Source organism: Lutzomyia longipalpis, chromosome 4, assembly GCF_024334085.1.
Source record: "Lutzomyia longipalpis isolate SR_M1_2022 chromosome 4, ASM2433408v1".
In the NCBI taxonomy this organism is placed as follows: Eukaryota; Metazoa; Arthropoda; class Insecta; order Diptera; family Psychodidae; genus Lutzomyia; species Lutzomyia longipalpis.
Window position 1 is genome coordinate 19,125,948 of NC_074710.1, and position 567,948 is coordinate 19,693,895.

The 567,948-nt window shown below is 35.0% G+C and overlaps 52 protein-coding genes, 3 long non-coding RNA genes and 3 other non-coding genes across 63 annotated transcripts in view; 30 read left to right on the forward strand and 28 right to left on the reverse strand.

Annotated features, from left to right (window-relative positions):
• Positions 1-9,038: 9,038 nt before the first annotated feature.
• Positions 9,039-16,848, reverse strand: LOC129794696 (pickpocket protein 28). Its single transcript, XM_055835541.1, has 5 exons — positions 16,394-16,848; positions 14,584-14,831; positions 13,521-14,126; positions 10,665-11,042; positions 9,039-9,605 (listed from the first exon to the last, which is right to left on the reverse strand). Exons 1-5 carry the CDS (start codon positions 16,652-16,654, stop codon positions 9,317-9,319), a joined length of 1,782 nt encoding a protein of 593 aa, XP_055691516.1. The 5' UTR covers positions 16,655-16,848; the 3' UTR covers positions 9,039-9,316.
• Positions 16,849-20,704: 3,856 nt separating this feature from the next.
• Positions 20,705-24,515, forward strand: LOC129795216 (pickpocket protein 28-like). The gene is made up of 3 exons (XM_055836302.1): positions 20,705-21,349; positions 22,680-23,154; positions 23,983-24,515. Exons 1-3 carry the CDS (start codon positions 20,705-20,707, stop codon positions 24,513-24,515), a joined length of 1,653 nt encoding a protein of 550 aa, XP_055692277.1.
• Positions 24,516-24,726: 211 nt separating this feature from the next.
• Positions 24,727-28,312, forward strand: LOC129795217 (pickpocket protein 28-like). The gene is made up of 3 exons (XM_055836303.1): positions 24,727-25,325; positions 25,746-26,188; positions 27,819-28,312. Exons 1-3 carry the CDS (start codon positions 24,727-24,729, stop codon positions 28,310-28,312), a joined length of 1,536 nt encoding a protein of 511 aa, XP_055692278.1.
• A 1,954-nt stretch (positions 28,313-30,266) lies between these two features.
• On the reverse strand, positions 30,267-31,833 carry LOC129794759 (enhancer of split m7 protein-like). The gene has a single exon (XM_055835615.1). The coding sequence runs from the start codon at positions 31,621-31,623 to the stop codon at positions 30,913-30,915; it is 711 nt and encodes a 236-aa protein (XP_055691590.1). The 5' UTR covers positions 31,624-31,833; the 3' UTR covers positions 30,267-30,912.
• A 26,579-nt stretch (positions 31,834-58,412) lies between these two features.
• LOC129794769 (enhancer of split m4 protein-like) lies at positions 58,413-59,290 on the reverse strand. The gene has a single exon (XM_055835627.1). The coding sequence runs from the start codon at positions 59,156-59,158 to the stop codon at positions 58,658-58,660; it is 501 nt and encodes a 166-aa protein (XP_055691602.1). The 5' UTR covers positions 59,159-59,290; the 3' UTR covers positions 58,413-58,657.
• Positions 59,291-84,374: 25,084 nt separating this feature from the next.
• On the reverse strand, positions 84,375-88,016 carry LOC129794770 (uncharacterized). Its single transcript, XM_055835628.1, has 2 exons — positions 87,862-88,016; positions 84,375-87,762 (listed from the first exon to the last, which is right to left on the reverse strand). Exons 1-2 carry the CDS (start codon positions 87,916-87,918, stop codon positions 87,379-87,381), a joined length of 441 nt encoding a protein of 146 aa, XP_055691603.1. The 5' UTR covers positions 87,919-88,016; the 3' UTR covers positions 84,375-87,378.
• Positions 88,017-112,425: 24,409 nt separating this feature from the next.
• Positions 112,426-115,217, forward strand: LOC129794768 (enhancer of split mbeta protein-like). Its single transcript, XM_055835626.1, has 2 exons — positions 112,426-112,792; positions 114,394-115,217. The coding sequence occupies exons 1-2, from the start codon at positions 112,625-112,627 to the stop codon at positions 114,799-114,801; spliced, it is 576 nt and encodes a 191-aa protein (XP_055691601.1). The 5' UTR covers positions 112,426-112,624; the 3' UTR covers positions 114,802-115,217.
• Positions 115,218-126,993: 11,776 nt separating this feature from the next.
• LOC129794678 (zinc finger protein 420-like) lies at positions 126,994-131,281 on the forward strand. 2 transcript variants are annotated; one of them, XM_055835493.1, is made up of 4 exons: positions 126,994-127,164; positions 127,231-127,936; positions 128,832-129,731; positions 129,803-131,281. In XM_055835493.1, exons 2-4 carry the CDS (start codon positions 127,287-127,289, stop codon positions 131,079-131,081), a joined length of 2,829 nt encoding a protein of 942 aa, XP_055691468.1. In that variant the 5' UTR covers positions 126,994-127,164; positions 127,231-127,286; the 3' UTR covers positions 131,082-131,281. The 2 variants fall into 2 exon arrangements, with proteins under 2 accessions (XP_055691468.1, XP_055691467.1); XM_055835492.1 differs by having other exon boundaries at positions 127,271-127,936.
• A 17,165-nt stretch (positions 131,282-148,446) lies between these two features.
• LOC129794774 (uncharacterized) lies at positions 148,447-184,210 on the forward strand. Its single transcript, XM_055835631.1, has 4 exons — positions 148,447-148,742; positions 160,083-160,244; positions 183,033-183,148; positions 183,222-184,210. The coding sequence occupies exons 2-4, from the start codon at positions 160,139-160,141 to the stop codon at positions 183,342-183,344; spliced, it is 345 nt and encodes a 114-aa protein (XP_055691606.1). The 5' UTR covers positions 148,447-148,742; positions 160,083-160,138; the 3' UTR covers positions 183,345-184,210.
• A 1,941-nt stretch (positions 184,211-186,151) lies between these two features.
• LOC129794729 (quinone oxidoreductase-like protein 2) lies at positions 186,152-188,063 on the forward strand. Its single transcript, XM_055835582.1, has 3 exons — positions 186,152-186,465; positions 186,536-186,869; positions 186,931-188,063. The coding sequence occupies exons 1-3, from the start codon at positions 186,289-186,291 to the stop codon at positions 187,617-187,619; spliced, it is 1,200 nt and encodes a 399-aa protein (XP_055691557.1). The 5' UTR covers positions 186,152-186,288; the 3' UTR covers positions 187,620-188,063.
• Positions 188,064-188,496: 433 nt separating this feature from the next.
• On the forward strand, positions 188,497-189,462 carry LOC129794780 (uncharacterized). Its single transcript, XR_008751081.1, has 3 exons — positions 188,497-188,557; positions 188,858-188,925; positions 189,035-189,462. It is a non-coding gene; the product is annotated as an uncharacterized LOC129794780 (long non-coding RNA).
• Positions 189,463-194,095: 4,633 nt separating this feature from the next.
• LOC129794694 (uncharacterized) lies at positions 194,096-251,544 on the forward strand. Its single transcript, XM_055835539.1, has 7 exons — positions 194,096-194,416; positions 207,989-208,320; positions 239,699-239,753; positions 248,352-248,410; positions 248,505-249,171; positions 249,758-250,296; positions 250,362-251,544. Exons 2-7 carry the CDS (start codon positions 208,306-208,308, stop codon positions 250,950-250,952), a joined length of 1,926 nt encoding a protein of 641 aa, XP_055691514.1. The 5' UTR covers positions 194,096-194,416; positions 207,989-208,305; the 3' UTR covers positions 250,953-251,544.
• LOC129794778 (uncharacterized) lies at positions 240,096-242,536 on the forward strand. The gene is made up of 2 exons (XR_008751078.1): positions 240,096-241,088; positions 241,180-242,536. It is a non-coding gene; the product is annotated as an uncharacterized LOC129794778 (long non-coding RNA).
• Positions 245,277-247,612, reverse strand: LOC129794698 (tudor domain-containing protein 3-like). The gene is made up of 5 exons (XM_055835543.1): positions 247,496-247,612; positions 247,336-247,420; positions 246,292-247,194; positions 245,678-246,142; positions 245,277-245,610 (listed from the first exon to the last, which is right to left on the reverse strand). The coding sequence occupies exons 1-5, from the start codon at positions 247,522-247,524 to the stop codon at positions 245,362-245,364; spliced, it is 1,731 nt and encodes a 576-aa protein (XP_055691518.1). The 5' UTR covers positions 247,525-247,612; the 3' UTR covers positions 245,277-245,361.
• A 190-nt stretch (positions 251,545-251,734) lies between the features above and the next one.
• Positions 251,735-254,561, forward strand: LOC129794758 (mediator of RNA polymerase II transcription subunit 19). Its single transcript, XM_055835614.1, has 2 exons — positions 251,735-252,646; positions 254,119-254,561. The coding sequence occupies exons 1-2, from the start codon at positions 252,094-252,096 to the stop codon at positions 254,280-254,282; spliced, it is 717 nt and encodes a 238-aa protein (XP_055691589.1). The 5' UTR covers positions 251,735-252,093; the 3' UTR covers positions 254,283-254,561.
• A 79-nt stretch (positions 254,562-254,640) lies between these two features.
• On the forward strand, positions 254,641-256,194 carry LOC129794732 (hyaluronidase A-like). Its single transcript, XM_055835586.1, has 3 exons — positions 254,641-254,965; positions 255,041-255,482; positions 255,694-256,194. Exons 1-3 carry the CDS (start codon positions 254,731-254,733, stop codon positions 256,172-256,174), a joined length of 1,158 nt encoding a protein of 385 aa, XP_055691561.1. The 5' UTR covers positions 254,641-254,730; the 3' UTR covers positions 256,175-256,194.
• A 263-nt stretch (positions 256,195-256,457) lies between these two features.
• LOC129795218 (zinc finger protein 91-like) lies at positions 256,458-268,462 on the reverse strand. The gene is made up of 11 exons (XM_055836304.1): positions 268,235-268,462; positions 267,497-268,168; positions 264,567-264,661; positions 261,733-262,247; positions 261,147-261,283; positions 260,157-260,910; positions 258,096-258,247; positions 257,970-258,038; positions 257,446-257,904; positions 257,013-257,386; positions 256,458-256,953 (listed from the first exon to the last, which is right to left on the reverse strand). Exons 1-11 carry the CDS (start codon positions 268,333-268,335, stop codon positions 256,496-256,498), a joined length of 3,786 nt encoding a protein of 1,261 aa, XP_055692279.1. The 5' UTR covers positions 268,336-268,462; the 3' UTR covers positions 256,458-256,495.
• On the forward strand, positions 258,264-260,087 carry LOC129794743 (gastrula zinc finger protein XlCGF17.1-like). The gene is made up of 2 exons (XM_055835597.1): positions 258,264-258,664; positions 258,728-260,087. Exons 1-2 carry the CDS (start codon positions 258,543-258,545, stop codon positions 259,608-259,610), a joined length of 1,005 nt encoding a protein of 334 aa, XP_055691572.1. The 5' UTR covers positions 258,264-258,542; the 3' UTR covers positions 259,611-260,087.
• On the reverse strand, positions 260,035-261,352 carry LOC129794748 (zinc finger protein 883-like). The gene is made up of 2 exons (XM_055835602.1): positions 261,147-261,352; positions 260,035-260,910 (listed from the first exon to the last, which is right to left on the reverse strand). Exons 1-2 carry the CDS (start codon positions 261,266-261,268, stop codon positions 260,121-260,123), a joined length of 912 nt encoding a protein of 303 aa, XP_055691577.1. The 5' UTR covers positions 261,269-261,352; the 3' UTR covers positions 260,035-260,120.
• On the forward strand, positions 264,670-267,445 carry LOC129794733 (transcription initiation factor TFIID subunit 11-like). The gene is made up of 3 exons (XM_055835587.1): positions 264,670-264,855; positions 265,375-265,443; positions 265,503-267,445. The coding sequence occupies exon 3, from the start codon at positions 266,063-266,065 to the stop codon at positions 267,206-267,208; it is 1,146 nt and encodes a 381-aa protein (XP_055691562.1). The 5' UTR covers positions 264,670-264,855; positions 265,375-265,443; positions 265,503-266,062; the 3' UTR covers positions 267,209-267,445.
• A 239-nt stretch (positions 268,463-268,701) lies between the features above and the next one.
• LOC129795219 (zinc finger protein 184-like) lies at positions 268,702-276,080 on the forward strand. The gene is made up of 8 exons (XM_055836306.1): positions 268,702-269,269; positions 269,344-269,711; positions 269,771-269,939; positions 270,392-270,944; positions 273,224-273,441; positions 273,509-274,093; positions 274,159-274,547; positions 275,628-276,080. The coding sequence occupies exons 1-8, from the start codon at positions 268,776-268,778 to the stop codon at positions 275,954-275,956; spliced, it is 3,105 nt and encodes a 1,034-aa protein (XP_055692281.1). The 5' UTR covers positions 268,702-268,775; the 3' UTR covers positions 275,957-276,080.
• Positions 271,168-273,036, reverse strand: LOC129794702 (zinc finger protein 728-like). Its single transcript, XM_055835549.1, has 3 exons — positions 272,838-273,036; positions 272,632-272,769; positions 271,168-272,564 (listed from the first exon to the last, which is right to left on the reverse strand). The coding sequence occupies exons 1-3, from the start codon at positions 272,942-272,944 to the stop codon at positions 271,193-271,195; spliced, it is 1,617 nt and encodes a 538-aa protein (XP_055691524.1). The 5' UTR covers positions 272,945-273,036; the 3' UTR covers positions 271,168-271,192.
• Positions 276,024-284,756, reverse strand: LOC129795220 (zinc finger protein 11-like). The gene is made up of 9 exons (XM_055836307.1): positions 284,395-284,756; positions 283,885-284,328; positions 283,380-283,820; positions 282,204-282,311; positions 281,511-282,142; positions 281,274-281,442; positions 280,801-281,206; positions 277,241-277,389; positions 276,024-277,180 (listed from the first exon to the last, which is right to left on the reverse strand). The coding sequence occupies exons 1-9, from the start codon at positions 284,694-284,696 to the stop codon at positions 276,361-276,363; spliced, it is 3,471 nt and encodes a 1,156-aa protein (XP_055692282.1). The 5' UTR covers positions 284,697-284,756; the 3' UTR covers positions 276,024-276,360.
• LOC129794737 (gastrula zinc finger protein XlCGF8.2DB-like) lies at positions 277,372-279,359 on the forward strand. Its single transcript, XM_055835591.1, has 5 exons — positions 277,372-277,761; positions 277,822-278,130; positions 278,433-278,824; positions 278,880-279,021; positions 279,088-279,359. Exons 1-5 carry the CDS (start codon positions 277,649-277,651, stop codon positions 279,263-279,265), a joined length of 1,134 nt encoding a protein of 377 aa, XP_055691566.1. The 5' UTR covers positions 277,372-277,648; the 3' UTR covers positions 279,266-279,359.
• Positions 279,666-396,732, forward strand: LOC129794706 (gamma-aminobutyric acid receptor alpha-like). The gene is made up of 9 exons (XM_055835553.1): positions 279,666-279,934; positions 358,411-358,677; positions 361,415-361,482; positions 361,572-361,792; positions 367,950-368,032; positions 392,184-392,357; positions 394,713-394,999; positions 395,814-396,135; positions 396,213-396,732. The coding sequence occupies exons 2-9, from the start codon at positions 358,524-358,526 to the stop codon at positions 396,437-396,439; spliced, it is 1,536 nt and encodes a 511-aa protein (XP_055691528.1). The 5' UTR covers positions 279,666-279,934; positions 358,411-358,523; the 3' UTR covers positions 396,440-396,732.
• LOC129794713 (gastrula zinc finger protein XlCGF57.1-like) lies at positions 280,689-282,390 on the reverse strand. The gene is made up of 4 exons (XM_055835565.1): positions 282,204-282,390; positions 281,511-282,142; positions 281,274-281,442; positions 280,689-281,206 (listed from the first exon to the last, which is right to left on the reverse strand). Exons 1-4 carry the CDS (start codon positions 282,302-282,304, stop codon positions 280,783-280,785), a joined length of 1,326 nt encoding a protein of 441 aa, XP_055691540.1. The 5' UTR covers positions 282,305-282,390; the 3' UTR covers positions 280,689-280,782.
• On the reverse strand, positions 282,618-282,689 carry Trnae-cuc (transfer RNA glutamic acid (anticodon CUC)). Its single transcript has one exon. It is a non-coding gene; the product is annotated as a tRNA-Glu (tRNA).
• Positions 285,110-285,181, forward strand: Trnae-cuc (transfer RNA glutamic acid (anticodon CUC)). The gene has a single exon. It is a non-coding gene; the product is annotated as a tRNA-Glu (tRNA).
• On the forward strand, positions 285,758-288,004 carry LOC129794707 (zinc finger protein 91-like). Its single transcript, XM_055835555.1, has 4 exons — positions 285,758-286,011; positions 286,073-286,513; positions 286,582-286,766; positions 286,969-288,004. The coding sequence occupies exons 1-4, from the start codon at positions 285,899-285,901 to the stop codon at positions 287,760-287,762; spliced, it is 1,533 nt and encodes a 510-aa protein (XP_055691530.1). The 5' UTR covers positions 285,758-285,898; the 3' UTR covers positions 287,763-288,004.
• Positions 288,654-289,688, forward strand: LOC129795221 (zinc finger protein 358-like). The gene is made up of 3 exons (XM_055836308.1): positions 288,654-288,766; positions 288,824-289,545; positions 289,621-289,688. Exons 1-3 carry the CDS (start codon positions 288,654-288,656, stop codon positions 289,686-289,688), a joined length of 903 nt encoding a protein of 300 aa, XP_055692283.1.
• On the forward strand, positions 290,781-290,851 carry Trnag-gcc (transfer RNA glycine (anticodon GCC)). The gene has a single exon. It is a non-coding gene; the product is annotated as a tRNA-Gly (tRNA).
• LOC129795222 (uncharacterized) lies at positions 290,948-291,568 on the reverse strand. Its single transcript, XM_055836309.1, has 2 exons — positions 291,448-291,568; positions 290,948-291,382 (listed from the first exon to the last, which is right to left on the reverse strand). The coding sequence occupies exons 1-2, from the start codon at positions 291,538-291,540 to the stop codon at positions 290,948-290,950; spliced, it is 528 nt and encodes a 175-aa protein (XP_055692284.1). The 5' UTR covers positions 291,541-291,568.
• Positions 291,990-294,811, reverse strand: LOC129795223 (uncharacterized). The gene is made up of 6 exons (XM_055836310.1): positions 294,384-294,811; positions 294,010-294,322; positions 293,687-293,944; positions 292,876-293,313; positions 292,548-292,811; positions 291,990-292,488 (listed from the first exon to the last, which is right to left on the reverse strand). Exons 1-6 carry the CDS (start codon positions 294,743-294,745, stop codon positions 292,234-292,236), a joined length of 1,890 nt encoding a protein of 629 aa, XP_055692285.1. The 5' UTR covers positions 294,746-294,811; the 3' UTR covers positions 291,990-292,233.
• Positions 295,035-298,379, reverse strand: LOC129795224 (uncharacterized). The gene is made up of 4 exons (XM_055836311.1): positions 298,015-298,379; positions 297,495-297,891; positions 297,175-297,436; positions 295,035-296,100 (listed from the first exon to the last, which is right to left on the reverse strand). Exons 1-4 carry the CDS (start codon positions 298,293-298,295, stop codon positions 295,160-295,162), a joined length of 1,881 nt encoding a protein of 626 aa, XP_055692286.1. The 5' UTR covers positions 298,296-298,379; the 3' UTR covers positions 295,035-295,159.
• Positions 299,707-301,487, reverse strand: LOC129795225 (arylsulfatase B-like). Its single transcript, XM_055836312.1, has 3 exons — positions 301,374-301,487; positions 300,494-301,300; positions 299,707-300,435 (listed from the first exon to the last, which is right to left on the reverse strand). The coding sequence occupies exons 1-3, from the start codon at positions 301,485-301,487 to the stop codon at positions 299,707-299,709; spliced, it is 1,650 nt and encodes a 549-aa protein (XP_055692287.1).
• On the forward strand, positions 302,217-304,117 carry LOC129794699 (arylsulfatase B-like). Its single transcript, XM_055835544.1, has 3 exons — positions 302,217-302,384; positions 302,454-303,254; positions 303,313-304,117. Exons 1-3 carry the CDS (start codon positions 302,256-302,258, stop codon positions 304,084-304,086), a joined length of 1,704 nt encoding a protein of 567 aa, XP_055691519.1. The 5' UTR covers positions 302,217-302,255; the 3' UTR covers positions 304,087-304,117.
• LOC129795227 (arylsulfatase B-like) lies at positions 304,485-306,281 on the forward strand. Its single transcript, XM_055836313.1, has 3 exons — positions 304,485-304,613; positions 304,685-305,491; positions 305,550-306,281. The coding sequence occupies exons 1-3, from the start codon at positions 304,485-304,487 to the stop codon at positions 306,279-306,281; spliced, it is 1,668 nt and encodes a 555-aa protein (XP_055692288.1).
• On the reverse strand, positions 306,644-308,662 carry LOC129795228 (arylsulfatase B-like). The gene is made up of 4 exons (XM_055836314.1): positions 308,634-308,662; positions 308,525-308,585; positions 307,657-308,457; positions 306,644-307,375 (listed from the first exon to the last, which is right to left on the reverse strand). The coding sequence occupies exons 1-4, from the start codon at positions 308,660-308,662 to the stop codon at positions 306,644-306,646; spliced, it is 1,623 nt and encodes a 540-aa protein (XP_055692289.1).
• Positions 309,533-313,590, reverse strand: LOC129795229 (arylsulfatase I-like). The gene is made up of 3 exons (XM_055836315.1): positions 313,462-313,590; positions 310,407-311,213; positions 309,533-310,307 (listed from the first exon to the last, which is right to left on the reverse strand). The coding sequence occupies exons 1-3, from the start codon at positions 313,588-313,590 to the stop codon at positions 309,582-309,584; spliced, it is 1,662 nt and encodes a 553-aa protein (XP_055692290.1). The 3' UTR covers positions 309,533-309,581.
• On the reverse strand, positions 316,942-318,805 carry LOC129794711 (uncharacterized). Its single transcript, XM_055835559.1, has 3 exons — positions 317,675-318,805; positions 317,444-317,608; positions 316,942-317,375 (listed from the first exon to the last, which is right to left on the reverse strand). The coding sequence occupies exons 1-3, from the start codon at positions 318,533-318,535 to the stop codon at positions 317,028-317,030; spliced, it is 1,374 nt and encodes a 457-aa protein (XP_055691534.1). The 5' UTR covers positions 318,536-318,805; the 3' UTR covers positions 316,942-317,027.
• Positions 318,841-320,569, forward strand: LOC129794719 (uncharacterized). Its single transcript, XM_055835572.1, has 4 exons — positions 318,841-319,199; positions 319,269-319,988; positions 320,054-320,218; positions 320,281-320,569. The coding sequence occupies exons 1-4, from the start codon at positions 319,050-319,052 to the stop codon at positions 320,512-320,514; spliced, it is 1,269 nt and encodes a 422-aa protein (XP_055691547.1). The 5' UTR covers positions 318,841-319,049; the 3' UTR covers positions 320,515-320,569.
• Positions 320,962-323,003, reverse strand: LOC129794725 (uncharacterized). The gene is made up of 4 exons (XM_055835579.1): positions 322,748-323,003; positions 322,003-322,686; positions 321,559-321,711; positions 320,962-321,500 (listed from the first exon to the last, which is right to left on the reverse strand). Exons 1-4 carry the CDS (start codon positions 322,889-322,891, stop codon positions 321,267-321,269), a joined length of 1,215 nt encoding a protein of 404 aa, XP_055691554.1. The 5' UTR covers positions 322,892-323,003; the 3' UTR covers positions 320,962-321,266.
• LOC129794752 (uncharacterized) lies at positions 327,079-328,328 on the forward strand. The gene is made up of 2 exons (XM_055835606.1): positions 327,079-327,396; positions 327,463-328,328. Exons 1-2 carry the CDS (start codon positions 327,190-327,192, stop codon positions 328,117-328,119), a joined length of 864 nt encoding a protein of 287 aa, XP_055691581.1. The 5' UTR covers positions 327,079-327,189; the 3' UTR covers positions 328,120-328,328.
• On the forward strand, positions 328,870-331,070 carry LOC129794744 (uncharacterized). Its single transcript, XM_055835598.1, has 2 exons — positions 328,870-329,158; positions 330,207-331,070. The coding sequence occupies exons 1-2, from the start codon at positions 328,937-328,939 to the stop codon at positions 330,954-330,956; spliced, it is 972 nt and encodes a 323-aa protein (XP_055691573.1). The 5' UTR covers positions 328,870-328,936; the 3' UTR covers positions 330,957-331,070.
• Positions 331,500-335,152, forward strand: LOC129794677 (uncharacterized). Its single transcript, XM_055835491.1, has 3 exons — positions 331,500-332,152; positions 332,285-332,681; positions 333,026-335,152. The coding sequence occupies exons 1-3, from the start codon at positions 331,560-331,562 to the stop codon at positions 335,123-335,125; spliced, it is 3,090 nt and encodes a 1,029-aa protein (XP_055691466.1). The 5' UTR covers positions 331,500-331,559; the 3' UTR covers positions 335,126-335,152.
• Positions 337,689-340,507, reverse strand: LOC129794701 (arylsulfatase B-like). The gene is made up of 4 exons (XM_055835548.1): positions 340,500-340,507; positions 339,779-340,441; positions 338,583-338,985; positions 337,689-338,518 (listed from the first exon to the last, which is right to left on the reverse strand). The coding sequence occupies exons 2-4, from the start codon at positions 340,291-340,293 to the stop codon at positions 337,781-337,783; spliced, it is 1,656 nt and encodes a 551-aa protein (XP_055691523.1). The 5' UTR covers positions 340,294-340,441; positions 340,500-340,507; the 3' UTR covers positions 337,689-337,780.
• On the reverse strand, positions 341,058-345,020 carry LOC129794700 (arylsulfatase B-like). Of its 2 annotated transcripts, none has more exons than XM_055835547.1 (3): positions 344,445-345,020; positions 342,056-342,455; positions 341,058-341,852 (listed from the first exon to the last, which is right to left on the reverse strand). In XM_055835547.1, exons 1-3 carry the CDS (start codon positions 344,963-344,965, stop codon positions 341,121-341,123), a joined length of 1,653 nt encoding a protein of 550 aa, XP_055691522.1. In that variant the 5' UTR covers positions 344,966-345,020; the 3' UTR covers positions 341,058-341,120. The 2 variants fall into 2 exon arrangements, with proteins under 2 accessions (XP_055691522.1, XP_055691520.1); XM_055835545.1 differs by lacking the exon at positions 344,445-345,020 and adding an exon at positions 343,225-343,803.
• LOC129794751 (mucin-2-like) lies at positions 353,198-354,370 on the reverse strand. The gene is made up of 2 exons (XM_055835605.1): positions 354,323-354,370; positions 353,198-354,262 (listed from the first exon to the last, which is right to left on the reverse strand). The coding sequence occupies exons 1-2, from the start codon at positions 354,327-354,329 to the stop codon at positions 353,394-353,396; spliced, it is 876 nt and encodes a 291-aa protein (XP_055691580.1). The 5' UTR covers positions 354,330-354,370; the 3' UTR covers positions 353,198-353,393.
• LOC129794669 (uncharacterized) lies at positions 374,756-384,048 on the forward strand. The gene is made up of 3 exons (XM_055835476.1): positions 374,756-383,561; positions 383,653-383,851; positions 383,952-384,048. The coding sequence occupies exon 1, from the start codon at positions 375,139-375,141 to the stop codon at positions 383,407-383,409; it is 8,271 nt and encodes a 2,756-aa protein (XP_055691451.1). The 5' UTR covers positions 374,756-375,138; the 3' UTR covers positions 383,410-383,561; positions 383,653-383,851; positions 383,952-384,048.
• Positions 396,733-396,805: 73 nt separating the features above from the next.
• On the reverse strand, positions 396,806-401,324 carry LOC129794746 (glycerol-3-phosphate phosphatase-like). Its single transcript, XM_055835600.1, has 4 exons — positions 400,947-401,324; positions 400,587-400,885; positions 397,549-397,898; positions 396,806-397,428 (listed from the first exon to the last, which is right to left on the reverse strand). Exons 1-4 carry the CDS (start codon positions 401,041-401,043, stop codon positions 397,248-397,250), a joined length of 927 nt encoding a protein of 308 aa, XP_055691575.1. The 5' UTR covers positions 401,044-401,324; the 3' UTR covers positions 396,806-397,247.
• Positions 401,325-402,038: 714 nt separating this feature from the next.
• LOC129794747 (glycerol-3-phosphate phosphatase-like) lies at positions 402,039-403,539 on the reverse strand. The gene is made up of 5 exons (XM_055835601.1): positions 403,413-403,539; positions 403,225-403,349; positions 402,858-403,156; positions 402,314-402,663; positions 402,039-402,244 (listed from the first exon to the last, which is right to left on the reverse strand). The coding sequence occupies exons 2-5, from the start codon at positions 403,319-403,321 to the stop codon at positions 402,064-402,066; spliced, it is 927 nt and encodes a 308-aa protein (XP_055691576.1). The 5' UTR covers positions 403,322-403,349; positions 403,413-403,539; the 3' UTR covers positions 402,039-402,063.
• A 125-nt stretch (positions 403,540-403,664) lies between these two features.
• LOC129794674 (DENN domain-containing protein 5B) lies at positions 403,665-428,916 on the forward strand. 2 transcript variants are annotated; one of them, XM_055835485.1, is made up of 13 exons: positions 403,665-404,214; positions 411,550-412,069; positions 416,372-417,106; positions 417,168-417,680; positions 420,997-421,206; positions 421,909-422,080; positions 423,282-423,549; positions 423,739-423,774; positions 424,493-424,876; positions 424,946-425,091; positions 425,383-425,618; positions 427,073-427,600; positions 427,668-428,916. In XM_055835485.1, the coding sequence occupies exons 1-13, from the start codon at positions 404,079-404,081 to the stop codon at positions 427,855-427,857; spliced, it is 4,074 nt and encodes a 1,357-aa protein (XP_055691460.1). In that variant the 5' UTR covers positions 403,665-404,078; the 3' UTR covers positions 427,858-428,916. The 2 variants fall into 2 exon arrangements, with proteins under 2 accessions (XP_055691460.1, XP_055691461.1); XM_055835486.1 differs by lacking the exon at positions 423,739-423,774 and having other exon boundaries at positions 403,669-404,214.
• A 505-nt stretch (positions 428,917-429,421) lies between these two features.
• On the reverse strand, positions 429,422-450,822 carry LOC129794671 (uncharacterized). The gene is made up of 9 exons (XM_055835483.1): positions 450,545-450,822; positions 450,149-450,226; positions 442,532-446,397; positions 433,896-434,153; positions 433,649-433,833; positions 432,411-432,551; positions 431,954-432,334; positions 430,086-430,592; positions 429,422-429,911 (listed from the first exon to the last, which is right to left on the reverse strand). The coding sequence occupies exons 3-9, from the start codon at positions 446,205-446,207 to the stop codon at positions 429,837-429,839; spliced, it is 5,223 nt and encodes a 1,740-aa protein (XP_055691458.1). The 5' UTR covers positions 446,208-446,397; positions 450,149-450,226; positions 450,545-450,822; the 3' UTR covers positions 429,422-429,836.
• A 1,690-nt stretch (positions 450,823-452,512) lies between these two features.
• LOC129794763 (rho GDP-dissociation inhibitor 1) lies at positions 452,513-461,709 on the reverse strand. 2 transcript variants are annotated; one of them, XM_055835618.1, is made up of 4 exons: positions 461,490-461,709; positions 461,102-461,326; positions 455,395-455,619; positions 452,513-453,205 (listed from the first exon to the last, which is right to left on the reverse strand). In XM_055835618.1, exons 2-4 carry the CDS (start codon positions 461,286-461,288, stop codon positions 453,009-453,011), a joined length of 609 nt encoding a protein of 202 aa, XP_055691593.1. In that variant the 5' UTR covers positions 461,289-461,326; positions 461,490-461,709; the 3' UTR covers positions 452,513-453,008. The 2 variants fall into 2 exon arrangements, with proteins under 2 accessions (XP_055691593.1, XP_055691594.1); XM_055835619.1 differs by having other exon boundaries at positions 461,102-461,321; positions 461,490-461,667.
• Positions 461,710-462,000: 291 nt separating this feature from the next.
• LOC129794765 (U11/U12 small nuclear ribonucleoprotein 35 kDa protein-like) lies at positions 462,001-463,245 on the forward strand. 2 transcript variants are annotated; one of them, XM_055835623.1, is made up of 3 exons: positions 462,001-462,235; positions 462,484-462,604; positions 462,661-463,245. In XM_055835623.1, exons 2-3 carry the CDS (start codon positions 462,511-462,513, stop codon positions 463,161-463,163), a joined length of 597 nt encoding a protein of 198 aa, XP_055691598.1. In that variant the 5' UTR covers positions 462,001-462,235; positions 462,484-462,510; the 3' UTR covers positions 463,164-463,245. The 2 variants fall into 2 exon arrangements, with proteins under 2 accessions (XP_055691598.1, XP_055691596.1); XM_055835621.1 differs by having other exon boundaries at positions 462,003-462,235; positions 462,453-462,604.
• A 27,724-nt stretch (positions 463,246-490,969) lies between these two features.
• On the reverse strand, positions 490,970-492,545 carry LOC129795230 (odorant receptor 85b-like). Its single transcript, XM_055836317.1, has 3 exons — positions 492,319-492,545; positions 491,100-491,730; positions 490,970-491,023 (listed from the first exon to the last, which is right to left on the reverse strand). Exons 1-3 carry the CDS (start codon positions 492,543-492,545, stop codon positions 490,970-490,972), a joined length of 912 nt encoding a protein of 303 aa, XP_055692292.1.
• Positions 492,546-519,884: 27,339 nt separating this feature from the next.
• LOC129794777 (uncharacterized) lies at positions 519,885-522,800 on the reverse strand. The gene is made up of 2 exons (XR_008751077.1): positions 522,542-522,800; positions 519,885-522,053 (listed from the first exon to the last, which is right to left on the reverse strand). It is a non-coding gene; the product is annotated as an uncharacterized LOC129794777 (long non-coding RNA).
• A 33,449-nt stretch (positions 522,801-556,249) lies between these two features.
• The window catches only part of LOC129794675 (protein sax-3-like), a 144,724-nt gene continuing 133,025 nt past the window's right edge, over positions 556,250-567,948 (forward strand). The window contains exon 1 of the mRNA XM_055835489.1: positions 556,250-557,422. Within this exon, the coding sequence (XP_055691464.1) occupies positions 557,353-557,422 (70 nt within the window). The 5' untranslated portion in view covers positions 556,250-557,352. The remainder of the gene's footprint in view (positions 557,423-567,948) is intronic.

The window sequence follows — 567,948 nt, forward strand, 5'->3', positions numbered from 1 at the left end:
CGTTTCTGATATAATTTTTGACATTTATTTACTTAAATTTGACGTTTCTGTTTTAACTTTTGGCATTTATTTACCTAAATTTGACGTTTGTGTTTTAACTTTTGACGTTTATTAACTTAAATTTGACGTTTTTGTAACTTTTGACAATTCTTTACTTCAATTTGACGTTTCTGTTCTAACTTTGGAAGTTTCTTTACTAAAATTTGACGATTTTGTATTAACTTTTGACGTTTCTTTACTTAAATTTGACGTTTTTGTTTTAACTTTGGAAGTTTCTTTACTAAAATTTGACGTTTCTGTTTTAATTTTTGACGTTACTTTACTATTTGACGTTTCTTTACTTAAAAACGTTTTTGTTTTAACTTTTGACGTTTCTTTACTATTTGACGTTTTTGTTTTAACTTATGACATTTCTGTTCTAACGTTTGACGTTTGAAGTATAATTCTTAGTCTATCAATAATTTCTTTTGCCCCCTAACGTAATATTTGAACTTACTGAGCTTTCCCTGTGCTTAGATACTCAATCTTCCTTCCTGACTACGCTCCTGTCTAATTTTCCTCACATTATTAAACAAATTTACTTTATTTTATAGGTTTTATAGAAAGTTAAAAAAAATCTTCTTTCAATATTTTAATGCACCTAACTTTTATTATGTACATATGTAGGTATCACGGAGCTTTTTCCGCGAAGATAAATCGTATAGAATAAGGAAGTTAAAATCAATTTATCTAAATAGATTATGAAGCCATCTTCCTTTCTGTCTCAATTTTCACTCCATTACACTTTTTTGACCGTCCCCTCGTCCCACCCCTGTCTCTCATTTTCACCAGGTCATCCAAATGTTTTCCTCACGAGAAAGCCCCTCGAAGATTTTGAGATGTTTTGCCCCTGTGTGTGTGTCTTCCTGAATAAAATATTCACCTTGGACGACCACTTGCTTATCCATAAGCTTCACATCCCCCTACCCCACCCCCTTGTGCTGGCCAAAGCTCCCTTATCAAGTTCCCTTTTCTTGGGCGGAAAAGTGTGAGTGCCATCGAAATCTCCATTCATTCTCGGGGACTTTAAATATTTAAGCAAGATGCCGGGATAAACAAGTCGATGAAATGGCAAAGTAACTTGAATAATTTACGAATGTTTTGATATATTTCCCTCCCATAGAAGCACGAAGGGAGGGGTTGTAATGCAAGATTAAGTATTGGGTCTCATTTTCATCCTCCCTCCCTGCTCTAGCGAATTCCTTCACCCCGGAAAATTCATTTTGGGCACAAAGAAAAATTTTCCATTTGATTACTTTTGGAAAAATTAAAATTTCACGAGTTTCTGCTTCAAAAATTAATTTCAAATTAAATATTTTGAAACAATATTAATTTTGAAAATCAACAAAACATCATATGAATTTTTGGGTGGGCGGTGAGGGGGCGGGAAATTGCCAGAGAATGAGACAAATTGGTCCATGGCGTGCAATCAATTTCTCCCTCCACGCCAAATGCCGGAAAAAAGGCGAAAATAATGATTATCTCCAATAATTTACTTGATTTGTGTACAAAATAAATTTATTATTGTCCTAATTGGTGGTTTTCACTAACAATAATTTGTTGTGTGTTGGCTGCTCAATTTGTGGGCTTCATGGTGTATACAAGTACATGGGGTACGCCACAATACGTCAATAAACCATGGTTAAATTTATTGCAACTTCCACACCAATTCCAATGGCACACAACACCCCAACTTTTTCCTTCGTCGTGCACGAGCTGCAATTAAGGTGTACGAGGGGTATAGTTACAACAAGCTCTATATACAAGGTACGCCCCTGAACTGTTAGAGAAAACACCAATAAATATCCAAACGTTAGGAGAACGATACGGGAACGATGGGAAAAGTTCAGCATGAGGTGCATTTTGGTGTTGCTGGGTGTCAATTGGGGCGATAAAGGTGTAAAAATGAGGTAGGAATTGTGATTTGGGTGTGGAAATAAATCCAACATTTCTACACAAACTCTACACAGATAGTTTGGAAAATTACCCGAAAGACTATAAGACACTCTTAGAAAGAAATCTGCGAAAATTATGAAAAGTATCTAATTCAAATCCGTCAAATTAGGGATTTTAGTCAAAGGGTGAAATTCACTAATCAGACAGACTTAAGTTTTCTTAAGAAAGACTTGAATTTTCTTAAGATTCTTAAAAATTTCTTATGTTTTCATCAAATTCCTTAAGACTCCTTAAGAAAAAACTTAACATCTCCTAAGAAAAATTTAGGATTTCAAAATTTTCTTAAGCAAAACTTAACATATCTTCAGTCAATCTGAATTGGGGTAAATGCTTTTCGAAGATTTTTACAGGTCGCTTTTTTAGGCATTGAAATTAGTAAAAATCATCAGAAATATGCATTTTGCTCGATTTATTTAAAAATTCTTTAGTTTTCTTTAAAAAAATTTAAGAATCGTATTCTTTAATTGGTGTAGGATAAATCCTTCCGATTGCGTAAGCCAAGGGACGGTAGGTCAACCCAAACGTATCCTTTCAATTTTAGGGGCCAAAGCTTTCGACGCTTCTGTGCGTCTTCCTCAGTGGCTGAAATTTTTATTAACATTTCTTAAGAAAATTTACCAACTAAAACATCAAATTCCGTCAGTTTCCACTAGAGAATCGTATTTTTTCCTAAGAAATAAAGAGTTTTTCCACAAGGAATCTTTAAAAAATTTAAGACATTCGTTATTTCGATTTCTTCTCTACGATTATTAACATTCTTAGCACGTTTTTGCTTGAATATTTTTAAGGATGTTGTGACTGAGAAAATCCCATTTAGTGACACAACATCTCAATAAAAGACTTTATTACTTCAAACGATAGCACAATAGAGAGCAACAAATACACCCAACTCATCTATATCAATCAATAACGGAGACTCATGAACATGCAGTGGAGGCGCCGGGTGCTTTTGGAATAATTTACGTTGCGACTTCATGTTCCGGTTGCAACACAAACTTCATATTCACAGTGATTTCCATCTTAATTATCGACAAATTGTCTACTATATGACGGAGGGATACCACCCATGGGGAAGGCTTTGCGCGCTCCTCATTCATTGTATGTAGGTGCTGGAGAAATAATAATGTAATCGATGGCACGGATTTTACCCCCGAAGTTGTCACAATAATTACTTTAATGTTACCTACATTTACAACATCAGCAAAAAATCCCAAAGGGGTTGATTTAATTTATTAAAGCAATACTCATTAGTTAATGTAGTTTTTTTTGTTAACACCTGCAGGTGTTTTTTCTGTGTTTTATTTAAAAATCAATTGATAAATGATGGGCAGATGTATGCGTTGGAATTTTATTTAGCAGCTGTTCTCACTGTTATAAAGCCTTATAACTCAACCCCATCTTTTCACGTTTACTTCCACAGAATCTAAAATAAATTAATCGATTTTCTCACATTCAGAGAATTTGAGTTGATGCGGAAAGTTTTGCAGGAACATCTGCAATTTCCAATCTGTGTGAGTCACATTATTCACTGTAGTTGGGTGAGCGTGGGTGGCAAAACTATATAGAGGATATTTTCTAATTAAGATGCCACGAGAGAAATTATTCATTTCTTCTTGCAATCCAATTCATTCGAGAGGTTTGTTTGATGACTTTGATTATGAGACTTTGCCTTGTTCCATCCTCTGCATGATGAATTAAATCTCTGGGAATGACTTTTCTTCCTCCTCTTGTCCCTACTAGCTTCTTAATCCCTCAACTCTTGACGATTTTCTTTCCTTTTCCTCTGAACTTCTTAAAGTCACTGCTCTTGAGCGAATTAAGAATTTTTTTATCCTTTGCGATTTTTTTTTATAAAAGATTTTTTTTCTTAAAAATCGTGAAGTTAACAGTTTTTCTCTGTATTCTGTGTAAAAGATTACAGATCTAAAAAAACATTAATACTGATTTTAGAACAAATTAGCAAAGACACATCATGTGCTATGAAAAAAAATTTTAGATATTTTAATCCTTGTTAGACAAATGAGGTTAAATTTTAAAAAAGAGATTTTTTTTGCAAATTTGATTACATGGAAAACATCTAAATGTACGTAAATACTTCTTATTTCTACGTCAAAATATGTCTGATGTTTTACTGATTTCGACCTGCAAAATCTACTTGTTCTTTACATTTGCAATTTAGAAAATATTTCCTGAGAACTTATAATAGAAATATTTGGCACAGAATTATATTTTCTTTTACAAACTATTACGGTAATTTAGTTGTAAAATGTCTTTGAGTACATTTTAGTCTAGGCACATAGAACGTGGCATTTTTTTTTGATTTTCAAGCCCTTTTTTTTATCCTAAACTGTAGTAATTTACAGATCAATAACTTACTGAATAAGTTTAAAAAATTTTTATTTAGAATATCAGAATCTTTTATTGTACGAATTGTGTCTTGGCTAAATCTCGACTAAAAGGTCTAAAAGTACTAAATCCTTAATCTACCAAATCTTTCAATTCTTCTTCACAGAATACCAACCTCTTCAATTGACTTCTGTGTACCCACAGAAAGCACATAAATGAGATCATCTCTGTGGGATTCTTATGAGTAAATACGTGGAGGGAGGGCGGGAAAATTTGTGACGGTGAATAACTCAAAGAGAACTAATGAAATATTTATTGTCTTTCGCGGTCTTCGCTTTAGCTCCATATTTAACTTAACACCGTAATTTTATAGACAAACAAACCTGCATAAGAGTGAGCTTAAGGGCTCCAAAGCACCGCGCATGAAACTTCCGTGTGGTTTGTGGGCAAATATTTCCGACTATATGCCTTGGTTTCTTTGCCATTATAACCAAATTGGTTAACTTTTGTCTTCTTGAGGGTAATTTTTTCCCTTTTACCTTCTTCCCGTGCCTGTGTGTACAACAAAGTTATAATTTTGTCATGGAAAACTCATAAATGAAAGAGTCTTTTCTTCGATAAAACTATTACAAATTTTCTTGAGGAAAATCAAAAGAAAAGAAGAAAATAAAATGAAACCCTCGTAGAAGATTATTTAGGTCTTTTTTTTTTCAAACATAATAAGAAAAACTTGTTAGAGTGTTTAATTTCTTAGAAAATTCATCAATGTCATTCTTCATTGCAAAACTTTCCCAACATCCGGGGGATTTTATTAAATTACTTTGTCATAGGGAACATTCTTTGTTTTTCAAACATTTCACCATGGCTGTTATGGAGGTTTCTTAGTGAAAGAATTTTAAAAAAAGAGCAAAGAAAAAGCACATTGTTTGGAAAGTTTTTTTTAAAGTTTTTTATGCATCCATTTTCCAAGTCCATAGATCAGAGGAAAAAATTTATTTCCCAAAATTATGCAATTGGGCAACATAACGGCATATTTACCTATCCAGAAAAATCATTTTCACACATCTATGACAAAGCCTTGTAGGAAAAAAAAAGTGTCATACATCCATTTTCCAAGTCCGTAGATCAGAGGAAAAAATTTATTTCCCAAAATTATGCAATTGGGCAACATAACGGCATATTTACCTATCCAGAAAAATCATTTTCACACATCTATGACAAAGCCTTGTAGGAAAAAAAAAAGTGTCATACATCCATTTTCCAAGTCCGTAGATCAGAGGAAAAAATTTATTTCCCAAAATTATGCAATTGGGCAACATAACGGCATATTTACCTATCCAGAAAAATCATTTTCACACATCTATGACAAAGCCTTGTAGGAAAAAAAAAAGTGTCATACATCCATTTTCCAAGTCCGTAGATTAGAGGAAAAATTTTATTTCCCAAAATTATGCATCAAGCTTTCTGTTAATGCTGAAAAAGATTAATTTTGGAAAGGAGTTTATCCGTTTTCCTTTTTTTTCCTTAAAATGAAATTCCTTTATTTTGCTCTTTTAACTCTCTCTACCTACATACATATCAACAAAACGCGGGTGTGGCATTTTCAAATTGTTCTCTCAGCTGCACAACCCGTTGGCCATTTTAACTTTTGAAGGTGGATTTGATTTCCAAACCAGATCGCATTGAGTTCTATTTTATGAAGTTTCTTCTGCAGAAGGTTTCTGTTTTCACATTTTGTTGATACGACCGGGCCCGTATATGTGTTCTGCCAATGCAGGAGAGACCTATATGCTGAAAGTTTCGGCCACTACTTTGGGTCATTTATCAGCATTTATTCTATTTGAATTAATCCCACACGAGGAGATTCAATTTCCCTCCACACAACTCTTCCTCCTTTTCCACTCTTGCCACCCCCTTCCTTTTTGTGGAATGGGGGTGGAATTGTTGTTTGGCGGGAAATCCATCCGGTCAAGAAGAAGAAGAGAAGAGAGGAGTCCTCCTTCAACACCCAGAGTGTGGGTGACATTTTCGGGGAATGCGATGAAATGTTTTGTGAGAACAATTGTGAGCTGTATCAGGGACTGAAATAAATTCCCTTTTAGAGTGTTGTAACAAATACTCATGATTTATTGAAGATGATAGAAACTATATGTTGCTCATGATTTGTAATTATTTCATCCTCCGCATTGAATCCATCATTCTATGCTCTCACAGAGGGATGTTCTGTGAGTAATTATTATGGTGTATGTATGTAGTAATATTGGGAATTACATGCATTTTCTTCAATTAAACAATCCTTCAAGGCATTCACTACATTCTAAGAGGAATTATATAGAATTATATTATATGTATATACAGTGCAAATCCTCTTTGTTTCTAATTGTGAATTATTTCTTCAATTATTATTCTACTTTCTTCCTTGACTACTTCCCTACAAAAGTATCTCTGAGATATATTTAAGGTAATTTAACTTGAAGAAATTATTTTATAAATAGGGGAAAATATTTGCAAGAGATTTAAAGTTTTATACACAGAGAAAATTTAATGTGAAAAGGGCATTATGAATGACAAGTTGAAGGCATTTTTGACATGACTTGAATCTTTAACCCTTGGAGGATGCTCGCCACCGTTTTTTGGGTCATTCGCTGACCCAAACATAAAACCTTTTATTTTTCCAAATTCTTAAGAATTAATCTTTTTTTCTAGTTACAAATGCATCAAATTCACACTAAAGAAGCCAAAGAAAACGTTCTGACTGAGAAGAATACTTATCGTGATAAAAAAAGAGCGATGTTTATGTTTCACGTGGGCGCGAAAGGGTTAAATCATCTCAAAATTAAATTCTTTTAGCATTTCGTGATAAATTCTACATCTATTTGTAGGGAAATTCAATTAGTTTCCATAAGTTCGTAGAAAAAAAACTTTGAAATAAATATTCTTTTAAGTGAAAATTAAAGTTAAAATTTTGAGGATAAATACCTTTATCCTCCAAGGGTTAATCACACTAACGATGCTAAAATAACCTAACTCTCTTTTTTCTCATCAGTAGTCAAGTCTATCTGAGGAAGGGCTCATACAGTCCGAAACATCGACTTTAAATAAAAATAATAATAATTTGCCCAATAACTACCGAAAATCCGTCTTTTCAATTCCTAAAATCAAAATAATTTCATTCCTATCAATACCCATAAAAACCGAATTTTTTCGGCTTGAATTTAGTACCATTTATATCAAATTTAGTACTTTTTAGGCTTAAATTTAGCACTACACAGGCTTCTGCTCCTTAATCTGAGCCTGTTTATGACTAAAAACAGATAATGTTTTTCAGTTTGAATTTAGTACATTTTGAAATTTGAAATTAGTACCTACTCTTTAGACATAGTTACTCTTTAGTTAATCAGAGATTATTTTGAATTGAACCTCGAAAAACTTTCATTCTGGTTTTTAGTACATTTTAAACTTGAATTTAGTACTCTAGACTTGATTTTAGTACTTTTAAGGCTTTTTTGTTGTTAATATTGTACCAAATCTCAAAAAACTTTCTTTCTGCTTTTTTAGTACATTTTAAATTTGAATTTAGTACTCTAGACTATAATTTAATACTTTTCATGCCAACTGTTAGCTTGTTTTTCGCATAAGGACTTTAAAAAAAAATTAAACAGTGTTCGACTTAAGATTCTTTTTAAGAAAGCAATACAGTCCTTACCAAAGTCTGTATTGAGGAATAATTTTTCTCTGTGTATGCAATTCAATTTATTTTGGTGAAATTTTCTTAAACAAATAAAAAATTAAACTTCTAAATCGAAATGCAAATAGAAAGACTTTATTCCTGAGCTAAAGTCCACGGAAAATTGATTTTGAAAAATTTATAAACATCCACAAATTTTTCTTATCTCCCCATTTGCATTCTTCTTCTTCTTCTACATCATCCTGGGGGGAAAATTGCAAAACAATCTCTCAATTTACATTTCAATTTCAACATTCAGGAAGTTGATATGTTCTGGATGTCTTCTCATGAAGTGTGTGAGAGAGAGAGACATTCAACATGGAATAAATATAGGAGAAAGTCCCAAAAGAAAGTACAGGAAGTGTACCAAATTGACATCCTCAATGGAAAATTTTGTCATTTGCTTGCGGGTGGAAATTTACGTTTTCTTTCCACACTGAATTGCATACAATACCGAAAAGGGTTGGGGGTGGAAAGGCAATGTCTCTTTGCCGCGGAAAAAAGGGAAATCCTGATGTTTTTCCACACAAGTTTTCCCTCAAAAGAAACGTGCTGAAGGGAGGGATTTCCACGGAGCTTTTTGCAATTTATTCAGCTCAATTTGTGTACCAAATTAATTAGCAATTAGGCGAAGCGTTCGCAGTATTTTTCACCTCCTTCTCGCACTCTGTGCATTCTCTCACTGTGCGAGTTTTATAATTTTCCACCCAACATTGGAGTGGAAAATTTTCTGAGTGGAAATTGCACAAATAAATATTTTTATGAGACATTCTTGGTGTAGGAAAGAAGCTCAAATTGTGACTTTTAATTCCTCATTTGCATTTAATGGCTTTCTCACCAGAAGCTGCATGAAGGATGAATGTTTTAGCCAAGGCACATACCGTGAAAATTGCAGAAATCAGTTGCATGCGACTCACGTGCGACTTTTTACTGATTTTTCTTCCAGAACAGTTCAAAACTCAAAACCATATTTCTTATTCTGTTTATTTATTTACGTTCTCCTTTTACATTTCTTACGTGAGTTCCTCCTACTATTTCACTGAACAAATACGAACGTTCAATTTTACAATATTTACGAATATTTTACTTTAATATTTAAATTAATTTATTGATATACTACAAATATAACAGATTTATCCCATTTATCAAAAAATCTTTCAAATAATTCTTGATATGCAAAGTGTTGAAGTTTTATCCACATTTTTTTTTTAAATTGAATGTTGAGAAAAGTGATTTTATTAAAATAAATTATTTTGTTGCATTATAATCGGATCCTAGTGCCTTACTCGGGGTAAGAACAACAATTCCCGGATTTACAATTGATCTCTTACGGCTACGTCGTTGACTCAAGTTGCAAATAAGGCGAATTGTGCAGAAGTAGACAATTTCAACGATACTGAGGAGGGAGACACCCATAAAGAGACCCAGAAGACCACCACAGTTGGCAAGAAAGTCCGTTGGGCCGTACAATTCGGAGCGTTTTGATGTAATAAATTGAGTTTCTTTGAAGAAAATTGATAAGCGTGCCAATTGAACTCTGTAAGGAAGAAAGGGGAATTCATTTTACTTTTTATTGCCGTTTCTGCACTGAATTTCCTAGAATTTTGAGGTTTATTCATCAAGTGCTGATGCAAATGATGATGTGTTTCAATTGAGAATAGAAAATAATGCGAAAATTCGCAACACTTTGAGAATATTCGTTATATTTTGAAAATGTCACCAATATTCGGAATATTTTCAAAAAGGAGGTTATTCATATTTCGTCCTAATACTATGCCTAATTTGAAAATACATTAAACAATAGAAAAAAAAATTCTAGAGGGTCAAAACATATTTAAGAAAAGCCAAAAAGTCTTTTATATTTCGATAAGAACTTTCTGGACGTAAAAATTGCCCATAAATGCAAAAGCCACACCCCCAATTTACCTCATGAGACTTTCAAATGCATCACAGTGCTTTGACTGATTTATTTTTTTTAAGCCTTTTGGCAGTTTAATCGCAGAATTGATGAAATAAATGAGAAGAACGAAGGCAGAATTCCGCTTATTTGTTTATTTGAAAATTTTCAAGATATAAGAATATCAAACAAAGCATTGAAGCATATGCTTCATACGTTTAAAGGGAAATTACGAGACAAACAAAGAGTGGGACTATAACGCATAATATTATCCGATAATTCTTTTTTTTTAGAAACTAAATTGTCAAAAATCCTCGATGAAGCATAAGTATTAATGCTCTATGCATTCAAAACAGCAAATTAACGTTGCTGTCACACTTAAAGCTCCAAGTGCTTGAGCATCATAACCTGTGAGTGCGAGAGAGACAAAAATGCTGTTTTTTCTCGTTTTTCACATGTAAAATCTTAAACATCAAGTGCTTAGAGCTTAAGTATGATAGCTCCCTTACAATGATGACGTCAATACTTGAATTTTTGGGCAAATATTTATTAAACTTTCCCAGATAATACCAATTAAAGGGACAAAGTCAAATCTTTTAGGGTATTTCTGATTCTTTATCATTACTCATTCTCAAAGATCACGAATCATATAAGCTTGAATAAACTCCTTTTCGCCCCTAATAAAATTCGAATACTTACTGTGGAAATTCATCAAGGGGATTCTTGTAGGCAATAAAGAGGCTCTCCCAGTCAAAGTCAGCCTGCGAAATTTCTGCATCGTACACAATTGACGTGCACGCTGGCAAGCAGTTGCACTGTGTCTGCCCCTTTACGTTCAATCGTGAATCCTGCAGACCCTCCTTGATTTCACGCTGCAACAGTTGATCCTCCGCATCGTTGTAGCACTCAATACTCTTCGATCCACAAACAGGGGTATTCGCATCACGTGGCATTGAGAACTTTACGCAACCACATTGACTGAATGTGTAGTTTGAGAGGCATTCAAGCTCACAATTTTGCTGGGTGTAGATCTTGAAGTAGCGCAGATAGCGCTCGTGATTGAAAAAGCACTGGCGCCTTTCACATTTGATGGGAAAAAAAGAAGACACAAAAAGAAAAAAAAAAAAAGAACAAAAAACAAACAGAAAAGGCGAAAAAAGACCAAAAAATGGATAGAAAAGTTAATTTAAAAAAATATATTGGAAAAAGAAATTTAAAAAATTTATTAGGAGAAATTAAAAAAAAATATTATTAGTTTCCCGATTAAGCAAATATAATTGATATTGCCAGAAACATTGGAGATTCAGGGGAAAAATCAGCACAGTTTAATTGATTGAATGCACTGGAAAAGCTCCATGATATGTTTTATTTTTTTTGCTGAAGAAATATTTGGATATTTTTTTAACTCAATTATTTTAATTTAAATATTTATTCTTCTGATTTAAAAATGTTATTTCCTCTCAATATTGGTAAATTCTCTGTAGAGCTTCAAAAACTAATTTTCAAATTAAATAAATAATTAGTTTTTCAAAAAAAGTCGTCTTTCTCATTTTTATCAACCATATTCGGATTAATTGAATTCATTTTCCAACAACAAAAATTATTTCATAAATTTTTCATTGATGAAAAAATAAAATGTAAAAGAGCTGAAAAAAGCTCCATTAAATAAAATAATGAAATAAGCGTTAATATTAAAAAAAAAACTTATTGAAACCATTGAAGTGTAGATTAAGCGCATATTAGTTCCAATTGTAAATATTGATTCATCTCCATGGGTTTTAATCGTTTTAATTAATAAGCACAAAGCTTTATTGCTGTTATGGAGGTTTTAATTAAATTTATACAGCATTTAATTTTTAATTATTAGTTCGTGAATTGGGAGATATTTTTTACAGAGAAAAAAAAATAATAATTTTGTGTTTAATGCAGTATTATTTCTTCGCGATAATGGGGCTTTTTGGGCTATTTGAATCTATCTGTTTGAAGCTTCACAAATATAGGTACATAGAAGCTTAAAAATCTTTCTTTTATGATTTTTTCCGATCTTCAACTTTTTCTAAGAAAGTTTTCCTCTATCTTGGCTGGAAATGCAATTTTCCATGATTTTTCAGAATTTTATATTCTTAGGTAAGGTCATTCAATTCGGTTTTTATAAACTAAAATGGCTGCTACGACTAAATCGTGTAACCGATTTTGAAAAATTGAAAAGGTTTCGAAAGGGAATGAAATAAGCATTCCGACGATAGCCTCTATTTCAAAATCGGTACACTATCGGCTGATATACTAAAGTTTGAAGTAAAAATTTGTGAATTGAAATAAAAAGTTTTTTGACGTAGGTTTACTAGGCAACAAAAAAGTAACGGCTTAACCGATTTTGAAAAATTTATCAGTTTTGGAAAGGTGGGAAATGTACCTTTCTAAACCGAATAGATTGTTGAATATCGATTAGCCACAAACGGAGACATAGTCACTTGAAATTAGTCTTAAATGTATACGATTTTTGCTTATCTAGAAACTGTTTGCGGATAAGACCGCTTACGTTAAGCCTATTGAATCATATTTTACGTGGACTTTTTACAAGGGGTGTTTATCTGACGAATATTTTCTTTATTATAGCGAATCATTCGAATATTTACGAAAATCTAAATAACACAAAAATTAATAAAAAATTAAAAAAAAAATACTTAGCTCTTTTCGGCTTGAGTTTTCTACTTTTTGTGATTTAAATTTAGTCATTTTTAAACTCTTTTGAGATTAAAAACTGTGCCTTTTTAGATACTGAAAATCAAATAATACTTTGAGGCTAGAATTTAGTATGTTTCGGATTGAATTTACAACGTTTTAGTCTTTTTAGGCTTAAATTAAATTATATTTTTTCTAAATTTTGTTCCTCAATATCTATCTTTTTAGGACTGAAAAAAAATTTTATGTTTGAATTAATACTTTTTTAAGTCTTGAATATATTTAAACCTTTTTTGGGCTTAAATTAAATATTTTTTAGATTTCTGCTCCTCAAACTGAACCATTTTAGGAGTAAAAATTAATATTTTAATTTCTTTGGCGAATCAACGGAATATTGAACAATAATCCGAATATTTTCGAAGATCCGAATAATTTAATCGAGATAAATACACCTAGACTTTTCGCTATTTTGCTTTACTATTTTATCATTGGGAATCATGAAATTGAAGAAATGTTTTGTACAGATACAAATTCTTAATTTTTTAAGCTGTACTGTCGACGTATTCATGCGACCAAGAAATCCTTGAAATCTTTCAATTTTGTACTGAAATTTCAAGATTTCAAGCGATTTTCAAGGGTTTCTTGGTCGTTGAATAAGGCCCAATATTAAGTTAAATCTTACATTATTCAGACTTTTTTAATCAAAAAGAATAAATATTATTTCTCTCAAAATTTAAAAATTAGTTTGGAAAAATTTTGACCAATAATGAATAAAAAAGTTAAAAAAAAAAATCAATTAGCCCCACTTTCCCCTAAATTTTTTCTCAATACTTCTGGCTGAATGAAATTGTAAAGTAAAATAAAAAAAATTACCTATTGGGCGAATATTCCCGGAGACCATCGGAAGTTGTAATCATATTTGGCTTTACGGAGACAACGACTTCCTGATTTAGAGGGACACGGAAGTATTGTTTGGACACCTGAGGAATCTCCCCGGGTGTATGGAGGAGAATCTTGAATCCCTGAACGGGGCCACGACAGATGTAGTCCAAATCATACTCATAGAGACGAAGGAGGATGAAGAGCCCCGCACGGGCACCAGCACCAAGAACACGTACCGGGAAGGGTGTCAAGGATGCCTCAGGAGAGTACCCATTCTCCAGTGTCCAATGCTCCGAGGTTTTGTTGTGCGTATGAAAGACAAACCCATCGTGAAGGGTCTCCTCGCGGTAGATTTCGGATGCATTTAGGGCATTGAAGGTGTAGCAGAAACCCTCCTCCGTGAGGATTTCAGTAAAGAGGTCCGCACACGTGTCTGGGGTATTCCTCCATTTGCAGAAAAAGAGAATTTCCTCCGCAGTTGGGGCCATTTCTTTCAAAAAATCCGTACATCGACTATCTGTTGTGTTCTCCCCTATTTTATCCTCAGCCACAAGATGGGCATCACATACTTGGGACAGAGCTTGAAATTTTGCAAATCTAAGAAGGAAAATTTACATTAAAAAAAAAACAGAAATCTTATTCTCAGATCGTTTAAAAAATATCTAAATGGGGTTTTTAAAAAAAGAGGATTCAAGCCAATAGTGTTGGTAAGTAGTTAGGAGACTTTGTTCCACGATCAGAGTATACAAAAGCTCAATTTAATCAAATATGACTCCTTCGCGACCATGGGCAGACCAAATGCCGACTCAACCAACTTTTTACTGCATGATAATGTGAAAAATTACAAGAAGAAAGCCAAAGAACTTTTCTTTCCAAACAAGAAGTCCTCTGACAGCACTAAAGCAACAACAATTAACTCATCCAGTCGCTAAAAGGTCACAAAACAGTCTCCGATCGGTTACATTGGGTCGTTTCAAAGAAAATTCAAATTGAATCCAATAAGTCCTCAAAAGAATTTCTTTAAAAATATAGAAATAAATAAATATTAACTAACTGTTCATCAGTCATGTTGTAGTCGCCATCACCTGAACCGCGAAATAGATGGTAAACTTCGGTGTAGTTGAGAAATTCCCTCTTGGTCTTCGTTTCGGGGCAAACGGTCACAGCTGGAAAGGGAATTTGCCACACTGGGGTGGATTTTTCAGCAAAGCTCACAATTACCGGACTCTGATCCCACTTATTCCATACATTCCAAATCAGACGACTACATCCGTAGATCGAAAGGACGAATACTATAACCCACTGAAAAGAATTTTTCACAAAGAGAATTTTCCGTAAGAAGAAGACATGGAAAAAGGATAAGAATTTAAGACGGCAATAGAAGTAAAATTATCAATAATATTTTTTTTAAAAGAGGTTTTTCTGATAAAGTAAAACGCTTTCCTGGTCAAATTAAAAATTTTGCTGACCAAATTAGAATATTTTCTAGAACAATTGAATTTTTAATTTTAAAGAATTACTGCATTGCATTGTGAATAAAGTTCTATAAAAAAACATTTTAAATCTCTAAAGATTTCTTTTGATGAGAAAAAACCTCTGAAAAAGTCTGAATTCTATTTTTAAAGCAAAGGTAGGTATACTGAAAATTAAAAATTCAGAAATTTAAACTACTTTATTACTCTGAATTTCAGACAATATAGAAGTTCGATGAATTTTAAGTTTGAGAAATAATTGTTGTGCACAAAAGGCACAAAATTATCTAAATTAATGTTGTAAATAAATAATCGAAACATTATTTTTTAACAATTCAATTTGAGACTGATTTAATGCTTAAAATTCTAAATTCAGACTCTTAAGAAATCTTATTTTTTGCTACAATTTTATGCTAATCTTTTGATTAAAAAATATTCTATTAATTTTTGTTTTAAAGTTCTTTTTAAAGGTATTTGAAAATTACAGAAATATGGATTTTCCGAGGGAAAATGATTGAAAATCTTGGAAATGCAGTCAGATAAGTTTAAAAAAATGCCTTTACCACAGCGACGTTTTGATTTAATTTTCATCTTCATACTTTGTTAAAACTCAACCCAAATAATTAGAGGAAACTACTAAAATCCTTATGAAAAACATCAAAATTATCTTTAAAAAATCATTTCTAAAAGAAAATTTTTGAAAATTCAAAATTTTTCAGAAAAAAATAATTCTTCTGAAGAGAACTTAAGAACTTTTTATGCACTCAAAGACAACTAAAAAAAAATTCCAAATGAGTAAAAAATGATCTTAAATACTGATTTAGGGTAAAATTTTGAAGTATTTTATCCTAAGTTAGTGGAAATTCGTCAGTTATAAAATTTTTGGTATTCCAGGAAAAATCTTAGAGAATTTTTGCACTTTTTTTACTTTTAATCATATTTTTGAAGGAAAAGTACTTTTCCATGCCTCTTCAGAGATCTTTCTCACTATTTTCCTGAACAACAAATTCTTTGTTTTTCTTTTCTAGAACGACAATAGAACGATTTAAAAACACTTATCTGTGAAAATCTTACAGTAACTTTTCAGTTGTTAGAAAAGAAAGATTTTTTTATCAGATCTACCCTGAAAACTTTTAATTTTTTTTACTGTATTTTCAGGCATTTTCTTTAAAAAGAAAAAATCTTCAAGATAGTTAAACTTTAATTTTTAAATTCTTCTTTGAATCATTTCATTTATCTATATAATAAAGAAATTTTAAATAAACTTTAAAATTGTATTTCTTCTCTTTTATCACTAAACATTTTTTCATCACTGTTTTAACACTAAATTATTTGCTTTTCCGCATCTCACGAAAAAAGAAAAATTTTCATTTCACTAAAAAAAAACTTTACCCAAGCTCTTTCCATCCATGGACGTCGTCTTTCGCCCAAATACTTAACACCGTGGATTGTGCTGTTGTTGCAGTATTCGGAAAATAGCCCCCAGGCCGCTGTTAGGGGTCCACCGTACTTAATTTTTCGTCTCATCTCAACTTCCGTCGGTGCTTCGCTCACTGTTAGTGAATCCGTCTCATGCTTTGCCCCCACATCGAGGGATACCCTCGGTTGGAGGTCCTTCTTGTACTCCTGCGGTGAACTGGGCTTCCGCATCATCCTCTTCTGTCTTCCTTCAAAGAAATTCTCTTTTTAAATCACTTTCAGAGCCCTTTTTTGGACACTTTTTGAACACTTTTTGGGGCACTTTTAATTCAATTTAAAATTCACTTCAACGCTGTAAATAAGACCGATCACAACTGAACGTCCACGAGAAAACTAAAAGAGTCAAGAGATCTCCGCGTGCTTTTATATGTACCGAGTTGATGGCAATTTGTGGAAAAATGGCAACCACATGCCTTACCCAGAATCATTTTCCATCCACCCGCACTTCTCAACATTTCCACGGGCATCGCCTCTTCCTGCTCTGGCTTCACAGCCCAAGGCTGTAGCCATTGTGGCCATTTGAGAAGCTCAGTGGAGGTGTCTGGGACAAAAAGTAACCACTCCTCAGTGCTGGATCCCAGGATAATTCGCACCAGCTAATTTCCCAAATGCCACCATGAATTTCCATTTCAATGATGCCACTGGAGACTCATACCGCACCACTCACGCGTTCCAAGTTGCTTTGACAATTTGCAACCCATCGACCCTTTCTTTTTCTCTTTTTTTTCATTTTAATTTCATCCCCACAGCACGTGTTGCGTCGAGGGTTGATTTTTTTGTCATTTTCGGGGGGTGGCCCACGGAACTGACCTTGTCTCGTCAGTTTTGAATACATTTTTTGGGGGAAAATTTTAGTTAGTTTTTAAAGATTTTTCTTCCTAAAATTTCTCTTGAAATTGATTCTTCAAATATTCCGTAAATTCTATATAGATTTTCCTCGTAAATGTTCTAAAGAGAATTTAGAAAAATATTGTTTTTATTTTTAACCTATACTTCGGTCATAAAACATTTTATATTTTTGATATTTAATTAGTTATTCTGCTTCGATGCAATAATGGAATTTGGCTTTAGTTTTTATCTCATTTATTTGTAGAGAACAAACTATAGTCAAATTCCTTGTTAATTTTTACTAAACTACCCAAAATAATTTAAGTTCTTTCGGTCCTTAGTTCTATTCAGAGTAAGGGGTATCTGGCGAATATTTTGGTTTCTTTAGCGAATCATTCGAATATTTTCAATGAATATGTTTTGCTAAAATCGGAAAACGACTTTAGCACTTTTTGGCTCGAATTTAGTATTTTTAGGCTTAAATTTAGTCTTTTTTTAGAATTTATTTTTTTTAAGTTTTGTTTTTCAATTTGTGCTGTTTTAGGACTGAAAACCAAATATTTTTCGGTTTAATATGACCATATTTAGCGTAAAAATCTTTTATTTTATGAACATTTATCGTAAAAGTCGTCAAAAGAATCTTTTATAAGAAAAAAATATTTTACGCAGAATTGCTTTTTTTAAATTAATTGTTTATATTTAATAAATAAATTATTTTGTTAATAATCAGCAAAAAAGTAAATAAAAACATGATTTTTTCTTCATAATTTTAGTTTGAGATCAATTTCTGTCAGATTCATAATTTTTCGCATCATTAAACGGCATAAAATGGCTTAAAACGCACATAAAAGGACCTCCAAAACACACTTTTATCATAAAAAAAGAAAACTCGATAAAAACTTTTATCCTAAATAGTAAATACCAATCCTATTTTATTTTTTATTTTTGGAGACTTTTTAAAAGTTTGGAGACTAATTTTTAATGGTGAATACCAAAATTCTGTTATCTTTTACGCTGAATACCAAAATGACTTTATATCATAAAAATAAAAGAAATTTCTTACGCTGAATATGGCCCTTAGTTCTTTTTGAGGTTGAATTTCCTATTTTATGGCTTGAATTTAGAATTTCTCGACTTGAATTTACTACTTTTCGGCTTGATTTAAGTCCTTTTAAGCTTGAATTAAACATTTTAAGACTTAGACTAATATTTGAATTTCTTTGGCGAATTATCCGAATATTAACCAATAATTCGAATACTTCTTAAGATGCGAAAAATTTCGTTCTTTTAAGCAAATTATCGTTGCATACAGAAACAGGTAAACTCCTATTTAATTATCACGAATTTCCTTTTCATTGCTTTAACCAAGAAACATTTCCTTTTAATTTAAATTCACTTTTTTGCATAAGTTTTGGGACATTTTTAGAGCTTTTTACTACGTCTTTCTATCACTAACTTTACCCCAGTCTCCCCTTAATGTGCCTATAGTAAAAATTCTGTCATAAATGAGATTTAAGAGCAGCAAATTATCAAACCGAATAAAAAACTCTCAGCATCAAAGTCAATGGGAGCTTTGCGAAAGAGAGTTATAGTTTGGAATTTATTTGAATGAAAAATGTGAATGAAAAATGAATGAAAAATGCGTGAAAATGTATGCGAAAGACTAATTCCACCCATTCAATATATCACCAATTAGCTGTGTAAAAAGTCAAACAACATTGGGGGGAAAACGTGTTGACTTTTCTGCGCTATTTTCCCACCCAACAGACAAATAAATTATATTTTGATCCACCCATGTGTTTTTCATTCCATCTGACTTTTGGGCAATTAAATTGATAAAAGATCTTTTACTCAAGCGGGGATCATCTCTTGTGGAAAGGAAGATCACTCGAGAGTCGAGAAGTTTCAATTTCATTTGATTTTGCGTTGTGCTAATTTTTCTTTTTTCCTTTCGTGCCTTCAACTCGTAAATCATTTAATAAATTAATTTTTCAGTGTTTGTATTTATTATAATTTGGAATAGTTTCAAATTCACTTGTATTGGGACTTTGTTGATGGAGTAATTTGCTTGACAAATTGGAGTGTTTTTTGCACCCTTTTGAAACATAAAAGGAGTCTATTCATTCATGTGTTGGTCATGATTAAATTGCAAATATTTTATGGAATAAATAAAATTTTGCATAAAGTCAGTAGAATCAGAAAGTTTTTTCCAGCAGATTTTAAGTTTTCTATGGGGATTATCTTAGAAAATTATCCTGTAAGATCGTAAGATTTATTTAAAAATCATGTATCTTTTCATTTCACATTTGGTTAAATACATGAAGCATATGCTGCAATGCTTTGATAAAAATTTTTATAATTCATTTAGTTAGATCCTTTCCAATTTTTCCCATTTTATCCACGTTTCAATTGTTTCTTATTTTCTTCTTTGCATAGATCATAAGCATTAATGCTGCACTCGATAATCATTTGTCTTGAAATTACTTTCTTTTGCTCACTGAGAAAATTTTGAAGAATTTGCAAAGAGAAAATTATAGCTGTGACTCTATTTTCCTTATGTGCCCGTATTTTCTCTTTTAACCCATAAAGCATAAGCCTTAATGCTTCAATTTGCAATCTTTTCTCTCGAAATGTTTTGTTATTGCTCATTGTCAATCACAACATTCATTAGTGCTACAATTGATGGTATTTTGTTCTGATTACATTGATTGCAGCACTGATGCAGTATATGCTTCACGCATTAGTTAAGCTATCTTTCTGTTTTTTTTTGGAATTTTCCTGAGTTTTCTCATTTTAATATCAGTTTAGCATTCCTTAAATAACTTTTAACTATTTTCAAAATTTTTTCATTTACAAATGAAGTGCAAGATAGGCAAGATATGTGCAAGAGTGAATAAACCCCTTTTCGGGTGTGGACTTCACGTGTGAGTTGCGTCGAAAATCCCATTGGGAAAATGCTCAAAAATACTTTTTTTTTGCTTTTTTTTCGTGGAAAACGCATGAAGGTCGTCAAATGAGGTGGTTTTTGTGGGTGAAAATGGATAAATTGCTCTCAAATGTTTGGCCAATGTCACCGGAACACACCAAAATGCTCCACACATCCCGACCTATTTAGCACATAAGAGCTCTCTCTCGTTCGCATTCAAGTGTTCGTGCTTTTGAATGTTTCGCGGAAAGGAAAAAAGTATTCAAGAGGCGTCAATCACACCCACCCAATCGACACGCGTTCACAATGGAGGTCATGCAATTAATAAAGTATTCATGAGATCGAATTGACACCTAACCTGGAAGCTTTTTCTGCTTTGCGGTAAATTTTTTTCCCAACAGTTTCAGAGAGTTTTTCCAAAGGGAAATACGCGGAAAACACAAATAGCAATATCCCGGTAAAAAAAAATGATGAGAAATTCAATAGATTTTCCGGGAAAATCCTTATCTGGGCAATCATCCCAACGGCGGCGGCGGGGGAAATTTCGAAAGCTCAAAGCTCAATATGTTTTTCGGGAGTACTGTGAAAAGTCCTCAGTGCACGGAGTGAAGTATTTCGCCGAAGAGGGTCGTCCAACTTGGGAAAAACTCATCTGGATTGCCCTCTTTGCCCTCTCACTCTTTGCATGCGGAAAAATGATCGAACGTGCGTACATGAAGTGGAAATTGAGCCCAATAGCTGTGACCTTTGCCGAAAAAGCTGTTCACATTACGCAAATTCCATTTCCAGCTGTTACCATTTGCTCATCCGTTAAGTTTCGCAGTGATGCCTTTTCCTTTGAACAGTACACGAATTATCCGAAAAAATATCCAAAATGGAAGGAAATTTATCGGAATTTGGCACAATTGTGTGAAAACTACGATCCCCTTCCGGGGAATTTGGACGCGGATATTTTGGAGAAGATTCGTGAGTACAGTCCGAATGATTCAGAAATGATTAAAATGATTACCTTCCAAGATGATCAGCTAAATGGTTCGGAAGTTTTCTACGAGAGCTTCACAAGTCAGGGATTGTGTTATACCTTCAATCGTCTGCCCCTGTTTGACTTGTACACGGTGAGAGAATTTTTGTTAGTCAATTAATTTTTTTCTTATTTTGTGCTTTGATCAAGTTTGAGGTCGAACTGTGCTGTTTTAGTGAAAGAATTGTCATTAAAATGGGAAGGAAATTTATTTAAAAAAAGGTTGAAGGGTTTTTAAGCTTTCTTGTAACCAAAATTGGTCAATATTTCATCAAATATTGAGTTCACAACGCTCGCTCTCCTTTTCTTCATCGCTAGTGGCCAATCTGTACAGATTTATGCAGCTTAAGTGAAAAAAAATCCCAAAAAAATGTTAAAAAAAAATTAAAAATGTTTTAAGGGTTTTTTTTTTATGCTTTCTTGTAAGTATAATTGATCAATATTTGATCAAATATTGAGTTCCATATAAAGATTTAATTGTTAACAGCAATTCGAAGCAACGTTTTTAACAAATGTTTTCTTAAAACACTATTGGCAAAGTTTTGATTAGTTTTTGGAAGTCAGTAGTTTTTTTGTTTGTCTAATATTTGATCATAAATTGACCAATAACACACAATAACCCAATAAACATTCCACAGAGTGAAATATCGTTCAAATAAAATTAGAAAACTTGGTGTGATCAAAATATTTTTTTAATTCTACTCATAAACACTTTTCCAAAATTGGTCAATATTTTGAAAGATTTTTAAACAATTTTTGCTCAATGTTTACTCAAATTGTTATCAAATGAATATTTTTTTAAATATAGTTTTAATTGATCAAACTTTAAGCCATCTTTGGAGCAACTAAAACGTTTGCCTTAACCAAATAAATTGAAAAATCCGATTAAACAAACATTTCTGCTTAGTCTAACATTTGATTGAAAATTGTGGTATACCAACTAATTGAATTAAAATTGATTAAAAATGCACTCAAATGCTGAGAAGTATTTAAAAATCAATATTTAATTTAACTTAGGCATAAGACTTTAAAAGGATGTTTGAATGTTTGAACTTTTAATAATATTTGTTCAATATTTGAATTAAAATTGACCAAGATTTGTCCAAATATTTATATTAATGGGCCTAATTCAGCGACCAAGAAACCCTTGAAATCTTTGAATTTTGTACTGAAATTTCAAGATTTCAAGCGAATTTCAAGGGTTTCTTGGTCGCTGAATAAGGCCCAATGTTTGGTTTAATTCAGATTCTATTTTTATCTCATTTTATTAAATTATTTCAGCTTCAGTCTTTTCATTTACAAAAATATTTACATTTCCTTTTAAGACTCTGGATTTTGGCATTCAAACAAAACTAAAAATTGAACAAAAATTGAGCAAAGTTTGTGCAATAATTGATTCATAATTTTCTCATTTATTCAAACAGCCTTCATGCGTTTTCAGTCAGCAAAATGAATCCTTTTCCTTGGATGTTAAAGTGAATTGGACCGTTGAATCGGGCTTTGCAAATTATCGCGAATCCTACCCATATCGATCATCAAATATAAGACAAGAAAGTGGTCTAATACTCATTCTGCAAATCCCAAAGAAGGATATTGATACAACGTGCCAGAGTTCCGTTGGGTACATCATTCAACTTCATAGTCCAAGTGATGTCCCACGAATGGATGAGCATTCTGTGATAATTCCAGTTGATCGATATGCTCAAATATCCGTTGAACCGCATCTCATTAATACACCAAGGAACATTGAGACTTACCCACCTGAGCAGAGGCAGTGCTTCTTCAACAGTGAACGGCAACTCCAACATTTTCGTATCTACAGCGAGAGGAATTGCAAAATGGAGTGCCTAGCTAATTGGACTCTAGGTCTATGTGGATGCGTAGACTTCTATATGCCCAGTAAGTTTGTTTGTAATATTGATTTTTTTGCCGGTTCTTGGGAAACGTTAACCACGCCTTACGACTGATCTTAAGAAAATTAGTCGTACAAATCCCAGAAGTAAAAGAACTTATGAACAGGTGTCTCAAGACTAGCTCGTAAGAGCAGCCTGCTTCTGTTTTACTTTTTCAAGACCTGATTCTAGGTAGAAGACCTTGAAAAATGTAGACTGTTTCAGAAGTTAGGGTTAAAGCTTAGCAGGCGTAATAGTTCTTAGCAGAATTCACAGAACTTAACAGACAAAGCAGGAATTTATCAGGCAAAAAAGGACTTTTCAGGCAATAAGGAACATAGCAGGCTAGAAATATGTACTATACAATATACATAGTATACGTCAACTGGAAAGTTAGAGCTTAATAAGCAATACAAGTCTTAGCAGGTTATGAGAACCTTAACAAGTAATATGAGTCTTGAGCAGGCAAGACAAAGCATAACAAGCAGCACAAGTCTTAGCAGGTTATGAAGAATTTAACAGTTAATATGAGTCTTGAGAAGGCAAGACAAAGCATAACAGGCAGCACAAGTCTTAGCAGGTTCTGAGAACCTTAACAAGTAATATGAGTCTTGAGCAGGCCAGATAGAGCTTAATAGATATTACAAGATTTACCAGGCTTTAGAGAACTCAGTAGGTAATGTGAGTCCTTAGCAAGTAAGGAATACTGGCGCTCAGAAAAAGAGAGCTTAGCAGACAAAGTATAGGTCCTTGCAAGTAATAAAGAGCATAGCAGGCAAGATCATTCCAGATCCAACAAACTATGACTAAAACAATATTGTTCTTGCTCTTCTAGGAAACAACAGTGTCCCTATTTGCGGTCCTAGTTCAAAAGACTGCGTCGAAAAATGCTTGACGCTCATGGACCGTCCAGATGCGGAAGTAAACTTTAACTGCAACTGTATGCCAGCCTGTGTTACCCTCTCCTACACTACTGACCTCACGCACAGTGCCATCAACTACGACACCATCGTAACGTCGGTTGATAATCAAAATCAAGGGAGAATGGATAAGAAATTCCACATTTACGTCATGATCTACTTTGCTGAGAACAAAATTTACGCCATGCAGCGATCTGAGCTATTTGGTCTGACGGACTTTGTCTCGAGTGTTGGTGGCTTTTTGGGGCTCTTTATGGGAATTTCGGTGCTTAGTTTGGTGGAAATTATTTACTTTGCCTCTGTTCGTTGGTTCCAGAATCTTCCTGCTAAACGTCCGCAGTCTGGGACATTTGTACGTTACCACAAGGATGGTCAGTTTATGCAGAACCTCTTTGTGGTTACTCCGCACAGTACACGTCATCATTTGGGGGGAAGTGGTAAATTCTAGAGGTGGGAGCCTACGTGGCCGCTTTTGCTTACTTTTCAAGCCTGCAATGAAGCCTGCTCTGAGCAGCTCCGTCTCACAGTCCTTGCTAGGATTTGCATGTCACTGATTGCGTGCAAACTTAATCAATCATCAAATTGTAATTACTTTTCACAATTTAAATAAAACTTAACACCCAATACTAGAGTCTGGTTAGTTAGTTAATTCCAAAGCAATGAAGTTGACGGACGTTTCGCGGAAGCCTTACGGGAATAAGGTCCTTATGGAGTACTGCAGTAAATCATCAGTACATGGCGTTGTTTACTGGTCAGATCGCTATCGGCCATATTGGGAGAGATTTCTGTGGATTCTTCTAGTTGGGGTGTCGGTAATTTTGAGTGGAATAATGATTCAGAGTTCATGGATAAAGTGGTCAAATCACGCCATTGCCTTCACGCTTGGTAGTCAACCGATACATATTTCGGAGATTCCCTTTCCGGCCTTTACGGTCTGTTCAATGGCGCGTTTTCAATCACGGCTGACAAAGTATTCAAGCCTCGTCAATGGCTATGTTGTCCACGATAGAGTTGCAAAGTCTCCTGAGGATTGGGAACTCTTTGACCATCTATCGCAAGTTTGTACGTCAGACAATGTCTGGAAATCCTTCGATCTACGATCAATCAACTTTCCCAAATTCACCAATTCAACAAAAATTTACGAAACTCTCAGGCTGTACCAACAAGACCCCGATGCTGTATTTTCCCTTTGCAATTTTGTCATGGAAAACATCTCCTGTAGCACCATGTATCAAGAAGTCTTTACCAAGCATGGAAGGTAAATTTTGAGAGAGAAAAAATCCATATTTGGCAATCAAAACAAGAATATATTTTCTTGAGCATGTCTACGGGATCGTGATGTTTGCAAGTTTGCTTGCCAAACATTAAAACATACATAGCAAACAGTTTGAAAAGAAAAATTGAGAAGTTTAGTTAAATATTTTTTATTTAAATGTTTCTCTTGAAAATTCCATTCTATTCTTAGTTAGTTCTGAGAAAACTCTTAATCTATCTTTTTATTTAATTTATTTCTTCTCCACGTACGTCCTTCTACTTCCCTACCCTGTCATTGACATTTCATTAAAAAAAGGTCGGCAAATTCAAAATCTCAACAACTCTGTTTCGTCATCAGATGTTACACATTTAATGGGCTGAACCATCAACAAATGTTCCGTCATGCTCCTTCCTCTGGCAACAGCTCCCTTACACCCCTGAGCAATTGGACGATATCACGAGGTTATCACACCCACAGGGAAACCTACCCGTTGCGTGTGTACCAGGTAATGCCAAACTACGGCTTTGAGCTTCGCTTGAAATTCAATGCAAGCGATTGGGATGAGAATTGCTTCCAAATGGGCGTTGGGGCGATTATTCATTTTCACGATCCCTCCGAAATGCCCCTAATGTTTGAACGTTTCCGCGCCGTAACACTCGAGGACTACGCACGGATTGCAATTCATCCGGAGATGACAAAGACAGCCCCAGAGCTGGTCAGGTACTCACCGCATCAGCGGATGTGCTTCTATCCTGGCGAAAAGTACCTCCAGCACTTTCTCATCTACAACGAGAATAACTGTCGCGTGGAATGTGCGACCAATTTGACGCTCCTGAGGTGCGGATGTGTCTTCTTCTACATGCCACGTGAGTTCTCTTTTTACATTTTTCTTCTTCTTTAATAAATATTATTTAAAAAGTCTGGTTGCTAATACAGAATGGGGCATTTAAACTGTTGCTGTTTAAATTTACTTAGGGTTTGCCTCTCTAAATTATAAAAGATTTTTTTTAATCAAGAGACTACGTTAGTTTAACATTTAATATTTCGTACTTTTTTCATTAATTCACAATTATGTAAGGGAAATATTCTCAGAAGTGATTTGGGCTGGAGTCAGTTCCCGCTTTCCGGTCATCTAGTGATGGAAACGCCCCTGAGCCGACGAGCATTTCACAAACGCGTGTTCACCCTTCCACATCCCACAGAGAACTGACTCTAATCACTTAGCGACCCGCTATGTATTCCACCACTAGAGGGCCCGGCCCTAGAGAGGAGACCCACATAGAGTGTATTCTGCCTCGGAAAATAGGGGAATGCCGGCAATATGGGGTTATGCCATTGGCGGGTACAAACTTTAATCCTACAATTAGAATAAATTTGAAGGGTATCTGTGAGCTAAATAATCCCAGTGAACAAACTTGGCTAATAATTGATCAATTATTGAGGTCAATATAGAGTCAGTATAGGTCTCCATAGATGACCAATTATTGAGCAACCAGAATTGATCTGAGATTGACCAATAATTGACCAATGATTTATCAATCATTTGACAGGCACAATTGATTTATCAATTATTGATCAATCGATGATCATCTATGGGGACCTATACTGACTCAATATTGACCTCAATAATTGATCAATGATTGGCCAAATTTGTCACTATGGAAAAAAATCTTGAGCAAGAGCGTAGCCAGAAATCAAATCATATCAATTGTTTTAGATTATTATTTTTTTTAATTTTTAAGACAATGAAATTAGATTAAAAAATATTTGACATTTCTCTTCTAATGTCCCAGTAAGCAAATGATTGAACCTAAAAACGATTCAATCAGTGAGTTAAAATTAAACTGATCAATGATTGATCAATAATTGATTAATCAATTGGGCAAGTCAATCGATTGATCAATTGTTAAACAAAGAACTGATTAATCTCAGGTCAATTCTGATTGCTCGATAATTAACCATCTATACGAAATTGACTCAATATTGAGCTCAATAATTGATCATTTTTTTAAAATTTCTTTACTGAGGATTATTGTTAATTTTGAACGTTTCAAAAATAATTTTAACATTTAACATTTTTTTCTAACAATTTTCTTGGGGCTTAACGTGTGACATTTTTTTTTCATTTAACCTTTAATATTAATTTTTTAATGTCTAACGTTACTTTTTTAATTTTAAACTTTCCTTTTTTAGCTTATTTTTTTTTCTCTTTTAACGTCTAATCCATTTTTTTCTGAAGTTTTATTTATTATTTTACTTCTTATTTTTATCCCTTTTATCCGTATATTGACTAAACAGCTTAACCGTTTTTTTTTTAAGTTCGATCGAAAATACTTCATATATTTTATTTCACGTCAGCGCTCTTTACGGTCATTCCGGTCATTCCTCAAAATGAGATTCTTCATTAAAATTAATTTTAACAGTTCAAACGACTCACGCTGTAAATTCGTTAATTGAAATATTTCTTCAATTTCTTCTCATTAATTTTTCCTAAAGACAACGGCAGCGTTCAGCTATGCGGAAAAGGCTCCCTTCCTTGCTACCAAAAGGTTCTACGGGAAATGGATAAGGCTGTAATGAGGAATTCTGGTGTGGAGGATAAAACATCCTGTGACTGCCTACCACGGTGTAGTTCTATTAACTACAAAACCGACCTGATTCACCACAAAATGTATCTCTGGCAAAAAAATCGCTCAAACATCGATGAAGTCCTCATCCGGATCTACTTTCAGCAGACAACTTTCATTCCCTTCCAGAGATCCGAACTGTATGGTCTGACGGAGTTCTTGGCAAGCTGCGGGGGGATTCTTGGGCTCTTTATGGGGGTCTCAGTGCTGAGTCTCACTGAGTTGTTCTATTTCTTCCCCGTACGGTACCTCTGGAATAGGCACAATGCCCAAGAAGATCAAAAGAATCCTAAACAGAGGCCCAAGAAAATTATCGTTTCTCCCAAAAGCCACGTGCGGTTGTACGTTAGACCGAGATTTTAAAAATTCAACACACAAAAAACCCTTCAAGTGCCAAATTGAGGCACTTTTCGGGGTTTATTTTATTTTATTTTCATTCACACAGCTAAATAAATAAAAGGAAATTGAGAAATATGTTTTCTTTTCTTCTGGAAATTTAAATTGCCAAATATTCTGAGGTGGGTGTTGCGTGAGAAAGATCACGATGGAAATCCAGAAAAATCCGGGAAAATCCAAGAAAATGCGTCGAGAAGCTACGCAATTGCAACCTTGGAATGGAAACTATGTACATATATATGAAAAGCTCACATAAAAGCTCTTTAAATATTTGAATTCAAATGAGTTTGTTTGCTCGTGACGCAGAGAGGTCACTACTGACCTTAATGTATGGCATCCTGTCTTGAGCAAATATTGTTAAATCCTTTTCTCCTGTTAACCCATTTTATTCTAAAAAATAGAATAAATTATTTTTTATTTTTCTTTTTTCAATAAAAGGAAAATACTTTCAAGAATGCAAAAAAATAACTTTTCTTTTTAGGTATTTTCAATGTAAAAATGTTTTTGAAACTTTAAACTAACAGAAAAGGAACTTCCGGAAAAATATTCTTTTTTTTAGATATCCGGGAAAGGATCCTAAATGTCCTCTTGCAAATTTGTAAAAGGTTGACACAAGATTTTTTAAGTTTATTTATTGGATTAAAGCTTAAAATGTCTTAGAATTGAAGTTCTAAAATTCATTATTAACCCAGATCTATCTAAGAGTTATTTTTTTAATGAAAAATTAGTCCTTCCACCAATTGAATTGGCTTTTCCATGCCGTAAAGTTCAGATTCTTCGTTACTTTTAGCTCATTTCTTTTAGAAAAAAAAAACACAATGGAGAACCCAAGTTTCGTTTACAAATTAACTTTGCCTCTATTATAAATATTGGTTTGTCCAATATTTATTAGATTGTTTTATTGCTCATTAGATTGTTTTTTTTTTCTGAGAATTCAAGAATTTTCTAACCTCACATTTTTTTTATACATTATATGTATTTTACGTAGTTGACGTAGTATCCTTTTCTTGGTCTTCTCGGCCATACAAACTATTTTCTTTCTTTTTTGAGGTTAGTATTCGGAATAAAAATATGAAATAACCTAATAGAATATTCCTTAAGTTTGAAACAATTATTTCTAAAAATTTCATTATTAGAAAAAATAATCAAAAATTCTTAAAAACTGACAAAAATGGGTTAAGATATTAATTTTTGAGTATTTCATTCAATAAAGCGATTTAACTGTTTTAAATAAAATGGCAAAAATTAATTAACCTACTAAAAAATAAATAATAAATCTTCTGCAAAAAAATGTTAAAATTAATATTTAAAAAATGTTTCTTTAGTGTGGAAAACATTTAATACTTACCTGAAAAATTCAAAGATTTTATTGACCGTTGCTATAATATTGAATTGTCCTATATTTACCTGGATTTTTTCTCATGAAAGAAGGATTTTGTATAAAAATCAGTCTAAAAATTCCATTCTTTTAACGTCATGGAAAGTTCTGAATAGTTCTAACGTATTACTACGAGGCTTCACTGTCCCTTGGCTACAAAGTTTCCCAAATAAAGGAGTAAAAAGGAGGGAAAAAAATGTTTCAAAATTTTTTTTTCTTTTTTCCTCCTCCTTCAGCTTAATGGTGTACGCGCGTCTCTCAAAGACTTACCTCTCATGCGTTTTAAACGTTTTAAAATGTATTTTTTAGCCTCATTAATTTGCCCAAATATGTACATGAGAAAACATGTGCGCAAATTTTTCTCAAGTGTTAAACAGTTGAGCGATGTTGAGATGAAAGTCAAAGCCGAATCACGTGGCGGGAGAATTTGCTTAAATATCTCGAGCAAATAATTTATGTTCAAATAGAAGCTGGAACAATTCTTTTTTGGCGGGTAAACCACGAGACGATGATGCAGGAGGATCCAGTAAAAGTCAGTTTATCTTCAATTTCAAAATTATTTTCTTTAATTTTCTTTTCTTCTTTCTCAATTTCTCTCTCTTTCATATCACAAACACTTATATTCCTAATTAAAGCTCATTGATCTTGCAATTGCTGAAGCAATTTTTCTTTTTTTTTAATTAAACAATATTTTTTTAAAAAAATGTCATCAAGTTGTAAAATAATAATAAAAATGAGATTACATGGAAGTCAGAGATTTTCTTTTTTGCTAAACAAATCATCAATCAAATTTTCAAATAATTTCTTTGTACTTTTCTTTTTCAACATGAAAGATCTTTAAACAATTTTTGATTTAAAGAAAAAATAATTCTTCTGTGGACAATGGGGGAGGTTTGAGCACGCGATCAACGTGAGATAGTGGGATGATCGCGAGATGATCGCGTGTCTTCCTACACCCAATGGGAATACCTATTCCACGTGTGATTGATGAGTTTACAATATTGTGAACTACCTACTAATTAAATACCTTATGCTATGTATATTACCTATATATGATTTATATGTAGTTAAACAAGAAAACAGAGATCGGTGGATCAATCTTTTGGAATTGATACTCTTTGCACGTGGGACGGGGGGCGAAATGCACGATGTGTGGCAGTTTTGGGGTTGTTTGGGAGGGTTGTCCCCATTACCACGGTCTCCAGACACCACCAGCCGTGACTTGGAGGGCTGGGGCAACACGCAGCAGACCCGCCGTGGCACCGAGGCTATCAGCACGTGGCGATGGCGAACGACACGATCGCGATGAAGCTGGCGTGAGTGGCATTGCGTAGTGCGTGCCACCGGCTTCACTGCTGCACACGGACGTTGAGGGGGATGACGGTGGTGTGTAGGGGGGTTGACTCACGTGAATTGAGAGTGGTTGAATTTTGTCCAGTTCATTCAGGCGATGCCCCAGGTGGGTCATCAGCTTCGTGCCCAGCGTCACATCCACCCCAGGCGTCGAGGCGAGGCAGCGTGATACCTCATTGGCAGCATGCGTGAAACCAGCACGAAAACGATCAGAGTCAATCACGGGATTGGCACAGAGTCGCTGCTGCCGACGGAGTTTATGCAAATGCCTCACGGTTAGCTCCAGAATGTCCGCCTTCTCCAGCTTCGAAACATTCTCCCCCTCAGATTGCAGCGCAGTCACCATTAACTCCTTCAACTCATCCAGGCAACGATTAATCCTCGCACGTCGTTTCCGCTCCAACATTGGCTTCATCACTTTCCTGTACTGATACGTTCGTGACACTGGTTCCGGTTGTGGTGACGGTGATTTACCCTGCTTCACAATCACTGTTGGGTACTCCTCCGAACTTGGCCCATTGGCAATGTAAGGAATTTCGAACTTCATCCTTATTATCCTTTATCAAATGTCTTTCCTCTTATATATAGCACAAACTCAACACACCTCACAAAAGCACAAACTGTTCACGTTGACGAACAATTCAAGACTGTTTGGGATGAACGTGGAAGAAGTCGAGGAGTGCCTCTCTTTGGGTTATATATATTCAGTGTGTGCGCTTCAAAACGAACCTCTCTTGCCGAAGGTTTGAATGGAAATGCTCTTGCAACACAACATCGGACCCTCCTTTTATAGACATACCCCGTGTATCGTGGTTCATGAGAAAATTTCTGTTCCCACGAGTTTGGCCACCTGTGACTGGCGGCTGCAGCTGCTCTCTTGCCTTCCTCCGGACCCTCGTTCCCTCGTCTTTTTTTCCTCTACCTCTGCTCAAACCACGACCCATCGGCGGGCATCACACACTCGCGCGCAACATTCAACCATTCAAACATACACACAGCAACATTCCGCCCGATTATCGTCGTCTCCGGCTTTGCCACACGTTTTTCCTCAACAATATCGCCCCGAATATGCTCATGGGAGACGCGCTTAGCGGAGGAGAAATAGTTGAGACAACGATGGTCACACTTTTGACACGGGACGGGATATCGAGACTTTGGGCGCATTGTTCACCGCAACCAGGCACTTTGAATATTCCTAACGAGGCACACACGAAGAAACAAACCAACATTCCGCGAGATATTAATTTTGTGTGTGCCCTCAGTCGCATGATTGCAATTAGTCACGATCTCCACCATAGAGATCACCCACATGATCCACGCAGCTTGAATGAGAGCTCAGTACAATTGAGGTTTGAACTTCTTCTTCTATTCAATGGAATTTATTTAATAGAAAAAATTAATAAATGTTTGCAGATTTTTCTTTGATTTTGGGAAATGCTGAGAGATGTCCTGAGTTCATTGAACGATCCTAAAATGCAGGAGTATATAGCCAGAAGTCTGTTCAAGTTAGCTTATTAATACACTTTTTTTTAATTTAAAGGGTCCTAAAAATTTATTAAATTATTAAATTATTAATTAAAGACAATATTAATGGCTACCTATTTTATTTGAATATTCTAACGTAAATATATGTAATTCTAACGTTTGATCTTACTCTTCTAATGGTTGACGTTACTTTTATAACGTCTGACGTGTTCTTTCTAACATTTGACATTCTTTTCCTAACGTTTGACTTTTTTCAGTGCTTTGACATTGCTTTTCAAACGTTTAACATTTAATTTCTAACGTTAGATATTTTTTTTACATAAAACGTAATTACTTAACGTTTAGTTAAAATTTAATATTTCTTTTCTAACTTTTAACGTTCATTTTTTTTTCGTTTGATGTTGATTTCCTATCGTTTGAACTTTTCTGACATTAAAGGAATTTTTAATTTTTTCATGTAGTTTTTAGGCATGAAAAAGTGTCTTAAATCCTCCAAAAAAAATATCTGAACTATTTAATTGAAATTTAAGGCTGCTCTAAACACTCAAACACCTCTTTCACAAGCATATATGTAATATTTCTAGAATGTGAAAAAGTTCTAGAACAAAACAGAAATTTCTCGAATCAAACTCTGCGTTTTATTAGAAGCGAAGATATTACCTTCCGGTTAGTTTCTCAAGTTTGTGAATAAAATCATCAAATTATAGGTAGGTATAAGATATATTTTTTTCTTTTTAATCATCATGGGTCATCATGGGTACTCGATTTAAATTAATCGAGTATTTAGGTAAAACTCTAATTCCCCACAAACCCTAGAAAAGATTTTCCCCTCTTTTGGGGATTATTACATAAATTTTGATCAAAGCGTTTACCTCATAAAGTTCAAAAGAAGTTAATTATATTATAAGGTACATATTTGATTGGTTTTGATCGTTATCTAATTATCGAAATTTAATTATGAGAAAAATATCCAATTTTTCCATTAATTTAAACTAAAAACGTACTAAAAATTCAAAATTCCATTAAAAGCATAATTTATTTTAGCAGAAGGGCACCAAAGTAAAAGATAAAACATAAAATTAATTACAGAAAAGACTTAAAAGCTGATAAGGGATCAAATATTCCACAGAGACATAAAGGGTCCACAAAAGTGTGTAAAACAAATGAAAAAGTTCAACAGTAGTGCTTTAAATGCACCAAAAAGGCTCTAAAAACCACGTTAAAAATGCACAAAAATCGCAGAAAATTGCTGAATTCTTAAATTAATTTTTTATGTCTTTTTAAAATCACAAACTAGTTAAATTATTCAGCAAAATTACGCAGAAGTTCCTAAAAAAAATATTCGCTAAATAAACATTCCCTTGCGTTTAAATTTTAGATAATTCGCGATCGCGATCTTCAACCCCTACGAATTGTTTTTTTTTTAACATTTGACCCATTGATCGTTCTCGAAATTTTTAATATTTACAAGAAAGACTATCAGAGAGAGATCTTCTAAACAGAACACAAAAGGTCCAAATGAAGATCTTCTGAGATCTTCTTTGCAATACGCGGAGTGATCTTGTGTGTGATCACTCGCGGCTATTTCTCTCTCTGCCTCTCTTGTCTTGTATGTGTTGTAAAAAGCACGCGCGTGCTGGTTGTTTTATTTTATTACCATTCAAACTGGGAGAATGTGGCAATGGGAGATGGTTGTACCAAGAAGAAGAGGTTTAAAAAAAAATATCCATATAATAGGCATTTCTCACAACTTCTGTTTCATTAGGAGAGTATGTATTGTACCAAAAGAGGCAGACAGACACACGATTGTGGAACAATAAAAGCATGAATAGATCACTTCGCCATCCCGACTTTTTGAGATCGCAGCAGAAAGTCTTCAGTCAAACAAAACAAAAAAAATAGACAAAAAGAGCATCAATTGCCTCGCGATTGTGTTCATTCACTCGCATATCTTTCTCAATTTCATTTCATATTACGTTGCAAGAGTCAAATATTAACATACAAACATCAGAGCTCGACACCGTATGAGCACTGAGCATATACACATAGTTGAGATCATTAAAGAAGCATTTTTTGTTGTTGTTGATGTCTTCGTCTTTTGAGCATCGTCCCCGCGCACAGCATCCCTGCACTGGTGCGCGGTGAATCGACTAAATGTATATAATAAATTGAGATGAGGAGAATAAACAGCAGCGAGCATGTCCAGCGAGTAAAGACTTGCCAGGCACACACTTAGCACGGGCACGAGTCTCGCGGAGGCTGAGAGCGCGATCAAGTGTTTTGTTACCTACCTATTGGAGGTGGTGCTGCGCAGCTATATACATACATAGCGATGATCAGCAGAGAGACACATATATTGCCAATAAAATAAATACCTCGTGATCGCGAGACTTCCTCTGGCTGTTTATGGTACGAAAGAAACTTTTAATATTTATTCCACCATCCACGCCCCCTCGCCCCCCCCCCTCCCCCAGCATCCGCAACACCTCAACTTGTGGCAACAATTAGTGACATTCCACACACTCCCGAGGAGACGCTAACAATTGCACACAAGAGTTCAAACTCAGCGCGTGGCGTGGCGTATTAAAAAATTTACACATAATATTTATCATTTAACCTTAAACGCGGATGAAGAAGCTATAAATTGATTAAGTTTTGTCGTTATGTGGGATTCTAGTTGGTGGGTAATACCTTTGCGTTGTTATTTAATTTATTAGAATTCACTGTGACTTTAGCGCCCATTGCGGGTATTTTACAACATTTTCATTTTCTGACATTTTGTAAATTGTTTTAAAAGCTTTTATTTAAACCAAATTCGAATGAAATCGGGTTGATCGATTTTTAAGTTCGATCGAGAAAAACTCGAAAAGTTTGTTTTTTTTATTTCAGCTTAAATGAACATTTTAAAATAGTTTTTAGTACTTTATTTTGAAATAAATTTGATCAAAAATGATCAAGAGATTTTTGAATTACTATATTGGCTAAACGTCTGAACCGATTTTCAAATTCGAATGAAAAGAAAATGAAAAATTAATTTTCTTTCACTTGAGCCCCTCTAGTAATCATTTTTGGAACATACAATATTTTAGGTCAAAGCTTTCACTTGAGCTTAACTTGATCTAAATTAGTTGAGTATGTATAAAATCGAAGATATGACTGATTTTTTGAGAAGTTCCACTCGCTATAAAGCTTGTCTTGATCGATTTTATTTTTTTTCAATTATTTATGAATGTAATTGTTTTTCCATATTACAAATGCATCAAATTCACGCATAAGGGCCCAAAGAAGACGTTCTGACTGAGAAAAGTACTCTAAAAAATTCATAGAATAAAAATCGCAATAAAAGAGCGCAAGTTTCAATGTTTTTATGTTTCACGTTGGACGCGAAAGGGTTAAGAGGCTTGATCAAAAAAACTTGTCTTTAGTCAGGAAAACGTTCTGTTTTTTCTGACCGAAATAAAATGTTTTTCTGATCAAAAGAATGATTTTTCTCACTAAAAGACAAAGTTAGGAATTATAGAAAAATTCCCTTCTCATCGTTTCTTCTTTTTTTCTGAACAAATAAAAGCTTTTTATGATCAAACAGAATGTTCTTCCGATCAAACTGAATATCTTTCTATATATAAAAATTATTTTTTCTAATTAAAACATATTAATTTCTTTAAATGTCTGCTTATACAAAATTTAAAGGGAATTTAAGGCAAGTAAATGTTCTTTAAAATATATTTATTTTATAACCACTTGTATGGAATACCAACGTTGAGATAGATGGCAATCATATGATCTCGCATGTGTTTGAACACATGATCAATTCAATCGATCAGTTCGAATGGCAGCAATTAGGAAGCCCCAACGAGTGGAGTTCCTAATTTCTCACGAGACACGCATTCACTACTTATAAAGCCATAATAAACATTCTACCAATTTTAACCAGTTTCATGTGATTTCAGCTGAATGATAAAATGCTGAAGATTTATTAAGAACTCTATGACATCTTATAGAATGACTCATAATGATCACATGAAGATTTTTTTTTATTATTTTTGCATTTTTACTTAGCCCTTTTATTGCAATTTTAATGCGCTTTTTTCGCAATTTTTGTGCACTTTTTCGCAATTTTTGTGGAATTTTATCGCATTGAATTCAATTTGCGATTCTTATACAAATCTTCCCTTCAAGACGATCATCCAAAGATTTTCCTTTGCTTCAGATAAACACCACCCTTGATCAAAAAAAAATAAGCAAAACAATTTAAAAAAAAACTCTCTGGCCGTTGATCGTGTTTGAATATTTGCAAATAATTGGTGGGATTTGTAAACAACACAATTTAAATGGTGGAGGGATTTTAAACTCACTCCACCACAGCGCAAATGGCAGCGTGAGGTGATCTCTTGCGACGAAGCAAAAAAAAGAAAAAAAAAGAAGATGAAGAAGGAGAAAAAAAAGCACGACGAGGTGATTCATATAAGTGCAATAAGACACGATCGCAACCTTTCACAATGTGCTTCTTGTGCATGCAATTTATTCCAGCATGAGAAGCATCGCTCGACAATCGTGGCGTCTCTCTTCCATTGCACACTTCCTGTCCGGACTGTGGGAACAAAAGGCAGGTGCAAGAAGGTTTGCCGAGAGTTTTATCAAATTAAAATTCACATTATATGGTTAGGATGGGTTATACGAGCAAACGACGCTACAACACGGGAACGAGGAGAGGTGCAACACAACAATTGGTTGCGAGAATGACTCCGCGACGAAGAAGTGAGACACTCTCGGCATCTCCTTTCAAGCTGTACCAACATCTTCGTTTTTTTTTTGTTGTTGCTGCTTCTTGGTCATCCTTTCTCGCAGCTTCCTTCCCATCCACCTCTTTTCGCACTGCTGAAGCTGCTGTTTTCGCCATTGATCGTACAAATCGTCACATTGATGAGATTGCAGCGATTTTGTTGCTTTTTTTCCTTCTTCTTCTTCATCTTCTTATGTGTTGTCCCCGCATCATCGATGGGAAAGGTTGTACCGTCGTAGCCACTGGCGTTACACGCTGAAAATGGGTACAAGAGAACCTCCGCGTACACCGATAATGCAAACCAAGTCCCAACTTCTTGTGAGAGTGGAAATGATGATGATGCAGCGATAATGATCGAGTCTCAATTGCTCTGCGATGCGTCCTCGCCGTGAAACTCGCGCAACTTCTTTCATTAGTGTCGTGATTATTTTTGCTAATTGCACCTCAAGTCCCGGCGCAACCCATCGCCATCGTACCAATTAGCTATTCCTACCAAGACGCCACACGCTCTATAAAAGAGATGCGAATGAGTATGAAAGATGATTGATTGAGGCGTCCACTAATAGTCGCCTAAAGAGATTTAAATTCAATCTCTTTCAAGACCGGAGGAGTCACGCGAAGATTTATTCAAAGTCATTCAATTAAAAGAAAAAATTGCGCGCGGGGACAAACGGTGTTGAATTGCAAATAAATGAGTGAGGGGACTTCGCATTTACTACACAACAGGTAGGAAGAACACCTACCTTTTACCTAGAAATTCGTGGGAAGATGTCTCTTGGCCAGCAGAGTGGATTGAGAGGTAATCAATGTAACGTTTACTGCAGAAAAATGATCTGAATCTGACCTTTTCTTTTGCTTTATTTTATGTGATAATTAGTTGGTATACCACAATCGTGGCATACCAAGTATTGTAATCGTCGGAAAAACCGACCACCTCAGATCGGGCTCAAACTTGGTATGAGCACGTTTTAGACATCCCACATTACGAAAATGGTGGTGGAAAATTTTTGATCCGGCCGGCCGGCCGGCCGGCCTCTGCGCCAAACTTTACCTTATAACTCGAGAACAATAACAGATAGAGACTTCCGGTTTGAAGTTTTCTATAGAAATGTGGGTGTAAAATTTCATTTTTTCGCATTTTCAAAATCCAAGATGGCCGCCGTCCGCCATTTTGAAATAACGTCAACCAGTTCCCTTATAGCTAGAGGTCTGAAATTTTAGTATGTTGTAGAGCTCAGTGAGATGTTTTCATCAACAAATCATACTTGAAAATCGGTCAAGCGGTTTAGCAAATATGGCGGCCTAAAGCAAAAAGTGTTTTTTCGATATAACTCGAGAACGGCTTGACCGATTTTGACCATCTTGGTATCAAATGAAAGGTTTCAAGAAGCCCTACAACTGTCTAGAACATTCCAAGTTCCAAAAATGGCCGCAAGAGGCGCTAAAATCAAAAACAAAAATTGCCTAACTTTAAGGGGCAATATCTCCGAATCCCCATCTTAGATTTCCTTGAATTTTTGATATGTTGTAGCCTGACTTAATATCTTTCACCAGTCCGAAAATGAAGAAAATCTATGTCGCCGTTTAGAAGATATGGCCATTTGAAAAATTCTTGAATTTGAAAAGTTCTAAGAGCCATATCTCTTGAACGGCTTGTCCGATTTGGCTCAACTTAGTATCAAATTAAAGGTTTTGCAAAACTCTACAACTTTCTAGAACATCAGAAACCTCTAGAACCATTCCTTTAGGACAAAAAGTGCAAAAAACTGTTTTGGTAAAACAAAAATCCGCCATTTTGTATTCTGGAGGTGACCTTGAAATGTATCGAAATATATGTCAGATTATAGCTTATTTCAATACCTTTTCATAACTAGTCAAGAAATTTCTGTAGGTCTTATAGAACTTCAGATATGAGCATTTTTATCTTTCATATTGATGAATTTTAATAAAAAAAATCAACTTTGCCTACTAATTCTGCTCACAAATTAAGTTACAACGCATAGACTGACCCATCCGCGTTGTGGTATACCAACTTTAATAACTGGACGCGTTATGATTGACTTATTTTTCTTTTAATTGAATGATTTTCTGCCGTGAAAGGGTTAACGCGACAATACGACCATGTAAGGAAAATACTTTTTTCAAACTTAAATAAATCTCTTTGATGGCCTCTTTCTAATCCGTTTGATTTCGAAGGAGTCACACAGAGGACATATAGAGCTTTAACCCCTTCGTATTAACCCTTTCGCGTCCAACGTGAAACATAAAAAAAATTGAAACATGCGTGCTCTTTTTTCACGATATTAATAAAATAAACGAACTCACAGGGCATTTTTCATGCAAAACGTCTTCTTCGACTTATTCTACGTGAAGTTAATGAATTTCTTACTCTAGGAAAAACAATTGCATTCATAAAAAATTAGGAAAATAAAATGTTTCATGTTTGGGTCAACGAAATCACAGAATAAAACATTGAAACATTGATATCATCGTGATTTTTCTCACTTAAGAAGACATATCACTGTAAAATCATCTTTATGTACTTTTTCTACAAAGAAATTCTTCATTTTTTTTACTATGTTAAAAAAATCAGCTAAAAGTTTTGAAAATGCAAACAATGACGTCACCAATATTAATCTAATTTATTGCGTGAAACATTTGCTTTAATCATTGATGTTTCGTCGATAGGCGCTGGAAAGGTTTTTTTTTTCTCAATGAAACATAAATTAAATTTCAATATACGATTTTTTTTTGAATTTATTTAATAGTATTATTTAGTCATTAAAGGGTTAATTTGGTTAATTTTCATGTTCATATGAGAAAATTTTAACCATTAGCCGACGTATTTGACTAATGAAGATCATTTTAACCCTTTTGCGACGTACTGAAACATATAGATGAATTAAAACACATTTACAATATGCTGTGTATGCTCTAAAGAACATTTTCTATTTCAAACATTACTCTATGGTGTGCTTTGCAGAAATTTAATGCATTTATTGCTTTAAATCAAATTAATTAAAATTCCAAAAAAAGAATGTTTCACACTTTCGTCAATATTTCTTATTTCAATGGTTGCATAGGGTTAAAATATTTTTTTTTACACAAAATAATTTTGTATAAACATAAAGACATAAAATTTTTAAGAAAAACAAATCAAGATTGATGATCATTATCGTCGCGAAAGGATTAAGAAGTATTCTTGTAAAATTTTCAATTGAAGCAATTAGAATTATTGGGTGAAATTCAATGGCCAGACAAACTTAGAATGTTTCAAGTTTTCTTAAGAATCTTTTAAGTTTTTTTTTAAGCAAAACTTAAGAATTCTTGAGCTTGTGCTAAATGCATATTTCCAATAATCTTTACAAATTTGCCGAAGACGATCATCGAAAATTATTCATTAAGCCTGATTTAAGTTTCGTTAACGAAACTTAAGGTTTGATAAGATCTTAAGTTCTTATTTCATAAGAAATCTTAATTTTAAATAAAATGAATTTGTTAAGAAATTTCTTTTATTTTCTTTTAAAACTTCTTAAAGGGTTAACCAAACCGAAATTCAGATAATAATCGTCTCAATTTCTTTAAGTTTGAAGATTTTCTTAGAGAGTGATAACAATTATAAAGACACAATATTGAAAAGGGATTGAGAAGTGTGGGAAGTATATTAAAGAAGAAATAAATAACAAAAGGTGACGAACTGATAAAATAAAGAGAGAAAAAAGAAGAGATCAAGTGTCTGAATGGATGGATGGATGGATGGTGAGGGATAGTGATGGGATAATTGCTGAACTATCGTCGTGAGAGAGGGATCAGTGCAGCAGTGTGATGGAATGTGGTGCTGTGCATGAAAATCTTCCCTAAATATAATCCACAACTAAAGCCCATCATCACACACCCGCGATGGGTGAAGGAAGACGAAGAGAGGCCATCAAGCTATGTAAGTATAATATGAAAGTGGAGAACTGTGAGATCGCCATTTATTATTCCAATGTTTGATTGTTGCCTCGCCACTGAAATGCTGGCTGCGGGCTCGCGCGGTTATTCACATGGTAGAGCATATTTATGCTTCTCGCACTCTCACAGACAGCATTCAATTCGCCGAATGACGCGCGCAGCAGCTGCCTTATCTTGCGCGCCTCGTTTCCTCTCGTCGCTCAAGCACGTGCTATGAAGTTCAAAACTCACCGTTCCCACGCTCCGATCCTCGCGTGTGGTAGTGACGACTTTACTGTCTGACATCACCTTAAACACGCACACACACACATATGGTTAGGTTTAGTTCTTCGTTGTTACTTTTTTTTTTCATTTTTCTTTTTGCGCCATGCATTCGAGAAAACTTGAGATATTTATGAGAGACGCGACCAGATCGCGAGACTCTCATGTACATAGCAAATGATGTTGTTTGATTGGCAAAGCTTTTGTCCGCTTGCCGCGCACGAGAGCTTTCACACAGATCACCAACACCGCGTGCACGAATGTCTTTTTGACTTCTGAAATGCTTATTAGAAAATGTAGTGGCATATCGTATTTATTTAAAAATTCCCAGAGGCGAAGATATTGAGCCAATTATTTTTCTTCTTCAATTAATTGTTTTGTTTTCAAGGCTTTCGGTGTTCGTCAGAGGATAATTCCCGCTCATCCAAGGAAAAGCAGCAATTAAAGCTGAAGCTTCCTACCCTAATAGCGGGTCTTCTTCAGTGGCTGAAAGAACACATTTATACAAACGTTTATCATAGGTTTTTTAGATAAATTTACATGATTTTTAATAATTTCTAGAACTTTAACAAAGATTTATTGTGTCTTAGTTTAAAACCGTAAATTTTATTTAATGAATGCAAATCTTAGGCAATAGAAAGAAAAATGAAAAAAATTTAATAAAAATTATTTTATGAAAGTCAATCATAACGCGTCCAGTTATTAGAGTTGGTATACCACAACGCGGATGGGTCAGTCTATGCGTTGCAATTTAATTTGTGAGTAGTATTAGTAGGCAAAGTCGATTTTTTGTAAAATTTAGCAAATTGACAGATTAAAATGCTTATATCTTAAGTTCTATTGGACCTACAGAAATTTCTTGACTAGTTCTGGAAAGGTCTTGAAATAAGCTATAATCTGACATATATTTCGATACATTTCAAGGTCACCTCCAGAACACAAAATGGCGGATTTTTGTTCTACCAAAACAGTTTTTGGCATTTTTTGTACCGAAGAAATGGTTTTAGAGGTTTCTGATGTTCTAGAAAGTTGTAGAGTTTTGCAAAACCTTTAATTTGATACTAAGATGGGCAAAATCGGTCAAGCCGTTCAGGAGATATGACTCTTAGAACTTTTCAAATTCAAGAAATTTTCAAATGGCTATATCTTCTAAACGGCGACATAGATTTTCTTCATTTTTGGACTGATGGTAGATATTGAGTCAGGCTATAACATATCAAAATTTAAAGGAAATCTATGATCGGGATTCGGAGATATTGCCCCTTAAAGTTAGGCAATTTTTGTTTTTGTTTTTAGCGCCTCTTGCGGATGTTTTTGAAACTTGAAATGTTCTAAACAGTTGTAGGGCTTCTCAATGCCTTTCATTTGATACCAAGATGGTCAAAATCGGTCAAGCCGTTCTCGAGTTATATCGAAAAAACACTTTTTGCTTTAGGCCACCATATTTGCTAAACCGCTTGACCGATTTTCAAGTATGAATTGTTGATGAAAACATCTCACTGAGCTCTACAACATACTAAAATTTCAGATCTCTAGCTGTAAGGGAAGTGGTTGACGGTATTTCAAAATGGCGGACGGCGGCCATCTTGGATTTTTAAAATGCGAAAAAATGAAATTTTACACCCACATTTCTATAGAAAACTTCAAACCGGAAGTCTCTATCTGTTACCGTTCTTGAGCTATAAGCCAAAGTTTGGGCCACCGGACGGCAGGCCGGCAGGCAGGCCGGCAGGCCAGCCGGATCAAAAATTTTTCACCACCATTTTCGTAATGTGGGATGTCTAAAACGTGCTCATACCAAGTTTGAGCCCGATCTGAGGTGGTCGGTTTTTCCGACGATTACAATACTTGGTATGCCACGTTTGTGGTATACCAACTAATTGAATTCATTATTTCTCTAAATTAGATTTGATGGAAAATTAAAGTTCTCAAAGGGTTAATAAATTTTTTTTAATGTGTATTTTTAAGCATTTCCTGCATAGCACCATTAGTTATGCAGAAAATCTTAAAAATTGTCAAACGGGTGAAATTCACTAGTCAGAAATATTTAAGATTTCTTTAGAATGACCTAAGTCTTCATAAATTTATTAAGACTCTTTAAGTAAAAACTTAAGATTTTCTAAGAAAAATTTGCGGTTTTAAAGTTTTCTTAAACGAAACCGAAGATTTTTTTCAATCAAGCTGAATTAGGCCGTAAAATTCATAAAAGAATATGCATTTTGCTAAATTTATTTAAGAAATTCAAGGATTTGCTTAAGAAAACTTAAGAATCTTAAATTTTTCTTAGAACTTCTGAAGTTTTTCTTAAAGAATCTTAAGAAATCTTGATAAAGCTTAAGACATTCTTAAGAAAACTTGAAGAATCTTCAGAAAATTTAAGTCTTTCTTAAGGAATCTTAAGTCTGTCTGACTAGTAAATTTCATCCAATTTTCTCTGCAATTCATCTTGTCGAAATAAGCATAAAATCTGTAGGGGAGACCGGGGTTAAAAAAGTCACTTAAGGGTTTAGAAAAAGTTCAAAATATTATATTTCCCAAATAGATCAAGCGAAATGTATAGTTCATTTCTTTAGGAAAATCACCCAAACGAATTGGCATCTCGCCTGATTTTGACGAAGCGATACAGACGTTTAAAACGTGCAGATCCTCTAGGGCTCGCCTCCCGGTGGTCCGGGGAAGTCTAGCTGTGTGGGGCTAGAAGTTTGTGATGCCTGGTATGAGTGATGGTGGCCACCTCTGCCTGTCTCCGGAGTTATTTTTAGTGATGTTTAGTTTTGTGAACCCTTTATTGAATGTCCCTTCTAGGTGACAGATAATAAATAATGTTGTGAAATAGTGAAAAAAAAATTCTTTAGGAGATTAACTGCCCTATAACTCTTTCTCAGATCATTTTATTCTATCTACCTAGGAAATATGATATTTAAAGCTTTTTCCAAACCCATAAGTGACTTTATTAGCCCCGCTCTCCCCTACATAAGAAAAAAAATCTAATTGCTAGTAGAAATCAGTAGTAAATCAGTTCGCTTATTGTCATCGAATAATTTATTCAGCGAGTCAAATAAAGTTTTTTATGGGTTCAAATTAAAGGAAAAAATAGAATTTTTGTGCATAAATCTCTGATAAAAATTAAGAGAAAATCCAACCATGTGCCATTGTTGCTTTCAATTGCCGCAGCATCACTACGTCCACTCTAATTGCCGCTCCTTCAGCAAAAAAAGGTACCTTTACATTGTACGTACACAACACACGGTTATTTTGTAATCCGGGAGCGGAAAAAAACCGCGAGCACAAATGGGTGAGTTTTGAGAGTTTCAGACCAGACAATCAGTAGTAGCGCTTGGCGCTTTCGACATTTCAGCACAACATGAAAAGTTTAATTAATTTGCATACCGCGATAGCCCCCAGAGACCAATGTGTGTGCTGCAGAGCAAATTGGATGAGCATTCAAATTATAAGAGGAACCTTTCATGCGTGATACGCCTCTGGGCTGAAGAGCATCTCCTATTCACCCAGATTAATTCCAAAAAATCACTCTCAAAAGCTAAATGAATTATGTAAAATCGATCTTTTTTCTCTCAATTCGAAGGTGTTGTAATGGCGATTTGATTTTTTTACTCAACGACTTTCTTATGCAAAACAGATGCTTTCGATGAGACTTAATTGCTCATCTCATGGGGTTTTATTCTCCATATATCAATTGCATAAAATGGGCCTTCTTTTGGGAAAATGAAAAACACGAGAAAATTCGGAATTTTGCAAATATTCGGAATATTTTAGCAAAAATTTCCCAGATAATCACCCTTTGAGAAAAACCAATCACTTGATCTCATTAAAGACGGGAAAAGAGAGGCAAAATGACGGGGTTTTCAATAAAGTTCCACATATTGGATGTTGATGGATGTGTGTGGCTTCAAGATGCAACCTTTTGTGTGATTTTTATGCAAACCACAAAATGACCCACATCATACCCTCCCCCCCCTTCTCCATCCTCCTCCCGCTCCTTCTTTCCATCTTTTTGCATAAATTGTGTATGTTGCGCACAGAGAGAAAGACGATCCGCGGGGATGGAGATTAAATGTCCCACGAGGAATGTTGTTTGTTGGCATAAAGCAGAGATTGTGGGACCCACGGTGGTTGAATTTCCAATTGAATTTTGCTTGGTCGAAAGGAGCTTCTTATATCGCGTGTCCAGCACGAGCTCACCCAGCGAGCAAAGTCTCATGTGTGGTGGCATCATCTCTAGGAATTCCAATAAAATACACCGCGATCGGCGGCTTTTTGTGTGATCATGCGATCGCCAACACGTGTGTCTCGGGCGATCACGCGGCATAATTAATTTTTCTTTTTTTTTTTTTTTTAATTATATCTATACGTGAAATATTTCCACTGCATTTTCAACTTCAATTTCCCAATGATCTCTGTGTGGAATATCTGCACACCCAACATGGACAATTAGTTGGGTCTTTTAAACCAACAATTGAAGCAATTTTCTTCCTCTTTGGGATTGTTCTTGGCCAATTATCTCTTCGCTCTTGCTGTGTGCAATTGTTCCATCGAAAAAACATGAACGCAAGGGAACGTGCAAGAAGTGAAATAATTAAAATTCAACAGATCAACCGCATCAATAGAATTGCTTGAAGAAGAAGAAGGTAAATCTCACCTTGACTTTGCCCCTTTGGTGCAATTTATGATTCTTCTGCTTGCCAATGAAGGTTGATAATTAATTTACATAAAGAAAGAATTAGAAGAAAAACATATTCAGGGAATGTTTCAATTAAAAAGAAGTACTCAAGAATAGTTTTCAGGGTTTTTAAGTCGTTCGTGTTAGAAATGTAATAGCAGATAGAGTTTTAAAAGCATTAGAAACTTAAAAACTAAATTAGTAAATTAAAAAAAAATGAAATAGATTTAAGGAGATTTTTTTATTTGAGTTAAAAACTATTATCTAAAAAATAAAAAAAAGAAATTTTATTTAAGAAAAATGAGTTAGAAAAATTAAATAAAACACAGACGAACCTTTATAGAAAAAAAATATTAATTGAGGAAAATTTGAGTTAGAAAACCACAAATGAAAAGTTCTTAAGCTTAATTTTATTAAATAAAAATGAGTTAAAGATAAAGATTAAGTCTGAACACGCTGAAAGGGATTCTTTTGAGTTAAAAAAGTAATAGAACAAAATTATTTGAAAATTATATTTAGAAAAATTTGAGTTAGAAAATGTTAAGAATATAGTTTTAGGACAAGTTCAAATCACAAAATTTTAAGTTTAGAAATTACAAATGTATGTGAGTTAAAAAAAATTACTAAATCTGAGGTTTTTTAATAGAAAAATTGTGAATTAAAAAAGATCGTGCCGGACAGGAAATTTTAGAAAGAACAATTTAGAGTTTTATATGTTATTAAAGTATAAACAAAATTCTAGTTAAAATTCAACATATATTATATCCAGAACATTTTTAGATAAAAAAAAGTTTCTGCTTAAAGTTAAAAATCTGTTTAAAAAAATGATTTTGAAAAAATAATGAACAAAATTTTAAGACCGATATTTAATTAGAAAAACTAAAGATTGAAATTTTATTTTTAAGTTAAAACTGAAAATAAATGTGCAGAAAAAATTATTTTCTGTTCTAATAATATTTTTTTGAGGTCAACCGTTATTTTTGTCATCGACATGGCCATTTTGAAATTATTTAAATAGATGAAAATATAATAGAAAATATGTTCTATCTTCTTTTAGGTTATTTTTAACTCATTTTTCTAACTCTGCAAAATGTAACATTCTTTTAAATATCATTTAAAAAATTATTTTTTTTTTATTTTATTATTTTTCATGAATTTTATGGCATGTATGTAGCCTTTAAAATTTTTCTAATAATTTGTAGACCTTGTGAAGAAGGGGACAACAATCTACGAAAAAATATTGCTTGAATAAAACGATTAAATAAAGATTAAGAAGATCACTTTGTCTTGTTTGATTAGATCCGCTAATATTTTTTATTTAGAATTTCTGTTAATCTCAGTTCACATAATTACAAAAGCAGTGACTTCTTGTAAAATGCGTGGGGAGCCTAAAGTGGAGAAGAGCTGTTGTGTATTCAAGTGTGTTGTCTTCGTGTTTTTATTGATAAATAGAGGTTTGGTTGGACGAAGTATAATATGTGAAAGACACCCCGAAGATTTTTTGATTGTTTGACCTTCTGGCGCGGAAAAACGTGATGGAATTCCCCATTTATTCCTTCATCACAGTATTTTCTAGCAATGCGACAAACAATGGGGCGCGCACACAGGAAACTTTCCACCCACACTCCTCACGTGGAAGTCCGTGAGAAAATTTTCAGTTTTTTTTCCCGCCTTTTGCCATCAATTAACACCGCGCGACAGATGCAAATGCATTTTGACCCGGCGGGAGGGTGCGATGAAGTTGACCTCAGCGTGCCATATGTCGCTCTCTCAGTGCTATATGTATGCTAACCCCGCCTGAGGGTTGAGATCGCATCCCGGAATCACATTCCCCCTTCACATTGTATGCTGAAGCCTCACACTATCCCTAAGTCTTTATTTTTTTATGCTCTTCCTCAACATGAGCATTTTTTCTCATGCACAACCATGTGGCAGCTGTCTCCATCGCACCCTCTGACCCTCTCTGTCGGTTGCATGCGATGTGATTCCATGGGAATTTTGCCGGGTGCAACTTCGAAAACCTTCTCTGTTGGAGTAAATTATAACCAATTTTTTCTTCACTTTCGCATCCCATTTTCTTCATCTCGCTCTCATCTTATTCTTCTTCTCTCCTCAATTCAGGGCTCTCGGCTCATTTTTTTTCCTTCTCTCGAAGGTATAATTCTTCTTGCATTGCTGTACCCAAAACACATACCAACATAGCTTTATGCACATCAGTGCGATCGGCTTCTGATCCATGCGCTCTGAATGGCGTGTTCGTGACCGTATTGTATGCTCGTTGGAACACCACAGCATCCAGCACAGACACACATCCCTCCCCCAGACGACCCTCATCACAAAAGTGAGTGCACTCTGTCACGTGATTGAGACAGAATCGTGCTCTGCACACGATTCCGATCGTGGGAACGTGCGATCGATTGCAACATGATCTCTATGCATTGGAAGGATTAGGTGTAGATGCACCCATTGTGTCGCTCTTCAACCTCGCTATATGTATGTAGGTAACTCCTCATCCATTCCAAATACAATTCGTCTTGCTTTTCAAAGCGAGAGAGCAAAGAAAAAAAAAGAAGAATCTTCTTTTTGTCTCGCGCGATTCATCTTGAATTTCCTTTTGCATCAATTTTTATAATGATCGTGAAATTCTTTTTCGTGCATCGATCAATCCTGAATTTTGATCCTTTCTTTATCTTCTACGAATGATCTTGAATGTTGAGAATTTTCTTTTTAGGTATTTCTTTCTATCATTAAGATCAATAAGATCGTGATCATTGAATAAATTAGCGAATAATTAGATCAATGATCTTGTATTTTAGAGATCATTTGATCGTGTGCAGAACCAACGTCTTTGACTTAAGATCTTGTCAAAAATCTACAAGGGAGTGTCAAATCTTAAACGTTAGAAAAACCACAAACGTTACAATAAATGTCAAACGTTATAAACTTACAAAAGCTTCTAATTCAAATGCAACGGCTTCAATGGCTTCAATCGACTCATGAGGCATTATTTTTAGACAAAGTTAAAAAATTATAATTTTGTTTTCTTAAAAATACCTTCTTGGAGTATTTCTGGCTAAGCTTCTGCTAATATTTTGCTGATTTCGACGCAAAAAATCAACCAAATAATAGGAGAAAAATAATAGGACCACCAATATAGGTTTTAAAGGTACCCCTGACTTCAAAAGTCAATATCTCACGCTGTGAGCAACCGATTTTGAAAAATAGCATAGATTTGAAAAGCTACATTCATCCCCTTTCCAACGGTGGTAGATTTTCGAAAATCGGTCCATCCGTTCAATTTTGGTAGAGGATTGAACAGAAAGTCGCATTTTTGGTATGGGTCTACTTAAACGACTGTCAAAAAATATCCCCTTAACCGATTTTGATCACTCTAAAAGTTTTGGACAGGGGAAGAGTGTAGCTTTCAGAGTTTTTTGAAATTTTGAAAATCGGACACCCAGAAATAAAGTTAGGCGGGTTTTAGTGAGTGGTCCTATTTCAATAATTTAAGAGTGAAAATGCTTCATAATTTACAGAAAGTTTTTGTATTTTTTTTTTTAATTTCAATTTCCTAAGTTAAAAGTGCTTAAAGTTTAACAAATTAAATTCAAATAAACATTTAATAAAAAAATAAAAAAAGAATTATACAATTTTTTTTTATAAACTTTGTTTAAATTAGGAAGCTTTTTAACCCTTAAATGAAAGTTTAAGATTTTAGGCTTCAGACATAATTTTGACTTTTAGATTATCAAAAGAACTTGGCAAAACATGAAAAGCTTTTTAATTCAATTTGACTTAATTAGCCCCTAATTCCTCTTACTAAAACACTTGCAATATAATTTTGTTACAACTATCAGCCTAAAAAGAATTAATGCAGTACTCATAAATATCCTTATTTCGGTCCTTAGATGGCATATCAAATTTCAATTTTTTGGCCAGTGCCATATTGAGGCCATAAATGAACCAAATAAATGGGCATGCTGAAAAAATGCCGCCAAACATGTTGTTGCTTATTTGAGTGTATTTTGATGATCGTGTGACCGTCATGTGCCTCAAAAAGGAAAAATTTCCCTCCTTTTTGTCCTGAATTCCTCTGCAGATCGAGTCAAAATTGGCATCCCTTCGACTCCTTTCAATGCCTCACAATTGATCCCTTCTCTCTCCCTTTTTTAGTGCCCTTCTGAGGACGTGATTGTCAACGCGGGAATGAATTAATGCAGGACAGAGAAATAGCTCTGAGATTGCAAAAGAGACGACCAAGAGGCCCCTAAGGGGTAACATAATAGGGTAGAAGGGAAGAAGAAGGAAAATCTGACAATGAAAAAAAAAAGTGAAGACGACGCAAAAGGACAGAATATGGATGTTAAAAGGGAGGAAAGGAGAGGAACTGTGAGAGTGAACAGGAATTAGGGTCCAAGTCGTCTTTATACATTATTATTATTGTTTGAGGGACGCCACGACTTGTTATATAAAACTTGAGGAGGAATTTTCTGACTGAGAGACCAAAAATCCAAATCACATCTGTCCTTTTTCTCACGAGAAATTTGGCCATGTGCGCGTCGTCCACAATATTTTAAATCGTGCTTCACTTTTTTTTTTGCTGTTGTTGTTTACTTCTTCTCCTCTCCTTCACCACCGAGCTTCTTCTCTTGCATCATTTGTTCCATCCATGTCTTTCATTTTGCCATTTGGGCTGATTTTTTTTTCATCTTTCAATTCTTCTTGAGAGAGTGAAGAAAAAATTGGCGGAAAGGGGGGAGTCCGCGTGATTTGCAACAGTGTGTTTGTGAGCCTTGTTAAAAATTAACCTTTTTGCATCCCGCGCCGCCAAATACTCGCGAGGTGGGTAATAAATTGCAATGAAGGTGGAAGCGCGCGGCTAAAGAAGTTACAATAAGCTACAAAAGAAGAATCGCGCAGTGGCTACAAAATCTCTTTCAGCCTTAAGAACAGGAGGAATCAAGTGCGGCAGCCGTGTGGAAAATAATCATCCCAGAGTGGTGGAGAAAACATCATGTTGGCAAATCAATTGGACCCATGCAGAGAATTACATACATACATATGTATATTATGTAGCTACAATGTCTAACTTAAAAGCACAAAGTTATATAGAAAGGAAAATTTTCAATTAATTTTTGGCGGGAAAATTCTGAGAGTATTTGAAGAAATATTTGAGAGAATTCAGAGTGAAATTCTGAGAAAATTCTTGAGCAAATTCTAAATTTTATTTTTAGTAAATTCTAAAGCATTCTAAAATAAATTCTAACGCAAGTTCTGAGTTAAATCTGAGCAAATTCTAAACCAATACTAATTCAATTTTGAGTAATTTCTAAAAGAATTTAGAGTTAATTATGAGTAAATTGTGAGTAAGAAATTAGCGAACTTGTAATAAATTAGAAGTAAATTATAAGCAAATTCAGATTAAATTCAAAAACAAATTCTGAGCAAATTCAGAGTCAATTATAAGTAAACTCTGAGCAAATTTTAAGCAGCATCAAAGTAAATTTCAAGAAAACTTCAATCAAATATTAAATAATTTATTTTTAGCAAATTCGGAGTAAATTTAAAGCACGGAGTACATAAATCTATTGTAGCTTTTGAGCTAATTCTAAGCCACTTTAATGTAAATTTAAAGCAAATATTTAGCAAATTTTGAGCAAGTTGTGAATTTTATAGAAAATTTTCAGTTATTTTAATTTTTATTCTGAGCAAGTTCTGAGTCAATTCTAAGTAAAATCTGAGCAAATTCTGAGTAAAAATTTAGCAAACTTGGAGTAAACTAGAAGTAAACTCTGAGCCAATTGTAAGCAAATTTGAAGTCAATGCTAGACAAATTCTCAGTAAATTCTCGGAATATTCTGAGCAATTTTTAAAGCAAATTTTGAGCTTATTCTGAATATAATTCCAACCAGTTTCTTAATTTAAGATTTGCGATAATTTTAAAATATTTTATAGCTCAAATCGACGCTCCCGAAGATTATGAACCATACTCCTGTGTTAAAAGATAGGAATTTCATAATCTTCGGGCACGTCGAAATGATTTGCATTAAAATTCCTTTGTCAAAATTGCTGATTTTTTACGTCGATCATATCAGCACAATATCAGACATAATTTATAGACAGTCTTAAAGACATCCTCTGAGAGTATTTAAAGTAAAAAATCCATGCAAAGTTCCATGAAATTGGGAAAAAGTCGAAAAAGTTAAAAATTAAATCATTTTTCTATTTTATTTTCTTAGAAGACTTCCAAGACTTTTCTTGATCCTCCTGATTGCATTTTCCAACTCTGAAGTTGCAAAAGTCAAAATTTTTAATTTCTTTTCACATTAAAAACGTCGTGATCACAAAACACTGCATGGCGCCCAATTAATTAGGAGATGCGTGAATGATCGGTCAAATGATGTCAAAGATAATCTCCCGCTGCTGAAGTTGTCGCACAAAATGTAAACCACGTATCATACCTTGTTGGCAATTGCCGTACTCTTACGCAGTGCCCGCGTGTACGCAGTGGGGCAATTTGGTGAATGAAAGAACGTGGAGTAAAATTAAGAGAAGAAGAAGAAGGGAATAAAAAAAAAGAAGCAGCAGCACCGGCAGCTGATCCCCCGCCAGGAGATCCATGCAGCCGCTGAGATAATGATGATGGAGGCAGCGGTCCGAGAAAACCGTGGGAACGGAAAAACTTCCAACCAAATTGCCCATCATTTTCTCCTCTCTTGGCGACTCTCTTTAAGAAGCATTTGGTCAAGTTGCGATGTCGCAGCTCATGGATGGACTTTCACAGTTCACTGTTTACATTGAATAACATTGCGCTAAATGGGCACAAAATGTAATGCAAATTTCATCATAAAAAATTATTTCTTTTTCAATTCTCCCGTCACTATGTGTGGACACATTGAATTGCATTATATCCTTCACTTATTTGCTCTGTCTCTCTATAAGTTTACTAAAAGCACTGAGAAATTTGCGATTTTGATTTATTTTTGCAAAATAAATATTTAAATTTGAGATTAGAGGAAGTTTGGGCTAATTCATGAATCTTTTTTGCTTAATTTTTAGAACTTTCTTTCAAGGCTAGTCTTTGATTCTATTAAATTCATAGAAACTCTTCTGTTTTAATAAAATCACAATAGTTCTACTCAATTTTTCACGTCGAAATCAGCACGATATCCGATAAATTTTTACGTATCAAAACAGCATTGGATTTAACCCTTTCAGGTCCATTGAATCGTACACTGACCCAAAGGCTCGATTTTGAAAATGTTTCAATTTGTATAGTTTTTTTTTTTTAATATTGAGTCCAAATTAGTACAAGACTACGTCTTTACAATCCTTGATCATTTTATAATTACAAAAGGATATCCTCAAGGACTCACAGGATCAGGAAGGAAAAAACCGAAAATTTTTGATTTGGGATTTTTTGCTAAAAATGTCTTATTAGAGCTCAAAGGAACCTCCAAAAAATTATTTTTAGTTCAATCAGCTTTCTAGAATGATCGCGGTCCTTAAAGGGTTAACTGAAATGTAATTCAACATAATACTTTTATGGAGCATAATTAGGATAATTCTTCTAGGGATAATCATTAGCATTTTATTTGTACTTAAAATCCTCCACTGAGCCATTAAGAAGCCAAACTTAGAATTCCAAGAGAGATGGTTGTAAAGTAATTTCAACAGGTACATAAGTCGTTAATGACATAATCCTCTGTGCTGGAGGTCACCGACAAAGTTAAGAGTTTGAGGATAAACCCAAGTGCGTGCCTTCAAAGTGCACGAGATGGAGAAAAACAAACCCTCGTGCCAAAAATCCTAAGAAGTAATTTTGAGGGGTGATTTTGAGACTCTTTTCTCTCTGCTCCGATGCATACCTGTCTGCATGAGAGCTATAATGACTTCAGGGTGGTTTTAGGCATCAAAAACTTGCCCTCCTGTCGAAGGATGTATGGAAATTCATCATTCAACCCTCAGTCGAAGCGCGAAATATGCAATTAGTGGCCTTTTTGTGGGGTCATCTTCATGGGCTCTCAATTGATTGATCTTTGTCTCTCCATGGAGGATTTTTTTTAAACATTTTCCAAGAAGAAAAAAATCTAAAATAAATATATCTTTTTGTCTGAAGAAGTGTCAAAGAGAAAATCTCGTGCTCATCAAAATGTGAACTTGGTATATAATTATGAGCAATTTATTTGATTTCTTTTGTACCTGATGGGTGTCGAAGAAGAAGACGAACCTTAGATAAAAAGAAGGATCCTCTATGCTCCGTTTTTTTTTTACAGGAGATGCGATCGGCTAAAGTAGAAAGGACGGACGGTCTTTTGCACCAAATTATTGCCAAATTGATTTTTGGTGTGGATGTCAGAGAGAAGATGAGGATGAAACTCTTGCCACGCCTGAATGGAATATTTTGTTATTTCAGGCGTCACCCTTGGAGCCCCTTATAGGGCACTCCTCAAGGGAAAAACCCGGGATAAAAGAGCCCTTAAATATCTTTTGAAATTGACGACGATACTCTTCAATGGACGACCCCATTCTTGTTTGATTCTTTTGCCATTCTTGCACGAAGCAATTTTTTTCAGCTGAAGCCTCTTTTTTCACAAAAAAATCACAAATCTCTCAAAATTTCTCTATCCTGCCTCAGCATGAAGAATGAAAAGGCAAAAAGCTCAATTCTTTAGCATAAATTGGTCAATACACACTTCATAAACGTCAATTATTTGTCGTTTTTGTGTGGAACCATTGAGCCAAATGTTAAAGGGAATTGGTCGCAACGACACTTCTTTCTCAACACAAAAAGATCACTCTCAAAGGCATTGAAATATTTGTTGATAATAGAAATGCTATTTATTGCCAACATCAACTAATGTGACTATTTATTGGTGATTTTTTTCCTTTAATTTTTCTGCCTTTTCTTTTTTAAATCAGCCAAATCTTTGTCAGGCAGTTTTTTTTTCTTCAGCATCTTCTTCAAGCATGAAAAGAAATTCTATTAAAGTTTTTTTTTTTTTCAAATGAAAAATGAATTTCCAATTTTTTGGACAATGATTGGTGTCTTTTATGCTTTTGCAGCATACAATAGGGAAGAAATCCAAATGAATGGACTAAAAGGCATATAGGAAGAATTTATTGATGATCGTGAAATAAAATTCAATAATTGGTCTATTAAATGATGAAAAGAAAAGACTCCGGGGCAAAAAAGAGAGAATCATAGCTAAAATGTTCGAAGAAAAAAACATTTAAAAGGAGGAGATGAATGTAAGAAAAAAATTAGAAAATTATGAGAAGCCAATAAAAAAGGAATTTTTCGGGTGAATTTGTAATGCTAATAGGGGAGGTTTTTTCTCTGTGGAAATTATGCTAATTTTATGCTTTGAAAAATTCACAAAATTGCTTTTTGTAAATATTAACACATCCAGGCAAAATATGGTAATGATGGGATGAATCTTCTATCTTAAATAAAATAATTAGAAATAATTCTATTTTCTACACAATTAAATTTAAAAAAGAAGGCGGGAAACTTGTAACGGTTTTTCTTATACAAATTGTTTTTCAAAAATTTCTTTAATTTTTTTCACAATCGTCCTGGGAAGAATTTATTTAATTTTAAATTAAATTCCGTCTTATTCTACTATCCTACTTCACCACAAATTTTACCATCAAGAAAAAAATCTCTTTCTTACCCTGAGATTTGCAGTGATCTTGAGCCCGTGTCTTGAGATGCAGCACAGTGTAAACAAGGATCATTGCAAAAAAGAAACGATGGGAAGAAAGAAAAGATCCTTCATGGCGACAACAAGACCCAGAGTCAAGTATGTCTTTGCCAAAGGCATTAACACCCTCACCCGAACAAGTGTTTACTTTTTTTCGGAGGATTTTCATGGAACTCGTTGAAATTCAATGTCCCATTTGTTCTCTAATTGTCTGCTTCCTCTCAAACAACACGCCTGGCGCCAGGATAAATATTTTTAACACACCAAAAGGATAAAGTTTGTTCTGTCTTTTTTTTCCTCTCTCTCTCTCCTCTTCTAGAGTCAAATATTGCTTGCAAGAATCTTATTATAATATTTTCTCTTGACTAATTTTTATGTAAAATTCCTTCAAAGGGAGTTTATATGGCTGAAAAATAGCCATATTATTTGATTTAAAAAAGAATTATTCGGAATAATTAAATTAGAATATATTGGTTTTTCAATTCTTTTATTTTTTTTAATTCTTTTGAGATTTTTTTTTAGGTTTAAATTAGACCATCCTCCCCATATTAAATAATTTAATTATTTATTTTTTTAACATGTTAATTAATTAATTTTAATACTCGAATTTTATTAATAAATATTTAGTTATGTATTTAAATATATATTCGTCTTCCGAAGAGAAGGAATTTATTCATAAATATCAATCACAAAAATGTTTCAGAATTCTCATTTTATATTATTTTTTTCTGAATATTGGAAATAAGGAAATTCGAGAATTACTCGGAATATTCTTATTTCATTAAATGTTTATTTTTTTAAAAAAAAGAAAATAACGTTTTTCGTAAGTATTTGATTATTCAAATTAATTCATACCTAACAATTATATTCAGTCGTCTAAGAATATTCGGAATACACTCATTTGGAGGGATTTTTAAGAACATCTGGAAATAGGAATAAATATATAATATTCCATTATTCCGGATTAAAGAAAAATTATTCGGAGTACATATTTATATTTCATTTATGAATTGTTCTGAATACTCTATAAAATTTCGAATAAGTTTTCTATGAACTTGAATAATTAAAAAAAAAATGTTATTCATCAGAATTTGACTACAATTCGAATCAATTCATACCTAAATATTCAGTTCATTTGTCACAAAAATATTCGGAATAATTGCATATTGAAGGTAAATAATAATTCAATACCTTTTAAAATTTTATTCATCAATAATAACCTTTTCAAATTCCACAGACGCTTCTAAAAAAAATCAGATTATCGAAAATTTTTCGAATTATTCGTTGTCTCTGTAGAGAATATAGCGAATAATCGGAATGAATCTATTATTATCTGTTACCAAAATATTTCGTATAATCTCATTATTATATGAATTTTCCTAAACGGTAAAAAATATCCAGAATATGTAATTGGAAATAATGTAATTCATCAGTATTTAGCTGTGGGAATCAATTTATACCTAATTATTCGATTTCTTTGTTACAGAAATATTCCGAATAACTATATTTTGCATAATTCTTCAAAAATTTGTTAGTAATTTGGTAATCTTTAATATTTTAATTTTATTCATCAATATGTCATTCAAAATTCACAGACTCTTCTAAATATAATCCGGAATACTGATGATTATTCGGAATATTAATATTTCATTTATAAATTGTTCATCCGTAATTAACTACAATCCGAATCAAATCATATCTAATTATTCGGTTAAATTATTAGATAAATATTCGGAATAATCTTATTCTGTTAAAATTCTTAAGAAACTTCGTTAAAAATTGGGAAATCTTTAATTTAAATGTTTTTATTTACATTGTAGGTACTTCTAAAATAAATACGGAATATATGGGAGTTATTCGGAATATTTGATTAAATATTCAATATTGTGATCTTTCACCCCCTAAGATTTCTTTTTCATAGATAATTACATAGATATTTTCTCTTTAATTTTTGGTTAAAGAAGGGTGAAGGAGACAGAGTCTACGGAATTCGGATGCTCGATGCTCATACCTGTTGATCATTGTTTTTGCCCCTTTCTTGCACTTGCGCAGCATCATCATTCACCCTAAAGGTATCCAATTGGAATTATTTCAGCCGTGCACGTGTTCAAATGGATGGGGCGAGCGCTGTAAAATCCCTGCAGGGTTCCTTCACAGCGTATACATTATAAACTTTTTTTCCTCCTTCATGGCTTTCGGGTAATTTTCATGCCGACCATGAAGGGACAGGATGGGTAACACAATACCCTAAATTCCTCAAGAAGATTACCCCAAAAAGGAGAAGGAAACATTAATAATACAACACACAGAAAAAAAAGCGAAAGGAGAACCTCAAACTCGGAGTTTTTTCTTTTTCATTTTTTTTGATCAAGTTTTGACCAAAAAGTTTCAACTACCTGGAAGGAAGAAAGATGCCATCAAAGAGGAATTTTTCAGAAGAAGATTCAGGTAAGAAATAAAAGAGATTTCTTTCAATTTTCATCATTTTATTTTTTAAAATAAAAAAAATGTTTTTTTAATGTAAAGTGGAAGATAATTTTATGCTTATTTTGTAATTAAAGCCTTCATCGATGCAATCACATGATTGAGATTAAAACGAATTAAATGTAAAATAAAATGTTGGGGAGATTTATCACATTTGCCAACACGTGGAAGACGGTGGATTTTCCGTTAAAGCTTGAACACCATGGCACTGCAGCGAGGGGGTGGTTTATGCTTGTACCCATCGGTGGTACTGCACGTGAGGTTGCTGGAAGTGGGAGCAGCAGTAGGTGGGCTGAATGAGGTCACAATCAGCTTCCTTGCCCACGGTGGTCCAGAAGAATGTTCCAGCATCGGTGCGGGCAAAGTGAACTGGGACGAATGTTTGATCACGCTGCACGGGCTGAAGGTGGCACTCCCCATCTTCCGGTGTGTACACATAAACTGCAGCATTGTCGGCACATTGAGCAATCTCCTCCATGATCCTCGCTTCGAGCTCCTCATTTGCCGTGTTGTCCGCACTTGGGCACGGTGACCAGAAGTCAAAGTCATCGTGGCTGTTGCAGGACTTGCCGAGTTGCTTGGGATGCCGTGGTTGCGTGAGGAACTTCAGCAGGGGCTTCAGCATCTTCTTCACACGATGTGCCGGGGATTTTGCCTTCTTCGTGTTGTACATGTTATCGTTGATGCTGTTATTGCTGGCGATGATAAAGTCACTCTGATGAATCATCTTGGCTGTCGCTTTAACACACAAACTTCTTCTTCAACAAAAAAAAATGTTGCGGAAGGTCTTTTACGACGAAACGTTTTCACTTCAAGAAAAACTCTTGGTGGATGTTTGTTGAACAACTGACTGTTCGAATGTGATGTGAACCACAGCACGGAACTCCCTTATATAGGGCCCCGGCAGTCCTCTCGGGGTGAAATGTTCGTAACACACTCACCGAAACCATCCTATCAGGGCACGCTGTAAGGGCAGGTGTTCATCGTTTGCACTCACCATCGCACTCTGACACACTTGCCGTGCCTTCCTCTACCACAGCGGGTGACAGAGATGGGTGAGCATGTGTGTCGAAAAATACTTTGGAGGTTCTTTTTTTTCCATCACTTAATACCACGAATCCTCCACTTGGTCTCATTGAAAACACACCACACATATGAAGGCTCAATCGTGGGAACTTCAATCTCATCCGAGTTCCCACCAAATTCGAGGGCAGATGGCAAGCGAGGGTGCTCTCACAACACCCAAGCTACATAACATACATAGTATGCACCCAAAATCGACCCTATTTGCTGATTAGATGCGATAATTTTGTAGGCGAATCACTCCTCGATTTTTTTTTCTCTAACTAAACTTGCCCTACTTGTCTAATCTTCCTCCTCCCTTAACCCCTGAAAGCACTGACCTCAGAGAAAATGTAGGGAAGGGTATCAAGTGAATCTTCACCCCTCGATATGTATGATTTCCAATGAACTAATGGGGTGCAGAAATGTGTACCTTCCTCAGGGTGGCATGGGGGTTGCGAAAGTGGGGCTTGCGAAGTAGTGGAGTTTGCGAAGTGCAATAAAATATGACCACACTGGTTGTGGACCTTGCGAAGAAAAAGGGTTCGCCCAAATTAAACAAGCAGGTAGCTCAAAAATCAGTGGGAGATGCGAAGTTGCACAGTGCTCTTTATAATTGAGTGAAAACTAATTGGCAGTAATACACTAGCTGGATGAAACTGCGATTTTTTTCAAACTCAAAGATTCACTTGTTAGATTTAAATTTTAGCTGTGATTTTTTTTATATGTTCATAAATTCATTGAAATTCCCAGGCATATTGTTTTTTCACATTCATTTACAAAAAAAAAAACGTACAACACGATTCAAAATAACATTTAACACCAAAAAAGAACAATTTCTCTTAAAAAAAACTATTTTATTTCAAAATGAATCTATAAAATGAAACGCTCAATTAGGCTTGGATATTCGAAGTGGGATCGAATCACGAACGTAACAGTGATTATGGCCAACATAATCTTGTGGCAAAACTGTATTGAAAATATATTAAATTAAAATGTAAAATAATTGTGACTTTTAGTGTTTCTCAAATTAATGATCAGCATTTTTACGTGAAGCCTGTCTCAAAATAATAAGTTAATTGGCGAAATCAAAATTAGATTTTGTTGCGTAACTTAACATTTACATACACTGTTTCATGTCCTTATTGACTTCGAAATCTCTTAAAATTCGCTCAATCATTTTATCCATCGAGATATACTGACCCTTTCTTCCCATTCAGAGGAAAAATTAGCTAATTGATCAAAATTTATTTATTCTACTTCCTTCAAAAAGATTTTTCCTCTAAAATTTTTAGTTCTTCATGCCCCTGCCCCACTCCCAAATCGCGCGGCGCGATTTGGGGGTGGGGGCAGGGGCATGAAGAGCTAAAAATTTTAGAGGAAAAATCTTTTTGAGGGAAAATTTTAAAAATTAGCTAATTGATCAAAATTTATTTATTCTACTTCCTTCTAAAAGATTTTTCCTCTAAAATTTTTAGCTCTTCATGCCCCTGCCCCCACCCCCAAATCGCGCGGCGCGATTTGGGGGTGGGGGCAGGGGCATGAAGAGCTAAAAATGTTAAAGGAAAAATCTTTTTGAGGGAAAATTTAAAAAATCAGCTAATTGATCAAAATTTATTTATTTTACTTCCTTCAAAAAGATTTTTCCTTTAAAATTTTTAGCTCTTCATGACCCTGCCCCCACTCCCAAATCGCGCGGCGCGATTTGGGGGTGGGGGCAGGGGCATGAAGAGCTAAAAATTTTAGAGGAAAAATCTTTTTTAAGGAAAATTTTCGTCACGATTTGTTATTTTGAAGAAAGTAATACTGAAAATTTTACTTCAGAACAATAATTTGATAAGAATACAAACATATGTACAACATATATTGTATTTGCTATTTAGACCCATCTTCTTCGCAAACTCCACATATTTTTGAGCTACCTGATTGTTACCTTTTGCCTTTCGCAAACCCCTCATTTATGGTAGCCATTTTTAAAGGGCTTGTCGCAAACCCCTCAATTTTTGGTCATTTCGCAAAACCCTCCTTCGCAACCTCCACTGCGCCTTCCTCAGTTGAACCACGTGTTGCGAACCCAAAAGAAGTACCATATTCAACAACCCCCCATATAAATGCTTCCCTTGAACTCACCAAGGGGTGAGTTAAATGAACCCTTCTCAGGTACATCCATTGCACTTCTTCGTAAAAACAAGTGTTTAAACCCTCATGAAGAAAAATCATTTTGTTTAATTTATTGAAGGGATACTAAGAGGTGGAATTTTACCATGAACACCTCAACAGGTTTTCCATAATGGACAAATGCATCAGAACCTGAGCTTTAACACTTAAAGGATCGAGGTTTTTAACCTCGAAAGTTTGACCTTAATTTTCTCTCGAAAGAAAATATTTTTCCAAGTTTTCTTTCGACGATGTTGAAGTAACGAAACTGTCCTAAACAGATTTTTATTTTGGAGCGATTAAAAAAAAGTCGAATTGGCCATTTTGGACAGCAAAATCCTCCAAGGGTTAATATAAAAAGAGGCGTAGCTAGAAATCTATTAAAATAGTTGATTTAGGATTCTTTATTTTAATTTTAAGAAAATCCTAAGTTTTCTTAAGAAAGACTTAAGTGTTCACAAGAATGTGTTAAATTTAATAAGATTTCTTAAGAATTTTTAAAAAAAAAACTTAAAATTTCTTCAGTTAAGCTGAATCGGGCTAAATGTACATTTTTCGATGATTTTTTCTAATCGTCTTAGAGCATCGAAATTCATGATAATCATAAAAATATTCAATTAGCACGATATACTTATGAAATCTTTATTTTCACTTAAGACAACCTAAAAATTTTAGTTTTTTTCTTAGGAAATCTAAAATTTTTTAAAAGAATCTTAAGAAAATTTTGAGAAAACTTTGAATATCTTCAGAAAACTTTAAGAATCTTATGAAAACTTAATTTTTTTTATTAGGGAATCTTCAGTCTGTCTAAATAGTGAATTGAAAATACATTAAAAAAATGACTTAACGTTTAATGTTAATTTTTAACGTTTAATGATCCTTTCCTATCGTTAAACGTTTATTACTAAAGTTTGATGTTTTTTTACGATTGACGATTCTTTTTTAACAATTTATGTTGATTTTATAACACGTCATTCGTTTTAACGCCTGACATTGTTTTTCTAACGTTTAATATATATTTTTTTTTATAATATTTAGCGATTTTTCCAATGTTTAAAGATTAGTTTTTAATGTTTTTCACGTTGGTTTTAAAACACTTGTTGTTCGTTTTTCCATATTAATCATTGATTTCCTAACACTTGTCGTTCGTTTTAACATCTGAGGCTTCTATTCTAACGTTTGTGGTTAATTTTTAACGTTTATTTTCTAGCCTTTGACGCTCGTTTTGGGGTCTTCAAATTCTCTTTTAACTTTTGAATAAATTTTTCTTTTATAAATTAGCCTTAAAAATAAATCCCAAAACACCCCATCTTACGGTATTAATTTATAACTTTTGACGAATTTTTTGTATCGTTAAATGTTTCTTTTCTTTCACTTGTCTTTCTATTTAACGCCTGACCCACTTTTTCTAAGCTTTGACAGTTTCTTTAATTTGAAATTGCTTTTCTAACGTTAAAGTTTTTTATGAATAATGCGTGGTGTTTTTTTTTTCTAACGTTAAACGCCGCTTTTTCTATCTTTTTGCATTTTTAAAGTATATTTTTAGCACAAAATTAATTCGTTTTCTGAGGGGTTGTTTAGACAGACACCCAAACATCCTCCCTGGCTTCACCTCTGCCGCAACTCCCGCGCAAGATCTTCAATCTCCATCCCAGACTTTGGAAGCTTCTTCTTCTTAATTGAACCACGCGTCGGTCGCGAGTTTAACTCGTGTTGTCAATTTTTTTTCTCTCTCTTCTCATCTCTCTTTACTTTATAGCATTTGCGCCTCAATCCGGAAGGCGCGTCTTTGGCATGCTTTAGCCGCGCGAAGGCGGATGCCACGGTCAAGAACAATCACAGTGAAAAGGTTTTTCACTGTGGAATCTTTCCCACCTTTCTTCTCACGTGTACGATGGCTCTTTCACCAAGTTCGTGGGAACTTGTTAGATATTCCGCGCGGCAAGAACAACTCATTTCACGTGCTGCTGAACAGATATGTCTTCTACTCCATCCCCATTGTATGCAAATGCGAATTGAACATACTTGGAAATTAGCCATAAATATATAGAGGAGATAGATAGAGCCCTCAGCCGAAGTGAATAAACCTCACATACAGTATACTTTGTGTAATAGCAGCAATTGCTATCAGAAAAAAAACTATTTAACTTTAATATGTAATTTTAAATAGGATTTTCTTCAAGTAAAGACATTTCATTCTGTTGCGAAATACTTCTTTTTTGATGAGTCACGTGGAGTTGGTAGAAAAAATGAGACGAAGAGAAAAGAAGGAGCAGAGAGAAAGAAAAGGAGACAAGACTCCTTCAGAAAAAAAGGACATTATGCAAGAATTCAAAAAAAAAAAAAGAAAAGCAGTTTATTCATTTAAGTAAAATTTTAAAAAGATAGGAAAACACCGCGTAATGAGGACTCCCTAATGTCCGTTATCGCTTAACCCAGATTTATCCTTTACACTATTCAACACAATCGGGAAATTATTTTTGATGATTCTGAAAGCAAAAAAAAAGCTTTAAAAAAATATTTCCCCAAAAGTCGAATAAATTTATTTTAAAAGTTTTCCGTTTTTGAACTTCTTAAGCGAATTTTCAAGAATTTTGATTGAAAATTCGATCGAAAATAACAAACAAAATCTTAGACATATTTTGGTTAAAACTTTTGAAAAGCTTTGAAGAAAATTATGTAAAATAGATAAAAATTTTCTACTCTTCCTGAACAGATAAAGGTCCTTGAGCCGTCTTGCTTTATAATTTAGAGCGAGAAAATTGGCAAAGAATTTATGAGGTTAGAATTATAAGAAAGATCTAGGAGAATAATGCTTATTTTTTCTATTTCTTACTATAATTTTTTTTTTCAAAATCGTATGATTAGCGTATGACCCAATGAACGTGACATGGTTAGAAGAAATTATATATTTTTTGCTTTTCTACAATAAAATCTTCAACACGATCTTCGAAAAACTTTTGTGAAAATCTAAAAATTAATAAACTCCTTTTTCATTATCTCATATAGAAAATCTTATTTTTAAAGCTTTTAGGAACCTTTTAGAATAATTCTTAGCTACAAATATGTAGGTAAAACATACATATGTATATATATACATTTGTAAAATCAATATAATTTGGCTTTTGATAACATACATATATAGCTACATATATACAAAAATAAAAAGCAAATATAAGAAATTGTGAAATCTTCAAAGAAATTTTTTGAAAACATGACAAAACAAACATAAGCAAGGTGAATCAGGAGAGGAACAAGATTCAACATGTTTGCTACTTGTTGCACCAATTTTGCCTCTTCTTTTCATCCGTCTCTGGGACGAGGAGCCCGTAAAAAGACGTAAAAAGACATAAAAAGAAGAAAATCTCAAGAAATACAATTAGAGCGTTGCAGTCAGGTCCGCAAAAGTCAATTTGGAAGTTAAAATTTTAAAAAGAAGCTGCGAAGAATTGATTCTTTTGTTGCGCGGAAATTATGCACAGATGTTCCAACGAGTCAAGGGAGTTGGTTATTCTTGTTCTTTTCTTTTTTTTTTGCCTCCACGCACTTGTATTTTTCCGCCCCATTGCGACAATCAACACATGCTTCTTCGCAACTAAATGGATGTTAATTTGCAATTTGATAAGATATTGGCAGAGCATAAAATATATGTATGTTGCTATGTACATTGTATATCTGAGAGGTTGCATGGGATGATGGAGAATTAATTGATTGCCCCTGAGCGAGAGATCTTCTGATGTTGGCTAAACATCACGTTCATCATCAACAAATCGCCAAACACACAGCCCTTCTACAGAGATTCTGAAGAATACCAAAAAGAGAGAAAAAATGCAAAAAGGATGTCTTCTCCAAGTCACCATGAGAACGTGACATCATCTGACAAGAGAGGGATAAAAAAATCACCACCAAATGAATAAGATTTTTTTATTTGAAGAAAAAAATCTCCGTGAATAATTTCTCTGCATATCCTTTTCATCCAAAAGGAGAGAGAAAAGGGAAAAGGAGTGGGCAAAAAGGACTCCATGAAAGGGAAATAAAAAGCGTGTACATTGCGTGATAATCCCGAAGGGTCAAAGAATGTCCAGATAAAAAAAAAAAGTGGTCAGGAACCTTTTTTGGCAATTGTTTGGGCAGCAGATGCTACACTCTTTCACAATAAATCGAACTATTGTAGAGAGAAAAAAGTGTTCAATCACCGAACCATACTGATCCGTGCACCCTCATCAGCCTCCCAAAAAAAAAGAATCCTTTCGGATACATTTTCACGATCACAATCGAATAAACCATTCCCTTTTTTTCCAAAAGGAAGAAAAAAGAATCTCCACTCATGATTTTGCCTTCTTTTTTTTTTACCTTTACCTCCTTCAAAAGGATCAGTTTTTTCTCTTTTTCTTTTGCTATTCCATCATCACCCCGAATTAAAGGAATGAATTGTGTTGTGGTGGTAGGAGAAAAAAGTCCGGGTTTTCCATTGTTAAAGGCTTCTCTTCTCCTCTATTTTATTATAACAATTTTAAAAGGATCGCGCATAAAAGGCTTGGGCCTCCTAAGGAGCGATGATGATGCCGTAAAAGGTGGGGCAAAAAAACTAAATTAACTGTTTGTTCCACAACAAGAGAAATTTATGAAAACATTAAAATTGAATAGAGTAACTGAATACGGTGTGCCTACACCTCTTAAGGATTCATCGACGTCCTGATTTTTTTTTTGTAAAACGGCTTCATTAATTTTTTCGATTAATTTTTGAGAAAAAAGTAAATCCTTTTTGGCAATATTTTGCCCTCAGAGGAAATATTAAAATTATTCAAAATTGCGGATTTTTATTAGAAAAACTATAAAGGACTTTATTCATTTTTGTTTACGTCATTTCATAATTTTATTACAATTTTAACCCAAATTCATCATCCGAAATCATTTGAGGTCAAAGGACAGTAATTACTTATTTTCAAGTTTCAAATTACAAGATAAAAGCTAAAAATAAATCATAAATTATTGAAAAAAAAACATTAAATGTTAGATAAGAAATTTATCGTTAAAAAAAAACGTTGAACTTAAAGTAAAATCGAAATCTATGCTATTTTGAAACGAAAAATGTTATAAATACATACTTATAATTAATTTAAATGTCTAATTTTGAAAAATAAATTAAAAAAAAAGATTGAAAAGGAAAGCTGAACGTTAGAAAAAAACCTTCAAGCGATTAAAAGAAACGTTGGACGTTAAAAAAAATACCCAAAGTAAGAAAAAACAATATTTAAACGTTAAAACTGAATAGGAAAAATTTTAAGAAGTTGCTAATTTAAATGCAATAGACGTCAATGGGCGGAATTCACTATTCAGTCAGGCTAAAAATTTTAGTCAGTCTTAAGGTTTTAGGTCAGTTTTTTTTAAAGTCTGACTTAAAATTCATAAAATAAAACAAAATAAAATAAAATGGTTCTTTAATCAGAAAATTATAGATATTTTCCAGGACTACTCATGAAAATCCAAACCCCACTTAAACATTTTGAGACCGACTTAAAAAAACTGACTAAAAACCTTCAGGCCAACTTAAAATTTTAAGCCCGACTGTGAATTTCTCCCTTTATTTTATTTTATTTTGTTTTATGTAAAAATTTTTAAGTCAGGCTTAAAAAACTTACCTAAAATCTTAAGACTGACTTAAAATTTTAAGCTCGACTGAGTAGTGCATTCCGCCCAATAATTACATTCTTGATAAATCTCTTGACTTTTACCACGTTCCTTCTAATTCAATTCATTTTAAGGATTTTTTGTATCTTACCCAAGCCTTTAAATAGATTTTTTACCCATCTGTTTTGTAATGATTTTTCTCTTAATTTTTTCTGAATCTAAAAAGTGAATAAACTTCTTTTCTTGTAAAATAACTTGAAAAAAACTTCGTCCCGAAAAGGTTTTAATAAGTCAACAAATCGGCACCTTTTAAAACAAAAAAAAATTATATGGAAAGGCTGATAATGATGATAATTCCTGAAGGATCTTCGTGGCATTTCTCCCCACAACAAAACCCCCAAAAGAAAAAAACTCCCAAAGATAGGAAAAGAAGAATCTCCCGTAAGAGGATCGTTGAGGAATTCCCATTAATTTGAAGAAATTTTTCTTTTTTCATTCAGTGTGGATAAATTACAGCGAGGGTTGTATCTCTGGGGGATATGAAAGAGTTGCTTGTTACTTCCCTAATCATTTAATGAAGTGGAATTTGAGTGTTATTTTTATGGATGGGAAATACTGGAGAGCATCGAGAATGAGTAATAATGGATCTTTTCCTTCTGATTGCCTCTCTCTCCTTCTTCTCGGAGCCATCACTCCTGCGACGGGTAAAGAAGAAAAAAATTGTGGCTATTTGAACACGTGCACATCATCAGATAACTTCTTTTTTTTCCAGCCTCTCTCTCCATATTCCTTCAAGAAGATCCCGTGGTCAGAATCTTCGGGGGTTTATTTCTTTTATTTTTCTTCTATCTTCTTTTCTTGATTTCCCTTCTTTTGTGCCACTTTTTCGAGTAACTTTTGGCCGCTCCTTTTTTTATCGACTATATATGTTATGTATATATGTAGTGTAATATATATATAAATAGAAGATTATTAAGAGAGGAGAAGAGAATGTTTTGTTATTCATTAAAATGATTCTCACTTGACTATTTGTAGGCAAACATGGGATGATGAAGGAGGAAAAATTAAATCCCTCTAGGAAGGATATCTAATTGGAAATTGATGTTTTTTCTCCTACCTCCGAGGCAAACGGAGATATGTTGTGTATAGATATATGAGATAATGAGGAGTCTTTCGGCTCTTTGAGTTGCGCACAGCCAAACAACAAGAAAACACGTCTGAATTGGAGGATTCGGGGTGAAAGATGATTCTTCGGGGTTTTTTTTGGGTGCAAAATGAATAGCTTGAGGATGAATCAGGACAGGTATGCAATAAGAAGTGAAATGCATTTCCTGTCCAAAAGTGCTTTTATTGCACTTTTCCTCTCTCTCTCTCACAGTTTTCAACAAATGCAAAAATATTGTCTGTGTGTTAATCCCTCCTGAAATTGAGGGTGAAATTCGCCCCTTGAAACGGCAGAAATTCCAACATTTTCCATTCATTGCGGACGCAGGTAAAAGTGGAATTTTGAGCAGGAAACACCCACAATTTTGTGTTGAATTTGTGCCATTTGGGATGAGATAAGATAACATCATTGTCAATGGGGGTCATGTAAAAGAAACTAAAAGAGAGAATGTTTTTGGGCAAAAATGGATAAGGATTTCTTCCAGGATCATAAATTCCTCTGCGTCGACAGGAAATGTGCTCTTTTCTCTGGTCTCAGATCACACACAATAGCACCCCCTCAACCCTCCTTTACAGCTATAATTTTCTTTTATTTCATTGCAAGATTTGAGTCTGATTGATTGTATCTCAAGTTGTCTCATGTTGAGATTCTTTTTTTTTCTCCATCATTATACTTTTTTTGTAGACAAAATGCCCACTGAGGATCTTTTTTGTCACCCCATGCCTCATTTTGAATTCCAACCACATTAAACACACCAATTTTCAACGACTTATATATCCCTTTTTTCTGCTCATCACACAATTGAGACGCTCGCTTTAGAGACCCATTTTTGGGATTTTCCTTTCGCCCCTTCTTCTATATACATATGTGCATATATTACTCCTTCCCTCCCGCCCCACACATGCTGAGAATTTTAGCGGAGACGGTGGGTAAAAGCCACTTGTTGAGATCTCAAATTACCTCTTAGTAAAACAGTCCCTTCTTATGTCCTCAAACTCTCACTCATCTCACAAAATTTATTCTCCAAAAATAAAATAATAAATTTTAAACTACTCAATCACTGAGAGAAAAATATTCTTCTTTTCTTACTGAGAAATTGAGTTTATATTCCTTTCAATATGAGAAAAATAAGAAATCGCCAAAGTAATTAGGAAATTACTTTAGTATCACTGTAAGTAGGTAAATTACAGCTTTGAAGATTATTTTTAGAATTTTATTTGACAATGGGTCTTATTCAGCTACCAAGAAACCCTTGAAATTCGCTTGAAATCTTGAAATTTTAGTACATAATTCAAAGATTTCAAAGGTTATTTGGTCGCTGAATTAGGCCCAATAATCTAATATAATTTAAGGAAAAACTTTAATTTTTTTATATGAATATTTCTTTTTGTAATGAGCCTGAAGAAGGTTTGACTTGTAACGAACTGTCAGCTGAAAATTAAAAACCAACAAATGTAAAATAGGGGTCGATAAAAATTCTTTTTCTTTTCTGTTCTTTTATAACAATTTAAAAGTTTTAGTAAGATTTTGACTGTTGACGTTTTTAAATCATTCTATTGTCATATAAAAGAAAAATATATAATTTGTTGTTCCAGAAAACAGTCAGAAAGGTCTTTAACGAGACATGGAAAAGTATTTTTCTTCCAAAACCCGATTAAAGAAAAAAATAAAATGTCAAAATCTTATAAAATTTTACCCAGAATACCAAAAATCTTAAAATTGACAAATTGTAGGAAAGATTTATTTCAGAATCTACCCCTGATGTAAAAATTCACATTTTTGAATATTAATGTTCGTTGTAATATTTTTTTAAAATCTTTAATAATTAATCAATAAATTGAAGCGAATATAGTTCTGAACAACTCTGCTCTGCAAAAACATTGACTTTACACAAAACCAAACATCCTCCGAAATCATTTCAGATACTTTTGCTTAAATGAATTTTTTATCGTGCATTGATGAGAGGTGTTTGAGATCATTAAAAGCTCAACATGTTGTATCATTCACATCGACTCTCTGCGTGGATTTTGATGTGAAATCTTGCGTGGAGAAAAAGACGTAAAATCCTTTACAAAGTTATTCTTTGTTAAACTTTCTTATAATGTGTTGCTGCGCGATGCCAATCCGTGTGAGGAGGTGCATCATAAAATTGACATTGAGGCTACCACTTCGTCGTGAGATGATGAAGGAGGTTGAGAAAAAAAAGAAACAGAATTCAATCACCAAGTCTTATTTGCCTGCACGTGTTCAATACCCAACTGAGAGATTATGGCGCGAAAGAAAACAGCCAGAGTGTAAGAAAAAAGCGTCAGAGATTATTGTGCTTCTGTTGCCATCGTGAAGGAAGAGCGATTGTGTGGCTGGTGGGATGGAGAAGTGAGATTTTAATGGCTCAACACCTTCCAACGTCCATAAATGGGTATTATATACATTTTTGATTGCCAACGGATGAAAAAGTCGAAGAAGCAAAAAAATTGAACCATCATAAAAATCATCCAATATAGTGAGAGAATCCAATTATAAAGTTGAATCTTTTCAATCCACACCCTCCTCCCTGCGTCTCGCCATGGATTTGATGATAATTAGAAGTTGTTTTAATTAATCCATCAATTTCTTCATCTCTTCAGTTTGAATCATCCTCAAAATCCATTCTTCGTCTTCTTTTCCTGCAGAAAAAATCATATTGAATGATGACTATCAACCCAAAGATGGGATTTACGAGAAAAAAAAGAAAGAAAGAGAAACCATTTTTCCAGGTTGTAAGTGCAAATATTTAACAAATATTATTTCAATGTAAATATCATCTTTATCGCCATCTCTCCTTGCTTCTTTTCCCTATTAAATGCAACCCACCACTTATCTGATCATCCACAAGTATAAGAAAATATTTGAAAAGAAACCCCCAACAAGGAGCCCATCAAACAATAATTGAAGAAGATGAAGGACAAAAAAAGAGGAATTACCCAAAATGCTGAAGAAATCCTCAAGAATTGAGATTTTTTCATCTGAAAAATTCATCACCAAGGATTCCTCCTGGTGAGGATCACCTTTGTTGCCCCGTATTTGCCCACAGACAAAAGCTGATGTTGGCCACGATGGCCGATTACGGTGTTAGTTTGTGAAGAAAAAGAGAGAATTCACATTGTATTCAATTACGCGAACACAATCAATTCATCAGCTTCAGGTAGCCCAAAGAGATCACACAGAGGATAAAACTAAACGTTGCCTAAGTTAGCACTTGACGGATTGCTTATAATGACAGAATTCCAAACAGATTTTTAAACACTTTAGAGACCACTGAATTCTAGCAGTGTTTGAATTAATCGTTAGACCCTTTAAGAATCCTTTGGGAAATAAAATGAGTGCTTAAGGGCGTTAGACTATAGCCAAGCTATTTTATGTGTATAAAAATCTACTAGAAAGAAAAAACTGCAAGAATTTTCTGGGCTTCATCGTATCACGGCGCCTGGTGGTTACCAAAGGATTAACTCTTAACACTTTAAAGAATACAACACGATAACTGCTAGAATTTACTTATTCTGAAAATCTGAAGTAAATTTCATTCTTGCCCGAACTGTCAGATTATAAATTGAAAAAAAAACCAATTAGACGGATGCAGGAAAATTGCTAGAAAAATTCGTAAATTTTTAAAACGTTCAAATTGCAAGAAATATACATTAATTAGGTATATATAAAATATAAAAAATTCTAACTCACTTTACGTATAATTTTGTCTCATATTAAGTCAGATTTTAAAGTGAAAAAGTCCTTAAGTTAGTCATTTTTTCTAACCCGGAAGAACTATTAAGTGTCTTAAAGCATTAAGTAGCTCTTAAAGGCTTAAAAAAAATAATAAAGTTTATTTAAATAATATTGTGTTCCCCGAGAGCCCCCTACTATCCTTGTTTTGTAGCAAAGAAGAACAATTTCTTTCAATAATATTTTTCCAATCCGTTGCTTGCTAATTGAAGCGTCTCTGTGCTCAAACAAAATTGCAATGAAAGCATCTCTATAGCAAAGAGCCCAGAAAATCGGAGAGGCGAATTTTAAAAGTGGCTTTGAGAAACATTTAATGCGTGTTTGTTCATTTCTTCACGTTCGGATAATTTCTTCCTCTGAGTGCGTTTGCTCTACACACAACATTTTTTTTAACATTTGAGGATTTCACGACTTTAGTGAAGGTCCTTTTGCGCTTGGATCGCTATTCAAACATTCAACGGTATAGCTGTAACAAAAGAAAAGTCTTCAGGGGGCAACGAAGAGGCCATATAAGACACATTTAATTCTTTTCTTGTTGAATTTCACAGGCGTACAAAAGCAAATTTTGAAATGGATGCATTGGCGCGGGTGCAAAAGGGAGTGAGATGGAAGATTTTGGGATTCATTTTTGGGGAATGAAAATTAATAATACACAAAAAAGGACTCTTCGTGTTTACAAATGTTTCCAAAATAGAAAATACAAATAATAGAGTCGAGGAGGGAGATTTTCGCTTCTATTGAGCCCTCCGTTGCTTTTCAAATTGACGAGGAATTGTTGAATAGAAGAAAAAAATTTTTTTTCCTCTGTGAGAGGGATTTTTCTTCAATTCCTCCCACAATCGGAGGGTATTTTGCTGGTGGTTGTGTCTCCTAACCCGTGGAGGATTCACGTACAATCTCAGCACGTAACTATTATGTCACCCCAGAAGACATTGTTAAATTGGCTTCTTTTTCACCTCGACACGACACCCACAGAAACCAAATAATTCTTTTTTTTTTTTTTCATCTTCTTATTTTACCTTTGCCTTTGGCCAATTGTTCTCACTTCCTGCGCAACCTAGGACAGTCACAATTTGGCGTCATCGGCCAAGGGGAGAATTTGCAGAGAAAGACTGGGATGATTCCAATGGTGCCAGTTGTCTTTCAGTGGGCGGGATGCGTGAAGAAATATCTTCCAGATTTTGGTCCTTTTTTCTTTTTCTTAAAAAAATTCTTCGGCTTTTCCACTTGAGTTGAATTTCACTTAATTATCGAGATTGTGGGATGCGCTTGGCACTTTGTCACCGATAAGTTTCCAATTAAGACCAAATGTGCCTCATGGGATGCTTCTTCTCCTTAAGTATTATAGGGCATGTTGCTACCCTTCGTCATTCCACGCGGGGATTATCATCGTGTCGTGAAAATTGTGGGTGTCACGACGATCTTGAATCATTTTACAACGACAGGAAGCATCCACTTTTAGCCATATTTCTGCACATCTCCTCCTTGAGATGATCCCTCTACTTGAGAAGGAGGTTTCCCAATACTTAAGCCAAAAGCATGCAGAGTTGCGCAATAAAAACAGCCCCCGGCTCTATTCCATGTAAATTCAGTAAATTGCATGAAATCTGGTCGAGAAGACTGTGAGAAGGATTAATGCGAAGCGAATAGTTTTTACAGCCATAAAAAGTAGTAAAAATATTTTTAACTACTTTCTCTCCCACTGAGAACCCGCTTTTCTGGTGTTTGTCTGTCAGCATTTGTGGATTCTGCACTTGTGCCATCATTAAATGAGGACCCATGAAAGGACCATGATGGTTAACACGAACAGAGTTGATCAGAAATACATATAGATAAATTCATCGAATTTTTAGAGCTTTCAAAAATAAGAAAAATATCTTAGGGGATAATCGTTATTCGATTAAGAATCAGTTTGAAATTTCAATAAAAACCGTCAATAAAACAAATTTATTTTAGTAATGAAGATGTAGAAAAGATTGAAACATTTTTTACAATGTTCTAATTGTCTAAATCAGATGAAAAATGAGCCTTCTGGAGGCTCTTCAACCTTTAAAATGTTGCAAAAATGTTTCTGAAAATTTATACAGTTTGCTTAACGTTAACTAAAACTTTTATCATTGGGATTTTAAAAATATCTTTAATTTTTAATGTTTCATGTATCAAATGTCAAACCTTACAAAAGAAACTTTTCACATTATTAGAAAACGTCAAATGTTTTCAAAAATATAAAATGAAAATGTCGAAATATAGAAATAATTCCAAGGTTAGAAAATTTTAATGAAGAACGTATTAAGAGAAATATTAAAGCCAAAGAAAAAAATTCAAACGTTAAAAGAAAGCATCAAACGTTAGAAACACACTTAAAACGTCATTAAAAAGTACTTCAATAATAGGACAAGAAACATGAATCGTACAGGAAACTTTAAATATTGATTAACGTTTAATGCTTTTTGTAAAACGATTGAAGCATTTTCCACTAACGACGTATCAAGTGTCTTTTCTAACTTTTGATATTTTCTTTCAAGGTTAAAGTCTTTTTTAAACATTTGAAGTACTTTTTCTGTGTCTTTTAACGTTCCTCTCAAAATGTTAATTTTTTAATATTGTATTTTTTGTAGATTTCATGTTTCACGTTTCATCCTAATGTTTCATGTTTAAACATCAAACGTTAGAAGAAAATCTTCAATTTGTTTAACAAGAAATTATAAATATTAGAAAATTTCAAGAAAATAGCTAAAATAGATTTACTTTGAATCTTTTACCGTGATATCCAGAGAAAAATCAAATCTAGAAAATTCTTCTTGAGCCAATTTATCAACTCTGTGTGGCATAAAAGGAGACATTGATGAATGTTTACCACATTTTTGAGCATATCTAACACGATGCACTATAGGGGTTGAAATTCGATATTTTCATATTTATGACCTAAACATGAATTTCACCAAACACGACGCACAAATAAGGAAAGAATTCCTTTAAGTTTGTTTTGAGACTTTCTAAGCCGTTATTTATCCCAAAGAGATGAGTTTTTTTTTGTCTTCGTGTTCTTCTTGAAATTCTCGGCCAATAAAATATTAAATTACGCCGCTAACATTCTTCGAGAGTTTTGTGGAAGGGAGATCAGTTTTTAATGCGGGGGTAGCGCGCAGCTCTTTTATGGGTGGAAGAAGAAGGATCAGTGTTAACGTTTGAATTTTTATCTGTGTGGAAAAGAAATAAAATAACTCGCGCATTGGCTGTGATTCGTGGCGCGAGTCATCCTTCCCCAGAGTTTGCACCACCAAACTTATATCAAAGATCACACTTAGACTGACCTCTGAAGTAAGAATCACAGCCCGTAAGTGAAACTTACCAGTACATTCCCTTTTCTGATTAATCCATACTCTGCAGCTATCTATTAGACTTTGCATTTACATAATATTTAACTTGGCCTCTGAAGGAAGAATCACAGCCCGTAAGTGAAACTTACCATGTACATTCCCTTTTCTCCTTAATCTGTACCATGTAGCTATATATATTGATATTTTACCGTTATATTTTACTTTGCATTTACATTTATATTTATATACCTTATATATAAGGCGCCCCGCTTCGCGGGGCGCCAAATAGTTAGCGTACTAATTAAACATGCAACTATATATATTTATATTTTACCGTTATATTTTACTCTGCATTTATATTCATATACCTTATATATAAGGCGCCCCGCTTCGCGGGGCGCCTTAATTAAATAAAAAATTAAAACCCTTATATCTCCTGAACGGCTCTATAGATTTTTTTAAATGACCTATCGTTGGAAAGGTCTTGAACTCAGCTTTAATATACTTAAATTTTAACGAAATGCATAGTTCAGTTTTTGAAATATTTTGACTTAAAAATTTTGGAAATTCAAATAATTGATCTTAGCGCCTCTTGCGGTCATTTCTCGAAATTGCAATGTTCTAGACATTTGTAGGGCTTCACGAAACCTTTCATTTGCGCTTGAGTTGATTAAAATCGGACTTGTAGAACCCGAGATATGACATGCCAAATTTGGAAGGCTATATCTCGAGAACGGCGACATAGATTTTCTTCATTTTTGGCATGGAGCTAGATAATATAGTCAGCTATAACATATTAAAATTTGAAGAAAATGCATAGTGCAGTTTCCGAGATATTCATCGAAAAGTAATCGAAAATTTTGTTTTTGGTTTTAGGCCCTCTAGTGGTCACTTTTGGAACTTCTGATGTTCTAGAGAGTTGTAGGGTTTGTTGAGAGCTTTCATTTGAGCCCGGGTTGAACAAAATCGGTCAAGCCGTTTTCGAGTTATGGCCGATTTTCGATGAAAAATTGTGGAGGCCATATTGGCTAAACGGCTTGACCGATTTTCGAAAATGAGACATCGTTGGAAAGCTCTTGATGGCCCCTACAACATATGAAAATTTCAGACCTCTAGCTATTACAGGGGCGGAGATATAGCGAAAACAAAATTTAGGGGTGTTCCAAAATGGCGGACGGAGGGGTGGGGGGGTGGATTTGACCTCACCATCAGACGACATCAGGCCGATATACTAACTTTGCCGTTGACCGCAAGTCTCTATCTATTACCGTTCTCTTGTAATTAAGCGTCAAACTCCGGCCGGACGGACGGCCGGACGGCCGGACGGACGGCCGGAAAAAATTTTTTTTTGACATACGTTTTTTGGAATGTGGGGACCCTAATTCGTGCTCATCCCGAGTTTGAGCCCGATCGGACAACATTGCATTTTAGGTGGTACACAGAAGCTGTGCTATTCTTTTCTTCGAAAGAATCACAGTTAAAAGGAGTGTCTGGAACGTTCAACGCAAACCCTGACAAATGGTTTGTGATTTACGATGAATTTGCTAGGAGAGATTGAAGATGAGAAGCCTCCATCATCGTCATTAACGGGGAAGTGCGTGTTAATGGCAGTTAAGGGTGTGATTTTTATAGGTATGTACGTCTGATCCCTAAAAAGGGATCTTTTATCTCTTCACCTCCTTCACACAACAATTAATTTATTCAAATGTCGTGTGATCCACACAGAGATCTCCTCTAATGAATCCTCATTGTTGGCATCTTCGGGGCTTTCTGGCCTTATCGTCCTCCCTTTTTTCTTCTCTTCATTCTTTGTGCGGCAAAGAAATTTCCAGGAACACGTGCATTCTGGGCCGCCCTGATCCTTATACCCTCTTCTCAAGTCACACAACAAGAATATTGTACACATAATGCTACAATGGTCAGAAAAATCATGCCACACCCTCAATAGGGGCTCTTTTTCTCGCTCTTTTCTGTCTTCTCTAAGCCCATCGGACGACCCTAAAATAACAAATCACGCTCTAAATTCCCTTTTCAGCAGCGACAATCACTTCGTCTTTTTTTTTTGCCCAATTCGCCCTTTTTGTGCCCCTAAAATGGTAATTTCATGTGAAGGAATCAACGTGGGGTGAAAATCACTGCACGTGTTCACTCCAAGAGCGTGGGAGCCGAAATTCCATGAGAGTTGAATAGGAGCAAAAAAACCAACCCTCTGTAAATGCATAACTTCAATGCACTGAGAGAAAAGATATTTATTTACTTGATGAGCGATTAAGATCATTTTCTTGGGTTTTTTTTTAATTTAATTTATTACCAATTTTTTGAAGGACAAATCTTCCTTAAGAAGAAATAAAAATTGCTGGGGAAAATATGAGAAAAAATTCATTCTAATTAATAAAAAAAATATGGACAGAAAAGGACATTGTGCTATGCTTTTGAAATTCATTTTAAGGATTATTATAAAGTAGGCCCAGACAATAAGCAAGAGTAACATTAAATATAGATTTTTTTCTCTTTCCATATACTTCGAAATTCAGAGCAAAAGATGCTGGATGGAAGTGAAAGAAAAGCCATCGAGATTCCACAAAGATTTATGAATGAAAGAACGTTCTCGTGGTGGTTCAATTGTTCTCTTGCACGCAAATGCTCATCTCCTTCGAGATCCTTTTTGAGCAGCCACAATTGTTGAGGAAGTGACTCCTCGCTGAGACCTCTTTCTTCACACATTTGGCCACTCAATTGACAAAACTCCGTGACAAATTGTTCTTCTGCAATTGTCGAATGAATTGCTGCAATTGTTAATTTATGTTTGTATCCTACACCCCATATATAGCCCATTATCTCCCACAACTAACAGTTCCTTTCTTGAGGGATGATTTTGGGTCAGTTCTTTTTTTCTTATTTTTACGGGATCTTCCTTTTCTTTGCAGAGGATATTCTTTTTTCTTATTCTCAAAAGAAGAAGTGCCGTGAAGATGCTTAAAAAAAACAATAATAAAAAGTACATTTCCAATGGCGATTTCCTGCTGTTTGATTGCATTTCACAGGATTTGGCTATTTTTTTTTCTCTTCACTCAACGTGCCGCCCTTTAGCCTCAAGGGGGAAGAAAGAAAGAAAGAAACAGAATGGAAAATAAGGACAAACCGAGGATTTTGCTTTTGCGTGTAATAAATAAAAATTTTGAGTAATCTGCAAACTAACAATAAGACACATTGAACTGTTGGTTCGTTTCTCCATGAGATAATTCAGCAGTGAAATTGATCTTATCTCAGGATGACGAGGGAGGATCAGTGTGATGATGTACAATTTTTTAATACTCTCCTAAACCACTCTGGTAGCCTCAGAGGATGAACCCCCCGGCGACTCTTTTCCTTACAATTTGCGCCTCTTCTATTCTTTTCTTTTTTTCAAGCAGCAACCTCCGCTGTCCACCTTCTTGTATTTCCTCGCATGACACATCTCATGAGTTTCTTTTTTAAGGCAACCACTGAGGGCGAGGGGCTGACAACTACTGCTATCAGTTCTCTATCGTTCAACAAAAATTCTATCTCTTAAAAAAAATTTATTTTTTGGGGTCCTAATGCAAAAGATTCTGCAAAAAAATATTGTAGAACAAAAATAAAAATCTAAGTCTTGGATTCATTAACCGTTATCGTAGGGGTCTCAAACAAAGGGACTCCTAATGTCATAGACAAACTCATCTTGAGGTCTCTCAGAAATACCTTGTGGTCCCAGGGAAAAGTCTTGCCTTTTGACTAAAAAAAATAAATTTTGAGGTCTCAAAAAATTAATACGGTCTTAGGGTCTGAAGAAATTCTACCAAATCTGTCAAAAAATATTGGTACCTTGAGGTCTCTTGTTAAAAGTCAGCAACTTTGAGGTCATTAGAAAAAAAAAATCAGTCTTGGGGTCTTAGAAAAAGAACTCGCGATTTTTGAGATATCAAACAAGACTTTTTGCATTAATTGGGTTCTTAGCAAACAAAAATTCCAGTGTGGGGTCTCAATTAATAAAATTACAGAAGAAGAAAAATAACTGCGGTCTTGGAGTCTCAGAAAAGTAACCTCTTTTGGATTTAGGAGAATGAAAATATGATCTTGTTCTTAAGACTCCCGCGTCCGTAAGGTCTTAAATGAAAATTCTTGTGACTTAACAGGTACCAGGCTAAAACTTTTGCACTTTTGAGGTCTCAAACGATAATTTTAAAATGTTCGAGTCAAAAGAGAAATATTTGATGGTCTTGGGGTCTCAGTTGTAAGAAAATATTCTATGATCTTGGAGTCACAGATCTCACAATTTCGAGATTTCTTGTGATCAGAGGTCCTAAGCAAAAAGTCTTTCATTCTTATTGTCTTAAGTAAGAAATATTTTGATTTTTGAGGCTTTTTGCAAAATTTCTAATATTTGTAGGCATTAACTGTGCTCTAAGATGACTACTAAGCTGAGGTCTCAAACAAAAATCTTACAATCTGAAGCAAAAACTCAGACTTCTTAAGGTCTCAAGGAAAAAGTTTTTTTGTAATGCTCTTTTATATCGGAAATTTCACTAAAATGTCAATTTCAAAATTTACGCAAAATTTCATTAGTTAATCGCCTCCAGTTTTAGGACAAAAGTGGTCAATTGAATCACACGGATGGGATTTTCTTCATGGGCCTCCTTTCAGCCACTACTTTTTCGGGACTATGCCAAAGATCGGATAGTGCGATAGGATCACCCTAAAATTCACAATCTCACGATACCATCTGCAGTTCATTTTTATTTTGGGCAAAAAAAGGAAGACCACTGAATATTATTAAATTACATTTTTCTCTCCTTGAATTTTTTCCCTTTTTTAACCTTTAAAAAAATGTAGATGGTACGTGATTTCAATTGAAGATTCCTACACAAATGTTGCGTCCAACACTGAAATCCATTTTCCAAAGCAATTCGTTCCACCACGGCAGTCAATGTGAAGGTAAAACTATCAATCACGGACGAAGAGCTTTACACGTGAAAGAAAAAATCTAACTAAGGTTGAATTGCTCTACACGAGAATGGTCCAAAAGACCAAGAGTTAGTTTGAGGGGATCCTTAGGGAGAAAGAAAGGAAATATGCTGCAGTACTTTTTCTGTTTCTTTTTTTAAAGAAAAGGAATCTTCATGAAAAGCACCATCTCTTTCATTTGATCACACACACCGGAGGGACTTTGTTGAGCCACCCCCGACAAAAATGTATGAATATTCCATTTTCAAAAGGGCAAATTCGTCGCGGTTCTATTCGTTCTATTTTAGGAGATTATTGTCCAAAGAAAAAGAAGGAATTCAATGCAGAAATTGTATCCAGAAATCCCCAAATCGATTAGTTCCATCTCGTTTAGTCTCTTTCACGGTGGCTTTTCCAGGTGTTAAAACCGGCAAATTCGAATTTCATCGCAAATATTTCGCGCCAATCTTCCCCAAAACTATTATAATGTATAGAAGCAATTTTGAGGACTTTTCTCGGTACTAATGCGGCACTAATTAATTGACTCCTCTTCCTCCTCAATAGTCATGTAATTGATGCCACTTGTCCTTCAAAAATAAGCTAAAGATGAAGATTTTTTTGTCAAAGAAGAATTATCTTTCAATTTGCTGCTCATTTTTGTCAAAAGAAAATAAAATAAAATAAAATAAATAGGGGAGGGTGGCTCTAATTTGAACCTTTTGCTATTTAATTTACGTCCATTTGGGTGAAAAATATTTTAATTGAATAATTATTCAATGTAGGCGTTATTTATGTACAATTTTCGATTTTGTCGTGAATAAAGCATAGACGCTTATGCTTCATGGAAAAAGTATTTGAACTAAAGAATAAAATGTACTGGTAAGCTGACCAAGCTTACGGGAGCTGTGTTTCTTTCAGTGTACCAATTTTGTGAGAGCAAACTAGAACGCGAATTAATTTAAATATGCGCAAAGTCGGGAAAAGTTGAAAAGTCATACCCTAAGAAATGTTTGGAAGGCCATATCTCGAGAACGGATCCATAGATTTTCATAAATTTTTTTTTGTTTGAAAGGTCTTGAAGTCAGCTATAACATATCGAAAAATGAAAAAAAAATTATGTCGCCATTTTCGAAAAATTCGAGTTCGAAATTTTCGGAAACTTTGTTTTCGATTTTAGCGCCTCTTGCGGTCATTTCTCGAAGTTGCAATGTTCTAGACATTTGTAGGGTTTCACGAAACCTTTCATTTGCGCTTGAGTTGATCAAGATCGGACTTGTAGAACCCGAGATATGACATGCTAACTTTGGAAGGCTATATCTCGAGAATGGATCCATAGATTTTCTTCATTTTTGGCATGAAGCTAGATAATATGGTCAGCTACAACATATCAAAAAATGAAAAAAATTTATGTCGCCGTTTTCGAGATATTCATCGAAAACTAATCGAAAATTTTGTTTTCGATTTTTGGCCCCCTAGCGGTCACTTTTGAAACTTCGGATGTTCTAGAGAGTTGTAGGGTTTGTTGAGATCTTTCATTTGAGCCCGGGTTGATTAAAATCGGTCAAGCCGTTTTCGAGTTATGGTCGATTTTCGATGAAAAATTGTGGCGGCCATATTGGCTAAACGGCTTGACCGATTTTCGAAAATGAGGTATCGTTGGAAAGGTCTTGATGGCGCCTACAACATATAAAAATTTCAGATTTTTAGCTATTACAGGGGCTGAGATATAGCGAAAACAAAATTTTGAGGTTATTCAAAATGGCGGACGCGGGGGTGGGGGGTAAAATTTGACGTCATAATCGGATGTCTTCCAGTCGATATTTGAACTTTGCCGTTTACCGCAAGTCTCTATCTATTACCGTTCTCTTGCAATTTATGGTTGAACCACGGCGGACGGCCGGCCGGACAAAAAATTTTTTGGCGCATACGTTTTTTGGAATGTGGGGACCCTAATTCGTGCTCATCCCAAGTTTGAGCCCGATCTGACGACTTTCGATTTTGCTCGGTACACAAAAGCTGTGTCTGAAAGAAACACAGCTAAAAATAATGCAGTGATTGATGTCCGGAAGAAAATAACCATTTGATGATTACTACTTATCCATTAAAGAATGATTAATTAAAGCTTGTGTTTAGAGTCTTTTAATATATAAAGCATATGCGCATATGCTTCATTGTTTAATTTATCACTTTATGAACACTGACTGCACTTTATTCATTTTCCTAAAGCAAACATAAAACATATTAGGTTCAATGTAGGCGTGATTTATGCATTTTCGTGAATAAAGCATATGCGCCTATGCTTCATTAATAATCTATTTTGATTTTCAGTCTTATCTTCATCCGGCTAGAAAAAGAATAAATAAGAAGAAAAAGTCTTAAAATCTCTCTATTAAAGGTTTTTAATAAACTCTTAATCAATGCAGCACATGCTTCATGTTCAAAAATATTTAACTATACATGGCTAATGCACTTTTCAGCTAGCTTAAGTTGCAAAGAGACAATTCGTTTAACTTGCTTTGAATATCCTTTCTATATCTACTAAACCCCTTAAGTATGCAATATTTTCAAAAATCATCAAAATGAGAACATCAAAATGAGCAGAGTCCTTTGAAAAAGTCCGCACAAAGAGCTGGGTGAGACCTTTATTTGGGTTGTGGCACCCCCGAAAGTGCGAGTCATTGAATTTTTTGGGTCACAATCTTGGTGAAATTCGTTACGCAAAGAAATTATGAAAGGCCATCGATGATGCCTCACAGAAATATCATCTCCCAACATTCTTCTGGCGCATTTTTTTTTTACTTTCAATTCATCCGCAATTCGTTCTGGACCTTAGAAAATGAGCCGTAAGCAGATGGTTTTGACAAAATTTCTTCCTTTAATTATTTGTTGGATGAACTTGAGAAAAAAAAAGGAGAGACTTGGTTGTTGATTTTATCGTAATGGGAACATTTTCCACGCTTCTCCTTAATGACAAGGATAATTTTCTCCATTTTCATAAATTATATACTAATACACTGCTGTTATATTGATTTTCGCTTCTCGGAAGTGACGATCAATTTACGACCCTTCCTGGAAGGTTTATTTATCTCAAAGAAGGATTTTTCTTGAAGTTGTTAAATAAAAATTTTTAAGAAAAAAAATAGGGGGCTACTGATTGTTTTTTCAATTAGAATTAATTTTTGTATATTCTAGAAAAATTAAAATGTCAAATTAGAATCATTTAATGGGGAATTTATAAAACAAAAAATATCTAAAACATTCCTTCAAATTGTTTTATTCTATTTGGAGATGATTAGCCATACTACAGAAGAAGTTTACACGTTTCTGTATGGGAAAACCTCTCATTCGAGAAAGAATTCGTATTTTAGTAAAACAATTAAAATTTAAAACAATCTCCTAAAGAAGATTTCTCATTTTTTTGGCTTTACTTAAAAGTTTTGAAAGGTTTTACAACTTTTATACGTAGATTCCGTAGATTGAAAAGATCGTTAAATTGTTAAGAATAAAAATCAATGACAAAAAAAGTTTCAATTGTCAAAGCTCTGACCAAGTGATCCTCAAAGGGTTAACCTTGTACTTCTTAATACAAAGATTTTTCACATATCTATCATTAAAAGATTTTCCTAAACTTTTTGTAACTTTTCTTCCGACTCATAAAAATAAATCCTGAAAGACTCAAAATGAATAAAGTCCTTTCCCATCATAACCGACAGTCGGTTGGCGAAAAGAGTCCACGGAAGAAGAAAGAAGCGGCTCTTCTTTATGCGCCAGAATCACGTGCTGCAGTACCAACAAAGAAAAAACAACACCTCCAATTGGGACAAGATAATCATTTCCCTTCCACCGAGAGAGTGAGAGAGGAGATTATTTAATAAAAGTCAAAGAGCTTTTCAGGAGAAATATTTCTTCTGTTTATTTCTTCAATTTTTTTTACTGACAAACACAAAATCACACACAAAGAAAAAAATCTTAAACAAATCTTAAGATATAAATCTTACAGCTAAATTTGTGGAGATCATTTGAAACAATTTGTGATGAATTTTACATACTAAATTAACATCTAATGTCTCATATGCTAATGAAGTTGCTTTTCTAGCAGCTTTCTTGGGGCCTTAAATTACGTGCGATCGCATGAGAATTGTATACAGGTAGATAAATTGGCACTTTTCACGATGAAACTTTAACAAATGGAGGGCGATGTCATCTCATTGGGGAATTACTTCCTTCTTATTTTCTTTCTCTCTGTCCCAGAGGCAGAGATTTTATATTTAAGAAAAAAAAAACCATCAACAAAAAGTATTGACAATTGATTGAAGAGCTCAAATTTAGTTGCTTTTCCTCACTCATTTACCACGAAAAAAGCCGAAAAAGAATTATTTAATAAAAGAATTTTTTAAAATAAAGTGAATTTTAAGCAACCAAATAAGATTTTATATCACAATGAAAATCATTAAAGCTTCGTCCCGATTAACTTAAAACTAAAAAAACTAATATTGATTAAGCTCTAAAATGGAAGACAATGATTATTAATTTCCTTATCAAACTAATATCACATGAAAGCCTTAGAAGTAAATGATTGTTATCTTAAAAATCTACAAGCATTGACACTAAATCGGCCTATTTTTGTCCCTCCCCCCAGCGAGGAGCTTTTTAATCTCAATTGAGGGTTTAATGGACAAAAGATAATTTACAAGCAATAAAGCTCTTTAAAAGCTATCACAGTTTAAAAAACTCTTCAAATTGTACATTATGCGAAATTAAAATTTAATATTTGCACTTTGAAAAAATTATAAAAGAAATAATTATTCAGAAAAAAAAATAAAAATGTAAAATTTTCAAATAACGAATTTGTTTTATGATTAAAGCATAATGGATTGTCCAATATTTAACCAAAGAGCTTGAAATGAATGGAAAGTCAAACCAAGTTAATTATAAGACAACCTTTTATTGGGAATTTTAATTCAATTCCTTTTGAAATTTCGTTGAGTCACAGAGAAAAATTAGTGTGAAAGATTTGAAATTAATACTCAAGAAATTTTAAAATAACGCAAAAGAATTAATAAAAAAAATACTAAAGATTTACAAAACCTGTCAAAAAGTTCAAAAAAAAAACAGAAGAGGTAAAAAAAAGACGTAAAAGGAGCATAAAAAATTAAACAAAACGATTAAATACGAATAAAAATCCTTAAAAATCAATGGAAAATATGAAAAGAAAATGTTCCTAAATCAATTAAGACATTTTCTTTTCCCTTTGAAAAGCAAATGCCAAATTTCTCTCGATTCTAGCGCCTCTACTAACGAGTGGAGAAATAAAGTTTCATTAAATCAATTTACGGGAAGATTTTTTCTCTGTGTACTATTTTTACTGAAGAATTAAAATTCTGAACAAATTCGCTATCTATACAAAACAAAGTATAAAAAATATTTAAAAATAAAATTGCACATGTCCCCGATATCGTATACCATGTAAACAAGCTAAAAATGAACAAAAAATAATAAGAAAGCTCACATTTAAAGCTTCGAAGAGAGCGAGGCTTTATAGTTAATTCAGGATTAAACTAGCCCCATCTCATTATTCGTTTAAAAAGAAAACATTGCACAACCCACGCGTCAAACAAAGCTTGAAAAAATTTAGTTTAAAAGTCTCGAGAACAGTTTATACAAAAAGATATAAAAAGCTGAGAAAATTTTGATTAAACTTGTTTGACGCGATAGATTAAGAATTAAAAAATATATATTTCAGAAATAATTAAAGCTTCGATAAAGGAAGTTTCCCCGAGAGAATATAATTCTAAAATAATTCATTTGATTAAATTCTAAAGTTTTTAATTTAAGGGAGTACTCATAAAGAATTTTGTAATTCATTTCACTATTATTTGTATTATTTTATTTGATTAAATTGCATTAAAATCAATTAATTTAATCAATAATAATTGAATTAAAATTAAATTTTTTTATGTTTATTACAGAACGATTATTATGAATCAATTCTTAAATTGATTTAATTGAATTTGTTAAACCAAAATCGAAAACTAAACCACTTTATGAATTTAGAAGAAAAGAAGTGATTTTCCGACAGACAATAATAATTTTTCGGGTTTTTCGTCGGTTAAAAAGGGTTTCTCACTCAGAAAAACTCACGTTTTCCAGAGCTTTCGGCTCCATTTGGAGTCTTCTTCAGTGAATTTAGTTTGAAATTTTAAAATTTATCGATTTTAACTTAATTTAAAGACTGATTTGCTGAACTTTTAAACCCGATTTCATCAATATAGATTAATTGATAAATTTATTAAATTATTATTATTATTTATCGATTGATTACTGTAATATCAAACGTTGAAAAACTTCGACCTATCAATTAATTTATTATCTAAAATAATTTTTCGATTAAAAAATTATCGACTTAAGCAATCTTTTATCAATTAATTGATTCTCTTATACAATTCAAAGATTTAATAAAAGATGATTAGAGAATTTATAAAAATACGAAGAAAATCGAATAAAAATTCAGAATCAACTATGTTCTATTATTGCATTTGCTTCATAGTAGCTCCGTGAGAACTGCCTTAAAAAATTGTCATTAAAGAATATTAAATATCATCGCGAATTTGTGCCAATTAACTAATTCTAAGATTTAAAATTATTAAAAGAAAAATATGCTAATTAAAATTTGAGGGAATATAGTTAAAGCAATTCTACCAAATCAGGACAATCTGTGGGTTTATCTTAAAATCTAATAATTAGAATTTACATGAAAATTGAGGGCTTATGAGATTGTCCTATTTTTAAGGATTCTTTCTTCCTTTTAAAAATAAAAATATTAATCAAAAGATTTTTAAAACAAATTATTCTAAAAGAGATCATAAAGAAATAATGAAAAATATACCTAAATTAGTTGAAATTAAAATTGATGCTGTAGATGGGATGCTGGAGGAGCTCCAAAAATTCATTCTGTTGATTTTCTTCCTCCTCTGCAGCTTCATTGTTGTTGAGATTAACCCCATGGTAGAGGGAGTCATCGCGATATGTTCGATAGCGTCCCGATCTATTGAGATTCTTCTCAATTGTGAAGGTTTTTGCCATAAGATGGGTGAGTTCTAGTGCTGAAAAACCATCCTTGAGGGTGCTTCGTTGTTTGTTATTTAAATGTTCTTTTGCATCACGTTGCTGATGGATATTTTCCACTGTTAGCATCTCTTCAAACTTGTGCCAATATCGGTTGAGATTCACTTTAGCCGATTTGACAATATGTCGTGGAAGCTTTGGCCTCAGTGGCTGCAAAGAAAAAACATTTTAAAAAAGAAAATTAAATATTTTGTAAAAAAAAGTACAATTAATCAGTGAAATGAGAAAGGAATGTTGAAAGATTCTCACCTTCTTGAACATATCTCTCCACGCACTTTCACTTGGATTCTCTTTTGCAACACACATGGTTGATATTTACGTTGGGAATGACCTCGAGAAAAAAGGCACAAAAAGGGAAGAAAATTTCGATACACTGTCCCGTGTTGAGCAACAGGTTGCCTTTGAATCCCTCACACGGAGGGTCAGGCCTTATATAGGCACCGAGGACTCCGCCCTCGACCAAGACATTCCCCCTCCTGTTTTTTCGGGGTTTTTTTCTTCTCTCACAAAAGCACGTGGTAGCTCTTGTGCCGCACAGAGTTGGTGCTTGCGCTTGGCACAACACCAGCAGCAAGCACCACAATATACAACCAAGAAGGAAAAAAAAGCAACATCGACCCCTCCGGAGATGTCGAGAGATGAAGTGAGATAGACTTCATCCTTCATGAACGTGTGTTTACCTCATGCGGAACGTGAGCCAAGAACGTGGATTACCCAAAAGATAGGCGCACTGCAGCTAAAGACATGCTCTTTGCTTTTGGCGCAACTTTTCAATGCAAATTTCCAACTGGGGGGACGTTTTGGCGGTTAAAATTATAATTATTTTTCCATGCTTGAAAGCTCATTACATCTATATTAGATAGATTAATTTAGAGTCATAGAAATCTATGTTTTATTGGGCTTTAAAATTGCTTTTTCAATCCCTTCAGAACTTGCAGAGATTGCAGGAAAGTCTCAGCTTTGAAACTTTCAAACTTTGAATATATTTATCTGTAATATATAGAAAGCTCTCATACCTTTTAAGCTTTATCTATTTTAGCCACAAAAATTGGATTCTATTTTGTCTTTCAGACTGTACTGGAATGTTTCTGTCTAAGGGTGAAATATACTCATCAGAGTTTGGCTTAAGTTTCTCAAATAAAACTTAAGTTTTCTTAAACCAGGCTTAAGATTTTTAAGTTCGCTTCATGTTTCCTAATCCAGGCCTAATTTTTATAGAGCAGGCTTGAATGTTTTAAGCCAAACCTTAGATTTTCAAGCTAGACTTAAGCTCTTTGAAACGGCTTAAATTTTTTAAGATTATAACATTAAGGTTTTAAGCTTAGCTCAGAATGAATCGTGGTTGAAAGCATTTTTAAATGATTTTTACGAATTTTAATGTTGTAAATGGGCATCGAAATTGACAAAAATCACCCAAAAATGCATAAACCTAATTCAGCCTGATCTAACATTTAAACCGTAAAAAGCCAGATTTTTAAGTACTTAAATCCGATTCTGAAAACTATAGTTTGATTAAAAAACTTTGGGTAGCTAACAAACCCAAAAAAATAACTTAACTTTAGCTTAATTTCTTTAAATCTGCTGAGTTTTACGGTTGTCTATCCCAATAATCTTACGTTTGACGTTATTTTCTTAATTTTTTTCGTTTCTTTCCTATCGAAATTGATCATAATTTAAAAACAGCTTAAACCGTTTTAGTCAAATCGGACTGAAATTATAGATCTAAAGAAGTCTTACAACTGCCCTAAAACTTTTCAAAGTCCAAAAATAACTTAAGGGGTTCCAAAATCGAAAACAAAATTTTCGATTGGTGTTTAGTGAATATCTTGAACATTTAACTCGAGATTTATTTCTTTTATTTAATATTTTTTCATTGTTTGACGTTCTTTTTCTTACTTAGTTTTTTTCTCTTTCACAAAGTTTTAAATGTTTTTTAAACGTATTTAAACGTAACGTTAAATGTATTTTTTTAATGTTTTATTTTATAATTTGACATTCGTTACTTAATTCTTAACATTTATTCTAACATTTTGATTTTTTTTTCAAGTTTGACATTTTCTAACGTTTTATTATTTTTTAAAATTTAATTTTATGTAATTTTTAATTTGAAACTGTCTTAACTCTTAGGAAATTTGACCGCCCAAACACGTATCCAGACTAAGATGCTAAAATTTAATAAATTCAAAATGAAAATATGTTCAGCGAAGCACCACAAACAATCAATTAAATGATTAAATTCACTCCAAAAAAAAAAGATAATTCCTAATAATTTTTTAGAATCTTCAACCTTTAACCGTTTAAGGAATATTTAACCCTTTAATTCTTATTTTTCCTTTAAAAAAAATCCTAATGATTGTCCTACAATGCAATGGGGACGTCTGGTGATTCGTCAACCCTCTAAAACTATATAAAGCAATGATACAATTACAGTCAATTTCCCTGAAGAAAACGAAGACGAAGAGTCCCCCTACAAGACAAAACGGTTTGATTTGACGCAAGAAATCCTCCCACGGTACCTTCAGCAACGGTTTCCCATACCTGACCGTTGAAAGCACCAACCCCTCGCACCGCTGAATCTTCCCCCGAAAAAGTCGAACAAGTGTTCAATATCAATTTACATGTGAATCACAACCCCTGTGAGTGTGCATAAATGCGTGGATCTTTCCAGGTAGGTGTACTACCTAGCCTATATATGCATATATTGAAGATTCAAAAGACATGGGGTATTATTTTTTTTGCCCACTCCTCTCAATTCTGACGGAAAAGATGCCTCGAGGGTACATATATAGCTGAGGTAAGAGGAGTAAGCAAAAAAAAAAAGAAGAAAGAATAAAAAAAACGGAGAAAAGGAGCGGAGAATCCAACAATGCTTTTTAAATATAAAAATCACCCTCTCTCGTTAACGGTGGCAGGTGCGCGGATCCACACTGAGAGGTCTCATATGTTGAACGGTATGGGAACCCGGGGTTGGTTCTGTTTCCCACGGAATCAAGAAGCAGCACACATGCACAAACACTGTCATGGATTGCCGATCGTCAGTGATGATGATGGGAGAAGAAGGGCAAGAGAGCAAAAAAAAAACGCAGCACCCAAGCTAAAAAGGAACGACGAGGGAATTTATATTGAGAGCTGAGAAAAAGTATATAATAATAATGATATTGGGACCTTGCTTCCAAACACGTGCACCTGGCGTCAGTTCGCACGACTCAGCATCTCTGTGCATGGCCTGCGGGATGTTGGGTGGAAGGAGCCCTCTCCCTCCATCACTTTGGACTCTCCTTTACGGCCAGAATGTGACCAGCATGCGTGATACGTGTGTCGCGCAGTAATTCTTGGGGCTAATCATTCAATCGCTTCTGTGCACCATCACCATGCGCGCGACCACGCATTGCTCTCTCTCTCTGATCCACAACAGTGGAAAGATCGTTTATTTAGCTGACTTTTGAGACGACAACATAATTAATTTTCAGCTCAAATTTTAATAATTGATTTAGGGAGATTTTAGATGATGGCGTTAAAGGGTTAACTGACTCTCTTTACCCTTTTCAAATCTTCCAGACCTTTATTATCAATAGAAATGCTTCAGAATATCTTTAGAAAGATATTCTTAGGGCAGAAGGTTTTTTATTGCAACTCTAGATTTTTTTTTTGAATACTTCAATATTTAATTAACCCTTTCAGGACTTATAGATTATGTACAAATACTGGCCTGAATTTTAAAAATAATACAATTCATCAACAATGTAAGAAGCAACGTAAGAAAATAGCGCTCTATAACTCATTTTCCAGTGAATGTTAACCTGCTCCTATAGTGAGTTTGTACTGTGTACTGTAGTGAACAGTGATAATAATAGATTGCCGTTAAAGTGTCGGTAGTTTTAGCAAAACGATCGGTAATGTTGGTAAAGGTGTCGGTTATTTTGGCAAAAGTGATGGTAAGTTTTGGTCAAACCAAGGCCCTCTCAAAAGCCTCTTAAGTCGATTAATTGAAATGAATCCCCAGGAATGTTGAATTTTTTCAGACTTTTTAACATTCCCAAGAAAGATTTTCACTTTTTTTATATTAATGAGTCGATCCAGCCGTAATTTGTTGGACATGATACCTTTATTTTTGAAGGATCTTCGTCACCTTTACTCCAAATCTCTCAGGCTTGATATGCGGACCTTAGAGTGTGTTGAAGCAAATAATTTCTACTTTCATTTATATCCTTAGCTGGGCTGTTTTTGTCATACACTTCTATAACGTATTTCTCAAAAAGTGGCAGCAGCTCCGCAACAGTGTCAGGTGATATTGGTTTGCTGTTATCATAAAAAGCGTCAAGGGCTTCTGTATTGTTGATAAATGTCTTCCAAAGAGTTTTTTTACCCTTACCCATTAGGAAGGAGGTTGTGTCACAGCCGCTAAATGCATGAAATCCACGCAAAGCTCTAGCTTTTTTTTTCGCCAAGAGAATGTGCTATAGAACCAACACTGATGAAGCGCCTTCTATTTCCAGTTCCTGTCAGTATCCACAACACATATCCTTCAGACCTATTTCCCGCTTTTTTGTCCAAAATAACCGACACTTTTACCAAATCTACCGAAACTTTTACCAAAATTACCAACCGTTTTGCCAAAACTACCGACAAAAAGAATTATTCCCGTAAGAATAGAGTGATGATTTAATCGTAACTCAAACAATAACCAAATCAGTTTAGTTGTGAGATTACTGGGGGGTTCGAATCAAACGGAAGCAGAGAATTTTCTTATGAATTATTTCTTGTCTTTTATTGATTTCAGTTAAGAGACAAAATTTGAGGTTATGTTCTTTTTTAAAAGCTTCAAGAGCATTAAAAAAAAGACTTTTTTTCTTATGTTATTTTTAGGTTGGCAAAAATTATATCTCTGTAACAACTGGTTGTTAGGTATACTGTTACTTAGAGGTTACTTACGTAAAGAACATAACCTCAAGTTTCATTTCTTAAGAAAATAACTTTAAAAGAAAACATCACGAAAAAAAGAAGAAGAAAAATGTTCTTACGCTTTAAGCTCTATTTTCCTATTTTTATCTTCTCTTGTGTAATGTAATTTGAGAATAATTTGAGTAAAATTTAGTGAAAACATACAATAGTGACGTAAAAAAAATACGATCCAGTCTTTGGATCTAAAAATGCATTTTTTTTTCTCAAAAAATTGCCTTTTTAGGTTAAGTAAAATAGAAAATTTTTCTAACCAAAAATCTAATTTTCTAATAAAAAAAATTTTCCTTAAAACTCTTTCTTTTAATACAGCTTCTTCTTCGTTGTAGGATATTTAAAAATTAAACGTTCTTTTTAAAATTAAAACGTTGGTTTAAAATTTTAATTAAATGAAGTAGAAAAGTCAGTTCTGAGGACCTGATGAAGGAGAGAAAAATCTCCGAATTTCAGTAGGTACAAATTTAAATAGAGAAAAAATTCTATTTTATTTATTTATCCAAAAACTCAAACCCCAACCGAAAAAACATAATTAAAATTAATTTCTAAAAAGAAAGAAAAATAAAATAAAAATTGTTCCTTCTTTCTTGAAACTTATTACCCCTTTTTGTGAATTTGTCGAACAACAATTCAATTCCACGGCGACCCTCTTCACTTGAATTTTGCGACGAAGAAGAGAAATGGAATGGAAGAGGAAATGAAGAAGATGTTGGTGTTCACTTCAGAGAAGAAGAAAAAAAAACGATGAGGGGGACATTTGTGTCAAGGTCACAAAGGGTGGCCATTTCCGCACCACGGCCCACCCTTTTGCGCGCGAAGACAGCTAAATTTGCATGACCATCATTGAAAGAAGAAAAAATTCATTTCATGTGCAACTGGAGGACAATTTCCTGCCTTATACGGGGTTTGTCCTGTTTTTTTTTTTTTCTTATTTTTTTACTTTCCTTTGAGACCCCAAATGTTCCGTGCACATGTGGTGCAATTAAATTTAAATGATTTCACGTCATCGACGATCTTCACCTTTACTTGGTTCCCACAGTTTTGCACCCGAATTTCGAGTGGCAGGAAGTCAAATCGTCGTCATTCTTTTTTTTTCTCTTAAACTCGTAAATTCGAAGGGATTGGCGGTAATTGGTGGCACGAAAGGGAGTCTCTTTATGAGGGCACAGAGGGAGCATAATTTGCAGCCATTTGGGGAGAATTTCCGAGGATCATTAAGTCCTTCTAAAAATCCATTTAATTGTGATTTATTTTATTGATTTTACAATATCCTTTATCCTCAGGTTGTTTTATATACTTATTTAAATTTAAAAAGCGAAGAAGAAGGGTTGAGATTAAACGAAAGACAATGTTATGTGTAGATGGTTAAACCGTGGGTGTCCGTGAAATTAATTTAACTCACAGTTAACCCCATAAAAGTGCATCCAAGGTTGCACGTATAATACACCAAAGAAGAAGATAATCAAAACAACATAAACCTTGACTCTCCCCACGACTCTTCAGCAATTTTTTTAAACCATCTTCATCCATTGTAGACTACACACTACACGATAAATTAAAAGAATATCTTTAGGGAAGAATGGGGTCAGTATTTGTTAAATCTGCTTCGGGATTCAGTTAGATTTAAAAAGAAATTATCAAATTTCACATAGAAGTATGCAAAATTGATGTAAAAAGTACAAGAAAATTCAACAAATTGCAGTTAAAGTGTCAAAAACGCTATGAAAATGCAAGGAATATATGAATAAGAACTAATATCGAATCCCTTTAACCCTTTAAGAGCCATATTGCGTTAAAATGAGATTAAATTGAACCCTTTCGGTGAAATTTACTTGTCAGACAGACCTAAGATTCCTTAAGAAATTAGTTTTCATAAGATTCTTTTTACTTAAGATTGTTTAATTTTTCTTAGGAATGTCTGAAGTTTTCTTAAAATTTATTAAGGAAAAACTTTGTATTTCTTAGGAAAAATTTAAGATTCTTAATTTTTTTTTAATGCGAAACGAAAGATTTCTCAAAAGTAAATCGAGCAAAATGATTTTTGATGATTTTTATGAATTTCGATGCCCTATAGCAAACAGAAATGATCATCGAAAAATATGCATTTAGCCCAATTCAGCTTGACTGAAGATATCTTAAGTTTTGCTTAAGAAAACGTAAAAATCTTAAGTTTTTCTTATGGGATCTTAGGTATTTTTTCTTAAAAAATCGTATGAAAACTTAAGACATTTTAAGAAATCTTAGGTTAAGTTTTCTAAAGAAAATTAAAGTCTTTCTTGAGAAAACTTAACTCTGTCTGAATAGTAAATTCTTACTTCACTAATACTCTTAAAGAACGTATTTAAACCATTTTTCAATTAAAAAAAAAATTAAATTCATTTACATACGCTTTGGTCAGCGTATGATCCAAACGATGCGAAAGGGTTAAACATTCAGACACTATAGGGCTAAAAGATTCACAGTGAAAGTGTCTGAGCTAAAATCTATTTTTCTTCCAAAAAGAAGAGCTTTTTAACTCATTTATTTTAAAGGAAACATTTCGCCCCGCTGTGGGGCTAAAAGCTTCACAGTAAAAATATTTAAGAAATTAGCTAATAATCAATATTTTTTTATCTACAAATTTCAGCAAAATTGTATTAAAACCAAAAAATAATTCTCTTAAACTATTTTATTCGCAATGAATCTTTTCACCCCTCTATGGGGCTAAAATAAAATAAGCCAAAAAACTCAATTTTTCCTTCAGATAACTGCACAGAAGAAAATTTCCTCCCAAATTGTCTTCCTTTAACCCCTTGAAAGCAATCAAAGAAATCTCTCAAAAGTCAAGGAAATGATTCCTATCGCAAAAAAATCAAACTAAATAGCCCCCAGCTACCCTATGGATATTTTTTAAACGCATATTAACCGTGTGTTTGCTTTTTTTCCATGCCCTTCTACCCACAATGCACCACCTATGTTTGTCGTGGTTATAATTTCTGTAACAGCGTGAGAAATAAAGGCAGGTGTACGAATGCACTAAGAAGAATAATCTTTTTCTCCTCATGCGTTTGGGGGCAACAACAACAAAAAAGCGATCTCTCAGCGAAAAGAGAGATGATTTACAAAAATATAAAAAAATACCTACGGGGGAAAATTGAGGGTATATGAAAAAAAAGAAGAACGTATAGTGGATGTGAATCCATGCAAACACCTGAGTTTGCTCGATGACAACGCCAGGGGGTGGGCTGCGAAGAGAGGGGATTGGCGTCATTCAAAAAACGTGTCATCAAACCCGATGGGGGGTAGTGAGGTGCGGAGGGACGATGCATTGGCAAATATCACAAGACCAACACGTGTGGTGATGGAATATAATTTTTTTCTTCAAGGCAAATCTTGCGTGAGGGACGCTACACTGAGAGGGATTAAAGAAATTTATTTTTAACAGTGTTATTTTAAATGAAAAATACAAAAAAAAAAAAAGATTTAAAAAAAATCCTTTTTTTAATAAATTCATTAATAAATTGAATTTATTTATTTAGTAAATTTTCTATTGAAGGAGTTCATGTGTTTCTGTATAAAAAAAAACCCTCATTTCGAGGAAGAGAGAAAGTAATGAAATAATAATAATAATAAATTAAATAAGAAAATCCCAAAGAGATACTTTTCATTTCTACTCTGAGATCAACTAAAGAGAAGTCAGTTAAAATTTCCTTAACACTTGGAGGATCGAGATTTCTAACCTCAAAAGTTTGACCTTCATTTTCTCTCAGAAGAAAATATTTTTCCAAGTTTTCTTTCAGCAATCTTGAAGTAATGGAACTTCCCTACACTCAGATGAAGAAATTATCACGATATGTTTAAAAGATTTTACTCTTTGACGATTTAAAAAAAATGTCAAATTGGCCACGGTGGCCAGCAAAAGCCTCCAAGGATTAAAATTGTATACAATGACGCGTCACAAGTGAATTTTTTTGTTTCTTCAAATGCACGAAACAAAAAATTTCGATCTTTGTCGTAAATTCCTTATTAAAAAGCATCGATGAAACATCCATGTAAATGTTTCACGTGTTTAAAGAGACAAAATCACAATAGTGACGTCATTGTTTATATAGTATTTTTTGCAAATATTTGTAGGTTTTTCCCAGCGGTTCTCATAGTGAAAAATTGGATTTTCTTAAAGGATTCTTTTGATCCTCTTTTAGCGTATCCTGACTGTTTCCTAGAATCAGAATTCTCTTTTCATACAAAAGTGAATAAACTCCTTTTTGAAGGCATTTTTGGAATAAAATTCTTTGTAAAAAAAACTCCTGTTTTTTCTCAGTGTAGATCCTACAGCTCAATTAACGTGGGGGTCATGGAAAAATACTCCACGAGGCTTTCAAGGCTTCTTGTGAGCTTCTTCTTCTTGTGATAATTTCTTAGCCACTTGCCCCAGGAGACGATGTCCGAAGCTATTGAAGCATGATGAAAAAATAACTTAATAGCCACCGTAACGGCATCCAATCTCATTTTCCACCACGAGCTCATCTTGAAGATCACGCCACGAACCCAAGAAATGTCCATTCATATCACACCACTCAATTCTCATCAACGATTGACTTTTAAATTAAAATTATCTCTGTAAATTTCTCAATTTTCCTACTAAAGATGGACAAACTGCAATTGAGTATTAATTGAAATTCAATTTAATTATAAAGTCAATTCATAGTGCGGCATTTTCGGCTCGAATTCAGGTATTCAGGTGGAGCAATTAACAACAAAAAGCTCAAAATGGGATTGACATGCAAATTCAATGGAGAAGCTTCCATGAAATATTCAGCAATTTAGCGACAAATTTTGCTCAATTATGTGGTTTTAATTGCAGGTTACACAAATTAAGTTTCGTTCAATTCTTTAAATACAAAGTTTTGAATTTAATTAAATTTATTTTTTGAAGGATCTTGATGAGCTTTTGAAGTTTTTGCAAAATTTAAAAGCTCAAAATGGTCTACAAAAGCTAATTTTCAAGAGATTCTCGTGAAATTATGTAGAGAGGTCCCGCAAAGTTCATTACCTTATTCGAAAATTTTAAATTTCCTAAAAATATAAAAAGGGTTTTATGCTATTTTTATGCTTTTGAATTAAAAAATTTCTTGGCCTTCCTTTAGTTCAAAATTCTCAACAAATTCGTGATAAAAACCTTTTTTTTTTCAATTTAAAGTGTGTTAGAATTTTTTAATGACTTTTTGGAATAAAACCTTAACCCTAAATAAGCCAAACGAGGTTCCTGAATGAACCAAAGCTGAAACATTTCGTGTGCTAATTTTTTTTATATAAATATTCACATTTTTGTAATATTTTAAGAACATATTTTCTTAATTTTGTTTTTATTATTTATAATTTTTTTTTCGTATTCAGCGACCAAGAAACCCTTGAAATTTCAAGAATTTCTTTGTTTTTTCTTACCAAACTTTGCTATTTTTATATCATTTTCTACGTCTTAATGGCAATTTATGGATTTTTATTATCTTATAAGAATTTTCAAAGCAATTTTAAGCTTTTATCTCTCGTTTTGCGCATTAATTCTTCATTTTACATCCTTTAGACGATCGACAGATGAGCAGAAGACGATCAGTAAATGAAGCTTCCGTTTCTTGCCGCAGTGGCGCTGTCATGTCATTTTGCGCAAATATTATTAAATTTATGGTATACTATTTGCCCGAATTTGGCTTAAATTTTTATTCGTTGATGCATTATAAATTTAGAAAATCAAAGCATTTTGTAAATAAACATTTGAAGAAAAAATATTTTTGTCAAAAAAATCGGCCGATCGCAAAGAGGCTGAATTTTCAACTGCCATGAAAACGGAAAGTGCAGCCCCTTCCTGATCGGCCGATTTTTTTGACAAAAAATTTTTTTTCTAAAAATGTCTGTTGCAAATTTTAGTCGCTTTATTAATATTTATAATGTCTAAATAAAAAATGAGAAAAATGGTTCTATGGTTTTATTTCAATAAATTTCACTAATTTAATTAATCCCGTTGAAGTTTTTCTGATTAATCTAAAGAAAGAGCTAAATCTTCCTATTTTAAAAGAAAAAGTCAACAAAACTCTATTGTCCCCAAAGGTCCCTTCTTGTCCCCTTTTCTCTCTCATAAAAAAGAAACCTTGCCCTGGCTTCTCAAGGGTTAAATATTGTTACTTTCATGCAGATTTAAACGCAAATTAACACTGAATCAAATATATTTTAATCATTGCAATAACTCAGGCTATTATCTGAGCTTTGAGATCTTCTGTCTAATTTTAAAAGTTTTGACAACTTCATTACCATTTTGATTCCAATTAGACACCATTTTGTGTTAATTACTGAAAATATTTTTACAGATAAATCTTTTTGGTTGAGCTTTTGCATGGAATTGTGTGAAACATTCTCCTCTAACCAGGCGTCTCCATTGCACACAGCAGTGGCAAAGGTAGAGAAGCGCTATAAATCGCCATCACTGTGGCTAATGATTGGTTGGGTGTGGGCATAAAATCCAAAAATTCATGGACCAATCACTGCGTGAATCTCTGGTGGTGAAAGAAGGTTTAAAAGAGAGATCAAGGAGGTAAAAAAAATCTCACCAAACGCTGCAGATTAAGGTACCTACAAAATCCAATGCGATTGGATTACAGGCATTGCAATGGATGAGAGTGGTGTGGCGCAAGAGATTGTGGCGCGGATGTACAAATGACACAAATCTGCGTAATATTCTCTGTGTCCTTGTCTTTGGCCTTAATGCCCAGCACATCCTTTCCTTGGAACAACGTAAAAGACTCCGCGCGCAGTGGGGAAAAACCCATTAAATATCCATTATAATGAAGGGTGAATATAAATTGTATAATATGGATGTATTTCACCGGATGTTGGTGCGAAGAAATGGGGAATTATTCATCTTGATGCCCTCAACTTTAATTGCCTTCAATTTAATCTCTCTCAGCCAATGTCTCTGCGGTTGGATTTTTTCTTCAATGCATCTCGCGCAATTAGCATTAAAGAAGCATAAATCGATTTATTGTGCACCTGGAGTTACACTGACACAAACCCTGATTATTTAACGCTACATACAATGGCCCTCGAATTGGCACAAAGTCATGAAAAAAATAAAAACAACTCAAACTTTAATTAATAAAAAGAAAATATTTACGCGACAACATTAAATGCATCATTGAGAAATTTTGTGTGGTGGTGAGACTTTCTCTTATTAAGGTGCAACAATCAGTTGAAGGCGAAGTGGTGTGGTCGCATGAAGGGTGATGGGGTGCTTAAAACATCCCATAAGTTCGAGTTTTTCTTAAAGTTCTTTAAATAAAATATTTTTAAAGATTTTCAAACGTTGTAAAAAAAAAATTCTAACGTTAGAAAGGAAATGATAAACTTTACAAAGAGATTGATCAAATGTTTAATATAAAATTCCCTCCAGCAGTGTTAAAATAAATTAAAACGTTAGAATAAAACTTAAACAAATGTCAAACATTTAAAAAGAAACGTTAAATTAAAAAATGTACGTCAAACGTTAGAAGAGAGATGTTTCGTTAGAATAAAGTTTGTCAAGTGATTGTCAAACATTTGAAAGGAAGAGAAGAAGAAAGATAAAGCTTAGAAAAAATACATTAAATTAAAAAAAATCCCCGATTATTAGAACTAAAGTCAAATGAATGTCAAATGTTGAAATAGAAACGTCAGATTTTATAATGAACGTTGTACGTTAGAAAAGAAATGTTTAACGTTAAGAATAAATCTCAAACGTTTGATGAGGAATGTAAAACGTTACAATAGAATCGTGTTTTGTTAAAATATAAAATGTCAAACACTGCTAGAAAATAAATATCAAATAAACGTCAAACGAAAGAGATAACGTCAGGAATAAAAAATGCCAAACGTTAGATATAATAGAAATATCTTCTTCTTATTTTTATAGTTTTATGGGCGTGATGACATCTAAACATTTACATAGACAGATTCAATACGTAAGCGTGAAAGAAGCATGCCAAGCGCTGTAGATAAAACGTCAAACGTTAGAAAAAGCAATCAAAAACGTTGAAACAACGTCAAATATTTAAACAAGAGACAAATTTCTATTTTTAAATAATAAAATTAACGTCAGAAGTTAAAAAAAACCGTTAGACATTGGAACAAGAACACAAAATAAACATTAAACGTCAAAATATACATAAATCGTTAGAAAATGAATGTCAACCATTAGAAGTAGAATATTAGCCCCTAGTTAAACTTTATTTTGTATTTTCCTACTTTAAATAAATCCAATATAAACAATATGAAGGATACAGGAAGTCTCATCAAGCTTTTCTTTAATTTCTTTTCCCTCATCAAAATGAATAAACTCCTTTATTTTTGCTCATTCTCTCTCAGTAAAGTGAAGGCGCGCAAAATAAGCACGACAATTTTGTACTTTGACAGGAATAATGTTGGCACTTTTGCGCTGAGTGAGACAAGCCAAAAAGGAGAGGAGATAATTATCATTCAATGAGGCCTTGTCTTGTGAATGAGGTTAATTCGGGACGGCCACATGGAGAGTGCAAGAAAAATACAAGATAATCTCATAATTGACGCATTCGTTTCGCGCAAAAGTTATTTATTGGACATTTTGTCCAAGATCGACATTCAATTCCCATTTCACTTGCAATTGAGAGAGACACAACTCTTCTTTTCTTTTTCTTCAAAGGCTGGCACCTTTCTGCAAGTTCTTTTTGTGGATTAATGACGAAGGAGCGATGCAGTTGGTATAGTAATTTGAGCCATTTTTGGGGTGGGAAAATCACGCGCATATTGCAAAATCCAATCACTTTTTCATCTTCACAGTAAAATTCAATGGCTTCTTGGCAATTTTGTGAGATATATTTTTTAATATTGATTCGATATCAATTGCAAAAATGAGAAGAGCTTTAATTTTTTATTTCTTGCATTGCCATTTCGCGTGTTTTTGCGCGAATTTTAAGTGAGATTCATAATTATGGAGAAGTAACCTTCTCAATCACGAGTAAATTCGATTGAATTGAACTGAGAGTGAGGAAATGGAAGATCAATGGTTGCAACCCTTGTTAACGTTATGGGGTCATTTCATTTGCAGTGCTTTTTGTGTTCAAAGTAAGTATATAATAAGGAGATGTATCATTCAGATTATGCGCGAGATAAAATTAAATTGCAGGATGTCTTTTGAAGATGCTTTCAAAATTCGTGATTTCTGCATTAATGAACAGAGAAATTTTTAAAAATTTGGCAAGAATTGAAGGAAAAGGGCAATGAAACATCGATCAAGTAAAGGATATGATGAACTGGTTAACTCTCTTTCTAAACACTCCAAAAATTCAAGATTTTTGTTAAACGAAAACGTTAAAAAGAAGCACAGAACGTTAGAAAGTTAACGTCATAAAATTGAAGAAAAACAAAATACTTGAAACATTGAAAGAGACAGATACCTTCTTCAAATGTTAGAAAATATACCTGAAACATAAGAAGAAACGTCTAACGTTAAACAATCATATATAATCTTGAATGTAATAAATGTCAAACGTTAGAAAGTAAATGTCAAACATTTGAAAAAAAACAAAAGTTTTGATTAAACGTCAAATGCTGAAAACGTCAAAATCTAAAATTGTACACAACGTCAAAAGCTGATTAATCGAATAAAGAACCTCTTAGAAATCTCTTTTTTCTGAAACAAGAGTTAACTTAATATGTTAAATGAGACAATTAAAAAAGAAACTACAATCAAGAAGAGATTTATAGGTACACCCCTGTCTTTTTTAACCTTTAGGTACTTTTAATTTAAGGAATTCTGCAGTCATTTTTGAAAGATTTAAGAAGTTTCCCTCCTCGTCAAAAACATATTACCATAGAGTGCAAAATGCTATTAAACTGAATAAACTCCTTTTATTCTCTTTTAACAAATTTGAAGAAAAAAAAGCATTGCATAAAATTTCTTCAATTAAATATTAGAAAAAATTACGTGTGAAATTCAAATTGTTAATATATGAAGAGCATTGGCAAATTAAATATTTATAGGACTGAATGAACGAATGAAGAAAAAAAGTCGATCGTGCTGAGATAAAATTAACCTTGTGTGATCAATATAAATGGCACTGAAAGTAACTTGAAGACAAAAAAAAGGCTCACGGTTTGAGCGGAAATTGCAAAAATTTCGCTAAATTCGGCGCATTTTGCAATTAATCAGATGGCAAATTGGAATCCATTTAGTGGCAAACTTTTGGTCCTATTTTTTTATTGATTTATTGTGGAATAATTTGATGAGATTGTGGCTCACCAGAGCTCCTCTATCTCACACACCACATCAACCCAATTCTCGGTGGAATTTTATGAATGGATCGCAAAGATGAGTTCCCAAATTTAATCTTAAAAAAAATATAAATGGAGAGAAAGAATAAAAAGAAAAGAATGTCTAAATGGGGAGTAATTTTTGTCTGAATGAAGGAAGTTAATAATTAGCTTAGAGTGTGTTCTTGAGAGTGAAAGATCGCGACGATGGAGCCACAATAGAGTGTGAGAAGATTTAATATAAAATAATTTAAAATGCAGATCGGTGAGACACGTGAATTGTTAGCTCCGGATGATCTTTTATACCACATAGAGACAAAGATTAATTGGTTGTTTGGTGTGTGGAGAGCAAAAGAGCGCCCCAAATGGTGCCCCACGTGTACACCGACAGCGGAGCTTTGTGAATGAATGCGATTTGTGAAAATGCAAAAGGTTTGCAGAGCAATAAAAAATCAATTAACCCGCGGACGATGTCGCCCAATTAATCAATGAACTGTGTAAATTTTATAGGCGCAATAATTAAGAGTTTCGACGTTGTTTTGCTCTTTCCGAATCACTCACATACTCTCCATTCATCCATGATCTTCTTGTTTTTTTTTTTCGTGGCCTCTTGCACTCTGTGAGACCATTGCTTATATGGGAGGGAGACCACACACGGTGATTTTGGCCCACAAATTAGAACTGTGTGGAGAGTTTCACAGGCATGAAACTATAAAAATAAAAATTTGCATAATGAAGGTTTAATTGGAAATTGAATTGATGTCTTTAGGATTGCTTTTTATACTTTAATTCCCTCATCGAATGAAAAAAAAAATCTTCACGTCTCACAGTGTGTGGATGCACAGAGAAAAAATTGTTTGATTACCTTTAAAATGACTTTTGTGCGAATTTTTTTTTGTGAAAGTGCGAGTAGAAGGAAAATGCAAAAATTAAGAAAATTGCTGAAGAAAAAATAAATGTTGACAAAAGAATAAATCAAGGAAAATTATAAGAAAAAAAATTAACGTTCAAAGAAAAACGTCAAACGTTCAAAAAAATGTCAACCTTAAAAACGTCAAACGTCGGAAATTAACAAAAAATGTCAGAAGTTAAAAAGAAACATCAAATGCTAGAAAATAAAGTCAGACATTTGATAAAATGATGAAAAGTTAAACGTTAAAGAAGAAGTTAGCTTTTAGAAAAGAAACATAAACGTTCGAAAAAATACGTCAAACATTACATATAAATGGCTGCTAATTTTAATGCAAAAAGCCGTTAAAATTGTTTAGCAATTTTAATTATTAAAAACTCTTGATCCATTGATTCTTAAACTTATTTCATAATCTATTTTTAATATCCTTCTTAAACTTTAAAAAAATCCTTTTTGAAGAAAATGATGAGAGAAAATGTTTATAAACGAAAAATTTCGTTTCGCGTCAAACGTGAAACATAAGACATTGAAACATGCTCTCATGAATCCTCTCAGAGGACATTTTTCGGACAAAACGTCTTCTTTGACTTCTTCTGCGTGAAATACACGTATTCTAACTAAGAAAAAACAATTAAATTCATAAAAAATGAGAAAATAAAATGTTTCATGTTAAAAAAAAATGTAAAAGGGTTAATTTTAACTTTTCCCAAATCATTGTAATGAAATGTCAAATTTTCTATTAAAAATTCAAACGATTGCACTGCCATCTACCCGCAATTAGCTAATATTCTTCACAACATTTCAGTCATCTCCGAATGTGTGAATACGGGAAAAATTTTTCTCTGTGTGATCACTCTTGTGATCGCATTTGGAGAAATAAAATGGATTTTAAGAGCGTGAATTTTTCATCTTGAACCATTTTTCCCTATGGGAGATCAATCACAGTCCGAAAGAAAAATATAATCTATTCTCTGCAACATTTAATCACAACAGAAGATGATCATCGTAACTTTCGCCACCCAAAATGGGCTCTAAGATGTGACTCTGAGGCTGTCTTTTTTTTCTCCAACTCTCATCAACATGTGTCGATCACACCGTGATAAACTTCTTCCTCTCTCCATTTGATCTCGGTTCCACCAATGATTTAAATAACAAAATGTGAAATAATTAACATTCTTGACCACGCGGCATGGAGCTGGACAGGAAGCCAGATTGAGATTTCACCACAAAATTTTGTCGAAGAAACCTTCGCTATTTGTCTCTGTGCAGAGTATGTGTATTTTCATTGAGATATCGCTGAATGGATCTCATGGCGCAGCATCCATGTGGACAAAAATTAATGGAGATGACGATCACACTTCCTGTTGACTAATCACTTCTCCTCATATGTTGCCCCAGAAGAGTTTCTTATTCTTGCCATTTGCAGCACTTTTTTTTACAACTTAACTTAACCACATGCACGCGGAGGATCTTTCCTTAAAATCTTGCGCGATCATCAACAAATTCATGAGATACTTATTTTTGTTTGAATGTGCTACCGCGGCAAAAATGCAGGAAAAGGAGATAAAATAATGAGAAGAAGATAATATAGAGGTTGGAAGAGATGTAAATAATAGTATTGGGATTTTTCTTTCTGCGAGAATATCAGCACATTTTTCAGCTTATTCCGTTCTAAGTTCGATTCGTTCAATGGTTCAATCTTTGAATTAAATGTTTTTAGTTTGGAAGTTTTGTATTTAATGATTTTGATTAGATTGACTAAATTTTTATTAATTTTTGCGTTTGCTTTTTGCAATTTTTGTGCAGACAGTTTTTTTTATATAATTTGAAATGTTTGACGTTTCTTTTCTTACGTCTGAATTTATTTTAAGGTTTGACAGTTCTCTTCGATGTTCTCCTGTAACGTTTTATTTCTATTCTACGTTCATTATTATCCGCCTTTAACAATATTATTTCTAACGTTTAAAATTCTTTTTTGTTTGTAATTTTTAATATTTTTTCTAACGCTTGACATTTTCTTTCTTTACGTTTGACATTCTACGTTATAATGCGCAAAAGTTCTATTCTTTTCAGTTGTCTTCTAAAGTTTAAAACTAATTTTTCTAACTACTAAAATTTATAAAACTGATTAAACTCTTTTGACGTATCTTTTCGAATCTTTATTGTTTCTGATTTCTTTTTTTACATTCTGACTTTTCTTTTGTAATATAAATAGCGTATGAAACTTCTTTTCTAGCGTTTGAGGCTAAACAGTTTTTCTAACGTTTAAAGATATCTATCTTTTGACGTTTCTTCTCCAACTTTAAATATTCCTCTATTTTGTGATTTTGACATTTCTTTTGAATACGTTAGAAAACTTTTTTTTGTAATGTTTGACACTACACGGTTTTTTTCTAACGTTTTCATTTTTTTCTAATTTCTAACGTTTTTTTTCTAACCTTAGACAGTTTATTTTTTAATGTGAAACGATTCTTCTCAAAAATTTTACATTTCTTGTCTTACATTTGACATTTTTTGTCCAAGATTTGACATTTCTTTTCTAACTCCTTTAGCTTTTTATCATTTGACGTCCCTGTTCAAACGTTTGTCGTTTCTTTTTGAACGTTTTCTGAACATTTTTCCTGATTTTCAGACAATCTTTTGTAGCTCATCTGCCCTTCTACTCCCTAAATCCTCCTTTTAACATAAAAAATTTCTTTTCAAATCTCATTTTATTTTTTCTCATCTGGCAAGACATGAAAATATATCATAAAAATTCTGAAAAACTCTCCAAAAAAGATTAATTTTCGATCAAAGAGCCATCATCGCATCCAAAAAGAGTGCGACTGAAATAAATTTCCAATTAATTTACTATGAGAAGTAAAGCAATTTCATGTAGGAATGCAACCGGAAAAGACTCAAAATGGACCTTTTTTTTGGGTGAAGAATTTAATTAAAAGTGCATGAGCGGGGAAAAATTGCCATCATACCTCTTTAAATTTAATTTATAAACTTGCAGTGAAATCAATAAATTAGCCCGTGGGCATATCACAGGTTGACACCTTAACGGAGATGCGCGTGACATGGTGCGAGGAGCAATGGTGAGACAATTCTTTGAAGAAGAAGTTGCTCCAATAGTGGGACAAATGCGATGAAATTCAATGCGATGGGTCTAACAGGCATGGCTGTGCGGAGTGTGATGATGCGGAAAAATTGATTGGAAAATTTTTACCTCCGCGGAGGGAGGCTGAGAGTGGCAGAAAGAGTGCGCCAACACTCAGAGGCCAACATGAGAGCGAAGTGGCTAAGCGTGCGAGTGTCGCGACGTCACATCCGGAGGTATTATCGTCGCACTTGATGTGCGCAGCCATTCAAGCCGGGCAGAATCGAATCGTGGGAACGTGCGACAGGTGTCCATTTGGCCCCGAGGAGTGCGTATTTAGTGGTGGCACCATCAATTGCCATTGACGTTGTACGTGGAAAATTGTGAATGAAAGGATTTTTCCCATTTGGCGCACTCAACCGACCACCAAAAATGATCACGCCAATGCTGAGAAGAAAAAAAAACGCAAAAAAGCCAGAAGAAGTTGTACAAAAAGGGCGGGAAATTGATATTTTTTTTTCATGTGTCTCTGCGCTTCTGAAATTACATCTTCTCTCGTGATCATCATAAATTCGATAGCGATCTTGCATCAGTTGGGCATCGCATATTACAATTGCCGTGTTGATCATTGCCCTGGAATATAGTATACTTTCTTCTCTTCTTTACGGCTGATAATTCATGAAATTTCATGCAAAAGAGGAAGTTCGCCCAAATAAGGAAGAACTCTTTTTTTTTGCATTAATAAGGAGTCTGCAATTTTACGTGAGTATAAACCAATTAGGAAAATGAAAAAAAAACACATTCGACTCAATTTAATGTCTTCAATGAGAAAACAATAAATTCTAGGTTCTACAAATAATCAGTATATTTTTAGGCCTTAAATTGGAAAATTTCCAATGATATTTTGTTTTAAAAAGTCTAAGAAAATGGCTACATATCTGACAATATTCCGTTAACGGAAATATTTGGATGAATTGCAAAAAAATCTAAATATTCGGCAGCTAAACAACCCTTATTTTATAGTAATAAAAAATACAAAGTTTAAAAATAAACCTAAAATAAATTTAAAAAAAATTAAATACGAAAAGTAGTAAATTTAAGCTGAAGAAAATACTCAAACTTTAGTTCTAAAGTAGCTCAGATTAAGATGAAAAAGCTTTTTGAAAGGTATTTAATTCAGGTCTGAAGAGTAATAAATTTAAGTCTAAAAAATATTAAATTCAATCCTAACCCGAACTAATTTTATGCCTCAAAAGTACTTAAAAAATCAAGCCTAATAAGTGCTAATTAGTTTTATGTCTAAAATTATACTAAATTCGATCCTCAAAAGTACTAAATTCAAGCCTAAAGAATTTAAGCCCAAAAAGTAACTTAAATTTAGGTGGTAATAAGAGGTATTAATGTGAAGAAATTATTCGGATTAATTACTAATATTCTGTTAATTCGCCAATAAAAAAAACAAAATATTCAACAGATAAACATCCCTTATTAGTATTGTGTTAAACCATTTCATGCGATCGCAAAAGGGTTAAAAATCAAAAGAAACCTCTAATTCGATTTTTCATTCTTTCTCCAACGTGTGAGAAAAGAAAGAAGTTGAAGAAAAATTCTTTTGATGAAAAAAAGAAAAAAATGTTGAGAAGATCGTGCAGAGATGATTTTCGCGGATCTCTTGACAATGAGTAGCGGCTCATTTGAGCATGAGGCATGGTGTGATTGTATGTCGCGCTCGTGGTGTCTCATATTATCATTAATTTTTATTATTATTATCAGCTGTGATTGTTGGATATATGGTTAAATTGTTGATGTGACCACGAGAAGAGAATAAATGGCGGGAAGCAAATGATCGCGGCGCGATCTGACCAATTTGGGAGTGTGCACGCCGGGGAACAGAACAATATATGTTGTTTTTTTTATGTTGCGGAGAGAGGAGTCCCGACGGTATGTGGAAGCGCACGAGATGCACCCGTCTCTGCCCTAGTCGTGGCCCCATCAGGCAATTGTGCCTTCATGTCGTGTGGTGAAGTCTTCTGTTTTTTATTTCAATTCTTTCTTTTTGAACTTCTTCTCTTCCTCCTGCCGTACTTGAGCCCACTTCTCCCGCGCGCAAGAATTGAATATGCCGCCGCGTACGAATTGTTTTGGGAATGCCTCCGTATGCCAGTTCTCACGCGTGTTAATTGTTTGTGGTTGGCTTGTTTCTCATTACAATTCGCGCGTTCCATCGCGCTTCTCGTATCTCCTCCGTATAAGCCACAAGAAGACCAATAATTTGATGCCGCGCTGCACGGTGGTTGATCACCATTGAGACGTGCTGCAATCGCAAAATACTCTCCGCACACACAGCCCAATTGATTTGAGCACAATTCCCTTTCATGATCATCCGATCGCCCGTTGCGATCACTGCGCAGTGATCCTCTGCATCCACCGACGCGATCACGCGCGATTAGCGATCATGGCGAAAAGATCTCTTTCTCTCTAAACCTCAAGTGAAGATCGCGCGAATTGCAAACATGGATTCAAGGGGAGTTTATCTGAAGGAAATTATTCGGATCTACGGATGATTCGCCAAGGAAATTAAAATATTAGTCTAATCCTAAAAATGTTAAATTCAAGCCTAAAAATACTTTAATCTACCCGAAATTCAAGCCAAAGAGTTTTAAATTCAACCCAAAAATGAATTAATTCAAACCGTTAAATATTTGTTTTTCAGTCCCAAAACAACAAAGATTGAGGAATAAAACTTTTAAAAAATCATTAAAGCCTAAAAAAGAACTTTTAAACTGAAAAAATAATAGCTAAATTAATGTTAAAAAGTAGTAAATTGAACCCAAAAAAAGATTAAATTGAAACCATGAAGTCCTAAATACGTTTTTGGATTTTTTCGGTTTTGAGTTGTTTGGTTTTTAGCAAAAGATGTTCATTGTCAAGTCAAATTCAAATCTTCGGAAATATTTCGGATGATTTGCATAAAAATTCAAAATATTCGCCAGATAAACACCCCTTGCATGGATTGGAATGTTTTGAGGGAAAATTAATCCCTAATAAGTAAGATCTAAGAGATCTTTGTAAAAAAAAAGGTATAAGATCAAGTAAAATTTGAAATTTAAAAGTTAACGGAAATTCCGTTTAAACCGTTTAAGTACAATTAATTTTTAATTGTTTGAACAAACATTTTTCATTTAAAATAACCATCTTGTCGTGATCGCTCTAGTGATCTTCTTCGGACAAATCTCATAAATTTCTTTTCCTTATCAAGGACTCTTTTTTCCACCCTTCACTATTATGATGAATAGCTTTTCTTTTAGGGCAGGAAGGGTCGTACTTCGCATGCAGCACCCTTAGGTCGTACGAGGAGAGATTCTCCCATTTGCATTGTGGCTCGTTTCTGGCTCATGCTGAAGCATATTTGAATGGAGAAAAATGTGCTTCTGTATGTTGCCTTTTCTTCTCTCTCTCTCTTTTCATTTCTTTAATTCCCTCTTTTTTGCCCATTTCTTCCCCACACCCCATTCTATGTAGCATGCCGGTGTTTTTGTCCCTCCGCATGTTGGTACACCCAGAATGTTTCACAATTGACTGCTTTTTCGATTCGGCGGCAATTCCATGGCAAGAAGCACACAACACACATTGAGGGGCTCCGAGTGTGGGAATTTGTAGGATTGCCATGCCAGAGAGACTTTCCCACGACGATTTTGTACACACTCTGAGCCCGTTCCGTGCATCGGGGCAGCACCGCACATATTGTTCTGCTTGCCGGCAGACACATTCAGAGCACTTTTTTTCTTCTTCTCTTTTTTTTCTGCGTTTTCTTCTTCATTCAATTGAACCTCATCCCATGCACACGAAAACTTCCTTTCGTGTGTGACGAATCTCGTCTCTTTTGTCACTTCCTTATTTCTCATCCAGCCATGCACATCTTGGTCACACAGGATACAATGAATCCGCGTGGCGGACACGATGCCACACGGTGAAAGATGCCTCACTCTCAGATATGCCTATTGGATTATCTTTAAAATTCTTTAAGGATTTTTTTTGAATTCTTTAAGATCACTTTAGATCATTTTAGATAGCTTCAAATCATTGTTGATCATTTAATATTGTTTGAAATCATTTTATATGACGGAATAGATCGTTCTAGATTGCCTTAAAGTTGTCTACAATCAACTGAGATCGTTATCGTTTATTTTACTCAACCTACGATCAGTTAAAATCTAATTAATAAAATTATATCACTTAAAATTTTATAATATAGATTTTTGTTATTCTTTAAAGCTAATTAAGATAGCTTTAGATGATCTTAGATTGCCTAAGATCACATTAGATCGTCTTAGATTACTTTAGATCATTGTTGATGGTTAAAAAATTGTTTGAGATCATTTTAGATTGTCTTCGTTTGCCTTAGATCACATATCAGATCATCTTAGATTGCTTCAGTTTTTTTTTTAAATAATTGTTTAAGATCTAATTTGGCTTTGTTTTAAATTCCTTCAGATCATTATTGATCATTTGAGGATGGTCCAGGTTAACATAGATAATATTCTAAAAAACGTTAGTTTGTCTTACATTGATGCAGATTTCCATAATATCGTTGATTATCCCTTTTAATTATCCCATGATCTATGCTAGGAATCACTTTAAATTAAATTTAATTTTATTCTTTAGATGGTTGTTGATCGCGTAAATCATTCGATGATCACTTCAGATCGTTTCTGATCATTTTCTATATCATCCTTTTAATGTTAAAGATCGAGTTTAAATTTTTTTTAAGATTGCTTCAAAATGATTAATATTATTCAAAAATACTTAAGATCATTGAAGATCGCTGTTGATCGTGCCTTAAGATTATTTCAAATAGATTTTTCAGAATGTGGATCGCATTAAATTACTTCATATCCCTTTAGATCATCCAAGATCACTCAAAATTATCTACAGATCATTTCAATAGGAGTAAGATCATGTTCAATTACTTTAAGATCGTTTTAATTTTCTTCCTATCGTTCCAAATAATTTTAAAGATCACTCCAAATCGTGTAAGATCACCTGAAAAAACGCCCAACGCACCAAAGATCACACATATTAGGAACTTTCACTACATGACAATCACGCAATGATCGATCTCCACAAACGCCACTCTGGCGCGATCGCAATTTGAGATGCGAGAGATTAGATTTGATGGTGGAAAAAATTCAATTTGACTGTGATTAAGATATCAAGTGGATTAATTTATTAATAATCATCATTTTTCATTGCGATCAAGTCACGGTCATTCATTCATTTGCACGCCGCGCCGCAATGGGTGAGAGTGAGTACAATCGCGCGAAGAGCCGCGCGACGATCGTTGTGAATGAAGTAATTTCTTTTGCATGTTTTTTTTTTCTTTCCTTCCAAACATACACAACATTGTGGCATAAAAACAGCATGGATATGAGGGAGATCGCATGTGGGTTGTGTGATCTCACTCCATCCTATGCTTCGGAGGCGGAGTTCAGTGTGGAAAGAGACAGCACATCGATCCCCACTGCCAACGGAATTGTACCTAAAGTTATAAATATACGTCTCTCGGCACTATGCACCGTATTCCGTGATCATTCATAGTCGAGAGACTATCGTCTAAGGTTTTTCCCTTTCTTCGTTGTTGTTGTTGCTGTTGTTAGTGTGTGATTGCATTCGCTGTGGGTGTCGCAGTTTGACCTTTTTTTGGCGGGAAATTCTTGTCCCTGGCATTGGAGGTGATTGCGAAGACTGCGAGGACTGCCACCCAACAGAGGATGGCACCAAATCACGGATTTCTGCTGCAAAACACAATGGCAGAACCGGTGTCGCGAACCTACCAATACCGGAAGGTGATGAAACCAATGCTGGAGCGAAAGAGGCGCGCAAGGATCAACCGATGCCTCGATGAGCTGAAGGAGCTCATGACGGGAGCCCTTCAAACGGTAAGAAAACTCAAGAATTATTTATGTGCTTTGAAAAGAAATCTTCTTGATGTGATTTAGTTTTGATTTCTTTTGTTTTGTGGAGTTTTTTTTTAAATTGTTGGGGAAATTGGGGAATTACTCTGTATAAAAATTCTCTGATATCACATTGATTGTTTATTGGTGATCTCTCAAACTGTTCTTTTGTAATCTCATAAACCGTTTTAATCGTTATAAAAATCGCTAAAACAATCAAATTTGAATAAACTCTTTTCTCTTTGACTGCGTACCAGTTTTAATAGACTTTCAAAAGCTTCATATAGAAATCCTTCTGAGAGTAGAATATCCTTAGAAGAATATATTTAAAATATTGCTATTATTTTAACTAATTTCTCATCAATCAGGAACATTTTAAACTGATTTTATGAGAAATAAAATCGGATTTGAAGGATTTTCAAAGTCAAATTTCACCAAAAATATGTTTTTCTAATAATGAAAAAATCATTAGAAGAATTTGAATATTCTTAGAACGATTTAGAATTAATTTTCTTAGAACCTTCTTTTTGCATTTGATAAATTTCATGCCAAGCTGAAGAATTAAAAATTGATTTTTCGAAGAAAAATCCTTTTAGAGAATTTTTGCATTTAAATTAGAGCAAAAGAATTTGTGGATTTTTAGATCAATGAAATGTCCTTAAATATCCTTTTGAAAAATTATTCCTAACTTCCTTTCTTTTGATTTTGATCCTGTTTAACTTAAATCTGAAGAGTTTAATAGAAAGTCTTTAGAATATTCTTTTGTATACATTTCTTTTAATTTAGATCAAATCGTTGCAAATGTAATCTAAAAAACTTTTAAGAATTTTTTAATGTTTTATTTTAGAATTCTTTCTTTGAGTTTTCAATGACAAATTCCCAATATATCCTTATAAGGATTATTAACAGAATGCTCTGAGAATTAGATCTCTGAGATAAGATTTTTCTCCTATTTATCAAATTTAGGAAAATCATAAATTAATTTTATATTTTTATAAAAAATCATTTATTTTAAAGATTTTCAAGATCTAACTTTAACAAGGAGAAGAATATAATGATTTTAAATAAATAAAATATCCTTAACTTTTCGCAAAACTATTCTTGAGCCTTTAATTTAATTTATATTTTAATCAGAAGTATTGAAGTTTTTTTTTATTGGATAAAAATCTTTTTAAAAATTTTCAAAGTAAAATTTTCTCAAAATATTTTTTTTAGCTAGAAAAGTTCTTAAGATCTGAAGGAGTTCTGAAGAAAAGATTCTGAGAATTTATTTTTTTTTATATTTCTGCAACCATAAAAAAAATTTTAAATAATTTCCCAAAAATTATAATTGAAAAAAATTTTTTTTTCTGTTTAGGATTAAACAATAAAATTACCTATTAATCAGTAAGAATCTCTTCCCAAATAAAATCATCTTGGCTTTGAGGTCGTCCTAAAGGACCTGAAGAAGGAGACCAAATCCTCCGATATATAGGCTCCACAGAAATTAAGAAAAATTCATAAAACGATCACACCTAAGAATTTCTTTCTTCTAATGAAATTAATCAAAAGAAATTCAACGAAAACCTTTTCCCATTGCCTTTCAGGAAGGAGAAAATGTGGCAAAATTGGAGAAGGCAGATATTCTTGAGCTAACTGTGAGGCATCTTCACACTCTGAGGCGTCAGAATGCACTATCAGTGCGTCCTGAGCACACCTACGCTGATCGCTTCAAGGCTGGCTTTCGGCATTGTGCCGCCGAAGTGACCACCTTCCTCAGTGGCATGGATCAGGCAACACGGATGCACCTGACCTCCCATCTGAGTGGCTGCATTCGACGTCTCGATGTGACTCAACCACCCGTCTGGGTGGGACCGACGCCTGCCTCCCCGCCGCGTCCTGCCCCACCGAACTACGCAAACATCCAAACCCCACCCCCCGTGATGCCGCTACAGCCAAGCAGCCCTCCGGCGCATCAAGGGGACGAATCTTCAGGACCATGGCGTCCGTGGTGATTAAAATGGACGCACTTCCTGCTGCATCCAACGCAAAAAATGTAAATTTTCCTCGAAGCTGCAAATCAGATTGTCTTCCACAACACGTCGCGATCGAGCGTTTAATCTTCGAATGGCAAAGATATTGACCCCTGTGATATTGTTACCTTTGATAACAAAAAAAAAAGAAAGAAAAGACCACCCCCAAGCGAGAGGCAATTTGTCTGGACCAAAAGGACACACATACACACGATCAGCAAGACGGGATCAAAGATCAATTTATTTTTGCATTTTTTTTTTAATAATTATTAAAAAACTCTCTAAGATTATTATGTTTAAGGCATTCTATTTATATTACACGATTTTATGTTTAATGTCTCTGCAGAGGAATAAATGAAAAAAAAAAATAAAAAGTAAAGAAAAAACATTTAAAAAAATTGATTGATTGTCCATGGCGCCGTGCGATCATCCACAATCGCAATCCTCACCCTTCGAACTTGTTAAACGAGTGTGTGCGCAAGTTCTCTTTCACTTTGTGCCCTCCTTGGGTCTCGTGACGTCTCCCGGGGAATGCTCACAACCGTGGGAATCAAAGACAGGTGGTTGGTTGTTTTCTTTCGCGTCAACCGAATGAGATTGAGAAGAACGGCGGAGAAGAAAGAAGCGAGCACCAGCATTATTAAATATACAAATTATATCGTGGTGATTATATTGTTGAAATGAAGGCGTTTGGGCGGAACGTGTGCGGGATAGAGGGTACAGAGGAAGCTCCGCAAGAAGGAGATAGTTTAGCACAAGAAGGGGTGACTAATTAAGATATTTCTGGGTGAAGGAAAATTGCTGAACTTGTGATCTTTCAATTAGGAAATGTTTGAAGGAAAATGAGCAAGATCATTGGATTTTCCATTGAGGTCTCAAACAATTAGTTTTTCTTTAACCTGAGATCGCGAATTTTTTTTGGGCGTCACAAGGATTCCTTTTAGAAACACAAATATTCGTTTTTGAGACATAAAAGATTCTTTTTGCAACCATAAAAATTCTTTTTTAAAACACGAAAATTTTTATTTGGGGTCTCAAAGATTCCATTTTGAAGCCATAAATATTTCTTTTGGGACCATAAAAATTCTCTCTTGAGACCTTAATGACTCCTTTTAAGACCATAATTATTTCTTTTGAGACCATAAAATTACTTTTGAAATTGTAAAAAATCTTTTTAGGACCATAAAAACTCTTTTGAGAACAACAAGGATTCTTTTTGAGTCATTAAAGATACTTTTTTTGAGACCTTAAAAGTACTTTTTGACGCCCCAAAGATTCTTTTTTGAGGGCAAAAAGTTTTTTTTTTTGAGACCTCTGACTCTTTGAAAACTTAAAGAATGTTTTTGATGCAAAAGTGGTTCCTTTTAAGAACATACATATTCCTTTTGAGACCATAAATTTTTTTTGAGATGACAAGTTTTTTTTTTTAATTACAAAAATTCTTTTTAGACCCATAAAAATTCTTTCGGGGACAACAAATTATTTTTTTGAACCACTAAAGACTTTAAAATCCATTAACGACTTTCTTGAGACCTTAAAAATACTTTTTGAGACCACTATAGGATGACCATAAAAGCTCTTTTGGGAACCACAGAGATTATTTTTAAAACCGCAAGATTTTTTTTAGACGCCGAAGAATATTATTGGAACCACAAAGTTTTTTTTTCCTTTAAAGAAAGCTCAAAGTCAAAAGATTTGTAATTTGAGACCTCAAGCTGTAGTCCTCAGACCACAAAACATAAATATTGCTGTCAAAAATTAAGGAATTCATTCTAAGACTTTAGTGTTCTTGATTTAAAGCTTAAGATCCCAAATTTTTACCTGACATTGCAAAACAGAAAGTTTGAGACCTCAAGATGAGAAATTTCAGACTTGAGATCACACAATTTCGTTCTGAGATCTCAAAACCACAAAATTTTATTCTAGAATTTAAAAGATTTTTTCTTGTTCAAGACATTTAAATCGAAGGTTGTTTTCTTGAGACCTTAAGATAGCCAAATCTTATTAAACAACCTGAAATTTTTTGTTTAAAAAATAAAACTTCAATAAATAAATCTCAATTTTTTTTACTGAAAGTGAAAGACTTTTTTTTTGTCTTTCTTAAGAACTCATATTTTCTTCAATTTTAAAGTTTTCATTTAAGACATTTTGAGACCTCAGGAAAGAAAAACTGAAAATTCTTAGAGATAGATTGCTTTTTGTTTTACTTGAGGGCAAAAGTATTTTTTTAATAACCATAAGATTTCAAGATCTCCATGGAAGACCTCAAAAAGTTTTTTTTTTTTTTGAGACCTTAGAGTACAAGATTTCTCGCCAAAGACCTAAAGAATTCATTTTTATCTAGAACCACAAAACTTCTAGCTCAGATTTCAAATCATAAAAAATCAAAATTTTCCTCATTTTGGGACCTTAATAGCCACAAAAAAACTGAAAAACTGATCACCGTGCCAAGATTGCAGCAATTGCACGCCCCTTGGGAATAATAAAAGTAAAGTTTACAATTTACAGCCAATACCATGGGGTGTGAAGGAATTTGCGTGCATCGGCAAAATCAATTGACCACCAAATGGCATCGAAAAATTTACAAACACTCGCGATCATCGGATGTTTATCTACGCATCCCACGAAATGATCGCGTTGTCCCCGATATCAATGACTTTATTTTCCTGCTGATGTTGATTTTTATGAATGAAGGCACCAAAAACGCAAAAAAGTGGCCCCTTGCGCGCCTCTTCTTCTGCCTCAATTAAGGTGAAGAGAGTGAGAGCGATCAGTGAAGATGGGAAAGAAGACATACACAAAAAATGAAGAAAGAAACATCACGATGCCCCATTGAAGGTATTCAATATTTTGATGTGTGAAGCCAAATTGAGATTTAGCGCTTCTGATTAGAGGGCTAATCAATTTCCTCTTGCCGGCAATCTCATCCAAGAATCTCCCATTCGCCGCACATTCCGCTGGTCGACTTTTTTTCTCTTTGCACTCCTCCGTGTATTTTTACCAGATTAATTTAATTATTGATAGACCGATCACTGTGAGACGGGCTCTCGTGCTTTTTTCTTCTTCTATTTAGCAAAAGAACTCCACCACAGCATGTGGTTGACGCGGTAGTTTTGAAAGGAAAATATAAGGAGGTAATGATCAATGCGGAAAGCCCCCTTTCGCGACGTACATAATGCAATTCGTTATGAGTTTTAGTTTTTCTCTTTGCATTTAAATCTACAATGAATTTGCAAAATATACAGTATTTATACAAAGAGGAATTAAATTGATACTAATATTCTCAGTGGATTGGTGATTTTTACGTGGACTGTAATTTAAAGAATTTGCTCAATTTTTTTTATTAAAAAATTAGAAAGTATTCCTATTTAATTTTTAGAAGAAACTGTAATTCTATGTCATACGGGGAGAGTTTTTATACTTTCAATTCAATTGTAATTCCCTTTTTTAAGAAAAAAAACGGAGAAATTGTTTTAAATATCTCTTAAAAAAACATTTTTAAAGAACTTTATTCGCTGAACACGATAAATATTTTTGAATCTCCTGAATATTCGTCTAATTCACTGAAGATTCTTAAAATCTGCTAATTATTAAATTAATTTCCTAAATATTCGTTTTATTATGCTGAAAATTCGTCTGATCAGCTAAAGAATCGTTGAATTAACATTTAGTCTATCTAATATTTCATTAATCAGGTAAATATTTTTAAAAAATCGCTGAATATTTTTTATTTCGCTTAGTTTTCGTTGAATCTGTTGAATATTCGAATAAATTCCGCAAAATAATGATTTCTCCGTAAAAAAAATTAAATAAAATCGTTCATATTGGGTGAAATTCACAAGTCAGACACACTTAAGATTTCTTAATAATGACTAAAGTTTTTATAAAATTTCTTAAGACTCTTGAAGAAAAAACTTAATATTTCCTATGAAAAATTTAAGATTCTTAAGTTTTCTTAAGCAAAATTTAAGATTTCTTCAGTCAGGCTCGTCAGGCTGAATCAGACCATAAGAATCATTAAAAAAAAATATGCATTTTGCTCGATTTACGTGAGAAATTTAAGGATTTGCTTAAGAAAACTTAACCATCTTAAAATTTTCTTAGAAATTCTTAAGTTTTTCTTAAAGAATCTTATGAAAACTTAAGACATTCTTAAGAATCTTCAGAAAATTTAAGTCTTCCTTAAGGCATCTTATGTCTCTCTGACTAGTAAATTTCACCCACTGTTGAATATTCATTTAATTTCTTAAAAAATAATTTAATTAACTAAAAATGTTCTTTTACTCCTTGTTTATTTTTTTAATTATTAAATTCGCTTTGTATTGAATTAACCTAAGAGTTCAGCGGACTATACGAATATTCAGCTAGTGTCAAATATTAAATTCTTAGTTAAATTATCTTCAGTATCTCTATTTATTTGAATTTTGGTCAGTTTAGTAGCCAATAATATAATTTTAAATAAATCAAAAAATCGCCATTTGATGCATTTTTCTTCTTAAATTCAACTGCATTCTTATCATACTATTTTTTATAAAAAAAAAACGATAGAAAAGTATTAGAAAAAGGTTATTATGTGATTTTCCAAATGCAATAAATCACCTTAACCATACCTACTATATCGTGTTGGTGTGAAAATCATGGGCGATTGTGGAAAATAGTGGGGGCAAATTATGCTCAATTTCCTGGCAAATCTCTTCACAATATGTTGTCATTAACCCCGTCAACAGTTCATTATCATCATCTCTTACTCTCCACCATGGAGGCTCCATCATCAGCTACAGTGTCTCCCATCGCGCCTTCCACACGAAATATTATTACACTTTTATGCTGTGTACATAATAATTGTGTTTTTCTTCACTTTGCCCGTTTTTTTATGTTGTTGGCAGTAATTTGATCAACGCATTCCACTTCACACACTCAACTTCTTGTGTTTGAGTTGATGTGGTGTGCAGGGGTATGATGGTGCTAAAGAAGCTCATCAGGGGTGTGGATTGGAACAATGAATCCCATCGATGGGAAAAAGACTCCTCAATCGCGCAAAGAAATGGCAATTAATTGCGGCACATAAGTAGCTTCTTTTCCCACACATTTGTGAGCCGCCTAATAAAATATTGACAAAAAGATGGCTCGTGATACGCTAAGAGTTGAATTAAATGTTGGCATCCCCAATAAATCAAATTGAGAATTTTCCCGCGCGCAAAATATTTCAAAAGATGCGCTCATCTTTGCCGCAGCATCTTAAATGGAGAGAGAGAAAAAAAAGAAAGCACATCTTTTTTTTCTTTTCTTGTGGCCCTCCGTGTTAAATCTCTTCCTCTTGCGCGAAGAGTTAGTTTGGGTAAACAAGTCGCTGAGTTGAGGAGAGCAAAAAAAATGAAGAAGAAGAAATAACAGTTGCCTCATATAATTGTTTAATTTATAATTAGTGAGTCGCCGCGCGAGAATTGAACTTCATCTTTGCTTCGCTTTTTTTTGCCCCATCCTCCTCCTCCCCCTTCGCTCTTGTGAGATGTTTTCGTTATGAAAAATTGATGACACGAAGTTGCAGCCATTTATATATTCTCTATGCCGTTTCATCAGAATTTCTCAAATATTTTCCCTCGCGCAGATTTTTTTTTACTTCACCTCAACTGTGGGATTCTTGTCCAATACATGAAATTGTAAGAGAAAAGTCGCTATTGTTGAGAATGAAATCCCTCCGCAGAAGCGCCATACATGTATATATTGAATTCACAGGCAATTTTCGAGAGAAGGGAAAAAAAGCTTTAATGTAGTCGTCTTCCCATTCATTCAGCATGATTCTCTTTTTTCCTGCGCCTCTTGTTCTGGTTCTTAATTCCTGCTCATTTAACAGTAGCTCGCGACTTGCTTTATTACTTGTGCTACAACACTGATTCTCAATACGTGGGAATTCACTCAGGCAAATGTATTCGTTGCAGAGGTACGAGAATTCCTTTTATTTTTCTCTTTTTTTCTCAGAATTTTTTTAGAGAAAAATTTAAGAAATTCACTTGTAATGCGTAAAAAATGTGTAAACTGCGTAAAGACGTAATGAAGTAAACGTAAGCCGAGAGACGTAACATACCATTGGAAAGAGAATTTCAAAAAAAAAGAACTGCAGAGAAATTCGTAAAATGATGTATGTAGGTAGGCGTCAAGGAATCATTATTTATGTCCCTATTTACTTGATAATTTTTATAAATAATTAAAATTTGAGGTTATGTTCTCTACGTAATTGCAAATCCACAATAAATTTTATACATTATTTTAATGATTTTAATACAAATCTAATTTTAAAATCCACTTCATGCAACATTTATGTACTTAAGTAAGGTTAAAATGACTACAGAATTGCCTCCACGTAAAGGTTCATAACCTCAATTTTCACTTTTCTTAATACTAATAAATAGAACAGATAAAATGTATAAAACGTGAATGAAGATCATCGTAAGCATAGTAATTCACTTTTACTTTCAATTCTTGAAAATACAGTCGTGATCCCGTGGTAGGACCGTCGTCAAAAAGACTTTTCCGCGGTAAAACGGCTTCAGAACGAGGAAATTTGCCTTCGCAGTAGGACAATTAGTACCTACTATTGGAAAGGTAGGATACTTACTGTCTCACTACGAAGACAAATTTCTGAGGCCGTTTTACCGCGGAGAAGTCTTTTTGACGACGGTCCTACCACGCGATCACGACTATATTGCAAAAGAAAAAGAATATATTGACTTAAAAATTTTACGTAGGATATGCTGATATAAAACATAACCTAAAATGTTGGTTTTTATTTCTCTAAAAAAAATTGGAAATAAGAATAAGTAGAAGAAACTCATCATTTTTTGCTGTGATTTTTTCTACCTTTATAACCTTTAATCTAGTAAAGAAATTAAGCTGAATTTATTTTTTAAATAATTAACGAACATAACCTAAAATATTTTCTTTTCTTTTCTGACGTTAAGGATTTGTTTTTCAAGGCTCCCAGTGTTCGTCAGAGGAAGTTCCCGCTCACCCAAGGAAATTACTTTAATTGTTGCTTCTTCTTGGGTGAGCGGGAATTTCCTCTGACGAACACCGGAAGCCTTGAAAAACATAACCTAAAATTTTACACTTTCAAATTTCTTGACAATAAATAGAAATAAATAGAATAATTTTATTTTCTTGTTGTAATATTAATTAAGCAAATTTTTTTGTTTTTAATGTAATTATTTCATTTAACACTTGGAGGATCGAGGTTTCTAACCTCAAAAGTTCGACCTTAATCTTCTCTAAAATGAAAATATTTTTCCAAGTTTTCTTTCGACGATCTTGAGGTAATGAAACTTCCCACCACACAGATGTAGAATTTATCACGAAATGTTAAATAAGTGTTAATACCGTGGCGATTGAAAAAAAGTCGAATTGGCCACTTTGACCAGCAAAATCCTCCAAGGGTTAAAATACCTTTGTTTACGCTTACGTCGTCCTTACACTTACGCATTTTATTACGTAATCTCATAATCTTTCTTTTGTAAGATTTTGTAAGATATTCACTTTTTCTTAAATAATCCTATTAATTTTCCATCGACATTTCGATCTCAATTAGGTCCTTCATCAGGTCCCACAATAATTAATTTATAAAATTTCTCTATTCAAGATTTTCTTATCTCTCTTATAATTCAAATTACTAAAAGCTTATGAAAAAATAAATCCAATTGTTGCATTGAAAAGTTAAAGAAGCACTGAACTCGTGCCGCCACGAGCTGAAGATCGCGGCGGGGAGTTCAAGAAGTGCGCAATCGCGCATGTGCTGCCTTTCCGTGGGAACCACCAACTTGCCGCGATCCCAAAACATTTGAAGTCTCTTCTGCAACAATTTCCAGTTCAGCGGCTGTGTCTGCGTTAACCATGAACAACACCACATCCCACTGAGAGCCTCCATTCACAAATGCTTTTCTTCTTTTGTGATTTGAGAGTGATCTTGGAGCGATCGCCGGTGAGGGAGCTCACGGTGATCGCGAGTGCAGCAATTCATTCATACTGTATGGTCAAAGTGATCGCGTATCAAGTGGAGAAAGAGAGTCACTTCTGGCAGCAATTGAGCGGCTTGGGGCACGCACACGCTCATGTGCTCCAGATTGCGAGGCAGCTCCCATATGCGCAAGATTAGATACAGCCTCACACGGCGTGTTGTCCAGCGCGACCGATTATGATAAAATATATAATAAGGTGCTGTGTGATGGACGTGTTAGGCGAAAGACTTTGCCCCGCAAGAGGCAAAAATTGTCACACACACACCAGTCATGTTAAGAAAGATTCGTGCAGATTAAAATTTTCTGAATTTGCGTGCACCAGCAAGGAAGGCTGGATGGAGGATCAACCAGAGAGATCTACATTCCCCACAGACAGGCACCGCTGTGAGGGGGCTCTGAGATAAATCTATGGGGAATGCTGTGAGGAATGTTTTTTAGGAAAATCCATCAATTCATCTCTCTCATGCCAAAATATTATGTTAGATTATCTTTTAAAGATTGCAATCTTCGCTGTTGAAGATTTTATTTTTAAAATGATCTATTTGTGAAGGAGGATGGCCTAATTCTGACCTTTATTCTATCAAATATTTTTCACTTTTAGAAGAACAAAAAACAGTGATAGAAAGAAAACTTTACTACGAAATTAGCATCCAACGCTGTCTTATTGCTTATCTTATCAGGATAAACGACAGGAAATCAGATAAAAAGATCGATTCTGTTAAAAATCTTTTACTTCTCTCACAAACTTAAAAGATTTTGTAAAATTTCAACAATTGATGTTTTTGAAATCGTTCTATATTGCCGTTCCAGAAAACTTCTTTTTCTTCTCTTTTCTCTCTCAATCAGAAAGATCTTTCAAGAGTCTTGATTAAGAAATTTTCCTTTAAAGAAAAAAAAACAAGCTGTGAAAATCTTTTAAGATTTTTCATAGAATACCAGACGAATTAATGGAAAAGAAAAGATTTTTAACAAAATCAACACCAATAATCATATATCGGATTTATGTTACAATTATGCATATGCTTTGTGAAAATGCAAATTATATACAGTACATTACATTGCATCAGATATTGAATTGAATTTAATTGAATTTATTTTTTTAAAAGAAATTCTTTTCATTTTGTATTCTTTTAAAACTTTCATCTACGAAATTATTACCTTTGAATGATCACCATTTAGACTTGTAAAAAGTGAATAAACTCCTATAAATAAATAAAGAGAAAAAGATCAAAAATGTCAGTGAACAATCCTCCCCTGAGAGAGATTTTTTTTCTAAAGCATTGGCGCCAGTGGGAGTGGATCCAGGTGGGGTTTGTGCGCGATCCTTTGCGCGGGAAATGACTCAAGAAGATCAATGACTTACATGGCAGTGCTGCTGAAGAACGGGACGTTGTGAATGCAAAAAAAAGACGAAAAAGCTGTACCATTGCGTGCCATTCGATTGTGGGGTAATTTGAGAACTTCCTGCTTGCGCCAATTGAAATATTGTTTTTTTTTTTTGCGCCCTCCTCCTTGCTCCCATCCACCAGAGGCCACAAGAGCGGTGACGAAGCAAGAAGAATTTTTTGAGCAAAATAAATAACTCAAATTTCTCCCGCCCTTGCGCCCTCCCGCTTCACTTTCTGCAAGCACCCAACAAATTGTCGCGATTTTTCTTTCGCTGGTATTCCCTCTTTTTGCCTTTTTTTGCTTTATTGCCTTGTTTTTGTTTGTGGCACACACAAGAAAATAATGGATGGATAATACATGAAATTCACTTAATTCCCTCCGCGCGATCACGCATCGAATTGAATTCGACACGACGCTCTGAGGCAGCATGTAATTCAAGAGGCGCGACCATATCAGCCAAAAAATGATACGCATCTGTTTGCCCGTCGCGATTTTTGCTTATTTTAGCATTAATTTCCCTGCCCCCCGCACTGTGCCTCCCCTAAGCAGGGGGAATGAAGAAAAACTCCCGGTCAAATGTATTTGTGTGTGTGGAAAATTGATCGGTGAAGGATCTAATCGCGAGATGATTATATCGTGAAGAATTCTTCAATTTGTCCCGCAGAATTTCTTACCCAGGAAATTCTTCTTTTTTTTCAAAAAAAAAAAAAAACAGAATTTTCTTCTTGAGAAAATTCCTCAAATAATTTAGATTTTCTGCAAATTTTCCACACAATGAAGAAGGTTTCGTGGACTATGTACAAAAGAAGTATTTTTCAGGGCAACTTTTGTGACTCATTCAACATCAGCACTTTTCCTCAATTGATGGTGTTGTATTCCACACCTTTGTTTTTCTTTCTTTTGCGTTTGAATGAAAATTTATTTCAAAGAATTATTAATTTGCAATAAGTTGAGGAAAGTTAGGAAATTCTCTCCCATTATTTTTCCATGAATAAAGAGAAAATTATGAAGCAGATTTTTTATCATAAATTGTTTTTAATTTTGAAAGAATTAAAAATCATTCACAGGTTTTTTAACCCATTTTTACCAAGCTTAATTTTCAATACAAAAAGATTTTTTTTAATTTAACAATTCTTGATTTAATAAGTTTTAACAGAAAATATATAAGTAGGTATTTTAATCAATATTCAGCGACTTAAGCATTTAGAAAATTTGGTCCTATTCAGCGGTCTTGATATTTAAATAATTTTAGGGATTTCTTGGTGGTCGTACAATACGACCCATTAATCGAATAAAAAGATTATTCAGCATATTTTCAGAAAATTAATTAATATTCAGCGGAAATGCACCTAATTATTTATCTGTTATCTGTTAAGACTTAAATTCAGCAGATTTAATGGAAATTCAGCGCTTTAAATAAGTTTTCAGGAAATTAAAAATTTATTAAGCAGATAAAATCAATTAGTTAATGGAAAACATGAATGTTCAGCAGACAATTAAATATTCAGTGAAATTATTAAATTTTCATGGATCGTGTAGATGTCAAAATTACGACATGATCTTGAAAAAAACTTTAAAAAATAATAAGAAAAGAATTAAGCATATTAAACAAAAATTTATTAAATAAAATTGCGAACTATTCATGGAAAATCACATTCAATAATGAGTTTTTGTCCTTTTTAGGCGTTAAGTATTAAACTTAAAAGAAATATTCTTACCCCGCATGACGATACAGAACATCTGCGAAAAATATCAATTTTTAAAATGTCCTTTATCCTTTAAAATACATTATTACACTTTCCTATAAATTAATTAAATAAAGTAATTAATTAATTTTGCCAAAAAACTTAATTAATTTTAATCTTTTCCTTCCCCCATCCCTGCTACATTTTTTCAATGGAATTCTTTCGGCAATTTTCACCAAATTCCCACCATTTGTGGAGTTAATTTCTCAGTAATAACTTTGCTCACTCTCTCCCCCTTTTTTCGGCTATATGCATGTATTTAGTAGATAATCCAACAATCAGGATGAAAATTCCAGCCACATGTTGACTTTCTCGTCGGGCTGTCTATTTTTAGCAAGGTTCGTTCGTGAGAAATTTTCATTAAATGAAACTCTTATGCGATCTGGAAAGTACTTCAGTCGCATCCCAGCCATCGTTCTGGTGACAATCTCCTCAGCAATTCAATCAAAAAGCCATTTTTTTAAGAAGGATTTGAGAAGGACGATGAACGTTGCACAGGAGGAGTCTCGTGAATTCAGTGAAGGCTACAAGTACTGTACTGAAGAAGCCCTCAAATTCTTAAGGAATCTTCATCTGGTACGTGAGTATCGGGATTTGACGGAGAAGATCATTCAAATGCAACAGAATGTTCGAGATGTGGATGAAAGTGGGAGTTTGCCAAAAAGGACTAGTCAGGAGATTCTCAGACGTATCCGGTGGAAAATAATGGAACGTCGGCGAAAGAAGAGAGAAATTTGGAGACCTTGGCATTGTTCTTGATTTCCTCTTTATTGTAACATTCTTTTTGTATTAAAATTCATTTAATAAATATTTTTTAGAGAATTTTCTTGTTGTTTTTAAGAAGAAATCAAAAAGTTTCTGGGCTTTCTGTTTGTCAAAATGTCCGTTAGACGACGGTTAAAAAGTCGTTACAACCGGCCATTTTTATGAGAGTAGCGAAAGAGCTTTTATGCTGCGTGTAAATTGAAAGGTTTTCACCTCTCTTATGCTTAGTGCGATGGCGGAATAAGTGTGGTGGATAGCTAAAGCAACATAACACGCATATGAACGTCATTTTAGTGTTTTGATACATTCCCTGCAAAATATTATTTTTTTATTCTTGATTTTCTCCCCAATTTACAAATCCCCCAAAACTCCTTTGCCATGGATGTCCTTCAGTGTAGCATCAAAGATGGCGATCAGGTGAATTTTTTAGACGACAGGTGAGTTCTCCATAGAAAAAACTCTTCATGCCCGTTCACAGAGTGGAGCATAAAAGTCTTAATAAGGGCCTCTCATTTGCGCACTGGGGGCTTATTAATCTTTCAGCTCGGGCTCCGTGGAGATGGATTTTGCGGAAATTGTGGAGGATCTTAAGGCCACGCTTGGGGCGAAGAAGTTCATCTGTCCACTGTGCAATAAGAACTTCCGCGACAAGTCCGGCCTACGGAGTCACATGATGATCCATTCGGGTGAGAAACCTTTCCAATGTCAGGAATGTGGGAAGAGCTTTACTCAATCAGGTGCCCTTAATGTCCACCTACGGACGCATACGGGTGACCGGCCATTCTCGTGTGATCAGTGCGGGAAGCGTTTTGTCCAAGCTGGGCAGCTCAAAGTGCACCTACGGACGCACAATGGGGAACGCATGGAGGTCTGCCCACTCTGTGGGAAGCGCTTCATGCAGAAGGGACACCTCAAGGTGCACATGCAACGGCATCGTGGTGAGAAACCCTACGCATGCACCCAATGCGGGAAGAGTTTCCTGCAACCAGCTCAACTACGGACGCACATGCGAACGCACACCGGTGAGAAGCCCTTCCAGTGTCAACAATGTGGGAAAAAGTACGCTCAAGCTAGTTCCCTCAAACACCATCAGTTGCAGCATCAGTATCCAGGAATTGAAACAAAGCTGTTAAAGGTTCGCGCAACGAGATCGAAGGTTGAAACTAAAATTGCTGCTAATACGCACCCAGTACCACCATCGTCGCCTTGGTAAGTTTTTTAAGAAGAAGATCAGGAAGATCCGAAGATCAGGAGGTAGGCTTATTACTTTAGCAGAAAACTTTCTAAATCAGACAATTTTAAGGTTTTCTCGGAATTCTGAGATATAAAAACTGTTTCATTCAGAATACAGAATGGGATTGTTAGGTCTTTAAAAACTCATGTGAACTGTTTCCTTCTTAGAACTGTTTACTTCTCCGAACTGTTTTCTTCTCTGAACTGTTTCCTTCTTAGAACTGTTTTCTTCTCTGAACTGTTTCCTTCTCTGAACTGTTTTCTTCTCTGGACTGTTTTCTCCCTGAACTGTTTCCTTCTCTGAACTATTTTCTTCTCTGGACTGTTTCCTTCTCTGAATTGTTTCCTTTCTTGGAGAACTTATTTTTCCTTATTAGAAAATTGAATGTCTTCTATCTAATCTCTCTTGAAACTTATCTGAAACTTCTAATTCACTAACCTGTACCATTAAGGGTATATCTTGTAAACTAAAACTCCATCTTTTACAATAACCTTTCAACTCAGATCTGGTTCATTCAAGCCCTCGTTGAAGCCTGATTTATCAAAGCCTTGACGTCTTTTTAAAGACTTTTAAATAAAGCTTACAAAGTCTTCATAGCAGTTAGTATTACAATAATCTGTTCTTAGGATCTTGTCTAAAGATTATGAAGAGGACTTTGAAAATGAAATACCGAGAAGAGCGTAAAGGATGCCTTCATTCTTTCAATTCTCTTCTTCACGTCAAACTCCAACCACTTCTACTACTTTCTTATTAGTTAACGTAGATTTCATGAATTTGAAGACTGTTAAAATTTTATCCCTTTTATCTTGATCTTCAATTCTACTAATTTTCAGTAACCTGAGTAATCTTCTGCTTTATTTGTAATCCCAGTCATTTGGACATCTTTAAAGCCAAGCGCTACAATACGAGTAATAAGCCAAGAACTCATGAGTGCCAAGTGTGCAAGAAGCGCTTTACGCAGGCTATTACACTGAGGGTGCATATGCGTCTGCACACGGGTGAGAAGCCCTACCAATGCCATGAGTGCCTTAAACGATTCACCCAGGAGGGTCAACTAAAGGTCCACATTCTAACGCACACGGGTGAAAAGAGGCTTGAATGTCCAGAATGTGGGAAGCGCTTCAATCAAATGGGACACCTTAAGCAGCATATTCGTACCCATACCAAAGAGAAGCCATATCAGTGCTCCATTTGCCCAGCTGCCTTTGCTCAGACTGCTCATCTGAAGGCTCATCTTCGAACCCATACGGGGGAACGCCCATTTATCTGCTCTGAATGCGGAAAGAGCTTTACGCAGCCATGTAGTCTTAAGACGCATATGCGTCGTCATGAGATTGATCGTTTTCACGCACTCAGTGGGAATCCACATGAGGGATCAGTTTTTGGCAATGGAGATTTTGAGAAGATTGATATGGAGATTTCCGGATATGGGATAATTATTTCACCCACAGAGCTACACTACGATGCTTCAACTGATTTCAGCTCATTCTCCGAATGTGATTCACCAAATTCCCTCAATTTCAACGCATCTCCGGATGAAAATGACTTTCAAGGAGACTTGGGGGCATTTGGGGATGATTTTGAGCAGATCCCAATGGCAGCACAAATGGTGGATCCAAGTCTCTACCCGGAAAATGGGGAACTACTAGATATGCAGGCTTTTAGTCCATTTGTGGGTAATCTTCCGCCAGAACAATTTGCCGATATGGTACAGGAAGAAGCAATCCTAACACCATTTATTCAGCAAACAATGACCAAGGAGTCATCTGAGTAAGTTGAGAGTTTTTTTTTTGTTGCTTTTTGTTTTTATTTTACCTGCATTTCATTCCTGTTAATTGTAGTTTCTTGGACAAAACTTCTGATCTAATGTGGCAAGATGCTTCTAATGTGATGCAAGATAAATCCATTCCAATGACGGAAATTGATGGAGAAGATCATGGTGAACAAGTCGGAACGGTTCCCATGACAGAAACTCTAAAGATCCAGGCTAGAGAACGAGAGGATCCTAATTTTTTGATAAGAGATTTGAATGTAGAAGCTAGAGCTCAAGCTAGAGCTCAAGAAGATAATGCTGTCCTGGTTAAGGCCTATGCAGCAAAAGCTGATGAACAAGAGGAAGCTTCTTTCCTGTCTAAGGGATCAGACATGGAAGTTGGAGAACTAACTGATCCTGCTATTCTAGCAGAAGTATCGGAAATTAAAGAAGGACAGCAAGAAGATCCAGAATATCCTTCATTTCTGATTAAAGGATCAGACGTAAAAGCTAGAGCTCAAGACGATCCTACTTTTCTGGTTAATGGATCAGGCGTAAAAGCTAGAGCTCAAGACGATCCTACTTTTTTGGCTAATGGATCAGACGTAAAGGACAGAGAACAAGATGATCCTACTGTCCTGGTAGGAACATCAGGTATGAAAGCTAGTCAACAAGGAAATTCTTCTTTCCTGGCAAAAGCTTCAGGCGTAGGAGATCAGGCTATCTTGGTAGAAACATCAGACTTGAAGGTTAAAGAAAAAGCCAGGGGGAAGCAGCACGAATGTCCTGTTTGTGGGAAATGTTTTCCTTTCCTAACGCGCCTCAGGCAGCATTTTCGTGTTCATTCTGGGGAGCGTCCCTATGAGTGTACAACGTGCGGATTACGCTTTTCGCACCTAAAAACAATGAAGCGTCACCAGTCTGTGCATACGGGTGAGAAGCCTTTTCTCTGCCAGGAATGCGGAAAGGGGTTTGCCCACGATAAGAACCTAAAGTGCCATATGCGAACGCATACTGGGGAAAAACCCTACGAATGTGCCATTTGCGGTATGAGATTCTCCCAATCGGGCACGCTGAAGAGTCATCAGATGACCCATACGGGGGAGAAGCCCTTCGTTTGCCCCGAATGCGGGATGCGCTTCGTCCAATCGGGATCCCTGAAGATCCACATGCGAAAGCACACGGGGGTGCGTCCGTACAAATGCCCCGAATGCGGAAAGGAATTCCCCAAGAATACCCAATGCAAGACCCATCTACGTACCCATACAGGTGAAAAGCCGTACAGGTGCGATGTGTGCGGGAAAGGTTTCTCCCAATCAGGGCATCTCAAGAGCCACATTACCAAACAGCACGGAAACACCAAATAACCTTGGCGGGGATTTTCTTCCTTTCACGCCATTCCGCAACGTGCAATAATATTCGTGCTTTTGTCTTTATTATTCTCCTACCTACCTACCCCCTATGTAACATTCAGGAGGAGCACCCATAAGTGATGTAATTGCCATTGAGGGAGCACACTCCTCAACATATTGTGAAGAAAATACAAAAAGAACTTTCTAATGTTGAACACTGAGACTTTTCTTTTGTCCTTTAAATTCCTCCGAAAAAAAGAAAGAGATGAAAATTCTAGGAAAAATATAAAATTGAAAAAACCTTAATAATAGGTTAGGTAGGGGGGTCGTTGAATGGCCTTTCAAACGATTGAGGAGGATTTATTTGTCGCAGCACATTGACATGCAAAGTGTTTATTCAGAGTAAATGCATTCTTGTTGTATACCCCCCAACGCGCACTAATGGGCTTACAGAAATAACTTTTCAAACTCGTAGAGGTTAAAGGTTGAAGGTTCATTTGACAAAAAATCAAACTACAAACTGCTTAAAATGATTCTTGAAAAATCAGGAGAGTGGCCAAAAGATTAAGACAGATTTTTAGGGAAGTTTTTCTTACGATTTTTTCAATAATTTGAAGAGCCTAAAAATAATCCTTTCAGTCGTTACGATTTTAGCGGTTTTTTGGGTTGAAAATTTTCAGATGTCATGTTGATTTCGACGAGAAATAGCAGCCAAATTGTAGATTTGAATACCAATGAAGATAAAGCTTAATATTCTTAAAGAATAATCAAGAACTTTTCAGCGCAAATTTATTCTTCAGAATCTTCAGAAATCAGAGGCTTTCAGAATGCAATTAAATTAAGAGACGGGAAAAGGAGTTTTTCACTGATGATTTTGCCATATTTTTATAAGGTTTTACTTCCAAGGGGAGTTTATCTGGACGAAATTATTCGGATCTTCGGAAATACTTGGATTATTCTCTAATATTCGGATGATTTGCCAAGGAAATTCAAATATAAGTTTAAGCCTAAAAATGTTAAATTCAAGCATAAAATTCTTAAATTAAACCGAAAAGTAATAAATTCAAGCCAATAAATATTTGGTTTTCAATTCCAAAACTGTAGGTACAGATTAAAGAACAAAACCTAAAAAAAAATCATTAGGCCTAAAATAAGGACTAAATTCAAACCGAAAAATAATAAATTAATACTAAAATGTAGTAAATTCAACCAAAAAAAGATTAAATTCAAACTAAAAAATCCTAAATACGTTTTTGGATATTTTTTTCGGTTTTGAGTTGTTCGGTTTTTAGCTAAAGTTGTTCATGTGAAGCCAAATATTCAGATCTTCGGAAATATTCGGAAGAGTTTGAAGCTTCTTTTTTTTTCTAAGTTTGACCTTTAAAATATTTCAAAATCCAAGGTTTTCGTCGGTTGTGGGAAATCATTATACCCAAAGAGACTCATCGTCTTAAAAATAAAAATAAATTTAAAAAAAATGGTAAGTTTCTTTGGGTAATGATTTTCCACCACCACCGACGAAAAACCCAGATTTTGTAATATTGCTACAGATGTCGGGAAAAGTTAAAAATATGTACCCTTGTAAAGATTGACATTTTCATTGTAACGCTTGACGTTTGAAACTTTCTTATAAAGTTTCTGTTCGGAAAACTAATGAAATAAAATAATGTTTGAATTTGGCGCGCACTAGAAGTGGTGAATTCGAGTGGTGAAAATATAGAATGTGGGGAAAAAGGAATGATTTGGCAGCAAAAACGACAGATCAGATTTAGAAAAATGTAATTTATCGCGTAAAATACGGAAATTTCGCGAACGGTTTCGTTAACGTTATACCAATTTTTAAAGTTTCTCTTCCAACTTTTGACGTTTCTGGTGTGGGTGGGCACGGTTTACGACCTTCAGCAGTTACTCAAAACCAATATGTTCTGCAACGTTTCGAAGGTTTTATTCCCTCATCTTCAGGCCTACAAAGTGTGTTAACAATTTTTAGTTTAAGTTTTGCTCAGTTTTACAAATTCCTTGACAAAGTTTTCCCAATTCAATTGCCTGTAAGTTCTTTGATTTTCCATTTTATTTCATTTTTAATCAATTATTCAGTTTCAAATCTAAATCTAAATTCAAATCAACTCAATATTGTAATTCAAAAAGGTCTTAAACTAAAAATTGTTAACACACTTTGTAGGCCTGAAGATGAGGGAATAAAACCTTCGAAACGTTGCAGAACATATTGGTTTTGAGTAACTGCTGAAGGTCGTAAACCGTGCCCACCCACACCATAGACTTCAATCCGACCGCAATCCACCATTTGACGTTTCTTTTCTAACGTTTAACAGTATTCAGTCACCCGAACACCCTCACTGACTACGCCACTGTTTAAGTTTAACGAAATTTATCTGCAAAAATTCCTTCAAATGTCCGTTAAAGAAAAGTTCTTCTATTATAGGCATTTTATCTAATCCAACCCTCTTAGTAATGCCAAAAAGCTTTCGTAATGTGCAAAACTTTAAGCTTTGACTTTACATTTCCATTTCATGTGTTTTCAATCAATTAATTAGAGCAGAAACATCAAAAGCCAAATCAAATACATTAACAAAATTAATTACACAATATAATTAAATTCATATCATGCTGCTTATGGAATTCATCCTGGCTCAGTTTATTCTCTCAAAATAATTGTCTTCTGAAGCATAAAATGCATCCATGGCAGTTAAACTTGTGCACGTCTCTCCTGAGATATCGAAAAGTTTCTTTGTTCTTCGGGAAAGAGGGAAATGTGGGTGAAGATTCTCGCGTGAGGAGCTTTTTGCAGCACTGAATTGAATTGAACGCTCAACAGCACACCCACACAGCTCAATGATTTGAGTGTTGTGGTGCAAAATATTCGCAAAAGACACGTCCCTTTGTCCATTAGACATGATTATTATTATGTACAGTGCCATGTCATGTCTATAGTCGATAAACTTTCCATCCCCTAAAGGTTGAATTTGTTCACAACGACCCTTTGCCACTACTCCCTGCTTTTTGTAGGGGATGAGAGCTTTCTGCCGAGCTTTTGGATGGCATGTTTTTTTCGTTTTTTATTTCACAGAGGAATAAATTTAAATGATCCAATTTGCATTAGTGGCGAAAAAAAAAGTCAAGAGTGGGAAGGAAAAATTATGGAAACGACATGTATGCGTGTCCTAGTCCTAAAGCTATATAACTTTAGGGTTTTCCATACTACATACTGTACCAAAAATATATAAAATGAGTTTGAAGTTTTGTACGAGGGTGGAATTTTGCGAAATTGTGTGGTTTTGAGGGGGTTTTAACTACATATATTATGGCAATGCCGTAATAGTTCATGCTAAAACACTGAAATGATGAAAATGCCAGAGAATTCGTTTCAATGCTTATGGGAGGGATCTCTTTATACGAAAATTTAGGACTATATTTGCTTAAGAAACTTCCAAGAGGTCCATGAGAAAACATTTGGCATAGAGAATTGACCCTTTTAAATAAAAATAAAATACAGTTAGGAATATTTTATGCTAATCAAATGAGAGTAAAAGTAGAAAAGGAGTTTATTCAATTTTTTATGGAAAAACAATAATAAGGAAAAAATAATATAAAAGAATTATATATTAAAGAAATCAGTCTGTTTCTTTTTTTTATCATTAGAAGTCATATTATAATTAAAAAAATTCATAAAAGAATTATGAAAAAAATCTTTAAAAAAAAATGTCAAACTACCTACTTATTTATTTAATAGGGGATGTCATTATCCCTGATGATTCTCCTAATCAACACTTAGGCAAAGTAACGTTATTAAACATATACGTCAAATGTTGGAATAAATGTCAAACGATTAAAAAATGTCAAATTATTATAAAATAAATATAAAACGTTAGAAAAGAATTTAACGTTTAAAAAAAAAACGTTCTACATTTGAAAAAACTGTCAAACACAAGGGGAGTAAAACATGGGAATTAACCCGGGATTTGGAGTTGTAGGTCTCCTTCTTCAGGTACAAATTTTGACAAACGCAAAATTGAAACGTCAAAAATTGTACAATAGAAATGTCCGAGAGATACGTCACACGTTAAAATCTCATGATCAAATTATTAAAAGCTTCTCGATAAAAGCTGATTTGATTTTTAAAAGTTATTTTTTGTGCTTTAAAAAATCATTCTAATATATTAATTAACTGTCTTTAAATCTCACACAATTCCCATCATTTTCCACTACTTCCTAATATTGTGTACATATGTAGCTCCCATACAAATTTGCTATTTCTAATGTATAATTTGCAGAATTCAACAATTTTTTTATGCAAACAGTATTTTTTTTATTAAAAATAAATAAAAATTAGAACTTCTCCATTCCCTTTGTCCTTAAAAAACTTTCTCTCAGTGAATTTAATCAATCCCAAAAATTATTTTCTAATACCACCAGTCCGCCTTTGGTTTAACACAAACTAATATATCCTTTATATCCTTTATATATATGGCATAGTATTGAGTCGTGCCATGCCCAGGTAATTTTTTTTGTTGTATTTGAAAAGCCATCACACGAAGCGTACAGAGAAAAAGAAGTCTTTCGTGGGTGGCAGGAGTGAGACAACAAATATAGAGCACATGCGATAGGATCAAAAAAGCGCCACAGCAACAGACAACATAAACGCTCTCCCGGCAACTCTTCCAACAACATCGTGTCAGTTTGTGCTGGTGAAAAGGGTAGCAAAGCCACGAGGGTTTTACCTTCCAACCAAACTATTTAGGTGCAGTGTGTGCAGGAAGTTGAGTCTTTTTTTTTTGGTTTGAAAGCTTTTGACGTTGCTACCTGGAAAATTTATCCTGTTTCGGCTTTTTATTGGAAAGGGGAGTAAATGGGACATTTTTAGGTGCTGGCATGAGAGGTTGTGTGGCAGAGAAATTTAGTTTATGTAAAAAAGGATACTAAAAGTTGAGAAAAATTACCCAAGAATTGATTAAACATTTTTTGACGACGGGGTGGCGGCTTGGAAGTTGTGGGTGGTTGAAAGGAGTAAATTTCGTGTCTCTCCACATTTTTTTTTTGCGCGATCAGTGAAAAAGTTTCAACGTCACGAATGGATTGTGTGCATTGAATTTTCCCGCTTTTTCTGCAGACCTATTTTTCCGGGTGTTTATTTCCGTTGCTGGGAATTAACTTCCTCCTTGACCCTCTCCTGACATTCCTTTGTTTCCCCCACGGAGAGTTTCCTCTTTGGGGGCCTTCCAAAAGAAAGCACCCAAAGCTACAGTTTCCCGCCAAAATGTTTAATGGACAAAAGCCTCACGCGCTGTATCGATGAACTGTGACACTGTGAATGTGGTGCGAGTGGAAAAAGAGGTCAAAGTGCAGGGAAAAAGTGAAAAGTATGCACAAGTTCCCATGATTTCCACCAAGAAGACACCCCACAGCAGAAAAATGAAAATTTTATAACGCACCTGGTTAGGCAACCCTCATAATAAATTAATGCGCAACGAACTCAAAGGACAACGACGATTCATCGAGAGGTGCAAGAAAATCCCTCCATTTAAACACAAAAAAAACGTAGTTAGACCTTTGTGTGGTTTCAGTGCGTGAAGCTCGTCTTTCTGCCAAAGATTTGCAGGAAGAAAAAAGGAGTCAAAGAAAAAAAGCTTTGGAGCTTTCCGTATTTGCAACAGTTTGTGGCAAATTTATTTTTTGGTTTTTTTCTCACATTAAAAGCTCCAAAAGAGAGCCAAAGAAAGAGATTGTGGAGAAGATGGGGTGCAATTCAAGCCAAGAGGCAAGATTGGTGCCCACGGAGAATGGTGATGCCACAAAAGTGGAGCAAGATGATGCCAAAAGTGAGAATAAAGTTCTAAAGACTGGTAATGATGAAACCATGGAGGAGTTTGGTGAAGATGCTGGTAAGTTTCCACCCACACCCCGCTTCTATTCTAAAACTTTATGATGACCCACAATTTAATCAACCATCTTTCTCTCAAACTTCATCAATATGGGAACTTTTGGGACGGGAAAATTATGTTGCAAAAGCATGAAAAAGTTTCAATGTCACACCAGTTGCGAAAAGGATATTCTCTCATCAGTCTCTTTTAATTATACCTACTCTTTTAGTTGGGAATCACGCAGAAAGATTGATGGGAATTGAATTAAGTTGAATTTATTGGGATTTAAAAGTAATTTGCAGCATTATTTTGTAATTTGATGGAAGAGAAATTTTGATAGTTGACTGATTTCAACGTACAAATAATGATAAAATATCAATGATTTTTTCCATTGAAATAATTATTATTCTATGATAGTTTTGATGTGAAAGACAGCAGACAAGCTAAGTGAGAATTTTAATAAAATTCTTCTTAACAGTAGGGGAGACCGGGATAAAAAAGTCAATTTGCATAAATCCTTATCTGCCAGGCTTCGTTAAATGCAAGAAAATTTTCTCTATAGGTCATTCTTATAGAAAATTTCCTGGCCTACAACTTTGTCTCAGACCACTTTTCTCTATCTCCACGGGAAATATAAGTTTTTGAGCTTTTCTTGAGCCCTTCCGATTCTGACTTTTTTTTTAAACTCGGCGGGTAAATATAGTCACCAGTGGGGTAAATAAAGTCTGTGGAATTTTCCGACATTTCCAAGGATTTTCCACCTGAGAAATTGATAGTAGTTGGTAGCTAATCTTCTCACCTTTTGATCCCAAGGAATTTCACTTTTATGTCCACTAAAACAGAGAATTTTGCGATTTTCTCAATCACGCCATTTTGCAACAAATGGTTAGAAAATATGTCAAAAATTTCGAAGTTACATGTGATTTACATTGTAAAATTGTATTGAAAAATCATTAAAATTTAGTGAAAAATACACGGCAACGTTTTCTACATTAACCCAGCTAGTGAGAAAAATTATCAGATTGGAAAATTGCTAAGGGAAAAGTATCGGAAAACGAGTTTTTCTCAATACGCAAAAGTTTAGGAAATGGGGCCAAAGTTTTGTTTGTTTTTTTCACTCCTAAGCTATTGCTCGGATAACCTCCAAATTGCAGTCAATGATTGGAGGTTGGTAGGACTTTTCACCATAATTCGTTCAGATTTTTCCGATTAATAACTTTGTGAGAAATTTCCATTTGAAAATTCCAAATTAACTTTTTTCACCCTGGTCTTTCCTACCTAAAAATTATCTTTCACCTAGGTTTACCAAAATGGCTGCCAAAAATTAACGAATTGACGGATTTTCAAAAATTTACCAGTTTTGGAAAGGTGAGAAATGAACCTTTCCAAAATTAGTAAATTTTTGAAAATCGGTTGGCAACAGCCGGAGATAAAGCCATTTGAATTTTGCCCTCAAAAATATCCCATTTTAGCCTTGCCCGGAAACTTTTCGCGATGTGTCTGATGCCAAACTGATTTCGACATAAAAATATCAAAAAAATCGTAAATTTAATTTTCAATTTTTTTATCTGGTTAAAAATATTTTGTGATAATTTGTCAATTTTTCATTAAATATTTCAGCGAATCAATTAATTTTCAATTTAAATGATTTTCTACTTGATAATTCGTTAGATATAATGCTGATTACGACGTTAAAATCAGCTCAATAAATATATCAATATTAAAAGCTTCAAAAGGCGTACCCGCTGCTATTTATGACACACATAATTCAACCAAATAGTCATTTTTAACCCCAAAAACTTCACAAAAAATAAATATTTTGTTTTGAGTGTAATAAATTGAAAGCTTCTCAAATCAATGTGAAACGCACAATTTGTGAGCAAGCATGAAAATTAAATTATAAGCCCTGAAGGTTCTTATTGAGAAAAGTTTTCATAAGTCAGAACAACCAATTAAGTGCCTCCGGTCTCCCCGGAGCAATGGACTAAATACCCAATCGATTCACAGAATTTTCGCCCCCAACAACCCCCAAATTATATCCTTTGAATAGTTAAACATATAACGACGAGGCATTGCCCCCCAATTTACCATGTCCACACAGCACGGGCAGAGAGGTCTGTAATTTTGCTGAACGATGGAAGAATTTGCAAATTACCCCCCTTTCATCGTCGAGGGGTGTGGGGTGCATGTGAAAATTTTTGTGCTAATGATTAAATCCTACTTGAAGCCCTTTTGCAACTCTCCGAAGGATAATCTCCTTTTTCGGGGCGAGGGTATCAACGTCTCTGCGAAAAGGGACCATGTGGAATACTCAAATTGCCTCATATTTTTTCTTTCATTTTTTCCCGTCATCTGCTCTCCCTGAATATGTATCATACATATGACACTACCTACATTACATACATACTTACATACATGTATTCCACTTTCAGCCTCCACGTCACGATCTTTTTCACAAATTATATGGACTTGTCACATTTATGAAAATTGTACAATATGCGAGGAAAAAGAAAGAAGGACAAGTTTATCTCATACAGCCACTTTTTTTTCCTCCGCCATCCGCCTCAACATTCTGCACGGATGGCGAAAAAGAGTGGAATTTTTCATGAGTTGCCTCTCTCCCGTTCGATTTCTGCACTAGAAAAATGTCATAAAGCTACATAAAAATTCGCGAAATATCAACATTTTCATTTTTCCGTATTTATCCGTGTTTCGTTGTTGATAAAAGCAACACAAAAACTATTTTATGTATGTGTGTCGACTTGTCTGCAGGAAACGGAAGTTGTGAGCTTCCTTTTGGTAATCTATATTGCACCCCCTTTTTTAGGAGCTTCAAAAGCTCACACGTGCCCTTGAACTTTATTCCAAAAAAAGATATTTTCACAATGAAACAAGGCGGCCGGAATGCAGGTAAATAAATCAAAGTGCTCTTTTATTGCTCATCTGCGACGATTCGATTTATTTTAAATGGTTTCCATGTGAATCATTGAGACAGTAACAGAGATATTTTGTAGTAAATTTGAGCATAGTAGGGAGTAAATTTCGGTTTATTTTTAAACGAAATATACCTTATATACCTAATTATTGGATCCCATCTTTTGATCAGAAAATTCTGCTATTAGTCAGAAGAATATTTCATTTTTGTCAGAGAAATGTTTTAATTCGAAGAGAAGTATTCAATTTTGTCAGAAAAATCTATAATTTTGATCAGGAAAATATGATATTCGATCAGGATAATAAGCTAAATAAGGATATAAGCGATTGAACAGTGAAATGCTAATTTTCCTGATCAAAATGGCAGATTTTTCTGACAAAATTGAACATTCCTCTTCGAAGTGAAACATTTTTCTAACCAAACTGGAATATTTTTCTGATCAAAATGGAATAATCTTCTGATCAGGAGCAGAATTTTCTGATCAAAAGATTTGATCCTCAATTTTGTGACATTATGTAAAGAATTATGCGATCCGGCCGGGTATTTTGAAAATCATTGTGTAAAAAATGTTTCACAGAATTCTTTTTCAACAATAGAAATAGCATTTTGACCTCTTCATTTAAAATAATCAAATGCTGATAGTCTAATGAAATCCGGCCGGGAAAACTTTGTCAACAGAATTTCTAGGTTATTTATTACGTGTGGTGTTGAATACTATTTGTGAGATTTTTACCGGAAGGAAAATATCGAGAAAATGAATAAAATAATAGTCAAACCCGGCTGGTCTACAGTAAATACTTAAAAAAAGTTAATTTTAAGAATGATTGTAAAATTAAAAATCAGTTTCTTGTTCTTTGAAAATAAAAAAAAAAAAACAATAATGAACAGCCAGGTAATTTATTTTACATGCAACTAATATCAATAAATTAAATTAATTGAATTTATTCTTTGCGTAAAAATCAATAATTCTCGGGATTTTCGAATGATAATTTTGTTAATAAAACGGGAAAATCTCTTTCAAAATAAATATGTCTTGACGAAGTTTTAAGTTAGTTCCTTATGGTCCAGTCGGGTAAACTTTTACTACCGGATTTTTCGTTTATTCTACATGTCGCGTATAAAAATAATTTTAAGTAATATATCCGATTTATTCATGTCTATCACATAACGATTCATTCTGAAAATTCCATAAAAGATTTTTTTTAACGTACGATTCAGCTCAAAATTAGCTTTTGACAGCTAAATTTTATAATTTTTGTTGTTAAATATTTACTAATACAGTGGCACCTCGTAGTATTAAATAATAGAAGATAGTTTTAGATTTATATAGCATCCTTTGAGAGCAATATTTAGAATTAAAATAAATTTCACTGATCCCTAGAATCAAGTAAAAGTAGTAAATACATCAAAATCATTTAAAAAATTAACAAAACTGAATCAGGTTATACTGCGAACCATCACTGTACTCTGAATTAGGCCACTTCTAATTCTGAGAAAAATGAAACATTCATCAATTTTTCATCAAAATAGACGAAGGTGTTGTATGAAGAAGCAATGTATTAATGAATTTTCTACAAAATACTACTAAAGAATTAATTTTTTTTGCACCTCGATAAGAGCAAATAAATTAAATTGCAACGCATACAAATTGCTCTCGTTGTTAAATATATCAATTTTCATAAAGTCGAGAGCTTTAATTTTTACAAATCACATTTTTCATTAAAATAAATCACACCGAATGTGACTAAATTCATTGCGCTTGATGGGAGATTAGTTTATTTAACGTATTAAACGTAATTTTATACCATTAACATGGAATGATTGAAGTTTTATCAATCATAAAATTTCAAATAAATGTCATTTTATGTGACAAATAAATTATATATTTTTTCATACAGATATTTATGTTTCATAAATCATTCTCATACCTACCTTCAAAGGTAAAATATGTTTATTTTGTTGGGGAAATGAATTATTAAAATCTCACAAATACTTTTTATTATATATTTTTCGATGAAAATTTCAAAGGAAAAATGTATATTTTGTAGGTAAAAGGAAATTCATTAAATGCCCAAAAAGTGATACATTTGTGTCCTTTTGGGAGGTATTAAATGTAGGTACATTAAGTCTTGGTTTTAATTGAAAAATTCCATTTGTGAGTGGTAATTAAAGAAAATTAAATTCCTCAGCTTGATATAATGTTTGGGGGTTTCCCACAAATTTCCTGGTTAGTATTAGTTTTTTTTTTCTTACTTTCATTCGAAGTATTTTTTAATGATACAAACACAGCTTCCACACAAACTCTCATGTCTGTCTCCAGCAGCAAAAAAAGCCGAAATTTTCCCCCAAAAAACTTTTCCAACTACAACCTCTCTGTCTCTTTTTTCATCCCCCTTTTTGCACGGCAATTTTCCCACTAACTAAATGACTATGAATTGCAATTAATTGCACCACTGTCGTGTAGAGTTTCTAGGGGAATTTTGCACTCTTTTTTTTTTCTTTTTTAAACTGTTCTCTCCAATCCTCTGTGGTATTAGATGAGGAGTGTGCAGGAGAACAAAAAAAACCACCACCAATTTTCATGAGTTTTCCTAAGAGGATTACCAAAGAAGGGTGTGAAGCTTTTTTTTGTACCTATCGCGTGTTCTTCTCAAATGAATCTTCCGCGAGAGCTTTTTGCCATTGTGGCGGGTTATTTCGTTTTACTCGTCTCTGCTTAGCCTCATCCCCCCAACATGCCAATAGCCAACTATTTGTATCACTCACGAGGTGAAAGAAGGCCTCAATGGGCTCCCAATTAGACCCTGGATTGTTTCGAAGGGAGAAAAACAAAATTGTTCAAAAGAATTTCCTTCCTCCATCCCCCTGAAATTTTCATTGAGAACCATTAAAATGGACACGTGAGTAATGGGTTCAATTTAATTTGTGGCATTGCCTGGGTGAGAAATGGGCCATGAGGCTGACCCTGAGCCTCAAAACCTGGGCGTCAACACACGTTAATCGATGGATCATCCGGGAAATCCCAAAAGGGGATGAGGGAGTGAGTGAATGACAGCCAGGTAATTAATCAAAATCCAAACCTTTCACATAAAAATCCCAAAATATCCTTTTGCAAAAGAGGAGGAAAAAATTCGCGAAAAGTCGCTTTTGCACGCACAGAAAACAACCCACAACCCCCTTTGGAAAAAAAACCCACGCCTGAATGGGAAAAAAGCTTCCATTTCCGTTCAAAATGAAGAGGATTTTCCCATCATGACATGTCCGAGTAATTAGTTGGTATACCACAATCGTGGCATACCAAGTATTGTAATCGTCGGAAAAACCGACCACCTCAGGTCGGGCTCAAACTTGGTATGAGCACGTTTTAGACAACCCACATTCCAAAAATGGTGGTGGAAAATTTTTGATCCGGCCTGCCGGCCGGCCTCTGCGCCAAACTTTGCCTTATATCTCGAGAACGGTAACAGATAGAGACTTCGGGTTTGAAGTTTTCTATAGAAATGTGGGTGTAAAATTTCATTTTTTCGCATTTTAAAAATCCAAGATGGCCGCCGTCCGCCATTTTGAAATACCGTCAACTACTTCCCTTACAGCTAGAGATCTGAAATTTTAGTATGTTGTAGAGCTCAGTGAGATGTTTTCATCAATAAATCATACTTGAAAATCGGTCAAGCGGTTTAGCAAATATGGCGGCCTAAAGCAAAAAGTGTTTTTTCGATATAACTCGAGAACGGCTTAACCGATTTTGACCATCTTGGTATCAAATGAAAGGTATTGAGAAGCCCTACAACTGTTTAAAACATTTAAAGTTTCAAAAACATCCGCAAGAGGCGCTAAAAACAAAAACAAAAATTGCCTAACTTTAAGGGGCAATATCTCCGAATCCCCATTAGGCAAATCTTTTAAATTTCGATATGTTGTAGCCTGACTCAATATCTTTCATCAGTCCGAAAATGAAGAAAATCTATGTCGCCGTTTAGAAGATATAGCCATTTAAAAAATTCTTGAATTTGAAAAGTTCTAAGAGCTATATCTCTTGAAGTGCTTGACCGATTTTGCTCATCTTAGTATCAAATTAAAGGTTTTGCAAAACTCTACAACTTTCTAGAACATCAGAAACCTCTAAAATCATTCCTTCGGGACAAAAAATGCCAAAAACTGTTTTCGTAAAACAAAAAGCCGCCATTTTGTGCTCTGAAGGTGACCTTGAAATGTATCGAAATATATGTCAGATTATAGCTTATTTCAATACCTTTTCAAAACTAGTCATGAAATTTCTGTATGTGCAATAGAACTTGAGATATAACCATTTTTGTCTTTCGAATTGATGAATTTCATAAAAAAATCCACTTTGCCTACTAATACTACTTAAAAATTAAATTACAACGCATAGACTGACCCATCCGCGTTGTGGTATACCAACTCTAATAACTGGACGCGTTATGATTGACTTTCACCTTTCTGTGTCAGATAAAAATGAAAAGAGATTAGGAAAATTCTAAAGCTTTGCGGGGAAAATCTTTTTATAAAATGACGAAAGAATATAAAATTGTTAATTTTGTAATAGAAACTTTTAAAGGAATTTCATAGATTAATCGTTGTTAACACTTGGAGGACATTTCTGGTAATCTCCACCAATTCGATTTGCTCAATATGCCTAATTGTTTTATTTTCCCGTAAAATTTGCCAAATATCTCGTATATTTCAATACAGAAAGTCATTAAAAACTTCCAAATTAATAAGTTGATTTTCACGTCAAAATCAGTAGGGAACGACGGGGTAATTTAGCCACTTTGGCGGTTCTTGGGATATATCAAGCAAGAAGAAAAACAAATAGCCCTATTTTGTAGAAAATTTTCCGTCCTACAACTTCCCCATACAAGACTTTTCTCTATCTCGATGAGAAATGGGTGAAATTTCCATTTTCCTAGACCCCTTGAAAGTGGCCAAATTAACACCAAGTAAAAGATAATTTTTAAGCGTTAAAAATATATCGAAAATGACGAACTTTTAAAATGTCAAAAGCACTTGAAAACGTGAAAAAATGATTTTTATCAAATAAAAGAAAATCTAATGATCGAAATTTCCTCAAACTTGGTACGATTGATTATCTCTATGGGGAGTATAAACTACGAGGAAATGGAATTTCTAGCTTTTACCATACTTGAGATATTCCTATTAATGACTTTACCAAGGTGGCCAAATTACCCCGTCTTCCCCTATTATATCAGCAAAGAATAATCACAAAATGCCCTAAAGAGAGACTTTTGTGGAATTTAATTCACTCTTAAACCCAAATATTTGACTGAATTAGAGCGTCATCCACTTTATTCTGAATAAAACTTTTAGTTGCAATAAAATTCATCTTTCATGAAAAAGTTTCGCATTTCAAGTTTACAAAAAAATGAAAGGTGCTTATTCATTTTTATGCGATATTCAGGTGAAAAATTTTATTATCCCAAATAACTCCTCGAGGAACTTTCCCCATAATATATACATACATAACGTCATGGCAAAAGCATGATATTTCGGCTAAAGACGCGGGAATGGGGGCGAGAAGGATGAAGAAGAAAAAAAGTCCAATTCATTGGGGAGATGTGAGATAAACTACGTTCAAGTTTTTGTTTACAAATTACTTCTTATCCCTCCATTCATTTACTCCTTGAGCATGGAATAAAATAGGAAAATAAATATATAATCTTTTGGAACTTTCTCCCAACGAATGATTCCATTTTGAAAAACTTTCTCGACTTCTTGTCTTGGCGTCTTTTCACGGAGATATTTGGGAAATGTGCAAAGAGAGAGAGAAAGAAACTATCTTTTATCGTTGAATTGGCTCCTTCGAGAGCTTGGTGTCCAATTGTGGCGGTATTTGTTGGGAAAATCACGCGACTTTCCACACCCACGCTTTTCCCTCCTGATAAGCATGCTACATACATTATATTCTTGCTTGTCGTGCAATTTTCCCACGATCAAGTAATATGATTTTCCCATCAAAGGACAATTGTGTGTATTACCATGGTACTCAACATTCATGTATGTATGTACTGGAGGAGGGCTGGGGGTGGAAAAACATAGGCAAGATGGAAATATAGAGCGTGAAATTGTATATAAAATTCATGTAGAATACTTCAATATAAGGATTGTTGGCGCGTATTTGTTGTATCGTGAATCAATATTGACAGTATTTCACTCTCATACCATCGATAATATAAAAATGTTTCACAAATTGAGCGGGAGAGAGGGTCGACCGAGAGGGGGGTTGCGCATGAATTTATTCTAGGGCCCTCATGGCTTTTTCACCCCAACTGCCACCCTTTTCCCCCGTTCCCTATTCAGGAGACAAATTTTCATGGCTTTGCTATTGAAATTTCCCACGACATGATGCAATTCTTGAATTTTCTTTCCCACACACACACACACACACACACACACACACACACACACACACATATTGCATTGCTTTCACGCCATTGTAAATCGATTTCCTTCATAATTTTAATAGTTATATAGAGACTACGTAGGGGAGACCAGGGTATTGTTTGGAATAATCCAAATGTATCTTTAAAAAAAATGTTTTTTTTTTTAAAGATTCGCAGAATTTTATTAAAGACAGAAAGGGTTAACCCTTTGGCGTTTTTGGGTCATTTTAGCTGTAATTCTTTCTTCAAAGAAGCACAGCTTCTGTGTACACTCCAAAATGCAAAGTCGTCAGATCGGGCTCAAACTTGGGATAAGCACGAATTAATTTATGAATTCAATTGATTTTCCTGTAATTTCATGTAATTCACGCAGAAGTAGGCAAAGAAGACGTTTTGCCTAAAAATATACTCTGAGAGCATAGATTAACCCTTTCGCGTTTTTTGGGTCATACGCTGACCCAAACGTGAAACATTTTATTTTTCCAATTATTAATGAATTTAATTGTTTTTTTCCGATTTACTAATGCATCAAATTCACGCAAAAGAGGCCAAAGAAGACCTTCTAATTCAGATAAGTCCTCTGAAAGCATCTAGATAATAAATATCGTGATAAAAAGAGCTCATGTTTCAAGGTTTTACGTGGACGCGAATGAGTTAAATATCGAGATAAAAGAGCGCATGTTTTAATGTTTTTATGTTTTACGTTAGACGCGAAAGGGTTAAACTTCCAATGATTCATAATTTTGCTTTTCCTAATTCACGAAACAGTTGAATTAATGTTTCTCATGTTCTCTTTGTACTTTAAAAGCATCGTAGAATGTTTGTTGCGCATCTTGAGTATTGCTAAAGAATCTAAACATTTATTAAGTTTCGCTAAACGATTAATGTGTTTCTTATGTTTCACAAAACGATTTCTGTTTTTTTTTTTTTTGAATTTCAAAGAATAGTTTTGTCACTTCATGAGTTTCACTGAATGTTTCATTTACGTTTCTTAGTTGTCATAGGGATTTTTTTATGTTTCTAAAATTTCATAGAACGTTCTTTGCATTATGTTAGTACTTCTAAAAATGTTATGTCCTTTTTACGAAATATTTTAATCTTATTCCTTGTTTGAGCCCTATTCAGCGACCATGAAATCTGTAAAATCTTTGAAATCTTTGATATTTCAAGCGAATTTCAAGGGTTTCTTGGTTTCTGAATAGGGTCCAATGGGTTTTTTTTATTAATTCTATAGCCATCCTGTTTCTTGTGTTCTACTACAAATTAGCTTTTAATGTTTCTCAAATGAATTTAATTGTTTTAGCTTAATTCTAGCACAAAAAAAGCAAAGAAAATAGAATGAAAAATACTAGAAAAATTATCTTATTTTCCAGCGAATAAAAATTAAAATATTAATACATAAATAAATAAACCTGGAAAATTTCCTCACGACTCCCACATCTAATTTTTTATTGTTAAAATAAATAATTTTCTTGACATGACTGGTGCACCAATTTGGGAATTGACTGCTAAATTCTTTCTTGCAAATTTCAGTCAATTTCCTCTTGGGAATACATAGCAATTCTCTTGCAAATGCAAAAATTACGTCCCTGTGGAGCGAATGTATTGATAAATCAATTGTTGTTATTCAGGGTACTTTTGCATTTCAATTTCACCACACACGGCGATTTTCTCCGGAGAATTTGGAGGAAAGTATACTTATATAGACAATAAAATAATTTTCTTTCCTTTTGGGAGGGTTGTTCCTTGACGGGGGATGGGAAATGTCTTGTGAGAGGAGGAAGGAAAATAGATGAAGGAAAAATTGCCTGGAGACTTTTCGATTCTTGTGCATTTTGCGGGAGAACAGAGAGTGATATAGAATTTATTGAATCATCATACGACGGAGGAATATGGCTCTAAATCGATGTGTTGGGGGTACATTTTGGAAAGCTCTGATGCGCCTAAAGTGGGGGGAGAAGATGAGCACTAGTGGGGCTGAGGGGAACATCCAAGAGTTGCTCAGGAGGTACAAAAGCAACATTTAATCCCGCGTCTTGCGAGGTTCTCCTCACACGTTTATGCGCGCGTTGCAAAATGCCTGAATGAATGAAGAAGGGGTAGTGTATGTGGAAAAGTCACAAGAGTGGCATTTTCACCCGCTGGAAAAGTGTTATCACATCCCTCAGTGACTCCGTGTGCATTGCACGTGTTTCGAGAGAGAGCGAGTGTGTGAGCTGCTCCCCTATTTGTGAGAAGCATAGAAAATCATCCCTCTTTGTGTGATCCACAGAAAAAAAGCCCCCAAAGTGAACTGAAGGATTTTCTTTTCAATTCAAAAGCAGGATAAAAATAAAAGGAGTTCGGTGCAATTTATAATTAGTCTGATACAACATTTCACGAGAGATTTAATCTCAAAGGAGACACACAAATAGGGTGAGAAGGGAAAAACAGTCAAGAGGTGAGTTGCATTTGATGGCAGCGGAAACCTTCCAAGACACTCAAGTGATACTCAAACCAATTGGGGGAGGCATATATACAAAACTTACGACCTCGTTGAAGAAAATTGAATTTGTTCCGCTCACTGGAGCAAAACACTAACATCTCACGACTTCTTCTTCTTCTACTTGCAAGACAACTTCCTTCCACCAGAATCTTCATTGAAATCTCATCCTCGAATTTTTTTTATACATAAAACATACATAATTTATATGTATATGAACTGGGAAATGTACTCCCACAGTTTTTTCCTTTCAGCGTAGAATCTTTCACACAAAAGAGAAGTTGTGAGAATATTTATAGAATTTTTATGTGTACCAAGAAGATTTTTTGAATGATTTTCTTTTAATTTCTGGGAAATATTTTGAAAATTTTCATGATATAGAATGAATATTAAAAGCGAAGGAATCACAGCAAGAATTATTAAGAAGAAAAAAAAGCTTTAAATACAAAATTAAAATGTTTAATTTACCATTTACTACTACACACAGAAAAATAATTCCCATTAATCAAACGTGAGTGAAAATTCGCACTTTGACTCACACTAATTAATATAAACAGAAAAGAGATTATTCGCATTTTTTCGAAAACAACGTTAACGAAATCTATCAAAATTGAGTTAATGAATCGCAAATTTAACACTTGGAGGACAAAACTGGCAATCGTGGCCAATTGGACTTTTTTAAACCACCATACAGTCGTGACCTCGTGGTAGGACCGTCGTCAAAATGACTTCTCCGCGGTAAAATGGCTTCAGATTGAGGAATTTTGCCTTCGCAGTGGGACAATTAGTATCCTACCTTTCCAATAGTACTAATTGTCCCACTGCGAAGGCAAAATTCTTCATTCTGAAGCCGTTTTACCGCGGAGAAGTCATTTTGACGACGGTCCTACCACGAGGTCACGACTGTAGATTAAATTCTATCCAACTTATCTTGTTGAATTCTACATCTATATGTGTAGACAACTTCAAATACTAGAAGACTAGAAGAAAATCAGGAAAAATTATTTCTTTATAAATAGAAAATTAAGCCCAAAGTTTGAGGTTAGAAATTTCTATCCTTCAAGTGTTAATGATGAAAGTTTTATAATATTGACAATTCTTCCGACTGCAGCGCCACTACCATCTAAGTAGCCCTACTTTCAACACACTTTTGCAACTCTGAAGATTTTTTTCTTGCCAATTTTTTCTCTGTGTATAACGAAAATGTCTCTGTACCAAAAAATTTTACAGAGACAGATAAAAATAATAAATTAAAATTATAATTTGAATAATTCTTAAGGTTCTTAAGGCCAGCACAGATTTTTTTCCCATTTCAAATACCGTCAGATGTTTACAATTTTTTAAATAAACATGCCTGTTAAAATTCTTCTTTGCTTTTTTTTTAAGCAAATAGACATAAAGAAAAAATCTCATTTCACCTTCGGGATATGAAAAATTAATTTCATTCTTGGAAAAGAAAAATTCGTCGCTTGCGTCAGCACTTGTTGTATAAAAAATAAAACATTTTATGGAACTGAGTGCTGATGAAAGCATCAAATTCCTGAGAAAATGTAATGTATCGTGTTGTATTAATTTTCCCCTGAATTTTCTATGTATATCGAAAAGATTTCTTTTGAGACTTTTCCCTTTTGATATGAACTTTTTTCTGGGAAACTTTCAGTGTGAAAGCTTTGAAGAAAATCGAATGGAATCTATCGGGTGGAATCTTGACAATCTCAAAAATTACAATAAATCATTATGAGAATATTTCTCAAATATGTTAACTTCTTGCAAACTGCTGATGCATAAATCATGCCCTTTCTGAAGGAGGAATTTTGTACTTTTATTGTGTGATCAAGAAAAGCAGGGAGAGTCCTTCATCCCTTCCTTCCCCCTTTTTTCCTTCCTCTCTCCATGAGTCATTGTCCCTGCTGTGAGGGAAAAACAATGTAAAGTAAATTGAGTTCTTGCCACAATAGCTCGTGGATTCGCATTGCAAAAAGGAGAATGAAGGAAAATTAATCTCACCCTTCGCGCCTAGACGTTTTCATTAATGTGAAGAGCTTTTTCTTCACCTTCTCGCAAGAATATGTATTAATTTCTAAATTACATTTCCCCCACCTTCCAGTTCTTTTAGCCAAGGAGACATCGCGCACAGTGAAAATCCTCAGGCTGTATTTTCACCTACATTACATTTCTTGCCCTCAAAGAGAGAGAGAGAGTGGTGAAGAAAATATAAATTGTGTGGCAATTTATTGTGTCTCCCCATGTTGAGGGAAAAGATTCCGGTAGTATTGTCAAAATGGAAAATTGCGAATGAAGATTAATTGAGAGGCATTTGCTGCGACAAGAGAACACTCTCTTTTGGGGGGGTGGTGCGTCTGTGGGAAGGGGGTGGTTGCCCCCATTTTAACCCCTTTCGGCGCGTGAAAAGTCTGCCTGACGTCACCTGAAGGTCCAAATCATCTGGGCGGGAAAATACGACGATGATTGATTGACGCGACGGTGACTGTGAAAAGTTTTCATTATCAGTTTGAGGGATGTTTTTATCACACACATTTTATCGCACATTCCTCAGGGCAAATCTTCGCCTTTGCTGGGCACGTGCACGCCTATCTCAATTCCTTTTGACTCCCCCATTTAATCATGCGATGAGTTAAGGCTTCTTTGACAGCTCCCTCCCTCTCCCCCAAAAAATGGAATTTTCCTTCGCATGTACGCCTTTCCGGCTCACGAAGAGCTTTTCTTGGCACATGATTCAATTCACACTCCTCTCCACAGATTAATATTCATGTTAGACCTCACACAATAAACATCCGATGGATTTCATCACTGACTGAGCCAAGGGAGCTGTTTTATCTTTCAGCAAATCGGATTGATGGCAAATATTTGCAAAACTTTCAACATTTTCCCGTCCACTTTTCACAAGGAAAAATATTACATAAGTGAAAATTTACGCAACTAGTCACTCTGTTGGAAAATACCCTTCTTGGCTTTTTTTCCAAAGGCAGCTCTATGTGAAAGGAAAATCCACTGGTAATTGCAATTAATTTCATATATAATACAACAGGAAGCTCTGAACATCCCCCCGCGCCACATTATTGATTTTCAATTCATCCTCCACCAAGCTGTGTAAACTATGTATGTAGGTAACAAGAAAATTCCTTTGAGTATTTTGTTGCAATTAATAATTAAAGCACCTTCAATATATACTACCTTTCAGCTACATATGCTCACAATGTTTTAATTAAAATGAGAAAAATGCAGAAGAGGTGAAGAATAGAATGGCAACATCAAGAAAATTTTTAGTAGGGGAGAACGGGGTAAAAAAAGTCAATTTGGAATTTTCAAATGCCAATTTCTCTCAAAGTTATTAATCGGAAAAATCTGAAAAATTATGGTGAAAAGCCCTACCAACCTCCAATAATTGACTACAATTTGGAGGTTATCCGCACAATAGGTTAGGAGTTAAAAAGCAAACACAAATTTTGGGCCCATTTCCCAAACTTTTGCGTATTGAGAAAAACTCGTTTTCCGATACTTTTCCTTTAGCAATTTTCCATTCTGATAATTTTTCTTATTAGCTGGGTTAGTGCAGAAAACCTTGCCAAGGTGCATTTTTCATTAACTTTTAATGATTTTTCTATACAATTGTTTGAATCAATTCTCAATCAATGAGAAAATCGCAAAATTCTCTATTTTAGTGGGTATAAAAGTGAAATTCCTTGTCGCGGATCAAAAGCTGAGAAGTTTAGCTATCAACTACCATTAATCTCTCTGGTGGAAAATCCTTGGAAATGTCGGAAAATTCCACCGACTTTATTTACCCCGCTGGTGACTATATTTACCCGCCGAGTTTTAAAAAAAAGTCAGAAGCGGAAGGGTTCAAGAAAAGCTCGAAAACTCATATTTCCCGTGGAGATAGAGAAAAGTAGTCTGAGACAAAGTTGTAGGCCAGAAAATTTCCTATAAGAATGACCTTTAGAGGAAATTTTTTTGCCCCGTGGGAGTCTTGCAAATAAAGATTTATGCAAATTGACTTTTTTAACCCGGTCTCCCCTACTGTAATTGGGGAAATTTTAGAATGAATTTTCTCATATATTATTGTGAAAGAACATTAGTTGATAAAGGGGAGAATCTAAGGTAGAAACTAAATTTTTGCAAGAGAATTGAAGTTTGAATGAAGTTTGATCATAAAGGGTATTTAAAAGCAAATTTTCCGGGCTAAAACTTTGTCTCAGATCATTTTTTTTTATTTTAACGAGAAAATGCATTTTCATGTCATTTTTCAAACAATTTTTAATTTACAAAAAAAAATATGTAAAGTTGACAAAATGGGAAATTATTTATACATTTATTTTTTATTTTTACTCCCTCAGCTGTATTTCAATTTGAACTATTTGAGTGTTTAAATAGAATAAAGAGAGTTTTTTTTATATTTAGGTAACCTTTTCAAAAATTGAAGGCTAAATGTCAATTTCGCGCCTCTCGCGAGCTATCAAAAAAAAAAAAAACGCTTTATCACACCCACCGAAAAAAAATTGATCAATATTTTATTGAACATAATTTTATTTACGTGGTTCATAAATTCTGTTATGAAACCAGCTACACCCCCCTCCTCCTCCCACAGTATTGGCTATTTGGTAATTCCAATTAGTTAAATCCCTTTGTTATTGTGCGTTGGAATATAAATTTATTTTTCATCTGATTCTCATTTTTTTTTACTGTTCAACTAATGATACGAATTAAGGGCAAATTAAGGGGTCATCCAAATGGATTTTCTTCTATCAATAAAAAACACCCTTAATTAAGCGCAGTGATTTTTCTAATTTTTGCATACATATCGTGTTGATTGTGCGGTGAGAACTTTCGATGGGTTTGATCAATATTTCCTTCCCACCTTGTGCGTGATTAACGAATCTCTGTGGATTTGTTTTTTTTATGCAGCACATCAAAAGCACTAAAAGTTCAAAAGAAGTGAGAAAAAAAAGCTCTCACGTGTGGGGAAAAAGTTTTACTTATTTCGCAGTGAGGCCACAGAATGATTATCCTCTTGTTTTTCATGGCATTAACATCACTTTGTTTTTGGAGGAGAAAAGGAAGATTAATTGGCTGTGTGCTCGTAGCAATTGCAACACAAACTTGCTCCTTTTTTTTGTTCTTGTGCGCGTTGTGGGTGGGCTTTTGTTGAGGAAAGTAAATTAGGAGTCATCCATGAATAAATGTGCGAATATCATGTGCCTTACGTGGAGGGATTTGCTCCTTTTTTTTCAGGCCCTTAATGGTGCTCCTGAAAAAAAAAGAGGAACACCCAGAAACATCTCCTTTTTCAGGGGTAGGTAGATGTGAGAGGGAGAGGGAGAGGGATACAAAAGAAGTGAAGAAAAACACATAAATTATTAACATCGCGCGACAAAAGCATAGACTTTCCCACAGCATGAAGGAACACATAACACTCAAGGGGCGCCAGTGGGGGCTGCCTTCTTGCCTGTTACGTACAACCATTCGAGGTTGGTCAACAATTTTCAACGACAAGATATACCAATTTATTTTACCCAGTGAGAAGCCCTCCCAAAGGGGGTGGGAAAGTGACAAAAAGTACCATACTTGACATTTTTGATGATATTTTCACACATTCCCTCCCAATGGGGGGTAAAATATCTTCTCCGCTAAGTCCCATCGTACTTCTTCCTACCTATTACTCTATGAAAATTTATATTTTAAGTCATTTCACTGTGTGAATAGGGAAGCTCGGGGCTATTTTGAGCTTTTCTTTAGAGAATTATTTTAGATAATTTTTAAATATTGATGAAAATTCTCAATTTGGGTATTTTTAAAGGGAAATTTTATGGATTTTTCGGAATATACTTCGAATATTAAATGTTTGGGGATCAATAAACCCCTTAAACTGCTAGAATTATTTATGGACAATAATTCGTGTGTTTCTTGAACAAAGAATTAGAATATTTAGAAAGATTTCAGCTAATTAGGTAGATGAAAGGAATTTTAAAATAAATGTTAGAAATTTTATTTAAAAAAATAAAATTACAATAAAAATATAATTGAAACTTTAATCACATTCAGAGTTTTTTTTTGTCAAATTACGTTACATTTTATTCACTTTTAATTCGTTTTATCCATTTTTGTCTCTTTTGCTTACTTTTTAACACCTATTTACCCACTTTTACTAATTTTCATCCATTTTTATTGAAATTTACCGACTTTTATTGCAGTTTATCCGCTATTACAGCAGTTTATCTATTTTAAATGCAGTATCTTTATTTTTATTGAAGAATTTTTATAACGGAAATGTTTACAGATACAGCATTTTTCTACTTTTACTGTAGTTTAACTATCGATTTTTCTAGCAGTTTATTATTTATTGCAGTTTATCCATCTGTTATTAACCTGTTGTAACAGTGAACATTTTCCTCATAAAACTAAATATTCATCAATAAAAATAAAGATACTTCATTCAAAATAGATAAACTGCAATAAAAGTCAGTAAACTGCAATAAAAACGGTAAATTGCAATAAAAGTCTGTAAATTCATTATAAAATCCCAAAATATTTAGTGTTATAGCATTTTTATTGCATTCTATCGATGTTTTACTGCAGTTTACATATTTTTCTCATAGTCTGTCAACATTATCAATTAGAAATTAAAATATATTTAAGAAAACTGTAAAATTTAAAAAATTTGATGAGCGCAGTTTGCAGAATTATTTATGCACTCAACTACAAATGATAATTTTGAAAGATTTATAAGCTTATAGCAAGTAGCCCCAGTTTCCCCTAAATAAACTTCATCATTAAACTTGAGCAAAATAATTTCACGTTATTCTAAATCTTGTGAAAATGCTCATTACATCATTCACCGCGGGTAAAGAATCCTATTCTTCGTGTAATGAATACTTAATGTGCGTTAGAAGCTAGAACATTCTATGAAAGCTTTGAAATTTATAAATGTACAAACTGAGAGACTTTTTGCAAAAGCTCACCTGACGGAGATTTTTGATATCATTAGGATTTAAATTGGGGCATATTCGTGAATATGCAAATAAATTTTCCCTCTAAAAATGTTAATAAAACCAATTTTCAAACCACACAATGAAAATTATGGGAATGTGGGGGATGTAGTAGAAAGCTCTATAGAACCACCTACTTAAAATATATTCATGCAGCTATATACATAGGAAAAGAGAAGTGTAAACAATGGGGCTCATTCATAAGCACGAAGCTTCAATGATTTTGGTACTTTTTGAATAAAATTAGCGCAGAGAATTTCTGTGGAAATTTTAGTAGCATCAAACGCCATTCTTTAAGCTTCCACACCCCTCGTCGACGTCGCTAAAATCACCGTAAAATCCGTGAAATAGAGTGTGATTTCCGGTATGTATGTATGTGGTGGGGAGGATTTTCAATTTCGTCAAAGAGATCATTTTTCAGCAGAACTCTGTGTGCTGCGAGGGATGAATTTTATCCTCTTTTCTCCCTCCCTTTTGTGTAAACATTGCGAATCATTTCCAAATTTTCTTCCTGCATTAAGTGTGTGTGGGTGAAAATATATGATTTCCATTTTCCCATAGGCCCTTGGAAATAACAAAATTTTCAATTATCCTCCATCACCGGAAGCGCCAACATAAAGTCACTTCATGCTATTTGCACACAAAGAGTTTTCCCCGGAAATTCACTAAAATTTCCCAAAGAAACTTTCACACAAAACTTTCTCGGAGCTTTCATCAAAAATTGACTTTTTGGGCTTCTCTGTGCGCTCGTTAGTTGTGCAAAATGGAAGCATTTATCATATAAATTATTTAGTTTTTCCTGAATTTATTTATGAGCATTGCACACCTGCAATGTTCAGGAAAAGGGAGATTTTTTATTTATGAGAAAGAAGGCCAAAATGAAGAATGTTTTGATTTTTTGAAATATTTTTCTTTTTAAATTAAATTTATTGTTCAATTTAGACAAAAAGAAATGAAGAAAATGAACATATTTTATTTAATGAAACTGCCCTAACGTTCTTTGTACCCGAAAGCCCCCAACTACTCGAAAAAAAATAAATAAAAACACCAAATATTACGGCAAATGACATTAAATCTTTTCTTGAACAGAAGAATATTCAGAACTAAAATTTTATGCTTGATAATGAAAAACATCACGCTCAATTAAAATAATCCAGATATAGGCCACTCTCCCCTAAACTGTGTCCTTCCTGAAGTCAACTGATAGCACATAGAGGGCACAAAACCTTCAAAAACTCGTGAGAAAGAAAAAACCTATAAATTTTTCACCACACAGTGACTCAATCAATTTGAATAGAACTAGCTCTCACCAGGCGCCTCCACTGGGAATTTTCCTTTTGTCAATAGGAATGAAAAACAAGACTTTCGGGGATTGCGTAGTTGTTTTGGCAGACACAGAAGATGAGATAAAAAAGCCCACAACAAACGATGGCAATATCATCAATCTAAAGACATAAATCTCGTATAAATGCCACAACTCTCTCTCTCTTTCTCTTCCTTAGAAAGGAAGAATAAATAAGGGATGTGAAAAGGGGAGGGAGAATTCATTTTTCTAGCCAAAAGTTCTCTCAACTCATTTGAAATTCCTAATGGTCTGCCGAAAATTACCACAATTCGTGCTCCGAGACGACGTGCGCCAAAGGGATGAAATAAATCGTCCCAAGAGAATTTTATTTTATTTATTTTTTGCTCAAATATTTAATATTAAAATTACCTTCAGAGAGAATTTATTTAAATTGGATGTGGGTTTCCCTTTTTATTGGTGATTTATTTGTGTGTTTTTTACGGTGTGATGGAGGCAACAAAAAATCCAACCAAAACGGAGGACATTCGAGGATAAATGGCGGGATAATTTGTGAAATGTCCAGGAGGGATCTCATTAGTTATATTGCGATTGTGATCGGTCCGGAGGCACACAAATGGGGGGAAGAGAATAAATCAGTTGGTCGAAAAATAAGGGAAAAATCCTTTAAAGGTGCTTTTGGGCTTTTCAAACAAATACAAAAAGATCTCTAAGCTTTAAAGCTTTTTATAATTTTAGCAAATATTTTTCGGTTATAAAAATAAGTACAAAATAGTTCAATTTTTCTCGTCAAAATAAGTACAACATCAGATAGATTTCAAATGGAAAATTTATTAAACCACAAAATGGAAAATTAGTTGAACTTTAAATCAGGACAAAATAGGATAAATTTCTAGCTAGAAAATTCATAGAAAAATTAATGAAGATTAATTGAGTAATTTTTTTCGTCAAAATCAGCTCAATATCTAAGAGATTATTCATTTTTTCTCGTCGAAATCAGCAATACATCAGGGAAATCATAAAGCAAAATTCACTCAAGCTTGAGTAATTAATTGAGTAATCTCGTTAGTCGAAATGAGCACAAAATAAGACAGATTTTGAAAGAAAAAAAAATCATTTCATTTTGAAAAACTAAAGTTAGATAGCTTTTCCCGTCGAAATCAGTGTGAAATCAGACAGATTTCTACACAAAAATAATAGGAAAATGAAAATGACTATTTGAGTAGTTTTATTATGTCGAAATCAAGACAATATTAGGCCGATTTTCAAGCAAAATATCATTGAAGCTTGAAAATAATTGTTGGAGTATTAGCTGTGATTCTTTCTTCAAAGAAGCACAGCTTCTGTGTACACTCAAAAATGCAAAGTCGTCAGATCGGGCTCAAACTTGGGATGAGCACGAATTAGGGTCCCTACATTCCAAAAAATGGTGGCGCCAAAAATCTTTCCGGCCGGCCGGAACCTTTCGCTAAATTACAAGAGAACGGTGATAGATAGAGACTTGCGGTCAACGGCAAAGTTCATATATCGGGTGGAGGACATCCGATTATGAAGTCAAATCCAACCCCCCACCCCCCCGTCCGCCATTTTGGATAACCATCAAATTTTGTTTTCGCTATATCTCAGCCGCTATTATAGCTAGAGGGCTGAAATTTTGATATGTTATAGGGGCCATCAAGAGCTTTCCAACGATACCTCATTTTCGAAAATCGGCCAAGCCGTTTAGTCAATATGGCCGCCACAATTTTTCATCGAAAATCGACCATAACTCGAAAACGGCTTGACCGATTTTGATCAACCCGGGGTCAAATGAAAGATCTCAACAAACCCTACAACTCTCTAGAACATCCGAAGTTTCAAAAGTGACCGCTAGGGGGCCAAAAATCAAAAACAAAATTTTCGATGAGTTTTCGATGAATATCTCGAGCATCGCTTTATAGAATTGCTTCATATTTTGATATGTTATAGTTGACTATAATATCTATCACCATGCCAAAAATGAAGAAAATCTATGTAGCCGTTCCGGAGATATCGCGTTTTAAAGTTTACATGTCATATCTTGAGTTGCATAAGTCCAACGCCCCGCGAAGCGGGGCGTTTTATATACACATATAAAATAAAATAATGCATAGATATATACATTATATATATACATATAAAAATGCAAAGATAAATATATATAAACTGCAAAGATAAAAATTAAATATAGCATGGATGGAACAGTATAAAGCGAAAGAACGGTAAGTAAAACTTACGGGCTGTGATTCTTTCTTTGTCAGTGAAATGTGAAATTGACGGAAAATTGAGGATGGGCAAATTTTGAGGAAGGCTTTCTCGCGTACCGAATCACAGCCAACGCCCACGATTAAGGCTTCTCACAAATTATCTGCGCGTTGGCTGTGATTCGGTGCGCGAGAAAGCCTTCCTCAAAATATGCCCATCCTCAATTTTCCGTCAATTTCACATTTCACTGACAAAGAAAGAATCACAGCCCGTAAGTTTTACTTACCGTTCTTTCGCTTTATACTGTTCCATCCATGCTATATTTAATTTTTATCTTTGCAGTTTATTTTTTTTTCGTCGACGAAATTAGTGTAAAATCAGACTTTAAAATCAAAAGTCCTTGAAGTTTGAAAATGATTAACTCAGCAATTTTTTGTCAAAATCAGTACATCAAGTCTTAATTTAAAAAAAATATATGTATATATTTAACCCCAAAAACAGAAAATGAGTCACTTTTCTCGTCGAAATCAGCACAAAATGCGACATATGACAAAGCAATAAAACATTAGAGCTCAAAAATGATTAATTGAGCAATTTTATTCATCAAAATAAGACAGATTTCTAGCTAGAAAATTCATAGAAAAATGAAAATAAATTTTTCAGTGGTTTTTAATGTCGAAATATCAGCCCAAAATCAGACACAATAAAACATTAAAATCATAAAGACCGCTCTTAAAAGGATTTTTTTCTTTGCTTTTCTTGCAGAGGAAGCAGCAACAAAAATCCAAGCAGTTTTTCGTGGACACAAAGTAAGGGCAGCTATGAAGCAGGGTGACACTACTAGCGTCAATGGTGCTCAAGATGACTCCAAGAACGCCGAACCAACTAAGCAGGAATTAGAGGCGGAATTCGATCCCAATGACAGAGGTATGAAAAAAGCTTCTCTTTGCAATAATCAAAGCCACGGATTGAACCTACCCCTAGACCACCCAAATTGCAACAAATTGCTGAATTTGTGTCTTTTGAGGGAGAATTTTCCCTTCTTTTTTTTTCGAGGAGGAAAAATGTGAAAACTTTGCACACCAATGCATTTTTTATTTGCCAAAGAAAAACTTTTTAGGGGTGGAGAACCTTTCAAAAAAAGGTTTGAACAACCCCATCCTTCCGTTAAAAAAAACCGTCTGTGCGGTTCTTAAAAAAAAAACTGCCAATGGGGGAAGTGCTAGACTTTTTATGGGGTTGTTTTTGGGCCATTTCTCCTCTCTGTCAACACGAGAATTAGTTCGGGGAGGGAAGGCATTGGGCGAAAAGAAATGTTATTGCACATTTTTCAAGAAGGGACACCGACTTCCCATGTGGAGGGTAAAAGAAAATACATACGAGGGTGGTTTTGAGGTCAATCCATAACATTTTGTATTTGATATTCCCTCATGGGATGTTAAAGGAAATTCTTCACACATCCATTTGGAAATTTTTTCACCCACTTTTCTTTGCTTGACTGACAGTGTGCAAGAGAAGTTGTGCGAGAGTAAAATGTTACGTTTCCAGTGAAGAGAAAAAAAGCAATTATAAGTCTCTGATGTGGAAATTCAGAGACTTCCTCTTAACGAATATCTTCCTTTTCTTTTCTTCCTTCTCTGTTACCTATAAAGGATGTTCTTGCGTGAAAAGATGACCAAAGTTTAGTATTGATGGAATTTTATTATCTTCAGACTTTCTAGATTGGTTTTGATATTTATTTATTTCCAAATTTGCCATTTGGTTGATTTCTCTCGTCGAAATCAGTCAGATATCAGACCTAAATCAATGCTGAAATTCATTTTAAAGAGTTAAATTGCAGAAATGTTCTTCTAAATGAAGTAAAAAGTTTTTTTAGAGGCAATAAAATTAATGAAATATCCTTAGAAATCCTTCGATTGATTTTTCTCGTTGAAATCAGCATTAAATAAGACTGGAATTATTACATAATAATTGAAAAATTGCTTAAATAAAAGTGAATTAAACAGTCAATTTTTTCAAGTTTTTCAATTCATAAAAAATGTTTTAAAAAAAAGACAGAAAATATCTAAATATTAGTCATGGCCAAAAACAAAAACATTTCATTTTCATACAAAAAAAAAACTCAAAAATAAATATCGAGAGCTTCGGAAGCTTTTTTTTCGCGAGAAAAAATCGCTTTCGACTCGACATGAATTTATTGACTAACAAATATCATTATTTAATGCTTTCTCTGTGTAAATTTTCATATAATAAAAAATGCACCCAACACTCATTCTTTATGCGCTGATTCCGTGCTTTTGGCCCCATTTTCACAAACCCTTCAGGTGATTTTGTGGCGTGGAAACCATGCGATGAAAGCACACACCCCCACCGACGCTCTGTAGGTTAGGGGGTGAAACCATCATTGATTTTCCAGCTCATTTTAGAAGCTTTCCAGCAGTGTGGTGGAAATGTGTAATCTCCTCTAGCAATGAGATCAATGTGCATCACCAAGGGAGGAATATAATCGCTTAACTTTTCCACGGATATGATTTATTTCCAAAAGGAGAAATTCAATATAAACCCTACCTACCTATCCTGGTTATGTCTTTGAAATTCTCTTTGTGAGCAATTCACAGCTATTGTTTTTACTTATTTTGGAATAATTTGGGTTTTTCTTTTGAAATCCGGAATTCCGGACGCTTGATTTTTATATCAGGGAGTTGTTTTTGCATTATATGAGTGTTATATTGCGAAGAACACAACTCATTCATTTTCGGAAAGGTCTAAAAATTTCCGAAAAAATTTTAAACATTCTTTCTTTACACTGATTTCTTTCAAATTTAATTTATTTACAAATCCTGAAAAATTATTTTCATATTCCGGAAGAAATTTCATATCTTTACATTCTTCTAGTATTACTGGGAATTTGTAAGAGTGTTACCGAAAAAATCACCGGAAAAAAGACAATTCGAACGTTTCTACAACCGTACAATATGTTTTTCGTAAAAAAAAATCCCTGTGCATTTAGAGCATTTCATTATTCTGTAAACTTTCTTTTATTTTTTTTTTGTTTTATTTTCCGAAAATTGAGTTATGTGAAAATGTCACAGATTTAGATTTCTTCTCAAGACATACATATGTTTTATTTGCATCAGTTCAACAGTTAAAATTTGTTAAAAGTTCGGAAATATCCTAAGCAGAACATCCGGAAGAGGGAAAATACGATTATTCGGAAATTCTTTCCGGAGTTGTATATTTCGGAAATTAATATAAAAAAATTGTTTTGTACTCTTCTAATTAAATCTTCTCCGTTTAATGGTTCAAAAATGCAAAACTATGACATTAAGTGGTTAAAACGACTAAAACCTGTTGGCTCTGAATGGGTTAATCTTTAATGAAAACATGGATTATTCGTTTGCAAAGAAAATTTTTACATTTTCTGCATACAAGGATCAATTTAGTAGGTCCTTTATATATTTTTATAAGTATTTAAATGTTCTATAATCATTATCAATAATAGATTGTCATTAAAAATGAATAATGACCGAAAATCATTTGTCTCCTTCCTATTAATTGAAGGCATTTAAGTGGATTTATGTAGCTTTGATTGAATTTATTAATAATTCATACCCCGAAGCCATCAATAGTTCTAACAAAACTATGGACAACTTCGCAACAATTTACTGTTGTAGCAAATTATTGATTATTTAATATATAAATCACTATTTGTGTTTCATCTAAAATATTCATTAAATTGATATTTATGACAATTGCGGCGATTAGAATCTCTACAGAAGGTTCCATTTAACGACTACATAACCCATTAATTTCGAGTTTAATTGCATTTTTATCCACAATATCTTTTTATGGGTTTCTTATACTATTTTATATGGCTCATAATTCATGGTTTTAATTCATTTAAAATTTAAAATTTATTGCAATGTTAAAGCAAGTGGGAGAACTTTTATTAAATTACAGCGTATATAATTTTACTTATATCCTCAAGACTTTTATCATGAATTACCTAATAATAATTAAGGGGTATTTATCTGCCGAATATTTTGCCGAAGATCTAAATATTTTCTTTTTCAGATAGAATTTAGTACTTCTTCAGCTTGAATTTACTACTTTCTCGGTCAGAATTTCTTCTTTTTTTAGTACTTTTTCGGCTTAAAATTAGTACTTTTTTTCCATTGAATTCAGAACATTTTCGGTTAGAATTTACTATATTTTTGACTAGAAATCAGTATGTTTTCGAATAGAATTTAGTACTTTTAATTATTGAATTTACTTCCTAAAATTGAATTCAACCCGAAAAAGTACTAAATTCAATAATTAAAATTACAAAACTTTATCCAAAAACGTAGTAAATTCTAGCTTAAAAAATACTAAATTCTAGTCGATGAAGTAAAATTCAATTTAGTACTTTTTCGGCTTCAATTTAGTACTTTTTCTTATAGAATTAAGAACTTTTTCGGTTAATATTTACTATATTTTTGGTTATAATTTACTATGTATTTGGCTTCGAATTTTAGTACTTTTAATAATTGAATTTACTTCCTAAAATAGAATTTTCAAATAATACTAAATTCTAGCCGAAAAGTACTAAATTTTATCCAGAAACATAGTAAATTCTAGCTAAAAAAGTATACTGAATACAATGGGAAAATGTACTAAATAGAAGCTTATTAAGTGCTAAAATGCATTTTACTTCTTCGAGTAGAATTTAGTACTTTTAAGTCTTTGGTCCTCAGTCTCTACCAATTGAAGACTAAAAATATAAAGAAAAATTGCTTAATATTTTGATTTCTTTGGCGAATAAACCGAATAATCTTCCTTTCATTCTTCTTGCATTTAAAGAAGTTCTTTAACTTTTAGGAGGAGTTTATTCAGCAAATTGTTTAATTTATTGATAAATTCGACAAGAAGCATTGAAATACTTAATGTTCCTTTATATATATGTTTCATTTTCCTACATTATTTTATGCAATCAATATAATAGAATATATTTTCATTAAATGTTCTGGTTTTATCAAATAATTTTTATTAAATTCAGAGAAAATCATTTTTATGTTTAAAAATAAATTTTTGCGAAACTCTGAAAGAGATATACGTTAATTTGCATAATTTGATGTGGGTTTTGCCATAAGTGGAGCTGTAGCGGGGGGGGGGGGAGTGATATGGAAATGCAAATTTAGAACCATCAGCGCTCAATGAAATTTAATTTCCGATTTTGCCAATGATGAAAGGCATCAGCTAAACCACCCAACCGCTGATATTTTGTACACGGCGAGGGTTGTGCGGGGGTGTGGTAGAAACTTTCCCCACATTCGGTACAAATCCTTCATTTAAGGATGAATTAAAATATGTTTGTGTGGGAATTTTCACTATATATGCGAGGAAGGTGCGACAAATTGGATTGTGATTTATTTCAATATAATATACGGCAGGGGGGCCTCTGCTCTTAACCAAAACGCAACGATTACATCCATAATAAATTCATTGTCATCACCTGGGACGTGGTTTAATCAACACAAATGGACATTGAGAGTGACAATGTTTCCATTCATTTTCACATCAGACATCAGCAATTATCAATAATTAACTCACCCACTCGCAGTAATCTGTATGGTGGAAAATTGAGAAGTAGGATGACGTACACAGAGAAAATTTGTGTGAAGGATTCCTTCGCACTTTTGGACACACTTTGTGAAGACTTTTGTGAACTGCGAAAGAGAAGAAAAAAATCGTTAAAAGTTGAAAATTTGAATGAACAAACAGTTAAAAATTAAAATAAAATGAAGTAATCGAATAAAGAGTAAGGAGAAAAACATAAAAAAAAAATTTTTAAATAATAATAAAGAGAATAATAGAGAAAAAATTGAAAAACAATAAAAGACAAAAGAAAAATAGACAATCCTGCAAAAATAACGGAAGAATGTCACAAGAAAATTAGGACATTTATCATAAATTAATTGAAAAAAAAGTTTTCTTTTGCTATGCGCTCCTTGCGGTGAATACTTGAACTATGAATATTTTACAATATTTGTAGAACATCTTAAGCTTTCATTTGAATCAAATTTCATCAAAATCAAACAAGTACAACCAGAGATATAGTTGATTTTTCAATGAAAAATTTAAGCGGCCATATTGACTAAACAGCTTGACCGATTTTAACCCTTTTGCGTCCAAATGAAACACTGAAACATTGTGAATGCTTTCGGAGGATGTTTCTAAGTCAGAACGTCTTATTTGACCTCTTTAGCGCAACTTAGGAACTTAACTTTCACATTCCGGCAACCTAAAGCTTATTTTCCGGAAACTTAATTACGAAAAATTGATATAAATTTGGATTTTTTCAAAGGATTTATTGTGTTCTATATTCGAGAATAAAAATTTGCAATAAAGTTCGAATGGTAATTTTCAAAACATCCGGTAGAGGGAAAATACGACTATCCGGAAGTTCTTTCTGGAAGCTAAATATCTCGAGACCGGTTGAACTGACAATTGATTGAAAAATTGTTTAAAAATCTACCAATTAGATTCTATTTATTGTTCTTTTATTAATTACAAATTTATCAGAAATAATGAGATTAAAAAGACTGATATTATGCTACAACATCAATCCTGAAAGGGTTAACGAGCAGTTTAAATTTTCTGGAATATTTTTTCTTCGCAAAAATTCCAACATTTTTATCCGTTTTGGCATCGCAAAATAGAACTTTATTGTTCTTCTCGAAGCTTCAATAATATTCTCAGCGATTCATCAATACATTTGTATTGTTTTCTTGTTTTAATACAAAATAACTTCCAACTTCTATTGTGTTAAAGTTTTTTTTTATTTATTTTCTGTGTACAAAAGAATTTCATTTCCTCTACGATTGATATCTTGAAGTTATTTTCCTTCTTTTAGTTATTTTTCTTTCAAAGAAATAAAGCTCCAACATCTTGATTTGTGTGCTTTATTAAAGAAAGTTCTATTTTTCAATCAACGCACTCAGAGTGTGAGGAATGGAGGGAAGAATAGCGAATGAAAAATATAATTTCCGACGCAATTTTTATATTTTCACAATTTTCCGAGCTCTTCCCTTCGTATTTATAGAGTTTTCTCTATTAACTTTAGCAATTTCAATTGAAAAATTTATTATTCTCTTAACTTATATGGATTTTCTCGCACCAACACCTGCTAATATGTAAGCTATTGTAGTTTCAGGGAGGTTCAGGAGTGAAAGCTTAATTACCGTTTCTCTATATATCTAACTTCTGTGCATCCTTCCACTTCTGTGAGCATACACGCCATGTTTTTTTTTACTCTTCATGCAAAAGCACAATGATGGTGGCTTTGGGGGCTCACAGAGAGGCGCACACATGCCACCAAATGTGATAAAATATTGTGAAAACAGTGGCAAATTGCTAATCAGAGCGTAAATTTCGAACTTTTTATTACCAACTGATTCATGTCCAACAAATGTATATGTGAATGGGGTAAAGCTAGGAGAGATTGAGGGGGTGGGATGTCCGTTCAGGCCACTTTTGGGGGTGCTTTTAGGGCTTACATATGTATACATAGAGAGCAACGCAAAGTGGTGCTTCCACCATGAAATCCAACTATGTGTAATGTGGGGGTGAGTTTTTATGTATGCCAATGAAGCTCCCAATATGCAATCACATTTATCGATTTCTCATGGCTCTCCCCCCAGGAGGAGTATGTCAAGGCGAAAGTGGCTATTTTGGACACTTTTTGCCGCCTTTTTCCATCCAATAATCGTGCATTGAAATAGCCCATCCAATAAGCACAAAGGTCCCTCGCATTTAGAGCTTTAATCTAAAACTAATTTGGTGCTACACTGAGAGAAATTCTTCCTATTTTTGCAATTGGAGAGGTTAGGAGGAATTTTCAAGAGTTTAAATTAAAGCTATTCGTTGATGGAGGCGCTGCAATTAGATATTTTATCTATTTTGGAAACTCGGGGACTTTCCAGAGCGATTTTAAAGCCAATTTTGAAACCAAAAACTCGAAATTTGCTTGCACTCTGGTTAAATAGTCAAGAACTGATAAGAATTCAATATTTTCGATTTAGAAAATAAATTTTTGTACTCAAAAAAATTATTTGAAATTCTCACATGTTGGCCATTAATGTTTTAGTCGTTTTTGGTATGTTTCCGGAAGTTTTTTAGTTAATTACCGGATTTTCCGGAATAAACTTTGTCAAACTTTCAGTAAAAGTTAAGACAGCTAAGTAGAACTATATACAGTTTAAGGATTGACAGTAAGATGTTTGACAAATATTTTCAATTTCTAATAATTCAATTTCCGGAAAATGAAATTTATGGCTTCCGGAACAACAAAAATCCAAAAAATACGAAAATATTAAAACACGAATGATTTTCAACCAAGAACTCTGTCTCTTAAATCTCTTAAAAGAATCTCCTCCTCTACGAAGAAAATGAATGCAAAATTTTCCTTAAAAAAGGGGAATAATAAAGCAACCATTACCACGTTTCAGGATTTCATAAAATCCCATTAAAAAGACATTTTTCCCCAGACTCCATTCTTGGTGGAAAAATTCGCGGAAAATTATCATGTTACCAGGAAATGGCCCAGGAAATTCATCTAAATGGGATTATAATGCTTAACTTATTATTAATGCTGAATAAGATGGGAATTTTTCTAGCTCCATTGTCGCTATTTGTGAATTTTTCATAAGCGACTGTGGAAATTTTCTTTTTTATTGTCATGTCGCTCCGGAATTTATTCTTTTGCGTCTATCGCAGACTTGAGAGACATGAAAAGCTTGACTATTGCTTCAAGGTTTTACGTTAAACGGCAGAGAGGTCTCCTAATTAATATCGATGAACAAGGTACTTCAGAAGTCTCTAGAAGACTTCAAGAAATTTTAGAACCTCTAAGAAAACATAAAGGATGATAAAAGAAGCTTTAAAAGCCTTTAAAACACATTTAAGAGATTTAAAAACTTTAAAAAAGCACCAGAAGTCCCTTCAGAGCCTTCTAAAGAGAAGCTGATAAAGTCTTCATGAAAAATCTTGAAAAAGGTCTCCAAAAACCAAGATTTAAAAAAAAAGCTCTATTAAAGAGCTTTTGAGAAATTTAAGAAATTTTTAAAAATCTTCTGATGTTTCTGAAAGTTTTTATGGACTTTGGGGGTTTTGTTAAACCTTTAAGAGTTTCTAAGAAATTTTAAAATCTTTGTGAGCTTGTTAGTGAAAATAGGGAAGACTGGAGCAGGTTACACACAGAAAATTCCAAATAGGTTCGTTTAACAAATTAAACAATTTTTCTAAACTCCTTAATAATGTGGCCATCAAATTAGACGAGCTTCTTCTCTTCCATCTATTAAATTAATAAAATTAATTAATGAGTCCTTCAGGACTCTCTGTAAATTTAGAATGTCCGGAATATCCTTTCATTCACACACACACACAACGATTTGTCTAGAGAAGCGTAAAATAATTTTGTGGAAATATCCAAAATGGGGAGGTGGGAATTTATGATGACAAGGAAGCATTTTGTCGCAATGTGATTCACAGAGTATTTTGTAAAATACACTAAATCCTGTCATCATGTTGTGTGTCGGTAGGATACGATAAGCCATTTAGATAGTGTGCAGTATTGGCTCACAACATGGGGCTACACTGCATTTGATCTCTTCGTGCCAAATTAATCTCTATGCTGTAAAAGATAGATAGGATATAGCTCATACAATAACCAAGGAGAAAGGAAATTAAATGAACTTTTTTTCAAGCAGAATTACCCAACTCTCCCCTATTTTTATTCCTTTGAGACATTTTGGAGGAATGATTAATTCCACAGAGAGATTGACCGAAAACGAAAAAGTTTTTTCTCCTCTCGCAAGGAAGAAAACAAATTCGCAAGAAATTCTTTTGGGTGTTTTTTCTTCCTTTTCTTCCTTTTTATATATTCCAAAGAAAAGTGGTGCAAAGATCAGAGGAATAAGATTAAGAGAAGAGTCTCTGAGAAAGTTTTTTTTATTTGAGCAAAAGTTATACGTGTGGGGATAAAATGTTCTCTCTGTGAAAAATGCAAGAAGAAAACGTATTTTTAAGCACACAGAGAAAGAATGTTCAGAGCTATAAAAAATGTTATTTTCACATGAAAATGGAAAAATGATATAAAAGTCGCATTTTCATTCGAAAGAACACATCGAGATATATTTTTCCTCCTCTCTCTCTCTCTCTCTCTCTCTCTCTCTCTCTCTCTCTCTCTCCCTCCTTCGACTTTTGAGGAAGAAGTTTGTTTAAGGAAGCCCTCAAGACCCCTCACGGAAAGTGCGTAAAGAAGGAAGACGTGCAGGTGGGGAGGAAAATAATTGAATAAGATGGGAGCGTATGGGGGGGGAAGGGATAAAACATAAGAAAATGTGTATAGAGAGCATATTTTCCAGCAAGAGGAAAAAAAACAAACATTCACAAGGCCGTTAAGGAATTTTTCCGGAGGTGATGAAAAAGAATTCCCAAGCTAGTCGTCTTTACCATGAATTCCAAATAAAATTTAATGGTTCCCGCGGTTAGAAAGAAATCCTTGTGGCTTTCCACACACACACGACATTTTTTTTTCCTTTCTATGCCTTTTTTGCCTATCTCTGACGTCATGTGCATTTATTTATTTATTTTTTTTTTCACAAGAATATCAACACATAAACAAATAAAATGTCTCCTTCATCCACTCCTTATGGGGAGTGTGTGCGGAGAACATTTTCATTTTAATCTGATACACATAAAAGTCAGTCACACAGTCTTCATTATTTTATCACCCACACAATGGCCCACGACGGAACCGCGTGAAGATGGTATGAAAAGAAGAAGAAAAGCTAAAAGGAAATTGTTCTACCCAAGAATAGAAAGAATATGGAGCCATATTAGGGGGCGCGCAGACAAGACGATATCAGTGGCAATTCCAATTCGAGATATCATCGAGGCCGAATGGAACTCACGCAGAATTTATTTAGATGTAATGGAGATGTTCGTGAGGAATGTATTTTCATCTGAAAGATTGCCACAAGGATGATACGCTATATATGTTGTTTTTTTTCGGAGACCTCGAGAAGAAAGGATGAGCCTCTTTGGAGGGAAATGTGATTCTTTTGGAGGCATTTTCCACAATAAAAATATTTATTGAGGTCATGACCTCAATTCGAGGGTGTAATCGGGACACGCGTAGTTCTTTTGAGAAGGGGAAAGAAGAAATCATCAAAAAAAACTTAATTGGAGACTGAATTTAAAAAAATTGAAAGTATTCTGAGAAGGATTCTTATGAAGAAATCTGAAGAAGGAAAAAATAATTAAGGCAAAATGGGCAAAGTAAATTACATTCTTGAAGAAAATTTCGAAAGAAAATTTCAGAAGAATTCTAAGAAATAATTTTTTGAGCATTCTTTTTTTCAAACTTTCTACTTTAAAATTCTATCCAGACTTTCTCTTTTAATTTTTCTCATTTAGAATTCTTCTATAAAATTAATTTCTCTTTTAAATTCCTCTTCAGAATTTTTATAAGAACTTTTTCTTTTTAAATTTTTCTTCTACCAAGAATTTTTTCTTCGAATTTTCCTTCTCAAGGTTTTCTTTTAAAAATACTAAATATTTTTGTTCTTGAGAAATTCTTCATTAAATTCTCATTTAGATTCCTCTCAAAAAATGTTTCTCTTGAATCTATCTTAGAACCTGTTCTAGAATCAAAAAATGGTTTAAAGAAAAAGCCATGAAAGGTTTGAATTGAATTTTATTGAATTTTCCTCGAAAAGTCGAAGAGAATTGCTAAAGAGGCCATTAAAAGCTTAAAAAACAATTCTGAAAAATGTGAAATAAAAAAATATGGAATTAGAAATATGAGTGAAGTAGAAATACAAGAAGGGTTTTTATGAGAATCTCGAGAAAGGATTCTTAAGAACATTTTTTTTTAATTTCCTTTCTCAAAAACATCTTCAGAGTTTCTGCCATTAAAATTTTCATTGGAATTGTTCTATTAAGACCATTTTCCTTTTGAATTCTTCTTCAGAAATGCTCTTTAGAATTTTTCTTAGACGCCCAGAGTTTTTATTTTAAAGTTTATATCTTTTGAATTTCTTTCTAGAAAGATTCTCTACAAAACTTCTTTTCATTACTCTCTCAAAAATGATTTTCTATGAATTTGTCTTTAAATCTCTTCTAAGAACTTTTTCAACTTTTTTCCTCATATTTCACATTTTTGTAAAGTCTCATCAATATATTCTTTGTTCTGATAAATCACCCCAATTCCCCCCACAATCCTATTCACCCCTAATGTTGGTTTTACTCACACACAGAGAGTAGAAGAAACGGAAGAATTTAAATATTAAACAAGATCCCATTGTTGTATGTTATCTCATCACATATACATATAAAAGGAAAACTTCAAATGTGAATAAGCATTGTGTTTGGGAAATCAAAGTACAATTTCTGCAAGCCAATTGAATGGCCAGAAGAGGAACGAAGGTGGTGGAGGAAAACCCGAATGCTTTTAATTATTGAATCACTTTTGCCTCTATTCTTGAGAAGTGACCCAGCAAAATGGCATGGAATGGAATTGTTTAGTTTCTCCTTGAAGATGCGAGAATCCAAATTACACAACACACGGAATTATTGAGAGAAGATTATGTTGGAGAAGAATAAAAGAAAAGGTAGATGTTGTGTACCTACGTTGAAGATGGATGGTTAAAGAGGCTGATTTTGTGAGGAAAATATGTCTGAGAGTGGAAATTGAATTGTGTTTTGGGGGGAAATGAAGGTGAATCAACCCCTCCTGAAGAGAGGGAGAGAGAATCAGAGTCTTGGTGGGATTTTTTGCACATACAGAATTCATACATTGTTGGCTTTTCTTGTGGGCTCTTCCAATTTCCAATCGACAGACGGTTTTTGTGTGTTCAACAAGGAGAGTATCTTGGCGGTTGGTAGGGATTGATAACACACACAGGCATTGATCCTCTCCGCCCCCCCCCCCCCCCCCGGAAGATAGTCAATGGGTTTTGGTATGATAAGGGTTGTAGTAACAACCCTTCAATCCTTGGCTTCCTTCTTGCCCCAAATTTTGGTGGGAAATCCCAAATTTTCCTTACAAATAATGATTTTCTTTTGGGGGATGAATCAACCCTGTTCTCATGGCTACACCGTGAAAGCCACCCCTATGACCCAGGAAAAGAAAAACAGGGATGGTTTGATGTGTGTGTGTGAAACAAACCCCATGGGAAGGATCATGGCATGAGGGATACAGAGACCCTTTTTGACGTGTTGGCTCATCAGGGTGGAAATGGTGACATTCTGACCTAATAATCTCGCAACACTCAACAAATTCTCTCATTAAACATTTCACTGCACGGAGGGGGAGGGTTTGGTGGAACAAATCCAGTGGTGGACCGCAGTTAAAGCTCTCGTTGACTACACCCCGCAATTTAGGGGATCACTATCATCGTATACTTTGCTATGAGCCATAGGGAGGTGCTTACCAAACCACTTTGTTAGGGACTTTTACTTACTGATTGTTCCCACACCATTCCTCCCCAACTGCCCTAAATCCACACACACACACAATAAACATTTTGTGAATGTGAATTCAAAACTCACCCCCACATCACATCATGAATTTCATATGAGAGAATGATAAAAGAGAACATGAACACCATGATATGCTTCTGCCCAAAAAGCTTTTTGTCTACTCACGACACTTTTAATTTGACTGTTTTTGCTTCTGGCAGAGCTTTCAGAGAGCTTCAGCATTGTCCAGGAGTTTTGTTCTCTTCTCAAAGTCACAAAATCATGCTTTTTGCACCACCCAAGAAAATCTCTATTGTGGTCTCTGTTGTGTAGTTTAACAATTTGCGGGATTCGTTCAAAATAACCCCAAAAAGGGGTAGATAATTGAGAAGTAAATTATTAAATAAAATTACAACTTTCAAGGCAATTTAAAATGTTTATCGAATAAAAAAAATATTTGTTAGTGATTACTCGGAATAATCAGTAATCATTTTATCATATTGATAAACTCCTTATTCTAGGGGAAAACAATCAGGATACAAATTAAAATGCATTAAAAAATACAAAAAAAAATCAATTTGTGACGTCATTCTTTGCATTTTAAAGCAAATATTTCACGAAATTTTCAGCTGATCCTAGAGAGAAAGTTTCTTTATCGATTCATTTATTCTCCACAAGGTTATACGCATACCTATTCCGTTTATTCCTTTGAACCAGTGGATTTTCTTATACATAAATGAATAAACTCCTTTGAGATGACGAGCACTTAATGAGATTATTCTGAATTTTTCACAAGATCCCTTTGCATTTTCTAAGTAGAATTTATGAACTAAGCGTCCCTTCTTCTGAAGATCTTCTCCTGAATTTATCGCCTCAGTTAGGGGAGAATGAGGAGGGTAAAACGTTGAGTCTGATATAATGGAGATTTCTTCTTCACTTTGGCAAAGTCTCTCGCTCAATTCATCCCATGTGCATCACTCCTGGAGTACTTTTTAATTTAGGTCCATCATTCATCATTCTCCTGAGAGAACTTCCACGCTATGTTGGTTCTTTTTTTTCTCTTGCAAAATTTTGCCATCACAAGCCACCACAGAGAAAGCTCATGATGGGGCATAGAGAGGGGAGAGCACGGAGCTTTCTCGCGGGAGGAATGTAATTTTATAAATCACTGCTGAGAGATTTAAAAAGAAAAAAAAAGAGAATTTCTCAGCGATCTCCAGTGTATTGCATGTTATGAATTTTTGCAAAACGGAAAGTATATTCGTCGTGGTAACATCTGCCTCTCGTGGTGTAGAGCAACCAAAGAAAGCTCACAGGCTGAGCTTTATTGCTACGATAATGTGAAACTTTCCCCGCACTTTCCCAGCTCCCTCCCTTTCTGTGGAGGGGGGAGGCGGGTTGTCTACTTCAACCACCAAGAAATCTAAACCATTCTCACGTTCTTCGTATTGCAACCAATGCTTCCGGCGTAATTGTACATAGAATGGCAAAATGGAACGACGGAAGATTCCTCTGTCAATGGGTTGACTCATTCTCCTCTCCTCCCGGCCCCCTCGTTGCTTCAAGATGTTTAATGTTATTGCAAGAAAACTATTTCGGGACAATATTGTGCCACTTGTCTTCCACGGGACACCACCAACAGCAACTTTACTCCCACCCCACCCCCTCAATGGGAAGCTCTGAAAGCTCTCCCTGTTCACGCGCGCATAGAGTTACATCAATAAACATCTCTCCCCCCTCAACACACGCAGAGCCGAAGGGAAGTCGTCTCAATTTCATTGTGTTAATTATATGTATGAGAAACTAACGGCTTCTTATATTAACCCCCACCCAGCCACCCCCCTGCTGTCAGCCTATGCAACTCAGGCAATTTTTCACTTAATATGAAAATCTCAGAGAAAATTCCTTTAGACAATTCACCCCGCCCCCGCAACGTTTCCATATTCAAATGAGGCAAATATTGCGAAAGCTAACAAGAAATAATAATTTAGAAAGTTTCTCTTGTAATGTCAACAATATAATTTATATCAACTCACCCTGCAGCGTTTAAAAATTTACATGCACACAAACGCAGGGGAGGAGGGGTAAGAGAGAGAGAGAGAGAGAGAGAGAGAGATTGAAGTAGAAGTTTTTGTTTTTAAGGATAATACATTCGATGGTCCTTAGAGAGCTCATAAGACGATGAAAGAAGATTAAATAAGTTTCAATTTGCAGTATTGTAGAGATTTGATATTCAAGAATAATTTGGGATTTGTTGAAGAAGAAAAAAATTTAAAAAAAAAAAGAGACGTAGAAGAATAACAAAAAAGTATTAGGGGGCTATCGGTGTACTAGGAAACGTCAGGACGATTTTAAAGCTAAGAGTGTATCATATTTCTGATTTAATTAATGTATCACAGATAAAATTAATTTAAAAAATAAAATAAAAAATTTCTTCAATTTATTTTCGTTACACTTCATTCTCTGTTTTAATTTCCTGAAAATTATCCCTTTGAAGTGAATTTCAGTCAGTTCATGATGTTTTTTTTTGCCTTGAAAGCTCCATAACAATGAGATAATTGTCTAACTTTAATGAGCCATATAGCTCATAAAAGCTCTCTTCCATTCAACAACAAAACTTCTATATTCATTGAACATCAAAACATAACTCACTCTCGGTCCAACAAAAGTAACATCATTAATTATAATGTGGAAGTTGTTGATTGAGGGGTATGTCATTGAGAGTTATTTTGTACATTTTGTATACGGCAGTTAAATGCAGCCAAAAACGATGACTTGGTGAATAAAATCAAGAAAATAAAATTGAAAGCAGAAGCTAACACGTTAGAACCGAGTTAGAACTATACCGACCTAGTAGAAATTTTATTTATTAACTAAACTTAAATGAAAAGAAATAGATCTGAAATTTTGTAAGTTGTTTAAAACTCCTTTCTTTTTCTAAAGAAGCTAGACTTTATAATCTAAAGAAGCTAGACTTTAATGTCCAGGACCTAGTCACCCTGACTAAAAATCTATTCAAGGAGGTATTTTAGATTTTTCCCCGAATTTTAAAAACGTTAAAAATGGATTTAAAAATTCAAAAAGTTTGAAATTTGTTTCAAAAAGTTTAACGATTCTTGCTTGACGTTTTTCTTCTAACGTTGACGTTTCTTTTCTAGCCTTTTATGGATTATCTTTTAAACGTTTCATGTTTGCTAAAGACATTCCTTTCTAATGTTTAAAAATTTTTTTTTCAAGTAATTGTCGATTCTTTCTAACGTTTTATTTACTAAAATCTTTAGAAAATTAGTTTTTTTTTTAATTTTTTTAGTTTAATTTTTAGGATGAATATTATTAATTTTGATTTCTAAAAAAAGCCTAAACTTCCTGAACATTTAGGGGGTGTTTATTGACTGTTTAGACACCCAAAAGCCCTCCCTAGATACATCCCTGCTCAACGTGTTCCCATTGTTTCAACACTTGAAAGGCTTTGTGACAAAAAAAATTTTCATGAAAATTGCTAAAATTTTAAGAAAAGATTGGGAATTCGAGAAAATTCTTCTTTTGCAAATTAAAAAAAAACTATTTTGCAGCTACTGATGAATATCCCGCAATAAGAACCGAATACTCTAGTAGAAATCTTCATTAAATTCTAACGTGTAGAGGTTTCTTAGCTACCCAACAAATAATCTCCAATCTCTCAAAGTTCATTTTAATTTCCCAAATTTTAATCTCCTAAAGTTCTCCTTGTAATGTTGAATGTAGATAATTTTCTAGAGTACACTGCAGCTACTACGTGACTACCAACTTCTCTCTCTCTCGATGGGTGGGACCAAAGGGGGGTTGAAGGAATTTAATGAATTTCAAATTTGCGTGGAAATCAATAAAGTCCCTAACATGCGGTTGGATACGAAATTGCGGTTATATAAAATTCAGCGTTGTAGAGAAATCGTTTGAGAATATTCCGGATGTAGTTATTTATTTAATTTTACTCCCCTCAAGGGGCAAAATGGCTCCCATTGAGATCTTTCGGGACGTCACGGCACGTATGTAATGTATGTACAAAACAAACCCCCATTGGGGGGGACCGAATTGCAAATGTCGATGTGACATGACAGAGAAATATTTAATGTGAGGGGCACTTTTCTCACTGAATTGATGGGAATATTTTCCTCATGCACATGCAATTGCAAAAGAGGGGAGAGGGGGGGCTGTAAGAAGAAGGGGAGTGAGTGAGGGTGGAAATTATGAAAGGGTGTGAGCTTCCTCAATACACTTCTTGTGCGCACATATTTTCACCTCGTGCACACACAAAATAAATTACCATCCACTAAATACCGTGGATTGTTTCACCAAAATACCCCCTTTTCGTGCCTCTTAACACGCGCTCTCCCCGTTGCTTGAAAATTCCTGAATCATCATTTTCACATGAGGCCCAAAGCAAAACCTTTAGCGGGGGAGAGAGCATAGAAGGGGGGGGTGGAAACATTAATTTAAAATCTTTTTCAAGGATGGAAAATTCATCCCCCATTTTCTCCTACAAAACTCACCTCATCCACCACATGCTACCTCCTCTCCTGCTCTCCCTCTCTCTTCTTTCTTATTGCACGTGAGCTAAACAACTCAAAAAGTACCCCAAGAGATTGGGGATGATCATGGAAGATGCATTTCATTGCAAATTGGAAAGCATGAAGTTTTCCCCAAAAAAGAAAATTCGCAAGAAAAAAAACTTAAACAATCCCACTGAGAGGCCAGAAAAAAAGATGAAGAAAATTCTGTGAATTGATTTTATGATTCTTGGCATGAAAAGTTCCAAAAGCACCAAATCAATAGTCAGGAGAGAAGATGAAAATCTCTGCCAAAATGAATAATCATCCTCCATCGACATAAACAATTTTTTTTTATTGAAGAAAAAGTAACCAGTTTCGAGAAACTTTCCATCACGTTTGAATTAATCCAGAGAGAAAATTTCTAGATGAGAGATTTTTTATAAAGAATTTTCAAGCTTATCTTAAATGGAAAGGAAAAAAATCTTAATTATCTTTCTGAGCTTTTGACTACCAGCGTGACTTTCTTGAAAGATCAATTTTTACGAACAAATGTTACATTTTCTGACAAAAATTTAAATTTAATTTCAAAGAAATGCAAAATAAGATTAATCCGGAATTCAATCGATTATCCGGATTCAATATTTGATAGGTTCTTGTGTGTTTCTGTTTAAATTTAATGTCTAAAATTAACGGTTAGACTTAAAGATTACTTTTTTTTTGTAAGAATTACACAATCTTAGCATATTTTTGTATGATTTTGTGTTCCGGAAACTTTTATTTCAGCTTCCGGAAGTTTGATTTAAAACAAATCGTTTAATAATTTTGTTTTTTTATTAAATCAATTGTCTTTTGTTTCATTTTTACATTCACTTACTGTAAAAAGTTATAGAGAATGTTCATCAAAACATCCGGTAGGAGCCAAAAAAGTTCTTCCGGAACTTTTATCTGGGAATCAAATTTCAAACTAAAAGTCATTTAATAAATTGTTTGTCGGAAATTATATTTTCTTTCACGCTTTGACGAGCACTTTAGTAAATTTATGCTTTTTTTAGGTTAAAAAGAAATCTTTGTAAGACAAATATCTAAGGTTACGTGTAAAAAAATTTTTGGAACTAGCCATTGACGATCAAAATGGTCAAAAAAGGTTTAAAAATATGTAAAAGAAATGTAAAGTAATTTGCATTTCGAAAGCTAAATCAAATAATTTCAAAAAAAAAGTACAAACTTTGACAAACTTTTTACAAATTATTTTTTGATTTCATGTTTTTTTTGTAATTTGTAGAAAGCTCTGTAATTTTATTCAAAAAATAAATCATCAATAAATACATTTTCTTCTATTTTCTCAACTCTAAATGACCATAAGAAATGAAATTTCATTGAAAATATCGTAAATGGGAGAAATAACACGAAAAATAATCTCAAGGGGAGATTTCTCGAGACTTTTCAAGTATCTCTCCCCTCTTGAAATTTCTCTTTAGTGATGACTCAGATTAATTTCTTTATCAAAGTTCCCAACTTGATTACACAAGACTGAAAGAAAAATATATTTTTTGTCAACATTTCTTAATTTTCTTCGCTTTTAGCGATTCCCTCCTCCCTCCCGCTAAAATAGGCAGTATTTACTTTGCCATTCAGCGAAAAAAAATTGAGCATTATAGTTTAGTTTTGTTGGTCATAAAATATGGCTGAGGGTAGAGACGGAGGTAGAAAGAAGAAGGAGGCGTGAGAGGGTGGGAGAAAACGTGAAAAGCTCCCGGGCCATTTGTTATTCGAAATGAAAGTTTTATGAGTCCATTAGACCGCGGGAAGGATTGAGATTTTGCAATGGTTGTGAATTCACGTGTCATTTCTGTGGCGCCACAGAGACCAAGAGCATTACCAGGAGGATGCCTTGAATCTCTTATATGGAAGTCAATGGCTGTCTGGGTATTAAGTATATAGCATCATTGTGTCCTCTATCCTAACCATCAAGGACAAGATTAGGATGAATTTTGCTAAATTCTCAATTTTCTTTTCAACGAACTCTCCATGAGAAAAGCTTCAAAAGATTTTCAGAAAAAAAGTCAAATTTTTAAATTCTTCCAGTAAAATTTCAATTCAATTTGCAAAGAGGTAGATAAAAATTATATGATTCTAGATAAGTTTTCACTGAACCACGTCAATTTTGTCGACAAAGAGCATTCGGTGGGATTACTGGAGGTGGATCGATTGTGGATTACAATTGCATTATGTGATGGGGATGAATTTGCCACCATATCCTCATTATGTATTCCACACAAGAATTCTCCGCGGAAGTGGTTTTATCACTCAATTTCTTCACCTATCCACTACATTTTACCTCAATAAACTTCATCGTATATTGGAGGTATTTTATTCCTGGTTATATGGTGATGAAGTGAGACTTTGGACAATTTTCATATTTTCCCCATTTTATTACACGAGAAATTCTCCTTTATTCTCTTCACGTGATAAAGAGGTAAAATTGCATGTTTTTCACATAGAAAGAAAATTCATTGAATACCATTGACGAGGGAGCACAGAGACTCTTTGAATATGTATTAATCTTCAAAGAGTATGTAAAGAAAATTGTAGGAGAGAAAATGCAGCAAAAGAAAAATTTTTCATAAGTTTTCAAAAGAAAAAAATTTATGGAAATTCTAAGTATAATCTTGTGAAAGAATTCTGATGAATTAATTATAAAAATGAATATTTTTTAAATAAATAAAAAATTTGTGAAAAAAGAATTAAAACTCATAACATTTTTGAAAAGGATTCTGCACATCATGAATTTGAAGAATTCATGAGTAGTGTGAAAGACGAGTTTTATAGAAAAAACATTTTGACACAAAAAATGATGAACCCTGAAGACAAATGAAGAAGGAACTCTCAAAGGAATTTTGAAAAGAACGAAGAAAATACTTCAAAGTTTCGAAAGGAAAGAAAAATAATTTAAAGAGAATTCTGAAGGAAATGAAAAAGAATCTGAAACAGAATTCCAAGAGAAATTAAGACAAATCTTTAGGAAAAATTCTGGGAGAAATGAAAAAGAATCCTTAGAGAAAAGAAGAAGAATCGTGAAGAGAATTCTTAGAAGAAACAGCCAAATTTCTAAGAAAATTGTGAGACAAAGAATGAATGAATAATACTAAAAAGAATTTCGAAAGTGAACATTTAAAAAAAAAACCTGAAAACTGAAAACACAAACTGTCAAAATCTTACAATAATTTTTAAATTCTAATAAAAGATTTTTAACAGAATCGACCCCTGAAATTAAAATTGAAGATTTGGTTCTTTTGTGTAACAATGAAATCTTTGAAATTTCAAGAATTTGTTCTGAAATTTCAAAGATTTTTTGTCCGCAGAATACGACCAATTGTTTAATAAACTTGAGACTTAAGTCTTAGATTTGCGATGAATTTCAGCAAACCTTAAAACTTACAATTTTGTGCCTCTATTTCGAGAATTCTTTTTATTTAGAATCAAAACTTTTAATTCTCCAATTTTTGGAAGAAAAAAGTCTACGAAATTCTCGTTAGAATGCAAGATGCGGCATTGAGTTGCTAATGAATTATTCATGTTCTGGCGAATGAAACAGAAGAAATCAATAGAATAAAGAAGCTTCGTGATAAAGAGGGACGTATCATGGAAAATCATTCATGGAGAAAATCTATTTGGCTAATTGCAATGAAGTAGTTTAAGTACAAAGCACGACGTTTATTCCCATTTTGTATTAGAAAAGAATCTTTTGCGGGGGATTGCTTAATTTCCCATTCTATGTCATTCATTGATCCACCCCTCATGTTGTGTGTAATGTGGAGTTCAAGGTGGGTATGATAAAATTCGTTGACGTCACTGGGAATATATCGATTTGGCGAAAAGAATGAAAGCTCCGAGCTTTGCGGGGTGGGAGGACTGTCTGTTGGGTTTGGGGGAGAGGCCAAAACCATGTCCAGGCGCAATTTTTGTGGAGAGTTTATATAGAAACTTGAAAATCTGAATTCCACCCACCCCGTAGGAGCAGCCCCTTTCCATAATTAATGGGATATTCTTGTAAACACAACACATTAAAAGGGAACACGGGCCCCCCGTTTGGAAGGGTTAGCAACATTCCCCTTTTGTGTGTGTGAGTCAGGAAATTTCTCCGTGTATACAAACGCCAAATTATCCCGAAAAGGTAAAAATTTGGTATATCCACTGAAAATAATTAATTAATTTTCAGTCTTTCAATGAATTATTCACGAGCAGTTCATGAATCTTCCCTTTTTTTAGGCACTACCCTAGATACCTATAAATGTTGTATGTACATATATAAATGTACATAGCATCTGCCCGTGAGTGCATGAACTATCTCCGAAAAGAGATAAATCTACCCCCTCAATGGATGTCGACTCATCCACCCCTCATGAATAAGTTGCACAATGTATTTGGTATAGAGTCTCGTTCCCTTAATCAGAGCCTCACACAGCTTCATGTAAAAAAAAGCATTCGCTTTTCATCCTCCCCGCAACCCAAACCTGTCTTCCTGCCTCTAAATAAAAGAGAGAACAGCATCCATGGTGAATGGACAAAAAGAAAGGATCATCGCTAAAAATTTTCTTTCACGAAAAAAGGAAAAGAGCAAAAAACTAATCACAATAAACTCGCCTTAATAATGTTGAATGAAAGAAGGGGGAGGGAGTGAAGAGAAGGAGCTTTCGCGGGATACTACTACTTAGCTTTAATACGTGGCTGTCAGCGCCGTACCCAAGAAGGGAATTTGGGTGTTGAGACATTTATTAAAAAAAATCAGGAGTTTGGGTTTTCCTTTAGAGGTGGAAACCAATTATTTTTAGACTAAAAAATACATGAAAATATTGAAAAAAATAAAATTTTCAAATGTTTGAAAATGAATGCCACATGGCATATACGTTGGTATATACGTTATAAAATGCTAGAGAAGAAAAATAAAGCTTTGGAGAATAAACGTGAAACGTTAGAGAAAAATATGTCAAATTGTGGAAAAGAAACATCAAGCTAAGAAAGAAACTTCAAACTGCAGAAAAGAAACGTCAAACTGTAGAAAGTAAACGTCAAACTTTTGGATAGAAACTTCAACCTTCAGAAAACAAACGTCAACCGTTAGAAATTAAACGTAAACCGTTGGAGAACAAATGTCAAACATTATAAATGGATCATTCAACATTTAAAAAAAGAACATCAAACGTTAAAAAAAACTCAAAACATTAGAAAATAAATGTCAAACGTTATAATATAAAACTAAAACGCATAAAGAACTAAAATCTCATTAATTACAAGGTTAGAATCAGCTCATTATCCTTTATATTGCGCCTTAATTAACACTTGAAATTAAGCTTATGAAAAAGATTAAATAAATCTATCTTTTTCTCTTTTAAAAATATCTTGCAGAATAGTTTTTTTTTTCATGAATTATTTTCCTGACATTTTCACGTTTTCTGGGAAAAATGGTGACACTTTCCCATATTATATATTTATCACTGCTTAAAAATTCCACTGGAATACCAAATTAGGTAGAAGTTTTCACATTTTTCAAACTTGTCATCCAAATTTATTTTTAACTCACTTAACGAGATAAATCTTTTTTAATAAATTATTAAAACATGATGCAAAATGGATAAAATGGATAAAATTAATTGTAAATAATTAATTAAATTTTTTGCAGAACTCCGTGAGGCTGCAACACGAATTCAAGCCACTTTCCGGGGGCATCTGGCGCGTAAATTGGCTTCAGGTGGTGAAGTGAAGGATGATGATGAACTCCAAGAGATCACCAAGAAGGTACAGAGAAGAATTAACTTAGGTCACGTAGGGAGGAAATTCTTTATTTAATTAATTAAATAAATTTTTGTAGGTTGCTGAAGAATTGGATATTGACCTGAGTGATCCGGAACTCAATAAAGCAGCCACGAAAATTCAAGCATCCTTCCGTGGTCATAAGCAGCGCAAAACTGAAACTGATACACCCAACAACTAAATTTTCATTCTCTCATTCATTACTATAAACACAAGAAAACCCAGCAGTTATACGTACTCTGAGAGAAGAAAAAGAAAAAATAAATACCTAATCTTTAAAAAGAAAAAAAGTGAAAAATTACCTTTAAAAAAAATAAATATATTAGCAGAAAGATTTAAAAAAGAAAAAAGAATAAACCCATACTGTGCGTGATGGCGCACACATAGAAGAAAGGATGTAGAATTTAATGCAGTTTCATAAAGAACAAAAAAAATCCGACGAGGCCGTAGATTCTATATGTAAATTTAACATAAAAAAAACCAAAAAAAAAAGTTCTCTTTCTCTTCATTAGAACCAACAAAAAAAAAGTCAGTCAATTTGCCTTTTGTATTGCCAATTGGAATGCGATGCGAGGAAAATTTTAAAAACTCCATTTGGGAGAAGAATTTTCGAAATTTTTAATTTGTTTTATTTTAAAAATAAATTATTTCTTAGAATCATTCACTAATTAAAAAATAAATAAACAAAAAAAAACAGGTAAAACGCATTCCACACCTCATCCTGTGACTCATTTGCGACTCATTTGTGACTCATCTGTGACTTTTCACACCCCCAAAAAAAACAAAGAGTTTTTCTTACTACATATTTCTACCTGAAGAAAATGGAATTTTTAGAGGAATGTAAGTCATTGCTCTCACCACCACCACCCCCAAACTTCTATATAGAATGTACTTAAAATTGAGTGCTTTATTGAGAATTATTTAGGCTAATTAGAATAATTTTACACGCAATAGAAACTTTCTTGTTTGTTCGCTTGTGAATAACTTATTATATGGAAACCTTTTCTTCATTTTAATTGAAAATAAATAACATGCCATAGGACAAAATTACTGCCTTGTTTTTATTTCATTCACCTTCTCAACGGTTAACGATTAATCGTTAAAGGGTTAAAGTGACGAATGTTTAAAGATTTTTGTATGAATTTCCTTCAAAGCTCATGAAAGTTTCAATTGAATCAAATATCCCTCAATTACAATTTGCACAAATTGAGGAAAATTTGGCCAAAAATTGACCAAATTGGCTCAAAAAGGAGTTTATGCACGGGTCATGTCATGTTCATTTATCCCTTTAAATGCAAGAAACAAAAAAAAAACAAAACGTATGAAACATCAGAGCGAATGTTTTATACTTTTAATATGAGAAAAAAGTAAAACAGAGACGTCATCAATGTGTAAACTTTTTAGTAAATCTTCCTTGGGTTTTTGCAGCTCATTCCAACGAGGAAAATGGTAAGTCTGTATGGCGAACAACCCGTGACATTTTTAAGCAAAAATTGGCCAATATAATTGACTAAAAATTAAGCTAAAAGATCAAGGAAATATTGGATAGTCTCATTAATCTAAAGGCGCTAAAGACGACCCAAGAACTGACCAATATGATTGGTATAAGGTGATTAAAAATTGCTTAAAAATACCCACATATTAGCCAACACTATTGAGTAATGTTTGTTCTAAAGACAGAACTTTGTTAAGTTGCAATATGACTAAAATTGATTAATTTGATTTTTGAAAGTTTGCTCAAAAATTGACCAAACAGATTTAGTAATATTTTCCCAAAAACTAGACAAGAAAATTAAGAATTTTAATAAAAATTGGCGTCCGGTTGAAAATCGTCTGAAACAATGATAAAGATCAAAAATTGTCCAATGATTTATTCAGAAAATATCTTAAAAAGCATAAATTAGACTAATACTTTAACTAAATCCTGATAAGATTATGTTCAAAATTAGTCACGTACTCATTCACCGAAAATTCTCTGGATGATTGGACGTATCTTTAATCAAAATTTGATCAATATTTTGGATTAAAAATTTTCCATAAAATTGGGTAATTAACTAATGAATTGAACAAAAATTGACTAAAATTTAGTCAGTCTAATTGTCAAAACTTTGCCTCAAATTTAATCAATTTGATTGAGAAATACTCGTCTAAAATCTAATCAGTACGATTGAGTATTTATTTAACCAATGTTGGGGAATTACCTGGAATTGGTATGTGATATCACCTGGCTCTGGGAGGGCCACAAAAATTGTGCCCTCCAACAACTTTCGCGCGCAACGCGAACAACCAATATTCAAACAATTTAATTGAATTCCTTATCTTATATGTGGTTCGAGACCTTAGAGACAATCTCATTGACCGAGGATTGCCTCAAAACAGGTCAGTCTTATTAGCAAGAATTTATATTGAAAATTCTGCAGATTCGATTTGAAAGATTGCTAAAAAATTAATCAATTAAATTGAACAGAGTTTGTCTAAAAATTGACGTAGTTATTAACAAAAAGTTTAGCTGAAAACTAAGAGAAATATTAACTAAACTAACCGAAATTCATCCATTTCAGTGAACTTTTATGCTGAATTGAGGTTGAGAAAGCTCCAACAAATTTTAATAGCCACTTTTTATATTCTTTAACACTTTAGAAATAACAAAATTTAATAAATAATCGAGCTAACAATTAAAACTTTGCATTGTCTGCTATTTTTTTGAACATTTGTGTGCTTTGTTCAAAAGCTTGAAACAAGCTTTCCAAAGCAGAAACTTAATTTGCATCAAAATAAACAAATTACTTACAAAATTTAATTATTCGGCAGCTTCTCTTGTAAAATATCACTTAATATTTCTAATGAAATAAATTTTTAACATTTTCCATCGCAAAAACTCACTAAAATTTAGGGAAAAAGCCGGACAATCTAGCATGCTGCAACCATGTCAAATGTTTCATGTATCCAATGCGCCGACGTGAAACATTCTTATCAACCATGTTTCTCATTGCAAAACTGAATGTTTTTGTTTACATTTTCTCTGTATATGTTTTCAGTGCAATAAAAATCAAAGAAAATCAGGGAAATAGCTTCAATTTAAAGCAGTAAATTGTAAATTCAGACTCTAGTGCTGAGTGCGCATCATGTTCAGTGTGAGAAAAGTCTTTTCACCTGCTGTCGGAGGTGTTTTGCGACAGTTTTTCCGGTGCAGAGAAAATGTGAGGTTAGGTTCCACATACAGGGCAGCTATTCTCACGGAATTCAATAAAATCCCCAAAATTGAAATGATAAAGGTGCAGGAAAATCTTTTCCCTGGCCAGGTTAGATTTCTGCGAAGTTTTTTTTCTACGTGAAAAGTTTTGAAATTTGAATTTTTAACAATTTTCACAGGTTAAAGTTGGCGTTCATTTCTGTAGTCTCAACGACACTGACGTCCGGATATTGGAGGGAACGGAAAATGTGGAGCTCCCCTTGGTGCCGGGATGTGAATTTTCCGGGGAAATTGTTGCCGTTGATCCGGACAATAGGTTGGATTTCAAAGTTGGCGACCGGGTGGTTGCTCTTCGGGGCTTCCACACCAGCGGTGGTGGCCTGGCCAGTGAGGTTGTTCTCAGTGAATTTGATTGCTTCCCAATTGGCAATATCTCCCTGAAAGATGCTGCAATCCTTCCGTATGGCCATGGCACGGCTATGTTGGCATTTTCCAAGTACTGCCCCCTCAATGGTAGGTCCTACAGCGCTCTCGTAAGCTTGGTCAGCTTACCAGTACATTTTTTGTTTTGTAGAAAATGATCCGGTGATTGTAATTGCGGGCCCCGGAGGGCTGGGGCTGGGGGCCATTGAGGTGGCTTCGAGTGTCTTCCGTGCCCACGTCATTGGCATTTGTGATACGCAAGACAGTAGTATTCTAATCCGCGACGAAGGAGCTTTCCAAACCATCTGCATGTCCGAGGGCTACGCCAAAATCTACAGATTCCTCAAAAATGCCCTCGGCAATCGTCGTGCCAGGTGCATCTATGACGCCGTCGGTGGGGAAGCCCTGCGGCTCCTTGAAGACTTTATTGATCCCCAAAATGGGTGCATCCTCACGGCGTATCCCCTCTTCAACCGCGAAGCCTTCCAGGCATCCACCCCTGAATACAATGTTAAACCCAAAGATCGTCTCGATCGAGCGGAAATCGATAAACTCCCCCCAATTCACGAGAGAATCCAACATGTTGATCTCTATAGCTACCAATACAGTGATCGTGATTTCTTCCGGGAGATCATTGAGGAGACTCTTTCGCTTCACAGCGAGGACCTCATTAGTGCGCATGTTAGCAAAATCTTCACCCTGGATGATCTCGATGATGCCGTGGAGTTTATAAAGAAGAAGAAATGCACGGGGAAGGTTCTAATTGACCTTAAAGAAGGTAAAACAAAGCCCAAAGACGATTCCGATGAGTCCGACAACGAAGACAAGCGCAAAGATTGAGAGGTAAAGTCTCAATTTCATCCCAAAAACTCCCCTCTCCATTTCTTTAATACATAAAATGTTATAAAATAATAAATAAAACGAGATTGAGACGAATGATAGGAAAAGTATCTCCAACATGTATCTCTCACAGCGTGGTGGAGGGCAGTTTGTGGGCCAATTCTGTCACTTTGTGGGAATTGCGTCAGGTCGGAAGTGGGTTCATTTCGAAAGTATATACTCCACATTGAGTGTGTTACATGAATGGCGCAGCATAAGACGCTACAAACGAAAAAAAAAGTCTTTCACCAAACAGCAGCGTCTGGAGGCTCTTAAAAGTACATTTAAATCTTTTAAGACCTCTTAATTCATTTTGGATAATTAGCTTTTGTTGTCCCTTAAATACACCACAATTTGTTTTATTTGAATATTATCTAATGAATAAAAAACATGCAACATACACAACATAACTCTTTTATTTGATCTCATTTGAATAATTTTTTTCTCTTGTATATTTCACTTCCTAAGAGGACTAAATTTAATACAGGTAGGTAATACAGTCAGGTAATGGTTAGCGTCACATCGGATATACTCTTCTCTCCCATTTAGCGCATAAGTTTTTCCATATTGCTCTTCCATTCAGAATAATGAACAAAAGGAGAGAACATTCGATGCAATTCTTACAGATAGCGTAATGTAAGGAACATTACTCGAATTTGAATTTTACTTTTCATTTAAATTTCGATTATATTTATTGAAAGAAAATTATTGAAAATAGTTTAGTTCAAAATGTTGTAATGAAGTTAGCTAAGTTTGAAATTTGTATGAAATATGACTAAGTTCATGATAGAGAGGCAGTAGGCCATATTTGAGGAATAGTCGCGATGAATATGTAGAAGCGAAAAGACCCTTGTGTAGAAAAACAATATTGAGAAGTAATTAAGAGATAAAACATAGTTGTAAGTTTAAGAATTGGTGGAGAAGATAGTAAAATAACAGATACATAATGTAGGCATCGAGACCGAAGGCCAAAAATATTATCCCGTGCCATGGTCCGTTAAGTGTGTGAAACTCTTTGGGAGAGGGCTGTGATGGTTGATAAGCGTTGCCCTAGCGGTGCTTATCATGCGTTGGTCATTCTCTCGTGAGCCTTGAGGCCGAGAGGACCGGTAACGCTGAAAGAGGGTTGGCTATCACAGTCACTCTCAGTGTTAATAAAAAAATCGACGCCTACAATAATTAGGTTTCTTGTTCTACAGAAGGTTATAAAAGGAAATTGATGATCAAAGGTAGTTGGTGGACTCAGAGGAGAAAAGAAGAATTCAAGGTTAGAAAAATGGATGATATTTCGTAAGAATGGGAATTCTATCTGTTTTATTTTACAGATAGAAGGGTCTGAGAGATTAAAAGAAAAGGCTCGATAATATTTCTTGCAGACCAAAATCATACGCCTAACGATTTCTAACCTAAGATATTATATAAGGGGGAACAAGGGTTAAATTCCTGAGCTCCGTCATCAGACAGGGATGCCTGGTGATGGAGTGCGCGGATGAAGCAACCAAAGTTTGGCTGATGAAAGTCTCCCTGCTACTGGAAGAGCCCAAGATCATGGCAGTGGAGGGCGACATATCGCCCAAACCGACTGTCGTAACCATGTGGGTGCCGGCCAGAGAGGTGGTAAACCCACGATCTATTCTGAGCCGCATTGCTCACCAAAATAATCTGGATATCATCAAGAGAGGACGTCTATTTGTCTTGGCGATTGACAATAACTCCCTTGAACAACTAAGGAACGCAAACATATTTGTGTTCCACGCCTTGGACTGCTACGAGATCAAGCTGCGGGGTGGAGGAGGAAGGTCCGGTAACGGACCATCAAATCCTCCTACCCCTACGAACCCTAGCGCGTCAAGATCCGCCAGAATTAAAATACCTACTCAGTTCTGAGGAATTATTAATGTAATTTAGGTTCAAAAGCCTTAAAAGTATTGGTTTGTCCAATATTTACCCGGATTTCTAACCTAACATTTTTAACATTACATTCAATGAGTGTGAATGAGGCAGAAAATGCAGAAAATCAAAATTGTACTGAATTTATGTGAATATCTTAGGTTAGAAATCCGGATAAATATTGAACAACTCAATACTAAAATCTAGCCTGGAAAGTACTTTCTTCCAGAATTATATGTGAGAGAAAATCTAAGCTAAGTTTGAGGTTAGAATTTCTGGTCCTATTAACAAACAACGCCATTATTTTCCGCTAACGTACAGCAGATGATAAATTCTTAAAATTCTGAATCTTAATCGCTTTATAACTGAAATTGCCAAGTAGAACTCTTATTATTATTTTTTAAATCATTAAATCTTTGCGCGCCATTTTGATTTATTTTGCAATCACATTCTAAACTTGTAAGAAAATAAAAAGAAATCTAAAAGAAAAGAAAATGAATTTATTTTATTTCTTTACAAAATCTCCTCCCACTTCCCAAAAAAAAAAAATAAACCAAAAGTGAATACCGCAGCATTTTCCCCGTGAATGGTGAAATATAAAAATGAAGAATTTATTGTGCAAGAAGAACGCGGCTGGTGAGGTGGAAAAAAAGGGAACATGGACTTGAAACGATTAAATGTTCAACACTGTAATTGTTGCAATTAAACCATAAATCCCTCTCACACATATTTTACCTATTACTACCTATATATGTATGTATTTTCTATATATTTTAATAAGGTGCTCAACGGCAAGAATCAATTGTTGTCATACACAAAAATCACACGTGACCTTCATCATGGCAGCCGCGAGGTGTTTGAAATGTATTTTAAACTAAAATTAAATTCAACGCAGGAGTTTCATTGAAGTCTCTTGATTTGTGAACTCCTCAATAAAACTTTCAGGATATGCTGAAGAATTTTTCCTTCTGAGATTTCCTTAAAAAATTAATTAAATCAAAATTGTTTTGGTTGAAATTTCAGCACTAAATTCTACGACAATTCCATCACACTTCTTTACGTAACATTCCCCGTGTGATTGTCATGTCTCGTGGCGCTCAAAAATGTCTGTCTGGTGGTTGGGTTGTCTCTCACTCTCTGTTAAAAAAAAATCTACACGCAATCGCTGCTCTAAAGTGAAAAGTGTGTGGAAATGATCAAGGCCGTTTCATATCATTTGTACATTTTATTTTTAATTGCAAATCAAATCCCTTTCAATTAACAATTTTCCCACCCATCCCATCCCAAGTTTTTTTCCCATTAAAATCCTTTTTCTTTAAAAATTATCCAAGAAAAAAAATTCTCCACATTGTAAGAAATTCAAAACCTGAAGGACATTAATAATTTTGAAATTAGAGTATGAAGGGAAGTTTTCAGATCGTGACGAAGGATTAGATTTCATGTGAGAGATGATTTTTTTTTGCAGAAGAAAAAAATAGCATTCTGTTAAAATGTTAAGTAAAATATCATGTAGAGGAGACCTTGCTCAAAATATCCATACCACCATGCTAAAACATAAGAACATTTCACACCGAGATTCGTTTCATGCTGTACACTGCCGGAGAAATTTATTTGAACACCACAATGAAAGCTTATTATTAAAGCAATTTTTAATGAAGGTTCCAGCCCATAGAGAAGGTGAGTGAGAATGCAGATTGTTGTTTTTTAATATATTTTTTTCAATACTGAATCTTTAACCCTTCCACGTTCTTTGGGTTATACGTAGACACAAACGTGAAACATTTTATTTTAACAAATTTTTAGGAATTCAAAGATTTTTTCAAATTTTAAATCAAACTCTCGCAATGGAGGCCAAAGAAGACGTTCTGACTGAAAAATGTCATATAAAAGCTTCCACAGAATAAATATCGTTGTAAAAAGAACGCATGTTTCAATTTTTCTATGTTTCACGTGAATGCGAAAGGGTTAAAAGATTGAAATAATTGATCTTTCGCTTTTGGGAAATAACATGTTTCACGTGTAGATGAACGTATGACCGATAAAACGTTAAAATTTAAAATGGAAACACAATAATTTTGCCTTGAAGATGCAAAAAAAGAAGAGAATAATATCATATACTTAATATAAACATATTTTATGTTTCTTCGTTTTATGTGGACCCGAAAGAGTTAATCAATGAATGGTCTGCTTGAGTTTACTAACATATGACGATCCCATTCTAATGTTTCATGTTTCTTTTCCAATGTTTAACACTTCTCTACGTTGGACATTTTTAACGTTTATTTTTTTCTCACCTTTAAACATTTAATGTAGCGTTTGATATTCTTTTTCTAGCGTTTGAAATTTTTATTCAACGTTTAGTGTTCTCTTATCTAACTATTGATGTTTCTTCTTTGACGTTTGTTTTACGTTTCTGTTCTAACGTTTCACGTTTATTTTAGCGTTCGTTAAATTAATTTTTTTTTCGAACGTTTTAAAAAGTAAAATAAAAATCGTTAAGAAATTCAAAAGAGAAAAACTTCCTCATAGCGTGATCAGATATTTCATGCATGAAGTGTTGATGGCCGTATCGGGGCAAGCAGAGCCAGCATCTGTGATGGTCAATCGTGAATCTCTTCACTACATGCTTCTTCAATTTCATCAATACCTATAGAGGATGATTTTGTGATGTACCGAAGATGGGAAAATGTGGAAAAGATTGTGCAAAAAAATAAAATGTGGGGGACCTCAACATATGAAAATTCTTGTGATTTATTAACTGATTTTGCCGGTGGCGGCACTATTTTCTCCTTCTTTGCGATGAAATCTCGACATTTTTTCTCTTCAACTTTTGAGATAATAATTTACACGTTCTGTGAAATAACAACCATATTTTCCAATATATTCTCAATTCCATCAGCTCAACGAGCCACGATCAGCCAAGAGACACTATATAATACATACATGTTTAAAATATGCTTGAAGTGCATGAAAAAGATAATGAGGAAAAGGAGATCTTTTTTTACATTAATCCTAACCCCATAAAGAATTTGAGTGCAAGACGAGTCAATTCAAAATTGTTACAATGTTGCTAATTGGAATTTAACAGAAATATTGATCAATATAATTGACTACGGTTTGTGAAATAAAAAAAAAAGTTGTTCTTCGGATTGAATGATTTGCTCAAATATTGACATAGTTTTGAGCCAACGTGGTTTAATGAAGTATTGAAACATTATTGCTCAAACATTGTCCCAAACTGTAGTTAAATATCTACTCAATAATAAATCATTTTTATTGATGTATAAATTCATTCTAGTTGGTACCAGTTAAATAATTGAGCAAAAATTGGCCAAACATTGACAGAAGATTGAGTTTAGAAAAGAATGATTTAAAAATTATTAAGGTTTTGTGAGATAATAGGCTTCAAAATAAGATTAAATTTTAATACTTTTAATAAAAAAATAATAAATTATAAAATAAAATGTTTTTTGTCACTGACAGCAGAAAAATAAAAATTTTATTAATTATTGCACCAGCTAAGCTCAATTGATCAATTTTAGCTCAAACTTTAACTAATTGTGAGTGCAAATCGTGGTCTCGTGCTAAAAATAATTTTCTTAGACCTCTAATGTATTGATAAAAGATACAAGTAAAATAAAAGTATTCTGCAAAGAAAAATCATTTTATTACGTTTCCAAAGTATTCAATTTTTAGCACCTTTCAAATTATTTATTTAATTTTGTATTTTTTATGGTGAAATTCAATCTGGCATATTTTTTATGTTTTACTCTACTAGATATCATGAAAAGTGTCAAAATCACCACTAAAATGCTTAGATTCAATTTTGACTCAATATTTGGTCAAATTTTGCGCAATATTTGCTTATTTAAATAGTTTGACAAAATAGCTCAATTTTCTCTCAAGTTTTGTTCAATTAGTCCAATTATTGTTTAATATTACACAATTATTGCCCCAAGATTGACCCAAACTTGATCAATTTTAAGAAATGTGCCAAATATTCTGTTTTTAGACGAACTGACCAAATATTTACAAAAATTACCTTAATTTTGGACATAAATTTAGCACAATATTTGAGAAATTTTGCCGATTGGACTGTTTATAAATTAATTGGTGTACTTTAGCTGATTTTGCTGGGTGCAATTGCAAGGATAAATTCTTTTGAGTGTCACGATGAAATGTTTTCAAGTTTTTTTTTCTTTCTTTTTGCCAATCTAATGTGGAATTTTTATATTTGATCATTAAAAGAAGCAAAAGGTGTACATTTATTTTTTTTTCATCAATATACTGCAAAACCTTTACTTCTGTATGTGAGCGAAGCAATGAAAATTCTCTTTTGAATATCTCGATGTAGGTATATTTTGTTGCCACTGCATGGCGCGACTTGGTGTGTTGGAGGGCTCCCCTCTTCTTGCCGTTGCTGGCTTTTTCTCAACCATATGTCGAAGAAATATCTACAGCAACAAATACAATTCAAAACACCCGGAGGGGGCTCTACCAAAGTCTTGCTTCACGTCACTTAAGAAATCTTCGTGGTAGCATTTGTCAGTAAGAGAAAGACGGTTAACGTGTATGGTACGAAAAATTTTATTCATTCGTTTTTTTTTTAATTCTTGAGTTTTAAGTGGAAGTGAAGAGAGTGAGAAGGAATAATAATAATAATAAAGAAAAACGAACCTCGGATTGCAAATTTCTGTCTTAAAAGAGTTTTCACCTGATTTTCCAGCGCCGTTGGAATTTTCAACAAGTTGTGCGCGTTTTTCATGTAAAAAAGAAGAAGAAAAAAAAACTCTGTGTCTCTGTGTTTTGTGTTTTCTCGCGTGTTTTTCGCATAATTTCAAAAAAGGGAAAATCTCTGATATATCACGGTATTTTGCTTGTTTTTCTATATATGCCCTAGCTATGTATACTTTTGTAGAGTTAGAGAAAAAAAATAACCTCAAATGAAGAAAATAACATTGAGGAGGAGAAATCTCAAAGAGAAACTTATTGGAAAGAGAAGAATTCCTCGTGGAAAAAGGCATAGGATTTAGTAATGATAGTTTTGTGATTGTGAAAGGATATTTTATAATGGAATAAGATCTGTTATCAAGGTCAGATAAAAGCTGAGATCTATATGGATTTAAAAACAAATCAGTGAAAAAAATTAATTTAATCAGTCAGAACTCAAAAACATTCTTCTGTGATTGTGAAAGGATATTTGCCAATGAATTAGGGTCAACTATTAAGTCCAGGTCTAACTATTTAAGTATCAAATCTATGGAAGAATAAATCAATTTAAAATCAAATAAATTAAAACGAAAATCGTTGCATAAATATCCGAAGAATTGTGTGAGGATTCAAAATCATTTTTCTGTGATCATGAAGGATGTTTCAAAAATCGATTAGAGTCGATTATGGACAGATCTAACTAATTTAGGAACAAAATCATTACTGAAACATCCTTGTTTTTTTAAGAGTTCGTTTTAAGTTCTTCTGTGATTATGAAGAGTTTTATAAATACTTTGTAAATACTAGATAACAGATCAATTCAGGATCAAATCAGTTAAGGATGTAACCAAACATAGGAGAATCAGTTCGGATAAGTAATCAGTTCAATATTGAAGTAAACCTCTTCAAAAGTGTTAGAAATTAGGAACGATCATCTATGATTGTCAAGGATATTTCACATTGATTAAGGACCTGTCATAAATTCTGATCCAATCAAATTAAGGCTCAAGCTAATACGGAATTAAATCAATTAAAAATTTCCTATAAATTGTGTCAAAATTCCGAAACGATCTTCTGTGACTGTGAAAGCTCTTTCAAATTGATCAAGGATAATGCCTGATCATGAATACAGGATTATATCAATTCAGAAACATCCTTAAACTGTTTAAGGATTCTTTAATGATCTCCGTAATGATCTGTTGTGATAGTGAAGGATGTTTCTAATAGATTCAGGATATATATTCAAACCTGATCTATTAATTGAGGATAAATTAAATGTGGAAATAGGATTCAGTAAGGAAATTTTGTGATTGTGAAAGTTCTTTCAAACTGATCAAGAATCTATGTAATGCCTGATCATCAATACAGGATCAATTCTAATCAATTCAGAAATATCCTTAAACTATTTAAGGATTGTTCTATCATTACCAAGGATTTTGAAAATGATTCCTTGTGATTCTGAAGGATGTTTCAAATAGATTCAGGATCTATAATCCAGACCTGATCTAATGGTTTGAGAATCAGATCATTACAGAAATATCCTTGGACTGTTTAAGGATTCTGTAGCGATCTTGGTAATGGTCGCTAGTAGTGATCTCTTGTGATTGTGCAGAATCTTTAAATATATTCAGCCAGGATCTATATAAAGGCTTGATCAAATGAATTGAGGATCAAGTAATTGCAGAAATATCTTCAAGTTGATTAAGGATTCAGCAATTTAATTCTGTTATTGTAAAAGTTGTTTCAAATGTATCAGAAGTCTATTATCAACGTCTGATCTATATCAATACTTAAACAAGTTTAGGAACTATTGTGTTCATGATCAAATCATTGCGGAAATATCTTTTAGAATATCAAGGATCCGTAACGATCCTTTGTGATCATTAAGTATATTTCATTTGAATTAGGGATCAATATCATTGCCTGATGAATGCCGAAATATCCTTAAGAATATCCTAAGATTCTCTAATGATCCTCGATGATCATGAAGGATGTTTCAAATAATTTTGGGATCAATATCAATGATTTTAGGATCTACTATCAACCTTAACAACCCATTTCATGACACATTAAGCTGCAGAAAACCAAAAGTATTATGAAGAAAATATAGAAAAAGTGAAATTTAAAAGAGATATTGAAAATCCAAGCAAAAATACAAGTGTTAAGATCACTGATCATACAGTGCAAGAGAGTGAGAGAAATGATATAGAGAGTCTGCTATAAAATACTATTGAGGTGGTATAAATGGATGAGGAATAAAAAAAAAACGAGGAGAGAATGCAAGATAAAAGAATCACGATTGAAGTGTGCAATGTTAATAAAGTGCAATATATAATTGTGGCATTTCACCACTATCCATTGGATGATGAAGAGCTTCGCGTTGGCTCCAAAATGATGTGTTTTCCAATTCACAAAACTCCCAGAGAGAATCTCCACGTTGTGTGTATGTGGTGTGAATGTGGTGTGAGTGCAGAGAGAAGTTTCTTTCTTAATAAATATCAATCTCAATGAGATCGACGTGCAAAGACGTCAATGTGTGGAGGATGATCATCTTGCATAGTATGATGGTGGTGATCATACATAGTATTTGAGAAATTTAGAGAGGGAGAGCATGAGAGGCATGTTTGGAGTTTGGAGTGATTGGTACCTTTAAAACAAAAAAACTTTTAAAAAAAATACGCGCGATCTTCCGATCATGAGACGATCAATGCATATTTCTCCATCAACGTTGGGGATTTTATAAAATAATATATATATTTAAATTGCAATGAGTTAACACAAAATGCAAAATACCTGTGTGAGACCCATATTGTGATCTAATACTTTCCATTTTCATCGTTATACAACGCCAAACCGATCGATATACTTTATACCAAGCTTGCGCGCGCGTTTACGGTGTGGAAAAGTGATCGAGGGTGGGTAAAAAGAAGTTTGTAGAGCGAGAGAAAAAAACCGTCTTGAACTGCATACAGGTTAAAAAAAAATAAAGAAAAAACAAGCAAATCAAATTGCAAAAGAAAGGAAAAAATCCAAAGTTTAAAAAAAAATATCATTCATGATCAACTTTCGTGATCCCCGCGTTGACGTCAAAAGAGATCACTTGTCGAAATTCAATGTTATTCCCTCTACAAACGTTTAGCATCTTGTAAGAATATACAGTCTTTTACTTAGAGGTGCGCGCACCTTACAAATGTAGGAAGAAAAGCCCCAATGATTACTCTTATAACACGATCTCAACAAGATCACCCAGAGAGATCATCAAGATCACCTCCAATGTGCAAAGTTACTTCTCTTTACCCACCTTTTAAATATATAGTACAACACCATTGCGCTCATTTTACCAACAGAGCAAAGAAGAAATAAAAAAAAATAACCAAGTGATCGTAGTTGGAAAAGTGTCTCTATACCTACATATCGGTGATTGATCAGAGAAAATGGTTATAAACATCCAGCAAGGTCACTGACATGCATCGGCAATTTAATATGAAAAAAAAATTGACTCTCTTGTGAGATTTCGAGAAAGAGATTATTGTGCTATAATATTGTGAAATTTTTAATGGAAATATGTGTGTACACCGCGATGGTAATTAAAAGATCTCACCGCTATAAGATGAAAATTCAACCACTAGGTGGTGTTGCTTAATTAAGACAAAGAAGCATACACATGTAGCTTTAATGTAAAACGAGTAGACGAGTTAAAAATAAAATTAGGTTGTTTAAATTTTCTAGCCAAGACGCATTTCGTTGCTATAAACAAAAAAGAAATATTGATAGCATTTTAAAAAAAAACTCTTGATTCTGAAAGAGAAACTTATTCGTTTTACAGTGAAAATGGCAAATAGTTGAAATACATTTCGTGCAATAAAAAGATAATTAGAATGGAATTTAAGCAATGAAATTGAAAAATGCAAAGATTCTCTTTAAAATTTTGCTAAATCGGTTAATTCCTTGGTTAATTCACGTATTTTTAATCACATACATATTTTATACCATTCATGAGTTCAAAGGTCTGAATAAAAATTATAGCACCTTATCCGGGACACATTTCGATCTATAAATACAAGAATTTTATATTTTAGCTATCGAATTACAAAAATTCAGAAAATTCCGATTTTCATTCCCAGTGGAAAATTCAATGAAAATTTAAACAATTTCTTCATAATTTCTCTACAAAAACGTCATGTTTTTAATTGGGAAATAATTTAATTTTCAAATAGCAAAAATGCAATATTTCTTGTAAAAGAATCAATGCAATATGTAGGCCATAAGTTCCAATCTCTCAATAGAAATCTTAAGGTGTAGCCTCTGCGTCAATTATTCTAAAAACTTACTATAAGTTGTCTTTTTTTTATAAGTAGACCCCGTTTGATTTTATGCACACACAAAGTAGCTCCACGTGAAGATCATTACAATTATTCCCAACCGAACCAAACATTACTCAACGTGGTTGTCCCCGCGCGCAAGTCCATTGAGGTGCGCGAGAAAAGTACAAACATTTTGTGTTTTTGTGCAATGAAAAGAGAAAGAATTGCTTGAAATGAAAGAAGAAGAAAAAAGAGTTACAAACTTCCTTCCACGCAACTCTCCCAAACAGTTGCCATTGCGGTGGACGTGTAAATATTTGATGAGTGCGGTGGACACCCGATTAAATTGAAAACTCTCCCATTGAGTCTTTTTCCATCCATTTCTTCACCTTGTCGCACTCTATGAGCCATCATCGCACATAACATTTCCATACTGTCTTATGTACTGTACTAGTGCCGTAATGACTTGCCAACAGAACGGTACGTAGTGTACATAACATACATATTTATCACCTTTTGACTTGTCTCTCTCTCTCTAAACCATAAAAAGAAGTCACTTGTTGCAGTAGCATTACAATTAATCCCAACGTTTTATTGATGATTTTCCTTATCTCCTACATGTTGCACTTCTTCGCGCCATTACTGCGTATATTGTGGTTTATTATTTCTCTTTTTGAATTATTCAAATTTAAATACCGTACTGTGGGGTGAATTTAAGGAATAACAATGAAACTTTGGGATGGCTTATTTTTGTATCAATGAAATCGGTCAATGCGTCTAGTGATTACACAAAGTTTGCATGTAAAATCAGAAGCTATGAAACTGATAAAAAATAATATTTTTGAATTTGGCGCGCATTCGAAGCGGGATAATCATGGTGGTGAATTAGTTTCGATTATTTTGTATAAAAAAATCGAATTATTCGTTGAGATTCGGATTATTCGTTCGAATTCAGATTATTCATCAAGAAAATTCAGACTATTCGTTAAGATTCGGATGATTCGGCAATTAATATTCATAACAAAAATATTTAAATTATAAATACTTTTTAATTTATTGCACTTTCAATTTCAAATCCGCGCCCATAGCAAAAGTTTCATTGATATATGGAGCTTTATGTTTCATCAAGTGAAACATCTAAAAAAAGTATAAATCTTGAAAGTCCTTACAAATCTTTTCCGTTGGAAATATTATAAATAAATCGCAATTTTGTAGGTCAAATGGGGTCAAATGAAAGATAGTTCAACGATTTATTATTCTTTTAAAAATATTTCAAAAAAATATTGAATAAGTGCACAAAGATCAGGGAATTCCAACGACATTGCATCTCAAGCATGGCATTAACCTTTACTTCACCCTCGCCTTACTGATCGACTTTTTTTTTTGCTTTTAGACATTTTTTTTATCCCCGAAATGATTTTAAAAAGAAATATATAACTATTTTTTGTACAAGAGCTTTGAGCAAAAAAACCATCATTGACCTTTTCTCTCTTCTATATAATACATGATGAATAGAATTCAATGGTCTATTGTGGATCTCCTGGTGGCGCATGAGAGGGGCAAAGAATTGGCGCGATCGTTTTTATTAGCGCTCTGTGATTTTTTTTTATTGAATGGAGGAAATGTTTTTTTTTTCAGGGAGATTGAAGTGAAGAATTTCCTCTCAGTGTTCTTCTGCAATTTCCTATTTATTTAAAAGTTTGTGACTTGTTACGTTGGATGAAATGTGAATTTTTGATATTCGCAACGAGATAGTTATCCATATGATGATCATTTTCATGCCACTCTTCATCCATCCTCTCTATATTACCTACAAAGCCAAATCCTATTGTAAATCATACGGCGATGGCTCTCTGTGAAGATGAGAGTTGGCTGCACGATGGAGCCAAAACGACAAAGAAGGTAACGAAAGAAAAGAAAAACTATCTATGAAAGACACAGCTAGAGTGGAGATCTGTGTGACGGGAAAAAGCATTTTAATTATGCAATAAGATGGGAAGTTTCTGAAAATCATTTCAAAGGTACTTATTTTCAACCAAAAAAAAAGCCCATAGAGAGATAATTGGATTGAAAATGCAACCCATTGGCAAAAAAGAGAGATTTTACTTTCAATTTTGGTGTCAGTGTCTCTCAAAAGTAATAAATAATGAACCATCGAGGTACCTCATCTTTCCTCCTCCTCTCTTTCTTTTAAGAAACTTGGGAGGAGTGATGGAGCTCATCAGAGGAGAATTTCGCGGGCAAATTCCCTCATAGAGAAAAATTCCTTTTGCAAATTTGTTGCAGCAGAGATTAGGCGCCTCCATGCTTCAATTGAGTGCGTGTACTTCACTATACATACTCTCACCTTCAATTCACTCAACTTTACAGCAAAATCTTGTTGCTATGTGTTGAATTTTTCAACAAGCTCTTGCGCTCATCTTTTTCATACATACCTACATATATATGTAGGTACCTCTGCCAATAATCGCGTGTTTTAAATGCGAAATAAGAGTGTGTAGAGAGAGAGACTTATGTAGAGATAAAAGTCTTGTGACATTTGGCATTTTAAGTGGAATGATGAACCACTCTGCTGGTTATTTTCAAATGATGCTGCATTCTTTCAATGTTATAAGAAATATATACATAGGTATAACTACCTATATGGATTTCTTATTCCCCCCTTTGAAATCACCTGTACAATGTGCCTCTTGGCAATTAGATTAATTTTTCTTTAAGTATTGAACAAGAATTATTGTTTTTCCCGCCAAAACGTTAAAGAGAATATTTCACTTGATGAAACATAAAGCCTCATGTTTCAATGAAACTTTTGCTATGGGCGCGAATTTGAAATTGAAAGAGCTATAAAATAAAAAGTATATTTAAAATATTTCTGTTATGAATTTTTATGCAAAAATGTTTTTTTTTTAGCTGTGATTCTCTCTTCAAAGAAGCAAAGCTTCTGTGTACACTCTAAATTCTTTTTGACAAAAAACTCAGTGATAAAAGGTACATGTTTCATAACAGAAAATGCCATGTTTCAGTGAAAAAAACTCGTATGCTCTTTCTGCAATATTTCTCTTGCAATGTTAACTTATGATTTGGTGGATAAAATAAAAAAAGGTTTTCATTAACTTCAGGGGGATGCCCAACCCCGAGAAATCAGTACTTTTCGTGAGGCAACAGGTTCTTCCGATCAGAGGAAGGGATCAATTTGCACAATTCCACTTGCATTCGAAAGTACATTTAATTAGCTTTCGATTGATCCCTATCTTATTATCGAAATAACTTATTAATATAAAAAAAGTTAAAGTGTTTCTCGGGAATCGGTCGAGATTGAGCGAGATTCGAGAATTCCTCATACATTTTGTTCAACAAAAAGTGACTTTTCTTCACAGAAAAAGAGGTTATACCAACCCCTTGATTAACTTCCTCTACGTTTATTTAACGCATTTTTAACTTAAAAAAAAAACAATGAAATTCATTTAACCCTTATGACTTGCTTTGGATCATACGCTGAGTCAAAGGTGAAACATTATATTCTTTTGAATTTAAATTAATTTAATTGATTCTTTATGCATTTAATTTACCTACATAGAAAAGGCAAAAGAAGACGTTTGAACCAAAAATGTTTCAATGAAAACCCGAATGGTTTAAATTTGAATATATATTCTGCAACATTTCACTCATGTTTCATAGTGAATAACAGTTAAATCGTATGAGAGAAATTTAACATTATAAATAAATTTAATTTCGTATTTCCATTAAGTGCCTTTAGTTTCATAAAAGGGTTAAACTTTACGGATTAATCATCAAAATTCTCCTTTGAATTGCATTATTTCTACCTCTTCATGTTTCATATTGTTAATAATTATTCCGCCAACACAGTACAGTGTGATGAATCTTCATCATCTAACGATGGAATTTAGTAAATCTAATTTGGACAATAAGAAATAATTTAGCTATTTCTATACACATCTATTTATATATTATGAATGCAATGAGTCAATTTTCCAATGCTGATCGTGGTTAAAATTCCTCCGTAAACACTTTAAAATTTCCACGCAATTGTGACATTGAAAAAAAATATACATAACATATATAAGTAGGTAGGTATGTAGCATTATTAGGAGAGAGAAAAGATAGAGAGGTAATGGGTTTTGTGATTTTGAAAAGGAGCTAAAAAGAGACATTCACTGAAAAATTTCCAGGTGAAATAGAGGGAATTTTGCGTAATTAATCAACAATACACAGGCAGTGACTTTTTTTCTGCATTTGATTGACTTTCATAAATTCCAACTGCCATAAATATCAATGAATTTTCTTGTATGTGCTCAGGGGGAGGGGGGAGGGCATGGCAGGAGGGGCAGCAAAACAAAAGAACCCACAAGAATAATGTAGCGTGCAAAATAAGGAATTTTTTGAGACTTTAACCACTTCACCGCTATACGTTGGTGCAGGAAGGTCACATATTTTTATGCTTTAGCGCCCATATTAATGCTTATGTTGGGTGCTATATGTCTCTATTTTGTTGTTTGGTATGTTGTGAGTTTGGAAATGCTGCTGCTGCTGCTGTTTGGTTATAAAGTAAAAGAGTTAAGAGATAAACTTGAGATACAGAAATATTCGAATTTCTGCCACCAAAGAATGGAGAAAGGTCTCCCCAATGAGGCAGAAAAAGGTGTCGAAGGCATTTATTTTTGTGTACTGAAAGAGGCTTTTTTGTTGTTCTCTTCCACCCGTTACCACCCAACATTGTATGTAGTTTAAACATTATTTACTCAACATTCGTATAAAATACAAAATTACACAATAAATCCTAATTTAATTGGAATTTTCTTGACCAATTGCTCAGCAATTGGTTGAGGGACTTTTTTGTTGTTGTTGTTGCTTTTGTAATCAATATAACTACATACTTTTAATTTCGTTTTCCTCTTGATTGTGACGGGGAAAATGTCATTAGAGCTTTTCCAATCTGGACACACAGAGTTTTCAATTAATTCTATAAATATTGTGGATTTTCTTTTTCTTTGCAAAGTTACGTGCAGGTGTGATCAAAATCAACAAGTGTTTGAGGGGTCAGAGGGTGAAGTAAAGTGAGAGAGAGAGAGAAAAGCTCCAGAAAGACTAATAAAGGCACCCATTGTGTGAGCTTTTGAAAATTAATGAGCTCTTATTGAGAGATCTACACCATTTGATTGTAATTTCATTGTGTGGTAGCAACTACTCAATTAAGCATGGCTGCGTGTTGACTTCAATGCAGATCAATTTCTTCCCCAACTCATTGAATATATTTATAATTTTATTTAATTTTTTGTTAAAACGGATCACTGAGAAAGATTTTTTGGGAGCTTTACTCCCTCAAAGAAATATTTTTCTTGCACTTTTTTTTCCATATTGAGAGAAGTATCAGGGGTCTCTCGTGATGTTTGCAAACATGAACTCCAATTTTCGATAGATTTTGATTTTTTAAATATATATACATATATTTTTTTCACTAATTAATCTTAGCTTAAAAAAAATGTAAAGCTTGTTCTGAAAATCTCAACAAATATTAGCCCCTGTGTCGCCTACATAATTTTATTATGAATCATATTGAAACCCAGGAAACTCATGATTAAGCCAATAAAAGCTCAATTACGATCGAATCAATCAGATTGAGTAGGGATTGATTAATAATTGATTAATCAATTGGGCCAATCAATTGATTGATCAATTATTGGTCAATTAATGATCAATCTCAGGTCAATTCTGATTGCTTAATAATTGATCATCTATGAGATCCTATATTGGGCCTTTTTCAGCGACCAAGAAGCCCTTGAAATTCGATTAAAATCTTAAAGTTTCAGTGTAAAATTCAAAGATTTCAAGGATTCTTTGGTTCCTGCATAAGGCCTATTGATACTATTATATTTGATTCATCAATATTGATCAATTATTGACAAAAAAAATCAGATTGATTACAAATTGAGCGAAAATCGTCTATCAATCTGAATGATCAACTATTGAGCAATTATTGTTTATCAATGTGATCGCTCAATAATTTATAATAAATGCGGACCTACATTGACTCAATATTGGGCTCAATAATTGATTAATTGTTGGCAAAAATTGTTTACTGGGAAGCTTAATTTGAGTGAAAATAAAAAGCTCCCAACGCACACGCACTATAAAATGAAATTGATGAAGTTCCTTCGTGTGTGATGAAATTTGATTAATGGGCATGGTTTTTTTTTTTTGAAGTGGAGATTCCACCAGGAAAAAATGACCAAGAAAGATTTCGCAGAGAAATAAAAAAAAAGATACCTAATCTAAATATTCACCTTGACATATTATTGAATTGAATTTAACACTTCTTCGCGATGAAGACGTCCCACCTTTTGGAGTTTTTTTATCTTCTTCTTCAAGTCAAATAGATGGAGACTCTTTGGTGGAATTTTTCACATGTTTAGATGTGACATGGCATAGAAGAAAGGTTATTTTGTATTTTTTTTATAACCTCGAGTATTTTTTACGCGATCATCATCTTCAATCGATATATACCGTCAAATGGTACAAAATGACACGAAGCGGCAGAAGAAAGAAAAAAAACGTTCAACGTGATGGAAAAAAATCGTGAAGAAATTATACAACATTGTTGGAGAAGTGAATGAAAAATGCTTTAGATTTTAATGAAAAAAAAGGTAGTGATCTAAAGCACAATAAAAGCTCCCCAGAATTGGCACAAAAGACTCTAACAAAATAAATTTATTTCTTTTCTCTGGAGGAAAATGGAATGAAAATTAAAAATTGAAAAAAGGTGCTCCTTTACGTAATTTTGATTAATTAGTAAAGTTGACCAATTGTACCCCCACACACAGAGCAAAAGAAGAAAAAAAGCCTCCACGTAATCCTCCATAATATAAAACATTTTGCGAACTTAAAGAGCACGATATTTTTATCGAAAGAAATCTCTTCACTTCACTCACATTTTATTTAAATTTTCAAACCACATTTCTTCAGGCAGAAGGTGGATTTTATGGGCACTGGTGCTCACTCTTAAAAGTACCTTTGAACAGAAAAAGAAAAGAATTAAACACGAAATGAAGGAAGTAAGAAGTCTGATTTACGATTTATATCAAATTTCTCGCCTCTTTGGCACACTTTTGCACCCAAAAGAGGCAGAATTGAAGCCCTCCCCGCAGCCACCCTCACTCACAAAGCACAGACAACTCCAAAATACTCTACTTTGTACTAATTAGCGATAGGCCCCCCTTTTTTTTCATTCAACAAGATCAACATAAATAAGCAATAATTGCATAGTTTGCCAATAACATGTTGTGATTATAGTACAAACTTACATTACATAATGCCAAAGAGAGCGAGAAAGAAAGAAAAAAATACTTGGCCCAATACGGATTATGAGTTATGAATTAATCACTTTCACTTGAACTGCATTATGTACATTTTTAGGCATTCTCAACACTCAACTTCTAGGGCAAATTTCATGCGAATGCAGTGCAAAGTAAAAGGTACAAAATAGTGGCACCTGGCACCTTTTTTCCCACTTGCACTGTGACGGACGAACTTTTAACCCAGAGAAGAAATAATCAATATTTTACGTATGGTTAATGCATAAAAGGAGTTTATTCATTTTTAATTCTTTCTTAGTGAGAATATGTACTGAGAATGAGCTGAATTCTTTCTTTGAAAGAAGGAAAAAAATTGCACTAGAATCATCTAAAACATTAAAAATAAAATCTTGAAAACGACTTAATATTTTATTACGTGGAATAGACTAACGGGACTATCACACTTAAGCTCCAAGTGCTTGAGCATCATAACCTCTATGTGAGTACGAAAGAGACAACAATACTGTTTTTTCACATGTAAAATCTTAAACATCAAGTGCTGAGAGCTTAGATGTGATAACTCCCTAACACAATAATGCATAATCCATGCATCAAGCATATGCTTCCCAGAGGTTTCTAGTGATTTTAAAATACACACTTTATACTTATGTACCTATCCTATCATGTACTTAGCTTATAATGTACTTAGCTTAAAGAGTGAAAAAAATCAGAAAATATTGATTGAAGCGCATGAGCAAATGCTTTATGTGAAGATAGAAAAGAAGCATAACCGGCACAATCTGAAAAATTAAAAAATAGAGTTCTAGCTATGTTTCATGTTTTTCTCCTTACAAACTAGATTATATAAAGTTACAATTAAAAGTGTATTTAATCAAATCATAGGCGTTGTGCATAAGCTTTATCACATAAAAAAGAAAAATTAGTTAGTTTGCTTATTTATCTACCTATTTTATTTTTAAACATGCTCTATAAAAAGTTATAAAGCTTACAATTAGTTTTCAAACTATTCGTTTTCTCTTTATGAAACATATGCCTCGGTGCTTCTACTGATGATGTATTTTAACGATTTTAACTTTAAATCTAACAAAAAAGGAGAGTACCTAATATTTTTTTTCTTATTTTATTATTATTATTTTGAACGTGAATAAGTTTGACTCCACTCTTTAAGAGCTATAGCTCACAGAGACAATTAAATCGTATGCATAATGCATATGCTTCGTGTATTAAAATGTGAAATAAAACCATTTACCTTATTTGTTTAGGAAGGGATGTGAAATAATAAAAAAAATAACCTTCCTTATTAGATTATTAAGATAAATTAAGTTTGCAGCTTATGCATCTTTAGGTAAATTTTTCCTATATTTTTCCAGCCGATTTCAATTGATTTTTTTTCTTGTAACTTTGATACTTAAAACCCTTTTAAAAAAATGGTGTTTAATTCGTATATACCTATTTTACAATAAATAAGCATGAGAGCTACAAAATGAATAGACCCCTTTTCGAATCAATTTATCTTTGCATAACACAATTGAACCTATTGGCGGGAATTCTTTCTTCATTTAAATCTATTCGTTTTTTTTGTCTACTTATGTATGTCTAATATGTAAATGAATATCTCTGCTTGTGATGCAATCTGAATCCATCTCCTTTTATTGTCTCTTCGGCCTCTCCAATAATCTGGAAAGAGACGGAAAAAAGCTCCCCCTCGCAAAATGGGCCGTGAGTAATTAATTGTGAGAGAATTTCAATTGAGGTAAAATCCCCACATTTGAGCTACTTGAGAGGAAAATGCGTAAACTTTTTTTTTTCCCAATAAAAGCTCTTTCGCATTCGTTGGAATTGAGTGTGTAATTTGTGAGAGTAAGCAAATTGTTGGAACAAATTGTCAATTAGAAAAATATTTTAGTGTCCTCGACATATTTTTTTTTTTCAAGAGGAAAAATGGCCTTTTACCCGAGGAATTTTCTTCTTTTTCAAAGTGCAATTCTTTGACTTTTTTCTTCGTTTTTTTTTTGTTTAAAAAGTTTAGGACAAGAAGTTTAATTTGAATGAAAGAAGTTTTGGCAAATAAATTCCTTTTTTTTTTCTCTTTCAGTTCAATCGTGGTAAATGGATGCAGAATGATGGGAATTAAGTGAATTTTCCTGCCTAAAATAGTGAAGAAGTGGAAAGAGAGAGATCATAGCAGAGATGACAACGATATTTGGCATGAGGGCACTCAATGCAGACTCTCATTAGTGGCAAAAAAATTACTTTTAATTTTATATTTTTTTGGCTCAAATAGCGCACATTGAGGTGTGAAGTATTTTCCTTCTCCTCCCCCTCACTCTTCAGCACCATTAAACCCCATCTTCCGCGTGTTATTTGCTCTCATTAAGGGGGAGAGATAGCAACAATTTGGCTTCACTATTCATGTCGAAGAAAAAGGTAAGTCATTGAATATAAAAAATAATTTTATAATGTTTCTTTTGAGATGAAAATTTCATCAAATTATTCGAGAGAGTGTGACCAAAAGGTGTTGTTAATATTGTGGTTTTTTTATGTTGGTCTGGCGCATGCTTAAAGTTGCTGAACCAACAAGTTTGTGTGACCAATAGGAAAATACATGACATAAAACAACTTGTCAGCATTTTATTCTGACGGCGTGATATTTAATTTTGAGGAGAATATCTAAATTTTTCAAAGCATTAAGTCATTAAAATGTCCAAAGTGATTAAATATTTGTGAGAAAAAAATTGAATTAATTTTAACCCTTTTGTGAGCAGCACGAAACGTACAAATCGCTTGTTAATGTTGCTAAAGGATTTTTTGTCCCTAAAAAACTTGACAATTGAATGATTAAATTAACGGAAATTTATGAAAATATTATATTTTAACCTCTAGGCCGCCAAGCGGGGTCGTTGAACGACCCCAGCCCTATATTTCGTGCTATAACTTAATAAATATAAAAGATACCATTCCCATCTTTTGGAAATAAGTTCTTTGGTTATCTGAGGAGGTTGTGTAAAAATTTCAGCTCAATCCGTCCACCACAAGAAAAGTTATTAAGGAAAATGTAGAAGAAGGGAATTCAAAAATTGGTGTAACGGCCATGCTGCGGAAAATTTATTAGAATGAAGTTAGTCACATCATAAATCATATGGTTGAAGGGGGTTGAAGGGTTGTGTTTACTTTCTCACTTTACCATCTCAGTGTCAGAATTATCGCGAATAAGTAACATAAACAACATAAAACATAATTAGAAGCATATAAATGTGCAAAACAATAAAGAATATTCGAGAAATATTGCCATTTATCACGGTGCGGGAAGTGAGGGGAATGTGGGGAAGTAGTGAAAAAAAATAGCAGTTGCGGTCAACTTCGTGGCAAATTTCTCACGAAGAAAGTGTGAAAAATGAGTGAAAAATGTTTTTCCCTAATATCTTCTTCTGCGTGTTTCCGGGTGGCGAATTTGTGATGCAAGGGGCAAGAGGACTATATAAGGAGTCTAAAGGTAGTGACCCGACAGTTCCCGGTTTTATAGTTTATGAGAAAATCGACTTCCTTCTTGGGGTCGTTCAACGACCCCACCTTGGCGCTCTAAGGAAGCTCCAAGGTCTTGGCGGCCAGCAGGTTAATGTTAATGTGTATGATCTAAATGTCGCCAAAGGGTTAAATTTGCAAAAAAAAAGTATATTGAAGTTTAAAGTTTTTCTTATTGAATTTTTCGATATTTTTCTTCAATGGGATTGAATTGGGATTGGGAACCAATTGGGTTGCTAAAAGATTATATTTCTCACTTTTTTGCACACAAAAAAATTAACTTTGAGGTTATGTTGGCGCGAAAACTCCTCCCCCAAGTGTCAAAAAAATGCTCCTCGCGAAGACGTCAACCAAAATTTACCTCCTTCTGTTCAGACCCATTGAATTCTTTTCTTTGATACCTTCCCGGCCAGAACAATGTAATTAATAAATATCAGACCGTGTACGCGACTCAATTTTTGTATGGAATTCTACACTGAGCGAAAAGTAGGAGTTAAGCGGAGTAAAAACGGGTGTACCAACAACTATTTTCGCCCTAATTTTCGGTTAACTATTTTTTTAATTAGAGCGAAATCTTTTTCTACTTTTCGGGTTAACTTTACGCCTTTTTCTAAACAATTTTGTCGGATTGTGGGAAAACTTTTTAAGATCGAGCGGAACCATTTTCCGATCGCGACAACACTTTTTCTAATCGTAATCTGATCGAGGGAAGAATAAAAGATTGAGTGGAACCTTTTTTGCGTTGAGAATATTCATATTTTTAGACAAAATTTCCGATTGAGAGAAATCTTATTGGATTCAGTGGAAACAATTTCGATTTCAGGGTACCTTTTTTTATGAAAAGAATACAGCAGATTTTTTTTTAATTTATTTATTAATTTATAAATAAAATATTTATAAAAGTTTATTCTCCAAGGAGACGTAAAAAATACATAAAAAATAAAATTTCTATACGTTAAAGAAATTATATAGGTACCTCTAGTTCCCTGGGGAACAGCTCCTTGATAAGTTTTGCGTAATGTTGTAGTTCTAACGCTGAGAGCCGAAGGTCAAATTTGAGATGATTCTCTACAATAATTTCCGCCAAATGATTTGCTCGGCCATTAGACAGCATTTGATCCTTGGCATAAGCAGATAGAATCATCTGTCCCTTGACGCTTATCTTCAGCATTTCTCTGAGTCGGGAAGCATTCATTCGCTTGCCATAACAATCAGTCACAGGATGCTCACTTGTATTGCGGTCATTGCGGTCTTGGCGATCCTAAAGAAAAATACAAAATATTTTTGGAGATAAAAAAAACAAAGTCGCATAAAGTTAAACTATATGTAAGAAAATTTTAAGCTAACATAGAGGGTCCTATCGATTGGTCAAGAAGAAGGTCGCTTTTCTAACCAAAAGATAAAGGTTATGTAATTGCGAAATTCACGTTATTACCTCCAACGACCTGAGCCCCATTTTCAACAAAATTTTGTCCCCCAAAGATGTCTCGGAGGGAAAAATTAAATTAATGTCCTCCAAATCGAGACCATTCAGGTGGCAAGCTGAGGTGATGCCACAGTGAATTATTCGATTAATGACAACTAAAAATTATTTTTATGAGTTCCTTTGAGCTCAAATAAGACATTTTTGTCAAAAAATCTCAATTTAAAAATTTTCAGTTTTTCGTCCTTCCTGATCTTGTGAGTCCTTAGGGATGTTCTTTTGTGGTCATAAAATGATAAGGGATTGTAAAGACATAGTTTTGTACTAATTTCACTAATTTGGACTCAATATTCATAAAATAACTGTATGAAATTAAACATTTTCAATATCGAGCCTTTGGGTCAGCGTATAACCCAATGAACCTTAAAGGGTTAAAAATATACTATGAAAATAGGCAAACTATGCCAGCCGGGATTATGTCAAACAAGGGGATGAAAAATTTTTCGATAGTATCGATATTTTACCAACTCGCGAGATTTTTTTTTACTTTTCGTACATTAATAGGTCGATCCGGATGATGAAATAGGGAATAATCGATAGCTAAATAAATAAACTTTCGAATAGAGGTGGAACTTTATAGATTAATCACTTTTTCTAACCGGTATCGATCGTTGCTTCAAAAATATCGGAATCGAGCAGGCCCCTGATGTCAAACAAAAATAGACTGTAACAATTTGTTATGGCGTAAAAAATTCTTGCAGTAAGCTGGATCAATGTCAAACTGATGATAAGGTATTAAATGATCATTTATGTACTAAAATCAAATGTAAAATATTTTATACGTATTTTACTACACATTTTAATACGTACCGAATTATTTCCTTTGAAAGTTTCCCGGCCGGAACTATGTAATTAATAGATATGGAAATTTTAGAACGAAATAAATTTTTATTTTGAAGCACTAATTTCATGCTATTGAGACCCTTTATGTATCAACTCACCCCGTTTTACTGTAAAAAAAATTATATAGGTGAATTTCAGCGAAAGTTGCTCAAAGAAACTGAATTTTTGTTCACATCCACCTTCCATTTGGCTAACCATATCACTTTCAATCGTTACATAAGACTTCGTTTAGCACGTGTAGCCACTGCAAAGCCGCACAAGGGAGGGGTCACCTTAAGGGATAGAGTGGTGACCTTGCTTTTAATCTTTTGCCAATCACACTCTGCAGAAATTATCGCGCATTTTTGCATCATATAAAATTCCTTCATTTTTTAATTAAATAACAAACGTTGGAAGAACGTCGTAAAGTGGCAAAAATGGTTAAAAGGTGGTAACTGTTGCTGCTGTTGTGTTCTTGTGAATGCCACAAGGCATTCTCAGGTGATCCGGTTTGCGCGGGAAAGGTGTCTTTTTTGTAATTCTCTGATTTTTTATTTCGTGGCGATCACACTCCCACGCCTGGTACCAGGCGCCGCCATCCGCAAACGCCCGTCGGTGGCCATGTCACTGTAACCTTGTCCGCATGTATGTGTGCTCAAAATGTTGAAATATTATTTGATAGATCATATCGCGGAGATCAGCAACTGTTTATTGCTGTTCTGTCCCTCCCCTCCTCATTGATTGTTTTGTCTTGTACCGAACACCTGAAGACGCGGAGCAAGAGGTGAAGAAAATGATCTTAGAGCGATTAAATCCAAAAATAAAATCAAATAGAGTTAAGTTATAAAAAAAACACCGTCCAATTGTCTTCCACTTTACCGCCACGCAATTATTCATTGATTAAAATTTCATTAATCACTCTTCAATGTTTCCCCGCTTCATGAGGGCAAAGGTGGAGAGAGGAAGACGGGGAGGTAGGCAAATTTATTGATTTCCATTTGGGAAAATATATTGCGGCAAACCTATATTATGTATGTATCATTGTTATGGGACAATTAATGAGTGAATTAGAGCTTTCTGCTTGATTGGGAAAATGCTTTGAAAGGAAAATTGAGTTGTGTTCCCTTTTTTTTTAAACTTAATTCACGATAAAATCACTGATTTTTGAACATAAAAGGATATTAAAAGTCTTTTATGTTTAAAATTCAATGCTTTACAATTGTTTTCTCATGCAATTGTGGCTAAAACATGAGCTTTCAATGCTCGCATTCAAAAAGAAGTGTGGTGTACTTTATACATAAATCTACCATTAAATACTGAACTGGTTCCATGAGCGATAAACACAATTTCTCAATTTTTCTTTTGCCACCAATTTCATTCAGAGTAAAGTTTTTTTTTTCATGTTGTGGTAAGAAAAAATCGCAAAATTCCACGCAGAAAGACTTGTTTTTCAATACACTTTATTTTGCACTAAAAAGACCTCCAGAGAAGGGCAAAGAAGTTGAAGAACTTGGCGTCAAAACACTATAAAGATAAGATTCAAAGGACAATGAAATTATGTAGGTTACATGTATATAAAATGTATTATGCTACTTGTATTGTATTGACAGCATTTTAAAATTTTTTTTTTGGGAAATATCGTAGAAAACTAACCCTTCTATCCTTATTAAAAAATAAACGAAAAATTGGTCAGCCGGGTAGAATTTTTCTACGTAAGAAACAATTTATTACACGTCCTAAAATTATTTTTTTGGCATTATGTTTGCTGTGGATTTGTTAAAATTCAATGGTGGGAAATAACAAACATTTCAAAGACCTAGCGACCTAGCTCATGTGCTGAGAGAAGCTTAATCTTATTGAGGAGGCGCCTCAATGCATTGTTAAATTGAACAGACTATAAATAAAACAATTAATCTTCCCGATTTGATAAACTTCCTCATGTCCAGACAAATAGAAAAAAGAAACATTTGCTCAACATTTATTAACCGATAAATCTAATATTATTTCATTAACACACAGAGAGTTAGTTTAAGACATTAATCAGTTTTTCATTCACTATGAAATTCAATTGGTTTGCGCGTAAGTGAAATTATTGATACGCTTTTTGCACATTTAATTCACTTTTTTTCGGGTGCGCTCGCATTTTATTTCTTCGTTTCACCGCACGTCTCAAAAGCTTTGACAGAGTCGAAAATTCATTTTTATGCTTCATATATAAATGTATTTACAGGTCCCTGCTGAAAATAATGCGAATTTTTGCGAAGTCTCTTTTTAATTCTTAAAGAAGCTACATTTGTAACGATTTTTCAAAGCTAAGGTTGGTTAAATTCGAAAGAATCATATCTAAAAAGTAAAAAAAAAAAATAAGAAGAAAACCTATTAACAGCTAAAAAGGATTAGAGATTGATTTTTAACTAATACCTATCTCAAAGATTCTGGCAAATAATACCATTTGTCATCGATTTTATGTTAAAAATCAACCCCAGATTTGATTTTTCTAAAAAAGAATACCCTGTTAAAAATATTTCAGGTTTTTTCTTACTGAAATTTTTGGTCTCGATCTTCCATCAATTTATTTTTAATTTTTTGTCAATTTTACTGAAGTTCATCGGTCGTTTGAATAGTTGAAACACTCCGACTAGGTGATTTGACTGAATTATTTAGTCAATTTCACTGAAGTATTTCGGTCATTTTGACCAATTCAAATGGTTGAAGCGGTCCTGCAGTGTCAGTTAACTGAATTATTCAGTCAATCTGATTGACTCTTGCAAAATTAACCTTTTCAATTTGCTACATTATCCGATAACTAAACAACTTCTGCTTTTTTGAAATTTTTAATTGGTTCATTTTCGTGATACTGAATAACTTCTGAATAACTTCTGCTAAATTAGCTGTTACAATTTGCTACAGTATCGTGTAACTGAACAACTTCTTTTTTTTGACAATTTAAATTCACATTTTTTCTTGACACTAAATAACTTCTGCTATTGTAGTTGATAAACTTCTGCTAAATTAACTGTTCCAATTTGTCTATAGTATTAATTCACTGAATAAGTTCAGCTTTTATTACTGTTTCATTCTGTCATTTTAACCAAATAACTTCTGTTATTTCTTACATTGATCAACTTCAGTCAATTTATCCTAATTAATCAGTTATAATTACTTAAATGATTTATCTAAAATGCCATATGACAGATTATTTTGCTCGTTTAGACCAATTTTTTTCTAAGAGTGTGAAGATAAAATATTAAATGTAATTTTAAATTTTTAATATGTTCACAAAGGAGGTTAGATTCTGAAGAAAAACTCAATCTTCCTATATGATTTTTCTATGTTAGTTATCTTTTAGATTTTTTCTGAATGTTTGCGAATTTCAAAGGATATTTCTTTTCAATAGAATTTCATATTTCTTTGAGAGTTTTCTACCGCAAACATTCATTAAAAAATGTAGAAAATTCCCTCTTAGAAAAATTGTATAGAAAGGATATTTTTCACATTAGAATCCAACCATTAGATATTTATATTATTTACATTCCAAATAATTTTTTAAAGCAGTATTAATTTATGCAAGGGACTGTAGGTCCAAAATGAAGAATAAAAATTCATTGAGCTGCGATAAAGTTGGCAAAAGTTGGTGTGTTAAATTGTGAAAAAAAGAGAAAAAAAATTAAACTACACCATCTTAGGGGACATGAAGCGTGTTAAACAATTAATTGTATTAAATATTTTAAAATGTTTTTTTTACGGTGCGTATGGGTGGTGAAAAATAAATACAATGTTGTTAAATCAGCAACATTTCACACAATATTTATATTTTTTCTTTCATTCTTTTTTTTTGTGTACATTGAAGGGGCTTAAAAGAAAAGAAAATTTGTGGGTTTGATGTTGCAAAGTCAGCACACGCACATTTTCATTTTCAAGATCTTTCGATGGATCTTTTTGTTGCATTTTGAGAGTTTTTTTTTTTTCACGAGAAATTAATGCCTCCTTCTAACGCCTCTTCAGTAGCTCCACACACAACCAAAGAAGAAGTTAAAGAAAAAAAAACAGCATGAATTTATCAGTGAAAACGGGTAGAAAGTAAATAAAATGCATATTACACAGCTTTCTGGACAAACGTACACATAACTTGCTTGAATATTTTCTTATACTCACGTGCTTTGCTTTTTTTTCTTCACAACTTCAACATGCTATATTATGTTTTTTTTTTCTTTCACTACGCGATGACTTTTTCTTGACCACCTTTTGAACACATTCTGAATGTTAAGCACGACATGAAAATATAATGCTCGGCTTTTTTTTTCTTTCTTTTTCACCTTTAAAAATTGTTGAAAAGTCACGAAAGAGATTGCCAGGAAATTGTCATACAATTGGTTTTTTTTTTAAAGTTCTTCTGAACATTTTGACGCCAAAATTCTATCCTCTAATTTATCGCAAAAAAGAAGAAAAAAATCATCAATTTGCCATTTGAGATAGATTTAAATCTCAGAATTTGTCAGCAAGTTCTGGTTAAAGTATTTCTCTGAATTTCCCCCCATCTTACGCAAAATTAATCTTAACTGGTTGAGAGGAAAAAATCAACCTCAAAACCTTCACTTTTTTCCATACAAAAAATTCCACGAAAGATACTTCTTGTGTAGAAGAAGCACTATAAGGAGGAAAAAAACATTACGAAGAACTCGTTTTGTAGATCAAGTTTAAACTTTAAATACGTTAAATATACATAAATACATAATCTTCCTTAGTCAGTCAATTTGTTGTTTTGCCAGATTTTATTTTTAAATTGGCATTTTAGTGCAAATTTTCCGGGATTTCTTTCTCTTTGCGTTACAATTTGCCAGATTTTTTAAAGAAAAAAAAAATAAAGAAATGGGAGAGGGTGTTCTTTAACCCTTTAAGGACCGCGATCAATCTAGCGAGCTGATTGAACTAAAAATAATTTTTGGGGGTTCCTTTGAGCTTAAATAAGAAATTTTTGGCAAAAAATCCCAACTCAAAAATTTTCATTTTTTCGTCCTTCCTGATCCTGTGAGTCCTTGGGGATGTCCTTTTGTGGTCATAAAATGAATAGGGATTGTAAAGACATAGTCTTGTATTAATTTGGACTCAATATTTATGAAATAACTATACAAAATAAAACATTTTCAAAATCAAGTTTTTGGGTCAGCGATGACCCAATGGAACTTAAAGAGTTAAAATCACGATTAAAGAAGGAAAGAAACTGCCAAAATCTTATAAGATTTTATAATCTAAAATATCATTTAACTGACAAATTGTAAGAAAAGATTTATTCCCTTTGTAGAGCAAGAATCGTGAATTACTTTTAGAATAATTTGCAATTTTAATACAAGAGGCAAATAGATCTTACAATTAGATAGATTAATTATCATTTAATGAACAAGATTGTTTTCCTGTATTTGGCAGAAGGAAAGGGAAAAAAATAAAATGTTTTCTCATTAAATTCCTTCACACCCTGAACCATCCCATGGTGTGGATTCCAATGCACCAACAACAGCAAATAAATAAATGTAATATAAATCAAAAGACTTCTCCTTAAGCAATTTATTGTACATCATCTGTCGTCATTGTGTTTATTTTGCAAAGCTCCATCAAAGCTCCTTAGGAAATATATTGAGAATTTTAATTAATTAAAATCTAATAAAAAAAAGTAAATCAAGAAGAAATATGGAGTAGAGAAAATTGTGACATTGACAGCAAAATAACATGAGATCATTTCAATGGTGAGGTGAACAACTCAATGAGGGGAGATTAATTATTTTCACACATCTCTCAATAAATTAATTTCCATTCATAGCATTCTCCCCATTTGTTTTCATGACACACACATTGCTTGGAAAGAAAAAAAAAGTGTGGCAATTTTCTTGGTGATTAACTGAGAAATTCCTCAAATACTTCTTTACTAGTTCACAAACCCATTTAAATTAAAAGCAAAAAAAAGTTATGTTGTGAATTCTGAAGCATTTAGAAATTACAACAAAAAAAAACGTATTTTGTGGGCAGAAGAGAAGCGGCGAAAGAGAGAGAAAAAAAAGTCGAATGGATTACGATTTTGTAATAAATCAATTGAAGGAGGTTTTAGCTTCAACCCAGGAGAGTTAGGTAAATTGAAATGAGGAAGTAAGTTGAAGGTGTTTTATTTTAGCGCCTTCTATTGCGCGCGCGAACTTTTCAAAAAGCTCACACATCCAATTTCATCCGCTATGTGGAACGCATATAGTACCAACCTACCTACAAAAATACTGGAGAGCATTTCACAAGAAAACCCCTATTGAGCTTTGAAAAACTTGAGATCCCACAAGAGAAAGGTATTAGGTGAAATACCGTCGAACGGAGCTAATTTTGGTGAAAACTGGGTTACTTTAGGAGAATTCTGAAAGTTTCTGAAAACTGTTTTCTGACGGAAAATAAGAACGTTAAAAGATAAAATAAATAGCATCTTTTGCTAGCTTTTGAATGATATAAAGTTAGTCTTTTAAAAATCTACGTTAGGATGCCATCTTGAAAAAATATACATATCTTACAAATTTTCAGACAGAAGACTCTTGTTTTTTTTTTAACTTCAAATGAACTTCTAGTTTTCTTGTTAAGTAAAAAACTACATACTCCATTCCCCTCAAATTCTTGCAAATTAAGCCAAAAATCTGCAAAAAAAATTCACAACAGATAACGCTAGTTGTTACAAATAAAAGGTATTCGTTAAATTGTTTTTTGTTAAGAAATTCTCAATAAATATTCTTTAAAGAAAATTCATGTCTTAAGAATTGCTAACAGATGGCACTGATAGTCAATAACAAATTGTCATTTTTATGTGACGTTTTGATAAATCTCTTGTCAATTGAAGGCTTTTTTTAAAATAAAAAAAAAGTTTTTAAAATAATTAGTTTGAGAATTTTTTCAGGTAAATATGAAATTTCACATCAACTAAATATGTAGCAAAGTTACCCCAAAAAACTTCTCCAAAATTTCCCCCATAGACGGTAACGTAAAAGAGGGAGAGAATAATTGCTCATTCGACATAAGAGGTACCTATATAAACTTTTGTTGTTTGTATCAAAAGAAGTAAAACTCCAACCATGTTTTTCTCTCTTATAGGAATCTCCTCTAATGCTACACGGGCTATAGATTAAAGTAAATAAATATCTGAGGTAGTATAAATTAATTTATCCATTGTGTATAATAAAGTGGTACAATAGTCAAGAAATTGTTGGAGTTGCAACAGTACGAGAGATTATGCTCGAACCACGGCAATTTTGCATTTAACAGCCATAAATTTTTCCTCAATTAGTTGGTGTTCCACTTCGTGGCCAACACCAAGTATTGTAATCGTCGGAAAAATCGACCCCCTCAGTTCGGGCTCAAACTTGGTATGAGCACGTTTTAGACATCCCACATTTCGAAAATGGTGGTGGAAAATTTTTGATCCGGCCGGCCTGCCGGTTGTCCTGCCGGTTATCCTGCCGGTTATCCTGCCGGTGGTCGTCATTTTGTCTTATAACTCGAGAACGGCAAGAGATAGAGACTTCGGATTTGAAGTTTTCTATAGAAATGTGGGTGAAAAATTTCATTTTTTCGCATTTTAAAAATCCAAGATGGCCGACGTCCGCCATTTTGAAACATCGTCTACAGGTTCCCTTGTAGCTAGAGGTCTAAAATTATAGTATGTTGTAGAGCTCAGTGAGACGTTTCCATCAATAATTCATACGTGACAATCGGTCAAGCCGTTTAGCAAATATGGCGTTCTAAAGCAAAAAGTGTTTTTTCGATATAACTCGAGAACGGCTTGACCGATTTTGACCATCTTGGTATCAAATGAAAGGTATTGAGTAGCCCTATAACTGTTTAGAACATTTAAAGTTTCAAAAACACCCGCAAGAGGCGCTAAAAACAAAAACAAAAATTGCCTAACTTTAAGGGGCAATATCTCCGAACATCTGTTATCGTTTTCCTTTAAATTTTGATATGTTGTAGCCTGACTCAATATCTTTCACCAGTCCGAAAATGAAGAAAATCTATGTCGCCGTTTAGAAGATATAGCCATTTGAAAAATTCTTGAATTTGAAAAGTTCTAAGAGTCATATCTCCTGAACGGCTTGACCGATTTTGCCCATCTTAGTATCAAATTAAAGGTTTTGCAATTCTCTACAACTTTCTAGAACATCAGAAACCTCTAAAACCATTTCTTCGGGACAAAAAATGCCAAAAACTGTTTTGGTAAAACAAAAATCCACCATTTTGTGTTCTGGAGGTAACCTTGAAAATTATTGAAATTTATGTCAATTTATAGCCTGTTTTAATATCTTTCCAAAACTAGTCAAGAAATTTCTGTAGGTCTTATAGAACCAGAGATATGACCATTTTTATCCATCAAATTGCCGAATTTTACAAAAAAATCAAATTTATCTTCTAATTCGACTCACAAATCGCATTACAACGCATAAACAAACTTCTACACGTTGTGGGACACCAACCCTTATAACTGGACGCGTTATGATTGACTTTCTACCTCTTGTGGCTCGTTTTTATCCCCGCATTTCACTTCCACGTGAAACGCGGGCTTTTCTCCCTCCGGGAAAAACAAATACAAATGGACATTTATGTCTTAACGGGTTTTAGCTGTGTTTCTTTCAGACACAGCTTTTGTGTACCGAGCAAAATCGAAAGTCGTCAGATCGGGCTCAAACTTGGGATGAGCACGAATTAGGGTCCCCACATTCCAAAAAACGTATGCGCCAAAAAAAAATTTTTTCCGGCCGGCCGTCCGTCCGGCCGTCCGTCCGGCCGTCCGTCCGGCCGTCCGTAGTACAACGTTAAATTGCAAGAGAACGGTAATAGATAGAGACTTGCGGTAAACGGCAAAGTTTAAAAGTCGACTGGAAGACGTCCGATTATGACGTCAAATTTTACCCCCCACCCCCCCGTCCGCCATTTTGAATAACCTCAAAATTTTGTTTTCGCTATATCTCAGCCGCTATTATAGCTAGAGGGCTGAAATTTTGATATGTTGTAGGGACCATCAAGACCTTTCCAACGATACCTCATTTTCGAAAATCGGTCAAGCCGTTTAGTCAATATGGCCGCCACAATTTTTCATCGAAAATCGACCATAACTCGAAAACGGCTTGACCGATTTTGATCAACCCGGGGTCAAATGAAAGATCTCAACAAACCCTACAACTCTCTAGAACATCCGAAGTTTAAAAAGTGACCACTAGGGGGCCAAAAATCAAAAACAAGATTTTCGATGAGTTTTCGATGAATATCTCGAAAACGGCGACATAAATTTTCTTCATTTTTTGATATGTTGTAGCTGACCATATTATCTAGCTTCATGCCAAAAATGAAGAAAATCTATGGATCCGTTCTCGAGATATAGCCTTCCAAAGTTGGCATGTCATATCTCGGGTTCTACAAGTCCGATCTTGATCAACTCAAGCGCAAATGAAAGGTTTCGAGAAACCCTACAAATGTCTAGAACATTGCAACTTTGAGAAATGACCGCAAGAGGTGCTAAAGTCAAAAACAAAGTTTTCGAAAATTTCGAACTCGAATTTTTCGAAAATGGCGACATAAATTTTTTTCATTTTTCGATATGTTATAGCTGACTTCAAGACCTTTCAAACAAAAAAAAATTTATGAAAATCTATGGATCCGTTCTCGAGATATGGCCTTCTAAAGATTTCTTAGGGTATGACTTTTCAATTTTTCCCGACTTTGCGCGTATTTAAGTTAATTCGCATTCTAGTTTGCTCTCACAAAATTGGTACACTGAAAGAAACACAGCTCCCGTAAGCTTGGTCAGCTTACCAGTACATTTTTCTTTTCGAAGCTTCAAAAATTTCCCCAGTTGCAGTAAAATCAATTTTTATTACTCTGAAAATTTGCGTAAATGCAACGAAATTTTATGAAAGAATTTCAAAGAAATTCGGTTGAAAGATACTTTTTTCCTTTATTATTAAGACTTATTTCAATTTGAAATCAGCAAAATTACAATCTTAAAAGTTAATTTTTATCTGCATAGAACCTTAGCTGATTTTCTGCTAAATCTAACATGAAACGTAAGAAAACTTACCACTTTGATACAAGAGTTTTGAATGATTATCTTATTTTTTTAACGTTAAGCTATCAAATAATAAACGTTAAAAATTATTTGAAAATTTAAAATTAACTTTACCTTTCTCTTCTAACGTTTGATGTTAATTTTAAACATTTAACGAATCGCTTTTATCATTAAACGTTTCCTATTCTGTCAATTGTCATTAGTTTCAACATTTTACTCGTTTATTTATATTTTATGACTTTGACGTTTCTTTTCTAACGTTTTACGATTCTTTTCAAAATGTTTGTTAATTTCTTTAAATGTTTGACTCGTCCAAAATTTCCTTTTTTGACGTTTCAAAAATTTTATTTTGCTTTTCTAACGTTTGACGTTCCTTTTGAATATTTGTCGTTACTTTTTTCTAACGTGTTTTTCAATAAAAAGAATCTTTTTCAATATTTTTAATCATAAAAATAATTTGTTTTGGGGGATGTTGGTTTAGACACCCAAACTCCCTCCCTGACTACGCCCCTGTGCCGTTGCAATGATTAATTTGTACGATTGGATTAATTTGCCCTGTCTACAGGTTAACGGGGTCCCCCTCAGTTTAAATGGCGCCCCAAAAATTCAATTTAGAGCCTCGGAAATTGTTACAAAATTTTGTGAGCATGCTGTAAAAATATATATTTATTTTGTTATCTCTGTTCCCAAAAAAAATCGTTACACAACTTTTTTATAAAATGAGAATAAAACATTTCTTCTGCACGAATTCTCTTTTTTTTTTCAATTAACTCTTACTCCATTAGGTTTGCTTTTTTCTTCACCTCTCACACCATTCATTGCTGAAATGGTGTATTTCTTATGCTTCGCTTTTATGCTTCCCGTGCGAGAAACTCCCTTGACGGGGAGGGGGGTTAACCCACCAAACGGTGTAATAGAGTTAGAGGAGCCGACCAAAAGTCAATCAATTTAATTTACCTTTAATTGGCAATTAACTTCATTCGCCCAGAGTTTTTTTCTTACACCGACCCAACACACACCTTTTGCACCTGATTGCACAAAAAGTGCAAACATCTTCAATTAATCTTAATAATTTTATTACACTCCGCAACATGAGGTCTCTTCGGGGTTTTTTTGTGCTGCTGCTGCCTGCCCTATTGAAGAATTATATTTCTTCGTTTGACCATAAATTCCATTTGAAGATTCACATGGCGGGAGATTAGAGAGAGAGAGAGGAGGGAAAAAAATGAGAAGTTATTTCATAATACAAAATGACTTTTTCACACACACTTATTTTTCTCGATTAGAGAGATTCATTTCGTTGTAATCTTCATTTTTTTCTTTCTCCGCTTTTGTACCTCTGCGTACGCCATTTAGCAACTTCTTCGAGCTCCCCGTAAGTCCTATTATGCGTTTTTTTTTTTCTTAAATGTTAAAAGTGATACGCTTTTTCAGACACACGCAAAAAGGTACATATTCCGGCATATATTTAGCATAAAATGCCAATTGAAGCTCTTTTTTGGTGGACGCAAAAAGAGCTTCACATTGCGCAAGAATGAATCAATTGTGGAATTCACCTGCTGATGAAAAATTATTCAAACCACCGGATAATTGCTAAATAATTGTCTTCTAATACTCACCATGAGACTCTCCTTATGTATTATGAGATATTAATTTAATTATGGGCAAATTGGTGGATTAATAAGAAAAAATAGCAAAATTTCATTGAAAGTGTGAGCTTTTCTATACAAATTAGTTGGTATACCACAATCGTGGCATACCAAGTATTGTAATCGTCAGAAAAACCGACCACCTCAGATCGGGCTCAAACTTGGTATGAGCACGTTTTAGACAACCCACATTCTAAAAATGGTGGTGGAAAATTTTTGATCCGGCCGGCCGGCCTGCCGTTGGTCCCCATTTTGCCTTATAGCTCGAGAACGGTAATAGATAGAGACTTCCGGTTTGAAGTTTTCTATAGAAATGTGGGTGTAAATTTTCATATTTTTGCATTTTCAAAATCCAAGATGGCCGCCGTCCGCAATTTTGGAATACTGTCAACCACTTCCTTTATAGCTAGAGGTCTGAAATTTTAGTATGTTGTAGAGCTCAGTGAGACGTTTTCATCAACAATTCATACTTCAAAATCGGTCAAGCCGTTTAGCAAATATGGCGGCCTAAAGCAAAAAGTGTTTTTTCGATATAACTCGAGAACGGCTTGACCGATTTTGACCAACTCAGGCTCAAATGAAAGGTTTCAAGAAGCCCTACAACTCTCTATAACATTCCAAGTTCCTAAAATGGCCACAAGAGGCGCTAAAATCAAAAACAAAAATTGCCGAACTTTAAGGGGCTATATCTCCGAACATCTGTTATAGATTTCCTTTAAATTTTGATATGTTGTAGCCTGACTCAATATCTTTCATCAGTCCGAAAATGAAGAAAATCTATGTCGTCGTTTAGAAGATATGACCATTTGAAAAATTCTTGAATTTGAAAAGTTCTAAGAGCCATATCTCTTGAACGGTCTCTCCGATTTTGCTCAATTTGGTATTAACTTAAAGGTTTTGCAAAACTCTACAACTTTCTAGAACATTAAAAACCTCTAGAACCATTCCTTGAGGTCAAAAAATGCCAAAAACTGTTTTGGTAAAACAAAAATCCGCCATTTTGTGTTCTAGAGGTGACCTTGAAAATTATTGAAATTTATGTCAATTTATAGCCTATTTTAATACCTTTCCAAAACTAGTCAAGGAATTTCTGTAGGTCTTATAGAACTTCAGATATGAGCATTTTTATCTTTCATATTGATGAATATCATAAAAAAAATCAACTTTGCCTACTAATTCTGCTCACAAATTAAATTACAACGCATAGACTGACCCATCCGCGTTGTGGTATACCAACTCTAATAACTGGACGCGTTATGATTGACTTATTATTGCGAAGGATTAATTTTTTTAAATGGATTAGGGAATGTTTTTGGTTTAAATTCTGCAGTAAAAATTAACCAAAATTGATGAGTTTTATCCCAACTGACGTCATGAAACGAATAAAAATGCATAAACTCCTTTGAAAAGTATTCTCTTAAGATTCTCGCGAATACGTTATTTTTCTTGAACTCTCTGCAAGAATTCTGTTTGTCCCCTTTTAGAACTTTTGGTTTATATCGTTTGGGACTTTAGCAGCATAAACTCCTTTCTCACAAGAATAAAAAGATTATTTTTTTGTATTGAATTTCAATGCTTCAATGATGCTAAAGTAATGGTTTTTATGCAAAAAAATCCACCTTATCTTCTCCTGTAGATGATGAAGCTTGAGACTTCTCATAAAACATTTAAAGACTCTTCTCATGAAATTTTACGAAAACTTTAAAAAATAAAAAGAATAAAAAGTTAATTCGCTATTACCCGGACCCGGAAGTCTTCCAAAAACTCACCAAAAATTTTGCAAATAAATTTGCAAATGTCAAGCATTGTAGCATTTGCAATTAAGAATTGTCAAAATAAATGACCTTTTCTCCGCAGCTTTTAAGTTGCTTTTAAAGGAATTTCTTTAAGTGATTTTTTTCTAAAGCATTTTAAGAGTCATTTTCATAAAGTGATATAATTTTTTTTTCCAACGTTTACCACTAAAAGAATTATACATAATCACCGAAGAAAATATTTAGTTAAAAAAAAAAGAATGAGGAATTTCACGTGGAAGAAAAATGTAATTTCACGTTATTCACAAAGGGTGGATAAGTGGTTTATAAAAAGACTTTCCCACGCAATGAGTGACCGTAAAAATTGTCACAATTTCACATGTATAAGCGCACCAACATTATGTACATACATATACCCACCTGGCAAATAATTGCTGTTTATTAAATCGCTATATATGGCGGGGGGCGACTAATTAGTAGTTTGTCGTTCAATTGAATTTTAAGAAAAAAAGGTGAATGAAGTAAAAGAAAAAAAAATAGAAAGGAGAGAATGTTTCAAAAGCAAATAAATGGAAAATTGAGTCATTAAAAAGCCCACACTGAGAGTTAAATCCTTTTTTTCTTAGAGTTTATTTTGTGTGCAAACGTAGTGGAATTGAATATGCGATGAGCATAAAAGAGGTGTTTAAAGAAGTCATACGTTGTGCCATTTCCACCCATTTCCCACCTCAAAGGGGAGGACCCCGTGAGAATGTTCATCTTTGACCCCCACTACAAACAACTCTTCTTCGCGTCAATCTCTTTTGGACAAATCAATTAAAATTCTTTTCATTTCTTTCTTCTTCCTGATCTCCAACGTCGCGCCGCAATGATGCTTTTGGCGGGAGATCTTTTCTCGTGTGTCGAATGAATGCGGGAATGTTAGAGCAGTACGAGATGTCGTCGTAAGAGACCTTTTAAATGCAATAAAATACAAATGGCACCTGGACACATCAACATTGTGATGAAATTCACCAAAGAAATCCACACATGCGATTCACCAGCAGCATATTTTAAGTGCTGCGCATGTTTTCTGTGACATGTGGATGATGTTTTTTAACGTGCCTGTTCAGGTACCCATCAAACCATCTTCTTCGCACTGACTCAGTGCAACTTTCCCATTTTTTTACTTCTTCAATACTTCATGCGTCCACCACAAGGGGGAAAATCAAAGAAACGAACAAAATGAAATCATTGGGAAATGTGTGGAAATTTTCACACGATCCCATCGATTGGCACAAGTGACTTGTTGGGGTGAAAGAAGTTGAAAGTCAAATGGTAAATAATATATATTGAAGAATTATGTGAGGTGAATACCATAGGGGCTGTCAAATGGTGCATTTGAGATCACACAGGCACGTTTTATTTGTACATCGATTTGTTACACGCATTTGACCTATTAATAATGATTCTTTTTAGTCTTCATCATGCTCTGAAATTGTGGAATTCTCCAACTAATCTTTACGCATTCAGAGGCATCACGAATTTTTTGCAAAATACATTTTTTTTAAAAGAAATTGGGCCTGATGAAGGAGATTCTAAAGGCATCGAAATGTCTGTTTAGAATAATTATTTTGGAAAGGTTGAAGATAGGTGTATTTTCTGAAACTTTTGAAGGCGCTCATTAACTAGGGCTACATGTGTTGAAATTTTGTAAAATTAACCCTTTTGCTTTCATTGGGTACGCTCTGACCCAAACATGAAACATTAGATTTTCATCAATTTAATTTAAATGAAGTATTTTTCCAATTTACAAATGTCTTTAATTTACAAAGAAAACAGCGAAGAAAAGATCGTATGTTTCAACGTTCATACATGTTTCATAATGATCACGAGAAACATTAGGACTTTTTATCAAAATATTTATATTCTATGGATAATTTTAAAGCATATTTCTGAGTATAAAATCTTGTTCAGCCTCTTCTGCGTAGGATTAATACATCAGTAAATTGGAATAAAAATTTATTCAAATTCGGTTAAATAAAATGTTTCACGTTTTGGGTTACGTTTCCAAACGTGAAACACTTTATTTTCCCAAATTTTACATAATTTAAATGTTTTTCCAACTTATGAATGCGTTAAATTTACGTAAATTAGGCAAAATAAGACGTTCTGACTGTGAGAAATATTTTCTGAGAACATCCATAGAATAAATATTGCGATTAAAAGATACCGCATGTTTCAATGTTTCACGTAGACGCGAAAAGGTTAAGTCTGAAACATTCTTCATACTTAATTCAATTTTAAATAAAATATTTCCTAATTCACAAAAAATTAACGAATATTCTCAACTTTTTCTTCCATCACGTACAAAAAAATATTTTAAAAATAAAATACCTTCTTTAAAGCATTTGGTAGCCCCTTAAATTTTGTCAAAGTGGAACAAAATATTTCTCCTGGGCAATGGGTTACACTGCAAAAAAAAAACTGCCGTCGTCTGAGAAAATTTATGACTCCACACAAAGTTCATGAATATTGAATTTGCAGCACTTTCAACGAGAAGTTCCATCACATACTAAAGTGAAAAGCTCTCGGAAAATTTTGCTGAAAACTCCCAAAAAAAAATTCCTCCCTTCGGCAACTGGCTGATTGTTCGTTCATATTATCTTCTCATGTACCACGTGTTTGATTTCTTGAGTCAGCCTTTTGGAGGGGAAAATCAGGGCGAAATTTTTTCTTAATGTAAAATTGTCGGCAAATGTTTAAATTTATCACTCTCACATAAAGTATCGATTAAGCGGAGCTGTCTCCCAAAAAGGTGGAGTGACTTGCAGGCAAAGTCATTTATCAGCAGGAAGTTTCTTCTCTCTTTAACCGTCCCTTTCGCCAAAGTCATTTTTAATTGTTTCTTCCACACACAGCGGACGTGTTTAAGAAAATTGGCGGCAATTGTAAAATGTCAGTTAACCCTTTTGCGATCACATGAAACATCTTCTTTTGTCTTTTTAAACTTTTGAAAAGCAATAAAGATAATTCAAATTCAGGAAAATTGTACATTTCAAGATTGAGTCAAAGTATGATCTAAAATGAACCTCAAAGGGTTAACATTTATTCGAAACACAGCAGATAATAACATACTTGTGGCGAATCGTTGAAGAAAAAAGTTGAAATTCTCTTAATCAAATTTAAATGCAACCTTTTGACCTCGCTTGGACATCGCGCGCCCTCCCCCAATCTCTTGTGGATGAATTCCAAGAAAAGTGATTTCATTTGAAATTATCGCACAGCAGGAGAATTGGCGTCAACAACAGCGCGAGGAGACCTTGCAAAAGCGGTGCTAATGTTGCGCAAATATCAAGGGTGATTGCGGATCTGTGTTGAAAAAGGGCGTCAATGTTTTAATGATTTTTTTTTTCATTCTCTCGAAAGCGACGAAAATCGCCATGTAATTAAACTTTTCATTGATTCGTCATCTCTATATAGTAGGTAATGATTCATTCCACTATGCATTTTATGACATCATTTTTAGAGCAACATAAAATGAAGTTTTGCAAAGTTTTCTTCTGCTATTTGCAGATTTTACAAAATATCGTGAAATAATTCACATTTTTTTTTGCAAATCGAGCATGAAAGGGTTAAATGTAAGACGTTTTTAAAACAAATAGAATAATTTTTATATTCTCATATGTTTTTAAGCAAAATTGAGCGTGCTGTACAATGTTTTTGAAGGTTGATCCTTTTTGTTTTAAGATGAAAAATTATTCATTGAATCACTGATGCATATGCTTCATACACAAAAGCGCAAGATGAGATGAAATAGGGGCGTGACTTTTGCATTTTTTAGACAAATCTGTGAAGAATTTATCTCAATATTAGAACTTTATTCAATGAGAATAAGTTTTAGGCTTTTATTGAGATTCTTTTGGGCCTCCAAAAGACTTGTTAGGCCCGTACATAGACTCCTCGCAAATTCAATGATGAAAATAGACATCATTCTCCCCATAAAGTGTGTGGAATTGCTAAATTTTAAATCCTCATCAGCAGGAATGTTTAGAAATGTGAGAATCTCAAAATCAATTTGTTCCACTTTGTATGTAGTCATTGTTCATGACTCTATTTGGGTGGGGGAGTCATTAAGGAAAGTGAAGTGATCATTTTCGTAAAAATTTTTACATAACAGAAGGAAAAAAAAATATCAACAAATTGCACGGTGTGACGCCTCTTAATTTAGCTTTGAAAAAAAAAACTAACAGCAATAGAGAGAGATGTAATGTTGGGGAAAATGAGCTGAAAATGTGATATATGATCGACTATAATTGACCGGAACGATCAATGGAAAAAAAACTCTACCGGTTTGCACGAAAACAATGAGCAATTGTCGCTCTTTTTTTTTAACGTTCGCGCACCCGCCAAGATGTAAAAAAAACGAGACTTCTTAAAATATCTCACATTAAGTAAAAATAATTGAGATATGCGAACAATCACATTTTGTTTGCGGTGTGTAGGTGAGCGTGAACACGTGAATATGATCTTTTTTAAATTCATTTAAATCCACTCAAAAGTTTATCCAAGAGTTCATGCTTTGTGGGGTGTTTTTGCACCCAAAAAAAATGAGGCTTTTAACCTCGAAATTCAAAATGAAAAATTTTTGTCTGGATTGTTTGAATTATTTATCGCGACAGATCACGACACATTTTGCAGTTTTTTTCTCTTTCTTTTTCAAGTCATTGCAAAAATCCTTCTTGGGCGAAATTCCTTCTCACCAATCTCGCGGCTTTAATTGCACTTCGTGACAAAATAATTTCTCAATCATGCCCCAAACACAAAACACCTTCTTGAAATTCCAACCACTTCACCCACCGCGAATTAAACTGAAAAAAAAATAAAAACGTATGAGATGACTTTTATGTTGCCTTTTTGGTGGAATTAAATTGATTGAAAAATATATATTTCTCCTGTATAAACTTTCAATACGAAATTATTTTGCAAATAATTTTTTCCTCACTGCAGGTATTTTTTTTTCTGTCGCAAGAGGAGCTTCGTAAAATTAATGCAACTGATGGACAGGAGGATAAGTTTTTTTTAGAGGTGTAATTAATTAATTTACGACACCCATCAATATTTTTTAATGTCTCAAAATGAACTTCCTTGAGGATGAGAATCAAAAGAGAAGAGGAGAAAAAATTGTAAAGTTTTTATGATTTTATTTTTAATTTAATGAATTTTGTTAACCTCTAGAGTGCCGAGTATGGGGTCTCTTGGGGACCACAGAGTTATTATTTTTCAGCTCTTATAATTTTCACTTTAAAGTTCATTCTGACTTGTTCTAATGAATAAGTATTAAGAACTTCTTAAAATAAGAATTTTTAACTTTTCTTAACCCTTTTAACCCCCAATTTTCCACCGTGAATTGCATATTTAGCGCCTCTGATGAATTCCCTTCAAAAAACACAAAAAAAACTCTCTGAATAAGCTCTTTTGAATTACCTACATAGTATTACTTTGTCTCTTCAACAACACACACACAAAAAACATTCTTTCTCCATTTTAAACCATTCACAAAATCACAAACCATAAACACACAACATTCTTTGCCGTGTTTATGGGCAAATTGGTCTGTTGGAAGGTATTTAATTAAATTAATTTGATGCACAGATAAAAAGTTTGTTTTTATTAAATTGTGCGTTTCATTTTCTATTAATTTTAGCGCTTCGTTTAGTTGTGGAAAAAAAATTGTCATCAAGATTGTTGAGAAATTACGTGATTTTTATCAATTTTCTCTGTAAATTGCATAGGGGATACTGGGGTTGATACAGGATTTAAGGTTATATTTTTCAATTTAACCTCATCTGACCTACAATTTAAATCATTGAAGCTTTCCTTCGTTCAATTCAATGACTTTTTCTTCGTTAAAAAGTGTTTGATGTATTACTGATTTCGACGTAAAAAAAATATTCCTTTGACAATTTTAAAATTTAGCCGACTTGAAGATAAATTTTCTACAAAATCTTCATAATTTATACATTTAAAGATATTTCAGAAAATTCATAAAATTAATTAAATAAAATTAGCAAAAAGTAACCCCACTCTCCTCTACAATTTTTTCCATTTTTCCTTTACAAATTGTTGACTAATTTTAGACTTCCTCTGCAGATGAGCTGTAAAAAAAAGAGAATTGCAAAAAATACGCGTGTGTCTGTGGGAAAATCAACTCAAGATCACTTTCTGTGAGGGTTTGGTTGATTTGCAAATAAATAAATAAAAAAACAACATGATCAGCGTCAATGCAAATGAAATTGGTATGATTGAACATCATTACTGACCACCCGACAGATCACACAGAGTGGTAACAAGCAATTTAATTTGATTTAAATATCCACTCTCATTTTCATCAATTAATTCCCATCCGCAACGTCCAATGGCTAAAGAAAAGCAATATTAATAGAAATAAACATGGAGTAATTTGCACATGGAATGTGCGAGCGTGAAATGAAAAATACAGATGAATATTCAAAATAAACATCTGAACGAATTCCACTGCAATGTACAATAGGGGAGGTTGGGGTTAATTTCTTTTTCTTTTCTTTACAGACTTTTTTTTATATTCTTTAAGACACTTTATAGAGTTTCTAACCTCAAATTATTATTCAAAGATTAAATGGCGTTCAAATCAATTTTTTAGTGTTTCATTTTCATTATGTTAATGAGATTAATGGCGGGGCTAGTTATTACGCACCATTGGGGCTAAAAGCTACAACGTATTTTTAGTTAAGAACTAAGAGAATTAATAAATCTCAAATGGTTTATCACGTTGAGTAAAACTATTAGTAAAAAGAATATTTTGAATAGCTGCAGTAAAACTTAATCGAATTTTAACAGTTTTAGGTTATGTTATCTTTAAAAACTGTTAAATTAAATACTGTGATTATGAGATTCTAGTTGGAATTCAGTCATCTACATTTTAGCTGAGATTCTTTCATTTTATCAGTTAAATAATGTCACAAGATTCTCACAGGAGTTGTAATTTAATCTATTTTATCTAGAAAATGACAGATAAACTTTGACAAATGTCAAAAAAGCGTTCTTTTAACCTCAAATGTCAATTTGTATATAAAGGTAAATTTAAAATAAAATTTATACTGAATATTTTTACGAAATACCTCTAGAATTGTTTTCTTGGCGATTAAACCGTTTGTAAAAAAAAGAAAATTAATTGAAATTTGTTCTAAAGATATTTCAATGAAACATGTGGCCCCGCCTTTCCCTAAAGAGGAGTTAACAATTAAATAAATAAGAGCACATCATACACATAGGCCGTCTTTGAAACTTTCGCTCTCAAAAGCTCCATTTTAGATGTGATATGTTAAATAAAAGTCTCTCTCTCTCTCTGTCTGTTTAACCTTCTCAAACAGACAAAAGTTAATTGACACGACTGCGAACAACTCTTACTTTTTCATCTCATTGGCATTTGAAAAGAGAAGCATAAAATTATAACCCATTAATGATAACTTATTTTTTTCTTTCGTTAAATTCATTTCAAATGATATATTTTTCGCGTGCAAAAATGTCTCGTCGATCGACTTTTTAAATATTCAGCAACTTCTCTCTACCTGAATATGCCTCTTTTGTGGTTATTTTGATGAAATAAATAAAATTCATATTGAAATGTCGCCTTTAAATTTTTTTCCCCCAAAAAAGGAAATACTAAATCAAACACAATTAATTCGATATTGTTGTGCTTCAGAAAAAGCTTCAAAATTTATGTGTCTATTTTTGGGCAACTTTTCATATTAAATGAAGAAAAAAAAACTTTTTCATTTCAAAATAAAATGAGAGAGAGAGAAAAAAAAACATCAGGACCAACTGCACGGGGCTGTAAATTACAAAACACGATGCGCGAGTACACACAAAATAAAGAAATTCGCGTGTATAATGCACAAAACTTCAATCATTTATCATACAACTTTATTATTTACTTTCTCTATTAAATCCACATGGTCATATAGTGCACGATTTTCATGTATTTTATTGACATGTATGTACCTACTCTCAATGGATGGACTTCTCTATCATTGAGAGCTCTCTCGCACTAAATGGTCTATAAATTGTTTCTTTTTTCTCTCATTTTTCTTCTTGTCAATCTCCATTCAAAGAAGATTCACTTTTTCACGATGAAGAAATCGTTATTTTAAGGAGAAAATTAAATGTCAAACGTTTGAAGAGAAACGTCAAACTTCAGAATAAACGTTTGAGCACGAAACGTCAAACAATAAAATGAATGAATGATGGTAAGGAAACGTCAAACGTTAAGGAAGGACCGTAAAAAGTTGAGAAAGAAACGTTGAACGTTAGGATAAGTTTCAAACGTTGAAATTGAGTTTAAACGTTAAATATTTAAAATAAAACCGTTGAGCTAAAGAGTGGTGCAAAGTTACTTTGAATGGACTACCTATGCAACAATTAATAAATCTTGAAAGCATAAATCTCTATAAAGAGAGAGAAAGAGAAGGAGAGAGAGAGCAAAGAAAAGTAATAGAATCAACCACCTTCAATTTCATGCCGATAATTTGCTAAACCGTAACTACTTTGCCAATAAATTACACGTCTCCGTGCCATTTAATTACACCATCGCGTGATTTAGAAAATTTTCACTCTCTGTAAGGGGTTTACCCTCTTTTCGCACAAGAAAAAAATTATAGAAGCCAGACACAACAGAAAATTCAAAATGGTAATTGCTCAATTAGGGAGGAAAAACCTCACACTTGATTTCTAAGTTCATTCAAAACAAGAGAGGTCAATAATAATTCACAGAATTTTAGGTTATGTACAGTAAAAGTATTTTTTTTAATCAAACAGTGAATAATTTCATTGCTAAATCATTAAGGAATTCTTAATTCTTATCGGAAATCTATTTCTCAATGACTTTTCAGTTAAATAAGAAAATTTTCTGATAATTAAGGTCCTATAAGAAGTTTCCGGAAAAAAAACTTCCGAATAAACATTTGCTTACTACCAGAGAGAATATTGTCGGTCTATTTGTTAATTTCTAAAGGTTCTACGAATAGAAAATAATAAATATTCGAAAAACATTTTAGATGCTTTGTAATTTAGCTCTAGGGATTTCCGGAAAAATTTCCGGATTTAAAAAAGTCACTCAAATTTCGCTGAAATTTTAAAATTTAAAAAAATCATAACTCTGCATAATGTCCTTTTCCAAGAACTAATTTTAAGCATTGAGGAAGAAAACGAAGAAATTCATTTCGATTTTTTTTTCAATCAAATCAATTTGACGTATCGAAGATCTTCGTGTCTTTCTTCAGGAACGAATTATTAGGAAGATATTCTTAATTTATTTTGTGTTGCCTCTATAAGGCTACAAAGAAACTTTTCATAGTGTTTTCCCAAGAAGAGGACGAAGAAATCATTCAAAATAATTACCAAAATGCTAAATTAAAGTAATTTCTTCATTAAAAAAAACTAAAATTTTAATGCATTTCCCTCCCGTTTTATGTTTCTTCTATGCTCTGCAGCAAAGTGCTAATCTTCTACAACATAGAGATGGAATGAAAAAAAATTGATGCAATTTGAATTGATTGAAAGAGTTCAATACAAATTATAGTAATTGGATGAAAAATATTGTATAAAAAGGCTGATGAGGAATTTCCATCGTCACGATGTAACATAAATTGGCCAATTGATAAATTCCCCGCGCGAGAATTTTTTTTTTCATCTTCATTCTGTGCGGAGACTTCTTACATCTGATTGTGTGTCATTTGATGGATTTTCTGTGTGCAGCACATGAAGGTCACAAAACACATTTGGATGGAATTAAATGCATTAAAAAGTCTTGTCCAAGAAAACTATATTCAGTTCTTTTGCATTTCACGCTGTCCCCCTCAGCCTCTTGAAGATTTTAAATATTTTAGCATACAATGAAGATGATTTTTTTATTCTTGCAAATTTTATTGTACAAATAAAGCGACAGAATCTTCCATCTTTAATTTAAAGTTCTCTCACTGGGTGTCCCAGCAGGAGTATTTATTTAACAACAACAAAAAATGATTGAGAATAACCTCCTCAAGAGTTTGTTTGCTTGTTTATCTCTTCGATGAATTCTTGGTGATAAACATTTAATATATAAATATAAGAAGAAAAAAACTCAGCGTGGGTGGGTTAATTTTTGCGGAAACAACGTGCGCGCGGTTTCATGCCTTTGAGATTTATTGCATTTTTCTGGAGAGGCGCGTCAAATGATTTAATGCCGCGAAATCTCCAGCACCATCAAACGTGCTAACTTCTCCATGAAGTCGGGGAAAAAATTGCTATATAGAGACATCAGATTCAGAGAAGAAAAAAATTTGCAGCTCAAGTGCATTATTTTGCTTATTCTCATGCAAATTAGTTGATGTGATTGCCATTTTTGCCTCTACAGCTGGAGGTACACAGAAAAAAAAGAGCTTGAAAGACGTCATCGCACTATAAGAAGTTTTCTAAGGAAGGGAAAATACATAAAACACTTAAGAAAAATTAAGAGAAAAGGAAAAAGAAATAGAAAATTCTGTCAATGAGACCTTTAACTCTTGGACGATCGAGGTTTCTAACCTCAAAAGTTTGACCTTAATTTTCTCTTTAAAAAAAAATATGTTTCTAAGTTTTCTTTCGACAATATTGAAGTAATGAAGCTCCCCTATACACAGATATAGAATTTATCACGAAATATTAAATAGATTTTAATTCTGTAACGACTGAAAAAAATCGAATTGGCCACTTTGGCCAGCAAAATCCTCCAAGGGTTAAGTCTGCGGTTTGATTCACATCTTCCTTAAAGTCTAAACACTGGAAGAATTTCTCTCTGTGTTGCAGAACAGCGAAGAACGATGAGAAAATTTATTAGCTTTATAAATTTTTAAATAAAATGAATACATTTCACGAGATTTTTTTATTAGGGGTTGGTAATAAAAAGAAATCTGGGAAATTTATGAACAATTTTGTATATTTTTTATGCTTCATTTTGTTCTTTATGCAGGATAATATTTTATTTTGTTTTAAGAAACATTTTCGACAATTTATTTGCCAAAGAATTCCTTTTGGGTTGTTAAATAAACTGTGAGAGCATGAATCAATGAAAAAGTTCCTTAAAAGCTTTCTTGACATTTTCTTTTTATTTTTATATTATCCTAAATCGTCAGAAAAATTATTTTAAATTAATTTTAAAAATATCTTTCGGTCACTTTTGGTCTTTCTGAGTATTTTTTTTTGTATGATAAAACTGTATGTTTTTTATGTAAGCAAATAGAATGCCAAAATGACATAATATCTTCCATAATCACTTGAAATTCGCCGTGTTATATGTATACCTTCTTTTTTTCATCCACTTAACCCACCTGTTTTATTGTTAAATTTTATTATTTGCCCAGTCTTGTCTTGTATGTTTTTTTTTCATTGCTCTACAAATGACTTCTATGTGCAATTAGTGCTCCATAAAAGACCCCCGAAAAGGGGGCTTTCAATTGAATAATTTACAACATGTTGGTACATTATCTTATCTCCCAAATCAAACTCTTTTTTCAATTCTTTTTTTTCTCCCACAGATTTTCGCTTTAAGTGAAAGATTCAAACGATTCAAGCATATTTAGAGAAGGAAAAGTAATTGAAAAATTTTCAATATGCAAATCAGTTCAATTATTTATTTATTTTTCAATCTAAAATGTGGTGGAAAGTTGTGCTCTAAAATAAACAATGTCCACGTCTATTTTATTTGTCTCTCAAATCTCCATTCAGAAGTCTTTTCTTTATATTATATTTCATTGAACATGTGCTTGAGAATTTATTGGTGCAAAGAGATTTTTTCCACCGCAGAAGATTTGTTTTTTAACGGTTTTGTATTGAAATCAATTTATTTTGTGAAATCATGTGCTTGGCCCATCGTGTGGAAGCTTTCAAAGCATTGGATTTTCCGTGGAAGTACTTGATGGTTCCGAAATTTTGGCATTTTAAACTAATTGATTTTTCACAATTTGCACGTGAAATATGACTCGAGAGGGCTGATAAGTAATCGAAATGTAATGCTTGGATTTTAAAAAAATAAAACTTGAGTATTTTTCTTTATTTTATTTTATTTTTTATCATGACATGATGTAAAAAACCATTTTTAAAGGATTTTTTCAGTTAAAAATATTCTTCTGAAGTCTGTGCTAGAATTTTTACTCAACTTTCAGAAAAACATAGATTCCTTAACCTATAAAACGTTCTGAGACAATCAAATTTCTCATTTTTCTAAACTTTTCCTTAATTATGATTTAAAATGGTTTAATTCTAACCTAATATTAATTTATCTGTTAATATTTTAATTACTCAGTGACGCAACTGCTAATTCAAAAAGAATTCTAACCTAAAAAAAACTCAAAAATACTCAAAAGTACTCAAAAATATTTTTAATACTTCTAAAGGTCATAAACCGTTCCCCCCCTACACCCTTAAAAACTTTAACCGACTGAAACCTGAAACGTCAAATTGTTTGTAAAAGATTTCACAGCAAAACCCCCAAAATTGCAAGTTATCAGCCCCTTTTCAAATTAATTACATTCCTCAAAGACGTTGCAAATCCATCAAATATTCATTGAGAAAATCAATTTTATTTCGTAGACAGTATTTCCGACCTTGTCTCTGGAAACTACGAGGAAGTACGTCAAAGAGTTAATTTTTAATTAATTTTCAACCTCAAACAATTGAAGAAAATTCGACAATTCACACAATGTGATGTGCTTTGATACCTCCAAGAAAATTATCTTCTTCATGCTCTTTTCCCGCCTTTTCTCTCTCTACCACTCAGGTGCAAAATAACAAATTACAAAAGATGTTTAATGAACAAATAAGGAAGTAAAGGTTGCACAGAGAGAGAGAAAGAATTGCTCAATTTTAGCTGGAGTGAAAGATGCAATAAAAGATTGTGTCCGCCCTCAAAGAAGCCCCCAAAAGACATTCATCGTTCCTTCAAGATTTTTTTCTTCATTTATATTTGGAAGAGAAAGAAGTGAGGAGATTTAATTATTTTGCCAGAAGATTAATTTCTCTCTGTCCAGATTTAATTGAAATTTATGTGAATTTATGTGTCTTTCAGTGTTATTAATCATATGCACTCAAAAAAGGCTTCTGTGTGCCTTTTGAGATGGTCTAAAAATTTCTTAGAGGCGTTTTAATGTTGATAAGATCTTTTTGACACCAATAAGACAATCGTGACTCTTTTGGGATTGATTCGCAACCCTCTTGCGACTCATTTTGGTAGAACTTTTATCAATGCACGAAGAGATATTTAGGGGAGAAGTGGGGGCAGTAGCATGGTCCAGCATATAATTTTCAGTTACGCGTTTTGTGTAAATTGTAGATGATCCACCGTGCGCGGACTCTGGATGCCCTTTCACTTTTCTCACGTCTTCTGTGCGAAGGAGGGAATTTATGTTTGTTGCAAATTGAAGGCGGGAGGATTTCTCATAAATTCATAATATTCCACTTATTTGAAAAATTTAACCCTTTCACGAACGCAGTGTTTTAACTTCTAAAGGAATTTTAAAAAGAAAAAAATAACCAAAAAAAAGCGTTTAAAATTCAAAAACTTTTAAAATGTTTTTTTTCAGCTATGATTGTGAGCTGACGCACTAACTTTATTCAATTTTGAAGAAAGCTAACCTCAAAATATCAAAACTGAAAAGTTCTAGTTGAACATTAACCTATTTCTGACGTAAAAGAATTTCTGACTTTGGATTCTTTATTTAAACATTGTTTTTCAAAAGTCCGTATATTTAGTAGCTCTTTTCATTTAAATTCAGTTAGAAATATCATGATTCTAACCTCAAAATCACCTTTCAATCAATAATCCTTCAATATTATTAACTTTAAGCACATTAAGTAACTAAACTCGAGTTAAGAGACTCCCAGAAAAATGTCTTCAAACAGACCCATATGCAACAAACAAGTCTCTTATTCACCTGACTAAACTTTCGTGAATTTTTCATGAGCACATCAGGGTTAAAAGATTAATCATTTGACTTACCTGAAGCCTCTTCTCAGTAATATTTAAATTATTTTCCAACCAAAAGATTATCTTCAGTGCAAAGAAAACTTCTTCTTTTTGCTCGATTATGCACCTTTGCGATGCTCAGACCAACATTAATTTGTATGCTGTGAAAATGTTGTTCAGTTGTACATGAATCTGGGGTGATATAGTGAAACTTTTAACTAATAAATTGCAATAATACCGCATCTTCTTGAATAATTACCATCATCTCTTTGGCAGCGCTTTAACACGACGATGCGCAACTTCTCTGACGGCGCACAATTGTTGCTAAAGACTCTGCCGTGCGTGTGAAATGAGTTATTGAGGGGAGAGAGGGGCAATAAGAGTACTAAAAAAAATTGAATAACATCGATTAATCATTTTCTCATCTCAATTTCTTCAAACGTGTGTAAAATTATGTTAAACACTGAAATAACTTTTTTTTCTCTTTTTTTATTCTTTCAGATGCGACGGCGGTCTAGAATGAAGACTTTGAAGATTCTCCATCCAATTACTCAAGGTAAACAATTTTTTTTCTTATAAAAAATATATTTTTATCATTTTTTTTTAAATAAAAATTAATCAAAAGTTAGTTTTGTTAGGTTTTAAAATTCGAGTTTTTCAGGAATTTTTCATAAAAGACATTTTTAGTGATAATTAACTCTCGGATAATAACCTTTTTGGCCCTCTAGTGGGTATTCTGAGAAAGATTTTACCAGACTTTTTGTATCTTTAGAATTTTAATGAAAAAGAATAAGAATTTATATCAAATACACTAAAAAAAACATTTAGTATTGTAGAACAATGCTAGGTGCCCCGGTAGAGAAACCCTTCTACCGTATATAATGTTGAGCTATGGCACTATGTGTGTCTAGGGTTGGACAGCTCTGGGTGAAAGAGTGAGATGAGTCGTTAGCTCTATGCCGCTCATCAGGCACTCATAGGTTCAGTAGCCCACTGTTGCTCGTCCGATTCAGTTCGGGACCCGTTAGCTCTTCAAATAAGGGTAGTTATTAGCCCATGTAGGAATATCGTCCTACATATCAGAAGTGGGATAGGGTCCGCGTGTGCCACTGCGTGTGGAAAACCGTGAAAATCACGGCGCGAGTGAAAAGAAAAGTGAAAATTTCGGAGACGACGACGCAAAAGGCAGCGAGACAACATGGCCGCCACCGTGTGGAGAAAAATGCGGCGTAGAAGCAGCGAAATGCGACAAGATAGGACTGCGAAGACCATCGAGAAGCGCCCCAGCAACTGTGTGGTGGAGCACCCGGCGATGGAAGTAGCGCAAGTACCCCTGAGTGCCCCAGGAAAGGGAAATAAAAAGAGAAAAATTGAAAGGGGAATATGTTTCTTTGAATTGAAAAAAGTCATGATAAATTTCTGAGAAATTTTTGGCAATTCCAGAAATTTCTATGTGTTAACCCTTTTGTGTATGCTATGTGTGAATGGTGGCCACCCGCACAAAATAATTGTCTTGTCTTGTCTTGCAATAACATGTCGTAACAGGAATTCCTTTTCAGGTTATTCATGATAATTTTTGAAAATATTTCATGTGAAACTGCATAGGAAAATTCATAAGAAAAAAATGAAAAATGTTTTAAAAGTGTTTCATATGTTCGTGAAATTAGCCGAGTTTCATGAAACAAGATTCGGCGAGATTGATGAAACATGAAATGTTTTTGCTGGAATTTGACCATATCGTGACATTTCGGTCGTGCCGATTGAATACTCGGGTATTGCGTCATATTAAATGTCATTTTATATGCGTGTTTGATTGTTTTGAATATTCAAGGTATTTTGTGAGGAAATGCAAGAAAAATTCCATTAAATATCATAAAGAAATTGCTGCAGAGTAAGTAAGAAGATAAAGAAGTGAGACAGGAGAAGCTTATGAAGATAAAAAGTTAAAAATGCTATGTGTAATTTAACTCTTTTAACTGCAGGAAACACAAGTCGAGAAGGCAAAACAACACGGTTGCCATGCCCATGGGAACAAAGAAGCTAAGCGCAATAATACAGCGATTTGATTCAGATTGACCGACTGCATTGACACTGAAGATTGGCTTGTAGAAGTTGAAAAGGCGCGTTGATGTATCATTGGGAAGAGAGAGTGATAATTCTTTATGCATCTATGTGATTGAGGAGACCAGCAAAAAAAAATGGTTCATTGAGCCAAAGCGAGGCTGGATTCGTGGCAAAAATTTCGCGATGAATTGTTGCAATTCTTTCCTACCGTTGTGGATTTAAGGGCATCATTGTTGACACAAACTTTGAATCTCTCACGCAACTTCTCCGCGTGCTAATTGATGCGGAACAAAACATTGAAACATAGACGATTCCAAGCAAGACAGGCGCTATTCCAAGCGCAACTCTGGGTAAAATTCAGGGCGATACCATCCGTACCGCCATGGCAAGAAGAATGACATTGGGAAGCACACAAGGAAGCCAAAAAGGAGAATGAGTAGAAAAGCACCGAAGATCGACGAAGCTCTGAGAACTTTGTTACAGATGCAAGAAGACCGGACATTTAATTGCTCAGTGCCCAAAAATCAGCGAATCTTAAGTAAATAATTCCAATGAATTCCGAGGAGAGATGAAGATGATTAAATTAAATTTCTTGGAGATACGAAACAAAGTAGATGAAATCAATAAAAGAATCTTAAGCCTACTGAGTGTAGATCAATGTGAGATAGAATAAAGAAATTACAGAAAAGTATTATTATTTATTCGAGGTTTAATTAGATGTTTTTTCAAAACAAATTTAAAAAGATAACCTTAAGTTTACAGGAAAAAAGTGAAATACAGATCGCAAGGTAAGCCTGCTAAATAGATTGGAGAATAATTTCTTTGTCATTTTAGAGAATGGCCATACAACGAGGAAGCAACAAAGAAATGTGAAGGATTTAAAAAATATCAAATATTATATGCTCCGCTCAGACACAAGCTAGAAGTAATGAAGGAAGGGAATCTCAAGCGTAGGACAGGAATTGAGGACTGGATAGATATTAAGGAAGGCTATGTGCCAAAGTCAAGCAATGGCTGTGTGCCGCTTGAAAGCTGAGTGCGCTAAACCAAGGATTCAATATCAAGTAGATGCAATGAAGAAAAGCAACCTGAAGTGTATAAAAGGAATTAAGAACTGGATAGAAGGAAGAAAATCACTGGCCAAGTCGAGAGCCGAAGCAAGAAGACTTCGTCTTCACCTGCTGAGCCCCAGGCTTAGTTGCTTCACAGAGTTCATAGTACTATGTGTACTCGATCATGGAAAAAGGCAAAAGATTAAAGAACACAAGATGACAATGATGAAATATAACGAAAGAATAAGGACACTGGATTGACCATTCACTTCATCAATGAGGACATTGATCATATCAGGAAGGCCGAGATGTAGAACAATGCTAGGTGCCCCGGTAGAGAAACCCTTCTACCGTATATAATGTTGAGCTATGGCACTATGTGTGTCTAGGGTTGGACAGCTCTGGGTGAAAGAGTGAGATGAGTCGTTAGCTCTATGCCGCTCATCAGGCACTCATAGGTTCAGTAGCCCACTGTTGCTCGTCCGATTCAGTTCGGGACCCGTTAGCTCTTCAAATAAGGGTAGTTATTAGCCCATGTAGGAATATCGTCCTACAGTATTTTTATTAACTAGACTTCCGGAAGAAGTTCTTAAACCCGGAAGAAATTTTTGAAATTCCGAAAAAAGGAAACTTAAAAAATGTTTTTTAGAACATCCACGAAAGATACAAAAATGTTATATTTATTTATTCTTTAAAAAAATACATTTTATAATGTTTAGATCCCGGAAGAAAAACTATTTAGCCCTCTAGCGGAGGTTTTGAAAGAAATTCTACATTTTGAGAGAATCTTGATGATGAAAAATAGGGTTTTTTTTTAGAAAAAATACGAAAGTATTAAGAATTTTCATTCCGGAGAATTTTTTTAAAGCTTCCGGAACCAGAAATTGTTAAAAATGTTCAAAAATTGGGAAATTATTCTATTTTTCGTTAAATATTATTTTTTTACCATATGTAGGATCTAAAAATAACCCTTCCAGTATCAGGAAACTCCAGAAACAGGTTCAAGAAAACTCCACAAAAACCCAAATTCTCTTTTGAAAAAAAAACGTCCTAAAGACCACGAAAGGGTTAACTATTTTGCCACATTTTCTCGTGGATCGTCTGCATGCGGCTCTAGTGGTGCGAGCTATGTGAGATGAATGTACTTTGAATTCCCACAAAATCGCATTGATTTGCCGACTTTTTTTTAATGTAAGAAGCGACCACACGGTGTGTTTGTTGGAGGAAAATGATGCGAGAGATGCCCAGAATTGGATGCTGTGAGAGAAGAAGATGAAAAAAGTGACCGGTTGCTATTGAGGACGGTTTAATTTATAGAGTTGATTTGGAAAAGTCTCTCAGAGAGGCAAAAAGAGCACCCAGTTCCAAGGACCTTGACATTTTCCAATATGATCGGAATCTCCGGGCAGAAGATATTCGCGTGCGAATAGTTCCTCGCTAGAATTTGTATCAAAATCTATCTCAATTGGCAATTTGCAGTGCATTTATATTCTTATTAAAAGAGTTTCTTGGCCTTGTGGCTTGAAAAGGCTGGGGCCGTAAAGCTTTAAAATAAAAAAAAAAAAAAAAAAAAAGAGTTTCTTATTCTCTCATTAACCCTTTGAGGACAAGCGGAATAAAATTATATTTTAGAGTTTTTCTTCCGCTCAGAAAACTAGAAAATTAAAATATTGAGAATGTTGAAGTTTTGATGGCCATTTTGAAACCTAATTATGTTTCTAACCTCGAAATCTAGAGTTCTGTGGAAGATGAAAGATAAAACCATGCTGTTTGAGGCAAAATATTGTTCTTAAAGATTTCGCAGAACTTTTTAGCGATGTCCATTGATTCTAAATGCTTGAAAAATGGTCAGCAAACTCTAATTTTTAATTATATTTTTAGTATGATTTTTCCGACTTTATTTGAGGTTACATAAAACTATCGCCAAATTCATACGATTTTTGTTAATAAAAAATATCAAAGAAATATAGCATAAAAACATCAAAAATGGGTCAATATTTGATTAAGATTGACTTCCTTTTTTCAATCAATTTTGCTTAATATTGAGCTGAATGAAGAGTAAAAGTTTGAGCATTTTTTGTATAGAAAATTCTAATTAATTTTAACCCAAACTTTGGCCAATTTTTGAGCAAACTTTGATGAATTATATTTATGTAGTTCTTTGAAATTAAACAAAGATTGAATTCAATAAAATTAAGAAGAACTTATACAAATTCCAGTGAATCTGACTAAATATTTCTTCAATATTTGATCAATTTTTAGTCAACATTAATTGATTTTGTGCTCAAAAAATAATGCTAAATATTTCGTACATTCATTACTACAAGTTTTGGTAGTTTTTAACCAAAAACTTAGGTCTGATTTTTGTCCGTTCTTTGGGCAATTATTGCGAAAAGTTTGGCAATATTGTGACAATTTATCATTGATTTAAATTCTTTTAATTTTGACCAAATTCAAGTCAGAACTTTAGTCGAAATTGATTGATTTTTGTACACAGAGTATCCTAAATTATTTGAATAATTTACTGAAATTTATGTTTTTTTAACACAAAATTTTTGAGCAATTTTTGTCCCATCTTTGGTCGTGATTGAGCGATATTTGATTAAATATCGACTGAAAAATATCATAAATTGATCATCTTTTAGGTAATAGTAAGTCAACATTTAATGATTCTACGCTCTAAATCAATTTATCGCGCTTTAAGGCACTTTTTTGAGCTTTCACTGTGAAGAAATGGATTTTTGAACACCAAAATGCCGCAATTTTTGCTCAATAATTGCGCAAAATTTGATTTTATTATTCAAATTTAAAATTGAGCCAAATTTGATTCTATCTGTACTCTTTCTAAAGTTTTACACGTCCACCGCTGACTTACCCATTCTCTTCCTCCTTTCTAGCCAAAACAGCATAAAACCTAATTCTAAATTTTTCATTGAAAAATTAATAAATCAAAGAAAAAGGCATTTTTTTTTGTTTCAAATTATGCAAATGGTGCATTTCTTTATTACTTCTTGCGTTCTTTGATAAATACTCAACGAAATTGATCAATCACTTCCTCGGTGGGGCATAGAACTGCCTCTCAGTCCTATAATTTGGACCTCCTCTTCCACCGGTTGCATTGAAACGTTGATGTTGCTGCTGCTGCTGCTGGTGCGGCCCCTCAAAGCCTCCCCGTTGATCTCCATCCATTGTTAGTGGGAGACAATCATCCTTGAGTACTTCCTCGTAGTTCCCATACTCCAGGAACATCACCACGCACGTCTTCTCTGTGATTCCCGTCACTTGAGCATTATAGTACTGCACGTAAAAACAAACAAATTTGTGAATTTATTGGGATAAAGAGGAGGAATTTCAAATTGATTACTTTTCCATCTTCCCAGTACTTGGCAAGACAACGATCTCCAATCCGCCATTGCCACGTTGTGATGGTTGGCTGTGGCTCCGGTTGAGGTTTATGTTGCTGCTTAAGGACATTCCGGGCGAATTCATTGGTCTCCTTATTCTGAAATCCCATTATTTTGTTCGGATCAAACCCATTGGGGATCTGCGGGAAGGTTTTGTTGACCTCTTGGCGATTCCCTCCGTCGCCGGATAGTTTGAGATTCTCCATTTGGTTGCACACCGCATTGAATTTCGGCGCTGTTCGTCGTCTATCGTTGAATGTTCTCGCGTCTGATGGTCCTCCACGTGACTTCCGGAAGTCTCCACCACCTGGACGCCTTCCGCCACGTTCCTGATGCGCATTACTCCAGCGATTGTCCCCCCCACGATAGCTCGAAGCTTCCGGACGGTTGTATGTTGTTGGGGGTGGATGATTGTCCAATCTTACCTGCTTAATTTTTTTATTGTTTTTACCAAAGATTATGAACCATACTCCTATCTTTTAACACAGTTAACCATAGTCTAGGTATGGAAAAGTTAAGTAATCCCCATGAGGAAAACTTCTTTTCTTTCACCCAAACTGTGGTTTGATTTTACCTCAGTCGCATCTGCGGGAAGTTTCGTCTCTAAGAAGTCAAAGAGAGAAATTTTCCCAGATGGTCGAGCACTCCCCTCCTCACCCTCCGCTCCATTCCTTCCGTGGCGTCCACCGCGCCTCGGACGCTCTTCGCGACCTTCATGACGGTCTTCGCGTGGCCTTTCAGCTCCACTCTGACGCTTAAGGTGCCTCATGGCACGCCCAAGGTCATTCCGGGAGATTTTAAGGGCAAACTGTGCCTCCTCCTCCGTGTAACCTTTATCCACGATCTTCTGCACATTGTGATCCATCATCTTGTGCCCACCACCGAAGATTTTCTTCCCCGTGGCTGCCTTTGAGGCCTCAGCAATAGCCTCACTGCGTTGCGTGTTGAACTCAACGTTCTCCTTGGCTGTTTCCTTCTCCGGATCATTTGTTAGGGATTTTATATTCACATCCAGGGATTTTGTGTCAATCTTCTGCCCAAAGGGTATCCACGGTGGTGCAGCTGAGCTCCCCCTGGCGCCACCTTTGGCGAATTTCGACAGTGTCCGTGAAATCTCCCATTTCTCCGCAAGAGCTTCCACATAGCCACCGAGAACTTCTATATTCTTCGCACGAAGCAAGAGATTTCCCATTGCAATGGGAATTGGGCCATTCTTCAGCAAAACCTTCGTCCCAGGGACCGTGTTGAGGCTCAACTGTGGCAAGGAATCGTATTCAATGCCCGAAATGATTCCCTGACCGTCTGTTAGGTGAATCCGGAGGAGTCTTGGGGCTACTTTTGATTCCTCATTCGCCCGTGGAGCTGACGTATTCCTCACTTTGACCACCTGAACAATTAACCCATTCACGGGAACTTCATACTTTGATCCCTTCAGCTCTGCCGGGAGGATATTGTGCCCAATATCCCGCAAATCTGTCTGAGAAGAGAAATTTTGAGGTTAAATAACTTTCATTCATCCTCCCACGCTTTTCTTCGACGTGGCGTCATCGCAGACATTAAAATCTTTTTACTAATTCTTAGCTACATCTCTTCCACAAAAACTATCCATTTAACTTACATTTAGAGCTTGTTTTATGAGAAAATTCAGGTCACAATTCTTCCCATCTTCCGTCAACTTGCTCACGCCAACTTCAGTGAGATTCCTTTCAAGAGATTTAACAGAATTATTTGCAATTTTCACGAGAAATAAACAAATTAATATGTTTTTGATACTCTACCAGCCTTTTTCCTTAAGTTTTTCCATCATTTTCAACGTGAAAAAGCGCCAAAGATAAAAATAAATAAAGAGAAAACTTTTTTTATGATTCTTCTTCACTAAATGCAAAAAAGTTTCAAAATATGAGAAAATGTTTCAACTGAGTTTCAACTCTATGTTTCATGGACAATGTCAGCGCAGGTTTCAAAGTGTGCGTGGAAATTTTCAAATGTCCCAACGGTTTTGTAACGAACAAGATGAAAGAGAAAAAATAAAAATTAAAGAAAAATTAACCCTTTGCCACATGAATTAAGCGAATATGAGAAATATTTCAATTAATTAATTTCTTCTGAATAGATTTCTATTCTATTCTTTTATTTTTCAGCTTCTTTGTTGCAATTAAAAAAAATTAAATAATGAAATATTTAACAAAATGGCGCTAAAAGTTTTCATAATTAGATTTTCTTCAATTTTACTTTGTTACCTTTATTCCAAAAAATCAAACAAACAGATTTTGCTAAAAATTATTGAAGACTGCTTCTGATAAGTAGGGAAATTTTAAACTTAACTTTGTTAAATTCAGAATTTATTTTCTTGGAGTTCTTGAAGAATATTCAAGGACCTACATAACCTCAAGTTTCTATCTAATCTACCTTCCGTGTTTTTTTTCGAAATTAATAAATAAGATTTTGAAGTTATTATTAAGTAGTTTTTATTTAATCTTAATTTTTAAACTAAATCTGTTAGATAAAACAGGAGTTTTAGCCAATTTACAGTGAGAAATCCTTAACAACCATATTGTTTACATAAAATGGCGGATTTTCTTCAAATAATTAATGTAAAGAATTTCCTTTAACTCCTTTAACTGTTTTTCACAGGTCAGATCGTCGCATTCATACTCCTCTATCTTTGTTCGTGCTTTTTGGCTGAACCCGGTGTAAGTTCAACTCCTTTCAAATTCCGCCATTTTGAATTTCAATTGTTTTCAATTTCTTATAAAAAAAAACCTTTAAAAAAATTAATTTCTGCAGTACCTGGACTTTGACAATCTTCCCGAAACAAATTTCACATGTGCTGGAAAAGTAATTGGCGGCTACTATGCGGATTTGGAGACATCGTGCCAGATGTTCCATGTGTGCACAATTGGGCAGCTGGATGAGCCGATGGACATCAAATTCCTCTGTCTCAATGGCACAGTCTTTGATCAGGAGACACGCGTCTGTGAGCGCGTAGATGAGGTGGATTGTTCCAAATCTGAACGCTTCTACTACCTCAATCTCGAGCTGTATGGCAATACGATGGTACCAGTGCCAGAGGAGAGTGCTGATGCTGCTGTTACAACGAGTTCCTCGAGCACAACAACGAGCACAACGTCAACAACCACATCTGCACCACCAGTCACAACAACTACAACAACCACAACACAGAGTCCCGTCACGAGTACCACACGTCGTCCACTGAGCACGTCTAAGCCATCGCATGCACCCTACAAGCCCGCATATACCTACAACAACACTAAGGGACCTGCGCCGTCGGGATTCTCAACAACTCCTGGGGCACAGGTGCACTACCTGTCCAGCACAGCGGCACCCACATTGCCAGCTGCAACGGCAGATGAGGGAGAAGAGGCTGAGGATGACTACGAATATGACGATGACTACTTTGTCACGGATCGTGGGCCTACGGGTTTTGATCCAGGTGAGATAGGAGCTTCTGTAATTTAGTTGTTAAGCCGTGAACTGGCTGCTCTTAAAAAGCCAGTCTTGATACCGGCTTAAAAGCTTTTAAAAATTAGTCTTAAGACTGTTCACCTGCTCTTATTTAGCAGGCCTGAGTTTGAACCGGCTTTCAGGGTTTAAGAATTCTGCTCTTAATCTGTTGTCCTGCTACTCTTATAAGACCAGAATTTAAACTAACTTTAAAGCCTTTACAAGTTAGTCTTGAAACTGTTGTCTGACTGCTCTTATATGGCCAGAGTTCAGAACAACTTAGAAGCCTTTACAATTTATTCCTTAATCTGTTAACCGGCTGCTCTCATTAGGCCAGAGCTCAGGACGGCTTAGAAGCCTCAACAGTTTACTCTTCAAACTGTAGCCTGGCTGCTCCTATAAGACCAGTAGTCTTACCAGCTTAGAAGCTTCCACCATTAATCCCTAAAACGTCTCAATCTATTAGCCGGTTTAACAGCAGGCAGTTGTCTGCTATCTTTCTTCTGCTTCCAACTCCTGATCTTTGCCTCAGAACTAACTAATATTGCAATATAACCTCCAAATTTCTCTTGTAGGCCCAACAAATCCTCCAAGTGGCCCGAGTCAGGTGAATGCCTTCTCACCGCAGCACTTCATCTTTCAGCAGAAAGAAGAGAAGGCAAAAGGTGGGGGCCAGGGTAAGCCGGCGATCTCATTTCAGCAGCAACAATTTGAGAATGGTGGCTCCTTACATAATTCCCACATAACCGTGACAACGCACACGGCAACGCCGGAAAAGTCACATAAGCAACCCGTTGCGCAGCAGCAATTTCAGCAGAAGGGTGCAACGGCATATGGGAAGAATCGTGCTGTCACGTATACACCGCCACCAAGTATAACAACATCAAGGCCGCAGTACAATCTGTATGGATTGAATACGGCACCGTCTTCCGCACAGCTACCAAAGAGAATACCTCTGTTGCCAACTGCGCAGCACTCCCAGAATAATCCGCCTACGGGTCATGCTGGCTACCAGCAGCATCCTGCCACACCCTTCCGGCTACGTGCCCAGGGATTTCAGCTGCCGGTGGCACAGCCGCGCCCCTTTGAGGGCTACCGTCGTCACATGCCCCAGGTAAGACGCCTGTGAACCGTTGACGACGCAAGCCGGCTCAACCTTCGAATCTTTTCACCTTTCAGATCCCTCTGCACTTACCACCCTTTGAGCAGAGACGCGACCACAAAGAGATTCTGGGCTTCGAGGATGCCGCTGATGCGCTAATAGCACCCGCTGAGCGGAAAGAGCTAAAGCGCTCAGATCCACGCGGTGGCAGCAGCAGTAGCAGCCAAAATGCCACTGTTTCCGTGACGACGTCGTCCACATCGAAGCAGCGCAAGGTGCCACCCACGGCATCGGTGCGGCAGAAGGGACCTTCGGGGCCAGAGACGGCATCTAGTAGTAGTATTAGTAGTAATTTAAAGAAAACCCATAGTCAAGCGTACGACAGGGTCCTGCTGACGCCGCAGGATCGCTACATTTCGAGTCTGCCGAAAGTTGTGATCTCTGCCAGTGCTTCCGTAAGCGATGGCAGTGGTAAGAAGCTCAATTACTCAATTGGGAGCAATGTGAAAATACCGCCACCCTCATATGATGATTACCGCGAGGGGGACGTCATACTTGATCCCTTCTTCCTCGATGTGCCCAAAATTAAGCCTAGAATTAAGCGCTTTGCTGGCTTTGCTAAACGAAGGAAACGAACACAACAAACAGAACAACTGAATTCCACATAAAAAATTAAATTTTGTTTTTTAAATTGTTGAATCTGTCAAAAATCTTTAATTTTTCTTTGAATTTTAGGGTTTTTTTTTAAAGATTTTTACAGTTTGGCTTTTTTTATTTTCTTCTTGAGTTTCTAGAGAAGAAAATACTTTTTTAGAAGTTTAAAAGTCTTTTGGGGGATTTCCGGACAAGGAAAATACCGGAAAAATAGTTTTTTCTCTTAATCCGTTCTTTGGTAGTTATTGCCAAATAAAGAAAATACGTTATTTAGCAGAAAAAAAATTAACAGAAAAAGATATTAAGCATTTTAAGGGTTAAACTGCAATGCAACAAAGGGTTAAAACACAAGAAAAAATGCAAAAAGACAAACTGTCAAATTAAATTAGAAAACTCTCAAATCAAAGAAATATAAAAGATTTTTAACAGAATCAATTCCAAAATTTCTAATTTAATCTCCCCTCCTTGCAACATTGTACCCCCTCCCCATGTCCCCAGATGAATGAATTGTTGAAGGAAAATGAGGAAAATGTAGAAAAATGTGTGTGGAAGAAAGAGAAATTATTAAAAAAGAAGAGATTCCGTGTAAATAAAATGAAAAGAAAATTATGAGATTTTGAAAAAAAAAAGTTGTTTTATTTCATGTTTCATTAATGTTTCACATTTTGGCGGGAATCCTCCCCTTTCATGTTTCACATTCTTGTGGTGTTTCATGTTTGTGCTGTTTCATGTTTCATGACGTTTGTTTCATTTGTGATTCCAAAAAGTATTCATGATTCAGTGGAATCAGACGTTTGTAAATCACCCCTGGCTGAAAGAAACTTTCTCGAAAAATCAAAAGAAATTATCTTTCATAGTTTTCTTCCAATTTCCCAGTGATTTCTCAGAGTTTTCACTTTGAATTCATCCCCAAAAGGGTGCCAATGGTGTGCTCGTGGTGAAGGAACTGGAGAAAAACTTTTCACTTAAAGTGCGGGAAAACAAAAGAAAATTCTTTGCTTGGGGCCGTCAAGGCAAAAGAAGAAAAAAGATTCTTGGACGTTGCAACGAAAGGAATTTCCTGAACAATTTCCTGTGTGGTGAGACACGGAGGGAAGGTAGAGAGAGAGAGCAGGAAAGGTGGTTGTGGCTTTGCTTGCCCCAGAAAAGCAGGAAATGTTTAACTATGGCAACATGATGACGGATTTTCGGAAAGTAGAATCCTCCTACTCACCAAAGTCCTCCTCACCGCGCGGCGGTAGATCCCAGGATTCCTCCGGGACGCTCAAGACGACCATTTCGCTGGGGAAGAACCCCTCAATTGTCCACAGTGGGCCCTTCTACCTCATGAAGGAGCCGCCGAGTGAGTGTGGTGTCACGGGGGCCACGAATCTCATGTCCTACAACAATCTCGAGCATTCATACAGCAAGTACAGCGGGAAGAAGGTCAAGGAGCAACTTTCATCCTTCCTGCCGAATCTTCCGGGGGTCATTGATGGCCCTGGGCAGCAGGATGGCAGCTCACTGCGGAGTGTCATTGATAAGCCCCCAATTGTCGGGAAGGAACTCCTTTCACTCACAAGTGTCCAATTGGCGGGCTTCCGCCTACATCCGGGTCCCCTTCCCGAGCACTACAGATACTTGAACACAGCTCCCGCCAAGAAGCACAAGAACAAACACAAGAAGCACAAGCACAAAGATGGTGTAGCACCACAAGAATCCGTCGTTGGTAAGTTATTTGTTTTATTTTTATCTTTTAATTTTCTTTTTTAACCCTTTCACGTCCATCAGTTCATGCGTAGAGTTAATCCTTTGCGTATGCTCTCCATATGAAACATCCAAACGTCTTATTTGGCATCTTTGTAAATTAAATTGCATTTCTTATGTAAAAGAGCATAATTTCTTTAATTAACCCTTTCGGGTTCATGTGAAACATTGAAACATTCAATGTTTTCATCACGAAACTTATTCTATTAATGTCTTCAGAAGGAAATTTTCAGTCAAAATGTCTCGTTTTCAAAAAAAAAAAAAACCAATATTTCAATATTTCTGTTTCATTTTAGACGCTAAAGGGCTAAAAACATTAAAAATTTGTTCAAATCTGGATGCAAAATGATCTGATTTTAGCTATTTTCTAGTGCTTGAGAAGGTTTTTGGAAGATTTAGAATCAAAATCGGATGAAAAATTAGCTTCATAGAGACCCTAAAATCGTCAGAAAATTGTATTTTGACAATTACTGAAACATTCTAAGATTTTATAACGTTAGAATCCAAAGAAAAATATTAAAATTCTTTTAAAAGAACTTTTATTTCACTATGATATATTCTTTTAATCTTTCGCTAAAAAAAAGTTATTATATATTCGTGTTCGTTTGATGAAAATGTCAAAAAAAATTTAAAAAAAAAAAGAAAATTTCAAAAGAATCTCAAGCATTTAAATTATATTTTTTTTTATCAAACTTTAAAAATTGAATAATAGAAAATATATCGAAATTTTTATTGGCTGTCAAACGTTAAAATTATTTTATTAATTGACTACCTATTGGATATCTAAATTTTGTTATTAAACGTAAATCGTTAAAATTACATTACAATAAAGTTTTTAAATGTTTCACATATTTGACATTCAGTGAAACATTCAAACAGTTGACATTTTAAAAATATATTAAGTTTTTTTCGCAATTGATGCGTTACAACCTTTTGAAACATTTTAATTTGACTTAAAATGTTTTTAAAATGTTAGTAAATATTTAAAGTTCTTTTAAGGAACAAACTAGACGTCAGAATGTATTGAAAAACTATCAAAAGCTTATTCAATGTTATATTTCTTTTAATAGATTATCAAACGTTAAAAAAAAGCTTTCTATCTTTAACTTAATACATGACAATAAATTATTTTTTCAAATTACTTATAAGAGAAACGTGAAAAATAAATAAACGTTAAGAAATTGGCTCAAAGTAACGTTAAAAATATGTCAAACGTTAGAATTGAGTAAACTATCAAAAAACTTTAAGTTTAAATGTTTTTTAACAACTTCTAAAAAACAATTTAATAATTAATAATTTTTCTCTCTTATTTACTCATTAAATTCTCATTTAAAAAAAAATAAACAAATTAAAAAGAAATCAATGAAATAATTTCTTATTTAAAGCATTTTCTTCTTTTTCTTTTCTGAATTCCTTTTTCCCACCATCATACAGATGCAACTGGACTCGATACTCACGAGAAGAAGCACAAGAAGCAGAAGCGGCATGAGGATGACAAGGAGCGGAAGAAGCGCAAAAAGGAGAAGAAACGCAAAAAACAGCGACACAGTCCGGAACATCCGGGTGGCTCAATCCCCCCTCAGACGCAGATCTTCTAGAAGAAAAAAGGAGATCCTTCATTGTGCAACCCGAGAGAGCCTCCCGCCCACACACTTCCAACAATTTTGTCGCTCTCAATGTAGCCTCCACTTCCCTCCTCCTCCTCCTCCTTCCTCCCCACAAAACACGCGTATTATTTATAAGATGAAATGGACATCGTATTTAATGCAATTTCCCCCCTAAAATTAGGCTTAAGGAGACATTTTAAAGAAAATAAATAAAATTAGAGAATTATAAACACAAATAAAATAGAAAATCTATTTGTAATTCCAAGAAAATTGTTTTCTTTTTTCTTAACCCAAGAAAAGCGTTACTATTTAAATATTTATTCAACTGCATAGACGCCATGTTTGTTTAGCTGCAAATTCTGGTGATAAATTTTCACTAATTTTGCTATAAAAGAACGAATTTACTGCAAAAGCCGTCGTTTTGTCTAAAAGAAAAGCCATGAACTGGTTTTTCCATTTGTTTTGTGCAGTTTTTGGGATTTTTTGTGAAGAAAATTCTTTTACAATTTATTGGAATGTTCCAACGCATCAATGTGAAAAATTGAATGTTTCTTTTATTAGTCTTTTAAAAGATTTAAATATCGTTCATAATAAAGATGGAAATTTTTCCGGAGAGAGTTTTACAATCCTCTACAGTCCTGGTTTATGGCCATCAATGGAGCATAAGAATATAAGTAAATTCTTTTCATTCAAATTAATTTAATTTGTTAACTGAAAAATTAAATTAATTAAAAACTTGTCTTGAAAAGCAAATGGCGGAATGCCTCAGTGTGGAAATATGACGCTACATCTTAAAAAACTGAAGGAAGACGTTGAGAAAAAACTACAAGTTAACTATTCCGGTTTAGCTGTGATTGACATGGAATCCTGGAGGCCGGTCTTTCGTCAAAATACCGGATGGATGATTAAATATCGCGAACTGACTTTTAAACAATTTAATAAAACTTTAGCAGATGAATTTCAAAAGAATCAAACAAACACCACATTGAGGAATTATCTGATCACTGAAAGTGCTAAAATATTTGAACCACCTGCAAGATATTTTCTCATGAATAGCACCGATTTAGTGAGGAAATTAAGGAATGAGACTAAGTGGGGATACTACGGCTTTCCTTATTGCTTCAATATGGGCGTGGCAGCCAATGCAAGGAATGAAAGTTGTCCAGATATTGTAAAAGAAGAGAATAATAGGTAAGAAAAATTCGTTAAATTCTGATCATATAACCAAAATGGCGGGGCATATTTTTTTTAGGTTAGAATTCTCTAGCGTGTGTAACGAATTTCGGAATATTTTTGAATATCCCGGAAACATTCTTGAAATATTTCATGAAGCCGCCATTTTGATTCTATATTCTCCCCATTTTTACCCAAAATCTTAATCTTATTTTTAAATATTTCTCAGAACTGACTGGCTATTCAAGTCGTACGATTACTGGTTCCCCTCTGTTTACATTACAAAGATAAATTTTACTTGCGAACAGCGAGGGCAGCTTGTTCGAGGACGCGTCACTGAATACGAAAGGCTCCGGAAGGAATTTAACCCAAAAGCTAAAATTTATCCGTACGTTTGGTTTCTCTACAATCTCAGTAATGAATATCTGAGCAAGGAAGATTTGGAAATGTCTCTGAAAATCCTCAAAATGGGGAAAATGGATGGAGCTGTAATTTGGGGATCAAGTAAGAATCTCACAAAGGAATGTGAGTGCAAAGATCTTTATGATTATGTCAATGGAACCATGAGAACAGTCCTTAAACGACTTGAAAATCCGGAAAACAATATAGAATGGAATGGTTCCTGTCTGGAAACTTCTGATGAAGCAAAGTATTTAAAAAATTGTACGGACAAAATAATGAAAATTCAGGAACTTCCGGAAAGATTTTGAGAAATAAAATTTGCAGCGAAGATTTCGAATATTCATTAAAAATTCCGAATATTCATAATTCTCATTATTTTTCATCTTTTTCTGTACCTCAAATAAAACTTTTGATTTTACCCCTTTCTTAAAGCCTTTCCCTCGCTTATATTTGAGTCTTTCTTCGTTCCTATTTGAGCACTCCTTTTTGTCTTCAGGCTTGCTTCATGCAAAGCTGAATTCTTTAAAATTTAAATTTCCTCGGTAGTATAGTGGTCAGTATCTCCACTTGTCTTAAAACATAAAGAAAACATCCTTGAGTTTGAATTTTATTTTAAAAAAAAATCTGTTCTATTCGTCATCCTTTGGCTCTGTTGCTGCTCCTTCGGGATTAAAAGGAATGTCAGGAATGCCCCTCAAAAAGCCAGAGAGAAAGTCAGAAAAATCTCGAATTGCTTGGTTGCTGATTACATCATTGGAAGTTTGCTGAAGGTTTGCTTGAAGCTTCGGTTGAGGTTCCGGTTGAAGTTCTGGTTGAAGTCCTGGTTGAGGCTCTCTTTGAGGTAGAAGTTCTAGTTGAGGCTTTAATTGAAGCTCTGCCTGTGGATGTAATAGAGGTTCTTGAGGCTGTCTTTGAAGTTCTGGTTGAGACTCTCTTTGAGGGTCTTGCTGAGGTTCTGCTTGTGGCTGCCTTTGAAGTTCTGTCTGTGGGTCTGTTTGCGGATCATTTTGGTGTATCCTTACGTGCTTTTTGAGGACATCTAGACTCTCAAAAATCCCGTAGCAAACTGAACAGGAAACAAAACCATCTGAAAAAAAATCAAAGATTCTTCAAAATTCCTCCGGAAAAAAGATGATCATGCCTCACCTCCAACTTTTTTAGTGGGAAGTCCCCTGTGGGCGTCTTTTATGTGATCAATGAGATTATTGGAATAGGAGAATTTCCTTTCGCAGTAGTAGCATCCCGTGAGGACTCTTATGTGCTTCTTCCTGTGCGCCACGAGTCCTCTAATACTCTCGAAATCCTTGCCGCAGATGTTGCAGATGAAGGGATCTTTTGTCTCTAAACTGCAGGTCTCCTCGTGCCTCCGGAAATCATAGGGATGCTTGTAGCGCTTTGAGCAAACTTTGCAGACATAATTCTTCTCCTGACTGTGCGTAACCATGTGCTTCTTCAGATGATTCTTCAGCCCAAATTCCTTCCCGCATTCGTCGCAGTTGTAGATCTTATTGGCTGTTTCACTGGAACATTAAGCTTAGATCAGTCCTTCTCTCTTAATCTGAGATCTTTTGAGCCTTACCTGCAATGAATACGGAGGTAGTGCTCCTTGAGACTACGCGTCGTCTTCAGCATCTTCTGGCACAGCTCACATTCAATCTTCTCCGTATTGCTGTGAAGTTCCATGTGTAGGCCCAGAGATCGGAGATTCTTGAAGCGTTTCTCACAAATATTGCACGGAATGTCCTTATTCTCGTGAACCATTGAATGTTTCTTCAGCCGACTCCCACATGGGAAGGCCATTGGGCAGTTGGGGCATTGAAACTTCCTCTCGCTTGAATGAATTTTGAGATGTTCATTCTTGTGACCCAGAGTGAAGAAGAATTTGTGACAAACAGGGCATTCATGCTTCCTCTCCCGGAGTTCTTGGATCACAAACTGAACTGTTTCCTTTTGTTGTTCTTCTTCTTTGTCCTTCACTTCAGGTTCTTCAACATCCTCCACTTCCTCTTTTATTGTTTCATCTTCTTCCGGAGGATACCTAAAAAAATAAAAACAGTCTTTAATTGATTGGCTCCTGATGAGCCCTCACCCTGGGAAACTTACTCCTCTGGCTCCTCTTTAACTTTCACTCTTTCCACCACCTCTTCCGGGATAATGTAATCCTGCTCTGGCCTGAAAAACAAATCCTTAATGCAAGAAAAACATTCTTTTAGGTTCCTTTAGTCTTACTCTTCTTTTGGGCACAATGAATGAGCATCAGGAGGAGATTCCTGTTCCTGGATGGTGTATTCTTCCTTTACAATTGAATAGTCAACTAATACGTTATCCGGTTCAGCCTCAATTTCCATTTCAGCCCCAGAATCTCTCGCGAAGAGTTCAGTCTTTTAGTTTAAGTTTGACAATTTAGGAACCTTCATGGATCCTAATTTGTCAAACACTTCGCGTATTAAACAATTTTTCTTTTTTATTAACCCAGAATCCCGGAAAAATTCCTTCTTAGGGGAGTTCTGGAAGATTTCTTCTGGATTTTTGGCTTAGGATTTGTTATTTTAGTTTATTCAAACATTAGCGCGGAAAGTGCTTAAAGGAACCTAGTTAGGGGCTCAAAATGTGGTGAAAATCTGCATTTTTGCAAGAGGTCACCAAAAAGGAATCTAATCCCAGAAATTCCCAGGAATGGAAGAGATTGAGATTAAGACTGAACAGGAAGAAGTTTTCCTGGATTATTCAATTGTCAAAGAAGAATACGATATTCAGGAACAGGAAGCTGGGCAAGGTGCTCTTGTCAAGGAAGAAGAGTAAGTTCTTTCCCGGATTTCTTAGCAAATCTTTGACTTTTTGTCTCTTCCTGCTCAAATTAGGGATCTTGAAGATCCTCTTCGTATATCCCAAGAAGATTGTGTTCAGGAAGCACCTCAGGCACAGTCTCCAGAAGATCAGGAAGCACCCCAAGAGAAACATCCAGAGAACACAGTTCAATTTGTAATTGAAGAAATTCGCGAGAGGAAGTACAAATGTCTCATCTGCGGTAAAGGATTCTACACATGCGGCCAACGGTGGCAACATAAGTCCGTTCACATGACAGAAAGGATCTTCGAATGCGCCACATGCGGGAAGTCCTTTGTGGACAAGAATAAAATCCGGACGCACATGCAGACGCACCGGAAGAAGAGCCATCGTGGGGAAAATTGTCATTTGTGCGGGAAATTGCTGAAGAATCGTGGATCTGTCATTGCCCACCTTCGGAAGCGTTGCCCCAAAACCATCCGGGAGAAGAGCCACAAATGCCCAACATGCGGAAAGGGCTTCTACACGGCAACAGAGCTCAAGGGGCACGAGGAGATTCACACAAAAGACCGACACTTTCCATGCCAACAGTGTCCGAAGGAGTTTTCAAGCCGATCAGGACTTGCTCAGCACATCCGATGCGTTCATGTGGAGCAAAAGACAACCCTGTGCAACATTTGTGGGAAGTTCATGAAGCAAAGACTCCTCAAGAAGCACGTGAAGCTCGTCCATTCGCACGAGGAGTTTCCCTGTAGTAGCTGTGAGAGCACCTTCAAAGCTCCTGAGTATCTCAAGATTCATATTAAGAAGCATCACTCAGTGAGGGATGAAGGTGCTGGGAAACGAATCAAGGGAAAAGTCAAGAAAAGCCTGGAAGGTGTTGAGCCTGAGATGGCTAAAATCCAATCGTCAGGAGAAGCGGAGCAAGAGCTGAATAAAGAAAAGCAGGAAGACTGAAATATGTAAGGATCACAGAACAAGATGAACGCTTCTAGACCTCCTAGAAAATCCGGAAATCCTTGACTAAAGCAAGAAGATCAAGGATCAAAGTAGGAACAAATAAAGGAAAAAATGAGCAAAGGATCAAAGACTCTTTAAGTCTGTCTTGTTGCAGGAAAAGAGCAGGAGTGGACGGTTTTCTTCGTTTTCATTATCACTTCGATCCTGTCTCCTACTGAACTACTGAATTTTCCTAAAGTCCGATATTCTTTAAAAGCCTCCTTAAAAAGAAAGAACCAGAAAGCTACAGTTCTGCCCACTTAACAGCAAGGGGGGAACTGTAAAAAAGTCTTCGTTAAATCTAAAGAGATCAGTCGTAAAGGCCGTAAAGCTGAATTGAACAACAACAAAATCCAAATCAATGAATTATTTATTAAAACAATTTTTTTCTTATAAAAAATAATTTATTTAATAAAAAAAACTTAGTTAACAACGCTCCTAACTTCTTCCACTTTAGTCTGACCTAGTCTAGCAGTCTGGTAACTCCGTTGACTCAATTTTTACATCCTGTCCCCTCTTAACTATCAAAACTTCATCAGATTGATGAGTTTTCATGTGATTTTTGAGACTCTGCCTGTAGAGAAAGACTTCCTGACAAATGTAGCAAGGAAACTCTTTTTGTCTGGAATGAGTCTTTATGTGACGCCTTAGGTCGTAGTCCCGTACAAAGACAGCCTGGCACAAAGGGCATGAGATTGCAGTGTAGGCTTTGGTTAGATGAGTCTTCAGGTGCTGCGTTAGAGCGATTACAGCACTGAAAGCTCTGCCGCAATCCTTGCATTTATACTTGAGATCCTTGTTGGGATCCGCTTCACTGTCCTGCTGCTCTAACTTTTCTAACCTGACTGACTCATCTAACTGCTCTGACGGCTCTACCTTAATTGAGTGCTCCAACTTCTCCGCCACCCCTGAATGTTCTGACTTAACTGACTGCTCCGACTTACTTTGTTGCTTTGGCTGATCTAACTTCTCTAAACAGTTCAAACTGGCCTTCTTCGCCTGCTCAGAGTTATCGGATTTTTTACTTTTCCTTCGAGATTTGGACTCTTTTTGAGTTTCCTTAAAGTGATTCTTTAAGTGCCAGTAAAGACCTTGTTGTGTAATGAGAATCTTGTCACACTCAGGACATTTAACACTCAGAACTGGAGATAGCCTGGCGTACTTTCTCAGTGACGGACAATCTGGGGAGTTTTCTTCTTCATCTACTTCCTTCACTACAAATGTGACGGTTTCCGGAGGAGAAGCCTCGGGGATGGATCTAGAAAATGATTTTGTTTTATCTCCAAAGGAAACATTTAAAAATCGCAAAAGTGACGTCACTGTTTGCATTTTGAAGCAAAAATCTTTATTTGTCATGCCTAGCTTGTGGAAAATGAATTTTTTTAACGATTTTTTATTCTTTTGCAACCAGGAGGAAGATTAGGCGTGTCCTGATGGCTTCCTGGACTGCATTTTAATCCTTTTTTTGGTCAGAAAGGAGAATGTACAACTCACCCTTTATTGTCTTCCATGAAGGGATCATCGGGTTCTTCGAGCTTAAATTCCTCTTTAACAACCATAGACTGCAGGGAAGCATCCCAGGGACTATAATCCTCCTTCTCCTTCTTAATCTCCATTTCCTGGATACTTTTCTAGGGATTTTAGGGAGTTTGTTTAGTCAAAATTCGCATCTTCTCTTGTTGACTTTTTTGACAGAAGTTTGACATTTGTGGTGAAATTCGCCCCAAATTCACCACAATCAGCTGTTTTAGGTTCTCTGTTGTTTTGCCGCGTTTTTTAGGACCGCGCAGATGAAGGATTCCATGAAGATACCCTGAAGATCTCTCGGGACGTTCAGAGCAAGGACTCTGGTATATCAGACTACGGCAAAATGAAGCTTTCTCAGTTCTTGGACAACTAAAAAGCGTTAAGACGCTCATTTTAATTGACTATCTCCGATCAAAAACAAAAACAACATCAACTTTAAACAGTCGTTAAATTCTTTAATCAAACTAAAATTTCTTCTCAGCAGATAATCAATAAACCGGAAGTTTAGCAATGAAACAAAAAGAAACTCCCCTCCAGGATAAATCCTCTTCTATTCTTCCCTCTTTATTGCAGTAACAGTCTCATTTGTAATCTCAATGGTTGTCACAAAGGCAGCAACGGAGATTCCTTTCATGTGATGCACCAGAACGTGCCTATCCAGGTCCTTCCTCTCACTGAAGATCTCCCTGCAGTGTAGGCACTTAATCTTCTCCCTGATCTGATGCGCAAGCTCATGCTTCCGCAAATTGTATTCATACTTATGCTTCGATCCGCATATTTTGCACACAAACTGCGACTTCCGTGCTGTGTGGACATTGAGATGTCGCGTGAGGGAGTACTTCCGCCTAAAAACTTTCTGGCAGTGAGGGCAAATAAATTCACTGCTGGCCAGATCTCTGTCGTGAATGTTGCGGATGTGCCTCTTGAGGGCTTCCTTCTCAATGAAATTCTTCTCACAAATCTCACAGCTAAAGGGATCTTCCGGTGGATGAGTTTCATTAATGTGATTCTGGAGCATGTCGAGATTTTTAGAGTCTTCCTGGCAAATCGTGCAGGTAACTGGACCATCTGGGTGAAAAGAATTTTCATTTAAAAGAATTAATTTCTGGGAGGATCCTTTGAAGAAAGAATTTATTTAGAATTCAGTTTTAGATGAGAATTTTAGGACAATTTTAAAAATTAATTTGACCTGAAGAAGGTGATAAAATATCTCCAAAACGTCGTCATATGTAAAGAGAATAAAGTTCCCATTTAACTCTTCGTTTGTGTTCGTTTGTATTCGTGTTTTCTTCGTGTAATTTCGTTTCGTATCGCATTAGAACGATTTATTTAGCCCCAAGTTTCTTTTGACTCATTTAGCCCCCATTTGGTGTAGAAATGCTCAAAAAACATTTAAAAATCGTTAAAGAATAAAATGGACAAAGAAGATTTTTTGTAAGTTAATTTAAAATAATCAAAAATGATTTTAAAAAAATTCAGGAATTTATGAAAGTTCTTTAAAAATTATTGAATTCTTCAAAATTCCTTAAAATAAAAATGAAATGTACTGGTAAGCTGACCAAGCTTACGGGAGCTGTGTTTCTTTCAGTGTACCAATTTTGTGAGAGCAAACTAGAACGCGAATTAATTTAAATACGCGCAAAGTCGGGAAAAGTTGAAAAGTCATACCCTAAGAAATGTTTGGAAGGCCATATCTCGAGAACGGATCCATAGATTTTCATAAATTTTTTTTTGTTTGAAAGGTCTTGAAGTCAGCTATAACATATCGAAAAATGAAAAAAATTTATGTCGCCATTTTCGAAAAATTCGAGTTCGAAATTTTCGAAAACTTTGTTTTTGACTTTAGCGCCTCTTGCGGTCATTTTTCGAAATTGCAATGTTCTAGACATTTGTAGGGCTTCACGAAACCTTTCATTTGCGCTTGAGTTGATCAAGATCGGACTTGTAGAACCCGAGATATGACATGCCAACTTTGGAAGGCTATATCTCGAGAACGGATCCATAGATTTTCTTCATTTTTGGCATGGAGCTAGATAATATAGTCAGCTACAACATATCAAAAAATAAAAAAAATTTATGTCGTCGTTTTCGAGATATTCATCGAAAACTCATCGAAAATTTTGTTTTTGATTTTTGGCCCCCTAGCGGTCACTTTTGAAACTTCGGATGTTCTAGAGAGTTGTAGGGTTTGTTGAGATCTTTCATTTGACCCCGGGTTGATCAAAATCGGTCGAGCCGTTTTCGAGTTATGGTCGATTTTCGATGAAAAATTGTGGCGGCCATATTGACTAAACGGCTTGACCGATTTTCGAAAATGAGGTATCGTTGGAAAACTCTTGATGGCCCCTACAACATATCAAAATTTCAGCCCTCTAGCTATAATAGCGGCTGAGATATAGTGAAAACAATATTTTGAGGTTATTCAAAATGGCGGACGCGGGGGTGGGGGGTAAAATTTGACATCATAATCGGATGTCTTCCAGTCGATATTTAAACTTTGCCGTTTACCGCAAGTCTCTATCTATTACCGTTCTCTTGCAATTTAGCTTTGTACTACGGCCGGCCGGCCGGCCGGACGGCCGGAAAAAAAAATTTTTGGCGCATACGTTTTTTGGAATGTGGGGACCCTAATTCGTGCTCATCCCAAGTTTGAACCCGATCTGACGACTTTCGATTTTGCTCGGTACACAAAAGCTGTGTCTGAAAGAAACACAGCTAAAATCTTTATCAAAAAACAAAAAAAATAATTACAAATTCTTTAAGATTCATTAAAAATTAATGAAGATTCTGCTCAAACTTACGAAGATGTTAGACAATTAATAAAACAAAATTTCAGAAACAAATAAAAATTCAAAATTTCATAAAAGATTCTCCTTATTACAAAAGATTAAATAGGCAAAAATAAAATAAAGAAAAACTAATGAAGAATCTCTACAAATTCCTCCCAAATAAATAAAAATTCGTCAGAATTCAATGAAGAAAATTCCTAAATGAATATTCTCTATTAAGTAGCAAAGATTCTTCATTAAAATTAATAAATATTCTTTTAAAAAATTGATGGAGATTCTACTAAAATTAAATAAAAATCTCGAAAATTAAATTCTGAAACTAATAATTTTTTTTCATGATTTGTTAAAGATTTATAAAAAAAAAAGAATTTTTAAAAATTTATTAGAAGTTCTTCAGAAATTAATTAAAAAATATCTTCTGAAATTAAGTATTTTCAAAAAAAAATTGTTTTTCAAAATTTCTCATTTTTTTAAATGAAAAATCTTAATAAATGAAGAATTAACAAAAATTCTTTAAAATTGAACGAGATTAATCATCAATTAGGCACTGAATCTCCTCCAAATCATCCCAGAATGCCTGATAAGAAGCCCATTTTACCTGTTTTGTCCACCGGAAGTCCCCGATGATGCAGCTGAATGTGCTTCTTTCGTCTTTCAGCATCTTTGAAGGGGATACTGCAGTAGAAGCATTTGATGCTTGTGGTGATCTGGGTGTTGGGAGTGAGGGAGATGGATGGATGTGTCAGGTGAAGGGTTATGTGTAGAGTGCACAATAAAGAGGCAGAGTGAATTATCTATATAAATAAGTGTTTTAATTAGCAAAACCCACCCCTGGGGCCAGCGGGGGTACCACAAATTGGCGACGAGTCAAAAGTGCGTCAAGAAATGTAAGTAATTTAAAGAAAAGTGCGTGCAAATGTGCAATGACATTAAGTGAGGTTATGTTATAAAACACACGTGCTGAAATTTTCAAATTTTCATGGAAATTGAGCAGTGTGGGCTAGAAAAGCCACGGAAATGGGTTCCAGGTGTGACTCTATGACTAATAGAGTTATCCTGAGAAGGAAAAATTCTCCAAAAAGAGAGAAAATGCTCTTCCGGAATGCCTTTTCCATCAATGTGAATGGTAAAGAGTAAGAAATAGAGCAAAGGCTCTACTAAACAGGGGTATATGCTCGGAGAAGCAAATCCGGAAGTTAAATAAAATTATGAAAACATATCAAGATATTGTGCCCTCAAAGGAGGAGAAATTAGTACATATAACCACGAACCGGTGGGTTATAATTGATTGGGAAGCTGCAAAGAGACAGTTTACCAGAGAAAAACTAATAATAAAATATTAATAAATATTTTATTGTCTGAGAATATATAAGAAGAATAATGAAGGAATTTCTTCTTTTTTTCAGAACAGACTAATACAGAGTCCGATCTAGTAAGAGTCGGAAAATAATTAGGCGAGAGAGACCTAAATTGAGGTAATAAATCAAAGATACAAAGTGAGATGAATTTCCATAAATTGAAGAAATTATTTCAGAGTTGATGGAAAAACTGTGGAACTTGCCACCATTTGATCCTGGCAATGGCTCTGAGGCCAGACGGAATTGGATAGAATGGAAGAGGGCCTTTCAGCACGTAATTGTGGTTCTTGGAGAAACAAACAAGACGAAGCTCAAGAGTCATTTGTTGGGTATTGGAGGCATGAAACTGCAGAAAATCTTCTACGGTATCCAAGGGGCAGATGTCTCAGAAGAAGAAGGGAGCAATATCGATCCATTTGAGGTGGCAATACAAAAACTGGATCAATATTTCGCCCCAAAGAGACATGAGTCTCATGAGCGTCTTATTTTCTGCAAAATGGACCTGGAAGAAGATGAACCAATCGAGAAATTCATGGTTCGAATAAAGCAGCAAGCATGAAAGTGTAGTTTTGGTCGAACCGAACAAGAAAGTCGCGCGACAAGCATAATTGACAAGGTCCTATTAGCAGCTCCCGATGACCTGCGCGAGAAGTTGCTTGCTCTGGAAGACCTTACGCTGGAATCTCTGGAAAGAACTGTTAATTCTTTCCAAGCAATTCGGAACCAAGTGAAACAGATGACCACCACAGAGTGTGAGACTGATATACAGGACGATGAAATTAATGAAATCAGAGGAACAAAGGCAAAATCACGTAAGTGCTTCCGATGTGGGAAAGAACATGATTTCTCCAAGATCCAAAATTGCCCTGCGTATGAGAAGGAGTGTCACAGATGCAACAAGAAAAACCATTTTGCGTCTAAGTGCAAGTCATTGAAAAGGAGCCGAGGTGATCAAACCTCATCAGATGAAGATTACAAAAGCACAAAACGCCGGAAGGTTGAAGGCAAAGGGTCTCTGAAGGAGGACGACTCTGAGGATGACTCAAGTGAGTCAGATTCAAGTGAGTCAGATTCAAGTGGGTCAGATTCAAGTGGCTCAGATTCAAGTGATGTATGCAGCATTGGAATTGGAGATGAATACATTCGCTGTGAGATTGGTGGTGTACCGACAGAAATGCTCATTGACTCTGGATCTACAAATAATGTGATTGATGAGGGCACTTGGGCCTATATGAAGAAAAAGGGGATTGAGATAACGAATTTCTCCACGACCTGTAAGAAAGAGCTGAGGGCTTATGGACAGAAGACATGCTTGCAAATTATGGGTGTGTTCGAAGCTATGATGGTTGTTGAAGACAACGGAGATCAATATAAAACAGTTGCAGAATTTTATGTTGTGGAAAATGGGACACATTCGCTAATGGGGCGATCATCCGCCATCAGTTTGGGGTTGTTGGAAATTGGACTTCCAAGTTCCCGGAAAGCTGCAGAATTGACGGATGATGGAGAGTCCTCCAGGAGCCAGTACTCTTGCCACGCAAATAAGGTAACGCAGCAAACTCGCGGAATCAAGGAGCCTTCCAACGATTTCTCGCGGAAATTGTCGAAATGGAGAGGGCTTTATGTGTACTTCATGAAGTTCTGCAAGGAGCACGATATCCTGGTCGACAGCGCAATTCCAAACATACATGATATTGAGCTCCAGCTGATCTCTTCGGAGTGCCACAAGCGGAACATTTTTCGAGAAACAAAGGGAGAGGATGTGGAAGATCGAAAAGGAAATGACGAGGAAACTGATGTACACGAGAGAAACGGGAAGCTGTTCAGGGTCTCCGCTCAGCAAAAGCTTCTGGCTAGTCCTGGACTACCCAATATGATGTGACAAACAATTTCGACCAAAATACAAAAGATTCCCTGCACCGCAGAGTCATCAGATACTCCTGAGGGCTACATCACGAGTACTGTGAGGACTTCAGAACAATGTGAGGTCTAGGCTTTGAAAGGAAAAGGGAGATGTGGTGATCTGGGTGTTGGGAGTGAGGGAGATGGATGGATGTGTCAGGTGAAGGGTTATGTGTAGAGTGCACAATAAAGAGGCAGAGTGAATTATCTATATAAATAAGTGTTTTAATTAGCAAAACCCACCCCTGGGGCCAGCGGGGGTACCACAATGCTCTTCCCCAGATGCGTTGTTCGGTGCATCCTCAAGTCTGTCCTCTTCCTGAACGCCAGACCGCAGATGTCACACACGTAGGGTCTCTGTGAGCTGTGCACGGGCATGTGCTCCCTCAGATGGAGTTTACTTTTGAACTTCTTCGGGCATTTTGGGCACGAGACGTCCCTCGTTTCGCTGTGCGTCACCAAATGCCTCTCATGGAGAGTCTTATTCCAGAAGATCTTCCCACAGATGCTGCACCGGAAGGTTTTCTCGGTGAGATTTTCCGGCTGCTCTGAGCTGCGGTGAATTCGCTGAATGTGACGACGCATGTCCTGCTTATCACTGAATGTCCTTCCACACTCAGCACATTTGAACTTCTTCTCAGCTAGATGCCGCTGATGATGAGCCTTGAGGGATTGGGTTGATGTGAAGATTTTCCCACAGAGATTGCAGAGACTTCCACTTATGTTGTCATGAAGGGGAATGTGACGCTTGAGGCTGATCTCCCTGACGTAAGTGCGTGGGCACAAGGGACAGGGGAAGTTCTTTGTGGCACTGTGGGTGACCATGTGGTGCTTCAGGTGAGAGGAATTCACGAAAATCTCACCACATTCTTCGTCATCTTTTGGGGCTTCTTTTATCAGGAAGTTTTCTTTGGGCTTTTTGGGCACTTTTATGGGTTTCCTGGAAAGGAAAATCTCGTGGTTAGGGGGATGTTTGTGTCTGGTGAGGAGATTTTTCAGAACTTACTCATTGGAATTGAATTGTATCTGCTCTTCCGGAAGCTTCTCATCCATCACTGTGTTCAGGAAGATCTCTTCCTTTTCAATCTTTATGTCCATCACGTCCATTCTGACAAGAAGCCGGGCTGTTTTAATTATTTCTTTGATCACAGCATCTAGGTGGCAAACATAACCTCACAAATTGCACCTATTTTCACCACATCTGATTTTTGTTTACAAACAAACAAGAAATCAGCTGTTTTTCTCAGCTGATTTTACTTTGATTTAAAAGGAACTTTGCATTAAAATTTATCTGGCTTACCTATGTTTAATGCCCAAGGACCTTAAGGATCTATTTTTTTTATTAGAAATATGAGAAATAAAAATCAAATAGGCCATGAAAGAATATTTATTCGGTTAGAGAAAGTCGAACTTTCAATACCAAGATGATCTCTTAAATTAAGAGATCTCCAAGATCGCTCAGAATTGCAAGATCAGGTTATCTGAGGTGACGTAGGTGATCGTGCATTGGTTGATGATCATTACCTGTGAAGCCTTTTCAAGCAAGAATGGATCTCCAGGATGGAGCAGATGATCATGTACACCTGGATTACAGTATTGTCAAGGAAGAGTACAAAATCCAGGAACCTCCTCCAATCCACAAAGATGATCAACAACCAGATTTGAAAACTGAAACACAAAAGAAGCAGAATAAAACGGAAAGGCCCAGAAAATCCATTTGCTCCGTTTGCAGCAAAGGATTCATCTCTCCTGCCCTCTTGAGGTACCACATGGTTGTCCACACAAAGGAACGTCCCTGCAAATGCCCACACTGCCCAAAAGCTTTTGGGAATCAAAAACGCCTCATGAAGCACATGCAGATCCACAAGGAACGTCAGAAGCATCCCTGTAGCCAGTGTGGGAAGCTTCTCATGAGTCGCGATAGCCTTGTGCGTCACATCAAACTCCACGTAGCCACCAGGAAGTTTGAATGCGCTCAATGTGGACAAGGGTTCAAAGATAAGCCCTGTTTGAAGCAACATCTCTTCCAGATCCACTACAAGTAAGGCATTTGAGAGCCATTTGAGACTCCTTTCACCAAACTATAGGAGATCTAATTTATGTTCTTCTAATCAGGAATAAGCTGCACGTGATTGAGGCCCCAAAGTATCCCTGTAAGGACTGTGGGAAGATCTTCTGGGACAGATCTGCCCTGAAGAGGCACTCAATCACCCACACAGATATCCGGAATGTCGAATGCCCCATTTGTCTGCGGATGTTCAAGCATAAGCAGCATCTAAAGAATCACATGCTAACCCATAGTGAGGAGAAACCCTTTGTCTGTGAAGTTTGCAACCGATCTTTCCGGAAGCTCCAAGAATTGCAACGGCACCGAAAAGGAACTTCCTTGGCGTGCAACTACTGCAGCAAGAAGTACAGGAGTCCCGGAGGATTGGAACAGCATCTTCATGTGACACACAGAGGTTTCCCAAGAAAGTGGAAAGGTCTGGGCAGAAAGACAGAGAAGACTGCTTACTGAATTATAAGAGAGTTTCTTGTTTAGGTGGACCGATTTCCTGTACAATCTGCAAAAAGACTTTTAATACTCCGGAAAAGTTGAAGCAGCACGTCAGGAAACATCCTGTGGAGACGCCTTTTGAGTGTGCTCATTGTGGGAAGAATTTTCCAGATAGACGAAGGATCAGATCACACATTACTGTTGTTCACAAAAGGTAAGAGGCAGAAGTTTGATCAGAAGTTCTGATTGTGATCAGGACCGAAAGAAGTCTCGATCTGAACCGAAAGAAGTTTCGATCTGGACTAAAGATGGCCTGGATCAGACAAGAAAAAAGTTTTGATCTAGACTGAAAGAACCGTCGATCCCTTCGATCGGAACTAAAAGAAGCTTTGATCTGAACTGGAAGAAGCCTTGATCAGGACTGAAAGAAGCTTCGATCTGAACAGAAAGAAGTTTTAATCTGGGCTGAAAGAAGCTTCGATCTGGACTGAAAGAAGTTTTAATCTGGACTGAAAGAAGCTTCGATCAGCCCAGAAACTTTGATCAGAAAAAAGCTTCGATCAGGACAGAACGAAGCCTCAATCAGATCAGAAAGAAGCTTCAATTAGGGCAGAAAGATCTCAGATTAATCAGATTTTCAATGAACTATTTCTGCTTCCCTTAAAGCAGCAATAAAAGAAAAGGAACTGTCTTCAAGTGTCCAGACTGCAACAAGGAATTCCGCGGGAAGAATCTCTTTGCCAGTCACCGGGTGATCCACAGCAAGGAGATCTCCTATGAATGTGAAGTCTGTAGGAGAAAATTCAAAACTTGGGACTACCTGCAGAAGCACATACGGATTCATCGGGAAGATCGCCCCCTATTTCCATGCAAAATCTGTGGGATTAAGTTAAGATCTGCAAAGAATCTTCAGAAGCATGAACAGCGCCATGAAAATGATTCGGTACGGCAGGCTTGTGACAAAGCAAGCCAGAAGGAAGGAAAGAAGGAAGATCAGACAAAAGGAAAGGAGAAGGATCAGAACAACAAGAGTCTCAATGACACGTCAAAGGATCAGGAAGATCAGGAGAAATTACAATTGATCCCATTTCAAATTAAAACTGAAGATGATAGTGCGGATGATCTTCACTTAACGGAGTTAACGACTGAATTTGAATGTTCCGAAACAATCAAAATTGAAAGTGACTTAAAATTTGTGATTAAAACTGAATTTGACTCCTGATCTTTAAGGATTAAGGACTAAGGATGGCTTTTTTTTTAACCTTAAGCAATTTTGTATTCCTTCCATTTTGAATAAAATGCTTTTTTTCTAAAGTTCTTAAAACTTTCTTTTTAAAACAAAATGGCTGCTTTGATTGAAGAAATGACGGTTTATTTTCAAAATGGCCGATACTGAAGCCAACTTGAAATTGCCGATTAACCTTCAAATTAAGAGAAAGAGATTTTACAGTTTCTTAAACATTAGCTTTATTTCTCCTTCTCTCTGTGAATCTCTCTCATGTGCTTCCGGAGGGATCGCTCATGCTTCATTTCCTTCCCACAAATCCCGCATGGGGCACTCTTCACATCCCCATGAAGGTACTTTATATGCTGCCCCAGTGCTCCAGTCCGGGAGAAGTTTTTCTCACATTGTGGGCACTTGAAGGCTCCGGCTGAGTGTGTCTGCATGTGAGTCTTCAGATCAAAGGAAGTGAAGAAGTTCTTCCCGCACACTGAGCACAGATGTCGCCTCTCACGGGGAACTTTGGGACAGCGCACCTGAATGTGCTTCCGGACGGCATTGGGGTTGTGAAGGATCTTCCCACAGAATTCACACGGAACACTCCTGTCCAGATGATTCTTCAGGTGCGTCTTCAGGCGACGATTGCTGGCAAATTTCTTTGGGCAGATGGTGCAGAGGAAGGTATTTTCCTCAACATGAACAGCTGCGTGAATTTTTAGATCCTTCTTCGTGAAGAATCCTTTGGCACAGATGTGGCATTTGTGCTTCCTTTCCTTTGTTTTTGGCTCTGGGGTTTCTTTAATGGGATTTGTGGATGACTTAATGTCTTCCTGATGGGTTGGAGCCTCCGAATTTGGGCTGGAAAATTGATCAATTTCTTGGGATACTCCTTCCTGATCTTCCTTCCCTTGACTTATCCATTGAATTTCCGGGTCTGAATTATTCAGAGATTCATCTATTACCTGATCCTCGTAATTTATCATCTCATGACTAGTTTTTTTATGCTCCACAAGAGCTTTTTTATTTGCAAATTCTTCCGGACAATGCCGGAAGGTCATTTCCTGCACAGAATGGCTTTTATTGACACCCTTAGGATTGCAGAAATCCTTTCCGGATGAGCACGAAGCCTTTTTGCGCGACATGGAACATTCCCGGAAATGATTTGCTGGGGAACTTTTATGATTTCTGCTACTCCTTCTTGGTTTACTGAGAGCTTCCTGCTTTAGCTGATCTTCTTCTGCAAGGTCTTTCACCTTCAGAATTTTCTTCTCGTGAATTTTTTTATCCAGAACTTCCACTTCGAGAATTTTCTTTACGAGGACTACGCCTTCGAGGTTTTTCTCTTGCAAGTTCTGTTCCTCCAGATTTCTCTCTTCGAGAATCTCTGGATTTTCTTCTTGCAGAATTTCTTCCACATTTGTCTCTTCTTCGTTCACTGAGGATACTTCCTGTTTGAATTTCTTACTCAATTCATCATTCCTCTCCTCCAGGAATACTTCGACCATTGGATGCCCTCCAGCCATAGCCAGGGCACTGGAAAGACAAGCAGTTCCAGGCCTTCCTGTCCACAAAGGATCTTCTTCACTGGCAACATCACGTGTCTGCTCAATGTTCTCCCTAATCCAGAGATTAATCCAATCTCTTTATCTTGACCACTCAGATAAAACAAAATCAGCTTTCTTACCTCATTTGATAGGCAATCTCTAAGCAGAGATGTCTCAAGATCTTCCCACAGATGTGACAGGAAACATCTCGGACTAAAGTTTTGGAGCAGTATTTTTTATCCCTCTGGATGGGATGTTTTGTCTTTATCCGGATATTTCTGTGTTGCAGATAAAACAATCTTAGACTTGAGAAGTCTTTAGAGGTTCACAAAGATGGGAAACTTACTTTTCCGGAAGATTCCGTTGCGATGACTCCTCATCCTGAACATTGGATTCTTCCTTGACAATTGAATAATCAAAGAAAGATTCTTCCTTCTCAATACTTACTTCCATTTCCCTTGGCCAGGAATTCTCATAAATTTTCTAATAAAAAAAAAAGTTATTCACCACTTACCTGAAGTTTAGGTTCCGGATGGATTTATTTGAATTTAAGGTACTTCCTTCAATTTTAGGGATTTAAAATAAACGGAATATGAAACAAGCCATAGGTCTAGAACATCTAGATAACTTATTTCAGATTTTAAACTGTCTTAAATCTATTAAAAACTTCCATAAAAATAATAAGCGGGAAGTACAAGAGATAACCTAACCTATAAAAAACTGAGAACCTAGATTTTGATTAGCAAATTAGGTTATGTTTCAAAGGAAGTTATTCTCAGAATAAATCAATTCTTGTGCAGCAAAATCATGGATTTCGATGAGAAAATTCCAATAAAAACAGAGATTAAAATTGAAAAAGAAGATCCGGAAAATCTATTTGTGGATTCAGTCGTCAAGGAGGAGTACATCATTCAGGAAGATGAGATTCCGGATGACAAAGTGAAGCAGGAGTGAGTATTCTCTTTGAATTTAGCTTTTCTCGCCCTCTTTTGATTGGAGATTCCTCATCTTTTGTAGGCCAATTCCTGGGAATTCTCAGGTGAAACAGGAAGTCGTCCAGTTTGTAATCCAGGACGTATCTGAGGGGTATGTTGGGAATGAGGAGAAAGTAGGAAGAAGAAAGGCGTTCCAATGCCCAATTTGTGGGAAGAAATTCCTGCAGATAAATCACCTAAAGAGCCACTCGAGAATGCATGTGGATGGCTCAATTGGGCACACGCGCACCTGTTCAATTTGTGGGAAGTTCTATCGCAACAAATACAACTTCCGGAAGCACTATGAAAACCACATGAAGGAGCCAAAGCCACCAGATCCCGATAAACCACGAAGAGTCCGGAGACGGAGGAAGGAGAAGCCTAAACCAACGTGTGAGCAATGCGGGAGAGTCTTTGCGAAGAAGAGTAGACTTGTGAGGCATTTAGCAAGTCGAGCTCATGACATGTTCTACCGTTGCCGTCTTTGCGGAGCACCCTACAAAGATCGTACTGCCCTCCGGATGCACCATCAAGAGGAGCACAGGAAGTTTTTTGAATGTGCCGAATGTGGGAAGGAGTTTGAGAAGAAAGTCTGTCTCAGGAATCACCTTTGGCGTTTTCATTTTGTGTAAGAAAACGAAACTGTGAAGCCTGTATGAAGAATCCTTGAAACCGTTCTGTTCTCTGTTGCAGTAACAAGATACCGGATTACTTGAAGAAGAAGGAAGTTTCCTGTGAACTGTGCGGGAAGATTTTTACTCGAACTGATTACTTGCGGTATCACCTGAAGATAATTCATGGTGACCACAAAGAAGCTCCTTGTCCGCATTGCCCGAAGACGCTAAAGAATGAAATTCAACTCAGGTCTCACATTGAGAGGCAACATAAACCAGAGAAGCAAATCCACAAGTGCAACACCTGCAGCGCAACATTTTCAATCAAAACTGCCTACATGAGGCACCTGATGACGCACATAAAGGAACCTGTTAACTGCTACTACTGCAGATCAGTACTCAAGAACAGAGCACGTCTCAGGAGACATATTGTTGCGAAACATAAGGGGCTTCCGTGGGATATTAAAGGTGATGAAGATTAATAGATCTGACTATGTTAACGGAGCAAACTCAGTTAACAGAGCACACTTAGTTAACAGAGCAGACTAAGTTATCGGAGCAAAGTCAGTTAACAGAGCAGACTTAGTTAACAGAGCAGACTTAGTTAACAGAGCAGACTCAGTTAACAGAGCAGACTAAGTTATCGGAGCAAAGTCAGTTAACAGAGCAGACTTAGTTAACAGAGCAGACTTAGTTATCGGAGCAAAGTCAGTTAACAGAGCAGACTAAGTTATCGGAGCAAAGTCAGTTAACAGAGCAAAGTCAGTTAACAGAGCAGACTTAGTTAACAGTACAGACTCAGTTAACAGAGCAGACTAAGTTATCGGAGCAAAGTCAGTTAACAGAGCAGACTAAGTTATCGGAGCAAAGTCAGTTAACAGAGCAAAGTCAGTTAACAGAGCAGACTTAGTTAACAGAACAGACTCAGTTAACAGAGCAGACTAAGTTATCGGAGCAAAGTCAGTTAACAGAGCAGACTTAGTTAACAGAGCAGACTTAGTTATCGGAGCAAAGTCAGTTAACAGAGCAGACTAAGTTATCGGAGCAAAGTCAGTTAACAGAGCAAAGTCAGTTAACAGAGCAGACTTAGTTAACAGAGCAGTCAATTACCAGAGCAAACTCAATTAAAAGAGAAAACTCAGTTAACAGGGCAGACTTAGTTAACAGATCAGACTTACTTAACAGAGCAAACTCAGTTAACAGAGCAGTCTCAATTCACAGAACAGATTTAGTTAACAGAGCAGGCTTACTTAATAGCATACTTAGTTAACTGAGCAAACTAAGTTAGCAGGACAGACTTAGCTTACAGAGCAGACTTAGTTAACGGAGCAAATTCACTTAACAGAGCAAACTCAGTTATCAGAGGAGACTTATATAGTTAACGGAGCTATGTCAGTTAACACAGGAAACTTAATTAACCGAGCAGACTTAGTTAACAGAATGAACTCAGTTAACGGAGCAGACTTAGTTAACGGAACAGACTTAGTTAACGGAGCAAAGTCAGTAAACAAGCCTAACTCCTCCTGAATGTTTTTCCCTCTTCACTAGATGGCCCAATTTCATGTCCAAAATGCCAGGAAAGTCTTGAGAATCTCACAGCCTTCAATCAACACTTTCTGGAGACTCATCCTTCGGATGAACCAGAAATCGTTGAATGCAGCATTTGTCAAAAACAATACACAAGAAAGGGGAATTTAGTGAAGCATATGCTTCGTCATACAGGAAGACAATTAAATGCGGATGAAGAGTCAGCTGCGGAAAATTCTTTATCAGACAAGGAAGAAAATCCCGGAAATAATCTCATTGATCCATGTGATATAAAGACTGAAGAGACTGAAGTGACTGATGGGGCCGAAGACCCACTTCAGTTCAACTAAAGATTCCGGATACACCGACAACCTTTCCGGAAGTAAAAACAAATGTTAATTTTATTGAAAAATTAAATAACTTTAAAAATTATTTATTAAAAAATAAACAAAGAAAATAATTTTCTATCTCCGGAAGCTTTTTTTCATTTCCGGATAAAAGATTTTTTTGAATAAATCTTTCCGGAAATTTATATTTAATCGGGTTTGTCTTTGGGAGTCTTCTGGGGCTGTAAAACGTCGCTAGATACTCTGTTTAAATTAATATTGCACTAAGGTTCCCCCTGATTGTGACGTAGATTAAATGGTAGCCAATCAGGTTGCTCTCACTGATTCTTCCCAGCCAATCAGAGCTTCTTTCCAACATATTCTTCTTCTTATTCATTCATACTTCAATCAAGGCTTTCATCTTTCTTTTAACTCAAAATTCCTTCAGATTTAACAGTAGTAGATTCCTTCTTCTCACCTTTTCTCCTGTACGGACGCTTTGGATTGCTTCCTGGGGCAGTTTTGGCGTTCCTACGGTGATGGTAACTTATGTGATTCATGAGAGAGAATTGATTTGTTGCCAGTCTAGGGCAATATGGGCAGGGAATATTCTGATTTCCGGTGTGAATTCGCGTAAAGTGCTTCACGTAGCTATCCTTGCGCGTGAAGATCTTCTCACAGCGATCACAGGGAAAGATTTTTTCCACAGCTGACAAATGCGGGGGTGGTTTAGGTCTCTTTATGCCGCAGTGAACAATCTCAATGTGGAGCTTCAGTTCAAACTTTGTCTGGGACTTCCTCCCACATTCCGCGCATTCGAACTTCTTCTCATCATGCCGTTTCCGGTGCTTCTGCAGATTAATGGTGTCCCTGCAAATTACTCCGCAACGATCACAGGCCAGCTTCTGACTCTCCGCGTGGCATCTCATGTGACGCTTTAGCCGGAAGTCACTTGGGAAGCTCAATGGGCACTGGGAGCAGTAAAAGTTCCGCTCTGTTGCATGACTATCCATGTGATGGACTAGGGAGCATTTGGAGTAGAATCCTTTGGCGCAGACGTGGCATTTGTGCTTCCTCTCCCGCTCTGTGTGGATAATCATGTGCCCCCGGAGGTTTTTGACCGTGGCGAAGCCTTTGCCACATTCAGGACATTTGTTTGGGGATTCAGTGAGTTCCTGAATTACAAATTGAACGAATTCAGGGAATTTCTGGGATTCATGGACTTTTTGGACTTGATGTGGAGGTGGTCTGGAACATAGATAGATCTACAGCGAAGGACAAGCTAATATAACTGTCAGGAAGTCTTACTCATCATTCAACGTAGCAGCTGCAGATGCTTCCTGCTGGATTGCGGGCTCTTCCTTGACAATTGAACAATCCAGTAAATTATCATCCGGATCATCTTTTTCCTGTTTCACGTCCATCCTTCTGGACAGACTGCACAAATGAGCAGTTTTTCAGTTAAAAAAATCACGGAAGTTCAGGAAAGATTTCCGGGAAAATCCCATTTTTGACCAGAAACCTCAGAGAATGTAAATTCACCACAGAGTGGTGAATTTGGAAATATTCCCGGATTGTCAGCTTTGTGGTTAAGTTTTCCCGGAATTCTTGTGAGATTGGAAGAATTCCAAGCAGAGTTGAAGGATTTTTCAAGAAAAGTAGAATCTGTGGGAATTGATTCCTGGCCAGCTAATCCAGGAAGTGTATCAGTACAAAATGAAAGAAGGGGAAGAAATTCTCATTGACTACTCACTTGTCAAGGAAGAATACACCGTCCAGGAAGTCCCGGAACAGACAGAAGTCCCCACAGGGGATTCCTCAAAAGAAGAGTAAGATTCCTAAAAGAAAACCAGGGAATCCTTCTTTTAGAAATCTTCCCTCTTTTTTAGCACAATCAAGTTTGAGATTCAGGAAGTTCGGGAGAAGACACACAAATGCCCCCATTGCGACAAGGCCTACTACAGACGGGATCACCTAAAAGGGCATCTCGTGACACACACCGGAGAGCGAGATTACATTTGCGATGAATGCCATAAAGGTTTCCCAACGCAAAATCGCCTCTGGAGGCATGAGCAGATACATACGCAGAAGAAGCGCTCCTGCTACGTTTGCTGGAAAACCTTCAAGACTCTTCTGGGGCTTCGTGAGCATATGGTTAAGCATGAAGTAAGCTCAGTTCCTGCTTACAATGGCACAGGGTAAGTTACATGAGCCCCTTCCGGTAACTTCTAACCTCAAAACTTTGATCTTGATTTTCTCTCAAAAGAAACTGTTTTTCCAAGTTTTCTTTCGTCGAACTTGAAGTAATTGAACTTCCCTACATAAAGATCTAGAATTTATCACAAAATATTAAGTAGATTTTAATTCTGTGGCGCTTGAAAAAGACAAATTGGCTACTTTGTCCAGCAAAATCCTCCAACAAAAATGGCCGCCAACGCTTGTTTCACTGTGAGCGCCATGTTGAAACATTGCTTTCTTCCTCCCCGATTCCTCCCCACAGATTAAACCCAAAAGAAGCAAAATTCCTGGAAGTGAAGACAATCTTCAAGTGTGAAGAATGCGGGAATAAGTATTGCACAAAAAGTGTCTATGAGAAGCACATGAAGAGTCACAGTGATGTGTTGGAATTTCAATGCCTAAAATGCCCAAAGAAGTACAAGGACAGGTCAAACCTTCGGAACCACATGAAGTGTGCTCATACAAAATACAATGCCTTCACCTGCGAAGTGTGCGAGAAGACATTTCGATGGAAGTGCAGCCTAGATAGGCACATGGAGAAACATAGCAATGACTACAGGATGTGTTTCTACTGCAGTGAAGTCTTCCGGAATAAGGAATATCTGCGACAACACATGAAGTTGCATCACAGTGGACTTCCATGCAGAACTATAGGTTAGGTTTTGCGGAGAATTTCAATGAGAATCTATTAAATTCTTTCCTTCCACAGATGGTCCAGTATGGACCTGTCCAATGTGTCAGAAGAAGATTAGGAATCTTGTAACTTACAACAGGCACATAAAAAGGCACGAAAGGAAGCAAAGAGAAGCGACGTCTTCCTTCCAATCCTCAGAAATGTCAGAAATAATCAAGTAAAAAAAATATTTTTTTAATTTCATCAATTTTTTTTAAGAAAAAATTGTATTTTGATGTTCCAGGACAGAAGATTTGAAGATGGAAGAAGAATCTGAGGATCAAGAAGACCAAGAAAGTCTTTTTCTGGATGAGGAAGAGATCCCTCGCAAAATTAAAGAAGAAGAACCGGAAGAAGCGTCTCAGAAAATTCCCGGAAAAAAATTAATTAAGTTAGAATTAAAAGATTCTGACGATCGTTAAAGTTAATAAACTAAATTAATAATGAAAAAACGATTTTTATAAGAAAAAATTATGTGGAATAATAATAAGAAATAAAACTGGATGAAAAACATAATACACGACCAAGCTATTAATGCGAGCTACACCGCGTCCATTAGCTGGAAAATTATAAAAGAAAAATTTTCACTTTTATCACGTACCTTTTACAGAAATAAAGCTAAGGACAGGTGCAGGAACACTTCACAATCACCTTAAGCACTTTAAATTACAAGAAAATGGGAAAATTCTTGAGAAAATGAAGAAATCTTTGAGAAAATAAAAAATGAAGAGGGCGCCATTTTTTGCGGTAATTTATCAGCGCCAACGGGAGATTGTGGAAACATCTTTGTTTACAACGCAACGGCTTCGTGTAGACGTGTTTTTGGTTTTACTGTGAATTTTCAGTGTTTTCTTTGAATTTTCAGTGATTTTCTCAACTTTGTGTTTTGATTTCTTGAACAGAAAGAGATTTAGTGTTCTCGTGAAGTTTTCTTTCTAAGAATCAATGTGGAAATTGCAAGAAAAACATCAAAGAACAATCAGAGTGGAATACGCAAAACGGAATAACAACAAAGTGAAATCAACGGAAGTTTTCCAGCTTTTCCGAGCAGCTTGAGCAGTCCAGGATGATCCTGAATATCTTCTAACAAGGTCAGTGCTTCATTTTTGATTCCCTTTCTCATCGGAATTTCTCAGGAAGTTGAAAAAAAAACCCAAAAGCTCCCTATAAGCGCAAAAGATAAAAGCTTCAAAAAATATCCGTTGAAGCCATTTTTCTTTTCATTTTCTTGATTTATAAAGCTGGAAAATGATTTTCTTGCTGTGATAAAACTTCTTTTAACTCTACTAAAATTCTCTAAATCCTCTAAATTGGAAAATCCAAGATCAAGTTTAAGTTGAAAAAAGCCGTAAAAAGCTCAAAAGCTCCATATAAAAGGATAATAAAAATAATAAGAGATTAAATCTTCAATTTATTTAAAGAAAATGTCCGGAAGCCATTTTTCTTCTCATTTCCTTGTTTTTTAAAGCGTATTTTATTTCGAAAGCTGGAAAATGATTTTCTTGTTATGCTGAAACTTCTTTCAACTCTACTAAAATCTCTAAATCTTCTAAATTGGAAAATCCAAGCTCAAAACTAAGTTGAAAAAATCCCAAAAAGCTCCTTCTAAGCAGATAGAAAAACTTCAATTTATTTTTTTAAATGGCGGTTGAAGCCATTTTTCTTTCTTTTATTTCCTTCACTTCTAAAGTTGGAAAATGACTTTTCCTATTTTTCTAAATCCTTTTTAATTTTACTAAAATATCAATTGGAAAGCTCAAGTTCAAGTCTAAGTTAAAAAGTCAGAAGAAAGCCCAAAAGATCCTAATAAAAGGATAAAAACTTCAATTTATTTAAAAAAAAATGGCGGTTGAAGACATTTTTATTTTTTTTCTTGACTTTTAAAGCTTTGAAAATGATTTTATTGATTTATTAGAACTTCTTAAAGTCTCTCAATTCTCTAAATTGAATCTTCTACATTTTGATCCTCCGCAACATTTTCCGGAGGTGCTGAAGCAGGAAGTGCAGAAGAAGATCCCTCATCAGGTGATCTTTGGCACTCTTTCAGATGCTCCTGCAGAAGTTCTGGCTTCTTGAAGCGCCTAAAGCACTGCCTGCAGATAACTTTTGTCTGATGCGCCTTCTCGTGCTTAATCAGATGCTCTTTCCGCTTTATTTGGAGGCCACAGAAGCGACATGTGTAGGACTTCCGGTTGGGATCATGAACTTGCATGTGAGCATCGAGATTTCTCTTTGCATTGAATTTCTTCGCACAAATGGGGCAAATGAATGTCTCCTTGTTGCTGTGGAGGGCCATGTGATCACGCATGCTGGTCAATTTAAGGATCTTCCCGCAGACTTTGCAAGGTTCCTTCAAGATTGATCTTTAGGGTAGGCAGGTAGGGTGTCATTAGAGAAGGGAATTTATTGAGAAGTTTCAGGGATTCGTACCGTTTGTGTCTAATCCGGATGTGTTGCATTAGTTGAGATGTGAGGCAGTAGGATTTGTTGCAGGATTTGCAGGTGAATTCTTTGTCTTTTCTGTGCTCCTTCACGTGTTCCTTGAGATTGTCCAGAAACTCAAATGTCAAGCTGCACACAGTGCATGAGAAAAGATCATCTGTAGGGAGAATTTAGTAGGAGAACTCACCAAAACAAAGCCTTGAAGCTCATTTGAAGGTAACTTACCAACAGTAGGATCAACAGGAAGTCCCCTGTGGGCTCTATCATTGTGCTGCTTCAGGGCTTCCTTGTTGGGGAAGCTCTTGGGGCAGTACTGGCAGACTTTTGACTTTGTCACATGCCTCGAAATGTGCTGACACAGATCCTCTTTGCGCCAGAAGATCATTCCGCAGTAGCTGCACTCAAATCTCATGAGAGCTTCCTTCTGCTGACCAGGAAGCTCTGCAACAGCTCCAACCCCATCCGGCAGCACTCCTTTGCATCTGTTCTCCCGGACATGACGTACCTGTGTTGATTTATCCTTGAACACAGCCCCACATTGATCACATTCATACCTCTGCTGATTCTCATGCCTCCGGAGATGCTTCATCAATGACTTCCGGTGGGGAAATATCTTTGCACATTGAGGACACACGTGGGGCTTCCTCTCCACGTTGTGCCAATTCAAATGCAGCCTCAGCTTGTCCTTTCCTTTGAGGATTTTGGGGCATTTTGGGCACTGCACGTCGTACTCATTGGTATGGATGGCCATGTGGCTGCGCAGGTAGTTTGACCGGCTGAATCCTTTCCCGCAATCAGGGCATCTATTTGAGCGCAAATCCTTCACTTCTGTTATCACAAATTCCACAGTTGTTGGCCTAAAAAAAAACAGATAATTTAGCTGATAAATAAGCGAATTAGGAAGTTCCTGAAACTTACTCTTCCTTGACAATTGACTCCAGAACTTCCTCATCTGGGAATTCCTTTTTAACATCCGAATAAGAAGGGTAATTATCCTCCTTCTCCTGCTTGATTTCCATAATTTTACTGGATTTTTCAGGGTCAGAAAGCACTTGAAATTCCTGGTCAGATGAGTTGGGGAACTGCCAGGGAGCTCTTAAGAGAATCTCTTATTGGATCTCTTAAGATTTGAGAAAATTTAATTTGAATTATACTTTCTTTTTTACGAATAATCGTGATTTTTCGTTCTCATTTGATTTTTTTCTTAAAGGAAATAATTTTAAATTTTTAAAAAAACTTTATATATTATTTAATGAAAATTGAATTAAAACAAATGCTTAAATAAAACATTTTTAAAAAATCTTTTGAAAAATAAATTGAAAAGCAAAAAAATTCCCACGCCGGGAATCGAACCCGGGCCTCCTGGGTGAGAGCCAGGTATCCTAACCACTAGACAACGTGGGATATGATTATTTCCATGTCTGATTTTCATTTCCTCAGTTTTTTTGCTTAACAGACTTATTCAGAAATGTTGTCCCAAAACGTCTTCTTAAACATTGATAAAAGATCTTAAAGAAAACTTGTTTTTTATGTTTAAAATTCCTAATTTTATTTAAAACATAATTTATTTATATTTACAGTATAAGAAAATAATAATTTTTAATTCTGACTGATGAAATCCTTTGAAAGTTTATTTTTTCTCCACAAAATTCGCTTTTTCTTATCTTATGAAGAGCATGATGAAGGTGCTAAAAGAAGTATGTAATCCAAACGTCTCAATTGTCAAAAAAATTAAAGGATGAGACTTTGAAGTAATTTTGTTTTTTCACTCATTTTCTGGATTTTGTGAAATAAAAATTTGATTTTTTAGTAGCAGCGAAAATTTCTTTTACCATCATTTTACTGTCTTCACGTTTTTTTTTATATTTAAAACGCCCGATGAAAGTGTTGATAGAAGGAATCGAAATGTCAAAAAATTGTCAAAAAAACGTCATAAAATTGTCAAACATCCTTTTATTTTTTTTTAAATTATTTTTAATTAAATTCTGAAGAAGATCCATGAAATTAGGAACTTTTATAAATAGAAATCCTTGTTCAGGAGAACATAAGTTTAGCGGATTTTATCAGGGAAATGGTCCTTCAATGCACCCTCACTTACTAAAAGCAATCCCATGGACTCCTAGCATATGATAGTTGAGCTTCCACTGCTTCCTGAAGGCCTTTCCACACTTTTTGCATTTTTTCTGGTTGGCTGTTGATGGTTTTTCTACTTCTTCTTTCACTTGCGCTTCAGCTTCTCCCTCGTGCTTCTCCTCTTGATGCTTCTGCAGATTTTCCATTGATGAGTAGTTTTTCCCACATTTTTGACACTTGTAGGTGGAATTGTGGACAAATGAGTGATTCTTCAGGCGCCTCTTGTCTGCAAAGGACATATTGCATTCGGGGCAGTGGAAGTTCTTCTGCGTTGAGTGCACCACCATGTGCTCCTTGATGCGATAGCGACTCTTAATGCCCTTCCCACAGATTGGGCATTTGTAGATCTTCCCACCTGCCTTGATGGTCTCCAACTCCTCAGCAGTTTTAACGATCTTTCGGCTGCAACAAAGTGAGGAAACTTATTCCTGCAATCTCAAGGACTTTAGGATTCTTAAGAACTTACGGATTGTTGGAGGAATGCCTCTCGATGTGCTTCTTTAGACTCTGAGCCGTTGTGAAGCTCTTCGTGCAGATGTTGCAGTGAAAGCCACCACTTCTGTGAACAGCCATATGCCCACTTAGCCGGTGCTTCGTGGGATAGGCCTTTGAGCAGTGCTCACACTTCCACTTCTTCTCCGTTATGTGCGTGGCCATGTGAAGGGTAACTTCGAACTTCTTCTTGAATCTCTTCCCGCAAACTTGGCAGGAATGTGGCTTTAGTTCGGGATCTTCATCAGCTGGAACAATACTCCTTCGTCCACGACGTTCTTTGGGCTGTTGCTCATCAGTCTTTATGGTCTTCTTCAGTGGTGGTTGATGCTCCTCTTCTGAGGATTCTTTCTTCACCGTTGGACGTCTTCGGGGTTTACTTACTTTACTACTCTCTGGTATCTTCCTCTTAAGGTTCCTGACCAAATTCATCCAGAAAGGATTCTTTTGCTTTCTCTTAAAGTTTATGAAGATCTCTACTTACCTCTTGGACTTCCGGAGCTTTGTTGGTTGTTCCACAACAGGCTCCTCAACTTTAACTTTAACATCCTTGATAACTTCTTCAATATTTTCTTGGGAAGGAACTGAACAAACCTCATCATCTTCTTCCTCTTCAGAGTTGTTCCTCACTTTGAACTTTTTCTCTTCCACCACCACATCATCATTATCAGCAGTTGTGGAATGAATGGAGTCATCTTCATTATCTGAATTCTCCGTGAGAATACAATCAATATCCGCTGGACCACAATCAATAAAAATCTCCTCAACTTTGGGTTTTATATCCATTTTTCCTTCACGCAAAGAAATGGGCAGGAATTGAGAATTTTTGCTTTCGGGAAATGTCAAAATTTAAGAGCCTTCTCTTATTTCCTCTTAAGAATTAAAAGAGCCTCTTAATTCTTCTTTCAATCTCTACAATTGAGTTATGAAGGTCACAGCTTCTGCAATCGATTTAAACGTTCTTTTTCGGGTTTTGTTTCAAAATGTATCTACTTTATCAATGATTTTTAATTCTTTGTATTGTTTTCTTAAACTTTAATTAATAACAAAAAAATTAAAAGTTTTTGTTCAAAATATATGAATAAAACGAATTTTTCTTTCCTTTAAAATATTCTTTATTTGAGGACGAATATTCTGAACAAGGCGGTAAAGATTTTTCCATGGAGGTGATGTTAAACGTAAGACACAAATTGGGTATATCCCACGTTGTCTAGTGGTTAGGATACCTGGCTCTCACCCAGGAGGCCCGGGTTCGATTCCCGGCGTGGGAAATTTTTTTGCTTTTCAATTTATTTTTCAAAAGATTTTTTAAAAATGTTTTATTTAAGCATTTTTGTTTTAATTCAATTTTCATTAAAAATATATTTTTCTCTGAGAAATAAATTAAATGAGAACGAAAAGCCGCGATTATTGGTGAAACTTGAGAATATTTTACCAATATATTCCGAATATTAATAATTTATAATTTAAATATTCCGAATTAAAAAAAAAAACTTAAACATAAATTTTGGAGAAAAATTTAAATAATTAAAAAAAGACTGGGATTCTAGATCTTTTATTATTTTTTCAATTTTTTTTATTGAAAGAATCTTGTTAAAATGGGTTCTATTCTGCTATCTCAAAATTCTTGAGATTTGAAGGATTTCTTCTGAAATTTTATCGAATTTTAAGGCTTAATTAGTTGCAGAATAGGGCTGAATAACAATTTTATAAACACAACTTAAATAAAACAATAAATACATAAACAAACTGCTGACAGTTTTAACGTTTTTGACAGCTCTCTTATTGCCATGGAAACGGTTAAGAGATATTCTTCTTCTTTTTACATTTTAGAATGATTTTCTCTTATGAGAAAATCTTAACTGTGTTTAGTGACCGATTTTGACATTTCGTTCACGGACCGTAAACAAAATTTCCTCACATCGTTCTTGATACTTCGAAAATTTACTTAAGGACCAAGAGATAAAATTTAAATTAAAAAAAAAAATATGGAAGAAAGTTGTAGAGAAGACTTAACTTTAGAGGATAGTATTGTTAAGGAAGGGTACACCCCTACCGACGTTACGGAAGACAATCTGCTAAGTTGGTTTAGGGAAGCTTGGTAAGAATAAAGAACTTTTTTGGTTTTCCCCTAACTCCTATATCCATTACATTTTTTTTAGTTTAAGTCCAACTGCTTCAGACTCAGAAGAGGATAGTTCAGATGAGGAAAGGCTGTTTGAATGCCGCTTCTGTCCGATTCAATTTAAATCCAAGGATACCCTCTATGGTCATTCTAGGGTACATGTAGGTTGTATCAAGCAACACACATGTACTGTTTGTTCTAAATTCCTTGGCAATACTGTACAACTTGTAAAGCATTTACAGAAGCATAAAATGGATAAGGAAGAGGAGGACGTCGCAACGGAGATGAGTCCAACTTCGTCCAGAATGCTTCCGTGTGAACTTTGTGGGAAGAAATTTGCAAAACTTGCTCATCTCATGAATCACTTGATTAATCACTTCAAACAGAAGCATATGCTTTTATGCTATTGCCAGGTTTGCCAAAGACCGTTCCGGTGTAAGAATAGTGCATCTAAACACGTTATCGGAAAGCATTTGGGGTAAGTTTCGGAATAAGTTCTTGCACAGACTTTATTGATTCTTAAATTCCTTTCTTCCTTAATAACAGACAAGAAGATCTCTCCAAACTAGCGAGTTCTGTAGTTAAGAAACTATCAGACTTAGCAGATGAATATATCAAAGATATTTCGTATGAATGCAAATGCGTTTACTGTGCTAACGCCTTTAACAATGAGTATGATCTTACAGTGCATAAGAGAACCTTTCATCGTGGACTTCCTGAGCGTATAGAAGGTAAATGAAGTTCGGAGTTGTTTACCCCCTTCATCAGACGTAGAAGGCCTTATAGATCTGAACTTGTAAAGTCTTCTAGATCCGATGAAACAGGCACAACATCGCCAAATTGTCAAAACTTTAAAAGTTCTTCTGGTTAAAGTTAGCCATTAAAACAAATGTTGAGACCGTTACACTGAAACTTAAAGACTTCCTCTTGCAGATGGTCCTGTTTCAGCAAAGATGTGTAGTGTTGTCATTGAAAAATGGCCTCCTGAACAAAAGTCCACAGCTCGCAACCTGAGAAAGAAAAAGAAAAAGAATTATAAAGACGTTAAGAGGCATGCTAAATGTCTCTACAAACTGAAATCAAAGCTGTGCAGCTGTGAAAAAAATAGACCTGATCCCACGAAGTGCAGTAAAACTGTGAATTCGCAACCGCGTCAAGTAAAAATAGTCCGTTGTTTTCGTCATAATGTCCACGAAGACGGGTTTACTTGCCCAATTTGTGGGAGAAAATTCGAAGAGCAAAAGAACGTTGTTGATCATGTTTTGCATTTCCACACAAAAGGAGAGGCTCCTAGAGGTAGAAGTAGAACTTTGATAACTCAGATATTAAAGGAACCGGTTGAGGAAGTCTCAGGACATAGAATGATTCAGGAAACTCCAATTATGGGAGGAAGTGGAGCACGTCAAAGTACGGTGCAATTTTTAGAGGTTCCAATGATAATTGTTGAGGATTCAACATTTGGTAATTATTCAATGCCAAATACAACGTGGCAGGAAGTTATGACAGTTAACGAGGAATCCTTGATGATTGAAGATGAGATAACGATTAAGGAAGAAGAGATAACGATTGAAGATGAAGTTTTAGCGCCAACAAGTCAAATTCTCGTGATACCAGATGAAAATTCAAAGGAAAATTCAGTATCTGATGCAGCTGTGAAGTCTGAAAGTGATCAAGAAACAGGTGCAACAAAATTTTATACAAGCTGTAATAGCTTTTCCGGAGTATAGGAGCGCGAAAGTTCCATTATAATGGAGTACAGGATTCAGTTTATAACTGTTCTTTCTTCCATATTTTGTTATGTTTTTAATTCATCTCTGATTCATCATTCTTCTGTACGTCTACCACCGTCTTCACAATCTCTGATCTTTATTGGAGTGAAGGTAGAAATCTGTTAAGTCTGTAGATTGGTTTTCTGAAAATGTTTAAAGATTTGAAACTTTGTAATAAAGATATTTAAAAAAAAAAAAAAGATTTTTCTTATGAAGTTCGAGAGCAAGCTTGTTAAGGATCAGTTAGCAGGATTCAAGAGATCTGTCTCCTGAATAAGACTTCCACTGATTCTTGTTTTCTTAAAATCATTCCTTCAACTAATTTTAGGAAGCTTAGTTAGTTAGCAGAATCAATTAACAGGATAGATTAATAAGGTCTAACAAATCTGTTAGCAAATTATGTAAAGAACTGAGAGCAGACTTAAGTAGGAACCGTTAGCAGGATTTGTAGGATCTGACCTAATCAACATGTTTTGCCTTCAACTGATTTGAAGTCCTAAAAGAAGATATAAAGTCTAGAAGAAGGCTTCAGAAAGCTTAGTTAGCTAGCAGAAATAGTTAGTAGAATCAGTTAGCAGGATAGACTACTAAGGTCTAGCAAATCTGTTTTCGATATAAGACTTCAACTGATCTTAATTTAATGAAAGTTTTTCAGTAAAATTTGTTTAATAAATAAGGATTTGTATTTTAGTTCAGTTTCAGATCAAGATCAGCTAACAGGATACAGCCGACTTTACTTGCCTTCAACTGACCCTTCTTATCTTAATTTTAAGAGACATCGCATAAGAGTTTTGTCTCCTAAAACGTCGTCTGGACGTTTTTGAGCTCCAGTAAATTAATAAATTAATTATGGAAAAGGACATAGTGATTAAAAAGGAAGAACTAGACTTAGATTATAGTATAGTCAAGGAAGAATATACCGTTCAACCGGCAGAAGTGTTTGAAATTAAAATAAAAGAAGAGTAAGTTTTAACACAAAATGAGCTCTTGCAGAAGAATAAACAAATCTTCCTTTCCAGGAAAGATGATCCTGAAGAGGAAGTTGAGGGAAATGATATTCCTGCTTCTCTGAAAGACTATCCTGTATCCTCTGATCTTCCGGATAGAAAGCAAAGTAGTAAAGCAGTTAATACTTCTGAAAAGTCTGTTAGAGTTTCAAAACGGAAGTTAAGTCAGGAGAACAACAGCCATGAGAGGAAGCTCTCATGTCCTCCTGTAAGCTCAAATACTCCCGACAACAAGCAACATAATCCTAACTTCAGACCACTACTGCGGAAGCGTAATAAATGTGAGATTTGCGGAGAAGTCTTTCGGAATAAATGGACCTTCCAACTTCACATGCTTCACCACCATGGTGAGAAGAATGTCTGTCCTATTTGCTTCAAGACCTTCCCGGATAATCGGGCTGTGAAGCACCACATACATCTTCATACAGCTGTGCAGCCTTATAGGTGCAATCAATGTGGTCAAATCTTCAGTTGGAAGAAAACCTTCACGAGACACAAAGAGAACTGCGGGAAGGAGGAAGCTCCAGTAGCTTCGGGAGGAGCTTCGGCAGATCCCCTCACATGTCCATATTGTGGGAGAATCTACACAAATGAAAGAATGTACGCAATACATAAAAGTTGGCATTTCAGCAAATCACTAGAGTGCCTGTACTGCTCTGGGAAGTTCGGAAGTCGTCAAGAACTTGAGGGGCACTCGAACTCGAAGCATAATGGCTTACCCGTTGATTTGGAAGGTCCGTAGACTAGATTTCCTTAAAAGCAATGAAGAAGAAGGGATAATAATGTTGGAATTTTGTTTCTTATTGCAGATGCTATCAAGTCAGGAAAGATCTTCAATGTGGACTATCGGAAATTCGTAAAGAAGGAAAAATTATAAAAAATTGTTAATTTAAATAAAGAAAATGATTTAAAAATAATTAAAAATTTATTATTAAGTTTCTTTGGAGTTTTTGATCTTCTAAAAATTTCTCGATCCATTTGATCGTTTCTTTACTAAATTCTTGATTATTTATTGATCATTTCGGAAAATATTTAAACTAAAATCATTCAGGAAGTTTTTGCTACAAGATCAGGAATATATCTGGACTTAGAATATTGAAGATTAGATCATTGAAAAACCAATAAATTTTCACAATTTGAGAGCTTTATTAAAAATTCCTAATTGATCTTGATCAGTTTCTGATCACTTCTGAAGATAAATTGAACCAAAATTCCTTTGAAAGTCTTGACCAGAATATTTTAAAGTGTATGTTTCTTTGAAGATCTTCAAGAATATCTAGAGAATCTTTCTCTAAAAGATCACGATCTTAGAATTATGCTGGAATAAAAATCGATGACAACCTAGAAAAAACAAATTCTTTTTCTCCAACTTATTGCTTTTTTTTTAATTTTTAGATCAATACTGATAATTTATTATTAATTCTTATTAAATATTCCATCTGGGAATCTTTGCTATGAGATCAGAAGATTAGACCGTAAAATTTTCTTGGAATGGCGATCAGTAATAAAAAACTAAAAATATTTGTTTTATTCATTTGCTATTTAAAAATTTATCTAAATTAGAAAAATATATGAGACATACATTATTAAAAAAATTATCGATCAGTTTTTTTTTAAAATTAGTTGATCAATTTTCGTTCATTTCTTTATTAATTTTTGAATTTTTTCCTAATCATTTTTCTAACATTTCTTAAGACAAATTAAGTCTAATATAAAAGATCGCAGTTTTCTGAAATTCTTGTGATCAAAATTGATCCTTAGATAATTTTTTTGTGTTTCTTGATCAATTTCGACAAAAATTCGAAAGATTTTAAGCTAAGATCACCCAGAAAGTTTTGACTGCGATCGCAACGTTAAGAATTTGAAAGAATGAACTGAATCTAAATGATCTCCAGAAGCTTCAGAGTAAATCTTCCACGCTGAAGATCACTGAAAAACCCGGAAATTCTTTGATGGAAGATCGTCAACAGCATCGGTGGTTCAGTGGTAGAATGCTCGCCTGCCACGCGGGCGGCCCGGGTTCGATTCCCGGCCGATGCAAGTTTTTTTTTCTTTTAACACTTTTTTCAATTATGTAGAAAATCTTTTTATTTTTTATTCAAAATTAATAAAATCATGAGCTAATAAGTAATGTAGTTATGCTGTGTCATCCATGCTAAGACGTGGCGTTGATCTCTCAATGCGGCCCACAATGAGACGCTCATCATCAGATGGATCAGAATACGTTGGAGATGGAATATTGTCAGCTTCACTCACAGATTTCACAATACGCTGCACATTCGCGGTGCCCCTGAGCTGCGAATGGGGCTCTCTGTGCCCAAATCCAGCCCTCTGTGCATCCTCCGTGAGGGAGAACATCACACGGTGCTGTGTCCGCATCCCCAAGAGCTTCTGCACAGAAGTTGTGCGATTTTGATGGAGCTTCGATGGCTTCCGGGCATGACCGTGGCCTAATCCTCCGAGGAATTTCAGCTCCCCCGTTGCTGGGGCGTGGGGATGGTTGAAATTTCGATCAGCAAAGGGGGCATCACTTCGGATTACTTCACGATTCCACCGAGACCAGCGAGGACCCTAAAAAATGTGAAATTTTAAGGACATTCTGGGACTTTTTTTTCTTACTGGGGAAAGGATCTCACCTCCAGTACCGAACTACGTGTCCTGGTACTCGATATATGAGCAGTGTCTTCCAATTTTGTCGAAAGGGACGATAAACGCGGCACATCAGACATTTTCAAGCAAAGATTTCAAATATATTGATTTAATAAGGAATATGAGTTGCTAGGGAGATGGGCAGGAAGAGGAATTGCTCCAGTGTTGCGAAGAATACATAGAATTTATCGAATTTTCATTCTAAAAAGAAAATTAAAGCATTTTGTCAGTTAATATTCGTTTAAATTCAAAATTTGAATTTCCAAAATGGCACAGAACAATATCAAGAGGAAAAAATACTCAAATCGTCACGATTCTTTTCTTTACTAACACAAAATGATAAATTCTTTACATTTCTGAAGGTTCTTGATCTTAAAAATATAAAATTACCTTAATTTTCAAGATTTTTCAAATTGGATTGTTTAATTTCCAAGAAGACGTAGAGATATAACCTAAAAGTTTTACAGATTTTTATGCTTTTTAATGCAGAAAAACTTCTCAAATCTCTATATAATTATTTATGACCAGGAAAATATTAAATTCTTTAAGTTCTTTTTATTCATAAAACGTAGAATTCTTCATATTAACAAGATTTTAATATTCAGATACATTGAATTTCCAAGATGGCGGCCATCGTGTCGCTTTTGAAGAAGTTATTTCGTTTCTAACCTTAAAAATTATAACATCTCATTATTTTTGAGCTTTTCAACAACTAAAAAGTTCTTTTTTTAACCTTTAAATTTGACACTTAATTTGCAAGTAGAGCTTGATCCTCAGTCAACTGCCAACTTCCGGAAGGATCCTTCTACTCCAAAAAGCGTCTCAGCATTTTTGGGGCGTCCAATGCGCTTCCTCTCGTTGGTTCCATAGGCGTCTTCTTCTCGGAAGAAATCTCTCGCTTCGGTTAGGTCCTTCTCGACGCTATCTATAATTTTCTGAATAGGTCCCGCATCACCTCCGTACTCCGTTGGAAGCATTCGTTTTGGAATAAATTGAAAGAGACTCTCCTTGTCTGAATGAACGCGGAACTGGAAAGGATAAAGGAAATTTTTGATGGAAGAATTTAGTGGTTGATGAGCTTATTTACCCTTTGCTGCATTTTCTCATTGAACATCCCTTTGGCTAGGTTGTAGATGGTTGCAAAGCCTGATGGAGGGTTAACAAAATGAAAGCCTTTTTGACGCAGCGGTGAGGCGTCCTGGGTGATCATGGAGAATTTCTTCATGAGCACCACATTAGCTTGTCCCAGGTGTGCCATTGTTGCACCAGCTAGATCCACAATTCCCACCTGACCAGCAATTGTGCGATTATCATCACGACAGAGGAGGATGTCGTTAACCATTAAACTGACCTAAAAAAAAGTAAAAGAAAAGTCGTTAAATTTTGAAAAAAAAAGAGATTTTCCGGAAGCCCACCTTGATCATCTCATGGATTGTATAGAGAGTGGGATTGTAGACTCCTGGCCGGAAGAGCATAATCCTCGGCCCATCAGGCTTCTCTGTTATTGGCAGTGGAACAACAAATCCCATCCGGATTACTTCCAACGTTCTCCTTTCAAGTGGATCCCGATGTGAGATTAATTCCGGAAGGGCCGATCTAACCGTGTAGAAGGTATCAAGTTTCTGCTTTGTCCTCTCAAGGCTCCATTTGCACCCGCGAAAGAAAGTGACGAGAAATTGATCATCTGTCCTGGCATGGAGATGTGGTTGCTTCCGAATCCACTCCCGGAGTGCCTCTAGATCTGCATCAATCCTTTCCGGAACTTCATTCAACTCCTCACGCGCTAATTTAGCTAATTCGGGACTTATTGCACGAATGTTCGGCATCTTCCAGCTGTGGCGAACGGCAATGTACTGAGGGAACCTCAAGCGTTGTGTCTTGATATCAGAAATCTCCTCTGATATCAGGTAGGAGTTCGATTAGATAAGGGGCAGAGTGCAATGATACGGAAAAGTCTGTCTTTCATTCAATGCCCGGTGAATCAGCGAGATTAATTAAAGGGGAAATACACAAAAATTCATCAATTTTTGTGATAAAAATGGCTTTTCTTGTAATTTCCGGAAATTCGGAATTTTATGCAAATCAGAAAATCATTAAAAATTATTCAAATTAATTTGTTTTTACCTTTATTCCATCACTTTTTATCACAATTTATTGATAATTTACAAAAATTGTCTAAATCCGATAAATTTCGGACGTTTTTTCACGTTAATTTGAAGAATTTTAATCAATTTCAAGCTTCCGGAAGGATCCTTGAGTTCCGTAAACTTCCTTAGTCTCCTTGGCAGTTCCATTGGCTCTTTTATCTTCATCCACTCCATAATTGTTTTCGTCAATGAGATAATCTCGGTTCGCAATTAATTTCTTCTCCCACTCAGCTAAAATATCCTTAACGCTCCCGGCATCGCCGCCATATTCTTTCGGAAGAATATGGCGTGGAACAGCTTTTGCAATAGCTTCAGCGCCCCCACCATGAACTTGCCACTAAAAGAACAAAGTTTTGACTTGAAAAAAAAGGAACTAAATCTTCAAGCTAAAGACAAACTTACCCTTTCTCGGACTTTTTCCTTCATAAAATTCCGAAAAGTCCCAAAAGCAACTTCAAATCCGGAAGCTGTGTTGAAGAAATGGAAGCCCTTTTGTCTAATGGGAGCTGCTTCATGCGTCAACATGGCGAATTTCTTCATTAGCATTGGTGTTACTTGAAACAAATGTTTCATGGTGGTGTTCTCCATGTCAACGAGAACCATTTCTCCAGCACACATCCTATTGTCATCTTCCAAGTGCATCAAATCAGCAATCATCACGCTGAGACGGATAACATCAACAATGGAGTACTCATCAGGGTCATAGCAGCCATATCTGGAAGGGGAAAGAAAAGCTTTGAAGCTCTTGAAACTTGATCCGCCATCTTGAAACTAACCTTATTAGAACAACACGTGGACTATCGGGGGATTCGGTTCGTGGAAGAGGTACCAAGTAGCCTAGACGAAGGACAGTGAGGTTCTTTTCCAGAAGAGGATCTCTTGGGCTCATCACCTCATGCACTACCGTACGAGCTGTGTAGTAGCTGTCAATCTTTTCTTTTGTCCGTTCAAGACTCCATTTGCACCCACGCAGAAAACCAACGAGGAATTGATCGTCTGTCCTTGCACGGAGATGTGGTTGCTTCTGGATCCATTCTTTGAGTGCCTCCAGATCCTTTTCAATCCTCTCGGGAACTTCGTTTAGCTCCTCTTTGGCTAATTTTGTTAATTCCGGAGAAAGTTCCCTCACTTTGGCCATTTTGCAGCTGTTCTACAGTTTAACCTTTCAAATCTCCAGACGATGAAGCACTGAGGTGAAATGAAGCCGGGCGGCGAATGGTAATCTTCTTCCCAGAAGCAGGTGATAAGATAAATCTTTCATAAGAGAGATTGTGGGGCGAATTGTTCAATTCATTCCCTTCAAGTGGAGCAATATCTCTGGTAGAAAGTGCTGCGAGAGAAAAAATTTAGCTGTGGAAACCGCCAAAGACTGATAACAGCTTCGGTTTGTTTCGTGCAAATGGCAGATCTTGATCTTTACGATAGGCTATACAAAGATTAAGTTTAAAGATGAAACAAGACTTTATTTATATCAAAATGTTTAATACAAATGATTATTGTTTTGTGGATTGTCTGAATTTCGGATAAAGGAAGTCTTCGCAAAGTAGCAGGATTAGTCAAATTCAAGCTGACGGAATGATCCTTCGAATCCAAACATAGTTTCTGCCGTTCGGGGTGGTCCTCTTCGCTTCTTCTCATCTGTTCCGTATTTCTCATCATCCAAGAACCATTCTCTCTTCTCGAGAAGTTTCTTTTCCCAATTAGCTGCAATCTCAGCTATTGTTCCACCTTGTCCTCCGTACTCAGCAGGTAAAAATTCAGACGATATGGCAGCCTGTAGGGACTCTAAGTTGTTGTGAACGTAGATTTTGACGCCATTTTTTTCCGTTAAGTACTTTTTGAAAACATTGAACAGCGTATTCATAGTGGCAGGAAGATGCAAGTAGTGGATCTCCTTCTGATGCAACGGTGTAGCCTGTTGGGCAATCATGATGAGCTTCTTGAGAACTGTTGGCGTGAAGACGGAGTAGTGTGCCATTGTGAGATCTTTGAGATCCATAATGTCAATATGTCCAGAAATCACAGCATTGTCATCTTCCATTATGGCTATGTCGTTAATCATACTGGCAACCTTCATCAGTTCATAGATACTGTACTTGTTCGGATCGAACGCGCTGACGCGATTGAGGAAAATTCTTGGACCTCCTGGTGCGCATTTTGGCAGATAGAGGGAGTATCCTGTTTGCACGATTTCTCTATTCTTCTCATTCAGGGGATCCCTATCTTTACGCATCTCCGGTATAGCTGTTCTAACGGAATAGTAGGAGTCGATCATCTCTTTAGCCTTCTCAAGGCTGTAACGGAAATTTCGCAAGAATGCCACTAAGAATTGATCTTCCGTACGGGAATGCAGATGTGGCTGCTTAGCGAGCCAATCTTTTAACACCTGAAGATCCTTCTCTATCCTCTCCGGGACTTCGTTAAGCTCCTCCTGCGCAATAGCCTGCAATTCCTTGCTTAATGGACGAATTTGTGCCATTTTTTCAGCCAACACTCACTTCGTTTTCTCACGCAACTGAAGATGCTTTTAAAAGGCGACTGAAACACAACTCCAAGAGCCCCAATCTTCCAAATCACATGGCCATGTTTTGGGCTTGGATCTCGTGTAATGTTCATGTGATAAGATAATATGGAGGAATTATAACCATTAAATTTTCTTATCAACCTCATCGATTGGGTCACAATGCTCTGCTCACGCTCTGATGCTAAAACTTGTGATTTTCTGCAAATCGATTTGTTGTGAAGAAGTCTGGAGACTGTTGAGCAATTGACAGAAAGAAAAGTTGAAGGGAAGAGAGGAGAGAGCAGACGATAAAAATTAGAGGATCAGATGAGAACAAATTATCAGAACTAATGATCAGATCAGATGATAATCTTTAGCTTGTTTTGAGTAACTGAACGGTCAGTTGAGCTGTTTAGAATTGCATTGTAACAAATAAGAAGTCAGGAATTGCTTGATCTGATGCAATTAATTAGTTAGGAGAAAGACAACAAAACTCTGGGTTATTTACAAAAGCTAGAATCGTTCTGAACAGTTCAGAGAACAAATTATTTTGATTAAGAACTGTACATTTAATTTGGATCAGAAGATTTTATTCAGATCAGACGTTCAAATTCAGATTAGATGATCTTATTATAAGATCAGATCTTTTAATACAATTTAGATGATCTTACTTAGATCAAACGTAGTCTAGATAAGATATTTTGAAGCAGAATAGAGGTTCTAATTTAGATCTAAAGATATGATGCAGTTCAGACCTCATTTAGATCAGACGATCTTATTTAAATCAGACGTTCAAATTCAGAAAGCAGTTCAGACGTTTAAATTCCGAAAACAGTTCAGACGTTCTAATTCGGAAAGCAGCTCAGACATTCTAATTCATAAAGCAGTTCAGACGTTCAAATTCAGAAAGCAGTTCAGACGTTCTAATTCAGATCTGACGATCTATTGCAGTTCAGACAATCTACAACCGTTAAAAAGTGCCCTGTAACAGTTCAGAAGTCAAAGCTCAATTAAAGTCCAAAAGAAGAATAAGGAACAAAATTTATTGGAGCTAGAACTTCCTTAATCCAAATTCAAAGATCTGAAAGTTCCATTAAGACCAAAAAATTCCTGAGAAGCATCCCTGTAGGCTACTATTCTCTTTGATTCAACTACCCCGTAGAAATCTTCATCTTCTCTAAACCAATCGGCGTAGGAAGTTAGTTTCTGCTCCCAAGAATTAATAATTTCCTCAATCTTCCCGGCTTCTCCGCCATATTCATCCGGAAAGAGTCTTTTGGGGATGTACCTGTACAGCTGCTCAATGTTGCTTCCATGAATGTGGATCTACGGGGAAAAAATTAAACTCAATCCCTTTGTTCAACTCCTGATCTTCAGGTCTTACGCGATTTCTCTGCTTCTCACTAACAAATCCCTTGAACATGTTGAAGAGTGTCTCAAATCCAGGAGGTGTGTTGATGCAGTGCGTCTCCAGTTGACGCATTGGGAGTCCTTTTTGTGTCAGGAGTGTGATTTTTCTCACCAATCCCGGATTCATTTGCAGAAAATGCCCAGCTATTACATTACCCAAGTCCAGGATATCAATTTGTCCAGCAATCATTGTATTGTCATCGTTAAGCATTACGAAATCGCTCACCATGTTGCCCACTTTCATCACCTCGGTGAAGGTGAATTTTTCAGGATTGTACGCTCCTGGACGGATTAGCATTATCCGAGGACTTCCGGGTGTTTCAGTGGCTGGAAGTGGGAGGGCAACGCCACAACGAATTAATTTTCTTGTTCTGAGGAAGGAAAAAAAGAAGAATTTTATGAACAATTAATGACTTTTATAAGATTAAAGATTTTATACGGAAATAAAATAATTTTTTAATGAAAAATAAAGGACTTTATGCACAAATGCTTACTTTTCATTCAGCGGATCTCTTTCTTTTACAATTTCTGGCATTCGTCCACGTAGAGTGTAGAAGTCCTCAATCTTCTCTTTTGCCCTCTCAAGACTCCATTTGCACCCTCGCAGAAAAGCAATGAGGAATTGATCGTCTGTCCTGGCATGGAGATGTGGTTGCTTCCTGATCCATTCTCTGAGTACCTGCAGATCCTTTTCAATCCTCTCGGGAACTTCATTCAACTCCTCCTTTGCTACCTTAGCCAATTCCTGACTAATGGGACGAATATTAGCCGGCATTGAGCTTATAGAATTATAAGAAAACTTCCACTAAATTGCTTTCTTTCTCTTCAATTTCTTAAGCTTTCTCACAAAATAGGAAAACTCCATCTTATCACCAGAAATGATAAGATAAATCCATTACGGGGATCATTGAAAGTAATCTACAGTGGCAACTTTCTTTCCTGACCACCCGCAATTGAAGCCATTTAGATTACAAGAGGAACAGAAAGAGTTTATTTTATTCATCCATTCATTGAATTTCAAAAAAAAAAATGTAAAATGGCGGATATTGACGCTTTGAGCGTTTGAGAAACATTTCAAATTTCAAACGATTCCACGGTTTACAATCTAAAGAAAATTTCGCAAGAATATAAATATAGAAGCTTTTAAGCAATTTTAAAGAGCTTTTTGCATCAACTTTAAGGACATTTCTCCTCTTCTTCACTCAAATAAGGAATAAACAAAAGAATTCATACACGAAATCCATTTAAAAGCAAACAAAATGAGCTTAAAACGGATTGAGAGTAAAATTCGCGATCTTTTTGTGTAATAATTGTGCTCTGTGTGTAGGAAAATCTCACGGAAGCAGGTGAAACTCATTGAACTTGACACCGAAGTGTAGCTCACACATATTTTTGGGGGAGTTTCCCACAATTTGTCTTTACGTCCCAAATACACCAAACCTCATTATGGTGGGAATTATGCAAGACACGTACACCTTTTAGATTTTATTAACTTGACGCTTTTATTTTATTGTTTGTGCCGCAAATCATTTGATAATTATTGAAAAAAAATTGAGAAATTAATTCAGAAATTTCTCTGTTAGGCAATCAAAAGGATTTTATTGTGCTATGAAGTATTTCTCTGTGAATTAATCTATGATCTATGAGATCTCGTATGGGAAGTTTTTATGTAAAGCATCATAATTTAATGTTTCCTTGTAAACTTACAAGGTTCTTCCACAATTTCTCTTTAAGATTCTACGTGAATTTTTTTGCGCTTTTGATGTTTCACAGAGAAAAATTTTAATGTGTTTAAGCACCTAAATTAATTAGAATAAATAGAATTGAAGTTAATATATTTTTATAATTCGTTAATTTTGGGTCATTTATCGCGCCTTATCAAGTACATTACGTATAGCCCTTAAAGTTTCTTTTTGTAACCTTCATTGTAAAAGTTTGTTAAACAAACCTTTATCAATAATTTGCTCTACTTTAGAAAATCCACAGTGAGTGTTCTGGAGAAGAATAATTATACTTTTAAGTCTCTTCTAACATTATTATCTGCTGAAGAGATGAATAATAAGTAATAGAATTTCAGTTCTTTTTATTCTTGAAGAATAATACAAGCAGAATAAAACTTAATATTGACAAATTAAAAGCCTCGAAGAGAATGGACTCCTTTCCTCTCTTCAATCGCTTCTTTTTTTTCAATTTTCACGATCAAGCCACCAAGTCCAGAGTCCATCATTGAGTGCGGGATTTGCATTTGGATCTACAGGGGTATTACCAGGTGGTACCATCCTTCTCATAACATTCTTAATTCTTCTCCTCATACTTGCCATTTTCAATGGTAAAAAATGTGCCAAATTATTCATTTCACATGGATCTCCATCGAGATAGAATAAACAAGGAGCTTTGAGGGGGTTGCAGGTGTTAAAAATTCTATACTGTGTGTGACAAGTTATCTTTGTCTTACTCCTGATCTCATCAACATCTCTTGGCTGCAGAGGCCTCGTTGCGAATGGATTTAGAGCCTGCCAAACTGAGCTATTCATGACAATATCTGCATACGAAGGAGCTTCAGGACTGATGTCAAAATTCCTGGACCTGATCCAGGAATCATAAACTCCGTTTGAAGTTGTTCCATTTACTACTTTGTATCCGTTGTAGTAGTATGAAGTGTACCCAACTATTGGATCAATGTTAATAACCATTTCTCTGCGTACAGGACGATGGTTGTGTGAGAGCGTTGACCATATATCAAAGCCATCGAGATTTTCTGATGTGTACGTTGTTGCACCTGACGCCTCAAGAAAAGTTGGCAGCCAATCTGTTATGTGTACCAAGTGTGAGGAGACGTAGTGACGCTTTTCGAAGAGAGGACTCCAAACAGCTGCTAAAGTACGAACTCCTCCCTCCCACGGGCTATCTTTTTGCTGCAAAAAAAATTTAAATTGAAATAACTTTAACGGCTGATCTTGCTTTCTAACGTACCCCTCTTAACGGATAGTTGGATCCAGAATTAGCAAAGAGTCCTGATTCAGGTGCTCCATTGTCAGAGAAGAATAGGATTATCGTATTCTCAAGCATATTCTTTTCCCTGAGAGCTGTAACAACTTTTCCAACTGATCGATCTAACGCCTTAACCATAGCAGCGTAGGTTCTCCTATCTGGATCTTTGATGTAATCAACTGTTTCCAGATCTTCAGGTATGGCCACAAGTGCTATATCTCCAGATGATGCATGTGGAGCATGCTGACTGAGGAACATAAAAAGTGGCCCATCATTTGGGTCATGATCCGAAATAACCTTTGTAGCTTCGTCAGTTAAAACATCTGGCAAATACTGACCAACTATGTCTCTGTATACTTCTTCATTGCGTCTAAAATCAAATCCTTCTTCATAGATTTCTTTTCTAATCCACAAAGTGTAATTTGTGTAACTAATACCACCATTGAAGAAGCCCAAGTGTGTGTCGAAACCTCTCTGCGTTGGGGTGAAGCTCTTTCTGGCATAGCCCAGATGCCACTTTCCAACGATGTGAGTCTTGTAACCGACTTCTTTGAGGTACTCTGGAAGGAGCTTTTCACTTAGAGGTAAACTTCGAGGTTCATCTGGGAGAATCACATAATGTTGCATCCCTGTATGAATAGGATACTTCCCCGTTAACAAGGCTGCTCTTGAAGGAGTACACATTGACATAGTATAGTGCCTGTTGAAGACTACTCCTTGATAGCCAAGAGCATCGATATTAGGCGTTAAAAATTCATTATTTCCACTTAAACTGATATCATAAGAACCCTTAAAAACATCACAGAAATCCATTAATTTTCACTTAACTTTTATCTTTGAATTTTTTGTATTCCAAACTTACAAGATCATCGGCTAAAATGATAACAATATTCGGTTTATCCTTCACATCCTGCGCACAAGAACTCCGAACAAAAAGGAATGTTGCAAGAGCAAAGAAATGGAACAATTTAAACATCTTCTACCGAATTCTATGTTACATTTAACAGATTATTCACAGAACTGACTAAAATTTCAATGAGTTCATTTGATTTTATACCCAAATTATATGTTTTTGTAAAGGAAAATTTGGGACTTTAAAGTAATTAAAACACTTTAGTTGAAAAAGTGCTAGTTTTTGATCATTTTTACGGTTCTTTTTGTTGATTTGAACTTAACTATTTTAGGAAATAAAACATTACTAAGGTGGATGAATTTCCTCCAACTTTTTGCTCAGGTGTGATGACACCTTTTCACACTTTTTTAACATCTTGTGCGTAATTTTAGGGTACTTTACCAATAGGGTAATATCGTCCAATATAAGGTGCAACATTTTCTAAGATTTTTCTTTAAAGTATTTTAACTGAAATATTCTTATTTTAATAAAGGTTAAACATATTGTTTTTCAAGAGAAGTCTAGATGACTAGAGTTGGACAAGTGCGGCAGAAACCGAACCGACACGTGGAACAGTCAAAAATTTATCTGATAATTAAAAATGTTAGCGATAAATCTTAAGGAAAATTGTAAAGAAAAGACCATTGAAACAATGAATTATCAAATTAGTTTACAATGCTTTTAGAGATATTCCAATATTATTGCAATAAAAGCATAATATGGGGCTGTAAAAAACTTTTATCAGCTACAAAACCAAAAAAAATATAGGAAATGAATGTATAAAAAGAAAATCATCCCAGTTCTTTCAGTTCAGTTATAAGTAAAATTTTGAGAGAAAATCTTAGCCAGGAAATGATTCCGAAATTGGATAAATTAGTTTTCATTTCATTAATCTTTATGAATTTAAGTGCAGTTTATTGCAAAAGTATTGAAAATGTGAAGAAAAGACCAAATATTGTGATGATCGTAGCAGATGATCTTGTAAGCTCAGATCCTGGGTAAGACTTCTCCTAAAAAATCGTGAAGATTAAGTTAAATTCTTCATTAAAGGGCTCATACGATGTCAGCTTGAGTGGAAACGATGAAATCCTTACGCCAAACATTGATGCTCTGGGCTATCAGGGAGTAGTCTTTAACAGGCACTACACTCAGGCTTTATGTGGACCCTCAAGGGCTGCCCTTCTAACAGGGAAGTATCCTATCCACACGGGAATGCAACATTTTGTGATTTTCCCAGATGAACCTCGAGGATTACCTCTAAATTTGAAAATCCTGCCAGAATATCTGAAAGAAGTCGGTTACAAGACTCATATCGTTGGGAAATGGCATCTGGGCTATGCCAGAAAGAGCTTTATTCCAACGCGTAGAGGTTTTGACAGTCACGTTGGATTCCTTGGGGGCTATGTAGCCTATTATAACTATACTGAAATATTTCGTGACTATATCCCAGGATTTGATTTCTATCACAACGAAGAAGTCTACAATGACGTAGTTGGTCATTACTTAACAGACGTTTTAACTGACGAAGCTACAAAAATTATTGGGAATCATAATTCAGAAGATGGACCAATAATGCTTTATTTAGCACACGGAGCACCACATGCAATTAATGCTAGTGATCCACTTGAAGTTAATCCAGAAGATTTGGAAACAGTAGCCCACATCAAAGATCCAGATAGGAGAAAGTACGCTGCTATGGTTAAGGCGTTAGATCGATCAGTTGGAAAAGTCGTTACAACTCTAAAGGAAAAGGATTTGCTTGAGAATACAATAATCCTGTACTTCTCCGACAATGGTGGACCAACAATAGGACTATGGGAAAATACTGGATCAAATTATCCGTTGAGGGGGGTACGTAGTAAAACTTAATTAGTCGTTAAAGTTATCTCAGTTGTAAAATTTATTGCAGCAAAAAGATAGCCCATGGGAGGGAGCAGTTCGTGGCTTAGCAGCTGTTTGGAGTCCTCTATTCCAGAAGCGTCACTACGTCTCATCGCACATGATTCACATAACAGACTGGTTACCAACTTTTCTTCAGGCATCAGGAACACCGTCTTATAGATCAGAGACTTTCGATGGATTCGACATTTGGTCAACGCTTGATTACAATAAACCTCCCGCTCGTGAAGAAATGGTTCAAAGTTTTGATCCAGTTGATGGGTATACCGCTTATTACTTCAACGGATGGAAGTACATCAATGGAACGACTTGGAATGGTATTTATGACACCTGGATTGGCTCTAGAAGTTTTGACCTCAATCCTGAAGCTTCATCTTATGCCGATGTTGTCATGAAGAGTCCAGTTTGGCAGGCTCTCAATCCTTTCGCAACGAGACTTCTTAAGCCAAATGATGTTGATGATATCAGGAGAAAGACAAAGATAACTTGTCAAAGACAGTACGAGTCCTTAAACACCTGTAACCCACTCAGAGCTCCTTGCTTATTCTATCTGGATGCAGATCCATGTGAAATGAATAATCTTGCTGATGCTCAACCAGGAAGGGTTGTTGAATTGCAGAAGAGGATAAGAGAAGTAGAAAAAACGATGCTTCCCCCGGGGAATCTTCCTTCGGATCCAAAGGCAGATCCTGCACTAAATGACGGACTCTGGACATGGTGGCTTGACCGATTACAAGAAGTTGCAGAAAGTCAGAATTTTTTAATTGAAAATAATTTTGAGTGAAAAATAATAAAAGAGATTTTATTAATTAAAATAGTTTATTTTTTAAAGTTTTGAAGCTTATGACAAATTTTGAATAGTTAAAGCTCTGAGATGTTTGAAACATGCTCATATTTTCACTTGAGCTTTTATTAAGTTTGAGCCCAATCTGGGGTCAAATTTTTTGACGAATAATCTGATTACGAAGAACAAAACTCTTGAAACAATGAATTACAAAAATTAGTTTACAACTCATTGAGAGATATTCCAATATTATTGCAATAAAAGCATAATTTAGGGCTATAAGAAACTTATCAGTCACAAAGTCAAAAATTGAGGAAATTAATGTATAAAAAGAAAATCATTCCATTCTCTTAGTTCAGTTTCAAGTAAAATTTGACGTTGAAAAATCTTGGCTAAGAATGATTCAAAAATTGGATAAATTAGTTTTCATTTTATTAATCTTTCTGAATTTAAGCGCAGTTCATTGTAAAAGTATTGAAAATGTGAAGACAAGGCCAAATATTGTGATAATCGTAGCAGATGATCTTGTAAGCTCAGATCTATGGCTAAGACTTCTCCTAAAAAAATCGTGAAGATTAAGTTAAATTTTTCATTAAAGGGCTCATACGATGTCAGCTTGAGTGGGAATGATGAAATCTTGACGCCAAACATCGATGCTCTGGGCTATCAGGGAGTAGTCTTCAACAGGCACTACACTCAGGCCTTATGTGGACCCTCAAGGGCTGCCCTTCTAACAGGGAAGTATCCTATCCACACGGGAATGCAGCATTTGGTTATTCTCCCAGATGAACCACGAGGATTACCTCTAAGTGAGAAGCTCCTTCCGCAGTATCTGAAAGAAGTCGGTTACAAGACTCATATCGTTGGAAAATGGCATTTGGGCTATGCCAGAAAGAGCTTTACTCCCACACTTAGGGGTTTTGATACTCATACCGGATTCCTTGGGGGCTATGTAACCTACTTCAATTATACTGCGTGGTTTAGCAACACTCCCTATACACCAGGATTTGATTTCTACCACAATGAAAAAGTCTATAACGAAACGGTTGGGGAATACTTAACAGATGTCCTAACTAATAGAGCTTCAGAGATTATTGGGAATCATAATCCAGAACATGATCCATTAATGCTTTATTTGGCACACGGAGCACCACATGCAGTAGATATTATGGAAAAACTTGAAGTAAATCCTGAAGATCTGGAAACAGTAGCCCATATCAAAGATCCAGATAGGAGAACTTACGCTGCCAAAGTTAAGGCGTTAGATCGATCAGTGGGAAAAGTTGTTACAGCTCTCAAGGAAAAGGATATGCTTGAGAATACAATTATTTTATTCTTCTCCGACAATGGAGCACCCATAGAAGGACTCTATGCCAATGCTGGATCAAATTATCCGTTAAGGGGGGTACGTAATAAAACATATTCTGTCGTTAAAGATATCTCAATTGTAAATTTTATTGCAGCAAAAAGATAGCCCATGGGAGGGAGGAGTTCGTGGCTTAGCAGCTGTTTGGAGTCCTCTATTCCAGAAGCGTCACTACGTCTCCTCGCATATGATTCATGTAACAGATTGGCTACCAACTTTTCTTCGGGCATCAGGTGCTACAACGTATAAATCAGAAAACATTGATGGCTTGGACATTTGGTCAACGCTTGATTACAATAAACCTCCCGCTCGTGAAGAAATGGTTCAAAATATTGATCCAATTGATGGGTACACTGCTTATTACTACAACGGATGGAAGTACATCAATGGAACAACTTCTGGTGGAGTTTATGATTATTGGCTTGGCTCTAGAAGTTTTGACCTCAATCCTGAAGCTTCATCTTATGCCGATGTTGTCATGAAGAGTCCAGTTTGGCAGGCTCTCAATCCTTTCGCAACGAGGCTTCTTAAGCCAAGTGATGTTGATGATATCAGGAGAAAGACAAAGATAACTTGTCAAAGACAGTACGAGACTTTAAATACCTGCAATCCTCTTAAAGCTCCCTGCTTATTCTATCTCGATGCAGATCCATGTGAAATGAACAATCTAGCTGATGCACAGCCAGGAAGAGTGGTGGAGTTGCAGAAAAGAATTAAAGAATTGGAAAAGACGATGCTTCCCCCGGGAAATCTTCCTTCGGATCCAAAGGCAGATCCTGCTCTAAACGATGGACTTTGGACGTGGTGGCTTGATCGAGAAGAATTATGAGGAAAGTGGAATGTGAAATTGAAGGATTTGGAATTGTTTGAGAAAGTTATGGAAAGGTTTAAGAGATCAACAATAAAATACAGTTTTTGATAAAACAATCTCTTCTTCATTTTTTTTAAACTCTAAGTAAGTACACTTTGAGAACAAGTTATTGATGAAGGTCTTTGTTAAGAATACTGACGATCTTCTACCTACATCGAAAGTTTATCTTTACAACGTTTTAAGGATTATCATTCGCTTTATCAGGTGCTAAATTAAGATACGATAATTTTATTTTTGCCTTTCTTCATTTAATAAAATGATTAATTTTTCAATTTAATTTTAAATAATTGAATTTTTTTAAATCTAAGGACGGCTACAAATCATTTTTGCATCAATTCAAACCACCACGTCCAAATTCCATCATGTAGTGCAGGATTTGCAGCAGAATTCCGTGGAAGATTTCCAGGAGGTGTCATAGTTTCCTGCAAGTATTTTAGCCTCTTCTCAATGATCGCCATTCGTGTTGGGCGAAAATGTGCCAAATTGTTCATTTCACAAGGATCATCGTCCACGTAGAAGAGACAGGGAGCTTCCAAAGGCTTACAGTCACGTGATGGCGAAGTTACTTTTCGACAATTTATTCCCGTTTTCTTCCGCATCTCTTCCAAATGTCTTGGCTTGAGATTTTTCAGTGCGTAGGGATTCAGGGCTTGCCAAACTTTGCTTTTCATTACAAGATTTGGATAAGAGGAAGCTTCAGGACTTTCTTCAAAGGTCATTTCACCAATCCATTGATCATGCGCTCCATTCCATCTTGTTCCATTAATATACTTCCATCCATCTTTGCAGTATGAAGTATAGCCGCTAATTGTATCAATGTTGTGGACAATTTCTCTTCGTAACGAAGATTCGTTGTAGGATATCGTTGACCAGATGTTGTTACCATTGAGATCCTTTTCCTTGTATGAGGAAACATTAGCCAGCTCTGTAAATGTTGGCAGCCAGTCGGTTATGTGAATCAAATGATTTGAAACGTAGTGACGTTTCTGGAGCAGAGGACTCCAAATAACACCTGTACCACGTACTCCTCCCTCCCAGGGGCCATCTTTTTGCTGAAAATTTTAAATATTTGTAATATAATTAACTTTCATTAAGAACTCTTCTAAATTCAGCTAAAAAACTACTCTAAAAGCTTTTCCAAAAGCCGGTCTCAAAACTGCTTAAGAATCTATTCTCAAAACTGTTTAAGAGGATCTTTAAACTGTCCATAAGGCTGGTGAAACTGTTCAAAAATCTGCTAAAAAACTACAAGATTTTAAAACTGCTCACAAAGCTGCTTAAAAACTGCCCGAAAAGCTGTTCTAAAAGCTCCTGAAGAAACTTCTGTACTTACGCCTCTTAGAGGGAAATTTGAAGCAGACGTAGCGTGGTATCCTTGCGTAGGTCCACCATTATCGGAGAAGAACAAGATTATTGTATTCTCAAGCATATCCTTTTTCTTTAGAGCTGTAACAACTTTTCCAACTGATCGATCTAACGCTTTAACCATAGCAGCGTAGGTTCTTCTATCTGGATCTTTGATATGGGCTACTGTTTCCAAATCTTCAGGTACAGTCTGAAGGGGATCATACTCATTACCTGAATGAACAGCAATATGAGGAAAATACATAAATAATGGTCCATCTTTTGGATTATGCTCTTCGATGATTTTTGTTGCTTCGTCAGTTAAAACATCCGTTGCGTATTCTCCAATCCTATCCCTGTAGACATCTTCGTTGTACCTGAAGTCAAATCCTGCGGGATATGGATCCAGTGTGTTTGTAAAATTGAAGTAATCAATGTGTGAGCCAAGGAAGCCTACATGCGTATCAAATCCTCTATGTGTGGGAAGGAAGCTTCTTCTTGCAAAGCCCAGATGCCATTTTCCAACGATATGAGTCCTGTATCCGACTTCTTTCAGATACTGCGGAAGGAGCTTCTCATCGAGGGATAAACTTCTTGGTTCATCATTGAAGATTACTATGAACTGCATTCCTAAGTTAATTGGACTCTTTCCTGTTAGAAAAGCTGCTCTTGATGGGCTGCACAATGATGGGGTGTAGTGACGGTTGAGGATGACTCCTTGATAGCCCAGAGCATCAATGTTGGGCGTTAGAATTTGATTTCCTCCCTTTAAACTCACGTCAAAAGATCCCTAAAAGATTTTTTTTGACTCCTGATCTGAAGCTTTAATTCTTCCAATTCTTCCCTTCAATACTCACAAGATCATCAGCCATAATGACCACTATGTTTGGTTTTTCTCCAACATTCTCAAATATCTTACTATTAACTATCAAAAATAAATGTAAAATTATTAAAAGAATGCAAAACTTTAATTTTAGAATTGTTTTCTTGGGCATTTTAACGACTCTCAACTTGCTTCAAACGCTGACTTTTACACGTAAAACTGAATGAAAATTTAATTTTCTTCCAATTTTATAGTCTCTTCATGAATGAACCTTTAAAATTATCTTTCGTGACATTCTGATTCAAAGTTTTTGCAATAAAAGTCTTTAATAAAATTTCATTTATCTTTATAGACTCTGGATATGGTTTAATAACATTTTCTTACAAATCTTTTAACCCGTTAAGGACCTAAATTTATCTAGAAAAGTAAATTCGTTAAATACAATTTTTTCAGTTCTTTCGAGCTTAAATAAATAGTTTATTGAACGAAAAATCACATTTTTGTAATATGTCGTTTTGTTTTGTTTTTTTTTCCGTTTTTCCTGTTCCTCCTGATTTTATGAATCCTTTTCTAGAATGTGTTTCTGTGATCGTAAAATGTTAAGAAATCTTCAGGACATAGTTCTACAAAGAGCAATCAGAACTAGCTGAGAAACAATTCTGAGCAGCCGAAAGTTATTATTCAGCAGGAGAAACTCTTGATAGGAAAAAAATGGCGGACTGAGAGCAGCAAAAGCTAAGAAATTGCTAAATTTTTACACTAGCACTACTACTGATTATTCGTTACTTAGGAAGCTTGTATTTCAATGCGATAGAATAGGACAAAAAATTAATTTATAAAAAAAGCGAAAAATTTCGTAAGACGATTTCTAAATGGTCATTAAAGGGTTAAATGTCTTGCCGGTGTCCCCTTTCCTGAGGTTATCACAGTTCAATGGAAAACTGGAAAACCTTCGTGAAAAACCCAAAGTCTTTAACTATATAACACACTTATCTACATATTTGGGGGGAGGAAGGAAGGAAAAAACAAAAATCTCTTTAGATTTCGAACACCTATACTTTTTATTTCTTTGTACATCACATGAAGGACATTTATTGGGTTTCCAACCACCACGTCCATATCCCATTGTGGAGTGCAGGATTCGCTGCTGGATCCTGCTGAAGATTATTCGGTGGTACCATTGTCCGTTGTATTTCCTCAAGTCTCTTCTCAATGACGGCCATTCGTGTCGGCCGGAAGTGTGCCAAGTTGCTCACTTCGCACGGATCGTCCTCCAGGTAGAACAAGCAGGGAGCCTCCATTGGATTGCAATCACGCGATGGTGGAATTTTTCTCTGACAATTTATCTTTGTCTTCCTCCGCATCTCTTCGATGTCTTTTGACTTGAGGTTCTTCGTGGCGTAGGGATTGAGGGCACGCCACACGGGGCTATCCATGACGATTTTTGTGTAAAATGGCGTTTTGGGGCTCTCCTCGAAGGGCATTTGACCCACCCAGTAGTCAAAAGTTCCACCCCATGTTGTCCCGTTGACGTACTTCCATCCATCCCGGACGTAGGACGTGTACCCACCAATTGGATCAATATTGTGAACTATTTCCCTTCGGAGGGGGCTCCTGTTCAACGATATTGTTTGCCAAATGTCGTTACCGTCGATCTTTTTGAATTTGTACGATTTAGCGCCGGCCATTTGGGAGAGCGTTGGGAACCAATCAGTTATGTGGGTTAGATGCTCAGAGACGTAGTGACGCTTCTGCAGTTGAGTACTCCAAACAAGGGCTGTTCCTCTCAGTCCTCCTTCCCATGGGCTGTCTTTTTGCTGTGTAAGAAAAATCAAAAAGAAGAATTTGTTAATTCGTTACTTGTCAAATTTTGAATATTCAACCGTTAAGACGCCTAAAACGGTTAAAAAACTAACCCCTCTTAGTGGAAAGTTTGACGCCATGTTGGAATGCTGGCCAACTGTAGGTCCACCATTGTCCGATAGGAAAAGAATGAAGGTATTGTCGAGTATCCCTTTCACCTTGAGTGCCTCAACAACTTGTCCCACACATCGATCCAGCGCAATAACCATTGCAGCGTACTTCCTCCTATTGGGATCCTTGATGTGTCCAACTTTTGCCAGATCTTCCGGTACGGTTTGAAGGTGATCCCTCTCATTGGCCGTATGTGGGGCAAGTTGCGATAAGAACAGGAAGAGAGGACCCTCAGCAGCATTGTGATTGAGAATAATCTTCGATGATTCATCCGCGAGAACGTCCGTTGCGTACTCCCCAACTCTATCCCAGTAGAGGCTCTCATTGCGTCTAAAATCAAATCCAGCTGGGTACGTGCGGTACGATGCAATGTGCGTAAAGTCGAAGTAATCAATGTACGGACCGAGGAAGCCAACGTGCGAATCAAATCCCCGATATGTGGGAAGAAAGGCCTTCCGGGCCAGGCCCAAATGCCATTTGCCAACTATGTGATTCTGATAGCCTGCCTCCTTGAGGTATTGCGACAGGATCTTGTCGTTGAGTGGATGACTTCGTGGCTCATCGGCCAGGATCACTAAATGCTGCAAGCCCGTGTGAATGGAGTACTTTCCACTCATAAAGGCAGCTCTTGATGGTGAGCACATTGCTGCTGTGTAGTGTCGATTGAGGATGACTCCCTGATAGCCCAGAGCATCCAAATTGGGCGTTAAAATTTGATTACTTCCACGTAAGCTTAAATCGTGAGAACCCTTAAGGGAGGAAAAGATAACATATCGGAATTTAATCAAATTTAAATTAAGGTTTAAAATAAACCAGATAAACCTTTAAAATATTAAAGAAATAACTAAAAAGAACATTACAATCAAATTTTATTAAACAGCTTTTAAATAAAAAAAAAACTCTAATTTAGAAGTAGGTAAAAATCTTTTCTGTCCTTTTCTTACAACTTAGAAGTTGTTGTAATATTTTGATATTTGATCTTTTTAATAATTTTTTCTATAAAAGAAAAACAAAGAATTTATTATTCCACAAAACAGTCAGAAAGATCATTAATTAGTTCTAGAAAAGCAATTTTCCTTCAAAAATACGATTAAAGAAATAAATACTGTAAGGGAAATATTCTCAGAAGTGATTTGGGCTGGAGTCAGTTCCCGCTTTCCGGTCATCTAGTGGTGGAAACGCCCCTGAGTCGACGAGCATTTCACAAACGCGTGTTCACCCTTCCATGTCCCACAAAGAACTGACTCTAATCACTTAGCGACCCGCTATGTATTCCACCACTAGAGGGCCCGGCCCTAGAGAGGAGACCCACATAGAGTGTATTCTGTCTCGGAAAATAGGGGAATGCCGGCAATATGGGGTTATGCCATTGGCGGGTACAAACTTTGATCCTACAATACATTGCCAAAATCCTGTAAGATTTTTCCCAGAATATCAAAAATCTTATAACTGACGAATTGTAAGAAAATAAAAGAAAAGATTTATATCAGAATCCACCCCTTAATCTCACAATGAATAAATTCCTTTAACCCTACGCGCCAGGCAACATTAATCTTTATATTTTGACAATAAAGCACAAAGCAGGCAAAATTTTAAACTTTTGAAAGTTTTGAATGTACTTATTAGGCCAAATCAAATTTAATTATCAATAAAACCACATTGAGGCTGAATATTGAAAACGTTTGTTGCATTCTACATTTTTGCGATTCACTTAAACTTTATCCAACATCCAGATTTTCAGATTCAAAATGAAAAGATTCATTTTCGTCATTAAAAGCTCCTTTTATGTAAAAGGACATTATCGGTTCTCCAAACAAAAAAAAACTCTTCATTAACAAAACAATTTTAACCCATTCCATCTGGAAGAGAATTAAAGAAAATGAAAAATCTCCAAAGAAACTCCCCAATTTCCACTGGAATAGGTTAAAATTGTTTTGCAAATTAAGAAGTTTTTATATGGAAAGCCGGTAATCTCCTTTTAGCAATTTATTTCTTCTGAATTGATTTTTTAAAATAATTTTAATTTTTTATTTTATGAAAATGTTTTTTTTAAAAAAAATTCTTGGACCTATTTAGGTTAATAAAAAGGACATTACGCACAAAATACGGAAATGCAACTTAATTTTCGGATAATTTAATAAATCTATACGAAATAGTTTTTGAAGAATTTATGGAAATTAGAGTAATTTTCTTGGGAATATCTCAAAGATTTATTGAATTTCTATTAAAAATTGAGTTTTTTGTAATTCTTCTTTGGAATGTTTTTGTATAGTATTTTTCTCCTTCCGGGCGTCAATATATTGGATGCGGGTTTAAAAGAAACGACTGAGGAAGAAACCACTTTGTAGGAAAAAAAATACTGCTACAAACACATTCTAAAAAGGTTCCGTCAAGAATTTATTAATTAATTCTTCTTTGTGCTTTGTAATAATTTTTAGAGGAAAATCGTTGCTTTTTACACAATTTTCTGTAAATGATCCCAGTTTTTTTTTTAACTCCTTCACCAGTTCTTTTACACTTGGTGGATCGAACCTCAGTGGTTTGATCTTCATTTTTTCTCAAAACAAAATATTTTTCCAAGTTTTTTCTCGACGATCTTCAAGTAATGAAGCTTCCGTATACACAGATGTAGAATTTATCACGAAATATTAAATAGATTTTAATTCTGTGGCGATTGAAAAATTAGTATTTGGCCACTTTGACCAGCAAAATCCTCCAGGGTTAAAAACCATTAAGTGATTAGCAAAAGTATAACTCTTTCTTTCACGAAATTTTTTCATAACTGCCTCAAATGTTCCTGGATTTCGCAACACTTTTGAAGAAATGAAAGAATTTTAATTCCTCATTCCAGAATACGTGCCACTGTAACACTTTCTTTTTTCTTAATATTTTTAGCTGATTTCTTTAATCCAATTTAGGTCACAAAAACTTCAATCTTTTCTCTTTCAATTTATCCTTTTAAAAAATAAAACATTTCTTCTTTATCATGACACTCACAAGATCATCCGCCATAATCACAATAATGTTGGGCTTTCTCTTCACATTATCCTCCCTTTTGCATTGGACTGCACCACATAGCACAAGGCAGAGAATAATTTGCAATATCACAGCACTTTTAGCAAACATTTCTTAAAACTTTTTTTTAAATTAAAACTTAATCCGTCAGCTTCCGAAGTTGGTGAAGAACTGAGTCAAAAATACCCAAAAGAATCAATTTTATACGCGACGCGGGAATTTTTTTTTGATAAATCCAGCACAATATAATATACCTTGGGCTCAATTATAAAATACACACATTTTGGCCAAAAAGAATGAAGAAGAAAAAAATTGAAGAAGTCATTTTAGTGTGGCGGGAGAAAAAGAAAACATTTACATTAATTTTTTTTCGGGGGCTTTGTTCAGCACATTGAGTTGAATTTCTTTAATATTATGTATCTTTATTGCACTAATAACAAAATGTGCAAGAAGCTGTGTGTGGACCATGTTTGGGGTATTGAATTGAGGCTTTTTTTGCACCTCAGAGAAGCTCTTTTATCGATGGGTCAAGTGACGTCATTTGAGGAATAAAAATGAAATATGTAGTGAAGCGGGAAAAAAGCTGGAAAAGATTTTCTGAAAAAATGCAAATATTGGGCCTAATTCAGCGACCAAGAAACCCTTGAAATCTTTGAATTTTGTACTGAAATTTCAAGATTTCAAGCGAATTTCAAGGGTTTCTTGGTCGCTGAATAAGGCCCATTACATCATTTTTGTACATGAAACACATTAAACATTTAAGTTGATGTTTCAATTTTTCAAAAGATATTCTTGAAACATTTTTGAGGCTTTTTGCATTTACTTTACTTTAACGTCTATTGGTTTATGCGCTGATGACGAAGGCATGAAACATTCCATTTTCCCATAATTTTAATTAATTCAAAAACTTTTTTTTGGATGAAGCCAAACAAGATGTTTAGACTCAGAAATGTCTCCTGAGGAAAGATTTTCAGAAAAAATGTAAAAATGACGTCACTTTTGTGCTTTTTGTTTTTATTAGCATGAAACATTTGCGTTGATGTTTCATGTTTCAATTTCTCAAAAGATTTTTCTGAAACATTTTTGAGATTTTTTGCATTTAATTAACCCTGTAACGTCTATTGGTTCAAATGCTGATGGCGAAAACGTGAAACATTCCATTTTTTAATTTAATTTTTATTACTTATATAAATTAATTGTTTTTTCTTTTTTTTTTTTTCAAGAAAGAAATGATCTTAATTTGCATAGAAGAAGCCAAAGAAGACGGTTAGAGTGAGAAATGTCTCCTAAAAGTGTTCATAAAAAATTTCCTAATGAAAATATCGAATGTTTCAATGTTTCATTCGGATGCGAAAGAGTTAAAAAAAAAAAAGTTTTGAATCATTTAATAAAGAATATTTTAATAAAGAGATATTAATAGTGATGAAACATTATTGCAAATGTTTCATGCATTTAAAGAGAAACGTTCTTTTACCATAAAATCTCAGTGAAAAATTTTAAATCTCTGGTGATTCCTTATCCTTTTTTGATCCTCTGCAAGTTTATTCTCATGTCCAAATTAATTCTTCAAAAAAAGACGAACGACCCACGATGAATGGACTCCTTTTCTTCAGTAAATTCGACCTCATTTTTTTCTTGTTAAAAAATTCTTTTGCACCATTTACACAGCGGGTGGTTTTCATCTTCTTCCTTCTTCTTAAAGAAGAGAAGAAGCAAAGAAATAAGATGAGAATTTCCAAAAATAGCAAACCAATTCACATGACACGTGATTTATTCCAAAGGCCAGGTCTCGTGAACTTGAAAAAGGTGCGCACAAAAGTCATATGGAATAAATGTTTTCCCACAAATGTAGCGCTAATTTATACCCTCACAGAAAATTGCCCCGCGCGATGCTTCTGGGCAATTTTGTGAGGAGTTTTTGATTCATTTTAATTCATTTTCGGGGCATTAAGAGGTCAACCGCGTGAATTACCATCAATCATCGCGACTGTGTGCGAATTTTCATTTTTTAGAGAATTTGTCTGCCTCTTTTTGCACATTTCACGGATGCATTATTTAATTTTCTTCTTCACCGCATGGCTTTATAAATAAAATGTGCTTCCGTTTGTGCTTCGTGTGTGGATTATTAGTTTTTGAAGATACGGAATGTTAAGAAAAAAAAAAGAGAACATCCAGAGTTCATTGCTCACGGCATTTTTTGGACTTTTTTTTTTAAATAAAAAATAAATAAAAAGAATATTTTTTTAGTGTCGCGATTGAAATTCGCTTCAATTAGCTTCAAAATGGAATTTTATCCCATTTTTTGCAATTTTGCTACTGTTCACAGGTACACTGCTATTAAAATGTTTCCAAATTAATACGAATTGAGTTTAATCGATTTTTATAATTAACCCTTTCGCGCCATTTTGGATCATACGCTGATTTAAATGAGAAACAATTTATTTATTTCAATTTAAATTTAATCAATTGTTTTCTGAAGTCAGAAATTCGTTAAATTATTATTCGTTAAGAAAGGCGTTTTGCCCAATTATTGTGATGAAAAAACCGAAAGAAGAAATGTTCTTATGATTCACAATGGCGGTGAAAGGATTAAATTTTCGTGTCCAGCGTGAAACATTACTAAAACATTGATCAATTTGTTGCAATTTATACAGATTATGCAATTTTCTTTGTAAAAATCTATCTTAAATCTTTTAAATTGCATGTTTTTTAAAGTTTGTTTCATCGTTAGGAAGTTTGGCTATCTAAATACTCTTAACGGTGCCAGAAAGATAAAATCCTTTTGTTTTTCTTGGAGAATCACATGTTCTAACCTTAAACCTTAACCTTAATTTTTTCATTTTTTCTCAAAAGGGAAACGTTATTTTCAGATTTGATTTCCAAGAACTTGAAGCAATTATCCTCCCCTAGATTAAGTGCAAAATTTATCATAAATAAATGTCATTTTGAGACAATTAAAAAAAATCAAATTGTTCATTGGAACCAGGAAAATCCTCCAAGGATTAAAATGAAGATAATTAAACAATTTTTATTGCTAACGTTTGTCATTTCTTTTCCTACGTTTGACGTTATTTTTATAAGTTTGATATTTCGCTTTTTTGCATCAACATAAGGATTTTTACCATTTTTACATCAGATACGATATTTGCTGATGCAATCAGCGATTTATTTTCTAATGTTTTTTTCTTAACATTTTAATCTTTATTTTCTAATGATTAGCGTTTTTTAAACGTTGAACGTTTCTTTATTTATTTTTGAGTATTTTTAAATTTTTTTTAAGGACATTTGAGGTTCATTTTCTATCGTTTATAGGTTCGTTTTCTATATAAATAAATCCGAACTGCATGAATTATAGGTTATTAATACAGAGACTCAAACACCCTCCCTGTCCACCCTGTCCACACCATTATTCAAACTTAAGATTTCCTTTTGACAAAACAAAATATTTTTAAAACAATAAAATTAAGAATAAGAAAACATTTTTAATGACATTAAGTTCTTTTTAAAATAATACATAGTTTAATAATAATTTGTCTTTAGACATTTATTTATTTAATCTCTTGATAAATCCACGTTCCAACGTTACAAATGTAGTCTCCTAGTCTCACAAGACTATCTCCCAGGATTGCAGCTTTCTCCTGCGTGAACTGAGCTATTGCAGCTGCTCTTACCCGTGCTTCAGCAGTACGTTCATTTGTTCTTTCCCAATCTGGTGATATCTTTAAGTTCTCCACACAACTTATTGACTTGATGACGATCAGAAGAAGTAAACCGAAGAAGATGATTCCAACAACCATTCCTAGGATAAACCAGGCGGTACTGTAGGAGATGATTATGACACCTCGATGGTGTTTAATCTTATCCACGAAGAGATCTTTGATGGTATATGTGGCATTCTGCAAAGGAATTTACGAAATTTTAATGAAGAAAGACTTAGAATTTGAATTTTAACCGTTGAACGAACCGTTCCAAGTTTCGTTAACTGTATTACATCCTTGAAACCTGCTATGGTACCAAGATTTACTTCAATTACTGCCCTTATCTGCCTCTTACGATTTTTCTTTATGAACATGAGTTCTCCGGAGATACATTCATGAGGAGGAATAGTTCTGTTTGTTAGAACTTTGTGCTAAAACGAAGACATATCATTAGTTCTCAGTTAACTTGCTCTTGTATAAGTCTTTAACTTTCTTACCTCATTCTCAACTAGATACTCAATGCCTACATAGCTCTGCGTCAATCCAACTATGTATTGTTTATCATTGTCTGTTAATTCAATTATAGACGGAATGTTAGAGTCAGGAAGCCTATTCAAGTAATCGTTAGCAGTTCGGAATAAAGTATAGTTGTTAAAGCTTAGGCGTATCATGTGTGGTTCAGTCAATGTTAACTCCAGATCAACAAAGTCATCTTCGTGGTTACAAATTGAAAATTCTCCTGCAGATTCTGGGATATCTTCGTAATCATATCTTTCCCAGTAGGGAACTAGTGCTTCACCAATGTCCTCAACATCAAGGAGCTTGTATGAAACAGGCAGACGTACAACGTAGAAGTACCTGCTGAAGTTTTCCGTTTGTGGAAATACGTTAGGATCGAACGGTTCAAAGGTTGTCTTGGATATAGCTCCTTGAACAACTCTCTCCACCAAATTGGGATTAATGTATTCCTCCTGAATTCCCATGTAGTACTCATAACTAGATACCCTCTTGAACAACTCCGAACCGTTAACAGGTACACGGTAGATGATCCCTTCTAAACTGTTGTAGACCTCGAAGCAGTTATAAGTTGGAGCATGCAACGTACTCAGGGTTTCTGGATCAAATTGCAACATAGTTGCAAAAAGGTAGTCTGGGCTCCTCCGATAATATTTATTATTGAGACAGAAATCAAGGAGACTTCTAGCTTCTGCTTCACTTATTTGTGTCCCAACGTCATTGCAGTTTTTGAGATCTTGCTTGAGAACTTCTTCACCACAGCACAGGCAGACTTCATTGCAATGCGTAATGGATGCAAGGGTTGCAAAAGAAAGGAGAATAAGGAGTACTTTGAAGGACATTGCGTTGTTTCTTTTTATTTCACAAATTCGCAACTAACTTCGCCTTTTGGCGTAAACTCCATTTGATGACTAAAAGCAATAATGGCAGATAAATGCCTCTTGAAACTTCCCCGAATTGATAAGAAAAATATCACCGCGGCCAATCTGAAGCTTCACGAAAACATAGCTGTATGCGCGTAGAAGGAATAGTCTACAGGTAGCTGATAAGGAGGCTTAGTTCTTTGTTTTGTTTTATCAGATCCAATGAGATCTGAATTAAGACCGTTGCAACGGCTATGAATGTATAAAATTTATCTTTTCATTGAAAACATTTCTTGGAAAATGTTCCCTTTAATCAATTTTTTTAGGTACAGTGTGGTAAAAACACATACCTGTGCTATTTTGTTGCAAAAAAAAAGACAGAGATAAGCCCTTATCAGGCATCACTTGACAAGGCGAATTCGCGATATTGCGCATACGAGTTTAGAGGTTCAGATCAGGAGAAAGAAAGTTATTTATTTGTCACCATTCCGTCATGATTTTTCGCGTTCTATTAGCATCAGCCTTCGTCCTAGCTTCCGTGGAAGCTAGATTGGAGTTCTGTGTGTGCTGTAAGGATCAAACAGGGCAGCCAGTTACGGAAAACTGCGACATTCCGGCTAAAAGTGTTAACGAAGAAGAACTTGTAAGTACCCCAGATGTCTCATTAGTCTAGTTAACGAAGCTTCCTTCAATCCTGTTTTATTCTGCGCAGCAAACTCTTATAAATCTCTGCCTTGAACGTGAAGGGATCTATAGACGCTTTGCTCCAGATCCACATGATCTCTATTGGGATCGATACTACAACAGATACTATGATGATGACTATTACAAGTCAAATATGAAAAGAGTTCTCCCTGATATTAATCACATAGTCTACAACAGATCAAAGATCAACTATGAGATTTTTCCGGAGAAAAACTGTGAAGCTTCTCTGACTGCATGGAAGGATACATTGTTCTGGATATCTGGTAATAGTTCATGGGCTTTAACGTCTACTGATGGCTTACTGGCACGCAAAGTAGTCCCTCTGAATGGCACAGAAGAGCCTCTGTATCAAATAATGACAAAACAAGGACCAGATTATTATCAACCATACCGAAGTACACCTTACAGTAAGAATCCAAGCCTGCTAGCCTTCAACGGAACCTATGAAGTTCTACTAAGAATTGTCCCACACCTGCGGAGTCTTCATGACATTGAGTACACTTCTGAGAAGAATATCCTTTCAACAGAGCAAACAAATTTCGGGAAGATTTGTTTAGTGAATAATGAGGTAGAGCCTAAGGATTTTGTTGTTCACATCAATGTACCAAGTTTGCGTTCTATTGACCTTCATGGGAACTACCTCCCAGGAAATAGTCTTCAGGTTAACGACGGAAATGAGACGTTTAAACTTAAGATTGGATGGTTATCTGACTACACCGTTGTTAAGGTACAGAACTAAAAAGATTAGGATAGTTAGGAGAACTCGTTAACAACTAATTCCTTTCTTTGCAGAGTGTTGGTTTTGAGTACCTGTACGGCTACAGATTCCTGGATAATGATGTTTTAGGACTATGGGGAGTTGTTGAGAGAAATTTCACATCAAAACTCACAACAATCCTTATGGAAAGCAATCCTAAAAATGCCCTTTTGGAGACTGAACTAAACGTCACGGGAACGGTTAGTTTTACACCTGTTAACTGCTAACTTTTCTTCAAATTCTTGTTCTTTATTTTTGACAGAAAATTGAACGAACTATTATGAGACTTTCTCTTGAAAACAACAAATATACCGATTCACTAGTAGTCGATCTGAGTGATAGAGTTGCAGCTGGTATGTTGTTCACATTGGCTGGAATCATGATCATAGGAATTATTCTTTTTGTATGCAAAAAATGCTTCTGCTGTTGCTTCCGGGACAGGGTAACAACGGGATATCAGAGGATAGATGAGACTACAACTGCAACAAATGCCTAAGAAGGTCTATATTTTAACTTGTAAACCTATATCTAATAAATGGAATTTTTAACTACGTTCTGTTCTCTGATCTACCACTCCTGTTCTGATCTGTCCTTAATTTAGGCCTCTAAAATCTGATCTGTTCTTAATTTAGATCTATTGTACGAAATGTTGTAGCATAATCTCTTCTCTGATCTACCACTCCTGTTCGAATCTGCTCTTAATTAAGCTTCTTAAATGTAAACTTGTAACACATTCTTTTCTCTGATCAACGACTCCTGTTCTGATCTGTCCTTAATTTAAGCCGAACATTTTTTTGCCTTTGAAGAAACCTTGTCTCAATACTACTAGGTTGCTTCTTTGTTTCTTTTGTAGCAGAATTTCATCAGATTTCGAAATATCCTAGCCTTATCAACGTAACCTCCAAACACCTTTGTCGCTGATCTGATTGATAGAGCTCTGTTGTTTTTTCTATTATTTTCAAAGACAATCATTTATTCCAGATAAAGTTATCTTTGCTTGTTACATACACATTATTTCTAGGAAAAACTAATTCATAAATGTCTATATTTTTAACACAATCATCATAGAGGAATCATAAAGCCTTCTTAACTCTTCTAACACACTGAAAACGTTAAAATTGTCGTCAAAACTGTCAAAACTAAATCTTTGGAAAAGTAGAAAATGCTCAAAATCAACCTGCAAGATTTAATACAGAACTTCTGGTAAAGACTTTACTCTAATCTTTAGGATCTTTACAACGGCATGTTTTAGGAGTTAGCCTGAAGTGTTTGGTAGGGAACTTCATTCCTAGCTACAGGAGCAGTTCCTTTGATTCTCCTAATCACCATGCGAACTGTGAAGACAAGAATAGACGCCACGATGACTACGCCTATGCATAGCAAGGCTACATAGATTGTGGTGTAGTTGACAACAAGAACTTCTGATGTATGATGCATCTGAGCATCTTCCAAATGGAAGTCAGTGAGGAATGTTTCGTATTTCTGCAAAAGAAAAGTTAGAGTTTAGAAGACTCCTTAACCGTGCTTCTAAGAAGCGTACCTTTCCTTGAACTTCAATTGGCTCAGAAGCTAGGTCATCTGAGTAAACAGACTTCTGTATTGCTTTGATTGTTGATGTAACATCAACACTTTTACCTACAATACGTGCTGTGAGTGATGTAAAAGCAGGAATGGAGATGTTAAAAGGTACTTTCTGAAATTTAAAAAAAAAATACAATTGCGTCATCTTTGCTCATGGCTAAACAGGCGTCAAAATGATCCGCAAGTACTTCAAATTGAAGCCTAAAACCATCTTTCGTGCAAAATTAGCTTTTGATGGTTTATCTTTGATTGTTTTCGTAAGGAAATAATAACATTTTCATTAGGCCTTATCAGAGTGAGAGTTTGTGCGTCCTTTGTTGACTCAATGTGGCTCCGATAAGAAGACTAACAAGATAGAAAGAAAAGGGGCTTACAAGTTCACTTAAAAGATGCATATTTTTACCTGATTTATGTCGTAGCTTGAAGTCCCAGGAATTGTTCTGTCGTCTTCGTTAATGGAATAAAATGTTGTGGACTTATAAACTCGTGAATAGGAGATCGGATCAAAGCTGTATCTGACGTAGTACTTGTTATCTAGGAAGACTTCAATGATCTGCGTGTATTCTGAGGGATTATAGTAGGAGAAGTAGCCCATATCTGCAGGAACTACAGACGTTTCCTGTGTGCTCTCACTAACGCCTGTTACATTGTATTCAATTGAGCGAGGAGCTCGTACAACGAGGTATTCGTACGCATAGGGCTCCTTGGGAATGTTGAACAGATCATCCCGATAAACAGGCTTGAACTCCATCTTTTCATCCATGTTAACAACAAACCCAAGGCAGGTGTTATTCCTCTCTTTATCATTCACATTGAATTCCCTTGCAATGAGTTTCTGGTACTGCATAGATGGTTCAGGATTGGACATCCAGAACATATCACTAGCTATGTGCTTAATCCCGTCGTCACAGTCTACGCTCAGATCAAAATCAAACCTGTAGCGATACTCAAACTTTGAATCAGCGAATCCTATATGAGGTGCTCCATCTTTTGTTCTGTCCATCCTTGGGCTTGGACCATCACGTGCTCCTCTTGGTTGGAAGGGAAATTGTCCTCGAGACAGTTTACACATTATTGTAAATTGATCCTACATAAAAATCAAACCGTTGAAGTAAATCCTTAAACTCCTAAAATAAACTAAAACTCACCAAATCACTGCTAGATACAGGCCTAGCAGGGTTTAGGCACACCGTTGAATTCCCTTCATTTTTACTCTTCAAGCAAATCTCCTCTGTCAGGACACAAAGGACATTTGCACCGAGAAAAAGTGCAAAAAGTACCTTTTTCAGCATTTTTTCTTCACTTTTTAATGCTTTAAACAGACCTAAAGGTATTTCAATACTGCCAGGTGAATCACAATTTGCTCCACAAAGTACCCGTGTTGGCGGGTGATAAGCGAGGTGGGTGATAAGATAAAAAGGCAGCGCAATGAAGAGTGCCTAAATAAGCCTTTGCGAAATCGATTTTCAAAGCTGGTGCAAACAAAACACCTTCATATAGAAGCTCTCAATGATAAAGCCTTATGCTATTTTTGTAGGCAGAAATATTGATAAGAATTGTTCTAGAATTTCTAGAAAAAAATGGAATAAGAATTGAATTATATAACAAAATTGGGCAATATTTCATCAAACTTTGAGCTCAAAAACTTGACAATTTACTAATTAGAGGGGGATGTTAAAGCTAAAATTGATAAAAGAATAATTTGTCCAGTGTTTGAACAATTCAATGAGATTGATCAGAATTAAAAGGCAGATGTTTGAGAAAATATTGAGTATAAATTGACTATAAATAGTTAATAAATTGAGTAATAATTGATCTCAAATTTGATTTTAGCTGAGAAGAAAAAATATCATTCATGATGATTTATGCTAAATTCGTGGTTCTGTTCGAAACTAAATTAAAAAGTATTTTATGCTAATTTTATCGAAGTATTGTATTTTTTTTTATTTAATAAAAATGAAAAGAAAATAATTTTATTAATTTATTAAAGGTCTTAGATCAGTTTTCATGTTAATTCATTATTTTAATTGTTTTTTTTTATTAACCCTTTTGGGTGCATTCTGAACTGTTTTAGGCGTCCATCAGTTCTTTGATGTAGAAACCTATTTAAAAAAAACTGCTAGAATTTTCCAACCTCCAGTGTGTTAAAAATACAAAATATATTAAATTTATTCAATAACATCTGCTAGAATTTCTTTAATAGAAACTGCTCGCATTTTTTTAAAAAGAGAATTAGAAGAATGAGAAATATTCATATTGTTATCAGAAGATAATAATACACATACACAACAAATAATAATTTACAATAAAAATTCCGAAAGCCCGCTACAACTGCTAGAAAAAAAAACAAAATGGGTTTGGAAAGGAGAAATTATATAATAAATTCAATAATAAAAAACAAAATAGGTAGAATACTGTTACGGCGGTGTTTTTAGCCGTGGAAGGCTCTGGTGCGCCAGCTACGGTGATGAACGATTCCTCTGACATTTCTCTCACAAAGCAGACTTTTTACCCTTCCCAAGAAAAGATGCAAATACTTTAAATAATGAACTTTTATTGTACTTCACTGATTTTTATAAAGTTTCTTCTTTGTTATCGAATTTCAGTTCTTTTATTAATCTTTTAATTCATTCTAATCTTTAACTTTGTACTTTAATGTAATTTAATAATGAAAATGCATAAAAATAACGGTGGCTTTTTCGCTAATCCTTCGCGGATGCTTTGGCTGCGGTCGACTTTGTAGCGGTCGGTTTAGTAGCTGTCTTCGGGGGCTCTTTATTCGACGTCTTCGGGGGTTCTTTATTCGACGTCTTCGGGGGCGCTGTGGGTTTTGTCTCTTCTGCTGTTGCCTCTGATGCTGCTTTTGCGGGTGCTTCTGGAGAAGGCTTTGGCGGTGCCTTGGGAGTTGCTTTGTCAGAGGCCTTTGGTGGTGCACGTGATCTTGGTAACTTCACCGCGGCGTAGGGATTCGGCGGGTGATAAGGGTGTGCCCTACTGGCAATGGCGAAAAATAGCACTTCCAATTGGAACTTGTAAATCAATGCGTGGTCACGCGGTAGTTCAGCCAAGAAGTAATCAATTTGTTCGAGTGTGTATCCCCATGGAAGGAAGCACTGCGTTTCCTGATCCACCACTTCAATGTCCTCGTATGATGCTTCGCTTTCACTGTCGGAATCCGTCAATTCCTCTGCCAAGATTTCAAGAGGTTTGTGGGCCAGGCGGATTTTGGGGCCACTTACAGGAGTACACTCTTCTGCAGAATCTAATGTGAGCTGTTGCACGTCTCTTGGCACTTCCTCCGGTGATGGCTTTCGGCACGTATCGCGTATGTTGGGATGTGTAATCTTTCGCACTGTGGGATCCCCTGGGGCAGATCCCGGTGGGAATCTGGGCAACTTCTTGGGGCTATTTGAGCCTGCAATTCTCCTCAATTTGTCACTGGGCAGCTCACGCTCTTGAGTGGATGCTGCGCGTTCCGGAAGTACTTTTGAGGCACTTGTGTTTGGCGGTATGTTCTCCTTTTGTGGAGAAAAACACGGAATTTCACTTCGCGGTACGGACGTGGTTGTTGTGGAAGTCGTTCGCGAAGATTTTGCGCGCGCGGTTTGATTTCTCGCGGATGGTAACTCGTAATCGAGTGTTTGATGATGCAGCGTCAATTCAGCTGTCACTGAGGGTGAATTTTCCTTAATTTTGGCACTTTCTGCAATCGCACTTTTCTCTCTGTTTTCACTTGTCTGCAATCCAATTCGATTGTAATCTTCACTGTCTCGATTGGAGGGATTAACCTCTCCCACACGGATTTTTGCACTTCTGGCGTAATGTGCCCTTTGGGCTTCACGATAGGGGTGATAACTTTGTTCACGTTTCTCTCTTGGAGATCTTGATTCTTCACGTCCGTGCCAATGTTCTGGCAAGTAATTTTCTGGGCCTCGGCCTCCTGAATACAAATCTGCAGTTCTTGGATCAGATCGTTCACTCCACTGTCCATGGGCGTATTGCCACTTTCTAAACTCACGAATTTCACGTTCACGTAAATAATCCTCGTAGTAGCGCAAACGATACGCTTCTTCTCGTTGCTCGCGAAAAACTCTTTCAACCTCAATTTCCTCAGCTGATGCTGGTGCACTGTTGTTCCCGCTGGAACCCGCGATTGAATGACGGATGTTGTTCCTGTTGGAACCCGCGATCGAATGACGAAAATTCTCAGGGCGATTCTCCTTATATGCCCCGTGGGGGCGTTCGTGTCGCTGTTTCCTTTCCATCTCGTACAATAGGTCTTCTCTCTTCGACGTTCACACGGCAAATGAGAAGACAAAGGACCTCTCGCGTGGGTGTGAGTGGCGCGTCAAATTTTGTTAGGACGTCCTCGATTGATCGTTATTCAAGGGCGTCCCATATAAAGACTTCTCTTCATTTCTCGACCGATTTTCTCTACTTTGTCGGCATTTATGTTTAATTTAATAAGAAAATTTATGCCACCGTGTTTTGAATAATAAAATAATGTTTTTAGACGGTTTTATTTACATAAAAGGGGGCGATTTCAGTACACGCCGTGACAATACCTTCTAAAAAATTTATGAAATTTTCAATAAAAGTATTCAAACTGCTAGAAAAGTGTTCAAAATGAAAATATTTTCACACTAAAATCAATAAAAAGGACGGAAAATGTACAATTCATAAACCATATTCTAGCTCTTTTTCTCGCAGACCTCGCAGGCTTTTTTAAAGCATGTATATTTCACATTTTAAGCATATTTTATTATTTTTCTAGCAGTTAATGTGCTGCTTTTTATTCCATTTTTGCATTTTCTATACGTCTAATTATTGTATTTAGAACTATTTAAAAAATATTTGAGATAATTTTTTCTTTTAGTTTCAAAACAAAAAAAAATCTTCAGTAGCTTTCAAAGGGTTAAAAAACCAAAAACAATACCTACCAAAGCTTAACTAAAATTATATTTAAGAATTTCATTTAATCCTTTCGCGTCCGTATGAAACTTAGAAACACACGCGATCTTTTTGTCCCGATTATTCTTCCTTCGGATAATTTATGAGGACATTTCTTTTACTTAAAATGTTTTCTTTAGGAGTAATATTTACTTGAATTAAATTCAAGGTAAATAGGTAAATAGAGACATTCACTTTACGGTCAATGAATGACCCTAAGAACGCGAAAGGGTTAAATTCTTTGCCAATATATTGATAATGCATAATAAAAAAAATTCTAAATATTTAAATAAGTAAGTTTGTTCAGAAATTGTTTTAAAAGATTAATAAAATTAAAAGAGATTAATATTCTCAAAAATTTTTATTAAATTGAATTCTAATTATTAATCAAATAATTTAATTAACAGAGTGTTCCATTTCGTATGCAAGGCTCTGTACTTAACGTACATTGTATATTCCTCGAATGGAAAGAATTCCCCTCTTTCACACCAAACCGAACCAAAGTTTTCGTTCTTCGTACAAAATCGTCAAGAAGAGTCACAAAATTCGCATCAGCAACACACGCTGTGCTCTCTCTCTCTGCTCTAGAGGGGCTGTGTTGATGTTCTCCTCATAGCTATCAAGTCAAGTCAGTGTCAAAATGGACTTGGTACGCAGGAAGTCTGCTAAACCCAGCTTAATGCAGAAGAAAATTATTTTTGAATTTATGCGGAGTAACCCACAGTTTCGGGATGCAAAACTCGGTAAGACCATCACGCAGGAAGAGAGAAGTAAGAAATGGGAGCAACTGGGTAAGAGACTCAATGAGGTTGAAGGGGCCCGAAAGACTTGGGCGCAGTGGCGGAAGGTAAACTTTTCAAAAAAATCTCTTTTTAGGAGATTTTTATTAATTTCTAAATGTTGGAATTTAAAGGTTTGGCAGGATATGCGGAGTAGCTTGAAGCTTAAGTACCTGCAGGATCTCAGGAAGCAAGGAGGGGAAGTTGAAGAGCTAGAAAATGATGGAATTTCAGCTCTGAGGCGGCTTCTTGGGAACGATCAGAAGGCTCTGTTGGAAATGCTTGGGTTGAAGCGTCTCAAACCAGGAGCACCTCCACCTACAAAGTACAGGAAACGCACCCGAAAGAAGTTAGATGACATTGTGGTCAAGAAGAAGGAATCTCAGTGCCAAAAATCAGAAAAAGAATCTTTGGTGCTAAAGGAAGAACCAAATACGTCCTTTGAGGACACGTATGTTGCATCAGATCCTGAAGATGATCCCATTGCAACAGCTGATGATGCCTTTAGTGATTTAGATGAAGCAGTTCAAATGAGTCCACATCGGGTGATATTTGACGAAGATGACGCCTTCAGAGAGAGATTAGGATCAATGGAGCAGGATGTAGATGAAAGGAAAGAGAGTGTTGCTGATGAACCAAGTCCCCTTGTGAGGATAGCTCAGGAGCTGATGAAGACTTTCAAGGAACAAGCAGAGGCAGAAGAGAAATTTCGTCAGGAGCAGCTAAGACTGATGCGAGAGCAAACGGAAGCCATAAAATCCATTGCAAATTCCCTGCAGAATAGAAAATAATTAAGGAAGAACTTTCTTAAGAATTTATGTTAAATTTGATCATTTTTCTACCTGAAAAAAATGATGGGATAATGAGGATCAGAAAGACGACGATAGAGGATTAAGCCAGCTGCCCTAAAAGTCTTTAAAGACTTGGAATTTTAGGAAAATGTATCGATAAAATTTTCTCTGAATTAATTTGAAAGAAAAATTAAAGAAATATTTTTTTATCAATGTGTTTTCCTTTGAAATCATTCCTCTCTGTTTACGTTTAGTTTGTTCTCTTCTCTCTCTTTTTTCCAGCACATTTCCCCTCTTTTGTGCTCTCTTCGTGGTGATATTCTCATGGGAAATTCTGTGGAATATTTCAAAAGGAAGTAAAAAATCATGGAGGCTGCATTTACGAAATTCTCACTTTTTCTTTAAAATTTTCCAATAAAAATTCTCAAAAAGGAGTTAACCTGTTTTGCATGAGAAACTCCGCAATAGAGGAAAAATCAGGAACCGTGTAGTCTTGCAAAAAGATCAAAACCGAATAATTGGAATAATTATATTCCCAAAAAACCAACAATTTTCCACAAATATCATACCAAAAAAAATCCTTTAAAAATTGTTCCAAAAATGCAAAAAGTGACGTCACAAATCTAATTTCTGTCTCTTTTAGTGCATAAACGACGAATAAACTCCTTTTCCCTCCATAGTTTTAAAGCTCTTTTACTCTCTCAGAGCGAAATATTCCTACTTCGGACAAATTCGTTATCTTATTTTGTGGTGCCGGTGCTGCTGAAAACAGTGAGAAGTGTGTTTGCTTGGTGAGAATATCGTAAAGAGTTCAATAATGTCGAAAATGCATTCAAAATTGAAATTAAAGTATAGTGCGAGGATGTCTGATGCACAGAAAATGGCCATTGGGGAGTACTTGAAGAAGTGTCCGGAGCTAATTGATGCAAGATTCACGAATAACTTCCAAAAATCCGAGGCAAGAGTTTTTTGGGTGAAGCTGGCCAAGCAGCTGAATGGCATTCCGGGGAGTAAGAAGAATTGGCAACAGTGGCGAAGGGTGAGTGAGTGTGAAATGGCAGACTTTCTTTTGAGAATTTTTGGGAAAATTCGGAAAAGTAGAATAAATTAATGAAAAACCACGACGTCTTTGTCAGCGACGTTTCGAATTTTTTTTTATTTCATTTTAATCTTCAGGAGGTCATTTTTTACACGAAAAACGTTTCAAATGGCGATAGTTTTTCAATTTTAACTGTTTTTCTGAGCTTTCCATAAATTAGATTGAATTTTTATATCGATTTAATCAAAATAGATTAGTTAGAACCGTTAGAACCTTTAGAATTCAAAATTTAAATAAAGAATTCAGACCGCCATGTTAATTAAACTGTTTAATCAATCCTCCATTCTGAATTATGGCTGGAAAGTTGATAATTCCTTTAATTTATTTTATTACAAAAATCTGAACATCTTTCAAAAAAAAATTATTAGAATTTCCTTCGTTATAAAAATTAATATAAACTACTTTAGAAATTAAATTTATCCGAATTCAATAAATTTTGTTTGAGTTAAAATATTTAAGAATAGAAAGTATCAAGATATTAATTTTTGATGAAAAAAATGTTGCGGAAATATTTAATTAAAACAGCTTAACCGATTTTGATCAAATTGGATTCAAATAAAAGATCTCAACAAAGCTCTATAATCTATCAAAATTTGTGTTGTCTGGTTTGTATTTGTACCTAAAATTAACTAATAAAAGACCACAAAGATTTGCTTATAAATGGAAACAATGACGTCATTTTGGTCTGGACTAAAAAAAAGCTCAAAAATGACGTCATTCTTACATTGAGAAGTCCATTTCAAGAATATGTTCTCGACTGCCGAACTTTCCTTACAAAAGTGAATAAACTCCTTTGCGCAATAGATCTTGCATTTTAGGGAAATATTAAGTATGAGAGCGTGGTTTTATGCATCTCTTCAGCAAATTTTTCTCATTTATTCTCACAGTTTTAAGAGATTTTATTTCTTATTTAGTTAGTTCTTAGTTTACGAGAACGCAAAATGAATAAACTCCTTTATTAATTAAAAAAAAAATTATTTTTCCACAGAGTTGGCATGATTTACGGAAAGCCATCTTGAAGAAAACAGATCTGGCAAAGAGAAATATAAAGGCTGTCTACATGAGTCCTTCTGAATTGTTTATCCAGAAAATTTACCTCGAAAATAGGAAAGCAATTAAATCTGGAATAAGTCCTCTCAAAGAAGAAAAAATTGAAAGCTTGGGGATTGATGAAGTGAATGTAAAGAGTGATCCGGATAATCCTGAAGATCCCGACGAAGAAGTAAATTCCAATGATGAAGATGACGATGAAGATGAATCGGAGGAAGAGAATGGAGATCCTTTTGCTTCTCTTGAAGGACTCGAAGGAGTCAGTGAGATCCCCTGCAATGGAGGAGAAGACTTTGAGGACGATGCTGCAGCTGAATTCCCCGCAGGAGTGTCCCACGAAGTACCTCAGGATGACTTTGACGTTGATTTGGAGGAAGAAATTGAGAAGATCGCCTCCAAACGACCGAAATGCAACACAAAAAACATTCAGGAAGCTCAGATGTTTTGGAACAAATCGACTTTTGTCAATGAAAGGTCTGATGAACTCCTGAAGCGAATGCAGGAGCAAGCAAAGGCTGAGAGGGAATACCAACAGGCCCATCTCAAGCTAATGGAGAAGCAAACCAAAGCAATGGAGGCAATGGTTGAGGAGTCACGAAGGCATTCCAGGAACTACGAGCGACAGTTGGAGGTTCAAATTGAACTTACAAAAACTCTCGCGCAGATCCTTTTACGATTGAAGAAATAAACCAAAAAAAAAACTTTGGAAATTATTTTGTTTTCTGTTTTTTAAATGTTCAAAGATCGTTACATAGATCGCATAGATCATGATCTCTAATAAACTGAGAGACTGCAAAAAAAATTCACGTGACTTTGTTATTTGCTTTTAATGCGTTTTTATTGAGAAAAAACTCTTCTTGATCTTGATAACGATCAAATGAGCAAATGATCTTTTATTGTCAAAAAAAAAGTTCAAAATTCTCACTCTTGCCCTACATCCCGCTTGAAAAAAGTTTATGTTTTAACGAATTTTTGCCAATTTGAGTAAAGAAAGAAAAAACGTTGAGATTTTATTGATGATTTTCAAATCAAATCTTTGTTGGTTCTTCGAAGATCAGGTTCAAGGTGTTTGTACAGATGCTACGAGAAGATTAGCTAAGATCTCGCCGTGAAGACGCATTTTGAGACATTCAAATTTCACTAATATTGGCCCAGAAAGGCCATAAAAATTCATTTTGCCCACCAGTTCTCTGACCTAATGCTTTAAATCATGCAGCGCGATGAGCTTGATGGGTCAGTCTTTGGGTGAATTTCAGTGAAGGTGCATCTCGGAGTGTTTCTTAGTGGTATAATGTGCCTCAAAGTGATTTTAGTGATGCTTCTGTGCAGCTCTATTGAGGCATTCATTGCTGGGAATAATCCTCGTTTAAATCGTGTAAATGTTTCAACAACAACAACACCCAATCCAAGTGTTGCACCAACCCCGGAAGTTGATGAGATCACCTACCCCAAACGACCGCATATCATCATTCTCATGTCCGACGATATGGGCTTCAATGATGTGAGCTTCCGCGGAGCTTCGGCTCTTTTTACGCCCAACATTGATGCTCTTGGCTATCAAGGAGTCATCCTCAATCGACACTACTCCGCAAAATCCTGCACTCCATCACGGGCTGCTCTCCTTACGGGGAAGTATCCTATTACAACGGGGTTGCAGCACAATGAGATTGGAAATTGTCAACCCTATGGCCTTCCATTGGGCCTTAAACTCTTGCCTGAGTACCTCAAACAGGCCGGGTATCAAACGCACTTAGTTGGGAAGTGGCATTTGGGTTTTGCCAGGAAGGCCTTCATTCCAACTGAACGAGGATTTGACTCCTTCTTTGGCTTCTACACATCAGGCCTTGATTACTATAATCACACCAGCAATGGGGATGTTAAAGGGTAAGTCAGAGCAAAGGACTTGTCAAAACTCCTTCCTGATTTTTTTCAAATCAGGCTTGACTAAATCCTGATCTGTAAGTCCTACCAACTTTCACCTTGATCTCACTCCTGATTTTTTGAATCCTGTAACAGTTACGACTTTCGGAGGAATGAAGATGTAACCTACGAAGGCCTAGGACAGTACTCAACCTACTTATTTACCAATGAATCCTTGAGGATTATTAGAGAACACAACCCGAGTATACCACTGTTCCTTCAAACATCCTACAGTGCACCACATGCAGAAAGCGAAGACATCAAATCCGTTGCACCTCAGGAGGAAATTGACAAATTCAGCTATATACCGGATGCAGAAACAAGAACCTACGCTGCAGTTGTATCAATCCTAGATAGAGGAATTGGGGAAATTATTCAAGAGCTAGGGAGGAAGAAGATGCTAAGTAATTCTGTAATTCTTTTCCAATCTGACAACGGGGGTGGATCATCAGGACCTTTTTCAACGAGAACATCAAACTATCCACTTAGAGGGGTATGTTCTGACCCTAAACTGTTCAGATCCCTTTGTCCTTGATTTGTTCCTAAAGGCTTAGACAGATGGACGAGAAGGTTCTTGTGTTGTGCAGCGTAGCGTGGTTTTTCTGCCAGATCGTCTGATTCAAAACTATCTGAAACGATCCGAAGTTCTTCATCTTTTCTGTTGTTGTTGTACAACTGATGAATTCCTTCTGGGTCCATATAGTCAAGATCCGAAGTTTATCTTAAAATTATTTTTTTAACTTCGGATTGAATTATAGGACAGGAAAACTTCGTACTGCTTGACAAACTCATTCATCTGTTGAAGCCTTAAGTCTTCATTAATTCTTTTTCTTACAGCAAAGACAAACAATCTGGGAGGGAGCAACGAGAGTTCCTGCAGTTTTCTGGAGTCCTCAAATGGAAGTCCGCCATGGAATACTTAATCGAATAACCCACGTTACAGACTGGCTACCAACTTTTGTTGCCATGACCGGAACAAGACCACTTGAGAAGTTAGATGGTTACGATATTTGGCCGACACTCATGAAGAATCTTCGTAGTCCAAGAAGTGAAATAATTCACGATATTGATCCAATTGATGGGCTCGTTTCGTACTACCGTAGAGGATGGAAATATGTCAATGGAACAAACAGTGGTGGCCTGTATGACTCCTGGTTGGGAGTCAGATCGCAATACCCTAACCCTAATGAGAAAAACTACGTTGATAATATTAGGAATAGCTTAGCTTGGAATGCTTTGGCGCCATTTGCCCAACGTTCACTGAGCGGGAAGACTATAAAGAAAATAAGGAAATTTACAAAAGTTATCTGCCAACCAAAGATGCCCTATGCTACGGCTTGTGATCCTCTTAAAGGACCATGTTTGTTTCGTATTAAAGATGATCCATGTGAATTGAATAATTTAGCACAGAATTATCCGCAGCAAACTCAACTGATGGCCTTACTTGTGGAAGAGTACAAAAAGAGGTCGCTGTATCCGATAAACTTACCTGATGATCTTGAAAACTGCGATCCGAACAAGTACAATGGGGTATTCACGTGGTGGCTCGATGAAAGGCCGAAGAACTCCAAAGAAATGCTTTTTCGCACAAACTATTTCGTGACGGATAATGATCTAGAAAGAATTGATCGTTATCCACCAAATCATGATTATCCCGGAAGTTATCCAGCGGCTCCAGCGGACTATCCAGGAAATTATATTCAGGGTTACGCAGATCGTTATATAGGAAGCTATCTAGAAAAAAGTTCAGGAAACACAGGAAGTTATCCAGTTGCCCCTTATCGAGAGCTGCTTAGTCCAGAATTATTAAATGAAGATGAGAATTATCGATGTCCTAATTGCAAACCAAGTTATCCCAAACAGTCACTTCATCTTTATCCGGGAAATCATAATCCGGATATCCATAATCCGGATCATCATCATCCGGGCAATCACCATCCTGAAAATCATTATCCAGGACATGAACATCAACACTATCATCCACCTTGTTGTTATAGTCATCAACAACCTTCCAACTACAATCATGGCTGCCATTATCATGAAAACCATTATCCATGCCAATACTGTTATCCACGCTACACACGTCAGTATGTGGATAGAAATGGAAAATCTACTGAATATACAGATGAAAATTCTCGTTTCTTATGGCACAAACAACCAGTTTATTTTTATCCATACCCGGTGTATTATACGCCTACACCATATCCTACAACTACAACTACACCTTATCCAACTACTCGTTCAACGACTACAACACCTTTACCTCCAAGTCATCCACCTGTGCGACCATTGCCATGCTGTCCTTGTGCATGTTGCATTATCCCACATCCTCCACCTACAACAACTAAACCACCAACTACGCCACATCCACATCATCCGCATTATCCAACCCCGTGCAATTATCCACATTATCCACCTCCAAAGCATCCTAAGCCGACGCATCCCACATATCATCCTTCTACTAAACCTCCTCTGGCCTCTCATCCACATCATTATCCAGTGGCAGTTTATCCTGCCCCTTATCCTTATCCAACTGTCAATAATGTGTCATTTTCATTCAATTTCCCACCATCATTTCAATATCCCTTCGTACCGCTGCCAGGAAATCCTCAAGGACCAACTATCTTAACTCCTGTTCCACCAATTACAACGACTCCACCCCCTCCTCCTTTTCCAACTCCACCAACAAATATTTTCTTCCCATTTGAACCTCTCCTGAATCAATCATTTGTTATTACTACAACTCCTCCTCCTCCCATTAATGCCTTTGCGCCTAATTTTACTTATGTACCCATCATAATACCTGGAATGGGAAATTTTTCACAAATAGCCATTGGAGTTCCTGTAAGTAATGGGGCAACCTTCAAGTATGGCAGGCAGAATGATGTAAAAGAGAAAGTTAAATTATTCCCTGATCCACATTCATTTGGAAAATAAAATAAAATGTTCTTTTTTTGTGTAAAATTATTGTTTTTTATTCTTCTGGTTATGTCAAGAATTTATGAAGAATTTAGGCAAGTACGAAGTTTAATGTTAACTATTTAAAAATATTTCTAAAATTTTTGACATTTAACATTTTTTCTGTTTGACACTTTTTTTAAAAAACATGTGACGTTTCTTTTCAAACGTTAAAAGTTTTTTTTTTTGAATGTTTGACGACATTATGCTGTTTTTTAAAATGTAAAATTTCATTTTTAACGTATATTTAACGCGTTTCCTTTTTTATTCCTTTGTTTTTTGTTATGTTTCACGTTTTTTTTTTTATATTCTTTTTTTTTTCTTTTTTAAAAATCAACTAAAGGACCAATCGGGTTAGTATTATTAATTTATTACACGTATTGTAAAAATATTTGATTATTAGACCGCTCCTCAGCGTGTTAAATATTTATTCCTTTTTTCATTATAATTCCTTTTTATTTAATTTATTACACGCGGCGTAAAAAAATCGGAGTATTATACCACATATCAGCATGATAAATATTTATTCCTTTTTTCATTTTCCTTCTTTTTTTAATTAAAAAAAATTAATTTCTTTATCTAATCTCTTCTTTAGAAAAGAAACTCAATATTTTTCTTAAATTTCGCCTAAAAAGAACATCAAATTTCCGTTAAAAAATAAAGCTCTTCATCCCACGGAAAAATCCACCCTCAGCTTAATAAATCAAATCAATGTCCTTCTGAAGGTTTTAATCGTATATTGAGCCCTAATTGGTGGGTGAAAGCTTTCTTTTCTATCGCCACAACAGCATCAATCTATACTTGAACTTTTGGGCACAAATCCAATTTTCTCACCCAGAAATTCTTCTCAAACACTTTCCATCTGCTGAGGGAAGAATTTCCAAAGGAATGTGCTCCATTTTGACTTTTTGTGGGTGTTGATGGAAAGATGGACTTTTGGTGTAACATCAATCGCCACCAGGGTGACAAGTGTGTGTGGCTAAAAGTCTGCAAGAGGAGCATCCCAACGAGGATAAATGGCAAAGAGGAGAGAGAAAACTTTCCTTTTCTGACGAATCAAAATTTATGAGATTCTCCCGAGTGCTATGAATGTGGATTAATGATGTCCCCTATTCGTCGCATAATAACTTAATCCAATTCTCCAGATCTCTCCTGATAGAGCGACGGAAGAATCAAAGGGATCCTTCTTGAAAGAAAAAAAAAGAGCAAAGAAAATGCATTGAAAGAACTCCTTGAGAGTCAATTGGAAAATGTAATTTCCTCATTTTAATCTTATCTCTTTCACCTCCGCATATTTATCACCTTTTTTTTCTCTTTGGCGCCAAAACACACACCTCTTGATGAGATTTCCTTTTGCGTAAGGATTTGCTTTTTTCACCAACCGACCCTCAAACGAATTCCGCGTCTGGCAAATCAAAGAGTATTGAATGAATTAAATTGACACCAAGAAAGGTACTTCTTAGGCAACCTTTCGCTGCTCTCAGTTCTGCTGGATGGAAAGTAAATTGAGCCCCGGTGAAGAAATGATGAGATGATTCGCTTTAAGAGCACCACGCAGCCTCAATTTCATCATTTTGAGATTCAATTTTGCACATTTCCAGATGTTTCACCCACTACCCCTAAATATCCTTAAAAAAACGCCTTGAAAGGGATATCAGTTCACACAAAAGAGTGCGCAAGAGGGGGTGAAAAAGAATACATATAACGAAATCTACGCAGACTCTCAAATAATTTATTAAATTGAAAACCTTATTCCTGATTTAGACGAAATTGTAATAAATTCGTTTATGAAAAAATGTGCAATTCAATACGAAATCCAACTAAAGTTTTTTTTAAGCTAAGCTCTATTTTTAAGTTTGGCTTTTAACCCTTTCGCGTCCACTGGAAACATAGAAACATGTGCTATGTTTTTTATTGATAACGAAATTGTTACTCACCCTGTTAAACTAATAAAAATTTGAGAAAATAAAATATTTCCCGATTGGGTCAGGTATGATCCATAGAACGCGAAAGAGTTAAGCTAGACCTAATTTTTTGAGGCTAAGCCTAAGTTTTTTCAGGCTAGGCTCACTTTTTTTAAGCTAGGCCTTTCTTTTTCAAGGTCTTGTATTTTTATCGAGACCTAAGTTTTCTTATAAAAAGCTTTACTGTTAACCTAGGCTTAAGTTTTTTTTGCAAAGCTAGGTTTTTAGGCAAAACTTAAGGTTTCTTAAATCAGAAATTAGATTTTTAAGCTGTTTAACGGTTTTTATAATAGGGCTTTTTCAAATTCTCAATGCAAATCTAAAGTCAGTTGACTTTAAATTGTTGTGCGGAGACTTTGAAATTTATAGGGGAGAGCGGGACAACAAAAGTAATTTAGGGGTTAGGAACAAGCTCAAAATAATATATTTCCCAAGTAGATAAAGCTAAAGATTTATTTTTTAAGGACATATTTTGCCCTACAACTGTTTTTCAGATCATTTTGAAGTTTTTCTAATTCCCTTAGTGGCTTTCTTTATCCTGCTCTCCCCTATCAATTTTTATAAAAGAACATTATGTATTTTTCAAATTTATTAAAAATGAATTTTTTACTTTTAAAACACTTTATATTAAAAAAAAATCTTTTTGTAAAGTAAACAATCACTGAAATTTTCATTTGTTCGATGATTTATCCACATCAAGCCACCAGGTGAAGACGCCATTGTGTTTTGCTGGATCACAACCTTCATAGTCTGCAGGCTCATTGACAGGATCCACCATTTTAGCTCTGTATCCTTCAACAATGTTCGCCAGGAGGTGCGCCTTGTGTGGATAGGCTCTTGCCAGGTTATTTATTTCACACTCATCCTCATCAATGCGAAATAAACATGGCTCCTTTAGTGGTGTACATTCCGTTGCATAGGGAAGCTTCTCTTGGCACTCAATCCTTGCTTTCTTCCTGATCTTCTTTATCTTCTTTTTCTTCAAGTGTTTCAGTGCAAATGGAGCAAAAGCTTTCCATGCTGGACTTCCTCTAACAATATCCACATACTTTGACGCAAGAGGGTTAGTTTGTTTTGCAGCTGATCCCAGCCAGGTGTCATACAAGCCTCTATGCGTTGAGCCATTGACGTACTTCCACCCCCTGTAGTAGAGCGAACTGACCCCATGCGCAGTATTAATGCTGTGAATGATTTCTGTCCTTGGACTGGGAAGATTTAGCGTCAATGTTGGCCAGATGTTGAACCCATCGAGATCTGGAGGTGCCTTAACACCGGCCAGTGCTAGGAAGGTTGGCAACCAGTCTGCGTTGTAGATTAAATGATTCGACACAATGTGCCTAACTTCCAATGCTGAACTCCAGAGAGTTGCTACAACGCGACTTCCTCCCTCCCACATTGTGTCCTTTTGCTAAGGAAATAAATTCAAATTCAAATAAATAACGTCTTGAAACTTAGAAGAAACATAGACTTACACCTTTTAGTGGGAAGTTAGTTCCTCTCGTTGAGAACAGCCCTTTAGTTGGAGCTCCATTGTCCGAATAGAAAATAACAATGGAGTCATTTAGCATCTTCTTCTGGCCTAATTCCGCAATAATCTTCCCTATTCCCTTATCTAAAGTTGTTACCATTGCAGCATGAGCTCTAACTTCGGGATCTGCTATGTACATCAATTTATCCATCTCTTCCTTTGGAGCCTCAAGAGATTCTGGATCGGGTTTAACGGATGTATGTGGTGCATTGTAGGTAACCAAGAGGAATAAAGGAATGCCAACATTGTGGTTTCTAACAATCCTTACAGCTTCGTCTGAAAGGACGTGCGTCAAGTAAACACCTCGTCCTTCATTTGATACAGTCTCATTTCTCCTTAAAGCATGCCTGGAAGGAAGACATAAAGACAGTTCTAAGTGGCTTAAAATGAGAATCAAGCACGAAGAAAAAACATTAAGATAGTTAAGGGACAGTTTTTGAAGGATTTATTGAGAATTATAGATCTCCAAGTTGTGTTGTTCAAACAAAAACAAGATGGCGACTCACTAAAAGGGTTTCTTAGTGTCTTTAATTCTCTTTTAATGTCATATCTGGATTTTTCCAACAGATAGAACAGCTAGAACCATTGATATTAGGATAAATTAATAATTTACTCTACACTAACTTATAATTTTTGACCCCTTAACAAGTTATCTTATCTTCGCAAAGAAACAATATGGCGGCGCACTTAACCGCAATTTTAATGCTTATAATTCATTTAATACGCACTATATCAGTTTATACGTAGACCCAAACATGAAATATTTTATTTCCGCAAAATTTTATGAATTAAATCGGTTTAAGGGCGAAAGAAAGCGTTTTAGCAGAGAAATGTCCTTTAAGAGCATATCGTGATAAAAACAGCGCATGTTTCAATGTTTTTATGTTTCACGTAGACGTGAAAGGGCTAAAATTTTTATCAGCCATCTTGGAATTTATCACGTTTTTAAATCATTTTAACACTTTCTTGCCACAATATTGAAAAGAACTATTTAAAAAAAATCAACCCTTTCGCGTCTTTATGAAACATTTAAACTTTTCATCACGATATCAAAATTTTCTTTTTTTTTCAAAAATTAACGTATTTCTGTGCGTTTAATCAAAAGGACGCGAGAAAGTTAACCAAGAAATTTCAACCTACCCTGTATAGTTTCGTACTGAATCGACATTTTCAAAGTACTCCATGCCACTAGTGTAGAAGCCAAAGAATTCATCAAACCCCCTTCTTGTTGGAATGTAGGCCTTCCTGGAGAACCCTAAATGCCACTTTCCCACCAGGTGAGTCCTGTAGCCGGCTTCTTTGAGGTATTGAGGTAAAATCCGCAAATTCAGCGGCAATCCGTGGGGATCACAATTAGCAATAACATTGTGCTGCATTCCAATGTTAATGGGGTACCTTCCCGTCAGGAGGGCTGCTCGCGATGGGGTACAGAGATTCGGGACGTAGTGCCTGTTCAAGATGACCCCTTGGTAACCAATGGCGTCAATGTTGGGCGTTAGAATCTGCGATGAACCGCGAAAACTCACATCATCAAAACCCAAATCGTCTGCCATTAAGATAACAATATTGGGCTTCTTGGGGTAATTTGTTGCACCATCAATCGCCATGGCGTCCATAAAATAACCAATAAAATAAACTAATATAAAGCACAGCATTTGTGTGCATTCTTTGGAACACGCTCGCGAAAACTGAACATCCGCGGTGTGATCTTCAGGTGAAAAAGTCGATCCAATATTTCTTTCACATCTCAATGAAACGTGAAAGAAAAAAATCCCAGTCAATGGACCCAGCTGGTGGTCCAACCTGTTCCAAAAGAATTAATTTAAAAATAAAAAATTCGGACTCTGGGTCATGTAGTTACCTATATATAGCCGATGTAATGTGAAAGTAGATTCCAGCTGAATCTCGTCGCGGAGCGAATGTTCTGCGAGATTAACTCATCACAACGCTATACTTGAGAATGTCCATCAAATACCAATTAAACTTTCTTCGCACAACCGCCAAACTCTTCGTGTTCCTCATAGATTGCCAATTTAGTGATTAATGACTTTCTCTCTGGCTGGTTTGGTCCAGAAAATGCATTTTGACTCACTCTGCAATGATTGATTAATCTGGAAAGTCTGGAAAGAGATTTTTTCTTTTTCAAATCTCGAAAAATAGAAGCTGAAAAATTCCTTTCGCATGAATATTTACGGCGTCTTATGAAGCATTTGAGGAGGATATTAATTTGGATGCTCTTATTCAATTTTTTTTTTTAATAATTGTAATAGTAGTTCAGTACGAATTAAGTTGTAGCTTAGATCTCTTTTTTTTTACATACATAAGTAAAGAATAATAAGAATTTAAGGACTGTTGCATTAAGAATTTCTAGGATTGACTAATTCTGTGCTATAGCACAAGACAAAAACCGAAATAATTCATTTTAACCTCACTTTTTATTTATTTAAATTATTACAAAAAACGTTATTTTTTGAATCAATGATCATTGATACATAGGATCTTCTAAGTCAACCCACCACGTGTAGGTTCCATTGAATTTCCTTGGATCGCAAGCCTCATAGTCCGAAGGTTTACTCACGGGATACCTTGACTGAGCTTCGAGTCTTTTGACAAGGATATGCATTAAGTAGGTTTGGAAGGGATAAATAGCAGCGACATTGTTAATCTCGCACGGATCTTCGTTGATTTTAAATAAGCAAGGTGCCTCTAGGGGCTTGCACTCTGTTGCATAGGGTACAGGTGGTTGGCAGACAACCTTTGTACTCTGCTGCATCGCTCTCATGCGTCTATTTGATAGACTTCGCGGGGAAAATGGCGCTAATGCTTTCCAGGCGAGACTTGATTTAACAATTTCCGGGTATTTCCCAGCAAATGGCTGATAAGCCGCTCTTGTGCCGTACCATTCATCAAACATCCCATCAGACGTTGTGCCGTTGATGTACTTCCATCCTTTGTAGTAGTATGAACTCCATCCCTCAATCGGGTTAATATTGTTGATTATCTCGTACCTAGGACTGGGAACGTTTTCCGTCAATGTTGGCCAGATGTTGTATCCATCGATTGGCTGTGTTGGTTTTACACCAGCCAAGGCTAGGAAGGTCGGCATCCAGTCTGTGTTCTGGATTAAGTTTTCCGATACTTTTTGCTTCAAAGTCCATGGGCTCCATAAAACTGCTGGAACCCTTAAGCCTCCTTCCCATGGAGAATGTTTTTGCTAGAAGAAAAATACCTGAGCGTTAATTTTTAATTTTTTGAATCAGTTAAGAAAACGTTGGAAAAAAATTGTAGGTTAGAGTCATTGGCTTGCTGCCAAGGTGCCCCTAGCGGCAAAGTTATGAACTTTTAAGAAGCGTACCAAATCTAACCTACAGAATTACCCATAACTACTATATTTTTTTTGTTGAAATTTTTACTTACCCCACGAAAGGGATAATTGCTGCCTACGGTTGCAAACAATCCCTCCTCTGGAACACCATTATCCGAGTAGAAAATCACAATAGAATTGCTCAGCATTTTTTTATGCGAAAATTCAGCAACAATTTGCCCAATTCCCCTGTCCATTGCTGCCACCATTGCAGCATAAATTTTAGTTTCGTTATTTTTTACATAATAAATTTTGTCGATTTCATCCTGCGGTGCTTCCAAAGGTGTCCCAAAATTGGCAGCTGCATGAGGTGAATTGTACGATGTTAGGAGGAAGAGAGGTTCTTCGGGGTTATGATCACGAATTATTCGCAATGATTCATTTGTGAAGAGGTAAGTTGAATAAACTCCTTCCCCTTCGTACGTTACATCTAAATTCCTTCTGAAATCGTATCTAAAATAAGCAATAAAATTAATTAATCAGATTTTTTTGATCAGGAGTCATTGATCTGTTATGAAGTTTAGTCATTTTAGTGGATCTCATGGATTCGATTAAAGATACAAACTAAGAATAGAAACAATGCAGAAAATGAAAAAATAAAATCATATTTAAAAGTAAAAAAAAAACATTTTTATCTTCAAGGATAAACTGTAAGAAAAACAGAAGGATTTGAAAAACTTATAACAAAGTTAATTTGAATATTTTTTTTCTTCTGCATTACATGTGTCAGTCTACTTGAAAAAATCACGTTTATGTAGACTTAAGCTAGTTTTACACGGAAACATTTTTTTAAATAACTTATATAAAGAATTTGCAGGATTCCGGGGTTCATGAAGAATCTCTCGAGAGCATATTTTCTGGGAAAAATCATGTGTCTGTTGACTTAAACTACTTAAAAAAAATGAAAAATGTCTCCGGGTAGTATTAGCCTTCAGAAATTTTCCACTCAGCTAACGCTTTAGGAGCTTCAGGAGGTACATATGTACTGTACACAGTCCTGTAGTTCCTTGAAAGTAACTTTCGTTCATTGAGTTCAAATATATTATAAATGGAGCTCAGATAATGCATATGCTCCATGTACAAAAACGTTAATTTTTTTTTAAACAAATCTTTCTATTTTTCTCATTTTTTTACTTCACTTTTTTTTAGCTTTTTATGAATGGTTTATGATCAATTAAAATATTTAGGAACAATATTATTTGAGATGGAGACAACTACCCACCCATTAGTACTAAATTCTGGACTCATGTGGGTATAATAATCAATTGATCCAGTGTAGAATCCAAAGAATGTATCAAAACCCCTCTTTGTAGGCGTATAAGCCTTCCTGCAGAAGCCAAGATGCCATTTCCCAACGATATGTGTTTTGTAGCCGACTTCTTTGAGGTATTCAGGGAGGATTTTGAGGTCAAGCGGTAGTCCGTATGGCATACAATTTGCAATCACAAAATTCTGCATCCCTATATTAACTGGGTATCTCCCCGTGAGGAGAGCTGATCTCGATGGGGTACACATATCAGAGGCGTAATGTCGATTGAGGATCATTCCCTGATAGCCAATGGCATCAATATTTGGCGTTAGGTACTCGGAAGTAGTCTGATAGCTGACGTCATTGAAACCCATATCATCTCCCAAGATAATAATTATATGAGGTCTTTTTGGGTATTTTATGCCAAAACGTGATCCATCTTCTGAACACTGAGAACTTTCACTCAAAATCACCACAATGGCGCAAATGTTCACCAAATTAAACCACATGATTTGAAAATGAAAGAGAAGTTTCTTCAACAAAATTCTTTTTGCAACTGACGATGCACAGAAATTGCCAAAGTTAACGAAGAAATTCTTTAAGTGAATTCACCAAAAAGTGGTCAACCTGTTTTTTTAGCACGTGTTTATCATTAAAATGTGCAAGAAAATGCAAAGAAGATGTGAAGAATCAACCGATGAGATGAGAAGATTCAAAACAGGTGAAAGAACTCACAAAAAAACAACTAATGAGCATAAAAATTCAGAAGAACTAAACCTGCTTTAAAATAGGTTATTGGATTTAAATAAATAGGCTCGTATTCTTAGCGGTGATTCTTTTTTAGTTTTATTAATTCATAAATTAAAACTGATACGATATGATGTAGAATATGGGAAAAACATTCCCAAAGGAGATTATTAATTTTTATGCTTTCACACGAAAGAAAATATTGGACTCATTGAACGTAAAGAATCTTAATAAGTCCTTGAATTAACCCTTTCGCGACGTCTGAGACATAGAACTTTTTTGAGAAAAAGTTCTTCTTAGTTGTTCCACTTTATTTTATTGTTAAGTACTTTTTCTTGAATTTCTTATACTCTCTTCAAATAATTTCCCTATCTGCGCATTCTAATGACGCAATGAGAGCATTAAAATTACTAAACTTTACAAAAAGAAAACTCAACATCACATACCCGGTTACGTTTGTTCCTGGCTCTGGACTCAGGTGAGTGAAGTAGTCAATAGCTCCGGTGTAGTAACCAAAGAATGTATCAAAGCCCCTCTTAGTTGGCGTAAAGGCCTTCCTGCAGAATCCAAGATGCCATTTCCCAACTAAATGCGTTCTATAGCCAACCTCTTTGAGGTATTCAGGAAGGATTTTGAGATCAAGCGGTAGACCAAATGGTTCACAATTTCTTATTACGAAATTTTGCATTCCTGTATTAACTGGGTATCTCCCCGTGAGGAGAGCAGCTCGCGATGGGGTACACATATCAGAGGCGTAGTACCGATTCAGGATCATCCCCTGATACCCAATGGCATCAATATTGGGTGTTAGGCATTCCGAAGCAGCATGATAGCTGACGTCATTGAAACCCATATCGTCTCCCAACATAATAATTATGTGGGGGCGTTTGGCATGAACTATGCCATCGCGGGAAATTTCACTTAAAAAAATCACAAAGATATAGAACTTCAGTAGGAAATGCGACATAACTCACAAGAATAAACGAAGAAGAAGCTTCTTCATCGAATTTTCTTTTACAACTGATGATGCTTAAAGTTTTTTGGTTAGAATATGAGTTTTTTTTTCTAAAAGAATTCTCTAAAAGTAGTCATCTAGCTTTTTCTCTACCACATGCCCAATTGTATTCGCAAACAGATAGAAGAATCAGTCGATGAGAGGGAAAGAGATTTAAAAAAAAATCTTTAAATTAGCATAAAAAAGATCTGAAAACTAAACCTGCTTTATATAGGTCATTGATGTTTAGTTTATGCTCACATTTTGCCGATTTTTCTCGCGTTTTTCTTATTTTAGATTTAAAAGGAGATTATTCTTTTTATGCTTTCTTGCCATTCGAAAAAACATTTTAAGGAATTTAACCCTTTCACGTTCAAATGAAACATAAAAACATTGAAACATCTGACATTTTTCTAAGGAATTTTTTTGAACGTTTTCAGAGAATCTTAGTGAAATCGTTTTCTTTTATTAGCCTCATTTATGTAAAAATGCATTTTTAACATTAAACAACAATTAAACTCATTAAAATTCGAGTAAATCTAATGTTTCACGTTTGCGTTTACGTGCGACTCATAGAACGCGAAAGGGTTAAATCAAAATCATAAAAAAGACTTTCATTTTTAGCTTAAAATTGAAAAAGAAACGTTTCTAATGTATCTCATTCTCTTTACTTCTCAACACATTTTGAAAACAATCAAAATCGATCAAAAAAGTTTAACCTGCTGGCCGCCAAGACCTTGGAGCTTCCTTAGAGCGCCAAGGTGGGGTCGTTGAACGACCCCAAGAAGGAAGTCGATTTTCTCATAAACCATACAACCGGGAACTGTCGGGTCACTACCTTTAGACTCCTTATATAGTCCTCTTGCCCCTTGCATCACAAATTCGCCACCCGGAAACACGCAGAAGAAGATATTAGGGAAAAACATTTTTCACTCATTTTTCACACTTTCTTCGTGAGAAATTTGCCACGAAGTTGACTGCAACTGCTATTTTTTTCACTACTTCCCCACATTCCCCTCACTTCCCGCACCGTGATAAATGGCAATATTTCTCGAATATTCTTTATTGTTTTGCACATTTATATGCTTCTAATTATGTTTTATGTTGTTTATGTTACTTATTTGCGATAATTCTGACACTGAGATGATAAAGTGAGAAAGTAAACACAACCCTTCAACTCCCTTCAACCATATGATTTATGATGTGACTAACTTCATTCTAAGAAATTTTCCGCAGCATGGCCGTTACACCAATTTTTGAATTCCCTTCTTCTACATTTTCCTTAATAACTTTTCTTATGGTAGTCGGATTGAGCTGAAATTTTTACACAACCTCCTCAGATAACCAAAGAACTTATTTCCAAAAGATGGGAATGGTATCTTTTATATTTATTAAGTTATAGCACGAAATATAGGGCTGGGGTCGTTCAACGACCCCGCTTGGCGGCCTAGAGGTTAAGTTTTCAATCCATTTTTTTTTCCGGTAGAAAGCTTCATCAAAATTATAGTTTCAGTTTAAATTCATTTATTCAACAACTGGAAGCTTATACACAATCATATTTCTTTAAGAATGTGTTGTGTACGTACAGTTTGAAACTTTTCAACAACTAATAAAAATTTAAAATTAAGATTAATTTTATTGAATTTATACAGATTAATGGGAAAAAGAAAGTGCACAAAGATGAAGAAATAAGTTTAATGGAAATACTTTTAAAAAAGCAAAAAAAAACTTCTAAAAAGCCCCTCATCAAAATGAATGTTTTCCTTTTCTTGCATTTCATCGTAAAAAAGTCCTTAAAACGAGTTGAGAATTCATTCCAATTCTCACCGAGATCTGTTGAATTTGCTCCATTTTCCCAAAGAATCTCATTAATTTCTGAATTAGCAACTGATTGACAATATCCGGTGGTTTATGCGGGATTTGTAGGACTTTCAGAAATTGCTACAAAATGACGCGGAAGCTCTATCATTTTCTTCAATTCCCATCCATCCCCTAATTGGCTAAATCACCTGTGGCGGTGCGAATTCCGCTATGCTGCACGTCCGATTTTTGGCGCGAAAGTGGTTACAGAGATTGGGTGACTTTATTGCTTCAACCCACCCACCCACTGCCGTGCAATAATCCCCCAATTCCCCTCCCCGAGCATCCCTTAGAATGTAAACAAGCCGGCGTGCACATGTTTGCGCGCGCAGAACTTCCGGCAAGTCAGTGGAGACGCCTGGTTGTCTCTGTGGCGTGGAAATTCTTGTGGAGCAGTAGTTGATGGATTTCATCGTGAACGCAACACTTTCAGTTGAACTTTTCCTTCCCAGCGATGTGCATCGAGACGCCCTAAGGAGATGCTCTCCTAAATAAAGTTCTTTGCATTTAACTTTAGCTCCTTAATCAGTTGGAAGTTCTTAATTTGGAATTTAAAGGATGAAAAACAATTAATTTTAAGAACTTTTTTTTGAGGAGCAACTTTGAAGTGATTTTATTTTAAAGTATTTCATCGCGTGGTGTTGTAAATAAATCAAAAATTGAGTGAGAAACAGAGTGAAAGATATTTTAGTGGCTTTTTATGAGTTGTAGTTCTCAAGAAACATAAAGATGGGAATTTTATGAGGAACATAAGGGAGGATAAATTATCCGAATTGTGCATTTTCAGGACAAATCTTCAAGAATTCACTGAATATTCAAATTATTTGTGAGTTGTTTTTTTTTTATTTGTGCAAAAAAAAATAACTGAAATTTTTAAAAAATATTTTAAGGAGAAAATTTAAAAATTTGATATTATTTTTTGTGTTGAAAAAGATCTGTGGGATTAAAAATTTATGCAACATTCCGTTCTATTTTAAATGAACAAGGAGCTATAGAATGATTTAAAATTCAAGGTTAGAAGTTTGCTTCGAAAACGTTCAAATTTAATATTTTTATAAAAATACTTTTTAAAGTTCTGTTTGAAAAATTGATAGTATTTAAACGTCAAACGAATAAATGTCAAACGTTTGAAAATTTGACAAATCTTATTAAAGAGTCATTAAACGCTGAAAAAGAAACGTTAAACGTTAGAATAAATAATGTCAAACGTTTGAAAATTTGACAAATCTTATTAAAGAGTCATTAAACGCTGAAAAAGAAACGTTAAACGTTAGAATAAATAATGTCAAACGTTTGAAAATTTGACAAATTATGTTTTAAAATAAACGTCGAATAAATGTTCGAAAGATAAACATGAGACATTAGAATGTATATTAAACATCAAAAAAAGTTGTCAAATTTTCGAACAGAAGTGTCAAATGTTAGAAAATTAACGTCAAATCTTATAAAAGAGGTTAAACGTTGAAAAAGAAACGTCAAGTGTGAAAAATGATTTTTAAATGTTAGAAAAAGAACTTCAAACGGTAAAAGTAAATTCAAACTTTTGTGAAGGGCATCAAATACTGAAAAAAAAACTTTTAAAAAAATTAAAAGAAAATGTCAAGCGTTAGAATAAACTTCAAACTCCTTCAAAATAAAAACTAATCGTTGGATTTTTAAAGTTTCTTGTTGCTAGATTCAAATTGCAATTGATTGAGAAACCGAAAGAAAAAAATCTGCAAAAAAGTTCCTACTCACTAAACCCAGAAATCGAACCTATTCACCCCCTTAATTGAATCTTTTACATTGAAATATTGAAAAAAAAAATTTATGTGGTTTAAATATTTTATTCGGCCTATTCTGATTGTATTTTAATGTTCCCAACGGGAGGGAAAATTTATGTTTTTCCAATGAGACCGCCATGGCTTCAAATTTGCACCACTTCGCGCGATATTTGCCAAAAATTAGTCACCCTAAATCACACGTTAATTATTTTATATCCTTTTCGCATTAAAATTTCACATTTAACCGTCAATCAAAGATCAATCTCCAATGGCCTGATTTCAGTTATTTCACTGCTGATAAATCATTTGCAAAATTCCACAAAATGTCTCACAATTTGCACGAAATTCAGCTGTGTGAGTAATTATTTAATGGACTTTATTTCCCTTAAGGTTTTTTTCTCTCTCTATTTTCCAGCTAATGTGTCCTGTTTTTTCCTTCATTCCGAATTATTTTAACAACGTCCTTCTGTGCCAAGAATTTAAATATTTTACACAGATTGTCTTCTCACGGTGCTAAGCAATATAGCATAAAGCCAGATGAGGGTTTGTATGGAATTAATAAAGAATAAAAAAAGTATTTTGGCAAATTGTAAATGAATAAAGAGGACACTTCTTTTGCTTTGCGCCAAAACTCAATGGGAAAATAAAAAGGCAATATAACGTTTGGAATAGAATAAAATTTACACTCAGCAGAATGTTCTGCAAAAGGGGGATGAGGTGGGAAGAAGAAAAGTTAAAGGATAAGGAAAAAGCGCACAAGGATGTGCGTGCAATAAACTTCTTGTATTTTTGGCTTACTTCTCTGCTGCTCCAGTTTACTTCCTTTTGTCCAATGTTGGACCTTCTTTTGTACTTCAAGTTATAGGTAATTGTTCTATGTATATTAAGGACTATTTAGGGGTTAATAAGTCTGAGAATATACTAATTTTTCAAGGAATGTCTGTAATGGAAAATTTTTCAACTAAATTCTCCTTTTATTTCTCTTTTCGTTTTTTTTTTCTTGCCAATTTTGCAAAATAAAAAAGTGGAAAATCCTTTTAATTTTATTGAGAATCTTGGCGAATTTTCAAAAATTTCTCCTTTATTAGAAAATTCAATCAAAAATTTGTGAGTGCTAAATTGGGAGCTTTCTCTTGGACTCAAATCAAATATATTGGAAGACATGCCCTGAAGGAATAATTTCCTTTTGCGATGGGCATGGGATGGAAAGTTAATTATTGGAGGTTTTCCTCACAATAATGCTGTATTATTTTGTTTGTGTGGGTGATGAATAAATAAACAAATACAGGGCAAAGAAAATGGCCAATTGGCAATATATTGATGGAGCTTTCGCGTGAAAATCCTTCTCCGCAAATCGGCCAATTTTTGAAATAATATTTTCCCAAAAAAACATTCGATTTTCCATTTTTCTCCATTTTCTGGCTTATCTATTTATCCACCCACACCATACACGCATTTTCCGCTCAAATTGATGGAAAATCCGGCGGTACGATTGACGCCACACGAACAAAAGGATTTTGATTTATTCAAGAGGACATCCACACAGGATATTCCCATTGACTCCTTGCACCCTCGCACACAAAGTGCTTCCATTTACCACACGATGGACTCTCGACATCAATCTAAATTTGTGTTTATTTACAAAAAGCATTTCCAAATTTTTGATTGACGACAACATTTCCCACAACGAAGTACGTGTGTGGCTTTAAGGATGACGAAAGAACGCGTGGCTTTGCAACGTCCTTTCGTCCTTTCCATTGTGAGACGAATATAATTTTCGTTGTGGAAGATTTTGAAATATTTTATCTCCATGAAAAATATTCAAATATTCGCATCTTATGTTAGAATTATTCGGAATACCTGCACCTAATCTTTTAAATTTCAACGATTTCAAGGATTTCTTAGTCGTTGAATACGACCCATTTATTATAAATCAAGCAAATTATACAGAATTTGAAAATATTCATCAAAAATTATCAAGGGAAATCATCTGAATTGATGGAACCCGTAATGAATAAAAAAAAAATTATCAAATATTTCGAAGAATTCAAACCATATTTATATCAACTTCTTAACCCTTCATGTGCCATGAGGGGTAGGTAACTGACCTAGGTGTATTATTGCACTGTAATTCTTATAGTTCTAATGCATATTCATTTGTAAAGAACTTCCTTGATTACCTGAAAGGATATTTACTTTTAACTCTTTTTAAAGCTTAAAAAATTCAAAAATTCGAATAGCAGACTCTTTATCATGCCTTTAGTTCCAATTTTTTGTTGATTTTCTTTTAGTATTTTCTGCAAATGCACCCGCAATTCACATTTTACTAATGAATATCATTGTTTAAGAGGTAAAAGAAAGAGTTTTGAGCCCCCAAAACATCCGCGGAAAAATGCACTTTTCTACTTTATTGATTAGAAAGATTTTCGAAAATTCTTTAACAAAACCATTTCTAGTTCAGTTTAATTTTTTTAACATTAAAGGTAGCAAAAGCCTTTTCTAGACTGTCCCAAGATTCCAAAAATTGGCTTAATTAATAAAAAAAAATCTGTGGGGTCGGTCATCTACACTCCACGACTGTTTCTCTAAGTATTTTACTCACAGCCTACAAGAGGTTAACATCATTAATCTTTATCTATTAATTTTCTCGCCAATACTTTCCCCGCAACTCTGTTGCAAAAGTTAACTCCTAAATGAACTTTAGAGTGAGGAGATGATGCTTTCACATGGTCTCATTGTCAATAAATTACCGCGCAAAGGTGTAAAGGTGTCGCCGAAGAGCTCTCAACGAGGCCCCTTCTGATGAGATTTAGAGTCATCGTGATTGAGGAGGATAATTTCGAGTGTAATGCCGAAAGAGTGTAAATTGCCGCAATTGAGAGGCATCTCAGATAAATATCAATGGGTAGGCGCTCTTCCTCACACAACAACCTTCAATCTCCAAATGCTGGAGGTTGAGGGGGGAGGAGTGGCTGATTGAGAGGCCGTGTCGAGGATTGACATTAGCTAGAGCATTGGCAGGGGATGGGAGAACGAGAGGAGGGCGCGCTGTGTTCATCCGTAATGGATTCTTTTGCCTCCAGGTGTGAGGGAAGAAATCGGGCGAGGGATGATACTCCGTGCAAATATCCACGAGATTGTGTCTCGCACGTGATTGCTTCCTCTTTTTAGCGCAATTTCTTTCGTGTTGGATACCCCTCTGGCGCGTCAAGAATGCCAAAGCGTACAACGAACGGAGTGTGAGGGTGGTTGTGGATGAACTTTGACCACTCTGTGGGGATTTTAATCTCACATTTTTGACGCTCCAAATAGACTAAAAAGTGAACAGAGAATGTTGCATAGCTAGAGATTTTACAGAGAAATGAACATTTTTTCGTTGTTCAACGGTTAAACTATTCAAAATCGATTGAAATTATTTGAATTGATTTTTTTTAACTGAAAAGTCCTTTAGAAAATTTTGCTAGATTGGGGTTGGGATCATGTAATTCCTGAAAGATCCTTCAAATCATCCCTTAGAAACTATAAAGGATGGTTAAAAGATCTTCCATAAAATCTTTAATATTCTTTGCTTATTAAATTCAAAGCATTTCGTCACTTCCTCCCACTCTAATTTCCATTTTACTTTTATAAGGACGCCACTATGGATTCTTCTTCAACCCCTAGAATTTCATCCCTCCCCCCCCTCCCCATATTGCTAAAGAACTTTCCAGTCTGGCTACTATCTCATGTCTTCACAAAAGAGCTTCATAATCACATTTTAAAGTGTGTTAATGACATATGGTGGCTCCTTTCACTTTTCTTCACACAGCTTTGTATCTCATTTCCTGCCCAAATATCCGCCGGGGCGCCATCCCTTTTCCATCTCACTGGCGAAGAATTTATTTGAATGCTCTGAAAGGCAGCTCGCCATGCAAAGAGGGAGGCGAATTGCCCCCAAAAATGTGAGAACTTTCCGGCGGGGATGGTTTGTCGTTGTGAAGAAAACTTGGCACGAAGAGGGAAGTTTCTGTGTGAAAGGACTTGTGTTGAAGAGACAAAGAATTTTTGGGAAATTCATATTTGTCATGAGAATAAACAAGTAAATTTAATTCCCAAAAATTTCTTCCTTAACTCTCACTACCCTCACTACTAATTTCTCATGGCAGAGACAAGATTTTAATCCGGATTTTCAATTTATTCTCTCCTTACTAATAGAATTTTCATGAAAATTGAATATATTGCTGAGTTTTTAGTTAGAAGTAATTGTAAAAAAAATAACTAAACCACGCACCTATTGAAACTTTTTACATTTTTGATCAAGAAGCATATGCATCAGTGCTTCATTGATGTATAGAACGAAATTTACAATAAAAAAATGCTTTCCTTTGTATCCCTGTAAGTTTTACGCGTACAAAGGTATTTGACCTATCGTTAGAAAGGTCTCGCAATAATCTACCTACAACTCTCTAGAACATTGTAAACCGATTAAAAGAACAAATTGTTGAAACTTTGGTATTTTACCACAAATAAAAAAAATGAAATTCTGGCTGAAAAAGAGTCTAAAGTTTCGTAAATATTCCCAAAGTAAATAAAAGAAAATATCAATTTTAATTTGCTTTATTTTATCATTTGACTAAAGGGGGGAAAACTAGGGGAATAAGGTTCTACTACAGAGGTTCTACGGGGAAACTCTAAGGGGTTACGTTAAATTATAAATTATTTTGCTGGCGTCCTTTGTCCAATTTAAGCTTTGTGGTCTTTGTACTTGGGGAGTCCTCGGTGCTCCATTGTGGGAGATTTTACAGGCACATTTGCTGCTCAAAGAAGAAGTTCTGTCCTGCTGGACAGGCCATCTCAATTCCGGGCATGTTGATTGTGTGGCAGACAATGAAGGTATTTGATTGACTGCCTGGCCATTGGAGTCCCATGTGGTGCTCCAAGCAGATCATCTCCTGCGGGCATGGTGGGCAAGGAGTTGTTGTGGTGATATCAGGACACGGGGGGCAGGGGGTCGTTGTGGTGGTATCAGGGCACGGTGGACAGGGGGTAGGAGGACAGGGAGGGCAAGGAGTTGTCGTTGTAGGGCATGGTGGACAAGGAGTGGTTGTAGTGGTGGTTGTCGTTGTAGTTGTGGTTGTTGTGGTGGTTGTTGTTGTTGTTGTAGTTGTGGGAGTTGTAGGGCAGGGTGGGCAGGGTGTAGTAGTTGTAGGGCAGGGTGGGCAGGGTGTAGTAGTTGTTGGGCAAGGAGGGCAGGTTGTCGTTGTGTCTGGGCAAGGAGGGCAGGGAGTTGGGCATGGTGGACAGGATGGATTATCAGCGGGACAGATACCACCAGCTGGTGGAGCACCATTCCATCGTGCCATACTTGGTGGATCATGAGGACTAGACCACCTCCACTGTTGTTTAGGAACGCACGTTCTTCGTTCCTCGGAGAAGAGGGCTCCTTCGGGGCAAGACTTCATCTCTGCTGGCTTATTCAGTTCATCGCATTGCCAATATTGGGATGGATCCCAGTTGTGCCTGTAGAGTCGTGTCCTCAGCTCCTCAGGTGTTTGACAAGCAGGACGACCATGGGATATACTTGCACCATCAAAGGTGACTGCAACCTCACCGGCCAGAGGAGCTGCCAAAGCTCCAGCAGCAAAGAACGCAAGACCTAGAAGAATGCCTGCAAAACGAGTAGTCCAAGTTAAAGAAAAATCTTAACTTCCTCTTTCTTAGTCCTTACACTTCATGGTTGTTCGTGTAAATGGGAAGGAGAACACTGTTCAACTATACTCCAAACGTCCAAACCTCACAGTATTTATACACAAAGTTTTTCCCATCAGTGTAATACGGATTAGAGGGAGTCTAATTAATCGATAAGCCCCGCAAAGATAGTTTTATCAGGAATCGCCATCAATTTATTCGATAAGACGCTACGATGATTGAATTTTATTGCCTCAACACAACTCCTGACCCCCAACTGAGTGCAACGTACAAAAAATTCAAATTAATCATTTTTTCCGAAATTTTTGCACATTTCCTGTCGATGTAGCTCCCCTTCCCCATCGCTCTCGTGCTCCCAAAAATAACCCAAATGCGTGGACTTTGTAAAGCACACCCAGGGCTTTCCCCAATGTCTCGAATGCCAAGCACGTGCTTGATTGATTTTCCCACAAAAGTTCCGTGCTGAAGGGCCCACTGGAATGCACTTGAAAATGTCTCGCACTTTGATGACATTGCAAACGATTATATTGAGAGTTACGTTGGATGAGACCTTCCATGAGGATTCTGCGCGTCCTCTGTGAAACTGGGACATTTTAATTTACCACAAAGAATATGAATATTCCTTAAAGAATTGATTTTGAATTAAAAGTTAAGAAACTTCTTTAAGGTGTCATGGTGGGCATTTACAATAAAATCTACGTGGCGCTGTAGTCACCAAGAGGGACGCTGAAGCCTTAAATACGAGACATTACCCGTTTGCATTGCTTTTAAAAGATTTCTTTAATAGTAATTTCTATTTTTCCCAACAATTTTCGACATGAAAAAAGGTAACATTAAAGAAACCAGTGACAGTTATAGTTTTCTTGACTATGTATTTGTAATTAATCCAATGCAATGGCGCTGTAGTCACAATGAGGGACGCTAAATGTCCAAAAGAACTTCAGTATATTGAAATCAATACAAAAAATCATTGTTTTAGTTTTAAGAGATTGTGAAATAATTTTGCAAACTCTACTGGAACATATCGTAAAGGAAGAATATTTTACAAATATGGAAATACTAAGCTTTAATCAATATTTGGCTATTTAATGAGAATTAAAGTAAAATTTTGATATTTTTTGTAACAAAATTGGGGCAAAAATCACTCAAGAAAATCATTAAGTTGTGAAATTTGTTTAACTACCACTTAATATAATTTTAAATAAAACTTATTTCCCCTGGCGGCCATTTGCAATAATTATGGTGGCGCTGTTGCAACAAAGAGGGACGCTAAAGTTCAAAAATGGGCTTGAAGTGTCATAAACTGAAATCAACAAATCAATATCTCTTCATTTCTTGACTCTCACCATGTCTTCCTTCATCATTCCTCATTGCTTTCTGATGAAATTGGGATGTGTATAGTGTTTGATGGATGTGGAGAGAGAGAAAGCAAGAAGTGATTGATTCTGTGGGCAGGAGTTGTGGCTAAAGTGGCTGCCTTTCATGGGCTTACTAATTGGTTCTTTGAGAAGAAACCACATGAGTTGATACCCCAACAATCCTCTTGTCCCGACCTTTCGTTCTCTCAAATAAAAGCCTCAACCCAACTGCGTGTGTCATGCAAATGAGAAGCTTCCTTTGAGGGATACTCACAAAAAGGTGTAACGTGCACAAAATTTGAAAATTTGTCATTATGGGAGAATTAACGATCAATTCAAATAAGTCTCCAAAACCCAACTTACGCCAATGATCTTTTGTATGTGTATGTATTGTGTGGGTTTTGGGGTGGGGCAATTTAATATGCCTTCTTCTTCTTGACAGAGAAAAGTTTAGTACACCTTGGGAGACCGACAGGAAAAGACCTAATTTTCCGTGCGAGTCGGACGTACCAGTTGGGGCGAAATCCCCCTGGGCCCCAGTGGCCATCCTGTGAAGTGTGCCACCCGTGAAGTGGAAGAGATACGCCGCCTGCCGCGGTGAGGAATCAGAAGAACGGAAGTATTTGCTGCAATTGGCGTCCAGTGGCAGCTACCGTGCCACTGCACACTCCCCGTCAAATTTGGGAGTTCCGCCAGGGCGAGGGATTTTATCCGGAGCCCCTCGTGATCCACAACTTGTGACACGACTCACTCTCAGGCAATTCAGAGAGTTCTGCAGAGTTTGAAGCTCATCAGAAGCAGCAGTGATCCACCATCGGTGACGACAGCCTCCCAGCCAATTTAGGGAGCACTGTCAAGGCGAGGGATTTCATCCGGAGCCTTTCGTGACCTGCAATTCGTGTCACGACTTACTCCCTGACAATTCGGGAGTTCAGCAGAGGTGGAAGAGCGTCTGTGACGACAGTGATTCATCACCCAAGCCGGCTCACTCCCCGTCAAATTGGAGAGTCTCATCGAGCCGAAGAAATTCAACTTGGGCATCCCATGAGCCAGCATTTATGCCTTCCCGTGGGGTAGAAGCATCCCCTGCGGATCTAGTGACGTCGTCAATTGCGTCACACGGCAATTGAGATCACCCGGCCATCTGTGTACGGGCCTGGGTGCAAGGAGAAAGGAGTTATCAACGACGACGCGGGATCTCGAGCTTCAGAAGGAAGTGCTGCGACGGCGACAGCGAATGCCGAGCATCGCGACAACAAGAAACGCCGCCCTGATGACGTGAAGAAGAAGGAGCCCGATTGTGTATTGAGTGGCTGAATAAATCGTCCCCGTTTGAGGACCAAGAGGAAAAATGGATTTCTATAAAGGGTCACATCGAATTACGCATATGGCCGAGGAATCTACACAGATTTTCCACACACTCCCCTCCCTCCCTCGTGAGGGTGGAAAATGTAAATTTTATTATGTGCCAAGTGATTCATTTTTTCTTCTCATTTCAAATTCATTTTAATTCTGTGCTCCCTAGAGCTTGTGATTCAATTTCAATGGCTATTCGACACTAATTTAATCTTTTCAACACATCTCCACCCCATTGCGCGATTTTTCCTGGAAGAAAATCACGCCAATTTTCCACCTGGAATGATTTTCACAGATAAACTTCCACTCTAAATGCACATAAGAAGGAAGAAAATTTCTCGCGCCCAATTTTTCCTTTCAATCACACACCGTCCATGCGATTCACCTGACCTCATCCCATCCCAACTTGCTCCCCGTCCCCTCGCATTTGCCCCCGAAATATCACTCAAAATGGAGATTACTTTCGGTTGGGGGAGTACTCTTTGGTTTCTCTTTGCCTCGTTGGCCTCCTTTCTACGGCTAAAAGGTTACAGGAGTTGTGGAGACTTTTGTCATGTCTTTTTTGTCTGTCTTTTAGTTTAATCTTTAAGTTTCTGAATAAAAAGAAAGGAAAGTAGAAGAAGTAAATTGATTTAAGGACTTAACATTCAAAGGAAATATTTAAATTTAAATAATAAAAGTATAATTTTTAGTTCTTGTATTTTTAAAGGTCCTAGAGCGTCCCCCTTGACGATTGCAGCGCCTCCAAAACTATACATAACCTCATAAATCTTTTATTATCTTTATAACAAAGAAATCTCAAAGAAAAATTCATTAAATTCCTCACAAAAAAGCTTTTCAAGATGCTTTTTAATGTTCTCTAAATGAATTTAAATTATTCGGCTTCCACAGAAATATTAACGGAAGCATAAAATGCCACAAAATGTTCCCGTCGTGCCAAGTTTTGTGGGAATTTGTGGGTATTTCACCATGATGGAGGGATCAGATGGAATGATGACCAACTGTGGTCAGCAAAAATCCCGGAAATGGCAAAAAAATGTACCTACTTGGAATTAATTCGCATCATCATTAATATCTCTAGCCCATTAACTTTTCTTCCTCTGTACTCCCTTCATGGCTGTTGTTTTTCTCTCCTAATTTTCAAGGGGGAAAAGGCGAGTCAATGAGTTAATTTTGTGGATTTCCTGAAGAATATTTTGAGGACGAAAATTAATAAAAACATTGCAAGGAGATTTTTCTCAATTTTCCTCCAAAAAATGCCTCAAATAATTGTTCTAATTTTGATTTTATTTCCCATCCTGGAGTATGCTGAGTCAATGCTTTTATGCTCTTATATGCTTTATGGGTTTTAGGGCAATTAACAATTTTTTTATTCATTTTTTCCCATTTGCAGTTTTTTTTTATTTCAATTTGTGGACTAAATGAGCATTCTTTTGGGGAGAAATTCATTTGTGGAAGTGTGGAGGTTGTGATGCGGGTACTCGTGGGCGCCCTGTGACCTCTGACATGGTGCCCAGCTGGCCGGTACTCCTGCTGCTGACCACAGCTACCATGGGACAGAAGATTCAGCTCACGCAGAGGAACAACCACGCCAACATTTCCGACTTGCTGGACAATCTGCTGCGTGGCTATGACAACAGCGTGCGTCCAGATTTTGGGGGTGAGTTACCCACAAATTCAAAAATTCCCCCCAAACATGCCATTCCAATTACACAGTCACCACCACCCCCAATTCCGAGCACACCCTTTAGTCGTAAAATACCCCCGAGAAATTTAAACTTTGCATTTGAGGAGATTTCTTTTTGCCACTCTCGGCGAAAAACCCACAAAAAGGACGAAAATCAAACCTCTCTGAAAAAAAAGTCTTGCAGAGGTCAGCGGGAAATGACTTAATTTCATTCAGATTTTTTGCATATTGGCCATTTTTTTATTACTTTTCTCACTTTTTTAAAACTTTTTTTTTAAATTAAAAAGAATTTTCACGGTATCTTGTTATATCAGGATTTTCATCTAGTTTTAGATAGAGAAGCTTACTTAATTAGTTGGTATACCACAATCGTGGCATACCAAGTATTGTAATCAACGGAAAAACCGACCACCTCAGATCGGACTCAAACTTGGTAAGAGCACGTTTTAGACTTCCCACATTACGAAAATGGTGGTGGAAAATTTTTGATCCGGCCGGCCTGCCGGCCTGCCGGCCGGCCTTCCGGTGGTCCAAACTTTGCCTTATAGCTCGAGAACGGTAATAAATAGAGACTTCCGGTTTGAAGTTTTCTATGGAAATGTGGGTGTAAATTTTCATTTTTTTGCATTATTAAAATTCAAAATGGCCGCCGTCCGCCATTTTGAAATACCATCAACTAGTTCCCTTATAGCTAGAGGTCTGAAATTTTAGTATGTTGTAGAGCTCAGTGAGACGTTTTTATCAACAATTCATACTTGAAAATCGGTCAAGCGGTTTAGCAAATATGGCGGCCTAAAGCAAAAAGTGTTTTTTTCGATATAACTCAAGAACGGCTTGACCGATTTGGACCATCTTGGTATCAAATGAAAGGTATTGAGAAGCCCTACAACTGTCTGGAGCATTCCAAGTTCCAAAAACATCCGCAAGAGGCGCTAAAATCAAAAACAAGAATTGCCTAACTTTAAGGGGCTATATCTCAGAACATCTGTTATAGATTTTCTTTAAATTTTGATATGTTATAGCAGGACTAATAATCTTGCACCAGTCCGAAAATGAAGAAAATCTATGTCGCCGTTTAGAAGATATGACCATTTGAAAATTTCTTGTATTTGAAAAGTTCTAAGAGCCATATCTCCTGTTTTGCTTGTCCAATTTTGCTCAATTTGGTATCAAATTAAAGGTTTTGCAAAACTCTACAACTTTCTAGAACATTGAAAACCTCAAGAACCATTCCTTGAGGACAAAAAGTGCAAAAAACTGTTTTGATCAAACAAATATCCGCCATTTTTGTTCTAGATGTGACCTTGAAAATTATTGATATATATGTCAACTTATAGCTTGTTTCAAGAACTTTCCAAAACTAGTCAAGAAATTTCTGTAGGTCTTATAGAACTTCAGATATGAGCATTTTTATCTTTCATATTGATGAATTTCATAAAAAAAATCAACTTTGCCTACTAATTCTGCTCACAAATTAAATTACAACGCATAGACTGACCCATCCGCGTTGTGGTATACCAACTTTAATAACTGGACGCGTTATGATTGACTTTTAATTTTAGACATGTCAGAAAATTTAACGTTTTTTGGGCATTAATTTCAAAACTAAAAACCGTTTACTTTTAAAGGAAAATATAATGAGCTAGAAAGATTTTTGGGCATTATTGGGAAACTTTTTGATTCTTTTGTGAGATGTTTCTGCGTCAATGTCACAAGTTTAAGAATTCCTATTAAAACTTTAAGCATTAAAATGAAGAGTAAGTTTCTGTCAAAATTTAACGTAACGAATAAATGTCAAAAACTATTTGTTAGTATTAATGTTTGAAGATATCTGTCAAGAGATTAGGTATTAGTGTCAAAAAAATAGAGATTCCTGTCTTAAGTTTAGAGATCCTTGTCAAGATTTTAGGGATTGATCTCAAACGGCTAGGCATTGATGTCAGAAATATATTATTTTCCTTATTTTCATATCCAATAAAGAATTCAATTATTAAGTTTTAGGTGTTAAATTCTAAGACAAAAATCGCGAAAACAAATTTAGGCGTAAATGTCAACACATTTTAATTTTTTAGGAAATTATAAGGAATGCAAAAATCACTGTCAAAAGTTTAGGCATTAATATCAAAAGAATACAGATTTCTGTCAATAGTTTAGGCATTAATGTCAAAAGAATAGAAATTTCTGTCAAATGTTTAGGCATTAATGTCAAAAGAATAGAAATTCTCGTCAAAGTTTAGGCATTAATGTCAAAAGAATAGAAATTCCTGTCAAGAATTTAGGCAATTATGTCAATAGAATAGAAATATCTGTCAATAGTTTAGGCATTTATTTCAAAAGTTTAGGCATTTATGTCAAAGCAAATTTTAAACATATTTTTGCGCCATTTGTGTTCATTTCAAATTTTTTTATCCGCATTTTTACATAAAAAAGTAAAAAGACATTACTCCAAAATTCCTTTGCAATGCTTCATCGCAGCAGGGTTACTTTCCCACGGAAATCCGTCGGAAGTATGAGACGAGCGTGGCAAAAAGTGCCTCTCGAGAGAAAATTGATTTACTCTCAAAGGCGATCTTGGCCTCTTTTACCCCCTAATCCCTTCCCGACCCTTTCCTAAACTAAAAAAAAGAGGTTGATGCTGTGGGGGCGTTTATGTCAATTTGTACATGCTTTGAACAATAATATGATGCACAATTGAATACATTTTGTATAGGGAAACCAGCTGTAATTGAAGTTGACATCATGGTACGGAGTATGGGACCAATTTCCGAAGTGGACATGGTGAGGAGGAGTGTTCAAGAGGGTCGGGGATGGGGGGGGTTGTTATGAATATTTTTGTGATATCTGTGTGTTTGAATTATTCTCATCAGACATACTCAATGGATTGCTACTTCCGTCAATCATGGGTGGATCGCAGGCTGGCCTTCCACGGGGCTCAGGACACCCTGGCGCTCAGCATTTCCATGTTGGCACGCATCTGGAAGCCCGACACATACTTCTACAATGGAAAGCAGAGCTACCTGCACACCATCACGACACCCAATAAATTTGTGAGACTCCATCAGGATGGCAGAGTTCTCTACTCGAGTCGGTGAGTAACCGCGCCATGGTGCGCGTATTGATTCTCCCCCACACACAGCTGATTTGCATCCCCCTCAAACCCTCTGTTTGCCCCATCAATTATTCGAGATGTTTATTCTTTTATTTGGGCGTCAATTGGCGTGGAATTTGCAACTTGTGCGCCACAGAGCTTTTGCTTATACTATATAGAAATGTATATAGGCAAACTTTTATGCTGTGAGCTCCATAATCGCGGTTATTGCCATTCAATTTTGTTAAATAAATATTTTCTTTCGCTCCTGTTTCGATGATTTTGCAAATGATTTTATATTTAACGTAAACATCCAGTCTGTGTGAGAAGCAAATTTTCCAGTTTACTGAAGAAAATTTTGAGTTTAAAGGTTGATTGAATTGATGCGAATAGCTCTATGAAGGTGTTCATAAACAATGAAGGTGTTCTGATATAATTTAAAGGATATTTTATTTAATTTTTTAAATATTCTGTCTGGTTTTTGCATTTTTTTTTTAAATTAATTTTCTTGTATACACTACCAGCCAAAAGTTTCAGAGCAAACAAAAATTGAATATTTTTGGGTCTAATTTCACATGACTCTTTCTCGGCTGTAAATAATTTATTTTCAAAAGCCTGGCAAACTTTTGAAAATCAGTCAAACCGTTATTTCTCTGCAGCCATTTTGATAAACCTAAGCGAAAGATTTTTTTTTTCAAAGATTCAAAACTTTTCACTTTAACCCCTTGCATATCGGTCTCTGGTTCATCGATTTTGACAAATAGACTATCGCTGGAAAGGTAATTTAATTCCCTCTCCAAATCTGATAAATTCCTTAAAATCGGTTAAGCGGTTTAGTCGTAGTAGCCATTTTAGAAAACCCTATAGAGAATAACCCATAATGAACGTTGCAGCCCTAATCGCGTCATTTTAATGCATTTTGCAGAAGAAGTTTTAAATATGTATGCAGCTAAAGTGGATAAAGTATTTAAAATTTAAACAATATTATCACTTCCGCCCCATCCAACAAAGGCAAAGTCTCATATCCTGTTCATAAAGTTTTCTTCTTTGTCACCCACATTGCACGTCATTTGCTCCTTTTTGCATTGTTCCTTTGGCTGACGATGGCACGCGATGGCGACAAAAAGGGAGGGGGGAAATATAAGGAAATGATTTGCACAGAGCAGCGGGAAAAGGAAGTGAACTATTAAAAACGTGAATTGAATGTTGTGTGATGCGTAGAGATTGGCAACCACTAGATGCGGGAAGCCCGAAGGGGGTGCCACTCGAACAAATTGAGGGAACGTGACTCCAATTGAATGCAAGTGAAGAAACCAGCGGGATGAGGGGTGGGTGGGTGGTTGGACACGTGAATGAAAAGACCATCGACATTGAAGCACAGAGACGAGGATATACCTACCCCTCGTCGTGGCTAAATTGCTCTATTTTCCTCCCAAGGCCCGTGATTTAGTCAGCTGTCAGGTCAACTTCTATTCTTATTCTCCGTATAGAGAGACGCATGGACTCGTTCCATGGGAGCTTAAGGATGTGCTATTGCGTAAGTAATTGACAAGAATGGATTTAAGATTCTCACAAATACGGATTTATTCGTTTTATTTCAAAATAATGATTTATATTGAATGCATAAAAATACATAACCTCCTTTTTTCTCTTAGCAGAGTAAAACTATTTTTTCCTGATTTACTTTGTAATTGAATTAAGAAGGAATTATGGCTTGAAAGTTACTTTTCTGCTAATGAAATACTGATAGAAGTCGTCAAAAATCTTTAAATTTTAATCCAGATTTGACCCAAAATTTTCCCAGTCTTATTTCCAATTTTCCAATTTGATTAGAAAGGTCAATTCTCAATCGAAATTTTTAAAATTCACACAAAAAGTTCGTAAATTAATAAACTTTTATAGTTGTTTCAAATCATTAGAAAAAAAAATCTTTAAGCTGTAGTTCTTAGAAGTAGTCTTAAGTTCTATAAATTCAATAAATCTTTCATCGAGAACTTAAATGTTTTGAAAGATTTTTTTTCCAAAGAGCAAAACTTGTCAAAATAGGATGACTCAAATATTATCTAGTGCACACAATTTTTTATCATAATTTTAACTCAATTTACGTCTGTTTAAGCCATTCATTTTCTTTCTCATTTAAATTTAAAAATAAATATTTTTTTAACTCCTGTTTTATTAAAAATTAGTCTGATCAATGCTAATAAATAAATAAATAATAAGTCGAGCATTGTGCAAAGTGCTCAATCTTCCCTCTTTTTGGAGCTTTTTTTTCTTCTGCCAAAGTCCATATTCTTTGGAACTCTGGGGTTTCCTCTCTCATCCCATTTTGTATCATATTGGGGAAAATCATGAGAAAATAAATACAGAGAATTTTCGGGAAGGGCGGGTGGGTGTTTTCTTGAGGGTGAGAGTGGATAAATTGCCAAATGGTGGGGGGTGTCTGTACAAAGAAGGTGCTAAAAAGGAGGGAAAACATCTTCAATTTCGTCACTGTCGAGGAGTCAAAGATTGATCTCATTGGGTTAAGCAAACAGAATGAGAAACACGGAAAAGATTGTCGGAATGATTGAAGCACAAACGATCTCCAAATGTTGAAGTTTAGCTAAAAAGAAAATTCGTACACAAACACAACAATTTCCAGACGTTGTTGGATGAAAAGGTGTGTGGGTGGTCGTTTAAAAAGCCCGCGCTCTTTACTGGAGAGAGTGGAAGAGGGGGAAGAATTTCTCGGAATTCTCACCATCAATTTTTACGATTGAAAAAAAAAATTATTAATAAGGTGAATGCCTCTGATAAGACAAATGGGTGAAGACAAGTCAAGGTCTGCCCCAGTAATCCACAAAATCCTAATCAATTTCCGCAGAATTATTCGCAAAAATTAATCTTTAAATTTGAACGTTTTTTTGTGTGTTGAATTCAGTGCTCTATTTGCGATTAATTAGCGCATTTACTTGCACCCACAATACAACATCGCGTAATGTACACACATCTCGTCAATCAGGGACTGTGTGGCAAAAATAATTGATTAGGAAAGCGTAATAAATTTTTCACATTATTTACAATTTTTCCCGAATTTTTTTACTGCCTCATTTCATGAAAAATTTCACATGCAGAGAGAAATAAAAAAAGCACCCATTCACGGAAATAATTAAAAATGTCAGAAAATATTGATTTCTTTTTTTTCTCCAGAAAAAAAAACTAAATATTAGATCCATTACAAAAATAGAAAATTTTCTCTTTAAATAATCTCTCAGAGAATCAATTTTTTATGCTAAATTGGAAATTTAATATTCAACGAAAGGGAAAAGAAGGAAGAAAATTATTAATTTTTAATTTTATCTCGCGAAATTTGGTGACATTTTAAATGGGAGTAATTGGTTAATGGAAACTAAATTAGACACTGAATGGCACTCTGAGGAAATTAAGAACTTTCTCAATTGATTTGTGGCTGTTCTCTACCTCTCTGTGTCTCATTGAAATATTTTTGAATTAAATTAAATTTGTGGATTTAAAATTGATTAATATTTATGCAATACTTTCGGGTAATATCACCCACAATTGGTTAATTAAGAGCTTTCGTGGTGAAAGTTTGTTTTTATTTTTTCATTGTATTTATTGGGAAAATTCAATGCAACAAGGGGCAAATCAATATATAGTTTTGAGGGTTTTATTTGTATGTACATATATCTTGTACATAACCTAAGTAAAGAAGTAAAGTAAATAAGAAAAGAGCAAGAATCGATTCATAATTTTTATTAAAAAATAGAAAAGAAGTTTACTCATGCTGGTGTTTTGGCGTATATTTTTTTTTTTATCAAGAAGAAAAGGTACAAATGATTTTCCAAGATGATTTTCTTCCAAAATCAATTGCAAAACCTCTAAAAAATACCCTTAAAATACCCTTAAAATATGGAAACCACGCCCGTATTGCTGTTTAATTTTTCAGTGCATGAAGCATATGCTTCATTAATTTCTCTTAATGTATTTTAAATAAATAGATAGCATCAAAATGAATAAACTCCTATATTTTTTAAATAAGAAAAAAATCAAAGAAATTGAAAATACTCCCACAAAGCGGAGCAAAGGGAGCCTCCGCTATAAAGGAAGGATTTGTCTTCTATATGGCGAGCGAGTGTTTGCAATTTCTCAGACTAAATCCCTTCCATTCTTGTTGAGATTTTTGCCCCATTATTGCTACCACACCCATCATCTTCCCTTGCCCATTGGGTATTGCGTCTGTTTGCATTATACACGTCCGCGTGTGGGTTTCGACGTCATCCCCCGTGCTTTGCTCTGTGAAGAAACCACCCTTAAAGCCCCGTCCTCAACCCCTCCCCCGCAGAAAAGACTCACGGAGATTTTTCATGTTCTCCCATGGATGGCAATGTCATGGAGTATTTTGTAGTGGAGATTTTCAATTGAGAATCTGCGGCAAGAGATTAATATCCTGACGGGGATAACACATGGATTTTGCAGCGAAGCTCTTGTCATGTGAATTGACGGGAAGTCATAAAATAAAATCAAGAGATTTAAAGGTTTTTGCGATATATATTGTTGACTGTGGAGGAAATTCTCTCTTCTCCCTCTGTTTTGTCTTTTAAATCCCTTTAAAATCAATTTAAAAATAAAATATTCAATCGATTAGCTGAGAAAATTGTATTCAAAATGGCCGCCAATCTCAGCGTCCTTTTTTTCAAAAATCAACGACATTTAACGGATAAGACTTTTTCATTAAATGCAGAGAATTGAAAGTCACTTCCCGCAGTTTATCCTCCTCTCCCACACAACATTGTGGTTGAAAGACAAAAAGCAAGAAGAGCACTGCCTGTCGCGAAAAACTAATTAAAATGATAACAAACTCAGCTTCCAGGTGGATAATCAAAGAGAAGCTTCTCGAATTAGCAAACACCTGACTTTGACTCTCAAGACTCTCAAAGATGACTCTTCACAAGACAATTCACCCATCGGGCATGTTTTATTCAATTTATTTAGCACCTCAAGAAGAGATTCAGTTAGCTTTACTAATTCATTTTCCTGTGCGTCATTATTGATTTTAAACGTTTTAAACCCTTTCATGAGCAGTTGAAGTTTCTCTTTTTCTTGTATTTTGGGAGAAAAATTTTAATTTAAAAGTTTTTAGTCAGTTCAACTGAGAGAGAAATTTAAAATGTTTAGGAAAATTTTCTAGACGTGTTCTGGAAAATCTAATCTCAAATACAAAAGATACCCTTCTCTCATAATTATTTAAACTTTTAAATTAAATAAATCAAATTCAGATCATAAGTCCTAAAAGGGTTAACCACACAGATAAATTTTTATTGAAAGAACTCCTCAACAGCAATTAATTATAAAGTCACCCGTAAATTAGTATTTTATTATACCATCCAGAAGGGTTGAAGATAAATCAGGGTTAAAATGGCAAAAGGAGACAGGCTGTGAGGAGTAGACAAATCGATCACGTTCAATTGAGCAGCAAACACCTCAAATTTGTGTTTGAACACCTGTCTCTTTTGGTCATCCGCAAGTGGATTTTGTGCCACACACGAGATGCAGGAGTGATGTACTCAACTAATAGGAAGAACTCTCTGTCTATATAGCTAAAGGGTTCGACGTTATTGATAAATTTTGAGGGAATTTTCGTTTAAAGACATTTAAAAATTATTAAAAATAATATTTTAGCAAAGTAAACGTTTAAACGGTAGCTAGGTGACAGCTAGATGACAGCTAAATGACAATTCAACAAAGAGACGCTTTCATGACGTAAGACGTATCTCCGCCATTGCAATTCAAAGTTTTCTTCATAATTTTCAACTGAAAACACGATGAATTTCACATCTTAACTCTACTTGAGGTGTTTTGAGAGCAATCAATTTCTGAATGACGCTCATTGAGCTAAATTGTGTGGGTGTGTATAAGGTAACACCACCAAAGAGGTGATTTAATAGATTTCCAAAATCAATGGCCATTTCCTTATAACCATCTTCGAATTGTATTTGATACAATAAATCCCAGCAAATCCCACCCCAATTGAGGACTTCCCTGATTGACCACCTTCTCATTTCACCCACCACCATTTTCTTTTATAGATCTTTTATTGCGGTACTTTTTATTGAGTGAATTACAGTGAAAAAGTTTTCTTGTTGCTTTCTTGGTGCAGATTAACCATCAAAGCTGGATGTCCGATGAATTTGGAGGACTTTCCCATGGATGTTCAACGGTGCCCACTTAAATTTGGTTCATGTGAGTACAAATTCAAAAATTTAGGTTATGTTCTTGAGGTGAATTAGAATTTACTTCAGAAATTCATTTTATTCTTCAAGTTAATCACTAACGCGTGAAGAATGATGAATTTCTGAGAATTACTGAATTTTTTAGTGATTTTAGTGCCTGTAGTGTTGATTAAGTGTCCTTGAATTGTCAAGCCCTTGGCGTGGGTGTCATGGCGTCCTCGGTTGCATGTTAGTCCGAGAAGTTGAAAAGGAGCATCAAGAATTGATAGACAATTTTCAAGCACTGAAAAATAAGATACATAATTAAAATGAGGAGAAAGGATTAAGTTATTTTCAAGGTTATTTACCGTGACTAATGTTTGAAAATTTAACGAGAAAAGGGATAGAGCTGAAGGTTCTGCGATGAATTGAAAATTCTGAATAATACAGAGAAACATCTTCTGCTTCCGCACAGGCAAAAGATGCCAACTTGTAGTGTTAATTTTCATCTGAACATCCTCAACTCTTGCCATGTAAACACCACCGGCTGAGAAGACGGTTACAAGTTGCCAGAAGAATAGAACAATCATCAGGATACCATTAATCCAAAAAGCTTTTATGAGAACGAAAGAGGCAATAGCAATGCAAATCATACTGCTGACGATAATGACGAAAGAGTGTAAGCTAAATCTCTTATGCAAAAGTTTCATAAATCTGAGAAGAAAATATAAGTTTTGATAGGAAGAATTAGTTCGCTGTAAGAACCAAAGGATTCTCCAAACTCTTTAACTCCTAAATTACTAACCTTATATGCATTTGGTGCGTTTTAATGATTGTTTTCATCAAATCAGTGACTTCTTCATCATTTTCCGCCCCAAATATTTCCAGATATTGAGATAGATCCTCACAGGTAACAGCAATTGTATCAACCTGAGCACAGGCTATTGTCATGCTGGTTAAGATAAGATAATCAGAGGCAAAGAGTCCATAAGCACCGTATACAGTTAAAACCGTGAAGTAACAATAATTCATAGCGTAGCCTAAGTCACTTTCATAGTCAATTAAGGGTAGGACAGCTCCAAAGGGTAGAGCCTTAGAATTCGTTGCAGCAGTTACAATTAGACTACATACTGTCGCTCCAATTACTGTTCCCACGTACATTAGGAATATATACTTCCGGAAACGGTTACAGATATCAATGTACCAACGAAAAATTTCACATACGCCAGGATTGTTCTCAAAATTCGCGACAAATTCTGACGCCAATACTGGAACAGTTCGAACTGTTTTTATGTTCAGCGTAATCATGGAAAGTTTGACTATTGCCTGAATAGATAGTCCAAATGTAAGGATAGCCAGAGTCAAATTCTCCAAAGTATCAGCAAAGCGGTATATTGACGTAATAGACATAATGCAGAACACGATTACGAGACCTCCCGTAATGTAGGTTTTGCCAGTTGGAGGAATCCTAAATTCTTGTTCGAAAACATTGCATCCGGTAAAACGAACGGAGTTGCTTAGCTCCAAAAACACGTCAAAACAAGCAACTGATAACGACATTTTACAACTTTTCCGCGATTTTCTTAGAACTGCAGGAACAATCAGCCAAGCAAGCTCATTTATTACTCTGAACGTGAAGAATTCTTGCATGTATAAGAATATTCTTTTGATGATTTCTTTAACACCTTCGCCAATGACATTGTTCTCACTCTCTTCTTAATTGCCGTTAAGAATCATTTAAAATATTTATTGTTCTTTGGCACGTGATGTAATTAAGATGGAGTCAGTTCTCACGTTTTAGAGGTTAGAATTGCTTCGTGGGCGTGGCGTCTGGCGTCGTTCGCTTTAATGCGGTTAGATAACCAAAAATTCGATTTGAGCCCAAGTTTCTTACCAATTAGCTGAAATTAGGACTAGTTGTGTCTGTCTCAGAGTATCTGACTGAGGATATTTTCATGTTATTCTTTTAGCTGTGATTCTTTCGAAGAAAAGAATAGCACAGCTTCTGTGTACCACCTAAAATGCAATGTTGTCCGATCGGGCTCAAACTTGGTATGAGCACGAATTAGGGTTCCCACATTCCAAAAAACGTATGCTCCAAAAAACTTTTCCGGCCGTCCGTCCGGCCGGCCGTCCGTCCGGCCGTCGTATAAGGCTTAATAACAAGAGAACGGTAATAGTTAGAGACTTGCGGTCAACGGCAAAGTTCAAATGTTGGGTGGAAGACATCCGATTATGAGGTCAAATCCACCCCCCCACCCCTCCGTCCGCCATTTTGGGACACCCCCTAATTTTGTTTTGCTGATATCTCAGCCCCTATTATAGCTAGAGATCTGAAATTTTGGTATGTTATAGGGTCCATTAAGACCTTTCCAACGATACCTCATTTTCAAAAATCGGTCAAGCCGTTTAGCCAATATGGCCGCTACAATTTTTCATCGAAAATCGGCTATAACTCGAGAACGGCTTGACCGATCTTGATCAACTCAAGCTCAAATGAAAGATTTTAACAAACTCTACAACTCTCTAGAACATTGGAAGTTTCAAATGTGACCGCAAGAGGGCCAAAAATCAAAAACAAAATTTTCGATTAGTTTTCGATGAATATCTTGAAAACTGTACGATAGATTTTGATGAAATTTTAATATGTTATAGCTGACTATATTATCTAGCACCATGCCAAAAATGAAGAAAATCTATGTCGCCGTTCTCGAGATATAGCTTTCCAAAGTTAGCATTAAATATCTCGGGTTCTACAAGTCCGATTTTGATCAAATCATGCGCAAATGAAAGGTTTCATGAAGCCCTACAAATGTCTAAAACATTGCAACTTCGAGAAATGACCGTTAGAGGCGCTAAAATTAAATACAATTTTTTTGAAAATTTCAAATTCGAATTTTTCGAAAACTGTACGATAGATTTCGATTAAGTTTCAGTATGTTACAGCTGCCTTTAATACCTTTCAAACAAAAAAAAATTATGAAAAACTATGTTACCGTTTCGGAGATATGGTCTTCTAAAATACATCTTTTTCCATATTGATAAAGTTATTTCCATATTAATAAAGTTTTTAGCATGAGCATAAGGTCATACTATCAACATAAAACAAAGTTAACGAGATTAAACCCCAAGACATTAAAATGTATGAGGAAAATTATTATTATTATTTGAATTAATATTATGTAGTAATAAAGCACAGAATAATTTGTCCTATGGAATTTCTCTTCGAATTCCATTGTACGTATTGCGAAATTTTTCTTCAATTATTTATTGGGTTACTACCGTAATTTTCAGTTTGTCAAGCTTAAAGTGCGAAGTGGTTGCGTGAAGTGAAAAATTAAATTGTGGTGAAAAAAGTGCGAAGGAAGGAGATTCAGAGGAAATGGAAGGATGTTGCAAATTCCCGACAGGACAAGGAGGCGTGGGAGAAAGGTAAGTTTAAGATTCTTATGCTATAAAATAAATAAAATCAGTTTAAATTAATATGATCATGTAATTTTTTTTCGCGCATTGAGTTTTATTCCTCTCACTCTGACTCACTCTCATTCATACAATATCTGTCCCTTTCTTTCTCAAGTTGTTCTTTATGATTCTCTTTGCACGCTATTTCTTTCTGACTTTTTGAATTTAGAATATTTTGGACTTTTTATACCGATTTTATTTATGTTTTACTTCATTATTATGTTCGAATTATGCTCTTCTATGGGGCATGATTTCGTCATTACTTTATCACTTTGTATTTTCCGGTTAATTTTTAAATATTTATGTTATGCAATTAATTAATTTAATGTGCAGTGCTATATATTCATATATGAGGAATTCTTTGTAAGAAAACATGATCCTCACATTTTTTTTCATTCTCTCTCTGTCCCACTAATGTATTTTCTAATTTTTGTCTTTTTTTTCTAATGCATATTCACGACATATTTTTAACTGTAATTTTCATGGCATACGTTTTTGCGCACAATATGTTCTTTCGTTCAAATTTTCCAATAATTAGGAAAATTTTATCCCAAGAAAAGTGAAAAATTTTTAGATAAGGCTTCCACAGTGCCGGTGAATGTGAGCAAAGTGAAAAATTGTGGCCTTTTGTCGGCAAAATATGTGAAAAAGTGTGAAGTGAAAATGTATTTGTATGCACTAAATAAATTACACGGATATTTATTGCCATTCAAAGAAATGGGAAAAAAATTGTGGCGGAACATAGATTTAATGGAGGATTTAGATTTAATTGTTAGATTTAATGGAGGACGTTTTGTAAAACGTTCTTGACAAATTTTCACGGAAAATTTTTTTGATTTTAAAAATTGTACAGCCAATTTTTGAAGGTAAGTATAGGTTCTCAGCATAATTATTTTAAATATTTCTGAATAATAGCTATGGAGAAATTACCATTTGAAAAATTTTAAATCTCTTGTTTTCGTCTCTAAAAAATCCAATGATTTATTTTTTAATTAAAACTTCAGTTGTGATTTTTTATTGATTTATTTAAGTAATTGGTTTTAAAATATATGAATTTTACTGCTTTTAGTATTCGGGTTTCTTTCTGTATCATCTCTAGTCATCTCCTCTTAATAAATCCTCCATTAAATCTATGTTCCGCCACAATTTTTTTTCCCATTTCTTTGAATGGCAATTAATATCCGTGTAATTTATTTAGTGCACTCGGAAAGTCTTGACTTTGAGTGCTTAAAAATATTTCTATAAAAGTCACATAAATTTTGGGTAAGTGAAGATTTTAAAACTTTTCTAGACAATTTTAAAATAGGAATTTGTGAAATTTTGAAAAAAATTCTGGAAAAATTAGGATTAATAGTTGAAATGCAGTTTTGACAAGAAAAAGTTTCTCTAACATTATGGTGTTCAAAATTGTGCTAATAGTGTCAATTTGGATAAATCCGATAAATCCGTATCTGCAGGCCTCCCACGGGGCAATAAACTTTCCTCAATATGTCATTCTCATAGGAAATTTTCTTGCCTACAACTTTGTCTCATATCGCTTTTCTCTATCTCCACGGGAAATATGAGTTTTCGAGCTTTTCCTGAACCCTTCCACACTTGATTTAAGATTCCATCGGCGAATATTGTCACCAGCGGGGGTAATTAAGTAGGTGGAATTTTCCGACATTTCCAAAGATTTTCCACCTGAGAGATTAGTTGTAGCTACTAACCGAACTCCTCACTTGTTCATCCACGGCAAGGAATTTCACTTTTCTATCCACTAAAATACAAAATTATGGAATTTTCTCAACCCCCACATTTTGCAACAAAAAGATTAGAAAACATGTCAATATTTTGACGTTCCATATGATTTACATTGGTGACAATATTAGCCCCTTTCGACATGTGTTGATTTGAATAATTGTGCAGAAAAATCATTACAAGTTAGTGAAAAATACACATTGGCAATGTTTTCTGCATTAACCTAGCTTGTGGAAAACACGGTTGGAAAATTGTTAAAAGAAAAGTGTCGGAAAATGATTTTTTCTCAACACCCAAAACCTATTTTTAGAGGCCTCAAAATTTGTTAATTTTTTTATTCCTAAACTATTCATCGGATAATCTCCGAACTACAGTCAATTATTGAGGGTAGGTAGGACTTCTTATCATAATTTTTTCAGGTGCTTCCGATCAAAAATTTGGGAGAAATCGCCATTTGAAAATTCCGAACTGTCACAAATAGCCCCGCTCTCCCATCTACATTATTCTTAAATTTATTCTAATGAGAGAAAAGAGAAAATATAGAAACATTTTCCCATGAATCCAATTTCATCTTTTCAGGAAAAATTTATCATGCAAAAAAGTGAGTATTCATTTTGTGGAAAAATTTCAACAGTAATTCATTAGAATATATTCACATACGTAGTTGTTATCAAAGGAAAACATACTTGCCATAAAAGTATTTGGATATTTAATAAATTTAACAGTTGGGTAAATGTGTAAAGCAGGAAAATCGCAATTTTAATTTATATTCCTTTTCAGGTTCTGGGAATATACAAATTTTACAGTTAGTTTAATATGATTTGCCAAATATTCCTTTAAGAAAAGAAAGAAAAAAGAAAAATTCTGCGAAATATCACAAATAAGGAAATTTTCTTAACTGTTTCTTAAAGTGTCAAAACAGGTTTCTTGTCAAAACAGAGAGAGAGAGAGATAAAATCTTCTTAACCCAAAATCACAGTACATATGTAAATGGGTATACATAAATTATTATTAAAATCTCCTTTATTTACCACACTTATAAATTAATTAAGACTGCACAATATAAAACATCAAAACTTGCGCAGTTGAAATTATGAATGCTCAATTCATTTGCACGTTGTGTTAAAAATTAAAAATAATTTTAAAGTATTCTATAAGTGTGGAATGATACAGAATTAAAATACTATAAAAGAATTACATGACCATACTAAGTACCTGATCTTTTATCTTTAAATTAAAAAAAATTAACTATGATATTATAATAATAAAAATATTATTATCCATAATGGTATACTTTTTATCTCTATAATGATTTTCTATTCTTTTTTGTACTTTATTTTTAATCAATCTCAATCAAATTTTTAATTTTTATTTAATATTTATTTTTATTTCATAGGTCCTTCTGGAGAGGAATGGGTCCGGCGCTTGGTTCAATTTGAACCAAAACCCGAAGTCGCCCTGACCGAGACTTTATGTCGAAAGTCAGGAGAAAAGGCCGTAGTATCCACTACCGCTAGACCAAAAGAAACTTTACCTATTAACGAACATTTAATTTTCAGAAATTCGCTTGCTAATATTACACAATACGGTGGCGGTTTTTCGAAAAAAGTCAAAAAGAAGATAAAAGACAAAGCTTATTATGATAATTTTGGAATAAATACTCCTAAAATTTTTATTCACGGATCTTACAGTCAAGATAATATTGCGCTTTTTGGTCCAGTATCTAATAATAGACAATGTACACCGAATTCAATTGCGGCAATAGCGTACGCTCATATTTTACCTATATCTAGTTGGTTAACAAATACAATCGACAATATTCTTTTGAAAGGTAATGAAATTTATTTAACTTGTCACCCAAAAATTAATACCAATTCAATTTATTTGACCGTTGATGAAGTGTGCGATTATCCTATTTATATTGAAGACACGAAGATGGATATTAAACCAGTAGATATATTGGACGGTTACGAATTTATTGATGCATTGACAGGTTTGCAAGGTGAACTTATTGGCAATGATGGAGTTGCAAGTCTAGAAATAGCACTTAAACATTTTTTTGTCAATTTTAAATACGGAGTAATTACTTGTAATTGGCTTTCAGTTGCAATAATGAAGGAAAACGATATGTATTATTATTTTGATAGTCATTCACGTGGCAATCTTGGTGAATTTATTCAAAACGGAACATCTATTTTGTCTGGATACACAGAAATTGTTTCTTTGCTAAATATACTAAAATATAATTTCTCACATGGTGATTTAAAATACAAAGGAAATATACCTTTTACGATTACACCGATAACAATTAATTTTGATAAAATTGAGTTAAGTAAATGTCATGCTTTAAATGAGCCAGTACAGGATGTTATTACACATGAACAAACTCCAACCACGAATTCCATTGAGACAAAAATTGCAGATAAAGTCATAAATTCGACAGAAACAATCAAAGTTACAAGTATTAATAAAAAACGTGAGTACGATAAAATATATAAGAAAAATTTGAGAGCACAAAGTAAATTTTACAAAAAAATCGAGAATGAAAAACGTCAGAGATCACACGTAGAAGAAAGATTGATTTTATCTAATAGAGAAAAGGAAAATTTAAAGCGAAAATTAGAACGTAGTATTGAAAGACAAAATCCTGAAACGAAGTTTCTAGAAAATAAACGGCGAAAATTAGAACGTGCTTTTGAAAGGAAAGACCCCGAGAAGAAAAATTTTGAAAATTTAATACGAAAAGAGCGGCATAAAATTGAAAGACTAAATCCCGAAAAGAAAACCTCTGAAAATTTAAAACGAAAAAAGCGGCATGTCATTGAAAGACAAAATCTCGAGAAGAAAATTCTTGAAAATAGAAGACGTAAATTAGAGCGTAAATATGAAAGGAAAAATCCCGAAAAGAAAGCCTTTGAAAATACAAAACGTAAACTAGAACGCAAAATTGAAAGGAAAGATCCCGTAAAGAAATCCATAGATAATGAAAAACGAAAAGAACGGCATATAATAGAACGTAAAGATAAGAATTTTAGAAAAAAGGAAAATTATCTAAGAAAAGTTAGAATGCAGAATAATAGTAATAAAAAATTCCCAGAATCCATTGAAAATCGAACAACCAATGTAAAGTCAAGAGATATTCAAACTCGTTTTTGGAAGAAACTCAGAAAACCTAAAGATTCTGATATAATAGATGATAAAATTGACAAGGCAATTAAATCTAAATATGCTAGCGTTGATCAAACGAAATTTGAAAATCAAATTCTTATGTTTCGAGAGAGACTCAAACGATCCCTTAAAATTAAGATCAATTACAAGTATAAGAAAAATTTTGGAAATAAAAATTTTAAAATGAAAATCAAGAAAATGAAAGACAAAAATCGAACCCTTTTGGAATATTTTTCAAAGAGAAAACAAGTAACTGAATTTATTTGTGGATGTTGTGAAGGTAAATTTTTCAAGCACAATGTTAAGAAATTGAACATTGATAGATGTAAATACAAAAATAAATCTGATCTTGAAGATTTTCTTAAAATTTCACAATACTGTTGTACTACATGTCACTTGTATTTGAATAGAAATAAATTGCCCACACTTGCGATTAAAAATGGTCTAGAGTTCCCAGAAATACCAGATTGTCTTAAAGATTTGAGTGATTTGGAAGAGAGAATGGTAGCGCCTATCATTAACTTTATGGAAATTAGAGAATTGAAAAAGTACGCTTTGAATCCACAGAAAGGTCTAAAAGGTAGTGTTGTTCACATACCAGTTGAAATAAATGATATGGTAAAAGTTTTGCCCCGAAGATTTGATAACATGGGTACAGTACAAATCAAATTGAAGAGACATGAAGATTATAAAAATCACTACATGTTTGAAACAGTACGAATAAAGAAAGTATTGGAAGCTATAAATTATCTTATTAATACACCTCTTTACAAATCTGAAGGTATTACAGTAGATCCAAATTATTTGAAAGATATAGAAGATAAGGAAATTGAATTTATAAGTGATCCAGCTGATAAAGATAAAGTAAAAGATGGTAAAGAGAATGACCCAAGAAAAACTAAAAGTCCTAAAAAGAAAGAAGATCCCCCTGAAATATTTACATTGTCTGGTAAAACGAAATCTCAACCACCTTCCCATGAACCAATTCCTGAATGGAATATACAAGATATTCGAAATACCGAAGTATATGTAACTAACCATCATATAACTCGATTTATAGATATTATAAATAAATGTTACACAAATAATTATATGTTTCCAACAGATTTTATATGTGATATGGGCCTAAAACATGTAAAGGCAAAAGGAAGAAATAAGAGAAATGTACAAATTTTGTTTTTGGAACCAAAAGGAAATGATAAAATTGGTCATTGGGTTACTACTGTTCACAAAAATAAAACCATTTATGTTTATGACTCTCTAGATTGGAAAAGTCTTAACGAAATTTGTTTGAAATTTTTGAAGAAAATGTATCCAACAACAATGAAAAATAAAAATTCAATTAAATACATGAAAACTTGTCAACAAAATGATAGCTATTCCTGTGGCGTACATGCTATTGCAAATAGTGTAGCTTTGCTAAATAATATTGATCCAAGCAATCTTTGTTATAAAATTGAAGAAATGAGAGATCATTTGTATAATATACTTAAAACAGAAGATGTATCAATGTTTCCAATAGACCCATCAAGCTCTATTGAAATGTGTGAAGAAATACAAAATAACGAAAATAATAGTGACTCTGAAGATGATATGTTAATGAAAATTACAAAACTTATAGAGGATTGTGTATCTCCTTCAAATAAGAGAAAACGCGATGAAGAAGAAAGTACTGAAGATGTAAATAAAGAAAAAGAAAAGGAAGAAAAACCAATTAGCCAGCCTAATAAAAAGATTAAAATTGAAAAGGAAGAAGATAAAGGAAAACTTGTAGATATTTTTGAAGATGATGACAATATACCTATACCAAATGAAGATGTAATGCTTCTTGATCTAGATGCATATGAAGCAGCAGCAAGCAAAATTAAAATTATGGCACCTGGACAGGGCAAAAAACCTATATATTTTGATTCTAATAAAAACCTAGAAGAATTGTCATTTCCAAGAATATATTGTGGAGAAAAATATAGAATTGAAAAAATTTACTACCATCAACGTGTTAAATCAGAATTGCGTAGAAAAGATCCACGATGTCGTATACCAAAGAAAGTATTGTACATGACTAGTGTTAAATTGAGAAACTCTGTTACAAGTACCGTAAACACATGTCTGAGAAAATCGAAAAATGTTCAAGATGTAACTGCTGGTGATGCACTTAGTGATACAAAAATGGATAAACTAGTTGAAGTTGATGATGGTTTTAGATTCCTTAAAAATAATGCTCTTACTCCTGCTTACAATGCAGAAAAACAACAATTAATTCTTGCTATGGTTAGACAATTGGGTAAACCACATTTGTTTCTTACTATTACCTGTTCTGAAATGCATTGTCCAGAACTATTGCAAAATCTAGCAAAACAATCAGGAAAAAAATTGTCACCTACTGAAAGTATGAATCTTGAAAAAGCCGATAGAACTTTAATGATTCAAAATGATCCTGTATCTTGTGTAAGATATTTTTCAAACAAGTCAAAGAATTTGATGAAAATGTTGACTATTAATCCTAACGAACAACCAGGAAAATGTGGTCCATTTGGAGATAATTTTGTTATTGATTATTTTGAAAGAGTTGAATTTCAAATGAGAGGAAGTCCACATATGCACATACTATTGTGGTGTAAAGATATTCCTGATTTTGACCAAAACAATCCTGAATCTGTTGAAAAAACTATTAAATTCATTGATAAAATTGCTACATGTAAATACAAAGATCCTAAAAAGTTTCCTCTAATCAAGAGACAAATGCATAGGCATTCTGAAACATGTTACAAAGGAAAGAGAAAACGATGTAGATTTAATATCCCTATTCCACCTATGGATAAAACTGAAATTTTGTGGCCTTTTACTGAAGAAGAGAGTAAATTACAAAACCTAGAAAATCTAAAGCTAATTTATGTAAAGATTGAAAATGAAGTTAAGAACTTTTCACTAAAATTTGTCGATATGTCTTTTGATGATTTTATGTTAAAACTTGGTATTACCAGAGAAAAGTATATATTAGCAATAAGATCTCGTATTAAGCGACCTCGTTTGTTCCTTAAACGAAGCACTATGGAAGTTAATATTAATGCATATAATGAAGACATTCTAAATTATACTGAATCAAATATGGACATTCAACCTGTATGTGAAGTTTTTGCATTGGCAAAATACCTTGTTGACTATGTAACAAAAGTTGACTCAGCTCTAGCAAAAATTTTGAAAGACATTTCTGATGAGATCAAAGTAAACAAGAATTATACATTGCAAGAAAGGATGCGTAAATATGCAAGTGCATTTCTTAATAGTAAACTAGTAAGTGCTCAAGAAGCAGCTTATTATTGTTTGTCAATTCCAATGACTCAATGTAGTAGATCAAATGTTTACATAAATACAAGACCCATAAATGAGCGAACAAGAATGTTGAAACAGATAAAACAATTGAGACAACTACCCACAGATTCCAAAGATATATTTGCTCAAGATATTATTCAAAAGTATCAAAAGAGAAAACAAGAACTTAATGATGTAACTTTGATTGAATATGCAGCAGATTATACTGAGGTTAAGAGAAGCAAAGAAGAGGATGATAGTGATGATGAGAGAGACATAAGTGTAAGGAAAAGGTCAAAAATTGTTAGATTTAAGAGATATGATAAGCTTCAGGATGAACACCAATACTATCGTATGCAATGTTTGTTGTATTTTCCATTTAGAGATGAAAAGACTGAAATTGAAGATGCTGATTGTAAGCAAATTTACCTTAAAAATTTCGAAGCGATAAAACAGGTGCGAGATAAATTTAATTTTATATCTGAAGAAGAAGTAATTGAAGCTATGGGAAAAGTTCGTGATGTAAACAGTGACGATGATGATGATGATCCTGTGAACAAACCCGTATCCAAGTCCCAAGAATTTCATTTTACACCTCCTGAAGAGAAGCCCGGTGATAAAAAACCGCGTAAGTACATTACTCCAGTTAGAATTACTAAAGAAGAATTGTGTCAAAATATGCAGTCCCTCAATGAAAAACAGAGGCAAATTGTAATGCATATATACAAGTGTTTCACATCAAATACTTTGCCAATACGTATATTCCTTTCTGGCTCTGCTGGCGTAGGTAAAACTCGTGTAATTAATTGCCTGTATCAACTAATCACACATCATTTCGATAATTTGCCCAATAGTAATCCTGAATCTATGAAGGTATTGCTTTGTGCACCAAGTGGCATGGCAGCCTTTTTGATTAATGGAATGACCCTACATTTGGCTTTTGCTCTACCTAATACCCAAAACCCCGTAGATATTGACCACTTTTCAGAAGATATCGCAAATACAATTCGTTGTGAATTTAAAGACGTGAAACTAATTGTAATTGATGAAGTTTCAATGGTAGGCTCAAATACCTCATTGAAAGTTAGTCAGCGACTAATACAAATTTTTGGAGTTCACCAAAGCTTTGGCGGAATATCAGTTATTTTCGTAGGAGATCTTAACCAAATAGCACCTGTTGGTGATAAATCCATATTTCGTGCCCCAGATAAAGGTAATGCAGGTATACTAGATATAAATCCACTTTGGGAGGAATTTAAATATTTTGAACTAACCGAAATAATGCGTCAAAAAGATGATTTGAACTTTACGAATGCATTGAATAACTTGGCCATTGGAAAAATGACCGAAAAGGATATAAGTCTTATTAGATCTAGAACGGTTAAAAATGTAAATGAAGTTCCACCGGAAGCAATACGATTGTTTGCTACTCGTAGAAATGTAGATGAGTACAACGAACGAAAAATTGCGAATTACCCAGGAGAACTACATACGTTTGTAGCTATAGATAAAGTAATGAGCGACAAAAAGTCTAAACCTAAAAGCGAAAATGAACAAAATAAAATCCTTAAAGATATAGAAAATCGAGATCCAAGTAAAAGCGCTGGAGCTGTCCATACTTTGCATTTGAAGTTGGGTATAAAATATATGATTATTAAAAATATCGATGTTTCAGACGGTCTAGTTAATGGAGCTGCAGGTATACTTCGCCATATAACTTTTGATTCAAAAAATAATATAGGTGTAATATGGCTAGAATTTCTTGAAGATCGTGTCGGTAAGACAATTACAAAAGAACAGCGGTATCAAAATTATCTTAAAAAGCATAATTTGAAAGAAAATCTTGTACCACTTGAGAAATGCAATTTCGTTTTTAGATTGAATAATACTAGTACGACTACAATATCCAGAACGCAATTTCCAGTCATGCCGGCTGAAGCTATAACGATACATAAGAGTCAGGGACAAACGTACCAATCTATATGTCTTGATTTTACTAAAAAACTAGAAAGAATTACATTGTGCATGATGTATGTAGCACTTAGTAGAGTAACATCACTAAATGGATTGTATATAATTGGAACATTTACTCCACAACGCCTTTCACATAGTGGACAACGGATAATTAACGAAATTCATAAATTGAGAACGGAAAAACGTCTTAAAGACTTTTTTGAAGATGTTCGTAGAGTAGACCCGAAAAAAGTAAAAATTTGTTATCAAAATATTGTCTCATTGCATAAACACTTGAATGATATTGATACGGATTCATGGTACAAATGCTTTAATATTGTAATATTGTCGGAAACTAAAACACTAAAGAATTATTCGATCCCATCTTTCAAAGGTTACCACGTTTTATATAGACAAGACAATGAGATAGAAAATATTGGAGGTCTTTTGTGTTTGATTAAAAATGAGGATAAAACGAAAATTAACGTAATAGCGGAAGATACTAGAATCGATCATACTAAGAAATTTAGCTTGAGTTTGTTTGCTTTGGAATACGGAAATCAATTTTATATTATTTCTGGGTACAAGTCGCCGAAGGTACCATTTGAAGTATTTAAAAATTCATTCGAAACTATTTACTCGAAAATCCCTAAATATTCAGAAATTATTCTTATTGGCGATTTCAATTTTAATCTTTCTGCAAATAATACGGATAGGAGATTTTTAAAATACATCGCAGAATATAATTTGGAAACTAAGCTTAATCCCGAACAAGCTACAACAAAGTATGATAGTCAAATAGACGTAGTTTTGAGTAATATACCGGAACATAATTTTTCAGCAGGAATATACGAATCTTATTTCTCTGATCATCGCCCAGTTTATTGTATAGTAGGAGAAAATGAACAAGCAAAGAAACCCGATAAAGATATTGAAAAGTCACCCAAACGGCCTTATACACCCGAACATTTACCGACGCCTGAAGATGTCAAAGTCCTAAAACCTAGTGATTCTCCATCAAAAAAGAAAGTAGTTAAAGACAATAAGGACCCAAAGACACCTGAGAAAGTAGTTTCAAAATCACCACCTAAAGCCCATACACCGGATTCTTTGCCACCCCCTGAAATTAATAAAGAACCTAAAAACATTTCTTCTCCATCAACCAGTAAGAAAATAGTAAAAGATACTAGACCGGAAAAAGATGTTAAGCAACCTAATCCTGATGATGAACTTGAATTGTGGAAATTAGAAGATATAGGTTTAGACGAAACATATGTAAATTTAGATCATATCCACCGTTTCATGGAAATTCTTACTGAAAAATTCCCTGAATTTCAAAACGTTCTTCTTGACTACGGAATCTACGATATAGATGCATGCCCCAAAATACATCCCAGTAGAAAACATTTGCAAATAATACTTACTCATGAAAAAATATCTAACTTCATAGGGCATTTTACACTTGCGATATATAATGGTGATAATAGGATAGATTATTATGATTCGTTGAATGGTAGAATAGTAGATAAACAAGCTTTAAATTTTTTGAGTAGATTGCATCCACATCTAGAACCAATTTCGAATAATATTAAAATTAATAAAGTTATGAGGCAGCCAGACAATGTAATGTGCGGAATTTTTGCCATGGCGAATGCAGTGAGTTATGTATTAGGAAAAGACCCTTGTCAACAGAGATATGATATAGGACAAATGAGAAGACACATAAAATATATTTTGGAAAATAAAGTAATTTTGCCTTTCCCAGTAGAATAGATAACGTATAATTCAATATAGATGTTTTTAAAAGAAAATGATAAGTCCTTAATGAGTTTATTCCAGATCATTTGACCCTTGCAAACTACTCGGCCGCCTCCTTTCATGGGAGGTGGTGCGCAGCAGTTTGATCCGGCTCTACGATACAAGAGGTAAGACAACAATTTCTAACTTTTATCATATTATTTTATTATGTAATTTTTATAAGAAAGTTTCTAAATTAGTTTTTCTTAAATTTTCTAGCCGACACACAACTTGTTCCGGAACACTCCTCGGTCACCTCCTGCCATCGGAGGTGCACCGCAGCAGCTGTCTCCGGCTCAAATTCAGCCGGACAGGGCCACCTCCACCAACAAGCCCACCTAGAACTGTATTTCCTCGGCCGCCTCCTGTCATGGGAGGCGCACCGCAGCTGCTGAACCCGGCTTGTACGACACGACAGGTATGAATAAAATTTCTAGCTTTCATTATTATTATTTTATAATTAATGTTTGATTGGAATTTTGTAGTATCTAAAACTTTTTTTATGTCCTGTTTTCTAGCCGGAATAAATCACATCCGCTACAAGTTCCGGAACTCTCCTCGGCTGCCTCTTTTCATATGAGGTGCACCGCAGCAGCTGTATCCGGACTGTATGAAGAATTCTTCAGCCGGACTGGGCAGCATCAACAGGCCCACTTTGTACAAAGTTTCCTCGGCCGCCTCATCAAGTAGGAGGCGTACCGCAGCTGCTTTATCTGGCTCTAACGATACAATAGGTAAGAACCTAATATTATTATTGTTATTATTTATAGTATAAATTATTCTGCTTTATTTTGTCATATTTTCTAGCCGAAATGAAAACACACTCCCAGCTACTTCCGGAAGTCTTCTCGGCCACCTCCTTCAACGGAAGCGCACCGCAGCTGTATTATCCGGCATTCCATTACCTAGCCGGATTGGGCAACATTCGTCAAGAGGCCCACTGTTACTGCAATCTCCTCGGCCGCCTCCTCAGGTAGGAGGCGCACCGCAGCTGCTATATCTGGCCCGGATGACATGATAGGTAAGAATACGATCCCATACCTTTCTTTATAAATCTGCCTTATTTGTGACAGTGGTATGTAGTATTATGAAAAAAATCTTATTTATCTTGTTTTTATTTAGACTGACTTCGCATCCACCAGCAAGTAGAACTGTCACTTCCGGAACTCTCCTCGGCCATTGAAGTTCATTGGAGAAAAATTGTTATCGACATTTGCGATACAATTCTTTATTTAAAACGTCACAATTTAAATACTGTTTCAATGAACTGTTTTCAGTAGAGAGTTACAATTGAGATGGGCGTTATTCAGTGTAAAGAACGTTGTACTCGTTGAACAAACACCTGTTCGTTGCAAATTGTTAATCTTCTTGTGGGACTACGGATTTGATAATTTGGTTAATCGTGCAAGGAACCACTTGTTTTGAGTTGTATTCAGCCCGGTGGGGCGGCGGTATTCGATAGACCGTAGTGCAGATATGAGAAAAGATCTCACTCGGTCAGGAATGCCGCGTGTGATGTGTTTGGGACCGGCGGCATTTGATAGGCTGTAGTGTAGATATGCAAAAAGATCTCACTCGGTCAGGAATGTCTCCGCTGGTGGCGTGCTTGGGACCGGCGGCATTTGATAGGCTGTAGTGTAGATATGAGATAAGATCTCACTCGGTCAGGAATGTCTCCGCTGGTGGTGTGCTTGGGACCGGCGGCATTTGATAGGCTGTAGTGTAGATATGAGATAAGATCTCACTCGGTCAGGAATGTCTCCGCTGGTGGCGTGCTTGGGACCGGCGGCATTTGATAGGCTGTAGTGGAGATATGAGATAAGATCTCACTCGGTCAGGAATGTCTCCGCTGGTGGTGTGTTGTGGCTCGGGATGTCCGGTAGGCCGTAGTGCAGATATGAGATAAGATCTCACTCGGTCAGGGATGTCTCTGTGAGTGGTGTGTGCGGGACAGGTGATGTTCGGTAGTCTGTAGCGCAGATATGAGAAAAGATCTCGCTCGGACAGGAATGTCTCCTTCGCCCCAACAATACAGTGGTTGGCCCAGAAGATCAGTGGCCAGGTGGAAAAAAAGAAAAAGATCGCGTAGACTCCCTGGTAACTCAGGATGATTGCAATTGAACAGCGCAGTGTGGGCGGAAGACGAGATGAATGCGAAGTGCATGGATAAAGCTATCTCCATACATACTCTCGAAGTTTAATTGTTATATTGTTGTTAAAAAAAATCTGCTCTGATATAATTGTTGTTCATATTTTAGTAGAGAAGTAATGAGTATCTTTCAAGGTAATTTAATGCGAGAGCCTTCTTTGAAATAAAGATAAATTAATCTCGCGATTCAATTAATCAATAGTGTGAAGATTTAGCGAATAATAATAAGCGGTTCAAGACACACAATTTCGCTTTATACATATTCGTACAATTCCTACATCCATATGTAGAATTAGACTTAGAATATTTGACTACAAAAAATTGTACGTAAAAATGTACGTAAAAAATTGATGATTGCATTATATAAGCAAGGAATGAAATAAAATATGAATGAAATGAAATATTCTTTTAATTAAACAATATTCAAGTTATATATTATTCTTCTACATAAAAGTACTAAGTAAGTAAAATGTATACCAATCATCGCCCCGCGAAGCGGGGCGCTTTATATATAATGTATATGAATACATATGTATGTATATATAAATGCAAAGTAGGACAGTAACCCCACGCCACGAATCACAGCCACTGCGCGAGTTAGCCTTCCCCCAGAGTTTGCACCACCAAATCTTCATCAAATATCACACTTAGACTGACCTCTGAAGGAAGAATCACAGCCCGTAAGTGAAACTTACCAGTACATTCCCTTTTCTTATTAATCCATACTCTGCAGCTATCTATTAGACTTTGCATTTACATATATTTAACTTGGCCTCTGAAGGAAGAATCACAGCCCGTAAGTGAAACTTACCATGTACATTTCCTTTTCTGCTTAATCTATACTTTGCAGCTATATATATATATATATTTACCGTTATTTTTAATTATTTAGTTGCAAACTTGACCGTTTTTTGCCCTACGCAAGAGTTGGAATAGAATTAACGAATTGATATCATTGTTTTTTTTTTATTTTTACTGCTTTTCTTGGATTATTTCAGAAACTTCCTACAAAATTAGTTACAATACTTTTCAGAACCTAATAAAAAGTGTGAAGAATAAAGAATTTCTGAAAATGAATAGTTATTAAAGTTATTGTAATGCCTCTAGTGCTGATTTAGTGTCCTTCAATATTACCCTTAATTAATAACTTGTAGCTGTTGGTGTCGAGGCGTGAATTTCTTCGCGTGGGTGTCATGGCGTCTTCCGTTGCATGTTAGTCCGAGAAGTTGAAAAGGAGCATTAAGAATTGATAGACAATTTTCAAGCACTGAAAAGTTAGATAATTAGAATGACGTAAAAGGTGGTATTTTCAAGGATACTACCGTGACGAATGTTTCAAAATTTAACGAGAAAAGCGATAGAGCTGACGGTTCTGCGATGAATTGAAAGTTCTGAATAATACAGAGAAACATCTTTTGCTTCCGCACAGGCAGAAGATGCCAACTTGTGGTGTTAATTTTCATCTGAACATCTTCAACTCTTGCCATGTAGACACCACCGGCTGAGAAGACGGTTACAAGTTGCCAAAAGAATAGAACAATCATCAGGATACCATTAATCCAAAAAGCTTTTATGAGAACGAAAGAGGCAATAGCAATGCAAATCATACTGCTGACGATAATGGCAAATGAATGGATGCTGAATCTCTCATGCAAAAGTCTCATAAATCTGATAAGAAAAGAGAAGTTTCTTTAAGAACCAAAAGATTCTCCAAACTCGTTAGCTCCTAACATTCTACTAACCTTATATGCATTTGATGTGTTTTAATGATTGTTTTGATCAAATCAGTGACTTTCTCATCATTTTCCGTCCCAAAGACTTCAAGGTATTGAGATAGATCCTCACAGGTAACGGCAATTGTATCAACCTGAGCACAGGCCATAATCATGGAGGTTAAGATGAGATAGTCAGAGGCAAAGAGCCCATAAGCACCATACATAGACATAATAAAGTAAAAACTATAATTCATAACATAGCCAAAGTCACTTTCATGGTCAATCAAGGGTAGGACAGCTCCAAAAGGTAGAACCTTAGAATTAGTTGCAGCAGCAACTACTAGACCACAAACAATGGCTCCAGTAACCGTTCCCACGTACATGAAGAATGTGTACTTCCGAAAACGGTTAGAGACGCCAATGTACCACTGAAAAACGCGACATACTCCATGATAGTTTTCAAAATTAGCGGCAAAGTCAGAAGCAAGTTTAGGTACTTTGCGCACTGATTCCATGTCCAAGATCATCATGAAAACCTTCACTATCCCCTGAATAGATAGTCCAAATGTAAGGATAGCCAGAGTACAACTCTCCAGAGTATCGGCAAAGCGATAGATTGACGTAATGGACATAAAACAGAAGAAAATTACGAGACCACTTGTGAAGTAAGTTTTGAAATTAGGAGGAATACTGAACTCCTGTTCGAAAACATTACATCCGGTGAAACGAACAGAATTGCTGAGCTCCAAAAAGAGGTCAAAACAAGCAACTGAAATTGATTTAGTCGACATTTTGAAATAATTTCCGAGAGGATTTCTTAGAACTGCAGGAACAAGCAGACAAACAGGCTTATTTAATACCCTTAATGCGAAGAATTCTTGCATGTCCAACAGTTTCCTTTTGATGATTTCTTTAACACCTTCGCCAATGACATTGTTCTCACTCTCGTCTTAATTTCCGTTAAGAAGGATTTGAAATATTTATTGTTCTTTGGCACGTGATGTAATTAACCGGAAGGATTTAATTAGGCGTTCCTTAAGTGTTTGAAGTGAGAATTGAAGGCTGTTTCATCGTTCAGCATAGTTTGCTTTAATATTCCCTCTTCCCTGCTGAATAGTTATTCGTCTTCACTTATTTCCAAACTTCTCCATTTTTCTCTCAGAAAATAGACAGATTCCTCAAAAAGTCGTTACAAATTTTAAAATATTTTATTATTTTTAACTCAAAAGCAATCCAAGCTATCTTTGAAAAGATTCCAGAGTTAGACATACAGAAACAAAAATTTCTACTTGAAAAAAACCGTCATTTTGAAAACCAATCGCCATTTTAGATTTCAATCGACATTTTATTGAGTAGAAAATTGTAGAACATCTCAAAGATAACTTTCAACGTCGTTTTCTCATCTTTACATATTTTTTTTTCCAAGAGATTTATTGCTTAAAATCTCTGCAATTTATCCAATTTTGATTATGTTTTTATGTTAATTCAAAATCAATCAATTCAAATTGAGTTTATTTGAGTTTCTTAAACTTATTCCTATACAACAAAGATCTTCTCTTTACACAGAAAATAAAAGTTCGTCGAAAGTTCGTAGAAGGTTCGTTATTTACTCATTGGTCTTATGGGAAAAGCAACCTCCAGTTCGTAAAATGGGGTCTCACTCCTTTTTCGTAAAAAGGTTCGTAGTTTTGAACTCCAAATTCGTCAAATTCGCTTTTGAACTCCAAATTCGTAGTTTTTCACCTCCATGTTCGTGATGGTTCGTAAATTCCTTTAATGAACAATTTGCCATCTTTGGCTCTTCCGGGAATAAATGTTAAAGATTTTTACCGCCTTTCTGGCCATTTCTGTTCATCTGGGTATTTGATACCATCACTGAACTTCCATATCCTCCTGATCCTCTTGACCAATACTAGATTTTATGCATTCCTTACACAAAAGTTAGGAGTTTTTGCCGGATTTGTGGTCGATCCTCCTTGATAATGATAGAGTGACCTCCGGAATGACAATTTCATCCCCGGATTGTCCCAGGGTTATCAAGTCCTGGGGAAATAGGGGATGCTGGTGCAAAATGGTCGATTTTTCGCCAGTTTTATGGTCACTCCTCCTTAGTAATGATGAAGTGACCTCGGGATTAGGGATCTCATCCCAGAATTGTCACATCCTGGACAATTAGGGGAGGCTGGTGCAAAATTTGGGGTTTTCGCCGGATCTGTGGTCATTTCTTCTTGATAATGATAGAGTGACCACAAGATTGGGAATCTCATCCCAGGATTATCAAGTTCTGGACAAATAGGGGAGGCTGGTGCAAAAATTTGGGGTTTTCGCCGGATTTGTTGTCACCTCATCGGTGATATTGCAGTGACCTCAATTTTTCGCGTCAGCATCCCCTATTTAACCAGAATGTAACAGTCCTGGGATGAGATCCTTAGTCCGGAGGTCACTTTATCATTACCAAGGAGAAGTGACCACAAAACTGGCGAAAAACCGACCATTTTGCACCAGCCTCCCCTATTTGTCCAGGATGTGACAATTCTGGGATGAGATCCCCAATCCTGAGGTCACTCTATCATTACAAAGGAGAAGTGACCATAAAACTGGCGAAAAATCGACCATTTTGCACCAGCATCCCCTATTTCCGCAGGACTTGATAACCCTGGGACAATCCGGGGATGAAATCGTCATTCCGGAGGTCACTCCATCATTATCAAGGAGGAGCGACCACAAATCCGGCAAAAACTCCTAACTTTTGTGTAAGGAATGTATAAAATCTAGTATTGGTCAGGAGGATCAGGAGGATATGGAAGTTCAGTGATGGTATCAAATACCCAGATGAACAGAAATGGCCAGAAAGGCGGTAAAAATCTTTAACATTTATTCCCGGAAGAGCCAAAGATGGCAAATTGTTCATTAAAGGAATTTACGAACCATCACGAACATGGAGGTGAAAACTACGAATTTGGAGTTCAAAAGCGAATTTGACGAATTTGGAGTTCAAAACTACGAACCTTTTTACGAAAAAGGAGTGAGACCCCATTTTACGAACTGGAGGTTGATTTTCCCATAAGACCAATGAGTAAATAACGAACCTTCTACGAACTTTCGACGAACTTTTATTTTCTGTGTATGCTAATTTTTAGCACCAAGATGTTTCCTCTTTGCCACTACACCTCTCTCGTTGATTCTAAGAGAGACTTCTTGATGGGAAAATTTCCTCATCTGGTAATTTTAACACGGGGATAAGGAACAGGATGTAATTCTGATGCCTAAAAGGAGTTTTGGGGAAAATCCTTTTAAATCGAAACTTCTGCTCTTGAATTAATTTTCCTCGAGGATTAAATTGTCTTACAAGGTGTTCCCATATCGACAGAACTCCTCCCACACTCCCTACAAAACTTTGCCACCTTTCCCCTTCAAGGAAGAACCCTCAGGCTCATGAAAAATCGCACGTGCTTCGAGGGAAATTCCTCTTCATATGAGAGTTCTTCTAGATTCAAAATATATATTAGCTGTGTTTCTTTCAGACACAGCTTTTGTGTACCGAGCAAAATCGAAAGTCGTCAGATCGGTCTCAAACTTGGTATGAGCACGAATTAGGGTCCCCACATTCCAAAAAACGTATGCGCCAAAAATTTTTTTTTCCGGCCGTCCGTCCGTCCGGCCGTAGTACAACGCTAAATTGCGAGAGAACGGTAATAGATAGAGACTTGCGGTAAACGGCAAAGTTTAAATATCGACTGGAAGACATCCGAATATGATGTCAAATCCACCCCCCCACCCCTCTGTCCGCCATTTTGAATAACCTCAAAATTTTGTTTTCGCTATATCTCAGCCCCTATTATAGCTAGAGGTCTGAAATTTTTATATGTTATAGGGGACATCAATACCTTTCTAACGATACCTCATTTTCGAAAATCGGTCAAGCCGTTTAGTCAATATGGCCGCCACAATTTTTCATCGAAAATCGACCATAACTCGAAAACGGCTTGACCGATTTTGATCAACCCGGGGTCAAATGAAAGATCTCAACAAACCCTACAACTATCTAGAACATCCGAAGTTTCAAAAGTGACCGCTAGGGGGCCAAAAATCAAAAACAAAATTTTCGATGAGTTTTCGATGAATATCTCGAAAACGGCGACATAAATTTTCTTCATTTTTTGATACGTTGTAGCTGACCATATTATCTAGCTTCATGCCAAAAATGAAGAAAATCTATGGATCCGTTCTCGAGATATAGCCTTCCAAAGTTGGCATGTCATATCTCGGGTTCTACAAGTCCGATCTTGATCAACTCAAGCGCAAATGAAAGGTTTCGAGAAACCCTACAAATGTCTAGAACATTGCAACTTCGAAAAATGACCGCAAGAGGCGCTAAAGTCAAAAACAAAGTTTTCGAAAATTTCGAACTCGAATTTTTCGAAAATGGCGACATAAATTTTTTTTTCATTTTTCGATATGTTATAGCTGACTTCAAGACCTTTCAAACAAAAAAAAATTTATGAAAATCTATGGATCCGTTCTCGAGATATGGCCTTCCAAACATTTCATAGGGTATGACTTTTTAACTTTTCCCGACTTTGCGCGTATTTAAATGAATTCGCATTCTAGTTTGCTCTCACAAAATTGATACACTGAAAGAAACACAGCTCCCGTAAGCTTGGTCAGCTTACCAGTACATTTCTCTCTCATTGCATAAATTCCTTTTCAATTTCATTCAGTGTTGTGTGTCTGCAGCATAGGGGTAAAGCTGTGTAATAGTTTTAATTTATAAAATCCTCAACAGCCAAATGGCTCATCCGCCAGAGAGGAGTCATATGTATGGGAAAATTCATTTGTGTGTGGCTCGTGATTTTCTCATGCAAATCCTCTTTTGCGCCTTGCAGTCGGCTACACCACCACCGATGTCGTCTATCGATGGAACCAGAAGCGCCAGGTGGCAATTGCGGAGGATATGAAGCTCTCGCAATTCGATTTAGTGGATTGTCCCGCTGAGAATGTCACAGATACCGTCCTCCATGGCGATACGGCAAATCAACCCACCCACAAGGCACGAATCGGTGAGTTTTTGATGCGAAATTCACATTTTATTCTTGAAAATAAAATTCCGCAATATTGACGTGAAATGGAGGCGTCTGGTAGCTGTTTTCCCCACATTTTCGATTTATTTTTTGATTGATTAAAAATTGAATAAGCTAATTTAAAATAAAAAATCTTTGGTAAAAAGTGGTAATAAAGAAAGAAAATTGCGATAAATGAAAGTAAACGGCGGTAAAAGAAGAAAAATCTGCAATAATAAAAAGTCAACTGCTATAAAAGATGGTGGACTAACGTAAAAAAATTAACTTCAACAACAAATTAACTGAAGTAAAGAAAACTGATAAAATTAAGTAACATTATTTTAGTAAAGAAGGTATAACAAGAGACTAAATTAAGTTAAAAGCAGCTAAACTTCATTGAAAAATATTAAACTGCAATAAACCGATGTGAACTCCAGTAAAAGAGGCTAAGCTGCGATAAAAATGTCAAAATTTAAGTAAAGATTTACTGTGATAACACAGGCTAAACTGTGGTAAAATAGGGATAAACTGCGTTTTAAAAGCCATTAAAATAGGCTAAATTAGAAAAGGAATAAACAAAACTGCAATAAACTAAGGAAAACTGCGGTAGAAGAAGTAAAATTGTGACATAACTGGCTAAGCTACGAAAAAAAAGAAAATCTAAGCAAAGAAATTAAAACTGCAATTAAACAGGGTAAACTGAAGTTAAAAAATAGATTAAACTGCAATAAAAAATAAAAAATTGTGAAATCAAAAATATTTTAAAGGGTTAAATGCAATAAAACTATCTAAACCGCGATAAGCCATTAAAATATTTATTAAAATTCATCAAATTCATTAAAAATCGTAATCAAATCGTTATTAATTCAAAATATCCAGACAGCCATCTTGCAAAACATAGCGGCACGCTTCTTTAGGAAGCCATTTTGAAAATGTTGAGAATGTTTCTCCCAAAAAATACCCCTATTTCGTCCCATAAAGAAACATTTGATAACATTCTAATGCACAAAAGTTTTCTTTTTCACTGAATTTCAATGAATTCAAAACTTTTGTGTAAATCTTTGATTTTCTTTTTGCATAACTACAAATACATCTCTCTAAGAAATCCTTCTTCAAAGTCTATTTCGCACGAAAATGGACGATTAGATGCCATTGGAATGTTGAGAATGCAGAAGAATTGCATTGAAATCGCTATTTATTGAGAGAAAAACTGAAGATTAGAGACAGGAAAGTCATGTTAGTAGTCGATTTATAAAGTTAACTGAAAAGAGAAAATATCCAGAAAGTTCTGGGAAATGTGACAATTTCCCAAAAACACAGCCCAAAGCAACTTCAAGACTCGCGGAAAATGAGAAACTTTTTAATCTTTCAACGCGAAAAAGGATTAGTTTTTGCCCACAAGAGTTCTTTTTTTCCTTGCTTCTCCCAGAGCTTATTGCACTTCCTGTGACGATGGAGGTGGAACTTTTGCTATAATACCTACACTCAGACTTTAAAGGATGCTGCCTAGCTTGATGGGAGAAGCGACGTCATCCGCAGAAATCTCTTCCCGTGAAAAGTCAATGAAAGTTTTAAAAAGGATACTCACAGGGAGGAAGAGACGTAATACGGATGTTTAGAAATTAACAAGAAATTTATAAAAGAATTAAATTCTTTGATAAAAAAAAGAATTTTAGAGAGATTAACAGTTAACAATTCAGCCTGGAAAATTCAAAAATTGCGCATTTTCCTCAGTCAGAAAAATTCAATTTTTCTTTCAATTCCTGTAATTTATTAAATGAAAATTGAAAGAAAAGATTTTAGACCATTCCTTGAATCCTCAAAAATTCCTAGAAATTTTAAAATGAGACATTTTTTTTCTAATTTTTCCGTAATTAATCAATTGAAAAATGAAAGAAAAGAATTCAAAGAATCCTCTAAAAATTCTCTCAGAAATTTTTCAAGTGAATTTATTTGTTAAAATAAAACGCAAAACTCTCTCAATCATCCTCACACCTGGCCATCACAAAGTGAGTAAATTCTGCGTGAGATTATTTCCCAGGGGCCCAATTTAAATGAGAAATTTCCCTGTGAATTGAGCGCCATTTTATTAAGCGGAATTCTAGGTGGTTGAATTAATGCGGAAAGACCGAATCTCTGGGTTTCCCCGAGGGGGAGGCGGATGGGTCTGTGGATTGCACACACATTGTATGCGCCATCCTCCGGGATTCGCATGTGAAAGTTCTTTTGTGTGGGTGGACAAAACACTCGAATCGCCCCTCATTGTTGTCCACGCGGTACAAAGTGTTTTGCGTACAACCCAACAATGGCAAATTAACATTTTGTTGAATTCCTTCCTCGCCCCCCTCCGAACAGCTGAATACTCCATGCTGTTGGTCAACTTCCATCTGCAGCGTCACATGGGGAACTTCCTCATTCAAGTGTACGGACCATGCATCCTGCTCGTCGTGCTCTCGTGGGTGTCCTTTTGGCTGAATCGTGAAGCAACAGCCGATAGAGTTTCATTGGGAATCACAACAGTCCTCACAATGACCTTCCTGGGCTTGGAAGCACGCACAGATCTGCCCAAGGTGCCCTACCCCACGGCTTTGGACTTTTTTGTCTTTCTCTCCTTTGCCTTTATCTTCGCAACGATCCTTCAGGTACGTTAGAAAGAGGAGTTTGTTTGAAAGAAACGTTTGATTTTGAATTTTGAAAAAAAAAATTCTCGTTTTTTTTAAAATAAAAAACCGTTTAATTGCTTGATATAAATTTTGAAAGCAGAGAGTTTTGTTTTAAACAAAACTCGCATTCTTTGGGTCCCAAACGTGAAACATTTTATTTTTTCATTTTTTTAATGAATTTTGTTGTTTTCTAAATTACAAAATCCATCAATTTCACGCAAAAGAAGCCAAAGAAGACGTTCAAACTGAGAAAAGTCTTCTGAAAGCATCCACACAATAAATATCGTGATAAAAAGAACGCATATTTCAATGTTTCACTTGAACGCGAAAGGGTTAATTTCATTGTTTTAAGAAGTGAAAATGCGTTGAATTTACGTAAATGAGGCTAAGGAATATGATTTAACTCCAAAATTTCTAATGAGAGCATTCATATAATATAAATCGTTATAAAAAGGATGCTTTTGTGTCAATGTTTTCATGTTTCATGTGAACACGATAAGGTTAAGTTGAACTCTTAGCGTCATCTTGAAACATTGTAGAAACATACGATTTTTTCATTTCGATATTTTGTTCTATGGATGCTCTCAGAAGACATTTCTCCATCAAAACGTCTTCCTTCAATTCTTGAACGAAAAATTAACGCATTTACAATTTATTTTGAACATCAATTTAATTAATTTAAAGTCAAATAAATATAATGCTTAACGTTTGAATTAGCATACGACCAAATGAATGCGAAAGGGTTAAGAATCTTTCTGAATTCTCATTTTCCTTAAAATCTTGCCCCTTTTAGTTTGCCATTGTGCACTACTTCACAAAGTATGGCTCTGGTGAATGCTACTTCAGCGCTGAAGACTTCAACACGGATTCAGAGAGCGAAAGCGATGATGAGAGGACTCCGTTGAAGAGTGGAGGCGGAGTTAAGGCGAAGCAACAAGCAACGGTTAATGTTTCAAATGGCGCCAGTATGTTTGAGGTTATCCCCTTGTCTGTGTGCTCTATCCCCCCAACGCCAACGAAGACAACACGAAGATCCTTCCTGGAGATTCTCTGTTGCCGAAAGAGTGTGGAAAAGGACACGATTTACGCCATGACACCTAGCCCAGCTGGAACAGGTTAATTGGCTAACCTACAAAGCGTCCTTTTACGCTGAATAATTCTTAAAATGTTTGCTTTCTTTTGTCTTTTGTAGTGACCTTCCAAAGAAGCTCCTTTTCTGCAGCAGTTGCCGCTGAAGGAAGCGTCAGGAGGCAGAGGCGGCGCAGACGACAGATGCCGCGTTTTAATTCCGTTTCAAAGATTGATCGTGCATCGAGGATTGTCTTTCCGCTGCTTTTTCTCATGATTAATTTGTTCTATTGGTATTCGTACCTCACACGGAGTTCAAGATTCCCAAAATCATCAGCTTTAGGAACTTAATTTACTTCCAATTGAAGCGTGAATGAAACAAGAAAAACTGAAACAGAAGATCGAATAAGATCACAAAATAAAACATGGCGAATTAACGGAATTTGTTTTTGAATTTTGTGGAAGTATTCGCGTGTCCCATAATTATACCCATTTGGCTGGAAACTTTTAATTAATACCTGGATAAATATTGGACAACTCAATGTAATAAAATTGAAAGATTTTAGAGAAAAAAATCTTGATTTATTATTTTGCAAAACAAAAAAAATAAGAGTTTGTACCATCTAACATCTCAACGAATATAAGAAAAAAACTTAAAATCACTCCGGATCTTTATGGGACAGCCCAGTGATTCCCCAAGAAAGCAAACCAAAGAAATGCTTGAAAAAATTCTTTAATTGTCCATAAAGAGTTTATTACAGTTTTAAAGAATTTCGTAAAAGACGTTACGACCGTTACGACTAAAATGTTTTATTAAATAAGAAAAAAAATATTAATAGTTGTTTTAATGTTAGAGGGACCACAAAACGCTTGGTAAGAAAATATAATATTAAAAATAAAATAAAATGATTTAGTAGCTGATTAGCTGTATACTGGAAGGCCCACGGGGATTCCTCTAACTATAAAAGGAGTTAATAAATATTAAAAAAAAATATATACCTATATTTAATGAATAAAAAACTTTAGTGTAAAACAGAGAGATTGAACAAAAAATAATTAAAATAAAAAAAGCTGTAGACAATAAATGTTTGAAAAAAAAATATCTGTAGTAAAAAAATCATTTTTTTATTGCTTTGGGAGCTAAAAATTTAATTCATTCCTAATTTAGGTAATCTAAAAGATCTCCTAATTTTGAAACTATAAAATCAGGGACTAGTTTCCTTTCCTCAGGATCAGATGATTTTAGCCAGGTCTGTACGTCTGCCTCTTTGTGGATTCCCGTCTCAACCAGGAGGGTTTGGAAACCACAATTTGCACCCAAAAGGATATCTGTGTTGCACCTTAAATTAGAGGAAAATAAAGGTTTTAAATCCTGTCCTAAACAGTCCTTAAGAAAGGTTAACGGCTTCCTAGAAAATCAGCAGAAACGATTTTTTTGAAACTTTGAAGTCAGAGCTCACCTGTCTCCAATCATTAACGTCCTCTTGGGATCTACGCCATGTTCCCTGATTAGTGTTTCACACATGAAGGGATTTGGCTTCCCAACTACGAAAGCCTTCCTCTCAGCTGCTGTTTCCACGCACCGGACAATGCTTCCGGTCCCAGGAATTACGCAATGTGGCAGTGGAAAGCGCTCATCTGTATTTGTGGCCACAAAAAGGCATTCTGGGTTGTCAGCATAGCTACAAGCTCGAATGAGCTTTGGGAAGCTGAAGTGCTCATCAAAGCCAACAACAACAGCGCCAACATTTGGATCTGGCTTCAATTCTTCATTCACAAAGCTCGCCAGGCCATTTTGCAGGACATCAGGCTGCAAATTTTGTGTTAGAAAGAATGCAAAAATGTACTGGTAAGCTGACCAAGCTTACGAGAGCTGTGTTTCTTTCAGTGTACCAATTTTGTGAGAGCAAACTAGACGCGAATTAATTCAAATACATACGCGCAAAGTAGGGAAAATTAGAACAGTCATACCCTAATAAATCTTTAGAAGGCTATATCTCGAGAACGGATCCATAGATTTTCATAAATTTTTTTTTGTTTGAAAGGTATTGAAGTCAGCTATAGCATATCGAAAAATGAGAAAAATTTATGTCGCCATTTTCGAAAAATTCGTGTTCGAAATTTTCGAAAACTTTGTTTTTGAGTTTAGCGCCTCTTGCGGTCATTTCTCGAAGTTGCAATGTTCTAGACATTTGAAGGGTTTCACGAAACCTTTAATTTGCGCTTGAGTTGATCGAAATCGGACTTGTAGAACCCGAGATATGACATGCTAACTTTGGAAGGCTATATCTCGAGAACGGATCCATAGATTTTCTTCATTTTTGGCATGAAGCTAGATAATATGATCAGCTACAACATATCAAAAAATGAAAAAAAAAATTATGTCGTCGTTTTCGAAATATTCATCGAAAACTCATCGAAAATTTTGTTTTTGATTTTTGGCCCCCTAGCGGTCACTTTTGAAACTTCGGATGTTCTAGAGAGTTGTAGGGTTTGTTGAGATCTTTCATTTGACCCCGGGTTGATCAAAATCGGTCAAGCCGTTTTCGAGTTATGGTCGATTTTCGATGAAAAATTGTGGCGGCCATATTGACTAAACGGCTTGACCGATTTTCGAAAATGAGGTATCGTTGGAAAGCTCTTGATGTCCCCTACAACATATAAAAATTTCAGATTTTTACCTATTACAGGGGCTGAGATATAGCGAAAACAAAATTTTGAGGTTATCCAAAATGGCGGACGCGGGGGTGGGGGGTAAAATTTGACATCATTATCGGATGTCTTCCAGTCGATATTTAAACTTTGCCGTTTACCGCAAGTCTCTATCTATTACCGTTCTCTTGCAATTTAGCTCTGAACTCCGGACGGACGGCCGGACGGCCGGAAAAAAAATTTTTGGCGCATACGTTTTTTGGAATGTGGGGACCCTAATTCGTGCTCATCCCAAGTTTGAGCCCGATCTGACGACTTTCGATTTTGCTCGGTACACAAAAGCTGTGTCTGAAAGAAACACAGCTAATATCAAGAATGTAGTTTTTTTGATCTAAAGAATTTTCTGGTTGTTTTGGTAAGTATGAAGTTCTAAGCAAAGTTTATTAACTCTTGTTCTTAATAAGTGCCTTCAAGATGCTATTCCTGAAGATATTCGGTAAAATTCACTACTTAAGTCCGACTTAATACGTGTTTAGGCCAAATTGTTTGACAATATAAATCTTTGAGGTTTCAATTAGGCTAAGTTAAGGCTGAATTAGGCCTTAAGAACTTAATTCTAGTTAAGAAACTTTTTTTACTCCTGCTTTCAAAGTTTTAACGACTGTTGGATTCTTTTGGATTCAGGTCTTGCCTAATAAAATCTAAGCCTAGACCACAATAATTGGATCTAGCTTAAGAAACTTAAGCTTAGACTAATTAAGAAGACTAATTTTAGGATCTAACTTAAAAACTGAAGTATTATTAAAAAAAAAACTTTCAATCTAAGCTAAGAAAAACATAGGTCTAGGCTATGAAGCTTAATAAATCTAGTTTAATGAAAGATAATTAGCTTTAAAAATTAGAAATTTTAGAAATTAGCTTTAAATTTTTGGATCTACATTATCTTAAAGAAATCTTAGACCTTGCCTAAAAACCTTAACCAAAAAAACTTAAGCTAAACGTTAGTACTGAATTTTACCCATTTTAGCAACGGAGATTAGGATAACCCTTCGACAGATCTAATGAAGAGGATTTCTAACATTCGAAACGTTCTAAATCATTTTAGGCTAAAAGTATTAGGGGTAGTTTAATAAAACTTAAGCTCAGTTTACAATCCCGGACCTAGGTTTAAAAATTTAAACTAGACTTAAAGTCTTAGATTTAGCTTGAAAAACTTTAGCCTAACTTAAAGTTTTTGGGACCAGGGAAAAAAGCAGGCCTAGTTTAGACATCTCAAAGCTATCTTAAAATAGATAAATTAAAAATCTACAGCCTAGCAAAGAATTTTAGGACCTAGCTTAAAGTAATCTAAGGCCTTTAATTTTTAATTTTTTAAATAGAAGCCTAAAAACTTAAGTCAGATTTAGTGCTGAATATTACCTATTGTACATAGCAATCAAGTTTAAGATAACCCTACGATATTATCCTTTAATAAGGACCTGATGAAGAAGATTTCTAACATTCGAAACGTTCTAAATCATTTTTTTTTCTTTAAGAAAAAATTAAAAAATATGAAAAAGGTCTTCAAAGTCTTCTAGTTTCATCTCAAAACTTAGAAGTCATCCAAATTTCTTATCATGCTCGTAAAAAGAAATGAGCCAAAGGCAATCAACCTGGCTATGTTTGCATGCTATATCACGCCTCTACTAAAAGACGATAAGGAGAGAGCATGTAAAAAATGCTGATTGTAATCACAATGATTCTGCAAAAAAATTCATTGAACTCCTAAATCCAGAAGAGCTGGGAGAAGAGCTTAAATGTCTCAATCCAGGACTTCCAGATCAACTCAAGAACATCAAGAACTCACCCCAATTCCAATATTTTTGATCCCAACGGCATCCAACTCCTGCGCAACGCCTGTACTGCCCACCACGTAGGCGGTCTTGGTGAAATTTTGACTCTTGAGGTACTGAGCAACCAGGTAAGCGGTTGAGATGATCCCATCGCGCGGGATGTTGAAGTTCAACTGACGAGCTTTTACGAGAAATTCATCCCTTGTCTTTGTGGAGTTATTCGTGACAAAGAAGACCTTCTTGCCCATCTCCAGGAAGCGATTAATGACATTCGGAGCACCCTCGAGGGCGTCATTGAACAACCAGATGACCCCTGTAAGGACAAGCACGAATTATAACTCCTGGTTAAATCACCTTCCGGGAAGCTTTCTTACCATCACAATCCGTCAGGACAGTGTCGAAGGAACTTATAAATGCCTTTATTGCTTCCTTTGGAAGACTCTGTAATCTCGTGCCGGATTGTTTATACATTTCCGGTGGGGGAAGTTAGGAAAAATCAGCAAAAAAATAACGATTTTCTGTGACCTCTGATCACCTTCGGGATGCAAAACAACTGATACTGAGCACTGAACAGCAGTGAAATATTACGCAAACAGGGGAAACAGATAGAGAGGAAGCTCTGGAGGAGTGCTCAACTGAAATTTATCGCGGATGATGACGAATTTCGTGGGAGAAATGTGACAAAATAATTTATCAACAGCTGCGAACCAGCTGATCCCAAAACACGGCCTTTTTTGGTCAAAACATTCGACGAGTTAAAGCTCTGCACAGTCTACTAGGTTTAGGTTTAACAAATTTAGACTTTAGACAGTCTTAGATTTTAAAACGATTTATTGTAGAAGAGTTACAGACGTTAAGAAATATAATTTTACTTATTTAATTTTAAAAAAAATCGAGAATAAAGCAATAATTTTGCTAGCTTAGTTTGAAAAATTAAAGAAACTCAAACGGTTAGAAAACTAACCTAAAAACCGTTTTCGTCCTATTGCTCGATTTTTAAAATGCTTAATTTTTTTAATTTTAGATACACAGATGCTGTATTATGTACCACCGAGCAGTGCTGCGTGGGCGAATTCTCCTGGCGAAGCTCGGACACCGTATTATATAAAATTATCCCAGCAATTTTTGCCCATCACTGCTCGGTAACCACCAAGCACCTTTTCGGCGGCTCGGAGACCATCATCTTTCTGAATGCTGAATGCATCTGGACCGCCAGTCCGGTCTGTAAAAGACTGGAAACGCGTTTGGAGTGGCTTTAGGACACAGGTGCGCGGCAAGATAAGGAAAAATGCTTTGGAGCAGAAGAAAACGGGAAACGGCCCACGAAAGCACAATCCTTTGACTGAGAACCAAGAAAAAGTTCCAGAGCTACTTTCATTAAAGAAGGGCTAGATTCCTTACGGTCCTTAAAGGCCTAAAGCAGAAGAGCCAAGATCTGGATCTTTAAAAGGTAAAACTCAAAATTAAATCTACAAAAAATGTATTGTACTTTTATTCGAGATAAGGTAACAAATCTCCAATTTTACTGACTATAAAATCCGGGACTAGTTTCCGTTCTTCAGGATCAGAGGATTTTAGCCAGGCCTGTACGTCTGCCTCTTTGTGGATTCCTGTCTCAACCAGGAGGGTTTGGAAGCCACAATTTGCACCCAAAAGGATGTCTGTGTTGCACCTTTAATTAAAGGAAAATAATGGTTTTACCTTCTGCCTTGAACTGTCCTTAAGAAAGGTTAAGGCTCACCTGTCTCCAATCATTAACGTCCTTTTGGGATCTACGCCATGTTCCCTGATTAGTGTTTCACACATGAAGGGATTTGGCTTCCCAACTACGAAAGCCTTCCTCTCAGCTGCTGTTTCCACACACCGGACAATACTTCCGGTTCCAGGAATTACGCAATGTGGCAAAGGGAAGCGCTCATCTGTATTTGTGGCCACAAAAAGGCATTCTGGATCATCTACGTAGCTACAAGCATGGATTATTTTTGGAAGGCTAAAATGTTCATCGAAGCCTATGACAACGGCTCCGATATCTCGATGTAGCTTAAGGTGTTCCTGTGCAAAAGTTTGTAAGCCGTGTTGCATGACTTCAGGCTGTTGGTGGAAGTATTGAAACACGATTGAAACATTAAGTCTAAAAGTGATTTTTGAGGAAAGAGGGTCCAAGCCAACGTTTGGCGCTTCAAGTATTTTATTGAAACATTGACGAAACATTGGGAAAAAGGCGGGAATGCAAATTTTGACCAAATGATTGTCTAGATTACCACGAAAATGGGTTTAAAACTCACCCCAATTCCTATATGTTTAATCCTAAAGCTACTTAGCTCCTTCCCTAAGCCCCTGCTACCAATAACATAGGCTGTCTTGGTAAATTTATGATCTCTTAGGTACTGTGCGGTCATATAGGCGGATGAAATGATCCTATCGAGAGTCATGTTGAAATTTAGCTGATGTGCTTTCTCCAAGAATTCTTCCCTCGTCCTTGCAGAGCTATTGGTGACGAAGAAGACCCTCTTGCCCATGTCCATGAAGCGATTAATGACATTCGGAGCACCCTGGATGGCTTTGTTGAGGAACCAAACTACTCCTTGTGGAGGAAAATTCAATTTTAAAGTAACTAAGAAGGACTCTTTAGCTACTTCTTTGTCATCTTACCATCACAATCCGTCAGGACAGTGTCGAAGGAATTGATAAATGTTCGAATTGTATCCCGTGGGAGGTTCTGAAGCCTCGAAGCACTCTGTCTGAACATTGCAAATGCCCAAGCAGTGCTAAATTGCCTGAAAGAAGATTTAATTCTGGATTAGACTTAAACCCAAAAACTCTAAAAATAAATATTTTACTTTTTTAAAAGAAATCTGATTCTTTGGTCAATACAGAATTATTCTATTCTAATAAATATCACAATAAAACAACAAAATAATGAATATTCTTTGAAAAATAAAATACGCAAATTTTATGAATGGATCAGCTGATTGTCTAAAACTCATCGATTACGTCGATTACGCTAATTACGACATTTCGTAGTAAATTCGTTGAATGTGTTTCGAATGGGCCATTCATAACAGTCAGAAATGTCAACGACGTCATCTGTCAGTTGCCCCCACCTACGAGTGAAGCAAAGAAAGAAGAACGTAAAATCGCTCCGTGAAAATTGTGTGAAAACTCACATTTCCCAGTGAAAATTGCACGGAAAAGTGTTGTGAAGTGAAACGGCAAGCAAAAGGGGTTATTTTGGTGTGGAAATCATTACAAGGGAAAAGGTGAAAAGGGTGTAATTTGTGAAAAATGCGCGTGTAAAAAAAAGGTTTTTCATTATTGGAGGAAAATGGTGTGAGTGGCTGGAAAAACAAAGTCAAACGCTTGCCAAAACAGAGAATTTCCTGCGAAGGAGGGAGAGAAGAAAATCCCAGGAAGGAGGCTGCAATGTTGGCCACAGTCGTGGGTAGCGAGTGAGCTTCGCTTTTAAGCACCTTCGGGACTTTCTTTGGGTACTCCGCCCTCGTGCAATGGCGTCCGAGGGTGCCTCCTCCTCCCACAATGGCCCAGGACTTCCGGGGCTGCCACAGTGCCACAAATTTGCGGATTATTTTGTCATTTGTGGCCTGGATTTGGATACAGGCCTGGAGCCAGATAGATTTTCAGGTAAATCGCAGCATCCATTCATTTTCATTCAATACGTGGAGGGTCCCCTTTCCACCCACACAAATCACACACGAGTGCCCCCCTAAGTTGTATTGCAGATTTTTGCTCTCTTTTCCATCTCTCTTTTTGATTTGCTTAACACTTGGAGGACCCAACATTTGGCACAACGCGGAGGATCAAATTGGTAATAAGTACCAGTTGATAAAATATGCTCAATAATTAATTATTAATCAGTTTATTGAACAAGGATCGAAAGTTTCACTAATTCTCAATCTCCTGCAAGCATTCCTACATCGAATTACTAAATATTTAATTTAGAAAATCGTCACTGGAAAAAAATTGCGTAGAATCGATGCAAAATTGCCAATTCAAACGACTTTTTTAGCTACAATTTTACATAATTTATTATTGCGCCTAAATAATCACAAACTTTGATTCTTTAAGTAACTTTTTAATCACTTCCGGCAATAAAATTAGTCCAAATTAATTATTTTCACTGAGGAAAAGTGAACAAGAGTACTTTATTTGGGAAATATGGGGAAACATAACCTCAAAACAATGGTTAAAATGTATGAGATTTTGACTGGTAGTTATTACCAATTTGATCCTCCACGTTGGATTCTGACTTTGACCTCAATTATCTTCCAAAGAAAAGACTTTTCTCGAGATTTTCTTTCTGCTATCTTAAAGTAATTGAAATTCCCTACACATAGATGCTAAATTCATCGAGATAAGTTCAATAGATTTTATTTTGTGACGATTTTAAGGTTTCAATTGTTACCAATTACCAGTAAAGTCCTCCGAGTGTTAATGAGATGTGGCGGTTTTTTGGGATGATTTTCTACCGTAGAAATTGTGAAGTAATTTAATGAAAACATTTTGAAGGGATGAAGAATAAAAGATAAAAAGTCTTTTCTTTTTGTTTATTTATTATTTTTAAAGGTCATTTTTCTGTTGAATCGTGAAGAAAATTAGTAGTAAGAATTAATCTATTTAACAATGGAGAAATTTTTATTTTTTTACGTTCATTTGACAGTTGCCCAGCAGGCATATCTTGCTGAAAATTTATTCTAATTTATACAATAAAATAATTCTATTTAGAGAACAAGCTGGAAATCTGTCATAGAAGATAGTTTTAGTATTTTTTTTAAATAAATTTGTATCCCAATAAGAATGAATTAATAACTAATTAATTTTAAATGTTGTTTTTAATTAATAAAAGAAACCTTCTGACTACACCTAACTCCTGTATATCAATTCGAAAATATCCTTTTATGAATTAGATCGATTATATCTAATGAATTTAACCTCAAAATTAGCTTCTCATCAGTTATAACCTCACTCTTGACAACTTATGCATCTTATACGTATTTTACATAAATTACGCAAAGTCTACACCCCATTAACAAATTATACGCCGCTGCGTATTAAATTCCCCCTCTTCCACTATGCTCTCTTTTACGCGATCCGCACCAAACAGACACTTCATTGACCCCTAAATTAGATGATGAAAGAAAGACGAACAAATGAAAAAAAAAATAATGCGTCCAGTGGAAAGAGAAAGTATATTAAAGTATCTCTCTCTGTGAATTGCAAAAAAAAACCTTATAAATTTCTTGGTTTGATTGGCAAAAACAAAGCAGAGATAAATGATGTCTCTTACAGATGAAATCCTTGCAAATTCTCCTTTGTCTTGAGCATTGTTCTCAATTCTTGTGAGATGAGTTATATATTTTATGTTAAGTTTTTGAAATTGTGAAGAGAATAAGCAATAAAATGTAATGCGCTTTGTCTATTGATGGCTTGTCAAGTTAAAGGCAATCAATCAAGTAATAAAGAATGAAGTTTTGCTGGCAAATTCTCTCTAAAAAGAACTTCTCAAGATTGAAAATAAAAACGTTCTATGAGTTCAAATTCCATTTGATTACTTTGGGCTTTTGAGATTCTGTGTTGAGTCTCCTCGGTGGGTCATAATAAACAAATCATTTGCGCTCTCAATGGGTGCCCCCTTGACTAGACTTGTCTGAGCTAAAACATGATAGTTTTTTTTCTTCTTCTTCCCCCGTCTTATGTGTTTATGTTTTGAGAGAAGCGGGAATTCTCAAGTACAGCGATAATTTGTTGGGCATGAAGAGGAAAATATTGAGAGCATTGTTCAATGGTTCATTAATATTCCTCATCAATAAAATATTCAGCAGTTTGTGATTTTTTATTCTCTGTGTCGTTGTACTGCTCTCATCTTCACCCCACAATTTGGTAGACTAAATTTGTTTGGACAAACCATAATTTATTACGCTACATACACAACGTTGTGCCCCTCGCGCTATCACAATTCCTCCGAGGCATTCAGAGTCACGCAAAATTCTCTCTCTTCTCTGCAGATATGTGATTTATGAGCTAAAAAGTTTCCACATTTAGGGGTAACTGGGGTAAAATGGTGAATCTGGAAAAAAATTAAATTCAATATCTCATGAAATACATTGTTCTAATCATTCTCATTCAGTTAACAGGTGCTTCTTACATCTCTTCATAATCCCAGAAAGCTTTAGTTATGTAGAACGAATACTTTGGATTTTATTGAGGAAAATAATTTTCCGATGTCTAAAGTTACTTTTACCACCTTACCATATTTCAATTCTTACCATCTTATTCTGTTTAATATATTATGAAAATGCATTTTTTCAATAAAGCAATTATTGCTGAACGCAAACCTATTCTGCTTTTTCCCAAAAATTTTCCGAGTTTTCTATTATAAAGTTTTCACTAAAAGGCAGCACTTGGGGCAAGACGGTGAATATTTTTTGGGGTAAAATGGTGAAAAATTTGCCTCCTTCCACTCATATAGTGTTTTCTCTCTCTACAATCTATTTTACTATTGACGCGTAATTGAATAATCGTCCAAAATTTTCGCCCTACAAAATCAATGTTTTTATTCCATTCAATTCTTCACAGATAATATGTATTAGGTAGATTAGGTAATATAAACAATTAATTAACTCGAAATAATGTTTTTTTCGTAATTTTTCTTAAAAAATTTCTCATTGTTAAATAAATTATTATATTGATTTTGCTACCAAAGTAGCTACGAGTATGAAATTCCTTGTCCGCTGGGTTTTTGTTGCACACAGATCTGACGGGAAGTTGTAGAAAACAAACAAATGGAAGTGCTTTTCCACAAATTTTGTGTTTTATCAATTTTATAGAACTAAACAGTGAATAATCATTACGATACGGAGTGAAATCTCTCAATCGAAACAGGTATGTTTATCCCAGAGCAAATCAATAACCTCTCAGACATGGATTTTCAAAGAAAAACGCATTTGAAAATCATTCACCATTTTACCCCAGGATTTTTGGAACAGGCAAATGTGGAAGGGTTTAGAAAATGGCCTGAAAAAGCATTTTCCCGTTGAGATAGAGAGAAATCGTCTGAGGCAAAGTTGTAGCTCGGAAAATTTCCTATAAGATAGTTGTCATGGGAAATCTCAAATATTTCCACGGAACTCAGGAAAAATTGTCTCCCAAAAATTCACCGAATTACCCCAGGTTCCCCTACAGGGTGGTGGTGGTTTCTTTATCATTTAGGGAAAATTCACAGTGTTAGATTAGAAAGTTTTTTTTCAGATTCTGTAGGGTATTTAAACACTGAAACAGAGTTTTTGGCTACGCCACTGGTTTTTTGTCGATATTTTTGTATTTTTTTAAAAATATTTTTGACAATATTTTTTGTTCATATAAAAACTATTCATTTCTGGTCAGAAGACATATTTTTTTTACGTTCCGTAAGGATTTTAGCAAGGTCTTAGCAAAATTAACTGTGTCAGACCGGCCGGGTAAACTCTTTTGACCGTAATAATAATTTATTACACGTCACGTAATTAATTTCTGCGTATTATACTATTTGCGTGTTAATATAAGATTCTCGATAACAATATTGTGTTTTTGCTTATCCTGATTGTCCTTAGATATATCCAGGTGTAATAAAATGTAAAAAAAACATCACATAAAAGAGTATTTTTGCCCACAAAGTGTTAATATATTTTTCTCTTCAAGAAAACAGCTTAAAAAATAAAAATTCAATGCAAAAATCCAATAAAAAGCAGCAATGCATCTCTTTTCTCTCTTCTACCATCTCTGCAATGTATAATAAAAAAAAATCTCGTGCTTAGAGTAAAAAATGGGTCGTGTAAGCAATGAATGAAAAGTATTCTTGTTCTTATACGTGCAACAGGTGAATGCCCTTTGATTTTCTAAAATATGTTTTACTAACAATAAACGGTGCTGGGATGGGGTACAACAACAACAACAAAAAAGAGAGAATCACAACAATATTGCAAAATTAACTTCCGTCATTGTTCTGCCACGCAGCAATTTTTTTCTTCTCCTTCTTCTCTGCATTCGGGTATTTTGTGTGCCAAACAATTTATTACGATGTTTATCCAATTAGATAAAATCCAATAGAGAGACTTTGGCGGGGGTAAATTGAGAATTTTTCTCTTCAAAACTCTGTGCGGAATTTCCAGGCTTTTTTTTAAAGTCTTTTCATTGCTGCTAAAATATTTTTCTCTCTATTTTGCTTGATTGTTTGTGGAATAAATTCGCGCATGATGGACGAAATTGTGGTAAAGTGAACAAATTGAACTCAATTAGTTTGATTTTTAATTAAAAAATATTCTCATATCACTTCAGGGGGCTTCAAACTCTCAGATAAAATCGTGGAAATTTCTCTTTTATACTGAGGGCTTTGGTGGAGGACAAACTTTGGGAGAAAAAAATGTTTAGAAGGTGGTGAAGAAGTGTTTGAAAATTGATTTTCTTACATTTCTTTGGAAGAATTATTTTTATACTTCTTCTGAAAATTGAAGAAAAAAAATCTCCAGACTTTTCTCAGATTTTTTTACGGCATTTTCTTCACCCTCTGTTGAATTATTCCACCCCCAATATTAATTTTTTACCAGGAAAAAAAACCTGAACAAGCACCTTCACGTACATTACTAAAACGACGTTCAATCACGCGACTCTCATGCTTTCGCCATCCACCATGTTCACAAATTTAATTGCAGAGCTATTGCCCTCTCTCTAATTTCACTGCCAACGTATTTTTTTATTTTACTTTTTTTTTTTTTGAGAAATTAGAAAGAAAAAAATATGAATTATTTTCACTTTTTTCCCACTATTCTGTTGAATTTTTCATTTCTTTAAAAGTTTTGTTTTTTTTTACATCTATTTCTTCTTTAAATTCACTTAAAGTTGTCTCATTTTTTATGATGCGAGGAAACAAAACTGATGGACAGAAATCAATAAAATGGAAATAACAACAAATAGAAGAGTCTTTGTTGGACAGAATATTATGTTCTATAGAAATTCATTCGGAGATACATTTTATGAGACAGTTGATTGAAGGATTTTATTGACTTTTCTGTCAATTCTCGTTACTTTGTGTCTGTTGATTTTGATATCTTTGTTGTATTTTTTTTTTCAATAAAACTTTTACATTTAAATTGACAATTATTTTACTTGTTTTATGAATAAATTGAATGAATTTTACTTGATAGACTTCATGGTGTATTTGATGAATGGCTGGTGGGTTTTTCTACATCAATAAATTACGCGTTGTTAATTATTTTAACAACAAAATAAATTTTGAATGAATTATTGATTAGAATTTGTTGAAATTCCTGTAAATTTAAAACAAAATTGTTTTTTACACCACGTGTAATAAATAGTCATACTTGTAGAAAAACATAACCCGGCCGACCAATCTATAGCTTCTGAATTCAGAACGTAATGAGAACATTTTTATAATGAAAAAATATATCTTTTTATCGTAAAATCTTTAAATTAAATCACAATTTATTATTCTTTTTTATATAAAATAAATTTATTTTTTCTGTTTTATTTACATTTTAAATTATTTAATTGAATTTACTAACGAAAAACCCCAAGAACACCCATAAAAACCCACAAATATTCTCCATTGAGACGATTGAGACAAACCACCTACACAGTAGCAAAAATTTAGTTTGTTTGCCAGAATTTCTTGTTCTATTTGACCTTTAAGCACTTCCCTGCAAAGATACAAATCGAAAAAAAATTGAGATTAAAATTCAATTTAATTCCAAATGAAGGGGCAAACTTCAAGGAAATTGAGCAATTAAAATGAGGAAATGAAGAGAGAGAGAAAAATCCCCAAAAAAAATTATCTCAATTGGTTGAAATGATATTAATGAAGCGTTAAGCTAAAGAAATTTCTTTTTGACCTTCCAAATTAGAAGGTTTCATGCGTTTTTCTTCTTCTTTGGGGGGCGAGAATTTTTTTTCTTCATAATGTTTTTGCTCCCAAACCAGCAGAAGTTCAAAGTTTATGTCATACAGAAAGAAATTTTCATTGAGAAAGTAAATAAAATTTAACCTTCGTGCACTTGAGAAAATCCCATTAAAGCCACGTTCGTGGGCATTAAAGAAATATTATGGATGGAGCTTTAAGAATAAAGTCAAGGCGTGTGCTTGAAAGGAACTTGAAGAAATTTGTACAATTTGCGAGGCATCAAATTCACAGCCAAAAAGACCAAAAAGTAGCTCAAAAGCGAAAGAGTTTTGCTTTGAACAAGAAGCAGCATTTTGTAACACTTTTTTCTTGCTTTTTTTCTCCAAAGAAAACATTCAGAGAAATTCTCAAAGAAGACGAGCGAAAGAAGACAATAAATAATGCTAATAAGGAGTTTGACAATGACGCATAACGCTACTTTGTGTCCCAAAATGAGCATCAAGAATTAACCATTTTATTCGCATTTTATATACGACATTTTATTTTCTTTCTTTCTGTAAAAAGAAATCAACGCATTCAGCAAGCAATGGTGCAATGACTAAGATGTTAATTTTCCCATTGCATTGTCTTTTCACATCTCTCGCCCTTTATATGGTGATGAAGTTTTGCGTGAAAATAGCAATTTCTCAGTGTTAAGTAATTGCTTTTAGTTGGAAAATAATTTCCATTTTAGCACCATTTGAGGGCACAACAAGAAATGGTGCAATGGGAGAATTTTTGGCAATGGTTTCATGCTCAAAAGAATCATTACAAAATGAATTATTGCATCCCGAGAGTTTTATTGTTTTCTAGATTGAAGATTTTGCTATTTTAAGGGGAGAAAAAAATGTTAGAAGGATGATTTCACGTAGATTTGAACCCAGGTTATTCGCGTTCTTAACCCCATGCACAAACCACTTGACCCATTTACAAGGTGATTAGGAAAGTGGAATGATTTAAAAATTCCCAAAAAAACATCAATTTTCTTCACAAAAAAAGGTAAAAAAAGTCAAATTTTCACCTTTTAGGTGACAGCCTACACTGCTCCCCGCTTGACAGGGCGTACAAGAGTAAACCCCTGGCGCACTATCCGGAAAATGTCCCGTGGAATCCATTCGATAGCCATGGGATCTGTATGCTATCACTGCCGCAAGGGTTAAAATTTCGCACGCAGAAGCACAATATTGAGCCGAAATTTCATTCATTTGCAACAACACGCGAAGACGGAAAGCGCTGCTATGGGTTCAGTCTTGTCTTCTACGAGGAGGTGCGCAATCGGAATATCTGTAGTGCAATGCACACGTTGCAATCGATGTTCATCACAGAGCTGTCTAGTCGGCAAAATGCTCCCGGTTTGAGGCGCGTCAAGGAGAATCCGGCGAGTAGATCGCTTCCGAGGCATTTTAAGCTGGCAGCTCATGCACCCAATTCAGCACTTAGCTACTACGACATAACAAAAGACAAACTCTACGTGGCCAAAAGTATCTCACTCATCTGCCAGTTGGCGTATGTTAATGTGGCAGGAATCTTTCTCAAGAATCTCTACAAGTAAGTTTATTTTTTAAAATAATTTTTAATGCTTATTTTTTTAAATTATTTTACGTTGAATTTTATGCTTTTTTTGGTTTGAAACTTTACTTAAATTGCTGAATAATATTAAAGTTTAATATGAAGAATAATAGTTCAGAAGCTTTAATCCGTCTATTGTTCTTTCTTAAATTGTCTTTTTGTAAGAGCTGAACTGTTAGATTCTAATCAAGCTTGTTGAATTTTGAAAAAAATAAATAAATAAATAAATTGCTGTTTGTAATACTTCAATCAATTTTTATCATTTTTAAAAAGACTTATTTGGAGGTTTTGAACTAAAATTCAGAATTAAATTTGCTGAATAAAGCAGTTTCTTATTGTTGACTGGGTGTTTAAAATCTTCAATCAAATGGGCTGAATTTTTCTTGAAGTTCTAATCGTGTTTGCTAAATCGTTGGGTTTCAATTATATTGTCTGAATTAAATAAAAAATACCTTTTTTATGTGGCTGATTTTTAATAATTTAAAGAAGTTTTCTGCTTGAAAAATCCTTTTTTTTATAATTTTTATTGAGCTTAAAGAGTTTTTTTTTGTAATGTGCTGAAAAAAAAGCTGCTCGTAAGTTTTCAGAATTAAGAAACTCGATTCAAGTTTGCCGAATTCAAAAAACTTTAATAAAAAAAAATTCAGCAACTTTGCTGGATAAACTGTATTGAATTTTTAAAAAACAATCCTTCAAGTTTGCTAAATTAATTAAAAAAATTTGCTTTAATATTTATTTTAGTAAACTCTGTGAATGTAATAAGTTTTAATTAATTTTCTGAGTTTCTAAGATTAAATGCAGCTTTATGAAATTAAGAAGCTTTATTCAGTCGACTGAATTCTCAGGTTTACTATTTTAAAAGTTTTTTTTAAGTTTGCTGAATTTACAATTTTTTTTCAAAGATAATTGAATTGTAAAAAAAAAGTTTTTTGAATAATAAAACTAATTATTTTCTGATTTTACATTTATTTTTTAATTCCTGCGTTTGCTAAATTTTATAGTTGAATTTTTATGTGAAATTCAAGTTTTTCTAGAGTTTGTAGAATTTTATAATTCTTCTTGCCTTATCGGAATTGGAAAGTCTTATTCAAATTTAATTAATTTATTTGATTTATTTATTTTTCTGAATTCTTCCAATTCTTCTTAAAATATTTTGTTGGTAAAAAAAATAGGTGCTGACTATGGAAAGTCAAATTATTATTTTTAATAAATTTGATAATTATTTTTCAAAGAAAGATTTCATTTTAAAACCTTTAGCAAACCTTCCTTCAATTATTTCTTTTTAAAAGAAAGTTAAGAAGACAACGGTACGTGTTTGCGGGAGAATCTCACAGAATAATATATCCAATCCATGCTTGTGTGCAATTTTGAACTGATTTCAATGTAAAGCACGAAGAAGTTTCCTCAATTTGCGAACTGTTACAGCATAAATATTAGTTGTATCGATTTGTCAGGAGAACTCTGACTGAGAGTGTGAAAGAAATCTGCAAGATTGATGAGAATTTTTCCTCCACGGAAGATTTCTTTTTTTGCTTTAAAGACTTTGTTGATTTTTCTTTAAACTTTTTGTTGGTTTTTCATCATTTTTCCTCCCTCTCCTCACACTCAGTTGAAGGAGGAATGATGATTTTTCTTTTAAATCACCACAAAGTTTGCCACAGAAATGCTCACTCAAAGAGGAACAAAAGAAGCGTTTTGTTGTGAAAAATGAGGTTCGTTTCTAAAGTTCTCCCCATTCAAATGCTTTTCATACAAAACATTCCTTCATGTCTAAATCTTTTTTTCTCATCTCTTTGCGTATCAATTTGTCGTTTTACAGAATGTTGAGTGGATTTTGAGCTTCTTTAGAAGGTATTTGAGAGAGAGTTTTTAAAGTAGAAAAATTAATGAAGTTTTTAAGCGAATCTGATTCAGAAAGATTTAATGAAATTAGGTACTGTATTTTTTTTAATTAAATTCTTTTCATATTTTACTTTTCAGAGTTTTTGTTAATTCGTTAGAAAGGAGATTTTTTTTAAAAATTATTTTAACAAAAGAAATTTTCAAGTCAGAAAATTGAATTTTGAAAAGAAAAAAATTTAGAAGCTTGATTGAGTGAAATTTATGAATTTAATTCATTAAACAGAAGAAACAGAATAACTGCTGAATTTTAATTTAGTAAATTTTGTAAATCTTTAGTCTGCAGAATTTAGATTCAGCGAAATCTGTATATTCAGCAATCTTAATGAATCTTTGTACAGCGAACTAAATTAATTTTAATTCAGCAAATTTAACCGAAAATATATTTTGCAAACTGATTAATGAATCTTTGTTCGGCAAAAAGAATAAAATTTTATTCAGCCCAGCAGAGTTATCTAAACTTCATGAAACAAACAAACAAACAAACCGGAAATATCTGTTAATGAAGCTAAATTAAGCTTTATTTAATAATCTTACCTAATTCAGCAAACACGAATAAAACATAATAGAATTAAGCCATTTGATTGAAGCTTTTAAACTTTAAGTCTACTTTATTCAGCAAACTTTCAAAAACTTCATTGGAAATTTAGCAATCAATTTATCAATTCAGCATACCTAAAGTACATAAAAGTAGTTTTCTTTTTCAGCAAACTTATGGAATTTTATTCAGCAAACTTGTTAGACTTAATTCTGCAAATTTAACTAAAAAGTCAATCATAACGCGTCCAGTTATAAGAGTTGGTGTCCCACAACGTGTAGAAGTTTGTTTATGCGTTGTAATACTATTTGTGAGCAGAATTAGTAGACAAATTTAATTTTTTTTTGTAAAATTCGGCAATTTGATGGATAAAAATGGTCATATCTTTGGTTTTATAACACCTACAGAAATTTCTTGACTAGTTTTGGAAAGGTATTAAAGCAGGCTATAAATTGACATAAATTTCAATAATTTTCAAGGTCATTTCCAGAACACAAAATGGCGAATTTTTGTTTTACGAAAACAGTTTTTGGCATTTTTTATCATGAAGCAATAGTTCTAGATATTTCTGATGTTCTAGAAAGTTGTAGAGCTTTGCGAAACCTTTAATTTGATACTAAGATGAGCAAAATCGGTCAAGCAGTGCAGGAGATATGGCTCTTAGAACTTTTCAAATTCAAGAATTTTTCAAATGGCTATATCTTCTAAACGGCGACATAGATTTTCTTCATTTTCGGACTGGTGAAAGATTATTAGTTCTGTTACAACATATCAAAATTTAAAAGATTTGCCTAATGGGGATTCGGAGATATTGCCCCTTAAAGTTAGGCAATTTTTGTTTTTGACTTTGGCGCCTCTTGCGGCCATTTTAGGAACTCAGAATGTTCTAGACAGTTGTAGGGCTTCTTGAAACCTTTCATTTGATACCAAGATGGTCAAAATCGGTTAAGCCGTTCTCGAGTTATATCGAAAAAACACTTTTTGCTTTAGGCCGCCATATTTGCTAAACCGCTTGACCGATTTTCAAGTACGAATTATCGATGAAAACATCTCACTGAGCCCTACAACATACTAAAATTTCAGATCTCTAGCTATAAGGGAAGTGGTTGACGGTATTTCAAAATGGCGGACGGCGGCCATATTGGATTTTGAAAATGCGAAAAAATGAAAATTTACACCCACATTTCTATAGAAAACTTCAAACCCGAAGTCTCTATCTGTTACCGTTCTCGAGCTATAAGGCAAAATGTGGAGTCCCGGACGGCAGGCCGGACGGCAGGCCGGCCGGCCGGAACACTTTTTTTTCCACCACCATTTTCGTAATGTGGGATGTCTAAAACGTGCTCATACCAAGTTTGAGCCCGATCTGAGGTGGTCGGTTTTTCCGACGATTACAATACTTGGTGTTGGCCACGAAGTGGAACACCAACTAATATATTTAACAAGCTGATTAATGAATTTTAATTCAGTAAAATCAAAGAAACTTTATTCAGCACAGTAGTTAACTTAACTTCGTCAAGCAAACCGGAAAATCTATTAAATCATCTGTCAGGAAACTAAATGAAAATGGATTTAACAAACTTATCAGACTTAATTCAGCAAACTTTATTAGACAAAATCATTGAAACTTTATTCAGCAAACTGTAATAATTTTTTTTTAACATTTTGACTTAATTTTTTTTATTTAATATTTTTTAAAGAATCATTTTCAGCAATAATTAATTAAAATATTATTAATGAAGTTTTTTTCTTCACTGATTAAAATAACATTAAATCTGCGCAAAGATTTCTCTCATGTCTGTTAATCATTTTTCTCTACGCTGTAATTTTTCCTTCCCAACAAGGTGTCTTCCACGACAACCTGGACCTGGATTGAGTCTCGAAAGTTACGTCTACAATATTCTCCATGAAGTGTCAATTCCCGAGCCTGGTCGCTCAATCCGCATCTACCTGCCACCGGAGGAGTCGCACCAGCCACCCATTCCCACCCTTCTGCAGCGCCCAAATGTCCACGATGAGCTGCCCCTGATGGATTTTCCGGTGCGTGAGATGTTCAGCAATTTGGGCATCGAGTGCGTCATTCAGCTGTTCACGTGTGTCCTGCTGGAGAATCAGGTTCTCCTGCGTTCAGCGGATTACAATAAGCTCATGATTGTCGCGGAATGCATCACAAATTTGTTGTTTCCCTTCACATGGCCGCACGTGTATGCGCCCATCTTGCCGGCATCACTGTACCACTTCTTGGATGCTCCGGTGCCCTTTGTGATGGGCCTGCATGCGGATGCGGAGACAAATATGAAGATTGGCACAGAGGCAACGCTGTGCTATGTCGACATTGACCGGAAGATTATTCAATTGCCCGAAGAGTTGCCGAATTTCCCCCATCGAGGGGATTTTGTGATGGAATTGGCGGCTGTTTTGGATAAATTTAACGTGCCACGCGACAAGACGACGGAGCAATCGACGATAATTGCACCACGACGTCCTGATCAGGATCCAATGACTGCCAGTTGTACCCTCCCGTCGGGGATGCATGCACGCCGGAAGCATTCCCTGCATGATATTCTCGATTGGGACAGGTGAGATTTCTCCTTTTGTTTGCGAGAATCCTTCTCAAGGATTTTTATTTGCTTTTTTCAGGGACAGAGCAGCTTCTCCGGAACCTCAAGCCCCTTCGTCACCGTCCAATGGGCCCCGCTCGGAGGCTTTGCAGAAAATTGTTGATATTGTCCGACGGAGTGGTGTGAGTTTGGATGAAGTTGACTTCCGTGCAGACGTAATGCCGCCGTGCACACGGAAGATCCCGATGACGCCACAGGAGCAATATTGCGACGATTTGAGACTCAATAATGCCGTCCGGGAGATTTTTCTCAATCGCTTCGTACAAATGTTCTCAGCCTACGAGCACTTTGTCATTCAGCCCAATCAGGGGAAGGAGGAGTGGCTGACAAATCGGGAATCACTGCAGAATTTCGATAAGGCCTCCTTCCTGTCGGATCAGCCGCAGCACCATCGTCCCTTCCTGTCGCGCTTTCTCGAAAGTCAAATGTTTGCCACGCTCATTGATAATAAAATTATGTCAGCGTGGACAGAGGAGGGGGATGAGGTGGATTACAATTTGAAGCTCTTTGATGATCGCATTAAGTTGCTGAGGTAAGTGGAGACAACTTTTTTTGACGAAGAATTAATATTTTTGTTTGGATATTTTACAAAGTACAGTGAGGGTCGTAGAAAATACACGGAAAGAAACAGAAAATTTTATTGATTGAGTGAAAATTGGCTCAATTATGATATTCCACATTGACTGATTATTAATTGAGCATAAATTGATAATTTATTGAAAAAAAATTGAAGAACAATATTTGGTCAATTATAGATCAATCGATGATCAATTTTATTGATTGAGTGAAAATTGGAACAATATTGATGTATCAATATGGAGTCAAAGTAAGTCCACATAGAGGGTCAATTATTGAGCAATCAGAATTGACCTGAGATTGATCAATTTTTCGTCAATAATTGATCAATTAATTAACTGATTCAATTAATTAGTCAATTATCGATCAGTTTTATTGATCAATTTGATTGCCTTGAATATGATTGAACATTCGTGGGCTCAATCATTTCTTTACTGGAAATGAGAAAGAATTGAATGAAAGAAAAGAAAAAGGAGGGCACTGGATAGTTTTAAAAGAAAGAAAGTGGAAAGAAATGAAATGAAATGAAAGTGAGGGAATTGAAAGAAAAGGAAATGAAGTAAATTTAAAAAGAAAGAAATGAAAGGAAAGAAAATAGGAAAAAAAAGTAAAGAAAAATTAAGGAAAATAACACATTTAAGTGAAAATCGGACGAGAATTTTTTATTTTAAATTAATTAGAAACAATCTTTATTAGGTAATAATTTAGGCAACAATATTTAGCTGAAGACTAATCGATTGCGTAGATTGAATTTTAACGTAAAAAGCGTTTATTTAGCACAAAAATGTTAATTTTAATCTAGTAGCTAGTAGCAGTAACGGAAATGTAATAGACAAAAAATTACAGTGACTGTGAACGGCCATTTTGAATTCAAAGAGAAAATTTTCAAAATAGCTTCCACAGAGAATTTAAATCGATGAGTTTCTATCTCGTAATGTTTAGAAATTCTTAACAGCTATTAAAGAATTTTTTTTAAGGAGAAATCTCAGAAAATCAGCGATAAAACCGAAAAATTATTAGCGACGTTATTGCCAAAACGTCGCTGGATAGCACAGAAATAATCCTTTTTCATTTTTAATGCTTCTTTTCTGATTCTTTTCCGAGAAAACGTAACGTTTTAAGCCGCTTTAAAGGCAGCATTTGGACGGAAAATTTTTCAGTATAATTTCATTCTGAATAAATGTTGCCAAAATGTACACACACGAAGTTCGTACCCGATCAGAAAAGTCAAATTTTTCCCTAAATGAAATAATTAGTGTTTTGTGTGTTAAGAATTCTTTTTGTTTGTACTTTTTATTGCTTTTTCATGGTTCTATTCTTTTCAATGAATCATGAAATTGACTTGAAAATTAATTGCTGAGAGTTTTCGTGTATAAAAGTAAGAGAAGTTTTTCACAATTTTCCAGTCTTTGGTGAATTTTTGAAGGAGAGAATTTTCCTAAAAGTTCTTTTTGCAAAAGAAAAAACTCAACATTCAGCAATGAAACTATTTTGGTTGGGATTTGTGGTATTTGTGAGCTTGCTCTTTCTATTGAATGGTAAATCATTGAATTAATTAGTAGTTAATGGGTTTATTTTATTATTGTTCTTTTCAATTTTTCCCTCAAAAATGTTTTTTTTACTCAAATTTTCAAAAAAAAAACTAAGCAGTTGAAGCACAACAACCTCCGCATAGACCAAAGAATCCCGATCAACCACCTCCATATTTTCGAGATGATGTACCTGCGGATGATAATAATACCACGAAAACTGAGATAGTAACTGATAAGCCGAAGGAATAATGAAGGAGATAAATATGGGAAGGAATAAATAAAGTCATCATTGAAATAAAAAAAATACCAGAATATTTTCATAATTAAAAGTTAACACATTTAATATCAATTTTGACAGTTAGTCTGGAAAAATTAAGTAGTTTTTAACTGAATTAAATGATTAATTCAGTACAAATTGGCCACCGATGATGGAGAAAAAGAATATTTTAGCTGAGATTCTTTCTTCAAATTTTTACAGCAGCAGCGTAAAAAAATATTTGTCAAACTTAGAGGCGTCCAGTGATATCTAATGTATTAATTCTTGCTTTGAATGCATTTCAATTGTTTTTTTTTTACATCAGTTTTAGTGAATTTAAAAAAAAGATCAGTAAATTCAGCTTTGAACCATCGCTATTAGACTTAATTAACCCTTTCGCATTTTTGGTCAAGTTAGAAATACATGAAATTCACGCAAAAGAAGTCGAAGAAGACGATTTGCCTGAAAAATTTCCTTTGAGAGCATTCATTGTATAAATATCGTGATAAAAGAGCGCATTTTTCAATTTTTTTTTTGTTTCACGTTGAACGCGAAAGGGTTAATTAATAAGTTAAATTTAACAAAGAAATTTAACCTTTTTTATCCTCTTTTTCCCTGTGGGGGAAATGGAACTGGAAATGGTAGTCTTTTATCATTTGGATTCTTTGGTCTACAAAATTCAGCATCTGAAATTAAATTGAAGAGATATTAATTTATTAAAACAGATTTAATCAGAAATATTGGGCATTTCTAATTTTAAATTCGTCAAGAGAAAAATTAATTTTTAACCGAAATTCTTAAATTTTTTATGAAAGAAGTTCTTTAACTCTTCATTCAGCTGAATTTATTCGTTTTTCTTGTGAAAATTAAGTCTTTTATGCTATTTTAATGCGCCTAAATTCGGGATAATGATTAGTAAGTAACTTTAAGGTTTTCTAACATCAAATTACTTTACCTTTTGCCAGAAGTAAAACGATAAATACGATGGGAATTCCAATCAAAAGAAAATTCATATTTTCTCAGCAATTTAATGGTGTTTTGGGGGAGAATTCCTTCAGCTTTTTTTTCCCTATAAATAAAAATGAAATGTTTCTAGAATTTGTAGAAAAAAGTTCTTCTCTCGGCGACTAACAGGAGAATGTTAATAAATAATTTTTTTCTCCTCATTTGAACGTGTTTATAATGAATTTATTCACAGTGATTAATAAATTATTAGCATGGCAAAAGGGTTCGTTTTCAATCAATTGGCAAGCAAGATAGTGATATAAAATAAAAGAAAATGAAGGAATAATTTAATTTTGAAAGGAATTTTTCTTCTTTTCAATGCTCTGTGTCTAGACTGGCTATTTCCTGACTTTATTGTGATCATTGTTTCTGATTCTCTTTTCTATGACCCTCACTGTGTGCAAACTCTTTATTTTAGATCCTAAAGAATTAGACCAAAATTTGGACAAAAAGAAAATGGACTTTGTGTTGTTTTCTAGAAAACGTTTCGGTGGTGAAAGTATAATACGGACATCAAACTACGAGCCGTGCATTTCGGCGCGTGAAACGCTGAAGATTCTGGAGAAGAGGCTGAACAATGTGGACATGGAAGTAGCGCCACCGAGTGAAATTCTCCCCAATCGTCCAGCATACTTTCGCAGCTTTCCCGTTCTCGATAAGTCTGTGCTCAATCAGGAGTCCGCTTCGAGGTAGATTCTTTCTTTCACCTGCAAATGCCCGCACGTGGGGCGTCCACAATTTTTGTTATAGAAAGCAATTTGTCGTTGTTTTACGTGTTGGAATGAAGGAATGCATGATGCATGAGTTTTAGATGTGTCTGTTTTTATGACCATATCTGTGTTTTGTTTGTTTTTTACATCAACATCACAGATTATGGGCCTTATTCAGCGACCAAGAAACCCTTGAAATTCGCTTGAAATCTTGAAATTTCAGTACAAAATTCAAAGATTTCAAGGGTTTCTTGGTCGCTGAATTAGGCCCTATATGAGATTTTGTAAATTTCTTGTGTAAAATATGTACAGAATTTTATTTTTTTTCCCTTAATTTCCTTTGTGAATCAATATTTTATAATTTACTGTAGATTTATTTGTTTTAAAAGCAACATAGATCAGTATTAGTGCCACACTTGTAAAAAGAAAAAATCTCCTAATTTTTATTTCAGTGAAATATACATATTTATGTAAAAGAATCTCTGAGAGTTTATTTTGTTTTTTTTTGCATCACTGTGGAGCTATTTTTCTGTCTCTCACTGTATTCTACACATTTTTTTCACACAAAAATTCTCTCTCAAATTCTTTTGCTTTCTTTCTATTTTTCTTTTTTTCCTCTTTTCTTGTGAAGAAAAAATTCTTTCTGAAGGAAAAATCTTCGTGTTGCTTCTCTCATTTCAGGGGGAATAGTTTGAGGCGTGTTAAGAATGGGGGAAAGTGGAGAATAAAGGAGATTTCACTTGAGGGGAAACCACCAGAGGTACCCAGTTCAAATCGTCAACCAACAAGCCTCAATACGAATGATATGACCCCAGCACAGGCTAATTGGACATTTGTGGAGAAACTTCTCAAAGTAAGTTGAGATATTTTTCTCTTTAATTTTATTCTTTGTAATTTATTGGACATTTTAAAGTTTTTTTGGACGAAAATTCAATTTTCTTTAAACCAAAAAATATTCAATTTAACTGTGATTTTGTAGTTGGTGTTTTGACTTATTCTTGGTTGGAATCTTTGCTAAATTCACCACGTTGAAGTTGACGGTACAATATTAAAATGTCAAACGTTAGAAAATAAATTAAGTTCATTTGAAACAAAACGTTGGAAAACAATTAAATTGAAACTTAAAACTATTTAAAAAAAAAAATCAAAATGAGTTAAAACGTCTTAATATTAACTGTCAGATGAATGTCTAACGTTAGAAATTGAACTTAAAATTCAAACGTATCAGACATATTTAATTTGGACAGAAAGATACAAAGTCAAACTTCAAACGTTGAAAAGCGTATAATAGAAAAAAATTTAAACAACGCCAAACGTTAGTAATTCGAAAAAATAGAAGGTTGAACGAAGGCCATTAAAACGTCAAATGTTAAGGAATTTTTTTCCAATCAATGAACAGATGGAAAAAAATTCAACAACTTGCAACGGTCGTTATTGTCTCAACATCAATCGTTAGAAATTATCAAAATAAGTTAATTTAAATGATAAAATAAAAGAATAATATACGTTAAAAATAGATTGAGGTGAAACATGAAACATTAGAAATTTAATGAAATCTATCGAAACGTCAAACGTCAAACGTTAAAAATTCAAATCTGTTAAAACGGTTAAACCATTAAAAATCAAATGAATTTAAATGTTTAACGTAATAAATTATATTTATCTAAATGTCAAACGTTAAAAATTCAAATCTTCTGAAACCGTTAAACCATAAAAATCAAATGAACTTAATTGTTTACTAACGTTAGAAAAAAAATCAATTGAAACGTCAAACGCTAAAAATTCAAATCTGTTGAAACGGTTAAACCAGAAAAACCTTATGAATTTAAATGTCTTACGTAAGAATATAATCTATCAAAACGTCAAATGTTAAAAATTCAAATCTACTGAAAATGTTAAACCATAAAAACTAATTAAACAGTGTCCAACATAAGAAAAAAATCTAATTGGAATGTCAAACGCTAGAAATTCAAAAACATTTTTACCAACGTTTTTTTCCTTAAAAGCATTTTCCGTTAAAATCACCAATTTCCATAATTTTTAACCCATAAAAGGACTGCAAGAGCAAAACAAAGAGGATGCTTCTGGAGAAGATGGGAAGTGAGGCAGTTGAACTGGGGCTGAGTGGTGAAGTATCTGTTAATGGGGTTGAAGAAAATACCCTAATTGCATCCCTTTGTGATCTCTTGGAGAAGATTTGGTCGCATGGGATGCAAAATAAGCAGGGAAAGAGTGCCCTATGGAGTCATTTGCAGTCATATTTGGAGATTCAAGAGTGTACCAATACGTCAAAGCCAATTGACAGTAACTACCTCACACCAGGTGAGTTTCACTCTTTAATCTCATTTTTATATATATTTTTCAATATGGCGGGGGAGTTGTGTCAAAATGTTTTTTTTTTCTCTGGGTATTTGTCACATTTAATTGTCATTTTTCTCTCCCCTATCTGTCTCATTTGTTTGTGCTAACCAATAATGAAACAATAAAATCCTACGCACATAAATCTCTCAGCCCTGGCGTGGTGCGTTCTCAGGAAAAGAATGGATTGTAGGTGTCACAGTTTTTTTTTGACATTTCTTGGGGAGTTTTTTTTTGAATTGCTGTCAAAGTTGTCAAAGCTGTCAAAATTAGTATTGCTTCATTTTCTTTCTTTCTTTTTTTTGTGTATTACTTATTTAATTTTCAAATCTTTGTTGTTTTATTTTAATTTGCCATCACGCTAATAATTTTATTGTGTGTAGATCGCACGTCAATTGTTGTGAAGAAGCACAAAGATGAGGTAACACCTCTTCGTTTTTTCATAATCCCATCCAATGTCACATCCATTTTTGGTGTACAATTTTATAGGCATTTTATCAATAATGGTGAGTTTTTGTTTTTCTTTTTTTGTGTGTCTTCACACTAATTTTTATTTTATTTCGCGCTTCCCATTTTAACTGTCACCCACGTCATCTGTCATCTATGTCAACTGTCAAAATGACAGATGATTTTCTTTATAGCACAATCAATCACATCAAGACTTTATTTTCCTCCTCATTTCTCAATATTGCACGTAATGCAGGAAAAGAAAATCCACTTAAATGTGGCTTGAAAAAAGTCTTTTATGTTTTATTCGCATCTGCATGACAATTAGGATTGCCTCTAGGATTTTGTTTTGCACTTTGACGTGAGATTTTTCCAAATGTCAATTTGAATTTATTTTAATGTCAAAGAGTTTTCCGTTAAAAAACGATTTTTTGCAAATTTGAAAAAAAAAAAACGGAAGATCTCTCAACGATGGCAATTGAACCTGAAGCCCCACCGAGTCCAACGAGGGGTCGTTCAAAGTCACGGGATCGAAAGAGTTTGGGTCCGGAGCAATTGAGACCACTTCCGGAATCCCTGGAGGTGGATATAAAGAATATCCTCGCAATGACTGATGTGAAGACACACATTGGCTATGCGAGGGCATTTGTGAGGCTTGCGTTGGAGAAGAAGCTCCTTTCGCGCCATTTGAAGGCTCTCCTTGGGGATTCAGCCCTTCTGCGGTCACTCTACAAGAGATCTGCTTTCCTGCGGTGTGAAGAGGAGAAGGAGCAGTTCTTGTATCATCTCCTAACACTCAATGCAGTTGATTATTTCTGCTTCACCAACACGTATCCCACGACAAGTAAGGACTTAGATTGGAGGGAATTTTCCTGGCATTGAGGAGTTAATTTCTTTATTTGTTTGTCAACAGAACTTCCCTACCGCGTGGTGATTTTCCCATCGAAACGAACGGGTTCAGCTAATACCTCAGCCAATGTGTGGGTGGCGATTTCGGGGAATAATGGGGAGACACAACAAGTTTCCGTCCCACGAGGGACTCTTGAGTTTGTTTTCCATGTAAGAATCATTAATTCTTTATTATGGAATTGATTTTGGAAAATATCTGAGATTTTATAGCACAGAATGTGTCTTGGCTAAATATTCTGGACAAAAACGTCTTCCTTCGCTTAAGGTAAAATTTAATACTAAAATAGCTGAGACACAATTTGTGCTATAAAATGAAATCTTATAGTATTTTGATCATTAAATTAAAACAAGAGCGAAAAGAGAAAAGAAAGAATTTTCCCGTGCAGAATCAACCTCATAAATCCCTCCTATTGGTTCATTTTCTTTTCCTCCAATTTATAGCACAAAAATCTGGGAATATTGACAACTGTCAGGATTGGGCATGACAACTCGGGGCTATCGCCAAAGTGGATGGTGGAGCATGTTGTGGTGCGAAATGAGGTTACAGGGCACACCTACAAATTCCCCTGTGGACGTTGGTTGGGACGTGGTGTGGATGATGGGTCAACGGAGAGGCTCCTTGTTGGGCAACTCGTACCACGAACAGTGGACAATGAGGAGCTCATTGAAGCCTGCAGGTCAGTGGAATATTTCTCAATTTTGCGTTTTATTAAACCAATAAAAAATTCTCAAAATAGTTTTCTTCGGATGATAAAATTACGAGAGAAACGGCGAAAATTTGAAATTCCCTTCAAATTAGTACAATTTTAGAACGTATAGCTAAGACACATTATTATGCTATAAAATATTCTTTACGTAATTACATAGCATTTGAATCAATATTAAATTCAAATTAATTAAATTCTTATGCATTAGTGAATTGATTGAAGTTTTTAAAATAAAAAAAATGGTGATGGATTCTGATTAAAATCTGTTTCTCTAACGACTAATTAATTCTTTTCCTATCGAACTGAGCAAAATATCAACGATTTTTCTTTTATAGTAAAAAAAATTTGGCTAAATAAACAATTTAACATTGTAAATAGAATTTCATAATTTATGAATTGACATTAGATGAAACTCTTTATCAAATTAAAACCTCAATTTATTAACCATAAAACCAGACAGAAATGTAGCCAGTGACCTATTGCAGAGGATGTTTTTAATTTTTTTTTAGTTGTGAGTTTTAATTAAAGTTCAGCTTGAATTAAAATGATTTTTAATTGAAAAGAGACTTAAATGACTTAGAAATCAATATTTATTTATTTAAAATTTATTCAAATTAGCAGATTTCAGCAATTTATTTGTGCAATTTTAGTGCTTTACGTTTCCTTCCTAATGTTTTATATCCCTCTCTTAAGGTTTGATGTTCCCTACCAAATGTGCTGTGCTTGGCATTCCCATTTAAAGCTTTCGTTTTATTTAAATGTCTTTGAATATTTGACGTTTTCAAACATTTTACCTAACTTTTCAATGTTTAAAGTTTTCTTTTAATTTGACGTTTCTCTTCTAATATTTGATGTTTATTTGAATTATTAAATTTTAATGGATTAATTTGACGTTTGACATTGATTTTAAATTCACGTTCATTTCCTAACGTTAGGGATTTTTTTTTAATATTTGACGTTTGATGTTTCTTTTCTAGTTTGAAGTTATTTTTTTTTAATTTGACGTTCATTTCTTTACGTTTGACATTTATTTGAATATTTGACGTTCCTTTTTCAACGATTGGTCTTGTTTTTGAAGACATTTTAACGTTTCTTTCTAAGTAAATTTCGACATTTGTTTATTTTTTTGTTACTTGTAGTTGTACTCTCTTGTAGTTGTTGAACAATTTTGACGTTTATTTGAATATTTGACGTTTATTTTAACGTTTAAAAATTCTTATTTTCTACAATTAACTTGAAATTACTTTCTTTGTGAACTCTAATGAGGGACTTGAACTAAACTTATTTTTATGCCACAAATCGATGAGTATTTTATAGCAAAAAATGTGTGTCTTGGCTAAATTTTTCAATTTTAAAGTAATTTGAATTTTAACGGTTTTAACGTATATTTTTCTATTCTCCTTTTGTGTGTGTGTGTGTGGCAGGACCCCACCTCGTGCCCGAAGTCCCAGCATCCATCGTCCGGAGGTGAAACCGTCGGAGATTCAACACATGCTGGGGGATGTTGTGAATGCCATTGTGAAGTGGCACTACCGTCCGAGCCGGGAGCGCGACGCTGGGAGCCTGTCGACGCTCCTGTGTGGCGAAGAGGGACTCGTGAAGTGCCTGGAGCAGGCATTTCTCTTTGGGTTCCGCTCATCGCGCCTTTTTGGGCGGAATTTGTACATTTGGGACTACTTTGTGCGCGTCAAGGAGCAATTTGAGGTGAATCTCGTCGAGGAGACGCTTGAGACGGTGCGTGGGGGTGGAAGTGCCCAGAATTCCCCGCCAACAAATAGCAGTTCATCCGGAAGTCCTCCCGAGGGGTGCGTGTTGCCGGTCAATCCAGCTGCGAGGCAGGAATTCGCAACAATCTGGCGGTGCTACTGCCACTTAATGGATGAAATTAACAACGTGACGCAATCCTTGGGGAAAGATGGGAAATTTCAGCTTTTCATCTGTCTCAGTCTCAGGTAAGAAGGATTTTTTATTTTAAATTTTGTTAATTAATTATTGAAAAATAATTTTGCTGCATGTCAGGGAGCACCTCCTCCATCGAATGCTCGTCCCCATTGCGGCCACACGCGTAACGGTGGAAATGTACGAAGAGCAGAGTTTTATGCGCAAAAAGGGCCTCTTGACATTCCTCAGGCAAATTCTTGAGCCTCTCGATGAATTCCACATTGTCCTCGAGAATTCCATCACTCAGGGCATTCCATCGCATTGCTAAAACTTGCCGGATTTTCTTTATTTTTTAATTTTATTAATTTTCTTTTTTTTTCATTTAATTAAATTAATTTCCTCAAGATTTTCTCCTCAAAAGTCCTACCGATGCCAAAGATTTTTTTAAAAGAAAACTTTTTGCTGCTAAATATTGTTGTTGAATGATCTTTATTGTTTTAAGTTAGAGAATTTAATTTTTTTTACGGCAGCTATTTTTTTGTTGTTAAAGATTTGTTTATTTTTTTTTACTGAAGAAAGGAAAATGTGCGAAAATTCCGGAAGAAAAAAACCTCTAAAAGGGAAACTCTTGGTGCCAAGAGAGTTTTCTTTCTTAATTATGTATATGAAAAATAAAACCAACAAAATGTTCTTTATTAATAATTTTTAAGGAAATAATTCCAACAAAAAAAATTATCCGTAGAAGGTGATTTATTAAGTAGATGAATGTCGTTGTAATTGTCAAGGAAAAAAACGGAGAAATTGAATCCAAAAAAAAAAAAGTTTTGCAAAAAAATGAATACTCAGTGGTTAATTGTGTGATAAAGAAAATGAATCAGAGAAAAAAAACTAAAAGAAGAAGAAAATAACCGTTAAGCATTTTAAAAAAAAAATGAGAAAAAGGTAGTAAAAGAGGTAAAATTGTTGATAATTTCGTGCGTAGATTTACTTTCGAAAGAAGAAAACACCAAAAAAGTCTCAAAGTCATTTTTAAAGGTTTAAAATCAGAAATTCAAATTAACTTTGCACCGAAGCTCCACCCACAAGGTTACTTTGTTTTTTCAAGCATATTGAATCGATTAACCAATCAGTGAAAACGTCTAATTCTTCTTCTTATTTATTTACATTTCAAACAGAGATTTTAGAGGTTTAATTTTATTTAAATTGGAAAATAGTGAAGAAATTAATATTTTCTGAAATAAGTGAGAGTTTTTAGTGCAAAGTTCTTTTGAATAAATGGAGGATGAAATGTAAATTTTTATTTATAGAAAGAGATAAAAAACTGATCACTGTGTCCAAAGAAAATACTCATTTTCCAACAAATAAAAAAGTCTTTCTTTATGAGAAATTTTTTGTTTTTTTCTTTCTTTGTTTCTAGTGTGTGCGTCAGCCCTAATAAGAAAAACCTTAACCCTTACCATTCTAGATTCTTTGGTAGTTGCAACCAAATGAGGAAACAAGTGAGTTAGAAACAGAGAAATATGCATAAAAGTATTTTAAAAAATTATTTCAGTCCTAAAAAAATGACCATATGCTTGAATTTCAGTCTATTTTGGCTTGAATTTGGCACGTTTCGGGTTGAATTTACTACTTTTTGTCCTTTCTATGCATGAAATAAATATTTTTTCAGCTCTTGTTCCTCATTCTCTGCCTTTTTAGGACTAAAAAAATATTTTTATGATTGAGTTTAGCACGTTTCTGCTTCTCCATCTGAGCCGTTTTGAGACTAAAAGCCAATATCAAATCATCCGATTTTAAGCCATTATTGAATAATCCCGAATTTTCCGAAGATCCGAATAATTTCATTCAGATGAGCACCTCTTGTTACCAAACAAAAAAAATTATACAAATACTCATCTTTAAATTTTATTTTCTTTCTTTAAAAAATCATTTTATTTCACTGAGAAAAAAATTACAAAGACAATGAAATAAGTTTTATTTTTTAAATTCTAAAACTTTTCTTATTTTTTCTTCCTTCATTCACTTCTATAGGATTTTCCCTTAAATTTCATTTTCTTTCCCATCTTTTTACTTTTTGTTTTTGAGATTTCCACGTGAAAAATTCTTTTGTATTTCATTTTAATGCTAAAATGCAACTTCCAAGTCTGCAAAGAAATTTCTTTTTTTTTTCAAACGGAGATCTTCTGTTCTAAAATTCCTTTGATTTTTTTTAATTCAGTAATTTTTCCTTTTGTTAAGTAAATCTTTTTGTTTTTATTTGGAATTCCGAGGATTTGGAGCTGTTGTGGAAGCTTCTAAAACTGCTTTTTAGAAGCGAACTGCTACGTCTCCATCGACGAGCATTTCAATCTCAACCCATCCCTGACGGACATTCCGGAAGAGCTGCAATAGAAGAAAAAGAAAAGATTTATAATTTAGCAATTTATTATTTTATTCAAACTTAACCCTTTCGCGTTCTTTTAATTGTTTTTCCAATTTCCAAAGAAGACACGAAAGGGTTAAAGATTTTTTTAAAAGACTTTTCTGAATCCCAAATTCAACCCATTAAACACTCACCTCTTCGAGCCATGAATCCTCCGCAAGGAGTTCATTGAGAATGGTCGTACTGGTTTTGCCTGGCTCCTGCGTGCCCCGCTCTTGTACCTTCTGCGTGCACGCCATGAAGAGTGAGTACTTCTGATGACTCAGCCGATGGTGCATCCGCAGATTCTCATTGCATGCCCCACACAGGGTGAAGTCGCGCTCATACGAGACACCCGGTTGGAAATCACGCGCCGTCATTGTGACGGGATTGTACAGCTGGCCGGCGAAGCGAATGTGAACAGCAGCCACGGCACGCAGGCAGCTCGTGCACGCCATCTGCGGTGGGTAGTTGGGGCCCAATTGGAGGACATCGTACTGCGGCCACGTCTCAACGGCCGAATGGAAATTCCGCGAAATCGGTCGGGCCGTTCGAAGGCGCGTCCGAAGACCCTCAATGAGGCTGTCAATGGTCCTCACACTTCCCAGGAAGTATTCATCATTCTCCTGAATGATCTCCGTGAGGAAGTTCGGATCGAGGGCCTGCAGGAAGGAAAGAAATTTTTTAGGGTGAAATTCACCTGAGTTTTCTTTTGAAACTATGTAATAGATTCGAAGTTTCTTTAGGCTAGGTTAGCTTTTCTTTAATCATGTTTTACCTTTATTGATCTAAGCCTATTTTTTCGTTAAGTTTATCCTAAACTAAGTTTAAGTCCTTGTTTTAGGTTAGCTTTAGTTTTTAAGCTAGGTCTACATTTTCTCGGTCAAATCTAAGCTTTTATTTTATCCGAGTCTAAGTTTTCTTAAATAGAATAGAATAGAATAGAATAGTTTTCTTAAATCAGGCTTCTAAACTTAGGCTTTAAGTGTTTTTTCGAAAATTTGACTTAAGCCTAGCCAGAGTAAAAAAAATAAAATTTTTAATTATCTAAAATTACGTCTAAATTTTTATTTAATTCAGCCCAAGTATTTTTGAGACTGCGCTTTTAAGTGTTATAAAACCAGTCTTTAGTTTTGTTATGCTAGGCCTAAGTTTTTAAGCTAAGTTTATGAATTTTAAATCCGGTCTGTTTTGTAATCAAAGCTTAAATATTTTTTAAAGCTAAACAAAGTTTTGGTTAATCAGACTTAAGATTATTTTAAGCTAGGCCTAAGTTATTTTTTTTCAATTCATGCCTATGTTTTCAGATCAGGCCTAAGTTTATTAAACAAAGCCTAAGTTTTTTTTTTACATAGGCTTAAGTTGTTTTAGAAAGCTGGGCCTAAGTTTTCTAAAGTTTATTTTAAGCTAGGACTAAGATTTTCTTTATTCCAGACATAAATCTTATTTATAACCTAAGCCTAAGTTTTTTTTTAAGTTTAAGTGTTGTTAAGTGTTGTGTGTAAAAGTCTTTCGATTTCTTAAAGTTAGGCCTAGATTTCCTTAAACTAGGCTTTAGTTTTTCTCAAAACTTAGCCTACCATGTAAGTTTTTTTTTAATCTAAACTATGTTCTTAGCCATAATTAAGCTTTTGTTTAATTAAATCTGTGAGTAAATTTGTTGAGCTAGGTTTAAGTTTTTTTTTTAATCAGGCTATAGATTTTTAGGTTATGCTTGAATCTTTAGGTTGGGCCTAATTTTTAAAGTCAAACTTTAAGGTTTTAGGCTGATTTTAAATTGTTTAAGGTCAGTTTTTTTTTTTAAGATTAAATCAAGCTATATTGGATCTGAATGCATTATTAGATGATTTTTACGATTATCGATTTTAGAAAGCTTGACCAAAAAGGACTAAATTTTGACTTAAGAAACGGCCTAAAACTGATTTAATTTAACCCTTTATTGATGTTTCCCTTTTAGAAAGAGAGAGACAGAGAGAGAGAGAAAAGGAATAAAACAGGTGAGAAGAATGATTTTTGGACCAACCTGTGAAATGAGTGTTTGAATGTAGATCTCAAAATGTTCCTGATACACCAATTTCTCCTGCATTAGTCGCTCAAAGGGTGTCATTGGGGCGGTCGGTACGGAGGCTTGTGCCATAACTTCCGGTCCAAGATCCACAAGAGGCGCCGCAGCGGGTTGCGGAATGACTCCTACTGCTCCCTGCGTGGTGGGATTCTCCCGAATAACCCCCTGATGGCTCGTCGATTGACTCTCCTGCATTTGTGGCTTCACCGGCGACGGAACCCCATCGCGTATCCATTCCACAAGATTATTCTGACGCGTACGGAAGTCAGCTGTATTCTGAATTGTTGCCACTTTGATCACCCTGTAGTTCCCATGGGAATCCGGAAGCAAAGCAGCAAACTTATTCCGAAAAAAAATCATTTTTTTTTTTAAATATTTTAAAAAGAAACTTTCAAGGGAAGAAAAAAAAACTCACCACAGACTCATTGCGATAGACAATCTTTCCCGCCTTGAGGATTGGTTCGTACTTCTCCAGTAAATTCTTCCCATCAACACGCCACAATTTTGGCCATTCATGCGTCACTTCGTCCTGAATATTCACAAGAAACTGCCCAATCTGCATGAAGGGAGAAGAAGAATAAAAAAGAAGTTTCAGCAACAAAAGAATGAAAAAAAAAACTGAGAGAAGTTCTGCAGCATTTTCCATTCATCCTCTATTCATTCAATCATTCATTCATTCATTTAATAAATGAAAAATAAAATCATTGAGGAGTGTGGGAGGCAGCTGAAGCTATTCAGCATTGAAAAAGAATGTTATTTCGTCTCTCTGAAAAGCAGAGAAAGTTTGAAAAAAATAATTGAAAAAAAGCTCATTGAATGAATAGAAAAGGTAGAACGTGGTGCGGTTTAGGGGTCTTTCAATATAATATTTAACCCTGATATGCCCAGAATGATTTTTACACGTCAGGAGCGTAGCTAGGGAGGGATACTGGATATCTAAATAGCCTCTAAAGGTCCAAGAAGTTTAGCCTCTTTCAAGAAAAAAATTTATTTTAGTGCAAAAAAGAGCATTAAAAAAAAGGGAATTTTGAAACGTTAGAAAATACGTAAAACGTCATGAAAAAATCATACGTTAAAATAGAACGGTTAGATGTCAAAAATATCAATAAAATGCTAATAAATAAGAAACGTCAAAGTGAGAACAAACAACTTCAAACGTTAAGAAAATGAATTGAGTTTTAAGTGACGTGGGATCAACGTTGAAAATGTATCAAACGTTAGAAAAAAACGTTATATGTTGAAATAAATGTCAAATGTTAGAAGAAACGGTAAACATTAAACAAAAACTTGATCTTCCTAAACTTTTAATTTAAAATCAGTATAAAAATTAAAATAAAACAATTTTAATGCTTCTTTAAGTCTTTCTAATTTCTTTTTTTATGTTTAAAAATTTCCAAAACTATTTGATTTATTTTTTTAATTTTTCCATAAAATATTTTTGAATTTATTTCTCTCACAATTTTATTGATTTTAATAAATTAATTAATTCATTGAAACCCATAAAAAATAATTTCCCTCAACTTGAACACCTTGATTGGGACATCCTGTCCTCAAATTCCTTTTTTTTCCTCAAATTCCTCTCAAACATTAATCACAAAAAAAATCACTCAAATTAATTTAAAAAGAAAATAAAAGAAATTAATTTCCACCAACCTTGAATCCTTCGTGATTTTGTGGTGTCTTTTGCTGCTGCATTGGCTGCACTTGGGGCACCTTTTGAGGGAGATTTTCGTGCATCTGAATAACGGATTCCTTGCCCATTGTTGCCTCCATATCCAAACTGATCACCTCCTCCTGAACATTCCCACGCATTGGCAGGAATTCCCCTTCTTGTGTCCCTTCAATGAGAATCATTTTCATCATCAAAGGATTTTTTTTCTTTCATTTTTTCTTTTATTACCTCCTTGAGACATTTTTCGCATCCTCGTGCGTGCATCACGTGGTTTCTTCAGCTTCTTCCGCCCCTTGTCCCACTCCTCGTCATCTTCATCCACTTCGGGTGTCCACACGGGATCTGTGTCGGAATCCTGAAATTCCGCCGGCTCTTCATCGGACGCCGCACCGGCAAAATCTTCCGTATCAATGGACATGTTGAGGAGCTGAAGGACACTACGCCCCTTTGCCTTCCGGTGCGACATTTCACGACGCAGTGGCACTTCTGTGTAGTGTAGGAGCCCCCCCAAAACCCCACCCCCCGTGCCCATTTTATTTCCCAGAGAATGAGGAGAAAGTTGACAAAAGGGTGGGAAAATGATATGAGAGAGAGAGAGAGAGAAAATGTTTTATTTCAATAGCAAAGGGAACAATGGAAGGACAATAGCAGCAGGAAAATTTGAATGGGAGAAAGGAAAATGAATAGGAGGTGATGACAAAAAAGAAAAGAAGTTGAGATTAATAAAATGTGAGATCCTCTTGTGAAATTCTTTCTCATATTTTGTTTTACGGCAAAGACGGTGAAGATTTTCTCTTTCATTCTATCGTTACTTTGAATTATTTTTTTTTAATTATTTAAGGGGGATTTTCTTCTCAATTTCTGTTAAAAAAATATGAAAAAAAAATTTTTGACAGTAGATTATTGACAGATGATTAAATTATCTGTCATTTTGACAAGTACCATTTGAGTAAATGTCAATTTAACAGATGAAATTGCTGTCAAAAATCTTCTGTTAAAATCATTCTACTTCATTCCATTTTTAACAGAACAAGAATATTTTTCATACGATGTTAAAATGATTTTCCTTGAAATTCTGTTTAAAAATGAATATAGAAGCTCTGAAACGTCAAAAGAAAATTTTGACAGATTTGTCAATCCTTGAAGTGTCTTAAAAAAATAAAATTTCCAGAAAAATGGGAAAATACTTAGCTAGGAGATTCAGTAATTAACTTCAAAGCTTTCTTCTGATCTCATTACTTGTTTGGCAGAAAGATGATCCTAATTTGACGTTTGCTTTGTCATTTAATCTGTCGAAAAAATCAGTTAACTCTTCTGTGAAAAACAATTTTTCATTGAGAGTTTTCTCATTGTTAAAAAAAATATATATTAGCATGTATAATGAGATCAGAGCTTTGACATTTCTTTCTGTCACTTTTAACATTTTCTGCTGTCAATTACACAAATAATCTCCTGACTAAAATGGTCCAAACCATATTGGTGATGTTTATGCAATCCAAAGCGATATCATTCCTTAAAAAAAAAAATACAAAATGGTCATAATTTGTTTCTATTAGTTAAATCCTTTCTGTCAGTTTTGTTTTATTTTAGTAGCTGATTTAACAATTTCAAATTTGATAAAGATCAATTTTTTAAATTTTTTAATTCAATTTGATTTTTTATCAAAACGTATCAAATCGAATGAAATATTATTTATTGCGACGAATTGTCAAAATTTATTTGTTAAATTGAATTTATTAGAATCTGTTCGCCAAACTGAATTTATCAAAATCGGTTTGTCAAATTGAGTTTATCGAGACTTGTTTGTTTAATAAAATTTATTCTAATCAATCTGTCAATTTTTTTTTTCAAACTTTTTCTGATGAATTCAATTTGCTTTCAAACGATCTGTCAAATTATTCACTCTAAAGTTTATCTGTCAAATTCAATTATTCAAAGTCCAACTGTCAATTTGATTTTATAAATCAGTTTGCCATAATTTCGCAACATTTTAAACCAATTCAATTGAATTCAAATCAATAAATTAAGTCTCTCAAATTATTTTTTTTCTTTTCAGCTCTGTCAAATTCAAACTGTCAAAATGACAGGTATTAGGGTTTTCTGCTTGTCACTTTGACAGTACAATTGAAAACTGAATCAGTTCAATTTTCAACGTTCTTATGGAATTTTTCCATTTGAATTTTAACGAAATTAAGTAAATCTGTCAGATGGCGTCAACTGTCAAAAAGATCAATATAGCGCCTCTTTTCCTATTAAGACCTGAAAAAAAATCTATGACCATTTTGTAAATAAATTTACATATTGAAATATAAAGAAAATCATTCTTTTCTTTAGTTCATGATTAGTTTGCAGTAAAGTCTATCCTGTGAAACTAACTTCAGAGAAGTCAGTTTTTTGGCCTTATTTAGTGACCAAGAAATCCTTGAAATTTCAGTTACTTGGTCACTGATTAAGACCCTTTAATTTACTTTTCTTTTCAAAAATTTGCTGCAAACTTTACATGAAAACATTCTTTTCTTTTTCTTACATAACATCATCACCAATATGACCTAACTCTAGGGTGCTACCGAGAAAGAAAGAGGATCATCACATTTCTTTTTTTTTTTTTTTTTAAATACTCTCTCATATCATTAAATTCATTTGAAATAAAGGAAATTCAACGCTGTGTCTGTAACAAAAATAAATTCGTTTTGTGGAGATTTTTAAAAATTTCTCATTCAGTTATATTGGTTTTTATTTTTCTTTTTTTTTGTAATATAATTTTCCTGATTTTTCAATTTTTTCTCACTTTCCTTCCTTAATATCATATAAGACGCTATTTTATTTATAATTATATTACTGCTTGTTTTTTTACTCACCATTTTTCACTTTTTTTTCATTCAACTTATTTGCAATTTCTAACCTGCTTTCAATGATTTTTTTTCTTTTTCTTGTGAGTTTTCTTTTTGCATCAACCATGTGTGTGGTGCTTTGTTTTTTGCAATTTCTATACAAAATATTTACATTTTTTCATTCATTTTGAAATTGTTGCTCAAAGTCAACAAAATTCATTTTGCTTCACATTAATTTTTATTTTTTTAACTTTTCAACTTTTTTTTTGTTTAAAAAAAACGTTCGTCTATCACTCATTAAATTTGAGAATTCTTCTCAATGTTCGTCCGTTTTTTTTTAAATCAATCTTGTGTACATAATTCACGAGTTTCTTCTTTAATTTTCTTCTCTATTCTAACCTCAATGAGATTACTTTTCAGTTTGTTTTTATTTAATTTTTTTTTCATCCAGCACGTCGTTTCAAATTATTAATTACATTTTTTTGTTATCTCATTTTATTTATTTCCTACTGAGAAGTTCTTTTATTTTCAATTTTCATTGTCCCTTAAAAAAATCTATTTACAAATTAATCTTTTTCACTCAAACTTCTTTCTTTCTCAAAAGTTTTTGAGGAAAAAGATTTTTTTTTTTATCTTTTAAATTAAAAAGGATTTTTTTCTTCACTATGTAAATTCCTAAAAATGAAAATTAATATCAGATTTTTCTATTTTACATTCACAATTTTTTATACACTTTTTTTTTCTTTTTAAATTTAATCTTTCAATACTTTTTTTTTCTTCCTCTCATGAATTCTTCAAAATTTCTTTTGAGAGATTTTTATCAAGCTATGAAAGATTTTTTCTCAAATTAAATTAAAAAAATAAACAAAAATTAACCACAATACTTTTAAGGTGAGATGACGGATTAGTTTTTCTTTTTTTTTTTTAATCATAAAATTTTGAAACAATTGAAAAAATATTTTTCAAGCTTCAAAATTCATTTATTTACTTTCAAATAAACAGAAATTAAATAAAAAAAATGTATAAAAAACTACTAAATTATATATTAAAAAAAAATTCTCTCCGCTTTCCTTACTATGTGATCTTTATCAACATTTTTAATTCATTTTTCTGTACAATAAGAAAATATATAATAATGTAAAAATAATTAAAAGAAAAATAAAAAATACTGCAACTAAAATGAGTTGATTTTCTTTTTCTATTCTTTTATTTAAATAAAAGAAATCTAAATGATATTTTTTTCACTGATTTTCTGTTATTTTTTTTTCTTTTCACAAATTCCTGTAACAAATTACATTAAATGTAAAATAAAAGTTTGTTCTAAAATTAGGATTAAATTAGTTTATAAGCAAACTAATATTATATTTCTTTTTCATTTTTAAATTATTTATTTGTTATCTCAATTTATAAATCCCACAGACTTTGCCCGGTAGCACCCGGCCCGCGAGTTAACCCATTCTTCACCCACAATTTTTATTATTTATTTTTGCTAAAAATCTTCCCTGGATTTGAAGGAAAATTCCTTTGCAAAAAAGTCGAAAAAAAATATCCAGAGTTTTGTGCAAGAAAATTGTTTTTTTTTAAGTTGTTCTTTTGCGTAAATTTAATGAGAAAAAAGAAACTAGTATGACATCACTAACCCTTTCTTTCTATGCTGTTGTACAAACAAAATACATAATTAGGCATTAATTTCCTATTTTTTTCTTCAATTTTTCACCTTGATTAACTTTTTTTTCTGCAAAATACTTTTATCATTAAATTATCTCAATTTACTATTTTACTATTAATAATTACATTTAATGGCACACAATGGCATTAGTTAGTCCCTTAAAAATTAATTAATTTTACTTAATCATTTTTCTTTATTAATTCAAAAAACTTATTTTCTATTTTCTTCAATTCAATTGAGATAAATCTTGGTGAGAGAAAATTTGCTTTCAAAGAATTTTTGGTGGAATTTAATTAAGAATTTTGCGTAACATTTTGAATGAATTTTATAAACTTCACTAAAATTCAAATTTTCATTGAAATTTTAAAAATTTCAAATTATTTTTCAAAAGTATTTATACACAGTTCAATAGAAAATCGAAGCACTTGCCCCCCACCCAGAAACGCTAAAAAGGAATTCTTTGGATTTCAGTAATAAACTTTAATTTCATTTAGGATGTTTGTAAATTTCATAAAATATCAGAATTTTATTTAAAATTTCATGAAGTGTATGATTTTTATTTCATCCGTATCACTGAAATTTTCAATAATTTCAGAAAGAAATTATTTGAAAATTTCCTGTTACTTTTATTTCATGATAAATATGAAATCTTGTTATTAAATCATTAATTAAAATTGTTATAAGTTTTCATTACACTGCAAAAAATTTTTTTTAATAAAATTTCATGAAATATGTTGAAATTTTCTGAAATTTTTGTGAAACTTTATTTTAAACACAAATTAAAAAAAAATAAAACTTGAAAGAAAATTTAAGATTCTAAATTAAACTTCACCAATAATTCTTTAAAAATGAAAGAAGATTAAAAAGTCTATCCCATCAAATACTATTGCAGATCCTTCGTTAAAAAACTTTCGTTTAATTTTCTGTCAAAGGGCTATTAAAACGGAAAATGTTGTAAAACTGGTGTAGGTATAAAAAATTTATTCTTTTTTTACTGTAGAAAAACGCGGAAGCAAACTTTGTATGAAGCACGTCAAATAATCTTAACGAACTAAACGAAGACAATATTTTTTTGTATTTTTTTATTATTTTGATTCAAAAATCTTACTAGCATTTTTTTAATGTAACTTTTAAGTATTATCGTGTCAAAAAACTTTCAAACACTTCAAAACAAAGCACTAAATACGTGTAAAATTCATGGAGATTTTTTCGTTAAGATTTTTCTTTCATTTATAAAGTTCTCAAATTTTCACGAAAAATGTTTTGTTTTCTATTTGACGAAATATTGCAACGTGCATTCCTACCAAAGCTATTTTAGTGCTCAAAAATACTCTAGGAGTTGATTTTGACGTAAGAACGAAACTGAACGAAGTCGAAGGACTCATTGGGGCGGAAATTAAAACAGTTTTTACTCCCAACCCATTATTAGTGTGAATGTCATACTAGTTAGGCCATTTAAATGATTTTTTACTTTAATAAAAAAAAATCTTTCGTTAAGTTTTATCGCATTTTTCTCATAAAACTTTTGTTTATTTCTTTGTAGTTTGAGTCCCTTTTTTTAATACAGTAATACAAGCCATTTTTGTTTGAATTTTTGTTTCATAAGGAATAGTGGATGAAAGGATCTTTCTGGGGGAGGAACGAATGAAGATAATTGTTCTTGTAAAGTACGCACAAATTAATGAGAGAATGAGAAAGAGAGAAAATATACATTACGGATGATAAATGAAGTGTAAAAAAAATCATATTGTTGTATACATAAATAATAAATAGAAGTGGAAAATATATAATAGTTTTTCATTGAAAAATTATGAGAAGTGTTCACTTTTTTTTTCTTACTGGGATTGAAAGATTTGAAATTTATATTTAAAAAAAAGAGAATCCTAAATAAGGAGGGAACTTCTTCTTCTTTCTAAATCCTTCACAAAACTTTCGCTTAGTTTGACGTGAAACTGACAGCTAAAGCCAATTGAAAGAAAAAAAAAAGGTTTTTAACAGTTTAATATTTCTTTTCTTTATTTGTTTTTACAAAAAGGCTTCAATCTTCATTTGGTAAATCCATATTTTTGCAGTGATTTGTGACATTTTTATTTTGAAAATTACCACAAGTATGAAATCGAAAAATTATTATTATGAAATTTTGAATCCCACATAATACGGAACATTGCTGTAAATAAAAATTAATTTTTAGATATTTTTTGAAGGCAAATGTGTTAGAATATGCTGTTAAATCTGTGACAGCTGTCATTTCTTTTCAGCTCTAGCTAACTTTAAACTTTGAACTGAAACTTTAATTTCTCATCATGAAGACAAATTTGATGAGAAAAAATGATTTCCATAAGGTTGAAATTGAAAATTTCAAGCATTGAATAACTTTGAATTTTGGATTACAACCCTTAAGACTTTTTTCTTGCAATATTGAAATTTTGAATTAAAAAATTGATTCTTTTTTTTAACAAATGAAATTTATGATTAAGTAGGTATGGAAACTTTCACTTTTTATCATCAGAATTCTTAGGGCTGAAATTTAAGTTATGAAATTATGAAAAAAAAGTTCTCATGTGCTTAATTTCAATTTTGAAACTATATTGAAATTAAAAAAAAAAAGAACTGTTACATATTTTAAACTTTAAGGTGTAGGATGTCAATAAAAAAAATTATGTTCAGTCACTGAATAACTTTAAAAAAAACTTCTTCAAGAAATGAAATTTTGAATTGAAAAATTGATTTTTTTTCTTTAGAAATTGCAATTTACGTTTAACCAAGAACATTTTCATCTAATAGTGAAATTTTGCATTGAAAGATTGAAATTTTCAGTATGTAATAAAATTTTCGGTAATAGTGGTTTTTGGTCACCTAATTAAGAAAATTTTTAATTTATCTGCTACAAAAATGTATTTTAGTTTTTAATAAATTCAATAATTCCAACAGTGGACCTAATGTTTCGCATTTTTTGTCAATCTTTATTTGCATTTTTTTATGTGATCCCAGTGGATATTGGGGTGTTTCCCTCGCGATTCTTCAATGTTTCTTTTATTCTCAACAAGATAAAATGAATCAAAAATTGTTCTGCGATAGAGGAAGTTTTTACATAGCCCGTGCATGAACTCCTTTTCTTCTCAATGTTCTAAAGAATTTTTTTTTATTTAACCCAGATTTGGCCTGGAAATTATTGAAATTTTCACGAAATATGTTTCCAAAGTCATCTAAAAGTCAATTCTTAATGAAATTTTTAGAAAATTCTTCTGATAAGATTCTAAAACTCTTCTTTTAACTGAATAATTTTATTAAAATAACCGATGATTAAAGGTTAAATTTCACTCTGATGAAACCAGATGATAGAACAAAAATAAAAATAGTTTTTGATTTATTTATTTTTTTATATTCAATCATTTACTTTTTGATTAAAATTTCAGTGAAAAAAACGTTTCAATTCAAAATTTCATTTTTTTTATATTATCTCGGGTTTCATCTGAAAGATGATTTCCCATTTCATTTTCTGAAGAAGTTTTTTAATGACATTTAGTGACTGAATATAAAATTTTAATATTTTAAACTAATATCTTAACCCTTTAAGGTTTTTTGGGTCATACGCTGACCCAAACGTGAAACATTTTATTTTTTCAATTATTTATTAATGTAATTGTTTTTCCATGTTACAAATGCATCAAATTCACGCATAAGGGGTCAAAGAAGACGTTCTGAGTGAGAAAAGTCCTCTAAAAAAATTCATAGAATAAAAATCGCGATAAAAGAGCGCATGTTTTAATGTTTTTATGTTTCACGTTGGACGTGAAAGGGTTAAAGTCTAAAATATTTTTAAAATGTTTTTTTTTTAAATTTCAATATAAAGTTTCAAAATTAAAATGAATCTCTTGAGAACTTTTTTTTTATCAATGCATAACTTTTAAAGTCTTGATGATTAAGAGTGAAAGTTTCAGTACTAAATCGTAACATTTCAATTCTTAAAGAAAAAAATCAATTTTTTAATTCAAAATTTCAATATTGCAAGAAAAAAAAGTCATCATGTTTTCAAGTGACAAATCTGGATTAACTAATCCACTAAATAAAGCAGATTTACCCTTTTTAAAATGAAATGAACGTTTCAACGTCAAACCAACACGAAAGGAAGGATATTTTTCCTTTGAAACTTTTCCCATTTGTGCTGTCTCTCTTTTTTTCACAATCAAATGTTTGTTTTTGTGTGATAGAGAAAGAAAGATATAAATAAGGATTATTTGTTTGAGAGAAAAATAAGACAGAGAGAGAGAGAGAATTTTCTTCATCCCCAATCACAACACTGTTGTGTGGTGATCTTCACCATCTTTGCCGTCTTAAATGTAAATCAAAGAAGTTAAACGCACCTTCATCTGGTTGCTGATAGTATGTCTGCTGCATCATCTGTGGCGGTGGCTGTGGGTGATGATGATGCGGATGAGGATGGAGGGGGAGGTGTGGGGGTGCTGTAGCTTGCAAAACACTCGGACTCGGTTGGAGTGTTGTCTGAAGGGGATTTGCGGGAATTTGCGGCGGCGGCGGCGGCGCAACTTGCTGCTGTAGTCGCGTCTTTTTAGCCACATCCTTCCCATCTGCACTCTTCTCAATGCCCCCCTTTGCCTGCTTAGCCGTGCGCTCATTCACGTCATCATCGTATTTGCGCTTTGTGGAATTATTCCGTGATTGCTGATAGTAGTTCCTCCCATCATCCAGTTCGGCCGCCGTTTGTGCTTGACCTGGATGAATTATCTGTTGGGAGTGTATATTGACACCATTGCTTATTTGCTGTTGTTGCTGCTGATTGTATGGCGTTGTTGTGCTTTTTGACGTTGTTGTCGTTTGACTCGTAGCCGCCGCCGCCGCTGTACTCGTGGCCGCCGTTCTCGACCACGTCGCCTTGCGCCCACCACGACTTGCCGGTGGTGGCGAGGTGTCGCGTTCACCTTGCAAAAACTTCAAATATGACCCCATAAACCCCGAACCAACACCCTTTGGCAGATTGTACTTCTTCTCCGCAATTGACTTTGCAATACTTTGCTCCTCATGCTGTTGCTGCTGCTGCTGTTGCGGTGGCTGCTGTGCACCCATTGCGGCATTCCCACCTCCTAAATGTTGCTGATGCGTTGTTGCAGCAGCACCACCACCACCACGTTCTGCAAGAAATCCAAGTTCTTCCTCTATATTCGGTACAACAACTTTCGGTGGCTCGTCTTCGCCGCGCACATCGTGGCTATTGCAATTTGTCCCTAAACTACTATTTGTATTACTATTAACATTATTTGCATTACTACTACTATGGGATTCAATTGACGGATGTTGATACAAATCAACATTCCCCGTTGTTGCTGCATACGCATCATTCGCAAAGTCCCCATGATGCCCCGCAGTATGGGCAGCAGCTAGATGGAAGGCAGGGAAGTAGGGAAGGGGTGGACCATGGGGTACCATTAGTGTTTGTGCTGCTGCCTGCCCAAACGTTCCTTGAGCCGTAAAGGCCCCCCCTGTACTCGGGGCAAAAATCTTCGGTGGTGGCGGTGGTAATGGATTCCATCGTTCAAGATCCAAATACGACGCACCACCGCCGCCATTTTGATGCTGTTGTTGCTGCTGCTGCAACTGGCCATTTTGTCCACGTTGTCCGGGTGTTGAACTATGCGCCGGTGGTGGTTGTCGTGTTGCAGCTGCTGCATAATACGCGTCCTCCTGTTGTTCCTCCTTCTCATCCGTCTTCTCTGCCACCACCTTTCGCCCCCGACGCTTTGTTGTCGTTCCCGTTGTTGTTGTGCTCTTTGCATCAACATTCCGTTGCTCCGATCCCTGCGGCACATCTGTCTGTTGCAATGCACGCACAATACTCATTGGATCACCACGTGAATTACTGAGATCCTGCAAAATTGTTATTCCACTATTTGAAGGAGGTTGTTGTTGTTGTTGTTGTTCAAAAGCAGACTGTTGTTGAACATTAAGTTGTCCACGTTCCTGTTGAACAACGTAAGTACTCCGTGCTTGCTGAGATTGTCTCCCAGATCGCTCGGGCTGTTCCCAACAATTCTGCCCGCTAGACTGTTGTACAGGTGTTGCACGATCCTGCGCATAGCGCGTAGCATCGGCAACAGCACGCGTTATAACGGACGAATAGGCAACCTGATTGGGAATTGAGTTTGCTCGTGAAATGGTGACATCGAGCGGACTCTGCGGTGGTTGATGGTAATGCTGCTCAGTCTGTGGGGATGACATGGAATTCATGGGGGAATTGTACATGGGATATGTGGCTGGACTTGCATGACTCGATGCCATTTGCGGGGATGCCTGTGAATGCGTTGTTGGAGTCTGCTGCGGACTCGGTCGACGTTCATTTGAACTTGACGATGAATACTGCGCTACATCGGAGCTACTACTACTTCCCGTCCCACCCGTACTCCCCCCACCACTACCAACGCCACCACCTTTCCCCACAACCCGCGTAAAACTCACTTCATCGGGTTTTGGTTGATAGTGCGACTGCGGTTGTCGATAAGGGGGTGTTACCTGATGAAAGGTTGTCGTCTGTTGCCCAGCGGCGGGGGAATGCCGATTATTGGGCGACGATTTCCCAACAACAGCCGACGTTGCGGTATATGAATTTGCGGGTATTCTATCGGGTAAACTATAACTTATCGGTGAGGATTGTGGTGGTGGTTCCACCACAACATTCCTCTCACCATTTGTCTCCGCATAGACCTTCGTTTGGGCCTTTGTTTGCATTGATTGCGTCTTACCGAGATGCTGTGGCTGCAAATACTGCTGCCTTGCTTTATTTTTCGTCGTTGCAGGTTGATGGGTTACAGATTGATTGGGGTTTGTGGATGTTGTGGAATGACCAGATGATGAGCTAACACTAGTATTACCGTTATTATTTAAAAGAGTTGTTGGGATTGTTGGGATTGTCGCAAGGATACGATAATCTTTGGATGGTGACATGGGACTCGCACTTACAATAACACACGACTGCTGGATACTATTATTAAGCGAAGACGAACTACTTGAACTTGACTTACTTCCCGTATTTGTCCCACTACTGCTATACTCCTGCTGTGACGTACTCGTTGTCTTCTGACTCACCGGATACGCTGACAGGCTCTCCGCTGCAGCTGCTGCGGCTGCTGCTGCTGCTGCCACACCATACCCCGCTGGGACACCTTGATAGAAATTCGTAGCTGTTGTCAATTTATTTGACGCTATGGCGGCTGCACTACTAATTTGCGGTGATCCCGAACGTACAGCAGCCGCTGCGGCGGCTACTTTATTGGCCGCAGCAACGGCAGCATTGGCGGCCAGCTGGGAATTTATATGATACAATGATTGAGCAGCAATGTGGGCGTTGAAGTTGTCATAAACGGATGCAGCTGCTGTTGCGGGATTCCCCGAACCACCAGCTCCTGCCGTCTTTGTCCCACCGCCTCCGCCGCTTCCTCCACCAGGACTCGACGGGACATTCTCATGCGGAAGGATCCCAAAGGGGCTCGGCAATTGATTGCCACCACCTTGCCACGCTATGGCCGCCCCGGCGCCACTTCCCGCACCGGCACCACTCCCCGCAGAACTCTGCCCACTCGCTCCGCTCCCACTTCCACCAGCTTGCTCAAAGAATGCCGACGACTGCGGTTGATGATGTGCCGCTGCCGGGGAGGCGTACTCCCCTTCGGGCTTTGCCACAACAGCCGCCTGTGCCAGCGCCTGTCGATGCTGCGCATTTATCGTTGAGCTGTAGTGTGCTGGCTTCGGGTTTGGATGATGCAAAAACGGCGAAAAGACCGAATCATACCCAACTGTAGGTGGTGACAGGAATCCACCTGCATACGCGGACGTAGCTGACGTCCCGAGACTCGTTGTATGCGCTGCCTGTGCCAGAAGCTGTGACGTCGTCGCTGGGGCACCAACACTCGCATTATTGGCCGCAGCCGCTGTGGCGAGATGATGATGAAAGTCCCCACTTGTGGCACCACTGGCTGCTCCAGCTGCCAGCCGGTTGTACGTATAGGACCACGGTCCCACCGGGTCCATGACTTTTAACGTCTTTCTGACTCTTCTGTGTAGCTCCTCCTTCCCCTTTCAGGTGAATCAAATATAACACACCTGATTCAAAATTCTTCTCAGATTTTTAAGGTTTTTTTCTTCTTCTTTTGATTTCTTCAACTCCTTTCAAAAGTTTTGCCAACTAACGTTCATTCAGCCAAATGACCGCATTTTTGCACTGAAACAATCAAAGAAAAATATTCTTTTTAATTTTTTTTTCAATTTGAAAATTAAATGAAATTGTGAAGAAAAAGTCTGCAGAAGAATTAATAGATTTTCTTTTTTTTTAAGTTTTCAAGAAGTTCAAAGTTTTGTTGAAATTTCCTTCAATTAAATCTAATTCCATTAAGGTGTAGTAAAATAGGAGTCCTATAAAAATACTAACCGAGCTGGCATATACTTTGCTGATCTAAATAAAATATATCTAATAATAATAATACTTTGCTGGCATTTGGCATTGAATCTGTGCAAATTAACTATGTTTTAACATTCAAATATTTGAAACTTGTAACAATAAATTGAACTTTAACGTAACTTTGAAGGGGTTGTTTTCATATTTACTTGAACAAAAGAATATTTCTATTTTTTTTTAAAATAGTTTTATACGTTACACGTCATATAAAAAAATATAGGTATACGTGTATTATGATCCTTCTAAACGTGTTTATATTTTATTTATTATTCAATAATAAAAGAATTAAAAATCACTTAAAATTCTGATACATTTTAAATATTTATTTTGAATTAATAATAAACTTTAAAAAATAGACTATAAAAATTAAGGGAATTTCATTGCGTTGTGTTAATTTTTTTTACCAAAGAAAATGTTTCATTTTGATTTAAGTTAAACCCGTTTAAAAAATTTTAATTATAAAAGATCAATAAATTTTAATACTAAAATAAATCGTTAAAATTGTTATTAAAAATTTAATTATTTCAGTAAAAATTATATTTTACTAATTATTTATGAAGCCCAATAAAATTAACCATTCAATATAATTCTCAGTTTACAATTTATTGGAATAATAAAATTATCAATTTACTATGAAATTGCATTTAATCCTTTGTTTTTATTTTATTTTATTAAATGAATTTAATTAAATATCTACATGATTCTCTTTTCAATGAAATGAAATTCATTTCTCAATTGATTTCCCAAAATTATAAACATTTTGATGATGTTTTTTTTTCTGTGCGCCAGTTTTAGTAAAGTTTTCAATTGTTAGAAGAATAAAATACATTTTTGCAAAAAAAAATTAGGTAATCTCTCATTCAATTCTTTGGGATTTTCCTTAAATCAAAACTCAATTTAAAAGAAAAATCTTATAACGGGATAAGAGAAAATGTAGTTCCATTAAATAAACCTATATTAAATGGTAAGAATTTTCTATTGAGAATTCTTACCCTCTTCTTGAAAGAACTAAGTAAAATCCTCTTTTAGCATTAAGCTTGAGTTTAAATCCCTAATAAAAGTCGATTAATGTAAAATATTTTTACGCAGAATTTAACTTTAAACCCCTATCTAGTCATTAATTAGACAAATTTTTCGGGGAAAATATTAAAAATTTGTATGGGAAATATTTTATGGAGCAGTAAGGAGATACAAATTTAAAAAATCGCATTAGATGCTTTAAAAAACAATCAGAACCATGGTTTAACACTTTAGTAAGTGATAGAGGGGTGAAAATAATTTTAGGGGCGATAATCCATATAACTCAAGCAACTTATAAGTCTTTTCAACTACTAGACCGAATTTCATAAGGATCAACCTAGCCGTTTATAAGAAGTTAATTTGCCAAGGTTAAACATACTTTTGTTTATGTTTTAATGCTTAATCTATGAACTTTTATCTAATTAAGCTTTGAAAGGTACTTTAGAGACCCTAAATTAGGGTTAGATAGGAGATGCTTTCCCATCATCATCACATAAAAAAATCATTAAATTAATCAACATTTCCACCTTTTTGGCCTTATTTACCTATACTTTGGATCTTAAGAAAATACCATTTAAGACTGATCAAGACTGTCAAGAAAGATGCAATTCCATCGAAGTTTATTTATTTTCTTATTTGATGGAATGGCCATATCATGTTCTGCAATTTATTTTTAAAAATCAACCCAATTTTCCAGACTAGAAGATAACGAATTTCCTAAAGCAGAAGACTGTGAAATACTTCAAATAAAGAAATAGAGGTAGTTAATTATAAAAAACGAGGTAAATTGTCGCTTCGCTCCAATTTACCTCGCCCCGCTTCGCGGGGATTTGTTGCGCTTCGCGCAAATTTTTAGAAGAGAAGAAATTTGTGACGAATTGAAATAGATTTAATGAAATATTTACTCGTTGGTAAAAACCGCCTGGTATCAGTAGTCTCTGTACCAAATTTCATCACGATCGGACAAACGGTGTAGAAATGCATAGCTGTACAGGAACGAAATCCTTTCTTTATTATATAGAAGATGGGCCACGCAAAAACCTCCAACAGATATTTCAAAGAGAAAAAGTGAATTTCGCACAACATTTATGGCGCCGAATTCAAAAAGTAGTCAAAAAATCGTGATTTTTATATGGGGGCTATGTGAAGGGGGGCTCTGGGGGGAAAATGAATGCCGTTGGTAACAATCGCCTGGTATCAGGAGTCTCTGTACCAAATTTCATCACGATCGGACAAACGGTGTAGATTTGTATAGCTGTACAGGAACGAAATCCTTTCTTTATTATATAGATTAAATTAAGAAGCACCAGGATCTCTATTTAAAAGGTTTATCTGATAATAAACACTTTCTTATTTCTTTCTTGAAACTACTTCTCATAGGAACTTGGACAATAAAGTGCCTGTGATCCTTGAAATTCTCGATTTTACTTCAGAGAGTAATTTCTTAAAAATTTCCGTTAAGGAAATGATGAAGACACAAAGAAATCTATCACAATCTTTAAGCATATTATTTACCCTTTTTTTTTAAACTTTTTTCTTTAGAGAAGGCGTTGACATGTGTTCTAACAAGGATAGGTAAGCCTGAAAAGAAGATCATTGAGACAGCAGCATAAATCTTCTAATAGAAAGTATTCAAATTTTGATGCTTTCTTCCTAGATAAGAAGTAAACAAAAATATATTCCACACTAAAGGCCATTCTTTCAAACATTAACAGCTTCAGAGAGCGTTGAGTAGTTGTCAAGGAAATGAATTCTGTAAAAGATTTCAGGCTAGTGAAGCTAGAAAAAAAATTTCTGAAAGAGGCCTTAGAACTTCAGGAAAAATTCTGAAGAAATCCCGACAAAAAGCTTAAAAAAAATCTTTTTCCTTGACCAGACTTTTTTTTTTTCAATTTAATGAATCCTTCTTGAGACGTTAAGAATTGTTCTGCAGTTTTCTGCAGGAAATCAGTACCTAAGTTTTGGTGGATAGTAAAATAAGGAATAGGACTGTTAGATATATTATCTTATTTATTTTTTTTTTTAATATTTTGTTTATCACACAAATACTTTAACATTTTGCACTTTACAGGATTTTTTTTCTTTAAGAAATTCATCAAAACATTCTTTGAAAATGAATTTTGAAGGATTATTTTTTTTCCATTAATTGTGCATAATCTCCTTTTTTTTCCTTTCGAATTTTAACGACCGCCACTGGCCGCGGATTAACATTCCCAAGACCACCGTGCATAATGTCCTTTTCATTTGGAAAACATTGTGAAAAAAAAGAAATTCCTTGAAAGTCCTTGACCTCTAAAACCTCCAATTTTCAAAGAAAATCTTCAGGAAATCTTCCTTTAATCCCTCTGCAGACTCCTCTTTTACAGAGCGGAAGATTTTGTCATTTATAGAAGAGAATTCTTTTGAGAAAACCCCAGCTATCCGGGGAAAGCCTCCCTTTGTGTGTAACATAACCTCAAAACAATGTTGCCCGGAGATTTTTCATTCTGCGACTCACCTCGTTTTTTTTCAGCGCTTCTCCTGCCGCTCTGGCAGTTCTGGGGCCACGCGTGGGCCTCCACACCACTCCGTCAATCTGCAAAGAACCCCAAAACACCGCATTAGTGATCATTCCACAACTGGGGGGTGCTACAGAAGCGGGGCGTTTGCGGGATGAATTTCTCCCGGAGGGAAAAAAAACTTCAACACAATGACAAACAACCTCGGATTTACGCAATAAAACAAAACTTTTCTCCACATTCGCATTCACCCACATTTTCCTCCTCCCCCACGCACCGGCCCCAAGCTGCCTCCCGTGGGGACCTGCCTTGTACTGGGGAGCCCCTACGTGTAGCTACAACACCCCCCGCGAGAAGCTTCTTTGAGTTTTTTTTGTGTGTTTCAACCTCCTTACCCTTTGTAAGCAACTCCACAATCGACAATTTTTCTTTTTTGGGGCTCTCTCGGCGCTGTGTCGCACGTCTTTTCACCCCAATCCCACACGTTTGGCGCCAAAAAACAATGCACAATCCCTTCTCTGGGGGTTCTTTGAGTCTTTTTGGGCACTTTCAGCTCACAAATTGCACATTATCGATACTTTTTCACACAACAAAAGCTCGAATAAACACCTCGAATCACTCCAAGTTTACGAACGCCATCTTGTTTGGCGATGCTAGCGCCATCATTATTGCGCGGGCTTTCGACAACTTATCGATACACACCATGAAGTTTGCTGCATTAGTATGTATTTTTCGCGAATTAGTTTGTCCCAAATAATAAAAATTGAATTTTAACGATTTTTTTTCTCTTGTTTTTCCAAAAATGCGATTTTTCTGGTGTTTCTCGCAAATTTTTGGCATAAAATGCATTTTTGGGACTCCTGTGGCACTTACGGGTGCTCCCGCGGCCCCGGGGAGCCGCTCTGTGTGGAAATTATGGCCCGCGGAAGTTTTGACGGTTGGGGATTTTACACGACTCCGTTTTCCCGGAAATGGATTTTCGTGAATTTTGGATTTTTTTTATGCGAATCGACACGGCGTCGCTTCCTGGTCACAAAAACCCGACTTTCCCATGAAAATTCGGCGGAAAACGCGAGAAAATTGCGAAAAAGTGAATGTGTGAGGGAGACGGATAGTAGTGACGTGCATCTGTTTCATTTTCTCTTCAGCAAAATGTACCAGAAAGGGCGCTAAATTCAAATAATTCGCGAAAAATATGTGAAAATTATTTGGGGGCGCTACAAAGGGGGGCTCTGGGGAGAAAATGAGTACGGCCATCTGAAAGCGCCTGATTTAAAGAGCCTCTGTACCAAATTTCATCGCAATCGGACCAAGGGTGTAGAAATCCTTTCTTTTTTATTTAGAAAATGACGCCATGTCCACCATTTTGAGAACAAAGACCGTTTTATTTTAACCCTTCCTTGGAGGATTTTGTTGGCCACAGAATTAAAATCTGTTAAACACTTCACGATGATTTTTACATATTTCTTTAGGGAATTTTAATTACTTCAAGTTTGTCGAAAGAAAACTTGGAAAAAGATTTTATTTTTAAAAGAAAATTAAGGTAAAAGTTTTGAGGTTAGAATCATCGATCCTCCAAAACTTTAAAAAACCATTAAAAATGTTTTTTTTTTAAATAATTTAATTAAATTCATTGAATAAGGTGCAATCCCTTTTAAAGATTAACCAGATTAAGGTGTTCAGAACTGTTAGAATCTTTAGAACCTCGCTTCCTTTCAGCCCTATTCAGCACACAGAGCTTCGACGAATTAGTCTTCCTTCAAGTTTTCAGAAAACACTGAGAGAAAATAAAAGACTTTTCTTTATTTTTTGAGCTTTTTCGGAGACTAGTGGAATTTTATTTATTCATCTCTTCCTGTTTTTTCTTTTCTTTTTTTAAAGTTCATATAATACGTTTTTTTGATTTATAGCTATTTTTTGTCACTACATTTCACATTTTTAAGGCATCACTATACGGGCAAAATGAAATAAGATTTAGAAATGGATTTTTGGCGCATAGAAATTATTATCAAAAAGACTTTATTAATGCAAAAATGTCAAAGATAAAATTTCTGTGAAATACTTTTGTGGGGTTTTTTTTTGGGAAAACATTTTTACAATATTCTCTCATTTTTTTCATTCAAAATTGTGTTTTTTAACTACTTTTCGCACTTTAGTTACAGGGAGGTGGATTTTTTATTTATTTGCTTTTTCATTTATTAAAAATCTTATTTTATACTTTTTTTAATATTATCAAAGGAAATGCATAAAATTTTCTTTTAAAAAAGAAGCTTATAAAAGGGGTTAAAATGATTCAAAAAAAATATTAGAATAAAACTATTCTCCTTGATATTTTTTTTTATAATAATCTCAACCATAAAAAATATATTTTATATAAAATTATTTTATTTCCATTTATTCATTTATTTTTTAACTCATCCATTTTTTCTTGAAATTAGAAGAAAATCCTTTGAAATGAAAATGGCACGCTGTAAATTATCTTCTTTCCATTTTTTAAAACTTTTTTTAACTCAAAACTTTTCTAACTCATTTTTTAACTCGTTTTTAACTGGGATTATGTTTCTTCTTTATTTTTTTTTTAAGTCTACTGAGCTTCCTTTTTTCTTAAATTTCTTCTGCAAATTGCCAAAAGTTTTTTTTATCTTACAATTTTGTTTTTAAAAAATTTATTCTTTCTGCATTGCTATTGCGAATAACCTAAAAAAATGAAACCGGATAAAGAAGAAAAAATACTTTTATTTAAAAAAAATCCTTAGAGGTTTTTTTTTCCTTGCAAAACATTCTGGAAAATTTTCATATTTTTCATAGTACAAAAAAATAATAAATTTGTAGGGAAAAAAGCAAAAAAGAAAAAGGGGCTCAGTTCCAATCTTTCTTAATTTCAAAACTCCAATCCCATTTGAGATGTTCATTTTTGTCGTCGTCCGTGAAGAGGGATGTTACACTGTACGAGCCTCGTGCCATCATACCCGAGGGGGCTTCCTCCGGGGGTGTCGTGTAGCTCTGGAGGTCCAATTTTGGGGGGTACGAGCCCACCATGTGCGTCATTTTGTCCACTAAATTCATTACAGAGCGAAAGAATTAATAAACAGACATCCCCCAATACACCCTTAAATCGATTTTAAGAAATCGAATGAAAATCACAGCTAAAAAGAACATCACACAGCACAGAAAACGAATGAAATCTCATCTTTTTTCACAACTAAAACATATTTTTCTTTAATTATTTCTTCATTTTTCCCAACATAAAATGAAGAAAATTAAACTTTTGTTCTCTTTAGAGCATTCTTCGGGGCTTTTATTGGAGAAAAAGAACGATAAAATGTACTGAGAAAAAGGAAATTTTACAGAAAATTTTACTTTTCTTAAGAAAAAATAAATAAAAGACCTGAAGAAGGTCAAATTTTACTCAAAGTGTCTTTGGAAATCACGGAAAAACACTAAAAATTGAAACTCAGTTGAAACAAATTCAATTAACACTCGGAGGACTTTACTGGTAATTGCTACCAATTGGAACCTTAAAATCATCACAGAATAAAATCTATTGGACTTATCTCGATGAATTTAGCATCTATGTGTAGGGAATTTTAATTACTTAAGATAGCAGAAAGAAAATCTCGAGAAAAGTCTTTTCTTTGGAAGATAACTGAGGTCAAAGTCAGAATCCAACGCGGAGGATCAAATTGGTAATAACTACCAGTCAAAATCTCATACATTTTTCCATTGTTTTGAGGTTATGTTTCCCCATATTTTCCAAATAAAGTACTCTTGTTCACTTTTCCTCGGTGAAAATAAATTAATGTGGACTAATTTTATTGCCGGAAGTGATTAAAAAGTTACTTGAAGAATCAAAGTTTGTGATGATTTAGGCGCAATAATAAATTATGTAAAATTGTAGCTAAAAAGTCGTTTGAATTGGCAATTTTGCACCGATTCGACGCAATTTTTTTTCAGTGACGATTTTCTCAATTAAATATTTAGTAATTAGGTGCAGGAATGCTTGAAGGACATTAAGAATTAGTCAAACTTTCGATCCTCCTTCAATAAACTGATAAATAATTAATTATTGAGCATATTTTATCAGCTGGTAGTTATTACCAATTTGATCCTCCACGTTGTGCCAAATGTTGGGTCCTCCAAGTGTTAAGAGAAATGTTTCATGCTCAGAAGCAAAATCCTATCAAAGTTTAAATTAAATGTTATTCTGGCATGCAAGTGAAAATATTGCTAATAAAACAGCGCCGCCATTTTGAAAGATGCCATAATGTTATCTTTTTTTTTTTAAAGTTATTTTATGTTAAAAATATTTTTAAAAAAATGCTAAAGTATTGTTTGAAGCTATTAATTTGGCGTGTGGTCTCCAAAAATGACAGCTATTTTTTTTTTAGAAAATTGACTGAAAACTTATAGAAAAAAACTACAAAGCAATAGAAAATGATGTCTATTAAATAGATTATTTTTCTTTTCATGTATTTCGAGATTGTTTTTATTTTCTTTTTAATATTCCACCTTTTTATAACTACTACAGGTTAACCTTTTATTAATGTCAATAGTCATGACACATGTTGTGCTATAAAACACTAATTTGTTAAATAAAATTGGTTTTGGGTGATTATTTTCAATTAAAAAGGTGAGAATAATAAAAGAAACCGTAAAAAAGTTTTTTTTAATCTCTTCATGAACAAAACATCAAAATTACGATTTTATGTTATGTTGGTTTGTGTCTAGACTACCATAAAATATTTTAGAATTCAGGCTTCCTAAAAAATACTTTATCAAGCAAATTATCTTACAATTTAGCATCTAATATTCAGCAATTAAATTTGCCTTTTCAATACATACAAAGCAAAGGCATTTTCTACATATTTTAACATCCTTAAAAACAAACCAGCGAATGTGAAAAAAGATGAGATTCCACAAAATCACCGCAAAATGTAACAAACACTCAAGAAAATTAATTTTTAAAGACACACAGAACTGAAAGAATAATCTATTATGTATTAGTAATGCAAGAAGAGAATACTGACAGAGACAATCATTACCAGGTGCTATTTTAATTGCAATTCATTTATCAATTTTTTTTTGTTAAATTTTGTCAATCGCAAAGCACAAATCCCAATGAGAGCAAAAAATATAATTAGAAATTACGGAATGTTATTTTGGGTAAATTCTGGGGAAAAAGGTAATAAATTTTGAATAAAGGAAAATGGAGAAACAAAAAAATAATGAGAAAATTGTCATTTACCTGGAACTCCCATCCGGAGGGTCTTCTGAACATACTTGAGCCCATGCACAATTTCACGTTGAACAATAAAGTCAATACGAATGCGATACTGAACACCCTCCTTAATGGTGAATGTTTGTTTCTTCAATTTGGAAATATCTCCCGTAAGGTCCAATTCCATATCATCACGTCCAGTTACGCACAGCGCTAGCTTCTTAACAATCACCTTTCGACTATCATTTGCATCTGTGCAAGGAAGAAAGGAAGACTTTGTGTGAGTTGAGGGATTCTGAGGGTACAAGCCATTGGGAAGATTTATTTATATTTTTAATTTTCCATTGAGGAAGTAGAGCGCAAAAATAGAAATTTTATCTCAAAACTAATAATTGAGTAACACCCGATTAATTTCAAGTGCTCTGTGCACTTGAACACATGATGGTGTGTTGAAAATTCCCAAGTCTTTGGTCATTTGGTTTGTCTCTCTTACGTTGCGAATAAATTCTCTTCCACATGATGAGGTATTAAGTCACGATACAGTAGAAAATTCTAGTTTTGAGTTTGTTAAGGTTTGCTTATTAGAAAATATCAAGTTTTTCCTTTTATAGCACAAAATGTGTCTTAGCTTTGAAGTCTAAAATTGCTATAAATCCCCCAATTGCTATAAAATTGAGGAACAGCACCCTCATTAATTATGCAAAATACAGCAACAGGAAGCCCTGTTTGTAAATTTTATAGTAAACAGGGATACTGACCAAAGGATTGACATTTTTATAGCATCGTGGAGCTGACTTTGAAAAACATTTTTTTTCCTTATTTTATTAAAAAAGAATTGAAACATTTGAAAGGTTTAAAAAGTAGTACATATTAGTACATTAGTAAAAATTAGTAGATAGTCAAGACACAGTTTTTGCTATAAAAAAAATTTCTTTTCAATTTTTTTCTCCTGATAGGTGAGAAGAAAGAAAAATTTCAACAGAATCACCCCCTATTCATAAACAAGTTATCCTACACATGGGGGTAATTCCAGAAAGGCAAATCATGCTCTATTTTCTGGTCTATAGAGTCTACTTATACAACATAAATGTAGGTATATGTTGAGATGCTTTTTATGCGAACATCTCATGCAAAGGTGGGTAACTCGTGTGTTTTGCGGGGGGTTCTTTTATCACCATCACAAACCTTCCTTCCTCATCAAATATTGATTTTCCGTGCGATTTTCTATCTCATGCACAAAAGAATTTTCTATTCAATGTGTGTGTGGGGAAATTGCAGAAAAAAAAGCCCCAGAACATTGGTTTTTCTCCCCGAAATGAATGGAATTCATTTGGGAAAAAGATGATTGAGAAAGTTTTTTTTTTAATTTAAATTATTTAATCTATTAATTTTTTTCAAGACTTGGAAACGTTGGAAAATAAAAAAAAAAATTTTATAGCAAATAATGTGTCTTGGCTAAATATATTTCTTGGATGAAAAAAAAAATAGAAAAAAATTGTATTTATCTTGAATCTTGACAAAGACTTCGAAGGATTTTGAAAAAAATTCTGAATTTTGACGAATAGTCTCAACTTCTTGACGAATAATTCGAATCTTCTTAACAAATAATCCGAATCTTAACGAAAAATCCGAATTTTGATGAATAGTACAAATCTTGACGAATAATTCGAATCTTAAAAAAAAAACCCGAATCATGATGAATAATTCGAAGATTTTCGTTCAGATAAACACCCCTTGAAAATAAAATTTTAAATATATTTTTTAGATAATTTTTTTTCTTTGAAAGATATTTTTGAGTTTTCTTCGTTGAATCTTTTCTTTTTTTTTTGACAAAAAAATTTGGTAGGTTGTTCATTGAGAAAGAAGCATGAGGAGCATAATAATCTCACAGAATATTCTAAATGTTCCAAATGTTGCCACATATCAGCAACATACATTTATGTATGGTTGTGCGAAGTGATTAAATCGCCATCACCACCCTGTTGTATTGATTGCAGAAGTAGATTATATGGAGATGAATTGTCTATTTATAAATTTATTAAATTCATTTCAAAAGAGAAGCTTTTCCACCTGAAACCTCTGTGTGTGAGAATAAATTTATATTAATGTTATTTTCCATAACATTTCGTTCCTTTTTTGAAATCCTTCATTATGAAGAATTTCCATTTGGAGGAGCTTCCCACTTAATGAAGAAGACACAAACTCCTCATTCAGAGACCCACCTTAATGGCGCGTCAATTGAAACGCGCACAGAAAGGTAATGAATTTATGTGCAATAATCATATAGAAATTTATTCATGTTTATTGCAAAAATGGAAATGTGCGCAACTTCCATTTTTTTATTCATTCAAGCTAGAATTGCGACATTGAGAGCAATTAATCACTGCTCAATGGCTTCATACGACATTTTCTACTCTTTTTTTATGTGGGGAGATAAATGACCCATCAATTGGCGCCTTTATAGTGTTCCCATCAACAGACGCTGAAAATTTATTTGCATTTCTCGTGGACTTTCACTTGTATAATCAAACCAAACCTATCGCCTATAATACGAAATTAATTCGAAATTAAATTTGCACTAAAGCTCAACTCGCTAAAATCGCAGAATTAGAATCAATCTATGCAGACTCTACCTGAATTAACCCTTTCGCATCCAATTGGACAAACATTGGCTCAAAATGTGAAACATTAAATTTTCCAGAATTTTAGTGAAAATTAATTTCTTTTTCAAGCTATAAAAAACTTTTAATTAACAAAGAAGATGTCAAAGAGGACTTTTTGAGTTAGAATTGTCTTTTAACCCTTAGAGGATTTTTCTGGCCACCGTGGCCAATTCGACTTTTTTTTTTCAAATCGTTTGCAGAATAAAATCTATTAAACATACCGAGATAATTTCTGGAAATTTCAATTAGCTCAAGTTCGTAAAAAGAAAACATCTTTTTGAGAGAAAATTAAGGTCTAAGTTTTGAGGTAAGGAACCTTGATCCTTCAAGGGTTAAGTGTATTCATTCAGTAAATATCAAGGGGTGTTTATCTGGCAAATATTCGGAAAATTATGCCGGATAGTTTAGAAAAATATGAATATTTCACTGATAAATCTTTTTTTATTTACATTTTCATTGCAGTTTTCAGAGTTTTAATCGAATCTTGAAAGCGTTTCATGGCATTTTTATTGTATTTTACACTCATTTTAATTATGTTTCGTTGGTTTAAATTGTTTTTGATGTTGCTTTTTATTGCGTTTCGTTCCTTTGAACCACGTTTCTTTCGTTAAAATATCGTTTCGTTCGACTAAGACGTATTTTTATAGCGTTTCGTATAGGCTTCGTTACGTAAACTTAAACTGCGTTTCGAATGTTCAATTCGCAATTGGAACAATGTTAAAATGAATGAAATGAAAGAAAAAATTTCGTTCATTTTTTAGCGTTTCATTAACTAAGGCTCTGTTTCGTACATTTTAAACCATGTTACGTTCACTTAAACCACGTTTTGTTAATTTAAGTGGCATTTTAATGTTTTTCAGGGATTTTAATGCATATTTCATCACTTTTTATTACATAAATCATTTTTTTTATTAACCAGTATATTTTTTACTTTATACAAAATGCCAATAGAAGACATTTAAACGGAAAAAAATGAATTGAAAATCGTTTAAAAGGCCGAATGTTTCAATGTTTCACGTTGACGCGGAGAAGTTTCAAAGTGAAACTTTTCTTCATGATAAAAATTGCAGACGCGAAAGGGTTAAAAGGAGTCTATTCATTCAAAGTATTCGAATGTTTCAATATTTCTTCAACATTCAACGAAATAATTTTACATTTGGATAAACGAAGGACTCAATGGAAGCGAAAGGGTTAAGCTTCCACCCCTTTCCATCCATATTCCCTCAAACAAGCGGAGTTTCAATGCAAAATAGCTTTATTTGAAAAAAGCATTTATCTGTGCTTTTAAGACAATTTAATTAATTCCAACGCCCCAATTTCATTCTAAATATTCATAAAATTCTCAATAAAATGGCACCAAGATGAAATTTTGCAAGCAGAAAAGGAAATAAAGGGGAAAAAAGCAAAAAAAAAAAATTCAGACGGAAGAATTCTTGGAATGCCATCCACTACTAACACACACAGAGAATTTTCCCACGAATTTTACCAACAAACAAAAAATTCCCATGGCGGGGGTCACGCATAAATTCACGCTGCATGATATTTTCATCCACATTGCTCACCCACAAGTGAAGCAAAAAAAAAAGCGAAAGGAACATTTTGAGAACATTGATAATTCGTTATCAGAGTAACATTGATAGTGAGAAAATTTAATCCCGCACAATTAGTGGCGATTTGTGACAGAAAAAAAAAACATTTTTTGGGGGAGAAGTTTTTCTTTAAGCAGTTTTGGGTGTGAAAAATTTGTAAAGGTGAAAATGACGAAAGAAGCGCAACTATTAATATACGAGATTTTAAACCTCTGGCATGGAAAATATCAGACGGTGTATTGAGGAGAAAATTGCTCGTCAAACTGAGACGTTGAGCTTACTGTATGTGGGAAGAAATGCGAATTGTGAATGCTAAAAAATGAGTCACGATGGGGGAAAATCCCAGCTCTTTCGTTCACGCATCTTGCTCTAATAAAATATTTCATTTTTCTTTCATTGAAAATTCTTTAAAAATGGAGAAAATTGAATGAGATTGATTTTTTGTATAAAAAAACCATTTCAATGATAAAACGATGTTAAAGTAATTTTTTCAGGTATTTAGTTAACTCTTTCACATCCATTGGGTTCTACGCTGATCAAAACGTGAATCATTAAGAAACATTCCTGAATTTAAAAGAATTTACTTTTAATTTTAGCGACAATCGATTATATAAATAAAAATATTGTTAAACCTTAGAAAAGAAACCTTAAAGGTTAGAAAATAAGTGTCAAAAACTAAAAAACTTCAAAAACTACACAAGAAACGTCAAATTTTTGTAATAAAAATGTTAAACGTCAAAAATGAAATGTCAAAATGAATTAAATTAAACGTCAAGTGTCAGAAATGAAGTTTCAAACGTTAAAAAAGAAAGAAACGTTCAGCGGTTAGAAGAAGCAAAGAGTTTCAAACGTAAGATAAGTCAATCGTTAAGCAAGAAACGTCAAATTATCAAGTTTTTCAGAGCCGTTAAATAGTTTTAAAAAAATATTTAATGATATATTTTTGAATTTTATTATTAATTATTTTGAGAGGAAAATTTATTCAGGAAATGACGAAGAAATCGACTTTTTTTTTAATAGAGAATTATAATAATTAAATAAAATAAATTAAATAATAAATGAAATTAAATGAAAATAGAGAGTTGTTATAATTTTAAATTATTTTTTTTAATCATTAAATAAACAAAACTAATAAAATTAAAAAAAGCTCTAAATTGCTTCAAATTTCATGACTTTTTAGCATTAAAAAGCCATTAAATTAAAAAAAAAAAACACCAACGTAGTGCACGAAAGGGTTAATCAGTCAGTCAGCCAATGAGAATGCTGGAAATTCGAAACTTTCGCATTCGGTTCTCTTCGCGATCACTTCGGACAACTTCGTCATTCATTCTTAACTTTTCTGATTCATCGCAGATTAATCAGACTTTGCAAACGTTCTGTTACATCCTCCGTTTCGCAAAGTCCGCGAATGCGCCCACAACCGGCTTTGTACGTAAATATTTATTGAAAATTACGAGCAGAGATGCAGCGCATGAGACTCACCCACGATAATCTTTTCAGCTTGTGCTGCCCCAAGGAGTGCCTCTTTGTACTTCCTCAGGCTCTCGTCCTCCTGATCCGTGGCCATAATCTCCTCGATTGTCTTCTGCGGTGGTGCCTGATAGTTGGCGTCCACGTCGGGCGTCTCCTCGCCTTCGGCATCCTGTCTTGGCTCCTCTTCCGTCGACATCTTTTTCCCCTCTCTCTTTGTTGCTTTTCCTTTCTTTTCTGTGCAGGAAGAGAGAGAAAATCTTGTTTTTATTTTTCTTCTTGAGCTTTGCCAATCTTCTCCATGGGGGTGACCTTGTGTGTGAGCCCCGAGGGAATCTCAAGCAACAACGCTGGGATGGGTACAGAGACGGGGCGGAGACCCCACACAAGGGACACTTACATTTCTTCCGCAGTTAACGATGAAAAACAATTATGCGCACCTTTTCCGGCAAATGGATGATAACACAGGTGAATAATTAACACGATAAATCACACAGAAAGTTAATTTAATGCAGAAAACGAACAAAAATTATCACTGAAAAAGCTTAGAAACGTCCACTAAATGATCCGTAACGCCTACCCCACATATCGTGGAACTTTGAAGGGTTTCCAGGAATCGTCGATTGAATGAGCTGGATTTGTTTTCTCTCGCTCGATTAGTTTTCATCGATTTTATATGATTTTTCTTGTTAATTTTGCTTTCGTCTATGCTATTCAACGCCATGTTGCTTCCTGAGCACTGAAAATGCGGAAAATCTAGTTTTCTCAGGAAAATCCCAGTAAAATGCAAAAAAAAATATCAAAGTGAGCGAGACGACACGAAGTTATTGTGTAGCTCTCTCATTCACATATGAATGAAACATTTTTCAATGAATTTGTGAAACACGAGACATGTATCTCTCTCGCTTTCACACACGTATGAGGTATCTTGCATCTCACCTTTCAATTAAAGAGCTTTGTTTACGTTTTCGTTTTTCCGGCATATCCTGCGATTTTCCTTAAATTTAGCTATTTTTCCTTAATTTATTGCATCTAGAGGGGAGTAAATTGATCTGTGAATGAAAGGACATTAAGTTTATGAAAAAAAAACGTGAAAAATATTAAGAAAATCGCTCAGAATTGATTATTTTTACGCGAAGTTTTAAGGTGAGTTCAGGTATTCACAAAAAGGTAATTTAAAGGCCCAAAAAATCCATAATTTCTCATAAATTTTAACTAAACTTATCCTCTAGTGTACAAAGAACCTTTTTCTTTAAATTCCTTGAATTTAATTGTAAGTTAAAGATGAGTTTTCTTTAAAATTCCCTTCTTGGAATAAAAATTGTTTTCACTTTTTAAATCTCAATTTCTACATATTTTACAGGATCCTGGGGAACTTCCTGGCCTCTCAAAAGAAGCCAAGAGACTCTTCTTGCAAAACAATGTCATCCCACACCACCCACGCTCAACCATCAACGTCAAGATTCAAAAAATACGCCGACGAATACGATCCAATTACCGTTGGATCGATTGATGGTGAGTCCCTGCAGGTCCTGTTGAGAAATTCCATTTAAATACTTTCTTTTCTTTAGGCCAGGATACAACTCCACACGATAGAGCCCTCATGAGGGCTGCAAAGAGCACCTATAGGCCAAATTGCAAAGTTTCCGGAAATCCGCGGCATACAATCTTCGTGGCTCGTCTCTTCCGGGAGACGAATGAGGAGAAGCTCCGGAACAAATTTGAGCGCTTCGGGAAGATTGTCAGCTGTCGCGTTGTGCGCGATCTAGTCACGGGAATGTCCAAAAATTATGCCTTCATTGAATTTCAATCAAGGGCGGCGGCAATTGAGGCGTACGACACAATGAATGGGGTCACAGTTGATGGGGCGGAGTTGCTGGTGGACTTTGAGTGGGAACGACGAATGCGTGGGTGGAAGCCACGGAGGCTCGGTGGGGGCTTTGGGGGGAAGAAGGAATCCGGACAGTTGCGCTTTGGGTGCCGTGCTAGGCCATTTCAGCGTCCCCGGAGTCATCCTGTGGATTACCGTGACATCTTCCGGCATCAAAAAACACAAAGGAAGATTCATTCGTGATTATCCTTTTGCTTTCTTTTGTAAATTCTAATTTACAAAGAAGAGTTAAAAAATAAAAGGCGAATGATCGTTGATATTTGAATTATTATTATTATTATTATTACAAACAAAGATGGCGTGCGAGAAAAGTTCCTCCATCTTGAAAAAAAAGCGTTTTCTATGGCGTTTATTTCAAATAATGATGAAATATATTAATTATTCAATTAATTAAAGGAATTTATGCAACGACATATGAAGGATGATCCTCTATCGCAGAACAATTTTAACCCATCTCATCTTGTAGGGGAACATAAAAAATAGAAGAATCGCGAGAGAAACTCCCCAATATCCACTGGGATCACACAGAAAAGTGCAGTGATAGAACAGTCCGGGAAAACATAACCTCAATTTGGGAACAACATTGAAATGAATAGGAGGATCTTTATTGTGTTCGACCAGAGTGGCATCGGGACCTCTTGAGCTTCTTTATAACCTTCCCAACCTTTCCTGCCTACCCGAATGAAGATTTGAATGATTTTTGCTTCACTTCTGTCTTTCCGGACTTCCCGTCGTTGAGTTTTTTTTCTCTTCTTGGAGTGCGACACAACGACGGGAAGTCCGGAAAGACAGAAGTGAAGCAAAAATCATTCAAATCTTCATTCGGGTAGGCAGGAAAGGTTGGGAAGGTTATAAAGAAGCTCAAGAGGTCCCGATGCCACGCTGGTCGAACACAATAAAGGTCCTCCTATTCATTTCAATGTTGTTCCAAAATTGAGGTTATGTTTTCCCGGACTGTACTTTCACTGCACTTTTCGATGTGATCCCAGTGGATATTGGGGAGTTTCTCTCGCGATTCTTCTATTTTTTATGTTCCCCTACAAGATGAGATGGGTTAAAATTGTTCTGCGATAGAGGATCATCCTTCATATGTCGTTGCATAAATTCCTTTTACTTCTATTGAAAATTCTTAAATAAAGAGCTGCTCCTGAAAAAAACCAATAAGTTTCTTTTATTTTTTTTTTTAAATTTTTTTTCCAATTTTGGGAAAGGGGAATGTTGTGCTCTAAAGACTCTACTAAAGAGATTAGATTTATTTAGATCTGAAAAGCAATATTCCAACAAGAAAAATCAAAATGTTAAAGAAAAATCGTTAAAATGTGAAAAAACGTCAAAAATGTGAAAAAGAAACGTTAAAATTGAGCAAAAATTTGTGAAAAAAAGTAAAAAAATGTGAAAAAAACGACAAAAAAGTGAAAAGTCAAAAATGTGGAAAGAAGCATCAAATTCCGTAAAGAAACGTCAAAAAATGTGAAAAGAATTGCCAAACGTTAAAAAAACGTTAAAATTGTGCAAAAAAGTCAAATTGTGAAAAAAAACGTCAAATTGTGAAAAGAAACGTCAAAAATCTGAAAAATAAACGTTAAAATTGAGCAAGAAACGACAAACTGTGAAAAGAAACGTCAAAAATGTGAAAAGAATTGTCAAACGTTAAAAATTTGCATTGTCTATGCATTTTTGAACTCTTATCAAATATTAATCGTTAAGAAATCGTCTAATTTTTCATAAAAACTGAAAATCCAACAAACTTTTAATGATTTTTTTGTTTTTCATAAAGATCTTCCACTGATGATAAAAGAAAATGAAATAAAGAACAAAATAAAGTTGAAAAAGAAACGAATTTTATTTTTCCCAGAGGGGAATGGAAATGTTGTGCATTTCCACACCCGTAAAATACATCTCTCTCATCTTCCTGGGAATCCTTCCTGTTCGCTCCTGAATGATTAATCCAAACTTATCTCTTCGCTATTTCACATTAATTTGGGATTCTTGTTTAAATAGATTTTATTCGTGGAAAGGCAGTGCGGGGGCATGGGGGAGCGCAATGTTTTGGAGCATTTTGGATGGGAAATGCGGCAGAAATTCTCTCTCTTTCGTTTATTCCTCCTCCTCATGTTCACTCAAATGCAACTAATGCGTGACTTTCGATTAAATGCAAACGTCACATGTTCCAGGTGCTCTCCTGGAGTGGATGGAATCACAGACATGGCAGCTTCTTTTGCACATGAGGAAGCATTTCACCGGCTCATTCATATAATATTCCTGCTAATCTTCTACGAAATTTCCAGCATCTTCCCCCGCAGCAACCATCAGGATGGGGGTGGATCTATGTGTCTGTGAGAGGCTGAGTGTATGGAGAAACAGATTATCTCCACTCTATTGTCGCCTCTCCTCCTACTCCAGAGGGAGTTGAGATCTTGAGGAAGAACCAAAGAAAAAAAAAACAAGAGAGTGAACGTAAGAAAAAGTGGATGAATCCGTATGACTTGGGGAAAATTTATAGTTTATTGCGTTTCTTCCGGCAATAAATAAAGTTTGAATGGCAGTTTTATTATTTCGAATATATCGGAGTGTCTCTTCGTGTTTTTCCCACCACCCCCCGAAAAAAAAAGAAGAAAAACTTTTTCCACCCACAAGCAACGGAAGAATTTGCCAATTTTTACTGCGTTTTTTCGCCATGAAGAGATTTTCTTTTGATTTCTTTTCACTTTACCCCCAAAAAAATCGCTTCTGTGAGGATTTTCCATTAATGGGGACCATCCGATGAATGGGAAAACACTTAAAATCCATTTGAGATATTAAAAGAAGAGCAAAGGCACACACTTTCCGGGGAAAATGCCGTGGAAATTTAATCAATTTGGAAAAGTGCCATCAACGGACTAATTAATATTTCCTCCATCGCCTGAAAATTCTTTTATTTTCTTATTTTTTTTTAAGAACTGAAAGAAGATTCGTTCTAAAGTTCTTTTCCAGCAGCAGCATTGGGCAGTTTTTTGAGGTGAGGCGAAGATGGAGAAGAAGAAAAAAAAGAGGCACCGCCTAATGAGCCATATGTTTGCCGAGGCGATTCAGGTGAATCCACCACGGTGAGGTAATTCAATAAAACGTGCGCCACATTTGAGTTTCTTGAGATGAAAAAAAAATAAGACGAGAGGCACTCAAACATTCCTCCAATTTGGGTATGAAGTTAATACAAACTGAAGATCCCCGCGGTGAGGACTTTTTTCTTCGTTATGAAGGTATTTTTTTCTGTGGTTCAAAATGCTTGAGTAAAAAAAATAATAAAATATGTGGCCAGTAGCATGAAGAGGAGGAATTTACGATGTGGATGAGTGACAGCGTGAGTCCACCAATAAATCAACGAGGTAATGAATTATTTCAATCACTTTTTTTCTCCCACTCTAGCTTTGGATGGACGGAAGAGAAAACAATAAATTTAAGAGAACAATTCGGGCTGAAAAAAAAATAAGGAGGAGCACTGAAGAAAATAAAAAAACTAAAGAACTTTTTAAAGAAATAAATTAGAGATTAAATTAGGAGATAAAAGAGATAAGCAAGAGAAAAAAAATGGTTTTAAAAAAAGCTAAATTAAATGACGAAGAAAGTGAGTTTCAATGAAAGAAATATCAAACGTTAGAAAAGTATTGTTAAAGCCATGAAAAATCAGTGTTAAACGTTGAAAATGAAACAAAAAACTTTCGAAAAGTAATGTCCAAGGTTTGGACGAGCGTTAATCGTTAAGAAAGAAATGTCAAAAGATAGAAAAGAAACGAGAAACTTTAGGAAAAGAACGTCAAATTCCAGCAAACAAATGTCAAATTTATTGATTGGATTTGCATTGAATGTTAGAAAAAAATGTCAAATGTCAAAACCATAAGAAGGAAATGTCAAACGTTTAAAAAAACACAAAACTCCAGAAAGGTAAAGTCCAAGGTTTAGATTTACGTCAATTGTTAAGGAAGAAATGTCAAATAATAGGAAAAGAACGATAAACGTTAGAAATACAATGTCAAAATTAGGAAAAGGCAATAAACATTGTAATTAAAAACGTCAAACTTTAGAAAAGAATTCTCTACAATTGGAAGAACGTTAAACGTTAGTAAATAAACAACAAACGTTAGAAAAATAAACTACAACCAACACAAATCATTTATTAATTTGAATATAACAGTTGTTAATATAGGTTAGTTAGTTAGTAATCTATAAATTTGGATTAGCTTATTCTATGTTTCAGATTTAAAAAATCAACCCTAAATCTTTTTTTTATAAATCTTCCTTTTTGTATTTACAAGAATATGCCCACGACTAGATTTCTGGATACGTCCCTGATAAAAGGAAAACCTTAAAATGCAAAGGTGTTAAGTCAATTTAATGCTAGAATATCTACCATACTCTCGTTATCTTGGTTTTAATTTTTCTTAATTTAATGAACAAATAAAATTAAAAAAAAACCCCTCAAAATCCCTCCGAAAGTTTTAAAAATAAGCACACAAAAAGAATGAAGATAAATTCCAAAATACCCCCCTGTGTGTGAGTGGTGGAAAGAATTTAAATTAATTCACACTTTTGTGCACTTTGCCAATGAGTCAGAAGAAAAGAATCCACCCCAATCATTCACTTTCCAACCCCTCACACTCCTCTGAATCTTCTGGAAGAAATTTAGATTGATGGAGAAAGTTTAATAATAAGATGGAAGCTCACTTGGGGAGCTTCATTAGGAATGCGAATGATTTGTCGAATGGTGACGATCGGACAAGACATTCAAGATTGAATTTAAATTGCTGGTGCTCAGCCCTCCCTTACGTGCCATCTTCTCCTCTTTTTACACCAAAACACGTGGATTGAATGGCAAATTATCAATTTTTTCACCCCTCCTCCCCCCATCCATTTTCCTTAGGGAAATTCATCAAAATTAGCAATGTGGTGGGCGATAGTTTCAGCTGCGAAAAGGAATTTAAAGAAAAATGTTTGAAAATTTCATTAGGGGAGAGGGAAATGTTGTTGAATGAAAAAAAGAAGGAAAATGTGAAAATAGGAAAATAGATTAAATTTGCAATAAACAGCCAGGAGAAAGAATTGCAAAAAAAGCTAAACTGTGTGCGGGATTATCCTTGAGGAGAGTGGTGTGGTTTTGTGTGGGGAAAAGCAACGACCTGTGAGGTCAGCCAGAGAGACACCCGAGTGGAGTCCATTAAAGGGGAATCAGCAGTGATTTATTGGATGGTGCAAGTGGGGATTTAATTCCTCGAGAGTGGCACAGTTAAAGTGGCGATCTCATGACAATTTCATCCGGTTGAAATTTTTCATTTGCCCAATGGTCTCTGGCCTCGTTGCACCAACCCAGACCACGTTTGGATGGCTATTTTCCCTCATTTTTCCACCACATTTGAGCTACACTCCGCCTGCCTCTTGGTGTCTTCGCATTTTAAATGACGACACGTCTAGCTATAAATGGTCCTCCTGCTGCACTGAGTTGCGCTCCTGCCTGCCTGCCTACCTACCTCACTCCTCAGGAGAATTTCAATGTTTGGCGCCAAGAGAAGAATTTATTCTTTTCCACCCATACGTGGGGTATTTTCAATATTATTTCACATGGATGCCGCGTGACATTGTGCCCCAAAAAAATATTTTATTGTATAAAAGAAATTTATCTTAAAAAATCTACACAAAGGACTTTATTCATTTTTGTAACTTTAGTTCAAATCTTGAAAAAAAAAAAGATTTGTTACCACTACATATTGTGCTTTTAGTTGGTCTATACAGCTCATAAAAAATTAAACTATGCTAAATTAGGCAAAAGTTTGGAATAAATAAGATTTTTGAGTCCCAATAAGTCATTTGAATCTGAATTAGATATCGCTTGAGTCTCAATTCGATAGAGTCATAAAGCATAATGCTGCATTGTGCACAAATCAGAGATTTATTTTAGTTTTCTTTCCCTGAGCTTATTATGCATCATCTGCATCATTAATGAAGCATTAATGTATTTGCGTCAGGTGAATTCCAACGATGTTCTTAAAAAATTATTTTATATCTCTTTTAATTACCTTCTTACCTCTTTTTATTCGATAATAAACTTTTCATTTATTTTAAAGTTTTTTCTTAATTTATTTTTATTCAGGAAGAGTTTTATGAAAGGAATAGTTTCATGAATTCTCTTTCGTCATATATTTATAAAGCACTAAAAATTATAAATTTAAACAATAAAAAGGAGTCTATTCACGAAAGTCACACATTAGTTGCATTTGAGTGAACACGAGGAGGAGGAATAAACGAAAGAGAGAGAATTTCTGCCGCATTTCCCATCCAACAAGCTTCAAACATTGCGTTCCCCCCACGCCCCCACGCGCCTTTCCAGGAAGAAAATCTATTTAAACAAGAATCCCAAATTAATGTGAAATAGCGAAGAGATAAGTTTAGCTTAATCATTCAGGAGCGAACAGGAAGGATTCCCAGGAAGATGAGAGAGATGCATCAAAATTTTGTAGAAATTCTTTAATTTTTCAGTTCTATTTTTCTGTTATTTCATTTTCTTTTATTATCAGTGGAAGATCTTTATAAAAAAAAATCATTAAAACTTTGTTGGATTTTTAGTTTTTATGAAAAAGTAGACAATTTTTTAAGTATTAATCTTTGATAAGAGTTCAAAAATGCAAAGCAATACAAATTTTTAACGTTTGACAAAAATTTTCACATAGTTTTAGCTGTGATTTTCACAATTTGACGTTTTTTTTCACAATTTGACGTTTCTTTGCTTAATTTCAACGTTTTTTAAAAATATTTTACGCTTGATGTTGTTCCTCTAAAGTTTAATGTTGCTTTTCTAAGTTTAATGTTTCCTTACTAACGTTTCACATCTTTGACATATTTTTTTTGGCATTTATTGACTATGCTTGACGTTACTTTTAAGTGTTTTTTTTCTAACGTTTGAAATTTTTCTTTCAATTTTTCAACGTGATTTTTAGCCTGGAAAGAATCCCATGCAACTTCTAAAGAAAATCTTGAACTTCCTGGACTTTTAGTAGATTTTTACACACCTAAACACCCTTCCCTTAAAGGGAAATGTTGTGCTGGCATTATTCAAATTTTTTCATCTCGCTAATTCCCTAAAATCAATCCTATTTTTTCCTTTCAATTTACCTTCCTATTTTTAAACGTAATTTAAAAAAAATCAAGTACTGATACCTCTCTCTCCAGCATTAATTCAGGTGCACACTGAATTAAGTACACGAAAGAGGTGCAATAATGTACCCCCTTTGGCTACACTTTGGGGCTATTTGCTTACAAAGAGAATGTCGTTTGAATAGAATTACATGCAATGCCATCTCCCGTACGATGCTTTTGGATAGTTCAATCGATTGGAATGCCAGGGGGGTTGTTGTATAGGTGAAATGCACTTCCAGACTCACCCCCCCCCCCTGTCACCATCCCTCTTTCACTGCATTCCACTTTGCACTATGACCCCGTGTTTGATTTTATATTGAAGCGATCGTGAAAATTGCTTGACTGACGCTGTACGTCTCTCTTGATTGCGCTCTCAGTGCAGCGATAATCCCATTTTTTCATGCCATCGTATCAATTCATGATTGATTGCAAATTATATATTCTCCTCCTTCCTGTCCAATCTTCGTCTTTTGTGAAAATGGATACTTCTTTTCCGATAGAGTGACAAGCAGATGGAAGCTTAAAGAATTTATTGGAGCTTCCAGAGTTAGATTGTGGTTTTAATTCGTTTTTTAGTCGTTAAAGAATTTGAATTTAAACAGAAAGTGTAGGTTAGGAATGAAAATGGAAAATGAGGTTACAATTTGTTAGATTCAAGATGTCGTGGACCTTCATCAGGGGCATAATGTTTAAAGAGAGCTAAAAAAAACTCCTTTTTAATGAAATTAAAATATTTTTGTTTCTTTTCCATCTAGTACCATTTACTTTATTACGAAATTTTGAACCTAAACAAAATCTTAGTTTGATAGAGTTTGAAATATTCTTTCTTCTAACGGATTTATTCAGTTTTTTGAAAAAATAATAAACTTTAAAATATATTTTTTTTGAACATTTCTAAATTCATTTCTACGGACATATCTGGGTTCAGAGAAAATGTCAAAGAAAGCTGAAAATCTTAAGAAAATGCCGTAACAAGGGCATAAATAACGGAACAGATAACTGATGGTGCAGAAGCTTCACATTCAGTTGTTGTCGCTTTAGCAGAACATTCATCAAAAAGCTTCTCAGAATGTTCTGCATTGAATAATCCTGAGACTCTTTTCTTGAAGTCTTCATTGTTTAATTTGTTATCCTCAGAGAGAAGGCCAATCTTCTTTGTGAAGCAATCTATGATGCAACCGTTGAATTTAGTTAACACAGAAAAGTTTCCTTTGTAGACATTTAAGAGGTCCTCCGCAGTGATTCCAGAGTCTTTTCCACATGAAAGGAGGTTACTCATCATTGATGATGGAATTTCAATTCCATGTGCCTTTAAAAGGAAAATTCATTTAAAACAATTATCAAAGATTTAACAGAAACCTTAAAAATAGAAATTAAGCTTGAAAAATCAAGAAGAACTCACCATCCATGCGAACATGGAGACAAGGAGCAAGGAAGTACCGAAGGAAGTCTTCATTTTCACGAAATTCAAGATTGAACGTCTTTCAATTTCACACTCACAGAAATAACTGATTTAGCCACTGGAATTAATTCCATTTATATACAAAATTTTCAGGGGGAAATACTTAAATTCATGAAAAAGCCTTGAATTTTATTATTGTAAACTTTTTTAACGGTCAACAGTTAATTAATGATTTTCTTATGAACGGGAATTTGACCTTTGTTGAAGATCAGTCAGAGGGTTCTAACTACTGAAAAATAATCAAATTATTCTGATAATTAAGGAAAATACTAAAATAACCTGCACAGTGCACAGTGTATAAACTACGCCCACATTGTACGTCAAATTACGAATATGTCCATGAAGCAAATGCATCAATGCTGCATTGACGATGCATCTAAAGTTCTATTTATTGAATAAAATTAAATTTATAATCAATTAATTAATTTTTTTTAAAGAAGGTTTGAAATATTTTTTTAAAAATTAAAGAAAAAATCAAATGCTTTTAACGGATTAAAAAGAATCTTTATTAGAAAAAGATAACCGTATCTTAATAGGTTAGTATGTCAATACCATTAAAACGTATTAAGAAAAACTTTATAGTATTGATAAAACTGGAATTATTTAAACTATTTAAACACAAAATTAATTACAGAAAATTGAAGTTTAATGGATAAAATACAAAAACAATTTATTGCCTTTTTATTACATTTTTTTCTTAGAATAAGGTTTAGCCAATTTAGTTTATAGGGGAAGATGGAGTAGAGCTGGTTTGAAGAATATTAATTAATATTCTCAATGCATAGTCGCCTTATTAGAAAAGGAGTCTATGTATTTTTCTTATTATCTGTCAATGAACAATGTCAAATTGTAGGATATGTCAAAGTATTTACAAACATTTCTAATAAATTAAAATAACCAAATATTTGCTAAAACAGAGATTTTTTTATTTGATTTTTAAACTAACATTCGTTAACGTTCAAAGAAAAGTCATCAACAGAAGAATCCAAAACGGCGACTTAGCTAGTCTGACAAAGGAATAAAATTCCTAAGCAAAGGCTAGTTTAAGTGTTTGAGCAATGGCGCAGGAGAGTGCTGGTCCAGAAGCACCGCATTCATTTGATGTAGCCCTAGGAGCGCATTTTTCAACAATCTTTCCAGAATGGTCTGTATGGATGAATTCTGTGAGTCTCCTCTGAAAGCCTTCTGTGTTGAATTTGTTGTCCTCAGAAAGAAGACCGATCTTCTTGGAGAAACAATCAGCAAAGCAGCCAAAGAGATCGGTAGCTTGGGGTAAATTTGCCAAATTCCCATTGTAAAAGTCCCAAAGTTGATCCTCTGACACCCCATACTCTTTGGCACACGGAATAAGGGCATCCTGGACAACTGGAGGAAAGTCCACGCCATGAGCCTGGAGGAGATCAAATAAAAATGGCGATTATTATTTTTAAATATTGAGGTTATATCGTTGTGTTTAAAAATTTGAGGTTATGTTCTTGTAGAAAACTCACCACAAAAGCAAACATGGAAACAATAAAGTAGGAAGCAACAAAGAAAGTCTTCATTTTCACTGAATTTAAATGATTTTTCTCACTCAAGAAGCTTCCTTCCTTATTAGAATGATGACTGAAGCAGAACTCAATGAATTCTCCAGAAAATCTTGGCGTTTTATACTGTTTTCAGAGTTAAAGCCCAAAATGGCGCCATGTTTTAACTTCAAAATAATTTGCTTTTTTAATTTGCTTGAAATGCGTCTCAAATAAAAGAGAAGATAAAAATTCACATGAGAGTTCTAAGAATAAGATTTGAAAGAAAAAAATTTCTTAACATTTATCTAAAAAAAAAACACCTACCTGGCGACTTTTTTATTTGATTTTTTTTTCTCAACCTTTTATCTAAATCTTTCTTGGTCAATACTTATTAGATTTTTCTAGTTAATTAAAATATTTATTGAATTTAGAATTGAATAATTTAAATAATTAGTCACAGCAACTAACTTCTAACCTTTATAAAAATTTTTGTAATAAGTCCAATATAATAATTTAATCTGCAAAACGAGGTCAGTGCTTGTATTGTGAAACATCCTCCATTCTGTTTTAATATTAATTTTATATACACATTTCTGCACAGAAACATCTCCTCCGCCCCGAAAATAACTTTGCAGACATTATGAAAGCACAATAAAAGACCTCTTCTCTCTCATATCTCAGCAGACTTAACAACCTCTAAAGTTTCTAAATATTCAAAGAGAGAGTGGGACCCTTAGCTGGCTGTTGCAATAACTCGGCTACTTTCCTTGTAGTTTTAACGACGCACTTCCCTCCTTTTCGTGTTGGAATCATTAAAACTCCTTGCTCGTCCTGCTGCAGTGTGGCACCATCCGATGGCAGCACCGCGTGCGCATTGGGGAACTTCTTCACGCGGAAATCATCATCCATTTTTCATGCACAACAAGAAGAGGTCTGCACGTGGACAGAAATTTTCCGCGGAAGTTCTCATTTTGTCAATGAGAAGACCTTCCTACTGTGAAATTGTCCTTCAAGGAATTCCCTTTGATGGATGATGGTGTGTTGCGCGTGAAAGTTTATTGACTCAGGCGCTTAAGGTCCATCGTGAGGCAGCGAAATTACCTCCAAAAAAGGGAGGGAGGTGGAAATAATCAAATTAACCGACCCCCTTTCATGATGGCCATGCGTTAATATTTTACTCCGCATGAAAACCCCTTTTTGGGGTTTTATCATTTTGCTCCTTTTATGGCGGAATTTCACCGCACAACCTCTAGCTGAGGCGAGTCACTAAAAACCCTCAAAAACTCGCCCCAACTCTCTTGTGTCAATCATCCCCACAGCAGCAGCAGCAACCCCTTTTTAGTCGCCTTATTCGCGGTTGCACAGGAATTGAGATAAGAAATCATCTTTTTGGGCTTCGTCACGTTTCAGCAAAGTTGAGATTTTTCTAGATTAGATGATTTTAGTATGGATCAAATATCAGGCAAATTTTGATCAAATATTGGATGGTAAGTTGGAGTCAAGTATAATACATTCAATTAAATAATTTGCTCAATATATTGAATCAATTCACAATTGCATCGTGGGACAATTTATTTGCGCAATAATGAGTCATTATTGTGGATATATTATTGAGAATTAAATTTGATCTGAGAGTGATCAATCCACTGTAAATAATTGATGAATTGAATGGGTCAAGTAAGTATTTTAATTCAATAATTTCTCAATTTTTGATCAATCCTTGATCATTCCGTTTAACTCGATCATGATTGAGCATTTGTTGTAATTTTTATTTTTATTGTCAAATATTTGCCAAATTTTGTCCAAAAATTGACCAAATTTTCCTCAAATTATGCTTAAAATGAAAATTCTTTTCTTTATCATTTTTTTATGATCTTTCAGTCAATCGATGATTTTCTTGGAAATTTTCCTTTGATTCTTCAATAAATTGATAAAATTTGGCCTTAAATGTTACCCAAATCAAACATTTTCCCATTGCATTGCCTCTAATTACAGTCAAATAATTGTCAAAAAATTCAATTCAATTTTTGATCAAACTCTGCTCAATTTTTTTAATGGTCTTTCTCAACACTAAATCCTTGTCTCAATTTCCTCTATCATTAATCCTAAAAGTTCCCCGTGATTTCTCATCTCTACCCTGTGAGAAATGTTTGCAAAAAAGTCAAAGAGGTAAAGCCACGGAGTATGTGTGGAGTTCACATGTGAAGACCTTGCATGAGATGAAAAGTCGAGAGAAAGAGATAGGGAAAAAATGGAAGAAAACCAACATTGGGGATGCCAATCTAACCACCCCAGACCATCCCTTGTCTTGTGTGTTCCTGACAAGTCAATAACGCACTATCAGTGCTCTAGGGGAATCGAATGGCAATCCTCCACCCTTAGATCCGCGACGGGTATCCCCAACATGACACAGCGGCCCCAGATTAACAAGAAAGATTAAGCGTTTTATTGAAATTCAATTCGAAAGGATATGCGATTGGCTGCAAAAAGGAGGCACCACCCGAGAGGAGCTTTTCCTTCTGCCTGATGCTGACATTGATAAATTACATGCTCACACAGGGAAACCCCTTCCTTCCCGCCAAAACATCTCGCTGGAATTTTCACAAATAATCACCCAAGGGAGCATCCCTGTAGTCTCTTTCTGTGCAAAAATATTTGCGGAGAGTTACAGCGTGGAGAGGACTTTGATGGACTACCACCCATTTTAGAAGATTTACCTGCAAGTGCGAAAATATAGCTTAAATGTGGTACATCCTGAGTTATGTTGTTGACTACCTTCCTGACCTCTCATCCATATTGATTTCTTTACTTTTTGAACTGTTTTGCCCTTTAAACTCTTTCCTTATACAAAGCTTCATGGGAATGTTTTCTGATTTCTATACAAACATTCTTTGACTTCCTGTGGGGGGGGGAAAGGTGAGAAAAACTATAAAATAAATGGAAGAATTTCATTCTTGTAGAGATTATTTTACTTTTAGAGAAGAATTAATATTGTTTGATCAATTTTGGGGCAATATTCTGTCAAAAATGGTGCGGGTAATTTTTATTTAATAATTTTTAATGGGTTGGGCAATTGTCTTTCAATAAATGCCCAATTTTCACTCAAATATAGAATAGAATTCATCCCGCTAAATCTTTCCTCTGAAAATCAATTTTATAAATGAAATATTGACTAAATGTTGAGTCCATAATTAATAAAATTTATCACATTTTGGACATCTTGCGGAAAATATTTAATTCAAAATTATCTCTAAAGAAAAATATTATTTGACAAAATTGATTAAATTATGATTGAGTTAAAATTGACTCAATAGGTTCTTTGTGGGACTAATAAATCTTTTAAATTTCAATAATTTGCACTGAAATTTCAAGGATTTCAAGGATTTCTTAGTCGCACATTACGACCCAATATTAATAGAGTCAATGTTGAGTCAATGTACAATCGCATAGAAAATCAATTTTTGAGCAATCAAATTTGACCTAAGATATGTCGAGTCGATCTTCTGTCAATAATTGATCAATTATGTGAGTTACATGATAGTATTCAATTGATTTCTCAGCTATTGAGCAATCTTTGATCAAACTGATTGTTTCAAGCATGATTGAGCACATGTGAGCTCAATCCTGAGTTAAAATTTTGTATCATTCTAAACTATTCGAACTCCAATGCTTTACAATGAAAATATCTTTTGATATTCACACAGATTTCCGGGAATCCTAAATATGCGTCAAAGGCATCGGAAGTGTGCCACATTTCTTCCCCAAACTCCACTCCACCCGCCCTGCATTGCAATCAATGGGATTTTGTCAATGAAATGTGGATGTGCAACCCTGACAATGGTACACAGTTTATCATTTCCGCTTCACTTTTGCCCACCACTCTTCTTCCCAATGTGAATGGGGAGCTCTGTGCTGGGAGGAAGTTCAGGCGGGAGGAGACAATAAATGTAAAACGTTTGTTTATGACGTGCACACTTTGTGCTATGGGCTTGCTTGCTGGGGGAGGTTTGCCTGCGGGGTTGGGGCGAGTTATCCACCCAACTCTCATATATATATTTGGATTTCGTGATAGTCCAACATAAAAGTAGATTGCTTTGAGTAGCAGTGGAACCACCACTAAGGGCCCCAGACAAAACAGGAAGTCACTGTAATGGTGGGTGGATGGGAAAAAGGAACTTTTAGTGCCGCCAACGACAAAAGTTATTCCATGACGAAAAGTTCCCACAAGTCCGGCAAAGGACCCTCGTACCAGAGCTAGAGAAAAAAATGACGGGGTGCACACATTTTTTCATGTTGAGGCGCACATGGAACTGCCGAATGAAAGAAAAAACAGAGAAATTTAATACTTTTCTTCCTCTCGCAGGATTTTCTTCAAATTCCCTCGCAGCTCCTTGCTGAAGGGGTTAAAAGGGAAAATGAGGGGAGGATGGGTGCCTAAATGGGGTTTCTGTGTTTTATGCTCCCACCACCAAAGCACCCGTGTGCCCCTGAGTTTGTAGCTTCCGGTCGAAGACATGGCGGCAAATTATTTTACCCGGACGGTGTGGGGTGGTCATTAAAGTTATTTATCTGCTTTAGTTAATTTTAAGTCTAACAACAACCAGCAGCGACACACTTTGAGGGGTTGGGGGCAACCTTCAGCACGGGGTTCAGTGATCTTCATATGCCATTGAATTGAAGCACTAAAGTGTGACTACCAGGCGCCTCCATATTTTTATATAGCCAACCAAACAATTTTCTGGGACAAAATGTAATTTTTTAAGGATAAAATACTTCAAATAATGAATATGTCTTAAAAATAAGATCTTAAGGATTTCCTTAACTTTTTCTAGATTAACTTTTAATCTAATTTTTAAAAATCTATCTATTTTGACCTAAACTAATACATACCTAAACTTCTTTAATTCTTGAATGTTGAGCTTTAAAATTAGTTCCTCAAACCTTTTTTATTGTTTTTTTTTTTATTCAGCTCATAATTTTAAATCCACTTTCATTTCATTTTATTTTTTTCTTTTATTTCCCGACGTATATCAAGCAATTACCCAAAAAAAAAAATAAAATCATGAAAATAACCTTGGCTTTGAATTTTATGAGTTTAACGAGCCTATTTCTTAAATTCTTTAATTTAGCACTGATTTATGAGGTTAACACCATCAACTTAGAGATCATTGTACGTACGTGCAGATTAAGAGCTAAATTATTACTACTTAAAAAAGTTTAATTGAAGAAATTTACTTTCTCGTAAAACTTTTTTTATAACTTGAATTTAAATTTAGAAACACGACGCCGGAATTGACTCTAAGAAATGGTATAAAATGCAAAGATATTCTGGAGAAATTATTGAGTTGTCCTTCAGCTACCACTTTAATAAGAAAAGAAGCTTCTTGAGTGAGAAAAATTAATTTAATTCTTTGAAAATGAAGATTTCCTTAGTTGCTTCCTACTTAATTGTTTCCATGTTTGCTTTTGTGGTAAGTTTTCTACAAGAACATAACCTCAAATTTTTAAACACAACGATATAACCTCAACGTTTAGAAATAATAATTGCCATTTTTATTTGATCTCCTCCAGGCTCATGGCGTGGACTTTCCTCCAGTTGTTCAGAATGCTCTTATTCCGTGTGCCAAGGAGTATGGGGTGTCAGAGGCTCAACTTTGGGACGTTTACAATGGGAATTTGGCAAATTTACCCCAAGCTACCGATCTATTTGGCTGCTTTGCTGATTGTTTCTCCAAGAAGATTGGTCTCCTCTCTGAGGACAACAAGTTTAACGTAGAAGCCTTCCAGAGGAGACTAACTGAATTCATCCATACGGCCCATTCTGAAAAGATTGTGGTTATGTGCGCTCCTAAGGCTACATCAAAGGAATGTGGAGCATCCGGACCAGCTCTCTCCTGCGCCATTGCTCAAACACTCAAATTTGCCTTTGCCTAGAAAATTTTAGTCTTGACTGCCTAGGTCGCCATTTTGGATTTTTCTGTTGATGATTTTATTTATTTAAATGAGTATTGTTAGTTTAGAAATTAAATAAAGATATCCTGTTCTAGCAAATATTTCTTTTTCTTTTTCAAATTATTAGAAAATTACGTAACACTTTGACTTTTTCTACAATTTGACATTAGTTCACAAAGTGACAGATGAACTATGACAGATATTCATTCAATACTTCAAATTTTAAACCTTCAATATACTACTTGAAATTTTTTTTAGAATAATTTCAAATAATATGACTCATTCTAAAACTTTTGACATTTGTTCATTTAAAATTTAAAATTTAACGTCATTTAACGGTCAATTGATTTTTATTTCCTAATTTGTTATATTTTTTACTCTCTCAACGAATGCTTAAGTTTAAAAAAAAAGAAACTTTGCAATCAATTCCTTCCTCACAACCTCCACGTCCTTTTTGCGGAAATACGTGACTTTACTTTCTAAAGCATTTCATAAACTTTTTGCACCATCGCAGATTCCACAATATGAAGAAACTTTTGAGAAATCTCCATTTTCCCATGAGCAGTTTCCTCTTAATTTACGTATTAAATAAATCAAACACGATTCTTCCACCAATTGTGAGCATCCCTCCTATCTTGTCGCTTTTGCAAAAGAGAAGAATGTCTTTCTCTTTAGTCCATGAATTAGGAAATGCTGTGCCAGGAGAATTTCAAAAGACCTCCCATTCATTTTGGGGAGAACTCCATTGCCGCAAGTTTTCGCATGATGACTACGGTGTGGAGTTTAGGGGGTGGGTGGGTGCACACAGCACACACACAAAGTGTATCCAAAAGATATCATGTGTTTTACGATTTGTGACAAATACACGTTACTTTTCCACCCCCTCCCCCCTTCCAAGTAACCAGGATGCCATAAACAATTCCATGGCGGAGGATTTCTTGTTAATTCCGCATTTCTAAGTCCTCTAACTCTTTGTGTGCAAATTTATGATGTCTTTCCTTTTATAATTCCCCTCTCTTTGCTTTTTGCTCATCTGTGTAGTTCCCTGTGGTTGGAATTGTGGTCGTGAGTTTTGCCGCAAGAGGGCGGCGCTCATTGGCGTCCTTTTATCACCGCAATGGCTGCTAGAATTCATTTTATTTTTAATAAAAAAAACTTTTTCATTGATTCCAGTCATCAGCAATGGAATGAAACTGATTTAATAATATTTCCATACCCCAAAATCCAGAATAAATTGCCTTACAAAATGAACAAAATGTTATTTTAATTATTTTTTTTATATTAATAAAAAAATACCTCAATGTCCACAGAGATCATGATTTTTGTCGAATTTTCCGCTCAAAAATTCACGCATCAGATGAAATGGAGAAAATGGAAACATTTTCCAACCCATTCTCCCCGCTTGTCCAAGGGCAATTTCCGCTCAGACATTTTTTTTTGCAATCCAATCGAATACACAAAAAAAGAGAATTGATTGACAATATAAATGATGAATCAATCGTAAAAAAGCTCATTAAGTTTGAGTTGTGTTTGTGCCATTTTGGAGTGCCGAAAAAAAGGTTAATTAAAATGCTGGCAACAGTGAGAGAATTATTTATTTTGACACTCTTTTGGGTTGGAAATGGAATTTAAAATGTATTTTGATGTGAAATGGATCAGGAGGAGTCGGGAGGGTAAAAAATTCAAATGATTTTTTGCTTTTTATTGAAATTTTTCCTGTATTCGTTTGAATTATATTTTGGCGTTAAATATTTCAAAAATTTGTTAAATATTTAAGCTAAACAACTCCCAAAAAATCAATTCACAAAATATATTTTGAAAGCTATATTAAATTTTTAGGCATTTCAGTCATCTATTCAGTTAAATAGTTGAAAATACAAATAGGAGTCTGTTCATTTTGATGATTTTATGAGAAATTCGAAAAATTCTAACAAGAAATGTCATCGAAGAAGATTTAAGAAAAGTTAGAAGATACAAGTCTTAAAGTCTTAAGAAATTAAGAAATTAATTAAATAAAATAAGTTTTTACTTGTGAATCGCATAGACCACGCCTCTAATTATTTTTTGTGTGCTGTTTCACGAAGCATATGCATGAGATGCAAATCTAAATTGAAAGATAAATTAAATCTAATCTAAACTTTTAAGTCTTGTAATAAAAAATAATAAGAAAGTCTTTCCTGTGATTGTATAGACCACGCCTTCGCCAGAGCCTTCGCTTAATTTTCTGTATTTGCTTCATGAAGCATATGTATAAGAAATTTACAAATCTAAAGATCCAAGCCTTTCAATCTTATACCAAAAAATTAAGAAAGTTTTTCCTGTGGTTGCTGGACCACGCCTTTACCTTCGCTTAATTTTCTTTATATGCTTCATGAAGCATATGTATAAGAAACTTACAAATCTGAAGGTCCAAGCCTTTGAATCTTATACAAAAAATTAAGAAAGTTTTTTCTGTGATTGTATAAACCACGCCTTTGCCAGTGCCCTCGCTTAATTTCGAGCATTTCGAGTATTTGCTTCACGAAGCATATGCATCGATGCTACATTGTAAATATCATCTTGTTATACACATCAGATATTTTAATGAGAATCTAATTAAATGCCTTTAGGTAGCACAATGAATTAACTTTAGACGCCTATGCTTCAAATCAGCGGCTGAATTTTACGAATTGCTCCATTTATCTCCCCAAAAGGGTTGGGCAACATCGCGCTTTCTAGCGACAAATTCCCACCCATTTTCTCTTTATGCGCTTCCCAACGACGGGGTGCCAAAAATTTCCGTTTCAGTTAGACGAGAGCGAAAAAAAAAAACGCTTCTGTGATTAATGCTGCCTCATTAAATTAATAGGGAACTTGTATTGTTTACCGCGTATACTCCCGTGGCAGCAAATGCGCTCACAGAGCCCATCCTCCGGCGAATGGATGGCGGGCGGACAATTGAGATGACTGAAATTGATGGCTACACATGTTGTGTGGCGGTGATTTACGCAACAATGACGCATCGTGCGGGTAGCAAATCATGAAATGTTATTAATGATAATTCAATCGGCCAATCCAGACACATCCCCCGCATGAAAGTAAATTATTCTGATTAATTATAACGCCATGGAGCGCCCGGGTGGGCACATTCCGCCCTCCGCGCAGCCTTGCACCCTTTGGATGCGCCTGAAGTGGTAGAATTATTTTATTCACGTACCTTCCATGATGAATGGCGTGTAATTTAATTGTAAATTACTATACGCCGAGGCCTCCAGAGAGAGAGTTGTACGGCGGAGATATTATTCATATTTTCTTCTATTCTTCTCAACCACTTTCTTTGCCATTAGCATTCATTTCACCGCCTCCATTTGATGCTCTCACGGCCACTTAGGCCGCTGTTCCTACTTTTTTTTTTAAACCATCCGTGATTCACCCCCGGCGACAAATAAATTTTATTCCAGCAATTTCACACAGAGTGTAAAAAATTACGTACATATGTGTTAAAAAATAATAGAAAAAACGGAAATATATTCGAAATAGCATTCTCGGTATTTCACATGGAATAGCATAATAAATTTTATGAGTTTTATATGAATTAAAAAAAGTAATTCGCATTTTCACCGAAAAGGGGTTTACCATTAGTAAAATATGTACCTACACTAAAAGGAGTTTAAACATTTTTATACTCTCAGGATGTTTATATGACGACTAGTCAACCCGAGCCCCCAATCACGTGTGAGCAAACTCCATTTTAAGCTATAAAAGGGGGTATATATTAGTAGGGGGGATGAATAATACGGTACACGGAAAAATTTTTAAAATAAAAAATCCTGTTATCTGACCCTTCAGCAGGTAGAAAGTGGGAAAAAATCAATTTTTCTGTGGGGGCGCTATAAAGGGGGGTTGGGGCGGAATCCCATATAGCGCTTGCAACTCGTATTGACCCCCTCTACCCCCATACCAAATTTCATCAAAATCGGCCCAGCCGTTTAGGAGGAGTTCATGTGCCACAGACAGACAAACATTTCAGCTTTATATATTAAGATATCATTATCAAACTGATTACTTTTTGCTAAATTAGCTGTTTCAATTTGCCTATAGTATTAATTCACTCATTAACTTCAGCTTTTTTGACTGTTTCTTTCTGTTATTTTAACCAAAAAACTTCTGTTATCTAGACTTTTGCATATTTATGACCTTATGAGCAAATTACTTCAGTCATTTTGACCATTTATATCTGCGTTTTCATTCTTTCATTGATCAACTTCAGTTAATTTATCTCAATGAATCAGTTATAAATACTGAAAGAATTTGGCTAAAATGCGACATGAGAGATTACTCCGATAATTTAGACCATTTAACGATTGTTTTCTAACGTTTAACACTTTAACGTTTGATATTTTTTTTAATGTTCCTTTTTTAATCAAATACTTTTCTTTAAAGTTTGATATTTGTTTTTATTAAGATTAGATGTTTATTTTTTTTACTGTTTTTTTTAGTTAATTTTTTTTTTAAAGTTTAACTTTTTTTTCTAACGTCTGACAGAAAAAAGAGCAATTGTTTGGAGGTATTTAGTGTTTAGCGCGGCATCTGTGCATAATTTATTTAAATAAAGCTTAGAGATTAAAATAAGAATTAATTTAACAAAACCTAATTGATTTATTACAAAACTTTCTTTCTTTAGTCATTATTAATCCCAGAAAAAACTCGATTGAATTAGCTTTTACGGCTTTTACCATTAATCTTCAAAAAACACAATGATATTCTCACTAAAAACTTCCGTTTTGGCGCCTAAAGAATGCCATTAAAAGGTGGAGAAAATGCAATGAACACTCCCCACCATCATTTTACTAAAAACTAAATGAGCATTGTTGTGCATTGTGGAAACAAGAAAGCAGAATCAGTTGCAGAACAATGCATCATGTCGGAGACGAAGAAGAAGTCCAATTAGGAATTCATAATGAATGTCTGGGGACGATTGATGAATTTAAATAGTTCCTTCCACCCGGCAAGAGATGGACAAAATTGACAAAATGTTCCCATTGATTGCGACAACGGCATACACCTACACACAAAATGTCTCTTGATAATCTTCAATTCTAGTCGGCAAACAATGCAGCTTACCAGCAACAAACGAAGAGACAAGCAGTTTCCGCATTTGCAGGCAGCAAATTTCCCATTGAGAAATTCGATGTGTATTTGAATGGATTCCTGAGGAAAATCTTGTGGCTAGAATTTCCATTCGGGAAGGCAGGAACATCTTGAGGAGCATGAAGCATAGTAATTGATGAATATTGTTCTATGGGAGGAAAATCATCACCCACACCTCCCCTTCCCCCCCCCCCCTGGTGAGCATCAATATTAATGACGCTCATAAAATTAATGAATTTATTTGACAAACACTGGCGAGAGAGCTTCACATACTTCAATATTTATTGATTAATTTCACCCAAAGTGGCGAGGTTGATTTATGATAATTAATTCTCCATAATACTTATGATCATAATTAATTTTTGGCACTTAACTGGCGCCTATGTATACCTATATGTGGTTAGAGCAGAGGGAGGCAAATCAGACACTTTCTTGTGATAATTTAAAATAATTACATACTCTCTGTTACAATGATTAACGCTCAAGTATTTCGAAAAACATATTTTGCCAATAATTGATCAATTATTGAGCTCAATATTGAGTTAATATAGGTCCGTATAGTTGGTCACCTATCGATCAAGGAAATTGATAGGCAATTATTGCTCAATTGGTAATCAATCTTATTGATTGACAATAAATTATTAATAATATTTATTAATTACAATAAGTTTTTGAGAGTTGATGAAAATTTGTTAGAGAAAGGATGTAAGGAAATAAGAAAGCATGATACATTAGAATGAAGATAGTTAATACAGATTTAACCGGTATTACCCGTCGGCATAGAGGATAAATTATTGAGCAATCAGTATTGACCTGAGATTGATCAATTTTTGGTCAATAATTGATCAATCGATTAACTGACTCAATTGATTTATCAATTATTGATCAATCTGATTGACCCACTCACGAATAAACATTTGTTGGCTCAATCATTTGTTTACTGGCGAATATTTGGGAAATTTTTGAACTATTTTCTTCTTAACCCTTGGGGATTTTGCTGGCCAAATTGGCCAATTCGCCCCATAGAAATAAAATCTATTTAACATTTTGTGATAAATTCTACATCTGTAGGAAAGTTTCAATACTGCAATATCGTCGAAAGAAAACTTGAAAAAAAAAACTTTATTTTGAGAAAAAACTAAGGTCAAACTTTTGAGGTTAGAAACTTCGATCTTCCAAGTGTTAATTGTTACCCCCTTACACTGAAAAAAAACCCAAATCATCCCTTTTAAATTTAAATTCTTCAATTGATAATCTTTCTTAACTTTTATCCCTAAAAAAGTTAAGAAAAGAAGTGGACCCCTTAAATGCCATAAATTGCTGACTCAGCTAAAACCCTCTTCCATTGAATCAATTCCTCAACCCCCCTGCCCCCTCCTACAGAGAAGGATGAATCTCTCTACGTTTATTCCAAACACATCCCACCGTTGGGAATATTAAAATGCTGCCGCATCAGCCCTCTTGGGGATTTTAGAGCGACTGTTGGCCGCTGAAAGGAGCCTTTGGAGGGAGGGTGGGGAAGGACGAGGAGGGATGCGGAGGAATTTGTGCGTTGGGGTGTAAATTTGAATACAACGAACTGCAGCAGCAACCAACCCCCCTTTTGACAGAGAATGTCTTTCCCCGAAAGAGCAATTTGCGCCAGAAGTACGTTCTGAATGCTAAACAGCTGACCAGCTAAAGGGAAATAAGGGGTGGGGTGTGAGGCGTTCCGGAGTGCCCGGAAGTGTCTCATGAATTGGCTGTGTGCGACTCTTTTCCTCCACCATGTTTAGGGGTGGATTGAGGGGGAAGGGTGGAAGCAGAGTGTGCAATTATGCCGTCAGGATCTTCGACAGGGACCTCCACAGAGGAAATGTTGAGGATGAAAAATCAATGATTGAATTGAATTGACAAGAGAGAAGCTCCCCTATATTTTAGGCGGGGTGGGGTCCCTTTTGCTATCACTTCTGTGGGCAAAAAAGGGGAAGGGGGGAGGAGGAAGAAGATGCTCCGGCACACTCGTATGGAGAAGAATCCAGGAGGTGCCTGACAAAACGTCGCAATTTGGATGGAATCCAATTTAATTTAGCGCTCCACTCGGGCTCTCCATTATCTATGAATTTTGCAGCTAAATTTCATGCAAATGAGCCTTAGAGGTGCACAATGGCAGTATTTGCCCGCATCGGTGGTGTTTCATTTATGCAGACACACGACAAACCATCCCCCCAGCTCCATTGTCTGCCACATGGGAGCACCCACCGCCCTGCGGCAAGGATGTGCATGTTGGTCCTGCCGTGAGATTTTCTCTCTCTCTCACTTCATTGTGAATCCACCAACTCACTTTGCACGTTGACTCCGCACCCAAGAAGGGGGAAAATATTAAATTTATGAATGTCGATTTTCCCACCACCTTGAGCTATGTTTGTTCACTCGGATTACCCTACATTTTCCAACCACCCACCACCCCTTTTGCGACATTGAAAACAGGAAGGAAAACTCTCCGCATCTTTTTTCTGCCCCCCCAATATATTGATTTGCATATCAAAACATTTTTTTTTTGGACGAGAATTTGAGCTTTTGAATTTCTACAAAAGGCCATTGAGCTATTTTTGTATTTTTTTTTAATATTTAGAAAAATAAATAAATTTTTGAAAAGGAGTTTAATCAGTGATGTATGGAAAACTCGAAAAATTCCTCATTCATGGAACGATTTAGTACAAAATTTAATAGTGAGAAAAGAAGAAGAAATAGCTAAAAACTTTCAATTTTCTTCTTGAATCACCTGGAAAATTTGGGAAATATATTTTCCTTGAATGATTTTTTTTTTGCTAATGCTTCATCGATGATATTTAATATTTGATTTTTTAAAATACAAAAACACAATTGTGATCATCAGCTGGAAAAGTCGGTAAAAGTACGTCCAAAAATAGAAAGAATGACGTCATAATTGTTTTTTGTCCCTTTCAAATGGTGAAACACAAAGATTCCTCCTAAAAAATCATCAATGAAGCATTAGCATAGATGCTACATATGCTTCATGTAGAAGAAACAAAAATTACCAAGGAGTGTTTATCTGAAAGAAATTATTCTGATCTTCGAAAATATTCGATTTATTGTCCAATATTCGGATAATTCGCCAAAGAAATCAAAAATATCAAAAATATTGATTTTTAGTCCTAAAATGGCTCAGTTTGAGAAGCCGAAACATAAAAAAAATATTTAATTTATGCCGAAAAGTAGTTTTAAGTCTAAAAATGAGTAAAATAAAATTGAAAAATGACTAAAGTCAAGCTGAAAAAAATATGATTTGACTTTCAGTTCTAAAAAGACACAGATTTGGGAGCAAAAGCCTAAAAAAATATTTAATTTAAAATCAAAAGAGATTAAATTCTAGCCCAAAAAGGACTAAAAATAGTAAATTCAAACCGAAAGGTACCTACTAAATTCAAAGCGAAATAGTAATACAATCAGGTATTGGTTAGCGTCACATCGGATGTACTCCTTATGCTCATTATTTTTAATGGAAAGGGAGAGTACAACCGACGCGACGCTAACCTAAACCTGACTGTAAATTAATTTTTCAATTTAGAATTATTCGATTTTTAGTAAGAGATGTGAATGAAAATATTCAGATCTTCGTAAATATTCGGATTATTCGCCAAAAAAGCCAAAATATTCGACAGATAAACACCCCTTGAAAATTACAACTGTGACGTCATTTTTCATATTTTTAGTCAAATCTTTTTTCTGATTTTTCCCAGCTGATCTCAGTGAAAAATTAGTCGTCTTATGCGATTTCTTATACTTTTTCAGTGTTTTATCATGATTAACTGTCTCATGGTTCTTCCTCGAATGAAGAATTTTTCCATAGTAAAATGAATAAACTCCTTCTTTGCTTTCCTTTAACGAAGTACTCGATTACTCGAAAGGAAAATTTACATCATATTTTGCGAACATTTTCCTTCATCTTTTTTTTGTGTATTTCCATTTATAAATAAAATCCTCCCCTACACACTGAAAAAAAAGTAATTAAGACTTGTCCTCAGCGGAAGGATATTTTATTTCCGGGCTTTAAGAGAATTTTTTTTGAATAGTACAAAAAAAATCCCCAAATGAATTTCATGAAGGATGAGAAAAAACAACCAAACAATGTTATTCACGATGGAATTGTGTAGGAAATTATTATAGTCATTTATTTTAGTTTTACATCAAAGATGTTGTTAAAAAAAAAAGGCAAAAATAGGTCAACCGAAAAGGGCATTTTATTCAGTACATCGCACATTGTGGAATCCATTTTACCAAAGTACTCATAGTTGCCCCAAAATGGGGGGAAGCATGGCTTTGGTGTTTTCAATTTTATTGGGGATGTGGTTGGATGCTATGCTAGTTGCTCTTTTTCACTCACCAAATGTAATTTATGCAAAAACTGCGGTTTTGAGGATTGTTAATGTGTGGAATTTTTAATTTTTTTAGTTTGAATTTTTTCTTTGTGTTTGAAGCATATGTGCATTGAGCATATGCTTCAAATGATGATTTTTAATCTCATGTGAGTTAGAATACTTTATCATTGGAGGATTTGATTAGAGGAAAGCGTCTAAAGAAACGTCAAAGAAGAAATGTCAAACGTTAATAAAAAAAAACGTCAAATTCTTGAAAATAAACGTAAGACGTTAAAAATGGAACGTCATACGTTAGTAAAGAAACGTCAAAATACAGAAGAAACATCAAAATCTAGAGAAAAAAATATTAAACAATACGAATAGCACGTCGAATGTTCAAATACTAACGTCAATCGTTAGAAAAGGAACGTCAAACATTGACAAGTTTATTTTTTACCACAAAAAAAAAAAAGAAATGAAAACTCACCGAATTGAATTACTTTAATCTCCCTTTTGCCATCATATTTTAATTAAAACAATAAAAGATGAGTACAGACTAGACAAATTTGTGAATGTGCAGCACGCATGAAAAACATGAATCCTCCCCTAACATAATTCATATTCCAAAAATGAAATTAATATGGATACACAATCAAGCGAAATATCAGGAAATTTATTGCACGATATGCAACCACCGGGTGGAGCCAGAAATGCACATGAAGCGAATTTAATCTCATCCTCTTATTCGGTTTATAACTCCTGAATCAGATAATCCAGTCTGGTGTATTGTTGCGAATTTTGTTGCACATTTCCCAAAGACTACCCCAAATGCGGGGTCTGCGGGGTACTGGGCCACCATACGGGGGGTAGTTGGTGGGAACAATAGAAGAGGATGTGCTTTGTGAATTGGATGCAATTTTTACTTTTTTTTTTCATCAAAATTATATATTTTTTTCATGGAAATTCGCATTATTTTGGGAGAATTTTTTTTTTTCAGAGGACAAAGGGTGGGAATTTTATTCTATTCATGGAATATAATTGATGCGGAAGGGAGAAATTAATTTTTAATAGAGAATATGTGGGTGGATGTGTGATGGGATTACGCATAGAATGGAAGGAAATTAATTCGAGGATTTTGGTCCATTTGATCTAATTAATTACAAAGTGTAATTAATAGTCCGTGATGTGTGTGTGAGAAGACATTCTCGGGATTTTGCCATATCGCTGTTGTGAATAATTGAGCAGCCCATCAATGAAGCAACCCCCACCCTCAACCACACCAAACTACTCCTTCCCCCCCAGCTTCCACCCACACACCCCCCATTGCTGGTTGAAGGGACGAATTATCGAATTAGAATTGTCGCTTTGAACATGTCAGAAATCTCATTACATATTCATAATTATTCTCTTGATTATCGCCACAAGGAGGGACGAGCTCCACACAGACGAAGTGAAGAGCGTGTTATGCGAGAAATTTCCAAGGGGGATTTGTGCCTCCCAACATCCCCTACACACCTCAACCGTATGTGGTTTACCCCACACACCTCATACCATCTTCTTAACCCTCTATCGTCCACCTTTTGGGCCGGAGCATTGTGCCAAAAACACGAGGAGATGGGGGGAGTCTAACATTGAAAGATAATATAAGATTAAATGTACTGCAACATGAGGTGGCTTTTAGGGTACAATCTTGCAATGTGTCCCTCACGTTGAGTGACACAACAGGGATCGTTATTAAAATTACACCAAGCGCTCGGGTTAATCCACTTTAGGATGCATATAACACTCACTTCCCCGTATGTCCACCTGGAAGCAATCTGCAGGAAAGGGGGGTGGGGGAGAAGATGAATCAATAGTGTGACCGAGAAAGATTACTGATAGACAAGAAACTTTTCTATTACAGATATTTTGTAGACTTAGGTTAATTTTTGAGCATAAAGCATATGCTGCAATCGATGAATTAGGTTCTTTTTGTTTACATTTTGCCTCAGCAGTTTTTGCCAAAAGCTGCCTTTTAAAACAGATGAGCTAAGAAAAAAAGTGGAAATAAAAATGAAAATGATTATAAGGAGTATAGTTCTTAATGCATAGAATACGCTTATGCTTCATTAAAATCATTCTTTTTGTAGTTCATTTTAACTGACTGTTTTTTTCTCGCGTATAATACGCATTTTCCTCAATAAATATTATCTTTTCTGTTCTTTTTAGTTTTGATTTTTCATCCATAGAGCATATGCACATTGCACATATGCTTCAAACAATTTTATTTTCAGAATTCTCAAATAAATATAATTCAAACAGAATGAGTAAGGGAACGAAAAAAAAACACCATTGTTGTCTCTCTCGTACTCACAAAGATGTTATGATGCTTAAGCACTTGGAGCTTAAGTGTGATAGTCCTGTAAGGCTCTTTTAGTTGAAAAGTGCATACAAAATGGCGGCGTAGGAAAATGAAATTTTACAAATCTGAAATGACAAAGAAATCTCTTCAATTAATTAAATCTAAACTAAAAGCAGCACTTATTGGGAAATTCCAACAAACCTGAACAAAGGTATAGAGCGATATAGTTCCAAAACCAAAAGTTTCCACTTTAACTGGATGCTGAAACCTCATCATGAGAATGAGAAGATTCTTCTGTGCACGAATATCCAATTCGTACCATTTAGTCATGTAGAATGAATCCGACATGACTTCAGAGCTATTCATGATAATCTGCCCAAAGTAGCAGAGAATAAAAGTTTGCGACAGGATAACGAAGATGCTGCAAATGGCTTCGTAGCTGAAGCCATCTTTCTCCTGAAAAATCAAAAACATACTGCAAAGGTAGAGCATGATAACAAGGAGTTTCTGCAGGTAGATATGCCAGAAAGCGATGGTTAGTTTGTCCGCTTGAACTGCCAGATCCATATGAATCTCATAGACTTTCCTTACAATGACTCTTCCTTCATTTGCAGCTAAATCTTCGTGGTTTAGCGTAGCAATGAGTTCGGCTATTGCATCCAATTCGGCTTTGCAGCAAACAATAGTGATCATTATTATAATGTCAGAAACCATAATTAGTTCGTATGCACTGAAGAAGAGGAAGGTCTGGTTAATGAGGTTAACAGGGTAGAAGAAGATACTGTCTCTGGGAATGCCAGGAATGAGGAAAAACATAGGCGACGTGAAACCACTGCGAATTGTTGCAAAAGCAAAAATAAGGAACCAGCAAACAATCGTTGAGGTGAGAAAGAGTCTGGAAGTAAAGACAGAAGATCAGACGTTAGACGGCTACGCCTGAAATCGTTTGAAAGCAACGTCTTTTGAAATAAAAATTGAAATCAAAAGTTTGGCTTTAGTTTCTGTAGATCAGCCTTAAAATTTTCAAGCCTGGTTCTTTTAGACTTGACTTAACTTACTGAAGCCTGACTATGATTTTAGTCTGGGCTTAATTTATTTAGGGTTTGGCATAGGCTTTAACGTTTGGCCTAAATTTTTAGTCAGAGCTTAAGTATTTTTCAGTTAGGCCAGTTCGATGATTAGGTCAAGGATCAGGTATGAATGCATTTTTAAAGAATTTTACAAAGTCAGCCTGACGCATATTTTGATCGCCTTCAATCATCAAAGAATACATTCAGTTTTAATCAAGCCTGATCTAATCTTAAAACCATCCTAGGAAAATTAAAATAAAGCTTTAAAAAAGCCGTAGCAGCTAGGTTTGATTTAAGCTTTTCTCAGTCTTTACATTAACTAGAATAACAAAACTACTGAGTTCCTTTACCTGGCACAGATGTAGGCAATCCTAGTATTTGTCGTGAAGTGTTTTTGTCTGATTTTAGACATAATGGGATCTGAAGATGCCACTAAACCTTCGAAATATTCAAAAATCTCCGTAATTCTCTTTCGGTTGTAGATTATGATGACCAAATAGATCATAACGCATTGAAACATAGCCAAACCCATGGCAATACTAAAGGCAAACTCCACCAAATCACTGTAATCTTCCATCTGGACCAGCACGTGAAAAGCTTCCCCCGCAGTTCCCAAAGCCACGTAAATGGGGTAGAAGGAGAGTTTGAGGATATTCAGAAATCTCCAACGGCACGATCCTAGGAAATCTAAACTCCAAGCTGAGAAGAAAAAGAGAACAATCCTCTTTAAATTAGCCTGATAAACTTTCAACATCTTGAACAAAGTCTTCAACGGATTTATTTTTAAGAAGGATGATTTCTGGAAGTTTTCTTGACTAGAACTGCTCCAAAATCTACTTGAGCGAGACTTTATAAAGCTCTAACTGCGTCAATTTAATGAATAAATAAAACAAAAAACAAGGATTGAAGACTTTTTGTGGAAAATTTCAAAACCTTCTTGAGGAATTTCCGCTTGAAATACCCAAAAGGTGATGGAAATTTTAGTTGGGAAGGGAAAAGTGAGGCAAAGTTTTCAGGAATTTTTGAAGAGCTAAAGTGTAAAATTATGAGTATTGATTAAGTCATTTACGCGGGGACATAAACGGCAATTCATGGACTTTAAATATTTATAATAAAGTGTGGAAGGGGCGAGGAAAACTGATGCTAAATGGCAATTAAAGAGTAATTTTTCCATAAATCATAGAACATCGTTACGAAGGTGATTTATTTGATTTCAATTAGGTGGGATTGATCAAAAAGTTCACAGACTATGAGACATTTTTAGCGGGATTTTTTTTTAGTATGGTTGAAAGGAGTTTATCCATTTCACACGTTTTCCATGACAATAAAGGTTATCATTCTAGGAAAGAGTTGGGATTTGCATATTGGCCTGTAGAGGATTGAAATACAATAAAATATCGCCAAAGTGATTTGTTATTTTCTATTGCAAAGATTTACTCGAAAATGCTAACAATGTCGTCATAATTATGCGTTTTTTCTTTCATTGGATGAAGCAAATATAATTTCTAATGCTTCATCGGCTTCAGCAATAATTTTTGACAAGGAATCTCTGTGACAAAACTTATCTACAGCTAAAATCTTTCCTCTGAAACCACAATTGTGACGTCATTCTTTGCATTTTTTTTTAGTAAATCTTTGCCAAATTTTCTCTTTTAATTCCTATGAAAAATAGAAAATCTTGTTAATGATTTTTCTTTATATTCTTTGCAAGATTACTTGTTGGATTAAGAGTTTTCTCATACAGGACTAGGTAAAGTCCTTTGTGGTGAAAATTTTTCTTCTAACAGGGTTTGAATTAAAATATCTTGTAAAAATCATTAAGCCTCTTTTCAGCATTTTAGCAATGAAAATTACAAAACTAATGTTTTTTGAATATATTTTTTTCTTAATTTAAATAATTTTAAAATTAAGATAAAAATGAAAAGTGATTAGACTTCAATTTCACCTAAAAATATTCCTAATTTTCATGACTTATGCGCCCCCTTTGTGGCTACAAGAAATCTTTCCGGAGAGTGCACACGATATTTTGCACTTGACACTCTCTTCCCATTTCCATTTGTCGTGCACTCTCTATTTGCACCTCTTGACTTTGCAGCCATATCGCACCCACACCTTCCTCGCCAAACCCACCTTCTTGACGTCTTCCTTCACGTGCGGAGGATGAGTTTGATGGTTGAGGTGGTTACGCGCGCGGTGTTTGTTGCAAACGGAATTTCAAATGAGCGGCGACATTTTAACGTTTCCACCAACGAAATCGCGCCAATTATTCCCACTAAATATCCGATAAAAGTCTGCAAATTTATTGTGCACAATGTACATGGAAATGTGTCGCGGAGGGGCCTTCTCCTCGTTTCTTGCATTAATCACTTAATTAAATTCCATCTCAAACCCTCCCCCGCCCTAACAGTCAAGAGTAGATGGAATTTTTCACGTGTCGACCTGTAATTGGAAAATTTTCTCACCTAACCCCCCCCCCCTCTACCCAGCCCGCGTAGTGCAGTAGAGAGTTCAAAAAATGAAAAACTTTTCCATATCCTGCGACGCGGTGAATTCACAAAATATTTTCTTGCACCGCAAAAGTTCTCGCGACGTTGGAAACTTTTTAATCAGGAAGCCTTTATTCATCTCTCACCGTTTTGCAGATGTGGTTGTGGGGTAGTTAGTTGGGTGCCACAAACACCCCCCAACTACCCTCTCTATGGGCAAAAAGCAAGCCCTTAGACTCAAATAGAAGGAAAAAAGACGAAGAGTGTGTTTCGATGAACATTTTGTACATACAAAATATTTCAGATTTTAAGAGAATTTCAGCACATGGTCGATGGTGCGAGAAGGAATAAAATACAAAATAAATTTAAAAAAATTGCAAGGAAGTGAGTTTTCCGAGAGTTTCCCAACATACTAACTGAATATTCATGTATAGAGATAGAACGAGAGAGGAGCATTCACTTTTTTCCCATTCTGTATGCAACTTTGATTTCCCATTGGCTGTTAATGCATGTTAATATCCTTCTCTCCATCACAGAAAAAAGATGTGAAAAGTTTTCGTGAAAACTAATTTTATTTTTTTCGCGCGTGTTTCTCTACAAGCACAAAAAATTCAACAAGAGTAAGTACTTGAAATGAACAAGATACTTTTTTTTTTTAATTTTTCTTTCTGTGAAAACTCGTCTTAAATATTAAACAGATTTTTTTTGAAATGCTTGAAAGAGTTTTTAAAAGAATAAATAAGTTCTAAAGACTTCTTTTGTGTTGTGATTTGATTTATTAGTTGAATGAGATGTGTAAAGAAAGACGTTAACATACATTGTACAATCTTTTAGTGAGAACTTAATTTTTAACGTTCCTTCGTTAATTTGCTTTTATCTCAATTAAAAAAAAACCTTTTACTTTTCATAAAAACTCAATATTTTGTAAAGATTTGTCATATTTTCAACTTTATTATTGTTCAAATTCATTTCAAACGTTTTGTCTGTACATTCTAACGTTAAAAATGTTTGTCTTTATTCCAACGTTGGTTCGGCATAAAAACCTTCTCCCAACGAAACTTTATCCGCCTTTTGAGATCAATTTTCTGCCACTCAGACCTGGGACAGAGTTAATTCTTCATCGTGAACAGCTCCCTTTTCAGCGTGGGTCACATCATTTAAAATTCCAGTCCATACCCTTCTGCGCGCGGAATGACTTAAGAAGTCGAGTTCTCCGTCCAACACTTGACGTTCACGCGTGGGATCAATCCGTTCGCCTCTGCGGGGGATATGCTTTTGCAGATGATGGCGGATGATTTATCAGGTCTTGTCGCCGATGATGGTTTCATGTCTTATCACGCGGATAGACGTCCTGCCGCACGAAAAGTGACAACTCATGGCCAGGAAGATCCCGAGGAAGCTCCCCTCATCAATCTACATTGCGCACCATGAGAGTGAACACATCCATCCATTACCATCGCCGCCACCAGAGCTCACAGAGTAATTTTCCATCCGCATCCGCATTATTCGGAAGCAAACCCGCCCCCCGAAACAGACACCCGATACGGGGGTTGGTTTCCCCTTGTGGGAAACAAGCCGCCCCCGCAAGCTGGTGGCGGTGGTGCAGTCCCATTAGGAATTGATGCCACTGTGCCGAGGTAGCATTTCGTGTATATACTGTATTATGGGGGGTCTCTCTACTACATCAGGAGCCATTAGGAGCCATTTGCGACTCTGCGAATTAGTTATGCGAGTGGGTGGATATATTGACTTCCTCACATCGACCGAGTATATTAGTTGAGAGGGATATAGGATGATGAAACCCATACTGAGAGAAAAATAACAAAATACGTTAAAGTCGTTAAAGTATTTAAAAGATTTGAATTCTAATTTGGTTTATTTTGACATTTTTAAGCCGGAAATTGACATTTATTTGACAGATTTGGGGTAAGTACTGTATTTTTGCTATTTTACAATGTCAAAGAATTTATTTTAAAATAAATTTTGAAATACAAATTGATTGAATTATGTTTTTTAATGACAGATTGTCAAAAATGACAGATGTTCATTATTTGTCATTTTTAGAAAATGTCAAAATGAATTTTTTGACAGATTGTCAAAAATGACAAAATGAAAATGTCAAAATTAATTAAGCTCTAAAGATTTTAATCAGCTTCGCATTCTAATTCGGATTACAATCCTTTTTGTTAACCAATAATTAAAGATTATTTAATTTATTATTCTGTCATATATTCAAATGACATGTGTCAGAAATTTGTCATGGGAAATGTCAAAGTCAATGTTATTTAAATAAATTTAAAAATTCAAAGCAAAAACCGTTAAAATCATAAAATAATGTCTCTTTTCATTGAAGAGCATTCAAATGGACAAATTAAGAATATTTTTCTCAGTGAATGTTGGAGACACAATTGCGTGCGGAAAGTTAATGTGAGAATTTTCGCCTCCGCAACGTATGCGAAGTAAACTGAGAGGAAGAGAAAAGTCAAGAATGGAAGATTCTTTTACGTGTTTCTCGCATCCAAAGAGGTAGGATTTTCTCTATTTTGCTCTTTGGGAGACCGCAGCACTTCATAATACTCAAGACGCTATTACACGTTGTTTAATGAGAATTAATGGTTTCGCACTCATGAGCAAATTTACCCGAATCTTTGCATACATTGTGTATAACATTGCGATGTCTCATGGCGGAACAAACTTCTCATAAATGCGGAAATATTTCTGACTGTTTAAATACCAAAAATTATGGCATGTTGCCGGTAAAATCCTCACCGCAGCATCCAAACATATATCTCTCTGCTAAATTTTGTATGCTAAATATTTGCAAAAAATAATAACTCAACATAGGATTTATGTGGAAAAGTTATTTGTAAGAGAAATTCATGCGAAGTCGTCCATTTAGCACGTTTCATTATCTGTGAAAATGTTTTAGAATTGAGAAGAATGGGACATTTTTTTGGAAGGAATGACGATGGAAAGTGTACGAATAATTTAGATTTTTTTTTGTTAAATTTTATAAAAGAGCTTTGTGGTGCTATGCTTTTGAAATTTGGGAAAAACCAGCATTGTGAGAGAAAGTAAAAATGGGCTTAGCTTAAGTTTTCTCAGTGTCAGTGAAAATGAGAAAAGTGTAATATTCAGCTAAGAATATGAAAATGAGTAAAGTGTCAGAATGCTGATTTTTTTCTTAAAATTTCAAATGTATAGCACCATTATTCATTTCTTGTTTTTAATCAAGATCAATTTGAAAATTTGTCTAAAATGATTGACAAATCTCATACAAATCTCATTTTCTTTTACTTTTTTCTTCATAGAATTTTTTTTTTGCTTTCTTTTAACCTTTTTGGGCGCCATTTTGATTTTTTTTCTCAACTTCACAATCATAGAATTTCCCATAAAAAGACATTTTTCTCAACTTCTACTGAATGAATTTTGCTCAAATGTATTGCGAATGAAAGAGCAAAAGTCAGCGGATTTTTTAAGGTTGAATTTTTCTCTTTAGGGGAGACCGGGGTTAAAAAGTTACTTAAGGGTTTAGAAAAAGCTCAAAACAATGTATTTCCCAAATAAATAAAGAGAAATGTATTGTTCATTTCTTTAGGAAATTTACTGCCCTATAACTCTTTCTCAGATCATTTTGTTCTATCTAGCTAGGAAATATGATATTTAAAGCTTTTTCCAAACCCTTAAGTGACTTTATTAGCCCCACCCTCCCCTATTCAACGAGAAATTAAAAAAATCCTCATTTAGTCGTTAAGAAATATTTCCTTAAATATTTATTGTTTGGAAGGTTTGGAATATTAGTTCAACAAGAGTATTAAATTCACTAAATTACATTGATTGTACTTATGAAGTAGTTTGCGTGGCCTAAAATTCACTTCTCTCTCCCATCATACGTGCTGTACCTAAATTTAATTACACTGTTCGTGTAACTTTTAACCCCTTCCCCCCTACCCACAAACTTTTCTCGCTTTGCCCCCTCATCATGCGGTGGTCTTTGCAATAAAATTGGCATTCTTCCACCATCATCAATATAATATGGAGTCATGCCAGAGAGTATAAGGGCAATATTCAGCTGGAATAGTGCACGAGGGGCCGGAGGTTGGAGGGGGATGGCGAATGGGGGTTGTACATGGCTTTTGGAATATCTACAAAGTTTCTAACACTCGTGTTTTGATATTGCTTCATAAACAAATACTTAAAGAGTTTCACATGTGATATTAGCTGATGGGGCTCTGCTCCACTTGTTTGCCCTCCCTACACCTCCCACGCCTCTCAAGCATCCCCCAAAGTGCGCCGGAAGTGCACATAGCGACGAAATGGAGCTTCAGCACTCTGCTCTGCATTTATTAACTTCGTCAGGCAACACACATATATATGAAAGTGTCGCTGTGCACACGAGCTTTCTCTCCAAACTTGCATGAATTTCCCTGTATCGACACTTTTCACCCACTTCTATATTGACCCCCCTTCTCCCCCTCCCTCCGCTATCGTACCCTGTGCCCTCGTGAACGACCAAATAAGCAATTTAGCTATGTGTGAGAGGTTGAACGACAAAATGACACGAAAGGTGCTTCCTTCATATAAGTTTCGAAAGTAAATCATATTCGTACCATTAGCTATATAACTTGTATTGATCCCATGCTATGTATATGATTGGATTAGTAGCTCATGTTAGCAGCAGCAAGAGGAAGTCTCCTCAGATATGGAAGCTATGTGAACTGGCATAGTGACACAGTTAAGGCATGAATTGGCGGGCTTTTTTTTTTCTTCTTCAAATTTTCCAACCTTCGCACCATTCATTTCCGCTTCTTTTTTCCCCCAACATTCCCTCTGGCATTCCTCACAGCAAAGGAAATCTATTGCAACCTAAATAGCACGCAGTTGTGCAACATTGAGAGCTTTTCCACATAGCAAAAGCTCTGTTGCATTGTTTCCGTGAATTTACACACAAACAGCATCCTCTGTGCAATTTCTTTTCGCCGTTTCCTTTTGAGGACTCTTCTTCAGCAATGTGAAGGATTTAGTGAGACACACAACTAAGAAGAAATCTTCTCATCGGCATCCTGTCTTTGGGATATCTTTTGCAACAGGATCTACCCTTCGTTCATCCCCTCAGCGTGTCACATGCAAAACCCCGCATTCATTCATTTTGTATCTCAAGAGTTGGTGCAATGTCGTACTGAAGGTAAACGTGACTAAGTCCTTCACCGCGTGGAGTTTATATTTTGCAAGCTGACGATGACTTGGTTGCAACGTCATTTGCATTAATTTACAATTAAGCTGCATGTCGAAGTGAAAATCTGCACAATGCGTTTGGATTTAATGTGAATTTCATGAGAAAAACGTTAAAGTTACTCATTTAAGGGAAATTTCAAGGAAAAAGGGTTCTCCTAATGCTTAAATATTTTTAAAAATGATTTTATTTAGCTTAAAAAGAAATGTAAAGAGTTTTAGGAATGAAAAAAAGACCTGCCATTGCTGGATTCGAACCACATGTATTCATTTCATCAAACCACATCGCTCATTATTGTACTAAGAAGTGAGACTTTTAATTAAAAAGCTTTATCAATTTTCTCCTATAATTTTCCTCAAGGAATTTGTAGCAAAACCAACTGTTTTATTTCGAAAGAGACTTCAGAAAAATAATTTGAAAATTCAGACAGACTTTTCTCTGCTGAGAATCTGCTGTGAAAATTTTTCGATGTGAAAAATCCCAATTTTTTCGTATTTTAGAAATCAAATTTAGAGCCAAGATTGTTCATTAGATCCCTTCTCTACTCTATATTTAGACGAACGTGGCAAAATTCGGATATCTTGATACTTTTTTTTTAATCCCAATTATTACCTTAAACTTATAAGACTTTAAGCATAGAAAGTAAGGGGAATAATTAAGGCATTAAATTGGCTTTAAAATGGTAACAAAAATTAGGAATATTGATTTGCATTGATTAAATACAATTTTTCTATTCTAAAAAAAAATACCTTCGTAGGTCCGAATTGGGTCATGCTCCCCTAGGAATTATTTTTTAAATTTCTTGGGAAAATTGTACCGGTAAATGCGGAAAAATACAATTTTCCCAAAATTTCATTCACATCCCTAAGAAAATTGGCTTTTTTGCTGCACACTTTCATTTGGGAAATCTTCTAAATTCTAGAAGAAAATTAATTAATAAAGCTCCTTTTTCGTTCAATTTTAATACTTCAATTTATTACATTGTCGATGTTGAAAAAAGGCGCGCGTTTGTGTAAAATTTAAATTATTGAGCATGTGTAAGTAAGAAAGATGAAAAGCCTATTAAATTCCATACACCTCCCCCCTTTCACAACCCTCTGAGGGGATGAAGAAAAAGGGAAGAAGGGGTTTCTATGGAGCTGTGCAGAAGATTGGCGGGTAGTGCTTGAAAAGTTGCCCGTAATCTGCGTACCATTAAGATAAGCCTCGTCATGGTGTGGTGCGGATAAAATTGAAGCATCACCCGGGATGCTGTTTTGGGGGGCTGACAAAGAGGGGTGGGGCTAAAGGGTGCGTGACACTAACAGCTCACGTCATTACCATCATCATTGCTGTATCTGCGTGCAAAACCCTCCCCCGCAAAGGAGACGTAACACAACAACCCTTCCTCAACTGCCGAGAAATTGACACTGTGCGGATGGGCCGATCAATGGCGGGACAATTAAAATATAACGAAAACTTACCCCCTTTTCATGGGAAATGTTTGCCTATCAATCAATCCATTACACGTCACAGAGAATCTCCGGATAAACAGCAAATTAACTCAAATGGAAGAATTAATCTTGATCCAAAGAGAAGCGATGGGTTAAAGGGACCAAACAGAAGGGCTACAGAAGGTAATGTCTCTGTGAATTTCCCATATCATAGAGGGTATCAACTGTCAAAATCATGATTGAAAACTTAATACAGGTTATTTAGAGAGAGAATATTGCTCATTTTGATTTAAAAAGATAACAAAGGGTAGTAATATTTAATCATTTAATTTAATGGCGTCTATCATAAGGAGTAAGTTAATTTTAAGTAAAGAGCAGTTTAATCGATTAAAGTACAGTGAATTTATTACTAATTTTTAACCTTCTATGCTGTGATTTTTATGTAATTTCTATGCTTCCTTAACGCTCTTTCTCCCTATACTCTTAGCTATATACATTTAAATAAAGAAATCATCCACCTCTCGCAGTTTAACTGCTGCTAATCCCACTGAAGAATTCCACAGAGACCTTACAACAACAATGTTTGGTGCATTTACGGAGGGGTTGTGTAGCCTTTTGTATCCGCCAAATGTAAACACCGCATGCACATCGTCTTAAATTTTTATGCTCACTGTAAACCACATAAATTCCTCGAGAATTTACATAATCACATCTCGGCGAGCATTTTTAAACCACTCTGCGCCATATTCCAAGAGATCGCAACATCTCTATTTGCGCCTTTTATCTGTCTGTGCAAGCCCGTCTGGGCCATTGTCTGGGGCTGTTTGTATGCAATGTTTAGTCTGGCCAAAAAAAATGTCCGCTCGTAAAAGTTTCGCGAAAGCCAAATTGGCTGATAACAATTTGCCATGCTGATTTATGAGGGGGGCCATCACTTTCGGCGGGATCGTCTGGTGCACAAAAAAACATCCAAATATTGTGAGAAAATCCTATTTTTTTATTTAAAAAGAAAATATCCTCTTCTCAAAAATTCTCTCTGCGTGGGTTTAATATTTCAGTAGAGCTTAATGTCCTATTTGGATTTCTTATAGGTATATTTTTTTGCTTCTGCCTGCCATATCCGCAAATAGGATTGCCTGGGAATCTTGTTTAGCAATAAAAATCGACTTATACGGTGTATTTTGGCTCAGTGAATGATGCTATGTAAGTCAATTTCCATGTTGTATCAAATAAAAATCATTGAAATATTACAGACACATCAATACACAAGGAGAGGGTCTGTGGAGGAGCAAGGGAGGGTGTTTTGGTGTTTAAACACCCTAAAAAATAAAGATTTTCATATTTTCCTTCAGAAACAGAAAGAAAGAAATTTCTAGGCCAAGAATTACATGAAAACAATTAAATTTTTAAACACTAAGAAAAACGTAAAGTGATTGAAAACACGCTAAACGTTAGAAAATAAATGTCAAATGAAAATAAATGTCAGAGCTGCGTGAATGTCAAAATGACGTCCGACCCTGCACAAAACTAAAAAGAAGATGAAGAATAAGAAATAAATGTCAAAGGTTAGAATAGAAACGTCAAAAATTAGAAGAGATATTTTAATCGTTAGAAAAGGAACTTCAAACTTTATTAACAAACGTCAAAAATTAGAATAGAAAAGAAATAACATAAGAATAAAATTCAAACAGATTGAAAAGAAGCGTCAAACATTGGGAGGGAGGAAATCATTAATTGTAAGATAAAATGTCAAAATTTCGAAAAAAAAACGTCAAACGTTAGAATTTAAAAATAAAAAGTAAAAAGCTACGAAGTGCAAAGCAATATCCTTTAACCTTTGGAATGCGGAGGCCTTGGTAGTTACGTAGAATGCGAAGGTGGGGTCGTTGAACGACCCCAAAAAGAAGGCCGATTTTCTCCCAAACTATACAACCTGGAGTTGTCGGGTTAGTGCCTATAGATTCCTTATATAGTCCTCTTGCACCCTGCACCACAAATTCGCCGCCCTAAAATACTTAGAAGGAGATATTAGGGAAAAACATTTTTCAATCATTTTTCACAATTTCTTTTTGAGAAATTTGCCAAGAAACTGCAATTTTTTTTTCACTCTTTCCCACATTCCCCTCACTTCCCGCAATGTGATAAATGGCAATATTTCTCGAATATTCTTTATTGTTTTGCACATTTACATGTTTCTAATTATGTTTTGTGTTGTTTATGCTCTAAAAAATTTTCCGCAGCATGACCGTTACACCAATTTTTGAATTCCCTTCTTCTACATTTTCCTTAATAACTTTTCTTGTGGTGGTCGGATCGAGCTGAAATTTTTACACAACCTCCTCAGATAACCAAAGAACTTATTTCCAAAAGATGGGAATGGTATCTTTTATATTTATGGAGATATAACACGAAATATAGCGCTGGGGTCGTTCAACGACCCCGCTCCGCATTCCAAGGGTTAATATGGCTTACAAAAAATCTTAATCTTAAAGCATTGATTTCTAAATTGTTCCTTTAATAAATTTTAAGCATAAGTTACGTTAAAAAATGCTTTCTAACGTTTTTTTTATTGGTTTCTGACTACATCCATGTAAGGGGATGGTAAGTTGTGGAATGAAGAACCTACAAGACATCAGTAGAAACTGTGAAGTTCTTAAGAAAGAAATCTTTACAATAATATTTAGAATTTAGAAGCCCCAGTGGCAGAGAGAGCTTCTTCACAAGATAGTGGATTCAAGCCCTACTGTGGCTTACTATTTCTGCACCCATTGCTCTTACCCTTCACTCTCCTTACTTTCCTCTCCTTCTTTTCTAGTTATAAGTCTTTTTGTAAAAAAAAATTCAAACAAAAAAAATATTACGCTGCTTTGGAAGAAATTGAGAAGCAATGAAATGTATGTTGTAGCTTCTTTTCTTGGCTGCTGTTGCGCATCTTCTGCAGTAACCAATAACACTTGTCGTTTACTTAATTTCCCACTAAAGATAATGCAAGTTGTGCTTCGCAGAGAAATATGTAACGTTCCCATTTTATTCTTTCGCAATAAATTCCCCATCATTGGCTATCTCTCAATGGACACCGCTTGTGCGGTTAGAGGAAGCTCCCTCGAGGAATCAACAAAGGAGCAGCAGGAACAATATAAATGGAGAGTTATCTGCGAGGGTGCACAAAGTTTTGGGATATTGCGGCGGCATTGAGATGAAAGTGATGCTGCGGCAATAAATTTCTTCTCGTGAAATTCACCCAACAGCCCCATTGATGGTGCTTGTGCATTGAGGCACCCCCTTGCAGGCTCTGTGTGATGTGAAATAAAACTCCCTCGAGGGAAACCCTCCTCGCAAATGAATATTTTCCACCTCTAAATAAAAATCTGATTTAAAACTCCTTCACACAATTACCACATCCCCGCGTGCTACAGTCCATTGTCTGAATTATTTCTCGGGGAAAAATAAACACTTTAATTTAGCTGAAACTAACACTCAACATAGAGCTTTTAATTAAATCTCGTAAATAAGCTGAAGCAGCGGGGTATCGAGCCACAAACTCTCCAGTTTTCCCCTCAATTTTCCCTGCATTGTTTGGCATTCTTTTCCCCCACACATTTACCTGCTCTAAATGCGGAAGTCTCACCACAGGTTTCCACGAGGGGCACAAACGGCTGTTTTTTAAACCACGGTGAGATTTTTTGCGATTTTTGCATTTAAATTCAGGGATCCGTGACAAAATTAAGAGTCAACGGAATACGTTATAAATGTCCTTGATTTAAATTCTCTCATTGAATTTAAATTTAAGAAATTTCTCTGTAATCAGTGGAACGTTTCGGAGGTGCATTGTCACCTTCTTCAGGTACAAAATCTTTCGTGTCCTAAAAGGTAATCCTAAGTGACCTAACCCAGTCTAATTAGTAGTTTTTATTAATTAAAACGTTACTTTTCTTCACGATTTCTTTTTAAAAAAAATCTTTTCTTCGATTTGTTTCTTAAGATTTTCTTTCCCGCATTCCTTTAGCTCCTTTTAGCATTCATTCTTCGTATCCTTTACAAAAGACATTCGCCCCACTCGAGGAACTTACAAAATATTATCCTTAAAGGAAGGAAGGAGAAAGCTGAAGAAGTAGTAACTGGGTGTGTGTTCTTCAATGAATAAATAAAGAAGCAATTCTGCAAGCGAATCTCCACATTTGAAGTATTCTTCGCAGCGCACTATTGGAGCCATTGCGAGGACCTTGCATGCGAGGATGGTGTGTATGTGCTCGAAAGAAGGGGCTAGATTTGTGCAAATAGCATTGAAGGGGGGTGAGTCCTTTTTTCGGTGGGGAGAGATGTTGCTGAATTCTCGTCTCCAAGACTTGAGAGATCTACATAAAATCGGGTTGATGGTGAAGCACAATACCAGGAGGGGCGTGATTGTGGGTGAATGAATGGATGGGAGGGGGTAGTATCTAACAATATAATGTAACCAGATCACGAACGATACATAAATATGTTGGTTTATGTCAAACTCCACCGAGAGCGAGAGAGAGTATGGAGATGGAAACCGAATCAAAGATGCATTAAGGATATTCGAGAAATGGATCAAGTGGTAATGGATGCTCCCCACCGTATCCTCCCATACCCAAAAACTCACCCCCATCCCTCGTTTCGCATTATTCAAGCCACTCTATGTGACAATTTTGCACGTTTGGCCGCACAAAAGTTCCCTTTTGCTGTGCAGACGACAAAAGACGGGATGTTGAGGATCCTTCGGGATGAAGGATCCAAGATGAATTTTCATGGAAATTCCACAAAGTGTGTGTGAATGGATTTGTGGTATGGAGACTCCTGGAATTTTGCACGATGAAATGGCCAAGGCTGTGAATGAAGAAAATTTGTTGGGGGGTGGTGGAAAAGCTCTCATTTTCTTCCAAGGAAATCATTGGATGATTACGCAGAATTTCCTGAGGTTTCCTTTTCACGTGAAAATTCAAATTTTCATTTATTCCCTCTATATTCCACCCACACCTTCACTTGTACCATTTCAGGACAAAAGGATAAGGTATAAATCCACATCCGGGTGGGAATTTTCTTCTCAATTGACTTTAGTTAAAATTCCTCCCCCAGAATGAGGGAAGAATAGAATGGAATAGATTTCATTTGTATGGCATTTTGGGTATTTCATTCACAATTAATCTTAAGGCTGAAGACACAGCCACAAAGAATTTTTTTTTTAAATTTGATTTCGCATTTTAATTGCTTAATGAAATGAAAAGTAAATGATGAAATTTATGGTTTTTTTTTTCAGTGAAATAAAAGTCAATGTTTTGAAAAAGATTCAGTTTTGTAAGTCTGGTTCAGTATGTGTAATACGTCGTGTTTAGGTTATATAAGCCAAACTTTAGGTTTTTCAAGTCGGACTTAAGTTAGCTAAAGTTTGGATGTAGTTTGACCTATCCTTAAAATCTTAAATGCCCGACCTTGAATACACTAAAGTTAAACTTAGCTATAAAAACGTAGACCTAGTTTATAAAACTTTAGGCTGATTTAAGGAATTTCAGAGTAGCTTAAAAAATAAAACCCAGTTTTAAGAAAATTTAGGTTAACCCTAAAAAAATTAGGGCCGTCCTAGAACACTTTGGACGGATTTAAAAAACTTAGGTTTATTAAAAAAAAAAAAGAGTAAAATCTACTTTTAGAAAACTCAGGTTAAGCTTATAAAAAGTAAATTTGGGCTAATTTAACAAACTTTAGCCTAGCTTTAAGAAAAATTAAAGCCCAGCTTAAGAAAACATAGGCTTAGTCTAAAAATGTAAAAAAAGGCTTAGGCCTAGATTTAAAAACAAGAAACTTGACTTAGGAAACTTAAGCCGAACTTATTCTTTTTGTAGTGAATTTTTAAAATTATTTTTCTTAATTATTTCAGGACAATCTCGTCTCTCGTTGTAGCCCTTACCATCCAAGCTTTAACTTCTAAACCATCAAGGTAAAGCTTGGCTCAGCCTATGAAGGATTAAATGCATTTTTAAAATGATTTTTTACTCCCCAAATTGGTGCCATTGAATTAATCTCCAGGAAGCTCTTCAGGTCATATTGTTGTGACACCAAATGCATCAAAATCTCTTCTATTTTTACCTTTTTTTCCCCAACATTTCTGCCCTACTAAACAATCATCCATGTCAGTGGCATAAAAAAGGACCCTCCTACCCTCAATTTGCTCGTGATTTCGTCCCTGTCATTTTCGCATGGTGTTGTGTAATGATTTCGCAATAATTTGCTGACGAGCTTGTTATGCTTCGCACTACCCCAAAAAAAAAAAAACGCTGACTGTGGATTTGTGAGAGCATTGATGGTGGAAAAAAGAGCCCAGAAAAGCTTGAGCTGTATGTGGAATTTTGCCACCACATAACAAACGAGATAAAATACAAATTTATCTGTGAATTCGTGATGAATACCGCGCGTGTTGGGATGCGCTCTGTCATCTGCACGAGGTCACACAAAAGTGCGCGACCGGGAAGTGCCATGAATAATATGAATCGGAAATGAAATAATGGGTACAGACCAATGGAAAAATGGTGTGTGGACGATGCCATTAATCACGCCAATTCACGATGCATTAACACTCTTTGGGGCCTCGCGATGGGTGGACGGACGCATTAGTGTGTGGCCTGCATGTAAATTATGCTGCTGCATTTTTCCATGCCAATACACGGGGGTGGGCTACGCGATTGTGGGAGGGGAGTTGGATTTATTAAGTTTAGCAAGTCACTGACTCTGCAGTGATTAATCAGGTGTACTCGTAGTGGTTAACATACCACACCGTCCCCTTCCCGCCCAATCGATGGCTTTTCATGCGAAATATGAAGCATAAATTGATAAGCACGTCCTGCTCCCCAAAAATAGATTCTCTCTGCATGAAATGTTCCCGTGGGGCATTTGATTAATTTCCCCAAGAAAGGTGTCACACAGATGAATTGAACCATTGCAAACTGAAAGGGTTCATTTAGGCTGTTTCTTTTTGAATTTCAAACCACATTCTCATCATTAATCAAAACATATTTCTGCGCAGAAATATACCTTGAAGAAGAAGATTGCGTGAAGAAAAGAAGAGAAGATTGTATGTAGAAGAGTTAGAGATTGGTGTTCTAAATACACTGAAAAAAATTTCCTTATTAATTTTCTTATCATCGATATTTTTTTTAACTGTTGATATTTAAAATTGTTTTTAATTTTCCTACAATTTATTCTTCTTTTCTGTAAATTTTTAAATATTCAACAAAAAAATTCTAACGTTTTAACGAACTTAAACGTTCCTTCTTTATTCTCAGAGCATCTTCTTCAAGGATGAATTCTCATTGGAAGTAATTCAAGATAAACTTCAATAATAATCTCATTTTCAAGTTCTTTAAAATGCAATAGAATTGAAAATTAGTTAATGAAAGTTTATGGAGGAATTAATAATTATAAACTCCAACATCAAAATAATATCCCAAAATTGAGCAATAAATATCAAATATCTTCCTGTGTGAAAAGTGTAAATTATTGTTGAGTTCATTTGAATTTTCTCTCGCTCTATAATTTCCATATTATTCTCTTTCATAATTTGTACATTTCCTTTGATGCCCCTCAAAAGTTTTTCTGACAGATGTTTCTATTAGCGGGCTTTTTGTGTTGCGACAATTGATATTTATTGCCTCTTCGCATGAATAATTAATACATTATTTTGAACTATGTTTATTTGGGAACAATCTCTCCTAACAACAACTCTCTCTCTCTTTCCCTAAATTGTGATCATTGAGATTGAAAATTATAAATACAAAATTAATGTTCTAAATTTGGGATAAAGTGGTGAAAATTTACAAAGCAGACGGGACGTGCAGAAATGCATTTTCCAACAATATATGTGAATTTGAGTGGCGAATATCGCAAAACCATAACATTTCTGGCGTGTGCGTAATTTCTGGTTCGGCTCCGATGGCTTCGACAGCATGAACAGATGTTCAATGGTGAGCCACGGTGGGTATTGTAATTGGACAATGCTGGGCAATTTATGAAATTCTGCTCATATTATAATATATGCCACCACCACAGCCATGCTATGTAGGTACATAACAGTTACATAATACTTTTGCCAATAATATGAATTAATTAATTAGGCAAATTGCAAAATCGGCCATTGGAGCTTCATTTCATTTTATATGCGAAGCCGTTAAATATTTAAATTGAACCACTTTCTGCGTATTTTTGCAAATAAAATAAAAATCTCTGTGTCAGGGGTCATGCTGGGTCGCTGAGGGAATTGCATTGAATGCGATGCATTTCACGACGACAGCTGCAAATTCCTCCCAAATCGTCCAAGTTGATTATTCGATGCTTTCATGAGAGAATAATGATTGGTGGGATCAGTTCTGTATGTACATTCTAGCGTAGCTGACTTATTTATCTACCTACATATATGTAGGTATTTTCACAACCCTCCCTGTGCACACGAGATTTGCCACCCTTTTAGAACATACACACACGCAAAATAAATCCCAAACTATCAATTTGCATCGCATAGGGGATTTTCCATTCTGACGCAAACCCAAAGCTAAAACCAGGGGAAGATCCCATCTGAGATGGATGGCACCACCCATATACGGAGATTGAGTGAGAAGTTGATGTGGTACAGCACAAAAGACGCAAGAAGACTTTCCAACACACAAACCAGGGTGACTAATTACCCAACAATTGAGATTAATTCGTCAGTCATGGGGATTTTTTTTATCATGGAGACTTTTAACATTAAAATGCAATTTAATGATTTTGCAGTTAATGGGGAGAGGGGAGTTTATCACCCCATCCCCTTGTGGATTGTTCCATTAACACGTTGCTTTTCGCATAAATCCCTCAATGCAGCCACCCTCTCATTTGGGCATGGTGTTGTTTATCCAACAAGGGGCTAAAGGGACTACTAAAGGGCTTTAGGCTGCACATAATGATTAAATATGATGATTTTTCATTTCTTTTGCATTAGTTTTAGAGGAAAAATTTATGAGAAATTTGTTAATAAAATAATAATTGATTATTTACAATCAAATAATTTTTATTGAAACCTGAGGAAGGCGGTAGATACCCCCAACACTTCAAATTTTAAATAAATTTGAAATATAGTTTGTAATCGTTATTGAATCCTGCGTAATCTGCGTAAGAACTAAGCGTCAAATATTATAAGCATCTTGCGGTAGAAATGTCAAACGTTAAAAAATTAAAATGTCAGAGACATTAGAAATGTCAAACTTCAGAAATGATAAACGGTAACCCCTAAAGAATCAATATTTTTAACCTAGAAACTTTGATCTTAATTTTCTCCCCAAGAAGAGAATGTTTTTTTCGAGTTTTCTTTCGACAAAATTGAAGTATTTGAACTTCCGTAAACACAGATAAAGATTTTATCACGAAAAGTTCAATAAATTTAGTTTCAATGACGATTTAAGAAGTCAAAAATCCTTCAAGGGTTAAAACTGCTCAAATATATTGTCAAAATCTGTTATTTTGAATGCAATAACCGTTAATATTATGGTTTAGTAGTTTCAATTTTCCCAATTTCCTTATATCTGAACTTCTAAGTTATTTTTTTTTTTTACTTTTTTATAAAAAAATAAAAAAGTTGTTCAATATTTGCTTAATTTTTAATCAAATATTGGTCAACCTTGATTACACAGAAACGTTCAAAAAGTTCCCCAAAATCCATTCAAATAAACATTTTAATAAAATTAACTAAAAGAGCTTCATGCGAACCTGTAAAAAAAAAGTAAATTAAAGACTAAACCGTCCATGTGGCGCACTCTTCTTTTTTTTCTCTCCACTAATGTATGAGGAATACCATGACCAAACCACTTGGGGGTGGTTTGGTGTGTTCCAAATAATTTTTTAATTTGTATTCAGATTGAGTCACACAGGGGAGAAATTGTGGTTGCAATGTACAACTCAATGTGTGTTTGCCATGTGCTCTGTGCTCTCTCTTCCTACCCACCCCCTCCCTCCCCATCCCCACAACCCCCAGCAAATGAGGAAAAAGTCCACAAAACATAATTGAGGTTTGGAAAGCGTGACGATGCATAATTATGTTGGAAATTTAATGAGAATTAAATAATTTCCTTGCTCGCTATCTCCCCGTTGAGAATCTCAAATCTCGAATGGTGATGAAAATTGATGGAATGCCCTCTGCCAATGTCACGAAGAGATAAAATTTGCTTTTGGAGGGAAATAAAAAGTCAAGACAAATTCATTAAAGAGTCCCCCTGAAGGAAGGGTTGCATTGGGATGATTTTTTAAGGGGGTGAAAGATGAACCCTCATCATGAACGGGGGGTTGCAAATTAATTTTGCAATAAGAATCCTCTAAAATTAAGAAGTAGGGGGTGGGGGCGATTGTGCGTGAGTGTGTGAGGTCCTAATTACACCAAAATCACCCTTTTAATTAGAGAGAGAGAGAGACTTTTCCACAAGAAAATTCCCAATGGGCGAGATACGAAGCTAAAATTACGGTCAGGTGGATGAAAGTACTGGCTCTTCATTAAAATATATAAAGAAAAACATCTGGGTGCTAGAGAAGGCTCCACACCAATTTGCAATAATATTGAATTATAAATCGGGGGTGTGAATATCAAATAAATAAATTCATTTAGCTTAATGAGGGGGTGGAGAAGGATAAATTCTATATTTTTGTACTTTAAGCAAAAATCATGAGAAAATCAGAAAAAAACGTTTTTAATGTTTTCTTTTTATCATATTTGAATACTTTGAAATCATTTTTTATCCTTTTTTATTTTATAATTTATTTTAACCCTTAATGAAAAGCCTGAGCTTCCTGAGCTTCTATGGAGTGTTATGATATCTAAACATCAACTCTCCTGTCAATAACGTAATAACTAAAATGACAACTGTTTGACATTTCTCACAATTAAATGTCAATTTTGACATAAATTTGAATTTGACCGTTACGTAACCTCCTAATTATTTTAAAGCATCCTAATATATATTTTATCTATCTCTCAAATTGATTAATAAATTGCCTTTCAATAACTTTTATTTGACACAAAATTCCCCCTTGGCGCCATTCGTCATGCCTCCGTGCTTTTTCCCAATGGCATTCCAATCGCAACAGACACATAGAATGTTTCCAAAATAGAGTCATCAAGCTGCGGGAGAAGAGTTCGAATTCACTTAAAAATTCACAGAGGCTCTCAAATGGCTCTTGAATGGGACACAGAGAGCATGGCGAGGAAGACAAACAATGTGTTCATAAATTATAGCAATTAGATGGATGGCATTTCAATTAGCTCTTTTCTCTCACTGTGTTAATATCAATTTCACTGAATTATTGAGCAAATATTTGATGGCCAAAATTCCACATATACCCGGATAATTGTTTGGCGTTCTTTTTCGATAATTCACAGACCCCAAATATGTGAGAAGGGTGAGTTAGAAAATCGATTTTGTGATAGACTTTTGGATGCTTTTGTGTCAAATTTTAGTTAATTTTTGGGAGGGTGGATGCTATTCGTCAAAAGTCCCCCAAAAAGGGAGAAATTTAAGATCTAATCACTGAGATTTGTTTGATGTGGTTAACAATTCTCTGGGGCAATTGAATTTTCGAGAGAGGCTGGTTGAGAGCAGTATTGGGGATGGTCCATGAGAGGCGCTCATACAATAAAGTTTAACCTACATCGAATTATTGCATCGCCACACAACAGTCTCACCCTCCGGGGGTAGATTTAATATTTTATACACGCTAAACAAACCACCCCTGCTTTTAGTTTGCCCTCGCCTCTGGGGTGCAGCTGTCCAAATATAGCAACGATGCAGGTTCATGGTTGGACCCTTCCACTCTAAACGCTATTTCCCGCTCACAGTCGCAGCTATAATATATCATATGAGAGAGATTTTCAATTTATATCAATGCGAAATTTTGTAAATAAACCCCGTTGAAGAATGACTTATTGTGCAGCATATAAACCCACAAACTTTCCCCCCCGCAAATGAAATTCACTTCTACACTAATTCATATTTCAGTAGCAGCAGGAGCGGCATGCAAACTTGCTATAGGGTCTCTTGAGCTCAATGTTAATTACCTAATCCTGGAAAGCTTCGACGTACAACTTTCAATTGAACTTGAAATAATAAACTCTGTTCAGTTGGAGAGAGAGAGAGAGCTTTGGGGCACTCTTACAGTGTGTTTGCACTTCATAAGTATAATATTATGTATACTCTGTCAAGTTGAGAGTATAATATTAACAATTGGAATTGATGGAATTCAAATCAATTAAATTATTAATTTTAAATTAACTTGAAAATTCAAACTAATAATCCATTAATAGGGGTGAATAGGATCGATTTTTAGTGGGGTTTAGAGGTTTGTAATGTGTTTTTGCGAATTGCGTGCAATTAACGTTACAAAGATAATATTGCATAAACTCCTTCCACCTTTTCATATTAGTTGGTATACCACAATCGTGGCATACCGAATTTTCTTTTGATATTTTTAAATATTTAACCCTTTTGCGTTCACGTGAAACAGAGAAACATTTAAACATGCGTTTTTTTATCAGAATATTTATTCTATGAATGCTCCCGGAGGACATTTCAAAGTCAGAGAGTCTTCTTTGGCCTCTTCTGCTTGAATTTAATGCATTTCTAACCTAGATAAACAATTAAATTCAATAAAATTAGGAAAAATTCAATGTTTCACGTTTGTGTCGACTTATGACTCAAAGAACGCGAAAGGGTTAACCATTTAAGAAATAAGCGAGCGAATGATATACATAAAACAATTTTTATTTGATTAAAGTTTTCAAAAGTCACACAAAGAGAACAAAGAGAGCCAACAAAGATCACCCAAAATGCGCACTAAATAAATAAAAATGAAGTAGGTACCTATGCTATGTATGTTATGTATAATAAAATATAGCATGGGGGATGTTTTAAGAGCAGTCCTTGGTGATTTTGGGTTGGAAATATAATGGAGGGAAATGCGTAATAAATTCTCGAGAAATAATGTCATAATTAAGTGAATGGCAAATGCATTAAGAACCCATCACCACAGAGTCATAATCAACCCCCAATATTGGAGAAATATTCATAAATAAAAGGAACAATGGGCCTAATTCAGCGACCAAGAAACCCTTGAAATCTTTGAATTTTGTACTGAAATTTCAAGATTTCAAGTGAATTTCAAGGGTTTCGTGGTCGCTGAATAAGGCCCAATATCATAATCTTTCATATTTTAAATTTTATGAGAATTAATTAATAGAAGAATTTGTCCCAATTCAGACGTCTTAATGTTTCTACTTCAAATATTAAAAAATAATAAGAATCAGGGAATTAAATGGACTTTCAAATGGAATGGTACCATAGGGGAGAACAACTAACAACAAAGATTTGCGATCATTTAATGAAAACAATTTGCACCATGAACGTAAAAAGTTTTAAAAAGGCACGAGGAAGCGAAGCAATAAAACGCGCTTTTTGTAAAGAAACAATAATTTCTCAATTATTGATCAACCAGTAAAAATCATTGCTACGCATGGAAATTATTTGAGAAGAGTTTGAGTGCAAATTAGGTATTCATGGAGTCAAGAACTTTATTACATCATCAGGTATTTCTCAATCAAAAATTGACTCAATATAGATAGAATCAATTTTGAATCAGTTTACATTGTCCGCCAAAAGCTTTTGCAATAGAGTCCATCAACTCCATTAGCATACTTATAAGTGCCTCTGAAGCATGTATGGTGTTGAATTTTGAAATTGATAATATGTAATCGGTTATATCTGTAACTGCTTCGTTATTAATGGTGGCATTTAAGACAAGAGTAGAAGCATCTTGAATTCCATCTAAGGTCGTATCTACAGCACCAGAAAGAGTATCGGTTAAACCAGGCCCAGCTGAAAGGAAGACAAAGTTAAGAAACAGAACGCTTTTATCGAAGATCTACTTACCAATTGCTGATGAGAGCACCACAGCAACGGAAAGTGTCAGAAGAAAGAATCGCATCTTGGTTAAGTTTGAAGTCTGCTAAACTTATGCTTTAAGTTTAATTTTGAGAAACTTTTTATATGTTCTCTACACCCCCAATCAGATTTCGGCAACTGTTTGGGCTTTTGTTAAGTTCATCACATGACTCGTTGAGAAATATGTATATTTGAATACCTGGTGTTTACCTTAATTAATTCGCCATTAAAGGTATGTTTGGTACTTTTCCAGAGAGAAGACTTTCGGTCTCCTTTCAAGATTCCCCGTGAACAGCTGTTTAAATGAACTATTTAATTTTTCCAAGGTTCTTCATCGTCATTTAAACGTTAATTATTATTAATTTAACCATATCTGTGGATTGTTTGATATTTAGAAGAAACAGATAATTGCGAGAAGACTTTATTGACCTAAATGTACTTTACATATCAAAAGTTTACCGCGCAAAGGAATGTCCTTGAACTTTTTTACAATATTTTTCGTAGATCAAATTTTGCTACTTCTGGGTATTTTCCCGGAAATAATTAGTTGAAAGTTGAAACTAGGCTACTCCTTGTAAAAAACTAGTCAGGAAATTTCTATAAGTCATGCAGAACTTGAGGTTGACCATTTTTATTCATCACTTTCCCAGTAAACGAATTTTGCCAATCATTGATCAATTATTGAGATCAGTATTGAGTCAATGTAGGTCCGCATAGATGATCAATTATTAAGCAATCGGAATTGATCTGCGATTGACCAATAATTGACCAATGTTTGATCTATCGATTGACAGGCTCAATTGATTTATCAATTATTGATCAATCAATGATCAATCAATTTTGATTGAGCTTTTATTGATTCAATCATTTGTTTACTGAATTTCTTCTTAAATCTTTAACTGTTGTGGGAGACCAACTATTAAAACTGGCCACATTATGATCTTATTGTATTTTATTTAAGCAATTTTATTTATTGGGGGAGGAAAATACTATGGAGTACATATGAGGCTGCGTAGCGAAGTTGAAATTCTCTTAAATCTAAAGCAAAATGTGCTCGTGCAAAATCCCAGAGATGGGCTCAACCGATAGAGACGAATGCCCCACACAGAAATGGATTAAGATTAATTTTCCAGTTGTGCACACTCTATTAATTTGCTGTTGTCGAGGAGACCACCCCCCTTAAATCTGTGTGGGGATGTTGTCTCTGCTCCACCAATACACCCCTTTTCTCGGTGGTCGCAATCCCAGTTTCTCTCTGTGTGCCACACTGATCCCCATCGTTGTCCGTAGAATAATTTTCAGAGTATGTCATTCGATATTTCTTTTGGCTTATCGAGTGGACAGACAATTCAGGTGAGGATTCTCACAAATTATATGGAGGAGGATTTGAAACAAAGACTGGATACATCCCCTGCGGTGTGGTTTATGGATTTTCTCTTCAAACAAAGAGTTTTTCTTTTTTATTTTCTAATTTTTCATTTGCTGCATTTGAAGTATTTCAATATTCTTCACAAAATTAGCTTAAAAAAAATAATAAAAACTTTAAATAATCTTCCTTTTCTCTCTAATAATTTCCATAAATAAAATCCTAATTCCCGAAAAATTGCGACATTCAAACTTTTTCTTACTTTTTTCTTCTTTAAACTTTTTATCCTCTGAATGTGCCTTAAAGGGTTAATTCTGTGACGTAGTAAATCACTTCCTCTACGCGCCTTTTTGTTCTTTCGCGAATCTCCTTATAAGCAATCACAAATCCTTCTTTCCACCCTAAATCGCGCGCTTTTTCCACCCTCTACACGCTTCTTGTTGAAATTGATGACACACTGAATTTACAATTCGGAATAACACAGAAAAAAAATCCTCTTCTCTCCCTCTCGGAAGCTTTGCAGAAAAATTAGCATCTTTAGTGCTATGTGGGATCTTCTGTTTTTTTTCTCCCTTTCCTTTAGGGCTTCTTCCGCCACATCGGGGGAATTTCTTGGTGCATTTTTGCAAAGTTCAACGATGAAATTCAATCCTTGCGCTATGTAGTGAAAAGTATGCATGCACTGAGTAGATGCTATTAGAGGTGATGCACTCAAAGTGTTTGAGTATTCTTTTGGGGGAGAGGGCGGTGTGCTGCGGCGGTTCACTTTGCAATTCAATAAATAAATTCACAATGAAATGCTTTTCCCATGGCACGTGGGAGAGAAAGAAAAGCTTCGTGGTGAAGCCACAAAATGCAGCGAAAAGTTCGGTGGAAAAATTCCATAAATTGTTCTCAGGGCATATTCGCCTAAATTGCAAGTATAAGTCAATTCAATATCCTCCGCCTTCAGCTAAACTCCCTCCCTCCACCTCCATCGCAGCTCAATATCTGCCGAGAAAAGCCCCTCTTCGTCATCCAGAGAGGATTCTTTCTTGTGTAAGAAATCCCACCCAGGGGGGTATTGTGCCCATAGGCGAAGATAGAGGGGAGACAGGGGGAAAGAGAAAGAAAAAAAGCGAAGCGATTTAAATGAATTCGCAATTTTCAATAAAATACAACGAGTGTGTGTTATGCTTACATATAAATACGGGGATTTTCGATTAAGCTCCCTGGAAGCTCCCTCTTTTTTCCTTCCTTTGCGCCACGAGGAGAATGAATGAAGTTTGCGAATGAAAATGTTTCATTGTGGAAGATATGTTGCTTTTTTTGCTATTTGCAGGGGTGTAGCTCTTTTCGGTGGAGGGTGTTGGGAAATATACAATTCGGAGCTCCCCCCTTTTCACAGAAGAAGAAATGAATTAAATCCACCACCATCGATACTGAGAGCTTGAAGGATTTTAATAAAGTCTCTCCATGCAGTTTCTTCTTTTCTTTTCTTTATAACTTCTCTTCAACTGTGGTGGGGAGGGGAGTCATTCAATGTGGGTCTTTCTTACACCACAATGAAGATTTTTCTTCTTATTTTTTCTTGAGAAACTGTTTAGGATTTTAATTTCCTTTAAGAAAAAAGAATTCCTGTTCAAAAAAAGATCCCTATTGAGATCTTTGTAAATAAGATTTTAATTGGGCAATTATTGTTCAAACAAAATTATCTCAGTTGGCTCAATTTGTTTGATAAGAAATTGACCATAAAGAGCATAACTTTACTTTTTTCTCTCAAACAATTTGCACAGAGCTATGAGTAAATTTTAGTCAAATAAAAAGCAAACTTTTTTGGCTAAACATTGACCCTTGTTTAAATTGTAAAATGACTCACTATTGAGTAGAAATTGAGGCAAAATTATTCAAATTCTCGAAAAAGAAATATTGATCATAAATTCTGCTTATTAAAAAAAAAACCTAACTCAATGGAACATTGATGCATATGCTTCATGCCCTCAAAATAAAAAAAAATCAACCCCGTATGAAGAGAAACGATTTTTGTGATTCTTTTTAGCAAAATCTCTTCCAGTTTCCAACCCTTTATAATGTAAGACAAACGGAAGAAGTATACGCAGAATGACCCTTTTTAGATTAGGTTGAATGGTTGAATGCATCCCGGAAAGACTGCAGAGAACGTCTCTCCCCCATTTTGGCAAAATGAACACACCGAGATAGCAATTCTCTTGGCAATTCTTACCATTTATGTCGGTGGATTTTTATATTTTTCACAAAGAGGCAAAGACAAAAAAAAATCCCGCCATTAGGAGAAATGTTTATGTCTCTGCGGCACTCGTGCTCACACAGAGGTCAGCCCAGAAGAACTTGCAGAGCGGATTATATGGCCATGTCATCATTGGGATTGCTCATATTGTAGAATTGTTGGTGTGACGAGGAAGTTAATGAGCTTTTCCATCAGAAAATGGGCAGCCATTGTTGTATACATAGCGCGGCTATTCTCTCTGTGTGTCCGATGATGTGAAAGGAAATTAGATTAAAATGGGGGCGAGGAAAGGGATGTCCTGGTGCTGTGTGTTTATCCAATTTAATAGCATTAATCTCACTACATACATGGTCTTTTTGATAGATAACAAACTCAATGTATTATCTGTGAGACAATCCAACATGTCACGCGGATTATTTTAAATACTTTTTTGCTCATTAAAATAAAAAACATTTATACATATAATAATTTATCCCGAAGCGCTTGACCGGTAGTTAATTTTAGGCATTTGGTGGAATTATTTTTTCCCCGGGTTCGAGATAAATAAATTAAAATACATAACACACCTCATTAAATCAGAATAATAAAAAAGAGGCATTGTAAATTAATATTGCTATTTAAATTCCCAACGAACCATTTGGCCAAAAAACACACAAACTTTTTAACTGATAATGGAATTATATTGGAGGCTTTATTAATTACCTTTTTTGTTATTGGTGAAAAATTACGTATTCAGTGCATTTTTTATTGCTTTTAGTGAGTAGAATTGTAAATAATTAATAAATTTTCATTATTTTCCAATAAACCAATGAAGCATAAAGGAGAAAAAAATTTTACAAATTAACTGATGCACTTCGGATTTGGAGTTACAAAGGAGATTATTCATTTTACGGCTTTAACATAATTGTGGAAATATTGTTGATTCATTGTAAAATATTTTGTTTTATTATGCATGAAACATATGCATCAATGCTTCATTGAATTTTTCAAACATTTTTGCTTTTTTTCTGTTCCCATTCTTTGTCAATGCTGTCTGATAAAATAAAGTTAGTTTCCTATTGTTAGTTTTATTCACATAGAACACTGATGGAAGTGCAATATACGTAAATGCTTCATGTGCAAAAGCTTTGTGAGTAAAAGCTTCATGCATAAGAAGATGTAGAATAAAACTAAAAAATAAAAGTCGTGATTTGCGCATTTTTTTAACAATTTGTATTTCTGTTTTGGTTTAAAATTATTTACATTTTAGGCGTTATTGAATAGATCGTTTATTGAAGCATATGCACATAATGCATATATCTGATAAGAAGTAAAAAGAGATTTTTTTCTCATCTGACTTATTTGAAAGAGAAAATTTCCCTTCTCATGAATATTAACTCCCTGTAATATTTTTCAAATTTGTATTAAACAATTTAAAAGATCAATGAAACGTCAAAGTGAATAAACTCCTTTTCCACCATTAGTTGGAGTTTAAATTTTAAAGTAATTTACCAACAAATATTAATACATAAAAAAATCAAAACTAAAGCTTGTAGGAAATGGAAACTTTTCCCCATTTTCCCTAAACAAAGAAGGAGAGAAAAAAAAAAGAAAGAGAAATCTATTCAACAAGGCAAATATTCATCAATAAATCCCCCAAAAATTGTGGAAGAACAATGGATTTTTGTTGATTTTCATGCGTCAGAAGGCATGGCAGATGGAGGATCCTTCTCGCACCCCCTTATATGGAATACACAACACACATCTCTCGGACCTCGAAGCTCATTCATCATGCGAAAGTGAGGGCGATATTTCATCTTTTAAACAATACAATCCATTTATGTGCTCGAGAAAATGTGCACAAATTCATCTCATCTCTAATGCAATGCCGTCCCGTTGTTTTATCATCGGATGGGGGTGGTGGGCGTGGGCGTGTGGGAGCATGGGGAGGACAATGATGAGGTTCACTCGATGATTCTTCGAGGAGAAATTTTGATGGAACACCACATATTTATGTTGTGTTCGTGATCCGGTTACACACAGTTCCACCCACACCCTCTTCCCTCCCCCAACCCCCTCCTTCCACCCCACTCACATGGCTCATCACACAAGGAATGGAGTTTCCTTTGTGATTCTCATACATCTTCGCCATTCCCCATTCATTGATATTTTTTTGTTTCTTCCACCACATATATAGTTTCTTCCTTGAATATCGAATCATCAAAACACCCCCTCAAATATCTCTCTGACGAAGCATCTACGGACGCAAAAGGGGGTTTATTCACTCCCCCATTCAAGTTGGAATATTGTCTTTTGTGAATTTGCAGCAACATTTTGGGTTTATTTCTGCAGAGAAAAGTCAAGAAGCGAAAGATGCTTCGTAATTCATCCTCAGAATTCCTGTTGTGGGGGTGAAAACTGTGTACACATAATACTACAAATCACGATAATAAAATAACAAAAACCAGTGAAAAATAAATAAAAATCAGCCACGCAAATGCAAGGAATCCGAAAGAAAAGAAACTTTAAATTAAATATTTTCTTAGGGAGTTTAAGGATTTAAGATTTAGGGTTAAAGGAACAAGAGACATGAATAATTCAGCGTGTTTTGAATCGATTTCGCTATATTTTACTTGTTAGTTTTACTAATAAAATTACTTATAAAAGGAGTCTATGTATCTTTAGTCAAATTCTTGCGATTTAAAAAAATTAAATAAAAATTATAGAAAAAAACAAATAATTTTGGAAAAAAAAACTTCAAGAATAAAGAAAAATTTTTCATATTTCCCTCCGAGAAAAAAATTTCCAATCTCAGACAAAACTTAACGAAAAAAAAATTATAATTCTCCATTTCAATTTCTTACAATCAGCCACTTCCGCTAAAATCATAAATCTTTTGGACATTTTCTCATCTCCTCCGGATGTTGAAAAGTTCCTATATTATATAGTAGTGTTGGGAGCTTCCATAAATCGCACACAGAGTGTTTGGATTGTTTGGTGAACTCTTTGGCAATCCACTGAATACCATTTACATACCATTTCCGCCATCCAATTTTGCGCTGAAATTCATTGTTGGGAATATCTCTGTGAGATTCCGGGGAAGCTTAAACTTATCGGCGGCCCTCCACACTCTCACGCTATCTGGCACTGACCTACATTTGGCTATATGCTCTCCTCCTCCCTCAACTTTTGATTGTTGTAAAATGCTTCCCAACCATAGCGCGCCTTTTAGCATTACACAGATCCGTCTTGCACATGTAGCACTCAACCACGGTTAAATTACTCCATGCATGGTCCTTTATTTGTTTGAGTGTTGCACAAGATTCAGCCGGCATGCATCCACGGACAACCACGTTGGTCTCTTTGTTGTCTTCGTTGACTGTTGAGAGTAAGTTTAAAAATTCAAATTTTGACACTTCTGTGCTTTCTGTCAAGGTTAATCTATTGAATTTGTTGTCAGATTTGTGTCAAAAATTTGCTGTCATGTTTCTGTCAAGCACCTTATGTCAACAATCTAATAAGTCTGTCTCTATTATATTTCTGTCAGATTCTTTCTGTCAACTATATCTAATGTCATTGTTCATTTATTAAACTTTAACTAAGTAACATGTTTCTCTGAAAAAAAATTCAATTCAATTTCATCTGTCAATTTCTCCTCTCAAATGTCTTTAATACTTCTGTCAAATTTTGTCTGTCAAACGATTTTATTTCCGCGTCCTTACTTTCTTTATTTAATTTATTTTTGATAACCTTAATAGGTAATACTTCTGTCAAAAGTTCTTTTTGTCAAATATCTTCTATCACACTACTGTCATATTCCTTCTGTCAAATACCTTCTGTCAAACTTAAAAAAAGACTTCAACCTACCTTTGACCGTTAATCTTGAGCACTGCATTTCCGTTAGCCAAGGTGGAAGATCTTCTGGGCAGGTCTCAACGGGCAATTGACGAAAGTTCGTATTCCTCTGGCATCCATCCCCCTTTGAGGAATCACAAATATAGCACTGCAGCGCCAAACTTTCATACCACAGAAAACAAATGGAAATCACGAAGAAAATTGTGAGAAAATTCACCAACATTCTTGAGGAATTTCTACGCGAGAAATGGACTCAAAAGTCGCAATGAGGTTTTTCTTATCAGTCTGTCCCCTTCCTCGTTAGCATTAAAAGTGCAAGAGAGCACTGATAAATAAATTGATATGAATTAGGGGGTTAATGCCTGGGGGGAGGGGAATATTTTTTGGGGGCTTTTAAAATTTTCTTTTTCTTTTTTTTTTTTAAATATGTCTTCATGACTATTAAAAATTTTGATCAAATTATTGGGTGGTAATTAGAAGCTATTACTTTTAAAAATTTTAAATTATCAAATATTGAATTTAAAAAATTAGTCAACAAATGATTAATTTCTAATTATTTGAGCGTTAAACCTGAAAATAACATTTCAAAAAAATCAGTTAATATACTTTAAAAAACTTCGAGAACAGCATAATAATTTAGAAGGCTCCCCGCCTCCTCAATGCAACCCTGAGTGATTCTCTTCATTATCTCGCTTTTCAGCTGAATAAAAAAGAATTTGTGTGTGGTGATAATTTCCAAAATACAGCGAATCTCACGAGCCGATAATTCTGCGCCATGTCAGCTCGTGTGCTTAAAAAGCAGGAGCTGGTGAAGGGGTTTTGTGTGGGAGGTACAATATACATAGAACACTTTATGAGGACGGTACTCCATATGAGATTGTCTCATTAATTCAGCGCTGAAAGAATTCTCTGTGGAGTCGACGCTCCAGATTTTGCGAATGTGTCACGCGGTTTCAATTTGAGTAAGATTCATTATTCATCGTCTACCGCCCTCAAGGAGGACGCGCAAGGGTGGCTTTTAGTGGGGTGGGGGGTGGGGATGAGCCCACATGAGGGCACATTGTGTCTGTGAATAATTAATAAAACACAAAGCTCACCGCGGTGCATGACTGCTAAAAGAAAATTTGTGCAAAACTTGCGGGGAAGAGCGTTGTAGATTTGCAACTCAAACATACGAATAGGGGTCAATGTGTGCCATTCAATTACAACCGAACTTTGCAATAACACTCGAAATAAATCCAATATCAACCCCCTCTGCTGATACAGCATAAATAATTCCATTACAGCTCACACACTTTGCCAATTTTATTCTTCTTCACCGCATCACCTTTCTCGTGGGAAGATGGTGAAATGACTAGGAACCGGAAGAGCCAAACACTTGAGTACAGCATCGCAGCGTTTGCCCAGAAAACTCGTCCACTTTGAGATTATGAATAAATAAAACCTCAATTCTGGCGATGCTTCCTCGTTGACTCTCTTTGGTTTACCTTTTGCGCGCTTTTTTCTGCCAATACTGTGGTGTCAATGTGGGGGAGGAGTATGTTGAAGAAGAGATATCAATGTCCTTTCGCCTTAACTCTTCAACGATTATTTGTGTACTTCCGAAATGAATTTAAAATTTGATCAATCTTTCAGTTCCATAATTGATCAATTATCGTTCAATAATTGACAGAATTTTAGGTAAAATTGCATTGATTAAGAAATATTGGTTAATGAGATTGCTGGGAGAAAAATTGATAAGAAATTAAACGTAAATTGGGTAATCTTTGAGTGAGAATTGAATCAAAATTTGATCAGTTCTTCAGCTCCATAATTGATCAATTTTCAATCAATAATTGACAGCATTTTAGGTAAAATTGCATTGATTAAGAAATATTGGTTAATATAATTGCTGGGAGAAAGATTAATAAGAAATTAAACGTAAATTAAATATTTTTTGAGTCAGAATTGAATTAAAATTTGATCGATTTTTCAGCTACATAATTGATCAATTTTCAATCAATAATTGACAGCATTTTGGATAAAATTTGTATTGTTTCAGAAAGATTGCTTAATAAGATTGCTGAGAGAAGGATTGATAAGAAATTAAACGAAAATTGTGTAATTTTTGAATCAGAATTGAGCAATGATTGCCTTTGCATTTAAACCAAGAAAAGATGAACTTTTAAACAAAATACGTCCAGTAAATTCAAAATGACTCCCACATCATGGGGTTGTTTGACCTCTTTCTAGGGTAGACAGGAGGCAGATGAAGCTGCAATTCCATGACATGACCCAAATAGCACTCGCTCTCTGCTTCATTTACTATTTGTATCGAGGCTCCATAAAAAAAGAGCTTTACTTGTACATTTTATAATTGAATCCTCGCGCACTGTCCACGAAAACTCCACCATTTGGACACTTCCATTGATGTCAAAAATCTCCCCCACACAGACGTTGATTATGTGTATAAAGTAAAAAAAAAACGAGAGAAACTTTAAAATGTTAAAGAGAGACGTTGCGATGATAATCCCAAAGTTATTTTATACTCCACTTCCATAAAAATGCAAATTCACCATCCCGGAAAACTGCTGTGGCTCGCTCCTTTTTCCACCTCCCACTTCCCACAAGCACAAGTGGTGAGAGCACCGAGTTATGCGTAGAGGGTCGACCGTTTTTGGGTACAAAATACTATGACACTTTTACCCCAAAAATTTTCATGCGGATTCCACTGTGGCAAATTTCTTCTCTCCGAAGCTGTAACCCTCCACAAAAAAAAAAATTGGGCCCAGAATGTGGCATTCCAAATTAAAATGTTTTCCCGATGAATTTTCCAATATAATATGCCAACGTTGAATTTTTCTCCTCATGTAAGTGTTGTTTAGGCTCAATTTGGGCAGAAATATTTCTTCTATTCATTAAAATTAAGAAGAAATTGAAATTAATTTGAGAAAATTTTCCTTGGCAGAGCATTTCCCTCACTCGAGAAAATATTAAAATATTTCCCAATAAAACAAATGATTAATCTGAGAAATATTCAAACTGATTGAGCATGTATTGATCAAAAATTGGCCAATCTATTGAAACATCTATAGTAACTTAATCGATTAATTAATAATGATTGTGAAGATATTGAGTGAAAATTGAACTCCTGAAAAATCCAAATCAAAAAGCCATGGTGATGAGAACCATAATTAATGCTAAGTGAATGCAAAAAGTGAAAATCAATGGTGACAGAGATACCTCCAATTATCAATGTCTGAGGAAGGAGAAAAAATCTCCGAAACGTAGCAAAAATAATAAACGAGGAATTTCAAAAGAGGTCAAATCCCGCGTTTGACTCCCCAAAAAAAGGTTTGTTGATTTTGCTTTTAAAGAAATTAGAAAAGAAAAATTTTAAAAATGACCATCAGTGAAAATTGATTAATAATTGAACATAAATTCAACTTATTGAAAAAGAATTTGAAAAGCAATATTTTGCTAACAGTTGATCAATTTACGATCAGAAATTGATTGAGTTATTGTTATTGCAGAATGAGATAAAATTGACTCAATATTGAGTCAATATTTGACCTGTGATTGATTTAATCAGGATTGAGCGATTGTTGGCCCAACTAAAACTTTTACTGGAACTGAATAACTTATTGATCCATTGGATAATAATTTGATCAATTATTGCCCCAAATATGGTTCCTTTATTCACTAAATTAGACTTAATAATTAATCAAATGTTGATAGATTTTTTATTACTTAAACAAAGAAATTAAAAAAGCTTCTTCACTGCATTTCCAATGGAATTTATCATGCATCGGAGTGAATTACATTAACAAAAAGTCTGGAAGATTATCCTCCTCGAGGGCGTTTGCAGATGAATCATTTGAGTGCTGTAAGAGCCACTGCGGTGAAGGGAATCTCGTTCAAAATGTGTATAAAATTTTATCCTTTGAACACAATTTCTTGCTCTTAATGGAATTAGATTTTGCAATCGCCATGAGCTTTATTCTGTGTCATAAATCCGAGTTGATTTTCTGCTTCTAATGTGATTATTGAATTGAAAAGTCCCCACCACCAATCCCAATGCCAGATCTCTTGCCCCGCCAACCACATGGGGACCTAATGCATTGTGTGTGCGTCCCCACTTTGCGCTCCATGGATTCTTTTCACGAGCAATTGTCTGCACAAATACTCTAAGCGTGGAATATAAGCTCGATGAGTCGCATAAATTAATCAATGGAAGTACGATGGGGCAATGGCATGGCGAGGACTGGATCTCTTGGTATGCTCATTTGAAATTCTCTTGGGAAATAAGTGAATTTTGTCTCTTATTCACGAGCAATTCAATCATTGAGAGCAGGAGAGAGAGAGAGAGCGTGGAGTCCCAGTGCCTCCACGAGGAGACAATTAATTGCTGCGGAATGCCATCATCAGTGTTTTCCCCGCAAGGATGAAGAATTCTCTTTCTCTCATATACACGATGTTTTGTGATAAAAATCCACAATCAATCAACTTTCACAGAGCCCCCAAGGGAGGTGGGTGGGTGGGTGGATGTTGGGTCGGTACGAAACGAAGACTTGCCCGTGATTATTCACATGAAAGTCCTAACGAGCGTCATTTCAAGTGTCCAATTTTCAACTTGAAAATTTGTGTCCATTGAATGTGCTCGTGGAGCTGCGAAAATTGCCAAGTCTGCTTTCTAATATTCCCATACAATGTGCCCTTTTTTTCCCCTCATTTCATCTCTTTTGCCACCCATTTTGAGCTTTATCTTGTAAACGGGCTTAAAGCTCACTCCCCCTACCCTCCCACCAAATATGTGCTACGTAAAAGGAATATAGATAAGAGATTAACATTCTGAAGGATAATAAATTACGCTGAAATTGTATTTTTTACACAACGTGTGTAATAAATGGTTAGGATGGTCAGTAATGTCGTAAAAGAAAACCCGACTGACCTATGGTTCAGTGAAAGTTTCATTTCTTTGTCATTTTTATGAAAATTAAAATGATTCTTCTCGGAATATCTTTTAAAATTAAGAACAATTTTGTATCTTTAAAATTTGAGTTCATTTCAAAATCAGTAAATATTTCCATTCTTTTGAAATATTTACTGATTTTGAAATGAATTCAAATATTAAAGAAACAAAATTTTTATTCTTTTAAGAAACATTACAAAAGAATAATTTTAATTTTCAAAAAAACGACGAAGAAACGAAACTTTCACTGAATCATAGGTCAGCCGGGTTTTCTTTTACGACATTTTACGCAGACCTTAGGGTGGGGTGGGAGTAATAAATAAACGAATGCTTCTTCTTCTTCTTTTAGCTGTGATTCATGTTCTTGAATAAAAGAATATCATTTTTGACAGCCTTCATATAAATACAAAGCGCCTAAAAAAATATTTCATAAAAATTTCTTAATTTGTACCAGCCGGGTAATTGTCAAATAAATTGCTTTGTCTGATAATTTCCTTCATTTATGCTTATGTGAAAAAATGAAAATGTTTGAAAATCAATTTGAGCCATTATGGGACAACAAGAGTTCTACAGGGTTGTCCTGGTTACAGGACAGTCCAAAAAAAAAAATGCGTAACAATTTTTTACAGCGTAATAAAGTAAAAGAAAGTCGTTATATAGTATTGAGAGTGCTTAAAAGTGTTAAGATTTAATTTATTATAAGAAGTTTAGTTTCTACTGTTTCTATATATTTAAATTTATATGTAAATTTTCTTCCGGTTTTCCGATTTTCATAATTAAAAAAAACTGTCGAAAGCTGCACTTTTCCCTTTTCCAAATATTTCGAAGGGATCAAAGTCAATCAAAGGGTTGATTTTTGAGAGTCCCTTAAGTAGATTCATGCAAAACGTTCCACTTTTGCTTCAATCTCCAATTAAAATTAAACGGATAAACCGATTTTTAAAAATTCACAACCGTTGGAAAGGGAATGATTGTAGCTTCCAGAATCTGTTCCATTTTTTTTTTTAAATTGATAAGTCACAGCCTGAGATATTCTTGATTGAAGTTAAGTTCTTTTTTTTCTTGGAACTGTAAAAGTTAAATTTTAATCTTGAATCTAGATGTAGAAGAGAATTTCACAAAATTCGGTGCTTCATGTCCATTGGGATGCATTCTCACTATCTCGTACAGTGCGCTCACATTGTTGAATTGCATTCCCACCCACTCTTTCCACGTCGGTGCATCAACCCCCTATGAGGGAAGCTATACCCTTATTCGCGTATTTGACGCGTCAGAAATGTGCACGAGACGTCGTGGAAGCAACAAAGCCACCCCCACCCGGCCATAAAAATGTCTTCGTCGTGACAGATTTGTAGTCATCCCGCACAGCAATGCCACCAATTTATATCACATCCCTCCGTGGCAGCAGCGCCGGGGTGGAGGGACCAATTTGGAGACAGGGTGCTGATGACATTGCCACGTGATGGACGCGTGGAAAATGCTACAGCTGTCGACGACGGACCCATTCGGTCGCTGAGAATGGCGCGCGAATGGTAATCAAGAGTGAAATGTGCATAATGACGATTTTTCATCATTTCCCCCACCCCCTCCCCCCATTCTTTTTCCCCGCGGAAAAACCCACACGGGACTCCATTTGCGTTGCCAATGATATGATTTATCGATATGGGCATAGCCCAGGCAACTTCCGCAGAGTCCTTATAGCGTACTAGGCGATTGTTTGCAGCGCACAGACCAATAAAATTTAACAGCACCCTCATCCGTTCATCGCGATATGTATATTTGAAAGCCAGCAGCAGCAATTCGAGCTTTTGGTGGGTAAATTCGCATGTAGATCATGCTATTTTGGGTTTTGCTGGCGCGTCTGCAATTGGGGATATTTGTTATGTTTGCACAGAACGCGAATATCGTGCATTGTAGCCAAAGAGTATAAAATAGCTCTCATTTACGGACTAAATGATAATTGTATTTGATAAACAAGACCGTGTGGGTGGGATGTTTTGCATTTTCCACAATTTCCTCCACAGAATTTTCTGCTCAATTATATGAAAAAAAATCCAGAGGAAGCTTTTTTAACAGTAAAATTTAATTGTAGCTCATTCTATAAATTGATGTAGGTATTTAAAGCACAAATGTTGATTTTCATTTGGAAAAAGAACGTTAATTTTTAAACGAATGATACGAATGATCAGTAAGGGGAAAAATATTCCTTGGAGGTAATACTGATTTAACATAAATCCTTTGCAAATTTTTACCCCTAAATTTTGAAATTCTTAACATTTTTTAAATCAATTTTCCAAGTCTTTTCATGCTCTTTGCATACACTAAAATTCCTTTTATATTTTATGTAGTTCAACATGAGAGAGGAAGGATTATTATCCTTGCTCTCAAAAGTCACTCGTCATGCATTTTCATTGCATGCATATTCAAATATTATTAAGTCTTATGCAATGAGAAAACTTTAAGATAAACTTTAAGAAGATGAAAATGTTCATTTCTATGGCAAAATCCTTCTGTGAGATCAAATTGCAACTTTTGCTGAATGTTCGAAGATGGAGAAAATCCCACCCACTTAGTGATCTTTCTCTCTCCTCCCTCTCTCCATGGATGGACATTTGGGTATTACAGCAGCACAATTCCTCAGAGCAGCTATTAATTTGGCTGAGAGTCAATGCGGGGGTGGTTTGTGCTCCACGTCTCCTTTGGGGAAGAAGAAGAAGAGAGGAGATTCCTTTTGGGATTTATTAAGCCATTGTACTCGCACGGACGTCTCTCATGCCCAGATATGCTCACTCCTCCTCATGCACAGAAGTCCATGGAAGTGCATTCACTTCTTGCACAGCACACCGTTCTGTTGAGAGACTCCTCTGTATTGTTCTCCAGGGTGTACGCCTGTAAGTCACATGCATCACAGGATGAAGAAGCAAATTTTGCCTTCATCTGCATCTTTTTATTCCTTACCTCAACCACCCCTCCATCCGTTCCATCCTGGTTGTTTTCTTGCACCATCACGTCCCATGCACTGCAAAATTCCCTTAAATCAGTCTGTGTCATATTTTCCCGCGCGCACAAAAAGAATCTCTGAGAAAATGAGGTGACACCATGCAATTGAATTATCAAATGGGAAGGAGCTTGATGGGGCTGAGGAGGGGTATGTAAAATCGGTGAAATCTCACCCATAAATTCAGACATTTCTCTGCATGTTGAACGCGCATTTTTACAGCAACCCGCAGACATCATTCAATTCTCATTAATCATATTTGTCACCTCCTCGCCAAAGGAGATCGCTCCCATCGATATTTCTCACATTTACAACCTTTCAAACTTCACCATCAGCCAGAGGAAGCACACAGCAGATCTTTTTCTTGCAGTGTATGTATCACCCGCGCCAAAAGAAGAGTGATGGTGGAATTTTTTTTGCCTTTAGACAGTCATTAGTATTGTGTGCTTTCACATACACTCATTCAATTTATTTCTTTCGCGATTTTTTTTAAAACATTTTTTAGTGACTAAATTTTTGGTATTTTGTACATTATTTAAAACAAATTTGCACTTAAGCTCCACCCAGGCGAATGGAATGTGGGAGGAGTTTACTACATTATCCAATCAAATTGCGCTTAAAGCTCTTGTTGAAGTTTAAATAATAAAGAAGAAGAAAAAGAAATTTCCTAGTTATTTAAAGTCTAACTTTGCATTTCTATCAGGTGGAGCTTTAGTGCAAAGTTTATTTGAATAAATTGTTAATAAACTTTCAATATATTCATTTTTTAATATATTGTTTTTAATAAAATAATAACATTCAATAGTAATACAATAATAGACGTACAGTAAGCCACGCCCTCATTGTACTTTGCTTCTTTTAGCATATAGATCATATGCTGCATGTATGCTTCAAGCGAGGATTTCTTTTTATTTTTCTGTTAGTGAGCTTAATTCGTTTAACCCGCTTAACCCTTTCAGAAAAAAATTCTTTGGTTGGTACACGAAAGTGTTTAATAAATAAACTATGAAGCAGTGATGTATTTGCATGATATACAGAAGAAATAGAAGAAGGAAGACGTCAGAGTGAAAGGTCACAAAAAAATTAATAAAAAGAAATTATGCAAGAAAATCAAAAAACTAGCAAATATATCTAAATCCATTCTCATTTGAAAATCCCGCATTTGCTGAAAATTCCTCTGAAATATATCATGTAATCTATATAATGTATTGATGCTGCATCTCTTAGGGTCCTCGTGAAAGACTCCTTGAAAAATTCACAGCTTGTATCTCTTCATAGCCTTCACAGAGTGATTGTATTGAGTGGTTTTGCTCATCCTTTTCAGTGAGTACATTGCTCTGTGTACTTGTTACACAATCGAACCGTCTCGACACCCTCAAGTTTGAGCTTTTTTTTCTCGGGGGGATGGTGTGAAGCATATGCAGCATACAAAAGGGCGGCACGTTTGTGTGGGAAAATTCATCGATTATATAGCTACTTTTCTCACATTTTTCCCATCCACTCCACGAGATTTGACAAATCCACCCACGCCTCCCTCTAACTGCCATTCACCACCAAAGTGTAGCGAACTTCCGGCACGAGAACCGCCCCATACTCCGGAAAATAGGCAAAATCAGGAATCTCAGTCTGATTGAAAAATCAATATAGATGGAATTTCCGGACATTTTTCGGTGGGAGGGTGGGGTTGGTTGGGGCACGATGGCTTGTATGGGAATTCCGACCCAATCAATTCACATCTCTTCCATTGGAACAATCCACTCTGGAGCGAGAGGAATAATTAATTTAACACTGGCGCTTTTTTGTCACTCACAATCTCATTCATTTTCCATGCAACAGAATGTTCTGCTTGTGACATCCACCGCTCATCCGGAGAATTTAATACACAAGACAACAGTATAGTGGTCAAATTAATAACTCAAGCTCACTTGATGCCACATCTGGGCATGACACACTCTCTCTCTCTCTCTCTCTCTCTCTCTCTCTCTCTCTCTCTCGAAGCTACCCTCCCCAAATCTTTGATGATCCTTTTTTCCAAGTTAACTTTTTAACTCATAAAAAGAGTCTTTTTAGGATCAAAAGTTCAGCAAAAAGTCATCTTAAGGTCTTTTCCGTCGAAATCAGCATTATATCAGACAAAAAATGGTTTTCGTTAATTTATTTTAAAGAAAACTAAAGAATTTATCTTTAATATCCAGTTTTGGGGGTAAAATTAACACCCCAAAATATGTTTCAGTGGCTATCAAAATTGGGTCATAGTTTTGCATTTAATTGCTCCTCAATGGTGCTTATGCTGCTATTTATGTCTCAATGCTTATATACAAAATATCCTGTTAAATACGAGAGGAGTTATTTATTGAAATTTCATCCTAAAGTCTGGTGTGGATGTGGCAAATGGGTTCAAGAGGTGACAGATATGAGGGTGATTAGGGGTGTGTGTGTTGTGTTGCGACGCAATGACCAGCATCTGGGGCACTTAAAGTTAAAATCAACCGTCCAAAAAGTGTGAAGTAATGTGACGTTTCCCACATGAAATTCCTCATTTCACGATGGGTTCATCCTGATAAAAAAGGGAGTCCTTTGTACCCGTCATTCGGTAGAAGAAGAAATTAATTTTGGGGGAAAGAAAATTAATAATTTATTGAATAGACTATTTTTTTTATTATCAAATTAAGAGAATTATGTCGTTTTTATGAGTTCTCAAGCTGTGATGGGCGGTGGAAAGAATAATTTTAGAGATTTTAGTAAATTCTATGCGTGTTTTAAGAAATCTGTTTATTAAAATCGCTTTCTCACTAACCTAAAAGGATAAAATCTGCAGAATGAAAATAAAGTTTTTCGTTGAAAATTTGGAATGGAATAAGATTCAATGAAAGTCAAAGAAGGGAATTTAGTAAATTAGGTAGTTAAAAACGGAAATTACAAAAAAAATCAAAAAAGAACTCACATAAAAAATCATAACTGTATTTGAACTAAATAATCTTTGATTAAAAGAATTATTATTAACTCTTCGACGTCAATGTGAAATACAAATATTGCAATATGGAATCTCTTAATTACGATAAGTATTTTCCAGAAGCTTATAGAACTCATTTTTCAGTCAAAATGTCAACTTTGGTCCTCTTTAACAGACTTATAAATTGAAAAAAATATTTAGGGGACGGCGGGGCAAAACAAGTCACTTAAGGGTTTGGAAAAGGTTCGAAATAATATATTTCCCAAAAATATAAAGCGAAATTTCTTTAGGACATTTTATTGCCCTACGACTCTATCTCAGAACATTTTGTTTTACTTTGCTAGGAAATATGAAATGTGGAACTTTTTCTAAAACCTCAAGTGAATTTTTTACCCCGCTCTCCCCCATAATAATTTAAATTCGATTAAATAAAACGTTTAACGTTTAGAATAGCGTATGACGCAATAATCCTCAAAGGGTTAACAATAAGAACGCTGTTTCTGTTTGGTTTGCCAACAAAAAGAGCTTTGCCAATTTAAGTAATTCTAGCTTATCCTAGCGGACAAAAGAAACCAACCAGTAATTTTTCAAACGATCTTAAACTGATTAAAATTAAGGATCCTTGAGGGATTTTAAAGGCCAATGATTTTCTTTTCTATTGAAGAGCATGACCTGAAAATTTCACAAAGACTTTTCTTGTAATACGTACCTACATGCATGAGAAGTTTATCAAATGATATTTCCTTATCATCTCTTCATCACGGGGATTCACTTTAGGAGTTAACTCGTTGAGTGTTTTAAAGGAAGAAGGCACTTGTTTTTTTTTCTCTTTTCGGGAGAATATGGAAAGAAGCTCATCATTTTCACCGCCACTTCCTCGTTGCTTTTTGCCCGACAAGCACCGCCGCGGCGTCTTCATACCCAATTTAATAAAAGCGATTATTTTGCCGAGATGTTGAACTCCGCGTGGTGTTGTGCCCCTGCCCCCGAACACACCCACCCCCCATCCACCCCAAAGTGTTCTTCAACCATGTCTGGCATCACTCGAGACATTGGGGTGTGCGCTATAAAACATGGTGTGGAAATTGAATTTTCCACACTGCTGTGAGGAAGCTTCCCTTTTGCAATATAACCCCCCCCCCCCCGAAACCAATGTCGTCTTGGGCAAAGTGAGGAACACGAAAAGAATTTCAAATCACTTGTCAAATATATATAAGACACACTCTGCTACTCCTCTCCTGTGGTTTCATCGATGGCATGGATCCGTAGACAGGAGCAGAATTATCACTTCAGCATTTCCTTGTGCTGCAGTCTCAACTGAAACCTCTTGCTTCACCCTTATAGCATCCTTCCCACCCACCAGAAAGGAGTTTGTAGAGAGAAACTTTTAATTTCCAGACACATGCACCACGTGCAGGGGTTAACGAAATTTATTTTCCTTTTTTTTTGCATTTTCAAACCAATTTAGGGGATTATACGGGGAGGACTTGAAATTAGCTCTCTTCTAGGAATTAAGAGTGAGCTAGATGACTAACTAGAGAGTTTTTGCATTTTGTTAAAATTGTCTGCTAAATTCATAAATAATTGAAAAAAATAAAATGTTTCACGTTTGGGTCAGCGTATGACCCAAAAAACGCGAAAGGGTTAACATGAAAAAGAATGGCCCAAAGTTCATTTTCTCATGAAGATTTTGAAGGTACATTAGTGCTGAATTGAAATAGAAAAAATATGTTAAACATCACAATTTTTCCACTTTGAATTTTCCATTTTCCCGAGTTTTTCCTCAAAGTAAACTGAAACGAAAATTCCCAGAAAATATTTTCAAAAAATTGTATTCTTGCTCATAAAATTCTTTAAAGAAATTAGTAGCTTACTTTGAGATTTTCTCGATGAGAGCATAAAAATGAATGAACTCCTTTTCTTTGAAGGCTTATTAAATTAATTCTCGTTACAAAAATGACCTAAACTTGTTCTTAAAATCCCCAAATTATTTTTAAATTGCCTAATGGTGCGAAGAAAGGTCCTCTTCACCAGACAGCTAAAGTATAATGAACGAACCACCCGCCAAAAGGGAAAGAAAATGTGGGCTATGCCTTGCTTTTCTGTTGGTGAGAAAAGTAAGAAAATTCTGCCATAAATCTTTTTTTTATCAAGTGATTTCACGACACTTCATCATCTTCTTCGAGGAAGGACTGTTGTTGCCACACAAGATAAGGCCGCCCTCTCATACTCATTTGATGCTCTACCGCCAAATTATTTCCCCCCTCGACTCATCCTTGAGCTCCCCTCCCATTGCGGAAGATCTCACCCTTCCCTGTGATACCCTCCGCCCTCTTAAGACGCCCCCACATGCGGCGTTTTATGGTCAGTTAAAGGAAGTTCCTTTTGCGAGAAAAGCTCGTGATATATACATTTGTTTACGCAACTTGGAGCTTTTTTTTTTCGCCTCACAGCTCTTCATTGCTTCCTGTGTAAGGCGAGGATGAGGAAGTGTATATATGTATGTACTATATGTGTACCAGAAATGACACTCGAGAGATTATGGGGATGAAGCCCTACCCTGTCGTCTTGGGGGTCTTTTGCTGTTGGTTCTCTTCTTCCACTCTCTACTACCAACCAAACAGCCGAGAAATTTGTTTAGCTCGATAGCAATCTGAACAAGGACAAAAAAGGACGATTTAAATTTATTTTCCATTGCAAAAGTTATCTTGAGAAACTTCCTTAATGATTTACAACTTGCTCCTTGCTACAATATTGAATTCCTCCCAACAAATGGAATGGGAGGAGTGTCCCCAACAATAGTCTTGTACGCGCGTACCAGCAAGGACATGAAGAGGGCCAACTTTCAGCGAAATAGCCCACTTTTCATCTCACACAGGCCAAGTCTTGCTTGAGCAGAAAAATAAAAGAAAGCTAAAGCTCAAACGAAGGGATGGAAATACAAATATTACAAATTTTAAGTTTTTTCTCTCGAAAACAAACGAAACGGAGGAAGTTTTGTGAACTTTGCAATGCAATTTGCAAAGAAAAATTCACAATTCCCTTTCGTTTTGCCTGCATTTTTCCGCACACAGAACCTTTCTATTTTTATTTCATTTTCATTTATTGTATAAACTGAACTTTAATATAGAAAAATGAAAATTCGTTACTTTGCACATTTCCCTTTCCTTTGCAAAAATATTTTTTATCCGATTTATTTAAAGTTTATTTTTAAACAAAGAATTAATACTTCCCAATTCCTTTTCAACCCCTTTCCATTTGACTTTTAGGCCATGGAAGAGAATATGAAAAACAAACAGAAAGTACGGCAACAGCGCAAAACCACCCCCCTCACAGTTCTTTCCCATCCGTACTTGACAGATATATGTGCGTGTTTTCCACATTTCCCCCAAATATTAGACATGACGCACGTGCTCACAGCAATAAGTCTGATATAATGTTCCTCTCAGTGCTCTCGCTCATTCTCCAAACGGGGTTTACAGTGCGGGGGTGGCAATGAGGGAGGGTTGGAATGCCATGTGGGGTGAATGATTGTGGTGGAGCATCAATGAAAGTCGAGCAAATGCATTGGCCAATATACTTTGTGGAATTTTTCTACATCAAATTGCTCCTCCTTATATAGGCAAAGCCCTATGATTTTCCGGGGGTAGTTTTTGGTGGTAAAACAGGTTCACTAGTTTCTAGGTGATTAACACTGAGACAGCGTTGAATGCAAAGTGGGATTTTAGGAATAAAATTTACTTTAAAAAAAAGTTAAAAAGGATTAAGTTAAAACATTAAAAAGGATTAACTTAATTCTTTTTCTTATAGAATTTCTTTTTAAAACATCAATTGATATTTAACCTGTGATTTTTTAAAAATAAGGATTCAAGTTTATAGAATAAAAGAAAGAATAATGGATTGAAGGTTTATAATCTTAGAGCATTAAGACTAAACTTGCTTTAAGAGTTTCATTTATTTTTATTTTTACTCAGAAATTTAACAGCTGTCAACGTTAGACATTAACATGAATGCTTCATAAATTAAAAGAGGATAAAACACAGTAGTGACGTCACTCTTTGCAATTTGGAGCAAATATTTGCTGTTTTCTCTTCAGATGATCCTAATACAAAATGGGGATCCATTGGAGATTTTTTTATAGATTTTTTTTAACTTAAGTTACGCGTATTATGATTATTTTCATGAATAAGGGGGTTTCCCATACAGAAACGAATAAACTCCTTTTTTTTACCTCTTTAACCAACTTTGAACTTTTTCTCTAATATCTTCCTAAATTATTTTTTCTTTACAAATTTCTCTTATTTCATGAAAAGCATATAGCTCACCTTTGCATAGGAGTTAAGCAGAAAAATAGGAATAGAGATGGGTAGGTATGCGTGGGTGGGGTAGGTATACCAAAAAGACCTAAAAGTGTGGGGCGAATAATAAATATTGCTCGATGTGTGTGTACAAGGATGAAAACAAGTTGGAATCGTTTTGTCAAAATTTGCCTTGTTTACTGTAGAGAGGAGCACTTTTACATTGGGGTTAGTTAGGTGGGAGTGGGAGGGAGGTTGAAAATTGATAAAATTCCACCTCACATTTGCGCATGGATGAGCTTGAAAAATTGTGCCTAAACCTGCAACTTCCGGTGGCTAAAATGCTATGTATGTATATAAATTAATGCCATGACAAACAAAAGGGGAACCAACGTGTGGAATTTATGAAAATTGCATAAAGAACTCCTCCTGGCAAAAAAAGTCGGGGGTGGTGGGTAGATTCCAATCTGATTGGGTGGGGCATGGTCATGTATCATCGGACAGTGACGCAGAGTAATTAAATGGTGAATTAGATTAGATTTGTACCCTGACACTGCAAAACTCAATTATAACGAGCTGCAAAAGCTACCTTCACATCCTCATCCCTTCCACGTGCCTGAGACACCCAAAATGATGTATGATCCCAATGTTAGGAGCAATGGCACCCACGCAATTTGAGTGAAAGGAGGAGAAAGTAATTACGTGCAAAAAATCCCCTTGACCGCCATTTGGGGGAAAGAATCTTCACCAGACCGCATCATTGGGACAAATGGGGCGAGAAAATCAATCATTGGCTTGTCGGAGGAGACTTTTCTTCATTTGATTTCAAAAAGTTCATGAAAATTACTTGCTGATGGTGCAAAATTTTCATCTGTGTGGCATGATGGAGTTCAAGGACTTTACGAACTATTGGTTTAAGGGAAAGTCGATTGACATAGGATCCAATTCAAAGGGAAAAATGTCTTGATAGAGACTCAACTGATATGGTATTTAAATTTCCTCTAATTTCCCCGAAGGCTCGGACCAACTAAATATAACAAAATAAATAACTAATTCCAATGAAGAAAAAAAATTGATTGGATTTCTTTTTTTGAATTTAAATTGCCTAATTGAAATCTAAAGAGAATGTCCAAAAGCGCACCCCCAATCTCGTCGAATGGCCATATTACAACACCTTCCTCCACCCTATGTGAATACGTGGAAAATCATTAGGAAATTGGATTTTTTCCTGATGGGAATATCCATTCGCGTTGGGATTTTTGTTTGTGCGGTCTGTGGCAATTGGAAAATCCTGCGAATTTCCCATCAGAGTGTACACATACATACATAGCTTCATGTGGCCATCCCCGCGCACACAGTTGCCTCTCTTTCATACTATTTGGGCGCTGCCACGGAAAAGGAGGAAAAGTGGGTGGGTGGGTGAGTCACTGTGGGGCTTTCCAGAATCGCGTCAGGCGCAAAAAAAAGAGGCAGACAAACGAGACAAACTCGAATTTTCCGCATGACTGCCACTTTAGGTGTATCCCAAATAGTGGGTGGACCAAGCACTGTGGTCACCTCTTGTATCCACCACTGCACTGACCATTTTTTTTGTACCCTCACCCCGAATGCTTGGTCAACTTCTAGACACAGAGTACTGCAATGTCAGGCGGTTTGGCATTGACTCTACATGGATGGGGAATGGGACATGGGGCTAAGAAGTAATTTTTCTGATGATTTTCTCGGAAGGTGTTTATTCATTTTTGTATTGATAAACTTCTCACTAAAGTAAGAAAATTGTGGCACAAACGATACGAATAATCCTGTGGAAAATAAAAATAAAACGGCAGAGATCTTTAATTTTCTATTCGAGAAAGCCTGGGAAAAACCGTTAAAGAATTGCCGAAAATATAAATAATGACGTCACTATCGTTTTTGGGCAATTCTATGCAATTTTATCTGAATTTGCAAAAATAGAAAAATTTTTCTCACAACGCCTCTGTCTTACAGACAATTCTTTTAGGGTTACTCATCCCTGGATAAGCACTGAAGATAGCTTCTTTCAGTGTCTCTGTACGGTCTACCTTTAAAAGTTACTGGCAGAATAACCGCTTTCAATATTTTTTCACCAGCAACACAATTTTAGTCACCCAAATGTTCTTTGCTTTCACCGCACTTTCTCAATTCTTTTCTTTTTGAATCTTCAAACGTGTTTTTTTTTAATATTAAATAGAAATACTTATCCACCCTGATAGACCAAGAATTGGCATTCTTAGGGTTAATATTGGCACCCCTTACCGAATTAAGCTGAAAATGAGTGGATATTACACACATATTGTGTCGAGCTGTTGTGTATATGAATTAAATCAGTTAACCACCCCCTATTGGCTTGTATTGCTATGTTGGCAAAATTCTCCGGAAACCCGCATAGAAGGACACACATTTTGAGGTCGCAACAAAAGCTCAGAGCAGGTGCAATTAGTGTGTTTGTGTGTGTGTGTGGAAAATGGAGAGGAACCCCCTGGCGAGAGACCACACACAGAAGCCAGTCAATGAATTTTGAGGTCAAACTACCCCCAAATATAGAACGATACTACTTCCCAGTTGGAGCGCTATATATACCTACATGTGTATATAATTACCGAATTGGCTTATCATCTCTTTTGTGCCCGAGAGTCACCTCATTTGCTCCTCCATGGACCAATATCAGCCAAACAGATGTTGTAGAAGATCAAGAAGAAGAAAAAACTGCCGCACTTGTAGTTTGAAATTGAACTCCACTGAGGAATCCATCGGTGTGCGGGGGGGAAAGAGTAGTAGGTATCATTTCGCAATATAATATCCCACATAAGATGAGGCAAGGGGGGTGGGTTGCCAGGAACTCCCGCAGGAATGCGAATTCAACGATCAACTTTCACAATTATTTCCCTAAAGGGAACACCACCAACCGTTGAGTAACCCTCCGCATAAGTTTCCACCAAGAATGCTGGCTGGCATGAAGAGGGGATCCATTGGAGTTGTGTGTGTATGCGGGGGTGTATGGAAAGTGAGAAATTTACAGAAGTGGTACTTTGTTATGGTGAAGAAGAAGAGTATTTGCAAATGGAGATAATGAAATGTTCTTCATCCCCTTTTCCACTATATATACAAATGATTGGGAAGTACCAGAGTACTCTGTGGAGCGAGAGAAAGTCTCTCATTGTAGGAAGAATATGCCTGGCAAAAGGTACAAAATGCAGAGGGAAAAGTTTCAAAATGGAGCTAAAAAAGAAAGCTGAAAAGCCACAATGAAAGTATATTGGGAGGATTGATGGCTGATATTTTGAATTTCAAATTATTATTAAAACTTGATCACTTTGAAATGATTTTTTGGTACAAAAAAGGAGTTTATTCATTCTTAAGTTTTCGTGATATCATATGGAACCTATATAAAGGAATATTGTATAAAGTTCATGAATCCTTTCGCGAGCTTGAAATTAATTACATAAATTTTAATTAATTTTTATTTAAAACTTCAAGTCTAATAATCAAAATTAAAGAAAATCATTTAAATAAATTGCAAAATTGAAAAATGTCTATGAATTGTCCTATGATTTTCCAATGGAGAATTCCTTTTGTCTTGATAAAAAGTTATATTTTGCGTTTAAATTGATTAATTAATTAATTTAATTAAAATTCTCCATTAGAAAATTGCCAGAGTTATTTCTATAGAATTAGTACGATTCTCCATAGATGATTATCCACATGAATTTCCATTTAAATAATTAATTAAAGACGCATTTTATATATCTTTTCTTCTTCACAATCTCAAACAATAAATCAATTTTTTTCTTCAATTAAACTCCAAAGAGAACTCAATATTTGTCACATAAGGAGGAAGTTTGATGGTGCAAGCCATTGCAAAGTGAAGAAGCAATGTTCAACTCAATGTCAATTTCCTTTGAAAGCTCTCTCTGAATGCTTCTTGCCAATTTTTTTCCTTGTTCTTGTACAAATAGCAAATTCAGCGGCTGCTTCCATTTTGGATCAAGGGAAGGGTGTGTCGTGGTGCAAGAAGAAAATCCACGAAGTGCGCGCTTTTGAGGAATCCAGTCACGTGTGACAATCCTTGAAGAAATATTCTCCTCAAACACCCCAAAGGAGTTCTCGGTGTCTCGACGAAAATCCTCCCCCATTCCCCCTCAACCAGCCCGTTGAGTCTTATAATTCCTCCGCCACCCACCCACCCACGAAAGAAGCTCCTGTTAGAGAGACGAAAAGTCGAGTTTGTTTGCTGATGGAGCACGACTCGGATCGAAAAGTGGCTAAATGTTGTACACGCAAATCGTGATGTTCTCACACACCCTTTTATTCATTCTTTCTTTTCTTTTTTCCCTCTCTCTCTCTGAAAAAAAGGAAAAGCAAAAATACGCATGAGGGCTAATTCTAGGGTGGCAAAATATGTGGAGAGCGAAAAAAATTGCCCAACATTTCCCTTTGGGCGAGTGATGGCTAAAAATAAAACCGAACAAACATGACGTGAAATATTGAAAATTGCCTCATTTGCCTCCGAGTCTGTTTGTTTTTGGCACAATTTCACATTTTGCCCAATTACACTCTCCTCTTCTTATTTACCAATACTACATAACTTTTATATGGGATGTTTGATTGGGGGAAAGGAGATGGAATGTGAGCTTTCTGCTAGACACGCAAGATATGTCACGGTCTGGAATGGACGTTGAATTGATGTTTTCGTGTCAATTCGTTGACCTTTCTTTGAATTTTGGAAGCAAATAGTGCTCAAGTCAGCAAAAATTGGATATTGCATGTAAATTTACACGGAGAATTAACCATGGAGAATCCCACGAATTTCATAAGACGTGAAAAAATGTATTGTCTTCAATAAAAGACATTTTTAATCAATTTCAGAGTAAAGAATATAAAAAAACTAAAAAATGAATTATGTCAATGGATTTTCGTATGATATTCCAATGGAAAATTCCATTTTAGGATTTCCTCAGTTTATAGAAAAATCAAACCTATATGACCTTATTAATTAAATTGCTTAGTTAAATAAAAAAGAAAATTTTATTATGGACAATTTTTTTGATTCTCCTCTGGAAACTTTCCACGGAGAATATTATTTCTCCGGCAGAGAAATTTTTTATTGTCGTAGATGAAAATTAAATTAATTTTTCTTACCAAACTTGAATAATTAAATTTTAAGTGATATTTAAGAAAAAAAAATATTTGAAATGAATAAATGAATGAATGAAAAAAAATGAATGAAAATCATAAATCAGAAAACGTTGGAAATCTCCTTGAAAAACCCACGGAATGTCTATGAGAATATCTGTCATTTCTCCATGTTTTATCCATGATTTTTCACTTGATTTTTTTTTCTAAAAATAGTTAGATTTTTAAATTGAAATAATTCAAATAAAAACTAAAACTCAACAACTTTTCATTTGCAAATTTCCTTATTTCCCCGAGTTTTCCTCTCACTCAGCAAACTAATAAAATACATATAAATATTTCTTCAAATATGAAAATTTCTGATCTCGTGTATAAAATGCATAAGAAATAAAATTTGACTTTAAAGAGAAAATATCTATTCATGAAGTTTCCATCACATTTTCTTTTTTTTTTTTGCTTTGTTTCTTACTCCAGCATTATTTAAATGTTGAAGATTGTGATTTTTTAAGCTTCTCTTCCGTACTGAATAATTCATCTTCCTTCGTTCTTTTTTGCTGTGATTTTATTCCTTCTTTTTTTCCTTCGTATTTTCTCTCGCGAAAAAGTATATCAAGAAAGCTTTTCTATTAAGCTTTTCCTTATACACACAAAGCGTGGAGATTGAATAAAGTTTTCCGTTAAAGCGACGACTCCCCATGACCATTAAGGAATAAAGAGAAAGGAGATAATTAAAACATCATTAAATGTCCGATTAATTGGCTAATAAGCAGGTTGGTGCTTTGGAAATGGAGCTGTTTCTTCGGATTTCAGCTCCATGTGCCAGAGTGATGATTAACCTGGAGAAATTCTCCCTGTAATTGGCACGAAGGGCACCATTAGCTAGCTATTGGGGGTGGCCGGATATTAATTAGGGGGATTGACGTATCACTCTGAGAAAAAAAATCCAATATTTACCCCTACTCAGCGAATTTTCTCCCCAATTTCAGCCACACGCATAACTTTTTTTTAACTCTCTAGGACAATGGTTTTTTTTTTTGGAAATTGGAGCAGGAACACCCTCTGTGTTTTCTGCACCCCCACACAACTTTGAAGGAATGACACGAATTTGAATTTTAGGGTGGTGGCTATTCAACCCCCTCTGCATCGTTGAAATTCAATAGGAATAAAATTTGTTTATGAAGGTTTATTTTTGTTGGGGTCAATTCTGTATTAATTAGTTGGTATACCACAATCGTGGCATACCAAGTATTGTAATCATCGGAAAAACCGACCATCTCAGATCGGGCTCAAACTTGGTATGAGCACGTTTTAGACATCCCACATTACGAAAATGGTGGTGGAAAATTTTTGATCCGGCCGGCCGGCCTGCCGGCCGGCCGGTGCGCCATACTTTGCCTTATAAGTCGAGAACGGTAAAAGATAGAGACTTCCGGTTTGAAGTTTTCTATAGAAATGTGGGTGTAAAATTTCATTTTTTCGCATTTTCAAAATCCAAGATGGCCGCCGTCCGCCATTTTGAAATACCGTCGACCAGTTCCCTTAAAGCTAGAGGTCTGAAATTTTAGTATGTTGTAGAGCTCAGTGAGATGTTTTCATCAACAAATCATACTTGAAAATCGGTCAAGCGGTTTAGCAAATATGGCGGCCTAAAGCAAAAAGTGTTTTTTCGATATAACTCGAGAACGGCTTGACCGATTTTGACCATCTTGGTATCAAATGAAAGGTATTGAGAAGCCCTACAACTGTCTAGAACATTTCAAGTTTCAAAAACATCCGCAAGAGGCGCTAAAAACAAAAACAAAAATTGCCTAACTTTAAGGGGCTATATCTCCCAACATCTGTTATCGTTTTCCTTTAAATTTTGATATGTTGTAGCCTGACTCAATATCTTTCATCAGTCCAAAAATGAAGAAATTCTATGTCACCGTTTAGAAGATATAGCCATTTGAAAAATTCTTGAATTTGAAAAGTTCTAAGAGTCATATCTCTTGAACGGATTGTCCGATTTTGCTCAATTTGGTATCAAATTAAAGGTTTTGCAATTTTCTACAATTTTCTGGAACAGTAGAAACCTCTAAAACCATTCCTTGAGGACAAAAAGTCCAAAAAACTGTTTTGGTCAAACAAAAATCTGCAATTTCGTGTTCTGGAGGTGACCTTGAAATGTATCGAAATATATGTCAAATTATAGCTTATTTCAATACCTTTCCAAAACTAGTCAAGAAATTTCTGTATGTGAAATAGAACTTGAGATATAACCATTTTTGTCTTTCGAATTGATGAATTTCATTAAAAAATCAACTTTGCCTACTAATACTACTTAAAAATTAAATTACAACGCATAGACTGACCCATCCGCGTTGTGGTATACCAACTCTAATAACTGGACGCGTTATGATTGACTTTGTCATTTAAGAATATTAAAAAAAGTAAGAAAATGAATGAAAATGCATCAACGGAAAGCTTGAAAATTAAAGTTTTATCTGAAATTGTCTTTTACTTTTATTTTCCACATTTTTACTAATTGACGTCAGAGCCTAAACAAATTTTGCCAATTAATTGAGTCAGTGTATATAGGTCTGCATAGTTGGTCAACTATATTGATCAATCAGATTGATTGACTTGACAGTAATTATTGCTCAACTAGTATTCAATCTTAAAAAAAATTAGAGCTGCATATGGATTTTATTTTATTCATATTGACGAATGCATAGAAACTGCAAGAAATTCACCTTAAAGTAAAGGTTAAAGTTCATCGTAAATTCTAATAAGAGTTTCCCTAATGCAGCTTTTAAATTTTTATCCATTTTGCAAATATTCCGGAAATTTTGTCATAATTTCCTCGTTAACATTGATTAATGTGCCATCGATGACCTGATTTCTCCACCACCCACCTCATTCGCGCATTTTCCCACCCCCACCCACTCTCCCCCTCTCTTTCACTCGAGAAATCGATGGGAGAATTTAAAGTGGCGGATGGTGGAGTTTGTGAGAGTCAAAACAAATCGAGCGCCTCGAGAGAAATCAATGTAAAAGGGGGTGCTGCATTCCGGCATTTGCTTTGGGGCGATGGGGGTTGGTATTGTCGCGTGGGTGACCCAACAAGCAATGTGCGGGGTGAATGGATTTTCCCTCGCAGCTTCCGTCGTGCCGATGAATGGTGCCCCTTTCCCGAGGAGGGAGGTTTTTGGTTGATGGGTGGGTGGGTGGTTGGATGGAAAATTGTATGCCATGGAGAAAAGTGAGGCACAGTGTCGTGTTTCCGCACACTCGTCCTGGAAAAATCATTTCCATGCGGGCTCGGGTGGGCGCAAAGAGGGTGCGATGTGGCAGAGCTCCGATGCTCCATTTTAATTTGGCAGACAGCCAGCGACTGTGTCATCGTTGGACCGGTAATGACTTCAGTACATGTTCTCCTTTCTCAAGTTCCCGGACTTGGTTGTGCGCCATGTGCCTCTTATATAGGAATTTTCCTCTATGTATATTCGTTGTGTTTTGTATTTCACACAGTATAACTGATACTCCCCTTCATAGAAGATCTATGCTCGCTCCCACCCACCGGTATTCCCTCCCCGTATGTACCATTTAATGGTCTCACACAGAGTTTTCCTCCCCCGTAAGTGGAGGCAAAGGAAGGAGGAGAATGGTAAATCATTAAGGAATTTTGCACCAAGGTTCTTCGAATATGCTTATAATTGGGGTGAAAATTTTATAATTGCATTTGGATTATCTCGACAAGACTACCAAAAGGAGGATTTTATGCTGCGGAAGTGGATGGATTTTGTCCTCAATTTTATGCCTGATTTTCTGTCAATTTTATTTCAAAGGTTAGCCGTTATTTGAATTTTTCTAGAGGTTCCTATGATGTTTTGCTGATTTTTGAATGATTCTTTTTTCAAAAATTGGTTTTTATTGTTATGCAAGATGCTTTTAGATTAATAAAAAAGTATTTTCAAAAAAAAAAGAAGAAAAAACTTGACTGAACTCGAACCAAGCTATTTAGTTTATCACACTGCGACGCTATGCACTGCGCTATGTTTCTATAATGAAAAGGAATTTAGACAAAATTAATATTAGTTCGTTAGGCGAATATTAATTTCATTTGAAGGCACTTTCAATGAAGATTAAAAAAATTAAATTAAATAAAATCAAGACTAACAAAAATCTTTAAAAAAAAGAGAAAACAATTTAAGAAATACGTGAAATTTGGGAAGAAAATTCAAGAGAAAAATGTCTCTTTGGGGGTCTTTTTAAAAATTAATGGGAATATTTTTTGGTATCAACCGACGTGGAAAAATCTTTGTGGGAAAGAGAGGAAAATTCTCTGCGATTTTTCCGGAAGTTTGGCACAGTGCAGACTTGCGTTAATAATGGACAATTTCTTTCCTTCTTACTTGTCTCAATGGCCGCAATCATAAATTATAACGACATCCTATAGAGAAGGAGCAATGCCCACATCCCTCTTCAGGATCCTCCCCCGTGATGTCATCCACACCAACTAAAGAGAAAAGAGGAAGAAAAAAATCAATTTAACAGCCTGAAATTGCTGCCGGAAAAGTCAAGAAGGGGTCATACTGTACAGCAAAGGACGATAGAATTGATCATATAATTCTTTATTTGTTGCATTATGAGGGATGATTCAAGGGATGATTCTTCGTGGAAAATTTCTCCCCCAAATGAGGATTTTTTTATTGCCCCTGGAATGCATCGCAACTTTGTGGCGAGAACAAAAAAGATGTAGCGTCGAAGTTGTCCCTTCCGGAAAATTAATTTTTCGGCACACACTGACGGTTTTACTAATTAAATTTATCGCTCCATTACTGAAATTAACAACTCTGCTACTCCAGTCACCTTGTTTTTTTTTTTTTTTTTTTTTCAAAACATACACCCCGTCTGCCATTGATACAGGCCCAGAGTTGAATATTTTAGATTAGGATTATGCGTAGATTAGGGAATGGAAAATATTTTAAGAAGGATTTTTCATGATTTTTCTTTTATGTTTTGTTTAACCAGAAAGTGACTTCGTTTTTAACCCAGATATGCCCTGGAATTTTTTGAATCTATATTACTTTCGGATAGCTTCCGGCTCAGACCCTTTCCGGATGTGACGTTTTGGACTGTTAGGAATCTTTAAAAAAAAATACTAATCAACGGAAAAATATCTATAACGGAAAGAATCATATTTTCTTTGAGTTTTCCATAAAATTTGCATATTTTAGGACAAATTCGTTATCCGGAAATTTAATTTTAGATTCCGGAAGTAAAATTACGAGGAATTGTTAAACTAATTTAAATATTTTGTGACTTCTGATAGATTTTTGGGCACAAATATGAATAGAAAATCCTTCAAAATATAGCGACTCTGTTCATTCCGGAGCATTTTATTAGCTTTTAGCCAGCACAGAAATGAGTTAAAAGCAGGGGGATGCCCAACCCCGAGAAATCAGTACTTTTAGTGAGGCAGCAGGTTCTTCCGATCAAAAGAAGGGATCAGCTTGCACAATTCCAGTTGCAATCGAAAGTACATTTAATTAGCTTTCGATTGATCCCTATCTCATTATCGAAATAACATTATTAATATAAAAAAAGTTAAAGTATTTCTCGGGAATCGGTCGAGATTGTGCGAGATTCGAGAATTCCTCGTACATTTTGTTCAACAAAAAGTGACTTTTCTTCACTGAAAATGAGGTTAAACCATCCCCTTGGTTAAAAGGAATTTAACCTTTAGACAAATGATACTCTACTAGCTACTAATTCCTTTAACTACCTCAAAAACAAATGTCATACCAATGAAATACGGAAAGAAAAACGCCTGAATGTGTGGAATTAAGTGAGTTAAGCTGATATTTCTAGCTATAAATTAATTTTATGACCTTTGTTTGAGACTCCTAGATCAGAGGGAGAAAGCAACACGGAGATTTTGGGAATTTTTGTGAAGCGCGAAGAATATTCTAATTATAAAGAACATCACTGATGTATGGAGAAGAGGTGAAAGTTAATAAAAATCTCTCACTCGCTGGCATATAAAACACCGTCCCCGGGAAGTCCATGTTTAATAGCATAAACATGTCACAATTAATCATGAATCTTGAGAAATTATCAAATCTGTTGTATGGTGGAATTTTATTGCACCAACCCCTCCTCACAATTCTTTAAAAAAATGATTGTCGACGATTTATCTAAGAGAGATTTTTAACACACATTCATTCCTTTTTTTTCCAACTTCTTCGTTTTTTGGTGTTAAAGAAGCCCAAAAGATGGGTGCCGAAGGAGATGGAATTATTATATTGCCTCGCCTTGAAGTGAAGAAAAAAAGGTGCAGCCATAGAGTCAATATAGAGTGCGCGACTATTTCCTTAAATGAATAGTTTTTTCTCAAATACGACAAATGTGAGAAATTCGACAGAGTGGTTGGTGCCTTGAAGTGAAAAAAAGTGGATATTTTATTAGTTTGGGTCGCATATCTTCCACCAGCAGCTGTTTTCCATTTTTTTTTCTTTTACACTTCTTTCTCTGCACTGAGCATCAACATTTTTGGGTCCACACATTGCCTCATACATAGTATCGGCATCTCTATGAGCCCAACACGCAGTCAGAGTAAGAAAAAATCTTTGAGAATTGATGCCCTCTGGATGAGGCACAAAAAGGGATTTTTTTGGCTGGTTGGCATTTGAGAGAATTTCGATGGATGAGGGAAATTGAGAAGGTACATAGGGGCAGATCAATTGGCTAAAATTCGGGGAGTTAGTTGTGTTTCTTTTTTCTTCTTCTTTCTTTTACGTTTTGTTAAAGCGACACTTGACAAAATAAGCTAAGAGATCTATCAGAGGGGACGATTTTGAGGGATTGTAGATTGATGTTTTGAACGATATTTAGTGACTAAATTAGCTGATCAATTTTGAACTAAATTATTTCAGTAAAAACAGTGATAGATTAATTCATTTTTAGTTTAAAAAATAGAACTAAAATTTTTTTTTAAAAATTATAAAATTTGCCGTTGAGGTGTAAAGGTTTTAAGGACAAGGATGTAGCCAGAAATCTATTCAATGGAATGCTGGAATATGAATAAAAACGTTTTAAAAGTTGAAGTTGTTGAAGATTTGTCAGCTTTTAATATTCTGTGCGATCTAACGTTTGAATTTTTTCTAACGTTCTAAGTTCCTTTTTCATTTTGAAAATTTCTAACTTTCGTTTTTATTTAACGACTACATATATTTCTTTTCTAACGTTTACTGTATCTTTTCTAATTTTTGACGTTTCTATATTTTTTATTTGACGTTCATTTCCTAACGTTTGAACATTCCGTTCTATTTAATTTTTTGAAATTTTGAACAATTTTTTGTTCTTCCAACCCTTTAATCCTTGACCTAGGCTAATACAGCAAATACATAAAATATATTCTTTACTTCAAGGATACTGCTAATCACACTTCAATAGTAAACCACTGACCATTTTATTGCCAAACTACTGAATCGACTTACAACCTCCTTCCACCCCACATATAAATTTCCCGTTTTAACATCCCCAACTTGGTTTTCCCAGCGTTCCCAGCTGTCTCTCAGCCACCCTCGTTCCCTCTCACTCCCACACCGGAAGACACAGAGCAAAACTTGCGTGTCCCATCAAACTTTTGGTGCATTTGAATGTTTTCCAAACTTTCACGTAGAGCACTTTAATCACTTTCACATTGAATTAGAATCACCCAGCATGTTGTCTACACACACCGTGGTTGAGGTTTTGGACTTGGTTCCCCTTTTACCAGATTTGTGAGGAAAGAACACACACACCAATTCCAAAATTAATTTATGACACTTTTCCCCCCACCCACAACTCCCATTTGGGGCCACACTTCCGGGTTTCGTCATAATTTTTCATGAGAATTTTCTTCAATTTTTTTTTCATTGAAGCGCGACGAAAAATTGTATTTAATAAACAACCCCGCGGATTGTTGGTTGAGTATCTCACACAAAAAATTATTTATTTTTTCTTACCTTCCCTCGTGTAAAATTGTGTGTGTGATTTTACGTCTCGCGGGAAATAAAGTTTTCTCAGGGTGTCCCCTCAAGAGGGGTTCCCCTAAATACGGAAAAAAATTAAGACATTCCCCATTTCTCTAAACTGACTGTGAGTGATTCAGTCGCAGCGATTTCCGGGAAAATTCAGAGGGTGGTTGTTGAAAAAAAAATTCTTATATTTGGGGAGATTTGTCCATTCGTAATGGGGTTGTTTGAAGTAATTGAGCGTGAATTACAGAAAAATATGGTTGAAATATGAAAATACCGAAGTTGATATATAATGTTAGTAAATTACGAAAATATTATTGCAAAGAATAATGATAAAATCTTTTTAAAAAGATTATTTATTTCTATGCTAAACATTTTCAGCACTTGGTGTGAACTGTGAAGGATAAAAATAAAAGGAGACACAGCAGAGAAGAGATTCCCTCAAGACGCGCACAATAATCGTTTTCAGGAGGGATTTTTCTTCCCAAACCACACCAAGTGTTGAATGAATGAATTTTTGAGTGAAAGGCCCGGAACAGGTGATGATGAGACTTTCTAAGCAAAACACATTTCCCTCCTTAGCATTGAAAAATATTCTCCAAATAGTCAAATTGGCTTCGTCGCTTGTGGATGCGCAATTGGTACGGAGGATCGCACAGGGAGATGGTTTAAAGTGCTCTTGCATGTTCTTCATCCTATTTTTGTATCGTTTTTGGGTCCTCGTGAGTGGGTGAGCGCAACAAAAAAAAAAGAATTTAAAATCCCAAATAAGTGGATTTTCAGAGGCTGCTTGCTTGCATTCTGAGGCAGCATCTCTTTAACAATTCAACGTGAAAGGAGAGTTTTGACGTGGTGCAAAAGGATAGGTTGGAGGAATCCTTGGGAATTATTAATGCTGCTGGGCTCGAAAAGGGGGCTTATTTTTTGTTGAGCCCTTGAAAGTTATGAGGGTGTCTCGCAATCGTCGGGTTCTTGTTGTTTTTCCAAATGAGATCCCCGATAATGTGACACGACCGATGGAAGGAGACAATTAGATTGCTATGCTACGAAAGACTATGTATGTATATATGTGCTCAACTCAAGAGAGGAAAAAAAGGACCCACACTGTCCTCCTATCCATACCCAATGTGACGACGACGACCCATCACGCCCTTCTGATTTTGTCTACTTTGGCGGAAAATACAATTTCGCCGAATTTCCACACAAGCCCCCAGAGAGAGAGAGAGAGAGAAAGAAAGGAAAAATAGAAACACAAACGTAATGTCTTGAGGGTGTTTGGGAGGAAAACACCACAACGCTTGAATGGATGAGCAATTCTTGACATTTTCGAAATACTGGCTGTGACTACAAAATATATATTTTCTGTGTACCAGACAAAGGTCACACAGATGAAGTGGATTCGCCATGCCGTGAAGGGGGACATATACAGAGGAAGTATCATATTTATACAACATTTTATCCTCTGTTTGGCATTAGGAAGTTGTTAGATTTCGTAAATCCAAAGAGAAGCGATTTTTGAATAAAAAAATATGATTTTGTATTCAAAATCGCTTCTAGAAATAAAGTTTTATCCGTTTTACTGATTTTCCTGCATTAATGAATCGTATTATGCGACCAAGAGATCCTTGAAATTGTGGAAATTTTAGAATAAATTCTTGAAATTTCAAGGATTTCTCGGTCATTGAATACGACCCAATATATTTTGAATAAAACTTTAACTGAATATTTTAGGAATTAGCTTGAGGTAGTGTTGCCCTGGGTAATTTCTAGGGCTTTTTCCTCCTTCTAGAGGCGTCAAGAAATGGGTGCATGTTTTATATAGTATTTATTTGAATAAATATATTTAGATATTCGGAAATATTCAAATTATTCGCCAAAAAAATTAAATTATTTGGCATGTAAAACAGGAATAACCAATTTTAGCATAAATTTAGTACTTCTTCGACTTGAGTTTAGTACTTCTTAAGCTTTTACTTTCCAATCTGAGACTGTTTAGGGCTGAAAACTGAATATTTTTTTTCGGCTTTTATTTGAAATCAATCCATTAATTTAAATAATTTAAATTCGGGATTGATTTAGTACTTTTTTAGGCTTCAATTTAGTACTTTTTCTGTTTGAATTTAGTCTTTTTTAGGCTTTTTCTCTCCAATCTGAGGCTATTTAAGGCTGTAACCCGAATAACTTTTTTCCTTAAGTTTAGTACTTTTTAGGCATGAATTTAGTACTTTTCAACTTAATTTCAATACTTTTTAACTTGAATTTAGTACTTTTTAGGCTTTTTCTTTTCAATCAGGGGCTGTTTGGGGATGAAAACCGAATAACTTTTTTTTTTTGCTTTTTAGTACTTTTTAGACATGAATTTAGCACTTTTTTAACCTGAATTTATTAATTTTCAACTTGAATTTAGTACTTTTTAGGCTTTAACCCTATAATCTGAATCTTTTTATGAGTTGAAAATTAAATAGCCTTTTCGGACTGAATTTAGTACTTGAGGCAAAAATTTAGTACTCTTGGGGCCTTTGCTCTATAATCTGAGTCTAATTAGGATTGAAAACCGAATAACTTTTCTCTACATGAATTCGTGTTTCTAAGACTTAAATTTAGTACTTCTAAAGCTTGAATTTAGTACCTACCTACTTTTCTAAATTCTTTAAAAATCTTGGTTTAAATTCTCAATTTCTTCTCTCTTAAATGAGAACTTGACTCTTCAGACTTAAGTATATCCTCCTTAAGCCAAACGGGCTATAGAGAATTTAATAGGGATTTTCCTCTTCCTTTAAACCGCAATTCCACCGTCGTATGTCCTCCAAAAATTCAACCTCTTCACTTCTTCTCATAAAATTCTACCCTCTCTCTCAAAATTCTCTTTTTTTCTTTGAGGGAGTCATATGGAGAGTGCAAGAAGTTCTCCATGGCAGCAAAAGTCTGTAATTAGAATTTGTTTTTCAGTGTCAACCGCACACGTTTTCTCACTGCGCGCCTCGTAATGCCATCATCGTCCTTTTTTTGGGGTTCAACAAAAAAACACGCCAAATTCTCACCCTCCGCGCACACGGGGCCCTTAACCATTAATTCGTCCACGCGGGCACACCAGGGCAGGGCGTTGAAAACCTCCTCACAACGCGCTCCCCCCAAAATGCGCCATAGAGAAAACTTTAAATGTAGATTTTCACTGCTGAGCGTGATTTATGATGCCTAAAATGTCTTTTTATGTTTTGCTCTATATATAGCGCACACACGGGATTTTTTTTTCAGCAACAACACCCATTGATACTCAATATGTGCGCGAACCCCTCGCAGTGCATGACTTTTTTTTCACTTCCAACTCGAAGGGGCCAAAGACTGTGAGACGAATTACATGCCAACCCCTCGTTTTGGGGTGTGCAAAAGTAAGTATAAGAGGGACGCGATATATGATCATAATATATAGTGCTCGCTGTATATGTATGTTTTTATGCTCTTCTTATGCGACTCTTCGCATGGAATATGCGGCAAAACATGCAAGAGAGCCACTCTCTAAACAATTTCTCTCAATCTCTCATTCTCTTTCTCTCGCACACCACAAATCTCGCTCTGTTTATGCTCATCAACTCTAGCTTAGAGCATAATTTACTCTACAAAAGGGGTTTCTCAGAGCAGTCGCTTCTTTAGCATTTCAAAAAAATAAAGTTCATTTCAAGGAGAATTTTTTCGTGTGAAAATGTTCACAAAGAGGCTGTAAATTAGCCAGAAAAAAAGAGGAAATAAGTGGAACGATCATCTCTCTCCCAAAAAATGTTAAGAATAATGCCCAAAAGGACCTTCGGGACCTTCGAAACCTTCGTGTAATTGTTGGGAGGAAATAGAGAACGCATTACGGAGAGATCCTTGCAAACAATCCGTCTCACAGCTGTGCCATTGTGAGTCAAAGCGCATTAGGAATGGCCTTTGGAGGAAGGAAAGAATGAACTTTAATTACATTTTTGGGTAAAAAGAATTTTTTTGTCACACAACAAATGTTGAGGTCGTTGAGGTGTTTGTGAAGAAAACCAACTAATGAGTACCACCCACGATAAATATTTTACTAAAAAGATTTTCTTTCAGGTGAATTTGAAGCTAAGAAGTAAGAAGAAAGTTTAAAGAAAGATTTTGTTGTAGAGAATTGTTAATTATTCAAGTATGTAGAGAAAAATAAAATTAAGAATGTGGAGGAAAGGAGGTTATTCATTTTTGTGCGAAGGCAGAGACCATAAAAAAAGAAATCTTATTGAGGACTAAAAAATATATTTAAGGGAAAACAAAGAGATTTTCAGAAGTTTTTAACCGAAAAGTAATTTTAAAAAAAGTCTAATGCTGCTAGAAAATTACTAGATTAAAAACAAATTAAACAAAATTATTTACTTATTAATTAATATTTATTTAGACTTTCTCCCTCATTTACAATTAATAAGTTCCTCACAAATTACTTACAGGAATGATTAACAAAAAAAATTCTAGCAAATTTTATAGCAGTGTGCAATAAAATGTTAAAGAATCCCGTTTATTTTATATTTTGTAAACTTAACATAAATGTTTGACACGCATTTTTTTTTAATTTGTCAACAACCAGCAAATTCTTGCAGTTTCTTTGATAATTAATAAGAATTAAAATATTTCAAAATAACATTGACTGAAATCTAGATTTCTTAAAAATATTTTAAAGAATTATACTAGAAAAACAAAGAATTTACTTACAATTTGTTAGACTAAAATTAGACAGAATTGAACTGCTAGAATTAGCAAAATTTAAGCACTTGACGCAATTAAACATGCACAGTTTTTTACCCAATTTAAATTTTATTACTTTGATGGATCATTGGATGGCTGAGGACGTCTAATTAACTAGAAAAAAATTGTCTACAAAAACTGCTAGAATTTCTAATTCCATATATGTTTAAATAAATTTCTGGCCTTTTTGTATCTCCTTATTTTGCATTCTATATTTCTTTAAAATTCTTAAAATAGTTTAATTTATTAATAGCTGTCAAAACTGCTAGAATTCTGCTAGAAAATTCATTTTCTTAATAATATAATTAAAACAAAATTAAACAATTGACCTCACTATAAAGTTCCATAGGAGAACAAAATAGTGAATTCAATTTATTTGTAGATTATGGAAAAACTGCAATAACTACAATAATTTCCCTCAATTGCACACCCTTCGAACTATTTTGTTTCCCTTTTTGCAACCTCTCACTCTCAATAGTTTTTCACATGAATGGACCGAGAGAGTGTGATTCTCTTTCTCTCACGCTGACTCTCTCGGTGCTGTTTTGTTCTCTTTGTCGCGTCGAAGAGAACCATAGCCGAGGGGTTGAATGACTGTACCAACGAGCACGATGTTCAGTTTGGTTGTTCGCGCCGTGGCGTGTCGATGTTGTTGGTTTCCTTCTCGCGTGGCCAGTGTGTGTTTCTGTCTTCTCTCTCCTGTTTGTGGGTGCTGCTGTTATATGCTTTAAGGGGTCGCCCCTTCAATTCGAGCGCTCACACACGATTCCCGTGAAAGAAGGCGCTAGTTTTAGATAAACACAACCATCCTCTTGCACTGTGACGATTGATTTAGGCGACACATGGTGGTGGGTTGTGTTTGGTGTTAATTCGTGAGAACATGGAGGAGAATCCTCTGCATTTGGGCAATTGGTGGTGAGGCGAAAAAAGAAAACGGCTCTGTGCCAGTGTGTTTGTTCTTCCATTGCAACAAGAAGAGAAAATATTAATTGTTGAAACCGAAAATAGTGTCTTTGTTCGACCCCCCCCCCTGGGTGTTGTTCTTGAGAGAAGAAAAGAAAATATTTAATTAAAAAAAAAAATAAATCGTAAATACTGAAGCAGCTGTGTGCAATGTGAAAGGTAGATTAGCTAGAACGGTTAGACAGTTAATAATGTTTGACAGTTGCAAGTGTCAGAACGTTTTTCTATCTGTCACCTAAGTGTTCAGTAACTTTGAATTCTAACCGTTTTTGGCAGTTTTTCCGCCGAGTGATTTTCGTGGTAAATGTGTGCTCAATTTCGTAAGCAAAAAGTCAGCGCAATAGGAAATTATTTGCGGGTGGCGTACTAAAACGGGGAGTGAAGAGCTAGCTTAAATAGGGGGTGTGTGAGTTGTGTGTGTGGAAAAAAAAGAAAAAAGAATTGTGTAAAGTGAGAAAAGAGATCCATTAAGAACACTCGCTGGGAAATAAATTGTTTTAACTGAAAGGCAAAAAAAGGAAGAAGAAAAAAAGGAGAAAAAAGCACACGATGATGTGAGAAGGTCTCCTATATCCAAATGGATAGGCCAACCTTTTATTTTCAACACTCTGCACCTACTAAAGTGAATTGATTTCTTAAGCAGTGTGTGCCAGCCTACAAATCTCTCATTCTTACGTAACAAACGGATACTTCGGACACTTCACTCCCAACACCTTCCTTAAACATTCGTCGTCGTTTTTTTTTTGGAGCCACCAAGATGGATAAATCGTGCACACTCTACTGTCTACTTTTTCTCCTTCTCAACGATTTATGGACACTCGTTGGAGGTAAGAACCTTGGCTGCAGTGCAGTTAACCCCCTGAAGAAAAAAAAAACATAGAACTCACACCCCCAATTTCCTCCTAAGAGAACGACGAAGTTGTAAAGCAAAACTTCCGATGGCAAGGACAAATTTGTGCTGCCCCAAATGCGGATTTTCCCATGAGAATCGCGATTTCGTGATAGTTTGGTATTATAGTAGAAAAAAAAAAGAATATTCTCTTTTTCTTTTGCCTAAATTTGTGCCATGGCCTGAAAACTTTCGGCACCAACTTCCTTTATTTTTTCTCTCTCTTGTCTAACTTTTAAAAGAAAATAGATTAAAATAAAATGGATTTTTCTTTGCTCAAATTTTGTTATGGATGGTTGTGGGATGGTGGAGAAGACCCAAAGAAGAAGAGCACTAAGTGCATTTTGGGACGAGAGTGCGAGTGTAAATATTTGATCGTGAAATTGGCCAAATATTTGATAAACATACCTCCAGGTTCGTCACGGATGTTGGTTCAACACGTGAAAAACTTTCAAGCACGATGGGAAAGAAAATTCAACGAGAAATACATTTTATATTGAGGCAAATTGAAAAAAACAATCAATTCAAAATTTTCGCTTAAAAAATAATTTTAAAAATCATTAATTTTGAATAAAGGTTTTGAAGTGAATTCTGATTAAAATCTTTTTCTTTTCTTTTCGAATATAATTTAAGATTGTGACATATGGTGGTTTTTAAATCTTTTTCATTCAATAAAATGAAAACAAAGAAATAATTGTTTTAGAAAACCGTGTGAATGATCTTTAAAGAACCTTAAAAAGTAATTTTTCTTGAAAAAGACGATTAAAGAATGAAATAAAATGTCAAAATCTTATAAAATTTCTCCCAGAATAACAAAAATCTTATAACTGACGGATTGTAAGAAAATAAAAGAAAAGATTTACATGAAAATCTACCCCTTAGTTCTGATTTCGTCGAAAGAAAAATTATAATGTTTTTTAGAGGGTTTAAAAAGTTCCTTACCTTACGTTATGTTACGTTACGTTAAATGGGGTCCTTAGGTGTAGACTTAACCTAGATTTATTCAGAAATTATTTTTATGAATTTTCATAAAGTTTGACTTACAAAATTATCAAGAAAAGTCAGTTTACCAACAAAAAAATTAACGTTAGAAATTTTAAAACTCTTCATTTTACTTTTTTCATTGGAATTTTAAAATAAAAATACTTTTTATGCTTTTTTGATGCACTCAACGTTAATAAAGAAATTTTTTCGACGACTAAATTAAGAATAGTTATGATCTCTTACGAATTGAAAAGAAGTTTAGTCATTTTGAAGATGATTATAATTCAAAGGATTAATTTTGTCACTCTCTCCGAAAAAAAACAATCAACAACAAAAAAAAATTCTTTCAGTCTAATTCCCAATAAAATTTCACCAAATCCACCCTTAAGCCCCTCAATTCATCTAAAATTAATAAGCATAATTCCACCCCAATTGACGCAGCAGGAAAACCATAATTATTTTCGCACAGAAAACTCCCTTTTTGGCGTGTGCGCTGCCTGATATATTTTTGCACAAACTCACATTTGGGTTTTACATGAATGAAATACTGGGGGAAGGGTTCAAATTACATTGAAGATCCCTGCACAGAGAGTCACACCGCAAAATCCTTTGGCGTCAACCCCCATCTTCTTGCTGCTTTAGTTCATGCTTTAATTGCGGGAGCTTAAAGAAAATTGCTACCCTTTGCCTTACACATCCACCCCCATTGTATGCGAATCGATCCAAACTTCCTGCCAATTCCACCTACTTTCCCACCACCCCCCATCCCTCGTCTTCAGCGCCCTTGGAGTAAAGTCAAAGAGTATGCAATATTTATCTAAAAGGCAGCCCAATGTGACGAACAGGAAAATATGTGTTGGGTTGTGTTGTCTTTGCCAAAATCTCTCCTTGAACCAAATTTTGTATTATAAAACAGAGAAATCTCTCGTATACAAAGTAAATTGGTTTTTGTTATAATACTCGGGAGAAAATGGACAGAGAATTTCCCTTTGAATGGGCTTTTGTAAATCCAACCCCAATGAGAAAGTTTTTTGTACATCCACAGAGGAGAAAGTCAAATTTTCAAAGTCTCCTGGAGGGAGTATCCTTAAGATGGAGAAATTTAATAATTCCCCAAAGAATCTTTCATCAATTTTGCAAAAGCTTTAGGATTCAGATTGTTTCAATAAAGACTTAAAAGATTGATGATTTGTTCTGTAAAGGTCTAAAAAATGAATAAATCTCTTTTTATAAATCAATCCCAAGTGAATAATTAGAAAAATCAGTTATATTGGCTAATGAGAAGCCCTTTTAATCCTCCTATGTTGTATTTTTTGCGGCTCCCAAACCACGCGATGTATCCCATATTCCAGCATTGCCATACACCACTCCGAATGATTCTTAATTTTAATGGCCCTCTTATGAATTTCTCTAATTAACTCCATCCCAATTTGGCGCATTAATCCCAAAAATTCCATGGCACATGGATTGGATGGGGTACAAGTAAAAAACAGACCACACCACCCGATCTGTCTCTGTGAGCCATGGCAAAGTCACTCCATGTTGATTCACTGAGAAAGCAATTATGGGGCATTTGTTGGAAAGTTCTTTTTTTTTCTCCTCAACTCATCAGCTTTATTTTTTTTCTTCCATCCACCACTCTGTGAATGTTTTTCTCATTGCGCAATAGATCATCTCGGGCGTTTTGTTGGTGAGAAAATCAAATTTTCGTTGCTTTCACTTCGACACCCAAAAAGAATGGAAAGTCCATCCTCCGCGGCGCACCACGGGCGAGCATTTTTTCCGCGAGTTTTTCCCACCCACGCAAAAGTCAACACTAGAAGTCATCACATTAATAGTCACGCTAATTGCTCCAGATTCATCTTTAGTGCTTTTTTCTGCACTCTACCAATTTATCTCTTCTCTATTTTCTGCGGTAAAAATTAATTGAGGCGGAATGTTATTTTATTTATTTAGGAACGAGGGGTTTATTTTTAGATAAAGTCAGGCAGACTTAAGATTTCTCGAGAAAGACTTTAAGTTTTCTTAAGATTCTTAAGAATGTCTTTAGTTTTCAAAAGATTTCTTAGGATAAATTTAAGATTTTTAAGTTTTCTTACGCGTAACTTAATTTCTTCAGTTAGACTGAATAAGGCTAAATACACCTTTTTCGATGATTTTTTTCTGATCGGTTTCAGGCATCGAAATTCTTGAAAAATCATCAAAAAGTTAATCATTTTGATCGTTTCACTTAAGAAATCTCAAGTTTCCCTTAGGAAAATTTAGGAATCTTAAACTTTTCTTTAAAAAATCTTAAGTTTTCTTTTTAATAATATTGGACTTTGGTCAATTTTCAATGTTGGGGGAATCAAACGCGGGATCTGACTGTTAATGCCTGAGGAAGGAGAAATTGCCTGCCTGAGGAATTTCAAAAAAGGTCAGATCCCGCATTTAAGTTTTTTTTTTTCTTAAGGAACTTTAAAAAAATTAAATCTTTCTTATGAAATCTTAAGTTTTTCTGACTTTTAGTGAATTTCACCCAAAAGTCAACGATTTGAGATGAAATCGATTATTTTTATAATTTTTGTTTATTCTTTGTGTATTCTTGCATTGAATTGTTCCGCAAGAGGGCTAATCTCGTGGAGCCATCTAGTGTTAAGTTCAACTACGGATAAGGGGCACAAAGTATACTTACATTATTCAATCTATTATACTTTTTTTTAAAAATAATTTTCAAAATGATTTTAATTTAATTTAAATTCTTTTCGAAAAAAAATAATTTTTTTAAAGAAATAGAATAGATAGAACTTTTAAGGCTTCTATGAGTTTTCAGCACAACTTTTCGTGTTTTATATATTGCAAAAATTACTTCCAAGTTGGGAGAACCAGTAGGGATAAATTCAGGGCTCAATTGAAGATTGAATGTCACCCTTTCTTAAAGTCAATATACCTCTGTCCTGCCTGTCCCTGCAAGACATTTTATGAGAAGCTCAATATTTCTTCAAACTTTCTACTGTGGCCTTGTGGCTTGAAAAGGCTGGGGCCGTAAAGCTTTAAAATAAAAAAAAAAAAAAAAAAAAAAAAAAACTTTCTACTGTCTGCTTCAGAATTCTGTCGCCCATTCACAAAAAAATACCCAACTTGAGCCAATTTGAAATTATTCAAGAAGAAAAATATTTAGCAACCAAAAAGAAAAGTCAATGAGGAGTCTCTTTTATCTTGCTGTTCAAAAAAATTGTCTCTGTGAGACATTTTTTTGGGGGATGGAAAGTTCTTTTCGCGTGCAATAAATATGCAAATTCAATGGTTGTTTCAATATATTTTGTGGATGTATTTCTTTTCCATTCGAGGATGAGGTGAAATTCTCATTCGGATCAGGCAAATCACCCACTCAATTGACGTACAAAAGTGCCTACGTGAGGCCTCATCGTACCCATTGTCGTGAGTGGTTTAGAATGAAAATCCATTTCGTGGTGTGTGACAAGTTTTTAAGGTAGCTCTTGATGACTTTTTCTTCCTCCATCAATGTCTGGCGCTTTGAATTCTTTTCTTTCTTTTCATTTAGGTTCAAGAAAAAGCCTTGCGCGTGGTCTTTGAATTATTTCCTCATATATTTAAGGGCTTATACGGGGTTTACTTTGCAACCACCCCTAACCCCGTAGAAGAAGATGAATTGGATTCATTAGAAAGTGGCTGTGTGAGAAAAGTAAACACCCCCGAGGTGACTTAAGTCCGTTGCGTATTTGCACAATTATTGGGACACGTGTCGGGGATTCTTTTGCCAACCAACTAAATGTATACAACACAACGTTACAAGCTTCGTGTATTGGGGTATGGGGTGGAAGACACACGTTGAGCCATTAGTTGTTTTATTACACATTTCCCATTTGCTGTTTTGCTTTTGCCATTGAACAGCAATAAATCACAAAAACCGTCAACATAATTTAGCATTCCAACAATGCCGGGGACTTTCCATGCGAAATGGTCGTTTTTTCTCTCTCTATGCTTCATACAAAAGAAGATGGAGTGACTTTTTCACTGATTTCCACCACTTTTGGGGGATTTTCTCTTGAGGGGTAAAATGAAACAAACTGTACAAAAAAAGAATAAACCATTTCCTCTGGCATGAAAATTGATTAAAACACACACACACGCGGACAAATTCATGTTCTTTTTTTAGGATATATGTAGGTAAAGGTACCAAGAAAAAAAAGGAACCTTTTGAGGTACATATAAGATGGATATCTTGCACTATGAAAGTAATTTTCTAGACAGAAAGATTTCTTTTCATACAAGGGGTGAATTTTTCGTTGAATTTACGCTTCATCCAGATAATGTTCAGGAAATTGTTGCGAGGACTTATTTCAAAATTATCCAGTTTTACAAATTTAATTTTCTGTTGGCTGTTTTTCTTCGGAGTTTTTGTGCTAAAAGCATATGCATCAATGCTCCGTTTGAAGATCTTTTTAAAAAAAAAAAATTCGTTAGTTTTTCATGTATTTTTGAATACTACATCATCAATGCTTCATACATTGCATTTTAATAAAGAGCTACAGTGTAGGTCTGAATATTGCATTTCCTAGCGAATTTTCTCACTTAACGACCTAATGAAGGAGGTTAATCACCCCCGAAATATTACAAGTTAATAAAAGAGACAGAAAACGTTCTCAAATTATTTTATTCAAATTTTATTCATAACTCATGGTATCTTTCATTTATTTTATTTCCTAAATTCTTTTTATTTTCCACCCAAAAAAAACGAAGAAAAACCTCGACGACTATGCGGAAAATAAGCAAAACATCTTCTGTACTTGGCAACAAAAGCAGATTGGTTTGATAAGTTGATTTGCTTTCTCCACAACTTCACGCAATATGATAAGGATGTGACAGTGAAGCTGCTGCTGAGGGGTGGGTGAAAAAATCGCGAATTTTATTTTGTTGTTTGCCATCACTTTATCACCCACCCCCTCAATGCGCGAGGAAAAACCTCCAGAGAGATGATAAACACTTGGCATGGCTTTTTTTCTGCATGGCTGGGCATCCTCCAGCAAAAGGAAAAAAAAAGAAAATTCAACACTTTCCCAAACACCATGGCGGGCGTCTCTTTTGTATTGATTTTGTGGCTTTTTTTCGGGGGGCTAAAAATTGCTTGGTTGGTGTGTTCGTACAGTATACATAGTGCGGCATTTTCCTTCCAACGCCCACCCTCCCCCTTGCGGACTTTTCCGTTTTGTGTGAAAATTGCCTTGTTTTGCAATACAAGCCGAGAAGGGCTGCACATGAATGTATATTTTCTGTATGAATATAAACGTATTGCTCTGTGTGACGTGAATTGAATGGAAAATCATTGGGATGTGCAGCACCATCACAGAGAGGATGGACAATTCCACATTGCAAAAGCCAGTCGATGCGCTTTCAATTTTGCCAACCAATGTCCACATAGCACCGAGAAAGACTTCCTCCTCAAGAGACGGGTGAGAGTGGCATGTCTCATAGGGGAGAAGGGGGTGAGTGACACAGTAGAGTCACCCCCTTGTCCACCACCTCTGCATGACCCCTTTTGCGAAGACTTTTCTCCATACAGCACAAATATGACTTTGTGAATGCAAAACGTATCATCTTTGAGCTTTGGTGTATTCAAAGAGATCCATCGTCATTCTTCAATTATTCATTGCCCTTCTCCCCTATATACAAAGTGCACTCAATGCACTAATAGCAAATGATTGGTAAAAGAATTAGCAAATTATCTCATTTAAACTCCTTTTTTTTTAAATAAAATTCAACGAAACAATAAGAAGATAAAAAGTGAGAAAACTCTGAAAAGATTTGCCCAAAAATTATTGTTTTACTTTTTTTATCTGTGTATGAAACAAATGCATCATTCAATGTTTACTTATTTATTTGATTGATAAAGTGATTGTCAACATAGTTGATAATTTCCCTATAAAGATTTTTTGGCAATGAATTTTAATTCATGAATAGAGAAGACCAAAAGTTAATAAATAGCCTTAATCGATGCATTGGCGCATATGCTTTACGTATAAAGGAAGTGCATTTTTAAGTATTTTATTTAAATATTTTTTACCTTATTATGCCTCTACAAACGTTGTGTAACATCTCTGCAAATGTTATCCCAAAAATGAATCAAGTAGATCTTTGAATAGAGTGCTGATGCATATGCTCTTTCAACCCCTTTTTCAGTGTAAATCAATATATAAAGTTACCACTTTGCTATTTCCCCAGACGATTTGTCGCAGTGCAATGCGGCTGAACGGTATGCCAAAGGGCTTATAAGGCGGAGAGGTGGATGGAGGACATTTTCCTCAATGGCGCCTCTTGATGGGATTTTCATTAAGGAAACGTCCAGTTTGGTGCATATGCAGCACTCAGCTTGACAATAAATGCATTTACTTATTCATGTGAGGCCATGAATAAAGCGTTATGGGAATGCATTTGAATGAATGACGATGAATGGCATAGGGAGGCTTTCAAAGTCACCCTTAAAATCCCATGTGGAATCCACAAAATGCCCACAAAATTGATTGATCCAACATCCCCCAATTTTTTTTGTCTGCGCCCCCGCCACTTCTTTAAATGTGATTTATCGAATTGAACCACCAATATATTACCTTTGCTATCTACACATAGTATTACAAAGAAGGGCGAAAGTGCCAAAATCGTTTCGGCCCTTCCTCATTTGAGGGGAAGGTAGATGGCGCATGAGGTCTTTTTAAGGAAATTTGGGGGTAAGCGAAATGCAAGGAGGACCTTCCTCCCATTCACAAGATCATTTGCTTTCGAGCGCTCATGGTGATCACTTGAAGGGCCGCATGAGCTGAGCGTTTTTTCTATATGGACTTTTTTCTATATGAACTTTTTTCTGTATGAACTTTTTTTTTGTACCTACGATGAGTGGGTTGTAGAAGAGGTGCACAAAAAAGGGCTGAAGGAAGAAAAATGTACACGGAGTTGAGTTCAGATCTTGCAACATTTTTGGTTGTACATGAGTGGGAATGAACAGAAATACATTTTCTTTCCCTTTTGCACAATGAGATCTTCCAAAGTCTCGAAGAACACAAATTTTGTCTTTTCGAGCAAAATTCTGCCTCAAACACGCTGGCTCATTAAACACGAGCTGATATTGTTACTAATGAATTTAAAATACTTGATATGAACTTTTATTTACTTTTTTTTTTTTATTTTTTAGAAGTTTCTTTAATCTCTTTTTGAGTCAACTTTGAATCAAAAATTTTCTTCTAAAGGTTAGTAAAATAAAAGAAAAAAAATTAAATTAAAAAAATTGAGTTGATTGAAATATAATTTTTTTTTTTTTTTGTAACCCCCCTTACCTACCCCCCCATAACCCAGTCTTAAGCTATACAGCTTATATGGACTGCCGAATCCAAAACATATAACATATAACATTTAGTACATTCAGTCACATTCACACTTGCACTCCATTCATACTTATAAACGAAACAATTTTTTTCAGTGGTTCTATGAGCTTGTTTTCCAAACAGATCGCTAATATGTCCCTAACAATAAGGTTAGGTGATACAGCGATGCAGCAGTTCACAAGCTCATCCCTACCATTCACATACCGGGAGCATGAAAAGAGGATGTGATCCACATCCTCATACAGCCCGCACTCTTCACACAGCGAAACTTCCACTATATTTATTCTGTTCAGATGCGCTCTTAGCCCGTAGTGGTTCGATATCAGACGACTAACTTGAGTCACTGTCTTCCTATCCATGTTTTTCAAATTTTTACACCAGGGCTGAAGAGCGCAGTCTGGCAAAATAGAGTGGCAGTATCTGCCCAAGTCATCCTCCTTCCATGCATCCTTCCACAATTTCGCACACTCATTCGTAACTGACGCAAACCAATCCTCTGTCCTTTCCATGACGTTCTCAGCAGCTATTAACTGAGCTGCACCATATCTAGCAGCTTCGTCCGCTTTTTCATTTCCAGCCACCCCCACGTGTGCTGGAACCCAAGCTAACCAGACATCCCTGCCCAATCTTCTTATGCTTTCTACCAGCGTTGCAATTTCCTTCAGGGCTCCCCAACTGTCGTACGTGATTCTATGGTTTTTAATCGTCACAATGCTGGACATAGAGTCCGACATGATCGCAATGATGTTATGGTTTGTAGGTGAGTCCAACGCCAGCTTTAGAGCCATCTTTATGGCCGTTATTTCTGCCGTGAATACCGACGAGCTGTTATTCAGGGTCCTAAAAGCTTTTGTGTTAGTCGCTGCATCCCAGATGCCAGCGCCTACTCCTGTTTCTGATTTCGAGCCATCTGAATAGATCATCCGAGCGTCACGGAGCCCTTCCCTTTCTAACATTTCACTTACAAAGAGGTTTGCCACACTTTGCCAAGAATCCTTAGAGAATCCTCTGAGCTGTTCCCATACTGTGAGAGACGTCTTGATATCAATCACCTCACCACTGACTTGGCCTCTAAGAGGTTCCGGGTTTCTACTTGGGCTCCACCCTAACTCATATAAGGATATCATTGGCTGTGAGAGTGTAAAACTCTCTGTAGTGCCGTGCAATTCCCAGAGGTCCTCCCATAGATCAATCTGCCGTACGTATGCTTTGATTAGAAATCTTTCGGCTAACATTTTAAAACGCAAATCCAATGGACATATGCCTGCGATTACTTCTACAGACATAGTATGAGTAGATTGCATTAGCCCAAATGCGATCCTTAAGCATTTCCATTGAATTCTGTAGATTTTTATAAGATGCGTTTTTGCTGCCTTCATGTATACAATGCATCCGTATTCGAGCACTGATCTCACGGTCGTAATGTATAACGTTCTTAACACCGAAGGATGTGCTCCCCATTTCTGACCGCATACTGCTCTCAGAAAATTAGATCGCTTGCTACATGTTGCCACAATATTTCTAGTGTGGGCGGCCCATTTACATTTGGAATCAAACACAACCCCCAGGTATTTAAAAGAGACTACGCTTGGAATCATTGCATTTCCGCATTGTACCTGGATTTGGGGCGGAATATTCTTTCTGGAAAAAAGCACAAAATTTGATTTTTGTATTGACAAAGCCAATCCTTTACTTTCCAGAAAGGACTGAATCGAATCACAAACTTCCGAGAGCGTTCTTTCTATGATTTCTGGATCTTTTTGTGCAATGCCAACTGCTATATCGTCCGCATACTGAATAATGAAGCAAGTGTCCGGTAACATTTGTTCAATGTTGCGTACATACAGATTATAGCAAATTGGCGAAAGCACTGATCCTTGCGGAAGACCTTTAAATCCTTTCCGGATAGTTATTAACTTGTTTTTATCATAGAAATTGAGCTCTCTTTCAGTAAGTAAACGACTCAGCAGAATACCGACCCTTACCGGCAGGCCTTGAGATATCAAATCTTGGCATAGAATATCGACCAGTACATTATCATATGCCGATTTCACATCCAGGAATACACAACCCAGCATTTTACCCTTAGACCACGCAATTTCTA

What these genes read in the sequence shown, in the direction of transcription:
- LOC129794706 (XM_055835553.1), top strand. Translation starts at nt 358,524, where the DNA reads ATGGTGCCCAGCTGGCCGGTACTCCTGCTGCTGACCACAGCTACCATG. An exon ending in CCCACTTAAATTTGGTTCAT is followed by an intron (nt 368,033 to 392,183) that starts GTGAGTACAAAT and finishes TGCGCCTTGCAG; the next exon opens with TCGGCTACACCACCACCGAT. An exon ending in ACCTAGCCCAGCTGGAACAG is followed by an intron (nt 396,136 to 396,212) that starts GTTAATTGGCTA and finishes TGTCTTTTGTAG; the next exon opens with TGACCTTCCAAAGAAGCTCC.
- LOC129795225 (XM_055836312.1), bottom strand. Translation starts at nt 301,487, where the DNA reads ATGTTTAAATTGTTCCATTTCTTTGCTCTTGCAACATTCCTTTTTGTT. An exon ending in TCATTTTAGCCGATGATCTT is followed by an intron (nt 301,301 to 301,373) that starts GTAAGTTTGGAA and finishes GATGTTTTTAAG; the next exon opens with GGTTCTTATGATATCAGTTT. An exon ending in CCAACTATCCGTTAAGAGGG is followed by an intron (nt 300,436 to 300,493) that starts GTACGTTAGAAA and finishes TTTTTTTTGCAG; the next exon opens with CAAAAAGATAGCCCGTGGGA.
- LOC129794702 (XM_055835549.1), bottom strand. Translation starts at nt 272,944, where the DNA reads ATGGAAGTAAGTATTGAGAAGGAAGAATCTTTCTTTGATTATTCAATT. An exon ending in CAACGGAATCTTCCGGAAAA is followed by an intron (nt 272,770 to 272,837) that starts GTAAGTTTCCCA and finishes TCTGCAACACAG; the next exon opens with AAATATCCGGATAAAGACAA. An exon ending in GAGATTGCCTATCAAATGAG is followed by an intron (nt 272,565 to 272,631) that starts GTAAGAAAGCTG and finishes TCTCTGGATTAG; the next exon opens with GGAGAACATTGAGCAGACAC.
- LOC129794769 (XM_055835627.1), bottom strand. Translation starts at nt 59,158, where the DNA reads ATGATTCATCAGAGTGACTTTATCATCGCCAGCAATAACAGCATCAAC.
- LOC129795222 (XM_055836309.1), bottom strand. Translation starts at nt 291,540, where the DNA reads ATGTCTGATGTGCCGCGTTTATCGTCCCTTTCGACAAAATTGGAAGAC. An exon ending in CACGTAGTTCGGTACTGGAG is followed by an intron (nt 291,383 to 291,447) that starts GTGAGATCCTTT and finishes CACATTTTTTAG; the next exon opens with GGTCCTCGCTGGTCTCGGTG.
- LOC129794733 (XM_055835587.1), top strand. Translation starts at nt 266,063, where the DNA reads ATGACCACCACAGAGTGTGAGACTGATATACAGGACGATGAAATTAAT.
- LOC129794732 (XM_055835586.1), top strand. Translation starts at nt 254,731, where the DNA reads ATGAACTGGTTTTTCCATTTGTTTTGTGCAGTTTTTGGGATTTTTTGT. An exon ending in AATGGAGCATAAGAATATAA is followed by an intron (nt 254,966 to 255,040) that starts GTAAATTCTTTT and finishes TGTCTTGAAAAG; the next exon opens with CAAATGGCGGAATGCCTCAG. An exon ending in GTAAAAGAAGAGAATAATAG is followed by an intron (nt 255,483 to 255,693) that starts GTAAGAAAAATT and finishes AATATTTCTCAG; the next exon opens with AACTGACTGGCTATTCAAGT.
- LOC129794678 (XM_055835492.1), top strand. Translation starts at nt 127,106, where the DNA reads ATGGATGTCCTTCAGTGTAGCATCAAAGATGGCGATCAGGTGAATTTT. An exon ending in GTGAATTTTTTAGACGACAG is followed by an intron (nt 127,165 to 127,270) that starts GTGAGTTCTCCA and finishes TTAATCTTTCAG; the next exon opens with CTCGGGCTCCGTGGAGATGG. An exon ending in GTACCACCATCGTCGCCTTG is followed by an intron (nt 127,937 to 128,831) that starts GTAAGTTTTTTA and finishes TTGTAATCCCAG; the next exon opens with TCATTTGGACATCTTTAAAG.
- LOC129795221 (XM_055836308.1), top strand. Translation starts at nt 288,654, where the DNA reads ATGGAAAAGGACATAGTGATTAAAAAGGAAGAACTAGACTTAGATTAT. An exon ending in GAAATTAAAATAAAAGAAGA is followed by an intron (nt 288,767 to 288,823) that starts GTAAGTTTTAAC and finishes CTTCCTTTCCAG; the next exon opens with GAAAGATGATCCTGAAGAGG. An exon ending in CTTACCCGTTGATTTGGAAG is followed by an intron (nt 289,546 to 289,620) that starts GTCCGTAGACTA and finishes TTCTTATTGCAG; the next exon opens with ATGCTATCAAGTCAGGAAAG.
- LOC129795230 (XM_055836317.1), bottom strand. Translation starts at nt 492,545, where the DNA reads ATGGAAGATTACAGTGATTTGGTGGAGTTTGCCTTTAGTATTGCCATG. An exon ending in ATTGCCTACATCTGTGCCAG is followed by an intron (nt 491,731 to 492,318) that starts GTAAAGGAACTC and finishes AACAATTCGCAG; the next exon opens with TGGTTTCACGTCGCCTATGT. An exon ending in CGCTCTATACCTTTGTTCAG is followed by an intron (nt 491,024 to 491,099) that starts GTTTGTTGGAAT and finishes TTGTCATTTCAG; the next exon opens with ATTTGTAAAATTTCATTTTC.
- LOC129794758 (XM_055835614.1), top strand. Translation starts at nt 252,094, where the DNA reads ATGTTTAACTATGGCAACATGATGACGGATTTTCGGAAAGTAGAATCC. An exon ending in ACCACAAGAATCCGTCGTTG is followed by an intron (nt 252,647 to 254,118) that starts GTAAGTTATTTG and finishes ACCATCATACAG; the next exon opens with ATGCAACTGGACTCGATACT.
- LOC129794746 (XM_055835600.1), bottom strand. Translation starts at nt 401,043, where the DNA reads ATGTATAAACAATCCGGCACGAGATTACAGAGTCTTCCAAAGGAAGCA. An exon ending in TCAAAAATATTGGAATTGGG is followed by an intron (nt 397,899 to 400,586) that starts GTGAGTTCTTGA and finishes CAAAATTTGCAG; the next exon opens with CCTGATGTCCTGCAAAATGG. An exon ending in ACGTTAATGATTGGAGACAG is followed by an intron (nt 397,429 to 397,548) that starts GTGAGCTCTGAC and finishes CTCTAATTTAAG; the next exon opens with GTGCAACACAGATATCCTTT.
- LOC129795218 (XM_055836304.1), bottom strand. Translation starts at nt 268,335, where the DNA reads ATGGACGTGATGGACATAAAGATTGAAAAGGAAGAGATCTTCCTGAAC. An exon ending in TAGTTAAGAGGGGACAGGAT is followed by an intron (nt 258,248 to 260,156) that starts GTAAAAATTGAG and finishes TTAAACTAAAAG; the next exon opens with ACTGAACTCTTCGCGAGAGA. An exon ending in TCATTGTGCCCAAAAGAAGA is followed by an intron (nt 258,039 to 258,095) that starts GTAAGACTAAAG and finishes TTTGTTTTTCAG; the next exon opens with GCCAGAGCAGGATTACATTA.
- LOC129794770 (XM_055835628.1), bottom strand. Translation starts at nt 87,918, where the DNA reads ATGTGTGTTGCAAAAGAGAATCCAAGTGAAAGTGCGTGGAGAGATATG. An exon ending in GGAGAGATATGTTCAAGAAG is followed by an intron (nt 87,763 to 87,861) that starts GTGAGAATCTTT and finishes TTTTCTTTGCAG; the next exon opens with CCACTGAGGCCAAAGCTTCC.
- LOC129794699 (XM_055835544.1), top strand. Translation starts at nt 302,256, where the DNA reads ATGATTCCGAAATTGGATAAATTAGTTTTCATTTCATTAATCTTTATG. An exon ending in TGATCGTAGCAGATGATCTT is followed by an intron (nt 302,385 to 302,453) that starts GTAAGCTCAGAT and finishes TCTTCATTAAAG; the next exon opens with GGCTCATACGATGTCAGCTT. An exon ending in CAAATTATCCGTTGAGGGGG is followed by an intron (nt 303,255 to 303,312) that starts GTACGTAGTAAA and finishes AATTTATTGCAG; the next exon opens with CAAAAAGATAGCCCATGGGA.
- LOC129795217 (XM_055836303.1), top strand. Translation starts at nt 24,727, where the DNA reads ATGAAGTTGACGGACGTTTCGCGGAAGCCTTACGGGAATAAGGTCCTT. An exon ending in GTCTTTACCAAGCATGGAAG is followed by an intron (nt 25,326 to 25,745) that starts GTAAATTTTGAG and finishes CTCTGGCAACAG; the next exon opens with CTCCCTTACACCCCTGAGCA. An exon ending in TGTCTTCTTCTACATGCCAC is followed by an intron (nt 26,189 to 27,818) that starts GTGAGTTCTCTT and finishes TTTTTCCTAAAG; the next exon opens with ACAACGGCAGCGTTCAGCTA.
- LOC129794729 (XM_055835582.1), top strand. Translation starts at nt 186,289, where the DNA reads ATGTTCAGTGTGAGAAAAGTCTTTTCACCTGCTGTCGGAGGTGTTTTG. An exon ending in AAAATCTTTTCCCTGGCCAG is followed by an intron (nt 186,466 to 186,535) that starts GTTAGATTTCTG and finishes CAATTTTCACAG; the next exon opens with GTTAAAGTTGGCGTTCATTT. An exon ending in CAAGTACTGCCCCCTCAATG is followed by an intron (nt 186,870 to 186,930) that starts GTAGGTCCTACA and finishes TTTGTTTTGTAG; the next exon opens with AAAATGATCCGGTGATTGTA.
- LOC129794748 (XM_055835602.1), bottom strand. Translation starts at nt 261,268, where the DNA reads ATGGAGATTAAGAAGGAGAAGGAGGATTATAGTCCCTGGGATGCTTCC. An exon ending in TTCATGGAAGACAATAAAGG is followed by an intron (nt 260,911 to 261,146) that starts GTGAGTTGTACA and finishes ATCATTTTCTAG; the next exon opens with ATCCATCCCCGAGGCTTCTC.
- LOC129794752 (XM_055835606.1), top strand. Translation starts at nt 327,190, where the DNA reads ATGGACTTGGTACGCAGGAAGTCTGCTAAACCCAGCTTAATGCAGAAG. An exon ending in CTTGGGCGCAGTGGCGGAAG is followed by an intron (nt 327,397 to 327,462) that starts GTAAACTTTTCA and finishes TGGAATTTAAAG; the next exon opens with GTTTGGCAGGATATGCGGAG.
- LOC129794669 (XM_055835476.1), top strand. Translation starts at nt 375,139, where the DNA reads ATGGATATTAAACCAGTAGATATATTGGACGGTTACGAATTTATTGAT.
- LOC129794694 (XM_055835539.1), top strand. An exon ending in GCTTTTTGGCTGAACCCGGT is followed by an intron (nt 248,411 to 248,504) that starts GTAAGTTCAACT and finishes TAATTTCTGCAG; the next exon opens with TACCTGGACTTTGACAATCT. An exon ending in GCCTACGGGTTTTGATCCAG is followed by an intron (nt 249,172 to 249,757) that starts GTGAGATAGGAG and finishes TTTCTCTTGTAG; the next exon opens with GCCCAACAAATCCTCCAAGT.
- LOC129795224 (XM_055836311.1), bottom strand. Translation starts at nt 298,295, where the DNA reads ATGCCGGCTAATATTCGTCCCATTAGTCAGGAATTGGCTAAGGTAGCA. An exon ending in AGAGATCCGCTGAATGAAAA is followed by an intron (nt 297,892 to 298,014) that starts GTAAGCATTTGT and finishes TTCCTTCCTCAG; the next exon opens with AACAAGAAAATTAATTCGTT. An exon ending in GTGAGAAGCAGAGAAATCGC is followed by an intron (nt 297,437 to 297,494) that starts GTAAGACCTGAA and finishes TTTTCCCCGTAG; the next exon opens with ATCCACATTCATGGAAGCAA.
- LOC129795229 (XM_055836315.1), bottom strand. Translation starts at nt 313,590, where the DNA reads ATGTTTGCTAAAAGTGCTGTGATATTGCAAATTATTCTCTGCCTTGTG. An exon ending in TGATTATGGCGGATGATCTT is followed by an intron (nt 311,214 to 313,461) that starts GTGAGTGTCATG and finishes TCCTCCCTTAAG; the next exon opens with GGTTCTCACGATTTAAGCTT. An exon ending in CAAACTTTCCACTAAGAGGG is followed by an intron (nt 310,308 to 310,406) that starts GTTAGTTTTTTA and finishes TTTCTTACACAG; the next exon opens with CAAAAAGACAGCCCATGGGA.
- LOC129794700 (XM_055835545.1), bottom strand. Translation starts at nt 343,760, where the DNA reads ATGTGGTTTAATTTGGTGAACATTTGCGCCATTGTGGTGATTTTGAGT. An exon ending in CCAGAATTTAGTACTAATGG is followed by an intron (nt 342,456 to 343,224) that starts GTGGGTAGTTGT and finishes TGCTTATTTTAG; the next exon opens with ATACGATTTCAGAAGGAATT. An exon ending in GCAATTATCCCTTTCGTGGG is followed by an intron (nt 341,853 to 342,055) that starts GTAAGTAAAAAT and finishes TTTTTCTTCTAG; the next exon opens with CAAAAACATTCTCCATGGGA.
- LOC129794677 (XM_055835491.1), top strand. Translation starts at nt 331,560, where the DNA reads ATGTGCCTCAAAGTGATTTTAGTGATGCTTCTGTGCAGCTCTATTGAG. An exon ending in AGCAATGGGGATGTTAAAGG is followed by an intron (nt 332,153 to 332,284) that starts GTAAGTCAGAGC and finishes ATCCTGTAACAG; the next exon opens with TTACGACTTTCGGAGGAATG. An exon ending in CAAACTATCCACTTAGAGGG is followed by an intron (nt 332,682 to 333,025) that starts GTATGTTCTGAC and finishes TTTTTCTTACAG; the next exon opens with CAAAGACAAACAATCTGGGA.
- LOC129794744 (XM_055835598.1), top strand. Translation starts at nt 328,937, where the DNA reads ATGTCGAAAATGCATTCAAAATTGAAATTAAAGTATAGTGCGAGGATG. An exon ending in ATTGGCAACAGTGGCGAAGG is followed by an intron (nt 329,159 to 330,206) that starts GTGAGTGAGTGT and finishes ATTTTTCCACAG; the next exon opens with AGTTGGCATGATTTACGGAA.
- LOC129795227 (XM_055836313.1), top strand. Translation starts at nt 304,485, where the DNA reads ATGATTCAAAAATTGGATAAATTAGTTTTCATTTTATTAATCTTTCTG. An exon ending in TAATCGTAGCAGATGATCTT is followed by an intron (nt 304,614 to 304,684) that starts GTAAGCTCAGAT and finishes TTTTCATTAAAG; the next exon opens with GGCTCATACGATGTCAGCTT. An exon ending in CAAATTATCCGTTAAGGGGG is followed by an intron (nt 305,492 to 305,549) that starts GTACGTAATAAA and finishes ATTTTATTGCAG; the next exon opens with CAAAAAGATAGCCCATGGGA.
- LOC129794765 (XM_055835623.1), top strand. Translation starts at nt 462,511, where the DNA reads ATGTCATCCCACACCACCCACGCTCAACCATCAACGTCAAGATTCAAA. An exon ending in TACCGTTGGATCGATTGATG is followed by an intron (nt 462,605 to 462,660) that starts GTGAGTCCCTGC and finishes TCTTTTCTTTAG; the next exon opens with GCCAGGATACAACTCCACAC.
- LOC129794701 (XM_055835548.1), bottom strand. Translation starts at nt 340,293, where the DNA reads ATGCTGTGCTTTATATTAGTTTATTTTATTGGTTATTTTATGGACGCC. An exon ending in TCAGTACGAAACTATACAGG is followed by an intron (nt 338,986 to 339,778) that starts GTAGGTTGAAAT and finishes TCTTCCTTCCAG; the next exon opens with GCATGCTTTAAGGAGAAATG. An exon ending in CTAACTTCCCACTAAAAGGT is followed by an intron (nt 338,519 to 338,582) that starts GTAAGTCTATGT and finishes TTATTTCCTTAG; the next exon opens with CAAAAGGACACAATGTGGGA.
- LOC129794674 (XM_055835485.1), top strand. Translation starts at nt 404,079, where the DNA reads ATGGCGTCCGAGGGTGCCTCCTCCTCCCACAATGGCCCAGGACTTCCG. An exon ending in GGAGCCAGATAGATTTTCAG is followed by an intron (nt 404,215 to 411,549) that starts GTAAATCGCAGC and finishes TTCACCTTTTAG; the next exon opens with GTGACAGCCTACACTGCTCC. An exon ending in AATCAGGAGTCCGCTTCGAG is followed by an intron (nt 421,207 to 421,908) that starts GTAGATTCTTTC and finishes CTCTCATTTCAG; the next exon opens with GGGGAATAGTTTGAGGCGTG.
- LOC129794774 (XM_055835631.1), top strand. Translation starts at nt 160,139, where the DNA reads ATGAAGCAGGGTGACACTACTAGCGTCAATGGTGCTCAAGATGACTCC. An exon ending in ATTCGATCCCAATGACAGAG is followed by an intron (nt 160,245 to 183,032) that starts GTATGAAAAAAG and finishes AATTTTTTGCAG; the next exon opens with AACTCCGTGAGGCTGCAACA. An exon ending in TCCAAGAGATCACCAAGAAG is followed by an intron (nt 183,149 to 183,221) that starts GTACAGAGAAGA and finishes AAATTTTTGTAG; the next exon opens with GTTGCTGAAGAATTGGATAT.
- LOC129794711 (XM_055835559.1), bottom strand. Translation starts at nt 318,535, where the DNA reads ATGTCCTTCAAAGTACTCCTTATTCTCCTTTCTTTTGCAACCCTTGCA. An exon ending in AGTATCTAGTTGAGAATGAG is followed by an intron (nt 317,609 to 317,674) that starts GTAAGAAAGTTA and finishes TCTTCGTTTTAG; the next exon opens with CACAAAGTTCTAACAAACAG. An exon ending in AGTTAACGAAACTTGGAACG is followed by an intron (nt 317,376 to 317,443) that starts GTTCGTTCAACG and finishes ATTCCTTTGCAG; the next exon opens with AATGCCACATATACCATCAA.
- LOC129794725 (XM_055835579.1), bottom strand. Translation starts at nt 322,891, where the DNA reads ATGCTGAAAAAGGTACTTTTTGCACTTTTTCTCGGTGCAAATGTCCTT. An exon ending in CAAGCTACGACATAAATCAG is followed by an intron (nt 321,712 to 322,002) that starts GTAAAAATATGC and finishes TTTAAATTTCAG; the next exon opens with AAAGTACCTTTTAACATCTC. An exon ending in CAATTGAAGTTCAAGGAAAG is followed by an intron (nt 321,501 to 321,558) that starts GTACGCTTCTTA and finishes TTTCTTTTGCAG; the next exon opens with AAATACGAAACATTCCTCAC.
- LOC129795220 (XM_055836307.1), bottom strand. Translation starts at nt 284,696, where the DNA reads ATGGATATAAAACCCAAAGTTGAGGAGATTTTTATTGATTGTGGTCCA. An exon ending in CATGGGATTGCTTTTAGTAA is followed by an intron (nt 282,312 to 283,379) that starts GTGAGGGTGCAT and finishes TGAAAAATCCAG; the next exon opens with TAAAATTATGGAAATCAAGC. An exon ending in ATGTTGCGGAGGATCAAAAT is followed by an intron (nt 277,390 to 280,800) that starts GTAGAAGATTCA and finishes TTTTTTAACTGA; the next exon opens with AAAACTGCTCATTTGTGCAG.
- LOC129794747 (XM_055835601.1), bottom strand. Translation starts at nt 403,321, where the DNA reads ATGTTCAGACAGAGTGCTTCGAGGCTTCAGAACCTCCCACGGGATACA. An exon ending in TTAAACATATAGGAATTGGG is followed by an intron (nt 402,664 to 402,857) that starts GTGAGTTTTAAA and finishes TTCCACCAACAG; the next exon opens with CCTGAAGTCATGCAACACGG. An exon ending in ACGTTAATGATTGGAGACAG is followed by an intron (nt 402,245 to 402,313) that starts GTGAGCCTTAAC and finishes CTTTAATTAAAG; the next exon opens with GTGCAACACAGACATCCTTT.
- LOC129794696 (XM_055835541.1), bottom strand. Translation starts at nt 16,654, where the DNA reads ATGATGCGGAAGCCCAGTTCACCGCAGGAGTACAAGAAGGACCTCCAA. An exon ending in CGGGAATATTCGCCCAATAG is followed by an intron (nt 11,043 to 13,520) that starts GTAATTTTTTTT and finishes CAAATGTGAAAG; the next exon opens with GCGCCAGTGCTTTTTCAATC. An exon ending in CCCCTTGATGAATTTCCACA is followed by an intron (nt 9,606 to 10,664) that starts GTAAGTATTCGA and finishes TCTTCCTTACAG; the next exon opens with AGTTCAATTGGCACGCTTAT.
- LOC129794743 (XM_055835597.1), top strand. Translation starts at nt 258,543, where the DNA reads ATGGAAGAGATTGAGATTAAGACTGAACAGGAAGAAGTTTTCCTGGAT. An exon ending in GCTCTTGTCAAGGAAGAAGA is followed by an intron (nt 258,665 to 258,727) that starts GTAAGTTCTTTC and finishes TGCTCAAATTAG; the next exon opens with GGATCTTGAAGATCCTCTTC.
- LOC129794707 (XM_055835555.1), top strand. Translation starts at nt 285,899, where the DNA reads ATGGAAGAAAGTTGTAGAGAAGACTTAACTTTAGAGGATAGTATTGTT. An exon ending in GTTATCGGAAAGCATTTGGG is followed by an intron (nt 286,514 to 286,581) that starts GTAAGTTTCGGA and finishes CCTTAATAACAG; the next exon opens with ACAAGAAGATCTCTCCAAAC. An exon ending in ACTTCCTGAGCGTATAGAAG is followed by an intron (nt 286,767 to 286,968) that starts GTAAATGAAGTT and finishes TTCCTCTTGCAG; the next exon opens with ATGGTCCTGTTTCAGCAAAG.
- LOC129794759 (XM_055835615.1), bottom strand. Translation starts at nt 31,623, where the DNA reads ATGAAGTTCGAAATTCCTTACATTGCCAATGGGCCAAGTTCGGAGGAG.
- LOC129795223 (XM_055836310.1), bottom strand. Translation starts at nt 294,745, where the DNA reads ATGGCCAAAGTGAGGGAACTTTCTCCGGAATTAACAAAATTAGCCAAA. An exon ending in TCCGGAAGCTTGAAATTGAT is followed by an intron (nt 293,314 to 293,686) that starts TAAAATTCTTCA and finishes AGGTTCCCTCAG; the next exon opens with TACATTGCCGTTCGCCACAG. An exon ending in ATGAGAAAATGCAGCAAAGG is followed by an intron (nt 292,489 to 292,547) that starts GTAAATAAGCTC and finishes TATCCTTTCCAG; the next exon opens with TTCCGCGTTCATTCAGACAA.
- LOC129794763 (XM_055835618.1), bottom strand. Translation starts at nt 461,288, where the DNA reads ATGTCGACGGAAGAGGAGCCAAGACAGGATGCCGAAGGCGAGGAGACG. An exon ending in AGCTGAAAAGATTATCGTGG is followed by an intron (nt 455,620 to 461,101) that starts GTGAGTCTCATG and finishes TTCCTTGCACAG; the next exon opens with ATGCAAATGATAGTCGAAAG. An exon ending in CCTCCGGATGGGAGTTCCAG is followed by an intron (nt 453,206 to 455,394) that starts GTAAATGACAAT and finishes TAATGAATTTAG; the next exon opens with TGGACAAAATGACGCACATG.
- LOC129794671 (XM_055835483.1), bottom strand. Translation starts at nt 446,207, where the DNA reads ATGGACCCGGTGGGACCGTGGTCCTATACGTACAACCGGCTGGCAGCT. An exon ending in CTATCAGCAACCAGATGAAG is followed by an intron (nt 434,154 to 442,531) that starts GTGCGTTTAACT and finishes TACACTACACAG; the next exon opens with AAGTGCCACTGCGTCGTGAA. An exon ending in AAAATCACGAAGGATTCAAG is followed by an intron (nt 432,552 to 433,648) that starts GTTGGTGGAAAT and finishes CCCTTCATGCAG; the next exon opens with ATTGGGCAGTTTCTTGTGAA.
- LOC129794713 (XM_055835565.1), bottom strand. Translation starts at nt 282,304, where the DNA reads ATGGAAATCAAGCAGGAGAAGGAGGATAATTACCCTTCTTATTCGGAT. An exon ending in GAGTCAATTGTCAAGGAAGA is followed by an intron (nt 282,143 to 282,203) that starts GTAAGTTTCAGG and finishes GTTTTTTTTTAG; the next exon opens with GCCAACAACTGTGGAATTTG. An exon ending in TCCTGTTGATCCTACTGTTG is followed by an intron (nt 281,443 to 281,510) that starts GTAAGTTACCTT and finishes TTCTCCCTACAG; the next exon opens with ATGATCTTTTCTCATGCACT.
- LOC129794768 (XM_055835626.1), top strand. Translation starts at nt 112,625, where the DNA reads ATGGCACCAAATCACGGATTTCTGCTGCAAAACACAATGGCAGAACCG. An exon ending in TGACGGGAGCCCTTCAAACG is followed by an intron (nt 112,793 to 114,393) that starts GTAAGAAAACTC and finishes ATTGCCTTTCAG; the next exon opens with GAAGGAGAAAATGTGGCAAA.
- LOC129795219 (XM_055836306.1), top strand. Translation starts at nt 268,776, where the DNA reads ATGGATCTCCAGGATGGAGCAGATGATCATGTACACCTGGATTACAGT. An exon ending in ATTACTGTTGTTCACAAAAG is followed by an intron (nt 269,940 to 270,391) that starts GTAAGAGGCAGA and finishes CTTCCCTTAAAG; the next exon opens with CAGCAATAAAAGAAAAGGAA. An exon ending in TTAAAACTGAATTTGACTCC is followed by an intron (nt 270,945 to 273,223) that starts TGATCTTTAAGG and finishes CTGAGAACCTAG; the next exon opens with ATTTTGATTAGCAAATTAGG.
- LOC129795228 (XM_055836314.1), bottom strand. Translation starts at nt 308,662, where the DNA reads ATGCCCAAGAAAACAATTCTAAAATTAAA. An exon ending in TCATTATGGCTGATGATCTT is followed by an intron (nt 308,458 to 308,524) that starts GTGAGTATTGAA and finishes AAAATCTTTTAG; the next exon opens with GGATCTTTTGACGTGAGTTT. An exon ending in CAAATTTCCCTCTAAGAGGC is followed by an intron (nt 307,376 to 307,656) that starts GTAAGTACAGAA and finishes TAAAATTTTCAG; the next exon opens with CAAAAAGATGGCCCCTGGGA.
- LOC129794698 (XM_055835543.1), bottom strand. Translation starts at nt 247,524, where the DNA reads ATGATGGAAAAACTTAAGGAAAAAGGCTG. An exon ending in TCATAAAACAAGCTCTAAAT is followed by an intron (nt 247,195 to 247,335) that starts GTAAGTTAAATG and finishes TTCTCTTCTCAG; the next exon opens with ACAGATTTGCGGGATATTGG. An exon ending in AGTACTGGGAAGATGGAAAA is followed by an intron (nt 245,611 to 245,677) that starts GTAATCAATTTG and finishes TTTTACGTGCAG; the next exon opens with TACTATAATGCTCAAGTGAC.
- LOC129794719 (XM_055835572.1), top strand. Translation starts at nt 319,050, where the DNA reads ATGATTTTTCGCGTTCTATTAGCATCAGCCTTCGTCCTAGCTTCCGTG. An exon ending in CTGACTACACCGTTGTTAAG is followed by an intron (nt 319,989 to 320,053) that starts GTACAGAACTAA and finishes CTTTCTTTGCAG; the next exon opens with AGTGTTGGTTTTGAGTACCT. An exon ending in AACTAAACGTCACGGGAACG is followed by an intron (nt 320,219 to 320,280) that starts GTTAGTTTTACA and finishes TATTTTTGACAG; the next exon opens with AAAATTGAACGAACTATTAT.
- LOC129794737 (XM_055835591.1), top strand. Translation starts at nt 277,649, where the DNA reads ATGAAAGAAGGGGAAGAAATTCTCATTGACTACTCACTTGTCAAGGAA. An exon ending in GGGGATTCCTCAAAAGAAGA is followed by an intron (nt 277,762 to 277,821) that starts GTAAGATTCCTA and finishes CCTCTTTTTTAG; the next exon opens with CACAATCAAGTTTGAGATTC. An exon ending in GAAATGTCAGAAATAATCAA is followed by an intron (nt 279,022 to 279,087) that starts GTAAAAAAAATA and finishes TTGATGTTCCAG; the next exon opens with GACAGAAGATTTGAAGATGG.
- LOC129795216 (XM_055836302.1), top strand. Translation starts at nt 20,705, where the DNA reads ATGAGAAATTCAATAGATTTTCCGGGAAAATCCTTATCTGGGCAATCA. An exon ending in CCCTGTTTGACTTGTACACG is followed by an intron (nt 21,350 to 22,679) that starts GTGAGAGAATTT and finishes TTATTCAAACAG; the next exon opens with CCTTCATGCGTTTTCAGTCA. An exon ending in CGTAGACTTCTATATGCCCA is followed by an intron (nt 23,155 to 23,982) that starts GTAAGTTTGTTT and finishes TTGCTCTTCTAG; the next exon opens with GAAACAACAGTGTCCCTATT.